General features: G+C 48.1%; 26 protein-coding genes and 4 long non-coding RNA genes across 77 annotated transcripts in view; 13 read left to right on the top strand and 17 right to left on the bottom strand.

The window, feature by feature from the left end:
- The window catches only part of PVR (PVR cell adhesion molecule), a 20,094-nt gene extending 456 nt beyond the window's left edge, over window positions 1–19,638 (bottom strand). Inside the window, exons 1-9 of one of the 2 annotated variants that reach the window (XM_037516754.2) lie at window positions 19,557–19,638; window positions 12,944–13,303; window positions 10,124–10,423; window positions 7,543–7,660; window positions 4,959–5,107; window positions 3,999–4,112; window positions 2,263–2,294; window positions 1,767–1,801; window positions 1,452–1,491 (exon numbers count right to left, since the gene is read on the bottom strand). In XM_037516754.2, the coding sequence (XP_037372651.1) occupies window positions 1,793–1,801; window positions 2,263–2,294; window positions 3,999–4,112; window positions 4,959–5,107; window positions 7,543–7,660; window positions 10,124–10,423; window positions 12,944–13,303; window positions 19,557–19,638 (1,164 nt within the window). In that variant the 3' untranslated portion in view covers window positions 1,452–1,491; window positions 1,767–1,792. Of the gene's footprint in view, window positions 1,492–1,766; window positions 1,802–2,262; window positions 2,295–3,998; window positions 4,113–4,958; window positions 5,108–7,542; window positions 7,661–10,123; window positions 10,424–12,943; window positions 13,304–19,556 lie in introns of both variants that reach the window. The other variant, XM_037516753.2, reaches the window with a different exon arrangement.
- A 13,721-nt stretch (window positions 19,639–33,359) lies between these two features.
- Window positions 33,360–90,419, bottom strand: LOC119249419 (carcinoembryonic antigen-related cell adhesion molecule 1-like). 3 transcript variants are annotated; one of them, XM_054697236.1, is made up of 8 exons: window positions 90,268–90,419; window positions 41,590–41,949; window positions 37,432–37,758; window positions 36,822–37,076; window positions 35,344–35,622; window positions 34,305–34,425; window positions 33,960–34,001; window positions 33,360–33,712 (listed from the first exon to the last, which is right to left on the bottom strand). In XM_054697236.1, the coding sequence occupies exons 1-8, from the start codon at window positions 90,278–90,280 to the stop codon at window positions 33,622–33,624; spliced, it is 1,488 nt and encodes a 495-aa protein (XP_054553211.1). In that variant the 5' UTR covers window positions 90,281–90,419; the 3' UTR covers window positions 33,360–33,621. The 3 variants fall into 3 exon arrangements, with proteins under 3 accessions (XP_054553211.1, XP_054553212.1, XP_037372646.1); XM_054697237.1 differs by having other exon boundaries at window positions 34,305–34,422; XM_037516749.2 differs by having other exon boundaries at window positions 33,673–33,712; window positions 34,349–34,425.
- LOC119249420 (CD177 antigen) lies at window positions 53,618–65,955 on the top strand. Of its 2 annotated transcripts, XM_037516751.2 has the most exons (10): window positions 53,618–53,677; window positions 53,752–53,901; window positions 54,123–54,305; window positions 54,968–55,087; window positions 55,280–55,423; window positions 59,675–59,815; window positions 60,422–60,607; window positions 60,735–60,869; window positions 61,094–61,234; window positions 65,364–65,955. In XM_037516751.2, the coding sequence occupies exons 1-10, from the start codon at window positions 53,629–53,631 to the stop codon at window positions 65,447–65,449; spliced, it is 1,335 nt and encodes a 444-aa protein (XP_037372648.1). In that variant the 5' UTR covers window positions 53,618–53,628; the 3' UTR covers window positions 65,450–65,955. The 2 variants fall into 2 exon arrangements, with proteins under 2 accessions (XP_037372648.1, XP_037372647.1); XM_037516750.2 differs by lacking the exon at window positions 65,364–65,955 and having other exon boundaries at window positions 61,094–61,588.
- A 30,194-nt stretch (window positions 90,420–120,613) lies between the features above and the next one.
- On the bottom strand, window positions 120,614–124,401 carry LYPD3 (LY6/PLAUR domain containing 3). Its single transcript, XM_037518167.2, has 5 exons — window positions 124,289–124,401; window positions 123,589–123,717; window positions 122,554–122,724; window positions 122,039–122,200; window positions 120,614–121,207 (listed from the first exon to the last, which is right to left on the bottom strand). The coding sequence occupies exons 1-5, from the start codon at window positions 124,374–124,376 to the stop codon at window positions 120,720–120,722; spliced, it is 1,038 nt and encodes a 345-aa protein (XP_037374064.1). The 5' UTR covers window positions 124,377–124,401; the 3' UTR covers window positions 120,614–120,719.
- A 4,836-nt stretch (window positions 124,402–129,237) lies between these two features.
- PHLDB3 (pleckstrin homology like domain family B member 3) lies at window positions 129,238–144,087 on the bottom strand. Of its 3 annotated transcripts, none has more exons than XM_054697234.1 (15): window positions 143,857–144,087; window positions 142,925–143,107; window positions 142,573–142,710; window positions 140,098–140,226; window positions 139,715–139,876; window positions 138,008–138,118; window positions 137,769–137,852; window positions 137,258–137,365; window positions 135,782–135,881; window positions 135,528–135,618; window positions 135,358–135,445; window positions 135,107–135,163; window positions 131,407–131,650; window positions 130,593–130,678; window positions 129,238–129,617 (listed from the first exon to the last, which is right to left on the bottom strand). In XM_054697234.1, exons 1-15 carry the CDS (start codon window positions 144,085–144,087, stop codon window positions 129,483–129,485), a joined length of 1,947 nt encoding a protein of 648 aa, XP_054553209.1. In that variant the 3' UTR covers window positions 129,238–129,482. The 3 variants fall into 3 exon arrangements, with proteins under 3 accessions (XP_054553209.1, XP_054553210.1, XP_037372645.1); XM_054697235.1 differs by having other exon boundaries at window positions 131,407–131,647; XM_037516748.1 differs by having other exon boundaries at window positions 131,407–131,626.
- A 2,251-nt stretch (window positions 144,088–146,338) lies between these two features.
- ETHE1 (ETHE1 persulfide dioxygenase) lies at window positions 146,339–159,126 on the bottom strand. Of its 3 annotated transcripts, none has more exons than XM_037516746.2 (7): window positions 159,031–159,126; window positions 158,501–158,645; window positions 158,245–158,393; window positions 149,488–149,617; window positions 147,264–147,353; window positions 146,730–146,846; window positions 146,339–146,530 (listed from the first exon to the last, which is right to left on the bottom strand). In XM_037516746.2, the coding sequence occupies exons 1-7, from the start codon at window positions 159,109–159,111 to the stop codon at window positions 146,478–146,480; spliced, it is 765 nt and encodes a 254-aa protein (XP_037372643.1). In that variant the 5' UTR covers window positions 159,112–159,126; the 3' UTR covers window positions 146,339–146,477. The 3 variants fall into 3 exon arrangements, with proteins under 3 accessions (XP_037372643.1, XP_037372644.1, XP_054553208.1); XM_037516747.2 differs by having other exon boundaries at window positions 158,501–158,664; window positions 159,031–159,053; XM_054697233.1 differs by lacking the exons at window positions 158,245–158,393; window positions 159,031–159,126 and having other exon boundaries at window positions 158,501–158,594.
- Window positions 159,127–167,922: 8,796 nt separating this feature from the next.
- XRCC1 (X-ray repair cross complementing 1) lies at window positions 167,923–197,392 on the bottom strand. Of its 2 annotated transcripts, none has more exons than XM_037516745.2 (17): window positions 197,213–197,392; window positions 196,696–196,788; window positions 187,032–187,142; window positions 176,729–176,887; window positions 175,794–175,868; window positions 175,585–175,690; window positions 175,262–175,371; window positions 175,079–175,187; window positions 174,664–174,922; window positions 174,298–174,414; window positions 171,584–171,677; window positions 171,302–171,437; window positions 170,862–170,913; window positions 170,631–170,770; window positions 169,277–169,367; window positions 168,532–168,607; window positions 167,923–168,431 (listed from the first exon to the last, which is right to left on the bottom strand). In XM_037516745.2, the coding sequence occupies exons 1-17, from the start codon at window positions 197,261–197,263 to the stop codon at window positions 168,318–168,320; spliced, it is 1,893 nt and encodes a 630-aa protein (XP_037372642.1). In that variant the 5' UTR covers window positions 197,264–197,392; the 3' UTR covers window positions 167,923–168,317. The 2 variants fall into 2 exon arrangements, with proteins under 2 accessions (XP_037372642.1, XP_037372641.1); XM_037516744.2 differs by having other exon boundaries at window positions 175,079–175,181; window positions 197,213–197,295.
- Window positions 197,393–197,647: 255 nt separating this feature from the next.
- On the top strand, window positions 197,648–202,133 carry PINLYP (phospholipase A2 inhibitor and LY6/PLAUR domain containing). Its single transcript, XM_037516739.1, has 6 exons — window positions 197,648–198,091; window positions 198,445–198,591; window positions 199,489–199,605; window positions 201,262–201,414; window positions 201,629–201,772; window positions 201,962–202,133. Exons 2-6 carry the CDS (start codon window positions 198,522–198,524, stop codon window positions 202,114–202,116), a joined length of 639 nt encoding a protein of 212 aa, XP_037372636.1. The 5' UTR covers window positions 197,648–198,091; window positions 198,445–198,521; the 3' UTR covers window positions 202,117–202,133.
- Window positions 202,134–202,937: 804 nt separating this feature from the next.
- Window positions 202,938–222,642, bottom strand: IRGQ (immunity related GTPase Q). Of its 3 annotated transcripts, none has more exons than XM_037516737.2 (3): window positions 222,603–222,642; window positions 211,539–212,073; window positions 202,938–209,591 (listed from the first exon to the last, which is right to left on the bottom strand). In XM_037516737.2, exons 2-3 carry the CDS (start codon window positions 212,069–212,071, stop codon window positions 208,256–208,258), a joined length of 1,869 nt encoding a protein of 622 aa, XP_037372634.1. In that variant the 5' UTR covers window positions 212,072–212,073; window positions 222,603–222,642; the 3' UTR covers window positions 202,938–208,255. The 3 variants fall into 3 exon arrangements, with proteins under 3 accessions (XP_037372634.1, XP_037372633.1, XP_037372635.1); XM_037516736.2 differs by lacking the exon at window positions 222,603–222,642 and adding an exon at window positions 212,374–212,651; XM_037516738.2 differs by lacking the exon at window positions 222,603–222,642 and adding an exon at window positions 212,276–212,366.
- Window positions 212,713–216,470, top strand: ZNF576 (zinc finger protein 576). Its single transcript, XM_037516743.2, has 3 exons — window positions 212,713–213,265; window positions 213,516–213,613; window positions 215,173–216,470. The coding sequence occupies exons 2-3, from the start codon at window positions 213,532–213,534 to the stop codon at window positions 215,598–215,600; spliced, it is 510 nt and encodes a 169-aa protein (XP_037372640.1). The 5' UTR covers window positions 212,713–213,265; window positions 213,516–213,531; the 3' UTR covers window positions 215,601–216,470.
- ZNF428 (zinc finger protein 428) lies at window positions 222,069–231,545 on the bottom strand. Of its 4 annotated transcripts, none has more exons than XM_037516740.2 (3): window positions 231,466–231,545; window positions 228,904–229,095; window positions 222,069–222,724 (listed from the first exon to the last, which is right to left on the bottom strand). In XM_037516740.2, the coding sequence occupies exons 2-3, from the start codon at window positions 228,977–228,979 to the stop codon at window positions 222,222–222,224; spliced, it is 579 nt and encodes a 192-aa protein (XP_037372637.1). In that variant the 5' UTR covers window positions 228,980–229,095; window positions 231,466–231,545; the 3' UTR covers window positions 222,069–222,221. The 4 variants fall into 4 exon arrangements, with proteins under 4 accessions (XP_037372637.1, XP_054553207.1, XP_037372639.1 ...); XM_054697232.1 differs by lacking the exon at window positions 231,466–231,545 and adding an exon at window positions 231,099–231,282; XM_037516742.2 differs by lacking the exon at window positions 231,466–231,545 and adding an exon at window positions 231,112–231,282.
- Window positions 231,546–235,949: 4,404 nt separating this feature from the next.
- Window positions 235,950–249,570, bottom strand: CADM4 (cell adhesion molecule 4). The gene is made up of 9 exons (XM_054697231.1): window positions 249,444–249,570; window positions 240,584–240,730; window positions 240,191–240,343; window positions 239,836–239,970; window positions 239,323–239,487; window positions 239,104–239,194; window positions 238,544–238,716; window positions 237,514–237,642; window positions 235,950–236,982 (listed from the first exon to the last, which is right to left on the bottom strand). Exons 1-9 carry the CDS (start codon window positions 249,505–249,507, stop codon window positions 236,873–236,875), a joined length of 1,167 nt encoding a protein of 388 aa, XP_054553206.1. The 5' UTR covers window positions 249,508–249,570; the 3' UTR covers window positions 235,950–236,872.
- A 7,594-nt stretch (window positions 249,571–257,164) lies between these two features.
- On the bottom strand, window positions 257,165–271,566 carry PLAUR (plasminogen activator, urokinase receptor). The gene is made up of 7 exons (XM_037516733.2): window positions 271,480–271,566; window positions 269,664–269,774; window positions 268,391–268,534; window positions 262,512–262,664; window positions 261,821–261,955; window positions 259,249–259,395; window positions 257,165–257,642 (listed from the first exon to the last, which is right to left on the bottom strand). The coding sequence occupies exons 1-7, from the start codon at window positions 271,538–271,540 to the stop codon at window positions 257,395–257,397; spliced, it is 999 nt and encodes a 332-aa protein (XP_037372630.1). The 5' UTR covers window positions 271,541–271,566; the 3' UTR covers window positions 257,165–257,394.
- A 4,213-nt stretch (window positions 271,567–275,779) lies between these two features.
- On the top strand, window positions 275,780–293,536 carry LOC119248653 (uncharacterized). The gene is made up of 9 exons (XM_054697512.1): window positions 275,780–275,797; window positions 283,722–283,835; window positions 284,032–284,172; window positions 286,485–286,628; window positions 286,746–286,886; window positions 288,578–288,805; window positions 290,503–290,667; window positions 290,907–291,050; window positions 293,301–293,536. Exons 2-9 carry the CDS (start codon window positions 283,733–283,735, stop codon window positions 293,534–293,536), a joined length of 1,302 nt encoding a protein of 433 aa, XP_054553487.1. The 5' UTR covers window positions 275,780–275,797; window positions 283,722–283,732.
- A 4,322-nt stretch (window positions 293,537–297,858) lies between these two features.
- On the bottom strand, window positions 297,859–302,965 carry LOC119249410 (uncharacterized). The gene is made up of 3 exons (XR_005126135.1): window positions 302,939–302,965; window positions 299,228–299,371; window positions 297,859–297,947 (listed from the first exon to the last, which is right to left on the bottom strand). It is a non-coding gene; the product is annotated as an uncharacterized LOC119249410 (long non-coding RNA).
- IRGC (immunity related GTPase cinema) lies at window positions 302,186–305,583 on the top strand. 2 transcript variants are annotated; one of them, XM_037516728.2, is made up of 2 exons: window positions 302,186–302,297; window positions 304,051–305,583. In XM_037516728.2, the coding sequence occupies exon 2, from the start codon at window positions 304,118–304,120 to the stop codon at window positions 305,510–305,512; it is 1,395 nt and encodes a 464-aa protein (XP_037372625.1). In that variant the 5' UTR covers window positions 302,186–302,297; window positions 304,051–304,117; the 3' UTR covers window positions 305,513–305,583. The 2 variants fall into 2 exon arrangements, with proteins under 2 accessions (XP_037372625.1, XP_037372626.1); XM_037516729.2 differs by lacking the exon at window positions 302,186–302,297 and adding an exon at window positions 302,519–302,767.
- A 485-nt stretch (window positions 305,584–306,068) lies between these two features.
- LOC119249407 (interferon-inducible GTPase 5-like) lies at window positions 306,069–312,157 on the top strand. The gene is made up of 3 exons (XM_037516732.2): window positions 306,069–306,096; window positions 308,826–309,466; window positions 310,067–312,157. The coding sequence occupies exons 2-3, from the start codon at window positions 308,869–308,871 to the stop codon at window positions 310,708–310,710; spliced, it is 1,242 nt and encodes a 413-aa protein (XP_037372629.1). The 5' UTR covers window positions 306,069–306,096; window positions 308,826–308,868; the 3' UTR covers window positions 310,711–312,157.
- On the bottom strand, window positions 312,015–330,820 carry SMG9 (SMG9 nonsense mediated mRNA decay factor). 2 transcript variants are annotated; one of them, XM_037516726.2, is made up of 14 exons: window positions 330,530–330,820; window positions 327,837–327,992; window positions 325,512–325,586; window positions 325,149–325,413; window positions 324,956–325,053; window positions 323,364–323,476; window positions 320,227–320,338; window positions 317,373–317,468; window positions 316,880–316,965; window positions 315,482–315,588; window positions 314,652–314,759; window positions 314,356–314,484; window positions 313,930–314,074; window positions 312,015–312,563 (listed from the first exon to the last, which is right to left on the bottom strand). In XM_037516726.2, exons 2-14 carry the CDS (start codon window positions 327,984–327,986, stop codon window positions 312,485–312,487), a joined length of 1,563 nt encoding a protein of 520 aa, XP_037372623.1. In that variant the 5' UTR covers window positions 327,987–327,992; window positions 330,530–330,820; the 3' UTR covers window positions 312,015–312,484. The 2 variants fall into 2 exon arrangements, with proteins under 2 accessions (XP_037372623.1, XP_037372624.1); XM_037516727.2 differs by lacking the exon at window positions 330,530–330,820 and adding an exon at window positions 330,152–330,404.
- LOC129146090 (uncharacterized) lies at window positions 330,602–336,204 on the top strand. 2 transcript variants are annotated; one of them, XR_008552537.1, is made up of 4 exons: window positions 330,602–330,847; window positions 331,628–331,682; window positions 333,851–333,935; window positions 335,912–336,204. It is a non-coding gene; the product is annotated as an uncharacterized LOC129146090 (long non-coding RNA). The 2 variants fall into 2 exon arrangements; XR_008552536.1 differs by having other exon boundaries at window positions 333,518–333,935.
- A 3,213-nt stretch (window positions 336,205–339,417) lies between these two features.
- On the bottom strand, window positions 339,418–352,002 carry KCNN4 (potassium calcium-activated channel subfamily N member 4). 2 transcript variants are annotated; one of them, XM_037516731.2, is made up of 9 exons: window positions 351,459–351,682; window positions 348,216–348,311; window positions 346,642–347,069; window positions 344,734–344,869; window positions 342,455–342,565; window positions 342,143–342,261; window positions 341,710–341,779; window positions 340,423–340,590; window positions 339,418–340,004 (listed from the first exon to the last, which is right to left on the bottom strand). In XM_037516731.2, exons 1-8 carry the CDS (start codon window positions 351,615–351,617, stop codon window positions 340,426–340,428), a joined length of 1,284 nt encoding a protein of 427 aa, XP_037372628.1. In that variant the 5' UTR covers window positions 351,618–351,682; the 3' UTR covers window positions 339,418–340,004; window positions 340,423–340,425. The 2 variants fall into 2 exon arrangements, with proteins under 2 accessions (XP_037372628.1, XP_037372627.1); XM_037516730.2 differs by lacking the exon at window positions 339,418–340,004 and having other exon boundaries at window positions 340,422–340,590; window positions 351,459–352,002.
- A 10,305-nt stretch (window positions 352,003–362,307) lies between these two features.
- Window positions 362,308–363,988, bottom strand: LYPD5 (LY6/PLAUR domain containing 5). Its single transcript, XM_037516734.1, has 4 exons — window positions 363,910–363,988; window positions 363,278–363,454; window positions 362,938–363,084; window positions 362,308–362,565 (listed from the first exon to the last, which is right to left on the bottom strand). Exons 1-4 carry the CDS (start codon window positions 363,971–363,973, stop codon window positions 362,312–362,314), a joined length of 642 nt encoding a protein of 213 aa, XP_037372631.1. The 5' UTR covers window positions 363,974–363,988; the 3' UTR covers window positions 362,308–362,311.
- Window positions 363,989–377,472: 13,484 nt separating this feature from the next.
- Window positions 377,473–380,299, top strand: LOC129146088 (uncharacterized). 2 transcript variants are annotated; one of them, XR_008552532.1, is made up of 3 exons: window positions 377,473–377,717; window positions 378,476–378,598; window positions 380,263–380,299. It is a non-coding gene; the product is annotated as an uncharacterized LOC129146088 (long non-coding RNA). The 2 variants fall into 2 exon arrangements; XR_008552531.1 differs by having other exon boundaries at window positions 377,473–377,803.
- Window positions 380,300–380,307: 8 nt separating this feature from the next.
- Window positions 380,308–393,758, top strand: ZNF283 (zinc finger protein 283). Its single transcript, XM_054697230.1, has 3 exons — window positions 380,308–380,350; window positions 382,745–382,871; window positions 386,393–393,758. The coding sequence occupies exons 1-3, from the start codon at window positions 380,342–380,344 to the stop codon at window positions 388,276–388,278; spliced, it is 2,022 nt and encodes a 673-aa protein (XP_054553205.1). The 5' UTR covers window positions 380,308–380,341; the 3' UTR covers window positions 388,279–393,758.
- Window positions 393,759–393,954: 196 nt separating this feature from the next.
- Window positions 393,955–395,260, bottom strand: ZNF404 (zinc finger protein 404). The gene is given in 2 exon segments (XM_037515526.2): window positions 393,955–394,009; window positions 394,011–395,260. Coding segments are annotated over 2 exon segments (1,305 nt in total).
- A 22,530-nt stretch (window positions 395,261–417,790) lies between these two features.
- On the top strand, window positions 417,791–426,531 carry ZNF45 (zinc finger protein 45). The gene is made up of 4 exons (XM_037516709.2): window positions 417,791–417,824; window positions 417,979–418,024; window positions 421,201–421,327; window positions 422,829–426,531. The coding sequence occupies exons 2-4, from the start codon at window positions 418,010–418,012 to the stop codon at window positions 424,658–424,660; spliced, it is 1,974 nt and encodes a 657-aa protein (XP_037372606.1). The 5' UTR covers window positions 417,791–417,824; window positions 417,979–418,009; the 3' UTR covers window positions 424,661–426,531.
- A 3,329-nt stretch (window positions 426,532–429,860) lies between these two features.
- On the top strand, window positions 429,861–456,071 carry LOC119249395 (zinc finger protein 234-like). 18 transcript variants are annotated; one of them, XM_037516703.2, is made up of 7 exons: window positions 429,861–430,039; window positions 430,213–430,342; window positions 430,501–430,625; window positions 432,533–432,593; window positions 434,170–434,296; window positions 435,054–435,146; window positions 439,000–441,847. In XM_037516703.2, the coding sequence occupies exons 2-7, from the start codon at window positions 430,274–430,276 to the stop codon at window positions 440,865–440,867; spliced, it is 2,343 nt and encodes a 780-aa protein (XP_037372600.1). In that variant the 5' UTR covers window positions 429,861–430,039; window positions 430,213–430,273; the 3' UTR covers window positions 440,868–441,847. The 18 variants fall into 18 exon arrangements, with proteins under 18 accessions (XP_037372600.1, XP_037372598.1, XP_054553192.1 ...); XM_037516701.2 differs by lacking the exons at window positions 435,054–435,146; window positions 439,000–441,847 and adding an exon at window positions 452,669–456,071 and having other exon boundaries at window positions 429,861–429,922; XM_054697217.1 differs by lacking the exons at window positions 434,170–434,296; window positions 435,054–435,146; window positions 439,000–441,847 and adding exons at window positions 449,334–449,460; window positions 452,669–456,071.
- A 75-nt stretch (window positions 456,072–456,146) lies between these two features.
- On the top strand, window positions 456,147–480,246 carry LOC119249399 (zinc finger protein 227-like). 6 transcript variants are annotated; one of them, XM_037516721.2, is made up of 6 exons: window positions 469,152–469,213; window positions 471,973–472,045; window positions 472,532–472,604; window positions 474,159–474,285; window positions 475,269–475,391; window positions 477,536–480,245. In XM_037516721.2, exons 3-6 carry the CDS (start codon window positions 472,590–472,592, stop codon window positions 479,698–479,700), a joined length of 2,430 nt encoding a protein of 809 aa, XP_037372618.1. In that variant the 5' UTR covers window positions 469,152–469,213; window positions 471,973–472,045; window positions 472,532–472,589; the 3' UTR covers window positions 479,701–480,245. The 6 variants fall into 6 exon arrangements, with proteins under 6 accessions (XP_054553200.1, XP_054553199.1, XP_037372618.1 ...); XM_054697225.1 differs by lacking the exons at window positions 469,152–469,213; window positions 471,973–472,045; window positions 472,532–472,604 and adding exons at window positions 456,147–456,268; window positions 457,377–457,435 and having other exon boundaries at window positions 477,536–480,246; XM_037516722.2 differs by lacking the exons at window positions 469,152–469,213; window positions 471,973–472,045 and having other exon boundaries at window positions 472,547–472,604; window positions 477,536–477,838; window positions 478,716–478,994.
- A 6,619-nt stretch (window positions 480,247–486,865) lies between these two features.
- On the top strand, window positions 486,866–500,256 carry LOC129146089 (uncharacterized). 3 transcript variants are annotated; one of them, XR_008552534.1, is made up of 4 exons: window positions 486,866–487,088; window positions 496,380–498,134; window positions 498,400–498,621; window positions 499,429–500,256. It is a non-coding gene; the product is annotated as an uncharacterized LOC129146089 (long non-coding RNA). The 3 variants fall into 3 exon arrangements; XR_008552535.1 differs by lacking the exon at window positions 499,429–500,256 and having other exon boundaries at window positions 486,867–487,088; window positions 496,380–497,927; window positions 498,035–498,134; window positions 498,400–499,410; XR_008552533.1 differs by lacking the exon at window positions 499,429–500,256 and having other exon boundaries at window positions 498,400–499,410.
- LOC119249397 (zinc finger protein 235-like) lies at window positions 489,335–539,527 on the bottom strand. Of its 5 annotated transcripts, none has more exons than XM_054697228.1 (5): window positions 539,493–539,527; window positions 518,450–518,498; window positions 516,097–516,223; window positions 515,044–515,127; window positions 489,335–498,475 (listed from the first exon to the last, which is right to left on the bottom strand). In XM_054697228.1, the coding sequence occupies exons 2-5, from the start codon at window positions 518,462–518,464 to the stop codon at window positions 496,512–496,514; spliced, it is 2,190 nt and encodes a 729-aa protein (XP_054553203.1). In that variant the 5' UTR covers window positions 518,465–518,498; window positions 539,493–539,527; the 3' UTR covers window positions 489,335–496,511. The 5 variants fall into 5 exon arrangements, with proteins under 5 accessions (XP_054553203.1, XP_037372614.1, XP_037372615.1 ...); XM_037516717.2 differs by lacking the exon at window positions 539,493–539,527 and adding an exon at window positions 520,211–520,296; XM_037516720.1 differs by lacking the exons at window positions 489,335–498,475; window positions 539,493–539,527 and adding exons at window positions 512,016–512,086; window positions 520,211–520,296.
- ZNF112 (zinc finger protein 112) lies at window positions 529,239–545,198 on the bottom strand. Its single transcript, XM_037516696.2, has 4 exons — window positions 545,160–545,198; window positions 542,295–542,421; window positions 539,493–539,588; window positions 529,239–533,314 (listed from the first exon to the last, which is right to left on the bottom strand). Exons 1-4 carry the CDS (start codon window positions 545,172–545,174, stop codon window positions 530,832–530,834), a joined length of 2,721 nt encoding a protein of 906 aa, XP_037372593.1. The 5' UTR covers window positions 545,175–545,198; the 3' UTR covers window positions 529,239–530,831.
- Window positions 545,199–561,615: the final 16,417 nt, after the last annotated feature.

Here is a 561,615-nt window from a genome sequence, read left to right as displayed (position 1 = left end):
CCTGAGCCCCTCATGTCCAGGATCCTCACCCTCTGTACCCCTCACCCCTACTGCCCTCCTGGTTCCCATCTCTCCCCATTGCTCTCTGTCCTGTGCTCTCTGGTCTGTTCACAACAAATCCCGAACCTTCCATTTCTTTTGCACAGGAGCCCATCACGAGCTCTCTGGTTCAGCACTCTGGCCCCAGGTCTTTCCTCTCTAGAGTATTTTCCTAAACAGTTCTCTCCGTAGGAGGAACTGCCACGATCACATTCCGTTTGAAAGCTGACATGGGATTATATCCGAGGCTCTGCCTCCTGTCCTTGGGCTTAGTCCACACGGGCCGCAGAGATGTGCGCGCTGCATAGCCAGTTCCTGTTCCCTCAGTGTCTTTCTCTATGTGTTGGGAACAGCGTCTTGCTTTTGTCCGTGGGTTACTGGCCCCAGCCCCTGGGGTCTTGTCAACACCAGCACCCCAGGTACAGGTGCTTTTCTGGGACTCAAGTCTTGGCAGAAGATGTCTGGGATGAACAACCTCCAAGTTCACAGCCACCAGTTGTTCCTGTTCCCCAAAGAGCCCCACACAGCCAGTTGGGGCCCGAGTTTCAGCTTCTGGTTTCATCCTGGTGACAACTGTCAGCAGCTACTTCTTAAAACCACAGAGATTCAACTGATAGAGAGACTCAGAAGTTCAAGACCAAAGGTCAGATTCTTACAAAGACTCTGGCAGTTGTACATTCTGTGGGTCCCACTGTGCAGGAGAGGGATCACCTTGACCAAAGAGGGACTCGGTGTTTTGCCTTTGGCTCCTGGGAGTAACATTTAAGCCCTTGGAATGTCCTAGAGGACTGTCTGTTTACCTGGGGGCTGTGGGAAACAGCGGAGCCTTTGCTTAGTGATGGATGGTGGGGTTCTTGGCCACATATATTGAATTGACCTCTGAAGGGGCTAGTGACTAAGGTCAGCTATATGGACATTGACTCCCCCCAATAAAAACTCTGGACACCGAGACTCAAGTGAGCTTCCCGGTAAGCAATAATGCAGGTGTGTTGTCAGGTGTTCTTGCTGGGAGAAGTTAAGTGCATTTGCAGGTTGCTCCCCACACCCCCCCCCCTTACCCAGTGGGTGGCTGGAAGCTCACTCCTGGTCCATTCTGCCCCTGCCCCACGTGCCTCTTCCCATTGCCATCAGTCTTAGAGTCCAGTGTAATAAATAGTAACAGCTATCATAGCTTTCCTGAGTTCTATGAGTCCTTCTAGCCTGAGACTGAGGGTGGCCTCAGCGCCCCCCACCCCCAACTTCTCACACTTGAGTCCTGCCACTGGGGGAGAGTGGCCAGTCTCTTGGGAGGGAGCTTCATCCATTGGGGTGGGGTCCAGCCTCAAGGTCCACATCCTTGCCAGCTTCAGTCTCTCTCCATTTGGTTCCCCAGAGTCAACTTTTGCCTCCTGCACCTCGTCCGTTCTCCTGGGGCAGATCCTGCTGAGTGTTCACAGGGGAATAGGATTCGGTCTAGAAGGGGGATAGGCAAACGTTAGTCATCAGTGGGACCCTTTCAGAAAAGATCTTCCCATGGAAGCCCAAAGGGCAGCATCACAGGCCTGTCCTTCCCTCCCCAGAAGTCGGGCAGCACTTCCCAAGGTGTGGCTGTGAGGGGAGAGGGACGGCTATTAAAATGCAGAGCATCAGCAATCAGAAAAGATAAACTCATGCCATTTGCAGCAAAATGGATGGCGCTGGAAGGGATCATGCTCAGCAAAATAAGCCAGAAAGAAAAAGAAGAATACCGGATAGTCTTGCCCAGAGCAGGAATTTAGAAAACCTAAATAAGGGACCAGGAAAAAGACTAATTATAATAAAGAAAAAAATCAAAATCAACAAGTAACTATAAACCAGAGACACACTAGGGGGGGGGGGGGGGGGGTGGGGGACAGGAGAGGAAGGATTAGGGCCAATATAAGGGGGGGGGGGGGGAATTGTATGGGGAATATAACCAAAATGAAAATGCATACATTGTGCAAAAATGAAAAATGATGTAAGAATTATATTAAACAAACAAACAAATGAAATGCAGAGCATGCATTTCAGCAATTCCTGCAGGGGATTCTGCCCAGCAGCAAGGGCTGGGAATTGCTGCTGGAGGAATTTGAAGTAAAGATCTGGAACCTGATTCCTGACGTCATGCTGCCTTTTGGTTAAGTACAGACATCTTGGGAAAGCACCCAGCAGTCAGCCTGTGGCTCCTGCAGGCCCCCACCCTCTCAGTTCCACCGCCACACTTACCCTGTTAACAGGAGGTTTACCACAGCATCGACCTGCGGAGACAGGGGAGAAGTTGTCAGGAATGAATGCTCAGGAGCCCAGGAAGATGCAGGTGGGTGACAGGGCCTCTTGCCTTTGAAGTCCCAGATCAGCCACCGACAGGGGTAGAGGCACCTTCCCTTTAAGGTCGATACATTTATAAAATGGGGTGAGGTAGAGGTTTCATCCAGTTATTCATTCAGTTGAAGAAGTGTTGAGCACAGGCTCTGTAGCCAGATGGATGGGTTCGCATCCCACCCCTGACCTCTAGGAGCTGTGTGACCTTGTGCAACTGACAACCTCTCTGTGCCTCCTCAGCCATCAGACAGGGATTTATCCAACAAATAGCAAATGTCTACTTTGTGCCAGATACTTCCAAGGCGCTGGGAATACAACTGTGAACAAAATAGACAAAAATCACTGCCCCCGTGGAGCTTATAATAATGACAACAATAATAATATTAGTAATGGCAATGGCGACCTTCATTCACATATTCAGTGTGCAGCTTACAGCTGCCCAGTGCTAAATGCTTTACCTGTGTTAACGGTTACAATTACTCCATTTTACAGATGAGGAAACTGAGTCAGAGAGAGGAAGTCATTTGCCCGTGGTGACATCATAGAGCAGTGGAGTGGGGTCCTAAGCACAGGCAGTCTGGCTCTGGAGATGATGTATTCAGCAAACGCATCCTCCAGTGCCTCCTTTGTGCCTGGGCCCATGCCAGGTGGGGCAGGGGACACAGCTGTGACTTTGACAACACCAGTTCTGCCGTCATGGGGCTCACAGTCCACTGGTGAGACAGACAAGTTCCCACACAGTGACACTCCAGAGTGGGCCAGACTGGGGTGGAGGAGCCCAGAGCAGGTGCTGGCTCATTCTGGGGGATCAGGGAGGGCCTCCTGGAGGAGGGGGCCTCCAGCAGTGATGTGAGGAGGCAGTTTTGTTTAGTGGCTGAGGGAACAAGCTTTGTAGTCAACAGAACAGCCCTGTGCTCCTGACTTCCCAGCTGTGTGCCGGTGGGCAGATGACATTCCTCTCTGAGTGCAAATTCCTGTTCTGTGAAACATGGCTCACAGCAGCACTCACTTCACAGGGCAGTGGTGGGCATGGCAGGCAGCTGTGCAGAGAGTGGCGGCACCTGCAAAGGGCTCAGCACAACGCAGTTCTTTGGATTGCAGAATTGGCCGCAGGACTTCCCCAGAAGGAGCCATGGAGAGGGTACTCCAGACAGGGAAGAGCAGCACAGAGCCCTTGAGCTGAGAGGGTGTCGGGCCCTCTGAGAGCCAGGGACTGGGACGCTGGCAAGTACCACCTCCTCCTTTCCATGATAACAGCCAGGGAGTCACTTCTGAGCAGGTGACAGGGTAAAGCTGGAGGGTATGTGTGATCTGTCTCCCACCCCTCTGCCCAGGGCTCTCCTGTCCTTGGATTAAAAACCAGTCTTTACTGTGGCCTTCGAGGCCCTACAGGATTGGCCCCCAGTCCCTAAAGACTTGTAAAATGAATCAATGAGTAAGACTCCCTGGCCTGAGTCTGTAAGTGCTCTTGTCTATAAAATGAGGGCACCTCAAAGTTCTGGGGTGAGGATTCAGGGGGAGGCTGCCACGTGGAGGGCTTAGCATGGAGCCCAGCACAGTGGGTATTTGATTGTGGTGGCTATAGTGAGGCTCATTCACGGCAGACAAGGGAGGAATGTGCCAAAGAGAAGGAGACTCACCGGATTTTTTGAGCTGCCAGAAAACAATCCCTGCCAGAATCAGGACTGCCACGATGATGATAGGTAAGATGATCGCAAGGGTCAATCCTGAGTTGGAGCCCCCAGGAGGTTCATCTGGAAGAGAAAAAGGAAACAGCAATTTAGGTTTGAAGACTTTTGAGGTTTTCACCTGCTCAGCAAACATTGCCATGTATTCTTTTAAGAAGCTACCACTCTGACTCCCTCCTCAGTTCTTAAGTGGACTTGACTCCACCCTCTCGTTCCTAGGTAATGACTTGGACCTAGACCTGGCCAATCAGAGCATTCCACTCGCTCTGGCAGCTGTGATTGGTTCTTGGGGACCTAGGGCTGGGAGTGAGCCAATGAGAACCAGCCCTGGGACTTTGGTTTGCACTGAAAGAGGTATATTCTTTCCCCTGGGATTACTAAACTGCTGGGATGTGAGCCTGCAGCTGCTGTGGGCCATCTTGCCTCCCCAAGGAGTCTTCTTAAGAAGAGAGCAAGCACAGAGAAAACCAGAGACAAGAGATGTAAGGAAAAGTTCCTGGGATACACAATTGGAGCATCTGGATCTAGCCATACCTGAAGGTGCATTTTCAATAAAGCCCCATTTTTGCTGGGACTACTTTGAGTTTCTGTGATTCCATCCATTGAAACTGATAGAGTTCTTCACTTGGAACAGACTTACTGGGTTCCTGGGGAAGAGGCACCCCAAAACTACCCCAGTCTGGGTTTGCCGAAGGGTGTATCCAGACAATGGTACAGATGCTGAGTTAACAGGGGGAGTAAATCTGACTCCGAAGAGTCCTTTCATGAGAAGACTAGGGAGGATGGAGTCAGAGAACATTCTTGTGGATAAAGGACTCAGTTAACCAGGGATCACCTCCAAATCCCTCCCTCAGACAAAATGCTGCTGAGACCTCCTCCTTTGACCCCTCTCCTCACTGGGTGGCTCCTTACCTTTGAGCTGGACAATCAGTTCTGCCTGGCGAGTTCCTAAGGTATTGGTGGCACGGCAGATGAAAGTCGTGTTGATGGATTTGTCCACAGTATGGATGTGGAGACGGCTGCCCTTAGCCACAGCAGAAGTGGGCAGAGAGCCTCTGATCCTGGGGGAGAGAGACTGGTGAGGAAGTGGCCTCTGCTGGAGGCTCCAAGTGACAGGCCATCTGGGGACAGAGCCCTCTCACGGAATCTGTGTGACAAGTTAAGAGCAATTCCAGGGTCCCCCCAAGTCATCTCCTCAGATCCACATCTAATCAATCAGAAGATCCTGTTGACCTCACCTTCAGAATCTTTTCACACACCTCTGAGTCCTTAGGGCCCCACCACTTGGTCTGACCACCCCTACTCCAAGGCCACTGTGGTTACCTTCTTACTGGGTTCCCTGCTTTCCTCTCTCATTCCCAGTCCACACTGACCTGGGGGATCTTGCTAGAACCCAGTCAACTCATGTCCTTCCTCTGCTCAGAGCTTTCCAGGGCTCCCACCTCACCTTGTGCAAAGACCAAGGTCTTCGAAGTCCTTACTACAGCCACAGATCCCACACCAGCTGCCCCTTGCCCCGTTGTTCTGACCACATTATCAGTTTCTCTCTCATTTGTTCCTGACTGTATTCACAGAAGCCTCCTTATTGGCCTCAAACACTCAAGTTATACTCCCTCCTCGGGGTCTTCGCATATGTTGTTCCCTAAACCCGGAATGCTGTTCCCTAAGCCTGGAATGCTCTTCCCACACAGTTCCCCCTTACTTTCTTCAGATTCCTGCTCAGATGTTGCTTTAGGGACACCTTTCTGTGCCACCCTAGTGCAATGGTAATGACCCCTCCCATTTTTCTGCTTTTCCATGGCATTTACCAGCAGCTGACACACTATGTGCTTTCCAACCTTATCCTATTCGTTGTTTCTTTCCCCAGCTGGAATGCAAACTCCAGAAGGAACTTGGTTTGGTTTATTGACCCAAGCGTGTCAGTCAGTGAATAGCACCTGGCACACAAACACTGGTTTATGGGTGAAGGACATGGAGGACATGGTTTATCAGGGCACTCTACAGAGCAGGGATGAAGACCCAGTGGTGTGGCTCAAAAGCCTGAATCACCACACTTTGAGGCACCAGGAACTGAGACACGATGGGCGTTACATAGAGATGGGTGGCTGGGGATGCCACCCACCAAGACCTGTATCCAATTGGAAGTGGGAAACAATCTCTGAACCCCACATTTGGATTGGTTAAGTAATCAGTGGCACATGCATGGGAACTCCCAGCAGCATTAAAAAAGAGGCTGTGGGCACTTTGAATGCATATGAGCTATGCGCAGGACAGAAGCAAGACAAAAAAGCAAGAATAATAAAATGTTAGTGAGAAAATCCATGTGGTGGGTTTCTGAGTGTTCACTGGAAAATACTTACTTTAGTCTGTGTGTGAACATTCTCCTAATAAACTGTTGGAGGGAACTAATGTGCTTTGACCAGGAGAGGTGTTGGCAAGACAGAGGAAAAGTTTCAAAATTAGATGCTACATGCAGCACAGTGTTTGTTTTGATTAAAAGGCAAGAAGGTTATATAACAAAGGGTAACAGTGGCTATTTATGGAGGTGGTTGGGTACACAACTACAGATGCTACTGTCATCTTTTTTGCTGGGAACTGTACTGTCTACAGTTTCTTTCTTTCTTTCTTTCTTTTTAAAGATTTATTTATTTTTATACAAGAGCTGGGGTACAGGCCAGAGACGCAGGATGGTGAGAGGATTCACCAGAGACAGAGCAGGGAACAGAACAGACAGGCGATGGAAATACACTGCTGAGGGGAGCAGCGGGCGCCACAGGAGAGGTCTGCTGTGCCATGTGGGAATCTCCCTGGCTGGCTGGGAATCGAACCGGTGCTGCAAAGGCTGCAGACAGCTTCACAGTGCTGCCCTCAACCTGCTGCGCCACCGGGGAGGCCCTGTCTACAGTTTCTACAGCAGTCATAAACTATTTCTGAAATAAGGACAAAGGTCGAATAACAATTACATAGGACAATACACCCCTTTGTTTTTTTCTCCCCGCCCTAGATTTGAGGACATCTTCTCGTTGTCCTGAGCCTCATCTTTTAGAGAATAGGGACAGTCCTTACTCTGTGAGCGATGACTGACCAGGTTCCCCGAGGTGGCAAGCTCAGAGGTTAAGAGGATCAGGTTTGGAGCCTGATTTGAGGCTCAATCTGCGCCTTCATGGCTGTGACAGCAAATGCAAATGACAGCAGCTACTGGGGCCCCCCGATCTTTAACCTGGGCATGGCGATAGTGCAGACCATGCCTGGAGTGTGGGGGTCGCATGGGATGAGGGCGAGTACTGGCACACGGATAAGGGCAGCTGTACCTCTATGCCTTAGAGACACCAGCTTGTAACTTCTTTGCACTCAAGAATCTTTTAATGGGGAACCAAAGTCAACCTCTCTCTCTCTTTGTACTTTGTGCATCTCCCTCCTTCTCAGAGCCAGTACAGACACCAGCCTCTCCTTCCTCAGGCCCAAGAGTTCAGCCCCCACCCCTGCCAGGACTCACGTGCTCCACACATAGTCTGTGGGTTCGGGGTTGCCATCTCCGTGACAGTTCAGCATGACCTCATTTTGGCCGAGGTACCAGTTGCCATCATAGCCCGAGATGGAGACCTCAGGGGGGTCTGGGGGAAACAGAAACACAGACTGTCAGGGAGCCTTCGGGGGGCCTAGAGATAGGTGGGATTCATGTCACAACCTGGCAAGACCTCAGTGGGTTTCAGGAGCAGCTGGAAGCGAAAAGGCCTGTGAGGAACCTGGGCAACAGGTTCCTCAGAGGACAGAAGCCTGGGAGTCCATGGGGGGCCAGGGGATGTACAGAGAGATTCTTAGGACACCCCTCCCCCCGCCCCACCTCTGCTGGTTTTCCTGAGCAGCCAAGTGCTTCTGCCTTGGATATCCTGTGAGCAGAGGCTTCTGGGAGACTCACCACACACAGGACCATATTCAAAGCACCGACAAGTCCTACAGGAAAGAATCCCAAGGACCCTGCTTCGGCCGCTGCTTATCCCTCCCAGATGTGATCAACAGGGAAGAATTTCTGGAGTTTCAGGGGAAGGCCCATGAGAGGTTTTTTTGGGGGGTGGGGTTGGGGGGGAGCATCAGTGTAGCTCCCTTCCTTCCTCAGACCCAATGGTAATATTGTAGGCATCCAGTGTAGACAGTGCCGAGGGGAATCAGTATAGCGATTGCCAGGGTGGAGAATTCAGTGTAGACCATGAATGGAGGAAAACAGCATCCAGAAGAGCTTATGCAGACATTTCTGATGAACTCCGGGTACACAGGGTGTTGACTCAGGGCAGAGAACTGTGTGGGAGAAGAGTTAGTTCCCAGGGGAAGTGGGGGCAGGGGACAAAACAAACAGAGTGGGTCCCAGAAAACGGTGACATTAAGCCAGGTTGTGTGTCCAGTGAGAATGGCACATATTAAAAAAACTAGCAACAACAAATGTTGGCGAGGGTGTGGAGAAAAAGGAACTCTCCTGCACTGCTGGTGGGAGTGCAAACTGGTCCAACCACTATGGAGAGCTGTGTGGAGATTTCTGGACCTACTAAACATAGAGCTTCCATATGATCCAGCAATTCCACTCCTAGGTATTTACCCAAAGGACACAGAAACATTAATTCCAAAGGGCACCTGCACCCCTATGTTTATAGCAGCACTATTTAAAATAGCTAAGCTTTGGAAACAGCCCAAATGCCCAAAAATAGATGACTGGATCAAGAAGATGTGGTACATATACACCATGGAATATTACTCAGCAATCAAAAAAGATAAACACATGCAATTTGCAGCAACATGGATGGCGCTGGAAGGGATCATGCTCAGCGAAACAAGCCAGAAAGAAAAAGAAAAATGCCGGATGGTCTCACTCATAGCAGCAATTTAGAAAACCTAAATAAGGGACCAGGAAAAAGACTAATTAATACAAAGTAAGAATCAAAATCAACAAGCAACTATAAACCAGAGACACACTATGGGGGTGGGGGGAGAGGAAGAACTAGAGTCAAAATAAGGGGGGGGGTGTGCAATTGTATGGGGAATATAACCAAAATGAAAATGCATACATTGTGCAAAGTTGAAAAATGATGTAAGAATTATATAAAATATTTTAAAAAAGACAGCTTGTGTGTGTATGCAAGTGTAGACAGAATTTTTAGGAGCCACTGTAGACCATGGGAGAGCCTGGTTTAGATCTGTGCTGTCCAATGTGGCTGCCACCTGTGACTAACGAGCTGAATGGGTTCCAAGCACACACTAGACCAGGAAGACTTACCAGGGCCAAACAATGTGAAAGACTTCACTGATATTTTTTAGATTTGATTCCATGCGGTACTGATAGCAGTGAGGTCTTCTGGGGTAAGTAAAATCAGTGATCAAAATTAGCTTCATCCCTTTATGTTTTTAATTGTGTGGCTCTAGAAAAATTTAAATCACAATGTAGCTGTGATCTAAAGCTGTGTAGTCTCCTCCTTCTGTCAGACAGCACAGGTCTGGGAGTCTCTGGGGTTGTGGTATAGACAATATGGTCATGCCTCACTTAGCGATAATGCAGTCATGCCTCACTTAACGATAATGCAGTCATGCCGCACCTGACAACACCTTTCAGCCAGCAATGGATGGACTATACCATAGGGGTCCCCACAGGCTGTACCATCCGGCCCAGGCGTGGAGCGGCTCTTCTACAGAGCTGTGTATAATTACAATCTATGATGTTCTCACAACGATGAAATAGTCTAACGACATATTTCTCAGAACATGTCGACATTCTTTAGCGACACAAGGCTGTGCTGTAGGTGTCAGGATCTAGGGGGAGTGAGTGGAGGTGATGCAGTGTAACCGGACCAGAGTAGATGGTGTAGACAGAACACAGGACAACGAGTGTAGCCTTCGTGGGGGAGGAAGAAAGCCCTTAGCCAGTGTAGACATTATTGGGGCAGAGGGAAGTATGTTCTGCACTGGGGAAGCAATATAGACAGTTTGCCAGGGCAGCAGTGTAGACAGAATAGGAATGAAGGTGCCAGAGTAAAGTGTTCAAGAGTCAGTCTAGACAGCACGAGGGGGTGGAAGCCACCTGGCACACTCACAGCGCACATTGAGAGTCAGGGGCAGCAGGATGGGCTCCTTGAAGCTCTCGTGCTCCACTCTGCAGGTGACATTCTGGTGAATTAACTCTCTTGAGGGTGTAAAGTTAAACTGGCTGGTGATGTTGAACGTTCCTGGCAGGAGACCTGGTGTCTGGGTCACGATGACATTTCTGTCTGGAAGTGAGGAGGACCAGAAGACTCGGGGGGCTGGGCGACCCCCTGTGGAGACGCATCGGGCCGTGGCCACAGGCTCTGGGCCCAGCAGATCCTCCTGGATATCAACGTGGTTTTCGGGCTCGGCTGGGGAGGGAAGCAAAAGGGGCGCAGGTCATTCCTCATCTATGGTCATTCAACAAACATCTCAGCAACTGGGTAGAGGGTAATGGAAGGTACAGGATGACCAGTCTAAAACCCCAGGTCTGTCCCAGAGCGGTTGGGTGGCCATGGGCACATCTGTGCCTCAGTTTCCTTGTCTGTCAGCTCAGGATAATGACAGGACCATAGGCAATGAGAATAGGCAGGTAATTTTTTTTTCAAGATTTACTTATTTATGCATACAAGAGCTGGGGTGTAGGCCAGAGGTGCAGGGGGTGAGAGGATTCACAGAGAGACAGAGTAGGGAGCAGAACAGGCAGATCCACTGAAATACACTGCTGAGGGGAGCAGCGGGGAGACAGGAGAGGTCTGCTGCACCATGTGGGTCAGCTCCCTGGCTGAGGATCAAACTCATGCTGCAGTAGTTGCAGATAGCTCCATAGTGCTGATGTTTAACCCCTTGAGCCACCGGGGAAGCCCCGGCAGATAAAGCTCTTAAAATGGTACCGGGAACATAATAAATGCTCGATAAATATTATTGTCCTCGCCATCGAGTGACTGCCTGGCTCTGTGAGAGGACCCAGTTATGAAGAAGACTCTGCTTTCCTGGGGTGTAGTGTCCAAGACAAAGAGATTCCCTAGACAGCGAGGACCCAGAGTGGGCAAGGCTGGGATGAGGGAGCCCAGGAGGGCTCCTAGGGTACCTGAGTTTAAATGAGGGGGTCAGAAGGCCTTCATGGAGGAGGGGATGGCTGAGTGACTAAGGCCACCGTGGCAACCGAGAGGGGAACAGACCGGCTCAAGGTCACGCATTGTAAATGGCAACCGTCTGACTAAAACCACCTTTCAATCTCCACGCTGGGGATTCCCCAACCTGGGGCTTTAGTAGTTCCTTCTCCACATCGCCTTCATCCTAAGCCCTCAGCCTCAGAGTCCAGGGTTTGCTGGAATAAACAGAGCTGCCTCTGGTTGCAGGTTGCCAGTAGTTAGCTTTCAGTGAGTTACATTGTCTACACTGGCTCCCCAGCAGCCCGCCAGCCCTGTCCCTCTGTCCACACCAGTCATGCGTGCCACCAGCTGTCTTTGTTCCCAGTGTTGTCTACACTGTTGCCTGTGACCACTGTCCACATTGATATGCATCCTTTTCTATCCCATCTACACTGGCTACCCCGAAGAACGTCTCTTCATGCAAAGACCCAAAAAAGCTCCTAGTACACATGCAAAAAAATCAATGTCCATGGTCTCTCTGGTGGCGCAGGCGGTTGAGCACAGCGCTGTGAAGCTGTCCAGGGCAGCCTCTGCAGCGTGGATTCGATCCTGGCCAGCCACAGAGCTACCCACATGGTGCGGCAGACCTCTCCTGTCTCGCCCGCTGCTCCCCTTAGCGGTGTATTTCCATCAGTCTGCCCACGCTGTCTCTGGTGAACTTTCTCACCCCCCACAACTCTGGCCTGTACCCCAGTTCTTGTATGTATAAATAAAATCTTTAAAAAAAATAATGTCCAGGGCCTCCCCGGTGGCGCAGCGGTTGAGCGCTGGGTTGCGAAGCTGCCCGCGGCCTCTGCAGCGCCGGTTCGATCCCCGGCTGCTCCCCGGCCACCGGAGGAGGGTCCCACATGGCGCGCAGACCTCTCCTGCCGCCCGCTGCTCCCCTCAGCAGTGTACTTCGGTCCTTCTGCCTGCTCTGCTCCCCGCTCTGGCTCTGGTGAATTCTCTCACCCTCCCGCGCTTCTGACTGTACCCAGTGCATGTACAAACAAAAAACCAGCAAACAAATAAATAAAGCATGCCTCTATAAAAAAAAAAAAAAAAAATAATGTCCACTCTTGTTCATCCTCATTGTCATCTCCATTTCACAAATGGGGAAACTGAGGTACAGACACCTTTTACTAATGCTCCTATCTTCTTCCTGACATTCACGAAAAATCATCCCGGTTTCCCTGGGGGGGAGGGGAACCCGCTGGGCATCTGGTCCCAACAGGACCTACCTGGGTCCCACCAGAAGAAGCCCTCCTCACCCTAGTATTAGAATCTCTCTCCTTCCAGTCTGTTTCAGCTTTCCCTTCCTCACGAAAGGAATGTCCGCAACTGAGAGCATCACGAGCCCACTGCACGTCTGTTCGGAGCCCCTGGCCTGGAGGCCTGCCCCCACCTCAGGGCAGCTCTGTGGCCAACCCTACACTATGCAGGCGGGAAGGAGGGTCTGCAGAGCCAGCCTCCTAGGCTCCTCCCAGTATCCCTCCCCCCCAGGTTCTGCTCTCTGTCTGCAGGATCTCACCCTGCCCCTCAGGATCAACTGCTCTTTCCTAGTGGTCAGACTCCCCACCTGTAACTGCCCCCTCAGCAGCCCCCCTCCCCCAAACCTCCCCTTCTTCTGCAGTCCCCATAAAATTTCTGCTGTGGAGGGAGTCTCCCTCCTGGGTCCTACCTACTCTGCTTACCTCCCTGCTCCTTCCTTTTGTCTACACCCCACCCCCCACCCCTCACACCCCCACCCCTGCTCACCCAGCACGCGGAGCCAGGTCCGGGCGCTGCCGCTACCCTGCGGGAACGTGGCGAACTCGCAGGTGTAGTTGGCTTCGTCTTCTGCACGCAACCCACTCACCACCAGCGAGGCGTCCCGCAGCTCGCCGCCCGGCTTGGCCACTGCGAAATGCAACCGCCCGGGCTCCGGGAAGCTGGGGCCCTGGGTGGGGTGGAAGACGGCCACGCTGTGCGCCTCCCCCGACAGTTCCCGCCGCATCCAGGTCACCTGCGTCACCTGCACACCCGGCTCCAGAGGCTGCAGGTTGCACGGCAGCTCCACTGTCTGGCCCAGGAAGCCGTGCACCTGGCTGGGCGCCTGCACGACCACCTTCCGGCTCTCTGCGGGGAAACAGGGTTGGGGGGAGGTGTCAGGCCCGGGCGGCCCAGGTCTGCACCAGGAGAGGCACAGTTGCTCACCAAGGTCAGCATCTGCTGGCGAGGGGGCTCTGGAGTCCCTTATGGGGGTTTGGGGATCATCATGGGGGTAGTGGCTGGGCTGAGGGGGGCTGACTGGCCAGCAACCGTGTCCTCACTGCTTCTCTGGGCTATTAGCACCATATTTTCCCTGCTAGTTATTACCGGATTTCCTCGAAGTCAGCATCATCAAATTTCAAAAGTGGGGTAAATATTGTGGCTCTATCTAGCGCCAGATTCTTCCACTACTGCAGCGTCATCAGTTTTAAGACTCCACAGAGACTCTGTCATTAGTAGCAGGGCACTGTCAGGGGTTAGCGCATCCCGGGATTTTTTTTTTTTTATTAAATGGTTATTTTTCCCAAAGATTTATTTATTTATGCATACAAGAACTGAGGGACAGGCCAGAGGTGTGTGTGGGGGGGTGAAAGGATTCACCAGAGACAGAGTGGGGAGCAGAACAGGCAGATCCACTGAAATCCACTGCTGAGGGGAGCAGCGGGTGAGACAGGAGAGGTCTGCTGTGCCGTGTGGGTAGCCCCCTGGCCGGGGATCGAACTCGTGCTGCAGTGGCCGTGGACAGCTTCAGAGTCCTGAGACTTAACCCCTTGTGCCACCAGGGAGGCCCCACATCCCGGGATTTAGAGGTGGGAAAATGGGAAGAAACTCCAGGTCTTAGAATCTATGCAGTACAGAGTCCCACACTGTCCCTTGGCAGCCGCCCAGCCTCCTGCACCAGATCCAGACACGGTGCCGCCAGGCCCAGTGCCCCAAGTGCAACAAGGAAGTGTACTCTGCCGAGCGGGTGACCTCCCTGGGGAAGGACTGACATCAGCCCAGCCTCAAGTGGGACAAATGCAGAAAGATGCTGACCCCCGGGGCCACGCCAGCCCCCTCACAAGGAGCAAGCCTTTGGGAAACCACCCTTGCTCCATGGCCATGGTCCGGCCTAAAGGCTCTGGGCCGGGTGGCTCTGAGAGTCACCCAGGTTGTGGAGACCCCATTCCTGGCCACCCTCGGAACATGGCCCCTGCAGGCTAATTCCAGGCCAAACCTCCAGGCACCTGGGGCTCCCACAGAGACCCCGTGTCCTCAATACCCTGCACACTGCGGGAACAATGAATATATGAAACATGGTGTTATTATTTCTTTGGGAGGACCCTGGCTGCGAGGATGTTTGTGGGGATGCTGGTACAAGAGGGGAGGTGAGGGTAGCCCAAGGTTTTGGCTTCCTTCAGCTCTCTCTGCTGCGAAGCTTTAGGCAGTTTACTTAACCTCCTGGAGGTTTTTCCCTAGTTTATAAAATGGGACTAATCAGTGAACATTCCTGGGATGTTTATAAGCTCAGGGGCTGTTCTGAGTCCTTCACTCATTCCAGCTTTAGTTAGCTCCCCGAGGCAAGCATCTTAGCAAGGTGATAAAGGGGGAAACTGAGGCATATGGTCACTTGCTCCAGGTCACCCAGCGAGTAGTTGGCAGGGGTGGGATTTGAACATAAGTCATCTGCAGACAGAGTCCAGAGCTCTGCCCCCCGGCTCTCCATCAAAATCTATCTAGGGCCTCCCTGATGGCGCAGCGGGTTGAAGCTATGCTGTGAAGCTGTCCGCAGGCTCTGCAGCGCGGGTTCCACTCCCAGCCGGCCAGGGAGAAACCCACATGGCGTGGCAGACCTCTCCTGTCTCGCCCGCTGCTCCCCTCAGCAGTGTCTTCGGTCCTTCTGCCTGTTCTGTTCCCTGCTCTGTCTCTGGTGAATTCTCTTACCCTCCCGCGCCTCTGACCTGAACCCCGGTTCTTGTATAAATAAACAAATCTTTAAAAAAAGAAAAAGAATCTATCTAGTCTCCAGCACATAGGTCTCCAGGTCCTCAACACGCCTTGGCTCTCTTGATAGTAATAAACCCAATAGCATGTACTCTTATTAACAATAATGGGCATGCAGAAGGTGGGAGGTGTTCTTTGAACCCCAGTCCTGCCACTCACTAGCTATGGACTTTGTGTGGGGAGTTTCACTCCTCTGAGCCTCGGTTTCACAATGCAAAGTGGTGACTGTAGCTTGAGGTTATTGCAAGGACTCAAAGGTGAGATTGTGTCATAGATCAGCACATGCTTATTATCACTGTTATTAATGTGAGGAGAAGGAAGCTGGGAGGCCAAGGATGGGCATCCTGGTAGGGGGGGTGCTGTGTAGAAGAAAGGCACAGCTTGGACATGAAGAATCGTGGAGTGGTGAGGAGGCTAGTCCAGGTGGAACGCTGGCCCCACTATTGGCTTGCTGTGCAGCTCTGGGCAACAGAGTGTCCTCTACTGGCTTCCTTCAATAGAGGGCAAAGTCTCCTCCCTGGTGAGGTTGCCAGGAGGATGAAATGGCCTTTCTCTGGGCGTGTTCCCTGTGATACGGCGTCTATCAAGTCCCTTGATGTGGCTGCTTCCAGTGCTCTCCATTGCCCCATGAAACAAGTTCTAGTATTGTCATGCCCTCTGCACAGCAGGGCATGTGACCCTGTAAGGTCAAGCCCTGGCCTAAGGAACCAGCAGGTGAGCAACAGCCTATGCTTGGACCTGAGCCTGTTCCATCCTGTCCTGGTGTGTGTAAGGGCAGGTAGGGTGCAGGGGAGCTTGTCGGCTTCTTCTGTTCAGTTTCTTTGTCTCTGCTACTTCTGCCTGGGGGCCTGCGCAAATCTCTTCCCTCTCTGTGCTTCTACCTCTTATCTATAAGCAGGATGGGGTCACAATAGGAGCCGTGGTAGGAATCTCCTTAAGGGGCTTTAGACTGATGGCTCTCTCTGAACTCTTCAAGTCTGGGTTTCCTCTTTGCTAGAGAAGCACCCCATGTTTGGAGAATCAACCTTTCAGAAGTGGTAAAAGGAGGGACTCCAGCTTCCTCAAGCCCACACTCAGTATATTATTGTTCACCTACCATTATTGTTCTTACTGAGTACATCTGCCCTTGCTCAGTAACCTCCCAAGACAGAGACTTACAAAGCAGGAGCTCTGGAACCTACTGTTTTTTTTTTTTTTTTAAGATTTAGTTATTTATGCATACAAGAACTGGGGTACACACCAGAGGTGCAGGGGTGTGTGTGAGAGGATTCACCAGAGAGAGTGGGGAGCAGAACAGGTAGATCTACTGAAATACACCGCTGAGGGGAGCAGCGGGTGAGACCGGAGAGGTCTCCTGAACCATGTGGGTAGCTCCCTGGCCAGCAGGAGATCGAACTCGTGCAGCAATGGCTGTAGATAGCTTAATAGCTCTGTCTTTAACCCCTGCACCACCAGGGAGGCCCTCTGGAACCTACTTTGAATCAAACACATTCTCTCTTCTCTCTGACTGTCACAAGGTGACACCATCACAGGTGAAAAGTAATCAGCCTGACTCAACTCTTTGCAAAAGAACACCCACAGACCGCTTTCTCCCTAAGGATGACTGTGGAGGAACATCGCCCCCCTGACCGCTCCTCCCGGTGATTAAGAAAGACATCTCTGTGGAGTGCTACGAAAAGACCCCACCCTGTGACATTCTCCTGGAAGACACACCTGTCAACCAATGCCAGCATTTTTTTTTTTTAAAGATTTATTTATTCATGCATACAAGAGCCGGAGTACAGGCCAGATGGATGGGAGGGTGAGAGGACTCGCCAGAGACAGAGCAGGGTACAGAACAGGAGAATTTACTGAAACACACTGCTGAGGGGAGCAGCAGGTGAGACAGAAGAGGTCCACTGAGCCATGTGGGTTGCTCCCTGGCCGGCTGGGATTGAACTGCGCTGCAGAGGCTGCGGACAGCTTTACAGGGCTGCGCTCAACCCGCTGCGCCACCAGGGGAGGCCCCCAATGCCAACATTTTAAACAAATGTCCTTAAGCTCGGACACTCCACTACTTAGCTTGATCCTGTAAAACTCCCCCCTCCCTGCCTCTGATGACACACTCCTTGAGGCAGTGAACCCAGATCCCGATGTCTATTCTCAACCACTTTCTTAATTATATAACAGGGGTTGGGGGAGGGACCCCCAGGGGTATGTGGGTGGTGGAGGGTGAAAAAAAATTACAGCCATTGAGTGTCAGAGGACATGAAATACAGAGGAAAAAAAAGAAAGAACAAGGAAAAACAAAAGAAAGAATATGGAAAGTGAAAGTGCAAATATATATATATATAGGTCCTCCCTGGTGGTGCAGCAGTTGAGCGCTGGGTTGCGAAGCTGCCCGCAGCCTCTGCAGCGACGGTTCGATCCCCGGCTGCCGGCGAGGGTCCCACATGGTGCGCAGACCTCTCCTGCTGCCCGCTGCTCCCCTTGTTAGGGGGAAAAGGATGTCCCAAAGCAAATTCCATATAGGCTTTGTGGACTCCACCCCCACCCCAGGTCAAAGCCAAAAACACTGGGAACTCCAAATCCCATCACCACCAAAGGGAAGGTGGCTGGGACCTGAGGGTGGGGTTAAGCAGCCAGGTTGGTATAAAGCCAGACACGTGGGCTTTGGAGGGGCCCCCCATTTTGGCTCTCCACCAGCTCGCAGCGTCCGGCCAGCTCTGAGAGTGACTTTGGGTTTCCAGGTCGTCGGATCGGGTAGGACGCATTAAAGACTTTATTTCCCTATTTTCTCCCTGAGTTGTATATTTTCCTTATTTCCTTTTCCCTTGTAAATAAACCTATTATTAACCCTTTTGCATGTGTCTGTAGTAGAGTATTCATAAGTCCCTTTAAAGCGCGCGGGTGAGGACCCACAGCCAGGAACCCGTTTAATATCCGGGCTGCCCTATAACACCCTCAGCAGTGTCCTTCGGTCCTTCTGTAACAGGGTGGTCCCCAGGAAAGGGGGAGGTTCCCTGCCCCACCCAAGGGAGGGTGGAGCTGAGCAGGAAGAGGAGAAGCGGCAGAAGAGACTGAGGAAGGAAGGAAGCAGGATGGAGCAAAGAGACCTGGAAGAGGCGCATGGAGCCTAGAGACACGTGAAGAAACTGCGCTTGTCTTTTGGTTGTGGACTGGGTGACACAGATGTGGGTGAGACCCGTGGGGAGGTGACAATGGCAGCTTTTATCTTGATGTTGATTTTGCTCTTTTCCTTCCGGGCTTGTCTGGTTGTTTGTGACCCTTTTCTGTGGGTCCCCACTGGAAGATGTTTTAGACTTGTGGCAGACTTTGGGGCCTTGTTCTGGGCCGATCCCATATGGATGGACTTTTACCCACGAGGGGACGGGTAACTTTGGGTGCTTCATTTAGAAACTAGATTCTTTGCCTCACCTGTATTGTTTCCTAGTTTTATTAAAGTTCCTTTTCATTAAAGTCTCATATGTTTTGTGTTGATGCGGCGGATGGCAGAACCCATTTAGAATAGGCAGGTTTGCGGGGTTTGGGCTGCCCCTCTCCCTGTCCTATAACACTTCTGCCTGCTCTGCTCCCCGCTCTGGCTCTGGTGAATTCTCTCACCCTCCCTCTCTTCTGACGGTACCCAGTGTTTGTATAAATAAATTTGAAATATATATATAGCGATGATTTGATACATACATATCTAGTGAAATGGTTACTGCAATCAAGCTAATTAAATATCTATCTCCTCCAAAAAAATATTATAGGATAGCCTGATTGTTTCTAAGTTACTGGGGTAATTTTCCTGAACTCACAGTTATTCCATGCTGAAAGCTGTTTTAACCCCCCAGCCTGAATCTTAGCGCTGTCCCCCAACACTGACATACAGCTGACACATCGGTGAATGAATGAGCCGCCCTTCGAGAGAGCCACGGGGACCCTCCTCCGGTGGCCGGGGAGCAGCCGGGGATCGAACCGGCGCCGCAGAGGCCTCGGGCAGCTTCACAACCCAGCGCTCAGCCGCTGCCCCCCGGGGAGGCCCGTCCTCACTCCTATTCCGCAGGCCCCGGGGGTCTGGGGAGCCAGGGTGTGGCGAGCGGTCCTGGGGATGAGGTGTTCGGGGGTGAGTCACCCTCTGCCGATTTCCCCCTCCGGACACTGACTCGCCCTTTGGAAATCTCCCATGGCCACCGAAGTCGAGCGGCTTTGGGGGCCCCCGAGAAGAGGGTCCTGCCCCGGCCCCCACTTTTCCATCCCTGGGGTGGAGGCAGTGGGGGGCAAAGGGGCCGCGCTCAGCCTCCGGGAACCCGGGAATCAGCGACCCGGCCGATGGGCGGGCACGGCGGGGACGGCGGGGCGCGGCGGGGTCACTCACCGGCTCCGGGGGGCGCCCAGGACAGCAGCAGCAGCAGCAGCAGCAGCAGCGGCCGCGGGGAGGGGCCCGCGCCCCGGGCCATGCCGGGCTGGGCCGCGCGCTCGCTCCCCGTCCGCGGCGCCGACTCGCTCTCCCCGCGGCGCGGCTCGCGTCTGGATTCCAGGGGCGCGACCAGGAATACCCCGGCCGGCGCAGGCGGCGTCAGAGCCCGGGGGCGGGCACGGGAAGTTCCCTCTTTCACTTCCAGAGCCTTCCACGAGGGCCAGCGCCCAGCACCGGGCGCCCCGCCTGCGCCCCGCGCGCCCGCGCGCCCAGGCCTGGGGAGCGCCCGGGCAGGGCCGGATCCCGGGCGACAGGCCCAGCCCTGGGCAGGCGGGGGGAGTCGAGGACCTTCCAGCGCCCGCGACTCGACTGAGGTTCAGTCTCTCAGTGGAGACAGATCCTGCTGCTCCTGCGCAGAGTCAGCACCCGGCTGGGGAGCAGACCAGCAGCTCGCTTCTCCTCTTGGGACCTCAGTTTCCTCATCTGAAAAGTGGGATAATGGCTCTTCCGGAGGGTTTGTGAGGCCCAAGCAACTACTTAGCCCGATTCTTGGTGTACACTTTGCACTCCACCAACAGATGTTATCACAGCAACCGCTTTTATTGGTACTTTGCAGTTATCGCCAGATGCTAATGATGATAAGGCTGATTCATCGATTCTCCCTGTAACGTAGTTATGGAGCCAGGCGGTGTTCGAGGCACTGGGGACGCTGAAGAAAATAAGACAGACAAAGCCCCTGCCTTCGTGAAGCTCACCTTCCCCTGGGGGAAACACACCGTCAACAATTTAATACACACAACACTGTGGTGTCTGCAGGTGATAGTGGTTGAGGAACAACATAGAAGGGTGGGGAGGGAGGGGAAGAGAAACAGAAACATAGAGACAGAAGATGAGAATCAGAGAGAGGAGACAGAGGCACAAGGACTGACCGTGAGGTGAGAGAACTGGACAATAGAGACACCCAGATGCCACAGGCTCAGACAGAACCTGGGAGACTCCTTTGTCCCCAGTAGTGTCCATCCTGGCCATGGTCCTCACCAGGTCCACTAACAGCTTTGATCCTTGTTCTGTGACATCTTTTTATCTTTCTAGAAAATTCCTCCTTTGGACTTTGGCCAGTTTGGAGTGCGCTTTTTTTTTTTTTTAAGATTGATTTATTTATGTATACAGGAACTGGGGTACAGGCCAGAGATGTGGGAGGGTGAGAGGATTCACCAGAGACAGAGTGGGGAGCAGAACAGACAGATCTACTGAAATACACTGCTGAGGGGAGCAGCAGGCGAGACAGGAGAGGTCTGCTGCGCCATGTGAGTTGATCCCTGGCTAGGGAATAGAACTCAGGCTGCAGCGGTGATAGCGGTGAGACTTAACCCCTAGGCCATCAGGGAGGACCCCTGTAAGTAAATTTTTCTGAATGGAAACACAGCATTTGGCTTCTGGAAAATCTGTGAATTTTCTGGTTTCCCTGTTCTGGCGCTGAGTTATCTCTGAATCAGGAAACTGGCTGCTGCTGTGATCATACTGTCATCATCTGGGGTTTCCCTCTACCACCTAGGGCTTCCCGCACTATGGTGACTCCAATAGTTTCCTCTCATAATGGTCAGAGCTGTCCCATCCCCCGCCAAGGTTTGGATTTCAGATTTGGAGCCCACCTCACACCCCATACTCTGCCTCTTACCTACTGGGCATCTGACTCCTCAGCAGCGACAGAAATGGGGATGGTGTTCTGTCTGCACAAAATCTAGTGGAAACTGTCTGAGAGAATAAAACATCTCTGAGGTGGTGAGTTTAATTGGAGACCTACTGAACTAGACTCTGCAGATGCCTGGGGATATGTATTTCGGGCACAGGGAACAGCAAGTGCAAAGGCCCTGAGGCAGAAAACAGCAAGTAGGAAGGTCCCGAGGTAGAAAACTTCTTGAAGACTGGATGACCAGCAAAAGGCCCAGTGTGGCTAGAGTAGAAAGAGTTCTGTGGAGAATAAGGAATAGTTCAGAGGGACCTGAAGGAGTCAGTTACAGTCATGTGTCGCTTAGCTACAGGAATACAGACTAAGAAATGTGCAGCAGGTGATTTTGATCTAGGTTAGATGGCACAGTCTGTTGGGGCCACTGTTGCACATGAGGCCCTTCCTTGACCAACATATCATTAGGGAATATGTGATTATAGGGCCTCCCCTGTGGTGCAGCGGGTTGAGCGCTGTGCTGTGAAGCTGTCCATAGCCTCTGAAGCGCAGGTTCAAATCCCCACCGGCCAGGGAGATTCCCACATGGCGCGGCAGACCTCTCCTGTCTCACCCACTACTCCCCTCAGCAGTGTCTTCAGTCCCTCTGCCTGTTCTGCTCTCCTCTCTGTCTCTGGTGAATTCTCTCATCCTCCCACGCTCTGGCCTGTACCCCAGTGCTTGTATAAATAAGTAAATGTTTAAAAAAAAAAAAGGAACATGTGATTATATTACTGGACCTTGTAAGTCACGTTAGTTACCTTTTATGGAGATGGGAAGACTCTGCAGAGTTTTGAGCTAAGAATGTTATTGTAGGGCCTCCCTGGGGGTGCAAGGGGTTAAGACGCAACCCATGAAGCTGTCTGCAGCCTCTCCAACATGAGTTCGATTCCTGGGCAGGCCAGGGAGCAGTTGCCCATATGGCGCAGCAGACCTCTCCTGACTAGCCTGCTGCTCCCCTCAGCAGTGTACTTCGGTCAGTTTGCCTGTTCTGTTCCCCACTCTGTGTCTAGCGAATCCTCTCACCCCCCACACCTCTGGCCTACACCCCAGCTCTTGTTTGCATATATAAATAAATCTTTTTTTAAAAAGAATGTTATTGTATTTGATTTAACAGGATCCCTCTGGTTACTGCGTGTGGAACAAGCTCTAAGTGGGGTGAGGGTTGAGATAGGGAGCCCATTGGGGAAGTAAGGGACACCTCAGGGAGCTGGTCACAGAGGCTCCTTCCTCTGTCAGGGGAGAGGAAAGAGATGTGTTTGGATTTGAAAGTATTTTGAAGGTTGACAACCAGGTACGGCTGACAGATTGGATATGTGGCATGAGAAAAATCTGTCCTTCTCACAAGTGACTCCTAGGTTCTGAGGGGAGAAGGAGGTGATGTTGACTAAAGTAGGCACAAGGGAGGAGCAACGGTTTGGAAGGTGGGTTGCACATAACTGCTTGCTTTCCTGTGTCTCTCTGTCAATACCCTAAATTCCCTGAAGCTTGGAGTCAGTTCTCAAGTTTCCTTCACCCAAGTGCTGAAATAGTTATTGAAAGAGTGAGTTGGTGAATGGATATTGGCCCCTTAGAGTTCCTTAGACATGGTTTTCCAACCTCTCCATCCCAAAGAATCACCTGGAAGCTTGTCTAATCAAGAAAAAATGAATAGACGGCCTGCCTGGTGGCGCAGGGGTTAAAGTCTCAGCACTATGAAGCTATCAGCAGCCACTGTAGCATGAGTTCGATCTCTGGCCAGGGAGCTACCCACATGGCACAGCAGACCTCTCCTGTCTCTCCCGCTGCTCCCCTCAACAGTGTATTTCAGTGGATCCGCCTGTTCTGCTCCCCACTCTGTCTCTGGTGAGTCCTTCCTCACACCTCTGGCCTACACCCCAGTTCTTGTGTGCATAAATAAAAATAAATCTTTAAAAAAAAAAAAGAAAAATCAATAGATTTCCTTGTTCTTCCTACCCCCGTGGAAAAAAAAATAGGAGCATTGTTCTGTCTCTTCCTGTTTGAGCCACAAATAGGGGGCTATCCAGATAGGGGTGATCTATCCAGATAAGGGCCTAGCCTTATTCATTCATTTGTTCACTGATTCATTCAATTATACATGAACATATTATTATTAATTCTGAATCTTCTGGCCTCTCAATGTGTCCAGCCCTTTGCACTGGCTAGCCGAGCTGTCCTGAGTCACCCCGCCCATGTCATTTCTTGCTTGCGTGATGATGTTAGTGCTCTACTTCCTACAGGCCAATTTGCTGGGCCAGACACAAGGAACTTGTGAGAGGAGAGAGAGGGGGAAGTAGAGGGAGGAGCACAGGAAGAGGAAGGTCAGGAAGGACTGGGTGAGAGCAGGATCTCCATTTACAACTCCCTTGCTTCAAATTTCAGGTTCACCAATTAACAGCTGACAATCCCAAGCACAATTTATTAATTCTCTTGTCTCCTTTTTCTCACCTGTAAAGAACCCTAAAAACATTGGCGATGGTTAAGTGGAAATAAGCCATGTGGCTAAAAAGTTATTCATGGCAGCAGTTTTGATCCGTGTCCTGGGCTTAGGAGGCCACCCCTGATTAGCAATTACTGCATTGGAAGCCGAGAGCCACAGAGTGTTACATGCAGGGCAAGGCTTCCTTGCTGCTAAGTCTCATGGGAAATAGCAGAGACAAGCCCTGTCGCGGCCTCTCTGGGGTGCCATCATGGGGATGGACAGAGAATGGGGTGTTGGTGCTGCCTCTAATTTGCAAAAAATTGGAAAAGGGCCCCCCTCTTCCCCTGCTCCCCAAAACAACCACCCCATCCTTCCCCATTGCTGGCTGGCTACTAGAATGGGTCCTGCCTCTTCTACTAGGCCCCCACCCCATGCCACGTCCACTCAAGGTGAAGTGACCTCACAACGGTTGTTCCCTTTCTTTCTCAGGGAAAAATTCCAGAGGCTTCTCAGGACGTAAGAAAGGAAGTGAAAGCTATGCTCCCTGGTCCAGTTTTACCCACTGATGATTAACCAGCACCACACCCGAAGCAGCTCCCTGTAGTCTCCAGGACAAAGTCCTGACACCTGAGTCTTTCTTCTTTTACTGGTTAATGCCACTCACACTCAGGTCAAGACTGAGCCGTCCCCTCCTCCAGGAAGCCTTCCTGAGACTGGGCTACCCATCCTCTGGTGACTCCTAGCCCCTCAGCTCCCCTGTCCCAGCCCTGCCCACTCTGAGTTTTCACTCTCTAGCGATGGGTCCTTGTCACCACTGGGCTCTAAGTTCCAAGGAGACAGGACCCAGGGTAGTACAACTCAAAATTGGTAGTGAGACCTCAACATCCTCATGTGTAGGATGGAGCTAATAATAGCATCCACTTTCTAGGGTTTGGGGAAATAAAAGAAAATGATGTTTTAAAACCCTTTAGTGCAATGTCTGCTAAATCTCATGGGATCTTGGCCCCTCCTCCAGGAAACCCTCCGTTCATGTTTCTGCAAATTGTACTTCACAACCTCCCTTAACACCTTATTTTGTTGATTCTTGGTTCACACTTTGAGGCTTATACATTCATGCCTAAATATGGTCAGAAGTGCCTTCAAACCACTTAACTTTGTTTTGCCAAGTAGTGTTTAAATCTTTGACTTCAAGGTCTAAGTCCCAAGATTAGATATAATCATCACGATGAGAGTGGAACAATAGAATTAAAATAGCAGTATTGTGAGTAAAACAGAGGGGTGTTTATTCTTTCATGTAAAAGGAATCCAGAGGTATTTAAGGTAGGGCTGGTTGAATGGCTTCATGAAGTCTTGGCTCTCTGAAAAACAATTGGCTCTCTGAAAAACAAATCTCTGATTTGTGGTGTTTTCTAATGCCTGTGGTGTAAATACCACTAGCATAGTTGAAATCAAGACATCAATGTATCATCATTCAATGTGGAGTTGGGAAGAGATCTACGTAAGCTCTTATGAGCTGTTATGAGACGGGCCAGCAAACCTCTGGCTTACCTTTCTGCCCTCCACAAGATACATTCACCTCATGATACAACATGGCTGCTAGTTTCCAGCCATCACATCCCCATTCCTGCTCCCTCCCTTTCAGGACATGTTCTGCAAGTCACATGGAACACGTCTATCTCATTGGCAATGTGGGGATCACCCACCCCCCAGAACACTGTGTGCCAAGTTAAAAATCAAGGACTCTGTTACTATGGAGAGAATGAAGAATACAATCTGGGGCCCTGAGGGCAATCTGTATCATGGCTACCTACCAGATTGGGCTACTCTTTAGTGGTGAGATGACCATTTATTTGGGGTCAGGGTTGGGGTCTCAGGATACTGACCCTGGCAGAGGGTGGAATAAATTTGGGTCAGGTTATTTAACTCCAATTTGAAAAGGGGTTTGTGACTCAGTGACTCAACAGAGCCTCTGAGTTTTCTCGGTGGTATGGATTTAGCCTCTCTTTCATTCCTTCAGCCAACAAAAATTTATTGAGCACATACTCTAAGACAGATACAGGTCTTACTGTCATGGAGCTGATAGTCTAGTAGATGAAGTAAGTATTCGACAATCACACCATAAATACTTAATGATGCAGTGTGATATAGAAAGCAGAACAGTGCAATGAGAGAACCACCAGGAGACTGAGTATAACTGGTAGTCAGGTCTCCGTGGAAATTTATTTTTAGACAGGGAGGAACACACTCATGGCAATTCTTGGCAGCACTGGCCGGAGGACAACTGGAGATTGGCTGGTGGCTGAGGCAGGGGCTGGAGTGTTGTCCAGAACCACTCATACTTGGATCTGCAGGAATCTGCTCCCTTCCTGTCAGCAGGAAATGACTAACATCTCCTTTGACAATGGAGGTAAGTGGGAGAACGGAAGGGGTAGAGCAGGGCGCCTCAGGTGGTTAGATACCAGGGTTTCCTTAGCAAACCTGGACCCCAGAATGGGCCATAGAGTCAATTACCTCCACACATGGGAGCTGGGGGATTAACTGTTTTTAACAATTAGGAGTTACGCACCGTGCTGGCGTATTTCTCTACGCACATGGAGAAGCATGGAGTGCCATTGGCAGAGAGGGACAGAGGCAGAGAACTGTGAATCCCTTGTGCCTGGGCAAAAGGATTACAAGGGGGCAAGGGATGGGAGACTGATAGAGGCAGCAAGCACCCAACCTGGGTCTGGCAGGCTTCCTGGTCTCTGAACATGGCCCCCCATCTTTGGTGGTAGATTGTAGTTGGCCCCACCCTACCCCGAAGTGGGGCTGGCCCTGTGACTTGCTTTGGTCAATAGATTGTGGGGGATGTGATGATGTGCCCCTGCTTAGCCTTGGCCCAAAAAGGCACTGCAGCTTCTGCGCTCACTCTTGGAACCTGCTTTATTAGGTGAACAAATTTGAGTCTGCCTGCTAGAGGGTGGGCAGCAATGTGGAGGGGAGGCCAATTGTCCCAGCTGAGGCTATCCCAGTCAAGACAGTCCCTCAGCAACCTGCCAGCTGGCCACAGATGCATGAGGGGGTGAGCCTGGCAGAGAACTACCAAGCTGAGGGTCTCCCTGGTGGCGCAGGTGGTTGAGCGCCGCACTGTGAGGCTGTCCGCAGCCTCTGCAGCACGGGTTCGATCCCGGCGGGCCGGGGAGATGCCTCTCCAGTCTCGCCCGCTGCTCCCCTCAGCAGTGTAATTCAGTCAGTCTGCCTGTTCTGCTCCCCACTCTGTCTCTGGTGGATCCTCTCGCTCCCCACACCTCTGGTCTGTACCCCAGCTCTTGCATGCATAAATAAGAAAGAAAGAAAGAAAGAAAGAAAGAAAGAAAGAAAGAAAGAAAGAAAGAAAGAAAGAAAGAAAGAAAGAAAGAAAGAAAGAAAGAAAGAAAGAAAGAAAGAAAGAAAGAAAGAAAGAAAGAAAGAAAGGAGGGAAGGGAAGGGGAAAGAAAGAGAGAGTAATTGAGCTGCTCACCAGGGGCTACAAGGATTTCGTTTTTATTTTTTCTCCTGGTGAATCACGCCCTGAAGCTCCACCGGACCCTGGTCAGGGAGGGAGGCAGTGCTCTGGGACCTGCCAAGCCAGACTTTCCACCACCCTTGTCCTTTCCAAATATTCCCCCACCCTTCGCTACCAATCAGCTCCTCTGCATATTCCTAGTTTACGGAAGCCACTGGCATAGAAGATGAATAAAACCAGGAAGGACACCTTTTATGGCAACAGATGCAATTTAAAGCACCTGCCGCGGAGCAGCTGCTCTGCCAACTCCTATCACGTCTGTTCCCTGTAACAAGGCCGCCACCGCGGCACCCAGGATCACACCTGCCGAGCATGGGTGAAAGCAGCAGCGAAGGAAACTTGCCAAACCAGGGAGGCACCCATGTCTCACTGCCCCCCAAAACCACATTTCTGATTCCAACTATGGCCTGTTCTGATGATCCCCCCCCCCAACCCGCCACTGCCTCCGGTGTAGTCACAACACTGACAGAATATTGGTGATGCTAACTGCAGCCTGATGCCTGCTCCTTTCACTGGGCGCCCACTAGTATTCTGGAGTGCTGGGATGTCTGTAAGCTGCTCCCTTGCTGATGCTCACAGTGACACTTTGGAGTGGGGGCTATTATTGTCCCAGTTTCCCAGATGAGGAAACAGAAGCACAGAGACATCAAAGCACTGGTCCAAACTCACAGGGCCAGGAAGCGGCAGAGACAGAACTCAAGTCCCAAAACCTCTGGACAGAACCATTTAGATTATTGTTTGCATTTTCTCCCCCACAGGCAAGTGCTGTGACTCAGAGAGGCCAAGAGCCATCCTACATCCACACAGCCAGCCAGTGTTCCCTGACATCCACCCCTTCAGGCAAAGAAGGGTTTTATTCCTTGAGATCTTAAATCTTCTCCCAGTTGCTGGTAGGAAAGTATTATAGGTACAATGAAACCAGAGTTTATCTGGACCTTCTGAAAAGCAGATCTTACCTAGCAAGGGAAAAATCAGATGTGGGGTTTCCCTGAATGTAGGAAGCTGAAGAGAAAATATCCCAGGGGTTTTAGATTGTGCATTTTTATTTGCTTACCTTCCTCCTTCTGGAGTGCTTTCCCAATCTGCAGAAGCTAGAAAGCTCAAGCTGCACTTCCCCACTCCCTTGCAGCTAGGGTTCTGCCAGTCAGAGAGACTTATAGGAGACTTGGAAAGTGGAAGTAAAATGGAGTTGCGCTAATAATGCCTTTGGCACACATAGTAATGGAGAGTCTGGTGTTTTCTGAAGCACCAGAAACTGACCTTGTGCAATTGAGAAGCTCTAATCTGCATGGATCTAGCGAGCACGGTGTGGTTCTGGATCAACTCCAGTGGGTAACACCTTTCAGATTTTCCACCTCTGTGTAATGGTGGAGGCAGTTCCACTGGTGGGTCAGTTCTGCAGCTTTGAGTCCTCTTGGAGAAACTGATAGAGTCGGTTGTGGGTTTTTTTGAGATGAACAGCAGATGGCTCCCTCTGCACTGACCAAAGGAGTAGGCAGATGTGGAGACAAGTAATTTCAGCAGAGCATGTTGGGCACTCTTAGTGAGAAGTCTGGGACACCACTCTCCCCTCCCCCTGCACCGTAACTCCCCATCCCCAGTACTGCAAATCAGTTCAGGAATTTGTAAATGTGAAGAGATGAAGTTTGGGGATCTCTGTCAGTAACTTCTTTAACAAATAAGCCCACTAACTGCACAGTATGATGTCATGGATATCATGTTTGGTGACATTGTACATAATAATCAGCTTCACACTGTTAGCATATGACTGAGGGGCAGTCAGGGACCCCTGTTAAAGGGTGCATGATGTAAAAGGGATTCCACATCATCATGCACAAAGGCAAAGAAAGGACACTCTTAGTGTAATTTTTTTTTTTAAAGAGTTATATATTTTTATACAAGAGCTGGGGTACAGGCCAGAGGCGCAGGAGGGTGAGAAGATTCACCAGAGGCAGAGCAGGGAGCAGAACAGGCAGACAACAGAAATACACTGCTGAGGGGAGCAGCGGGCACGACAGGAGAGGTCTGCTGCGCCATGTGGGACTCTCGCTGGCGGGCCAGGATCGAACCCACACTGCAGAGGCTGTGAACAGCTTCACAGTGCAGCATTCAACACGTTGCGCCACTGGGGAGGCCCTCTTAGTGTAATTCTTAATAAAATTAGTGTATGTGGGGGGAGGTGGAGAGAAAGAGAGAAAAAGAGAGAGAGAGAGAGAGAGAGAGAGAGAGAGAGAGAGAGAGAGAGAGAGTAAGGAGAAGAAAGGATTTAAAATAATAGCTTCTGGGCCTCCCTGGTGGCACAAGGGTTAAGACACAACCTATGAAGCTATCCACAGCCACTGCAGCACAAGTTTGATTCCCGGCCAGCCAAGGAGCAATCCACATGGTGCAGCAGACCTCTCTTGACTCGCCTGTTGTTCCCCTCAGCAGTGTACTTTGGTCAGTCTGCCGGTTCTGTTCCCCGCTCTGTCTCTGGTGAATCCTCTCACCCCCTGTACCCCTGGCCTGTACCCCAGTTCTTGTATGCATAAATAAATAAATCTTAAAAAAAAAAATAGCTTCCTAGTAAAACCCTCCAAATTACTCATCATGTCATAGACAAATGCGTAGTCAAACAGGGTTGACTTGAAGTGGGGCCATTGAGGCCTGAGAGCTTGCTCAAAAGCCTAAGATGCCTCCTGACAAGAAAGGGATTAGGTAGGTCCCAGAAAGCTGGGACAGAAGGAGAGTGAATAAATGCAAAATACACTACACAATCCAACACAAAGCCAAGATAACAGTTGTCACTGTCTCTGCCAAGGACCGAGGGCAGCCTCCCCACGTGTGTGTCTCTTACCATAAGTCTCTTTTCCCAGTCTCAGCTCCAAGTATCTCTACACATCTCCCCTCCATGTGTCTTCTCCAAGAGTTTCCCTCCAGCAGTTCCAGGATGTGACTTGAATAAAGCTGGAAAAGTAAGAGTGTTGGAGCATGCACGTGTTGACTTATAAGTCAAGCAAAGAGCCCCCCCGGGGTGTGTCCTACCTGGGTCCTGAGTGTTGGCGAATGGACATTCACTCAGTTACAGATGGAGGAGGGTGTGAGGGAGGAGCTGCCTGCAGAGGATGGGCCATCAGGTGGGCAGACGTCTGGCTGGATGAGGGGCCGAGAGTCCAGTGTGGGGAGTGGAGCGCGAGGAGGACTGTAGCTGAGGTGACATGAGGGTCAGACCTCTGGGCTGTAGGCCAGGCTGGGGGGTAGGGGGACAGGTCAGCGGCTCCCAGGGAAGCTCCACTTGTGGGTGCTCTGCCGCCCTCTGGTGGACACGGAGCGATGTACAGAAGGAAGAGTCTGCCCAGAAGTTTGTCCTGAAAGAACCTGGGTTGTTTCTCAGGGGGTTACAAATAATTTTACTCTGAACAGAGTTAACAATCATCTGTCATCTAACCCAACAACATTTCATCAGTCAAACTTGTGTGCTGATACAAGGCTTCTTTCTGTCCCTGTAGGGAGCCATATTCATGACCCTGGCGCGGCACAGAACTTCTGGAGAAGGAGGAACACGTCCATGTGTCCTGCCAGAGCCTGAGTATTCAGGAGACCAGGTCGCATTCCCTCCCCTTTGCTCTCACCACGAAGCCGGCCCGTTGGTGCTGAGTCAGTGGACATCAGATGTCCAGGGAGTGCTGGGCCTGAGCCTCCCTCTCCTCCCTCTGGGGATGCCCAGCCTCAGCCTCCCAGAAGATCTGGGCCTCTCTGTGCTGGAAGCTGGTGGATCCCAGAGGCCCCTGTATGGGGATGCCCTTAGCAGAAAGACATCTGGTCCAGCATTCAAGTCCTCGGGCTCTGTCCACATCCTGTCTCTCATTATCCTCTCCACCATCCACCTGCGCAGCCTTTCCTCTCGCGCTTTTAGTCACACCCCTGGATTAGACTCGGCGGGGAGAGGCGGGCCTTGAGCTGACTGAGCAGCAACCTCTGCTGGTCCCTCTGGGAATCCTGCCCTACTTCCGCTCTGTGCTCTTACCTCCGGGAAATAGAGGTGGGTTTTGGGGTGACTTAGTGTTTTCCCTGCATGACTCAGGAAGGAGTGAAACCAGGTTCAGGAGAGTCTCTGTACAGAAGTTCCCCTTTACAGAAAACCAGCAAACAAGGGGAGGTTATTCAGTCCCCGTCAGGTGGTCAAAGGTCTAACATTTTTCCTTGAAGCCTTTGATGTGGCCTGTTGGGGTCTCAAGAAATCCAGGAGGGGCCCCGACTGCTGGGCTCAGGTACATAAATATCCTCAGGGCTCAGATCTGATTTTATGGCTCGCACTCTACCTCCTCTGTGGTCTGGGCCTGGGTTCTCAGGGTCCCCTTCCCACAGTCCTAAAGAAGCAGTTCCCAGAAGAAACTAAGAAGCCACATCTGTTTTGTGGTTGATGTGACAGTAATGGTTTGCATTGGGGTTATGCAACTCCTGTAAAAGAAAAGAACCCTCTGAGCTGCTGTAACCTTCTCAGAACATGACCAGCATCTCCCCCAGCCCTGGGCCCAGGCAGGGCTGCTCTGTGGGGTGCCTGGCTGTGTTGGGAGTGGGAAGGGGGGGGGGTTCTGCCCCTCGGTCCCTCCCTCCTCAAGCCCTACCCCTTCCCCTTTTACTGCTATTTCCTGACAAGGAAGCACAGCCAGGGGTGGCTGGGGTCAGAGCTGGGGCCCTCTGGGACCCAGGGACAGGACACTCATCACCCACACTCACCTCATAGGTGGGAAGGGTTGGTCAGGGGTTGGATTGAGGGGCCTGGAAAGGGAGAGAGAAAAGCCCCCAAAGCCTGCCACAAGTCTAAAGCATCTTCCAGTGGGGACCCACAGAAAAGGGTCAGAAACAACCAGACAAGTCTGGAGGGAAAAGAGCAAAATCAAAATCAAGACAAAAACTTCCATTGTCACCTCCCCACGGGTCTCACCCACATCTGTGTCACCCAGCCTACGACCAAAATGCAAGCTCAGTTTCTTCACGTGTCTCTTGGCTCCATGTGCCTCTTCCAGGCCTCCTTCAGGCTCTCTATCCTGCTTCTGCAGGGTCCCCTCTGCAGCTTCTTCTCTCCCTGCTCAGCTCCACCCTCTTTTTGGGTAGGGCAGGAAACCTGAAACCTCCCCCTTTCCTGGGGACCACCCTGTTACACTTCTACCAAATTTGAGGAACAGGACCCAGCCCAGGCTAACTGCCATCAAAACTACAGACAGGACCCCAATCATGACGGCATCGATGTCACCCCCAGAGAGGCCTGTGGTTTCTTCTCTAGACTTGTGGCCAATGTCAGGGATGCTGACCAGGCTGTGGAGGGTAAAGTCGACGCTGAGCCCTGGTCAGAGGTGGCTCTGATCTCCAGGCTGAAGGCCAGTGAGACCAAGCTCTGTCTTGAAGGTCTTGGGCTTCACCCCCACTCCAGTGCAGGCTGAGCCAGGGAGATGACACGGGTGTCCAGAGGACTCCTGTCCAGTGTCAGGAGAATGTCACTGGAGGGACGTGTTGCCTCGGGAGGAGGCTTCTGTCTTTAAGGTTTTATACTGGTATTGTAGGGGTCTGTTGAGGCTTTGGGGGGAAGGTTCCAGTGTGGGGGGAAGCCCAGAATGCTCGTGTTTCCCTGTCCTAGCACTGAGGTGTTGCGAGCAAATCATCTCTGTCCTCGGGTGATGGCGACAATGCTCTATCAGCCTTGGAGAGGAGGCAGGAGGTCCAGACACCCAGAGTCTATGAGGGAGCCCCACCCAGGAGGTGCACCCCCAGGGCAGCGCCTTCCTTGCTTATCTTTCGAGGACATTAGATGGCTCCATCTTCTGAGCTCCTGAGACCCAGTGCACATTTGCAAAGGGGTAAACCTGGGAGGGCTGCATAGCCTTGGCCCTGGGTCCTGGGTCAGGGTTCTGTGAACTCACCTTCCTCTTGGCATGATCCCTTCCCACCTGCACACCAGCTCTCCCCTCCTAAATCCCAGGGGCTAGAGAGAGGCGTGGGGTGACTTAGAAAAGACACAGAGAATGGACCCAAGTCCTGGGAATTTCTATATAGAAGTTTCCATTCAGAGAAAAAGAGCAAATAAAGGAGCTTTCTTTATTCAGACCCCCTCAGGTGGTCTGTGATGGGTGACTCCCCTGGGAAACCTGCCCCCAACCCCATACACACACATTTTCAGGGGGGTGGAACCTTAGTCTATTCAGGGCACAGGGCAGCCTGCTAGGGTCTCCAGAAATCGTGGGACAAAGACCTGGGCATATTTCAGAATACCCTCATGGTTCAGAGCTTGTTCTCTGACTCAGGTTCCAGCTCTGACCCTACTAGGGTCTGGGGTCTCAGGGGACCTGCCACAGCACTAATGGAGCAGTTCCTGGAACAAACTAAGGAGCCACTTGTACCATGGAATTGATTCAGCAGGAGCTATTTGTGTCGGGTTGTTGTCACTCCTGTAAAAGAAAGAGAGACCTCTGAGCTCCTGTAACCTTCTCAGAATATGTCCAGCATCGCCAGGCCCTGGGCCCACCTGGGGCTGCTCTGTGGGGGGCCTGGATGGACTGAGAGGGGTTTCTGCCCCCAGGCCTCTCCCACATCAACCTGTTCCCCTTTTCCTGCTGTTCCTTATAATGAAGCACAACCAGAGGCAGCTGGGGGCCCTCAGGCCTATGGGCCAGGATACTCATCACCCACACTCACATGGTAGATGGGAACAGCTGGTGCAGGGCCGGGTGTGGGAGCCTGGGCAGGGGGAGAGAGCAGATGTCAGGGCACAGAGAAGGGGGTCATTTCTCAGGAGTTAACAGCTCTGTCTCCAAGCAGCCAACTACAAAGCTAGAGTCCCAAACCCCAATGCTGGTCCTGGTTGCACCCCACTCCTCTTTAGCTATGGACCCCTGACTGATGCCCCAGTGACCACTCTGCTCCTGACTGGACTCCAGGGACTCCTCAGGCTGAGGAGGAGTAAGACAGGGTGGGCGTGGGAAGAGATTCAGCCCTTATAAAAGGCAGGGGCACGGCTGGGGGCAGGAAATGCCCTCTTACCTTCTACCAAATTTGAGCAACAGGAGCCGACCCAGGGCAGATACCTGCAAAACTAGGACCAGGACTCCGATGACGATGACAGAGATGGCTCCTGCAGAGAGGCCTGTGGCATCACCTCCTGCTGAAAGCAGAAGAGCACGTAGAGGTGAAACCCAGGTCATTTAGAGGGGAAACCACCAGGGCCCTTGAAGGAAGGACCTGGCGAGGGGAAGGAAAGGTCACTGGTCTGTGTGAGGTTGTGTGTTGTCCTCAGAGTGTCTAGACGCCCCTCCCGGCTGCTGCATCCTTCTGTTCTCACAGCCGAGACCTTGCACTTGCTGCACCCCTCACATTCTCCCACACGCAGCCGTACCGCTTCCCGCCATGTTCCTCAAGGCCTCTCTTCTCACACTCTGCTCGTCCCTCTTCCCTGTCCCGTCACTGTGCACGGTCTCTGAGGGCAGAGCCCACCATCACCTCAGCGCTGACGAGGAATAATAATATGAGCCGATGTGTCCTGCTTGGCCTGTGCCAGGCTCGTGGAAGAACTTTCCATTCCCTCACCTGGTCCTCCTTCCCTGGAGGGAGAGGGTGTCATCCCCACGCTCCATAATTAGAACCTGAACATAAAATTCTGAAAGAGTCTACAGAGATCACAGAATAGAACAGACAAAACAAAATTGTAACCAAGTTCTGCTTGACTTTCAGTTAATGAAAACAATGTTAATTAAAAAAAATCACATACCTTGAACCCTGACTCTGCAGGAGCCTAAGTGATTTCATCTCATTGGCTCCTAATCAACACCCTCTCAACAGCCTGAGATCCAGCTGTTCTATTACAGTTTGGCAGATGGGGAAACTGAGGCTCAGGAAGATGAGTCTTGCCCGAGGTCAGACAGCTGGGTCATCAGAACAAACAAGATTGGCCTAATTCTGGTTCTTCCCCGTGTTGCCCCACCGGCTCTGAGGAGATGCCCACTCCTCAAGGATCTTCCATTCCAATCCCCCACCCTCAGTGAGACATGCAAGGGGGAAGCAGGAGAGGTCAAAGGTCACTCACTAATCACAGTCAGCGTGATGGGGTCACTTTGGCTGGAAATATCCAGCCTCAAGACTTCACACTGGTACTCCCCGACATCCTCCCTCTTGACGGGGCTGATGGTGAGGGAGCTCCTGTCCTGGGACAGCGTCATCCTGTCTGTGAGCCGCAGACGCTGGTTATTCAGGAGCCACAGGACGGAATTCCCAGTGTCTCCTGTGAGGCAAGTCAGGATCACGGCATCTTTATCTTCAGTGACTGTGGTTTTGCTGGCTTGGATGGAGGGCAGAGTCGCTGACTCTGTGGAGAAACAGCAGAGGAGATTGAGTGAGAGTGGGCCTGGGGCCTGGGCCAAGCTTCCTCCTCAGGTCTCAGCCCCTCACAGGCCACAGGAGACTGCAAAGGTCACAGAGGATGATGCTGACCTCTGCAGGAGGTGAGTGTCTTTCATGGGGTAATCTGAAAATGAGGGCTGCCCCGTCTTCTGACCTCAGGGTGACCCCAGACTAGTCCCCCTGCATATCTCTGTAGTATTGGCGGCAACAGAAACCTCTTTCAGCCCATGTGTCCAGTGTCACAGTTGTGGTGAAATACTGAAATCTTTTCCTTTAAGATCAGGAAGGGGCCTCCCCAGTGGTGCTGGGCTGCGAAGCTGCCAGCAACCACTGCAGTGCCAGTTCGATCCCTGGCCACTGGCGAGGGTCCCACATGGCGTGCAGACCTCTCCTGCTGCGCCTGCTGCTCCCCTCAGCAGTGTATTTCGTCAGTCTGCCTGCCCTGCTCCCCACTCTGGCTCTGGTGAATTCTCTCACCCTCCTGCGCTTCTGACTGTACCCAGTGCTTGTATAAATAAATAAATAAATCTTAAAAAAAAAATAAAATCAGGAAGAAGTCAGGATGCTATTTGCAGCACCCTTATTCACATCGTATGTATGTCCAAGCCAGAATAACAAGGCCAGAGAGAGAGAGAGAGAGAGAGAGACAGAGAGACAGAGAGACAGAGAGACAGAGAGACAGAGAGAATGCATCCAAACTGAAAAGGAAGGCATCTGGTTGGATAAGGGTGAGGGTTCCTCCCAATGGCATGAACGTATATGCCCAAAACCCTCAGCATCCCACAGAAACTGTCTGAATAAACAAATCCTTCAAAGTTGCATGGTCTCAATCAACATAAAAAGTCTGTCGTGTTTCTAAACTCGACAATAAACTATCCAAAAAGGAAATTAAAAAAAACAGTTTCATCTACAGTAACATCAAAAATTCTCTGGGGATGGAGAAAATTTCCTCCCACATTCCATTTCTTCTGCTATGAGAAGTAAGAGAGGAAGGAGAGGAAGGGTCCACAGAGGTGCAGTGGCGGGGGGTTCAGGCACAGATTTGGGGCTTTTTTGTGTCCATGGACACAAGTTGGAAAGCAAAAAAAATAACTTCCCATTTATTTCCGGAAACCAACAGACTCCACCCCAGAGATGGTGCTGATGGCCCCTGGAGCCGCTTACCAGAGACCGTGATATTCTTGACTGTGGAGCTGTTGAGGCCAGTGGCGTTGTTGTGGGCCAGGCAGGTGTAGGCGCCACTGTCACTCACAAAGATGTTGGGGATAAAGAGCTCCTGTGTGGATTGCTGGTACCACCCATTGATCAGCCAGGAATACTGTGCGGGCGGATTAGAGGCTGCATGGCAGGAGAGGCTGAGCGCTGCCCCTGGACGGTAGTAAGATCGTGGGGGGAAAATGATGGGGGTGTCCGGGCCATCTGGAGCAAAGAGAACAAAGCCACACGTGATGGCATCAGCTCCTGAGCTGTACAAGGGCAGCAGTGTCCCTCTCAGCAGATCTCACCTTGTTTGAAATGGTCCCACCACCACCCCCAAGGTCGGCTCCTGAGTCTGCTCCTCCACCACAGGTTGTGGACCCCGAGGCCCCCAGCCCAGGAGCAGCCCCCGTCCTAGTCCTGGCTCAGGCTGGGCCTGCCTGGCTTTGCCTGGGACGGGCAGTCATGACCAGCTGGGATGTCCAGGGGAGGGCCGTGCACGTGGACCAGAGGGGGCCTGGGCTCTGGCTGTGTGGGTGTGGGGCAGCCCGGCCATGTCGGGACAGGAGTTACTCACAGAGAACATTCAGGCTGAGAGGGTCGCTGCGGCGGGCACTCACTGGGTTCCGGGTCTCACACACATAGGGCCCCGTGTCAGTCCTGGTGACACGGAGTAGCGTGAGGGTCCGGTTGTCCTTGGACAGCTGCAGCCTGTTGCTGTCCGGGAGGCTCTGGCTGTTGATGGACCACAGGAAGGTTGTATCCGGAGTCTCAGGTCCACATGTTAACACCACAGTGTCCTCGTGCTCCACAGGGTTGGAGTTGTTGCTTGTGATGTGGGGTTTGGGTAACCGCTTTGTGTGGGTAACAGAGAGAACTTTGCCTTGTGTGGTAGCTTTGATTCCTGCAAAGGCATCTTCCATCAGAGTTGGCACCTCTCAACACTCAGCCAACCTACATCCTTAAAGCTCAAGGCAGATGTGTGTCTCCAAACAGATGCAGGAGGGTGTGAGGCCACCTGCTCCATGTCTGGGGGAAATACAGACCTTCTTAGTGTTTGCTATGCAGTGTTGGGTGAAGGAAGGAACCAGAACGAGACAGAGACCCCAGCATCCCTACCAGTTCATCTCTGACCAGCCTGTTCAAGGTCTGGGGGTTTGACGTGGGGGGAGACCAGGAGACACCACGGTTAGCCACTACTCAGGACTCAGGGTGTGGGCAGGTCTGTCCAGTGACCACAACTGAGACGAGACAGCGACCCCATAAAGGGTAGAGCACAGTCAAGACCAGAAATGATCCAGACAGAGAGAGGAAGCAGGAGCTGCTGGCTTCAGCAGCAGAACCATGGAATCTGCCCTTGGACCTGGAAGTCTCTTTTCCCTCTGCTGAGAGTAATACGCTTGATTCTTTTTCCTGAAATACATACCAATATTTTCAAATGTAGAACAATGACTGATAGAAAGGGGAAGGGTATAATTTTATTGGGGAAAAAAAAAACTGGCCTCATTTGTGCTTAGCAGCTATGAGACAGAAACTGGAGAAGTTAAATTGTCAGAAAATATGAGAAAGTTATTACTTAAGCCCCAAAGATCTAGTAGACCAGTTTCTGGAAGCTTCTCTCTAGAGAGCACGCAAGCTCTTTTTTTTTTTTAAAGATTTATTTTTTTATGCATAGAAGAGCTGGGGTACAGGCCAGAGATGGGTGTGTGTGTGAGAGAATTCACCAGAGACAGAGTGGGGAGCAGAACAGGCAGACTGAAATACACTGCTGAGGGGAGCAGCGGGCGAGACAGGAGAGGTCTGCCTCACCATGTGGGTTTCTCTAAGGCTGCCCAGGGATCGAACTCATGCTGCAGAGGCTGCAGTCTGCTTCACAGTGCAGTGCTTAACCCCTTGCACCACCAGGGAGGCCTACCACTCAAGCTCTTAGAGCAAGGTCTGCAGTCCAGCCAGGACCACATGATGAGATGATGCTGACATGGGTGTGAAACCGTGACTCGTGGGTTGTGAGATATGAGTCCTGTTAACAGGACAGAATCGACCAGGAGGAGGTAAGAGGGGTCTGTGAGACAAAAGGGGTTTCTGTTAGACAGCAAACAAGTCGAAATGCTGTTGCGTCAGTACATTTAGGGCAGAGTCCCTGTCAGCAGCTCTGTGGACAGTCAGGAGTGGGGAGGAAGCCCCATACGGGGCTGTGATGTGTTTTTTTCTCTCTTGTCCTCAGGAAACAGAACTACAGTTTGATGAATCCTGCAGGATGGGAAGCATTTACAGAAAGGACGTGGCTGGGGGGTCTCAGCTCCCAGGGCACCCACTCTGTGGTCAAGGTGTTGTCATGAACACCGTGTGTGTGAAGTGGGCACTGACCAGTCAGAGGGCACAGGGCCTGACCAGTTCCCCTGGGAAGGTCTGGGGACCCCCTGGGAGGAGAAAGACCCTCACAGTAGGAGCAGGAAGTGAATCAGGAGCCCAAGAGGGAGCCCATGAGGTTTGGGGGGCTGCAGACCCATGCTGCCTTACTGTCCCTGCTCATGTCATGTGGTGTAGACAGCTCATGTCATTTGGCCCTGTTCCACTTTAGGGCATCAAGGAGGGTAAGATGGGTCTAGGCACAATGGAAGCTTTTTGTCCTGGTTCCTGGGAAACTGGCCAGTGGAAGAGTCTCAAGGGTTGTTGCTCTGACTAATTTTGATGTCCCTCCCTATTACTCAGGACAGTGTTAGCATCACTGGTGTCACAGGGGTCGTCTGGGAGGCGCAGGGTGGAGGAAGCTGTGCAGAGAGGGGCAGTGCTGGCTGGAATGGAGGCAGGAGAGGGACATGGAGGTCAGAGAGAGCAGAAAGGACAGAGAGAGCAGAAATGTCCTAGGCCACCAGCAGTGGGCTACAGGTGACTTCAAAGATCCCAGGCACCAGGAACTCTGAACCAGTGAAGCCCTGAAAACCCTCCCCCACAAAGTCAGCAGGACACATGGCTGTGGGGAGAGGTGGTGAGAGGACAGAATTTGGGTCCTGACCCTGGAGAGACAGGGGCAGCTGTGGCTCAGTCTGCTAGGCCCTGCACTCGTTCAGACCCCGCCAAGATGCAGAGGGTTCATTTGTCCACTCCTTCATTCATCACAATTCATTCCTTCCTTCTATATCAAAAAACAACAGAGGTTGGGGTCTCCCCTGGTGGCGCAGTGGTTGAGTGCTAGGCTGCAAAGCTGCCCGCAGCCTCTGCAGCGCTGGTTCGATCCCCGGCCGCCAGCGAGGGTCCCACGTGGCACAACAGACCTCTCCTGCCGCGCCCGCTGCTCCCCTCAGCAGTGTACTTCGTCAGTCTGCCTGTTCTGCTCTCCCCTCTGGCTCTGGTGAATTCTCTCACCCTCCCGTGCTTTTGACTGTACCATAGTGCTTGTATAAAAAATAAATAAATAAATAAAATTTTAAAAAACAAACAACAAAAGAAAAACAACAGAGGTTGTTCAAGGTGGGCCTGTGCCCCCTATACCAGGTGCAGGTATAGGGCAGGGAGTGAGTAGGCAAATTCCTTTGCATCTTACACCAGTGGGAGTGACACCCACATACCAAGAAACAAAAAGTGATTTCAGTGCAGGGAAATGTGGAGGGGCCCGTCAGGGGGGCCTGGCCATTCCCAGCACTGACTGTGGATGCAGGTAGATTAGTTCTAGAGTCAACATTCTCCGTTTACTCTCATTTCCCAGACCAGAACCTCGGCCTCAGAGCTGAGGATGGTCTCAGATCCTCATGTGTCTAACAAGGCCTGTAAGGGAGAGGCTGGGCTGTGGGGCAGGCTGAACAATGGGGCTGGTCACTCACGGTCTGCGGGACCCTCATCTGGTGACCGAATCTCCCTGTGCTTCAGTTTCCCCGGCATAAAGCTGGGTAAGTGATAAGTGAACTCAGGCTTGCTCTATTGTCTTGAATTAATCTTAAATTATTCATCATTAATTGACCTACAGGTTATACAGAAAAGCTGCCCAAATAAAGAACGTTTGTTGTTCTTTGTCTCAGGGGAGATGCTCCCTGGGCTGGTTCCTGATGGAGGAGAAGCTACCAGGGGCTTCTTCCTTCCTCTGTTGCTCCCCGGGGACCCGGCCTTTTAGTGGACTCTTTTAGCTCCCTAGGGCAGTCAGCTGATAGCCTGGGAACCTTGTCTTCTGTGCTTTCCTGCTGAATCTCAGGTGGAGGACCAGGCTCTGTCCCTGCCCCCACATGGCTCTGGGGGCTGAGCCCTGCCTGGTGAGGTGCTCAGGGACCTCAGGACTCACAACTGCCAGGGCATTACCACTCCTAGCCAGTCCTTCCCAGGAGGTCCAAACCCAACCCTGACAGGTCCCCCAGGATCAGTAGTCAGGAGCCTTGGGGCAGCCCAAGGCTGAGCTTCTCTGTGAGGACCCCTGGGGCCCTCAAAGACAGTCCCTGACTAAGGCCTGCAGGGTCTTGCTCAGGGTCATGTAGACCCTGGAGGCTGGATGAGACTGGTTCCTTCTCTGGACTGAGACAGTGACTCCTTCGGATGGGCCTTCTCTCTGCAGAGAATGTGGCAGAGTCTGGCAACTGGGAAAGGAATTCTGAGCTTACAAATTTTGTCTCCACTGTCTGTGTCCTGTTCTAAATTCTCAGACTCCAAGGAAGTAGGGGAGAGGGAGGTACCACCCAGACCTGTCCACCCAGTGCATATGAAATAGATTCACCCACCAGCATCCAGAGGTCAGAAAGTCATCACTCACGGTGAATGGAAAGATGTCCAGTTACTTCTTCTGTTAGCGAGTTGTTCTTGGTGACTTCTAGGGTGTAGGGTCCTCTGTGCGCCTGAGTGACCTTCTGGATCAGCAGGGATCCATTGGGGTAGATTGTCATTTCACTGCTGTATTCAGGGCCCTTGGTGATCACATTAGTAGCTATTATGTAAGAGGCAACTAGTTCACTGGGCCGCCCAGATTCCCCTTTGTACCAGACATAGCTATTAGCATGCCCTGGTAGATTGCGGGCGAGTAGGAAAACATCCACTCCTTCTGTAGCACTGGGTGGCACAAACTCAATAGTGGGCTGGGTGGTGATGGGCAGGGTCCAGAAGGTCAAGACCAAGCCTAGGAAGGAAATGAGAGAAATCAATCAATTTGGATTTTTATTGCATTATTTTAATTTAGGTAACAATGGCTTACAACACTGTATATAACTTGGGGGTATAGGTTCATACCTCCTCAGGTGTTAGTTCTAATACCACATCCACCACAAAAGCACCTATTATAAGTCCATAATATTCCACTGGGCCCCCTCCCTTTGGCCCTTTGGCCTCCCACTCTGGTAGCTGCACTTCTATAGTCAGATTTCTAGGGTTTGTTTTGGTTGTTTTTGTGTTCCTGTGTCTTCTTTCTCTATATTCCACATATCAGTGAAATCACTCGATATTTATCTTTCTCCTTCTGACTTACTTTGCTTAACGTAACGTTTGTTCTCGTGTTGGAAGCCAGGGGCGTGTGCTCTTGGGGCAACAGTCCAGAGCCATGCTGCCCCTGCCAGATCAATGAAACCAAGAGCTGGGTCTTTGGAAAAAATAAGGCTCGGGTCTCTCCGGTGGCGCAGCGGTTGAGTGCTGGACTGAGAAGCTGCCTGCAGCCTCTGCAGCACCGGTTCAATCCCCGACCGCTGGCAAGGGTCCCACATGGCGTGAAAGACCTCTCCTGCCGCCCGCTGCTCCCCTCAGCAGTGTACTTCATCAGTCTGCCTGTTCTGCTCCCCGCTCTGGCTCTGGTGAATTCTCTCACCCTCCTGCGCTTCTGACTGTACCCAGTGCTTGTATAAATATATTTTAAAAAAAAAGAAAAAGAAAAAAATAAGGCTCACTAAGAAAAAAGGATAGAAAACTAATAAAGAAGAGAGGTTACAACATCTCAGAAATAAAGAGGGCCATAAGAGACTACTATGAATATCTTTATTCCATTTTTAGAAGAAATGAACAAATTCTTAGAGTCTTAGAATCTTCCAAGCTTGAATCAAGAAGAAATTGAAAACTTGAACGGATCAATTACAAGCAAGGAAATTGAAACAGAATCTAAAGTCTACCCTCCCCCAGGCTCCAAAAGTCTACCAAAAATCAAAAGCCCAGGACCAGAGAGTTTCACAAATGAGTGATACCAAACCTTCAAAGAGGAGCTAATAGCTATCCTTCTCAAACTCTTCCAAACACATTTTATGAGGCTGACATTGTTCTGATACCAAAGGGAGAAAAGGATATGGCAAAAAAAAAGAAAATTATAGACCAATACGCCCGATGAACATAGGTACAAAAACTCTCCACAAAATCTTAGCATATTGATTCCAACAATACATTAAAAGGATCATACATTAGGCCTCCCCGGTGGCAGGGGTTAAAGTCTAGCACTATCAGCTATTGTCAGCCACTGCTGCATGAATTCGATCCCTGGCTAGAGAGTAACCCACATGGCGCAGCAGACCTGTCCTGTCTCGCCCACTGCTCCCCTCAGCAGTGTATTTCAGTGGATCCGCCTGTTCTGCTCCCCACTCTCTCTCTGGTGAATCCTCTCATCTCCCACCCCTCTGGCCTGCACCACAGCTCTTGTATGCATAAATAAATAAAAATAAATTTTAAAAAAAGGATTATACATCATGACCAAGTGGGAGGATTATTGAACATTCACAAGTTGATCAATGTAAATTCACCATATAAACAGAAGGAAAGAGAAAAATCATTTCATTATATCGCTAGACATAGAGAGAGCATTTGACAAGATTCAACATCCATTTATGATAAAAAAAATAAAAGCTCTCAAAAATGTGGGGGTAGAGAGAACATATCTCAACATAATAAAGGCCGTATACAAGAAACCCACAGCTAACATCACAGGCAATGGTGAAAAACTGAAAACTTCCTCTAAAATCAGGTGCAATGGGCCTCCCTGGTGGCACAAGGGGTTAAGACGCAACCTATGAAGCTATCCACAACCACTGCAGCACGAGTTCGATCCCCGGCCAGGGAGATACCCACATGGCTCAGCAGACCTCTCCTGTCTCCCCGCTGCTCCCCTCAGCAGTGTGTTTCACTCAGTCTGCCTGTTCTGTTCCCCATTCTGTCTCTGGTGAATCCTCGCAGCCCCCACACCTCTGGCCTGTACCCCAGTTCTTGTATGCATAAATAAATAAATATTTTTTAAAAATCAGGTATAAGACAAGGGCGTCCACTTTCACTATTACTAAACACAGTGTTAGAAATCGATCAAATCAATTTGAATCTATGTATTGGAATGGAAAGATGAGGCTCTGGAGGCTGAACCGGTCTCTTAAGCCTTCAAACCCGTAGTGTGTGTGTGGAGAGGTGCGGGGTGGTGTGTCTCCTACTGGTTCAGGGTTAGCACCATGACAGCTCTTGCTTCAACCCCTATAAACTTATTATTTCCTTTGTTTTGAATGCTTTTCCCTAGGTGTGTGTCCTCACCCCCTTCTGCTCTCAGACCCTGCTCACCCTTGGGGCATCCTTGTGAGATGCCGGCCTGACTCTCTGCCCTGAAGACCCTCTGTCCTCACTGTGTGACCTTTCCCTGCTCTGTGCCCTTCAGAACACTTGTGAGCACCTGACAGCATGTTCTAGATCTTTGTGGTCTAGCTCCCTCCTCTTAGAACATGAGCTCCATGAGGGCAGGGACTTTGTTCCCCTAGTGGTGGGACAGGTTGCCAGTCCCTGTGGGTGAGTGTGAGTGTCTCCAGGGCCTCCGCGACCTGGTATTTATTTGCCAGTTTCTGAGCATGGTGGTCGAGAATGTTCATGACCTTGACTAGGTTTGATAATGGGGTCACTCTCACATAAATAGTTATTTTATCATCGGCCTTCAAATATTATTCAGTGAGGAATTACCTGCGACATTAATAGAAATTAATGGTGACTTTTCTCTCTCTCACCACTTCCAGATCATGAGAATTTCTCTTACTGAGCGCCTGCTCCCCCCGATGCTATTCTGCTCTTCTTTCCTCTTTCCTCAGGTCCAAACAGAAGCCCTCTGTCCCCTCTCAGACCCTGTCCTCCGAGGAGATCCCAGTCAATGTCTGTTCTCCCATATTTCCACCCCAGGAACGGCCCATCTCACCTGCCAGCAGGAGCCCCTGCCAGGGGCCTCGGCCTCTGCGTCCATGGGCTGAGGGGGCCTCCATGGCGTCTGCTGCCTGCTCTGAGCTCCCTCTGAGAGAAGTGCTAGGGCTCCAGAAAGGCTCCCAGCAGTTGAGTGTCTGGGCTGAGGTGCTCTCAGCTCAGTGCCAACCCTCTTCCTGGGGCAGGAAGGTTTTGCTGGGTCACATGGTTTGGGGCGGGGTCTCTTCCCAGGACCCTCCTTTCTTCTAACCTCTGTGGTCCTCTTTTTCCTCTTCCCCTTATCAGGCCACTGGGGACTGCTAAGGCTTCTACCTTCTTAGGTTGTGATTTACTACCCTACACACACACAAGTATTGTTTGGATAAACACAAATCTAGGGGGGCAGTGTCTGTGTCCAGGGTTTCCCCACAGCTCTGGGCTGCTCTTCTGGCTTCTCCCTTCAGAGCAGGAGCCTGGGGGCCACGGCAGGACTCTTGTCACAGGGCTGCCCCCCGACCTGTGCACAGAATCACCTGTGCAACTTTGTAAAGATCGCGAATGCCCAGGTGATGCCTTAGACATGCTGCTTCAGCGGGTGCCCAGGGAAGGGGGATGCCCAGACAGGTGACCCCATGGTGACGGTGGGAGCCTCCCCCCTCACCCCTTCCTGTGCACTGGGAGGGGCTGCAGGTCCTGGGAACATGCAGCTCCTGACCCGGCAGGTGAGGGGGGAATCCGAGAGTGCATCTCCCCAGCTGTCAGGTGATGCTGTCATCCTGGCCTGCAGCGCCCACTTTCCAGAGCGAGACTGATGAGGACCCCGTGCCTGAGAGAGACTTCCTGCCCCATTGTAGGTCTGTGCTGTGTCCTGTTTGGGGACACATAGAGACCTGGACCCTGAAACCCAGGGGAGATTTCCCTTTGTGACACAGGAGCCCGGCTGGGCACAGGGTCTCCCCAGTTTCTCAGGGCTCTGGGAAGGCTGGATTCTCTCCAGGCAGGAGGGTCACAGAGAAGGCCCTGGGGTGAGTACAGGGCGGCTGAGTGAGGCCTGGGGAGGGGCCCCTCTAGCTCCAGCGTCACCAGCCTGGTTTCTGCTCCCAGGCACGGAGACCCAGGACCGGGGGTCTCAGGAGCTGCAGCTCCTGGTGCTAAGGGGGAGGTTTCCTCATGTCCTGGGAAGGGGAGGAGAGGCCAGAGCCTGGCTCCCTGGTCCTGGGAAGGTCTCAGGGAGACCCTCCCTCTCTGTGTCCAATGGCTGAGCTGTGACTCGGAGCCTGTCCGTGTTCTCCCTACTGGCCTAGGGGCCTCTGTGCTCTGCCTGCTGACTTTCCTGTGGTCACCCACCTTCCCCATGGGTGGTGCCAGGTAGGGAATGGGGAGCTGCTCAGGGAACCTAAAAGAGCAGGGTGCTCTGAGATGGGGCTGGGGACAGAGAAGGCAGTTGGGCGGATCCCAGAGGGTCTGCTGGAGTTCAGGATGAAATTGATGTCTGCAGAGGGCGCCTCGTCCTCATGTCTCCCCCTGGAGGGCAAGACGAGACCTGCGGCCAGTGTCACACGGGCTCTTACCCAGTGCAGGTTGAGCCCAGGGAGAGGACAGGTGTCCAGAGGACACCTGGTCGGGTGTGGGGAGAAAGTCACTCTGGGGATGCCCTGTCTCAGGAGGAGCCTCTGTCTCCAGATTTCAGAAGATGGGCTGTGAGGAGTTCTTGAGGCTCTTGGGATGGCATGTCTGCCTGGAGTCTGAGCCCCGGAATGCCCTGTGTTCCCCATCACAGCACAGGGGAATCACATCCTTGTCATCTATGTCCTGTCATTTGCTCTGGTGTCCCCGTAGGGCCTTAGGGCTGCATCAGCCCCACATGGAGACCCATCCAGGGGATCCTGTGGGTTCCTCTGTTAGAGGAGGGGAGGCCCCTGTGGGACCCTCAGCCCCTCTGAGATGGACACAAATGTGGATGGACCCTGAGTCTTGTCCCATCTGCAGCTAGAATTCCCCTTAACCCCTAGGGCTATCTCTCAGTCTATATCTCTCCATATCACTCTGTCTCTTTCCTGTGTCTCTTTCCCTCCTTGTCCCTGTGTCTCCATCTCTGTCTTCTTATTTTGTGTGACTCCATCCCTCTTTGTCTCTCTGTGGGTGTCTCTGTATCTCTGTGTACTTGTGTTTCTCTCTCTTCTCTGAATCTCTTCCAGTCCTGTATATGTTTTTCTGTCTCTCTGTGTCTCAGGTCCAGGATGAGGATGAGGAAGTGAGGTGTCTAAGGCACAATATCTACACAGGCGCTTGCTCACTCTGGGGGTCATGCAAGTGCCCCCTCAGTGAAGCATCCTGAGCACTTTGCTCACCTCCCCAGTCCTGGTCCTACGTGTCTCTCTGTGACTCACCTTCTGTCTCCGTCTCTTTGTCTTTCCTGCCACCTCTTTCTTACATCTTCATCCCCTTTCTTCTCTGGTTACTTGAAACAGGTGTGAGTGAGGTTAATAATGGCAGCTTTGGGCCTCCCTGGTGGTGCAAAGGGTTAAGCACCACACTATGAAGTAATAGTGGCCTCTGCAGCACGAGTTCGATCTCCAGCCAGCCAGGAGCAACCCACATGGTGCAGCAGACCTCTCCTGTCTCGCCCGCTGCTCCCCTCAGCAGTGTATTTCAGTCAGTCTGCCTGTTCTGTTCCCCGCTCTGTCTCTGGTGAATCCTCTCACCCCCTTGCATCTCTGGCCTGTACCCCAGCTCTTGTATGCACAAATAAATAAATCTTAAAAAAAAATTTTACCTTGATTTATTTTGCTCTTTTCCCTCCAGATATGTGTGGCCATTTCTGCCCTCTTCCTATGGGTCCCCACCATAAGGCACCAGGGGGTGCCTTAGATTTGTGGCAGACTTTCTCAGGGCCACAGTGACCCTGCTTTGGGCCAAGTCTGTTTAGCCGGGCATTTACCCACAAGGGGGTGGGTAACTTTGAGTGTTTGATTTAAAATCTGTAGACTCTATTCTTCCCCTTCTCTTCTCTTTATTGCCTACTGGTTGTATTAAAGTTCCTTTCTAAGCTGTGTGGAGATTCCTCAAGGTATTTACCCAAAGGACACAGAAACATCAATTTAAAAGAGGACCTGCACCCTAATGTTTATAGCAGCACTATTTACAATAGCTAAGCTATGGAAACAACCCAAATGCCAAAAAATAGATGACTGGATCAAGAAGATGTGGTACATACACACAATGGAATATTACTCAGCAATCAAAAAAGATAAACCCGTGCAATTTGCAGCAACATGAATGGAGCTGGAAGGGATCATGCTCAGTGAAATAAGCCAGAAAGAAAAAGAAAAATACTGGATGGTCTCACTCATAGCAGGAATTTAGAAAACCTAAATAAGGGACCAGGAAGAAGACTAATTATAATAAAGTAAAAATCAAAATCAATAAGCAACTATAAACCAGAGATACACTACGGGGCAGGGGGAGGAGGGAGTAGATCAAAACAAGGGGGATGGGAATTGTATGGGGACTATAACCAAGATGAAAATGCATACAATGTGCAAAAATGAAAAATGATGTAAAAAATACATAAAATTAAAAAAAAATAAAATTCTTTTCCATTAAAGGTCTTATGCACTAAAGTATGCTTTGTCTTGATGTAGCATATGAGAGAACCTATTTAGAGCATGCAGGTTTGGAGGTTCCGGGGTGTCCTTCATTCCTACACTGTAAGAGGCTGGGATTGGAGGTCAATATCTGGAGAAAAGAGGTTGACCTTCAGATACTACAAATCTTGCCTTCCTTTTGTCTTTCTATTTCCTTTTTCTCCTTGTCTATTCAGTAGAGAAGTTCTTTTGCCCCTGTTTTTCATCTCTCTCTCTCTCTCTCTCTCTCTCCCTTCCTTCTTCCCCTTATTGATTTTTCTTAACCACTTTCATGGCCCCCGCCTTTGTAACTCATACTTGCAGAATTCAAGTGACTTTAAATTTGGTTCTTTGTTGACTAAAATTGCTTTTAGACCCAACATGAATAATGTAGAAATTATATGAGCTTAAGCTGGCTCAAGTCTGTGCAAGTAAATTAGCAAAATCTAAATTACAATGCTTTTTGCTTCTGGAATAGCCCACAGTTAATTTTTTGGGGGGAAGAATCAGTCACTTGCAATAGAATCTTCAAATCTCGTAACATGATTTTACAATACCACTGGGTAAAAACCTTACTTCTTGTAAGAGGAAATCACACTTGACCAATCTCATGCTGACTCTGGAAAAGTAAGATCATGTGTCAATAAATGCAGATGTGTTTGGTTGGTTTGTTTATTTGTTGGTAGAAAATTTAGTATGAAGGTGTGCTAAGATCAGAAACTAGATGTGGAGGTAGAAATTGGAGGTTAAGAGTAGATAATTTAGGAAAGAGGCATCATAAGACCAGAAACTGGAGGTGGGGGTAGAAATGATTAAGATAGTTGTTAAAGTATCCAGAGGTGGGCCTCTCTGGTGGCACAGGGGTTAAAGACACAGCCCTGGACCTCCCTGGTGGCGCAAGGAGTTAAGACGCAACCTATGAAGCTATCTGCAGCCACTGCAGCTCAAGTTCGATCCCTGGCCAGCAGACCCCACATGGGGTCTCCTGATTCCCCCACTGCTCCCCTCAGTGTATTTCAGTCAGTCTGCCTGTTCTGTTCCCCACTCTGTCTCTGGTGAATCTTCTCACTTTCCACACCTCTGGCCTGTACCCCAGTTCATGTATGTATAAATAAATAAATCTTTAAAAAAAAAAAAGACACAGCGCTATCAAGCTATTGGCAGCCATTGCAACACATGGTGCAGCAGATCTCTCCTGTCATGCCCGCTGCTCCCCTCAGCAGTGTATTTCAGTAGATATGCCTATTCTGCTCCCCACTCTGTCTCTGGTGAGTCCTCTCACCCCCTGCACCTCTGGCCTGTACCCCAGTTCTTGTATGTATAATAAATACATCTTTAAAAGATAAATAAATAAAAACAAAGTATCCAGAAGTCCAGAACTGGAAGTGGGGCTACGGAGATTGGGAAGGTAAGGGGTCATTGTAAAAAAAAAAATCTACTTTCAAATCTACTTAGTCAAACCAAATATAGAAAAAATTGTTAAGTGCCAACCCTGGTAATAATTAATTTAACAACAGTCCACAAAGGAATGAACCCCTCCAAAGAAAAGAATCCAGCATCGGGCCTCCCCGGTGGCGCAGCGGTTGAGCGCTGGGTTGCGAAGCTGCCCACAGCCTCTGCAGCACCGGTTCGATCCCCGGCTGCTCCCCGGCCACCGGAGGAGGGTCCCACATGGCGCGCAGACCTCTCCTGCCGCCCGCTGCTCCCCTCAGCAGTGTACTTCGGTCCTTCTGCCTGCTCTGCTCCCCGCTCTGGCTCTGGTGAATTCTCTCACCCTCCCACGCTTCTGACTGTACCCAGTGCTTGTATAAACAAACAAACAAATAAATAAATAAATAAAATATGCCTCTATTAAAAAAAAAAGAATTTAAAAGAAAAAAAAGAAAAGAATCCAGTATCAGTACAATGTCTGCACTGACAAGACGCAGCTCTCCTTCCCACCTGTGACCAGCAGGTGTTTCTTCGCACCCTTTGCCAAGCAGCAGAGGCTGCTCTCCTCCCAAGGCTGCCTACCTGTGACTATGGTGTCTCTCTTAACAAACCTGTCCCTTTCAGGGGCAGCTCTTTCTGCCCGCTTGTGTCTGTGCAAGCCTCCTCCACTTCCCTCCCTTTTTATAGTAAGTCTGCCCTTTTATTTTTTTTAAAGATTTGTTTATTTGTTCATACAAGAGGTGGGGTACAGGCCAGAGATATGGGGGGTGAGAGGATTCACCAGAGAGAGTGGGGAGCAGAACAGGCAGACTGACTGAAAACACTGCTGAGGGGAGCAGTGGGCGAGACAGGAGATGTGGACTGTTTCCTGGCCGGCTGGGGATTGAACTCATGCTGCAGAGGCTGCGGAATGCTTCATACTGTGGTGCTTAACTCCTTGCGCCACCAGGGAGGCCCAAGCCTGCCCTTTTAAATATAACTAAACATTTCTACCTCTTAGAGAAACTTTCCTGGGGAAATTTACCATGTGCCGCTGAAAGGCGAGCTCTGATAAAACTTTTCTCAGAGGAATCCCAAGGACCCCGTTCTCTGAACCCAACACTTCTCCAAACTGACATCATCTACTACTTCTTGTTTATTTATATTTTCCCCACCACCACTCTTGTGTCTCCTTGTCTCTTTCATTCGCCCCTCCCTCTTAACCTCAGAGCCCTCAGGATATTTATTAAAGGCCGCTAGTTTTTGGACGTTTTTCACTTTGTTGAATTGTCTGCTATGCGAAGGCCCAATGTTTTTTTATATGTCCTGAATTTCTTTGTTGCACATTCTTCTCTCAAATTTGTCCCCCTGTTGTTGAAAATGGTTGCCTTTCATCCTTTTCATGGCTACATAATACTCCATGGTGTGTATGTATTACATCTTGAGCCATTCATACTTTGAAGGAGATGTAGGCTGCTTCTGGGTGCTTCTGGCTATTGTAAATGCTTCTGTGAATACGGTAGAACATATGGGGCCTTTTGTCGATGGTTTTATATTCTGTGGTTAGAAGCCAAACAGTGGATTGCCAGGTTGACTGTGCTACCAGATTGGAATTTTTCTTGTGGACTCAGATGAGTTCCTTGCAGTAACTTAAAACATCCCCTTTCAGTAGGGTTGGTTCATATAGGCCTTGATTTAATCACCTGGGCCTATCTAATTATTTTTAAAAGTGATAGTCTGTTTGGCAGAAGGCGTAAATCTTAGGTTAAGTAAAACCAAGGCAGAGCCTCTGGTCAGGGGAGATTAAAGGATTCAGTTTTGCCAATTGAGTTTTTAAATTCCTTTTGCTTTTTCAACCAATCCTTTTTCAACCAATCAGTCAGATTTTGCAAACAGATTATGTGATTTGGCTTAGACAATGAATGTTTCAGTCATTATGATGTTCTGAAGGGATTTCCCAAGAAGCACTAAACCTTTCAAGGAATACTTTACTCATTATATGCAAGTACAGTTTAGATGATCAAGTTAAATAAACTCTTTGGCAGAGCCCATAGGATTGTAAAGTGTTAGGGAATTCTTCAGTAAAGTCTTTAGAGATTTAGTAATTGGCAGCAATGTGTGTAAAATGGTTGCCCTTACTCTATTCTCTTTTGAGTGTCCAATAATCTTTATTATTGCCTCAGACTTAGGTTATTGAAGAGCATCTAGAAGACCTAACTATTTTTTATTGCTTGCCTAGAGGAAAATAAAAATTCCCTTAGTTTTGGGCCTCCCCTGCTGGTGCAGCGGTTGAGAGCTGGGCTGCGAAGCTGCCTGCAGCCTCTGCAGCGCCGGTTCGATTCCTGGCCACCAGTGAGGGTCCCACATGGCACGACAGACCTCTCCTGCTGGGCCCGCTGCTCCCCTCAGCAGTGTATTTCGTCAGTCTACCTGTTCTGTTCCCTGCTCTAGCTCTGGTGAATTCTCTCACCCTCCCGCGCTTCGACTGTACCCAGTGCTTGTATAAATAAATAAATAAATCTTTAAAAAAAAAAAATTCCCTTAGTTTCTGAAACATGCCAAAATCCTGAGCAACTCCAAAAGCATATCTACTACCTGTGTAAATGGTAGCAACCTGTCTTTCAGCCAATTAACTGTCATGGATTAAGACAATAAATCCCCCACTGTGTTTCCCTGAAGCAGCCATTCTTGTAACGGGCGTGGAAGTACAGCCTTTGGAAGGGTGGTTCATTCATGGATGACTGCACTTGAACTTGCGCTATCTTGGTTTCTCCATTCAGAGTTTGTGTCACCTTTTTCTTGGAAGCTTTTCCAAGGGTTTCAGGGAGATGTTCACAATATGAGTTTCCCTGGTGGCCCAATTACATCGGTGACAACTAACCAGGTAGCAAGTTCTTCCTCTAGTCCACTTGTCACAGGGAGACTTGACCAAGAAAAAGTTTATATCATAGATGATATAAACTATGATAACTATATTATATATTATATAGCTATATTATATATAATTATACTGTATCTATGATATAAACTATAATATAATAATATATATTCTATTCTCTCTCTCTCTCTCTCTCTCATATATATATATATATATATATATATATATATATATATACCTATGCTTCATTTTTTTCCCCAAAAGCATGTGGGAGGGAAGGTTGTGCACAGGGAAAGAGAAGGAAAGCAATACAGAAAGGAAAGAGAACTAGGTATCCATGCGGGGAGAGGTTAGGGTAGGGACGTGAGCTCTGGTTAAGGACCACCACGCAATATCCTCACAAACAGTTGGTCCATTTCCCCACCTGGAGCCATAAGGTGGCCAGCTGGCCATGAGAGATGAGGAAATTGCTTTCCCTAGCTACCCTGAAGTGGGGTGGGGACCCACAGAGCTGGACTCAGGAAGAAGGAAGGCTGGGGATATGAACCGGTGGGGCCTTGGAGTCCAGACTTCTGGTCTGAGGTGGGAGTGGGCTGGATGGAGTCCTGTGGCTGACGGAGGAGGGAGAACCCAGATTTCTTGGGTGATTGAGATTCAGAGGCAGGGCCCAGGCTGCTTTTAGGAAGGCCCTCCCCTCCCCACCCTTTCCTGGGGTGAGGCAGGATGTAAAAGCACTTTGCTGCCTGGGAGAAAGGCACTGAGGGCCTGGACCATGCACCCTTCCCTGCTGCTGGCCCTACTGGGCACCCTCACGTTGCCTGGTGAGTAAGGCCCCAGCCTGGGTGGGAATTCCTGTGCAGGGTGGGCTGAGTTGGGTTTGCTCTTCCCCTCGCAGGAGAGCCAGCCCGGGTCTGCCAGAGGCATTTCCTGGAGACAGTGAGTAACTCAAAGGAGCTCTTCCTGGAATGGCAAGCTGCACGGGTGGTGTGCGGTAACAACAGCCAAGACTGGAGGTGCCAGGACACGTTGCTGCTCGTTGATAACGGTGAGAGGGCCCCATGGCACTCGGCGCACCCCTACCCCCTCTCCCCGCGCAGCTGTCATCATCCTCAGCCCTGTGCTGCCGCCTTCCTGGTCACCCCCCACACCAGGAGCTGCCCCTCAGGGCCGCTCTCCATCCCCTGACCCCAGGTCAGCATGCAGACCTCCTCTGGCCTGCTGGGGTCCTGACCATGCCCCCACTCCCACCTCCCTCTCTCCGTCCAGGACTCCAAGTGAGCCTGGTGCTCACCAAGGGCTGCACCTTGGACCCCGTGCAGGAGGCGCGCATCACCCAGCACAGGGCCGACCCGGGCCTATCTGTCTTCTCCTACACCAGGGTGTGTGACGAGGATCGATGCAATAACCTGTCCAGCACCTTCCCGCGCTGGGCCATGCCTTCTCCCACAGGTGCTCCAGGGAGGACTCGAGGAGGAGGGAAGGGGCCGCAGGGAGGCAGGAGAGCAACAGGGCCGAGGGGATGGAGAATCAGTTCTTTCAGAATCCCTCCCTCCTCATCCCACACATTAGCACAGCTTCCTGTGACCCTCCGGGCCTGCGGCCACCGGGGCTGCTCTCTGATCTCTAGCCACCCCCTCAGAATCAGGCCATGATCCTAACCTGCGACATGCTCCTGTTTTCTGTCACTGGATTGGGCTCCCCAGGGTTTTATTTGTTCCTTTTCTGAAGTAGATTCGCCCGTGACTTTCCACTCTCTCGGCCAGAGATCGTACACCGTGTTGGGGAGAGCGGGGAAGGTTTTGCCAGTCTCTGCTCTTTGGAGTCACTTGTGAGCGCCCACGTCTTGTCTCCTCAAACTATTTAGTGGAACCTTGAGCAAAGCCATTGATTCCTCCCTGGGAACCCCACCTCCACCTGGCACCCTGTCCTGTACTCTCTCTCAGGTGCTCCTCCAAGATCTCACCTCCCTGCACCCCTGGCCTGATGAGAGGACAGTGAGCATGTTGGGGTGAAAAGGACTGGGGAGGCTGGGACCAGAGAGAGGGGATTGGGGCGACGGCAGCCAGTGGAACCTATAACTCTCTCGTCCTCCCTCTCGCTCACCTCCCCAGCCCCCGGGCCTGTGCAGTGTCCCTTCTGCCTCTCTGCTAAAGACTGTCTGTCTCCAGTGGTGCAGCCCTGCCCTGTCGGGAACAGCCACTGCTACAACGGGGTCCTCCTGATGCAGGGAGGTGAGCTGGAACCTGGCGCCCCTTTAGGGCACTGAATGACGCAGGGTGGGAAGCTGTTTGAGAGCCAAGACCTGAGTCCGGGCGGGGGAGGTCTGGGACCTAGAGAAGGGGGAATAGCTGCACCTCCCCCTGAGGATGGGCCCAGGGTGGCATTTCTCTCTGAGTCTCTCTCTCTCCCTGCCCTCTCCACAGGAGGCATCTCTACCAAGCTGAGAGTCCAGGGATGCATGCCTCAAGCAGGCTGCAACCTGCTTAATGGGACTCAGCAAATAGGGCCCATAACTTTGAAGGAGAACTGTTACCCCAAACGTGAGGGTATCCTGCCAGGAGTGGAAGGTGAGTCCCCCACCTCAGCTTTGGGGCCCCATGATCCCTGAGAAAGTCGGACATCCAAATGCATCACCCCAAAGCCAGGGCCCAAAGTAATTTAGAAGCTTATAACTCAGGTGTAGGCAAAGTGAGGGACTCTTCCATCAGTTTGGGGTCCAGCTGATGGGGGAAGAGAGGGCACACATGGCCCAGGGGACAGAAATATGCGACCAGAGTCGCTGGTGGATGTTTTAAATGATCCTGGGTCAGCCTGGCTAAGTTAGGGCCACCTGTCGATGAGGGAGGGCAGAGAGGGGTCAGGGGTAAGTGAGTGGGAACTTCTGCTTATTTTGATGCCACAGTGACTCAGTGTTTCCAAGGCATTTCTTCACACCTTGGGTAACTCCGGGCTTCCCCTCCCACTTGCCCTCACCACCCCGCCTCATCCATCCCCATCCATGGCACCTCAGCACCCTGCTGCGTAGAAAAGATCAGAGGGAAAACAGAGGGTGCTTCAAGTATGGCAGGGAAAGCAAGAGCCAAAGGGGGACACTGGGAGAGTCCCCATTTTCCCATGTAAAACTCAGCAGAGACAGGCGGGAAAGAGGACTCAGGAGGGTAGAAGGCCTGCCCTGTCAGGGCCTAGTTCCTCCTCTGCCCACGACACCCTAACCCTTAAAACTTCAAGGAAAGGGCTGAGTGGATTCTACCAACATTCCTCATGTGCTTGGATCTCTCTGGATGACCCGGAGCCTGGTGTTCAAGGCCCGGGTGTCATGGCGCTGCGGTTCCAGCCTCAGGCACACAAGCTGGCTCAGACAGCATCCAGCGTGTGCTTGCTGAAGTGAGTGTGTCCAAGGCCTCCCGTGGAGACCGCAGAGGACTCAGACCACATCTTTGCCCTAAAGGACCTCCAGGACACAGAGGGTCACAGGATTCAGTGGAGGGGAGCTCAGAGGAGTAAGAGACCAAGGCCCTGGGCTTCAAAGAGGGAATGATCTGTGAGCCATGTGGTAAGAAGAGCTGCAGTTTATTGGTAGAAAAGAGAAAGGACATTTCCAGGCAGAGGAAACAGCATGTGCAAAAGCCCGGAGGAGGGAGTAAGCCTTCTGCTTCAAGAAGGCTTTTAAGATCAAGAGGATGGGGTACAGTTGGGGCTGGGGGGTGACTGCTTGTTTACTAGGAAGACCAGGTGGGTGTGGGTGAAGGCAGAGCTGTTCTGAGCAGACAGGACAGCCAGTGCAAAGCCCAGGAGGCAAGAAGCGGCCAAGCATGTCCTGGACACTGGCGGGGAAGTGGGGAGGTAGTGAGGGCTTGGTGGCAGGTCAGGAGCCCATAAAGTAAGACCGAGGGGTTGGCCCTTCTCCTCAGAGTAGGAGGGCTGTGGAAGGCTGCAGAGCAGGGAGGAACAGGGTCTGACTGAGTCTTTCCTCTTGATTAATGCTGGTTTTAATGGTCTGACCCGTATGTCTGGGGCTGGGTTAATGCTCATAACCCAGAAGGCATTTCAGAAACAAGTCAGACACAACACGTACCACACACCATACAGACACACAATACATACAACAGACGCAGAACAGACACACAACACACAACAGACACAACAGACACACAATACACACCACAAATACAAAATATATAATACATACAACACACCCATGAAATATGCGCTACACACAACACACAATAGGCACAATCATACACCAGACACAAACACAAAATACACCCAGTAGACACACACAACACACTAGAAACAATGACACACAACTGACACAACACAATACATGCTGTGCCACACATACACAACACATCACACCACACACACCTCCTTATACCTCATTCACACCACACGCATCACAAGCTTCATACAACTCCATACAGCCCCTCACATGTTATACACACACCACACACATGCCACACAGCGACTACTCCTAACGCCTAGTGCTAGTCTCTTAGCATGCCACACTGGATCCAGAGCCAGATCTTGGAGGCTACCATTCTCATCAGCCCCCTGGTTCACATTAGTCTGGCAGCTTAGCAAGTGCGTACTGGGCATCCGCAAGGCCAGGAATCAGAAGCCGGGGTACAGCAAGATGTCACAGAATTGGGAAAGGAGAGGAGGGCAGTCAAAGGGACAGAACTGGCAGCCATGGGGGTGGGAGGGGACAGGGTACAAAGACACAGAGTACCTCAAACAGGCCACAGCAGCAGCCCATGGTGAAGAAGAACTAAAGGGCTGGAGCATGTACCACCTGGACTGCCACTAAGAAGCGGGGCGGTGGTCCCCATGGAGTGGTGGGTCCACAGAATCAGGGAACACACAGCTGTCAAGAGCACAGTGTCTGAGCAGGAGAGATGCAGATTCCCGTCTGGGCTCTGCCACTGACCCAGCTCTTGAGGATCACCCCTCTTTGAGTGTCTTTTGTCAAATTCAGGAAGGAGGAGATGATTTGAGCTAGCTGGGAGCAAGGGAGCAGATACAAAGGCCCTGGGGTTATATGTGCCAGCTGTGTGTTCAAGCAAGAGCATGGAGGCCAATGTGACCCCAGGCATGTGATAAGGGGAAAGCAGAGCAAGATGTGTGGACAGAAAGGTGGGGGAGAGGGGTGTCCAGGTCGTGTAGGGCCTTTGGGCTGTTTTAAAGAACTTAGAATTCCACTCTCAGTTGAATGGGGACCTATTGGAATCTTCTGAGCAGAGGTGTGACAAGGATCAACTTCTCTTTTACAGGGATCCTCTGGCTGCTGGGTGAGAATAGAGTAAGGGGGAGATGGGAGTGGATGAGGGGAGTCCCGGAGGCTCAGGAGGAAGCGGGCAAGAGTCAATAGACAGAGGAGTCTGGACCCTGGTAGAAGCCATGGAGGTGTGGAGAAGTGGTCAGGTTCTGTAAGGCTTTTTGCAGCTTAAGCCAACAGGATTTCCTGATGGGTGCAACATGGGGTGGAAGGGGTGGAGAACTGTCGAGAATGGCAGCAATGATTTTGACTTGTGCAACTGCACAAAAGGAGCTGTCATTGACCAAGAGAAGGAAGGTGAGGGAGGGGAGAATGGGGGACAGGAGGGGAGGAGAGCAGCAGGCACCTCGATTCTGCTGTCTAAGCAGTGGGGGAATGAGCACCCGCTTTTGTGGAGCTATTGGAAGGTCACCCTTGTCTGTGGCTGCTTCTGCATCACGGCACCTGTCACAGCTGATTAGGCAGTGGCCTTAGGAGAAGGTCCAGGCTCATGGTTTCTAGTGCGGGCTCTTGAGGGCCACTGGGACCTGGGGGCTGGGGATGGTCTCCCACCCCTGTTACTCCCCAAGTAGGGGGAGTGCCTGCATAGCGAGTCTAGCTCACCAACAACTAGTGGTGAGACTTTGGACAAGCGATTTGACAACTCCTCAGCCTCTGTTATTCAAGTTGAAAAATGGGGGTGGTGGTGATGACACCATCTACTTTGGGGATTGCTTGAGGAAATGAGATTATCTAGAGGAGGTGCACGCCTCAGGGGGCTTAAATGGGCTAATCTGGGAAAGTAGCACCACAACCTGGACACGCCCCCTAAGCACTGGACACTGGCCTATTTGACTGGGGTTCTGGGGCTTCTGTGTTAAAAGAATATGTGCATCCGTCTACCTCCTCACCATCCTGATGGAAGACCTTGAGGGCCAGGTTAGGAAATAGAGACAGTCTCAGGTTAATCATCTCCCCTGTGCCCAAAGGGAGGAGCAGTCTTGGCCCCCCGAAGGGTATGGGAAAAGGTCCCCAAAGGTTTTGGAGCAAAAAGAGGGTAAAGAATGGGGGTGGGATGGGCCTCCCCTGGTGGCACAGGTGGTTGAGCGCTGGGCTGTGAAGCTGTCCGCAGCCTCTACAGCGCAGGTTCGATCCCTGGCCAGCTGGCAAGGGTCCCACATGGTGCAGTAGACCTCTCCTGTCGCACCCTCTGCTCCCCTCAGTGGTGTATTTTGGTCAGTCTGCCTGTTCTGTTCCCCACTCTGTCTCAGTGAATCCTCTCACCCTCCCGCAGATCTGGCCTATACCCCGTTCTTGTATAAATAAACAAACAAATAAATAAATAAATCTTGAAAAGAAAAGAAAAGAAAAGCTTTCAGTCTTTAAAAAAAAAGAATAGGGGTGAGACTCAGGATCCAAGGACCCTTCTAAGTCAAGATGGGGGACTCTGTGGTCAGGTCACGGGGGTGACTTAATAATGTGATCACCTCCCCCAGTGTGGACCTGGAAGGACAGCCAGCTGGCTTCATGGTTTACACGGACCCTTGTCATTCCTTCTCCCCAGCTTTCCTGACCTGTCAAAGGGGGGTCATGAACTACTTGCACAGAAACCTATCTTGGGAGCCTATAAAATGGACCACGCCAGGGACACAGAGGTGCAACATGGGGGAGGTGTGTCAGGAGACACTGCTGCTTGTCGATGTAGGTGAGTGGGCTGCGCAAGATGGCAAGACGCTGCCTGCTCCCCACAGTGCACTCTGTCCCCTGAATTTCCTGCCCTCTTCCCCCTCACACCTAGAGTTCTCAACACAACTGCTTCCTCTTTCTGTGCCTTGGTTTCTCCTTTTGGAAACTGGGGGTGGGGTGATGGCCACCAGGGAGACTACCTTGCTGGGTGGTCGCCGGCACAGACTCCATACTGAGCACCTGCCTGCCGGATGCCCCAGACCCCACTGTGTCCTTGTGTCTGCCTTCCTGCAGTTTTCTGGGAAAACAGGAAACGGGAAAAAAATAAAAAGAAGCAGCTCAGGGCAGGGAGATAATAGCTAAGAAGAGAGATCCAGCTGGGGAAGGGAAGAGATAGGGAAAGTGAGCTGGAAGCAGCCATTTGAAAATGGGTGCTGAGGGCAGGTGCGAGGAAGCCAGACAAACAGAGCTGAGAGGAAGACCCCCCCGCCCCGCCCCTTCCTTCTCCCCCGCTTGCCCCATGCTCAACACAGCTCAGCAGAGCCTTCACCCTCCACCTGCTGAGGGTGGTGGAATCCCCAGCTCTGACCTCCAGCAGCTCCATTTTTCCTTTCTCGCCCCACAGGACCCAAATCAGTCCTAGTGGGAAGTAAAGGCTGTAGCGATGCCCAGACCCATGATTCCCAGAATGTCACCTCACACGGAGGGCACCATGGAGTGCTCTTGGCCTCCTACGCCCATTTCTGCACCTCCCAGGAGTGCAACCGAGCCAACAGCAGCAGCGTCCTGTTGAACTCCCTCTCCCCTTCAGGTATGGGGTCCCTGTGGCCTGGGCATGAAGACATGGGGTTCCCAGAAACACAGACTCTGGGGCTCAAGGTGGATGGCTGCAGCTAGGAACAGGGCTGGGCACCCCCAACCTTCTCTCTGCTCCCCAGCTGTCCCTGTTCCCGGAGACCTGCTGTGTCCTGTCTGTTTAGAATTGTTTGGATCCTGCTCAGAAAATAGTCAGAATGTTACGTGTCCTAAAGGCACCACTAGTTGTTACAGTGGTTTTATTTCTCTCGGAAATGGTGAGTACTGAAGGCCAGGTCTCAAGGGTGAAGGGACTGGAGGCCTAGATCTCTGAAGTCTGAGGGAGGAAGGGAGTAGAGGCTGATCTCCTGGGTCTGAGGGCGGAGGGGCTGGAGGATGGACTCCTGGGTCTGAGGGTGGAGGGGCTGGAGCCTAGACTCTGGGTCTGGGGAATTGCAGTGTGCTGCACTGGAGTCCTCCTGACTGGATCTTCACTCTCTAGGTGGTTTGTCCCTCTCAATTCACATAAAGGGTTGCATGACCCAAAATGCCAGGTCCTTGTTGCACCACATCAAGAATATTGGGATCTTCTCTGTGGAAGAGACCCTTGAGAATGAGCCTGAGGAACAGCCTTCATCTCAAAGTAAAGTTGCCCCTGACCGCTACCTGACTTGGGTGATGGGGTTGTGGCTACTCCTTGCCCTTTGGTGTGGGGGAATTTGCCCTCACTGCTGACCACAACTCACCATGATTCTCAACCCCTCCTCACGCCCAAAGCCTAATCCTCCCTCTGACCCCATAATCAAAATGCCTGTTCTTTCTTTGAATTATGATCCCTATACCCACCCACACACTATCACCTGATGACAATATTTGGAAGGGCTGGTAGCAGCCGAACTCACCCTAAGGGACACTGGCCATTCAAGCAGTGACAATGTGTCTAATAATAAAAGCATCATTTTTCTCCCACTGCTGGAGTTTTCCTGTTTGAGGGGAGGGCAAGGCACTCAGAGGTCCAGCATGGGGAGAAGAAGGAGGTTGATAAGAGAGTCACCAACTCAGGTCTGTCCTTTGCCGAGCCAGTCCATATCTCCAGAGGCATCTATCTTAGCAGAAAAGGCCCCCAAACAAGCAGGAGTTTCACCCCACTGGAGTAAGTGGACATAAGGGTATGTGTAAAGTAGAGAAACGAAGGATTTGCAGTTTCCCAAAGATGATGCCATTGGGTCTCTGGGCTAATCCTAAGACCTGAAAGCATGAGAGGAATCGGGAGAGAGGAGATTTAGAGAGGGTGGCCTGAAGGGAGCTCTGATCTCAGGTTGGAAATTCCATCCAACCCCTCCATCTGCGAACACCCCCCTGGACCATTGTTGTAGCACCCAAATTTCCACTCTTATGGGAAGTGTTTGATGGTCTTGTCTTTACGACTATTGGCCATTTTCTACTCCAGAGACATTAACCAAGGAAAGATTACCCCAAAGTGCTGTCTGGCTTGCAAGCAGAGTCTTCCTTGAACCAGCAACCCAACCTCCCTCTGGCTATCAGCAGGGTCACCCTCTCTTCCTGTTGCTCCAGCAGCACAAAGAACACAAAATAGCTGGGGGGGCATCACGGCTTCCAACTGATTGGTGCCGAGATGGGATTCTTCACCTACGCCAAACTCACAGGGACCAGAAGCAAAAATTCTTTCAGTGGGTTGGGTGTACTAGTGGGAGGGGGGTCTCCCTTGTTCACCCCATTTCATGGGCCCCTGCATTCTGGATCGGGGGAGGAGGCAGGATAGATTGGTCATTGGCTTAAGATGTGCATCATTTCCTACCAGATGGCAGGTCAGTGTCTCGCCTGGTGCCCTCATGGTCAGTCATGGGCCACCTCATCATTCCAATTAAGCAACCATGTTTATAGTGGGCACCAGAGGCAACCCGTGAGCTCCCTGAGTGTGAGTGTGAAGTAATACATCACGGATGCCACAGCAATAGAAAAGACATTTTTCTATTTTCCCGAACAGCAGCATTGACAGAAGCATCTAGTACTAGGAAGTTCACTCACAACCCACGGCACACAGTTGACCTCTGCAATGACACAGCTCTGCCCAGTCTGCCACGGGTGTGTCCGGCGCAGTCCTGCCCTAGAGCAGCTGCTGGAACAGGGGCTTAGTGCCGGTCCCTGCCTATGCTGGCTGGGTACTGATTCAGTCCATGGCCAGGTGAGCCTTGGGGAGAGAGAGCCCATTTGTTGTGCCCACACAGAGCCTCCCCTCCTACCCACAGAGCATACACTGAAGGGGAAGGCCTCACACTGTGCACCACATGCCAGGAGGCTCCTCTCATGCAGGCATTCTGGTGGGCATGTGACAATCTTCACATTCTGTGCCAATCCCCAGAGTGATGCCAGGCAAAGCCAAGGGGCATCCCAGGGGTCCACACCGAGAGGGGAAAACCCCCACATTGCCCTTTTAGGGTGTGCACCACTGGTGTGTATAAAGGCAAAGTAATCAAGGGTGTGTTAGAAGATTTTTAATGAGAGTGTCAAAGTGCCATGAGAGTGTCAAAGTGCCCTGCCCAATAGCGGGCAGGGGCCCCCACACCTCCAACCACCCGATTGGCCCTCCCTGCTCCACTGCTCAGTTCCAGCCATCACTATTCAAGAAGTCCACAGAGCCTCCCTGTGTCAAGTTTATTCTTTCCAAGTCCCTGACCAGGTGCTTACCATGGACACATGCAGAGTTGGACCCATGGACATCCTGCCTCCAGCAAGGTGGTCCCCTGAGGCTTTGTGACTTGAAGAATTTTCCTACTTTACTCTTTCAGTGCCTGTCTCTGTGGGGTGCTAACATAGCAGGCACCCACAATTTCCTGGAGTCTGCCCACTCTCAGATCCAGCCAGAAACCTTGGATGCACTTTCCCTGTGAGCTTGCTTGTGTGGGAGAAAGTGAGGTGGGAGGAGCAGGTGCCTTGGGTGTTAGTCACCTGCTGGGGCATTCACGAGCACCCTCACTCCCTGCTTGAGCCATTGGCAGACACAAGGTTTCCATGGATGATGGATACCAAGGTGCACACCTGTGACCGTCTCAGACAGCACCCAGTATATGGTGTGCAGTTCAGGCCACAATACTCTTGGTGCCCCGTGGTCAGGCTGTCAGACCACTGGGACCCAGTAATAAGCCTGGAGCTGCTTTCAAAATGGAGACCATTTATCTGTAGAGGAGACACCTCTGCTCCCAAACCCTGAGGTTCTGCACTGTGATTATCCTATTATCTCTTTAGGTCACAGAACTTATGGTGACGTTGGATGTGTTGGGTCATAAAACCCAAGGTTCAGCGCAGCTGGATTCCAGACTAGGCCTTTGTTAGAGCCCTTTCCTGCCCTTGGGCCACACAAAGCTGGCAGTTATAGGGGTTCTCTCACCAGTGAATAGGATAGCAAGTCAAAATGTGCTACATACCCCACCACCAAATTCTAAGGGATATAGCTCCTTTTCAAAGGCAACCACAAAAGTATAGCAAAATGTCTCTCAATTTTGAAAGATTACTGGGCCATGCCGAGACCAAAGGCCCCTAGAACTTACACCAGTGTAATGGGAGACTGGCTCCAGCGTATTATTCCCATGTCATCAGGGTGTTTACTACTTTTTCTTCACTGTGTCTGATCCAATTAACGAAATTCATCACTGAAATTGACCAGTGTGATGTTCAATAGGAAATCACATGATCAATGTCCCTCAAGACCATATTATAGGAGACTGTTGGAGATCCAACCGAGTCATGAGGTCAGAAAATGAAGGTGTACATGCTGCTGAGGTCTCTGCCAATAAATACAAGAAAATGAATTGCTAGAGCCGAAGCTGCGTGTCCAAGGTCTGCATGAAATCACATCCAGAACTGCAGCTGCATTTGCCATTGCCACTTATGCCTGTCACACACTGCTGTCATTTTCCAGACCCTTCTGCTTGTGCAGTGACCAAATAGGTTCAGGACACAGAGCCGTGACTGCAATCTCAACCCCTGCTCTCCAATGCCTCTTAGCTTTGCAAGATCAGAAATTCCTCCAGGAGAGAAATATTGCTTCTCATTTACTATCTTGTTTGGGAAGGTGATGGTATCAGAAGCATCATTTGACTTTCCAACCATAATAGCCTCCCTCCATGGGTGAGGCAACACCTGTGGGGAATTTTGCAGTTACTTATTCTCATTATACACTCTGGAGTCACATAAATGTCAACATGATGAGTCCGTGGGCCCTCTATGCCCACTGGGAAAGGCACTTGAACCAAAAGGCCACCTATGCCCTGACCTGGGTCACGGCGGGGATTAACATCCTTCCAGAGGCATCATTCAAATAATTCCCATTAAATCTGAACATTCCCTTTGGCCAGTGACCAAATCTCCCAGATAAACGTCCCCCTGCCCTGGCCCCCGCCTGTTTCTCGTATGTAGGGGAAGATTCACTGTCTCCACTGTGGCTGCACTGCAAGGTCCTTCCCAAACAGACCCAGCCTCCCCCACATTCACAGCATTCCAGGTCTATGAACTGGCTTAATCTGGGGAAGTAGATTAAAATGGCATAAATCCCCAGGTAGTGACCCAAGTCGTAATTCTTCCAAGCAGAGCTCAAAAATTCCCACCTGCACCACCTTAGCAGGCTTTCCATTGATTTCACTTTTAGGGACACCTTCCCCGCTACTTCACCCTCACCCCTGTCATTAAACTTCAGCACAGACCCCCGCCTGTCAGCCTGCTCTGATGACCTTTTTCTCTGTGTTTTGTTTCAGTGATTGGGGCTACTTGGCCTCTGCACACCCAGTGTCACCATTTGGCTGTTCCAGGATCCCAGCAGCATGTTCTGCCTCACAGATGAGCCACCATCGCCATGTTGCTGATGTTCCTTCGTGTATTTAATGCCTTCCCCAGGGGATACAGTAAGGAGACTGCATGTGACAGACTCATCACATGTCCCCAAACTTGGGACACTGTTTTTCTCCAGTATGCCAGAGCCATCCTAGAATTCACTCCAGATACTAACTCACTATCCTAGAAGACTAGTAATATATTTTCAGATGCGGGTTTCAACACCTTAAATCCGACATCCCACGTGAAAGAACTGAACCCCATCAAGTCATACTCGACAGAAGTTTCCTGAACACACGAGTCATACCTGCTCACTGCCACTCACAGAGGCCTCCTCTCTTGGGGCTGAGGGCACTGCCCCTGGCTTGGTTGCTGGGCAAAATTGGGAGTTGGCTATTGTGAGGTACTGCATCCTGATGACCCTAACCCACCCATTCTCTAGTCCCAGGACTTAAGGACATTTGACACCTAATTATTTCCCATCTCCTCCCTGAATCACATATCTGCTCTTAGTGTTTTGCTTAGGACAACAGAACCTCATTGCACTTCTTTTGTCTTAGATTATTATTTAGTTTTTAAAAGCTTTTGGGGGGATTCTAAAAGAACAATTATATTCTTAATTTAGCTACATTATACCTCTCAATATTTGTATTGCTATTCCACTGGGTTTTTTAAAGCAATTTGAGTAAATATTTGTATGTAAAAGTAAGAACTTGGCTAATGCCATTCTAATGGTGGCATTTTCTCTATTTAACAGATATTCATTTATAATGAGAATTCAGAGGAAAAAAAAAAACATTACACAAAAGGCGTCCTTACTTCAAGTCATATCCAGAAAGTTTTACAGCCATGAACAAGAGATCTGAATGTCACATCTGGTTCGCGACACTGACAGAGACACGCAGGGTCAATGTGACAGTAGCTTGTACCATCACAGCTACTACTCCTGATCACACCTTCCAAGTAGCCAGAAACAACAACAGAGCTGGCTTTCCTCTACACGCCTGGCAGAACAACATGGAGAGGGCTGGGGCCACGGCCTGGAGGAGGCCTCCAGGGTGGGTGGGGTAGATAGTGAGAGAGCCAAACTGACCCCCAGAGGGTAGGGCCACCACAGGGTGGTGGGGCAGGAGCCGGGGAGGGCACATGCGGGTCCATTTGGGCAGAGAGAGCGCGAAGTCTGGTGGGTGAGGCCCGAGGGCTGGCCCTCCTAGCATGGCTGGAGAAGCCGACTCCATAGCCCAAAGAGAGAAGACGGTGACACACCACCCCCTGAGCAGTCCCTGCGAGCACTGCATTCATTGCACGCCTGGCACGGCCAGTCCTGCAAACCCCCAGGCCAAGCGGCCTGCCCGGGGCCTTCTGCGCATGCGCCCCTGGGAGCGGCGGGAAGCCGCTTCTCCGGCCAACGGCGCCCCCGCGGGCTCACCCAATGAGCGCGCCAGAGGCTGCCGGGGGACCAATGGGGCGTCGAGTAAGCGGGCGGGTGCGGCTGTCCCCCCCTCTGTGCCTCCGCGACGGCACGGGGCGAGCAGGTAGGGCCAGAAGGACGTTGCGTTTGCGCTAAGAAATGTCCACTTAGACCATTTTGCCCACTGTTGGCAGCGGCACCTTCAGCACAGCCGGGTTTTGGGGGTTGTCTGGAAGCCTGGAGGAGGTTCTGGTCCCTTAAGGGGAGAAACGTCGTCAGGGGACCCAAATTTATGGATCCTGAGGGAAGAGCGGGCTGGGGGTGCGGGACTCCTGGGCCTGAGGGGGGTGGGGTGGGGGGGCAGGCGCTGGGCGCCCTGGAATCCCGCGCTCTATGGGAAAAGGTGACCGAACCCCAGCTCCTGGAACCCTCCTCCGACAAGGCCGGGTTCTCAGAATCCCGGGTTCTGGTGGCGTTGGGCTTGGGGACCGAGCTGCCCGGGCCCTAAGAATGCACAGGCTTGAAGCAGGACCCCCGAGTCCAGGGGCCGGACCCCTGGGGCCTGAGGGACACCTGGGCCTTCAGCAGCACTAGGTGGCCGGGTCTGCGGACTCGGCTGTGGAAACAGACACCAGAGCCTCCCTTACTTGCTGCAGCTCACAAACGTTTCATGACAGACTGTCCCAGCCTTAGGCCATCTACTGCCCTGAAGTCAGTGACTGGGCAGAGCCTGGGTTTAATCTCATTCTGTGTGGTTCACAAGTTTCCTCTTCTCCACTGAAGCACAGATTTGAGCAGCTCTTTCCTACCGCTCTAAAAGAAGTTATGGGGAGCCGTCCCATCCTGGGTTTGCTGTTCCTGTTTCTCCTGGGGACCACCTTCTCAAACTGTATGTATGGGGGGGTGTGGGGAGCACAGCAGGGTCACAGAGGATGGATTTCCAGTGGAAAAGAAGTGATTTGGGGCCCACAGAGAAGGGCAGGTGTTTACCTTGATTTCATTTTCTCCCCAGATATGGAAAATTTCTACTGTCACAAGGGTGTATACGTAAGTATAGAAGGTGATTCAGAGCAGCCGTTTAACTGGACCACAGAGAAAGTTGATACTTGTGGCAATGAAATCTACTGCCAGGAGTCTGTGCTGGTGATCAGAACAGGTAAAGTGAGGTTGGGTGGGAGGAAGGGTGATTATGCCCAGGCCAATTCTGTTTGACTTTCCCCAGGCCAAGTATTAGGCCCACCATGCACGTCCCTCCCTCCTGTCTCACAACAGGAGGCAAGACAGCAGTGCTGGCCACTAAGGGCTGCGTCGCTGAAGGGGACCAGGCGGTGACGTTTGTCCAGCATTCTCCATTCCCCGGCATATTCACCATCTCGTACAGCAACTACTGTGGGTCGTCCTTTTGCAACAGCAAAGAAGAAATATCTGAATTATTGCATACACAAGCGACCCCAGGTACCTTGGGAGGGGAGAGGTGGGTATTAAGAGAAATGTGATCACCCCCTGTAGGTCTTCTTTGTTTGTCTTACTTGACTTAGATGCAGAGGGCCAATATACAAAAGCACCTCAGACCACTATCTTTTATCTCTTAACTGCCCCTCTCTTTTACCCTCCAGCTCCCGGAAAGCCATCCGGCCTCAGCTGCCCAACCTGTATGGCTTTTGGGACCTGTTCCAGCGCGCCTTCTCTTCCCTGTCCCACTGGCACAACTCACTGCTATCAAGGAAGGCTTCAGGTTACTGGAGGTAAACTGAACATGGATGGTTTCAGAGGATGGAAAACCAGACATCTCTGAGAGGATCCCAAGAGGTTCCCTCACATTCAGGGTTCCAGGAATGGGGGCGGGGGGTGAGGCGCTAGATTTCCTAAAACCTCTCTATCTCCCACCTTTCTTGTTCCATAGGAGGCATCAACTCAGAGCTGGAGGTCAAAGGTTGCTCATCGTCAGTTGGTTGCAGGCTGATGTCTGGGTTCTTTACAATCGGACCCATGTGGGTGAAGGAAAAGTGTCCAATCCAGCCTGTCCCTCAACCCAAAGCGGCAGAAACTGGGAAGGCCTGCCTTCCCATTTCAGTATGGAGGTCAGCACTACTGCTACTGCTGTTATTACAACTGCTTGCCTACTGTCCCTGAGGAAGTTCAAGCCTTTTTTGACTGCTGATCACTGAGTTGGGTGGAGATGTGAAGGAGAACAGAAAGATCCTGTAGGTGTATTTGTTATTTCTAAATAAAGTTTCTGCTGTGACTTGTGCATGCCCCGGGACTAGAAGTGGACAATTAATGCTGAACGGGCCCTTAAAATTCATCTTCTCCAACCCACACATTTTGCTGAAAGGGAGATCTGGAAAACTTTAATGAGTTTCTCACACTCATTTCTTTTTTTATGTTTAATGAGGTAATGTTGATTTATAACACTATACATATTCTAAGAGAATAGGGTCACACTGTTACAATTGCATGTGATAATATTCTTGTATAGTCCACTGAGCCCCCTCCCTTCTGTTCTCATATCCCTGACTCTCTCTTCTGGTAGCCTCAGTTCACGGTAAATTTCTAGAGTTTGGCGTGGTTTGCTTTGTTTGCATCTGTTTTTCTAGGCCTTGTTTTGATTTAGTTGTTCCATTCCTGTGTTCTGTTTCTCTATATTCCTCTTAAATGAAATCATCCAATATTTGTCTTTCTCCTCTGACTTACTTCACTTTTCTCGGTCATTTCAGATTTAAGTTCAGCCAATTCAGGCCTTTCCCCACCTCCCGCCCTCCTCATCCAGGCCTCTGCTGAAGGACTGAGGGCACCATCTAGTTTTTGCCTCTCATGCTGCTAACTGCTCTCATGTCCAAGTTCCTACTAACGATCGTGCTCAGTCAGCACCATACCTGCTGGCATCTGGGACTCCTGCAACCCTGGCTGGGCACCAATTGCCAACGCCACACACCCTCAAAACTCTGCATCCCCATTTGCTTCCTCCCAGTCTCTTCCTGCTGTCAAGTCCCACTGACTAGGAAGTACTTCAGGAATCTGAAGCTGCCTAGACAGCCCATAGGGCTGATGAAATTCCCCCAAGACCTTGAGAAAAGAGAACTTCACAGGGACTTGCTTCCTCCCAAGGGGCGCCCAGGAAAGTTTCAGCACCTGGCACGTACCATCCACTTTACACTAGACACATGGTTCTCAGATTGGTTATTTGTAGCAACGATCACACCAGAAGGCCTTCATTCTTAGACTGACACTTGAACATTCCGGGTGTTGACCTGGATATTATCTCTGCCTCAATTTATATAACCTACTTTGAAACTTCAAAGCTGGACATTAAGATATTTCTTTAAAAAAAAGATATTTCTGGTTCTTTTGATTTCTATGGCAATTGACTGAACAGCGAGAAGGAGCAAGAGAAGTAATATGAAGACTTGGGGTGTGGGGAGGCAGTAGCAACAGCAAAATTTAATTCTGCCATACATCTGCTCCTTCATCTATGTGGAGTCAGCTCTGTCCTCACACATTGCTGCGGTCATGTTCCTCACATCCTGAAATTCATCTCCCCTTCCCTTCAACATAGCCCCAGCTCACGTGCCTACCTTATGTCAATAAGGTCTTTCTCCTTCTGAAAAAGGAACTCTCCTGCACTGCTGGTGGGAGTGCAAACTGGTCCAACCACTATGGAGAGCTGTGTGGAGATTTCTGGACCTACTAAACATAGAGCTTCCATATGATCCAGCAATTGCACTCCTAGGTATTTACCCAAAGGACACAGAAACATTAATTCCAAAGGGCACCTGCACCCCTATGTTTATAGCAGCACTGTTTACAATAGCTAAGCTTTGGAAACAGCCCAAATGCCCAAAAATAGATGACTGGATCAAGAAGATGTGGTACATATACACCATGGAATATTACTCAGCAATCAAAAAAGATAAACACATGCAGTTTGCAGCAACATGGATGGAGCGGGAAGGGCTCATGGTCAGCGAAATAAGTCAGAAAGAAAAAGAAAAATACCGGATGGTCTCACTCATAGCAGCAATTTAGAAAACCTAAATAAGGGACCAGGAAAAAGACTAATTAATACAAAGTAAAAATCAAAATCAACAAGCAACTATAAACCAGAGATACACTATGGGGTGGGGGGGCCGGGAGAAGAAGAATTAGGGTCAAAATAAGGGGGGGTGCAATTGTATGGGGAATATAACCAAAATGAAAATGTATACATTGTGAAAAAATGAAAAATGATGTAAGAATTATATAAAATAAAATATTAAAAAAAATGTCTTTCTCCTTCTGACTTGTTTCACTTAGCATAATCTCCTCCTGCTTCATTCATGTTGTTGCAAATGGCAACAACTATGTCCCATAAAGTATGGTCTCCCCTGATAAGATAACAGCACCTCAGGAACAGGCCTTGTCGGGGCCCAGACCTGAGGCCCAGACCTGCTTTCCAACAGCTTTACAACTTAACAGTGCTGTAAGATGTGAATGGCAACTTTCTGTTATGGGTCTTCCAGAACTGTTGATCAAAGTGAACCAAGCTTCTGTCTCTCTCACACACACACACACACACACACACACACACACACACACACACCCCTCTCCAACAGCTAAATAACAACCACCAACTGCAACCCATTACTTTTGACTTGGCGCTAATGTGAAGAAAATAGCCAGCAAGTTCAAGCAGAGAAGAGTTGCAGTTTAGGATGGGCATTGCAAAAAGGTAAGAATCGAAAGATTCCTCTTTGTTTCCTCAGTGGTGCTAAAGTGGACATGTGGGCACACCCTCGTTTGGGCCAGTGATGTCTGAGTAGGAGGTCAATTTTGATTGGGGACCAGAAAATTAGTTGTTCAGGTCCTGTTACTATTTCATGTTAACAAAAAGTTACATTTTGGGACACTTAATCTGATTTTTGCTCTATGCTAAGAATTTGAGGAATACAATTTGTGTTATACTACTGAGGATTTTTGGTGGAAGTTGGAGGCAACTCAAATATCCATCATGAGGGAAATGGATAAGAGAACGTAGCGGATTCATTTTTGGATGTGGGACACATGATTAAAACAGCGATATAGCAAATTAAAAAATAACTTCTTTTGCAGTAAAATATCACTGTGTAAATTAAAGAGTGCTATAATCAGAACACAGAACAGTTTCTTCATACCCAAAACTCTACCATACTACCCTTTCCAGTCACATCCCTCAGCCCCGCCCTTGACAACCACTGTTCTCTATTGCTATAGATTTGCCATTTCAAAAAGCTCACAAAAAGGGGTCTCCCTGGTGGCGCAAGGGGTTAAGCACCGCACTATGAAGCAATCCGCAGCCTCTGCAGCACATGTTCGATTCCCAGCCGGCCAGGGAGCAACCCACATGGCGCAGCAGACCTCTCCTGACTCGCCCTCTGCTCCCCTCAGCAGTGCACTACGGTCAATCTGCCTATTCTGTTCCCCACTGTTTCTGGTGAATCCTCTCACCGCCCCCCGCCCCGCATCTCTGGCCTGAACCCCAGTTCTTATATGCATAAATAAATCTTTAAAAAAAAAAACAAACAAAAAAACCCAAAAAGCTCACAAAGGGCCTACCCTAGAGGCGCAGTGGTTGAGTGATTAAAAAAATCTGCCCGCAGCCCCTGCAGGGCCAGTTCGATCCCTGGCCACCAGCGAGGGTCCCACATGGTGCGAAAGACCTCTCCTGCTGCGCCCACTGCTCCCCTCAGCAGTGTATTTCTTTGTCTGTCTGTTCTGTTCCCCGCTCTGGCTCTGGTGAAATCTCTCACCCTCCCACACTTCTGACTGTACCCAGTGCTTTTATAAATAAATAAATAAATCTTAAAAAAAAAAAAAAAAAAAGCTCACAAAGCCTGGAATCATATAGTATGGAAGTTTGTGAGAACAGCTTCTTTCACTCATAATGCCTATGAGATTTGTTCATGATATTGTGTATCAATGGTTTGCTCCTTTATATTAATATTTTTCCACTGAATGAACATGCCATAGTTTGTTGTGTTTTGTGTTTTTTTGGCCAGTAAAAATTGTGTGACCTTATGACAATATCACTCTATTCATTTTATTCATTTAATACTCTGTGCTGAAAAAAATTACAGAAGAAACCTTAAGATTTAAATTTTCTCAATGTACAAAATTCTCAATGGAATTTTAAGGAAAATTCCATTAAAGTAAAAAAAAAACCTGGTTTATAAAGGGAAGCTAGAAGTTTCTAAGAATTGCAAAGTAACACATTTGGTGTAAAATTTGATTTGATTTCTTTTTTAAAATCACACATCCTACCAACTTAACCTCAGAACCCTCCAGATGCTCATTAATCTCCACTGGTTTTTTGAAAATTATTGAATTGTCTCCAAGTAAATGTCCAGTATTTGTTTTTATCATTCTGACCTACTTGCTGCATATAATTCTTTCAGAGTCCCTTTATTGTGTTGAAATAGCTGCATTTCATCCTTTCTTATGCCTATGTACGTGGGTTTTCAATTGTGATCCATTGATCTATGTATCTGTTTTTTGTGCCAATACCGTATTGTTTTTAATAGTAGTAGACTCAGGAATTTGAACTTCCTGTTGTGCTGTAGGTGCCAGAGTTGTGTGGTGGGGAGAGAATCCACAGTGATCCCCTCGTCCAGGCCAGCTCCTTGGTACTCAGTGAGAGTACAGCCTGTACCCACTGCCACTCTAGGCACTGGACATGGACTGCAATTAACAGTCTGGTCACAGGCCTGGAGCTAAGCTTTTTTCCTCCCTGGCACAGTCTTACCCTGAGGAGTCTGCTTCTGCTGTTATGGGCTTAGAGCTGGCGCTCCAGGCAACAGATAAGCTTACCAGATCCCAAGGCAGCCTGATTTCAGATCGTAATTTGTTATAACCTGTTGATCTGTTGAATCTGGAGCTGTAGCTTCTGCTTTACCAGAACAACATCAAAAGTCTAAATAGGGCCTCCCTGGTGGTGCAAGGGGTTAAGTAAGACACAACCTATGAAGCTAACCGCAGCCACTTCAGCACAAGTTCGATCCCCGGCCAGGGAGCTACCCACATGGCGCGGCAGACCTCTCCTGTCTCGTCCACTGCTCCCCTCAGCAGTGTATTTCAGTCAGTGCCTGTTCTGCTCCCCACTCTGTCTCTGGTGAATCCTCTCACCCCCAGCATGTCTGGCCTGTACCCCAGTTCTTGTATGTATAAATAAATCTTCAAAAAAAAAAGTCTAAATAGAATTTCTCTCTGTGAACATAGGTGATTTCTTGTTACCATCATTAATATTCTGTTTCACATCATAGGAAAGCCTGGAGTATCCAAGCTGTCTCAGTACGTGCTGGCCTTGGCATGGATTTCAGATGAAAAGTACCACAAGCGGAGGGCCCCGGGGTTATGTGGCCCCTGGCCAAGTCTGTGTTACCTAGATGAACTCTCGGCCTCATCCCTGGATTTACTGTAGTAAACATCACCTCTCTGCACACTGCTGCATATTTCTGTTTGATGCTATCTCCCCACCCCATCCTGCTTTATGCCACCCCGACAGGCTCCTATCAGAACACTTCTCTTGACATGAGGATATGTCTCTTGACATATGGATATGTCAAGAGACATATCCTCCTTCCGCATATGGTACCAGCTTTGCAGGCCTGACCCTGGGTTCAGGTTCAGCCCCCACCTGCGGGCGGCTTCACCCTGATGCATCCCTAGCTCTGCTGGTGGAAGCTGACCCTTCCCATGCAGCCTGGGAACGTGCACACCGGCCTACTCCGCGACTGGGAGCCAAGTTAGCTGGTGCACACGCAGCGCCTCAGCAGACTCTCCACTCATATTGGCATGTTTTATTTGATTTTGGTTTTCATTTTTTCCAGTGTTGATTAGTTTGATTAACTATAGAAGAATCAGAGTTTCACAGATGGCCAATGAGCTGGAAGAAATGCAGAAGCAGAGGACATGGATGGAGAAGGAGAGAAAACAAAGCAGCGACACAAGCAGAATACATCCTGTGGCAGGACCAGCTCTGTCGCTTTCTCTCTCTTTTTTTTTAAATATTAAAAATAATGTACAGGGCCTCCCCGGTGACGCAGCGGTTGAGCGCTGGGTTGCGAAGCTGCCTGCGGCCTCTGCAGCGCCGGTTCGATCCCCGGCTGCTCCCCGGCCACCGGAGGAGGGTCCCGCATGGCGCGCAGACCTCTCCTGCCACCCGCTGCTCCCCTCAGCAGTGTACTTCGGTCCTTCTGCCTGCTCTGCTCCCCGCTCTGGCTCTGGTGAATTCTCTCACCCTCCCGCGCTTCTGACTGTACCAGTACTTGTATAAACAAAACAAACAAACAAACAAATAAATAAATAACATGCCTCTATTTAAAAAAAATAATAATGTACATTATAATTCTCTAGGTGTAAGAACACTTAATGTGATCACCCTACTTCACAGTTTTTAAGTGTAAGGCCTAGATCTGCTCTAGAGTGAGAATAGTTAGCAATTCTGTATTTGGTTTCATGTGTTGAAGCCCATGTTTGCTCGAAATAGACACACTCTGGATGTGGACAAGGCCACCGCATAACACGTGAATCAGAATCTTATGCTTCTCCTTATTGTTGTTCTTGCACAAGTGACTCAAAGGATAAAGCTGAGACGCAGCTATACCACACTAACCCTAGGACATGCCCTGAGGTGGCGCTGCCCTGATACACCAAACATGAAACCCGATTTACATCAAAAATGCCTCCTTTGGGGGCCTCCCCGGTGGCACAGCGGGTTGAGCGCCGGGTTGCAAAACTGTCTGCAGCCTCTGCAGCACCGGTTCAATCCCCGGCTGCTCCCCGGCCACCAGAGGAGGGTCCCGCATGGCGCGCAGAACTCTCCTGCCACCCGCTGCTCCCCTCAGCAGTGTACTTCGGTCCTTCTGCCTGCTCTGCTCCCCGCTCTGGCTCTGGTGAATTCTCTCACCCTCCCGCGCTTCTGACTGTACCCAGTGCTTGTATAAATAAATAAATAAATCTTAAAAAAAAAAATGCCTCCTTTGAAGTATACGGCCTACCCAGTGTAGGCTGCCCACGTCTGGGACACTGGATGCACATTAGGGAGTGAAGGAGGCATTCAGAGAGTGGGTCAGTAACTCTGTGGGTGTTGGGGTCGGATGGACTAGGTTTACATTTCAGAGACTTGTTTGAAAATTAAATAAAATGCAAAGCCCTTCCTAGCATCTCAAAACAGGGCAGATAGATTTGGTGCCACTGGCATTGATGTTACAGGACAAATCAGCCCACGGTGGTGCAGGCCCTTCCCTCTCCCCTCTCTCGCCTCCATCCACACAGTCCAAAATGGACCATAGGACAGGCCCAAACCAGCAAGATTCTCAATCCAGGCACTATGCCTGCTTGCCTCCCGGCGCTGACAATCATCTACCTGTCCTGTCCTCTTATAGAACTCACTCCCCTTGCATGACCCCCTCCAACTTGATAAGAGTCCAGCTCACCTGGACAATGCTGGCACATTCCTCGGCCACAGGACATAAAGTGCAAGCTTATCTCTCGGGTGGAATCCACAGGGCCTGGCCAGCAGGCAAATGTTCCTGAGCCTGCAGGGTTTGAGATGCCCTTAAAGAGAGTGGAGATGTTCTTGAAGCGCTGTGCACTTGCCAAGCTCTCCGGCCTGCAAAGGGACCAGGGGAAGATGAAAGGACCTTGTTCTCTCCCCTGGGGTGTCCAACAGCGGCCATCTCCTTTCCTGACTATAGGCTCAGTGTCAGGGACTCATCCCCACAGGGTCTCAAAGCACCCCATAAAGGCATCCAGGCATGTCCCATTTGGAGGATGAGGAGGAGAAAACTGAGGCTCAGGAAATGCCTCAAAGGCTCAGGGTGAGTTGGGGCAGGGAGGCTGTGGGAACTGTGTGGTCTGGTGGACTTTTTCAGAGTGGAAGTTTCCCGCCATGTCTCCTACTGGCACGTGTTGATTTCCCCAGAATGGCTTCAGGCCTGGAGCTTCCTTTACTCATTCAGAAATGCTTCCCTTGCTGTGAGCCTCGGTTTCCTCCCTTGCAAAATGGGCACAGTGACCCCTTCCCAGCATTGCTGTGGGCGGGCTGTAAGAGCTTTAAGCAGGTGTGGGGCCTCCCTCTGCACCAGGCGCTCCGTCAACACCAGTTCACCGGGGCTGTGCATCTGCGTGGGTCTTTCTGTCTTTCCTCTGTGCCTTTTTCCAGCCTTCCAATTTCACCATGTACTGTGTACCAGAAAGTAGAGTGTCTTAACTCTAGTCTTGAAAAGATCTCACCTCTTTCAAGGTATCTCAGGATACCTTGGACTGAAGACGCTGAAACAAGGTCCTTTCATCTGTCCCTGGTCTCTGTGCCTGGCCGGGGAGCCTGGCAAGTGCACAGCGCTTCATGAAATCTCCGCTCTCCTTAAGGGCATCTCAAACCCTGCAGGCTCAGGAACATTTGCCTGCTGGCCAGGCCCTGTGGATTCCACCTGAGGGATACGCTTGAACTTTATGTCCTGTGGCTGAGGAATGTGCCAGCGTTGTCCAGGTGAGCTGGATTCTTATCAGGTTGGAGGGGGTCGTGCAGGGGGAATGAGCTCTATAAGAGGACAGGACAGGTAGACGGTGTCAGCACCGAGAAGGCAAGCAGGCATGGCGCCTGGCTTGAGAATCTTGCTGGTTTGGGCCTGTGCCTGTATCTTTCTACAGCTGGACAGTGTGGATGGAGGTGAGAAAGGAGAGAGGGAAGGGCCTGCACCACAGAGGGCTGCTGTGTCCTGTAACATCAATGCCAGTGGCCCAAATCCATCTGCCATGTCTTGAGTCTGTCCTGGTGCAGATGCTAGGAAGGCTTTACTCTTTTTTTTCAAAGAAAGTTATTGGACTTCCAATTTCTATCTATCAGGCCACTTATTCTTCAATTCAGAAAATAAGTAATTGTGGGGACTGTAAACTCCATAAAGAGACACGTTCTTATTACCTCTTTATCCTTTTTAAAAAAGATTTATTTTTATTTACTTATGCATACAAGAGCTGGGGTATAGGGCAGAGGTGTGGGGAGTCTCTAGAGGGATTCACCAGAGATACAGTGGGGCGCAGAACAGGCAGATCTACTGAAACACACTGCTGAGGGGAGCAGTGGGCACAACAGGAGAGGTCTGCTCCCTGGCCGAGGATCGAACACGTGCCCTCATGCTGCAGTGGCTGGCCATTGCTTGATAGTGCTGAGACATTAACCCCTGCACCACCAGGGAGGCCGCCTACCTCTTGATCTTAGCGCCATGGTTAGAGTGGCTGCTTGTGAGACAAGTTACATGTTCAACCCTTTAACAGGGAATTTTAATTCCTTTTTGTTATTGGAACTTTTGATATATTTATATCAATATTGACAGATGCCTTTTTCTTTTGTATTTTCTGCTTATTATATTTTCTCTTTGCTCTATTTGCTCCTTTCTCTCAAGTGTTTGCATTTATTTTCCCACCACCATCCCTCAATCCCTTGTTCCTTTCCCTTCCCCACCCTCTTAACTTCAGAGCCCTTCGGAATGTTTGTCCACGTCCACTAGTTCTGGTATCTACTTATCAAGTCATCTTTCTCCCCCTCAATTTTATTAGTCAGTCATTTACAAATCTTTTAACTTTGGGGGTACATTTTCATACCTCCATTTGTGCCCTCACTCACCCCACATTAAAACTTTCATGTTGGGCCTCCCCAGTGGCGCAGCGGTTGAGCGCTGGGTTGCGAAGCTGCCCGCAGCCTCTGCAGCGCCAGTTCGATCCCCGGCTGCTCCCCGGCCACCGGAGGAGGGTCCCACATGGCGCATAGAACTCTCCTGCCGCCCGCTGCTCCCCTCAGCTGTGTACTTCGTCAGTCTGCCTGTTCTGCTCCCCGCTCTGGCTCTGGTGAATTCTCTCACCCTCCCGCGCTTCTGACTGTACCCAGTGCTTGTATAAATAAGTAAATAATAAATAAATCTTAAAAAAAAAAACTTTCATGTTAATGTCCTATCCATTTCCTTCCCCATCCTCTCTCTCCTAGCCCCATTTCCTCCCGTAACCAATAAATCTTTCTTTCACAGAGCCTAAGAATTATTTTTTGTGCTTTGCCAGTTTACATAGCATTGGTTATCTGCTGTGTAAATGTCCTGGATTTGTTTTTATTATTCTGATTTGCCTTTACTGCACATAATTCTCTCTAACTCCCTCCATTTTGCTGAAAACAGCTGCATTTCATCTTTTCTTTCTTTCTTTTTAATATTTTATTTTATGTAATTCTTACATCATTTCTCATTTTTGCACAAAGTATGCATTTTTTCATTTTGGTTATATTCCCCATACAATTGCACCCCCCTTATTTTGACCCTAATCCTTCCTCTCCCCACTCCCCCCCTCCCGTCCAGTGTGTCTCTGGTTTATAGTTGCTTGTTGATTTTGATTTTTACTTTGTATTAATTAGTCTTTTCCTTGTCCCTTATTTAGGTTTTCTAGATTCCTGCTATGAGTGAGACCATCCAGTATTTTTCTTTTTCTTTCTGACTTATTTCGCTGAGCATGATCCCTTCCAGCTCCATCGATGTTGCTGCAAACTGCATGTGTTTATCTTTTTTGATTGCTGAGTAATATTCCATTGTGTATGATCCAGCAATTCCACTCCTAGGTATTTACCCAAATGACACAGAAACATTAATTCCAAAGGGCACCTGCACCCCTATGTTCATAGCAGCACTGTTTACTGCTGCACCTCCCCCTGCAGTGACCTTTAGGGCTAATGGCTTTCGCCAAGGTCCCTAGGTCCGGCTGGGCAAGGAACCAGCGCAGGGGGAGAACAGCAAAACACCCTGAAGACATAGATAAGACGGAAGCCTGTTGAAAGATAACGACCCCCAGGAGCCACTACAGGAATGCTGACCGCAGGGAACCTTATCTCGCCTTCTCAAGGCCCACAAACTTTATTCTAATACAACTGTCTCTCTAAAATCTTTTCTCTTTCTAAAATCTTTTCTCTTTCTCTGTCTAAAAAGGTCATTGGTTTGCTGATTAAAAAAGAACATACAAAATCTAATAACTAGGCTAATTCAAATGAAACGTTACTAAACACTGTGTATTAATAGAACTGTTAGCTTAATAATTTCTCTGTTGTATGCTTAGCCTTGTTAGCATTAATCTTAATGATAAAAATATTACATTGTGAAGAGTAAAACTCACCCGTGCTAATTAATAGTAATTTAGTGGTAGTGAGTAGTTTAAACAAAAAAGTAATCACATAAAACAAAAAGAAAAATTAATAGCCTAACTACTTAGGAATGCGTCTGGGTCCAGATGTAAATCACTGCCCTGTCAATGATAAGCAAAACCTATAAGCAAGCTGATTTCTTCACTGATGTTCGCCATTCCTATACTCTTAGAAAACATGTATATACTGATTACCAACTCAAAGAAAATTACACTCAGATTTTCACTCTCTTGAAGTGTGTCTGTTTGTCATTTCTTTCGCCGAATCCCTGACCACCCTGCGCAGTCTCTCAACCCTGAGATGGCCTCATCGTTCACTGCTGTGCTGGTCCGCGGCAGTTTACAATAGCAAAGCTATGGAAACAACCCAAATGCCCAAAAATAGATGACTGGATCAAGAAGATGTGGTACATACACATTTCATCTTTTCTTATGGCTGAATACTATTACATGGTGTGGGAGCTCCCTAGTGGCCTAGGGGTAAAGTCTTAAAGCTTTAACCACTGTAGCCTGAGTTCGATTCCCTGCCATGGAGCTGACCTGTACACATATGGTGCAGCAAACCTCTCCTGTCTCGCCTGCTGATCCCCACTCTGTCTCTGGTGAATCCTCTCACCCCTGCACCTCTGGCCTACACCCCAGTTCTTCTATGTAAAAATAAAAAAAAGGAATCCATGGTATAGAGAGACAGCATCTTCTTTTTTTTTTAAAGATTTATTTTTATTTATTTATTTTATTTATTTATACAAGCACTGGGTACAGTCAGAAGCGCGGGAGTGTGAGAGAACTCACCAGAGCCAGAGCGGGAAGCAGAGCAGGCAGAAGGACCGAAGTACACTGCTGAGGGGAGCAGCGGGCGGCAGGAGAGGTCTGTGCGCCATGTGGGACCCTCCTCCGGTGGCCGGGGAGCAGCCGGGGATCGAACCGGTGCCGCAGAGGCTGAGGGCAGCTTCGCAACCCAGCGCTCAACCGCTGCGCCACCAGGGAGGCCGGAGACAGCATCTTCTTGATCCCAACATCTATTAATGGCTATAGAGGCAGCTTCCACATCCTGGTGATTATAACAAATGCTGCTATGAACTTTGTGGAACATAAAGGTTTTTCTGTCAATGGTTTCATATTCTTTGGATAGTTGCCAAGAGTAGGATTGCTGGGTCATATGGTAGCTCCTCTTGTAGTTTATTTATTTATTTATTTAAAACCGCCCCCCCCCCTTGTAGTTTATAAGGTAAATCCAGATCACTTTGCATAAGATTGCAACAGTTTACATTCTCATGAACAGTGCAAGCTTTCTCCATATTCTGTCTGCTACTTGTGGTTGGAGGTCTTTGGAGTCCATGCCACTCTCACATTGTATAATGTGAGCTTTTTCTGTGTCTTGGATATTAACTCTTTATCAGTCATATATTGCATGGAATTTTTCTCCCATTCAATAGGGTGTCTTAGTAATCTTCCTGTATTTACTCTCACTGTGTAAAAGCTTTTGAACTTGAGGGTACTCCAATTTTTGTTTGTATGTTTGTTTTATTTCCCTTGCTTTAGAGGTTGAGTCAACAGAAAGATCTTTATCTTGATGTCATGAGAGGTATCACGAATGTTTTCTACTATGTATATCATTGTTGTAGTATATCTAAATCTTTAATGCATTTGCAGTTTATTTTTGTATATGAAGTTAGAGAGTGGTCCACCTCCATTCTTTTCTGAGTGACTTTCCAATTTTCCCAGCACTGTTTATTGAAGAGGCTGCCTTTCCCCCATTATATGGTCAGAGACGCTTTATCATAGAGTTGATACTGATATGCACTTGGCGTTTTTGATATGCACTTTATTTCTGGGCTTTCAATTCTAGCCCATAGGTCCATTTTTTTTTTCTATTTTTGTGCCAAATTTTTCTATTTTGTAGTTGCATATAAATTCAATATTTTTGTTCAATTTCTCTTAAAAAATATTGATGGTGGGGCCTCCCTGGTGGCGCAAGGTGTTAAGTCTGAGTACTGTGAAGCTATCTGCAGCCACTGTAACACAAGTTCGATCCCTGGTCAGAGGGCTTACCCACATGGCCTGCTGCTCCCCTCAGCAGTGTATTTCAGTAGAAATGCCTGTTCTGCTTCCCACTCTGTCTCTGATGAATCCTCTCACCCACCCCACTCCCACCTCTGGCCTACACACAGCTCTTGTATGCATAAATAAATAAATCCTTTTTAAAAATTGATGACATAGATGGGAGTTACATTACATTTATATACCATTTTAGGCAGGGTAGTCATTTTGATTATATTGAGTTCCCCATCCATGAGCATGGGATGCCCTTCTCTCTCCTTATGTCACTGTCTAACCCCCTTAACACATTTGTACAGTTTTCATTGTATAAGTCTTTCACCTCCTTGGTTTTAAGTTGGTTCCTAGGTATTTGATTCTTTCTGATACAACTGTGAATGGAATTATTTTTTAAATTTCTTTATCCTCTTGTTCATTATTTGCCCATAAAAAAAAAAACCAGCATTAAAAAAATAACGTATTTTTGTTGTATGTTGATTTTGTAACCTGCCAATTTGTTGTATTCATTTTTTATTTCTAATAGTTCTAATATATATGGATATATATAGATATATCTCATCAGCAAATAATGACTAGTTTCAGTTCTTTTCAAGTCCAGATTCCTTTTATATCCTCTTGTTGCCTGAATGCTCTGGTAAGAGCTTTACATTTTAATTTTCAAACAAGTCTGTGTATCTTAAACCCAGATCAGTCTGACACAAAGGTCATAACAGTTGCCTCCTCTTAGCTATCCACTCCCATGTCCTGGACATGGACAGCCTACGGGTGGGGCTAATTACATTGTCCAAAGCAAGAGGTTTTGATGTCATGGGGTTTAATGTTTGGAACATGGCCAGTACCATGCTGGGAATGTCCCTCGGTTAGTGCGGTGTAGCTACGTGTCAGCTCAGTCCTTCCATCCATGTGTGTCAATGCGGTAAGTGTTGAACACTTCCGTGAACACATCTGTTACATTTAGTCTTAAAGTTATGGAGAGTATTTGTTTAGGATCAACATTGACTTCAAAAGAAGAAAGAAACTGAAGTTAGAGAGGCCGGGCAGGTCCTATTGCAAAATGGATCCTCACTGTGCCTCTGTTTTCTTCTGGCGCCACCTCCAGACAGCAGCTATGCTCCCAAAGGTATTAGGCTCCAGAAGGATTCTACTGGCACAAGTAATCAGCACTGGGAAATAATGAAAACAAAGCAACAATAAAAAAAAAAAAAAAACACCCCAACACAAGTAGGGGGTAATTGATGGGGAGTCTGCTGAGCCGCTGCACATGTACAAGCTAACTTGGCTTCCGGTCTTGGGAGGAGGCAGGTGCACACATTTCCAGGCTGCATGGGAAGAGCCAGGTGCCACTGACATGTCAAGGTTAAGCTGCCTATTGATGGGGTGTGTGGGGGCAGGTCAAATTTGAGCCTCCACTGCACAAAGAAATGGCCCCAAGTTAAAGAACCCTTCCTTAAGGGCAGAGACCATGTCAATTCGACCTTGACATCCATAGTGCACAGTGGAGGGTTGTGTACATGGCAGGCCCTTAGTGATGACAGCCAGGCCTGAATGAGGAAGTTACCGAAGAAGCAAAGACACCTGGAATAGTTAACAAAGAGAAAATTGTCTTTGTTTTTTCAGATTCTCACTGCGTTTTTCCATTCAAATATAACGGCGTGACTTATTTTCAATGCACTCTTCAGAACTCCTTCTTCAGGTGGTGTTCTCTAACTTCAAAATATAACGGGCAATGGAAATACTGTACAAAGAAAGGTGAGTGGGCAGCTTTTCCTTGTGTGAGGAGCATGTAGCTTCCCTGATCGAGGCGGAAATTTCCATAATGACCCTCTCGATGGGAGCCTCCAGCCTCTCCTCATTCAGCCCCATGGGTTCTGCTCATGTCCCTATTCTCTCTCTCTCTTTTTTAATATATATATATATATATATATTCAAGATTTATTTATACAAGCACTGGGTACAGTCAGAAGTGCGGGAGGGTGAGAGAATTCACCAGAGCCAGAGCGGGGAACAGAACAGGCAGAAGGACCAAAGTACACTGCTGAGGGGAGCAGCGGGCGCAGCAGGAGAGGTCTGCGTGCCATGTGGGACCCCTGCCGGCGGCTGGGGATCGAACCGGCGCTGCAGAGGCTGCGGGCAGCTTCGCAGCCCAGTGCTCAACTGCTGTGCCACCAGGGAAGCCCCCTACTCTCTTGATAAGAAGAAAATAAGTTTTCCATGAAGAACTTTCTCACCCACTCCTCTCCTTTTCAGACCGTGCCAAATGTGTCTTTCCCTTTCGTTACAAGGGCAAATTGTATCATGAATGCACATCCGCTGGGCTTGGTCCTTGGAACCTGTGGTGTTCACTCAGTCCAGACTACGACAAAGATGGAGCTTGGAAGTTTTGTGTAAGAGCCTTGGGGAAGGCCTTGGGGAAAGCGGGGAGGGGTGAGGAAAGACAGGAGTAAGTAAGCAAGGAGGAGACAGAGATGGATAAAGTGATGGGCCTAAGTAACACAGGGAGGAATGAGAAAGAAGGAAGAGGCAGGTAGAGAGATGGCTGACGTGGAAGCTACTAGAGCTTCCAAGAGGAGAAAGGGAAGACAAGCTTGAAGGAGGGCAAGAAACAAAAGCAAAACGCACAGATGGAGAGAAGAGGGTTAGAGAAGGACAAAGACAGCAGCTTGCAAGATAAAGAATGGAAGGAGGAGGATATGGAGAGGGTGTGTGGGAAGAAAACCTGGGAGAGAAGGCGGGAGAGGGGAGAGAATCCACACTACGCTGTGTTCTGAGCAAGGGTGAGAGAGCAGGAGTAGAGAGGAAAAGGAAAGAGGACGGTAAACCACAGCTCATTAACACTGACCCACAGCCCGCCTCCACGGACCGCTCGTATCCACCCGTGACCAACCCGGAACCAAAGTGAGGGAATCAAGAAATCTCAACATGAAGACGATGCGCCACATCCTAGCAAGTGCACCCAGTTCCTCCAGCCCAGGCCAATCAATCAACCACTTTCCCTGCAAGTGTGACCACGTTTTCCTTTCCTGAGAGCAGCCATATTCCTGGTAGGAGAGACTCAATGCACCAGCATCAGTCAGACCAAATCCTGTTTGATTTTAACAAGATGAAAGACTCCGATTTCTGACTCTTTAAAATAACAAAATAAAGATATCACAGAATAAAAATATTCCCAGTGCACTTTGGCAAAAATGTTTGGCAGTACTTCCTAAGAATAAATGTATTTATTGATCAATATACTATGACCTATCTATTCCACATTTGGGTCTATTCCCAAGAAAAATGATCACCTATATCAATGTAATAAGAATGCTCACTGCAGACAGAAACAGTCCCAAAATGTCCATCAACAGTAGACTTCGGCAAATAAATGTGGTCTATTCCTGAAACAAAACGTTTCCCAGCAATTAAAAAACAAACAATACTGCTATATACAACAACATCGCTGAATTTGATAATGTTGACTGAGTGATAAAAGAGTATATAATTGCATGACTCCTTTTTTATAAATGTCAGAAATGGGTCAATCAAACTCATGATGAGAGAAATCAGGCAGTGGTGACCTCGGAGTAGTACTGACTGGAATGGAGTGCAAGAGAACCATCTAGAATGTTCTATATCTTGACATGCGCAATGGTTACATGAATGTCTGGTTGACCCTTGAACAATGTAGAGGTTAGGAGCGTCGACCCCCAGCAGTCAAAAATCCACATATAACTACTGACGTCCCCAAAATTTGACTCTTAACAACAGTGCTCTGTTGACCAGAAACCTTACCAGTAACATAAACAGCTGAGGTACACATTTTGGATATATTTTACGTATTCTATATTGTATTGTTAGTACAATTAGCTAGAGAAAAGTAAGTGCTATTAAGAAAACCATAAGGACGAGAAACTACATTTCAGCACTGGACTAAAAAAAAAAAAACCCTGCATATAAGTGGACCACACAGTTCAAAACCATGTTGTTCAAGAGCTGATTGCATATACATATACAAATTCATCAATTTGTACACTTTTGTGCTCCATTATACCCCATATTAAAAAATTTTAATAAAATAGAATAGAATACACAACTAGTATGTTAGTCCTGTCCAGGTAGAGGACAGGGATAAAGAACAGAGTCCATGGCCTCCCTGGTGGCGCAAGGGAATAAGCACTGCAATCTGCAGCCTCTGCAGCATGAGTTCGATCCCTGGCTGGCCAGGGAGCAACGCACATGGTGAAGCAGACCTCTCCTGTCTCGCCCGCTGCTCCCCTCAGCAGTGTATTTCAGTCAGTCTGCCTGTTCTGTTCCCCACTCTGTCTCTGGTGAATCCTCTCATGCCCCTGTATCTCTGGCCTGTACCCCAGCTCTTGTTTGCATAAATAAATAAATCTTTAAAAAAAAAGTCAAGGTTCACAGATTTCCTCTCCCACCACAAGGTGGCTCTCTCCCGGCCCTCAAAACTCTTTGGCCAAGTCCTCTGGGAAAACCAGCCAAAGATGACTTTACTGCAGGGAAGTGTCTCTGGAGGAGAAGGGGTTGTGTCTGAAAATGGAGCGTGGGCGCCTGGGGCAAGAATGACGTTCGGGAACAAGATAGGGCTTGAATCCCAGTTCTGCCATTTTCTAGCTGTGTGACCTTGGGTATGTTCCTTAGCTATCTATGGTCAGTATCAGCATCAGTACAGTGTAAAATAATACTAACAATGTTACTTCAATAATAGCAATGTTACCAAAAAATTGAATACATAAATATATTTGTTGAAAGAAACATAATAATATTAGTAATAACAAACCTTGTGGTGGATTGGTGGTGGTGGTTGTTGCTGTTGTTAGTTGAAGTTAAAACCTCAAGAAACTCTTTGAACATCACCGGCATAGAAAAAAGACCTCGAAGTCATTATCTGACTTCATGTTAAGAGAGAAAATCTCTGTAGCCACCGTAGAAGACCTGCCCTGCCACCTCTTTGTGGGCCAATTAGGTAAGGGGAGCCTGACTGAGCTGGAGATGCCAGGTACCATTCTGGCTTCTATGGTCTTTTCTAGAATCTGATGGCCCTCTCAGAGCTACCAGCCAGTGCTGGTCTACATCTGTGGTCCAGTGACTTTAAAGAGTCTTTCTGTAGGTGCCAAAGCTGTGTATCTCAGTGTGACAGAATAATGTCCCCCCCCCCAAGAACTTCCATAGCTTCATGTGCAGGACCCATGACCTTCCATGAGAAAAGGGACCTTGCAGATGTGATTTAGTAAAGAGATGGGGGAGATTCTGGATCTTTGTAAGGAAAGGCCCTCTAAGAGGGGGCAGGAGGACCAGGCCAGAGAAGACATGATAATAGACATAGTAGCTGGAGTGACAGTTGCTGGTCTGGTGGATGGTCGGTGCTGGAGAAGCCCTCAGGGACACAGTGGTGGGCATGGGGAGAGCAGGGGAGGGACTTCAACACTGCAGACAAACATTTCACCAAGAGATTTTGCTCTGTGCCAGAATAATATCTCTGAGGAACCAGGTTATCTCCCACTTCACAGAGAACAAAGATTACAAACACTGACTTCTGTCAAATATCAGGAACCGAAATAACATATGATCCAGTTTCCTTTTTCTGATATTTACCCCAAGAATACAAAACACCAGTTTAAAGAGATACACACGTTACGGTGTTCACAATCGCCAAGAGTTGGAGATAACCAAAGTGCCCGTTGACAGACCAGAGCTTAAAGAAGATGTAGTGCAGATTGGCCAGGCAACGCCACTTAGCAACTAAAAACAAGATGAAACCCTGTCACTTGCAGCAACCTGGATGGAGCTAGAGGGGACCATGCTCAGTGAAATGGCGCACCATCAGATGGGGAGAGACATACACCGTAAGATTGCACTCATTTGTGGTGGGTCAAGAAATCAAAGTGGGCCTCCCCTGGTGGCGCAGATGGTTGAATGCAGTGCTGTGAAGCTGTCCGCAGACTCTGCAGCGCCTGTTTGATCCTGGCTGGCCAGCGAGGGCCCCACCTGGTACAGCAGACCTCTCCTGTCTCGCCCGCTGCTCCCCTCAGCAGTGTATTTCGTCAGTCTGCCTGTTCTGTTCCCCGCTCTGTCTCTGGGGAATCCTCTCACCCTCCTGCGAATCCGGCCTGTACCCCGGTTCTTGTATAAATAAATAAATAAATCTTTAAAAAAAAAAAAAAGAAATCAAAGTGAATGAACTAAATAAAACAAAAACAAAAGTTTAGGTTATAAGAGCAAAAAGAGTGGTTACCTGAATGGAATAAGGGGAAGGAAGTAGGTTTATTGGGTAAAGAAGGTCAACTGTATATGATGGATGGAAATGAAAATTCTGGAGCCATACATCAGGTAGTATACACAGAAGCTGATTTAAAATCAACATTTGTGGTCTGCCATCGGCGGAGACACCACCACCCAGATGCAGATTTTTGTTGAAACCCTCATGGGAAAGACTGTCACTTTCAAGGAACCCTTGGATGCAATAGAAAATGTAAGTCCAAGATCCAGGATGAGGAAGAAATTCCTCCTGATCAGCAAAGACTGGTCTTTGCTGGTAAGCAACTGGAAGATGAAGGAATTTTGTCTGACTACACCATTCAAAAGGATTCATACAACACTTCCAAGAAAAATAACTATAGAGAAAGAAGGTAGCTGGCTGTTCTGAAATATGATAAGGTGAAAGAATGGTAAAATCAGCCGCCTTTGTCGGGAGTGCCCATCCTTGAATGTGTTGCTGGACTTTTAAGGTCACCGCCGCTTTGACTGACATTATTGTTGCAAAATTTGTCTATTTTTTGTTTGTTGAATCAAACAAACCTATTGTTTCATCACAAAAAGCTTTAACATTAAAAAACAATTTGAAACCTACATGAATCCTAAAGGATGTTATAAACCAATCTTACAATAACAAACTTTTAATAAAAATAAAGAAGCTATTCACGGCAGGAAGGGAAGGTATTACGTTCTGACTGGTAAAACACAGGGAAGTTAGTGAATGCTCCAAACATACCTGAGGGATGATAAAGCTTTCCCATTATGGCCTCCATGAGGGAAAAATTCACAAGGTCCTTAGTGACAACTCACTGGGAGGTTTGAAGGTACATGTACCCACATTTTGGATTGACCAGATTAGCTGTAAAAACCCCACTATTATTACAGACTTGAGCTTCTCCATGCTTGTGAGCCCTGAGGACAGGGAGGCCACTGAGGGAGACCAGGAACTGGGAACAAACCCACACCCATAGTTACTGTAATAATGACAGAGACAGTCCCTCCATTCCACAGGCTGGGTGCTGGGGAGCGTGCATGTGCTGAGCCCTGCCTCAGGCCTCTGTGCCCAGACAGCTATCTAATTTGCTGATGACAGCCCAAGCAGCCTTGCTTTACCCAGAAAGATTCTACATTCATCCATGTCCAGCGGTTTTTACAAGCAGCAAAAGTCCTGGGAAATTGGCTTGTGCCAACCACTTAGATTTCTCCCCCTTATAAAATGGAATAATCATAGTTTTGGCTTTACAGAGTTGTTGTGGCGCTTAAGTGGCTAAGCATGGAGTCAGTATGGAGTCAGGTTTATGAGGCCAAAAGCTTCCACAGAACTGTGAGAAAAGATCTGAAATGAACACAGAAGACCTCGGGTTGCATGAGTCCTCATCTGCACCCATATTTTACAAACAAATGCTTAATTGAGCTAAAGGCAAAAATGTATTAATATGTAATTGATGAGAAGGGGCAGAGCCATAGATGATAGGGAGGTAGATCGATAAACAGATAGGTAGATACAGAGAGCTAAATTAATCCACCAGGATTAAAATCCCCGGAACAGGTAATACAGTGACGAAGATCAAATAATGCCAAGGCATTCACTCAACAACCAGCAAAGGTGGATGCCTTCGAAGCTTCCTGCCAGTTCCTCTAGACAACCACGCCCAGACAAGAAATGCAGACATAACAACTTCTTTGTTCGGCCATCCTCTCCACCGAGTTTCCTTCTCCCTCAGCAAACCTGGTATACCCAGAGCCAGAGTGTTTCCTCCCAAGAAGCCCTAGGAGCGAACTCCCCGAGGTCCTCTTGCAAGTGGCCTCTGACTTCCACTGCCCAGAAGCAGAGCCCACGGCCATTGAGTCAATGAGAACAGAGGCTGATGGCACTGCCACCCCCACTTCTTCACCCCTCCCTGTCCCGGGCACTTTACCATGTTCCTTCATGGCTTTGTGACTCCGACTGGACAATGTGACTTGCTCTCACCCACACCATGAAGCAGAAGGGACCGAGTGCCCGTTTCAAGTCGAGGTCTCAAACGAGAGGTCTTGCAGATTTCCGCCTGTACCTTTGCAGGCCTGTGAGGACGAGCCTGAACCAGCCTAGAGGAAGGAGACAAACACCAAGGTGGGTGAAACCAAGTCTCCCAGTCAGATCAGGTGACAGCAAACCCCCAGACATAAGAGCAAGCACCCCTGAGTCCAGGAGAACCAACCCAAATTGCCCACCCACAAACTGATGAGCTAAGGAAATGCGACTGAGTGTGGGCAGGCTTGCGACAAAGCTTTGTGGTAGTAGAAGCTAAGTGATCCAAGAATCCAGCAGATCCCGGTCCAAGCTTGACACTGCACGGCTCCAGTGGAATCCCATCTCCACTGTTTGTCACCTGAGTGACTTACATTCCTGTCTGTGAAGCGAGATGACAGCAGTTCTAACCCAGCAGAACTCTTTGATCAGAGTCGAATGCTGACTGCATTCCCACTGTTGTGTGGGAGGAAGAAATAGCAGTGAGACCAAATTCCTGCCATCATGGAGCTGACATCCCTGTGGGGCAGAGGCATAAAAAGCCAGTATCATGACAGAATGTCAGGTAGAGAATGGCTATGAAGAGAAGTAAAGGGTCGAAGAGGTGCTTTTGATAAGGTGGAAGGTCAGGGCAGCCCCCTCAGAGGAGGTGAGAGCACAGGAATTAGGACGGAGAGGAAGCATACAAAGATAGCCAGGGGCAGGTATGAAGTCAGCGTGCATGATCAATGAAAAGAAAGTTGGAGTGAAGTGGGCAGAGAAGAGAGGACAGGAGGTGATGCTAATTACTGGGCCATGACGAATAAAGACTTGGCAATTTAGTTGTGAAAATTAGATGAGTAAACATGTAGAAAGAGCTCAAGAAAGGACTGGATCAAAGTGAATATTGAATCGTGTCTAAGTTCACTTTAATATGAATACCTCCAGTGACGAAAGGCAGTAAATTCCAGTGACGTTTACATAAGATGACGTAACAGTGCCAAGAATGGGAGAAGGTATACTGAGAGAAAAAGCTGAGGAGAAATGCCTTTGGGAAACATGGTTTCTAAGGATAAAAGTCAGTATAGAGGAAAACTCAGAAGAAAAGTCTCCCAGGTACAAGTATTCTAAAGAGAAAAGAAATTATAGGACAAAATACGAGGAGAAAAATATTATGAGCAAAGTTTTCAGAAGAAAATTTGATTTGGGTTAAAAACTGGAAGAGAAATATCTTTACAGCACATTTTCCATGAGGAAAAAATACTTCATAGGAAAATCTAAGGAGAAAAATTTTTAGTCTCATTTTTCCTGTGGAGAAGACTCTAGATAGTAAAAATATGAGGAAATGTCTTTTGGGCACATTTTCCTGAGGTGAAAACATAGGGCAAAATCTGAGGAGAAATGTCCTTTGGGGGCCCTCCCTGGTGGCGCAAGGGGTTGAGACGCAGCATTATGAAGTTGTCTGCAGCCACTACAGCACAAGTTTGATCCCCGCCAGGTAGGTGGCCCACATGGTGCAGCAGACCTCCCCTTTCTCACCCGCTGCTAACCTCCACGGTATGTTTTGGTGGATCTGCCTATTCTGCTCCCCACTCTGTCTCTGGTGGGTCCTCTCACCCCCCTCATCTCTGGCTTGTACCCCAGCTTTTGTATGCATAGATGGATGGGTCTTAAAAAAAAAAAAAAACATGTCCTTCGGGCGCTTTTTTGTTTTTTTTTTTCAAAAGAAGAAAAGTCTATACATGGAAAATTCTGAGAAGATATGTCCTATGAGCAAGTTTTTCTGAGGAGAAAAATCTATATGATGCAATATCTGAGGGAAAATGTCTTCTGCATGTTTTTCCTGAGGATAAAAGTCCATATAGGGAAAATTCTGAGGGAAAAAAAAATATTTTGGGTGTGTTTTTCCTGAGAAGAAAATTCTGTCTAGGTAAAACTCTGGGTAGAAAAATCTTCTGGGTACATTTATCCTGAGGTGAATACACTATAAAGGGCAAAATCTGAGGAGAAATATCTTTGGGTTACATTTTTCTGGAGAGAAAAGTATATACAGGGAAAGTTGTGAGGAAAAAAATCTTTCATGTATGTTTTCCTAAGGTGAAATTCTAAATAGGGCAAAATCTGGGGAAAAAAGTCTCTGGGCACAATTTTCCTGAGGAGAAAGTCTATATAGGAGAATTCTGAGGAGAAATGTCCTTTGGGCACACTTTCCTGAGGTGAAAAGGACATATAGAGCAAAAACTGAGAAACAAATTCTTTTGGGCAATTTTTTCCTAATGTGAAACTTCGATTTAGGGCAATTCTGAGGAGGATTGACTCATGAGCATATTTTTCATAAGAAAAAAAGTCTAGGGGCCTCCCCGGTGGCGCAGCGGTTGAGCGCTGGGCTGCGAAGCTACCCGCGGCCTCTGCGGCACCGGTTCAATCCCCGGCTGCTCCCCGGCCACCGGAGGAGGGTCCCACATGGCGTGCAGACCTCTCCTGCCGCCCGCTGCTCCCCTCAGCAGTGTACTTCGGTCCTTCTGCCTGCTCTGCTCCCCGCTCTGGCTCTGGTGAATTCTCTCACCCTCCCGCGCTTCTGACTGTACCCAGTGCATGTGTAAACAAACAAACAAACAAATAAATAAATAAAACATGCCTCTATTAAAAAAAAAAAAGTTTAATTAAAAAAAAAAAGAAAAAAGTCTATACAGGGAAAATTCTAAGGAGAAAAATCTTTTGGGCACATTTTCCTGAAGTGAAAAAAAATCTATATAATTAAAACCTGAGGAGAAAGCTCTTGGGGCCAAGATTTTATGAACTGACATGAACATTGAAGGCAAAATAAGAGGAGAAATATCTTTTGGGTGTTTCTGAGGAGAAAAGTCTATCTACATAGGGAAAATTTTGAGGAGAAAAATGTTTTGGGCACAGTTTTGAAGAAAAAAGTCTATGTGGAGGAACTTCTGAGGGGAAATGTCTTTTGGGCAAGTTTTCCTGAGGTAAAAAGACTATGTAGGGAAAACCCAGGAGAAAAACCTTTGGGGCACGCTTTCCTGAAGAGAAATGTCTATATAGAGAAATGTCTGAAAAGTCTCTAGGGATATTTCCTGAGTCAAAAGAGTATGTACAACAAAATCTGAGGAGAAATGTCCTTGGGGCATGTTTTATCCAAGCAGGAAAGTCTTTAGAGGGCAAAGACTGAGGAGAAATGTCTTTCGGGCAAGTTTTCCTGAGGTGAAAAGATCATATAGGGCAAAATCTGAGGAGAAATGTCCTTTGTGCATACATTCCTGAGGAAAAAGACTACATAGGATTAATGCTTAGGAGAATTGTTTTTTGGGCAACTTTTCCTGAACTAAAAAGACTATATAGGGCAAAATCTGGGGAAAATTGTGTTTGGGATAAGTTTTCCTGAGATGAAAATACTACATAGAGAAATATCCTGAGGAGAATTATATTTGGGGCAAGATTTCCTGAAGTAAAAAAACTATGTAAAGAAAAATTCCAAGAAAAAAATCTTTTAGGCAAGTTTTTCTGAGGTGAAAAGACTACATAGGGAAGATATGAGTAAAACTTTCTTTTGGGCAAGTTTTCCTGAGGTGAAAAATCTACATAGGTCTCACTCAGAGCAGGAATCTAGAAAACTTAAATAAGGGACCAGGAAAATGAATAGCTATAAGAAAGTGAAAATCAAAATCAACAAAAAACTATGAACCAGAGACACTCTATGGGGGGTGGGGGGCAGGGAGGGGAGGGATTGGGTCAAAATAAGGGGATTGCAATTGCATGGGGAATATAAAAATAAAATTTATTTTAAAAAAATCTACATAGGGCCAAATCTGAAAGAAATATCTATTGGGCATGTTTTCCTGAGGTAAAAGAGTATACAGGGAAAATACTGAGGAGAAATCTCCTTTGGGCAAGATTTCCAGAAGTAAAAAGTGTATGTAAAGAAAAATTCTGAGAAAAAAATTCTTTTGGGCAAGTTTTTCTGTGGAAAAGACTATATACAGAAGATTCCTGAGGAAAAATGTCTTTTGGGGATGTTTTTCTGAGGTAAAAGGACTAGATAGGGAATATCTGAGGAAAAATTTATTTTGGGCAAATTTCCTGCAGTAAAAAAATCTATGTAGGGCAAAATCTGAAAGAAATGTCTATTGGGCAAGTTTTACTGAGGTGAAAAGACTATATAGTGAAGATTCCTGAGGGAAAATGTCATTTGGGGATTTTTTCTGAGGTAAAAGGACTATATAGGCAAAATCTGAGGAAAAATTTTCTATTGGACAAGATTTCCTGAGGTGAAAAATCTACATAGGGCCAAATCAGAAAGAAATGTCTGTTGGGCATGTTTTCCTGATGTAAGAAGGGTATACAGGGAACATCCTGAGGAGAAATATCTTCTGGGCAATATTTCCTGAGGTAAAAAGACTGTGGAGAAAAATTCTGAGGAAAAATTTCTTTTGGGCAAGATTTTCTGAGGTGAAAAGAGTATATAGGGAAAATCTGAGGAAATTTTTCTTTTGGGCAAGTTTTCCTGAGGTGAAAACTCTATATAGGGCCAGATCTGAAAGTAATATCCATTGGACATGTTTTCCTGAGGTACAAGGACTACATAGGGACAATTTTGAGAACTGTCTGTTGGGCAAGTTTTCCTGAGGTAAAAGGAGTACACAGGGAAAATCCTAAGGAGAAAATTCCCTTGGGCAAGATTTCCTGAGATAACAAGTAAAGAAAATTACTTTTGTATGTAAAGAAAATTCTGAGGAAAAATGTCTTTTGGGCAAGTTTTTTTGAGGTGAAAAGACTATATAGGGAAATTTCCTGAGGAAAAATGTCTTTTGGGCAAGTTTTTTTGAGGTAAAAAGACTATATAGGGAAGATTCCTGAGGAAAATGTCTTTTGGGGATGTTTTTCTGAGGAAAAAGGCTATATAGGGAAAATATGAGAGAAATTTTTTACTGGGCAGGTTTTCCTGAGGTGAAAAATCTATACACAGAAAAATGTGAAAGAAATGTCTATGGGCAGATTTCCTTAGGTAAAAAGAGTATAGAGGGGAGAGGCAAAATCTCCTTTGGGCAAGATTTCCTGAGGTTAAAAAGTGTATGTAAAGAAAAATTCTGAGGAAAAATGTCTTTTAGGCAAGATTTCCTGAGGTAAAAAGACTCTGTGAAGAAAAATCTGAGGAAATTTTCCTTTTGGGCAAGTTTTTCTAAGGTGAAAAGACTATATAGGGAAGATTCCTGAGGAAAAATGTCTTTTGGGGATGTTTTTCTGAGGTAAAAAGTCTATATAGGGAAATCTGAGGAAGATTTTCTTTTGGGCAAGATTTCCTGAGGTAAAAAGTGTATGTAAAAAGAAATTCTGAGGAAAAATGTCTTTTGGGCAAGTTTGTCTGAGGTAAAAAGACTATGTAGGGAAGATTTCTGAGGAAAAAATGTCTTTTGGGGATGTTTTCCTGAGGCAAAAGGACTATATAGGGAAATCTGAGGAAAAGTTTCTTTTGGGCAAGTTTTCCTGAAGTGAAAAATCTACATAGGGCCAAATCAGAAAGAAATGTCTATCGGGCATGTTTCCCTGAGGTAAAAAGAATATACAGGGACATCCTGAGAAGAAATCTCTTTTGGGCTAATTTTCCTGAGGTAAAATGACTCTGTGAAGAAAATTCTGAGGAAAAATGTCTTTTGGGCAAGCTTTTCTGAGGTACAAGGACTACATAGGGAAAATCTGAGGAAAATTTTCTTTTGGGGAAGTTTTCCAGAGGTGAAAACTCAATATAGGGCCAAATCTGAAAGAAATATCCATTGGGCATGTTTTCCTAAGGTACAAGGACTACATAGGGACAATTCTGAGGAGAACGGTCTTTGGGCAACTTCTCCTGTTTTTTTTAAGATTTATTTATTTATTTATTTATTTTTATTTATACAAGCACTGGGTACAGTCAGAAGCGCGGGAGGGTGAGAGAATTCACCAGAGCCAGAGCGGGGAGCAGAGCAGGCAGAAGGACCGAAGTACACTGCTGAGGGGAGCAGTGGGCGGCAGGAGAGGTCTGCGCACCATGTGGGACCCTCCTCCGGTGGGTGGCAGGGGAGCAGCCGGGGATCGAACAGGCATTGAGGAGGCTGCGGGCAGCTTCGCAACCCAGCGCTCAACCACTGCGCCACTGGGGAAGCCCGGGCAACTTCTCCTGGGGTAAAAAGAGTACATGAAAAATTCTGAGGAGAAATCTCAAATTTTGGGCTAGTTTTCTGAGGTAAAAAAACTATGTAAAGTAAAATTCTGCGGAAAAATGTCTTTTGGGCAAGTTTTTCTGAGGTGAAAAGTTATTAAGGAAGAATCCTGAGGGAAAATCTTTTTGGGGGATGTTTTCCTGAGGAAAAAGACTATGTGAAGAAAATTTCTGAGGAAAATTGTCTTTTGGGCGTTTTTCTGCTGTGAAAAGTCTATATAGGGAAGATTTCTGAGGAAAAATGTCTTTGGGGATGTTTTTCTGAGGTAAAAGGACTATATAGGAAAAATCTGAGGAAAATTTTCTTTTGGGCAAGATTTCCTGAGGTGAAAAATCTATATGGGGCCAATCTGAAAGAAATATCTATTGGGCATGTTTTCCTGAGGTAAAAAGAGTATACAGGGGAAATCCTGAGGCGAAATCTTCTTTGGGCAAGATTTCCGGAAGTAAAAAGTGTATGTAAAGAAAAATTCTGAGAAAAAAATTTCTTTGGGGGAAGCTTTTCTGAGGTAAAAGGACTATATAGGGAAAACCTGAGGAAAACTTTTGGGCAAGTTTTCCTGAGGTGAAAAATCTATATAGGGCCAGATCTGAAAGAAATATCCATTGGGCATGTTTTCCTGAGGTATGAGGACTGCACAGGGACAATTTTGAGGAGAAATGTCTTTGGGCAAATTTTCCTGATGTAAAAAGAGTAAATAGGGAAAATCCTGAGGAGAAATCTCTTTGGGGTATGTTTGTCTGAGGTAAAAAAACTATCTAGGGACGATCCTGAGGAAAAATGTCTTTTGGAGATGTTTTTCTGAGGTAAAAAGTCTATATAGGGAAATCTGAGGAAAAGTGGTTTGAGTAATTTTTCCTGAGGAGAAAATATTACATAGAGAGGGCCTCCCGGATGGCGCTGCGGTTGAGCGCTGGGTTGCGAAGCTGCCCGCGGCCTCTGCGGCGCCGGTTTGATCCCCGGTTGCTCCCCAGCCACCGAGGAGGGTCCCACATGGTGCGCAGACCTCTCCTGCCGCCCGCTGCTCCCCTCAGCAGTGTACTTCGGTCCTTCTGCCTGCTCTGCTCCCCGCTCTGGCTCTGGTGAATTCTCTCACCCTCCCGCGCTTCTGACTGTACCCCGTGCTTGTATAAATAAATAAATAAATCTTAAAAAAAAAAAAAAAAAAGTATACCATAAAAAAAAAAAATATTGCATAGAGAAATATCTAAGAATGGTCATTTGGGTAAGTGTTTCTGAGGTAAAAAGAGTATACAGGGAAAATCTTAAGGAGAAATATTTTTTTGGGCATGATTTTCTGTGGTAATAAGTCTATGTAAAGAAAAATTCTGAGGAAAAAGATCTTTTGGGCATGTTTTTCCTCAGGTCCACAGTCCATACAGGGCAAAATCTGAGAGAAATGTCTTTCAGAGCATGTTTTCCTGAGGTAAGACTTTATAGGGAAAATCCTGAGGTTAAATATCTTTTTGGCAAGTTTTTCTGAGGTGAAAAAAGCCAAATCTGAAAATTGTCCTTTGCGCACATTTTTCCTGGGCTGAGAAGGTTATATAGGGCAAAATCTTAGGAGAAAAGTCTTCTCAGCAAGATTTCCTGAGTTGAAAAATTATGCAGAGAAAAATCCTGAGGGGAATTATCTTTTGCACAAGTTTTTCTGAGGTGAAAAGAGCATATGGGGAAACTCCTGAGAATTGTCTTTTTGGCAAGCTTTCCTGAGGTGAAAACATCATATAGGACAAAATCTGAGGAGAAATTCTTCTGTACATGTTTTTCCCTAGGAGAAAAGTCTGTTAATGGCAAAATCTGAGGAGAATTGCTTTTGGGCACAATTTCCTGAGGAATATAATTTATCGGGGATATTTCTGAGGAGAAAATTCTTCTGGGCATGGTTTTCTGAAAATTTTATACATGGAAAAATGTATAAAGGAGAAAAGTCTATATCCTGAGGAGAAATGTCCTTTGGGCATCTTTTCTTATTTAAAAAATCTATATAATGCATAATCTGAGGGGCTATGTCTTTCGGTCATGTTTTTCCTGTGGAGAAAATTCTACACTGGAAAATTCTGATAAAGGTCTTTTGGCTCATATCCCTGAGGTGAAGAGTCTACACAGAATAAAATCCCTGTTGAATTTTCTTTTTCTTTTTTTTTTTTTAAAGATTTATTTTATTATATATACAAGAACTGGGGTACAGGCCAGAGGTGTGGAGGGTGAGAAGATTCACAGAGACAGAGCGGAGAACAGAACAGGCAGACTGACTGAAATACACTGCTGAGGGGAGCAGTGGACGAGACAGAAGTCTGCTGAGCCATGTGTGTAGCTCCCTGGCCGAGGATCGAACTCATGCTGCAGTGGCTGCAGACAGCTTCATAGGTTGCATCTTAACCCCTTTTCCTGAATAGAAAATCTACATAGGGAAACTTCTGCTGACAAACTTATCTTTTGGATACATTTTCCAGAGAAGAAAAGTCTATATACAGAACTTTCTGAGGAAAAAGGTCTTTCGGGCACGTTTTGGGGCACATAGAAATAAATGCATGCACAGCAAAATCTGAGGAAAAGTGGGCATGTCTTTCCTGAGGTTTTTTTCTTGGTGTTTTTTTTTTTTTCATTTGAAATTTGTAGATTAAAAGTGGGTTACAGGTTAAAGTCCCAAGGCATGGGCTCCTTCCCAAATGGCCCCGGATCTGTGCCCCATCATCCTCTCCAGTTCCCTGCACAGTGTTTCATGGTCTTTCCCGTTCTTGCCTGTTTCTCTCCAATCTTTGCGACCTGTTTTTTAAGACCTGTTGCAACATCGCCTCCAGGAAGAGGTCTCAGAAGTCGGGCGCAGTGCATTTGTCTTGATCGAGCACAGGATTTAGTTGAACATTTTACCTGAATCAGACCAAAAACCCCTCAGTACTTGGCAGAGACAGGAGCGGTGACTGCTCCTCAGGGCCGCCAGAGGGCGCCTCGGAAAACAGCCTGACTTCGAGGTTTCAAACTCATTTATTATTCATACAACAAACATTTTTGTTTGTTTGTTTTGCCTGACCCTGAACTGGGTGTTGCTGAAAACACTTCAAAGTGTAATGAAAGAGACAGATCATTACCCAGTTAGAGATGATGATAGGGATCAGGACAACTTGGGGGGAAAGCAGGGGAATTGTGGGAGACCCAAAAGAGGCCCCTGACCCAGACTGGAGGTCAGTGAGGGTTTCCTGCTGGACGGGACATCTGAGCTGAATCTTGAAGGAGTAGGCGTCAGCCGCGTAAAGAGAGAGGTGAGGGCAAGGGGAAAGCAACACAATGGCTCTGTGTTGTTCTTATGGTTACCAGTTGCGATGCCTGCTGGGTGCAAATCCTGATCGGGACATTTATTCATTTAGAAACCGATGTCGCCTCTCCAGGCCTCTGTTTCTACAGAGGGTCGTCAGGTAGATTAAACATTATTTCTATAAAGCGCTTGAAACAGTCTCAGCAGGAAGCAGCAAGTTCAGATTGAGTGATCGGAGAGTTTCATAAAGTTTAATAAACAAATGACTTGCGGGGCCTCCCTGGTGGCGCAAGGGGTTAAGATGCAACCTAGGAAGCTAACCGCAGCCACTGCAGGACGAGTTCAATCTCCGGCCAGGGAGCTACCCACATGGTGCAGCAGACCTCTCCTGACTCACCCGCTGCTCCCCTCAGCAGTGTATTTTGGTCAGTCTGCCTGTTCTGTTTCCCTCTGTCTCTGGTGGGTCCTCTCATCCCCACACACATACCTCTGGCCTGTACCCCAGTTCTTGTATGCATAAATAAATAAATCTTAAAAAAAAAAAAAAAGGAACTTGCAAGGGTGGAGGAAATGAGTAGGGAAGACACTACGGGTAGTCCAGAATACATTGACCACCCCACGCCTGACGCAGTGGTTAGGAGAAGCCAGGTGTGAGTGGAGAGGGCCTCCCAGAGGAACTAGGGCCATGGGTGGAAAGACCCAGCCAGGCCAGCCAGCCCCTCATAGCTGGGAGCTGGGGAGATAATACCCTTCCCTCAGTCTCTTGCCAGTGTCCCCAGTGGCCAGAACCAACAGGAAGCTAGAGGTCAAGAAACCCCGTGGTAGTCCCTGCTGATCTACCTCCCAAGATGCGATCATATTCCCCAGGGCCTCACAGGGAAAATTGTAAAGTAGGTCTTAAGAAGCAAACAAGAAAATGGAACAACATTAGCATCTTATTGTCATCAGTAGCATTGATCTTATCATTACATTGGTCACCATAGTCTAAGAGGTCCATCTAGACCCATACTCTTCTCTGAAACCAGAGATGGACTGGGAAGAGGTGGGAAAGAACATTCTGGAATGATTATAATATTCTGATTCACATAAGGATTAAGGATTTGGCTGGCACAAATCCACACATGTGTCATAATTCCTCTAACACTGCATTTGAGATGTGTGCATTTCAGGGTATGTCACCTTTAACTGAAAAGCAAGCACTAAATAAGAATGAGCTGTAAGGGCCTCCCCTGGTGGCGCAGTGGTTGAGCGCTAGGCTGCGAAGCTGCCAGCAGCCTCTATAGCGCCAGTTAGATCCCCGGCCACCAGCGAGGGTCCCACATAGCGCGCAGACCTCTCCTGTTGCGCCTGCTGCTCCCCTCAGCAGTGTATTTCATCAGTTTGCCTGCTCTGCTCCCCGCTCTGGCTCTGGTGAATCCTCTCACCTTCCCACGCTTCTGACTGTACCCAGTGCTTGTATAAATAAATAAATAAATAAATCTTTAAAAAAAAAAAAAGAATGAGCTGTAACTACATACTGAATTCATATTATTTTTACACATGCAGTAGTATGGAGAGGGCCGAGTAGTGGTGACTGTAACTTACTTTGAAATGCATCAGAAAAATGAGAGTGACTAAGAGAGATGGGAAGGTGGGTAGCTGTGTAATAAAGCAAGGAGAATAAAATGTTCATTGTAAACTCGGTGGTGGGGACATGAGTGCTCACTATGAAATTATTTCAATTTTTCTGTATGTCTGAAATTTTTCATTCTCAGTGTTTAGGAAAATGTAAAAATAAAAGTCAGTGAGTGTTGAGTCAGCAAGAAATGGTGGATGGAATGATTAGAGGATCCAAGAGAAAAAAAAAAATTATCTGGGACTTTCCATTGAAGCCACTTCCCTGCAGCGTGGAGCCGTGGAGCCGGCATTCAGGAATAAATCGTGCCAGCTGCCAAGACTCAGCTCCAGAGGAAGCCTGTCAGTAGAATAATGCAGAGAAGAGAGAGGAAGAGACAGCCACTTCTCAAAAATCCCCAGATGTAGACATCTGCTCAACACCCAAACTCTTTTATTATTCCTTCAACAAACTTTTTTTTTTGTTTTGCCTGGCCCTGCACTGGGTATTGCTGAAAACAATTCAAAGTGTAATGAAAGAGACAGATCATTTCCCAGTTAGAAATGATGATAGGGATCAGGACAATTTGGGGGGAAAGCAGAGGAATTGTGGGAGACCCACAAGAGGCCCCTGACCCAGACTGGTGGTCAGTGAGGGTTTCCTGCTGGACGGGACATCTGGGCTGAATCTTGAAGGAGTAGGCGTCAGCCACGCAAAGAGAGAGGTGAGGGGGCGGCCCCTGGTGGCGCAGCGGTTGAGCGCTGGGCTGCGAAGCTGCCTGCAGCCTCTGCAGCGCCGGTTTGATCCCTGGCCCGCGCAACAGACCTCTCCTGCCGCGCCCGCTGCTGCCCTCAGCAGTGTACTTCATCCGTCTGCCTGTTCTGTTCCCTGCTCTGGCTCTGGTGAATCCTCTCACCCTCCCGCGCTTCTGACTGTATCTAGTGCTTATATAAATAAATAAATAAATAAATAAATAAATCTAAAAAAGAGAGAGAGAGAGAGAGAGAGAGAGGTGAGGGCAAGGGGAAAGCATTCAGGGCAGAAGGAACAGCACGGGGAATGGCCAGGAAGTGAGCTGAAGAGCATGACACTTGCAGTTCTGCAGCTTAAGGGCACCTGAAATGGGAATGTAAAGAAGTGCTCAACCCGATGCAGAGGACAGGTGTGGCCTCTGAGCCATAGTTTAGCATCTGGACCTTCTCCTGTAACTCCTGCTGGGAGTAACAGAAAGGGTAGAGGCAGTGGGAGGACTTGACCAGACTGGCAAATGATTCCAATGGCAGAGTGAGGGCCAGGGGAGGATGCATCCGGATAGGCTGTTATGCTCCCTTAACAACTCCAGAACTCAGTGCCTCAAAATAAACAAGGTTTATTCCTTCCTTGTGTGACATTTGTCATGGATCTATAAAGACCTGTCCCACCTCATCCTCCCTCTGGACCCTGCTGGCAAAAGCAGTGCCACGTGGGATGTTGGTGCTGGGGTCAACAAGCAGAGATCAGGGATGTGGGGTGCGGGGGTGGGGGGGATCACGCTCAACACAAATGCTTCCACCTGGAAGCGCCTCTGCCCATCTGCTCTTTCTTATCGGCCACAGCAAGTCACAAGGCCATGCCTTGTCCCAAGCAGAGGAGGGCCAGTTGCTGGTGACCCGGAGTCATGGCCAGCACAGAACACGAGTGTGGAACCAGCGAGAACCACCAGGAGCAAGCCAGTGAGGCAGCCCAGGCGCAGGTGGTAGAAGTGACTTTATTTGAGAGGCATTTGGGCATCGCAGAACCCTGTACCTCCTGGTGGATTGTCCTACTTTCTTGTTCTAAAAAGGCAACAAAAAATAGTAATAAATCCAAAAAAGTTTTTTAAAAAAGGCAGAAAAGCAAGAACAGGAAAAAGTAAAAAAGCAACCAAAGTAAGTCAGAAGAAAGACAAAAACCAGGTGGTGGAATACTATGGGGAATACAGAGAAACCAAAAAAGGGAGGAAAAAGCCAACTAATAATAAGCCCTAGAAATCTGACTATAGAACTAAGGCTGGCGCTGAGGGAGGGACAGGGAGGGGGGGTGGGCAAAGTGGGGAGAGAGCACAATGGACCATTGCGGCGGCTGTGGCCTTTTGTGGTGGGTGCAGTGTGGTAACAACACCTGAAGGGGGAGAGCCTATACTTCTCAGTCACAGACAGGGCTGCAAACAGTGTTGCCTCAATAAAAAAATAACCAAAACAAACAAAAAAACCCAAAAGCGAATTTCTCTGTATTTAGTGCCAACATAACACCTGGGTAAATGGGAAACTGTAGGTCACAGGATACAAACAACCAGTTCTAAGGTTGTAAAGGCCGGACTGGCCACAGTGCAGGTTTTCTGATCCCATGCAGACCGGGTAAAGGAGGAGTCAGAGTCCTCAGTGGTTTTGCAGGTTTTTTATTTGGGGTTCACCAGGCATATGGCAAGCAGGGGTGCTGGCTGGGGGGCTGGGGGTCCTGCCAGGCCTCCCAGCCCCCAGCAAGTCTTCACTCTATCTGGGCTCTCTAGCGTTCGTTCTGCTGCTTCTCGGCTTCTCTTTTGGCTTCTGCTTCGGCTTCTACTGCTGCTGCTGCTGCTACTGGTGCTGCTGGCGTCCCCCCGTGACGCCGCCCTTAAAAGCACAGTCTTAGCTCAGCTGAATCCCATCTACCTATGCCCACACCCTATTCCAGGTGCCCGCCATCAGGCATGCATTCAGGACAAGGATCCATCATCTATCCTGATGGCGGGAGGGCAGAAAAGCCTGACATTTTCTTTATCCTACAAAGGTGAATAAGTCCCGGGCTCTGAGGGGCAGCGTGGAGATGAGACTTAGCAGTCCTGGGAGGACTATGGCCCAGAGGGGTGAGGAGAGGGTGTCCAGGGTGTTCTCACCACACACACAAAGTGGCAACTCTGAGAGGTGATGGGCGTGTCAACGGGCTCGCCTGTGACCATCATTTCACAAGGTGCACACGCATCAAAACCTCTCGTTGTACGCCTCAACTGTGTAGAATTGTCAGTTGTCGATTATGCCTCACTTAAGCCGGGAGTGGAGACTCAGGGGGCTTTTGGAGCCACAGTGGGTTCGAAGGGCAGCCTGTAGTCACAGCTAAAATTTATGTGCCCAGAGCTTTGATAAACCAGCCCTGTCCACTAGAAATATATTGTGAACCAGGCCTCCCTGGTGGCACAAGGAGTTAAGACGCAACCCATGGAGCAATCTGCAGCCACTGCAGCATGAGTTCAATCCCCGGCCAGGGAGCTGCCCAACATGGCGCATCAGACCTCTCCTGACTGGCCTGCTGCTTCCCTCAGCAGTGTATTTCACAGTCTGCCTGTTCTGCTCCCCACTCTGTCTCTGGTGCATCCTCTCACACCCCGCACCTCTGGCCTGCACCCCAACTCTTGTATGCATAAACGAATACATCTTTAAAAAAAATACAATGTGAACCAAATAGGTGATTTAAAATTTTCCAGTTACCACATGAGAAAAAGTAAAGAGAAAGAGGTGAGATGAACTGTGTTTTAACCCAAATTATTGTCACTTTAGAATGTGGTCAATATAAACATTATTCATGAAGTCTTTTACATTCTGTGTTTTGCCATACTAGGTCTTCAAAACGCAGCATGGGGCTCACACCCTGCGCACCCCTGTACAGACCTGCCACATTTCAAGGGCTTCGTGGCCACGATGGCCAGTGGCTACCACACTGTAAAGTAGGAGCCAATAAGGCTAACATTTTATAGATGAGGAAACTGAGGCACAGGTGCGGGGACTTGCCCACAGACACACACTGGAGGGCAGAGAAGACGGCTTTAGACCCAGGCAATGGCGCTTCTCACATACAGAGCCAACAGTCTCCTACACAGGCCGGTTAGGCTGGGGAAGTGCCAGGCATGAGAGTCCCACTGAACCTCCCCAGAGAGAAAGACACTGATTCTGGGGAATTCTGAAGGGGAAACCCACAGTTGGACTCAAGCAATATGTGATGGGAATGAGGTGATGTGGGGGTAGCGTCGTCTTCCTTTCACTTGTAGGCGATTGCCAAGAAGGAGTTCTATGGCCGCAGACCAGTGCTGCAAATGCTACTGACTCCGGATGGCTGGGTGGGGCAGAAAGCTGCAGAGTTTCCTGGGAAGCCCTAGACAAGGGGTAGGGGAATCCAAGAGGTAGGCAGGCTCACTTTAATGCTCATGGTCCAGCTCTGAATGAGAACTGGTCTCCCATTCAATGACCCGCCCTTTTGAGCTGGGGAAACTGAGGCTCAGAGAAGTCACAACACCTGGTCCAAGATCTCATAGGAAGAAATGGAAAGTCTCCTCCCACCCCATCCTGTGGCCCCCCAATTCCAGAGGCCTTGCTTCTTACAGTCTGGTGGGTATTTCCTGAGGTATTTCAGCCCTTTGGCCATATACCATCTTTTTTACAAGATGGTGGCACATTCTGTGTCTTACTTTTTTCTCCTTAATAGTATCTTCATGATCATTAAAAAAAAAGTATCTTCATGATCTTTCCCAATGTATCCCTGGAGAAGCGCCTCATTTTTTATAAAGGCCCCAGAAAGTGTGAAACTGCCTGAATACACCATACTGAACCAATCTTCTCTTAATAAACATTTAGGTTATTCCCAGTTTTGTTTTGTTTCATTTTGTGCCATTACAAACACTACTGTAATTAACATCATTTGGGCAGATCTTGCACTGGCCATGTGAGTGGACGCCTCTGAGGTAAATTGCTTGGAGGGGAGCTGCCAAGTCTAAAGTGACAGGGACTTGTCATTTGGAAACACATTTCCAAATGGGCCCCAAACTCTCCTCCCTGGACTGATTGAGTGCCCAGTTCTCAAAAGGGATTTGAGATTTGTGTTCTCACTGTGTTCTTTGAATGCTTTACAGCGAGGAGCCAGGAGCCGTTCATGTATTACTTGTGTCATTAAAATTAAATAAGTCCTTCATTAAAAGCACAAACCCGGGAAGACGAGAAACCAGCAAGACCAGTTTAGGCAGAGCCTCCCACCCGGTGCTCCGTCACAGCTGCCTGTCCCCAGTGAGCCCTGCCTGATGTTGAAATCTATTGCTCAAGCTCAAACATGGGCCTTAAAGATCAAATCTCAAGGGATCCAATGTTTATGTCCTTTTAAATCCAAGAATGTATGTCCTTTTCCCCTTGTGTTGCTTTTCTTCAAGAGTTTTCCTGCTTTGTACTATCTCCCTCTTACCTCATTTTTCTTCTTTCTCTAACTACTGTACTAAAAATAATTTTTTGTACTAAAAATATATATATATTTTTTAAAGATTTATTTATTTATTTATACAAGCACTGGGTACAGTCAGAAGCGTGGGAGGGTGAGAGAATTCACCAGAGCCAGAGTGGGGAGCAGAACAGGCAGACTGACGAAGTACACTGCTGAGGGGAGCAGGGGGCACGGCAGGAGAGGTCTGCGCGCCATGTGGGACCCTCGCTAGCCGGCCGGGGATCGAACCAGCGCTGCAGAGGCTGTGGGCAGCTTCGCAGCCCAGCGCTCAACCACTGTGCCACCAGGGGAGGCCCTAAAAATATTTTTAAGCTATGTCCAGTTCGGTGAAAGAATCCCAGTTTTGCAGAATCTGGCATTTTTAACAATGCAGACCAAAGGAAAGGAAACCTTAGAAGGAGACATTGGAAAAGCAAAACCATATTCTGTTTTAAATTCGTCAAACTCTTCCTCGCACGTCCTTTCTCTTCCCATCTACTATTTTTCACCTAGAAAGTCTGCTGCACTGTGTGTAGGTTAGCTCCCTGGCCGGGGATCATACTCAGGCCTTAGCGGTGAGAGCGCGGACACTTAACCCCGAGGCCACCAGGGAGACCTTCCCTCCCCTTCAAACACAAGCAATTAGGGGTCTGGAGAGAGCGTGGGAGTCGGGGGGACACAGAGGCCAGAACAGGGTGTCAGAAACCAAAGCCCAGTAAGCAGGGCTTGCACCCGAGGGCCGGGGCATGTGGGCTGTGACAGATATAGGAGTTTGCTTATTTTTAGGGGAGTTGAGCAAGTAAGTGAATACAATTAAAGGATATTAGGGGGCCTCCCCGGTGGCGCAGCGGTTGAGCGCTGGGTTGCGAGGCTGCCCGCTGCCTCTGCGGCGCCGGTTCAATTCCCGGCTGCTCCCCGGCCACCGAAGGAGGGTCCCACATGGCGTGCAGACCTCTCCTGCCGCCCGCTGCTCCCCTCAGCAGTGGACTTCGGTCCTTCTGCCTGCTCTGCTCCCCGCTCTGGCTCTGGTGAATTCTCTCACCCTCCCGCGCTTCTGACTGTACCCAGTGCATGTACAAACGAACAAATAAATAAATAAATAAATAAAACATGCCTCTATAAAAGAAAAAAAAAAAAAAAAGGATATTAGGAGCCAGACTTGTCACTGATAGAGGAAGAAGCTACAATGATGGGACCAGAGACTAGAATGCATCCTCTAGTGGGGGTTGGAGATAGTGTGGTCACGACTTTCAATAGAGAGAGATAAATACAGAGATAAATATAGACATAAATGTGTGTATATAGTTTTATATCAGTAAATACATACACTCACTGCCTCTGACCATCTAAACATCTGTAGGTGATGGGGCAGCATGTTGGCAACTTAGTCTTCTGTGGTTTAGGAAAATTCGTTTCTATGCACTGTCCTTGCAACTTTTCTATGATTCTGAGATATTACCAGTTAATTTATATATAATATATATATATATAAGCTATTCTTTTAAAATTTATTTGAGCATACTGGGAGTAAGAAATAATATTTGACATCAAGACCTGCATGAAGCATCTTTGTAAAACTGAAACAAGAGAGACACAAAACAAGACCCATCCCTGCTAAAATGACAAAATCAGGGGCCTCCCTGGTGGCACAAGGGGTTAAGCGTCAGCACTACGAAGCAATCTGCAGCCACTGCAGCTCGAGTTCGGTCCCTGGCCAGGGAGCTGACCCACATGGCGCAGCAGACCTCTCCTGGCTCACTAGCTGCTCCCCTCAGCAGTGTATTTCAGCAGACCTGCCTGTTCTGCTCCCCACAGTCTCTGGTGAAGCCTCTCACACCCTACCTCCCCAAACTCTCCCGCACCTCTGGCCTGTACCCCAGTTCTTCTATGCATAAATAAATAAATCTTTTAAAAAAAAAAGACTGAATCAAATACAGTTTTCTAAATTTGTCATTATGGCACAGGGAAAGAAACCTCAAGAGAAACAGCAAAGAAAAACAAGCTCAACAAACACTGGCAGAGACTTAATAAAATGACTTCACGTGCCACCTATTTTGTCCTTTCGCAAATCCCTTATCATAATAGGAGCAAAGACAGATATAGGACGCATAGAGCTTGTTCTTGGGACTTTAGAGACATTGCTTAACCCTCAAACAACCTAATGAGGCAGGTAATATTAATTACCATCTTAAAGGGGATGAAACTGAGGCTGAGAAAGGTTAAGTAACTTGCCCAAGGTCACACAGCTCGAAAAAGGTGGAGCTGCTTTAGAAGTTCAGCCTGACTTCACAACACCCTGCGAAAGGGGTATTATTATCCTTCATTTGATAGCCTGGGTAACTAAGACTCAGAGAACCTACATGCCCTGTCCATGGCCACGCTGGTATTGAAAAGCATAGAGTAGCCTCCAAGAATAATCCTGTGTAGTTGTGGAGAAATGACATCACTGCCCAGAACCCAAATCAGGAAGGACCACATGTTCACCGAACCCAATTGTGAGAAGACAGCTCCCCAGTTTCGCCTACAGTCTCTCTCCCCCTACGTCTTGTTGTCCAATATGGTAGCCACAGGCTACGTGTGGCCATTTAAGTTAATTCCAGTTAAATGAAACTAAACCTGGAATGCCTCATACACACCACTTTTCAATGCTCACGGTACCTGAGTTCATGGCTCCCTCAGGGGACAGTCCAGGCTGTAGGATATTTCCATCTCGCTGGGGGTGAATCCGGAGTTTGCTTTGCCAGATTTTTCATATAAACTATTAAGTGAGAAAAACAAAGGCCATCAGTCCACAAATCCCAACTTGGGTTTCCATCCACCCACCTGACACCTGGTGCTACCTGTTAACCTTGGAGAATTCTAGTTCATTAAGAGCCCAGATCTTGCTTAGTGTTTTGACTCATGCAATGTATGTACAGCTGTAAAGGCAGGAACAGGACACAGTGCAGGTTTTCTGATCCCATGCAGACCGGGTAAAGGAGGAGTCAGAGTCCTCAGTGGTTTTGCAGGTTTTTTATTGGGGTTCACCTGGCATATGGCAGGCAGGGGCGCTGGCTGGGAGGCTGGCAGGCCTCCCAGCCCCCAGCAAGTCTTCACTCTATCTGAGCTCTCTAGCGTTCGTTCTGCTGCTTCTCGGCTTCTCTTTCGGCTACGGCTTCGGCTTCTACTGCTGCTGCTGGAGTCCCCGTGACGCCGCCCTTAAAAGCACAGTCTCAGCTCAGCTAAATCCCATCTACCTATGCCCACACCCTACTCCAGGTGCCCGCCATCAGGCATGCATTCAGGACAAGGATCTATCATCTATCCTGATGGCGGAAGGGCAGAAAAGCCTGATATTTTCTTTACCCTATAACTGCCCAGCAGAAATACAAGTAGAGAAAGGTGCAAAGTGGCTGCAAAAAAACAAAACAGTAACTAGCAAAAGCTCTAGCCAGCGGGGGCTATTAGAGACCTAATCTTCATCACGCTCACCCTATCCCTAGGAAGCACACGTGATTACGCCCATTTTACAAATGAGACAAAGAGGCTCACAGATGTCAAGTCACCTGCCCAAAGCCACACAGGGAATAAACATAGAATATGAACTTGGCTCTGTCCCAACCCAAACTCCAGTAAACGCTGAATTTATGCCAATGAGGTCAGAGGTAGGGTGGAGGCTAGAAAAGAACAACATGCATGTGAGAGCTGATAGAAATGCTTTTAAAAAAAAAGGATTAAAGGGTGGGAGGAATACCCAGTGGGGTACATTGTTCAACGTTACCCCCTGGTGTCCAATACAGTAATAATGGAAATTTCCATATCTGCACCACCCATACAGTGGACACAGTCGAGCATTGGCACTTTTATTAGTACCTTCATCTAAATCAGGAAATTAACTTATCATACATTGGTTTTCTGATTTGTGGGCTTTCTCGAGATGTTGTTGGTTGCAAAGGAAAAATCCTGGGCTGTGTGTGGCATTCAGGGGTCAGTCTCTTTGATCTCTCATCCGGAGCCGGGCCTCCATCATCTTTCTTGCTTCATGACATGGACATTTTTGAAGAGGAGATATAAGTTTGCAGAATGTCCCTCAGTTTGGGTTTCTCTGATGTTCCCACATGATTCCATGCAGGTAGAGCACATTTTGCTTAATACCAAGGGGACATTCCCCATGTTTCTGGATTCTTACGGAGGCTTCATTACACACACACAATTGAGTAAATAATTGGTCAATGATGACTCTTCCCTCTCCAGACCTTCTCTCTTCCCTGGAGGCTAGTGGGGCAGGCCCGAAAGTTCCCACCCTACAATCTAAGGTTGGTTCCCCTGGCAACTGGCCCCTCTTCCTGCCACTACCCAAAGTCCCCTCATTGACATAAACTCAGGTGTGGTGGCAAGAAGTTCATTGTGAATATCAAACCAGGATCGCTCTTATCATGTAAGAAGTTCCAAGAGTTTTGGGAGCTCTGTCCAAATACATATTTCTTATAAATCACAATAGTCTTGCCTGCATCAATTATTATGAAGGCTGCCAAACGGTGATATTCTCATTCCCATCATTCCTTCTACATTCATTTGTAAACTTTTGGCTGTAAGAAAATGCTATCCCTACCCTCCTATTTGTTTAATAGCAGCATGTAGTCATGGATTCTTGGTTACTCAGTGAGTTATAATCTGTCACTATCATCTAATTTTGTCAGCATGCAACCAAGGGGCACTCTGGGACTTGCACCCACTAAAGGGGTCCCGCCATGCATGTGTACAAAGAGAAAGCAGACTGTTAGGGTGAATGAACTTTAATAGGATTAGTGTGCATAGAAAGAGAGAGAAGAAAGGACATTAGTTTCCCAGTAAAATACCCAAAATTACTCATCCCCTCATGGGTAAATGCCTAGCCAAACAGGGTCAGCCCCAAATGTGGCCACTGAAGCCCCAAAGCTTGCCACAGTCTCCAGCATCTTCTGGCAGGGAACCATAGAAAGGGAGGGGGCAAGAGAAGCCAGGCAAGTCTAGGACCAAGGGTGCAAAATCAAAGTACAAATCAAGATAATGGATGCCGTTGTCAGCCTCTCCATGTGTTTGTCACCCACGTGTGTCCAATGTCTCTACATGTTTCTCTTTCATGTGTGTTCTCTCATGTCTCCTATGTCCCTTGTGCAAAACTGAGAAGCAAGCCTTCTCCACCCATCTCTCGTGAGCCCTCTTGCCTTCCATGTTTTATAGCTTCACCTGGCCACTCAGCAACTTCCATCATTAAGTGTGATGGGAACTGGGTTTTTACACAAAAGAAATGAAAGTATGTGCTCATAAAAATAAGTGTGCGGGCCTCCCCGGTGGTGCAGCGGTTGAGCGCTGGGTTGCGAAGCTGCCCGCAGCCTCTGCAGCGACGGTTCGATCCCTGGCTGCTCCCCGGCCACTGGAGGAGGGTCCCGCATGGCGCGCAGACCTCTCCTGCCGCCTGCTGCTCCCCTCAGCAGTGTAACTCAGTCCTTCTACCTGTTCTGCTCCCCGCTCTGGCTCTGGTGAATTCTCTCACCCTCCCGCGCTTCTGACTGTACCCAGTCCTTGCATAAATAAATAAATCTTTAAAAAAAAAATAAAAATAAAAATTTAAGTGTGCAAGAATATTCATAGCTTTATTCAAAATAACCCTAAACTTGAAACAGCATTGTGTTCATCCACAGAGGAATGAATGAATAAACTGTGACATCCACATTATTTGAAAGGAGTCTTACACAAGAGTACATATTGTATAATTCTATTTACACAAAGTTATAGAAATTTAGGTACTGAGCACTTGACATGTGCTCAGTGTGAACTGAAATGGAATATAAGCATAAAACAGACGTGAGATTCCAAAGACTTACTACCAAAATAGCTCATGAATAATGTTTTTATACTGATTATAGACTTAAATGACATTTGCTCTATATGGTGTTCGATATACTGTTACAATTGATTTCACCTTTACTTTTCTGATTTGGATACTAGGACATCTTTAGTGACATGTGTAATTAAAATGTACTTATATTGGTGCTGAGTAATGCTGAGCTAAAATTTGAAAAGACAAAAAAAAACAAATCATGAACTTCCACTCTGAGTGAAATTTCAGATCACTGGAACACTGCATAACAGTCCCACTTGGGGGGTTATCTGGTTCTCAGTGAAAATGTAGCTTTATCTTGGTATTTATTATTAATTAGAACCCCAATGCTAACAGTTTATCTATTAATTTGTGGATTGACAAGTGCAGATGATGTTTGCCTGGTAAAGATGCAGATGATTTCAGAGGGAAATTATTTCTGCCTGGTAGAAAACATAACCCCAGAGACTAAGATTTTATTGCCCTGTAGGACAAGAACTAGTTTTGAATCTCATTTTGCAATCTTATTTCATCATTCTTTCTTTCAGGGCCGGAGTACAGTCCATCTTGTCTCAATGCTTCTAACTCAACTTTACCTTGCTGGTTCGCTACATTCTGAGCATTTGCTATATGTCAGGCACTGTACTTTCCTTACACGGTGGAAATGAAGTCTCACAAAGGTTCTCTAAGTAAGGACTCTCCCCATTTCACAGATAGGGAAATTGAAGCTTAGACAGAACTTCCCAGCTGGATTTCACTCAGTGAAATTGCAGTTACTAGCCTGAGTGTGGTGCTGGTTGATCTAGCCTGTGTCTTTGTTATGAGAACTGTGTCTTCCTCAAAACAGGTATGTTGAAGTCCTAACCCCCAGGAACTGTGAATGTGACCTCATTTAGAACTAGCATCTTTGCAGGTTTAAGTTAAGATGAGATCATTAGCATAAGTCTTTATCTAATAAGACTTGTGTTCTTAGGTGAAGGGTGAAATACGGTTAGGGACAGGGAGAACTCGTAGGAAGAAGTGGGCAGAGATTGGCATGAGGTATGTGCAAGGCAAGGCCCTCCTGGGGCCACCAGAACCTGAAGAGGCGAGGAAGGAACCTCCCCCAGAGGTCTGGAAGGGAGCCTGACCTGCCTAAACCTTGATTTCCAATTCCTAGCCTCCACAACGAAAGACAAGAAACTTCTGTTATTTTAAGCCACCCAGTTTGTACTTTGGTGACAGCTGCCTAGGAAAATAATACAGACCTAAGTGGATGTTGAGTTCAAACAAGTCATCAGTTACTCCAACAACAAAATGGGCTAATTCAGAAACAAACTGTTGGAGACCCCTAAGGCATCAGGTGCTGAGACAAGGAGAATGTCAAGGTCATGACTGGAAGACTGGTCAACACGGGCTGGAAGACGGGCCCATGTCCAGACCAAGATGTCCTTTCTTGTGTCAGCAAAGCCAAGCCTGAGAAGCAGAAAGATTCGAAAGGGAGTAGAACATACCTGATAACGCAGAACCTTGGTGGCGAATGTGTGCCCGGACAAGGCAAATATTAAGAAAATGATTCATTGTCTAATAACTAAGATAGAGGGGAGGGGAGCTGTTGGTATCAATAAAAATGAATTGCGCCAGGCACTCAGGGCGCTTGAGCACGGAATGAGAGGCCTTGTGTCCCCTGGGTCCTGCTTCTCTTAAACTCTATTTTGTGTTCTTTATTCCTCGGTTCTTGCGGATTCCTCTCTCAACCCTGTTCACTAGAGCTGGACTCCAGCAAAAAAACACTGAAGAGAGGGAAGACTGGAGGGTGCATTCATGGACAGTATCTACTTTCCAAATTCAAGGCCAGCACCCCCACAATAACCTCTGCAGGACCTCCCCCTAGATTCTTCCTGAGAGGGAAACAGCATCACCTCCCTGGAGATGCAGGGCATGTTGGGTCCTGTAGTCTGCTGATTTACAAAAGTGTGGGCACCCTCTTCCTAGCCTCCAGGCCTCACTGAAACAGGATTCTAAAAAGTAATGTTCACACGAATGGTGGTGGAGGTGAAAGTGGAGTCCTGTCAAGTGGGAAACATATCAGGAGGACATCTATTCCTCTGCCCCTCACCTGTGCTTGCAAATACCTCACAGCACCTGTAAACATGCTATTAACATATTCTGGCAACATGACCCGTCCCTGCGCTACAGATAAGGGGGCAAAGCCATCTGTGTAGGCTTCAAGTCTGAAACATCTATGCAAAATCTGCTGCCTGTGGGGACAGCAAGTCATTTCAACCCCAGTGATGAATGAAGATCTTGGTGACAAATATTTAAACAATGGGAAGACCCAGTCTTTGCCTCTCAGCAAGGCATTCTTTAGAAAGGAAGAGATTAAACCCCAGCATTGCCCTCCTCTGCACTAGATCTTTAGGTCAGAAACAACTTAAAGCCAGAAGCCCCCTGGTCAAGAATAATTACATTTTTTAAAAAGATTTATTTATTTATTTATACAAGCATTGGGTACAGTCAGAAGCGCGGGAGGGTGAGAGAATTCACCAGAGCCAGAGCGGGGAACAGATCAGGCAGACTGACAAAGTACACTGCTGAGGGGAGCAGCGGGCATGGCAGGAAAGGTCTGTCACACCATGTGGGACCCTCGCTGGGGGCCAGGGATCAAACTGGTGCTGCAGAGGCTGCGGGCAGCTTCGCAGCCCAGCACCCAACTGCTGTGCAACCAGGGGAGGCCCAAGAATAATTACATTTTTTTAAATAAATTTTATTTTTATATTCCCCATACAATTGCAACCCCCTTATTTTGACCCCAATCCCTCCCCTCCCCGCCCCCCATACCCCATAGAATAATTACATTTTTAAGGTCAATGAGCCACTGTTCCTCCCTATATCAACTAAATTCAAACTTGTGTTTGTTGGGACAGTTCTCCAGAGTAAAATCTGATGGAACAGCTTCCCAGGTTTGACCCCTCACTTTGATGATCTAATAAATTCTTTGTCTTATTATTGTTGAGACTTTATTTCGAGTAAACACACCATATCAGGACAGGCTGTGTCTGGGTCCTTAACACACATTTCTAAGTTATCTCTGCCTTTCCAGGTCTTAAACTATGATAGCAATGCAAAAGATTCGTGTTCAGGGAAAACAGTTGATTATGTCCCTCCAGATACTGGCCACTTAGACACTGAGTTAAAATTTATTTCAGCACTCCTGACTCCCAGATGCATGTGTCCTTTGAATTCTGCTTGAAGTCAGATGTAACATATGACCAATTCCCTGACTTAAATAATTTAAAGATTTAAATAAAATTTTTATCAAGTTGTCATTCTATATCATGTGACAGACATGATTTAAAAATATTATTCTTCAGGCTTAAAAGGTTATCAGAAGTTCTGTTCCTTCCTTTTTGCTGTAGATCTGAGTGGTTATTGTTGAAATGGGCAAGTTCATGAATGCTGGGAAGGTGGTGCTGGTCCTAGTTGGATGGTGCGTTAGACAAATGGTCATTGTGAAGAATACTGATGAGGGCCTTCCCAGTGGTGCAGCGGTCGAGCGCTGGGCTGCGAAGCTGCCTGCAGCCTCTGCAGCACCGGTTCAATCCCCAGCCGCCGGCAAGGGTCCCAGATGGCGCGCAGACCTCTCCTGCTGCGCCCACTGCTCCCCTCAGCAGTGCACTTCGTCAGTCTGCCTGCTGTGTTCCCTGCTCTGGCTCTGGTGAATTCTCTCACCCTCCTGTGCTTCTGACTGTACCCAGTGCTTGTATAAATAAATAAATAAATCTTGAAAAAAAAAAAAAGAATATTGATGACAGCACCTACACCACCCTGACAGTCACACTCTGGTAGCTGGAGTCAACCACCATCCAGGAAAAGTGACAGCAGCCAGGGGCAAGGACTTTCCTTATTTCCCCTTGTCCCCTTCTCCATCCCTCTTCCTAAGGAGGTTTATTGACATCCAGTAGATTCTGGAAGCATTTTGCTTATAGAATCACCTGCTATATAAATGTCCAGTATTTCTTTTCATTGTTCTGACTTGCTTTACTGTGCATAATTCTCTCAAACTGTCTCCATTCTGCTAAAAATGGTGGCACTTCATCCTTTCCTTATGGCTGCATAGGATTTCATCAGTGTGCATAGACCACATCTTCTTGAACCAATCTTATACTGATGGTCATTTCGACTGCATCTATGTCCTGGTTATTGTAACTAATGCTGCTGTGAACACTGTAGAACGTATACTTTTGTGTGCTGAGGGTTTCATAGTCTTTGGATAGATTCCCAGGATGAAATTGTTGGGTCATGACAGTATTTCCATTTTTAGTTTGTTAATTTATATCCAGATTGACTTTCCATAATGATTGCACCAGTTTTATTCTCACCGATAATGTAATAGGGCTCCTCAATTTTCTACACCTCTTCTTATGGGGGGGGGGTTTCTTTAATATGTGCCATTCTCACGGATGTCAGATGGTACCTCATGGTGGATTTAACTTGCATCTCTCTTTTTTTTTTTTTTTAAAGGTTTATTTATTTATTTATATATGCACTGGGTACAGTCAGAAGCGCAGGAGGGTGAGAGAATTCACCAGAACCAGAGCGGGGAGCAGAGCAGGCAGAAGGACCGAAGTACACTGCTGAGGGGAGCAGCGGGCGGCAGGAGAGGTCTGTGCGCCATGTGGGACCCTCCTCCGGTGGCCGGGGAGCAGCCGGGGATCGAACCGGCACTGCAGAAGCTGCGGGCAGCTTCGCAACCCAGCGCTCAACCGCTGCGCCGCCTGGGAGGCCCTAACTTGCATCTCTCTTAAAAGGGAACTTTCTTGGGTCTCCCTGGTGGCACAGCAGTTGAGTGCTGGGCTGCAAGGTTGCCCGCAGCCTCTACAGCGCTAGTTCGATCCCCGGCCACCGGGCGAGGGTCCCACATGGTACGCAGACCTCTCCTGCTGCGCAGACCTCTCCTGCTGCACCCGCTGCTCCCCTCAGCAGTATATTTCATCACTCTGCCTGTTCTGTTCCCCGCTTTGGCTCTGGTGAATTCTCTCGCCCTCTTGCACTTCTGACTGTACCCAGTGCTTGTATAAATAAATAAATAAATCTTTAAAAAAATTTAAAAAAAAGGGAACTTTCTTGTGCCTTTGTGACAGGAGGCACAGCTGTCTCCTTGGAGAAATTCACCAGCTGACAGTTCTGCTCTCACCCTCCCAGGGAAACTGGGAGATAGTGGCTCTGTATCCTTTCATGTTTACAGTTCTAAGAGATGTTTACAGGTTCTTGAGAAATATATTTCGTGGGTTGTAAAACTGGCTAGAGGCTTTAAAAATAGACTGACATTCATTTCAAAGGGCAGAGAAAGGATTTAGAATGACACATTTTGTAAAGTAAATAAGAAACCAGAGGGCTGGGTCCTCTGTTTTGGATTCTGGAAGGAGGCAGGGACAAGGCTGTCTTAAACTTAGTCAAGCTAAGGGAAAAGGTCAAAGGCCATCTTGGTGACCGTCTATAAAATCATTTGCCTGGGTTCAAATCCAGGTCCCACGGTTTATTAGCTGGATGACCTGGGGCAAATTTCTCAACCTCTCTGGGTCTAATTTCCTCATCTTTTAAAATGCAGTTACATAATTCTTGCCTCATCACTGGCTATGTAGATTAAATATGTTAATCAAAGTGTAACACTCAAAATAGTTGCCGGCACGTAATAAACTTATTACTTGGCTATGGGATAAATTACTTTACCAGTCTAAGCTTCCTCCATCATCCCATCTGATCATTTATTTTTTAATTTTTTTTTTGGTGAGTTCTTGATTTTAAACCTAGTATAGCTATCTGAAGTATCACACTCTACTGCAATTGTATCTATCTTGGGTACTGTCAATATTTATTAATCAGTTGCAAACACTATTATTGTTGCTGACTGATGTTTGTTTCACTTCTCTCTCCACTAACTGATTGTATTTTTAGTTCCCTACATATCTGGCTACTTTACAACTATACATGTTTGTTATTCATTCCTCTTGAAAAAAATCCTCAGATTTTTTCTCTTATCTTTTTTCCTCCCACTACCATCCCTTACACTTCCCTCTTAATCTCAAAAACCTTCATCCTCTATGAATCCTTGTTTTACTCATATCTGTAAAAATGTCCAGTCTTTGTCTTTATCTCTTTGACTTGTTTTACTACACACAATTCCCCTAAGTTCATTCCATTTTGTTGTAAATGTTAATATTTCATCTTTATGGCTGAATAGCATTCCATGGTGTGGATAGACCACATCTTTATTTTTTTTTTAACATTTTGAGAGGACAGGTTTATTAGGAAAAGGAGAAAAGGAAGCACCTGCATAGTCACAGGTGGGCAGGAGAGCTGCCCAGACCACAGCTTCTTGATCCAACACCTCAGCAGTGGGCACTTAGGTTGCTTCATACCCTGGCTATTGTAAATGCTGCAATAAACTCTGTGGAGCCATCTGAGAATTTACATAGAAAATTACATGAGATGGTAGATGCAAATCACTAAAATCCCTATTGCTATAGTTACTATTGAAAGAAATGCTGCTCAGACAGTTTTTATCTCCAAGTAAAAGAAAGAAATTTTGACCCTTGTCAACAATACCAAACCAATTTGCACAAGCAGATAGCTGCAAAATGTGACAGCCTAAGGAATGCAGGATCTAATTGTATATCTGGGGATCCCTTAGTAAAACAAAATGTTAAAATCAAACCAAGGCCCACGGAGATAACATAAAACAGGCCAGATGGGCGCAAAAGGAACAAAGGGTTTTAATGTACATTACCAATTGTAAGAAGGAATTCAGGTGCCATCCAGGTAAGATTTTAACTCCTGAGGACTCCATTAATGAGGAAAAGGGGAGAGACTTGCACACTAGGGTATAAAAACTGAATAAAAATGTGTATTGGCATGCCCGCCTTCTAGATAGACACCTGATCTTGCAAGACAGTCAGTAAATTCTCACTACCACTGTACTCCTTGGCTCCACGTCCACTCTTTGCATTTGGGAGGGTGGGTGCATTTCACACACTCTTATCGATGTTACCACTTACACTGTTGCTCTTGCTCTTCATTCTCTATTTTCCTACCACAGTCATTATTCACTATCGTTTTGTTATTACCTCGTACAACTCCCTATCGAGAGTGACAGTGGCAATGTTATCTCACTTTCCCCACCTCTAGTGCCCCTGCATCAAGCATTCCCAAGCCTCCCAGAATCTCTCATTCTCAAGCCAGGATTTTCTTCCCTGGAGCCTCTGAAATACCATCTTCTGATTGGAGAAGATGAAGAGATGGCGCTAGGGTCCCGAGCTCCTAACACGAAGCAAAGGCAGACAGCAGCACCCTCCACTCTTAGGCCCTTTGGGCAAGTGGGATGCAGTGACTGAGTTCACTGAGTGATTCTTAAGAAACCAGATAGGTAGCAAGGTAGATGGGGTATGGGGAGGGTGTCTTAATCCATTAAGCAAAGCTCCTCAGCATTGCTAAAAGCCCCATTCACCCCTCAATACTGCTTAAGGATTTCACTGAGCTCCCCCCACCAGTGAGGTCACCCACAAACTGGCTAATCCCCAGGAGATGCAAGGCGTTCCCCCCCACTGTCCCCCGGGCTGTGACTCAAGATCTCAGCTCCTCTAGCTGTGAGTGGTCTTGACATTCCCACCCTGGCACAGCTTCAAGAGGTTAGTGCAAGGAATGAGGTAGAAATAACGTCTTTAAAGCACTATATAAAGTAATTAAACTTTTATTAAAGGATTGAATGTGCCAGAAACTGACCACACAGAGGCAGAAGGCACGGTGCCTGCCCTTGAGGAGCTCACAGTCCAGTAAGGAAGAGGTGGACACAACTGGCACCTAGATGCAAGGGCAGGGGGCAGCAAACTGGCAGGAAAAGCCATTATCCTGCCCCACCCTCCCACTCCGGGATGGGTATGGGAAGCTGATCATTCTTTCCCAACTTCCCTGTGACCACTCCAACTTCTCTCTGTCCTAGGCACCATGAGGTGACGAGAAAGAGAAAAAATTAGGGAGTAGATATGTTTGCTGCCCCCCAAGAGCTGAAACACCCCGGTAGAATATATACAACAGTAACTTTATTTCCCAAGGCCGCAAACCAGTGCAGCAGAAGCTGGGGATACTGGGGGCAACTGAAGGAACAGGGGCTGGGCCAGCCCAGTCCAGTGGTGGGGAAGGGAAGCCATGGGAAGAGAAGCTACCTGGGGCCAGGAGATAGGGCAAGAGGGAGGTTTCCAGGGGAAACTCATAGTAGGGTGCCAGCAGCCACAGCCAACAGAAGAGCTGCCAACCCTGCTGACAGAGACGCCGAGCCATTATTATGGGACCCACCTTTTGTGGGGTACTGCGCCATGTTACTACGGTCCTGGTGACCAGCAGCACCTCCAACCAAGTTCAAGTCCTCACTACGGGAGATCTCAGGTTTTACTTCCTGTGGAGGGGTGCGGCTGGCTGGGGTTGGGGTGGGTTTGGTGGTAGAGGTGGAGGTGGTTGGGGCTGGGGTGGAAGTTGTGGCGGAGGTGGTTGGGGCGACCGTGGTGGTCTGAGGAGGGGGCAGCAGGACGAGGGGTGGGATTCGAGGGGAGAAGTAGGTCTTGTTGCGGAGGTCGGAGTTACAGCGGGACCCCTGGCAGCAGGAGCCGCTGAGCGTGAACCCCGGGCCTGTCACGGTATCCCGGGTGCAGAACTCATCCTGGACGCAGCCCCGGACAGGTAAGGACACAGTCACATTAGCTGCAGGAGGGAGACACAGACAGGTCCGTGGTTGGAGGGTGGGGGGTAGGCACAGTCAGAATGAAATTCAGGGGGCAAGAACCCCCAAAACAGGAGTCAGAAGAGCTCTGTATCTATCCATTGATTCCAAAGTCTCAAGTCGGGCCCCACTTTGAGAAACAGTCTTGGGCACACGGCACATGGGCCACATTTCCTATAGCACTTTGGAGGAACAGTGTGTAGACTGAACTACAAGTCCCAACACCTTGGAAAAAGCATTTGGACAGGGATACAACACCTCTCACCAGAACCAAAGAGCAAAACAAAATTCCCCTTTGTCCCTCCCGCCAGTTTCCCTCGATTTCTTCTCTTTCCTCACAACCCCGAGGCCACATTTACTCTCAGACTCAGAGAAGGACAGCTCCCAAAATACACGTGGCAGAGGATGGGGCTTGAAAAACTGCATCTCCCATGTTCCCTGAGGCTGAGGCCAGGAGGCCACGCTTAAATATTCTGGGATAAGTGGGGGACTCCAACCCCTTCCCTTTGGAGGCGTCAGAACCAGATACCCCGCCATGCCTCGCAGAAGCTTGGAGGTTCAGGTCCATGCTCCCATTCTGCTCCTGGCAGAACCTCTACGGAAATGTATTTCCAAAAATCACTCCACTCGACTAAACTGAGGATGGGCTGCATTGCTCATGCTGCTCTAGAGCAAGGCAAGCACCGTGGCCTACCGTTTCCAGAAGGTGCTGGAGGTAGGAGAACCTTGGGGTTCTGGGCCGGCTACCGACCGCCCACGAGGCTTCGGAAAAGCTACCACAACCCCTGCAGGCCACTCCGGGGCTCACTCACCTGCAGTCAAGGTAACGTTGCCGTCGAAACAGCCCTTGTAGACGCGGTCACTAGCATTGTAGCAGCTCACAAGCGGCGGCGCGGTACCCTGGCACTTCTCGCGGCTCAGCCCCACGCAGCTGTAGCACTCGGTGCCGTTGGGCGCGGCTGCACTTTCGTTACCTGTGCCGGGAGCCGTAATGAAGGAAGGGGCGGGGAGGGGCTGGGACCCGAGGACCCTCCGGCCAGGTCTCCGCCCCTGGAGGAAGCGCCTCTCCGCCGCTAGTCCCGCCCCTAGGACCCAACCTCACGGTGCTTCCAGCAATCAAGCCCCGCCGGGGGTCTCTAAGCCCCTCCGCCTCGTGGCCCCGCCCACATGTTTGCCCCGCCCCTCGGGTCCAACCTCCAGGTACTTACGGCGATCAAGTCCCGCCCCCCGGCACCGAGGCCCCGCCCCCAGCGCGCACCTGGCTCGCCCCCAGCCGCCCGGCCCGAACCTGGCGCCGCCTCTGACCTGCGGTGTCAACTCCACCCACCTGCGGGGTTGAGAGCGCGCGAGGTGAGGTTGAGCTTGGTGTTGCAGCGGTCCTGGGTGCACTGCTGCAGCTGGATGAAAGCCAGGATCCCGAAGAGGTCCAGCCCGCGGTCATTCTTGCCGGGGAGTCCCGATCCGCAGCCCCGTATTGCCACCGAGAATTGTCCGTGGACTGAGGACGGGAATGGGAGCGAAGTCAGAGATCAGGCCTCGAGGTCAGGCCTCGAGGGACTCCCTGGTGGCGCGAGGGGTTAAGCACCGCACTATGAAGCAATCCGCAGCCTCTGCAGCACGAGTTCGATCCCCAGCCAGCCAGGGAGCTACCCACATGGCACAGCAGACCTCTCCTGTCTCCCCGCTGCTCCCCTCAGCAGTGTACTTCGGTCACTCTGCCTGTTCTGCTCCCCGCTTTGTCTCTGGGGAGCAGAGGACTGACCGGCCAGGGTCGGCAGGCGGGGGGCCTCAAAAAGAGCCATTGGAGAGTGACAGACAGAGGGGGGGACCCCCACGAGCTGAGTTCGAGGGGACAGACAAGCTGACACTGGACAGAATCGAGGGGGAGGGCTAGGGGCGGAGTTAGGACGGAACCGCAGGGAACACTCTCAGAGGGAACTGAGGGACCGACCTAAGGGCCCAGGATCGGCGGGAGGGGGAGCCTCCTGGGAGCTGTGGCCACAGAGAGGGACGGGATTTCAGGGAGGCTGAGTCAGGGGCGGAGCCTCGGCCTAGGGAAACCCGGGGAAAACCTCCAGAAGACGCCCCCTCACGTGGGGCCCCACTGGATAGGGGAGTTGGGTTTAGGAGAGGATTCCGGCAGGACAGAAGTGGGTAGAGAGGCTCGCGCGTTCACTGCACCCCGCTCGCAGCTCTCAACCCTCACCCCTAAGCCCCAGGGGCGTGGTTTGTGCTGCAGGAGAAGGCCCGGGCCGCGTTGAAGGGGTGTGGCCAAATCCGGAGGGAGGTTCGGGACTATCAGGAGGCGGGGCCTGACTGAAGATGCCTGAGGGGTACGCGAGGAACTGGGGGCCTCACTCACTGGTCTCCACCGCCCCCACGGCCTCGGTGCAGACGTCCACGCCCGGCGCGCACTTTACGGTCTTCATCTTGCGCGGGGAGCATCCGTCATCTGCCTTCTGCACGCAGCTGTAGCACTCCAGGGCCTGAGCTCCTAGGGGTGCAGGGCCGGGTGGGACTGAGCAATCCCTGCTGAAGCCTCCTTCCCTCTGTGCCCCGGACGAGACAATCCGATTGCACACCCTTTTCCACGGCAGGAGTAAAGAAAAATTCCCCACAAATTTTGGGCCATGGGATACAAGTGCCCCTGACTATGGTGGGAACATCCTTCCCGACAGATCCCTACCCCTGATGGGGGGAACACGTACCCACAGTTCTCTGTACAGGGTGGGAACTTGATGTTTTCCCAAAGTCAAGTGGGTTCATTTCAGTAAGAGTTCCCTTCCCACAACCCCCTATGCGGCATGGGGGGGGGTACTTCACATGCCCCCTCTGAGCAGGCCAGGGGACCCTTCCCAAGCCCCTCTGCTTAGGATGGAAGAACTCTCCCCACAGCCCCCCAGCCTTCTCACAGCCCTCTCTGACCAGGGTAGATGGTCTTTCCTACCGCCTCTCAGCCCAGGCTGAGAGATTCTTCCCACAGCTTCTCCGTGGGGGGTGAGAGGACCCTCCTCTCTCCACCCCCGCCCCCAGTCCACTCCCTTGGACTGCAGCAGACCCACCTTCTCCAAGCAGCAGTGGAAGCAGCAGCAGGAGCCAACCCGTTGTCCAGATCCCTGCCGGGAAGCCTGCTTTCCTGGCGGAGTCCATGGCTCCGTCCTGCTCCCTCGGTGTTCCCCTGGGTGTGCCACCTCCCAACCCAGGCCCTCTTACTTGAGCCCGGGATGAGTAACCTCCCCCCAGGCAACCCCCGCCTTGCCCAACCGGGCCAGCCAAATCAGCGTCCGCTGTGGGGCGGGATACTCGCCCCTGGGTGCGTCACCCACAGCTGCCAAGGAAAGGGCGGGAGTCAAGGATCCCCAACAGCTCCCAGGAGAAAGTCTTTGTGTCTGGGGGGACACGTGGGAGCGCTGAGGCTCAAAAAGAAGGGTCCACTCACTCTAACTGGCCAGTCAGGAAATACTGACTGTGTTCCCACAGTGTGCAGCCCCTAGAGATTCAGAGCCAATCAGAGCTTGGCCTCACGGAGCTGGCAGTCTGGTGGTACACGGGGTGGGAGTAAGACAGATGTGAATCAAATCATCATGCAATTTCTTCTTTACAGCGGGATAGTGAGGGCAAAGTGTGGGGAGCCACAGGAAGGTGTGAAGTCTTGAAACAAGGGCTAGCCAGTGAGGCTTCCCTGAGATCATTTTGAGTTACGTTTCAAAGACAGAGAGGATTTAGGCAAAGAAGCAGGTCCAGGTGGGAGCAGAGGGCATTCCAGCACATACGTTGAAGTAGGAAATGGCACACAACCCTCCAAACACAGTGGGAAGCAGTGAGCCTGGAGGTCAGAGGGGAGGGGATTGGGTGGAAACTGAGGCAGAAGAACCAGGGCATTTCAAATCCTAAGGAGAGATGTGGATCAGTTCTGAGAAAGGTGGAGAATCTTTGAGAGGGTTAAGTCAGCTTAGGGACATAATCAGATATGCTTTTTAATACAACAGATCTGGGAAATAATACAATCCATGGGAAAGTGAATGGCCAAAGAATGATTCACTAACCCCCATGGAATACTACACAGCACTGAAAATGACTCAGCTGCTGGGATCTGCAGCCACATGGATGAATCGCAAAAACTTAATCAGTTCAAGAGCCTTAAATAAAACAAAACATACGGTATGACTCCACTGATATCTCCTAGAACAAACACATCAGTCGTGATAGAAATCAGAACAGGGCAGCTTTCCAGCCCACCTGTGACTATGCAAGTGCCTCTCTTTCTTTCTCTTTTTCTTAATAAATCTGTCATTATAAAATGTAAAAAAAAAACCCAAAAACACAAAAAACCAAATAGGGGGTGGCTTTGGGGAGGGCTTTACTCCAAAGGAGAAATAGTGAGGCACCCCCACTACCTTCATCGGGGTGATAGTTACACATGTATACAAATATGAAAAGAATCACCAAGCTGTCTACTTCTGTACTTGACTGAGTACACGATCCCCTTTTTTAAAGAAAGAAATAAAAAGGAAGAAAATGTCACTGTGGCCTCTGTGTTGAAAAAGAAAGGACTCCAGAAGGGGAGGGAGGGAGGCGGTAGGCCAGTGAGGGACCTGGCCCCAGCATGGCTGAGGTATTCTGTTGCACGCACACGATGTCACAGGACATCAAGAGACAGGGACGCGGTCACCGTGATGGAGAGGCAAATGTGTTACCATGTCTGAGCATGGAAACAAACAAGAGTCCTGGCAAGCCACAAAATGACTAAGCATCCCCACGTCCTGGCTAATATAATGATTGCTTATATCATGTTGTGTTATGTTATAATTGTCATAAAGTTACAGTTCTAACCTTGTTTGTTTCTCCTGATCCATAGATAAGATTAATCTATGGCGGGGGGGAAAATAGCGGCCATCTTCATGAAGATATTATCTATTCCCCAGACCCTGTTGGGTACCCCGTGCCCAACAATGACTAGTGCCTCAGTCACACAGGTGGGGTCACTTGGCATCATGGTGAGGCTCTGAGAGAGAAAGTGACTACTTATGATGTCAGTCAGCACTGGCCCCTGCTTCCCAGCCTTGGAATCCCAGCCCCCCTTATTGTTTGCGGGGGGCCATGCTTAAGTGTCCTCACCTATGTGAGCCTCTGAAGTGTCTGTTTTATCACTAAAGGAGAGTCTTACATGGTGGATTGAGGTAGTGGGCAAAGTGTTGAATTTGGAATCAGACAGACTCAAATTTTAATCCTGCTTCTGCAATTCTCTTGCTGTGTGATTTCGCTTAATTTGGTCTCCCTCTCTGAACTTCAGCTGCCTCATTTGCCAAGAGGGTCTGAAAACCCTTATCTCCTGAGGGAGTAGTGAGGACTCAGTGAGTGACAGGCAGGATGATGATACTACTGTTATTGTCTGCTCAGGAGCAGGAGGCCCTGCTGGCCCCAGCTGCGTGGGAGAGTTTCAGGGAGGAACCCCAACTGGCCTGACTGGAAGAACTAGCGTCTTGGGAGGGAGTGGGACCCAGGGTGGGGAACCTCCTCCTGCTCAGGCCTGCCCGGATTCTGGGATCTGACCCCCGCCCCCCACCCGCCACCTGGCCCAGCACCAGAGAGCAGAGGGAGGTTTGAATGCTGGGGACCACCACGCAGGACTGCTGTTGTGCCTCCTTCCGCCTTCTCTCACAAAGGTCTCTGCAAAGAGATACAGAAACTGGTTCCCGGGAATATGAACAGAGGGGTCGGTGAGGAGGCTCCCCAGGAGGCACAACAGGACCTCAGACTAGCATGGGGTCATTTCCACTCTTGGTTTCCCATCCCCAGAGGCAGAGCATGCTCTGAGCCCAGGGGCATTCCCACTTGTCTCAGACCCTCCCTCTAAGAAGTACTGCTGAGATCTGCCAGGACAGGGGTGGGGCAGCGGCAGGGCCAGCCAGACAATTTGCAAAATGAAAATACTGGGACCTGGTTCAAAAGGTAGGAAAGAGGGCCGTTAAATGTACTACTATAGAAATTTTTTTATCCCTGTGTTCCATCTCTCTTGGCTGCTCCTGGTGTTTAACTTCATGTTCCGCTGTGAACAAGGATGCTCAGGGGGGTGAGCACAGACCCACACAGGTGTCCAGCCTCTAACCAAAGCAAACCGAGGGTTTGGTTCCCCCACCAGTAGTCCACAACCACACCCCACCCTGAGATGCTCTGACCGGTCCCTGACCCTTAACTTCCCATGTGCACTGAGGCCCTGCCAAGGCTGGAGGGTGGCAGTGGTCACAAGGCAGGGACAAGGAAGAAGACAGCCAGAACCTGTCCAGCGAGGGGGACCTGGGGAGAGGTCAGGCTCCAGGCCTCCCAGCACATGCTCCATGTCCCTTCAGACTTCACTAACAAAGCACAGACTCAAATACAAAATTAAGAATTTTCAGATGCAAACAAAGAGCATTAAACCCACAGGACTTCTTCTGTGCATGGGGAATTGTCAACTACACCGATCCTATGCCCATGAAACTGGAGGCCTAATATGCAGAGGGACTGGGGGATGAATTGATCCAAGAACGCAGGTGCCTCACACCTGGAGGTGAAGGCCAATGGACACCTGAAGTCCCTGAGGGCCTGGTAAATGGGGTGTTTATAATTCCAGGACTCAGGAGCATCATATCTGGATCTTCAAGGAATCCTGAGACAAGATACCCAGGTCCTAAGGAGATGGGAAGCAAAAGGGATAAATGCTAGATCCAGACAGGTTTGAGGGAGGAAGACCTCTCTACACACAGTGACACTTGTCACTGAGAGATCAGGGCTCTAGTAGGCAGCCCAGGGGACTGCAGAAGTCCAGAATGGCATGAACTAGGGAATAGGGACAGCTTCTTGAAGGAGGGGACAACTTGCATAAGACCTAAAGGATGAACAGAAGTCAGCCAGAGTCCGATGTCTGCCTTGTTCAGCAGTCCCCAGATCCTCAGCATCTTTCTTATCAGTGCAAGTCAATTATCAGACATGCCCTCTATACCTGGTTTGCACTAGACCCTTTGCTTTATGCCAAAGATACAGTATTGACTGACACAGCCCCAGTCTCCACCTCTTGAGTCTCCCACACAGTCCAGGAGACATGCTTCCCAGCAGTGACGATAGAGAGTGGTCAGGTCATGATGGGGGGAAGCACAGGGGATGGTGATCAGGGCTGGGATGGGGGGCGGGAAGTGGAGGCAGTATGATCAGGTTTGTGATGGGAGATACACAGGCAGGGTTCTCTGAGCTGGGGATGGGAAGCCCAGAGGAAGCATTTGGCTTAACCAAGAGAATCAGGGCCGTTTTCATAGAGAAGGAAGCATTTGAGCTATCTTACCTAAACACTAAGTAGGAGTTGAGTGGAATGGGGAAGGCACCTTAGCAAAGGGAATAGTATGTACAAAGATAGAAGGATTAAGGGGAAACCTTTTTTTTTTTCTTTAATGTAATGAAACATGCTCTGTGGTGCTTGAGGACACAGCAGTAACCAGGATAGTTCTGGCTCTGCTCTCACGGAGCTCCCAGTCCATAAAGACACAGATCCATTACCAGTGAAGGTCCAGGAAGTTTGAGAACGGGACAGAGAAGCTTAAAAGGGGGGTGATGCTGGACTTAGTATGGGGATTCAGGAAGGGCTGTCTGCAGGAGGGGCATTTGAACTCAGCCCTGAAGAATGAAGAGCTGGCTGGTTAAGGGGAGGGCAGGGCAGAGGTAACGACATACCAAGACCAGGAGGGCAGGAATCTAGCATTATCTAGAACTTGCCAACAGCCCAGTCAGGTCAAAAAAGGGGTGGGAATGGACAGGCCTATAAACTAAAAAAACAAAATTTGCCAGAGATTAATGATGTATGTCTCCCCACCCCCTTCTCCCAGTCATGACCTTCGAGTTAAAGGCCTCCATTCCTAAAGACAGAATAGGCTGTGGGACGCCTGGCTCTCAGAAGCACCCACCATTCAGCTGTTCTGCCTAGACTCCAATCCACCCCCAACCCCACGCCTATGCTGAAAACCACAGCAGCAACCACTGTTTTTCTTCCACGTTTTATTCGATATCACAGGAGCACCAATAAATAGTTCCGTTCCGCACCCACAATCTTCTTCCTGCCCCGGGCAGGGCCCCACGGGCTGGCTTCCCGTCCAGGGAAGGCCCCCGCAGCCCAGAAGGCTGCTGCTCGGACCAGCCGAGCAGAATTCCCGGGAGCGTTCCAAAGGGGCGTGGCCTGACGTTAGTGGGCGGGGCCTATCTGGGACGTCCCCCAAGGGGTGGGGCCTCTCAGGGGGCGTGGTTCTCATCTGCCGCCGTCACTATGACGTCCATCCAAATACGCATGGCCTCCGGGCTCGGCGCCACCATGTAGAAAAGACGTTCATAGGTTTTGACACAGAACGTCAGGCGAGGGCTGGGGCTCTAGAAATTAAGCAGTGGAGGTGGTGAAGCGGAAAGACACGGGCCCACCCTGAGTTCGAATCCCCGCCTCAAAAGCTGTGCAGCTTTGGGTAAATTACTTAGATCCGCTGATCAGCTTCCCCATGTTGGTTCCTCATTGGATTATGAGGGTTAAATGAAATAAATAACTCGGGAGAAGGGGTTTAGGATTTGGAGAGCAAGGACGTCCCATGTCCCCTTTCCATTGCCTACGTTCTGTATCAGAAAGAGGCGTTCGAATTCCACCTCCCCTAAATTTAGGGACCCCTGATTTGTAACTGGGGAAAGTTAGTGTCTGCAAGTCCATTTATTGAGAAAACTACTTGCCAGCCCTGAACTGAGTAAATCCTTATGTCTATTGTGTTTTTAACTTCAATTCTGAGGAAGTGGGCTAAAGTGTGCCCACTCTGCTGGTGAGAAAACTAAGGCTGGAGGCGGGAAGTCACCCTCCTGACGTACCTCAGCTGGAATTCTAATGAAAGCTCTAAAAAGTCATTGCTACTCAGACGGCAGCTGCAGTCTTTAAAGGGTGATATTAGCGGGTTGCTCTCCACAGAGTACCAGTTGCCAGCTGCCTACATTTCTGTTGCTGCACAATTCCTGAGTCCTCCGGGGAAAAAAATTATCACAGCACACCAGGAGACCCATTCCCATTTGGCAACTATGGACAGAAGCTGAGAAATTACAGTTCCCCTTAGATGATCCCAGGATGCCTCCGCCCTCATCCTACCCTCTTCGTTTAGTCCCACCTGGGCATCAGAATTAGCCATATTTTTACTCTAACTCTTTTGCTTCAAGAAAAGTAACAGCAGCTGAGAGCCAGGGACCAGGATCTTTAACTTTTGGTCTGTGCAGTGAAAATGACGTGTTGGTCTCCTGTGATAGTGGGGTCTGCGGGTGGCCTTTCTCAGGACAAGCTAAGTAGGGACTCCAGTGGCAGGGGAGGGGGCGGTTCACCTTGAAGGCACAACGTAAGTGGTCGTAATAGACTTCTTCTATGGCCTGGAAGTAGATGACGCCTTTGAGCTTGGTCTCTTCCTTGTCTGTTGAAAGAGGGGAGGGAGAAACAAAGAGGGCTAGGGGTGTCATGGCAGGGCTCACTAAGCCCAAGTCCCCACAATGACATAGGGGTGAGGCACACGGTGACCAAATCTAAAGGCCCCTAAGGTTGGAAGGTGAATGAATGTTGATGCTGGAGGAGAGACTGGTAGGAAGAATGTACGAGATGGGAGTGGGGGCTGGGGAGCTGGAATCCTAGGTCCCCAAGTGCCTTAGTCCCTAAGAATGGAAGGGCAGCAAAGACATGTTCAAAGTCACTGTTCCCCTAGAGAGGAAGGCAAGGGGCCTGGCAGGGGAAAGGGTTACAGGAATGTGCTGACAACATGGGTTCTGACTTGGCTAGCTTAGGAAAATGGAGCCAGAATTGTCCGAAACCATTACTGAGTAGGGTTTGATTGATAAAGGAGGGAAGAGACTGGGAAGAGTAGGGATCTCTACTTCTGCTCCCGGGAAAAGAAGAGGCCAGGAGCCCAGACCCCTGGAGTCATGGGGGAGGAAAGAGCTTGAGGCCCAAATTCCTAGAACCTAGACAAGTCAGGGTAGTAGGGAGGGGGGCCTAGATTCCTGAGTCCTGAGAGAGGAAGGGGCTCCGGCTCCAGACTCCCAGAGCTGAGCGAAAAGGGGGCTGAGGAAGGAAAGGTGAGTGTGGTGGGGGAGACTGAGTGGTCTCTTCCAGGCTCCCGGGGGCCGCAGGTGGTGAGGCTGCACTTACCAGCGTAGTAGGCCAGGCGCCGGGCCTGGCGGTCGAAGCAGAACCATCGCTTCCTCCAGGTCTTGATGCGGCCGCCCATCTTCACCAGGGGTCCGCGGCAGCAGCCCCCGAACACCCGGAGGTGCGGGCAGCTGTCCGGGTTGTGGCCCCATCGTTCCAGATGCTGCCGAAGATCCAAGACCCGCGGGCCAGGAGGGCGGGGTGGAGGCTGGGGCGGAGCCTGGGGGGGATGTGAGGGGGGCTGCTGAGAAAGGCAAAGGATCAGGAAAGCTTCCTACATCCTGGCGCCGAGGCCCAACATGAGGCTGAGCGTCGCAGCTGCCTGGAAGGCAGCCACAGTCTATTTTTTTTTTAAAGATTTATTTACTTATACAAGAGCTGGGGTACAGGCCAGAGGCACGGAGGGTAAGAGAATTCACCAGAGACAGAGCGGGGAGCAGAACAGGCAGACAGACCCAAGACACTGTTGAAGGAAGCAGCAGGCGAGGCAGGAGAGGTCTGTCGCGCCATGTGGGTATCTCCTTGGCCAGCCGGGAATTGAACCCACGCTGCGGAGAGTGTGGACAGCTTCATACTGTGGCGCTCTACCTGCTGCGCCACCGGGGAGACCCAGCAGCCACAGACTTTAAAGGGTGATATTAGCGACTGACCAAGACAATCATTCCAACAGCTAATTAGGACGGGGTCAGTCTTGCCCAGAGCTTTCCCCTTTGTCAACTCCTGGAGTCCCCAAGGAGGCCTTTGGGATAGGTCCACTGTGAGAAAACTGAGGTGTAGCGATGACGTAATCCACCATTATCTCTCGTAGCTTATAGGTGGCGAAGCTGGGTGAACCCAGGTCTTTCCCACTCTAGAGCTCACCCAGAGATGTGAGGGCCCCTTCGGGGACCTTCATCTACTGCCTTTGTGAAGCAGGACCAAATAATAAGTGGTCAATAAATGAGAATCCTGTTTCCATTCTTATTATTGTTATTATTCTTGTGATGAAATTAGTGATTATTACCTCTGCCCGGCACTCTGTTAATAGAATCCCTCTGCCCTCCTCAAGTTCTCCAGGAGATACATCATTAACCCATTTTACAGATGTGAACACCAAGACTCAGAGGTTAAGTCACTAGGCCTAGTTCACACAGCTGAACTGACTAAGCCAGGGCTCACCAGGGAAAGAGATCATCTTAGGTGAGGGAGAAGAATTAAGGCCATAAATCTCACGTTTATGAGAGCTCGACCACAGACCCAGCTCGATCATGCCTCTTCTTCCAAACAATCCCTGTTAAGAATGGTTAGATCCCTGTGGCACACTGAGGCTCAGAGCCATACACCTGGGACTTTAGGGTACAAGCGGACCCCTGGGAATGTTGTTAAAATGCAGAACCTGAGTCATTCCAGGGGACCACACTCTGAGTATCAAAGTCTGAGAAAACTAAAGTGAGCTCAGAGCAAGAAGGGAGGAGAAAAAGAGATATTCCATGGATGGGCACTGGACAGCAAAGAGAGGGAATGAGGAGGAGCCAAGGAAATCACAGGAGAGGCAAGGGCAGTTGAAGGGACACCCTGGAATCTTATTGTTAAGAGTCATCTCCCCAAATCCATCCAGTAACATGAATGATCACCAGCCTGTATGGAAGTTCCTGTTGTGTGCCTGACAAAGTGTCAAGGTATCAGTCTTCAATTCCTTTCCAAAACAACCTATTACTGTCTCTATATCCCAGATGTGGAAACTGAGGCCTCTGGAGAGGAAGCAACACAACAAGGTCACCCAGGCAGGATGTGGTGGACCCAGGCCCCAATCCATGGGAGCAGGCATGGACTTGGAACTCTGGACTATGCTGCACATCTGTGTCACCCTTTGGGAATCCCTGTGCCACTCAGAGCCTCAGTTTCCATATACAGAAACTTGGGGGTCATCATGGCATACTTCTGGCAGAGCTGTTTCAAGGTGGAGCTTTGTGCTGCTGGGCTCCTACCTCAGTTGTTGCAATCTCAGAGGCACACTGGATCATGCGCAACAGTTAGCTTGGAGTAGAAGTGGGGGCAGGGAAGTGCACACAACAGAGGACTGCTGAATAAATGATGATGTCCTGGATTTTGCAGGCACCAAAAAAAATAAAACAACATAGAAAGATGCCCCAGAGCAGGAGTGTTTCATTTTTAATGACTTAGAGTGTATGCCTGACAACCGGAAGTCTCTGCCTCCCTTCCAGCTTTATTCAGCTCCCTGGCTTTTAGCACCTGACATGCTATTTAGTTTACTTATTAATGCTGCTTTCTGTCTGTCTCCTGCGAAAGCCAGCTTGCCTGAGGGCAGGGATTGTCATTTTGGTCACTCATGTAACCCAGACTTAGCCCACAGTCACTCCACTAACTACTAATTGAATAAGAAAAGGACAAAGGGTTGAGAAGACAGAAAAACTTGTTGGCAGTGATGTGCTCACCACATGATAAGGGGGGCTGAGTGTACATGGAAGTGTATGCAGAAGGTACAAAGGTTTCTCAATAAGAGAAAGCAATTGTACCCCAGAAGCCTGATGGGGAGACCAGAACTTTCTCTATGTAAGGTCACGTTCTTCAGTACAAGTGTGTCTGTGCTTTAGCATAGGTAACAATAAAATCTTAATGAGGCACTTATGGGCAAACCCCCAGAAACTCTACAGGATAAATTATTCCATTTTTTTCCATGACTACATGACTTTTTTTTCAGTAAGGAGAATAGAAACTCAGAGATGAAAAGATTCAGGAGACATTTGAACCAAATGCAGTCTGTCATTTTGCTGGCTCCAGATTCAAATAACCAAACACAAAAATACATTTTGGAGGGGCCTCCCTGGTGGTACAGGCGGTTGAGCACAGCGCTGTGAAGCTGTCCCGCAGCCTCTGCAGTGTGGGTTCGATCCCGGCTGGCCACGGAGCTACCCACATGGCACGGCAGACCTCTCCTGTCTCGCCCACTGCTCCCCTCAGCAGCGCTTTCGGTCCGCCTGCCTGTTCTGTTCCCCACTCTGTCTCTGGTGAACCCTCCCGCACATCTGGCCTGTACCCCGGTTCTTGTATAAATAAAAAATAAATATTTTTTTAAAAATTACGTTTTGGAGACAATGAGAGGAATAGAAATATGGACCATGTATTAGGACGCTACATCATTATTAATACTTTCACAAGGTCTGCTATATTTTTTTTAAAAGGTGTCTCTTGGAGATCCTGCTTGAGGTATGGGTGAGCTGACCTACTCTCTAGAATTTGCTTTAATAGGTCCACTGCTGAGTGGCAACAGGGAAGGGAAACAAAGTTGGCAAGTAAAACAAGATTCAATACTGATCATCACTGAAGGAAGCTTAATACTCCTCTATTCTATATTTGCATGTCTTTGAATATTTCTGAAACAATTATTAAAAGAAATAAAAATAAATAAGCTTTACAGGACTTTTTAAAGCCCTCAGCTGTAGCTGCCCCCATTCTGTGGTAACTGGTGACACTGGCACCTACTTACAGAAGAGGAAACTGAGGCACAGAGAAGTGGAACGCATTACCCCAGGACAGGTCAGGGATACAGATGAGCATAATGGGAACAGAAGCTAGGCCTTTCTTGCCAAGCCCGCACACTGTTCTGTCAGGGGAGGGGAGGAAAGGGTGAGATAAGAAAGCGGGGAGGCCAAGGAGGGAAACAGCAAGGAAGCAGGGAGAGGGCAGGGCAGGGACTCACCATGATGGCAGGGACAGCAGAGCCTGGGGAAACTTCCGGGCTTCTTTTGGTCCCTTCCTGTGGGTTCAGGATGAAGGAGTGAACAAGGTTGCTAAGGAATGCAATGTAGGGGAAATGTACCGGGTCTTGGGTCTGAGCGGGTATTGGAGGGGTCTGAGGGAGGAGGGACTGAGGCCTGGTCTCCAAAGGCAGCTGGAGCAGGATATCTGGAGGATAATCCTAAAGGGAAGGAGGAGACTCTGGGGTCTCACCCTGGCCTTGAGAAGCCGTTCCCTCTCCGCCACAGCCTGCTGCAGGAGCTGCTCCATGCGGGCAATGTCTGGGTGGAGGACTCCGCAGCTAGGAGAGAAGAGAGACCAGGGCAGGTTACAGTGGCCCAGCATCTTCCTCCCATCGCTCTACCTTCTCCCTATCACCTTACCTGTTCCCAGGGCCACAATTCAGCAGCTGATAAAGGGGATGTCTCCCAGAATCCCCTGTGGCTGAGGGGAGAGCAGAGGCCTTCAGAGGTCCTGAGGGAGAAGGGTTGGGGCTAAGGGACCAGCCTCTTCCCTTGTCAAGCCCCTCTAATCCTCCTTTCTCCCCCATGCAGGCAGGCATCCAGCCTTCCCCATCGTATGCTGCAGGAAAAGGGTGAAGGATGTGGAGATATATGAGCATAGGAACAGATCTCACCAGTACAATGGAGCGAGAGAGGGCGGGGCTCCCCCCTCTGGCTTGCCCTCTCTCCCCTCTTCCGGGTCAGGCTTCCTGTCCTCTGGAGGCCAATGGCACCCTGGAGACATACACGAGTCAGGCACATAGAAAAGATGTTCAGTCTCACCCTAAGTGTGGACAGGGACCTAAGGCCCAAAGGAGAGAAGAGTTCGCCAGGGAAGACTAAGGGAAAGAGTGTTTCAGGTGGGAGGATCAACAAGTGCAAAGGCCCTGAGGCATGAACAAGTGTGGCATATTAGAGTGTCAGTGCTCCTACAGCTGAGCAAAGTGGGTATGAGGGAGAGTGGTGAGAGGTGGGCAGGGGTCAGATCATGGTTAGAGGTTAGAGGTGCACTGAACGAAGGCTTTTGATGAGGAGGATTGGAATAGGAGGGATGAAGATCCCTCTGGCTGCTTTGTAGTATGGCACACAAGGACTCAACAAATACTAGCTGTCCTGAATATTATGCATGTTATTGTTATTACAGAACTATTAAAAATGAAGAACTCTAAAGCAACAATAGAAAATGATCTCCAAGCTAGAGTGTTATGTTAGAAAACAAAAACCAACTAATAGTTAATATATATCTACCCCACGTCTAAGCACTAGCTGTATGTTCACACCACTGAAATACATCTTTTTTCAACTCCTAGTCACCCAACCTCATGCACAGACTCTGCCATTTCATTTAAAATTAGCAACTAGGGGGCAACCCTGATGGCCTAGGGGTTAAGTCAGTGCTATCACTGTGAAGAAGGCTTGAGTTCGATCCCCGGCCAGGGAGGTGACCCACATGGCACAGCAGACCTCTCCTGTCTTGCCTGCTGCTCCCCTCAGCAGTGTATTTCAGTAGATCTGCCTGTTCTGCTCCCCACTCTGTCTCTGGTGAATCTTCTCACACCCTCCCTGGCCCTTCTGGCCTACATCCCAACTCTTCTATAAAAAATAAATGTTTAAAAAAATTAGCAATTAGTAACTCCTTCATAAGTTGGGATGCCCAGTTTGAACGGGGCCTCTCTGGAAGGTAGGACTCTCAAGAAACAAGCAGCTGCTTTGGGGTGAGGGGGCTGTAGATCCCAGGCAGCAAGGAGAAGAGTGCTTCTTGTCAATAGAACCTGTTGGACCATTGATTAAAAATTACCCCTGGGCATGCATGTTCCCATTTCACCAGAGGAAGGGTGGAACGAGACGCAGAAGAAAGGGGAGAAAATTAGGAGTTAGTCATGCTGGCTCTCTCCCATGTATACAGGACATATACATGTTACCATTAAGCTTCTTTTTGGCTTTAAAAAAGAGAAAAAAATAATCATAATATAGCTGGAGTCTGTTAAAAAAAAATTAGTAAAGCCCCAGATCATCCTTCTGTCTCTCACACTGCACAGCAGGGTTAACCACAGAGGAAGTTCTGGAGATGGACCTCTAAGACATGAGAACTGAAGCTGAGGGGGCGGCACCTGCAGGGAGCTGTGAACCGAGAAGAGGCAGGAGGAGGTGGTGGCAGTGTGGGCGGTGGGGTCCTGGAGCACCAGCAGCTGGCGATCTGTCTTCTGAGTGAATAGGAGCTGCAGGAGAGCAGGGAGGTTGATGGGAGCTGGCAGGATCACAGAGGACCCTCCAGTTCCCCAGTGCTCTGCCCCAGGCTCCAGGTGCCATCCCATTTCTTAGATGGAAAACACAAAAGCTCAAGGGCAGGAGAGGGCTGCAATGTAGGCTTGGTCTCCAAGCCCCCCAAGCCCCAAACTCTCCCATCCCCTGTAGGGGGGAATGTGGTTAGAAATTTATGGTTCCTTGAAAAGGGGCTGAGGAAGAAGGAGGTAGGGGGAGGGACCCTAGGATCTGAAAGAGAAGATGAAGGAAGGGAGATCTGGGTCTGAGGGAGGAGGAGATGGGGGGTCTGCACTCCTGTGTCCAAGAGAGGGGTGGAGGTCTAGACTCAAAGGTCACAGGTGAATGAAATTCCCCTACCTTAGTGAGGGCCTGGTTGGACTCAGAGAAGTCCCCATCAGGAGTTCCCTGAAGGCAGTTTAGCTCAAGCAGTCGGCTACGTTCCTAGGAAAGGACAAACTATCACGCACTACCCCATCTCAGAGGAAATGTGCCATCCCAGGCGCTTCCCTGATGCCAGAAGACATCTGCGGTGCAGGGTGGGAGTACCCCCAAGGGGAGTGAAGATGGTAGGACAGATCTCCGAGCTCGGAACCTACCTGTGTCAAGGCCTGAATGGCCTCTTCCTTCTTCCGGCTCAGCCCCCGGCTCTCAGCTGCCATTTGCTCCCCCAGAGTCTTCAGTTGCTCTTCCAAGACCTGGATCCGGCGCTGCAGAGAGGTTCCTGGCTACACATCTGCCCCAGGAGGCCCCGTAGACTCCCCAGCCCCACCATCCTGCAAAACCAGGGCTTTCTTGAGAGCCCACAGTGCGCTCCATCCCATAATAGAGACAGTGGGACCTAGATGCCCTTGATGGATTGGCGCGACTCAACTCTCTGGTGCTTTCTTCCCTTTTGAGGATCCAGAAGAGACCAGCTCTTGGAGGATTTAATAGAGAGAGAGAAACTGAGAGACACAGAGACCCAGGAAGAGTTGCCAAGGACAGAGAGAGAAAAAGAGACAAACCATCACATGTACAGAAAAAGCATGACCGAGACAGGCTTCCCATCCCTACCCCAGAGTCAGAGATGCCGAGAGAAGACAGAAATAGGACGGAGAGAAGTTGTGTGAGGCAGAAGAAGGGAAAAGACAGAGATGAGAAAAAGATGCAGAAATAGAGGTAGGGAGCAGAGACGCACATCAGACCTTCCAAAACGATGAGAAATTTTTGTGTTAAATGTAGCTGAGTATGGGCCTCCCTGGTGGCGCAGTGGTTGAGCACTGGGTTGCGAAGCTGCCCGCGGCCTCTGCAGCGCTGGTTCGATCCCCAGCTGCTCCCCGGCCACCGGAGGAGGGTCCCGCATGGCGCGCAGACCTCTCCTGCCGCCCGCTGCTCCCCTCAGCAGTGTACTTCGGTCCTTCTGCCTGCTCTGCTCCCCGCTCTGGCTCTGGTGAATTCTCTCACCCTCCCGCGCTTCTGACTGTACCCAGTGCTTGTATAAAATAAAATAAATAAATAAATCTTTTTTAAAAATTTAAAAAAAAAAATGTAGTTGAGTATGTGGCTTTTCCAGCAGGATCTATCACACCCTTGAAGGTGAAGCTCCAAGAAAGGAGAGAGGATATCTTTTTGGATTAGCATTTGAAAGGCAGAGAGTGCCATGGTGAAAACCATCAGGTTCAAATCCCAATGAAACCTTTCCAAACTAAGGGATCTTGGAAAAGATTACGTGAGCACCTTCAGTGTTTTCTTTATAAAATGAGAAAATACAGTAGGGATTGTTGTGAGGATTCCATGAGTCAATACTCGGGGAAAGGTTTAGAGCTGTGCCTAGCACCTGGTGATGATCAATGAACGTCAGCTACTGGGGCCTCCCCGGTAGCACAGGGGTTAAAGACAGCGCCATCAAGCTACTACCAGCCACGGCAGCAGGAGTTCGATCCCTGGCCGGCCAGGGAGCTGACCCACATGGCACAGCAGACCTCTCCTGTCTTGCCCGCTGCTCCCCTCAGCAGTGTATTTCAGTCATTCTTGCCTGTTCTGCTCCCCACTCTGTCTCTGGTGAATCCTCTCACCAGCCCCGCACCTCTGGCCTGTACCCCAGTTCTTGTATGCATAAATAAATAAATGAATAAATAAATAAATCTTTTGTATGCATAAATAAATAAATCTTTAAAAAAAAAAAAAAGAACGTCAGCTACTGTTGGGAGTATTCTGGAGGGTATGACACAGGTAGGCAAGAAGGACCACAAAAGGGCCAGACATGGAGTGGAGTAGACAGAAGACAAGGGTGAGGGAGGCAGAGCTAGACCAGCCCGGCTCACCCTGTGCTGTGCCACGCTGGCCTGAAGTTCCTGAACCTGGGGATCCAATGCTCGGGCCCCAGGGTTGTCCCGATCCTCCTCTTCCCGCCGGCTCTCCCGTTCCAGTTGCTGGAACTCCAGATCCTCGTAGGCACGCTGGGCCACATCCAGCTGTTCCCTCATCTGTCCAGGGAACCCAAAAGGGCTGGAGGCATGGACCCATAGGACCCAAGGGAGTTGTGGGCTAGGGCCAGGTCAGGGGTCAGGGGTTAAAGACTTAATGTCCAGCGTCTTGGGGGTCACGGGATTGAGTCCTGAATTCCTAGGTCAGGGAGGTGGGGATTGAGGACCTGGATTTCTAGGTTCTGGACACCAGATCCCTGAGAGATCCAGAGGGCCCTCACCTCCTGCACCCCCTGCAGAAGTCGCTCACGCTGGTCCTCTGGCTGTGACTCCAGCTGTCCCTGGGCCTCCTGGAGTCTCTGGCGGAGACCTTCCACTCGATCCCGCTCCTGACTCAGTCGCCTCTGCTCCTGAAAAAAGAACCAGACTCTATGTATCCTCAGCCTGAGCATAGAGAGGGAAACCAGCCAGCAAAGGTCAGACCATCCAGATCTCAGAGCTGCCTGGAGTGTCAGCTCTATGACGCAGGGACCCTGTCTGTCTGGCTCACTCTCATACAGGCCTATCCAGTCAGGCCTGGCAAGTAAATGGAGTTTAGGAGAAGGATGAAGAAATAAATGCAAAACATATCCAGGCCGGGTGACACATGCTAGGGACCCAGAGGTGGGTCAGCCCTGCGCCCTGTGTTCCAGGTAGACAAAGCCAGCTACAGCCTGCAACAATCAGGACAGTGAAACATGGAAACTGTGGGAACCAAGAGGGGAACAATTTCTTCTGGGGTAACCCAAGGCTTTCTGGATATGAGGATATTAAAGTAAGTCTCAAAATCCGGGGAACATTTATACCTAGAGAGCTAGAGGGAGCTGGAACAACATTTTGGGCAGAGGGAACACCATGGCACAAATGCAGAGACATTGAAAAGTACAGGAAGTTTAGAAGGTAAGTTCTGGTGAGGAAGGTGATGTGGCTGAAGGAAGATGAACAGGGCATGGCACAGTTCGCCTCAGGTTTGGTCAACCAAGTTGAGAAGCCCTTATTCTGGGGCTGTGGGGAGCCATGGAAGGATCAAAAGGCTGGAGTAAGATCTTTTAGAATCGCTTTTCTAGAAGATAGACTTTTAAGGGGCTAAGATGGCTCCTTTGAGTCCTCCCTGCAATGAGGACGACAATGAGTGTGCAAAGGACATGAACTAGAGAGAAAGTTTCAAGGCCCAGAAAGGTCAGGACAGGTTGACAGTAAGTGACAGGTTGACTCAGGAAATGTGCAGAGCAAAGCCCAGGACTCTGACCTGGTGACCGAAAGGACAATGAAACAGGGATGAATTTGGAAATAGAGTTGCTGAGGGCAGTTTTGGACATGGTCATTAAGAAGGGGTCAGACTACTGGGACTGAGGGAGGAGAGGCTGGGGGTCTGGACTCCTGGGACTGAGGGAGGAAGGGCTGGGGACTGGACTCCTGGGCCTGAGGAAGGAGGGGCTGGGGGATGGACTCCTGGGTCTTGGAAGAAGAAGGTTCATATGGAAACCAGCATGCTAAGAAGGAGAACATACCAGTCTAGATTTTGGCAGAGAAATCAGAGCTGGAAGACACAGAGACTGTTTGAGGGCAAATGAGGGCTCAGGACTCAGCCCCAGAAAATTCCAACATACAAGATAAGACAAAGAGAAAAATTGATGGAATTCCAAAGTTGCCATTTTCCAACCTATAAAGATAGCTGATCCAAGCAATGACCAGCAAGAGATGTTCAAGTCTTGGGCCTCCCTGGTGGTGCAAGGGGTTAAGACACAGTGGTATGAAGCTACCTGCAGCCACTGCAGCACAAGTTCAATCCCCAGGAAGGGAGCTGACCCACATGGCACAGCAGACCTTTCCTGTCTCTCTCGCTGCTCCTCTCAGCAGTGTATTTCAGTGGATCCGCCTGTTTTGTTCCCCACTCTGTCTCTGGTGAATCTTCTCACCCCTCACCCCCCCACACACACCTCTGGCCAGTACCCCAGTTCTTATATGCATAAATAAATAAATTTTTTTTTAAAAAATGAGAATGTCAAGCCTTTAGGCGAAGGATTGTTATGAAGGGATCAAAGTGAGTCACCGAGGTCTAGACAACCAGAGACAATGACCCCTTGTCATGGTGCCTCTGTTTCTTTCCAAGCACTTGCAAAGGACTCCACAGACCCACAGCTACACCCTGACCAGGACAATTTGATACGAAATAACACACAGGCCTTAGATGACCTCATCTGACATCAGTCACTGTTAACTGGCATTTTCAGACAGTCGGCGACACATGAAAACGTAGTGGAAATGAGTCCAGAGTAAGAACTTACGATTCTGGAGGTGTGGTAATGGCATAGGGACAGAGAGACCAAAAGGAGCTCTCGTCTGTAAACCTCACATGCTGAGGTACTGACAGGCAACAGGCTGTCTGGGATTGGCTTTTAAAGCTGGGGGACCCGGGAAACAAGAGGTGGGGTGAGAAGGGTCACGGTATGACTCCTTTATTTTTGTTGGGTTCCCTATGACATTTAAAGAGCTAAGAAAGAAGGACAAAGGATGAAGCCCCAGTGAGTCAGGCCCCAAAATCAGGCTTGGGCGGGGGAAGAATGGGGGAGGGGAGCAAACCCGCCCTGGGGCCAGTCCAAGTATCTCTGTTTGGCGAATGGGGACAACTGTGATTCCCAGACCCCAGGAGCAGCAGGACCCTCCTTCCCACAAAGAAGGAAACTGATGCTGAAGATCCAGCAGCGCTAACAGACCTGTTCCCGCTGCTCGTGGCTGCCCTGCTCGGCGTCCACCTGCTGGCCCAGCAGCTCGCGCAGCTGCTCCTCTTCCCGCCGAGCGGCCACGCGCTCCCCAGCCAGCTCACCCCGCAGCAGGGCGACCTCCACCTCCATCTGCCGAGAGAATGCAAGGCCTCCTGGGTCCCAGGGGCAGGGGCCTGGGGACTGGATGCCCATGTCTGATGGGGGAGCCTGGGAGCCGGAATTCCTGGTTTTGGAGGGACGAGGAGGCCTAGCGTCTGACCCCGGGGGAGGACCGGGCTGGCGGCCTGGCCCTGGGCCTCCCCGTGAGCTGGCATCAGCCTTCCCGACAGACCTGCGGCCTCACCTCGATCCTCAGCTCCTTCCGCTGGCGCTGCAGCTCCTTCACCCGCTGCTCCATCAGGGCCACGCGAGTCAGCGCCTCCAGCTGCTGTCCTCGGAGCCGCCGCGCAGCGCCCCGCACCCCCTCCCCAGGCTGGGTGGATGCGGGGGTTGGGGCCGGGACCTGGGGGGGAAGCGGAGCCTCCGCCTGGGGTCCAGAGGGGTGTGGTGAAGAGGAGAGGCAGCCCCTCCGCGGTCACTAAGCCCACCTCTTCCCCATCCCATACCCGCGGCCTAACCACCCTCAGACTCTTATTCCCGCAAGGGGGGGAGCAGGTCTCCGACCCCAGGGAGGGGGCGAAGACCACCCTATCCAGGTCCCTTTCTCTTGGCGTCCCATGGCCCTGGATCTCTCTCTCCTGGGTGTCTCTGAGTCGTTCCCGTCTCTCTGTCTCCGTCGCTGCGTCTGACTTGCTGGGTCTCTTTCTCCCTCGAGTATCTCCCTCTCTCAAGGCTTCTCCATCTCTATGTCTGCTTTTCTGGGCACCTTTGTTTGGGGGTTTCCGTCCGTGTCTCTCTCCCCATCTAAGTCTTTGTCTCTGCTTGGTCTCTTTCTCTCTCTTCCCTCAGGGTCTCTCTGTCTCCCTGTCTCCTTGGGGTGCCCACCTGGCGTCTCCGCACCTGCCTCTGGGTCTCCATCTCTCTCTTGGTCTGAGTCTCTCTGGCTCCAAGCCGGGGTCTCAGTCTTTCCGGAACCCGCCTATCTCCGGGGTTCCTGTCCTGTCTCGGGGTCCCCCTCTGTCCTGGTCTCTGTCCACCTGGTCTCTCTCGCTCCCCCCGTCTGGGTCTCTCAGGGGTCTCTGCATCTCTGGGGCCCTCTCCGGGTCTGTCTGTTGGTCTGCCCGCGTCTTTGGGGACCCCTCGCCGCCTCCCCCGGCTCCCGGCCCGGGGCCTCACCGCGTCGCGGCTGCTCTCGGTGCTGCTGCCTTCTCCCACCTCGTCGTCCTCCTCCGCCGGCCGCCCGGGCCCCCGGCCGCTGGGAGGCTCGGCAGGGGCCGCCTGCTCGCCGCGCTCCCCCGCGCGCTCCTGGGGCTGGGCGGCCCCTTGGGGCTGGCCCTGCGCGTCGCATTCTGGGGCCGGCGGCGGCGGCGGCGGGGTCCCCTCGTCCGGGCTGCCGGGCGTCCCCATGCCTCTGGGCGCTCCGCGGGGGGCGGGGCCCGGGCTCCGTGGCTCCCGGCGGCGGGGGCGGGGCCTGGCGGCGGGCGGGGCCTGGCGGCGGGGCGGGGCCCGGCGGCGGGGGCGGGGCCCGGCGGCGGGGGCGGGGCCTGGCGGCGGGGCGGGGCCTGGCGGCGGGGGCGGGGCCTGGAGCCCGAGCTCCGCGCGGGACCGGCCGGAGCAGCGCGCCCTGGGGGTGGGGCCGGAGAGTTCAAAGGCTGAAGCTGCACATTCCGGGAGCGTGGCCTGGAGTTTCTAGGGGCGGAGTTTGGGGGATCCTAGGACGCCCCGCCCCGGAGGCGGGACCGGAATTTGAGTCCGGGGTCCTCCTGGCGCGACCCTTGCTGGCCTCGCCTACAGCCCTGCGCCGAGCCGGACCCTCCCCGCAGACCCCCCAGTCCCCGGGGCCGCGCTGGGGCCGTCGCGCCTCCCTCGGGGCACAGGCGTGGCTCACACCCCCCCGCTCGGAATTCTCGTGGTCTCGGCTCTGACCCGCTCGCCCCGAGCCCCAGGAGCTGGGGCTCCTATTCTCCCGCTTCGGCAAAAACACAAGTCTGGGTCTCCTGCTCCTCCCGGATGCTAAAGCTCCAACTCCAGCCTCTTCCTCCCCGCGGACCCAGGAGGCCGAGTCTCCAGCCCCGCAGCCCGCGCGGCCCCCGCAGCCCGGCGGCCCCGGCTCCCTTACCCGCTCAGGCTCCGGCGCGCTCCTCCGGGCGCTCCGGCGCCGCCGTCTGCCCGCGAGACAGGTGCTGGGGAGAGGAGGAGACCTGCGCTGACCCCCACCCCGCGCCCGGAAGTGGAGGGAGGGGGACAACAGGTCCAACAGCTCCCAGGGAGGAGGGAGCGGCCAGCTCGCCCCGCCCGCGGCCGCGGCATCCGGCCATCCCGGCCCCATCAGCTCCACCCTCACAACACCCAGCCTGGAGACCCCACACTCCGCCCCCAAGGCCCCCCTTTCTGCGCCCCCTGGACTGCCAGGCGTCTCGGTCACCTACGTATAAGCGCCTCCCTAATGCCCAGACCCTGGGAATCCTGACAGGAAGAGGGGACTGCAGATAGGGGCCTCTCCCCTCTAATTAGTCCTTTAGAAGGGCCCCGACCGGTTTGGGGAGCTGGGCAAGGGGAGGGGGTGCCCTGCGCTGAGTCAGAGACCCGCCCAGAAACAGGGGGAAGTGTGCCCCCCTCCACTTCGCCGTGGGATAGAGGACAAGGGCTAAAGGTCCCAGCCAGGTCCTTTCCTCTCTGGGCAAAAACAGGAAAATAACTGGCATGGGTGAAAGGATTATTGAACATCAGGGGCTGAGCTAAACAATTTATGCCTGCTGATTTAATTTCATCCTCACAGTAACCTTGTACAGAAAGGGATTTCTGACTCCAGCTACAGAAACTGAGGCTGATGGTGACTAATGAGCCCAAAGTCCACACACCAATTGTTCTCTGGAACAGTCTGAGATAGTAGCCATCAGGCATACTGTAACTCCAACCCAGGAAGTGCCTGGAAGATCATTCCAGGGCCTCCCCGGTGGCGCAGCGGTTGAGCGCTGGGTTCCGAGGCTGCCCACAGCCTCTGCAGCACCAGTTCGATCCCCGGCTGCTCCCCAGCCACCGGAGGAGGGTCCCACATGGCGCGCAGACCTCTCCTGCCGCCCGCTGCTCCCCTCAGCAGTGTACTTCGGTCCTTCTGCCTGCTCTGCTCCCCGCTCTGGCTCTGGTGAATTCTCTCACCCTCCCGCGCTTCTGACTGTACCCAGTGCTTGTATAAATAAATAAATAAATATTAAAGAAAAAAAAAGAGATGGCAAGCATTTAAAAAAAAAAAAAAAGATCATTCCAGATGATAGTAACAATAATAGCCAACATTGATTGGAAGCCAGCCAGACAAAGGTGCCAAGTACCTCACACACAGGGACTCACGGGATCATCACAACACCTATCATTATTATTGTTGTTGTAGTTGTTATTTCCATTTTATACAAGATAAGGGAACAGGCCTGGAGAAGTGAAGTACCTTAACCTAGGCCTCACATGGTGAAATGTTCTAATCTAACTTGAGAAGCTCAGGCCCAAATCTGTTTGCTTCTCATCTTGCAGAGTTAGAAAATTTCCCTTCTCCCTTCCCTGCCCCCACTCCTTCCCTGTCCTCCCTGGGGGCCAGAACTAAGCCCAGGCACTTCTAGAAACCCAACTGTTCTCCCAGAAAACAGACAGGAGTCAGATGCAGCGCAAAAGCAAAAAGATTTTTTATTTAAGAAGCTCAAGGGGCTGGTGAGGGAGGGGAAGAGAGGGCGGCTCTGGGGATGACTCCTCTCCACTCACCCCTCCCAGTGCTGTTCTTAATGGATTTCAGTACCAGACAGCCAGGGTCAGGAAGGGGGGGTCTGGATCCCACAGCGTATGTTTGCTGGAACAGCAACGTCTGGAAGGAAGACACCAAGGATGAAACTAAAAGGTCCCAGCAGACTGCCATGCCCCACTGGGGACCCCAAAACCGTGAGCCATTCATATATGGGAAACTAGAGTTCTGGCCCTGAGGCTCCTCCTTCCCTCACACCCAGGAGTCCAGGACCCCAGCCCCTCCTCCAGCAGACCAGGAGACCCCTTCCCCAGCTGCTCACCTATCTGCTTAGGCTTAGGCAAGTTCAGGTTGTCCATGACCTTGATAAACTCTTCACAGCTGAGGGTGAGCCGAGGGTTCAGAGTCCGCTCCTCTTCCACAGTGGACACTGTGAGCCCTAGTGGCCGACAGAGGGAGAGCAACGTCAACCAGGACAGAATCTTGAGCCAGAACTACATTTCCCAAGAGGCCTCAAGGGCCCCGCTGGCTGGGGACTAACTGGCTCTTCCTAAAATGTTCTTGCCTGAGATTGCCGTTCCTCCTCCTCCACAAACACTGTGGGAAATATAGTTTCCCACCATCCCCTAAGCTCTCTAAGGAAGTCCCAGGAAAACCCACACCTGCTGGAAATCTAGGAGTCCTAGTTTATAGTTCCACATTTTATAAACCTAGATCAAAGAGTTGATCTTTTCCACCAGAGGAATTTCTGAGAATTATAGACTCCCATACCCATGAAGATTACAGCACTTTGTTGCTCCTTCTCAAATAAGTAATATTGAATGTAAGTCCCACACCTCCTCCAGGAAGCCCTCACCATGGTAATCATGAGCAGGGTAGATCAGACAGTCTCCTGGAAGCGTGAAGATCTTTTCGTGGACAGAGTGGTACAAGGTCTTGGCACAGCCTGGGGAGGGAAATCTCAGAGGTCAGTGGACCAAGAGTACTAGACAGGCCTTCCAAACCCCTCAGGAAAAGGGTGGGAGGATATAATCACTGTAATTAGCCCCTCCTCCTTCATTTCCTGCCAGTATCCCTCTGTCTAGATAGAGAAGAAAAGGGCAGGGCATTGTAGGCGGATGGAACATGTAGTGTATTGAGGGGTCATAAGAAATTCAGCATGGCTGTAAATAAGGTTGGGATGAGTCCCTGAAGCACCAGGAAGTTGCACGTCTCGCTCTGGGGATGCCAAGAAGAGGTAAGAAACTGAAGACGGGCCTCCCCTGGTGGCGCAGCGGTTGAGCGCTGGTCTGTGAAGCTGCACGCAGCACCGGTTCAATCCCCAGCCACTGGTGATGGTCCCACATGGCACACAGACCTCTCCTGCTGTGCCCGCTGCTCCCCTCAGCAGTGTATTTCGTCCGTCTGCCTATTCTGTTCCCCGCTCTGGCTCTGGTGAATTCTCTCACCCTCCCGCGCTTCTGACTATACCCAGTGCTTATATAAAATAAATAAATAAATCTTTAAAAAAAAAAAAAAGAAACTGAAGACATGAGGCTGAGAAGGCAATGGAGCTGTGGTTTGGACAAGAAACCCTCACTTGTCATTTGGGGCAGGAGCAAACCTCTCTGGAATGTTCTTTCACCTTTCATTTCAGCCTAAAGTCTTCAATTTCATGGCTATGTTGGGAGTGGATAAAGGGGAGATTAGAAGCCTCAGAGACAAAAAGAGACCACGATACAGAGATAAGGAGAGAGGGAACAGGAAGCAAAAGGTGGGACGCCTGCGGACAAAGTTGCCCATGGTCAGCTCATGTGACTCTGTGTTTCCTCTCTCATCTAGCCTGGCCGCCTTCCCTCTAGGCTGCTAAATCTTCCCAATCTAGTGTCAACCCCATATTAACATACAAACTCAAAGGACAGATGAACCCTGAGATTCTGAAACTCAACTTTCGTCCTACAATAAAATCCCTGAATCTAACTGCCCAGCAGCTAACTCCTACAAATGTAACACTACCTTTGTAACATTACTTGGAACACTACACCCTCATCAGGGAAACCACAGAATCAAACTGGTGGCAGCTAAATCATACAATCTATGATTGTATTCCCTGGAGTAGGTAAACTACGGAATCCAACTCCACACGGCTCCCCCTGCCATGCCTCCAGCAGCTAAACCCTTTCTGGAGATCTTTAAATATTCACAAATCCTTTGATTCCCTTTCTTTCAAAATATGGCTAGAGGCCTCCCTGGTGGTGCAAGGGGTTAAGACGCAACCTATGAAGCTGTCTGCAGCCACCACAGCATGGGTTCGATCCCCAGCCAGCCAGGTAGCAACCCACATGGCGCAGCAGACGTCTCCTGACCCTCCTGCTGTTCCCCTCGGCAGTATGCTTGGTCAATCTGCCTGTTCTGTTCCCCACTCTGTCTCTAGTGGGTCCTCTCACCCCCCACACCTCTGGCCTGTACCCCATTCTTGTATGCAAAAATAAATCTTTTTTTAAAATGTGACTAAATTTTACCCCTGACCTACCTTAGAGATTCACATCTAACAAATAGGACATTGCAGAAATGACCACATTTGATTTCTGAGACAAGGTCAATAAAACAAAATGTCTGTCTCTCTGATCACTCCTCTGGAGGCATCCAGCTACCAAGTCATGAGGACACTCAGACAGGTCCCCCAGACGGGGCACGGCATCTTGTAAGCCCTGAGAGGGAGACACCTTGGAGGTGGACTCCCCAGCCCCATCAAGTCTTCAGATGATGGCAGTCCTGGCAGACGATTCGCTGACAGCCTTGAGAGAAACCCTAAACCAGAACCACCCAGCTAAGCAGCTGCCAGCGGCCTGACCCTTAGAAACCATGTAAGTTCGGGTAATGTGTTTCATAGCAATAGATAGCAAACACCTCCTGAATCGAACTAACCCCCAACAGCTCTCCCTCTGACTCTCTCCCCACTCTAGTAGCTAAATTCCTGAATCTAATCTGAACCCCTAAAAGTCTAACAGTCATTTGTTCATTCCTGCAATGGACTTGACCTGACACATTGGCACACACAGTTATGTTAAGATGTCATGCTGGGGAGAGGGGCCTGTGACCTTGCTGGAAGTCCGTCCGCCCACAGCCCCGGATGAGCAGGGCATCTCCAGTGAAGGCCATGCTGTGGTCATTCAGGACGAAGGTGACACAGCCAGAGGTGTGGCCGGGGCTGGCCCGGGTCTCCAAGGCCTGGTAGGGAGAGAGAACACAGTTACCAGTAAGCCAGTGGTTCGGCCGTCATAGTGAAAGTAGCCCCAGAAGCTCCCACCACAGGGTCTAGATAACTTTTTTCGGTAAAAAAAAAATTAGAGTCCCAGGCTCAAACCTCACACCAGAGGAAACTCCAAATGGATTAAAAGGAAGGAAACAAAACCATAAGCCAGGGCAACAACAAAAGTGGAAGTGAACGGCTAATCTCTAGTTAGGGAAGATCGTTTCAGTGTGACCCCGAAAGTCATAAACCATTAAGGAAAAGATCAATGTTTTCAATTTTTTTTTTTTACAATTCTTTTTTTCGTCTTCTTCTTTTTTAAGGGATTTATTTATTTATGCATACAAGAGCTGGGGTACAGGCCAGAGCTGCAGGGGCGGGTGTGTGTGTGTGTGTGTGTGTGTGTGTGTGTGTGAGAGAGAGAGGATTCACCAGAGACAGAGCGGGCACTAGAAGAGGTAGACTGACTGAAATACACTGCTGTGGCACAAGGGGTTAAGCACTGCACTATGAAGCAATCTGCAGCCTCTACAGCACAAGTTCGATCCCTGGCCGGCCAGGGAACAACCCACATAGCAAAGCAATGTTTTCACTTTAAATAAATGTGAAGTTTCTGAATGGCAACAACATCATAAAATTTAAAGGGAACAGACAAGTTGGAGACTATGTTTGTAACAAATAAACTAAGCAAGGTCACTATACTTAGTATACACAGCAATCTTGCAAATCAAAAAATAAGTACTTTTTCATTTTTTATCATGTGATACTTAACAGTCGTTAAAAATTATATCATTTAGGTAAAGTTTAATGATGTTCTACACAAATATTAGTGACATAAACTGATGTTCAATATCCAGTTAATGCAAAAAGCAGGTTACAAAGTAACTTGTACCCTATCATCTTTTGAAAAAAAAATTATTCCTTAATTCTAAATATATATTTTTTCTTTAAGCTTTTTCTACCTTATCTTCTTTTACGGTGAGTGTGTAATTTTATCATTAAAAATAAAGCACAAAAATCAGGATAAGGATCTAAACACTAAAAATTATAAAAAATTTAGAAAAACATCTATATATCTAAATGTCACCTTCTATATTTCCTTTTCATATATATATGTTTCCTTTCACATATATTTTCTTTTATACATATATATTGATACATACATACATATATACATATGTATAAAATCTTGAGGTAGGAAAGATTTTTCTAAACATAATGGGAAATTCACAGGCCATAAGAAAAAAAGCGACAGATATGATTTTCCAAACATGGAGGGTGGGGAGAAATGAGAGCTGAAAGGCAAAAAATAACTCAAAGACAATATTAGCAGCACATTTAAGAAAATATTATAAAATATAAATAGCCATAATATATAAACAGTTCCTAGGCATCAATAAGAACTCTCAAAAGAAAAATGGACAACAAGCCATATTTATATTTATGGAAGAGGAAACATAGTCAGAATGCATCTGAAAAGACATCTAATCTCCCTCAAAAATAAGGAAGGGAGGGGGAGACTTAAATTTTATTTTTTTATTTATTTATTTATTTATTTGTTTGTTTTGTTTATACATGCACTGGGTACAGTCAGAAGCGCAGGAGGGTGAGAGAATTCACCAGAGCCAGAGTGGGGAGCAGAGCAGGCAGAAGGACCGAAGTACACTGCTGAGGGGAGCAGCGGGCGGCAGGAGAGGTCTGCGCGCCATGTGGGACCCTCCTCCAGTGGCCCGGGGGAGCAGCCGGGGATCGAACCGGCGCTGCAGAGGCTGCGGGCAGCTTCGCAACCCAACGCTCAACCGCTGCGCCACCGGGGAGGCCCGGGAGACTTAAATTTTAAAACCCATATTTATCACCTACCACATTGCTAACTGTCAGAGTTGCTTAGGGTATCTGAGACAAAGCTTTCATTGCCTGGGATATATGTGGAACAATTCAGTGAAGTCATTTTAGAGGGAACTTTGCAGTGACCATAGACATCTAAAATGTGCATGTTTCTGACCCCTAAAAGTCACTTTAAAGACTCTGCCCCTGACACAGGTGCAAAAAATGCCCACGAGGGAGAATGCAAACTGGTCTGACCACTATGAAAAGCTGTGTGGAAGTTCCTAAAAATGGGGCCTCCCTGGTGGCAGCACTACGAAGCTACTGCAGCTCTAGTTCAATCTCCGGCCAGGGAGCTGACCCACATGGCACAGCAGACCTCTCCTGTCTCGCCCGCTGCTCCCCTTAGCAGTGTATTTCGGTAGATCTGCCTGTTCTGCTCCCTACTCTGTCTCTGATGAATCCTCTCACACACCCCCACTACCTCTGGCCTACACCCCAGTTCTTCTACACAAAAAATAAGTAAATTTTTTTTTAAAAATAAAAAAAAAGAAAGAGTAAACACCAATGGACTATGGTGGAGGATTATTAGGGGGAATGGTGTGATGACATATATTTGTAGATGGGTGAACTTACACTCTTAAAACATCTACAGTGTTGTAAACCAATGTTTAAGTGTGTGTGTGTGTGTGTGTGTGTGTGTGTGTGTGTGTGTGTAACAGTATTAAGATATCCTTTGCCTCTTTTCACTCTCATTCCCCCAGAAAGGGCCTGTGGAATTTCCACGAGCTCCGTGACCTGTGACAATGCCACTGTTCTGACGGCCAATGATGTACGTTTGCTGTTTTTCTTAGTCTGTTTTAACTTCTAATACAGTTAATATTGATCAACAGAACCCACACAAAAATTTTTTAGGGTCCTCCAGTGGGTTAAGGAGATCAAAAGAGATGTTTGGGAACCACTGATATAGAACATTGTATTCTTAGGCAAAGGCTTTAGGGGTGAAACATCTGCAATATGACTTTTGAATACTATCAGGAAAAAAAATTATACATAGAGGAAGAGAAATAAAGCAAATGTGGTTTAAAAATATGTCAACAACTAGTGAGCATTGGTTGAAGTGGATGGGAGTGTTAATTATACTACTATATCCATTTACTGTGGGTTTGACAAGATTAAAAACCAAAAGATGTGGCTGGAGGGCAGCTAACATCTTAACCTAATTCAGCCTCAACTGTTCCTGAAATTTGAGTGAACTCAGCTGCAGAATATTCTTCAAGGATGCTGAGGGGCCTGCCTAACCCCACATTCTTTCGGTAATATCATTCTCCCCTTCCACGATGCATCAAAGACGTGACACAGCTACACAACTGCTCTTTCACCTGTTTCCTGCAGCAGCGAAATCTGAAACTGCCTCTACTAGCTTGAAAACACACACACACGGGATTTGGACACGCAATGGGGCGTTTGCTGGGCAGTTCCAGCGGCCCGCACTGCCCCCTGGTGGCAAGCGAGCTCTCAGCGTCTTTTCCATTTGGCCCTCAAGCTTATAGTTTTGCTCTATTATTCAAGTCATAATCTTGTTATAAAATTATTATATAATTATATTATATCATTAGTACATCAACTGTTTCTATACCTCTAAACCTAAAAAGCCAACGTGTCATTTTCCATCGCAGTGAAATACCCTGAACTTTATCAACTAAACTTTTTGTGACAGAGAACAAGATTATTTGTTCTGTTTAGGGCACAGTGTACCGTTATCTACAACTTGAAGACACATCACAAAATAAGATGGGGTGCCTTCCTGGTGGCACAAGGGGTTAAGACGCAGTACTATGAAGCTATCTGCAGCCACTGCAACACGAGTTCGATCCCTGGACAGGGAGGTGACCCACATGGCGCAGCAGACCTCTCCTGTTTCCCCGCTGCTCCCCTCAGTAGTGCATTTCAGTAGACCTACCTGTTCTGCTCCGCACTCTATTTCTGGTGAATCCTCTCACCCCCCACCCCCCACATCTCTGGCCTGCACCCCAGCTCTTGTATGCATAAATAAATAAATCTTTTAAATAACAAAAACAAAATAAGATGGAGTGATAGCTAGATAGAAATGTGCACTGTAAATTTTTTTCAACATTTCTGTATGCTTGGAATTTTACATGAAATGTTGGGGGAGGAGCCTTACAGTATTTAATTACAAATAGCAGGAAGCACTGAAATCTTCTCATGGGTCACATGAGGATGACCTGTGATCTCTTAAAATATACTAATTCCTTAAACAAATTTACTTCAATAACAAATAATTTTTAAAACACACACATAACAGAATAAAACAGTTCCATCAGAACCTCTCAAGTGGGACCTGGGCAATCAGCATCTTGAGGAACACTCCCCCTAAACCAACGTATTTAATAGGCAAGACTAACTTCCTGAATCTGCCATTCCTCTGGAAGCTAAAATGTTCAATTCTCAATCACTGAGCATTAAAACAGAAGATTCATCCTATGATGAAACCATCTGAATTTGAACCACTCTGAGTATAAAATGTACAACAAGTTCAAAAAACCATCTGCCAGTTTCTACTGCATTAAAATAGATGCCAGTTCTATCACCCAGAAAGTCCACTCCTTTGGTATCAAGGGCAATGTCCACCTAGAGGTTTGTACAAGAATCTTCTGGCAGCATTCTCCAGTGTAGCCCAAAAGTGGTATTTGCCACAGAGGAGAATGTATAAACTGCTGTGTTACAGAGGTCAGCAAACTATGGCCAGTGCACCAAAACTGGCCCATTTGGTAAGGCCTGAGAGCTAAGAAGGGTTGGGGAAAAAAATCAAAATAAGAATGACAGGTGGTGACACATGGAAATTAAATGAAATTCCAACTTCAGTGGCTATGAAGTTTTAATGGAGCCAACCCACTTCTTGTATGCATTGTTTACAGACGTTTTCATGCCAACAAGAGAACTGAGAACTTGAGGTCTATAAAACTGAAACTAATCACTATTTTAGTCCTTTATAGAAAGTTTGCCAACCTCCCCCTCTCTTTCATTTTCCCCGGAAATGAGATTTCTACTGACTTCTTATTTTAATTTTTCAGCCTACTGAGTACTTTACTCGAGTAGACTATTTACAATCCTTACATAACATACATTTAAGATAACTATAAAGAACATTTAGGAACAGCTATCCACAACATCATGCAAGGTAAAGGAAGGAAACACGAAAGACCACACACTGTTAATGGTCCTGTTTCAAAATAAGGAAATAAATCAGAATGGTTAAGTAAATTAGACATGGCTAAACATTAGTTAAATCACTCAGGAGAATGATCTCTCGGCAGTGGTGTGAGTAGCCAGGAAAAGGGATGAGGAAGTTTTCTGGGGTGGTGGGAATGTTCTAGGTGAGTGGTGGTAATTCAGGTGTAAACATAAGTCAAAATTTACCAAGTTACAGAGTATAATGTGTGTACTTTTCTCAATATTACAATGTGATGTTACATATTAGTACATAATATGCTACAATTAAAATCTCAAAGGGGGGAGGGAAATAAGGAAGAAGGAAAAAACCTTTGCCATCTCCAAAGGTTTACAAAGAACTGTGATGAAAAATAAAAAAAAAAATACTGAGTAATTTAAGGTAATAACCATGTTGGACAGGATATAGAGGAACATGGAACCATCTATGCTGCTGGTGGGAATGTAAAATGGTGCAGCCATGTTGGACAACAATTAGTATATGATCCACCCATTCCACTCCTAGGTCTGTACCTAAGAAAAATGAAAACAGGGGCCACTCTGGTGGCACAGGGGTTTAAGACAGCACTACCAAGCTATCGCCAGCCAGTGCACCACGAGTTTGATCCCCAGCCAGCCAGAGAGCAACCCACATGGCGCAGCGGACCTCTCCTGCCTCGCCTGCTGCTCCCCTCAGCAGTGTATTTCAGTCAGTCTGCATGTTCTGCTTCCCACTGTCTCTGGTGAATCCTCTCACACCCCACACCTCTGGCTTACACCCCAGTTTTTGTATGCATAAATAAATAAATCTTTAACACAAAAAAAAAAAAAAGAAAAAAGAAAAAGAAAAATGAAAACAGACATCCACATAAAAATAATGTCCGGGCCTCCCTGGTGGCACAGGCGATTAACCTCAGCACTGTGAAGCTGTCCGCAGCCTCTGCAATGTGAGTTCGATCCTGGCCGGCTGCGGAGAAACCCACATGGCGTGGCAGACCTCTCCTGTCTCACCTGCTGCTCCCCTCAGCAGTGTATTTTGGTCAGTCTGCCTGTTCTGTTCCCCACTCTGTCTCTGGTGAATCCTCTCACCCTCCCGCACATCTGGCCTGTACCCCGGTTCTCATATGCATGAATAAATAAACCTTTAAAAAAATAATAATGTCTATGGATCATCTTTATTAATGATGACCAAAAATAGGAAACTCAGTGTCAATCAACTGACGAGTGAATAATTAAAATGTGGTCTGTCCATACAATAAAACATCATTCAGCAATAAAAAGAAATGAAACAGTGACATAGGCTGAAGGGGCTAAAGGGCGTGTGGGGAGGTCACCTGAGTGGCAGCTAAGGGGTGAGGGGTTTCTTTTCAGAGTGATAAAGATATTTTCTAAAACTAAAAAAAAAATAGTTAATATTCTAAAATTATGGTGAGAAAATACACAACTCTGAATACAGTAAAAGTCACGGAACTGTAGTAAGTGTGCAAGCTGATGGTTTGTGAATTATATCCATGGAAGCTAAATCCACTATAGGTTTCCCCTGCTATCCAAAAGGAGAACTTTCTTATTTTGGTGTGATTTGGTGGGTGATTTTTTGGGACTGGGAATGCTCTTATCATTAATTAATTAATTATTATTATTTTTTAAAGATTTATTTATTCATTTGTGCATAGAAGAACTGCGGTATAGGGCAGAGGTGCGGGGGGTGGGGGGTGGTGAGAGGATTCACCAGAGATGGAGTGGGGAGCAGAATAAGCAGGTTGACTGAAATACACTGGTAAGGGGAGCAGGTGGTGAATCAGGAGAGGTCTGCTATGCCATGTGGGCCAACTCCCCAGCGGGGAATCGAACTTGTGCCACAGTGGCTGCCCACAGCTTCATAGTGCTTAGACTTAACTCCCTGCCCCACCGGGGAGGCCCCCTATCATTAATTTATAAGGAAAAAAATTTGAGCAATCCCAACACAAAATCACCTACCAAATCATACTGAGCAGAAGTGTTCTATTCTCAGATAGCCGAGGAAAACGTATACAACTAAGTTCTTCAACAATTGTTTATCGAAAACATCACTCACTCAGAGGAGGAGGAAGAGGGGTCAGAGCCAGGGAGGGAGGAGCACAGGGACTATGGGGATGGTGCACGGGTGCATTGGTGAAGGAAACTCTGTGGGGACTACACCTGAGGGGGTGGGGGGAAGCAAATATTGTTTAAAAATGGACAACGATGTAAAATTTTTTTTAATTAATATAAAAAATTAATTATTAAAAAAATTTTAAAAAGAAAACATTACTCACTCAATTTAACAAGGGGTTTATTTGACACAAAACCTCAGTCATTTCTAATTCCGCTAAAGCTTCTCAATCCAAAAAATGCTTGCAGTCTCTGATACCATGAACAATGTACATAAATATACAACACCTTTTTTTACCTGCTTCCAGAAAAAGACTTAAAATAAAGAGCACATAGGGCCTCCCCGGTGGCACAGCGGTTGAGCGTTGGGTTGCAAAGCTACCTGCAGACTCTGCAGCGCCAGTTCAATCCCCGGCCACTGGGCGAGGGTCCCACATGATGCGCAGACCGCTCCTGCTGCCCACTGCTCCCCTCAGCAGTGTACTTTGTTACTCTGCTTTGTTACTCTGCCTAGTCTACTCTCCACTCCGGCTCTGGTGAATTCTCTCATCGTCCCGCGCCTCTGACTGTACCCAGTGCTTGTATAAATGAATAAATAAATAAATCTTTAAAAAAAAAAAAAAGAGCATATAACCACTGTAGCTAAATCCTCTGATTCCACACATAGCCCTCATTTACGCTAAACCCTATGACTCAGATGAACTGTTCTGGAGGCCAGGTCCTCACCATGTTACCTGACATTCTGTCCAAAGTCAGCCAAACTCTCCACCTTTAGCAACTCTGATCAGAAAAATGTGCTGAGAGGTGTTTCCCCTCCAAGGGCTGCCCCTGCCTGACCCCCATATTGCCGTGGGTAGAAATTCAGGCTGAAAACCTGTGGCAAAGAAGGAAGAGGCAGTGGGAACCCTCGGACCATTCTAGGGTGAGGCAATATTCAGGCTGGGGCTAGGATGAGGCAAACCTGGGTCTAATGCGCAATATTTAAAGAAGCACAAGCTCAGAGCGCCTGTGCTGGGCTTGGACCAACTCTTTAAATGCTGCACCAAGCCCCACTCCCCTCCTTTCCTGGGTTACCCTAGTCCCAACCAAAGGCAACAGGATGCTCCTTCCTCCAACATTGGGCTTTCAGCCCTGGCCTGGAATTCCAGCTCCCAATCAACTTTTACCAAAATGACAGGCCACAGGAGCTGCACCCAGGCCTCAGAAATCTCTACAACTGATGTTGACTTAAGAGGCTCTGGCCAGAGCCACACCCTCCAGACCTTTTACCCCTAGGCCCCAACTAGTGTAATCAGGAAGCCAGGTCTGAGGCCTCGCCCAAATGAGGTGCCCAGCCCTTCAGGCCCCCTATTGCTTTAAGTCCCAGAAGTTCCAGCCACTCCACCCTCACCCCCAACTTGGGACCCAGCATCCAACTCACAAAACGCCCAAAGCGGATGGAGTCTCCATCCTCAATGTGCAAGTCAGCCTGGGCTCCACTAAGGCGGGAGATGACAGACTGGCAGCCGGGTAGGAGAGACCGGAGCATCCCTGAGCCCGTAATGTGGTCGGCATGACAGTGGGTGTTCACTGGGAGAGAGAGGAGGGACAAGTCCAGGAGGGCACAGAGAGGACGCAGCTTCCCACCACCCAGTGCCCTCCTCCCTCAGGCCCAGGAGCTGAGCCCCCAAACTGACCAGCATACAGGAGCCGCAGTCCCAGGTCCTTGACCAACTGGACATCCCGCTGCACCATATCCAGAACAGGATCGATCAGAATGGCCTCTCGGGACTCCCGGTCACCCAGCAGGTAGGTGTAGGTGCAGCTCTTGGGTTCAAACATCTGCGAGGGGGGTGAGGGACTGGTGAGAGAGGAGAACCAAACTCCCTCAATGGGGAGTCCAGGCCTGCACCCCTTTCTCTTCTGAACGTCCACAAGCAGAAGCCCCAGCCCCTTCGCTTCCCGGGGTCAGGAATCGGGGGCCCAGGACCCAGAACCAGTGAGTCCCAAGTCAGGGGCCCCAGCACCCTCGCCAGTAAAGGAGCTCAGCTCCAGCCCAGGGCTCCCAGACCTCCTTCCTTAAAGGGTCCAAGAGCCCAGTCCCAAACCCCTTTCCGCTAGGATCCAGGCTTCGGAGTCCCGGGATCTCCCCAGTTTCAAGGACCCAGGAGTTGCGCCCGTCACTGCTCCCACGGGCCGGGAACCCCCTCCCTGGCCCACCTCGCACCTGCCGTAAGAGGACGGGGGCTCCGGAGCCGCTGCGCAGGCTGAGCTGCCGCCCGGCGACCTTGAGGACGGCTCCGGCCATCGCTCCCGCCGCGGGTCCGGCCGGCACTGAGGCGAGAGCCCGCCGAGCCGGGAGCCCGGCGCCGACCCGGCGGGGAGGAGCGGGGCGGGGCGGGGCGGGGGCGGGGCCGGCCTTAAAGGGGCCGCGGCCGCGCGGGAGCGCGGGATCCGCCGGGCGGGCTGGGGCCTAAGGCGGGGAGACGTCGGAGACCAGAGGCTGTGAAACCCCAGCAGAGAGAGCGGCGGCGCTCTGAGGTGGGAGACGGGCTGGGAGCAGCGGGCCAGGGATCATGTGAAGGGACAAATGGGTGGTGAGATAATCCTTGCTATGAAAAGATACTTGGTTCATGGTCACTAGTGGCCAGGAAAAGGGTCCCCACATTCTTGAGGGAGTGTTGGATGGCTGGGTGCCTGGTTCCCAGAACAACACCTGATCTCAGTTTTTTAAAAAAATTGTGCAAGTATTTTTACCTGGAATGGTTGCTTCTTCCCAGGAAGAAATCAGGTGTTTAAAAATAATCTTGTATAATAGCTTGCAAATTCAGATTGAGGATCATTTGGCTTCCGTTGGGATTCGAACCCCCAAAAATGGCCTTTGCTCATTTACACTGAGAACCTCGAGTTGCAAAATTGTATTGTCTGATCATAGGCTATTATAGAAAGTCTTCTTTTTGGAAGGACATCAGTAGTGAGAACAGAACATCTATTCTTGTCTGAAGGCTCTAAGTTACTTTGTTACAGAGAAGCAGCCTTTATTTCCAACTCAGGTGGACCACTTTCAAGGAGGTTATTTGCAACAACTATTGTACATTCTATATTCATCTTAAATCTGGAGTTTCCAAGGAACAGCCCTGGAGGGGATTATCAGACCAGGCCCCCCCCCCCCCTCCCCCCACAACCTCTTTGCATAGGCCCCCTTCGCCTTGAGCCCATCAAACTCTGCTTCATTTAAATTTTGTGTAAATCTTATATTTCAGAAGCAGCCTATAGCTCTCTCCCTGCTTTTTGGAAGATGGCCAGTGTTCCCTCTGCATCCCGCTGTCCTTACTACAGCAAATCAATAAAACCCAATTCTAGGGCCTCCCCGGTGGCGCAGCGGTTGAGCCCTGGGTTGCGAAGCTGCCCGCGGCCTCTGTGGCGCCGGTTCGATCCCCGGCTGCTCCCCGGCCACCGGAGGAGAGTCCCACATGGCGCACAGACCTCTCCTGCCGCCCGCTGCTCCCCTCAGCAGTGTACTTCGGTCCTTCTGCCTGCTCTGCTCCCCGCTCTGGCTCTGGTGAATTCTCTCACTCTCCCGCGCTTTTGACTGTACCCAGTGCATGTATAAACAAACAAATAAACAAAAATAAATAAATAAATAAAAATTCATGCCTCTTAAAAAAAAAAAACAATTCTAGTGTATTCCTGGTGCTTTTTAGGGGCAAGGGACTCAGAGAGCCACTCTGAGGCAAGGGAGATGCTCAGAGTCTTGAGAAAGACATTCAGCTATACCGGACAGACCCAGAGCGACTTGCAGGGGTACGTGGAGAGGGAGAAATTTGAAATGGTATTTTTGTCAAAAAAATTTTAGTCCCGAAGATACACTTGGCGATGGGAAGAGATGTTGGGACATTTTAGTAGGGAGAAATGGGCAGAAAGAAGCAGCTCATGTCAAGGAGGGAATTCTGCTCATTTATTCTGCACATCAAGGTCTCCTGCATGCCTGGCCCGAGCTGGGCAAACCCAAAACCCGCTTCCAGTCTGAGTGGTGGGGGAGAGGTACAGACATTGGGGCTAAAAGTGGGAGAGGGTACAGGGATGACTGAGATCTTAGGGGAGGGAGGCCTGGCACCAGGAACTCCAGCAAGGGGGTGGGTGACCGCCTGCCAAGGCACCGGCCTTGGTCACCGCCCCCTACAAGCCCCAGCTCCGGCCTCAATGCGGTGGGAGGGGCTAAGATCGTCTACTCCCCCAGTAGCAAAGGGCGCCGCAAATAACGTGCCTTATATTGAGCCGTGACCTCGCTCTGGATCCGGAGTCCTGCCCCGCCCTCCAGGAACAGAACAGGCTTTTTTGCAAACGCCTTGAGTGAGTCTGAAACGGTGGGTTTTTGCAACTGCCTGTGGAGACAGAACTCCGGTTCCCAGTGGGAAAGAAAGTGGACACAGGAAGGGAACGTGCATAGGTTCGGAGCTGTTTCGGGGACGTCTAAGTGAAGTTTCTCGGTGTTTGCTCCCACACGTGCTTGACTCCAGCCAGCCACCGTCGGCGCCGCCAGCCGCTTGTGCCCTTCACTTCGACCCAAAGCCTCGCGCTTGCTCACTCAGCTTGCTCACTCAGCTTCCCCATACTGGGCACCCACGCCCTCCTTCCCTTGGGTTGCCCCCACAGGAGCTCGGGTCGCGAATGTGCGTGCGTTCTGCCCCCTCTACTGCCCGGCGTGGGTGGAGGGAGTGGAAATAAGGCAGCGCCGAGCCGCTCTTGAGCGCTCGCTCCCCCGGCCCTCCGTGGCTCTGAGTTGCAGGACGCCCTCTCTGCTAGAAGGCCCCTCCCCGGGGCTGAATTGCCGAGATTTGGGTCTTATTTTGTTCGATCCTCCCATTCCCGATTTGGGTCCACTACAAGGAACCAGTGATTAAAGGAGATGAGAGCAGTAAGGGAGGATTCTCCAAGAGTTGGGGCTCAGAAAATCAGTTTGAAGGAATCTCAGGTTGAAAGTTTGAGAGCCCAGAGCGAAGACCACTTGGGCCCACTCAAATGTGATGTTTTGGAGAATCTTCCTGGCTGGCTTTGGAGAGCCCTCAGTGATCAGTTATAGGGCTGAGGAAATGACAGCAGGGTCAGGGAGGAGTGGTGACTTGTGGGGTTTTAGAGAGATCACTTGGGAAGATTACTAGAAACGGGCACCTAAGTAGCTCTGGGGAAGCCTTAGTTTGGAGCTCCAGGTAAGCTCTTGGAGTCCCTTAGGATGATGCATGGCAGTAATGTGGTATTTGGGGAATGTCCAGATACACTCACATATCAGGGTAGGAGAGATCCTGGCCTAGACTCAGGGCGCTGGCTGCTGCCTGGAGCCCACCAGCGCACCTGTCCCCTAGTTCTCTACCAGGGCCCACTGCAAAAGCCCAGCCCATTGGCTGTCCTGACTGTGTGACAAGACCTTCTCCTACCACACCAAGCTGGCAGTCCACCACATCATGCACAGTGGTGTTTGCCCCCACCTGTGGCCCCACCATCCAAAGCCCTTTAGCCACCATTCCAAGCCCTCAGCCCACCTCTGGACATGAGTGCCCCTACCCATGAGTACCCCAACTGCCCCAAATCCTTCTGTTACTCCTCCAAGCTGGAGGCCCACCACCACATATACCATGCCATTGACACCAGTCCCTATCCTTGCTCACACTGCTCCAAGGCTTTTACGTTAACCTCCAAACTGGCTGCCCATGGCCTATGTCATGATCCCCCCACTGTGCTGAGCAGCTAAGTCCCTGCCCAGCATCACTGCTCCAGTTATAGCCTTTGGCCAGAGGTGCCTCCTGAGGCAACCTTCACCAACACAGCTACCATCAGGCTAAGAGCCAGGGGCAGTGGGAGTGAGCCCTTGGCTTGGCTCACTGGCCCCTCTGCCACTGGCCCCAGTCAATAAATAGGTGGCATTTCTAAGCCAGGCTATATGGATGTGCCTCTCCCAGAGATGGGTGGCAGGGAAACTGGCTGCTCATGCTGGGTTTAAACTTAAAAGGGGGAGGAACTCTGCTCACCCATTTAGGGAAGGTGACTATGTCACCCACAGAGTAGCATGGCCCCCAAACCACATTGACTTGTGGTTTGAAAGTCTTGGCTCTGGTTTTTTCCCTACCTGTTCACATAGCAAAGGTTAAGTCCTCCAGCATCATCGTGGGTTGGTGAGGAGCATGGGGAAATAGGCTCTCTCCTTGGTGAAGTTTAAATTAGTGCCCCCATTTTGGCTGCTTGTAGCTATAGGAAATTTAAAATGCACACATTTGTGACAAGCCTACTTCTAGGAATTTATCCTGTGGATAAACTCAAGCCAGTGAAGAAAGCATAAGGATGTTCACTACAGAGTGATGGGAAACCACGCCAAGAGTCAAGCAGTAGGGGACCAGGTCCACCATGCAATGGAAGACGTACTAGTGGGGATGGGGTAGGGGGTGGAGGCAGCTCTAGCTGCACTGATGTGGGATGATTCCCAAGGTATACTAAATGATAAAAGCAGGAACCAAAGGGTGTCCTACTGATATTAAAAAATAAGTAAAGGTCAAACTTTGGAGTTAGCCCAGTACTTACAAGACACAGGCCCTGGGACAAGCACTGTCACATCTTTGGACTCAGGTGCCTTAGCTGTTAATTGGGAGCACTGGGCAGCCTTTCTAAGGGTACAGGTGTCCTCCGGGGCAGACGGTTCCCTCTTGGAGCCTGTTCTTCCAGCTCTAAAATAAGAATGTTCAGTCGAACATTAGATGGCTCTTCTACAGATTAAGCACATATTATGTGCTGGGTCCTACACAGAGCACTAGGAAATCAACAGTAAGAGAGATCTAGTCTAGTGAGGGAAGTAGACACTAATCAAGTGTCCAGCCAAAAAAATAAAGGCAAGTCCATTTTGAAGAACAAGCAGGGGAGCCTTGTCTCCCTTCTCCCTCCACACAGATACCAAGATTTATTACAAAGCTGTAGCAATGAAATCTGGAGTGTTGGCTTGGGAGTAGGCCAGGGCAAAAGAACTAAGAGCTCAGAAACAGCTGTGCTTGGAGGTCCTGACAGATGACAACCCTACCTATAGATAAAAGGTTGGCAATATTTTTCTGTGAAGGTGCAGATAGAATATATTTGTAGGTTGTGTAGGCCATATGGCACCTGCCACAACTACTCAGCTCACCACTGGAATGCAAAAGCAGCACAGTATGTTGGATGTGTTCCTGTAAAGCCTTATTTATAAAAATAGTAGCTGGGCAGGATTGTATCAGTTGGCTGTAGTTTGCCAACCCCCATTGTAATGAGTGGGAGAGTATAAATTAATCAGTAAATCAGTTGAAATGGAAAAAAATTAAATGGGGTCCTGTGGTAGACAGAATAATGGCCCCCAAAGATATCCATATCCGCATATCCACAACCTTTGAGTTTGTTAGTTTACATATGAAGGAAATTTATGGACACAAGGAGCCTGTTTTTTTGAGGTGGGGCGATTACCTTGATTATCCCAGTGGGTCCTGAATAAACAAAGGAGTCCTTACACGGGAAAGAAGGAAGCAGAAGAGTCAGAGAGGAACAGCACTAGAGATTGGAATGCGGGGCGGGGGAGGGGGGGGGGGCAATCATGGAATTCAGGCAGCTGGTAGAGGCTGGAAAAGGCAAGGAAATGATTCTCCCCAAGCCTCCAAAAGGAACCCAGCCCCACTGACACCTCGATTTGAGGCTGATTTTTGGACTACCGACCTTCAGAACGGTAAGAAAATAAATTTATATTGTTTAAAGCCACTTATCTTGTGCTCATTTGTTACCACAGTCAAAGCAAGTAACACAGGGGCCTCCCTGGAGGCACAAAGGGTTAAGTACTGCACTATGAAGCAATCCTGCAGCCTCTGCAGCATGAGTTCGATCCCTGGCCAGCCAGGGAGATACCCACATGGCACAGCAGACCTCTCCTGACTCACCCACTGCTCCCCTTAGCAGTGTACTTTGGTCAGTCTGCCTGTTCTGTTGCCCACTCTGTCTCTGGTGAATCCTCTCACCACCCCACACCTCTAGCCTGTACCCCAGTTCCAAATCTTATTTATGCATATAGGAACTGGGGTACAGGCCAGAGGTGTGGCGGGTGAGAGGATTCACCAGAGACAGCGGGGAACAGAACAGGCAGATTGACTGAAGTACACTGCTGAGGGGAGCAGTGGGCCAGTCAGGAGAGGTCCGCTGCGTCGTGTGGGTTGCTCCCTGGCCAGTGCGGGGAATCGAACTTGTGCTGCAGTGGCTGCGGAGCGCTTCATAGGTTGCGTCTTAACCCCTGCGGCACCAGGGAGGCCCTGCATAAATAATCTTTAAAAAAAAAAAAAACACACACACACACAAAATAGGAAAGGATGATAAATTTTACCACAAACAAGTCAAGTTATAACTACGCCATTACACAGGTTAGGAAAGGCCTTCCAGTGTTTGAACTGGAAACTGAGGGGGACAGAATTGGAGATGGTTTGTGGAAAGTACCCAGCATAGAGTGGAACCAAACAGGCATATGGAAATGGACTGCAGACTACTCAGCAGTCCTTGCGGGAGGGGGAGAAGTACCTCCTAACCAGGCTGGGCACCTCTATTCATGTTTACATACAAAGCTGTCCTGAAAGATTTCCCCCAGAGCAAGCCCACCCCCACCAAAGCTCAAAAGACACAAACATCTGAGAAGTATTGATTTGGTCCAAACTTACCTGGTACAGATAGCGAACCCACAACAGGAAAGATGGGACTAGTTGCAACAAATGAGGGGACAGTGCCAAGTTGGGGTGGGTCTGGGTCTAAGCTTATACTCTGATGTCCAGCAGCTGCTCGTAGCACAGGTTCTGCCTGAAGGCCTTTCTTCTCCTCTGCCTGGAATGGTTCCCCCAGACATCTTACTTCTCCCATGCCCCAGCAGAGGTAAGTCCTCTGAGCCTTCCCTGACTCTATCTAAACTCCCCACTCTGCCCCATCCCACTCACGACTTCGCCCTGCCTCATATGTACTCATTTGCAACTATGCTAAGTTGCAAAGGGAACACCTCTGTGTCACTGCCAGGGCATGTCACTGCCAGACTGCACCTCTCTCACTGACTCTCCTCCTCTTCCGCGAGTGTCATCCCCATGACCAGGCATTTGTGTTTTCACACACACGTTGGATGTAGTAGGCAGAATTATTATGGCCTCCCAAAGACACCCACATCCTAATCCCTGAATCCTATGAACACACTATGTAACATAGGAATCCTTTTTTTAAGATTTATTTTTATTCTTGCATACAAGAATGGGGTATAGGTCAGAGGTATTGGGGGTGTGTGTGAGATGATTCACCAGAGACAGAGTGGGGATCAGAACAGGCGGATCCACTGAAATACACTGCTGAGGGGAGCAGCGGGCGAGACAGGAGAGGTCTGCTGCGCCATGTGGGTCAACTCCCTGGCTGGAGATTGAACTCTGGCCGCAGTGGCTGGCGATAGCTTGATAGTGCTGAGACTTTAACCCCTGCGCCACCAGGGAGGCCTTGTAGCATAGGAATATTAAGGTAGCAGAACTATGGGTGCTAATCGGCTGACCTTAAAACAGGGGCATTATCTCAGATCATCCAGGTGGATTCAGTGTTATGACAAGGCTCTTGAAAGGTGCGAAAATGAGGGCCTCCCCTGGTGGCGCAGGTAGTTGAGCGCGGTGCTGTGAAGCTGTCCGCAGCCTCTGCAGCGCGGGTTTGATCTCGGCAGGCCGGCGAGGGCCCCACATGGCACAGCAGACCCCTCCATTCTCACCTGATGCTCCCCTCAGCAGTGTATTTTGTCAGTCTGCCTGTTCTGCTCCCCACTCTGTCTCTGATGAATCCTCTCACCCTCCCGTGCATCTGGCCTGTACCCCGGTTCTTGCATAAATAAAAAAATCTTAAAAAAAAATAAAATGAAGGTGGGAAAATGAGACAGCACCAGTGTCAGAGTGACACAGCAGGGGAAGCTGTGAACATGAAAGGGGAATGCAGTGTGGAATCACATTTTCCCCTAGAGCCTCCAGAGCATTTTTCCATTTTCAGACCTCCAGACCTGTAAGATTACATCTTGCTGTTGTTTGGAGACACAGTTGTGGGAACTGGTGGCGGCACCATGGTAAAGTTACCGGTCAGTTCATATGTGAACGAAGGAGAGCGTGCAGTTGACAGCACCGCCTCAGAGGTGAGAAAGGGAAGGGTTGAGATTGGTGGCTCTTGACTGGCTGATGAGACAAAAGTTGGCAAAGGACTAGGAATGTCCTAGAAAATGTAACTCAAGATCATACCTCCCACTCAGCTCTGCCTCTATCCTTTTCCCTGCTCAAATCCTTTCTGACCCAGCATAAAGTCCAAGTTTCTCAGCTTGATGTTCACAGGCTGAGAGGACCGCTGTGTCCCGCTTTCTGCAGTGGGGGAAATGCTCTCTATCTGTGCTCTTTGTACAGGAGCTATGAGCACGTGAAAGATGGCCTGAGGCTGAGGAAGTGAGCGGCTTTCATTAACTTGTGAGTGGCCGCTGCCCTGGACAGCACCATTCCAGCTGGTTGTGCCCCTAAAGCTGCTTCAGCCAAGGGGGCACTGCTCCTTCAGCTGCCCCCAAGCACTATTCAAGGTCTTCTGGCCTTGGCCCTTGTCACGGCCCCTGCCTAAAACACCAACCTATTTTCTGCCCTGAGTCTCGAACACCCAGGTAAGTTCCCACCTTAAATGTGTAGAGCCCTCACAGGGCTCCAAGGCTTGGGTGGGCTGATTAAAATACCCCTTCCCCCCTCAACCTCCCAAATGAGGTGATGGTAAACCCTACTGGTGATGATACAGGGCGACTTCAGAAGGTCTTAGAAAAAGGGAGTGATCCTGGCCCTGGAGAGCTGAGACTTTGTGAGGGGACATCTCACACGCATCCAGGCCACTAGCCCCGGAACCAGGGGGGCCACAAGACACCACAATAGGTTCAGAGGGTCAGACCCAGCTGAGAGTCAGGCTCACAATTCCCTGCCCCCTGCCACCAGAGGGGTGAGGGATCAGTGAGGAGAGACAAAAAGAGCTCCTTCCCCACCAGACCCCTGGCAGAGGTCCCCCATTCTTTTTTTTTTTTAAGATTTATTTATTTATACAAGCACTGGGGTACAGGCCAGAGGCGCGGGAGAGTGAGAGAATTCACCAGAGACAGAGCAGGGAGCAGAACAGGCATAAGGACCAAAATACACTGCTGAGGGGAGTAGCGGGCACGACAGGAGAGCTCTGCAGCACCATGTGGGAATCTCACTGGCTGGTCACGAATCGAACCGGCGCTGCAGAGGCTGCAGACAGCTTCACAGCGCTGCGCTCAACCCACTGGTCCCCCATCCTTTCCAGGACATGAGGATAGCAGTCTGAAGGCACACACAGACCTAGCCCTCAGGGGAGAAGCAAAAACCAAACATCAGACAAAATGCTGGGAGCCTCTTGGAAGTTCTGGGAGAGTCTCCAGCAAGAAGGGACGGCTACTCCAAAACCAAATAATCTTTATTAGACTCAGGCCTGGGGCACCACCCCGTACAGCTGGTGAGGAAGCAACCTCTGCTTCTCGTTGCAACTGTAGATCCACCGGGGACGGACGAATACCAGGGAGGGGTTGTCCATCAGGGCCTGCCGGGGGGAAGATGTGCATGTGGGAACATGTGATCAGGGGCTGGAAGGGATGCAAAGGAGGATGAGGGCCTCCCTTGCCCTGCGCCCCGGATCTCACCTCCTCAAAGCGGGGGTCCCACTCCTGGGCCGTGATCACAAACTGGACCCGGTCACTCATGTAGTCCTCGAGCTCCCTGGCAGAAGAGGCAGGAACAGGTCAAGAACCAGTGTCCCCTCTCATGGCATCCTGCTCCCCAGCCAGTCCCATAGCTCACTCTATCCCCCACCGATGACCCTGTAGGCCACCCATTCTCCCAGTCTTGCTGAAGCAGGAAGTTTTCCAAGTCTGCTGCTTAGATTCTGCTGCGTGCTGGAGTGGAGAAGTTGCTGGCTGTACTGCACTGCTTGTTCACAGTGGTAGCTATGGCTACCTTGACCCTCTTCCCAAACAATAAAGAATGCTTATGCTATGAAGGATGGGATAGCAAGTTTCCTCAAACAAACTGTATAAAACCCTGCCATTTTTACTCTTGGGTGCTCAGCCTTTTGGGAGCGATCCCACTGAGCCCGCCAGTGTGACAAGTAAATCTCTCTCTCCACCTCTCTGAGAGCTATCTGATTTCTCTGGGAAACTGCCGTATCATTGCCACAGCCACAGTAATGGCAGCCCCCACTGTCACTAATCTTTTTGAAAGGGTGTAGTCACCTCACTTTAGAGAATAGGAAACCAACTGCCCGGACAAGTGAGCAGGGCCAGCTCTGGACTCCAGGATTCATGCCCACCCTGCAGGGTGCTCCTCTCCTCCCTCCTCCCCCTCACCTACCTCCACCCCACATCACCCAGCCGTCCCCTGGACACTGACCCATTAAATGCTGTGACATATCTGCTGAGCAGCCTCCGCTCGTCCCCAGGGAATTCCCCGTACAGGAAGAAGTGTTTGCCCTGGAAGAAGTCTGTGGGAAGACAGATAGTGAGAGCCAAGTCACAGGACACCGGAGGCCAGACAGGGCAGTAGGCACGGCAGCTGGTGTGTGAGTGCTTATTAAAACAACACCCACTGTGCAGCAGCTCCCTCAGAGCCCAGCTGCGCTCTCAGGGAGCTCTGGCTGTGCTGGGCAAATTAAGGACACTATTGCGCATGTTTCTGGTAGGAAACATGGCTCACTGAGGTAGCCTGGCTGGGAAGCACACTTCACAGCCTGCTACCTTCTCTCCAATAGGCTCTGACCTATGGATGGTGCTTTCTTTCTTTCCTTTTTTTTTTTTTTTTTTTTTTAAAGATTTATTTATTTATTTATACAAGCATTGGGTACAGTCAGAAGCACGGGAGGGTGAGAGAATTCACCAGAGCCAGAGCGGGGAGCAGAACAGACAGATTGACGAAATACACTGCTGAGGGGAGCAGCGGGTGGCAGTAGAGGTCAGTGCACCATGTGGGACCCTCGCCGGCGGCTGGGGATCAAACCGGCGCTGCAGAGGTTGCAGGCAGCTTCGCAGCCCAGCACTCTACCGCTGCGCCACGATGGGAGGCCCTGGATGGTGCTTTCTTGGTGACATTTTAACATCACCTACCAGGCCATCAATTGTCAACGACCATCAATGGGACTTCAGAGGCTAGAAGTCCATGAGGAACCTGATGGAAGGGCTTTTCCACAAAGCCTCATCCCCACTCAAATCCTTGGCTGCCTGGCTGCCTCTCCCTCTTCTCTACCAGCAGAAGCTCTGAGCCCTGTGCCCCAGCCCACACCCCAAATTCATGTCTGGGGTGACAACAAATGATGCCACCACCACATAGATCCCGAGAGACATCAGTGCCCACGTCACCTGGTGTCCCAGAACCCAACTCACACTAACGAAACTGAGCCTGGGGTGGGACCTGGGCAATGACACTTTTAAAAGCTCCCCCAAGTGATCCTGAAATCTCTGGAGGATGAAGCAGTGGTGTGAGGGAGGGGACATTCACGATCACACCTGACACTGAGCTGTGACGGAGGTGGCCACAGTGGGAAGTCAGGAGGGGGCAGTGGGAAGTGATGGAAAGGATGCCAAGGGGAGGAAATAGGTTTAAGAGAACAAAGAAGTGGCCAAAGGTGGGGCAGGGGGAGCTGGGAGACAAGCCATGGGCGCAGCAGCAATCCAGGGCAGGGGGACTGGGGCAAATCAGCTGAGAAGTGAGGGATGAGTCCCACTTCAGAAGGGAGGGGGAGATTTCCTACCTGGGAGTTCAGGAACTGGCAGGCTGGGAGACTCCGGGTGACCCTCATTGTCTGTGTTCTCATCTGTGGATCCCGCATACGGGTCCTCACCATTCTCCTCCTGGCCAGGCGGCTGCCGTTGCTCCTTCTGTTCAGCCACCCTGAGGGAGCCAAGAATGGGGAAGGAACATGCTTCCCAGATGCCCCTCCACCCAAGGCTGAGGTCGTCCTGACCCCCAGGTCCAGGCCTACCTTCTCAGCTCATCCTCAGTATCCCCAGAGTCTTCTGCCCCGTTGTCCTGCCCTGCAGTGGAGGAAGCTTAATTAACAGGCAGTGCCCACACTGTCTTAAGGGGAGGCTGGTAACCTCCAACCAGTCTCACGTCCCAGCACAGACACAGACACTCCCACCCCTCACTTCAACTGCCCTCCAGGTCCAGTGAGCCAGCTCCCAGCTTCCCTGGCCCCAGGTCCACTGTCCAGGATCCAGCCCTGCCTCCAAAAGATCCAATGTTTAGGCTTTGAGCCTTTTCCCTCTTAGAAAAGGGAGTCTTGGCCTCCAGCCTTCTCCTCTCCCAGGCCCAGGAGACCCTAACCCCAACCCTCTTCCCTCAGACCCATGAGTCTAGGACCCCAGTGTCTCCTCCCTCAGTCCCAGGGACCCGGACCCCCAGCCTCTTCCTCAGGCTGACCTGACTGTTCCCCCTCGGTGTCGGTATTTTCCTGGGATGCTGGGGAGGGTGGTCTGATCCCTCCTGGGGTTGGGGGTCTCTGTGGTGAGCTGGGTCCTGCTGCCTGAGGAGGAGTCTTGGTTTTGGTCTGGGGGCGCTGAGGAGGGAGAGTGGAGCAGTGAGGAAGGAAGGGGCAGTGTGTGTGTACACCTGCAGGACGCAGGAGTAGAGAGTGTGGAGTGTCACAAGAGAGCCAGGTCCTCCTCCCACTACATCTTCCCCCACCTGGGCAGGGGGTTGTACCTTTCGGGGAAGCTTGGGGACTTCATCCCCGCTGCTGCCGCTGTGAGAGCCCCCCTCTTCCTCACTGCTTGAGCCTGGCCCGGCCATGAGGTACCTGGGGAATGAATAGGGCTCAGACAAACAGCACTTCAAATCTTCCAGAGGGGGTGTGGGTGCTCAGGACCACTGGCATTTACTAAATAAACTTTTGGGGTCTCAGTCATGGCCTCTCTCAGACTGCCCCTCTTTCTAACTCCAGAAGGTCCCACAGACCCCCAGTCACCCCAGCTACTGCACCATACACACTAGCACTTCCCGGCTTCCCCTCCCTGTGGCAAAGAAATGCCCCATTTCAAAAAGGAAAAAAATGCAGAAGGAATTTCCCCTTTGAAAATCAAGATCAACTGCTCATTAGAAGAATGCCTACCAATTAAGAGAAAGTTCTCAAAAGCAAATTCTTTTTTTTTTTTTAAATGTAAACTACTGGTGAACTTATTATTTATTTATTTATTTATTTTAAAGATTTATTTATTTATACAAACACTGGGTACAGTCAGAAGCGCGGGAGGGTGAGAGAATTCACCAGAGGCAGAGCGGGGAGCAGAGCAGGCAGAAGGACCGAAGTACACTGCTGAGGGGAGCAGTGGGCGTCAGGAGAGGTCTGTGCACCATGCGGGACCCTCCTCTGGTGGCCAGGGAGCATCCAGGGATTGAACCGGCGCCACAGAGGCTGCGGGCAGCTTCGCAACCCAGCGCTCACCTGCTGCACCACCGGGGAGGGCCAAAAGCAAATTCATTTTGAAAGACCTTAATACAATGATCAATAAGCCACTGACACTGCTGGAACGTAATTCTCCTGGGTCTGATATTAACCACAGCAGCTAACACATAGGATTTCCAGATATGTCTAAACACTTTACTCTTAAGGAGTCACTAAAACCTGAGGTGGGTGTTATTTTTAGTCCCATTTTGCAGATGAGCAAACTAAGGCCCAGGGAGACTAGTCAATCTGCCCCTGGTCAGAGGACAAAGCATGAGCAGAAGGGAACAAACACACTACCCTTCCTTTTCTTGCTGGAAAAGGAAGCAGGCCTCGGCTGCTTCAAAGCTGTCACATACTCACTGAGGTAAGACACACATACGGTAAAGTGGTGGCTCATGGAAAGCTGAGAGGATTTAAAGTGTAGCGGCTGAATGAGGAATAATGATATATGTTTACTAAGCTTTATCTTTAAAGTGCTTTGAATTAAAAGATTAAAAAGCTCAGGCTGTGCTTACTGTGGGAAGAGTAATTTCCCCTGGAACCTGCCTTCAGTCAGAGATTTTTAAAAAGTGATTTCTGAATTTTCTGGGGGGGTCAAAACCCCCAAATCCAACACTGTTTGTGGTTGCCTCTCCCTCCATGCTCACTCACCTCACAGACAGACAACAATCCAGATCCCGCTCCTCTGTGCAAAAATACATCCCCCATCCACCCCTCTTTCTGGCCCCAGGGCCCCAGCCTCCTCCAGGGACCCCACTTGCAATTTCCCCTTGAAATTCTACCCCTCACAACAGAACCAGCCCCCGCCTTTCTCAAATATTTCATGGCTCCCCACTGCTCACAGAGGAGACCCTGAATCATCAATAGATGGGCCTCAGAGTTTAGAATTTTAAGATGTTAGAGAGGCCAATGGCAGGCACACAGACTATATAACACCCCTCAGTGGGGCCTGATGGGGTGCCCTGTAAGTCAAACCCACTAACATTTCTGTAAGAAATACAACGATACACTCAATGGGATAAATCAAATCCACAAAGAGCCTCATATCAGCTCAGGACTGCTTGGCCAGTGCACTCGTGCAGAAGTGAGAAAAGCACTGGGGCCTCCTGATGTGTTTGCTTCCTGAACTACAGATGAGGGGGTCTATGGAGCAGGTGGTCTCACAATGAGACATACTGGAAGCTCTTTTGGAGCTAATCCCACCCACCCCGCAGCCTCCACCTTTCCCCAGCAAAGAGCAGCTCCTAGGCCCAGCCCCAATTCTGAACAGTCTGGCCTGTTCTCGCCCTCTCCCCCGCAGCCCCAATACACTCAGGTCTCTCCTCCAATCGACAGGATGTGGCCACTCCCTGCCCTCCCCAGCTCTTGCTTGCCCCACCTCACTGTCCTGCTCCTTCCTGCCTCCCACCTGTGCTTCCTCCAGGGTAACCCACCTTTGGCTGCTAGGCCCAGAATGTTCTCATCTTTGTGTTCTCTGGCTAATGGCTAGTTTTTCTTGAAGACCCCTCGTTCACTGCAGTCCTGACCTTGGGCCTTCCTCCATACTGACTTATGTAAGTCTGACACTCTCATCAAAGAGAGGCCTTTAAAGGCAGGTCCTAATGTTTGGGTGTCCAGTGTGGTGCAGCTCAGCCTGGCACCCAGCAGGGGCTTCAGGGTCTTGCTCCCCATGAACAAAAACAGGTCCCATAGCTCGCTTCTTCCATCTGAGCCTGCTGTTTCTCCAGCCTGCAAAGTCCTTCTCCCTCTGTTAAGCAGACTCCCCTCTAAGAACCGAAAAACAAACCCTCCCTCGCCTCTGCAATCTCCAGCCCCGCCCCACGGCCTCCTCCCCTCAACAGTCAGCTGATGGTGGCTGGGTCCGTGTTTTCTACCAGTCTGACTTCTCTCCATCCCAGGCACTGACCAGGAGGGAGAGGAGGGGCAGAGTTGGTGTGCTCTTGTGTGCTACAGGCATGCAGTGAGCACTTACCTCCGGGAGGGCAGCCGCCGTCGCATGCGATGACAGTCCAGCACCCACTCTTTACGCACAATGCGGCCTCCAAGGCTGAGGACCTGGCTGTACTTGGGGGTGTTGGCAAAGGCACAACTGGGGGAGGAACAAAATGGAGAGTGTCAGTCAGGTGTGATCTGTGGCATCAAGTGGAAAGAGACAAAAGGGACAGATAGAATGAGAGAGAGCTGAGTAAGAGAGAAAAAGATGCACGTGGGAAAATTACAGGTATCAGAGGAAAATAAGCAGACGACAGAGAGCTGAAGAGACAAGCAGACAGGAAAAGAGAGACAGCCAGGTGGTGGAGAAGCATGGAGAGCGCTGGGGGAGGAGGGACAGGCCTACATGAGGTGGGTGCTGTCTGGAGTCCAGTCTGGTCGATACTTGGCCCCCAGTTCTAAGGCCTTGTCCCGGAGCTCTGAGCGGAAAGGGTTCTGGAAGCCACTCAGCACTACCACCACACCCTGCAGGATCTTCCCCAGCTCCTGCGGACCAGCATGAGGTGCTCTGGGCTTGGTGCCCTCTCCTTGGGGCTTCTTTGACATCGTCCCCCTTGCGGGGGCAGGGACTGGAGCAGTGGTTGGGGTACGAGAGGGAGCAGACACTGGGGAAGTCAAAAGGTAGATTCAGTTAGCACAAGCGGGACTAAACCCCCAACCCCACCTCTCTCAGACACAGAAGTCCAGACCTCTTCTTCCCTAGGACACATGAGCACAGGCTCCTATGGGAACGGGTTCCTATGGGGGATCCAGTCACTCACATTTAGATCTCTTGAGGGCAGGTGGTGAGGACTGGGCTGATGGTTTGCTGGTCTTCCTTTCTTCTTGGTTCATGTCCAACTTCCTCTTTCCTTTGGAGGACTCCTGAGGCTGAAGGAGTGAGATGAGCTGAGACCTCTAGCTTTGTTCCTCATTTTCCACTCTCCCCAGATCAAGGATCTCACCTTGAAGGTGCTGTTTACTGCCTTGGGCGTTGGAGAGGCTGAGGAGGCAGCACTAGAGGCCTGCAGTGTGGCAGCTGCATAGCTGGGCCCTGCTGGGTCACTGGCTGTAGCTACAGAGGAAGAAAGTGGATCAAGGAGAAAAGGCTGGGTCCTCAGACCCTTCAGTTCCTACCCATGGGACACAGTGTTGCTCCCCAAACCCAGCACTGACTCAGTCCTCCCTCAAGACCTGGGCGTCCAGGCCCCCAGCCTCTCCTTCCTCAGAAACAGGAGTCTGGGCCCAAACCCCCTACTCACTCAGAGCCCAAGTTTTCCTTACTCACCTGCGGGGGTCTTGTTGATGCGGCTAAAGAAGAGGGCCCCTGGTCTCAGGGAGCTGGCGCCCTCATCCTCCTCCTTCACACGGAACTGCCCAAGCTTGGTCACCTTCTAAGGTCCAGCAAACACATGCAATGGGAAAGCTACTGGCAGGAGGGCAGGGGGATGTGAAGAGGCAGGGAGGAGGCTCTGTGGGGTTGCAGGTAGCACTTACCTGGGGTGAGGCCTCTACCTCATCTTTGTCTGGGGGGCTGTGAAACCGTACAAAACTCAGGCCATAAGGGGAATCCTGGGAAAGGACGGATGGAGTCAGGGGCACCAGGAGGAGTCCTGGCTCAACACCCTTCATACTGCCTTCCCAGCTCTTTCCCTCTATGGGCACACCCTGGAGACTGGGACAGAATAACAATACCATCGCGCGGTTACTAGGCCCTAACTCTGGGTCAGGCTCAGCTTAAACCCTCTACTGCATTAGTCCCTTAGCTTCATAGCAAGTGGCAAAGAGTCCAAGAGAATCCACTCCCACTCACCCAGATTCCTGCCTACGGAAAGGGAGGGAGGGCTGTGCTGCTTCAGGAACACAGAAATGCTCCAGGCGCCCTCCTCTCTGCTAGCTGCATGCAGAGCCCTAAGATGGAAGGAGCCTGCTGGATGACCAACTGAACACCCCCAAGACCCTCCCATGAGTGAGAAATAAACCTCCAGTGCACGGTCTCATTACATACTCGAGCCTTGTTATCCCAGCTTAGCACCCTAACTTACAGCAACTCTATAAGGACCAAAAACTCGGGCCAGAAAGGTTAAGTCACAAATCCAAGGTCACATAACTAAGAAGTAGTACAGCCAGGATTCAAACCAGCTCTCAGGATGTTAACTATGAGGCCCACTCTATCAGGCCACTCCTCTCACAAGGCAGCGGCCCCTCCCCTGATCCCCTCTGTGGTCTGAGATCCTTCCTAGACATCCTCCAGGAGACGAAGCCTCACATACAGGGAAGACTGCAAGTTCACTTCACGGAACTCCAGGACCCAGCCCCTCTAGATCCCAGGGGAGACGGAGTCCAGTCTTCCCTGCCCTAGTGACTCCATATTGGCCCCTCGGATCCCTCCTGGCCCAGGACCTCACACTCCCAGCTCCCATCCTAGGTACCTTGCTGTAGGGCTGGCTGCAAACAATTTTGACGCGGTCCCAGCGCTTCTCGGCTGCTGCCCGGACCAACTTGTCAGGCCCAAAAATGCGAACACGGTTGGGGTTTAAGCCACTGCGGCTCTCAGAAGGAGACATGAAAGATGAGGTGACCAGAAGAACCTAGGAGAAGGTACAGTGAATGAGAAACAGGATTGGGTGGTTGAAATGGTACCTCTTAAGGGTTGAAGAAGGTAGGGGCCTAAGGAGGGAACCGTCAGGTCCAGCTCCTACTCAGATGTGCCCCTAGACTGTATGCTTATCTCCGGGCCTCTAGTCAGTCTGTCCCTGACACAGACCCAGAGGGAGGTTTCTACTGCCAGATCTGAAATATCCTTCTCTAAATTCTCCCACAGAGTCTTCCAGATCTGGCCATATGGCAGGCTACCCCATCTAGGGAGCCCTCCCAGCTGAGAATATTCATGAAGACTGGTGAGAAACACGAACACCTGTGGGAGCACATGGCTGAGAGGGGCAAGGCAAGGATAATTCTCGGAAGCTGAAAGGCGAGGGCAAAATACAATGCGTTAGGGATCAGTGCCAGTTATTAAGTGACCATCTCTCAGCTCAAACCCACCCAGGCAGGCTCAGCTTAGGGTGGGGTCAGATCTGCTTCGCCAGGCTCCTTCTCAGGCTCTGCCAACAAGGGGCGCTAGACAAAGGCTGCCAGGCTGAGGCAGAAGAAGGAATCTGCTCCTTCTTACAGACCCTTTGTGCTTTCTGCTCCGGCCTCTGCAGGGGCTTCCTCCCAGGGCCTCAGATGACATACAGCAGACCAACACCTGCATAACCGGTCCCCTGGCATCACCTTCTCTGAGACACCAGCGCCAGCTGGAGAGCTGTGGAACACCACCTCCAAGCTTCTAGACATCTATGTTTCAATAATTCCAGCCTGTTCCTTTTGTTCCCCCAATCCTGGGGGTGGTAGCTACTTCCCACAGTTGCCTTTTTTCATCCTACCCAAGTTGACTTGCCTTTTCAGCTCAGTACCTCATCATTAATTCTATTCTGCATGTTAATTCTCTCTGCTTAACTGGTATGGTTTCCATCTCCTGGCCTTGGACCCTGGCTGACACACAGCAGAAGCACTATGGTATGGTTTGCTCTGGTCCCGACCCTGCGTGGCATAGAGCTAGATTTTAAAGGGTCCCATTGGTGGTAGTGGGAGGAGAGGGGAGCAGGAATCAGAAAATAAAGCCTGAGTTTCAAGTAAGGAAAAAGAGACCAAGGCCCCAAAAGGGGCAACAACCTCTGTGGGTAATTTACAGGGAAAGGTGCCTTATGGAGTCAGTGGGAGGGTTTACCTCTGGAGGGCAGCAGAGAAAAGATGGAAAGTTCTCTCTGGAGAACTAACCACAAGTCTATAGGCTCAAGGAAGCAAAACTTCACACTAGCTATCTGCATGGAAAAACCCAAGCTAAAGACTTTATTTTTTTTTTAATTTTTAAATTTTTTAAAAGATTTTATTGGGCCTCCCCCGGTAGTGCAGCGGTTGAGCGCTGGGCTGCGAGGCTGCCCACAGGCCTCTGCAGCGCCGGTTGATTCCCTGGCCGCCGGCGAGGGTCCCACAAAAAAAGAAAAAAAAAAAAAAAAAAGATTTTATTTATTTTTGCATAGAAGAGTTGAGATGTAGGTCAGAGGTGTGTGTGGCGGGGATGAGAGGATTCACCAGAAACAGAGTGGGGTGCAGTGTATTACTAAAATACACTGCTAAGAGGAGCAGCAAGTGAGACAGGAGAGGTCTGCCGCACTATATGTGGGTCAGCTCCCTGGCCGGGGATTGAACTCAGGCCATCGTAGTGATAGAGCAGAGACTTAATTAACCCCTAGGCCACCAGGGAGGCCCCTAAAATCTTTAAGTGGTCCCACCTAAGTTCTACTGCCTGGCCCCAAGCAAATCGTCTTTCGAGGGAGATGGGTCAAACCAAGTCCTCAAAGAATTCCCACAAGTACATCCTCAAAGAGCAGAAGTTAGCAATTAAACACACACACACCCCACACACACCCATGGAGCATAAAGAAACAGTGACCATAACTTAGGGTCGCCAGAAACCACAGACCCACACATGCTGCATATACTGAAATGATGAAACACACAATATAAAAGTGTGTTTAACAGTTTAAAGATTAAATGGCGGTCTTGACCACATGCTGAAGGAAGAAAGGACAATCAAAACTGACCAGGCATTTTGAAACAGTGGAAGATCTGAGCACCCATCAAGAGGGGATGAACCATGATGGGTCTATGACAGTGGGTGGTCCAGGGACAACCATACAACGCAGTTCTGGTGAAGGTGATGTTAAGAGGAAGGTTGCTGGGGATTTCTGGGAAAGATTTTCCTTCATTAAGGAGAAACAGGACAGAAGAGAGCAACTCAATTTCTAGACTCCACTTCCTGCTTTGGATTATGCTGTTCCTTCCTGATGCATGGACCAGCAGCAATCATCTGTGACTGCCAGGACAAGTCCACGAGACTCAAAAGGTACTCTGTAGTGGGCTGCCAGATAGACTCCGGTCTGCCTAATGCTAGGTTTCCTCCGAAGAAAACAGTAATGTTATGCAGTAAACCAGTTGTAGTTCGGTATATTCTGTTACCTAGTCCCTTTTCTAACCGACATGCTATAAAACGTGTGAAATTTAAAAAGCCTTTGGCTGAAAGGTAGACTATAACTGTGTCTCAGATCTTATTGTGAAAAGGAAACAATAAAGACAAAGACAATTACAGAGAAGGGATGAGATACCCCCAGTCTTGACTACAGTATTTACAAAAGGCCTGATTTTGAGCTGACAGGGGAGGTGAATTTTCCTTCTAGTGACTACAATGAAGGGCAATGCAAACTGTAGTTGGCAGCTGTTAACCATTCTAAGTGGTAGATTGCCTTTGTATATACGCTTCCATTTATTGTAAAGTCAAAACAACTCTGGTTATCAAACTGTCTTATTATCCAACACTAACACTTTGAGGTTCAAGAATTAAACCTTCAATCTCTAGACTCCGTTAACCTTGGCAGTTTATATAAATCCTTTATAGAATTTAGAGGGGTTAGGGCCTCCCTGGTGGCGCAGCAGTTGAGCACTGGGCTGTGAAGCTGCCCGCAGCCTCTGCAGCGCCGGTTCCATCCCCGGCCTCCGGGCGAGGGTCCCACATGGCGCATGGATCTCTCCTGCCACCCGCTGCTCCCCTCAACAGTGTATCGTCAGTCTGCCTGTTCTGTTCCCGCTCTGGCTCTGGTGAATTCTCTCACCCTCCCGCGCTTCTGACTGTACCCAGTGCTTGTATAAATAAATAAAATCTTAAAAAAAAAAAAAAAAGTTAGAGGGGTTAAAAAAAAGAACATGTTGATTTTGTAGAAAATGATATTAGTTATTACAGTATGTGCTTTACACTTGATTTGGTAGGGACATCAACACTGGCCACCCAGACCGCTCTGCCCTTTTTCCTTTTCTTTCTTGGCTATTCCAGCCCTATCTATTCCCTGAGTGGAAGTCAAAGATTATATCCCAGAGTCTTTGATTCAGTCATAGCTACAAGTCAGAATAAAAATCTTAGACTCAAACAGAAGTTTAAGTAAAAACTTTGAAAGAACAGGAGGCTGCTGGCATGGGCATTTTCAAACTTTGAAATGATGAAGCCCTGAGAAAGTCACACCCATCTTGCTAGATAAAAAAAGAGGGTGAATAATAAATATTCACATACTAGATATGATAAGTTAAGCTACAGATGTACTTACTCTATTTTTATCAATATGAAGCAGAATTTTGACACAAATCTGCCTGCCAAAAATAACAGGAGGGCCTTCCCTACTAGCGCAGGGGTTAAAGACACAGCACTATCAAGCTACTGCCAGTCACTGAGATATGAATTCAATCCCCGGTGAGGGAGCCTACCCATATGGCACAGCAGACCTCTCCTGTCTCGCCTGCTGCTCCCCTCAGCAGTGTGTTTCAGTAGATCTGCCTGCTCTGCTCCCCACTCTGTCTCTGGTAAATCCTCTCACCAACCCCCTCAACATCTCTGTCCTGTACCCCAGTTCTTATATGCATAAATAAATCTTTAAAAAAAAACAAGGAAGTTTTAAAAAATAATCCCAAAGACTAATGGCTTTTTAAATATAGTTCAACAAGGATGTCTTTACACTGGGAGGACTCTAGTTCCTTGGGTAGTCTTCATCAGCAAACCAATGTCTAAGCCAGAGTCCATGCACTTACATCTAAAAAAATAAAATGCAAAACCACCAATCATAAACAGCCAACTACATTTTCTTAAATAGGAGAAAATGAAGCTCAAGAACTATCATAACAGCCAAATAACTAACTTTTCACAGTAAGGCAACCGTTTAACCTATAGACTATTAAATAATATCTTGGCTTCCACATCTCTCTATAAAGAGTTCTGCCCTAGCCCCCATCCACAGAGCTCCCATAACCATTTTCAATTTTAATCGGTGTTGCTGGATTCAAATCGTTTGCTCAAATAAACGCTTCAAAAATTAATGTGTCTCAACTTACCTTTTTACAACTTACATAACCCTCAGAATAAGAGTATTTGTTATAGGAAAACCTCATTTGTTTAGATGTGATTGTGGAACAGAAAAAGCACTTGATAAAATTCAACACACATTCATGACAAAAAGCACTCAACGATGTAGGTTTAGGAAACACTCTCAACTCAACAGAGTGCAGCTATAAGCAAATCTATAGCTAAACAGGGTGAAAGATCAAACACCTTCTCCCTAATATCAGGAACAAAGACAAGGATGTCTGTTCTCACCACCTGTCCTCACTACTATACTAGAGGTACTAGTCAGTGTGATAAGGTGAGAAAAAGGTTTTTTAAAAAACAAAACATATAGATAAAAGAGGAAGAAAACTGTATTCACAGACGATATGATTATATATGTAGAAAATCCAAGAAGCGACACAAATCCCAAGGGATTCTCTGACAAGAATTGAGTGACTGGGCCTCCCCGGTGGCGCAGCGGTTGAGCGCTGGGTTGCGAAGCGGCCCGCAGCCTCTGCAGCGCCGGTTCGATCCCCGGCTGCTCCCCGGCCACCGGAGGAGGGTCCCACATGGCGTGCAGACCTCTCCTGCCGCCTGCTGCTCCCCTCAGCAGTGTACTTTGGTCCTTCTGCCTGCTCTGCTCCCTGCTCTGGCTCTGGTGAATTCTCTCACCCTCCCGCGCTTCTGACTGTACCCAGTGCTTGTATAAATAAAAAAAATAAATCTTTAAAAAAAAAAATAAAAAAAAGAATTGAGTGACTTTAGCGAGATGACAAGATAAAAGGTCTATATACAAAAATCACTTGTTACTGTTACCAAAAACTGGAAAGTGAAATCTTGACATGATATCATTAAAACAGTATCAACAGAGCCTCCCTGGTGGCTCAGGGGTTAAAGTCTCAATGCTATCAAGCTATCACTAGCCACCACAACGTGAGTTCAACTCCCGATCAGCGAGGTGACCCACAAGGCGAGTAGACCTTTCCTGTCTTGCCCACTGCTCCCCTCAGCAATGTATTTCAGTAGATCCACCTGTTCTGCTGCCCACTCTGTCTCTGGTGAATCCTCTCACTCCCAGTTCTTGTATGCATAAGTAAATAAATCTTAAAAAAAAAAAACAAAACAGCATCAACAACTGAGACCACAATAACAGATGCTAAAACTAGTGAGTTTGAGAAGAAGATTAGAGTCTCAAAGTATTTCCTCACATCATACTTATTAATTACCAAGGGCAAAATAGTAATTTTCCCGTGGAGAAACCTGGCTGAAACTATGGTAACCAATGGCCCATGTTAATGTCTTCAGTAGTGAAGCAAATCGACTGCTTGTGCCTCACAATCTGAAACACTGGGAAGAACAGAACATCACTCTGTGGCATTCTGGCCCCAAGTGCAGAGCTGGAATTTTATCATGAGGCAATATCAGGCATTTTGTACAATGGGTGATATTTTACAAAACCACTGACCTTTACTCTTGCAAAATGTCAGTGACATAAAATACAAAGAGAGTCACAAGAACTGTTCCCAGTAAAAAGGAAACCAGGAGATGTGACAAATCAATGCAATGCATGATCCTGAATCTTCTGGTTCCATGAATAATATTAATGCGGCAATGAAGAAAATGCAAACAAGACCTGAGATCCGATGGTAGAAAAGTACATCGAAGTTAACTTCCTAATTTTGATAATTGTACTGAGGTTCAAGAAGCAAAGGTCTTTGTTCTTAGGAAATATCCATTGAAGCAGGGATAAAAGGATATCACATACACAAATTACTTTCAGTACAGTAAAAAAATAAAATGTACATATGTGTTAACATCCGGGGATGTTTAGCAGGGAATATAAAGTGAAGAGGACTAGTTCTGCAACTTTTCTATATGTCTGAGAGTTACCAACAAGCTGGTTTTATTACACGGAAGTAAATACAAAGGATTGGCGCGGCCCATGATACTCATGCTGTCTGACAAAGGTCCGGGCATGGGGGAAGATTTCTGAAAAGTCAGAAAACTCGATAGCTGGCTCCTGCTGCTTCCTTTCATTTGTTTGTGGCAGTTATTGAAACCATGGAACTCTTCTATAAGCTTCAAAATAACACAATGAATGTTGGCATTAGTGCCAGTAATGCACACTTCAGTAGTTTGAGAAAAGCACTTTCTAACATGAAATCACTCCCGACAACTCTCCACGCCCCTCAATTTATAATTCTCCACGCCCCTCAATTTATAATTCTGTTACTATGAGTAACACTGAGTTCTCTAGCAAGCCATGCTTGGCAGAGCTCTTGGAATCGAGCCTGGCAAAAGTCCCCCCACAAGAGAAAGTCCCCGAGATGCCCCAGGAGGCAAAAGGGTCCGAAAAGCACACACCACGTGCTGTTCTCATGACACAGGGACCCCCTGATTCTATACAGGAAACAGAAGGCCGCCCTCAATTTTACAATGCCCACTTAGCCTTGTTTGAGTTACCTAGCTTGACTGCTTGAATCACGTTGTGTGTAGTACCTGTTTCTATTTTCTGAATAACAAACATCACCTAGGAAAATATGTAGCCATGTTAATGTAACCAAGCAACCAAGTTAATCATATACTGGGAAAATTAGAAAAAGAACTGTGCACTGTTAATGATCATTAATAATTTCTGAAACAATGTAAAAGTGAAATCACATGATTGTGTGATATAATGATCACATAAAGAATTTCTGATGTATAAATAAAGGCCTGCTGAGACCCTCAGGAGGAGATACTTGCACCAGAGATAGTGTCTGTGTCCACCTCACTCCACTTCCCCTCAGCCCCCCAAGTTTTCGCCAACGCCGTCCTCTCCTTTCAGGGACTCCTGACACGACATTCAGCTGGAGTGGTCTCCAACAAAGTATCTGTAATATCAAGAGAATCCTGAAGAACAAAGTTGGAAACCCAACACAAACTGATTTCATTATTACTATTCAGACAGAGTAGTACTGAAATATGTGTCAATGGAACAAAAGAGAGTACAGAAATAAACCCACGTGTCAAGTAATTTTTAACAATAGAGCCCAAATAATTCAGTGAGAAAAAGAGCTGCTTTTTAAAAAATTTTCAATAAACATAAAAAACAAAAAGGAAAAATGACCCTTATCTCCTACATCACGCCATATGCAAAAATTCATCTGAGCTGGATCAGAGGTCTAAATGTCAAAGTCGAAAACATAAAGTTTCTAAAAGAAAACAGGGATAGGGGCCTTCCCGGTGGCGCAGCGGTTGAGCGCTGGGCTGTGAAGCTGCCCGCAGCCTCTGCAGGCGCCAGTACCTACCACATGGTGTGCAAATCTCTCCTGCCGTGCCCACTGCTCCCCTCAGCAGTGTACTTCGTCAGTCTGCCTGTTCTGTTCCCCGCACTGGCTCTGGTGAATCCTCTCACCCTCCCACGCTTCTGACTGTCCCCAGTGCTTGTATAAATAAATAAATAAATAAATAAATCTTTAAAAAATAATAATAATCATAAAAAGAAAACATAGGGATAGTGGTATGTAGACTAACCCCTCCCCAATAAAAGATCTCCACATCCTAATTCCCAAAACCTGTGAATATAGCAAAAAGCATTCTGCAGATGTGATGAAGTCAAGGCTGCTTAGATGGGGAGTTTATCTGGATTGTCCAGGTGGGTCCAGTGTAATCACAAGTACTTCTAAGAAAAAGGGAGGCCTGAGAATCAGTCAGAGAAGTAAAGATGGAAGATTTTAGAGTAATAAACTTGGTTGGCAGAGGTTGCAGGTAGCCTCTAGAGCAGAAAGAGCTGAGGAAATGGATTCCCCAGAAGGAACGCAGCTCTGACACCACCTTGATTTTAGCCCAGGAAGAGTAGATTTTAGACTTTTGACCTCCAGAACTATAAGCTAATATATTTATGTCGAGTTGAGTCATTGAGTGTGTAGTAATTAGTTACAGCAGCAGTAAGAAGCTAATACAGGGACTATTATCATTACTTTGGGATGGGCAAATATTTCTCCTAGGACACGAAAGTCACTCACTAAGTGTTGGAAAAAAACTTTGAGAGACTGAACTTCATTAGCTTTTGCTCATCAAAACACTCTGTTAAGATATTGAAAAAGCAAATCACAGACTAGGAGAAAAATCTACAATACATATTTGGGGGGAAAAAAGACTAGAAAAAAATAAATGGCTAACATCCATGGTAAAATAAACACCCCAATAAAAAATAAGACTTGACTAGACACTTCATAAAATAAGATAGATAAATGCCTAATAAGCATGGGAAAGGTTACACAGTGCCATTACTTGTCATGAAAACGCATATTAAAAAAGACCAGCAATATCAAGTATAGATAAGGGTGTGGAGTAACTAGAACTTTTACACCAAAGGGAATATAAAATGGTACAACTACTCTAAGAAATCCCCAGACAGAAACCTGTACAACGGCATTATTCCTAATAGTCAAAAACTGGCGGCAACAAAAACTGGCAACAGCCTAGAGGCCATCACCAGGAGAAGGAAGAAACCCTGTGGCTGACGCTGACAAGGGGGCATTACAAGGTAGGCAAGTGGGGCCTCCCCGGTGGCGCAGCGGTTGAGCGCTGGGTTGCGAAGCTGGCCGCTGCCTCTGCAGCGCCGGTTCGATCCCCGGCTGCTCCCCGGCCACCGGAGGAGGGTCCCACATGGCGCGCAGACCTCTCCTGCCGCCCGCTGCTCCCCTCAGCAGTGTACTTTGGTCCCTCTGCCTGCTCTGCTCCCCGCTCTGGCTCTGGTGAATTCTCTCGCCCTCCCGTGCTTCTGACTGTACCCAGTGCTTGTATAAATAAATAAAATAAATCTTTAAAAAAAAAAAAAAAAAAAGGTAGGCAAGTGAACAAACCATGAGGGGCGCACAATAGGGAAGAATCACAAAGAACACTGCGTTGAGTGAAAGGAGCGAGCCACAGAAAGAGGACACATGGTAACGTTCCATCTAGGTGAAATTCTAGGACAAGCAAAACTAGTTTTGTCTGTAGTAACAGAAAAGAGATCAGAGCTGGCTTGAGCTGGGGGTGGGAGGCGTGACAGCAAAGGGACAGAAGGCACCTTTCAGGAATGTTGGAAAGGCTCCGTGTCTTTACTTGGAAGATGGTCACACAAATGTATGTTTGCAAAACTGGCCAAGCACTGTATTGTATGTAAGATATTCTGAATTACAAACCATTTTTCAATGCAAGAAAAGAACTTATCTCATGGAAAATTGGTTTATTCACGTAAATTATAAACTTTGTCCCAATCTTTATCCTGTCACATTTTGTTGATTACCCCCTGGCTACGATCTCACCAATATAGCTCTAATTTATTCAGCCAGTAAAAAAAAGAGGACTGTCCCAACTTATTAAAATCTTCAGAGCAGAGCAAAAGGTTTTCTTTCTTCTGGTAAATTCTGTCAAGTAAAGTGACTGACAGAGGAATCCCAAATGAAATGGAATCTCAATTTGCTGGGACATCTGGGAGAACGTCCAGGTGCACACAGTGGGTGGGAAGGGGTGGGGAGAAGCAAACTTGCTAGCGAGCAGTAATAAAATCTAAGAACAAACAAGTGCCTTTGGTTGTTTATGCCAACAACCAGGCCATGCGATCCCTTCCCTGCCCTGCAGTTTATCTCCTGTGGCTGCTTTATCTCCTGGTCCACCAGGCTCCTCCAGAGGGCAGTGGCCAGTGTGACTCATCGCCACCCTGGCCTGGCACCCTAGAAACCAGGCCCCCCAACAGTGTGCTCAGCAGGGGGACCCCCCCGCAAGGCCCTGCTTACTTCATAGTCCTGCTCCCCGGCACCTCCAGCTGAGCTGCCCACCAGCACCTCCACAAAGGCTGCACCGTCGTTCCCGATGTCCACACTGTGTATCTGCTCCTCCTTCTCCAACTGCGGGGGATAGAAAGACAGTCAGTGTCTGCTCTACTCCTGGGCTCACTGTGGGACCTCAGACGATGCCCCCCCACCCCACACCGGGGCCACCAGGCCCCTGGCATGCAGCACTGGGCCTGGCCCAACAGCAAAGCTCGAAAACTCTTCAGAGTAAAGGCATAGAACCCTTCCAGACAGCCTGATGAGCTTCTCACGTTGCCACCAAGGGGATTGCCTTGGTAGCACCTGCCAGAGATGCCACTTCATTTATTCCAATAATGGTGCAGACCCAAAGGCCCAGTGGCGCAGGACTTCAGGGGAGCATCCTGACACAAGGACTTGGTCTGGTTTTACTCGCCACTGACTCCTGGGTGTGAATCCCAGCTTTGCCACATGCTGGCTTCATGGCCTTGTCAGATAACCTCTTGGAATTTTAGTTTCATCCTCAGGAAAAGAGGGACCATGGCCATTATCCAGGATCGTGCACGTGAATACCAGGGCCACAGGGCATGGCACTAGCAGGAGCTCTACTGCTATCGTCAGGAGGCATTCATAACCACCCCTGCTCAATACTTAGTTGTCAAAAGAAAGAAAGAACTATCTGTAGGAAGGCCTCCCTCCAAAGGATCTGCTGAGAGGGTGGAAGGTGGTAAAGGCTGAGACAAGTCCCTGCCCTCCGGTTGCAGGTTCTTGGATCCTAGGATGCCAGGTTATCACAAACCTCAGAGGTAGCCAGGCCATCACCCTACACTGTCCCCACCCCAGGTCATCTGAGGTTTCGCTCAGCTTTATCAACAATCAGTCAGGAGGTGGCGCAGGCATCACATGCCCATGGCAGGAAAAAGGAACAGCCCCCTGAGGGGAAGGGGCTGAAACGGCCAGAGCCTGGATGAGGCCAGCCTGCACATCCAACCTATGCCCTCCCGGGTGACAAACACAACCTCTCTGAGCGGTGGTGTCCTCATGTATGAAAGAGCAGAGTCATCCCAATAAGCCTCCTTGTGAAGGGAGTTGAGGTGACACAGAATTATACCCTCCACGGAGCCTGAAGTGAACATCTAAGTGCTCGCTGTACTCCAGACAGGTAATACTGGTATCTCCGCCCCTCACAACGGCTCTGCAAGGCAGGGGTTATTATTATCTTCATTTCACACGTGAGTAAACGGAGGCAGGAAGCGGTTATATAAGTCTCTCAAGGTCACACAGCTGGTGAGCAGCAGAGCCAGACAGAGCCTAGGCAGGCTGGCTGGTGCTCCTCCACCACATCACAGGGGTGCTGAAGAGTGGGGGTGGTGAAGAGGGGGTGCTGAGGGAAAGGCTTTCCCCAAGGGGAGTAGAGCTGGCCTCTGGCCTCCTGGTGATTGCCTCAGCCCTACCATTGTTCCGGTTCTGAGATGGTTCTGGCATGGTATGTGGTGCTGCCCAGCCACGCAGCAGGCCCAGTCTGACTTCTCAGCCTCTGCCACTCTTGATCACCCTCCAGCCGCACCAGCCTTCCTTCTGTCCCAAGAACAGGCAGGCTCCTTCCCACCACATTCCTTGGCACCTGCCACTGTCCTGCCTGGACCACTCCTCTGAACCCTCCCACGGCTGGCTCCTTCCATCATGCAGGTCTCTGCTCAGATGCTACCTCTTCAGATCAATCAAAGTAGCCTCCCTATATGCTACTGGCTATTCCCTAATGCTGCTTTATTTGTCTTCGTTGTCTTCACTTGATATTTGTTATGTTTTTTCATTTGATTTTTGTTCAGTATCTGTCTTCCCCACTAGATATCTAAGTTCCATGAGGGCAGGGACATGTCTGAGTCATTCCCTACTGTGTCCACAACACCAAGAACAGGGTCTGGTTCCTCTCAGCTCTGCTTACTTACTGATGTGTGATCTGGAGCAAATGGTTTCTGTTCACGCCCTTGGGCCTCAGTCTCCTAATCTAAATTGGGGCAAGTAACAGCTTCCACCACACAAAGTTGTTGTGAAGATTCAGAGAAATACAAAGCCCCTACAGAGTGCCTGCCACCAGGCAAACACTCCCTAGATGTCAGCTGATATTGTTATGATAGGTCTTCAACACGTTCCTCAGGGCTGGGTGGACAGAAGGACAGTAAGCCCCCAATAAACCATTTGCTGAACAAACAAATGCCCCAAGTTGTAACTCTGGCCCTGCCCTCCCTGACCAAGTGACCTTGGTGAGTCACTTGCCCCAGTGTCCCCATGTGTTACAAAGGGCTAATCATGGCTAACACCTCCAGATTGTTCCTGTGTGCCCAGGGCTTGTATACAAGTTTGTTTCTGCTGCGCCAACAAATAATCACAAAGTTAGGGACTAAAAAAACCTTACAGATCTGGAGGAATGAAGTCTGAAATTTTATCTCTCTGAGCTAAAATCAGGGAATCGGCTGGGCTGCATTTTGTTTACTTGTCTTGTTTCCAGTTCCCAGCAGCCTCCTGCCTTCCTCGGTTCATGGCCCCTTCCTCATCTTCAAAGCCAGCAAGCACCTCACTTGGATCTCTCCTTCCATCCTCATGCCTCCTTCTCTGTTCTCCTGCCTCCCTCCTTCCTTTACCGGGATTACACTAGGCGCACCTGGATAACCCAGGATAATCTCCCTATCTCAGATCCTTAACTCCATGCCATGCACAAAGCAAGTCTCGTCTGCCATGTAAGGTAACCTACCCACAGGTTCTGAGGATTAGGACATGGACATTCTTTACTGGAGCATTCTCCTGTCTACCAAACTTGGCTAAGCTCTTTCTGGGCCAGGCGTTACTGAATCTTCACAATCACCTTAGTAAGGTGGGTCTATTACTGTCCTAGTTTTATTGGTGGGGAAACTGAGGCTCAGGCAGGTTAAACAAGCAGCTCATGTGTCACACACAACTAATGACTGGCACAGAAATTTTCACCAAGTACTTGACTATAAACCAACACTATCTCAACTCCCCAATTTCAATCACTGAGGTAAAACCTCCACATTTTTACCTCTTCTACTATATGAAGTACAGGTCTTCCCCTACATGTAGTAGGATGTGGATTTTTTTGTTTGTTTGTTTTACATATATTAGTATTGTAAAAGAGCAATTCCTACTTCATAAGTAACTACTCATACTTTAAACATACACATATACTACATTGTATTTCTTCTTTTTGATAAAAAATGAACTCTGATGAAATGCTTATACATGGAAATAACCCAAATGTCCATCAAACTGTGAATGGTTATATAAAGCAAGGTATACCCACACAAACGGAATAGCATTCGGCCATAGAAAGGGATGAAGTACCGGGCCTCCCCCGTGGCGTGGCGGTTGAGCAACAGGTTGCGAAGCTGCCCGCAGCCTCTGCAGTGCCAGTTCGATCCCCGACCGCCAGGTGAGGGTCCCACATGGCGTGCAGACCTCTCCTGCCGCCCGCTGCTCCCCTCAGCAGTGTACTTCGTCAGTCTGCCTGTTCTGCTCTCCGCTCTGGCTCTGGTGAATTCTCTCACCCTCCTGCACTTCTGACTGTACCCAGTGCTTGTATAAATAAATAAAATAAATCTTTAAAAAAAAAAAAAAAAGGGATGAAGTACCAATCATTCCTTCCACAACATCAAGAAGATTGAGCGGTATTATAAATGAGGGAAGCCTGCACATGAGGCCACATATTATATGATCCTATTTATATGAAATGTCCAGAATAGACAGCAGAATTGACAGATTCACAGATATCAGTGTTTGCCAGGGGCAACATGGAGAGGAAGGAATAGTGAGTAACTGAATAATGGCCATGGGCTTTCTTTATGACTTAAGGAAAATGTTCTGAATTAGATATTGGTTGCAGAGCACCATCAATATTCTAAAAAAACCACTGAAATGAACATTTTAAATGGCTAAAATGGTGAATGTTATGTGATTTTATCTCAAAAAAATATATAGGAAGTGAGTGTTCATTAAGTATGAGAAGGGTTTAAGCACAAGCTGACACACCTGTGGCCCAGTTCTGTGTGCACTTTTCTTAGGAAGACACCCACACAATTCATAACAGTGGGACAAGAAGGTCCCTAGACACTCTGTTTAAAAGCTGGTCCACATAAAAGGCAATGTGAGGGCCTCCCCTGGTGGCACAGCGGTTGAGCGCTGGGCTGCGAGGCTGCCCGCAGCCTCTGCAGCGCTGGTTCATTTCCCCGGCCACTGGCGAGGGTCCCACAAAAAAAAAAAAAAAAAGCAATGTGACACACCATTTAAAAGAACAGATCCGGGCCTCCCCTGGTGGTGCAGTGGTTGAGCACTGGGCTGCAAAGCTGCCCGCAGCCTCTGCAGCGCTGGTTCGATCCCTGGCCACCTGTGAGTGTCCCACATGGCACATGGACCTCTCCTGCCACGCCCACTGCTCCCCTCAGCAGTGTATTTCGTCGGTCTGCCTGTTCTGTTCTCCGCTCTGGCTCTGGTGAATTCTCTCACCCTTCCGCGCTTCTGACTGAACCCAGTACTTGTATAAATAAATAAATCTTTAAAAAAAATAAATAAAAATGAAAGAACAGATCCAACCCTGTGCAACAACAGTGGATCGTCAAGATATTATAAAGAAATCTCCAGATATTAGAAAGCAGGAGGATAACAGCTTAATCTACCATGAACTTTAAAAAGTAGGTAGCAGGGCCATATACATGCTATACAGATACAGAAGGACCCAGGAGGGCCTCGCAGAGACTGTTAACTGTCATCTCCCCTACAGGGAGGAATTGGGTAGTATAAGTCAAGGGAAGGAAAGAAGAGGGGCAGCAGGTGGGTAGGAGGATTTCCTTTTCAGGTACGGCTTTTTTTTGGTCTCTTGTACTTTAAACCACATGCATATAATGACGCATCCAAAAAGTTAACAAAACCACAGTGGTTATCTGCACAGAAAGGAGGACTACACGGAAACAAGGAAGGACAATCTACAGCTACACTAATGACATGGCTGGAAATGACAGAAGCCACGCTGAGTGAGAGCAGCCAGACGTGGAAGTATAGACTACATGACTCCATTTATAGGAAATGCAAAACCAGACAAAATCTGTTAAATCACTGGTACTGAAAATCAGGAGTGTGGTTACCCCTGGGGAAGGGTGGGAGCACACTCAAGAGAAGGAGCTCAAGGGCATGTGGGGTCACGGTAGCTGAGCATGGTCTATGACTTGACCTGGCTGTGTGGTGCACAGGCTTCAGTCTGTGGGGGTTCACTGAGCTGTGTGTTTTGCCATACACATTACATGTCAAAAGAAGGGGAGGGTAGGGGTATGGAGGAAGGGTTGGTAGGTGCTTTGTTCACTTGCAAAGGTGGCAAGAAGCCCCTGAAGCAGCCCAATAAGCAGGCCAAGATGGATGAGGAAGATAAGGCCTTCAAGGAGACACAGAAAAAGCAGAAGAAACTCAAGAAACTAAGGGCCTCCCCGGTGGCGCAGCGGTTGAGCGCTGGGTTGCGAAGTCTCTGCAGCGCCAGTTCAATCCCCAGCTGCTCCCCAGCCACTGGAGGCGGGTCCCACATGATGTGCAGACCTCTCCTGCCGCCCGCTGCTCCCCTCAGCAGTGTACTTCGGTCCTTCTGCCTGCTCTGCTTCCTGCTCTGGCTCTGGTGAATTCTCTCACCCTCCCGCGCTTCTGACTGTACCCAGTGCTTGTATAATAAATAAAAAATAAATAAATCTTAAAAAAAAAAAAAAAAACCTCAAGAAACTAAAAGCAAAAGCTGTAGGGAAAAGCCCCCTGACTTCAGGTAGAACTAAGAAAGCTGCAAAATGTTAGCTATTGGCTTGTGCCTGAGAAAATGGTGGTCCTCAAGTCCATTCCTGTTTGAATGTCTGGATTCCCTGCCGTAACATTTGTTGCTGCTAAAAACTAAAATGAGGTATCTTGGAGAATGCTGTACATTTAAGAATAAACTTTAGGAAAAATTAAAAAATCACAGGCTGGCTCATCTTCTCTTTGGCTCTTCCGACTCAGTCATGTCTACCTGAGCTGTGAAGTCAGGGGAAATCATGCCCAAGTGTGCTGTTTTCAGTCTTGGTTCTACCCTGAATTGTGCACCACCTGGAATCCTGGAATTAATCCAATGCATTTGAAATAGCAAAAAAAAAAAAAAAGAAGAAGAAGAAGGGGCGTTCCAACATAAAACACCACAATGGCAAACCAAGTAATCAGAAATTCACAGAACCCACCTCCAATGAAGCGCTGGAATGACATCTGGATGGTCACCCAGCCATCCCCTCCAGCCCAGGAGCAGTCAGCAAAGAGGTTAAAATGCCCCTCCTGGGAGCAGGTGACAGGCTGGTGACAAAGCTTCCTGTGGCCAAGGCCAACAAAAAAGGTGTGTGGAGTTGTCACGAGCAGAGGGTTGAACCTAAGTGTGGTAATATCCAGATGTTGCATAATATTGTTTGGAGGAGAAAATCCAGGGCAGTAAAAAAAAAAAAAAAAAAAACCCTACAAATCAGTTCACATGTCTTGGTATCCAGAAATTTCTGCCTTATAACTCATTTGGCAAGGAATCAAAATTAGTATTCAGTGAATCTGGACTCACCCTGATATTGGCAACCACAAATGCAATGATAGTTCTCAGGCTCTGACATGGGGCAAGTAAAGAACAGTGCACCACCGCTTCCCCTGTACCTGCCCTGCACTCATCCTCCACATGGGAACCAGCATTCCAGGAGACCTAAGTCAGATTCCATTCCTCCTCTGCTCAGAGCCCTTCAGCGGCTCCTCACTCAGCCAGTGAAAAAGCTGAAGCCTTTATGATGGCTTTCAGGCCTAAGTGTGTTAGGGATCTTCGTCCCTACCCCATTAGCTCCTCTCCTACCCCTGTTCCCTGGCTAACTCCACTCCACCTGCACTGACCTCCCTGCTGTTTCCCCAACATGCCAGACACAAGCCTGCCTCAGAGTCTGCGCTTCTTCTCCAGATATTTTCATAATTCACTTTGCTCAGATGCCACCTTCTCAGGGAGGCCTTCTCTGACTCTTCATTTAAATAAAAACTTCTTGCCACTGCCCCTCCCTTGGCTGAGGCATTCCCCATTCCCTTTAATTTTCCTCCATGGCACTCATCACCTGACATTTGTCTTCCTCACTGGTTTGTCAGTCTTTCCCTACAAATGTCAAAGTACCACAGGCTGAACATATTGGCTGCACTCTTCACTGCTATTAGCCCAAGTACATTCAATAGTGCTTGGTCTACAGAACATAGACCCTGCTGCATCCATGCTTGTTGAATGAATGAACTAACATAGGAATCCCCCATTACTATGTCCACAGGTTCTGTCCCTGTGCTGACAGCTCGCACACTTCTATGTCTAGTGCCATGTGTGATCTCTTACTGCCTTCTGCACAGCTGATGTCCCAAAATCACAGCACACCTCGACATCCCAACTCAGCTGATCAGCTCCTCAAGAAGCCCCTTTCTCATTTTGGTAATAGCTGCATTATTTCCAGTCTCCCAGGTCAGAAATTCTTGGGCCTAATTCTGGTCCCTCTGGCTACCTCATCCCCCATGTCCTATCTCTGCAGCTTCCAGTCTCTCTGGTCCCACTGCAACTGAAGTATATAACAGAATGTAATTTTCCTGGGTCACCTGATCCTAAGAGAGTCCAGGAGACTCATCACCCAGCAATAAAAACCTGGATTCCTCCCTTTATACAAACACCCTCATGTTGACAGAGCCTTTATGCAGACATTATGTCACCCACTTTTCACAACAACCCTGAGCTTGGGTTATTCCAATGAACAGATGAAAAACAACTTCAGAGAAATAAAACAATTTGCCTGAGGACACAGAGTGAGTAAGAGGGAGAACTGGGGACTTGAATCCAAGTCCTGTCCCCAGCTGTCAGCAACCTGTATCTCCTTAAGTGTAAAACACTGTCTCTAGTCAAGTTGCATAACTTTTCTGGACCTCAGTTTCCTCATCTATAAAACAGAATAATGGACTCTAGGTCACAGGGTTTTTATGAGGATTCAATGAGTTAATCCATATGAAGTCTAGAATGGTGACTGGCAGCTGGAACAATGAATAAATGTTAACTCATTATTATTACTATTTTAGTGACTGAGGAGTTTAAACTCCCAAAATCATTCAGAAACCTTGTAGATCTGTGTGTTTTTCCTGGGGAGAAAATCCTTAGCTTCTAATTCTTAAAAGATTCTATGATCAAAACTTTACAGAAGTAATGGGCAAAAGAAAGACCAAGAATATGGTCAGTATTGAATACAAGTACATGAGCCAGACCCACAACCTCCCCCCTCCCCAACAACTTTACAATCAGAACTAAAGCGGGCCTCCCTGGTGGCGCAAGGGGTTAAAACAAAACCTATGAAGCTATCCGCAGCCGCTGTTGCACAAGTTCGATTCCCGCCCAGGGAGCAACCCACATGGTACAGTAGACCTCTCCTGACTCGCCCGCTGCTCCCCTCAGCAGTGTATTTCAGTAGATCTGCCTGTTCTGTCCCCCACTCTGTCTCTGATGACTCCTCTCATACACCACACCTCTGGCCTATACCCCAGTTCTTGTATGCATAAATAAATAAATCTTTAAAAACAAAACAAACCTAAGAAATAACCAAATCAAGAAGGCAAATATGTAAACACAAAGCAGAATGACAAAGCAGCTATGAGCACCAACAGCCATTATCTTGGCACGATAATGGCTCCTACATCACACTGGTAAAACACTCAGAAGAGCACCAGGCAAAACCAGATGCTTCCAACACACTTAGCTCGTTTCTCCCAACAGTTTCTTATTCATAAAAGGAACATCCTGTTTGAAATTCTTTTTTTTTTAAAGATTTATTTATTTATGCATACAAGAACTGGGGTACAGGCCAGATGTGCGGAAAGGTGAGAGGATTCACCAGAGACAGGGTGGGGGAACAGAACAGGCAGATCTAGTGAAATACACTGCTGAGGGGAGCAGAGGGTGAGACAGAAGAGGTCTGCTACGCCATGTGGGTTGCTCCCTGGCTGGGGATCAAACTCATGCTGCAGAGGTTGAGGACTGCTTCATAGGTTGTGTCTTAACCCCTTGGGCCACCAGGGAGGCCCCTATTTGAAATTCTGTAAACATCTCAGGTCAAACCACCCTTTCCTCTTTGCTGCCAACACCAAGTGGCTATGGTACAGATTCAGTGATCACATGTTCAGAAAGAAGCTGGTCAACATTCCAAAAACAGTAGCTTAGACTGACCATTTCACTCCTCCCCTCTTTATGAGTTAGTTTCCTCATCTTTAAAATGAGGGTGATTGGTCTGGATGATCTTCGAGACACCTTCCATCCCTGAGTCCACTGACTTTAGAAAGGCAGATACAAAGCAGTGATTGACTCTGTTCCAGCTGAGGAAACCAGGCCTACCTGGTCATTCCTATGGTCATCCCTGGCCTACTCCTTGGAAAAAACCTTTCTCCTCTGCTAAGGGCCATAGTGATCATGCTGCCCAGTTTCCGGGTAAGGAAGCTGAGTATCAGAAGGGGAAGTGCCTCAACCCACTGCCAGCTGGGTCAAGAGTCTGGACCCTGGGTTTCCAGACTCCTTTCAATGAGATTAGAGGGAGGGCAGGATCACCTGGAGCACCACAGAGATGGTCCTTTCGCCTGCCTTGGCTGCTCGCCATTTCCGGTAAGTGTCTGCCTTGAGAAGGTTTTCTGCACAGTGGGTCTGGAGATAAGAATGGGAAAAGTGAAGTTAGCATTACAGAGACGAGCTAAGTCCCCAGGTCGCCCATGTATTCTGTGTTCTCTTAAATCCTCTGTGACCTGTCAGATTTAAGTTTTCCCCTCAGTGCCACCATAATCTATCCTGAGGCCCCTGCAACATTTCCCGCCGTGAGCTCACCTATGCGTCTCCCATGAAACCCACCCCCATTCCTCCTTTTCTCTCCGGAAGTTCCACAGACACCCGGAAGTTCCCCTATTCCACATCTCACAGAATTCACTTACAGTCTCCGGGAAATTCCCCCCACGACCCTCCGCAGACTTCCGTAAAGTTTCTTTTTACATTTCGAAAGTTCATATAGAGCCCCCGTCCTCCCTCCCCCAAGAGGCCCTTACGTCTTGCAACCTCCCCCACGCCAGTCCCTCACCGAGTCCTGACTACTACAGGACACGACATGGCGGAGGCGAATCTCGGGCATGTCAACGTCGCGGGCTTCGCCTGGCCCCAACGCTGAAGAAGGGTCCGACTTTGGGGGGCGGGGAAGGGACGGAGGGGTTCTCCCTGAGCGGGCTAAAGTGCGCAGGCGCGCGAGGCTTGGTCCTTTCAAACCGCGGCGCGCTGGCGTTCGCGTCGACTCTGCGCAAGCCCAGTCGCGCCAGTCCAGAGCGAGGCGCTGAGTTCCCTAGGCAACCAGCCTTCTCTTTAGTCCCGCCTCCCTCTTGCCCTACCACTCTTTAGTCCCGCCTCCAATGGGCACCTAGCAACAGGAGCGGTCTCCCTGATTGGTCCCTACAAGAATTTGCCGTTTTCATTGGACGACACAGTCATCGCTCAAGCTAAAGCCTAGAAAACAAGACCACTAAGTAGATTTTCATAGGGAGCTGGAAGCCACCGCAACAGGGTCCCCCTCCACCGGTTCCTAAGGCTACACTCTTCTTCCCTAACCCCCCACCACACACACATACGAAAAAACTCTCGGACTTCTCTCAGGGTCATGCCCGAGCCCAAGGACCCAAATAAAACACAAAGCATGCGCCCAAACCAGACACACACAACTTCACCACCCATGCCTCAGTTTCCCAATGTGACCTGTGGGCATCTGTCTCCTACCACGCCCTCCCCTGGCTGTTGACAGGCATCCCTCTGTTCAGCCTGCGAGACCCAGGGTGCAGCCTGGGGCGTAGTCGGACCTGAAGACAACGGGGGACACAGAACAGGGAGTAGGAGCTAAGTGGAAAATGAAGGGAAAGGAGATAGGCTGCCTGTGCCCCCGCAGAACAAGCCTGGACCTGCTGGGCACTCCCAGGTAGGGCCCCACCCACGCTAGGCGCCTCCTTGGGAAGGAGAGAAGGAATTGGGGATATTAGTCCTCGCAGGTGCTCTGTCCTTAAAGGGAATCAAATGGTCTGACTCCTACCTTGGGCTATAGGCCAAAAAAAAGAGAGTGGTGGGGGTGGGAATGTGAGAAACCAGGAAAGTGACCTTCTGGGTCCTGATGGAGGAGGTGACTGGAAATCCAGCCTCTTGGGGTCCACTGGGAAAAAGGGGCTGAGCACAAGGTACCCAGTTCCCTTTTGGATTCTGGTTCCGCCCCCACTCCCCCAACCCAAAGCCACAGAGGCCTGCCTGAGATCTTACCTCAGCTATTTCTCACCCCAGGGTGAAGGTGGGTCCAGACCCGCCCCTCCTCAGCTTCCTATAAGGGCTGGGGACCTGGGACTGCAGGTTCACACACCATGAGGCCCTTCTCGAGACCGGGCACCTGCCTGCTGGCCTGCATACTGCTCTGCACCCTCCTGGGTCTTGGTAAGTGATGAGGGGCCTGGGTTCCAGGGACGTTCAGGAAAGAGGATGGTGAGAGAGCATTTAGCAAGGTCCTCAAGGGGGAAAGAAGGGGTGTCTGGAATTCTGATTCATGGTGAAGGCAAAGGTTAAAGATGCAAAAACCTGGATCCACCAGGAAGGAGAAGCTCCAAAGCTCATGGGCTTGGGTCCCTGAGAGAGGAGGGGGAATCAGTGGGTCTGAGGAAGGCATCTGAATTCTAGAAAATCAGCTGAGATCATGACTAGAAAGGGAACTCTTTGAAAAAAGAACTGGGGGGTCGGGGGGGAGCAATGTCCCCCCTCCCTTAGAGGGAAGAGTTCAAGCAAGCCCTACTTTCCCCAGGACCAAGTGTCTGGGCCCCCAGTTGCCTCCTTCCTCAGAACCAAGGAGTTCATACTCTCCCAGTTCTCATTCTCCCTTCTTGACCTGGGGTACAGAATCTAGGCTCAGCTACCCCTGCCTGAGCTCCTTCTGGCTATAAGACCTACATATGGCACCTACAAAGAGGAGGGTCTTATGTCCAAAAGCCAGCTGAGCCTGAAGCCACAGAACTCCTCCCAGTCCCCCAGCTTTCTCAAAGGACCCTGGCATCGAGTCCCTAGCCTTGTAATTAGGTAAACAGGCTCTGTGGTGGAGTCACTTCCCTCACCTAGAAGACGCTTTGATGGCTTCACCATCACATCCCAGTCAGATTTCTAGACAGTTCCCTGGACAGCGGTCAATGTCCCGCCCTTCTCATGAACCATCAGGGAAACACCTGGCCTGCTTCCCACTGGACCCCCAAACCCCCCCACTCACCCCCTTTCTTCCTCTGCACTCTTTAGTAGCAGTCCTCAGACCTCACCACCCTGACAACAGCCCCACCCTCTGTCCTGCAGGATACCCGCTGAGCTGTGAGGTGTGCAAGGGCTCCGGGCCCAATTGCAGTGGAAAGATGAAGACTTGCGAAGAGGGCAAGGACGCCTGCGTGGTGGTCGTGGGGGAGTCGAACACAAGTACGAGGGTGTGGGACCTGACTCTGGGCTAGTAGGCCTTCAGGATAGAGAAGATCACCGACCTCAGAAGGGAGGCTGCTTCACTGTTGGCGTGGATGGCATGATGGGGGGAGTAAGGAAGAGGGAAAGATGCTCATTCTCCAGGTGGATGGAAGGAAGTGAATTCAGTGGGCTCTCAGAAGCCACTGTGGTCAGGAATTTCTAAAAATGAGGTTCTCCAAATGAGAAAATGGGAGGGGGCAGACTTTCTTATAGAGACTTTCTTAGGCAGGAGGAGGTGAGGAAAGGACATGAGGAACGGAGACATCATGAGAGGGGAAGAGCCTTTAGGCAAGTGCTGGGGGTAGAGGACAGAGGGGGAGGTAAGGAGGAAGAGAGGAAACCAGATCCAGCAAGGTCATTTAGGTAGAAGGAAGGAATTGACAAAACAAGGTGGAAGGGACTCCCCCAGGCCCGGCGGGGTAGTGTGGGCAGGAAGAGCCGTGTTGATTCCTGACAGGAAGAGGAGTGTCGATGTTGGAGTGCAGGGAGAGACATAATAGGGCCCACACCAAACCGGAGCGTGAAGGTAATCCTGAAGTATGGAGCAACTCATCGTGAAGGGCAGAGGCGGGGCAAAGGGCAATGAGCAAAGTGTGAGAGGAAGGACATGACTTCAGAGGAAGGAACCATCCCAGGCCCGAGAGAGGATGAGGAGAAGGGGAGCAATGGAAGAGACACCATGCGTGAGGAGGGGGGTTCATTCAAAGCTGAAAAAGACTGCTGGAATTGGGGAGAGAAGATGGGGTGGGAGAGAAGGCAGTGATTGGAGAGACAGGCAACTTCTTGCATAGGAAGAAACCATCCAACACTGACGGAGGGTGTGTGTAAGGAAGACGGGATGGAAGATGGCAAGCATTGGTGGTGGGGGGAGGACCTAAAAGACTTGAGGAGACCACACCACACATAGAGGAGGGAGAGACAGAGGCTGGGGTGGGGAGACAGGAAGCTAGGGGGAAAAAAACACCCTTCAGTGGAATGAAGAAGGGAAACCCTAGGATCATGTTGGAAGAGACCCCGCCCCTGCACCCAGTCACCCAGAAGAGACCCAGTCACCCCTGTGGTGACTGGAAGAGACCACTTCAGGCAAGACCCGGGAATAGCCTAGGAGGGTGTCAAGAGACCCTTGGTGGGAATGACGTGGGCAAATTTGGAAGAGACCACCTTGGACACAGAGGGATTTGGCGGTTGTGGGCTTGGGTGGGGTGCAGTGGGAGGAGCTCCAAAGCCTTCAAGGTTGGGGCTATTACACACAGATTTGGGGGGAGCCTCAGGCGACCTGAAAAGCACCACACTGCAGAACCCTTAGAGGATGACTACAGGGTGGGGTGGGGTGGAAAGGATTCCCTGGGCAGGCACCTGAACTTGGCACTGGGGGACTCAAGACACCATCCAAGGCTGAATGGAGGCTACGGCCACTAGGAAGGGGTGGGATGGGGGGCTAGCCTAATAACCCCTCCAGACTGTATCCCAGGTAGATGAAGGGGTATGGCTTTGGGGGGTGCTGGAAGAGACCACCCTGGACAGTCATGGAGTGGGGTAGTGTAGGATTTGGGAGAGACCGGAGTCCAGGCTGGGTCCGCCCTTGCAGCCCACCCCCCATTCCACAACCTGCAGAGGGACACCTGTCGATAAACACCTACAAGGGCTGCATGAAGTTCAGCGACTGCTACTCGGGCTTCGTCTCCACCACCATGGGCCCCAAGGACTACATGGTATCCAACACGTACTGCTGTCAGGACGATGGCTGCAACCATGGCTCTGTGCCCCGTAAGTGCTAGCTGGGCCCCCCAATCAGGAATCCCTCGCAGCCACCACTGACCTGGCTCCAATGGGGCATCATCTGGCTCCTTAGGAGCCTCTGTTCTCCCACTTGTAAAACGAAGTGTCCATTAGCGACTGGTGTTCTCCAGGGTGGCTGTGAGGTGGGGGGCAGGGGGAGTTTGACATCTCTACGTACCGTCTGCTTCACCCTCATCCCCAGCTCCCCAGAACAATCGGACTGAGAATGGCCTTCAGTGCCCAGCCTGCATCCAGCCCTTCCAAGAGACCTGCGCTGGGACCCAGGCTGCCCGCTGTGTGGGCCAGGAAACCCGCTGCGTCTATTTCGCTGGCAACGTGCAGGCTGGTGAGGAGTGCCTGGATCTCTGGAGGAGGAGTGGGGAAGGGGCCCAGAACTGGAGGCTTCTACTTGCAGATTCTAGGGGAGATGGTGGTTCCAGGGAGCCTGGTGAGGAGGTGGCAGGGGCCCAGACTCCTGGGTAGTGAGGAAGGAAGGGCGGAGGGCTCTGATGCACATCTGAAATCCTCTTCCCAGGTATCATCAGGACCAAATTTGCCACTCAGGGTTGTGCCACAGAGAGTGCCTGCTACTCCAAACCTGGCGCCCAGGTGCCCTCAGCCTCCTATCTCTACTTCCTCCGTCGGGCCGACTGCCTTCCAGCCCCCCGGTCCCCTAGCAGGGCTGAGTGAGAAGCTGAGGATGTATGACTTGAGGTCTCCATTTAGCCTCGGCCTGCAGCTGCCCATGTGCACATGATTAAAGAGGTCAACAGAGTCAGCCTGAGTCCTTGTGATGTGATACATGTCAGGGAGGTGGGATGTGGAAAGCAGGGGTCTCAACACTCTGGGAATCTCATTTACAAGAAAGGGAGGGAAGACCCCGCTTTTATTAAGAGATTATTTCCTGCAGGGCCCCTGTGCTAAATGCTGTACCTCATTTTACAACCATCACAATTCTGTGAAGTTGGCCATGTTTCCCCCATTTTGCCAATGAATAAACCGAAACAACCAGGGAGGACCAGACTTCAGAGTTGACAGTCAACTCTCCTGATGAACCTCTCCCTCTTTTTTGCCACAGTGTTCGCAAAATGGAGGAGATAATAGTTCTAGATTCCTAGTGTGGTTATGCTAGTCAAAAGAAAGAAAACTTAAAAAAAAAAAAAATCATGTAGTGCAGTGCCTGACTCCTTTAAGACAGTATTGGTCCTAGAGACAGAATGTCTGAGTAAATAGTAATCATCCTAATAGCTGCTCCTTACTAAGCAGCCATTAGCTAGCAGGTGCTCCACACTGGCATCAGTCAGGGAAGACTAGAACATGCTACAGTTACAGACAGTAATCTCTGGTTTAATCTCTGGTTTAAAACAACAAAACTGGGGCCTCCCCGGTGGCGCAGCGGTTGAGCGCTGGGTTGCGAAACTGCGCGCAGCCTCCGCGGCGCCGGTTCGATCCCCGGCTGCTCCCCGGCCACCGGAGGAGGGTCCCACATGGCGTGCAGACCTCTCCTGCAGCCCGCTGCTCCCCTCAGCAGTGTACTTCGGTCCCTCTGCCTGCTCTGCTACCCGCTCTGGCTCTGGTGAATTCTCTCACCCTCCCGCACTTCTGACTGTACCCAGTGCATGTATAAACAAAAACAAACAAACAAACAAACCAGCAAACAAATAAATAAAGCATGCCTCTATTAAAAAAAAAAAATAAAACAAAACTGAATTAGTCCACTAATGCCGCCATAATGCTGTGTGACAAACCATCCCTAAACTGAGGCCACAAGTATTCTTCTAAGGTTTTGTGGCGAGGGTGGCTCTGCTTCCAGCTGTGCCTTGGTTGGCTGATTTGGACCCAGTTGGGGAGAAGGGTTGAAGTTCTCTGAGAAGTTCCATAGTTTTGTGGGCACAGTGGCTCCCTGGTTAATGTTCTCATGGCAGATTACAGGAGTCTGTAAGCCAAGTGTACTTGAGATCCTCGCGGAGGTCAGGTCAGCTCACACGCCACTGAGTAAAGAAAATCATAGTCAAAGTCAACATCACTGGTGTGGGGGTGTGGATGGAAAAGACTGCCCCTCCAGTGGGAGGGAGAGGAGTGGAATTTGCTGAGCATGTATCTATTCACAAATGGGTGATTCTTCCTTCACGGTATGTGTCTAGCACCACCCACAGGGCGATCTGTTCCTCACAGGCAAATCAGCCATCAACTCAGAAGTATATTCTGAGCACAGGATTTCTGCACACAGGCCAGGGAGTCTCCTATGGCGATTGAATATACTGAAATGTAGCAGGGATTTGGCACAGCTCATTGGTTGGAGCTAGTCACGTGGCCCCACCAAAGCACACAGGGGGCATGAAGTGCCATCTTGCCCCCTAGACATGGCTGCTTTCCTAACTGTGGGTTCAAGGCTGATTCTCATTTTTATCATCACAATCCCGGTGATAGGCATGATTCTTCTCATCCCTGTTTTCAAAAATCTGAGGCCCAGAAGGGATGTCATGTTGGCAGAACATTGTAATCGTTGAGGTCGGTTGAGGTGGGAGAACACTCACATGCTAGCAGTTATCTTTCACCACATAACAAACCACTGTATAACTGAGTGGCTTAGGACAATCACCTTTATATTTCAAGATTCTGAGGTTGGCAGCTTTGCCTGGGTTCAACTGGGTGGTTCTCTGCTGGTGGCTGCTTGGGTTCAGCTGCCTGGCAGCTAAGCAACTCCATTCAGAGGGTTGTCTGGCTGTGTGGGTATCCAGGCTGGCGGGGCCACATGACTCAGCAAGTTTCCAGGGGCTTCTTGTTGTGGCGAAAGTTCCCAGGGCATCGGAGAGGCCCCAGTACAGGAGCACTTTTCACTTCTCTGCTTACATTATGTTGGTTGTTTTCCCTCAGGCTACGCTAATCACATGACAAGCCTAGTCAAAGGAAGAGATGATGTCTGGCTACATAGAGCTGAACAAATTGGAGGTACCAGTGGGCTAAGATGATTCCAGATGCTTTATTATCATAATCCTCCAAGGTCTAAACAGTCACCCAGTTTATCTGTCATCCCTAGGCCCCAGGCAACAAAGCTCACAAATGAAGTCTCTTGACCCCAGCCCAAGGCATTCTATTCTGTTTGGGTCTCCTCTCCCAGGGCCCAGGAGTCCCCATCCTTGGCCCCCTCCTTCCTCAGACGCAGGAGCCCAGGATTCCAGCTCCACTCAAAACCCCAAGCATCTTTTTTTCAGTCAAACCACTAAAGAACACACAATGGGTATTCTACTAATTTTTATTCATTCCTCCAAAAGCACCACAGGCCCACCATACCCTCAGTTTGTTTTTCATGGTTCCCCTATCCAATGGACACAAGTCTCTCCATCATTATCCAGAAATGTACAAAACTCAGCCAATGTGCTAGAGTTGTCTCATCCACTGAAATTTTTGTGCCTGTTCTGCCTCCAATGATGGCAACACCAAGATAAATCATACATTCCCTCGAATCCTTGCCCAAGGGACTTCTAGCCTGAGGGCAGCCAGTGAGCCATCTGCAAGGACTCAGTCTTTTCTGCTTGGATGATCCCAGAAATATGCCTCACTAGCAACCTTATTCCTCCACAAGGCCTAGAATTCAATCCCATTGAGAAAGTAGGCAGCCACTCGCCAAAGCAGTCATGACACCCAAGGGTGCCAATATCTAACTATATAAATACAATCAGCACCAAGACACATACAAACAAAATTGCTTCTCCTGCTGAGTGAGGGCAGAAGAAGTTCGGAGCAGAGCAGAGGTTGTCAGACAGACCGAGTCAGAGGCAGTGTCAAAGTGGTAGGAAAAGAGGGCACTTTGCAAACAAGGACTTGGGGGTGAGATGGTGTGTCCAGACTGGGGTCATGTTGGTGCTGCCCAGCGCGCATTGTGTGGGCACCCAGGGTAACTCGATGAACGTTTGAGCTCCCAGTGCAGCTGGCTACCCAGACAGTGCGTATGTACGACACAGAATGCATGAGGTACATACACATACTAAATGCTCACGGTATCCCTATGATGTACGCGCCGTACAAATGACTTGCCTGAGGTCTCCACCAAAGTCAGTAGGATCGTCCAACCCTAGAGCTGTGCTAATAGGATTTCCTGTGGTAAAGGAAATGTTCTAGGTCTGTGCTGTGCAATGCTGTAGCTACTCATTACACTTGAAATGCGGTACATTCAACTGGGAAAATGAATTTAAAAAATGGATACTCGTCTCAGTTGCTGGACAACTATTCATTACAATTGGGACAACCTGGATATATGAATTTATATCTCCAAACATGAATTTTATGAAATCTAAATAGGAGTCAAATGTGTCTGATGAAAACTTAGTGTCTGAATTGAGATGTGCTGCTAAGTCCAAGCCACACACCAGATTTCAAAGACTTAGGATAAGAGAATATAAAATAGCTCATGAATACTTATTTTATGCTAATTATAGGTTGAGCTGGTATTCTGGATACACTGGGCTGACACATTAATTTCACATGCTTCCTTTTGCTTTTTTAACATGGCTACTAGAAAAATGAAAATGACACGTGACTGACATTCTATTTCTACCAGATATGGCGCTACTGTGGCTCTGGTCTTTCTTGTAGCTTCGCCCTGCAGGTCAGCACGTTTTTCCCATCTTGGCTATCTCAACTGTGATGGGACAAATTTTATCAGTTCAAGTTGGAGATGGAGGTACCATCCTCTGAGGATTTGCCCCTCCGTTGGGTTATTTTTTGTCTTCAGTTGACAAAGGAAACAGGAGCTGGAGGTGGGGGGTAGTGTTTATGGTTCTCATTCAGTCCTTTCATTCCATAGGTGGGAACATAAGGCACTGGTCGGAGTCACACATGGGGACAGATGGCAGCGCGTGCCTGCTCCCCTGGCCCCCTGACCTCAGACCGGGGCTTTCTCTCCTACTCAATACTCGCTCCTTTTCCCTGTTGCGGCAAGAGGAGGACCATCTAAATTCCAGCCTGACTTCTGCCACTGACTGAGAAATTAAAATAATAAAGATCTACTAAGCATCTACTGTGTGTCAGCACTGTTTGAGGTGCTGGGGATACAGAGGGAATAAGACAGACAAGGACATAATAGCAGCTAAAACAGGTAAATAAATAAATACATATAAATATGGTAATTTTTGACAGTAATAGTTGCTACAAGGAAAATCAATCTGGCCAGATGGATAGTGAGGGCGTGCAGACTGCTCATGTTAGAATGGTCAGGGAAGGTCTCTCTGAGGGGTATGTGAGCCAAGACCTGGTTGACAAGGAGTCAATCTTGGGAAGATCTAGGGACAGAACATTCTAGGCAGAAAGAGCATCAAGTGCAAAGGTCCTGAGGCGGGACCCAAGGCAATCAGAAGGAAGATCTCTCATGCTGACTGGGGCTGCAGTGAGACAGAGAATAAGAATAGTCAGGGGCCAACTCATGTAAGGCCTTGCTCTGTGCTGCTGGGCCTAGAGCCTGCCTCTAGGCTTTGCTTTGCTCTTCTCATCTATCCCCAAAAATATTTGACTCAGGTTCATCCTTCCTATTTTTGACACCAAAGAATTCTGTGACCTGTAGCTTCTCTGCATGTAGCTGGCAGTCTAGAACATTCCAGGCACTGTGGTTTCTGCCTTTGCCTTACTTACTCTGGCACATTCCCAGAGTCTGGGACACCCACCCAACTGTCCTGTGGGCCCCACGCTCACTGTGGCATTCTGTATGCACACCAGAAGGCAGAACCTCTTGGGGACGCCCAAGAGAGCCCACACAGAAATGCTTGGGTCAGTGCAGCAGGACAACTGCTTTTCCAAAAAGGCAGGTGAACAAAGTACCAAGGCCAGAGAGGATTAAGGTTTAATGACAGAAGAAACCAAGACCAAAAAAAGATAGATACCCTCAAAGGAGAGGGACAGAGGTACAGACTCCCCAGAAAGCTTCTGAACTGCCTAGCACCAATAAAATGGGGGCAGTCACATCCCTTCTAGTCAAACTCAGAGAGGGGGCAGTTGTCAGGATCCAAATTCCTTGGGGATTTGTGAGAGATACCTCTGAGGTAGAAGTTTCTACTCTTCCACACCCAGAAGGCCTGATTTCCAGTCTCTAGCTACACCTAGAGCCCACTGTTATTGTGGGACCATTCTCTCCACAACAGCTGGGAGAAGAGTCTACCTCACCAGGCCCCTAGCGGGCAAATGTTAGGCAGCCCTCTCCTTCACACAAGACCAACTTCTCCAGCTCTCCCAGCCCCAATCCCTCCAGATGTAGAACTTCCATCACCCAGGGATTATGAACTAAGGAGCCAGATCTGATACCCCAGACATGCCCCTCCCCTGAAGATTCAAAGCCCACAGCCTCTTGAGAAACTAGAAGGCCACACTGTGTAGGTGTAAACTTAGACCCTATGTTCCACTGTGGCTCAGAAGTCCAAGGGCTCTAACTACCTGCAGTACTAGTCCCCCAGACCCCATCATGAGGCAGGGTGTCCATCCCCTCCCCAACAACTCCATTCTACTTTCTTCTAGGCAGTCAACCGCTCCACTCCCTTTAGAATATGGGTATGATGCCCTGTGGTCCCCTGGCATATCAGGAGTCCTGTCCCGGAGACTCAGAGATCCAGGTAACTAAACGTCACAAAGCCATCCAAAAGTCTGTGCCCTCACCCCATTCAAGCACCCAAGACTTTGAGTGGTGGCCACTGCTCTGTTATCTGAGGCCCAGACGTCCCACACTGGAGTCTGGACAGCTTAACCCACTCCCTCTAACCGGGTATTGGAGTCCTCAGGCCCTGGCAGAGCCAAGCAGCCAGGATGCTGGGCACCCCGGTGGTCCCAGCCCTCATCCCATGGCTCACTGGGAGGGTACTTGGGGCGCCAGCACAGCCTCGGCATCTGCCAGCATCTCGTCTAGTGCCTGCAGGAGGACACCATGTGCTGCCCGGTAGCCCAGGCCACCGGTGGCTGCCGCGCCGCCCGCAGGCCACAGGAAGGAGAGTGCGCCCAGTGCCGCACCCCCTGCAGTGCCCTCTCCAGCCCAGGCACCCAGCCTCGCCTCCACTTCCGAGCGTGTCACTGGGCCAGGGAAGCACGTGCGCTTTGCTAGCTCCCCAGGAGCCAGACCCAGTGCACGCTCCCGCCGGGCTAAAGCTGCAGGCTCGAGTCCCAGCGCCCGCCGCCACTCAGCCAGCTGACCTCGAAGAAGGGCCACGTCGCACGCCCAGCCGAGGCCCGGGACCGGTGCTGCCGCTGCCGCCAGACTAGCCAACAAGGCTGGCCGCCAAGCCCCTGCACGCAGCGCTGCAGCCTTCTTTCGGGCAGCTGGGGGAGAAGCAGGTGGCAGCGCCAAGAGAAGCGCCCCAGCCTGCGCTGGGGGAAGCAGGCGCTGCAACCACTGGCAGAGGCCCGGGAGTCCTCCTGGCCGCAGAGGGAACACGGGGGGCGGTGCATCCTCCAGCACCTCCCACGTCTCATCCTCAGGGCTCAATGCAGCCCCACGCTCTGGGTCCCCTGTGCCTGATTTCTTCTCACTGATGCCAACTTGTGGCAACTTCTCTGCGCCTGCTTTCTTTGAATCTTCCCCACTGCCTACCTCCTGCGACCCGGTGCCATGTTTCTCCCTTTCCTCACTGTGAGCATTCTGCATGCCTTCTCCACCAGCACCCCCTAAGCTCTCAAGGCCAGACCTCTCAGACTTCTCCTCTTCATCCAGAGACTCTGGATCCTCGCCCTCACCGTCTGTACGCACGCAGACCAGTGGCGCATCTGGTAGCACTAAAGGCCGGACTTGGGCCCAGTCCTTCTCAGTGGGGGGACCCGGGCTGACAAGGATGAGGGCATCGAAATGGGTTGAGTGGGGTGCCACAGCAGTGTTGGCAGAGCCCAGAGGCACAGTCCAGAACACTACATTGGGGCGTTCTGGTGCTGGGTAGGGCGTGGGCCCCGCAGGCACCAAAGTAGGCACAGCACCTGGGTCGCCGGGATCCAGCCCAAGTAGCAGGTTCAATACAAGGGCCACGTCAGTTGTGCCGGCCACAGCCAGGTCCAGCCGTGCGCTGCCCAGTCGCTCCAAGCTGGCACGAACCCAAGACAGAGCAGCCTCCAGGCCACCAGTCTCGAAGGCCTCACGGACTGCCTCCAGCTCGGCAGCGCCTAGCACCTCAAAGCCATCCTGGGCTGGTGGCAGAAGTCTGTGGGGACAAGAAAGGATGGGGTCAAAAGCAGAAGAAGGTCTAAACTGGAGAAATGGCAAAGGGGAGAGAATTAGGTTATGATAACCCGGGTAAAGGGTCCTGAATAATCCCCAGTGAGGCAGAAGCAGGATAGGGTTGGGTGACATTGATGGCCCAGCAGACAGAAACTAGGGTTATGAAGAAAAGGGAAGGGCTTAAAGTGGGATGGGACAGGTTTCCCACAGAGCCTACAATGAGAACCTGGCTAAGTCTTCTCAGGAACACAGTCTTTGGGGACAGAACTTTTTGGAGGAACTTGCAGGGTTAAGAAAAGGCAATGAGGGCCTTTCCTGGTGGCGCAGCGGTTAAGCACTGGGCTGCAAAGCTGCCCGCAGCCTCTGCAGCAACAGTTTGATCCCAGGCTGCTGGGCGAGGGTCCCACATGGCACGCAGACCTCTCCTGCCGCCCGCTGCTCCCCTCAGCAGTGTACTTCATCAGTCTGCCTGTTTGGTTGCCCGCTCTGGCTCTGGTGAATTCTCTCACCCTCCAGCACTTCTGACTACCCAGTGCTTGTATAAATAAATAAAATAAACATTAAAAAAAAAAAAGAAAAGGCAATGCTAGGCAGAGCAGAGCTCACAAAACCCACTCACAGAGTGGGTACAGAAAAGAGGGGATGATAAAGGGATGGGGCAGGGTATTCAGAAAAAACAAAGCTCATGGAGGGTGTGGCTTTACAGGGATCACCAGCTTGTACAGCGAGTGAGCTCTTCAAACTTTTGCCTGGGGAGTGTATTTGGGAGATAATTTCCAGCTACTCCTAGAATTCTAGCTAGGCAGATGGACTTTAAAACTCAGAGCAAGGGCCTCCCCGATGGCGCAGCGGTTGAGCGCCATGCTGCAAAGCTGTCCACGGCCTCTACGGCGCCAGTTCGATTCCCCGCCGGCCAGGGAGAACCCCACATGGCGCAGCAGACCTCTCCTGCCTCTCCTGCTGTTCCCCTCAGCAGTGTCTTCGGTCTGTCTGCCTGTTCTGCTTCATGCTCTGTCTCTGGTGAATCCTCCCACTCCCCCCACCCCCACATCTCTGCCCTGTACCCCAGCTCTTGTATGCATAAATAAATAAATCTTAAAAAAAAAAAAAAAAAACAAAACTCAGAGCACTCACAAGAGGCAGGATCATGAGGATAGGGTAGGTCCTTCAGCTGACCCTAAACTGCAGTGGAGCTTAAACGACAGAAAAGGGTCAAACTAAGAGTGTTGGGTTGGGGTGGAGTCTCCCTGACCTCAAAACCTCTGAGAACTTCAGAGGTAGCTGGGAGTGACACTGATGCCTTAAATTTTGAACAAATCTCTCAGGTTGCAAGTCTAATCAAAAGGAATGGATTGCTTTTTTTTTTTTAAATGAAAGAAACAACTGGCCTAAAATGGGGCCCTTCGTGCCCAGTCCCCCCAAGACTTAATACCTAACCTAACTGTAGTTTTAGCCTCTCCCAAAAGCAGAACTTTAAACCCATCAATCTGGAGTTTCCAGAACTGCAGTAAGAAGGTAATCTGCAGATTAAGATCCCTTCCCTTCCCCTAAGGGAAGGTGGCTTGTACAGCTAGTACAGCTAGCCAAAATACATATTTTTTTTTTTGGCTAATAACCTTGATTCTGCCTTTTTTCGTACCAAGAAAACCTTCCATGTGGTAGAATCCTTGCAGAGCCTTTCTACTTGCTAGATGAGATGCTGTCTATGAATTGTTTAATAAAGCCCATTATAGCCCCTAATATAACAAAAGAAAACAAAATGATGGGGCAATAACCTGGATAAGGGAGATGGGCCTCCAGCAGATACCGCGCCTCCAACTCGTTGGGGGCGGGGTCTGTGTACCCTAAAGAGCACGTAGGGGCGGGGTAGGGATGGGGAGTGAAGTCTAGCCCGAAGGACCAGGCCTCCCCAGCTCACCAAGAAACTCACCGCTGCAGCGGCTCCGCCCGGTTCCGCAGCGCAGCCCGCAGGCGCTCCAGCTCCTGGCAGCCGTCACTGCTGCTGCTGCAGTCCGCCTGCAACACGAAGAGAGCCGCGGATCCCAGCCCCGCGCTGTCCAGAAGGGCTGCTGTCTGGTCCCGGGCCTGGGCTTCATTCTGTGAATCCCCCGGACGGAGATTCCGCACAGCTAGCAGTGGGGTCCCACGAGCCAGGGCTGCCCGCGCTGCCTCTCCCAACGCCGGGGCTAGGGGTTCTGCGTTCCCCTCGGGGTCTGGCAGCACCAGGACCAGCACGTTGGCCTCGGCTGCCCAAGGCCCCGGCGCTGCGGGTGGGCAGCTCAGCTCTCCCAAGAAGAGACCTGGGCCCTCAGCTCGCAAGCTGGGGATCCCCGACTCCGGCCGTCCCTCGGGGATCTCAACCGTCTCCACATCACCGTTGCACAGCGCTGAGATCAACGCCGACTTTCCTGAGCCCGGGGGCCCCAGAAATAAGGCGGTCACATCACCCCGTGGCGTAGGCATAGCTGCAAAGAAGGGATCAGAAAGACCGGGGTCAGGGGGCACCAAGCCTTTTTCTTCCCGAGCCGCCCCACCCCCCACCCCCCCCCGGTCTGAGACTTCAGTCCCCCACCCTGACCCCTTCTCCCCCGCGCAGGTGTCACTCCCCAGAGCGCAGAAATCCGGCGCCCGGGTCCTATTCCTCAGGGACCCCAAGTCCCGACTGACCTTTCCCTTCTTCCAAAACAGGAATCCGGGATCGAGTCCCTTCCTCCCCCAGGGGCACAGAGGTTTTATCCTCCCTTCCTCCCTTCTAGATCACCAACCGAGCAGAGAGCAGAGGCAGCGCGGAGCGCAGCGAGTGGCGGCCGACGGGCCCGCTAAAGAAGCCGCCGTTGGGGTCGGGCGGATGGAAGCCGACGAGGCTAGAGAGCTGGGATATGGGGTCGTCCCGGCACGTTGCGGGGGCTCTGATCTGACGTCACCCCTCTTAGGAGTGGGTGTGTCTTGGAAGCAAGATCTAGGGGTGGCTGGGGAGGACCGCAGCCTCCCGCAGCGCGTGCGCAGTGTCGCGTGGAGCGCTCGCTCCCGAACTCCGGCGGCCGCCCGGCGCAGAACAATAAGGGCGCCAAGGCGCCTGCGCATCAGGAGCGACTACCTACAGCGCTGCGAGGGGAGAACTGTCCGGCACAGGTGGCCAACGTCATCATACCGCGCCCCGGTGCAGAGAAGGCCCCTCCCGTTAGTTTGAGGACCGGGTGGGCACGACTAAGTCACTGCCGGATAGTAATTCGGGTTCTCGGCCCCGAGAGCCTCGTCAGGCAAGAGTGTGGAAACCGCTGGGACCCTGAGGCTCGGTGCGCGCTACCCCGCGTCCCTCCAGCTGGCGGCGCTGTGACCGGCGACTGACCAGCGCAGCGCAGGGCAGCCCTCTGCCGTGGGCAGAAAGAGGCCTGCCCTAGCGGCCTGGGGCGCTGGGACTCGAGGGCAGTGCTTAGGGCAACAGGACGCGGCGACTGAAAGCGGGCGTGGGAGACTGGGGCTCTGGGTGGAAGAGTTACAGGATATCAGAGAAGACTCTCTCCCGGGAAGAGGCTGGTTAAAGCCTGGACACCACTACCTGCCACAAGACATGTGAGAGAAGGGGCGATGGTGTCAAAGATCGAGAGCCCAGCGCTGAGTTCAGCGAGCTTGACTTAGGTCATAGGTCTCGTACAGGTGAGAAGGCTCCAAGAGGACTTACAAACCTAGGGAGTTCAATTTTGGGGGGGAGGGTCGAAGCTTCTCTGGTAAGAGTTTCATCAAGTTAGAATTCCAGGAGATGATCTCTCTCGAGGGTGGGGACCAGAGGTGTGAAAGGCTGGCAGGAGAGCCTCTCAGAGGTCATAGGACCGAAGGTCTTCTAAGGTTGGGGACAGATGAGCGACTTCATTTATTATTCTGTCTTGCGTGCTCCTCTCTTCATCAGAAGGGTCCCAGTCACTATGGAAGGTGCGCACCCGGAAGAGACCAGAGAACAGGATTCATCCAAGGAGAGGAATCCCCGCAGTCCAGGAGGCAACATCTGTGAGTACTTCTGGCCAGAGGAGGGTGGGATGCAGAAGCTGATGCTAAAAGGATTTCTCTAGCATTTCAACGTCCAAGGTGTTGCAGGGACTTGCTTGTTGGAAAGGGGCTGCAGTGGCCCCCGAGCTGCCCTACCATGAACAGCCACTCCCAGCCATAACCTACACTAGACTTGGATGTACCCACTCAGCTGTCCACATGAGCAGGAATGGTATGCAGTTCAGAGTGGCATCGAGAGGATTGGGGTGGGAAAGGTGACTGGGCAGACAGACAGGCACCCCAGCTTTGGTGCCAACTCTGCCTCAGACTTTGAGTGACTTGGCTCTGTTTCCCTGTTCTTCAAAAGGGGAAAGCTTGCTATTAGTGAAGGTAGCCGCTTTGATATTTAACAGTCTGTAGAATTTTTATTATGTGCTGGAGGTGTTCTAAGAGTTTTTCATTATTTAGTTCAGTCCTAACAGATTCTGTGGAATTGGGTCTATCGCCTTCAGATGGGGGAATTGAGGCAGAGAGGAGGGCCATAGCCCCCACACCTGCAGCCAGAGATCAGCAGGAACACATCTGTAGTTAACAAGTTGGGTTTATTACTCATTGCCCTAGGGAAGCACAGATAACATGGGGGAACCTAGGGCAATCTCAGTAGGAGGGCCCGGGCTTATGAAAGGCCCTGGGCTTGTGGTATGGGGAAGGTTTCCAGGAAGAAGGGCTTGGCTCTTGATTGGATGCTGCCAGGAAGCAGAGGCAACTGTGTGGTTGACAACCTTAATACATCTAGGAGGAAGAAACTAGCCAAGGTGAAAGTCAGGGTTGGAAAAGCTGAAGGGACAGATGCCACCACTTCTTATCAGTAGCCAGGAGAGGGGGATGTTTGGTCACTTTTGTGGCTTGGACAATGCCCATGATTTGTCTGTGTGCAGTATTACTATGGGATGGTCTTATCTTAATTTACTCGTAATAGCGCAGCCTTCTGTGACAATGTTCCATGAAACTCGATGCTCAGTAGAACACCAAGGCCTCACAGAGTGCCAGGCCTGATCCCATGTGTCAGGCTGCTTTCCTCTTTCTGGATAGTAATTGCAAACCATTGTGCAGCACTGTTCTAAGCGCTTTATGCAAGTTAATTCCAACAACCCTGTGAAGTAGATACTGGTAATTATTCCATTTTCCAGCTAAGGAGCCTTGTCCTTACCTTGGCTGTTCTACAAAAGGGGAAAGCTTGCCATTGATGAAGGTAGCCACGTTGACATATAACAGCCAGGATTAATTCTAGGCAGTCGGGCTCCAGAGGCTGTGCTTTAATTATAAGGCTCTGTTGGAAGGGCAGACCCCCAGGTTCCAATTCTGACTCCACTGGCCTCGTGACTGTGGGCAAGTTGCCTAACCTCTTGAGCCTCCATCTACTCATCTATAGAACAGGTCCAGTAATAGTTGCCCATACTGTTCAGCACTACTGAGCTTTGCACATACTAACCATTGTTAATTGTTGGCATGATTCTGGAGCTTAGGAGAGGTCCTGGAGACTCCTGGGGCCTTCCCCGACCTCTCCCCACATCCCTCAGGCCACCTGGGGGCCCTGCAGTGCACTCGCTGCCTCATCACCTTCGCTGATTCCAAGTTCCAGGAGCGTCACCTGAAGCGGGAGCACCCAGCGGACTTCGTGGCTCAGAAGCTGCAGGGGGCCCTCTTCATCTGTTTCACCTGCGCCCGATCCTTCCCCTGTTCCAAGGCCCTGATCGCCCACCAGCGCAGCCACGGTCCACTCACCAGGCCCTCCCTGCCAGCCACACCTACCTCTGCCCAGCCCACCTTCCCCTGCCCCGACTGTGGTAAGACCTTTGGGCAGGCTGCTTCCCTGAGGCGGCACCGCCAGGCGCACCAGGCCCGCACCCCTCCTGGCCCCTTTGCTTGCACTGAATGTGGCCAGGACTTTGCCCAGGAAGCTGGGCTGCATCAACACTACATCCGGCATGCCCGGGGGGAGCTCTGAGTGGGGCTTACGACTTCCCCGGGACAATGGAGACTCTGGCTCATGGGGTCCTCCTGTGATATGGGATGGGGACCTTGAGATTTGCTTCCCTCCATGGAAAAAGCAAAGGGCTCCTGATAAACAGGACCCAGATGATATTCTTTTGTGCTTCAATTTTTGGAGGACACACAGGCCTTCAGGGAAACTCTGAAATCAGACAATAGTGAGATCTTTTGTTTTCAAAAATGAGCAAGAAAGAGAAGGAAAACTGTTCTGTGTATCTCCCTTGTTCCCAATTAAATAGTTGAAATTACAACTAGCTGCAGATTGTGTAATCACCTTTAATTCTTCCCAGATGGATGCCATGGGCTATGGAAGCGAATTGTCCTGGCTCTGCCTGATGGGGGCAGGGAGGCGAGGTGTTGTTGGCCTGTAAGGCCACCTATGGATCCCAGATGTGAAACAACTTATACCTTTGGGGATGGGACAGCAAAGTTGGGAATTGTACTCTGAACCATTGGGAGTTGCAATTTCAGTCCCTGTCTGCCCAAGCCCCCCACGCCACCAGGCTTTCTTAAGGAGAGGACAGGGCATTGGGCCCTCCAGATAACTTATTGCCCATTTAAATAATTTTGTGTATTATTCTGGTCATGGAATTTTATTTTTTATATATGTAGGTGAGAGGGCATGAATAACAGAAGTAGTATCTAAAAACAGGAAAGGTGTAAGTAAAAAGTAAATGCCAATGCCTGCTGTGCTACCAAAAAAATTACCCATTCTGAAATAACCATTGTTAATGTTCTAGTAAATTTCCTTGCAGACTTTTTTAATATATTATCATAATTAAAAAAAATAAAGTTGCTATATTTAAAAAAAAAACAAAAACCCAGAAGGCCTATATTAAATACACAGGGATCTCTGGTTTTGAGCAGCAATTCCCACAGAGCATACGAAGGGCACAGGGAGCAAGGAAGCTCTGGGCAGAGCTGGCCTAGCCCTGTGGAGAAACTGGTTTGGAATCAAACAGAGATACCTTCTGTTTCCTGTTGTACTTAGCCTACATTGGCGATTTCCCAGGAAGATCCTGTTTTCAGCTCTTGAAAGGCACAACCCTGGGTGTCTATTATTTTCAGGAGCAAGGCAGAAGCAACAGCAAGCTAAGGCTGAGCCTTGGGTGTTCCCATCAGACTGGAAACTAGTCCCACCAGGCCAGTTTTCCTCCCTTGACTACCTGCCCTGTTCCTAGAGACAATGGTGGATGCCCCGCATACAATAATCAGAGGCTACAGGCTTCCCCTGGTGGCCCAGCGGTTGAGCGCTGGACTGTGAAGCTGCCTGCAGCCTCTGCAGCCCCGGTTGGATCCCCAGCCGCCGGAGAGGGTACCACATGGCGTGCAGACCTCTCCTGCCATGCCCGCTGCTCCCCTCAGCAGTGTATTTCGTCAGTCTGCCTGTTCTCTTCCCCACTCTGGCTCTGGTGAATCCTCTCACCCTCCCGTGCTTCTGACTGTACCCCATGCTTGTACAAATAAAGAAATCTTTAAAAAAAAAAATCAGAGGCTAGTTAGATTGAGGGCTATTTTTATTTTTTTATATATATATATTTTTTAATTTTCTAGAGGCATGTCTTATTTATTTATTATTTTTATTTGTTTGTTTGGTTTATACACGCACTGGGTACAGTCAGAAGCGCGGGAGGGTGAGAGAATTCACCAGAGTCAGAGCGGGGAGCAGAGCAGGCAGAAGGACCGAAGGACACTGCTGAGGGGAGCAGCGGGCGGCAGGAGAGGTCTGCGCGCCATGTGGGACCCTCCTCCGGTGGCTGGGGAGCAGCCGGGGATCGAACCGGCTGCAGAGGCTGCAGGCAGCTTCGCAACCCAGCGCTCAACCGCTGCGCCACCGGGGAGGCCCGAGGGCTATTTTTAAAGCCCATAGGGGAGATGGATGTAGTAGAGGGTGATAGCTAGTGCTCCATTTTTAACTAAGCCCACAGGCGCTACAAAGAGTAACTTTCTCAGATTCCTGTGCATTTAGATGTGGCCATGTGACTAAGTACTGGCTGAATTCCTGGGTAGAGTCCTCAAGCTTCAGGAAGGGACATGCCTTTCCTCTGTCTTCCTGCCTGGAATGTGAACACAGTATCCAACCATGTCCATGAGTTGGGCCATGAGAGCAACACATGGGATGGAGCAACAAGACAGCAGAAGCCTGGGTCTCTGGTCAACATCAGAGTGTGGAGCCCCCATACCAGCCCTAGAACATACCCACTTCCATGCTGTTTTATAAGTTCCATTACTTTGAGTCTGTCATGTGAAGCAGGATTTACAACTTAAGCAGGGACCTGCAAACTATGGCCAACTCCACCCCGCTGCCTGGTTTTGCAAATAGTTTTACTGGAACAGTGATGCTCATTCACTTACGTACAGTCTATGACTGCTTTTATGTAGAACAGTAGATTTGAGTAGTTTGGATCAAAGCCTAAAATAATTACCATCTGGCCCTCTACAACAAGCTAGCCAATCCCTGTCTAACTGATAGACATACAACCCACTCTGAGCATAGAAGCAGGGATTCCTGCTCGAGGATACCACCGCTAACAGGGGGAAAGGTGTGGGGAGGGGGAGAGAGAGATTTGGGGTAGGGTCCGCTATCTTACATCTCTGCTGGAGTGACATGGGTTTATGGAATCACTTGCCATCATTTTTCCTAAAATTTCAACTTCAAAGCCAAATTATTTCCTGTGACATTACGTGAAAGCTCCAAGGTTTCTGACCCAGATGTTTCCCACCATTCCCAAAAAGGCTCCCCCAATCTGAAACCTGCGTATCTAATCCCATACATGCTCCCAAGGCAGACAGCAGCCTGCCCAAGTACACCCTTGACTTCCTGTTCTCCACACTCTCCAGATGTCATAGATTCCTAATACTCTAAATAGCACCCCTGGTGACTTCCAAATCTTTATCAGTCCAAACCCCAGACTTCCTCCATGAGAAACAGCTGCTTGGATGACAAAGGGAATTGCAAAATGGGTCAACATGACTCGGCAGCCCCTTCCCTAATAAACTGCTGTGTTATTAGTTAACCCCACACTCTACTTCCGAATTCCTGAGCCTTACTACTGCTTACCCCAGCCTTCAGTCTCCAAACTGCTCTGCCTGCTACCTCCAAGCTGCTGTTGGATCCTGGTCAAGTCACTTCTCTTTTTTCACATCCCAGTCCAAGAGGTGGGAGCTTCTTATACATAATTAATTTCTGGGCACCTCACTTTTCCAAGTTTCTTCTTTCAGCCTTCTAACACCTATGTAGCCAATTCCCTGTATCGAACCCTCTCTTTGCAATCCCTGGCTTGGTTCTCACATCCTGACTGGGACCCTGAGTAAATGGGACCCCACTGGCAACAGACCAGGTCTCTTGATCCCAGTGTCTCTCTCATGGTCGTTAGGACTTTTTGCCAGTGGGTGCACAACTCTCTCCATTTGTGCTTAGAAAGCCCTCTCAGAGCAGAAGAGGGCTCAGACATGCCACCCCGGGAAATCAAATCCATCCAATTGCTGTGAATGTCTGATTCTGCTAGACCAAGTGGGCATGAAAGTCTCAGCTCAAAGAGTGGATAAATGTCAAGTTTCTGAGATTCAAGGATTCTGAAATTCTAGGATTAAAAATGGGTTTTGAGGGCCTCCCCTGGTGGCGCAGGCGGTTGAGCGCTGCGCTGTGAAGCTGTCCGCAGCCTCTACAGGGCCGGTTCGATCCCGGCTGGCGAGGATCCCACATGGCGCAGCAGACCTCCAGTGTATTTCATCAGTCTGCCTGCTCTGTTCCCGGCTCTGTCTCTGGTGAATCCTCTCACCCTCCTGTGCATCTGGCCTGTACCCCGGTTCTTATATAAATAAATCAATCTTTGGGAAAAAAAAGTGGGTTTTGAAAAATGCTTTGGTCTAAGATACTATAACAGGCATCAAAAATACATATACTGGTGGGAGAACCACAGGAATGACCCCTGAGGAGAGAAATCAAGTACTATCCAAAAATTAACAAAGATGTAAGAAATGAGTAAATGCAAATACTCCTTGGGGCCAAGCAGGTACCATAAGTAAATGAAGCAAGCAGGTTGTTAGGATTGGTCCAGATGCCAGGCCGTGGGGAATGGGGGAGACAGCTCATGTGGGAATTCCCCAAATACAGATAACCCCTACTAATCAATCCCATGGGATTGTGGGTTCCGCAATCCAGAGCTCACAATTTCCCAAGAGAAGTGAGAAACCTCCATTTTTCTTTGAGATCTGCCAACTTTTAAATGTGATCAAAAAACCTCACCTCTGGAGACTAAATACACTCCTGCAGCCAGATGGTGCCTCTGGCCAGACTGCCGTTTTTGGTGTGTGGCTTAGTGGCTAAGAATGTGTGCCCTGCATCCAGCTGTCTGCATTCAAACATGGGTTCTGCTTCTTACTAGTGTGACCTCTAGTGGTAACCCAGTCTCTCGGTGCCCAGCGGTAGCAGTTGTGAAACAGTCACGCTATCAGCCCCTACACCCCTCTTGCAGAGAAAGCCAAAGTCAGCATAATGGCCTACAGAGCCTGGCACCTGTCTGATCTCTCGCCAGTCTTCCCATGCCTTCTGCAGCAACTGCCCTGTGGCTCCATGTGCTCTTCCACAAACATCCCCAACAGGCTTCCCCCTCAGAGCCTTTATACCTAATGTATAAAGTCATGGGGCCTGACTCCTCTCCTCTAGGTCTTTGCTCTGGTATCTCCCCTTCTTGGTGAACCCTTCTCTGACCTATTTGAAACTGCTCCCCCAACTCCCTTTCCCTGTCCTCTTCCGCACTCATTACCTCCCACATTCTCGATATTATAAATGCCTATCCACCAAGGCAAGGAGTTTTTGTTCATAATGCTCACTACTCTATTCCCAGCTTCCAGAACAGTGCCTGTATCTTGTAGATGCTCTATAAATCCCTGTTGAATTAATGTGGGGGAAAAAAAAAAAAAACAAAACAAAACAGTCCCAACCTCATAAGGACCCCAAGCAACTGTCTATCTAGTGGGCCTGGTCCACTGTGAGCACTGATTTAATGATGGCCATTGCAGTAATTCAGGTTTATTCTTAAAGGCTCTTAGTTGCCAAGCTTCTGAGTTACCACAGGTAAAGGGCATGAGAACAGGGCTTGGGACACAGGTGATGCACAGTAAATGGTAGCTGTCATTATAATCAGGCATCTATTTTCAGAGGAACTGCAGAGCCAAGCTTCTGTGAATTAGGAGACAGAGAGAAAGCGGTAGAGAGCCGAAGTTTCAAGGCTAATGAACTCGCCCTCTGCTAGCTGCTCTCTGACCTCATCCTTACAGCACTGCCTGCCCTGCCCCCCATCCCCCCCAACTCTGGCCTCCCTGACACTGGGCAGACTCCTGCCTGGAACACACTTTCCATGAGGGATACACGCCCCCCCCACTTCAGATCTCTGCTTAGGTCCCTCTCAGAGAGGACTACACTAGTTGAAATTACACCCCACTTCCATTTTTCTTTTATTTTTCTCCACAGCATTTACCATCACCCAGCAGAGGGTACATCTTGTTTACTGTCTGTACCCACCAGTGACCCCTTTCTGCATCCTCCCACCCCATATAAACTGTGAGGACAAGGATTTTATTTTATTCCCTGGTGTAGTCCCTATGTTTAGCACACGGCAGGGCCTCAAAAGGTATTTGTTAAATGATTTAATGGCTTGCAGTCCCTACCTCACCGAGTCCTTGTGAGGCCCAATGATCTCATGCAAATAAAGTGCAGCGTTCTCTGAGTGCTGGGAAAACGGCAGCTGTGATTATAATTAAGGTTCTATTTTCGTAAGTTCCTAGATGCACTTCTCCGAGTCAATATATATAAAGCTCTGGGACTGGCACTTGCCTCTCAGGAGGCACAGCTATGATTATAATTAAAGTCCTCTTTGTGATGGTTCTTAGGCAAAGTGGCAGAGCATGAGCTGTCCTCCACAAAACCTTTCGTGCTTCTGGGTACTTGGCTAAGCCGCCCGCCCAGATGCCCTTGCGGTGAGCTCGGACACCTGACTAGGTTCTCGACAAAGGAGCAGAATGGAGGCAGTCTGGCCACTTCTGGCCCAGGCTGGTCAGAGAACTTTGTAACAGTGCTGCTCCCAGTTCCTGCCTCTTCCCAGGCACCACCAGCCCTCCAGAACCATGTGGATGGCAGAAGGCTGAAGTGATGGCCTAGAGCCCCAAACCACCTCTGAAACACCCACATGGACTATTACGTGAGCAAGAAACAAAACTCCTTTGTTTGAACCTTTACATTATGGGCTCTATGAATAAATCACAGGAATCGTTTAGTAAACGTTAATGATACTGGCAACAATGACTCAAGTTCCCTCAAGGACCCAGGGGGATGGTGGCATAAACACCCAAGAGTGAGCTTCACACACACAAGCGTACACACAGGTGCACACACCCCCCCAAACACATGCTGGGCCAACACACAGAATTTGGCTTTTATTCTGGCCTTCACACATCTACTCTAAGACGACACAGATATCCCAACCCCCATGACCACCATGAACACCCCAATTTCCTCAGCCCCCTGCTCCCACCCCGCTCCTTCAGCCAAGCTCCCTGGGTGGGGGGGCTCTGCCTACACCTCCCCCCGGGCATGCAGCATGAAGTGGCCATGCAGCTCCCCAAGGTTGTCGAAGGAATCCTCACACTCAGTGCACTGGTAGGTGCCCTCCTCCTCCTCCTCTTCCTCCTCCTCCTCCCTCCCAGCTGGTCGGCCCTCCCCAGCCCGAGGCGGCTCCTCCTCTTCCTCCCCGAGGGCCCTGCCTTCAGGGGCTGGTGCTTCCTGGGGGGCTGTAGCAGGGCAGCAGAGCCGGCAAGGTGGGGTGCCTGGAGGGGCCTCCCCAAGGGGTGAGCGGCCACAGAGCTGGCAGGGCTGGGCCGGGGGGCCCGGGGCCTGGGCTGCACGGGGGGCCCGACGGGAAGGGCCCCCGCGGCCCCCCCCTAGGCGCTGCTTCACCTTGTAGCCAGGGTCATATTCGGGATCATCTGTGGTCTCCTCTTCCTCCTCCTCCTCATCTTCTTCCTCTTCGGAGTCTGGCTCTGAGAGAGTATATTCGGAGTCAGAGGAGTGCTCGGGGCCTGGAGGGGGCCAGAGTTGGAAAGAGAATGGCATCAGAAGACAGCGGGCCTGCCTGGCTGTCCCTGCCCTGAGCCAGTGTTGGGAGGGAGCTGGGGCACAAGCCTGTCCTTCCCCACGGATGGGTCCCCATAAGGGGAGGCTCAGCATCCATGCAGGAAGCAAATGAAAGTCTTGCAAAAGCTGCCATTTGGGAGTTTACTAATGATAAAGCAACAGTGTCCACTGCTTTTTTAAGTCCTGTTCTTATTATTAACTCATCTAATCCTTACAATTACCCTTTGAGGGAAGTATTATGTTATTATCCTCGACAAATGGGGAAATCAAGGCATAGAAAGACTAGGGTGACTCACTCATCTACAGTCACACAGCTAACAGCGAACAGCTAAATATGGGTAAAGACCTACAATGGGTCATTCTAGGGAGGTAAACGCTTGGACAAGTATAGGTGGTTTTCGATAGAAATACCTGGTTAAGTGACTTAAAAATATTTTACACTGTTATTTCATGGACAGGGAGGACATGTCTAGGACAAGTTTAGATTCAAAGAAAGGAAGAAGGGCCTCCCTGGTGGCGCAAAGGGATAAGTCTCAGCACTATGAAGCTATTGGCTGCCACTGCAGCATGATTTGGATCCCCGCCCAGGGAGCCGACCCTCATGGCACTGCAGACCTCTCCCATCTCGCATGCTGCCAAGAGCAGCGTATTTCAGTAGATCCACCTGTTTCGCTCCCCACTGAGTCTGGTGAATCCTCTCACTCCCTGCACCTCTGGCCCGCACCCCAGCTCTTGTATGCATCAACAAATAAAATCTTTCCCCAAAAAAAAACTTAAAAAAAAAAAAGAAGAAGAAAACTTCTGATATACAGGAAAGAGTGACATTAGCAGTCCATTCGGGGTGTGGCACACGAGCACCGGCTGGGGTTGGGGAGCCTCACAGTGGCAGCAGTGTGAGAAATACCATTTTCTTCAGTGCAGTGACAGGGGCCGGCCAGAGCATCTGTTAGGGCTGCCACAGCCTTGCGCTTTATTCATCTAGGTCCCTTCCTCAGTTTCTTCCAGCAGCCCAGAGGGATCCTATTACAACTGAGCCCGTTACATGGGTTCCGCATGCACCTGCCTCCTGGCCTTTGCCACCCTCTCTGCAGATGGACTAAGGTTTGCTCCCTTCTTCTCTGCCATATTCAAGTAACCACCTCTGAAGTGACACCTTATCTAACCAGCAACCCCCCGCCCCTCGCCCCCAGCATTCCCACTATCCATACTCTGCTGTTTTTCTTCTCATCTCATTTTATACAACACCTTCTGGTATGTGTGCTGTCTGCACCCCCAGCAGGGATTCTGGCTCATTTTTTTTTTTTTTAATTTTTTTTTTAAGGTTTATATTTATTTATTTATTTATTTATTTATTTATTTATTTATTTATTTATTTATTTATACAAGCACTGATACAGTCAGAAGCGTGGGAGGGTGAGAGAATTCACCAGAGCCAGAGCAGGGAGCAGAGCAGGCAGAAGGACTGAAGTACACTGCTGAGGGGAGCAGCGGGCGGCAGGAGAGGTCTGCGCGCCATGTGGGACCCTCCTCTGGTGGCCGGGGAGCAGCCGGGGATTGAACCGGCGCTGCAGAGGCTACAGGCAGCTTCGCAACCCAGCGCTCAACCACTGCGCCACCGGGGAGGCCCTCATTTTTTTTTTTAAAGATTTATTTATTTATGCATACAAGGACTGGGGTACAGGCCAGAGATGCGAGGGAGGGGGAGTGAGAGGATTCACCAGAGACAGAGTGGGGAGCAGAACTGGCAGATCTATGAAATACAACAGGTGAATCAGAAGAGATCTGCTGCACCATCTAGGTCACCCCTCTGGCTGGGGATCGAACTCGTGCTGCAGTGGCTGCAGATTGCTTCATAGTGCTGATGCTTAACCACTTGCGCCACCAGGGAGACCCCGGGATTCTGGCTCATTGCATCCCTAGAACACTCTCTGTGACTGGCACAGACAATCCATTTCTGAGGTTTTTACACATGCCATTATTCCCTCTGCTGGGAAGGTCTTGCTCTAATTTCCCCCATCATCCTTTAGGACTCAGTAGGAGGCCACCCCTCCTTGGTGAGGCCACCCCAGATCTATTCATCCCAGGAAGTCAGTCATTTTTCTTTTGCCTTTGGGCTGGAACTATCCAAAGTCTGTTCCCCACCAGACCGGGGGAAAGCCTGCCATGACTCATCCCCGAGGCCTCAGCATCACCCAGCCCAGGAGAACGGGTTACAGATGTTTGACCAACATCCCTCCTGCAGCTCTCCCTTAACTTGTACTAGTCCTGGCGCCTCCCGGCCATTTAACCAAAGTTTCCAGAGGCCTCGGCATGGGCTGGTCCCTCTGCCTGGAATGCTGGTCCCCACTCTGTCTGCCAAACCAACTCCTCCTCCTTCAGGACCCAGTACAGGCCCTGTCCTCTACGAAGGCTGCACCCTGAGGCCTCTCTCTGGTCCCTCACCCTGACCCCCCCTCATCACTGCCCTAGAGACTGTAGCCATCTGGGCCCCAGCCTGTCTCCCCCTTCAGAATAGGAACCCCCTCCTGGGCAGATCTGACTCATCATAGGATCCCCACATTGCCCAGCGCAGGAATGTGGGTTGAATGGACCAGTTTGGTGCCAAGGCCCTGACCTCCTCCTCCAGGCTTTTGCCTCTGCCCTTGTCCTGCCTGGGGTGGCCTCTGCCATCTCTATCAGCAAGTCCTGCTCCTCTTTCAGGCCAGCGCACACATCACCTCCACCACGAGGTGCTCCCTGACTCCCCAGGTGGTCAGTGTCTCTCTCATCTGGGTTCTCCTTCCCCCTCTAACACACGTTGACCATCTGGGCAGTGACCCTGCTGCACCTGGCTGTGGGCTCCTGGAAGGCAGGGCCTGGACCTGACCTATCTCCCATGTTCCCAGCAATGCTGAGCATCAGTCAACCTCAGGGGACATTTGCCAAGTGGCTGCAAAACACAGAGGAAACATTTCTAGCCCTCTTTCTCCTCCCACCCCTGACTTCACACCACCCCCTCCAGGGTATTCAATGCCCACTATGACTTCACACAGCTGGCCTGCGAAAGGTCAGCATCCTCCATGATGACTACAAGAGCTTTCACGTCCACTGTGGGCCACAAGGCCTTTCACACCCACCATGCCTTCTCCACCCATGAGATCCACAAAGCCCAGCACATCTCCCGAGTCCACTGGAGCCTCCCTACCCACAGCATCTCCCAAAGCTCATGCCTCCCTGAACACCGCCAAATTGGCAACACCCAACAGCCCCTCAACAGCTCCTAACTCCATCACGAGCCCAGGCAGTACCAAGTCTACTAAACGGGCAAGAACAAAGACAACCTCTTCCAATCGGCCAAGAAACAAGTCCCAAGTGCGCAACCAGGCAAGAACATCCAGCAGGGCCAGCACTGACACCAGGTCCAGCAAAGTTAGCAAGGTCAGTGGGGTAAGACGCCACCAGCGGAGAGGCACACACAGTCGGGGCAGAACTCCTGGCAGGAGAGGGAGCCGCGGCGCCAAGAGGTCACCCAGCAGACCCAGCACTCCCAGCAAGCTGAGAACTCCTGATGCCAAACCAGGTGTGCCTAGCAGAGCAAGAACTCCTACTTCCCAACCCAAACAGCACAGGGGGAAGAGTTACAGTCGGCCTAGAAGCAACAAGCGAGAAAGGAGTAAGAGCCAGCCTAGAAATGTGAGCAGGGAGAAGAGTGACAGCCCACCAGGAGCCTCAGGTCTGAGGAAGAGCTCCAAGCTGGCTGCAGCATCCAGTAGAGCAAAGAGTTACAGCCCCACCAGCTTTCTCTTCGAGGAGCAAGGTCACAGTCAGTCTCTGCCATTACCGGGGCTGAAGAGTTACAGCAAGATGACCACCCCCGGCAGGGAACAGAGTCATAGTCCAACGGATGTGTCCAGCAGGATCAATGATAATAACCAGGGGAATGTGCCCAGTAGGACCCGAAGTCACAGCCATTCTAGCACGCCAAGCAGGACCCGAAGTCACAGTCATTCTAGCACCCACAGCAGGTCTCGAAGCCACAGCAAGTCGAGAATGCCCCAAAGACCAAGAAGTCACAGTTGGAAGAGAGACACAGTGGTGGTAGAGTGGATGAGAAAATACAGTAGGGCAAGAAGCCGTACCCGTAAGGGAACGCCCAGCCAGATGAGAAGACGCAGCCAGTCTAGAACCAGCAGCAAGGGGGAGAGTTATGACCGACCCAGAACCCCAAGAAGAGAGAGAAGTCACAGTGAGTCTAGAAGCCCCAGTAAAGAAAGAGCTCACAGGCGATCCCCAAGTCCCAGCAAGGAGAGGGCTCACAGGAGATCCCTAAGCCCCAGCAAGGAGGGGTCTCACAGGCGATCCCCAAGCCCCAGCAAGGAAAGGGCTCACAGGAGATCCCCAAGCCCCAGCATGGAGGGGTCTCACAGGCGATCCCCAAGCCCCAGCAAGGAGAGGGCTCACAGGAGATCCCCAAGCCCCAGCAAGGAGGGGTCTCACAGGCGATCCCCAAGCCCCAGCAAAGAAAGGGCTCACAGGAGATTCCCAAGCCCCAGCATAGAGGGGTCTCACAGGCGATCCCCAAGCCCCAGCAAGGAGGGGGCTCACTGGCGATCCCCAAGCCCCAGCAAGGAGGGGTCTCACAGGCGATCCCCAAGCCCCAGCAAGGAGGGGTCTCACTGGCGATCCCCAAGCCCCAGCAAGGAGGGGGCTCACTGGCGATCCCCAAGCCCCAGCAAGGAGGGGGCTCACTGGCGATCCCCAAGCCCCAGCAAGGAGGGGGCTCACTGGCGATCCCCAAGCCCCAGCAAGGAGGGGGCTCACTGGCGATCCCCAAGCCCCAGCAAGGAGGGGGCTCACTGGCGATCACCAAGCCCCAGCAAGGAGAGGGCTCACTGGCGATCCCCAAGCCCCAGCAAGGAGGGGGCTCACAGGAGATCCCCAAGCCCCAGCAAGGAGGGGGCTCACAGGAGATCCCCAAGCCCCAGCAAGGAGGGGGCTCACTGGCGATCCCCAAGCCCCAGCAAGGAGAGGGCTCACTGGCGATCCCCAAGCCCCAGCAAGGAGAGGGCTCACTGGCGATCCTGGAGCCCCAGCAAGGAGAGGGCTCACTGGCAATCCGGAAGCCCAAGCAAGGAGAGGGCTCACTGGCGATCCCCAAGCCCCAGCAAGGAGGGGGCTCACAGGCGATTCCGAAGGCCCAGCAAGGAGAGGGCTCACAGGAGATCCCGAAGCCCTAGCACAGAGGGGTCTCACAGGCGATCCCCAAGCCCCAGCGAGGAGAGGGCTCACTGGCAATCCCCAAGCCCCAGCAAGGAGGGGGCTCACGGGCGTTCCCCAAGCCCCAGCAAGGAAGGGGCTCGCTGGCGATCCCCAAGCCCCAGCAAGGAGGGGGCTCGCTGGCGATCCCCAAGCCTCAACAAGGAAGGGGCTCACAGGCGATCCCGAAGCCCCAGCAAGGAGAGGGCTCACAGATCTCAAAGCCATAGCAAGGAGGAGGCTCACAGGAGAGCTAGCAGCCCCAGCAAGGGGAGGAGTCTCAGACAATCTATAAACCCCAGCAATGAGAGGGCTCACAGGCAATCCAAAAGCCCCAGAAACGAGAGGGTTCTCAGACAATCCAGAAGTCCTGACAAAGGGAAGACTCAGAGACGATCTAGAAGCCCTACCAAGGGGAGGAGTCTCAGACAATCTAGGAGTCCCAGCCAGGAAAGGAGTCTCAGACAATTCAGAAGTCCCAGCAAGGAGAGCAGTAGCAGCCAATCGGGACCCTCCAGCAATGAAAGAGCTCACAGTCAATTTAGAATCCCCACAAAGTGGACATATCACAATCAATCTTCCGGCAAGACAGAGAACAAGCTACTTAGAATCCCTGGAAAGGAAAAAGAGCCTAGCCAATCCAGAACCCTCAGAAAGGAGAAAGATTACGGCCAATATAGATCCTCCAGCAAGGAAAGCTATTCCAGTCAAACTGCAGTCCCCAGAAGTCTCAGCTGGAAGAGGTCCCCCAGCAGGACACAGAGTTCCAGTCAGAATAGCACCCCTAGCAAGACAAGGAGCCACTCCCCCCCAAAATATCTCAGCAGAGCCCCCAATCCAAGCCAATATGGTAATCAAGCCAATACCACTACCTCTAAGACTGTCTCACCTGGAGAAAGATCCTCATCATCTTCTTCCAAGCTGGCGTAGCCCCCAGTCTCAGCTGGCTCACGGGTCTCTGTCATGGCCGGGGAGAGGACAGGAGACAGGAGCAGAGCAACAGCTGGGCAGTGTCCCTCCCCTGCCAGCTCTCCACGGTCACAAGTTTCTAACGCAAAGTGTCAGCCGGTAGAAAGGGATGCTGGACAGGAGAAAGGAAAGGCCTTTGGTGACTCAATAAATTTTTACATAGCATCTGCCTCCCCAGGCCCAGTTGTGTGCTCAGTGCTGCGGGCAGAGTAAAGATGGCCCCAGCTCTGTCCCTGACTGCCTAAAGGGCCTTGGTGGCAGGCCCGGCCCTACTATAGGCTTTTATTTCCCCTTCTGGGCAACAAAGCTATCTGTGGTTTAATGGGGTGTAGAGGGGTAACATTCTAAATATTTAACAGCAGGAATAGCATGGCACCAGTCAGAACTCTGAGCAGAACATGGTCCTCTGCCAGGAATTAACCCTTCAGTTGCTGAACTGTGAGAAAATCTGGGGCTGGGGGAGAAACAAAGTCACAGCTGGGGTTAGGGATTACTTAGGGTAATCATGATACACCAGCCAGTCTGGAAGTATTTCAGTATTTAAAATAACTGAATGCCAGCCCTAGTTCTGTATCATGTTACACCTTGGCAAGATGGTGTCTAGGGTAGAATCCTAAACCTGCCACATTCTAGCTGTGTAGCTTCAAGCAAATGACCTAACTTCTCTAGTGTGTTTCCTTCTCTGTACAGAAAGGGGATTCCAGGGCTTAACTCCAGTACCCCTCAAAACCATGTTGAGACAGATTATTATCTCCTTTGCACAGTCAACTGAGGTGCAGAGGACTAACAAGTAACCCAAGGTTGTAGGATTTAAAGTCATGCCATCCTACTTCTCTCATAAAAAGGCAGGCTTGTTAATATAAATTGCTGGTATGGGGCAGGTACTCTACTAACTAGTGATACCTACTCTCATCCCGACCCTCTATAAACTCCAGCCATTGCAGGCTTCTCATCTCCCCCTGAGCATGCCAGACCTTTCCACATCTATGGGTCTTGGCACAAACTTTGTTTTTGTCTAAAATGTCTTCCTTCTCCCTCATGTGCCTGGAGAAACTTCTACTCACCCTTCAAAACCCACCTCAAACACAAGCACCTCCGTACTTCCTAGATCAAATCCCACCAGCTTCTGCCTCTCCCAAGAAGTTTACTGTGGCATCTTTCCCTCTTCACCTCCCTTCACATGTACAAGACATCTTATGTTTTCCCACTTCATTCCCTGACAGCAGAGCCAGACAGAGCAAGTTAGTGAAGGGGCTGGCAGCTTTAGCTGCACCTCTTATATGCCAAAGCCTGTGCTGAGCGCAGTAAGTAGAGACAGTGGTGGAGAATAAACAGTCCCTTCAAAGCCCAGATGTCAACTTTAATGCTGGGATGGTGAAGACTAAGAAGATAAAGACTAGGATGGAAGCTTGGACCAGGCTAGAGCATTGGAGGTTGGGCATCATTGGTATGGGAAGCTTTCTAAAGACACCTGGATCGGAACTTTTAAGGAAGAGAGGCCTCATAATTGGCAGGTGAGAGTACTTATAATACCCTATTGCCAGCATTTAATTTCAGAATTCTGCTTTAGGCCTGGATACAGTAGCCAGATTTAGTAAATAAAAACATGCCCAGTTAAGGGATGTGCACGCAACACCTGGAATGTGTATTTCTAAAAGATTTTGTTTATCGGAAACTCGACTTGTACTGGACGTTTTCTAGTTTAAATGGCATACAACAGGAACAATCAGGACTTCCTATGAGGTTACCGGGAGACATCGCTCACCAGTTCAGCCTTCTCCCGGTGCATTGCATGGGCCACTTACAGAGTATCCCATGTGTTAGGTGTAGAATTCCTTGGTGCACAAGTCCCATTCCTACAATGACTATGGGGGCCAGACTGGCGCCCATGATCTCAGAGGGACGTAAATGAGGCTCCCTCACTACAATAAGGTGAACACGGTACCCAAGACCCCACCATGTCCAGAGCCTACAGCAACCAATTCCCAAGATGGCCTGTTCGGTGACAATTGGTACCCATCCCCACAAAGCTGGGGCAAGGAGGCCAGAGCAAAACCTTAGAGGGAGCAATAAGGACCAAGCCCTGGGAAAGCTCTTCCCAAAGATGCCTCAGACCTATAATGACCACCTTCCAAGGTGCTCTGTGTCGAAGCCCTCCACGCTTCCGGGATGCTCAGTGCAAGGTGTGACAAAAGGGACCAGCTGTCCACAAGGACCCAGGACGATCCTTCCCAGAATGCACCAGGCCTGTAACGACCAGCCGCTTCCCACAATGCCTTAGGGCGGGGAATCCCGTTTCCCAGGATGCCCCAGGGCAGCACAGAGCCGCGTGGGGGGAGAAAGGGAAGCCCGGGTCTCGCCCTCAGGCCACCACGACCCGACACCGCGGCCGGCTTTCCGGGAGCCATCACTCCCATCATGCAATGGGGTCGTAGCGCCCGTTTCCCGGCATGCCCCGCGCGCTCTGGCCCCGGACACTCACCGGTGCTGGCGGCCCCCGCTCCGGCTCGGCGGCGGCGGCTGCACGCCCGGGCTCTGCGCCTGCGCCGCAAATGGGGTAGGAGGGAGTGCGAGGGGCGTGAGGAGCCTAGGGCGCCTGCGCGGCGTTACGGACCATTCCTGTCGCGCGGTGGGAAGAGGGGCTCGCCGAGGCCGGCCGGAGACGAGGCCCGCGCCAGGGGCGCCGGGCTCTGCCCCTGGCCGTCCGGGTGTACTTGGTACGGTCCGCGGCCTGACGAAACGAGAAACTGGGGGCTTGCGCGTGCGTGAGCGGAGCCTGAACGCGCCTTTATAGAAAATGGGATGCCTTGGGGGTGGGGGGCGCCGGCTCGGCCCGGATCCTGGACCGTTTGCCTGCTCATTTGCATAATCTTGGTGCGGGACAATGGGAGGCCTCGGGCGCTGAAAGGAGTGATTTGCATATTCCCCGGAGAGACCTGACTCCCGAGCGCAGTGATTAGCATATGGGGGGGGGGCTCGCGCGCCTGAGGAAAGCGCTTGCGCACTCAGACTGCGGACTGGCGCGAATGTGGCCTTGTTTTTAGTCGTGAATCAGAGGGGAGGCACTAAGGCCGAGACCCATGCCGCCCCTCAGTCCTTTACTCCTCCTTCGCCCCCGGATGTTTATTGCTCTCTAATGTGTCAGGTTCTGTGCTAACGGGATTTATGGTTTTCGCTGTGAACAAGACATACCTGGCCCCTATCCTCAAGGGGCCCCACTCCAAGAAGAGCCACACAAAAGCAGAACCACAATTCCAGAGGAGTCAGACCTGGGATGAATGGAACATAGGAAGCTCTGGGAGCCAATGGGGGCGCCTGCCTCCCTGGAAAGTCTTGCAAAAGATGGTACTCTTTAGGCCAAGAGTGGATAGAAGTCAACTAAGGAGGCTTTTTTTTTTTTAAGGAGGCTTTTTGGCAAAGGAAACAGCAAGGGCAAAGGCCTAGGGGTAAAAAAATAAAAGGTGCTGTTAGGGGGAAAGGATGTCCTGAGATAATCTCATACAGGCTTTGTGGACTCCACCCCCACTCCAGACTAAAGCCATCAGGACATTGGGAAAGACAAATCCCATCACCACCAAGGGGAGGGTGGCTGGGACCTGAGGGTGGAGTTGGGCAGCCAGGTTGGATATAAAAACCAAATACGTGGTCCTTGCTCGCTCTCTGGCTCGCGATCGCTCGCCTCCTGGCTTCACCGCTCCTGGCTGGCGGCCAACTGAGAGCGCCATTTTGGGATTCCTGATCGGCGGATCGGGTAGGACGCATTTAAAACTTTGTCTCCCACTTTTCTCCCAGAGCTGTACATTTCCTCATTTCCCTTTCCGTTGTAAATAAACCTTTTATTAACCTTTCACGTGTGCCTGCAGTAGAGCATTGATAAGTCCTTTTAAGCGCGCGGGTGAGGACCCACAGTCAGGCACCCCGTTTTGTATCGGGGTTGCTCTACAACAGTTTGGCGCCCAGCGTGGTTTCCAAGTTACACCCGCGGTTGACCAGCCCAAAGTAACATCCCTTGCGTTGGTCACCATAAGCGCACTAGTTCCGCAGGACTAGCAGTATAATATTTGTCTCTAGTCCTGAAAAGTCTGTTTTTTTCCCTGTGCGTACAGCCCTTGTGGGTGTGTTTTGACTCAAATATGGCCTCAACCATGAGCCTATACAGTTTCATCCCTAGCCTGAGTTCTTTCAGTTTCCTTCCGGCCTTGAATTTGAGCAGCCTTCTTCCATTAAATATCACCACCAGTTTCATTAATATAAATAATTTGATGAAGCCTGGTGTATGGCATGTGATTTTACTATTGTATACATACATGGGTGGTTTACAAGCCATCCCTTTACAGACTGTGCTTCTGGGTGGTTTTTTGGTAATATGTGTAAGCGCAGTTTGCTACATTCTTGTTTCTGTGAGCGGTAGAAGTTCTACTTCACATACTGAAAATGTTACTGACTTCTTTTCCAGTTATTGTTGCAGGATACCCAAGGACTCATATTTGGTTTGCAAACTTTTGCTATGTTGTTTTAAAAAATTTGGGATCAAGGTTGAGAAAATTTGTCTTTACATAAGTTGAACCATTTTAAGATTTTTTTTCCTGTGATTTTTGACATATCTGCTGTCTTGTTCTGGCTAATGCCTCCAGATGTTTTCTTTCGGCTGGGACTGATGAACTGTTTTTCCAGGAATGGAGGACTTTTGCTTTCCACAATGGACACTACCTGGAGGGATTCGTTTTCTTTCAGACTGGAACCCTGGAAAATTTTCATCTGAGACTGTATCCCAGAATCCATATGTTTGATCTTCATCACCATGGAAATGGTGGCAAAAAGTGAAAGGGGGGAATTGTTAGGGGGAAAGGATGTCCTGAGATAATCTCATACAGGCTTTGTGGACTCCACCCCCACTCCAGACTAAAGCCATCAGGACATTGGGAAAGACAAATCCCATCACCACCAAGGGGAGGGTGGCTGGGACCTGAGGGTGGAGTTGGGCAGCCAGGTTGGATATAAAAACCAAACACGTGGGCCTTGCTCGCTCTCTGGCTCGCGATCGCTCGCCTCCTGGCTTCACCGCTCCTGGCTGGCGGCCAACTGAGAGCGCCATTTTGGGATTCCTGATCGGCGGATCGGGTAGGACGCATTTAAAACTTTGTCTCCCACTTTTCTCCCAGAGCTGTACATTTCCTCATTTCCCTTTCCGTTGTAAATAAACCTTTTATTAACCTTTCACGTGTGCCTGCAGTAGAGCATTGATAAGTCCTTTTAAGCGCGCGGGTGAGGACCCACAGTCAGGCACCCCGTTTTGTATCGGGGTTGCTCTACAACAGTGCTAGTTCTGATTGAGGAAGTGAAAGCAGTTTAAACCTGGAACAATTGAAGAGGCTCTTACAGGTGACCTTAAGAGCTCAGACTTCATGCTGAGGGAATAGGAAGTGGTAGAAACATTCCTGGTCTTCGGGGAAATTGACTGTCAACTCCAGCTCAACATTCTCAAAAGGGGTCTGATTACCTCTTTATTATGCCCTCAGGGGCTGTATGCTGGTCTGGCCCTGCTGTCTGACCTCACCCACCTCTCTCCATTTTATCCCCTGCAGTCAAGTACCATCTGCCTTCAACCTCCACAATCTCTTTACAATCTCAGGCGTTTGCCATGCTATTCCCCTTACCTAAAAAATGCTTTTCTTTCTCATCTTTGAATAGTTGCTTCTGTGCTCACCATTCACATCTGGGTACAGATGTCCATCTGAGAGACTTTTCCCTGACCTTTCGAAAATAGCACCTCCAGATTGAGAGGAGTAGGGTACAGATAAATCAGCAATGGCTTTGAAGTGACGGTTGTCAAAGCTGGTGTGAAGGATCTGTGGAATTTAATTGCCCAGTTCTACTAATATAAGTTTAAAGTTTTCCATAAGTTAAAATAGTATCTCTCTCTCATCCCCTTACTCTGCATTTCATCTTAATGTTTATGGCAATCTAAAAAAATTTTTGGCTTCCTTGGTAATAGTCTTTTTTCCTCATGAAACTTCCTGAGGGTGGGCCTCCCCTGGTGGCGCAGGCGGTTGAGCGCAGCGCTGTCAAGCTGTCCACAGCCTCTGCAGTGCTGGTTCTGTTATAGGACAGGGAGAGGGGCAGCCCCCTTTCCTGGGGACCACCCTGTTGCAGTTCCATCCTGGCCCCGGCTAGCCGGCGAGGGTCCCACATGGCATGACAGACCTCTCCTGTCACGCCAACTGCTCCCCTCAGCAGTATATTTTGTCAGTCTGCCTGTTCTGTTCCCAGCTCTGTCTCTGGTGAATCCTCTCACCCTCCCGCACATCTGGCCTATACCTCGGTTCTTATATAAAATAAATAAATAAATCTTTAAAAAAAAAAACTTCCTGAGGGTAAGAATGGAGCCAGTCATCCCTTCTCACTTTGGGTCCTCAGTGTGTAGAACAAGTTCAATTTTCAGATGAGTGCTGAGCTGTCTGGAATACCTCACTTTTGCCTGTTTTATTCACCAGGGCATCTGCAGACCTTTGAGCAACACCTGGCACAAAGAAACAGGCCAATATATTTTAGAGTTGAAAATGAGAATCACTCATGTAAAATTTAGATGAATAAATGGGGGCTGTGTGGGATGCTGGACTAAGGAGGTGACCAGGAGCTAGGTGGAGGTTTTGACAGGGTAAGATATGAATAGTTGAGAAATCTTCCGTGAAGATTGATGTCCCAGAGTTTCAGTAAGGGAGGAGGAGGGTCCAGGTCACTGGCTGGGAATGGGATAGTTCAGTGGCTGCTGAAGAGATGTGACTATTTGGCTAATGGGTGACCAGGCAAACCCCACTCTCCTTGGTGAATGGAGGTGCCCTTGGAGAGATAAGGACCCTCTCCTGACCTCCACTGTCTACCGGCAACCATCTCACTCCACTCTCTCCCCCTCCCAACATGCTATAGCTCTGAGCAGAGTGACAGACACACAGCCATCCCAAACACTTGTTCTCTCCTCAGTTTAATGGTGGTTAGTGGGATTGCCAAACCCCCTCCCCGCTTCCCACCCCGCCCCGTACAAAATGTGTTTTTTTTTTAAAACAAGAAAAAGGGGGCAAAAGCCAGGAATGGGGAGGGGGGGGCACAATCTGATATTTTCATACAGATTTTTGATTTTTTAATATATTATATATAAAACCATAGAGACCAATGCACCCCCCCTTTTCTCCCTTCCCCATCCCTTGGGGGCCTGGAGGAGAGATGGGGAAGGCCCCCCTAAGGACTGGGTGGACAGAGAGACAAATACGGGTGGGAGAGATGTAGGGGAAGGAGGTGGAGAAAAAGGGAATCCGGGAACCTGGGGAAGGGGAACTGGAGAAAAGGGTTCAGGCTGTCTCCCTCACCACCCCCATCAAAGTTATGACACAAAGACACACAATCCCAGTTTCCACGCCCTCCCCCCCACCCTTACCCCCACCGTGCAAACATGGCTTTGCAAAGAGGTGCCCAGAGCTCTGTGGAACTCCTACAATGGCTGGCATGGGGTCTGGGACCCCCAAAGAAATCTATTACCCTTCCCTGCCCACCCTGCCCTTCCCAGAATCTGACCCCCTCCCCACAAGACCTGGTTCTGCTGCTAGGGGCTCTGGCCTTCCCCCAGTTATCTTCCCCAAACCCAATCCCTAGTGCCCTCCCTGGACTTAGGGGGTCTGGACATTTGGCCCCTGCCCCCTGGAGGACCCAGACCTCTGGGCCCTTGCTTCTGGCTCTTGCAGAGACCCAGGCATCGGACACCCCCATCCCTGCCCAAACGTCTGAGGTGTTAGTGGTGGGGGGAGATGCCCACCATCCCAGACTCTGGTAAATGTCTTTGCAGCTGGCAGTGGGGTGGACCCCTGCCCAGGCCCAGACCTGGGGTGAATGTGGGGTCAGATGAAGAATTCTTCTTTTCTCTTGTGTCCATCGCTGCCATTGAGAAAGGCTTCTCTTGCTTCTCCTTGCTCATCCAAGCCACTGGCCTCATGGGTCAGATAAGAGCCTGAGGGGTGACAGACCCCCAGGGATGACAAAGAAGTAACATACATGTGGACCCAGGCATTGGACCCAAATATAAAGGAAGAGGAAGGCAGGCAAGACAAAGGATAGACAGAACACACAGGGAAAGGGAATCAAGTCCAGGGAATGGCAACACAGGGGCAGAGAAATAGATAAAAGCATAATTAGGAAGACTCCATCAAAAGTTTGGAAATATCAACCCATATTCATTCCCTTGATGGTATGTCCCTGCTCCCAACGAATCCAGCATTGGGAAATAAAATTTATTCAAACCCATGAACTTAATTCAGCTTCCACTGTCACCACTTTTTGAGTCAAGGGCTGAAAAATGCACCCCTCTTGGAATCGTGGCCTCAAGTGCCACGGCTTTTAATTCCTGATTCTGAGCTTCCCCCTTGCTACTGATGCCAGCTTTATTCCCTCCCTCTTTCGAATCCCGACTGTACGCCCCTCCCCCTTCAGAAAGCTACAACCAACCACACCCCTCGCCGATTTCACCCTTTGCCCAACTCACCCTTCTGCCGTACTGAGCACCAGACCATGCCCACCAGCACACATATGATCAGAAACACCAGTAGCGCCAGGATCCCGCCCACAATGGCGTAGGGCACGGACGTCTGAGCCTCTACCACCGCACCAGGGTCTGCCAGAGGGAGAGGGCACAGGACCAGCACATCAAGGACAGTCCCGGCCCCGCCACGCCCCCATGGTGGCCAGTCTCCTGAACCTGTCTACACACCACATCGCACCATGCCACACCCCTCAAAAAGTATAGCCACCTGGTAGCCCCTTTTCAGGGTTCCACTCTTTCCAGATAATCCATTTACTCAAGAAATACAAAAGCACCCTTGAGCCATTTTGCTAATACCTGCCCTGCCTCTCTCGAGCCTCCTGCTTCCCCAGGACAGCCGCAACCTGCCCTCACCACAGACCACCAGCACACGGAGAGCTTGTGGCCATGCTAATTTGACGCCTGGGAGTGTAGGTGCCACTTCCCGCTGATACCAGCCCCAGCAGCGTAAGCGTTTCCCCACCTGCCTCGGCCCACATCTCTTCTTTTGACTCATTTCTTTCGGGGGAACCTCAGGTCCAAATCCTTCCCCATCTCGTCTAAAATGCTCCAGGTATTTAAAATGTTGGGCTAAGACCCAACCACTTCCAAAATTCCTACCACGTCATAAACATATAACTTATTTTGTTCTAGGTCGAATCACTTTATGTAGCTCATATACTCTTCACAACAGCCCTATGAGATAGGTGCTATTGTTTATTTCCATTTTACCAATGAGGAAACGAAGTCGTATACAGCTACCCGCAAAAGGACGCCGCAGAGACAAATCTGAAACCAGATACTGTTAAGAACTCGGCTGGTTATTCCGGAGTAATTTTCTGCCCAGACCCCGGCCCGCAGCTCCACTGCATTAGGATCGTCCTATCCAGCAAGCCCATTCCCAAGGGGCGCCCACGAGGGCCAGGGGAGGCCCTCCCCCCCCCCCCCCGCCCCGCCCCGGCCCGCCTCCTAGCCGGCAGCACCCTGCCCTCACCGTAGACCACTAGCACGTAGAGCGCCCTCGCGTGGCCGTGCTTGTTTGACGCCTCGCAAGTGTAGGTGCCGTTATCCGCAGACACGAGCCCCGGCAGCGTAAGCGTCTCCCCCACAGCCTCAGCCCGCTCGGGCAAAGACTCATTCCCACGGTTCCAGCGGATCTGGTTTGGCCTGGGCGGGGGTAAAGAACAGTGAGAGTTAGAGACACAGGTGCCACCACCCAATTGTGCATCTAGACGTGCAGCTCTCCAAATAAGAGAGTCCCCTCCTATCCCGACCCCTTCCTATTGTGGAAGACCAACAGTCCCAAGTTCAGTCTCCACTCATGACCATGGTCTCTGGAATCCTAGCCTTCCTAGTCCCCTCCACCTCAAAATTCAAGAGTGGGGACTCCCAAAGCCGCTTTCCTCAAGATCGAGGTGTCCAAGTCCCAACCTCCTCCCTCAGGACTCGGAAGTCCGGGACCCTCTGCCCAACACTCCCCTTTCCTGAGACACAGGTCCAGACCCCCAGTCCACTCCTCTTCAGGATCCAGCAGTCTCAGGACCCACTGCTCACCTGGGGTTCCCTGTTACAGCACAAGTCAGCACCAGGGTGTCGCCTTCCCTTACCACAGCCTGGGAGGCATGGATCCGGGCTGTGGGGGAGTCTGCGGGCACAAGTGAGAAGGGAGCGTGGTTGCCCAGGTCAGCCCAAGGGACTAGGAAGCCTCCCAGGGGCGGGCAGCTGGCGTTGGGATACCCCCCTCGCCGAGGCCCCGACCCGCCGGGCACTTACACTGCACGTCCAGCACGTACTGCGTCTGCTTGCTGTGCCCGGAGGGCAGCGCCTGGTTCTGCGCCTCACAGATGACAATACCGCCGTCGTCCTTGCGGTCCACACGAAACCTCACGGTGCTCGCCACGCTCCACACCTTGCCATTTTCCTGGCCGCTGCTCATGCCTGCCCCGCCAGGCCAGCCCAGAGTTAAAGCCGAATCCAGGCTCCGCCCGTCGAGGGGATAAGCCCCTCCCCCGCCAATCCCAAAGCAGGCTATTTGCTAAGCCCCACCCCTGGGCCGCAGGTGTCACCTGTCCTCCAAGCCCCGCCCCGCCCACAGCCCCGCCCCCCTTCACCGCCCCGCCCCCTCCTCTACCAGCTCTTTCTGTAGCCGCAGGTGGAAAGGCCCGTCTGTCAGACCAGCGCTTTTCTCCACAGGAAAAGCCACAGGAAAACCAATCTTCCTTAACCACGCCCAGAGCCCCGCCTGTTTTCAAGGCCCGCCCCTACTGTCCCCAACCCAGGCAGTACCTTTCAGTTCCTTGCGGTCCCGGTACCACCGCAGGACAGCAGCTGGGCGGGACCTCGGAACCAGACAGCTGAGCTCCACTTCACCGCCCTCCACCGCCTGCTCCCGAACCTCCACCACGGGATTTTCCGGGGCCACTGCGGTGGGGAGGGCGTAAGGAAGGGTCATCAAGGCAGGGTCGGAGGTGGGCTCAAAGCGACCAGGCTATGGGATTCCAGGGACCGAAGGGAACAAGAGTCCCAGGTGGCAGGGTCAAGTCCCAGGGGTGGCAGAGGTCAGGAAAGCCAGCGTTATTTACTGGGCTAAATGTCCAGATGAGAAAGGAGGGGCTGGGCAGGAGAAGAGGGGAGTCATTACCCAGCACAGTGAGTGTGGCGATCTGGTGGTGGGTATCCTCTGTGTACAGCTGACAGAAGTAGCCCCCCTCATCCTCCAGGCGGGCATCGGAGAGCCGGATCCGTACCCGGCGGGGGGAGAACTCCTCAAGTTGGAAACGCTCATCCTTCAGGGCTGGAGAGAGTGAACCAGGAGTGAATTCGGGAATCCTGGCCCTAGGAGTCCACCTGTTCTCCAGACTCACCTGCAAGTCTAAGGCCCCTACCTCTTTACTCCCTTGGTGACCCAGAATGATTCCAGTCCTCCTGCCCCTAGCTCCTTCCTCCCTCAGACACAGGAACATGGGATTCCCAGCTCTGTTTTCTTTTAGGACTCTGGAGTCAAGCCCCAGTCCTCTCCTTCTTCAAGACTCACCTCGGGTGCCATTGAAGAAGAGGGTCTGCCGGGCTGGGTTCTGAAGGACAACTATAGAGCCATCATACTGGTGCAGACGGCAGGTTATCTCCGCCACCCCGCCTTCAGCCACTGTCACATTCTCTGTCTGCACTTCCTGTCCTGCCCCTGGACCAGCAGAGAGAGCACATAGGAGACTCATGGAGGGCTGCAATTCTGTCTTTTCTTTCTCCCTCTCCCACCAAACCTCCAACCCCTCTCCTTCCCCTCCCATGCAGTTCATTACACCCAACAATTGCAGCTGGAGTCTGCAGCTGGAGAAACTCCACTTGGGGCTCTAGAGGAGTCAAGAGCCAGGGACATGTGCTCTTATGGAGGCAGCACAGGGGCACACTGAGAGCCCAGAGGAAGGGAAGACTTCTGGTCAGAGAAGATTCTGGAAGAAAGATCCGCTACATTCAGGTATTATAGAGTGAGCAGTTGTTCAGCCTGCGTAGGGAATCACTATGTGTTCAACACACCCCATCTTCCATACCCGGGTACACATTACACTTTTCCTGCAAATATGGCCTGTTCTGCTCCTTGCCCTTGCACACCAGCCCCTTGAATCCGAGTAAGCCTGTGACTCACTTTGAGCAACAGAATTTGCTAGAAGTGATATATTGTGTGAGTTCTAGAGGCTTGGCAACTCCTGTTGTGCCCTGATACAGGTGAAGGTGCCCAGAGCAGCTTCTTTGAGGATGTGACCACATGGAGAGAAAAGCAACCCAACAGCCAGCACTAACAATCAGCCATGTGAGTGAGGCCTTCCTGGATCATCCACCCCCGTGGCACCACCAAGTGACTACATTCACACATACCCCTCCCTCCAGAACTGCCCAACTGAAATTGCTGACCCCCAGAGTTGTGAGTTTTGGAGGCTCTGTTACACCACCAAAGCTAATTGGTATCACACACAATTAGGCTACCATTCCCAGCATCCCTTGTCTTTAGGTGGGGCCATGTGACTGATTTCTGGCCAAGGGGATATAGGTGGAAGAAAGAAATACACCTTCTAGCTTGCCTCATTTCACAATCCTTCCTGCTGGCTGCATGGAGAGGCCTTCACAGAGCCCAGAGTCCTGTCTGACTGTCTCTTGTGACCTGCCTACGCAGGACTGTAACATGAGCCACTGAGATTTCAGTGCTGTTTGTTACAGCAGTTAACCTACTCTGATTGATCCATTAGAGCAACAAGGTAGGAGATTAGATTTATAGCCTCGAGTAAAGGTCAAAGCTGAGACCCATCAGCATCAGCATCGCCATCATCATTGTCACTATCACTTTCTAAGCAATAACCACAATGGCTACTGTTTATTAGACACTTGCTATGCCAGACCTTGTGCTAAGGGCATTAGCAATTTATTCATCACAATGCCTAAATAAGGTAAGCACTATTATCAATCCCCCTTTTTTTTCCAATTCCCATGTTAGAGATGAGAACATTAGCCCAGAGAGAGAAAATGACTTGCCCAAGGCCACAGCCTGAGAGTAGCAGAGCCAGCATCTGCATCCAAACCATTCTGATGCCATATTCTGCATCCACATCTACTCTAGGCTGCCTGGGTAAAAAGTGTCCAGCATTGGTGAGGCACTGGGAGATGTCCTGACCAGAGATTTCAGGTGCCAATCTATTAGCTCTTGTCCTCAAAGTCAGTGGAGCTTCCAAGGCAGGACAGTGCCTTGAGCAGATCTGGTGATTGACCTTTAAATACAGGGATAACTACCTGTTCGTGTATCTTATATTCTGGCTCAGAGTCTCATTCATTCAAGTATTTCCTGAACAGTAGATAGGTTTTCAGGGAATGTATGCCCAGAGATGAGTCAGATGAGATCCCTGCCCTGGAAGGCCTTCAGTATTTATGAGGCGGTAGACAGAAATCACTGTAATATCCCACCAAAAGTGTTCCCTATAAAAGCATAGGTAATCTTATTTGGGAGCTGAGGGATGGAAATGATTAATTCTGGAGGGTGGAAGAAGAGACAGTGAGCTTTCTACGCCCATATCCATGCTTCCTTTTTCCCTTAGTAAAATAACTGTATTTTTTAGTTGCCCTATATCCTGCAGAAAGATACTTCCCAGACTCCCTTGTGGTTAAGTGGGACTGTGTGATAAACTTGAGTCCAATTGGATATAAAAAAAAAATGTCATGTGGTAATTTTGGGAGGAATTCCTAGAGAAAGGGGAAAGGCCTTTTCCACCAGGTCACCTTTGGCTGCCTGGAACTCTGATGTGATGCCTGAGTTCTAACAGCCATCTTGGACCTGAGGACCAGGGCAGTAGGGCTGCCAAGAACCGTAAGTTGCACAGGTCTCTGGTGATGATGTGGAGCTGCCATGAAAGTTCTGGATGCCTACTTCTGGACTTCCTTTATGTTTTCATATAATGCTTTGTGCACTTAAGCCACAATTAGGGGTTTATCTAGCACCTCCTGGAATATCAAGTTTAATACATTTAATCCTTGCCTCTCCCATGCTTTCTCAATCTCGGTGCCAATCATCCAGCCAATTGCTCAAGCCAAAAGCCTAGAAATCATCCAAGTTTTCACCTTTCACCTCACCTCTTAACATCCATTCCATCAGTAACAGCTATCTATTCTTCCTCCAAAACAGTTGCCAAATCTCTTCACACTTGTCTACCTCTTCTACCATCACCCTGGTCCAACAACGACATCTCTTATCTGGATCCTTTAAGAGTCTTCTCTTGGGTATCCCTGTTTCCATGCTTGCCTCTCCTGACCCCCACTAGAGCCATTCTTCACACAGTAATCATACGTATTTATCAAAAAGATCAATCAAATCAAGTCACCTCTCTACTTAAGGCCTCTAAAAACTGCCCATTATACTTAGAATAAAATCTAGACTTCTTCCCTGGATCTTCACAGCACGTGCTGCATGGCCTGGCTCCTCTCTGAATACAGCTCCAGCCACCCTCCTCTACTGGCTTCACTGTAGGCTCACCAGCCTTGATGTCCCTCAAACACACTGAAGCTCATTTCTACCACTGGGCCTTTTCACTTGCTCTTCCCTCTGCCCTGATCATCCCAGGACCACCTCCCGTTCTCATAGATTTCTGCTCATATCAACACCTCCTTAGTGACCTTCTTACTCCCTATCCCTTCACCTCCAGAAGACGTTCTACATCATCATTTTGTTTTATTTCTTCTATGGAAATGTCACTAATTTGCTTACTTGTTTATTGTCTGTCTTCTATCACTAGAACATAGAGTCCACGAAGGTAGGGACATCATCCATCAGGTCTATTGTGGCATTCCTAATTCCTAGAAGAGTACCTGGTGCTCAATAAATATCTGGGGATCTCAGTGAATCAAGTACACATCAGGCAGTATGTCATTCAGCCTCACAACAACTTTGTGACATCATTCTTCTTCTCCCAAACACCTGGTTTGATCCCAGCTGGACTACTGGCCATTTATGTGACCTTGGGCAAGTGATCTCACCTTTCTGAGCCTTGACTACCCAATCTGTGAAATGGGGATGATGCTAGTGTTGCCCAGTAGCCCAAACTCAGGGAGGGTTGTAATAACAATAATGCTGTTATTACAACCTCCAGAAGCACGCCTGTACCCATGAAAACTGACCAGCCTGCACATTCTGGCACATTTAAAAACACCTCGAAGCCTATCCATGGATCCTGAACCTCAGGGCTAGTCCAGTGCTAACCCCCCATTTTACAGATGTGGACAATGAGGCTCTGAGGTCCCAAACAAGTCAGTGGCAGAAGCTCAACATCTCCTGGAAGCCATCAGGACCTCTAGATCTGATCCCCCCAATTTATACCTTGTTCTCAGCTTGAGGGTGCACATGGGGTGAGGGTGGGGGGCTTTTGTCTTATTCCCTCCCCCTCCCGAGGAGTCAGTAACCAACAGCGTTTGTGCCTGGAATATTAATGTCCCAGGAGCTTTTGTTTCAGGGTTGGGGGGTGGTGAGGCGGGACTTGCTGGTCAGAGAGGGGCTGAGCTTTGGGGATTGGGGCACTGGCCCTTTAAACTGTTGACAGCCTAGAGCCGGTCATGGGAATGGTGCCTGGAAAAAGGCATAAGGAAAGGTTTGGGAAAGAGTGGCTAAGCAGGTGATATGTGGAGACCCAGAATCCAGCACTCGCCTCCCTTCCACTAAGAATACGATCCCCAGCTGTCTCCTCTCCCAGGATCTAGGTGTCCAGGCCCCTTGGGACCTCCTCCATCAGAACCCAGGAATCTGGATTTCCAGCATCCTCCTCCCTCAGCCCAGAATTCCAAGCCCCTACCCTCTTCCCCTTCAAGCCCAGGAGTCTGGGCCTCCAGCCCCCTCCTCCTTAAGGACCCAGAAGCCAGGGGTCCAGACTACACAGCTGGTGGATGTTTCCACGGAGACTAAGAGAGGTGGGGGGAGCACTTCCTGGGTCCTGAGTCAGCGCATACCCAAGGGAGTCTCAAGGTCATAGTTCTGGGAAGGTCACAGCCACCCCCTTAGTATCCACTTCCCAGGGGGCTCATGGCATCCTGCCTCCTTCCCCCACTTCCTCCCCTAGGGAGGTGGTACATCCCTACATCCTGATCGAACCCCCTCTCAACCCCCCATCAATGGCGGAGTCCGAACATCCTCGCACAAAGCATCAATTCTTCCCCAGCTCAAGCCTGTGAAGGAGCCTGTATTCGCAGGACCTAGGCATTAAGGTCCCAGCCCCTCCTCCCGCAGAAACCTAGAGTGAGACCCCCAGCCCCTTCCTCTCTTAGGACTAAGGAGACTGTGCTCCCACCCCCGCTCCCCTTACCTCCCTCAAGAATTAGGCTTATGGACCCTCAGCTCTCTCCTCCCTCAGACCCAAGAGTTCAGACCCACAGCCTCCTCCCTCAGACCCAGAAGTCTGGGACACCAGTCCCCTACTCTCTCTGACACACATGTCCAGGCCCCCCCAATCCCTCCTCCCTCAGACCTATAATCCCAGGCCCCAGCCACCCCACCCTCAGACCAGAGTCCAGACCCCCAAGACCCTCTTACTCAGACCCAGGATTCCAGATATCTCCCCACCTCCCCCCCCCACCCCCGCCCCATCCTTCCTCCCTCAGACCCAGGAGTCCAGGCCCCCAACCTCCCCCCACCCCACTACCCCTTCTTCCTCAGACTAGGAATCCAGGCCCTTAGGTCCCTCCTCTCCTAGAAACTTTGACTGGGTTCACAGTCCTCAACCCCCAGAACCACAAGCCTGCCTTCCACTAGCCCTCTGGCCCCCTCCTCTCTGGGGCCCAGGCATCAGGTGGGGGGTGTAGGGGTGAGTCAGCAGCCTCACACACAAAGCCCCCCCTGTGGGCACACGTTCCTGGGATATTCAGAACTCCCTGCATTCTGGGCCTCAGGCCCAGCCAGAGGGTGGGGGAGTCCTCGGAGGTTCCCCTGTGACATGGGGTCAGGAGAGGAATTCCTGCTCTGAGAAGGGTGCAAGCCTGCACTGAGCTCCCACTGTCCTCTCCTCCACCCCCAGTGCCCTCTATTTACCCCTTCCCAGAAAGGCCCAGGCTCTGCCGCTGCCTCTGGTCCCACTGGGTGTGTGCGGAGGAGCCTTGGTGCCTGGCTCCTGAGGATCTATGGACCTGGAGTCTGCCTGGGTGGGAACCAGTGGGTGCTTGGGTCCTGGTGCCACAGGCCATTGGGCACTGGCGAGTCTGACTGCCTCCAAGGCCCCCCCACCCCCCACCCTGAGAAAGAAAGCTGCCTTTGTGTTCCCCAAGATGGGGACAGGCCAGGCTCGCACAACATTAACCCACCCCAGGCCCCAGCCCTGCTGTGTGTAAGATCCTGGGATCCTTATTACAGAACCTGAGCCCTATTTCCAGGCTCTTGAGGACTCAGGCCTCTAGCTCATGGCTAAATGGGGGTCCATGATGGAAACCTCCCAAGACCTGTACTTTGGGGTGACTCACGATGGGGAGAAGGTCCCCCTAATCTCAGCTCAGCCTGTCCGAACTTTAGCACTTTAAGGAAAAGTGAGTCATTTGGGAGGAAACCATTCCTTAGATCAACAACTTCTCCCTCTACAAAGCCACCCCAACTCTTAAGAGCTTCTCTATCTTTTCTTCGTATCTCTTCCCCTGGCTCCTTTGTCCCATCCAATTCCTGGCCCTGAGTCCTTTTCTGCTGGGTACATCTCTGGGCAGGGAGCCAGATCCTTCTCACCTCCTCTCGCCTGCCTGCCCTGGACACTTCCTTCTTCTGGCATAAATCTCAATACTCTTTTCTGATATTCTTGGCGGATGTATGGGTGAACCAGGAAAGACAGAGTAAGTGTCTGACCTCATGTCCCAAACCAAGACCTGCTGATTGGACAAGGTGAGTGAGAAAGAGGGGTGACTAAGAGGAAAATGAGGGGACCATCGATATCCCCTAAAATCTGGTGGCCAAGGCCAACAGAAAGGAAAAAGAGGCAGGGCCCTCTGAGACCATGTACTCCAGCTCTCCAGGCTTTATGGAAGGGGAAAGTGAGCCCCAGAGAGGGCAGGGGTAGACATAAAATTACACCCTTGCCTCCCAGCCAAGTGCCTCCATGACAGTAGCTCTCTTGCCCAACATTTAAAGCCCCATGCCATTAAATTTAGAGAAAATTTAAAGAAGGGATTGGGGGGGCCAGTTTAAAAGCAGTGACTTGAAAATTACACAAGAGGCAAGCTACCTTCCAAAAGTGCTGGAGAAAAGATGCTGGAACTTGGTGGGTGGTCCTCTTAGGCTGTCTTCTGATTTGGAAAACCTAAAAGGCCCATGATTCTAAGCTGTCAAGATGCTAGTTGGCAGAGATGTCAAGATTCTGCATCTCTAAGAGGTCAAGATTTCAGAATTTTAAAGTTGTCCAAGAGGTTGGTATGCTAATGCCATCAAGGTTCTAGAACTGCAAATGTGTCTTTATTCTAAAGACTTTGAGATTCTGGTATCCTAAAGATGTCGACATCCTAAAATACTGTCAGGGTCTTTGTTCACTGGGTCTCGGATTCTAGAAGCCTGGCTTGGGGTAGGGTGGGAGACTTAGAAAATAAAGACAAAAGAAAATTGGATGAAAATGTAGCTAAGATACCAAAGCGCTGATCTGGGAAATGATGCCAAGGCTGCCTCAAAGAAAGGAGCTAATGAAAGTTCTGAAGCAATGGCAGAAGACTATAGAAGGAAGAAAGGTCAGAGGGTGGCAAGGTCAGCTTTGTCTCTTGCCTTGTCCACAGAGGAGAGGAGGGAGGCTCTGTATCAAACCCTACCCTGTTCCCTTGGCTCCTCTGTCCCATCCAATTCCTGGTCCTGAGTCCTTTTCTGCTGAGTGCATCTCTGGGCAGGGATTGGGAAAGGGAGGGGAAAGAGATAACCACACCCAACATGCCAGAAGCTGGAGTTCCCTTTCAGGTCACTGAATTCAACTTCTTCACTTTACAGGAAAGGAAGCCGACCCCGAGAGCGGGTCATCCATTGCTAGGTCAAGGAGCCACAGTCAGGATGTGATCCCAGCTCCCAGCCCTGTGCCATCAGGCTACACTCCTCTCCCACATCTCTTTGGAACCTCTTGCTTCTGCTCTGCCACCTCCCCATCATCCGTTCCTCTCAAGAGTGACTTTGCCCACCAGGGAGGGGGTGACCTGTGGTAGGTACAAGGTTCACACAGTGTGAGAGTGTGAATGAGTGGGTGACATTTCCTGACCTTGTCCCCAGTCTCAGGGTCACCCTATCTTGGAGGTCTCCAGCTTCTCACAGCATGTGATAAAGAGTTTGTGTATGACTCCCAGGATGTGCAGGAAGGGGACTTCTCTGAAAGTCAGGGCTTGGGTGTGTGAATGGGTGGGGAAGGGCAGCCTTTGGGAGGCAACTGCTGAATCCATGTGTGCCCACATGCTGAGGTTCCCACATACTCCTACACTCACACACATACACACACACACACGCACATACACACACACACACACACACTTCCTTCCAGGGCCCTTTAGGGTGCCCTTCCTGACTTCATTTCTCTCCTCAGGAGCTCAGAGGGATAGGGAGATGGAGGAATGAAGGATGGCACGGGGGATCCTGGGATGGAGGTTGTAAGGCTAGAGAGGGGAGACAGACAGACAGGGACAGGGAGACCGTGGGGCAGAAAGAAGGGGATAGAAGGAGCGAGCCGATGGGGGAGGGGAGCGAGAGAAACAGGCATGACAGAAAGATAGGGGGACAGAGACCACGGTACGGGACAGACAGGGGACAGAGAAACAGGGTGACAGCGGGACTAGGAGAGGGAGAACGGGGCAACGAGGAAGGGCAAAAACACAAGGGGACGAAAAAGGGGCATAGAGGATGATGGGGGTACAGAGTGACCCAATAAAAAAGGACAGAGACCAGGGGACAGAGGTGGGGGACAAAGACAGGACAGAGAGGTGGGAGCCAGGGAGGTGGGGGCACAGGGGGGACAGAGGGAGAGGACTTCAATACTGGGGGACAGAGGACAACGGTGGAGGGACGAGGCGAGAGACTGGGGGACTCAGAGGCAGCCGGGCCCAGGGACGCAGAGACGGGACAGAAGGACAGCGGGACGGGCGGGAGAGGCGGGCTGGGGACTGGGGTTGCGGGGGGATGTTCTCCGGCCCTTTGTCCCCGCCGGGCGCCGGGCCTGTGCGGGGTGGGGGTGCTGCGGCACGGCGGCGGGCCCGCGCCCCCTCCCCCGCCCGCCCGCGGCCCCGGCTCCCGGCGGCGCTGCGCTTTGTCCCGGGGAGGGGGCCCGGCCCGGCCCCGCGCGCATTGTTCGGCCTCTGCGGCCCCGCGGCGACCGGGCGGCGACCGCGGCGCGCCCCCCTCCCCGGCCCGGCCGGCCCGCCCCGGACCCCGACCCTACCTGGCCCCGCCGCGGCCGCCCACAGCAGCAGCAGCGGCCACTGGAAGCGCCGGGCCCGGCCCATGGTGCCGCCGACACCGCCGCCGCCGCTGCTCGCTCCCGGCCCCGCACCTGCACCGCCCGCGCCGCCCGCCCCGCCCCTCGCCCCGCCCCCTGCCCGCCCGGGGCGGGGCTTCGGGGCCGGGGCGGGGCTTCGGGTCGACGGGGGCGGGGCCGCGGAGGGGCGGGGCCCCGGGACCCCGGAGCGGCCGCTGGACAATGCGGGGCGCCGCTGGGGTTGCGGCACCCCGGTGGGAAGCGGCGGACGGGGCCGAGGGCGCGCGCGAGGCGTGGGTGAGCGTGGCCGTGGCGGGGAGGGGGAGGCTGAGGGCCCTGCGTGAGGCGCGAGGCTGGGGCTGTGCGAAGAGGTGAGGGTGTGCGGGCGGCTGTGTGTCAGGAAAGGTGAGGGTGTGAGGGGGGGGGGGGGGGGGGCGGGGGGAAGCTGCGCGGAGGTGCGGGGCGGGGTGAAGGGAAGGAGAGGGTGTGAGGGCCTGAGCATGGGGGCGCGCTGTTTAGGGCGAAAGGGGAGTGCGGGAGGTGTTCTGCGGACAGGTGAGCGAAAGTGAAGTTGTCGCGGGCAAGCGTGGGTGAAGGCCTGGGTGAGGTGTGCCCGGGCTCTAGAGGGAGTGTATGCGAAGGTGAGAGCCTGGAGGGGGGAGTGTGGTCTGGGAAAGGTGAGCCAGAGGTGTTCTGTGGACAGGTGAGGGTGAAGGTCTCACGTTAGAGGCTGTGAGCAGAACCACCGAGAGAGGGAAGGCGGCAGCCCAGTGTCTGTCTGGGAAAGTCCAGGATCTCCAGGGCAGGGCTGGGCTGGGCTGGGCTGGGCTGGGCTGGGGTCGGGTGCCACCCTCCCTCCACTCCTGAACCGGAAACTCAGAGTTTCTGCATCACTCCCAGGAGGGAGAGGCTCCTGTGGACTCCTCCCAGGCCCTAGGTTCAGCTTCCCCACCCCACTTCCCTGCTCTTGCCCCATCTCCGTGACCTGATCTCTCTATGTTCCCTTTCCTGCTCTCCCATCACTGATGTTGATGCTCTTCCAGACATGGATGGGTGCTGTCTGCCTCCTAGAGAGTGGATCTGTATACCTGGTGCAGGATTATTACTTTTAGAAACCATGGAAGGCAGATGACCGTAACCTCCCCTATGTTGCTTTGACAGTTGGGTACAAGGAGATGTGCCAGATATGAAAACCCTTGCTCTTTATCTCCATCACTACCAAAAATTCTACATTGGGCCCCCAAGGAAATTCAACTCCTGACATCTTTTCTGGCTGCATTCCCTGGTTCCCAGCATTCTATCTTCTCTGTCCTAGGGACCCAAGGGCCCATCAACCCCTGCATCTCCAAGACCACAGCTTGGAGCGACTCCTTTCCTTTACCATTCTCGCTTACCCTTCTGCAAGTTAGGGGATGAGGTAGGCAGGCTGGATCACCCTCCTTCCAAGCTCACATTCTGTGAGTTAGGATAGGTGGCAGAGAGGAGTTGTCCTGGAGGTGTCTGACCTGGATTTGGGACACTGGTTTGAAGGGGGGGGGTAGCTAATCATTAACTATAGGTCCCCTTGCTTATGACTCTACTCAATGTCTCCTGTTCCAGCTGCATGACACCCTGGGAGACTATTGGTTTGGGTCTCATCTGTTCTCTTTGAGTCCCACCATTTCTTCTAGAAAGAGAATGGTGGTTCTGTCCCCATCCCACTCCACAGTATTTTATCCACAAGGGGTTTCATGTAAGTGACAGCAAATCCAACCCAACTGGTTTAAGAGGAAGAGAATTGTTTTATATGTAAAAAAGTGTCAAGTGTGGCTAACTTCGGGTGATCTGTCCATCCCTTTGCCCTATGGATAAGTGATGCTCCTCACAGTGCAAGCTAGCTAGCAAAAACCCTTGTGGCCCCACTTTTCCTTCACATTTGGAGAAAGGCGGAGGGAAAAAGGCAGACAGATTGAGGTAGGATGAGGAGTGGGGTGAGGGGGAGAGAAGAAAGAGACTTTAAGAAGTTCCCTCAGAAAAGTAGGAAAACACTTTCCCCCAGAACTTCTGGAAAACCTTTTAAGGGTCTCATTGGTCCAGATGATGTCACCTGTCTATCACTGAACCTCTATCAATGGCCAGGTAATGTAACCATGCTGAGTAAGTTAGATGTAAGCATCTTCCTCCTCCCCAGGTCAGAAATGAAATCATCTTTCCCAAACAGACATGGATATTGGGGAGACAGCTGCTGTGTTTGATGTTTTTGGAGGAGGGAATGGATTGCACATCATCAACTAATCATTCTTGAGTTTTGGAAATCTCTAGATGATACAGACTTTGTTAGTTGGTCCTTCAGTATCATTCACTCCCCCTTTGTTTCTTCCTAAGAAAGTCCTGATTTTACTTAGACATCCATCTTTCCTTATTTTTTTAAAAAGATTTATTTTTTTAAAAGATTTATTTATTTATACAAGAATCGGGGTGCAGGCCAGATGTGTGGGAGGGTGAGAGGACTCACCAGAGACAGAGCCGGGGACAGAACAGGCAGACTGATGAAATACACTGCTGAGGGGAGCAGCGGGTGAGACAGGAGAGAGGTCTGCCTCGCCAAGTGGGCATCTCCACGGCTGGCGGGGATCGAACCGGCACTGCAGAGGCTGTGGACAGCTTCACAGCACTGAGGCCCTGAAAGATTTATTGATCTATGCACACAAGAACTGGAGTACAGGCCAGAGGTGCGGGGTAGGGTGGGGGTTGCCGGTGAGAGGATTCACCAGAGACAGAGAGGGGAACAGAACAGGCAGACCAACCAAAATACACTGCTGAGGAGAGCAGAGGAAGAGTCAGGAGAAGTCTGCTGTGCCATGTGGGCCACTCCCTGGCCGGCTAGGAATTGAACTCGTGCTGCAGTGACTGCTGATAGCCTCGTAGGTTGTGTCTCAACCCCCTGCGCCACCAGGGAGGCCCCATCCAGGCCCCATCCACCTTTCTTTAATAGCTAGATGAAGTGGAAGAAGTGCCAGGAATGGGGTCTGAATATGTTTTGCCAAAAATCACTCTCCCAGTGATTGCTGTAGGTATGGGTATCCAAAACAAGTCAGAAGAATAAAACAGGAAGGAAAAGCTAGTCTGAAGTGTTAGGATAAGGTTTCTTTGTTGTTGTTGTTGTTTTTAAAAAAAGATTTATTTATTTATGCATACAAGAACTGGGGTATAGTCCAGAGGTGTAGAGGGCTGAGAGGATTCACCAGAGACAGAGTGGGGAACAGAACAGGCAGATTGACTGAAATGCACTGCTGAGGGGAGCAGCGGGCGAGACAGGAGAGGTCTGCTGCACCATGTGGGTAGCTCCCTGGCCAGCAATCGAACTTGTGCTGCAGTGGCTGCCTATAGCTTCATAGGTTTCGTCTTAACCCCTTGCAATACCAGGGAGGCCCCAAGCTTTCTTTGTTTTTTAAAAAAATATAGGCTACTGAAAGATGGGCTTTGTTATTGCCTCTGAATGTAGGTGTGATGTCTGGCTCTTCGGCAGCCAGCTTGAGGCCATGAGTTAGACAAGCTTGATTTGATCCTTTTGGACATGGTAGAAACACTGAATTAATCAACCCAGCAACTGCCTTAACTCATGATCTCTCAGTATGTGAGATAGCTTCTCTTTGTTTCAACCATTTTGAGTTGGGAATCCTGTTTTAGCCAACCTTTGCCACCATTTTGCCTGTGATTCACATATACTACACAGAGGGAGCCCTATTTGCAGGTTAAAGCATTCTGAGTGGTATTTTTCTTTTTCAAGTGCTCCCTCATCCTCTTGTAGGATCTCTTTCACAGAGGTTATTTTCCAAGCTCTGCCAAGTGGGCTGTATGCCACGAGCATTTCCAGAGCATTGGATGTCTGTTAGCAACCTGAGCAACTGTATATAGTGACTTTGGTGTGCACTTCCCTGACTGTAGCAGAGGGGATCATAGGCAGAGCCCTGACCCAAACTTGACCCCATCAGAGTTTACCCTCTAAAATTTTAGAAGTGGGGCACAATAGTTCTTGGTACATGACATTTCAAGGGCAGATTTAGCTATAACACATAAAGTAGAAGAAGGCAGTCTGTGGAAAGAACAATAAAGTGGAAGCCCATGAGGGAAACTATACATCCAGAGAGACATCCTTGATTTTCAGCTGTTTCCTGGCCCTAGTGAGGCCCAGAGACCTAGCTCCTGCTTGGATTCTAAACTTCCAATAACCATTGTAGTTTTTGCTTAAGTCAGCTTAAATAGATTTTATTTCTTGTAACCAAGATCCCTGAATGCAAACTTAGGAACCGTTAAAGATGAGATCTTGATCACAAGTGCTGGTGTAGGACATTTATTCCTAGCCTCAATTTATAAGAAATTTATCCCTAGTCTCTGCCATGGAGCATCTTGGAAGATGTAATCCTAGCCTCTGACCTCTATCATGAGGTCTCATGGAAGATGCAGTCCTAGCTTAATTCCTGCTGCATGGAAAATGTATCCTTAGCCTTCAATCTCTGCTGTAAGGCATTGTGGTGGATGCAATTCTAAACTCCAATATCTATTGAAGGGAGTCGTGGGAAAGGTAAAAGGATCCTCGATTTTAATTTTCTGGAATCTGTGGAATATAAGAGAAATAAAACAAAGGAACTGACTAAACTAAAACAAACTCTAGAAATATGATTGCAGAATAAGGCTACTAGAGGGGAGAGAAGGCAGGAGGGAAAAGGGGGGAGTGGGTCCTCATGGTCAATGGTAAAGGACTATGGGTGCTTTGATGATGGGTGTGGTGAACTACCTCTGTGGTAAAATACATCTGTGAACCTACTCCCCTAAATCATATAGTGTTGTAGACCAATGGTACCTTGATTTAAAAACAAAAACAGGGCCTCCCTTGGTGGTGCAGCAGTTGAGCGCTGGGCTGCGAAGCTGACCGCAGCCTCTGTACCGCTGGTTCGATCCCCAGCCACCGGCGAGGGTCCCACATGGCGCACAGACCTCTCCTGCCGTGCCCGCTGCTCCCCTCAGCAGTGTATTTCGTCAGTCTGCCTGTTCTGCTCCCTGCTCTGGCTCTGGTGGATTCTCTTACCCTCCCATCCTCTGACTGTACCGGGTGCTTGTATGTATGTATAAATAAATAAATAAATAAATAAATAGATCTTTTTTTAAAAAATCACTTTATAAATAAATAAATAGATAGATAGATAGATAGATAGATAGATAGATAAATAAATAAAAACAAAAATGGAGGATACCTCAGATGTCATCTTGGCCTCTTCTCTGCTAAAGTGCATCACAGTGATAGGATCCTAGCCCAGACTTTGTTGTAAGACATCACAGAAGATGTGATTTTTCCCTTCCTCCTTTCCTTTCTCTTCCTCTCTCCATCACTATCTTCTTCCCCTCTCCCCTTCCGGACCTTCCTCTCTCCCTTCCTCTCTCTCTCTCTCCCCCTTCCTTCCTGCCTTCCTTCCTTCCTGTTTGCCTCTCCCCCTTCCTTCTTCGTTCATCACAGGTCATGTCCCTGGCACTAATTTAGGTGCTGGAAGTAAAAAAAATGAGCAAATAAAAGGCTTTGCCCTTTATGGAAATTATTGTAAAGAGATTTAGGGGAAAAAACACACACAAATGAATGGCTGTTTTCAGTTAACTGCTTCAACATAAAAACATAACAAAAAAAAAAAAACAACAAAATATCCCAATCTATCCCAAAATATCCCAAGGCTCAGCCTTTTCATTTTGTGATTCTGCAGGTGGGGAATCTGAGCAGGCACAGCAGGATCCATACATATCTGCTCCACAATGACAGGGCTGCAGGGAGCTGGCTCACACAGCTGGAGCTGGATGGGATGGTTCATTTGGGGCCATAAAACTGAAACCTGGGTTTGGGCTGTTGGCTGGCATTGTGGGTTGGGTTGTGTCCCCCTAAAACATGTGTTGAAGTCCTAGCCCCTAGGATCTACATGACCTTATTTTGAAATAGATGTTTGCAGATGTGATTAAGTCCTACTGGGTTAGGGTGGGCCCTACTTCCAATAACTGGTGTCCTAGAGAGATCTGGAGACACATAGTCACATTCAGAGGGACAAGGAAGGCCTTGGGATAACAGGGACAGAGATTGGAGTGACACAGCTGCAAGCCATGAGTTCTCAGCAAGCCCCAGAAGCTAGGAAGAAGACAGAGAAGGTTCTTCTCTTCCCAGAGAAGAGAAGCATACCTCTACCAACACCTTGATTTTTGACTTCTAGCATCCAGAACTCTGTGAGGATACTTTTCTGTTAGTAAAAGCCAACATGTGGTGTCACCTCAGCCCAAGAAATGAAAACAACTGGGTATCGCATTGCCCTTGGGGTGGCAACATCCATCGTGGTTCCTTTGCTCATCCAGCTGGCACCTGGGCTGAGGTAGCTGGGCAGAGGTGATGCTCCCTCTGCATGTGGCATCCATGCAGGCACCAGTTACCTGGGGCTCTTCAGAGCATGGCAGGCTCAAGGCAGGATGTCTTTTGCATAGCAGTGAGCTTCCCTAAACAGAATTTCTTCAAGCCTGAACCCTCACATGGGACAGGATAATTTCCTCCACATTCTGTTGGTCGAAGCATATAGTCACCCTCCTTGCCTGCCCCCCCAACCCCCTCCCCCAATCCGTCCACCCCCCCCCCCAAGAAGTGGAGATAAAGGCCTCACCTCTTTAAGCCATCACAGTGACAGTTGGTGATAGAGGATTTGAGGATGTCTTAGGAAGAAACCTTGTCCTGCAGCTGTCCCCCCATGGAAGATGTCCTATCTTTTTTCTTTTCTTTTTTTTCATTAGCTATAGGGCCTCAGGGGTCTATAATTTTGTCTCTGCGGGTTGCCTCCCTGAACATGGAAATATGAATTCTTCCCCATATTGTGCACTGAAATGTCTTTTCTCAATCAGTCCCAGGGCAGCTTAGGAAACAAACAGCCCAGCCTTTATCGCCTGCCCCCAGAGCATCAGGGCAAATGTAGTTCCATCCTTACTCCTCATGGAAGTGTATCAAGGGAGTGTGCTTATCTCCTGTCTCAGAGCCCCACTGGAAATGCAGCCATGTCTCCTTAGAATGACAAAGTAGTCCTGACCTCTGGAGTTTGGTGATGACATTGGAAGGTTAGTGCTTAGGTGGCTGATTTGGAAGGTTGCATTTGGAGCCCAGAAGTAGATATAGGGCCTCCCCTGGTGGCGCAGCAGTTGAGCGCTGGGCTGCAAAGCTGCCCTCAGACTCTGCAGCGCCGGTTCGATCCCCGGCCGCCGGTGAGGGTCCCACATGGCGCAGCAGACCTCTCCTGCCGCCCGCTGCTCCCCTCAGCAGTGTACTTTGTCAGTCTGCCTGTTCTGCTCCCCGCTCTGGCTCTGGTGAATCCTCTCACCCTCCCGTGCTTCTGACTGTACCCAGTGCTTGTATAAATAAACAAATAAATCTTTAAAAAAAAAAAAAAGTAGATATGGAGGTGGCTTAAGGTGGAAGCTGACATGGGATGACTTCCGAGGTGGGGTACTTGAATGCTTAGATCCTAAAATGTGAGGCCTAATTCCAGGAACCTGCAGAAGGGTGCCCCCCATTTATCCTCTCAAGGACAGATGCTATGGGGAAGGAAAGATCTGGTCTTGTTCACTAGTAAAAAAACAAACTTTATTTATATATAAAATATTAAATAATACAAATATTAATAATAATAGTGGCAACAATATTAACAATAAGAGCTCTCCCACTGGCCCATAGACTTTTTCCAGGTTTTCCCTTTAGTTCTCAAAAGTTGGTGAGATAGTTGTTTGCAAAGCTGGGAAAACTGAGGCCCAGAGAGGGTGGCACACTGGCCTGAGGTCACACAGCAAGTCTGCAAGACTGGGAGATGAGGGAAGGTCAAAGGCGTCCTCTGGATCCAGCCAGGGTAGGGTGAATGGGGGTTCAGGTTCAGAGGAGAGTGTCTCCCCATAGTCTGACCATGATAAGTAGGGTGAAGGCGATGCTGAGGTGGGCAGGGGCAGCCCGGGGGGCACCCCCCATGCGGGGTTGAACATCATTGACTGGGTGGTTACAGCCATTTCCAGTACAGCAGGTGACGTTGACATGAGTCAGGCTGAAGGCTTCAGCCACGTGGAGGCCTTGGCACCATGAGGGGGTTGCGCAGCCTCGGACTATGTAGCCTGGGGTCCCCAGCCCTGGAAGAGAAAGAAGACTGTGAGTCTCAGCACTTGGACCTAGGCCTGGAATTCTCACCAAGTGACAAGCCACCTGAAGGAAGCAGCAGTTTTAAGTATGGTCCAGGGACCCCTGAGGGTACCTCCAACACTTCCAGGGAAACTGTGAAGTCAAAATTATTCTCCCAATAATACTAAAATGTCATTTGACCTTTTTTGCTCTCATAAGCATTTGATGAAATTTCGCAGACACCCCAGGACATACACTGGTGTAACAGACTGAAAACAGAAGCAGCTATGAGGACCCAGCTGTCTTCTAAGCAGGACATCAAAGAGATTTGCAAATAGGTAGAACAAGGCCAATCTTGTTACTTATTTTTTTCACTTGGAAAACACAGTCATTTTTTTCATAAAAATATGTTCTGTTCGCATGTAATGAGTTTTTCTTATTTTAAAATGAATGAATAAATGTATCTTGGCAAAAGTGCTCAGTTTTAATTTCTTTTTTTTTTCTTTTAAAGATTTATTTATTTATGCATACAAGAAACGGGGTACAGGCCACAGGTGTGGGGTGGGGGTGAGAGGATTCACCAGAGACAGACTGGGGAGACTGACTGAACTACACTGCTGAGGGGAGCAGCAGGGAGACAGGAGAGGTCTGCTGTGCCATGTGGGTAGCTCCCTGGCCGGGGATCGAACTCGCAGTGGCTGCGGATAGCTTCATAGGTTGTGTCTTAACCCCTTGCGCCACCAGGGAGGCCCTCAGTTTTAATTTCTAATGCAGTAAATATCTATAGATATAACTGACACACATCAGGATTTTTTAAGAGCATGAAGAAATCTTGAGACCAAAAATTCTGAGAACAACTGGAAGAGAGAGACCTTCCCAGGTCATCATAGGATGACAACCCAGTGCTATTCACAGGAAGTCCCCCTCCAAAAAAGCCAACAGTTTTATGGCCATTTCCTAACAGACAAGTTCTCATCCCTTACTATCATCTGCACCCTCCTACAGGAAGGTACCTCTTTATACAAAATGTATTATATTTTATTGAGGTAATGTTAGTCTACAACACTGTGTATGATTCAGAGGTATAGGTTCATACCTCTTCAGATGCGTGTTACCACACCATACCCAACACCAAGGCACACACTGTCCTCCATCATAGTCCCTTGAGGATCTTCTACACTTAGCTCCTAACCCTCCGCTCCCCCTCTGGTAGCCTCAATTCTTGCAGTCAGATTTCTCAGATTTCTTCTGGTTTGGTTGCCTGTTCCTTGAAGGTAACTTTTCCTACAGGAAGCTCCACCTCAATGAAATCCACCTTAACTAGGTTAAGTCTCAGCACTCTCATGCTATCACCGCCGTGGCCTGAGTTCGATTCCCGGCCAGGGAGCTGACCCACATGGCACGGCAGACCTCTCCTGTCTTGCCTGCTGCTCCCCTCAGCAGAGTATTCCATTGGATCTGCCTGTTCTGCTCCCCAATCTGTCTCTGTAGAATCTTCTCCCTGCCCTTTCCCCACACCTCTGGCCTTCACCCAGTTCTTCCATGCATAAATAAATCTTAAAAAACAAAAACCTGTTTTTTAAGGGGAACCCTACCCCACCCCCAAGTATGCCTCACCAGCAGAGCCTGTGGCTTCCAGGCATTGATTCATGGGGCCTTGGCAGGTGATCAGGGAGGTCTCTTCCAATGAACATCCATGGGTGCTGTTCCCCTCACAGCTGTAACACTGGACGTCATTCAGTGGCAGGTGTTGAAGCTCCAGGACTTTGGAAAAGAAAAGTGATAGACCAAGGAAATTAGCATGGGGGTGGGGATGGTGGAGGGATGGAGGGGTATCATTTTTCCTTTCCTTGCATTCATCCTCCATACTCCAGCTTGAGTTGTCCTGGAGCCCCACTGTGGTCAGGCATTGCAACTACACTTTCAGTCAGGGTTGGAAGGGGAGGTAGGGCCTTCTCTAGAGCCTTTGAGAAAAATTCCAATTCCCACCTCCCAGTGAGTCCCTATCTGACCAGGCACTGGGAAAGCAGCTGTGTAAGATCAAACAGTCCCTACCCTCACAGAATGCACAGTTTAGAGCTACATTCCCCAATATGGTAGCCACTGATCACGTGTGGCTATTTACATTTATATTGAAATGAATTCATATTAAATAGAGTTTTAAAAATCAGTTGAGCACATTTCAAGAGCTCAGTCACCAGATGTGTTCGTGGCTGCCCCATGGCACTGTGCAAATACAGAACATTTCCATCACTGTGGAAAGTTCTATTGGACAGTACCAGCTTACAGAGACAGAATAAGAATAGCACAAAGGATCTAGATTATATTGGGAGGAGAGGAGAGGAAGTGCAGGGAAATTGTTTCCCTGAAGACAATCCTTTAAACTTGAGAATGGGAAGTAGCTAGCCAAGACGATCTCTTGGGGGAGGGTCCTGCCTGGGCAAAGACTCTGAGGCAGGATGGAGTTTGACAGCCTTAGAAATGAAAGGAAGACCAGGGGGCAGCCACGTGGTAGATGACAGGCCACAGCATGGTCTCTGGAGTTTATTATTTTTTTTAAAGATTTTTTTAAAAAGATCTATTTATTTATACAAGCGTTGGGGTACAGGCCAGAGATGCTGGAGGGTGAGAGAATTCACCAGAGACAGAGCAGGGAACAGAACAGGCAGAAGGACCGAAGTACATTGCTGAGCAGCAGCAGAGGGAGCAGCAGGAGAGGCAGGAGAGGTCGCCGCGCCATGTGGGAATCTCCCTGGCTGGCAGGGAATTGAACTGGCACTGCAGAGGCTACAGACGGCTTCACAGTGCTGCGCTTAACCCACTGCGCCACCGGGAAGGCCCTGGAGTTTATTCTTTTTTTTTTTTTTTTTTTAATATCACTTGGTTTTTTTTTTTTTCCTTAATAGAGGCATGTTTTATTTATTTATTTATTTGTTTGTTTGCTTGTTTATACATGCACTGAGTACAGTCAGAAGCGCGGGAGGGTGAGAGAATTCACCAGAGCCAGAGCGGGGAGCAGAGCAGGCAGAAGGACCGAAGTACACTGCTGAGGGGAGCAGCGGGCGGCAGCAGAGGTCTGCGCGCCATGTGGGACCCTCCTCCGGTGGCCGGGGAGCAGCCAGGGATTGAACCGGCGCTGCAGAGGCCGCGGGCAGCTTAGCAACCCAGCGCTCAACCGCTGCACCACCAGCGAGGCCCCCTGGAGTTTATTCTAAGGAGGGATTTTATTCTTTTTTTTTTTTTTTTTTAAAGATTTATTTATTTATTTATATAAGCACTGGGTACAGTCAGAAGTCGGGAGGGTGAGAGAATTCACCAGAGCCAGAGCGGAGAGCAGAGCAGGCAGACTAAGTACACTGCTGAGGGGAGCAGCCAGCGACAGGAGAGGTCTGCACACCATGTGGGACCCTCGCCCAGCGGCTGGGGATCGAACCAGTGCTACAGAGGCTGCGGGCAGCCTCGCAACCCAGCGCTCAATCGCTGCGCCACTGGGGAGGCCCTGGAGGGATTTTATTCTTAAGAAAGGACAGTGAGGGCCTCCCCTGGTGGCCCAAGTGGTTGAGCGCCACACTGTGAAGCTCTCTGCAGCCTCTGCAGCGCCAGTTCAATCCCAGCCAGCCCGCGAGGGTCCCACGTGGGGCAGCAGACCTCTCCTGTCTCTCCTGCTGCTCCCCTCAGCAGTGTGCTTCGGTCAGTCTGCCTGTTCTGCTCCCCACTCTGTCTCTGGTGAATCCTCTTACCCTCCTGTGCATCTGACCTATACCCCAGTTCTTGTATAAATAAATAAACAAATCTTTAAAAAAAAAAAAGACAGTGATATGATCTGATTTACATTTTTAAAAAACCCTTCTTGCTGACTGTGTTGAACTCTAGTTAGGATGGCAGCAGTGGAGGCAGATCATGGGGTGAGAGGTCATGGGGCTTCAACCATGGAGGAGACAGTGGAGGTGGGCAGTGAAAGATTTCAGGGAATGTAGGAAGTAGAAAGTGAGGGTCTTCCTGTAGGCTTGAAAAGTTCTCATTGAAGGCCAAATCCTTCTTTGAGGAGGGGTTTGATATCTCCATTTTTTTCAGAGGTGAACATGGAGACCTAGAGAGGAGGGATTTGCCTACAAGCATGGTGCTTTCTGCCTCTGTCATCTCCCTGCCCCCATCCCAGGCCTCCCACTTGGGATGCCTTGCTCCTTACCTGTGCCCGCGTTACATTTGGTGGTGTTGCAGCAACGCAGGAAGTGGAAGGTCTGGTTGTTGTGGAAGCCAGTGGGTCCTGGGCAGCCAGGAAGGTAGCCACAGCCACGGGAGTGTTGCTCATCTGCTAGACTTCCTGGAATCGTGGTGGGGGGCAGAGGAGATAAGTCTGATTAAAGAGGGCCTGAAATTTGCCCACCACAGTTATCATCCACCTGTTCTCTGCTTCACCCTTCATTATAGGACCCTCGTTTTATTTGAGGCAGCCACACATTTAGCCAAAAGACACATTTTTCTAGTCTCCCTGGGTATAGTGATGTGGCTAAGTCCTGACCAATACGATAGAAATAGAAATGATATATGAGACTTCCCAAAAAAAGAACCTTCACAAAAGGTCTTTCATTTCCCCCATCTTTCCCGCTTCCTCCTTCCTGGAACTTGTACACGAGGCCTGGAGCTCTGGCAGCCATCTTGTACTATAAGGCAATTTTGGGAATAGAATGAATATGGAAGAAATGGGTTCCTGGTAGCTGTGAAACTGGCCTAGTGGTCCTGAAGCTCCTATTGCTGGACATTTTGTGTGAGAGAACTAACTCTATCTTGCTTAAATCCCTACTATTTGGGTGTCATTGTTAACTGAAGGCTGGGGAAGGAGCAAAGTAAGGAGGAGCTGCTAGCAGGCTGGCACTTACCTTCCAGGCTCCTGTGGGTCACCACCTCCAGGCATTGTTCTCCAGGGTTACGGCATTGTAGGGTTTGGTCCCGGCCTCTCTCACAACTCATGTCTGATGAGGCACAGGAAGCACATTCAAGGTAACGGCTTCGGGGAAAAGTAGGTGCCCGGCCTGTTTGGGGAGAAGCAGGAGGAGGGTAAGACTCCATGGAGAGAGTGCCAAAGACCCATCTTCCTTGAGGGCTCACCTCACCCTTCAGCCAACCACCCTTCAGCCAATCACAACCCATTGTGATTCTTTCTAGAATCCATTCCCATCATTACAGCCCCATGACCAGGTTCAGCTCAGACCACCCTCATTACCAGCTTAAGCCCAGCCACCCAGTTTCCATTCTTGCGCCCACCCCCAAATGTGAATGCTCATATGGCCCTAAAAGATGTTTCTAGTACTCAGATCTGACCCTCTCCCTCTTCTTCTCAAGAACCTCTCCAAGGTTCTCCACTGCCCTCAGAGTAAAATTTAAGAATGGGCTCTGAGCCCCAGCATGGTGGGACTAGGACTATCTTGGCCACTACTTTGTTCCAATACCAGGTAGCACAGGATTAGAGCCAGAGAAGCTATCCAAAAAATATTTGTTGAATGAGTGAATGAACAATTATTTAAAATCCTTCTGTTTTTCCCCACGACAGTTAATCTCCAAAAGAGCCTCCAACGATCACTGCTTCTTGGTATTCATACCCTTATACAGTCCCTTTCCAAAAAGAATAGAACTAAATGATGTAACCAATAGGATATTATGGTAAAGATGCTGTGAGTTTTCCAGACTAGATTTTGAAAGACACTTCAACTTCTTCCTGGTTCTCTTGAGCTGGAGGACATCAGCTGCCATGTTGTAAGGAGGCTCAAGCAGCCCCATGGTGAGGTCTGTATGGCAGACCGTGCATGTAAGTGTGCTGCAGTCAGGACAGCCAATGAGGTTCTCTGTCATTCATGAAGACTTGGAGTCTAAATGAATTTGCAGCAGGGGGAGGCTAGGAGTGCCATGGAGAGCAACTCTCACTTTCACTCTCCCAGTCCAAGCTTTTACTAAAGATATGAAAAAAGGAACATGAAAATAGCACACAATTGTGGTTTTGCTTATACAGATTAATAAATTACCACTGAAAACCAGTTTTTCTCGTTAGTAGGGAACATGTGCACAAGCCAGTATGTCCTCAGACAACAAGAGTCAATTCTGGGAAAAAGTTCTGTTTGCAGAACTTCTAACGACCTGGAACTCCGCGTGCAGAGTAAACAGGTATTCTCTAAAAACTCAACTCCCTTTAGGGCAGCAGTCTCCCAACATAAGTGAAGCTACATTGAGAGCCTTCAGGTGTCTGCAGCCAAGCCACCATTTTGACTGCCTCCAGATGAAAGAGCCATAACTACCTAGCTAAGCCACGCCTAGATTCTTGCTCTTCAAAAGCTTTTTGAAACTTCCCAACTTATTTATTTTTGTTTTAAGCTTTGGGGGCAATCAGTAATGCAGCAAGAAGTCATTAATACACAGCTCGATAGTGTCAGGGGCCAAAGCCTTACGTGATTGATCTGTGATAACTTTGTCTTTCACAGAGCTCTTCCCATCTAGGCCGAATGGACTAGAATTGTTCCTCTGCCCAGAGGAACAATTGACTCACACCATTTCCCATGGTGACGAACCCTGCCCTACCTAACTGCAGATACTCAAATTGAATGTGGGCCAAGTCTTCAAGAAGGCTTGTCTCAGGGCCTCCCTGGTGGTGTAAGAGGTTAAGCACAGCACTGTGAAGCTATCTGCAGCCACTGCAGCACGAGTTCAATCCCCTGCGTCACCCGCTGCTCCCCTCAGCAGTGTATTTCAGTCAATCCTCCTGTTCTGCTCCCCACTCTGTCTCTGGTGAATCCTCTCACCACCCCCCCCACACCTCTGGCCTGCCCCCCAGCTCTTGTATGCATAAATAAATAAATCTTTAAAAAAGAGAGAGAGAGAGAGAAGGTCTATCTCAGCCACAGCAGTCAACTAGCAACCTGGCATCGGCAATTAATGAATTATTTATACCCAAAGCCTTTGTCCCCACCAAAATTGAAATTAATAAAAAGCCAACCACCCATGTCTTTTTACATGAACTTTCATGAAAATGCAAACAGGAGTTGCCATCATGCCAAAAGCTCTGCTGCCTCACACCTTTCATGAGTCTCCTTTGTGAATTCTTCTAAATGTGGGTGATCCTCATGGTCTGTCTTAGGTCCTTTAATTTTCTCAAGGCACACACTCCATCCTAGGGGATCTTATCCAGTGACAGGGCTTCATTCCCAACTATCCACAGGTCACTCACAAAATCCCCCTCCAGCCTGGACTTCTCTCTGACCCCACAACTTCCTGAATGCTCCCTGAATCTCTACCCCACCCCCTCCAAGTGAAAGTCTCTATCTTCTTCCCTGACCCGCTTCTCCTGAATTTCACATCTATAAGTGGCTCCATCCCACCCCACAGGGCAGAATCCTGGCATATTCCACATGTAGCCATCAATTATTAATCTGGATACTTCTGCTGCTCTATCTCCTAGTTTTTCAATCTTTTGGCTCTCCCTATTTCTGATCTCTATTAAGTATGTCCATTGATTTCTTAATTTCGGTCATTGTTCTGTATTTCCTGTTTTATTCTTTTTAAAAATGGATTCCAGATCTCTGCCAAAATGTAGTTCTTCCTCTATTATACTGAATATACTGATCATAGCTGTTTCAAAGGTCCTTCCCTAATAATGCCAACATCTGAATCATTATGAGGCTTTTTCTATTGTTGGATTTTTCTCTTGGTTTCTGGTCGACTGGTTCTCCTTATTTTCTTTAGGCTATCTTGTAAGTTTTTATCAGATGCCAGAATTACGCATGAACATTTGTAAAGGCTCTAAATGATGTTATCACCTTCCAAAGAGGGTTAGGTTTTCTTCCGTTGAGGATCAGACTTAAGCTTCCTTAGGGTTGGTTTATTTCAGTTTTGCCCTTACTACAAGGGTATGATCTAAGAGGAAAGCCTGAGGGACCTTGCCAACTTGGCAACCTTAGTCTCCTTGGCATCACATGCCTGCTGGAATCCTTGCTCTGTGCTATAGCTTCCCAGCTATTATTTTCTGGCATCTAATTCTATGCATGTATAGCTTGCCAATGACTTGAGGAAAATTTGCAGATATAGGAACTCCCTTTTCTGAGCTTCCATCTATTCTAGGATTTTACCTTTCATTTTCCAGACACCCTGGTAGCCCCAGACATAGTTTCCAACCACTATCTTCTTGGTCTCGTGACAACCTCTTTCTGCTTGGGATCTGTTTCCCCTGCACAGTGGTGAAGTAGAAAGGGCACACAAGGTAAAAAAAGCCAGGTTGTCTCTGTGGAACTAGACTTCTGTGTTTCCCTCATTTCAAAGATTGCAGCACTCAAGTTTTCTCTCTCGTTAGCTATTCTCTAGTGACTGATTTCAAATATTCATTTATAATTTGTCCAGTTTTCATAGTTGTCATTGCAAGGGGAGTTTGTCTAACACAAGTAATTCCATCATGACCAGCGCTACAAATCCACCCATCACATTGAATCCATCACCATGCCCTGCTCATCTAATTGCTGAACAGTTCTTCAGTCCACCACTTATCTCTATCTTCAGGGATGCCACACAGCCACTCTCTTCTCTATCTGAATAACCTCCCTCACCTTCAAGTTGGTTTCCCCTCATCTACCTTCCACCCATCTACTTTCCACTCTGAGCTTGGAATGCTTTGTCAAATGCAATCAGATCATGATACTCTGCTTAAAACACTCCTGGACAGTCTATATTCTTCACTATGGTCTATAAAGCATTGCATAACATGATCCTGTTAATTTCAGTGGCTTGGCTAGCCCATTTATTCCTTCCTCCAGTCATACATTCACCCACCTCTGGATCTTTGTATCTCTTAGTCCTTCTGCCTAGAAGACCTTTTCCACTGTTGCTTAAACAGTAGAACTCCTAGTCATCCCTCAAAATCCAGCTTTGCTGCTGCTGCTTCTAGAAAATTCTCCTTTCTCTGAGTCAGGCTGTCTTCTCTAGGGCTCCTACACTTCACTCATCCCATTTCTAACTCCTCTATCCTCTGCATCCCCCATCCCAGCCCTAAATAATCGGAGCAGTTGCTGCCTGGAGATGGGTCTATCATTGCTGCACCCCACCACCACCAAAAACTAATCTGTGGGTCGTGTGGGGACAGGACCCAAGGCTATCTTTCACTGCTGTGTCCTCAGTGTCATATAAGTACATAATGCGGTTTAACCAACTATCTAGTCACCATAAACAGAGTAAAATGGCCTTAGACATGGGCCTGATATAGGCATATCAATTGTTGAATTATTGTATGACAGATGCTGCCCCCATGCTCCCTCTGCCCATTGCCAGCTTCCTCATTAGAATCTTCATGTCCTGAGATCCACCAGGAAAAGGGATAATACCAGACTCAACAGGGGCCCTCCAAGGGTCTGTTCTGTTTGATCAATACCTTTTTTACTGACTAATATTGTTAAATATTTTTAACATTATTTCTGATTAGAAGCAACACTTAGGCTCAATTATTAGTGATTTCTTGAAGCATGTGTAACCAAGAGAGGAAGCTGGTGTCTTCTCTCTTGCCACTTCCTTGAAAATAAATTCCTTATTCAGTTGCTGCCAACAGATGAAAATCAGGGTGGATGCAGAACAAGGGGAAAAAAATAGTGCATACACAGATGTTCTGCTTACAGACGTCATTGTGACGTCTAAATGGCCTAAACCATTTCCTTTCTTACCAGGCCCAGGAAGAGGAATTTCTGCCTGACGGAGTTACATGGGTTTATCCTTCCCCTTTCTCTTTCCTCTCCTGTCAGAACTTGGGGGAATTTTTGAGCCCTTCAAACAATCTTTTTCTTAAACAGACCAGAAGCTAAAGTCATGCGATTGAACAAAAGGCTTATGAGAGTTTCTTCACATCCCCTTTTTACTGCCCAAGTCAAGTGCTACCTACTGCCAGGAATTTTCTGAGCTCACTTATGCTCTTTTCACTTTCCTTAAGGACTTTTAAGTCTCAGTCTCTCTCTCTAGTATCTTGGTCCCTTAGCAGCTATTGCTGAACCATCTCCTGCCCAAGGAAAAATGAGATCACAGAACATTGGTGAGATACCTCACCCAGAAGTAGATGGGGGGCCTCCCCTGGTGGCGCAGCAGTTGAGCGCTGGGCTGCGAAGCTGCCTGCAGCCTCTGCAGCGCCCGTTAGATCCTCGGCCGCAGGCGAGGATCCCACATGGTGCACAGACCTCTCCTGCTGCGCCCGCTGCTCCCCTAAGCAGTGTACTTCATCCATCTGCCTGTTCTGCTCCCCACTCTGGCTCTGGTGAATTCTCTCACCCTCCTGCGCTTCTGACTGTACCCAGTGCTTGTATAAATAAATAAATAAATCTTAAAAAATACCAAGTAGATGGGGTAACTCACCATTTATGTGTGTGTGTAGCTTACATATAGGATACGATTGAGTTAGGGATGGGTTTTGAATCTGTAGTGGTGGGTTGGGATTGGGGGAGAGTTGCCATGAGATGGTGTTGATTTGACTTTAGAAATATTTGGAATAAGGATCACTATGAGTTGGAAAAATTTGGGGGTAAAATGTATCAATAGCTGGGGGGAGCGCTGGAGGTGAGGTTGAATTGGGGATGGGGATGGGGTTGGGCTGGACTGGAGATGTGCTTGGGAGAAGGGTTTGTGTCCCTGCATTGATCCTGGGGTAAGGCGTGGAGCTGGAGTTGAAGTGGCATAGGGTTGAAATGACCATGAAGCTGAGTCAGCCATGGTTTGGGGCTGGGCATGATTGGGGTAGCCTACTTACCTAAGTGGGGCTGATTACACAAGTCTGACACACACACGGTCTCTGACAGGGTGATGATCTGCATCCCAGTCCGGTAGCTCATGGTCCTATTGGTCTTCTCTGGGTGGGCACAGCCTCTCTCCACCACCTCCAGCTTGTCCTCACCTGTGAGGAAGGTATTTTCATCACTCCAGAGGCTTCCCTGGGTGCAACCAGCCTCTGACACTCCTGGTCTTATGGTCATTCACTCCCAGGGCTGATTGCTATTAGGCATTTTCTCTAAGGGTCCAAAGGTCTTTTGTAGAGCTATCTTCCCACCTCACTCTCCCACCCTCCCCTTGCCCACAGGGAGCCTACTCTCTCTTAGTGCCAACATTATCACTGGAACTTTCCAGAACCATCAGCCTTTCCCTCACAGCTTAGTGTTCTCAGCAAGGAAATGCCTTTAATAGATGCTTTAATATATCTATTAGAACATCAAACTTACCTACAAACAAGCTGTAAGAGAATGATGTAACTACTATGTATACATTACCCAACTTTGTAAAATTATTAGCATTTTGCAATATATGTTTCAAATAATTTCAAAATTTTTTTTAAAAAAGAAACTAAACTTAAAGGGTACAATTAAAGACTCCTGGTCACCTCCCCCAAATCCTGTTCCCCTTATTTCAAGCCCAGAGGAAAACCACTGGCAGGTAATTCTTACAATATGTATATAGAATATTATACATTATTGTTTTACATATTTTACCCTTTATATTAAAAAGTAGACTCTGCAAAATGTTTTTATCTCTCATGTTTCTGAGATGTATCCACTTTAATACCTGCAGTTCCAGATCCTTCATTTAAACTACTGCAGAGCATGGCATTATGTGATTATGTCATGCTTCTCCTTTGCTGCAGGTTGTTCCCAATTTTCCATGGCACAAACATTACTGCTTAGAATATTCTTACACATGTGACCTTGCCACGTGTGACCTTGGGCACACCTGGCCAAGGTTCTTTGGGATTTCTATATTCCTAGGAGCTAAACCGCAGGCTGTAGGGATGCTCATTTTCATCTGTACTAGATTACTAGATGTTGCCAAATCGCTCTGTGCCACGAATGCACCAATTTAACCCCTTACCAGCTAGGGTCTGCAGTTCCACATCCACATCCTCCCCGGGTATTGTCATATTTTCAAAAGCTTGCCCATCTGGCAAGAAACAGCATCTCTGATCTCTTTCATTTGCAATTCCCTGATTAGTAGTGTGATAAGGTTCCCTGTGGAGCTGGAGTGGGGTAACTCACCTTCCCATACGCGCAGGACTGTGGTCCTGCAGAGTTCCAGGCCAGGGGCACACTCCTCCTGGAGGCAGTACCCTGTCCTCTCACACCGCATGCAGCGCAGGCCCCAGGAGGCTGGGGGAGGGAGAAGGAGAGAGGAGGTTGTTAAACTGGGTGCCTGGGTCTCCCTCTATAGCTCTCCCCTCAACGCACACACACATATACCCAGTGGGCTCAGTTAGGTTCTTGCTCCACGTTCTGCTAGTCCCTGGGTTCCAACGCTGGGTCCAAAGGAACTTCTAATCTATAGTTCTGTTCCCGCCTTAAAGTCCTGTCCTTGATGGTTTTCCCGTCAACTTCGGTCCTATCCTGAAAGTCTCATCCCCCATGCCTACCTCCACCTCGCCCCCTGGGGTCGACCTGGGGGGAACCTTCTAGTCCAGTTCCAGTTCTGTTGGTCCTGGGTCTCCGCTACCTCGCAAGCTCTCCTAGGGGGTTTCTAGCCTCATTAGACTCCAGTCCACGCTTACCTTTGCCTCCACTCCAGATGCCTCCTTCATTATCCACACCCCCCGCCATGCCTCCCCCTCGGGGTGTACCCCGTCTTTAGCCTCTCCCCCACGTGCTCCTCTCGCCCGTCAGTCATGCCGAAGTTCTAACCCGGACCCGACAGCCTTCAGGAGATCCAAAGCCGAACTTCCGTGGTTTTCCCGGACCTCCCCCAGGAGCCGTCTAGCCCCGCCCCCAGATCCTGGCCACGCCCCCAGCGACTCTGCGTTGTTATAGCAACTAGCGCGGAGCTCTTCCTGGGGACGGAGCCCGGCTCGCCGGGCGGCCCTGCGGTCACTCCCCAGCCCAAACCCCGAGACCTCGGAGTCTGCTCATTCTTGGCCTCCAGCGGTGCCGGCGGTTACTTTCCGGGTTATTCATTGTCGGGTTATGCATTACCCAACCACGCCGGCCCCGCGCGGCTCCCGGCCGCCCTGACTCAGTTCCCGCTGAGTTTCCTCTCTTTTGTTTAACTCTTTCCCAGCTTGAAATTTTCCCTGGAAAGGAACCGAGAGTCATGTCGTCTAGGGCGCAGTGAGAGGCAAGTGCCGTCGCGGGACACGTCCCTAGCCCTTGGCTCTGCGACTCCTTATGTAGCTCTCTTTAGACCTTATGTAAAATGAGGCGCTGTCCCCCCTGTCTTTCAAGCGGGGTGCGGGACCCTACCAAGTGGAGAGCGCTGTGGACGCCCCAGCAGGGTCAGAATCCCACTCATTCAAGGACTGGTTGTGGTGCAAGGGGTTAAGCACCGCACTATGAAGCAATCCGCAGCCTCTGCAGCTCGAGTTCGATCCCCGGCCGGCCAGGGAGCAACCCACATGGCGCGGCAGACCTCTCCTGGCTCGCCTGCTGCTCCCCTCTGCAGTGCACTTCGGTCAGTCTGCCTGTTCTGTTCCCCATTTTGTCTCTGGTGAATCCTCTCACCCCACCCCCGACATCTCTGGCCTGAACCCCAGCTCTTGTATGCATAAATAAATAAATCTTTTAAAAAAGAAAAAAAAAGGACTGGTCGGGGGACCTCTGACCAGTCACTTAACCGCTCTGTGCCTCAGTTTCCGTTGTGAAACGGGGTTAAAACAGTTACCCCCGCCCATTTTCAAATTACTGGGAAGACGCCCAGAAGAGCCCCGGGAGTAAAGAGAGCACTCCCCCGTAAGCGGTGGCTGTTGGCAAAGGTGGGGGTGTTGGGGAGGAGCCCTCCTCCTGCAACACCTCGGACTCCGAGGACCCTGGCCCCATCCGCCGACATCAGACCCAGTTTGCAGGCAGGCGCGCGGCCCCCGACCCCTACCCGGAATGCAGATCTGAACCAACAGCAGCAGCGGCCACAGCAACAGCCCCAGGCGGCCCATGTCCGGCAGCGGCTCCTGTCCGCAGACTCGCTTCACTTCTCAGCCTAACTTCTCTTAAGGAGACAGTTTTGTAACACAGGCTCCTCCCAGAAATTTTTCGAAAGAGCGAGTCACCTCCAGATGCGTGGGCGCTTCCCCCTTCTCCCCCAAGTCACCCCCTCTCTTCAAAAATATCCTTTACCAGGGCGGGTCTGCTCGGAGTAGGGGGGCTGACTCTTCTCTGACTCATGGGACCTTGGTCCCCAGATCCCGGGGTGCAAATTCTATTCTTTCTCTTCCTGCTATGGGACCTTAAACAAAGGAGCTTGTTTAAGCTAGGATTAAAACTTGTCCAGATAGGCTTATTATTAGATAATGTGAGATTTTTATTTGTTTCGCTTAAGAGGTTTAATGGTTATCTGGGAAAATGTCATCCTTTAGATGCCTGGTGGAATATTTGGGAGTGAAACAATATCATGTCTCTACCTTAGAACAAATCAGGCACAAAGTAGATGTTATGACAATGGTTTTGCAGTTCTGCAGGGAAAATTGTGCTTATTTTTTTACAGATACTTACTGAAATATTTAGAGGTGTATGTCATTGAGCTCTGCATTTACTTTAAAATATTTTAGGATAAAAGATAAAAGAGTAAAATTTTTGTAGCAATTATACCAAGGTAACATATGCCATGCTGCCTCCTTTTCTGTGTTTGAAAAGGTTCATAATCAGAAGAGGAAATAATCTCTCCAGGTCAGGATACTTCTGACTAATCAGAGCCATTGAAAGCAGGTGCAAGGGGTTAAGTCTCAGCACTATTAAGCTAGCACCAGCCACTGCAACATGAGTTCGATCCCCAGCCAGGTAGCTGACCCACACGGTGTAGATGTCTTCTGTCTTGCCTGCTGCTTCCCTCACCAGTGTATTTCAGTAGATCTGCCTGTTCTGCGCCCCCACCCCACTCTGTCTCTGGTGAATCCTCTCACCCCCTACACCTCTGGCCTACACCCCAGTTCTCGTGTATATAAATAAATAAAAAATAAACCTTAAAAAAATAAGAAAGCAGGGCCTCCCCAGTGGCGCAGCGGTTGAGCGCTGGGTTGCAAAGCTGCTCACAGCCTCTGCAGCGCCGGTTCGATCCCCGGCTGCTCCCCGGCCACCAGAGGAGGGTCCCACATGGCGCGCAGATCCTCTCCCGCTGCCCGCTGCTCCCCTCAGCAGTGTACTTCAGTCCTTCTGCCTGCTCTGCTCCCCTCTCTGGCTCTGGTGAATTCTCTCACCCTCCCGGGCTTCTGACTGTACCCAGTGCTTGTATAAATAATAAATAAATCTTTAAAAAAAAAAATAAGAAAGCAGGTACACTGCCTGACACAGTTGCTGCCCCACATAGAAGGCTCAACAAATTCCTCAGCATTTACCAAGGACCTATATTTGCTGGGCACGGATCCAAGGGCCTGGGAAGCAGCAGGAAACAAAGCAAAATCCCAGCCCTATGACAGAGGGGAGTGGATAAGTGTTATCTAATCTATGGCTGTGATAAATAAGAAAAACAAACCACGTGGAAGGAAGTGCGAGTATACAGGCAGGCTGCTCAGTTTCGGTACAGTTAGTTTTGTCAATGGATTTTGCCCTTATCTGGAAATCTTTTAGCCAACAATTTCAGATGCTTGGGAGGACTTTCCTGAGTGGGTGGCATTTGAACAGAGGCTGCCTGCCATAAGGGAAGAAGACAGGGAAGAGTTCCAGAGAGAAGAAATAACCTGTGCAAAGACCCTGAGGTGGGAGTTACCTAATGAGATGATCTAGGAACAGCATAGGGGAGGGTATAGTAAGCGAGAAGTAACTAGTAGCTGCCTCTTCCTCTCTGGTGATGTGTTATACGCTTATTATTCTGACTAATTCATTGACGCCTTGAGTTAATCATTTAAGGTAAGAAAAGTCCCAAAGAAAACCTCTTTGTAAGAGACAGTACTGGCATTCTTTGCTTAGGATGAGAAATGTGTCCTTAGGTGATTTCATTGTTACATGCAACGTCACAGAGTATGATCACATAAACCTAGATGGTGGAGCCTGCCTCACACCTAGGCTAGCTGGCACAACCTGTCACCTATCGGGACCAAAATGTTGTTGCGCAACACGTACCTGGACAACCTCGAAGTTACTCACTAGCTGTGTGGTCTTAGGTAAGTTATTTAACCTTTCTATGCCATAAGCCACTTATCTGGAGAGTAGAGATAATCAGTGCCTCTGTTCCAAGGTTGGTGTGCTCGTACCCAAGGTGCTGGCTGCAATGGCTGGCACCTACTTAAAGTGCTCAAGAGAAAATGAACTGGTCTTATTGTTGTGGTCATGACCGACTCTATTTCCTCTCTGTGGCATGGCAAGGGAGGGGAAGCCATGTCATGGGTCTGAGGTCAGCTCTTGTCATGCTGACGTCTGCTAGACTGGAAAGCACTCAGGCTGGGTCACCCTGGGCCAACACAGAGCCATCTTTCCCAGCTTCAGTGTTCTCATGTAGAAAAGAGGGTCCCTCTTAGGAAGGTGGTATAGACTGGTGGAGATATTGATGCATATGAGCTGGGCAATCAGAAAGTTGGGATGTTGGCCCATGCAGGCTTGAGATAGAGCTCAACCACTTGCTCCTCAGTGGCCCTGGGCCAGTGGCCAACTGCTCAGAGTCTTGCTTTTCTCAGGTATGACATGGATCCAGAGTAGGGGGAGGCATCTGTCAGTGGAAAGAAAGGCTTGGGTCTGGGGGTGACAGAGTGGTGTGGTCAGACCCCACCATTTCCAGGCAGGAGGACCTCACTGCTCTAGGCCCCAAGTTCTTCTTTTATTTCAAGAATGGGGGAAATATCTCAGAAGCCTTCAGCCCCACTTCAGCTTGCTCTGATTTCCCAAAATCTCCATCACTCCCCTCTGTGTCTAAGTTTCGTTCTCTCTCTGACTTGTTCTCTCTCTCCCTCAAGTGACACACCCCAGGGAGGTCCGGTGACACGTTTCTGGAGGGGGTGAGCGGGGTGCTTGGCAGAGCACAGTCTCGGGAAAGTGGCAGGTAGGAATGCAGCGCCTCCCTCCTGTGACTCACCTGGGCCTTGCCTGCCCTTGGGCTCCTGACTCCCTGGGGGAATCCCTAGGGTTTGGACTTTGGGTTTCGGGTTTTGGCCTTCCTGGCCTGAGGAGAAGCTAGAGACAGGGCGAGAGCTAGAGTAGAGATGGGGAGAGGAAAGGAGAGAGAGGAAGAGAGGAGAGAATACAGACACACTGACTCAGGGAAATCAGAGAGGGAGAGCTCTAGAGATGGAGAAAATGACAACCGAGAGACAAGGACAGAAACAGTGAGAAATAGAGGGAAAGAAGGGGTGCAGAGAGGGGTGCTGAGTGTAAGGGGACTGAGGACAGATGGGGGCGCTGAGCTGAGAGAGAGATTGACAGAGGAAATTAGAATGACCCAATTGCCTTCCAAGAAAGGAAAGCAGAGAGCAAAGAAAGGAAAGCAGAGACCGAGAGACAGTCTGTGTGAGTGCATGCTGGGACCCCCACCTGCCTGAGGCGTGCCCCCACGCTAGCCTGGCTCTTGGTGGGGCCAGGGTGTGCCCATTTCCTCAATGGCTCCAGAAGGTCTAACAGGCAGCAGTTATGTGACTGTCCCTTTCCTGCTTCCATGCGGGAAGTCTCCTGGCAGCCCCCGCTGTCTTCTGTGGGGATATCCCTGAGGAAAAGGGGACTAGAGGAGGAAACACCCGAAAGTAGAAGCCCTGGGAAAACCCTTGAGTCCACGCCTCTCTCCCTCCTTTTCCAGGCAGAGAAACTGAGGTGCTTAGAGACTTTAACTGAAACTCTACGCCTCTAAGCCTGACGAAGGGCCCCCGGCTCCAGGCACTTCATCTGTAATATAATTTGGTCCCCACAGAATCCCATTTTACAGTTGAGGAAATAGGTTTAGAGGGGCCTGGTTGGCTGAAGGGCCAAAGATATCCAAGTCCTGAGCCCCAGAACCCATGCACGATACCTCGTGTGAAAAAGGATCTTGCAGATGTGATTTAAGTCAGAGGTCATAAGATAGGGACATTATCTGATGAACTCCATGGGCCTGAAAGGTAGCAGCAAGTGTCCTTATCAGTGGGCCGCACAAGGACATTTGAGTACAGCTGTGGTACTGGACAACCAGAATCCACTCTGAGAAATCCATCATGATGTCATTTCATCGTTGTCTGAATATCGTGGAATGTGATTGCACACACCTGGCCAACACTGCCTGCCCCACCCCAGGCTAGAAGGTACGGCCATGGGGAACCACCACCTTGGACTGTGGTTAGGGAGCTGGTAACAGTATAGACAGAGCAATAGAAAACAGGTTCAGAGAGAGATATTTAACCTCTGGCTCCGCAGACGGAAGCAGAGGCCAAGCACACAGGAATATGAGGAATAGAGCAGGGAGACCAAGGCACCCCAAGAGTCTCCCAGGGGAGCACTACTCCGCTGACACCTTCATTGTGGCCCTCAAGACTCATTTCTGACTTCAGGGCTGTAAGAGACTGCATCCCGTCATGTTAAACTATTGAGTTTGTGGTCATTTGTCACAGCATAACAGGAAACCAAACCAGAACAGGGGCTCTGCAAATGGAGAGGATTTGGGCCTCTGCAGTCTGGCTCTGCCATATCCCATTTAAACAGCTCTGGCAGGTTGCTGCCCTGGGAGGACAAGGACCAGAAATTAGAATTACAGCCTTTCCCATCTGCTAGTCCTCCTTGCTGTGTTTCTGGTTTCACGGGCTTAGGGGTGAACAGGGGCAAAGAGAGTATCCTGAGCTGCAAACCTTCGTAGTGTCTGCGCAGAAAAGCCGGCTTTCCACGTCTTAGAACATTCACAGTTCAGGGTCCTCCCCTGAGTTGCAATAGTAGAAATAATTGCCATTCGAGCATCCATGTGGCGAAGACATGGAACTCCAGTTAGGGATGGTTTATTGCCTGCTTCCCCACCCCTGAAAAAAAGAGAAAAAAGAGACTCAGAATGTGACTGTCTTTGGAAATAGGGTTGTGGTTGATGTGACTAGATAAGATGAGGTCATAGAGGGGTAGGGTGTGGGCCCCAAATTCAAAGTGACTAGTGATTTTCCTAGAAGACAGCCATGTGAAGACAGAGTAGGGGATGCCAAGCAGTGCCAAGGATTGCCAGCAACCCCCCTAGCAGCTGGGAAGAGGTGAAGAATGTTTTCCCCTAAGATTCTCCAGAAGAGAACAAGGTCCCTATGTTTAGAATCCAGCCTCCAGGTAATAAAGTTCGATTGTTTCAACCGCTGGGTTTGTGACCCTTTGTTGTGGTTGCCACCAGAAACGAGAAACACTGCCCTGAGTCAACAGAAGAACTGGTAAAGGACAGAGAGGAAGCACAAAAGATTCCTGAAAAGGACACTAACACTCAATTTGTTTCAGTTCGCATATGCTGTGTTATTGATACGGGAATGGCTTCAGCTATAAGAATTCTGAGAAGGAGGAAAATAGTTTCATTTGTTTGTCAACAAATGAGGAAGGTAACAGACTAGAGTCTAAAGACTACTGTCCTGCTCATTAGCAGAGAACAGGGGTTTGTATGTATGTATGTATGTATTTATTTATTTATTTTAGATTTATTTATTTTTATTTATGCATACTAGAACTGGAGTGTAGGCCAGAGGTGCCAGGGGTGAGGAGAGACACCAGATGCAGAGTGGGGAGCAGAACAGGTGGATATGCTGAAATAAACTGCTGAGGAGAACAGGGGGTGAGACAGGAGAGGCCTGCTGCACCAGGTGAGCTAGCTCCCTGGTGTCAAGCCGCAGTGGTGATAGTATGATAGTGCTGAAACTTAACCCCTACGTCACCAGAAAGGCTGGGACATGGGTATTTAAGTAGTCATGAGTGGATCAAAAGGGGGAGTGTAGGGCCTCGCTGGTGGCTCAAGGTGTTAAGTCTTAGCACTATGAAGCTATCCGCAGCCACTGCGGCACAAGTTTGCTCCCTGGCCAGGGAGCTACCCACATGGCACAGCAGACCTCTCCTGTCTTGCCAACTGCTCCCCTCCTCCGTGTGTTTCAGTCAATCTACCTGTTCTGTTCCCACTCTATCTCTGGTGAATCCTCTTACCTCCCACACCTCTGTCCTGTACCCTAGTTCTTTTTTTTTTTTTTTTTTTTTAATAGAGGCCTATTTATTTGTTTGCTGGTTTGTTTGTTTGTTTTGTTTATACAAGCACTGGGCACAGTCAGAAGCACGGGAGGGTGAGAGAATTCACCAGAGCCAGAGCGGGGAGCAGAGCAGGCAGAAGGACCAAAGTACACTGCTGAGGGGAGCAGCGGGCGGCAGGAGAGGTCTGCACGCCATGTGGGACCCTCCTCCGGTGGCCGGGGAGCAGCCGGGGATCGAACCGGTGCCACAGAGGCCGCGGGCAGCTTCTCAACCCAGCGCTCAACCGCTGCGCCACCGGGGAGGCCCCTGTACCCTAGTTCTTGAACGCATAAATAAATCTTTTTTAAAAAAAGGGGGGGGGGGTAGCATTCCTGTCCTTGAAACATCAGTGTCTGGTGGTCAGCAATTCTGATATTATTTTTGCAAGATTCCTTGGCTTTGTTTTGAAGTTTTTTTGAAGTAAGACCCTTTGTCCTCAGAATGCAAGGAGAAAAAAAAGCGAAGTGTTAGTTTAGCATATAGATCAAGGTTTGCTAAACCTGAAGGAGGTAGGGATTGTCCCTCTCCGAGTTAGGGAGGGCTGTGTATTTTAACGCTGTATCATTGTGTCCCCACCCTCAAAGTGCAGTGGCTGAAAATCATATACATTTTGCAGCAGGGTTCCTGGTTTGGCGCGGCCCACTGGTCCGGATGGGTTCTCCTGGTTTGGTGGATTTTGGCTGGTCTCACTCACAGGTCCGAAACTGGGATGCTTCCCTTCCTGCAATGGCTTCCCCTCCTGCAGGTGGCAAGCTTATTTGCAAGGTGTCAACAGGAAAATGATACCAGAAATGACAAGTTCCCTGGTAGCCATGACTCAGAACTCACATGATATCCCTTCTGGCGCATTCTAGGGACTAAACAAATTCCAAGCTTGGCTCAGCATTGAGGAGAAAAAGAAATTCCATCTCTTTTTAAATTCCCCTCCCCTGTATTCCCTTGTCTTTTTCTCCCTTCCCCCTCCCTCTCAACCTCAGAGCCCTCACAGTGTTTATGAATTTCCATCAGTTTTTGTATTTTACTCTGTCTAGTCATCCTCTATGTAAATGTCCAGCATTTGTCTCTGTCATTCTGACTTGCTTTCTTCCACCTCTTTCCCCTGAACTCCCTCCATTTTGCTATAAATAGCAACATTTCATCTTTCCCTATGGTTTAATAGTATTCTAGAGTGTGGACAGACCACAGAATCTTGACCCAAACATCTGTTGATGGGCATTTTGGTTGCTTCCATGTCCTAGTATTGGCAATAATGCTGCTCTAAGAGACTCTGTCTCTTTTGCTATATATATGTTGAGTGATCATCAGGTTATTTAAAAGGTTGATTTGAGCATCTGCAATAGTGACTTCAACCTTGATCTCTTGATGGAAGGAGCTGCCCTGAATTCACAGACATTTGTCTCCTGACACTCACCTGTCACTTACAGACTGACAAGAAAGAAAAGGCCCATTTGATGATACAAGCAGTGGGTGGGTCCGTAGGGGAACAGACAATCCCCTCCATGCCTGGTGCAAGTGGAAATTCGCATAATCCCTTGGAGGTTTCAAAATTACACATGACAAATCTTCCTAGGTTTTGACAGAGCAAAACCACTTGTGTTTACAGGGGAAACACAGATGTATGAAATTATATGGCTGAACACTTTTCTTTGCAACAGAGTTTGCAAAACCAAGTGAGGGGAAAATCTACCCTGTACAAGACGTACATCATTCTAACAGAAAAGAGAAAGAGGAAGTCATGAAATGCAGGTTGCATTACAGAGAAGTAGGGAAATTGTGGTGCAGAAAAGAAGCTAGGTGGCAAACACTGGCGTGGGGACGGGAGGGGGGTTCATATTTGCTCCTCTGAGGTTTCCTCCAGTCCCCATTTCAAATTAAAGGCAGGAGAACATCCCTTCCCTGTTTTCAAGCCCTTCACGCTCTACCTGGAGAGCCTTGTGCTTGGTGCGCCTGTGCTGGCGCCTGGTCTGTTTACCCAGCCTGAGTTATCTGCTCACCTTTGGGATACTGGGTTCTAGTCACGAAGCCCCAGGAGCCTCTCCCTCCTCTTGGACTCCAGACTTCTGGGGGAACCTGCTCTCCCACCTTCCCATGGGTGCACCCAGGACAGAGGTGGACCCCTCCACCCAAAATGCTCTGGACCACAGCACCCTATCATGAAAAGCCACTCTTAGGCACTTGTCTTTCTCCCTTAGGGTTGGCGCCTTGCAAAGCCAGCTCCTTGACATATACCAGAACTGAGGGCCCTGTCTTGGGGTCTGGGAAGCCCAGGAGGCCTGTGGCATGACTTTGGACTCAACCTTTCTCTTGCTTGGGATGTCACTTCTGAGCCAAGGGGAGAGGCCAACCCCCGTGTGGCCTGGCATACTGCTCAGTGATGATGATGGGAGGATGGTGATGGTGATGATGATGATGATGGCAGCACTGGCAGCAAGAAAGTGACATGAGAAATTTAGTGGTTGAAAACAAAGCAGAGCATCTGACAGAATTTACCGACTGTTCTGGGCAACGTAAACCTCAAGGCATCATTTTGAGGCAGGTCTTTCCAATTGCCCTATTTGACAAATGAGGAAACTGAGGCTCAGGCAGGTGAAGAGTCTTGTCTAAGGCTACCCAGCTTGGAACTTGACCTCTGGCCACCTAGCTGTGGGCGTTCATCCCCCTCTGGTTGGGGGTGGTGGTTCTCTTGAGGCTACTAGTACAAGTGCCCCCTAGGTTAACAAGTCCCAATCATCAAGTGTTCCCTGCTGACCCAAGTTCTGCCCATGTTATGGATGAGCACACTGAGACCCCCAACAGGGGAAATGACATTCCCAGAGACACACCTCAAAGGAGAGGCAGGTAGGGAGAGACTCAAAGTCCATGAAGAGGTGACTGACAGAGGCCAAGCGTGGGGCTGGAAGGGAGGATTACATCCATCTTATTCTCAATGAAAAGTTGTGCAAATTTGGGGCCTCCCCGGTGGTGCAGCATGTTGAGCACAACGCTCTGAAGCTGTCCGCAGCCTCTGCAGGGAGGGTTCAGTTCCTGGCCAGCCAGGAAACTACCCACATGGCACAGCAGACCACTCCTGTCTCCCCCGCTGCTCCCCTCAGCAGTGTATTTTGGTCCATCTGTCTGTTCTGCTCCCCACTCTGTCTCTGGTGAATCCTCTCACCCTCCTGTGCCTCTGACCTGTACCCCAGTTCTTGTATAAAAATAAATAAATCTTGAAAAAAAAGTTGTGCAAATCAAGGCTGCCCAGTCACAGAGGGGGCAGGAGAGCAGCATAGGCCTTATCCAACCAGGGAAGGCCAATTTTTAGGTAAGGATGGGGGCAGAGTTTTCTTTCCTTTCTCTTCTTTTTTTTTTTATATTTATTTATTGATTGTGTATAAGAACTGGGGTGTAGGCCAGAGGTTCAGGGAAGGAGGGAGAAGATTCACCAGAGACAGAGTGGGGAGCAGAACAGGTAGATCTACTGAAATACGCTGCTGAGGGGAGCAGCAGGCGAGACAGGAGAGGTCTGCTGCATCACATGTGGGTCAGCTCCTTGGCCACGATGGAACTCAAGCCACAGAGGTGACAGGGCTGAGATTTAACCCCTAGGCCAACACGGAGGTCCTCCTCTCTCCTCTTGGGGAAGCCCAGATCAAGACAGAGAGGCCTGGGTTCAAACCCTAGTTGTGCCAATATCCTCACTTTGTGGCCTTGGACCAGGGCCTTGATGGCGCTAAGCCTTAGCTTCCCTGTTACAAATTGGGGGCATGGGGATGATTTCAAATGTACCAATTGTTAAAATATGGAGTCTTCCAGATTTTATTGGTAAAAATCCACTGCCTCAAGACCCTGAGTGCCCCCATGGAATATCTATCCGGGTCTTCCTGGATACTGCCATGTTCCAGCAAGTAAGAGAAACACCAAATCAGTGGCAGCCACCGGGTGCTGCTATGGCAATTGGTGTGGAGTTTTACCACTGCAAAGTTTGGCTTATGCTGACAACTGATCAAATATTTTGAAATGTCCCTTCTAGTGTTAATGGTAACAACTTTAGGACTATCATGAGGATTCAGTGAGTTGATCTCTCTAAGGAATAGGCAAACAATATAATAATAATAATAATAATAATAACAACAACAACAACAATATGCACATTCATCCTACTTTGGCTTCACAGAGTAGCCTCAGGATTTTCCCACAGGCCTCTCAAGTCTCAGTTTCCCCACCTTCATGCTCCATAAGCCCCACCCCAACCCCTGCTGTATCCCTGTGACTAGGATGGTGGGTGGGGCCGCCTATCTCCCGGGGCCTGTTTGCTCTGCCACATACGGGGCTGCCACCCTAGCCAAGGCCGTTGAATAAAAGGCCAGGCCACCCCCGTCCAGCTTCCTTCTCTCCGGTTTGGATCATGCTCGGGCTCCTCCCTGTTCTGATGCTCCTGGGAGCACTGGCTGCACCAGCAGGTAGGCACGTCCTATGCTGCCCCCTCCAGAAGGGAGGGGATTAATCCACAGTCCTGTGGGTGGGTGGTGGGCATCCGTTTCAGAGTCTCAACCCCAGTGCCTTCTACTCGCGCTTTTCATCTGGCAGAGACTACTGAAGGGAAGGTTTGGGGCTAGGTTCAAATCTCAGCAAAGCTGCTTTTTAACTGTGTGCCCTTTGGGCCAGCCACTTAACCTCTCTGTCTGTGCCAGCCTGAGTAGGAGAATTCCCCAACTGTGAAATACAGGTGAGAATGGCCCCGCCTCAGAGGGCTGTTGGGGGCATTCACTGGATTCATATGTTTGAGGAGCTTTTTTTTTTTTTTTAATTAATTTATTTATACAAGCACTGGGTACAGTCAGAAGCGCGGGAGGGTGAGAGAATTCACCAGAGCCAGAGCAGGGAACAGAACAGGCAGACTGATGAAGAAATACACTGCTGAGGGGAGCAGCGGGTAGCAGGAGAGGTCTGAGCACCATGTGGGACCCTCGCCGGTGGCCTGGGATCAAACCAGCGCTGCAGAGGCTGAGGGCAGCTTCATAACCCAGTGCTCAACCGCTGCGCCATCAGGAAGGCCCTGTTTGAGGAGCTTTTTAAGAGCTTAGGTGCTTAGAACTATGTCAGGCATAAGTGACCTTGTCTTTCAGGGAGCTCTTACTGATCAAGGGGCAGTCATTATTATTCCTTCTCCTTCCCTGCCTCTCTGTCCTTGGTTGTTTTTTGTTTTTTTAAGATTTATTTATTTATACAAGCACTGGGGTACAGGCCAGAGGTGTGGGAGGGTGAGAGAACTCACCAGACACAGAGCAGGGAGCAGAACAGGCAAAGGGACTGAAGTACACTGCTGGGGGGAGCAGCAAGTGAGACAGGAGAGGTCTGCTGCGCCATGTGGGGATCTCCCTGGCTGGCCGGGAATCGAACTGGCGCTGCAGAGGCTGCGGACAGCTTCACAGCACAGTGCTAAACCTGCTGCACCACCGGGGAGGCCCTGTCTTTGGGTTTTAATTCTGCCACCTTCCACCCAGGCTGGGAATTGAGTGGCCACGAACCTCGCCAGGGTCTTAATGTGGGATCTTCAGCACTTCTGGCGTCAGTTGTATTATTTGCAATGAGAAGAAAGGAGCCAAGGTCAGCAGTTTTCAGACAGACTTCTTAAGAACTGGGGCCTCTTTGGAGGTCAAGAAGACATCTGATTGATGGAGCATTATTGCACTCAGCCAGCCTGAGAAAGGGAATTTCAGTTCTCTGTTCGATTCTGGGCTTGTGAGGGAGAGATTGTTGAGTGGGGAGGGAGTGCTGTGATAGAACTGGTAGCTTAGAGGAACTTTGCCAACATCTGTAGCTCCGAGAAGCTGTGATTCCCACTTCCAAACCTTTGCCCATGCTGTTTCGCCCACCCGGATGTCAGTCCTACACGCCTCCAGAATTCTCCCCAAAGCACCCCCTCCCTAGCCTTTAGTCCTATTCTTGAATCTTCTCTCTCTGTGTGTGTTCTTTCCTCTTAAATTGCAGGTTCTGATTCCTCCTATCTCCCCACAGGGACCTCCCTGATGTGTCCCACCTGCTCTCCGCTGGGAAAATGCACCGAGATAAATTGTCCATCTTCGAAGGAGTCCTGCTTGCTTAGCCAGAAGTACCTCAGTGGGGGATTGGGTAGGGGCTGGGCAAAGTGGGGAGGGGAAGCAGGATTGGAGGGGAGAGGCATGGATGAGGCACTCAACTTGGTGCCATGGGTTGGGGAGGAGTGGTCCCAATGTACCTAGATTGCCCTCTGGGGATAGCTGCCTATGGGCAGAGGTGCAGGAGAGCTTGGGGTCTCTAATATGTCCTCCTCAACCTTTGTCTCCAGAAAATGGGGCTCTCATTAGGAATGGATCATGTGTGGCAGCTGAGGAGTGCCCAAAAGGTGTCTACATGCTGACCTTTGGCCCCTATTCCTGGCTCAGCAAGGGATGCTGTGAAAGCAACTGCAGCAAAGCTTTTCACCAAGGTTTGTCTCAGTCCCTGGGGGTCCCACCCCCCGGGGGGCGGGTCATGGGAATGTGGCCTTGATTTCCAGCTCTGCCGGCTGGTTGGGGCAAGAAGAACCTCAGTTTTCTCATCTAGATTATGGACATGAAATGAGTTTTGTGGGGTGTGCCCAGTGCAAGTTTGGCTATAGTAGATGCTGCAAAAATTGTAACTGTGAGTTATTGGGAAGACTGGAGAGGAGACTCATTTTTTCCTCAGGAGAGGGGTTCCTCTGAGGCTAGTCAAGCAGAACAAGACATATTATGGGTGGTGACAGGCCCAGATCTAGGATAAGACCAGCAAGGCCTCTAGGTGCAAAATTAAGGGGGCTGCTGATCCTGCTTTGCATGACCCTGGAAGAGAGACCCTCCTGGGTGGCCACACCCTAGCCATGGACCTGAGTTTGTTACCTGGTTATTTCTCCAACCAAAAAAGGAATTTTTTCAACCACATGTCACCTAACAACAGGGATACATCCTGAGAAATGCCTCTTTAGGCGATTTTGTCCTTGTGCAAAGGTCATCAGGTGTAATTAAGGGCACAGCCTACTGGGACCACCGCTGTACATGTGGTCTGTTATTTACTGAAAGGCCATTAATTGACACAGGTATAGCAATAGGGACACTGAGATCGCTCCACACCCCATCCTTTTAAACAGTTGGGACTTCCCTCTGCCTAAATTGTGCACCTCAATCAAGTAAAAAAAATCCAGGTTCAAGGTAAGAGGTGGGCGTGTATATTAAATGCATGTCAAATGTGAGTTATGATTATAAATGCATTAAACTCCTGTGGGTAATGAAAGATTATACCCAGGAATACTTGGAGTCTTCTGTTAGAGGATTAGAGCAGTGTTGTTCACTAGAAATATATGAGTCATCATTAAAATGATTCCAGTCACCACATTGAAAAGTAGCAAGAAATAGGTGAAGTTCATTTTATTTTATTTTTTATTTATTTATACAAGCACTGGGGTGCAAGCCAGAGGTGCGGAAGGGTGAGAAAATTCACCAGAGACAGAGCAGAGAGCAGAACAGACACAGTGACTGAAATACACTGCTGAGGGGAGCAGCGGGCCGGACAGGAAAGGTCTGCCACACCATGTAGGAATCTCCCTGGCCAGCCGGGAATCGAACTGGCGCTGCAGAGCCTGTGGACAGCTTCACAGCACTGTGCCCAACCTGCTGTGCCACGGTGGAGGCCCCTGAAATTCATTGTAATAATATATTTTACTTACTTTAGATTATTCGACATATATATAATCAAAACAAAAAATTATGAATGAGATTTTTTCCTTCTTTTTCCCAACTAAGCCTTGGAAAATTAGGGCATAATTCCTGCTCACAGCATATCCCAAAAGGAACCAGCCACAGTCCAAGTGCCCAGTGTGGACAGTGGTCACAGAGCACCGTTAATGGGTAGTAACTCATTTTATAGTCTGTTTTTGCGATTTGCCAACCTTTTTTTTTTTAATTTATTTTTGCTTAGAAGAACTGGAGTGCAGGCCAGAGGTGAATGGGGGGAGATGAAAGGATTCACCAGAGATGGTGGGGAGCAGAACAGTGGATCTACTGAAATACACTGCTGAGAAGAGCAGTGGGTGAGACAGGAGAGGTCAGTTTCCTGGCTGGGATAGAACTCAGACCACAGAAGTGATTGCACTGAGATTTAGCCTGTAGGCCACCAGAGAGGCCCTGCAATTTTCCAATCTTTCGATATAAATCCACATTAAAATGATTCATGGTTTAGATTTGATCCAGAAGAAATCGGTCTAAACAACTCGCACTTAAATTTCTCAGATCTCTAAGAAAGCCCATAAAATTCAACAGCGGATGGAGTATCAAAAAAATCAGTGTTCCCCCCTTTTTGCTGAATGCCACATCATCTTAAAACCTAAAATAACAAGATCATTCTCTGAAAACCACTATTGGATTTTAAGATCTTTAAGGGAGGGTTTCATTCAGGTCTGGGTGAAGGGTTTCAAGAACAGTTTCTGTCACATAGTAGATGCTCAAGAAATGTTTGTGAAATGAATAAAAGAACTCTTAAGATTCAGTTTGAAGGTTTGTTCAGGAAAAAGGAAGAGCTGGAGGCCAGCCTGATCTTGGACTCAGTGAGATGTTCTTTTAGTTGGGGGCTGGGAGGAGATGGCTGAGACCAGGCTGGTCCCATCCTAGAGGAAAACGTTCTGGATTGTGGTGGGCAGAGGTGGCAAGAAAGGGAAGGCAGGAGATCAGCGACCTGCTGGGGCATTCGTCAGTTCCCATCCCACCCTGACTTCACCCACTCACCCAGGGGCAGAGACCGAGGCCCAGCCCAATGGGGTGAAGTGCCCCTACTGCTCTGGGAATGAGTCGGCTCCCTGTGGCTCCGGTTTGGTCTTGAACTGCACCGGGAAGCAGACTGTGTGCGCCATCCTCAATGGGACATGGAGTGGAGGTAAGGATGCCCTTCAAGAGGTTGTTTACAGAAACAAGAGCTTTAAGACAGAGACAGATGTGAAGATGGGAGGCTCAGACTCTGAGCTCCCCCTGCAGCTTCTCCCTATTTCTGCAGGTGATCACCAAACTCTGAAGGGCTGTGCTACCCCAGAGATCTGCCACTTGCCAGAAAACACCATCCTGGGCCCGGTAGCTTCTGGATTTCATCTCAGCACCCAGCCTGAATGCAGCATTGTGGCTCCTTCCGCCCAGCCAGGTGCTTTGAACCCCTCAAGTTCCTGAGACCCCACCCTCCCTCGGCCCCACATGTCCTTCCTAAGCCTATATGTCCCCAGGGTATCTGCTCCCCCAACCATAATGCTCCCAGGGAGTGCAATTACCCTTGCATGTGCGCTTGGGTGCACACACACACCATGCCTGACACACTGGGAAGCAGAAAATCTCATTGACACATATCCACACTTATTCACAAACTGCCACATTTATATCCTGGCACCCAAGACCCACCTACAGAAGAGCACGAATTTCTAAATGCGAACATCCTGTTATGTAAGTGAGAGGAAAGCTCTGCCCTGGGTTTAAATAAGAAATTTGACAGTCCTTTTCTTTCTTCACTTCCTTGCTTATGAAAGAAGACCGATTTGCCAACCATCTTCTTTTGGCCTCACAGAGAACATCCACAATCATTTTTGTTTTTCAGAAAAGAGAGATGCTGATTGAGATAGTGTTTACTGGGGCAACAGCTTGATAAGTGAGGTCACTGAACAGAATTATTGACGTTTTAGAGGTGAGAAAGGCAGCTTTCAAACCTGGCAGCAATTCCCACAGCTGCGGGGATGCAGGACACGCTTGTTAAAAGCGCCGTCAAGATAGCTGTGTGAGGCAGAAGAGGATCTGCTTGCCAAATCTGCAGGCAAAGCGGGAACATTCTCACCTTTGCGTCCTCCAATGACCAGCTGCCAGGAATTTTGTTTTTCAAAACTAAATCATGGAGTAAACTAATGATCACAGTAAAAAAAAAAAAAAAACCTGGGAACTCAAAATGTACAATATGGAGAGGAAAGGAATCTGGGGCATGGGATCTTTGCGTGTATAATCTTTTTTTAAAAAAAAGATTTATTTATTTATACAAGAACTGGGGTATAGGTCAGAGGTGTGGGAGGGTGAGAGAATTCACCAGAGACAGAGTGGGAAGCAGAACAGGCAGATGGACCAAAGACACTGCTGAGGGAGCAGCGGGTGAGGCAGGAGAGCTCTGTGGCACCATGTGGGCATCTCCCTGGCTGGCCGGGAATCGAACCCGTGCTGTGGAGGCTGCGGACAGCTTCACAGCATGGCGCTCAACCCGCTGCACCACCAGGGAGGGCCTTTGCATGTATAATCTTTACAGACACCTAACACATTTGTGCAGGCACACATCAGTTGTCAGAGTCACACACACAGGCTGGAAAAGAGACAGAGACAAATGCACAAATATACAAAAGCATACAACACACACAGATATGCTGAAGCATTACTGACATCCACAGAGGTTTGCATCTATTCACCAATGTATCTACCCCAAAGAACCCAAATTGTATTGAAAGCACACTCGCACCCTTACACAGAAACACACAGACCCAGAAAAACATACATAGTTACATATAAGCACCAAATGTGTACATACGACATGTGGTCTGTTCACACAGATATGCATGTAGATACCTGCTTGAGCAGGGATCCAAGTGCATCCCCACCTCTTGCAGACAGTTCCAGAACACACTGTCCAACAGAGACTCATGCAACCACGTGCATCTACAGAGAAATGGATGCTCTCACACGCAAGCTGTGTCATTGCAGGCATGCACACTCTGCACAGTACATTTGCACACTCAAAGTCATGTACCCCTGAAATACAGACACGCACACAGATTGTCCTCCAGCCAGCTTATCTTCCTTTCTCCCCAGGTTATCTTGCACCTCACACCGAGGCAACTGAGAACCACGAGGCTACTAGGTCCCACACTGGGGCAACTGAGTCCCACACCAGGGCAACAGTGACTCACTCCAATACAACCAAGACACACAACCAGGCCAGCATCACCAGCTGTTTCACCTGCTCAGACCCCTACCACTGCGTCCCTCTCCACTGCCCAGAAGATAAGAACTACTGCCTTCAGAACACCGGCATCACGGGTGAGTGACCCTGGAGTCAAGATTGGGAAGGGGAGGCCGAGACAGGATCTGAGGTGCAATGAGACCTCTCCTAGTCCTCCTGTTTGAGCCTCCACTCCAGCCACTGTGGCTTTTTCCTGGTCATAGAGGATAGAGGCTGATTGCAGGGCAGGACAGTTTAAAATCTGGTCTGGTGACATGTTTGTTTTTGTTATTTATGGCTGAATTATACACATATTGGTTCAAGATGTCGTGGCTTAGTCACAAAGGGGCAAAAATGGGTATGATCTCCTTTTTTTTTTTTTTTTAATAAAATCTGGAGTAGTTAAAACCAAATGGAAAGAAAATGGAATGATGATAGTTTTTATTTTGCAAAAGGAAGATTATAGAGATCCGTTACCCAACGGTTAACACTACTGAACTGTACACTTAAAAATAGGTAAGAAGATACATTTTATATTATGTGCTTTTTACCTGAATTAAAAAATAAACTTTATAGCTCAAAACAACAATAATTTATTATTTCTCAGCTTTCTGTGGGTTGACTGGGCTCAGCTACGTTCTTCTGTTCCAAGTGGTGAAGGCTGAGGTCACTTGTGAGGCTGCATTCAGCAGGAGCTCGACTGGGGCTGGAATATTCAGTTCAGACTTTCACCTTCCATGTGGCTCCCATCAGTTAGCAGCCTAATTGAGTTTCCCTCCAATATGGCAATTGACATCTGATAAGGAAGACCTGGAAACCACCAGCTTCTTAAGAGATAAGCTCAGAACAGGCAGTGTCTCTTCTGTCACAGTCTGTTGATCAGAACAAGTCAAACTCTGGTTTGGGGGCCTCCCTGGTAGCACAAGGGGTTAAGTCTCAGCACTGTGAAGCAATCCATAGCTACTGCAGCACAAGTTCGATCCCCACCAGGGAACTGACCCACATGGCGCAGCAGACCTCTTCTGTCTTACCTGCTGCTCCCCTCAGCAGTGTATTTCAGTAGATCTGCCTGTCCTGCTCCCAACTCTGTTTCTGGTGAATCTGCTCAACCCCCCCACCCCTGCACCTCTGGCCTACACCCCAACTCTTGTATGCATAAATAAATACATCTTAAAAAAAAAAAGGCCAGCTCAGATTTAATGGGTGAGGAAGATTCCACCTCTTGATGAAAAAGTGGTAAGATCACATGGGAAAAAAAGGGAGATATAGTTATACCATCTTGGTATCTTCTTGTACATTCAGGGCCAGGAATTCTCTAAAACCTCTGTTGATCTCCCCCATAAAGGGAAACAATGGACTCTTGAGTAAATGGGAAGAGGCATTGAACTAGAAACCAGCTCTTTGTCTTCCAACAGTGTGAATAGGAATAGAAGGATAATGTCCTTATTAAATAGGATAGTGCTGAACATTTCTGGGATCCTAGAGAGATTTCTGGCTAAGCCCACAAGGTGCTCAAGGGTAAGTTAAATATATAGATAAGTTAGATGTATAGATAAGTTACCTATAAGTCATAGGTCCAGAACCATCCTGTTCTTTGGAACTCTAGGAGGAGAAGGTAGGGGAAGAAAGACTTTCTGAAATATGTGTCCAAATGAACAATGGCAGGTTTTGAGTGTATTGGGGGATCTCAGATAGGGTGAATGCCAACAATGAGACCCAGAGGGACTTAGGGACTTCAGTTGGTGGTCGCTTGGGATTGTCTTTCCTCACCAGCCTGCCCTCCACATTTCCCCAGTCTTAGGTGAACAGTCCCGTGTTTCCTGGAGAAATGGTTCCTGCGTGGCCTCTCGTGACTGCAAATTTGAAAACTCCATCTCTGCCTTCACCAATGGATTTGGCGATGGCTTCTGGGTCAGCACCACCTGTTGCCGAGGCCACTGCCAGGCCCCTATTCTTTTTGGTATGCTGCCACCAGAAAGCTACCAGATGGGAGGCCAAAGCGGAAGTGGGGTGACTATGGAGGGAGGGTTTGTCCCAGATTAAGGAAGGGATACAGGAGAGCCACTCAGTCTCCATTCCCCGACCAGCGGACCAGCGTGTCATAAGGCACCAGCTGAGTAGGAAATACCTAAGAGTACATGGAGAGCCCTGGGTGTCCCTGAGAGTCCTCCAGGCTGACTGTCACCCTTCTCTGTGCAGAAGCTTTGCCAGCCTCAAAGTCCCTGAGCAGGTTCTTGTGTCCTACGTGTCCTGGCAACTCCTCTGGACCCTGCAATTCCTCCTTGTACTTGCATTGTCCCCGTGTGGAGACTGAATGTATCCAGCTGGACCTGGTGCATGAAGGTAATGTGTGTGTGTGTGTGTGTGTGTGTCAGACACAGGCATACCTGAGTCTGGGGTCCACTGCCATCATTTTCTCTGTGTGATTCTCAGATAAATGACTTCACCTCACATCTCAGTTTTCCTTTCTGCTAAATGGGGATGATGGAAGCACAACTCACAGTGTTTCATGAAAGAGCTGTTAGATTAGAGGATTCAGGGTCCAGGTTGTCCGGATTCAAAGCCTGGATCTACCACTTATGAGTTGGGTGATCTTACACAGGTGACTCTGCTTCTCTGTGCCTCAATTTCCCCATCTCAGAAAGGGAATGATGATAATCGCTAACTCATAAGACAGTTGTGAGAATTAAACAAAGCAATCCTCTAGATGAGTGCTAGCCAAAAGAAATAGAATGTGAGCTATGAGTATAATTTAAAGTTTTCCAGTAGCTTCATTAAAAATCATAAAAAGTGGGCCTCCCTGGTGTTGCAGGGGGTTGAGCGCAGCACTGTGAAGCTATCCGTGATCTTTGCAGTGTGAGTTCAATCCCCAGCCAGCCGGGAGCAATCCACATGGTGCGGCAAACCTCTCCTGCCTGCTGTTCCCCTCAGCAGTGTATTTTGGTACATCTGCCTGTTCTGCTCCCTGCTCTCTCTGGTGAATATTCTCACCCCTGTGACTCTGGCCTGTACCCCACTTCTGAAAAAAAAAACAACATAAAAAGTAACCAATGAAATTAATTGGTTAATATAGAATTTAACCCAACATAGCCAACTGTTAGCATTTCAACATGCAATCAATATACAAACTTGCAAATGTGAGATCTTCCATTCATGTTTTTCCTACTGACCTTTGAAATCTGGTGTGAAATTTCAGAACATCCCAATTCCAACTAGGCACATGGAAAGCACTCCTAGTCACCTGTGGCTACAATGTGAAGCAGGGTAGTTCTAGAACATAACAAGTGCTATATATGGCACTTTCCATCATATAGATGGGAAAACAAAGCTCTATTCAGAAATGGTAAAATGTGTGTGTGTGTGTGCACGCGTGGATGAAGGAATGGAATTGCTGAAACTCAGTGTTAGTGGTCATGACAGCTGTGTGTGTGTAAGGCTTCTGTGGGCTGACCAGGTCTTCAGTCAGCCCTTGCTCAGGAGATGGACATGCCAGGGACTTGGATTTGCATGCATAGTGTCATGTGTGTGTTTTAGGAGGAGGGGGGTGATGTGAGTGGACAGGGTGGGTGGGCTTGTTTGTGTTGATTGTGTGCGGGACACTGGGGGCACCATTGGAGAGCTCTTTATGACTGAGATGCATGTGTAGAGTGCCCATTTTGTGTGTGTGTGTGTGTTTGTGTATGAATATGTGTGTGTGTGCGTGCGTGTGCGCACAATCGTGGGTCTGGGACAATAACTCACATATATGCCTCTTTGAGGAAGTGTGTACTCTAGTTCAGGACCAAATGAGACTATGGACCATATTATGAGAATTACCTTTCTATTAAACTTTTCTTTTTAATGGAGAAGCTCAAAGATACACAACAGTTAAACAGACCCCCTACAACCCCTCTGATGAGGCACTTTGTGTTGTTAAATTAAGATTCTTTAACTTTCATAGCCCCCATCAAGTCCTCAGAAAATGGTTACATGTATTATTTACATTTATATGTAGATAAAGCATATCTTATAGCAGACATCAAACCATATTATATAATATATTGTATTGTATCATGTCCTATCATGTATCATGTGGCTCTGATATAGCAGCAGAGGAAAAAGTTGAGAAAGTTGTGCACGAAACCGTGTGGAGGAATGTGTGAAATAGAGGAGCCATCTGGTGTCATAGTTTTAGATTAATCCTGAGCACAAGTAAAAGAACCCTTGCTGCACGCATGCAATGCATCGAGAATAACAAGGAAAAGGCCAGGTGTGACCAGGTCTGGGCTCCAGGCTCGACATTCCTGGCGCGTCTTCCCCAAGCACAGGATCCCAGAGCCTGCCACTCCCTCCCAGGTTGCTCCCTCCCCTTGTTCCTTTTCGAGGTGCCAGTTTTTTCTTTTACAAAACCTCAGCGAGGTTGGCAGATCCCAAGGCTCGATCTGGGCAAGACAGGCGCCCCCTGGACCCCCTCTCGGAGTTTGGGGGGCAGTTGGCTTGGAGAGAGCCCTCGGTCTGCGGGTGGGACCAGAGCAGGCGCCAGCGGGGGGCGCGCGAAGCCGGGCCAGGGGCTGGGTGCTCGGCCCTCAGGTCGCCTCTCCCCTGTCTCTGCAGGAGGCGGGAACCTGACCCTGCGCGGCTGCGGCTCCCGCGACCTGTGCGGCGGCGCCCGGGCGCGAACCCCGAGGCTCCCGGAGCTCCCCGCGCCCTACCGCCTCGCCCGCCCGCCCCGCTGCAGCGCCAGCCGCCGCGTCCTCTTGCGCTCCAAGGGGCATTCGGTCGTGTCCCGGGGCCTCCCCCTTACCCTGCGGGTGCTGGCGCTCGCCCTGGCCACCAGGACGCTCTTCTGAGGAGGCCGCGCCTCGCCCGCCGAGACAGGGGGGGGGGGGGGGGGGGGGGCGTGCCGGGCCCGCGCGTCCTAGGGGGCGCCCTGGCTCCCCTCCGCTGGGGCGTCGCTGGGGGCCAGTCAGGCCGCAGGCACACTCCTTTCCCCAGGCGGAAAGGGGAGCAGGCTGCTCCAATTAGAGGCACATTCTGCTTCAGATGAGGGGCCCCCCGAAGAGGAAGCCTCCTTCCTCCACCTAGGGGGACCCCCAACACCAGGCCACTCCTGCGAGCGAGGGCTCCTTTCTCCTTCTGAACACTGGGAAGCAGCTCCTCCGTCTGTCTTGCCCTTTAGGGTCTAGCAAAGTCCCTAAAGAAGGTGTGGTGCTTGAGGACCTAATAGACCCCCTTCCCAGGCACGCAGAGCAGCCCATTCCGCCCCCACGTGAGACCCTCTTCTTCAGGATCCATCTTCCCAGCTGGAACCCCATTGAATGAATTGCCTCCCACAATGCCAAGTGGTTTGGGTTTCCTTTTTCTGACACTGCAGCCTCAGATAGGGTTCTGCTGTGCTTGACACTCTCCTGGGGGATTCTGGGACCTGCAGGTGACAGTGTTTGGGAGCTAAGGTGGGCAAAAAATCAAATGCTCCATGTGGAGTGAGCCTCATTTTCGAGCAATCACCGACCCCAAAGGGCTGAGCAGAGAGGTAGACGCAGGGATCTCACAGTGGGCACAAGGCCAGGACCGAGTGCTTTCAGCGGAGAGTAATAAAAAAGTCCAACTAAAAGAACCAAATGCGCTCATCATTCATTTAACACATTTTTATGGATCCCATCCTGTGCTTCAAGCACAGTGCTAGACACTGGAGAGACATAGTAAGCAGAATCCCTTGCTTTCCTGAAGGTAATGCTTTAGTGGGGGAGAAAGATAATAACCACCACATATAATATGTCAGGGAGTGACAAGTACCCTGGAGAAAACACAGTGCAGGGAAGAGACTGGGAGCAGTGTGAAAGGGACGCACATATATCAGTGTGTTCAGAGGCCTCAGGAAGGTGATGGCAGAGTGAAGTTCTGACGGGGGTGAGGGACAGGGCCGTGCAGATGTTGGGGGGAGGGGATTCCAGACAGAGAGAGCTGCAGAGATTAAGACCCTGAGACAGGAACGGTACAGAATAACTAATATTACATATCTTAGCAAGAAATGGAGGGAGGAATCTAGGACTGGATTTATCAGTTCAAAGGCGTCCACAAGAACCGGCCTCATTGACACAGCTTTCGCATGTTGGTGTTTGCACGCTGGCCAGGCTTCCAGTGTCATGTCCTCATACAGCCATACCCAAAGCTACAAGAGGTGACCCCACCACCCCCATCTTCTCAGAAGTCTCACCCCATGGCAGGCTTCTTCCTGCTCTACTGGCCAGAATGGAGCCAGCCCATTTCTGGCAAGGGGATGGATTATCTTGACTGGTATTTAGTCCCAACTTTTCCTAAGGTACTTGGCCTCCCCAGATTCTGGGCAGAATGGGGTTCTCATTACAAAGAAGCAGTGGGGATAGAATATAGGGATCAGTCATGCCAAGAACCACCACCGTAGGTCTTTTAACAGAAGGGGGATTCATCCGGGGGATTGCTTGTACTTTGTTGGAAGAAGTACAAGGGGGATGGAGGGGTGCAAAAGAGCAGAGAGGAAGAAAGATGTTTCCCAGTGACTGGGGCGATGACAAATCACCCCTGTCCTTAGTGGCAATAAACAGTTCAGAAGTAGAAATTTGAGGGTGGCCTGTCTCTGCTCCATGATGTCTGAACATCAGCCAGGATGGTGTGAGGGCAGGAGTTGAGGCATCAGCCCTCATGCCTTCTAAAGCGATAAAGGCTGCTGGCGCTTTTGCTGGGGCCATAACTGGATCCAACAGAGAACTTTTTGTATGACCTAGACTTCTCAGTTTGTGGAGGGCCGAATTCTAATATGGTCCCCTAAGATTTCTCCATGCATCCCTGGGTCTACCAATGTGATGAGATAGAACATCCATGATGATGTGTTATATGGCCCAAGAATTTGCAGATGTGGTGGAGGAGACTGATTAGTTGGCTCTGAGTTCATGGAGGACGGTTTTCTGGGTGGGCTTGATCTTCTCACATAAGTCCTTTAAAAGCAGAGTGTTTTCTCTGGCAGGGAGCAGCAGGAGAAGTCAGATTTGAAGAATAAAAAGGCAGGGATGTCGCCTTGCTGGCTTTCCGTAGGAGGGGCCATGTGACAGCTGAGTGGCCGCTAGGGGCCAAGGGCCAGCAAGAAAATGGGGAGCTCAATCCCATACCTGCAAGGAAATAGATTCTGCTAAGAACCCAAGTGAGCTAGTTAGTACAGAGGACATAAGAGAGTGGAAGGCAGAGGTGGGGAAAGAACCAGTGTCTCAAATTGCTGTCCTAGATAGGGTGCTCATTGAGATCTCTGGGCTCACACAGGCCCGGTTGGAGGGTGGCTTCACGTGGTATCTGTTTTGTGGACTTGGACAGGTCTCATAGCTTCTCTGAGCCTTGGGTTCCCATTTGTAAAAGGGAATTCAACACTCTGAACTCCTAGTATTGTAAGGTCCAGAAAGCCTAAGACTTGGCACAGACTCAGCTTTCAGCACATGGAAGGGGGTCACCAGTTAGGGCTATTAACCTTCAGGACAACTGTCCTATTATTTAATCTATGAAGACAGCGGATGGATGGAGGACTGCCAGTAAGTGCAGCAGTGGGATTTGAACCCTCTACTAGCTGACTCTAGAGGATAAACTTTTCTCCCCCTTGAATATTAAGAAAATGTTGGAACCTACACTCAAGTAGGGAGAACAGTATAAAGAATGTGCGCTTATCTGTTCCCAGTATCAAACATGATCGACATTTTGCCAATGATCTCCTTCCCCTCCCTCCCTTACTCCTTCTCCCCTTCCCTCCTTGTTGCTGCCCTCCTTCCTCTTTTGCTGCCTTTTTGTGCTGAGAAGTTGTGTTTTTTTAAAAAAAGATTTATTTATTTATGCATACAAGAGCTGGGGTATAGGCCAGAGACGCAGGGGTGGGGGGGTGAGAGGATTCACAAAAGACAGAATGGGGAACAGAACAGGCACTGACTGAAATACACTGCTGAGGGGAGCAGCGGGTGAGTCAGGAGAGGTCTGCTGCGCCATGTGGGTAGCTCCCTGGCCGGGGATCAAACTTGTGCTGCAGAGACTGTGTAGCTTCATGGTGCTGTTCTTAACCCTTTGTGCCACCAAGGAGGCCCTGTGCTGAGAAGTTTTAAAGAAAATTCCAAACATTACATTTCACTCAGTACTTCAGTGCGCACCCATGCCTCCTCACATAACCTTTGCATTACGAGCCTTCCTGGGAGGGAGGATCGAATACAATAAAGTGCCCTGAGAGCTCAGCATGCCTGGTCCCCCTCCCTGTCCATTAACAAAAGGTCCTGGGATGTCCTTGAACTTCAGGGCAGAGCTCCCCTAACTGTGGGACTGTGGCCTTCTTCTAAAGTCTTCATAGAGGGCCTCCCCTGGTGGCGCAGTGGTTGAGCTCTGGGTTACGAAGCTGCCTGCAGCCTCTGCAGCGCCGGTTCGATCCCGGGCTGCCGCTGGGTGAGGGTCCCACATGGCGTGCAGACCTCTCCTGCCACCCGCTGCTCCCCTCAGCAGTGTACTTTGTCAGTCTGCCTGTTCTGCTCCCCGCTCTGGCTCTGGTGAATTCTCTCACCCTCCCGTGCTTCTGACTGTGCCCAGTGCTTATTTAAATAAATAAATAAATCTTTAAAAAAAAATAAAGTCTTCATAGAAAAATCGTATCAGAAGGGTGTTAGTGCATGACTGAGGGGTACTCAGGCACCCCAAACTGTTAAGGGGTGCATGTTCTAAAGGGATCTGGCCATCCATGTACACAAAGACAAAGGAAACAGACTTTCAGTGTGATAGATCTTTAACAGAGTTGGTGTGCATACAGAGGGAAGGGAGGATATTCCTAATAATAGTTTCCCAGTAAAGCTTCCAAAATTACCTATCCCTTTGTGGGTAAATACTGAGTCAAACAGGACTGGCCAGAAAGCTTGCCACAAGTCCGAGGCACCTTTTGGTGGGGAATAGCAAGAAAGGGGTAAAGCAGGTCCCAGAAAACTGGGGCAAAAGGAGATACCACATCAACATACCTGCTGCCGCTGTCAGCTTCCCCACGTGTCTCTCACCCATTCACTCCTTCGCTTGTCTCTACTTGTCTCTCCTCTGCTCATCTCCTTTCAAGTATCCCAAGCCCCTGGGTGCAAGTCAAAGCTGGAGAAGCAAGTACCCCCGCCCACCCAAGCCCACCAGCCTTGCCTGTTATTTTGCATCCCTTGGCCTCTCAGCTCTGCCCTTATTTCCCAGCAGCCCCTCGTTCAGGACGTCTGGTTCATGGCCCACTGGCACCTGCAGTCATGACAAAAGTGGGAGGAGGGAAAATAGCACCTTCCCAAACATGTCTAGATCCATATGCAAACAGGAACCACAATCAAAAGGAGCAGCTGGCTTTGTGGTTAAAAGGACGGACTTGGGTGCCCCCTGTCAGGGTGCCCCCTGTCTGAGCACCAAAGCCAGCTTGGCCAGTTACTAGTTTTGTGACCTTGGACGACCCCCTTGACCTCAGTGTGTCCATCTGTGAAAGGGGGCAGTAATGGTTTCTACTCATAGAGCGGATGTGAGTGGTCGAAAGAAGTCAGATTGGTGCACTCCGAGACTTCCATCTGAGCAAACAGTAGCCCTTACTATCATTATGGGGTGGGAGGGTGGGGGTGCCCTCTGGATCACGCAACCAGGCTAAGTTGCATGACTCCAAAGCCTCTTTATTTTTGCTCCCCAACATGGCTTCCTGTCTGGAGGTTGGCTGCCCTCACATGTGGATGTGGGAAGGAAGGGACTATTTGTGGTGGGCTGGAGGCTGGAGGGCTGGCGTCCGGATATGATCCATCTCTGCTAAGCCAGGGACCCCAGCAGGTGCTCAGGAAACCCTTGCAGGCAGAAACAGATCTAGTTAATGACCTTGACCCTGGAGTCTGCATGGGTATGTGTGTGTGTGTGGGAGGGGACTTTAGGGGTAAGGGGGGGTGGCTAACCTGACCAGAGAATTTAATTTTATTGTGCTTTTCCAATTTTCCATAAGGGCACAAATGTGAGTATGTTACTCAAATAAAAAAAAAATTATGAATTACTCAAAACCTATAAAAACAAAGAATAAGCAGCCTCTCAGCCTCAGCTGAAAGAAATCTTCAGGAACAGTTGAAATACTCTGCAGCTGCTTCGCTGGCCACACGCCTGCTTGCTTTTCTCATCACCCAAGTTAACCTCTACTCTAAAAATGATATTTGCGGGTTTGCTATATAATTACAGGCTTTGCATTTGAGTTGTCGTTCCCTTTCCTTTTTCTGTTTGGCTGTCTCCTCTCCCCTTTTACTCCCAGACTCTCTCCATACCCCTCATCTCCCTGAAATTTCATGTCAACAACCCTCTGCTATTTTCCAACTCCCAGTAAGACTCTGCAGACACTTGAGACATCCATGTATATGTAGACATCTACATATCTATACATGTCATATCTGTATCCTGCAGACGTAGCTAAGTCATGTAGGAATACAGGGTTGGGTATTTATTTGCTGTCTTCTAAAAATAAGATATTTAGGCACAGTTCTCTAAAACTTGCTCACCCGACGCACCTCATGGAATCCTCTGAGTCATTTGATTCAGTCATTTTCATGGTTCCTGATTTTTAATGGCCCGTGGTGTGGATGTACTTTCAGTCAGTCCTTCTCATTTCCTTTGTTCCCCTTCCCACGATGATAGAATCAGCCGTTAGCATTCTGATGACAGGAGAGTTGGTTATTTGTTTGGTTTCTACATGTCTTAAATTTTTTCTGATGCATTCAAAAAGTATGACAGGTGGGGCCTCCCCGGTGGCACAGCAGTTGAGCGCTGGGTTGCAAAGCTGCCCGCAGCCTCTGCAGCGCTGGTTCGATCCCCGGCCACCGGGCAAGGGTCCCACATGGCACACAGACCTCTTCTGCCGTGCCCGCTGCTCCCCTCAGCAGTGTACTTTGTCAGTCTGCCTGCTCTGCTCTCTGCTCTGGCTCTGGTGAATTCTCTCACCCTCCCGCGCTTCTGACTGTACCCAGTGCTTGTATAAATAAATAAATAAATCTTAAAAAAAAAAGAATATTTATTAAAAAATAAAAAATAAAAAGTATTACAGATGGATGGACTATTATATCCCTGCCTTACTCCTGGATGATCTATCCTTCCTGTGCATTTACGAAAAATTCTAGCATGTATAATGAAATGGAATCGAAAATTATGGTTAAAAATTAAAGGAAGGGGTCTCCCGGGTGGCACAGAGAGGAAGAAGAGACAGAGTCCTGGGACTTTCATGGGGGAAGGACCAAGGTCTTGGTCCAGCTCCATCTCTAGCCTTGGCCAGCACAGGACCCAACACACGTGTTTAGGGATGTGTGTTGAATGAATGAACTTTCTTTAAAAAGCCTTCACTGATTCCAGGCCCCCATCACTGCTGGGTCAGAACCCCAGAACCTTGCTGGTCAACACTTAGAGTGGGTGGTCACTGTCTGGGGGTGATCTGTGTCCCCCCACTGGACTCTGTCTTGGCCACTGCCAGATCTCAACCATCAGCAAACGGGCCCTGGGAACACAGTAAGCTGGGCCACATATACTTCCTGGAGGGAGGAAAGGCTGTCTGGGTCCTGGTCATGTGCCTAGGCTGACCTGAAACAGAGTGGACACTCAAGAAATTTGAAGTGGTTCTGTCCCACCCCACACTAACATTTTAGTAATTCCAAAGTCAGGAAGTCACAGTGGATGGTGCCTAATCATCACTGTCAGCCAGGTGGCCATTATGACATAGCTGTCTCTGCCTGGGTGTGAATATGGAGCTGCTTTTAACAGAAGCCCCCCCACTCCTGATGGAGGATCTGTCATGTGGGAAGACATGGCTGTCCTCTCCTTAGAGGCCAAAGTGACTCCACAGTGACAGACTGTGTGTTTTTAGGACTTAGCCAATCTGTGTCCCCTTGTATTTTGCTACATAACTACATACACGCATGATAGATGGTAACAATCTCTATTTTCCAAGAAAATCTACATAGAGCTCTTACCAGTTAAGTGTAAAATAAAAACTGTAAGTGATTAGGAGATATTACATCAGAGTTTTATTGCAGCACTTTCCCCCTTGTTCGCGGGACTGAAAATGATGCATCCGACAACCAACCGTATAGATTTGATTATATATGGAAGCTGCAGAAGGGTTGGAGGGATAAATGCATTCACCTCATTTGTCTCTTCCTCCCCATTCCAGTCTGCTCCTGGATTTTATGTCTGTCTTGGGAGGGCAGGTGGGAGAACAATATTCTAGTCCCAGTTAAACGAGCGACTTCCTGCAGCATCTGGCGCGTTGCAAATGCTCGGTAAAGGGATCCCCTCTGCCTGTGTGTGCTCCTGTCAGTCACCCCACCAGCCTGTGAGCACCCCCATCTTCTCTAAGAGTAGGAGTATAAATATGACTCACATCTCTGGACCAGGGTTGGGTCTGAACGAATGTTTGTGGAATAACTACAACTGAGTGGTTGACTAGGTGAACAAGCTCTCTCGCTCAACTCAGATTCTCAGCCAGGGATGCGGCTCCTTAGCAGTCATCACAATTCATCCTTCAGATCTCAGCTCTGGTGCCTCCTCCTCCAGGAAGCCCTCTCTGATGCTAGGCTGGCTCACATACCCCCTTTAGCTCACAGCCCATCTGTGCTCCCCCATCTCAGGCCTGTTCACTGTGGGTGGTCACTTTAGGGGCAGATCTGACTCCTCTACTGGACTCTGAGCCTTACGGGGACAGAGCCTGGACTGTCTTGGTCATTGCTGAGTCCCCAGCACTGGAGCCCAGGACAGGACCTGGGGAAGTACTGATGATGAGTGAAGAGGGAAGGGGAAGCTCGGCAGGTAGGCAAGCTGCAGTCTCTCTTTAGTTGTTGGCCTCAGGAGCTGGCAGGGATCACCAGCATGGATCACAAGTGCCCTGCGGCTCTCTCTCTTGGCTCAGGGTAGTCCTGGGGTGTGGCCATTTCCCTTTGCTCTCACGTGGGGCCCCTGAGGGCAGTACCCGGGTCTCACTGTGAGGCTTTTGCATGTATGCTTGAGCTGGGGTTTGAAGATGGATGTGCTTGGGGGGTGGGGTTGGGGTGGTGGTGGCCTCTCCCCAACCTTCTCTGTCATCCCGGCTGGCACTGCCAAGCTAAACCACCCCCCTCCATGCCTGTGCAGTACATCGGGCATGCGGTGGCGGAGGCATGGACGGTGAGGAAATGATACAGAGAAGGGAAAATGAATGACTTGTTGGGGGAACTGAGGCCCTTGATGAGGAAGAAATAGAAAGTGGAGGGGTGCGCAGGCCCAACTTCTCAACTTCGGGTCGAGAAGCCCGGACTTTGTCCAGAGTGACAGAGAGTACAGACGTTTTTGATTAAGCTGTGATATTAGCTAGGTCTCTCTGGGTCCCCTGTGGGGACTGGGACCCAGTGTGACTGCCTGAGCAGTGGGAGGGTGGGGTCCCTGCCCCACCTTAGGACCCCGCCCCCTGACATCACTGGTACATTATTGCCTTAGAGCCGGCTGACCAATAAGCTGCTGCTTGCCCTTATAATGGGTCTTAGCAACCGTCTGACGTTGGGCTAACAGGACCCCACCAGCGGGGAGAGTGTGAGGGGACAGGGAGAGCCTGCAGGGCAGGTGAGTCGCCTGAGGGCAGGGCCCTGTGGGTGAGTGAAGACAGGGGCTGCCAGGCCCATCCCAGCTTCCTCTGCCCTTATTCCACACACTGACCTGTCTGCCTCTTGCTCCTGAGGCCTGACACCGGCTCACGCTGTTCCTGTAGGCCCGAGCTGGGTTAGGGGAGAGGGTACAGGAGAGGGCGGGTATACTCTGGATGGGGAAAGCTCCCTATTCAGGATAGGGGAATCAGACCTGGTGGTGGGGGTGGCACAGGTGGCCAAGGAGATAATGGGGAGGCGGAGACATGTGGCTGGAGGAAGAGCAGCACTTCAGAGGACCCCAAGGAGCCCAGGGACCTGGGCTCGAGTCCTGGCCATGGCTCTCAGCAACACGTCACTTGTCTGAGTGTCAGCCCCTCTGTGTCCAGTGGGGACAGTGATCCTGGACGGGAGCAGTTCTTCAGGGCTCTGAAGAGTCATAGTGAGGAAGTGAGTTTTGGAAGTGACTCACCAGAAAAGAATGGGAATGGAAGGGGGGGGGTGCCCAGCAAGCTCCACGATGAGGCAGGTAACGAGATCTGGGAGAGACCATCATGGGGGCTCCAGGAGGTGGGAGGGGCAGGACCTAGCTGTGGTGGGGTGGGGTGGGGTGGGGAGTACCTTCGACGAGGACTTCCTGTGTCTGTGCCTCTCCTGTGCCAGTTCCTCCATTACCTGAGCCCAAGCACATCTTCAAAGTCAGCCTCACGATGGAAAGATGGGGCTCAGGAGGGTCACAGCAGCCTACGAGGCAGGCAGGGTTAGTTTCCCTGGTGCCAATATGGCAGGTAAGGCTCAGAGATGGCAGGAAATTCCTCAAAATCACACAATTAGGAGTATCAATGTGACATACGATGATGATGATGATGCCGATAACACAGACCTTCTGTTCTGTTCTGTTCTGTATGCTCTGTTCTATACATATAGACTATATATATGTATACACACACATATATATAGTGTGTGTGTATGTGTATGTATATATATATATGTTATATATATTAACTCATTTAATTCTCAACAACCCTGGGAGGTGGCTTACTACTGTCGTGATTCTTCTCATCTGACACATGAGGAAAGTGAGGCAGAGAATTAAGTAATTTGCCCCAAATCACTCTGAGTACGTGGTAGAGCCCGGATTTGACCCCAGGTAGGGCAGCCTCAGGGTCTGATTTCCCTTCACTGTGAAGCCACACTGCTTCCGTAATGCCAGCAGCAGTGGGAACACAGCCCCTGTCTTTGGGCCCAGGAGTTCAGGGCCCTTTCGTTGGTAGGCCTGGTAACACAACCTGCAGGGCTTGGTAGCAAATGAAAATACGGAGCCTCTGGTTCAAGTAGTAAGAAAATCACTGTCAGCCTGGAGCTAGGCCTTCTGAGTTTGTGGTCCTGTGTGACCACATAGGTCATCAACTGCCCATAAAACTGGCCCCCTTTGTAGCTTACCCAAAGATTCCTCAGCACCCCAGGAGACAGGTCAGTCATGATAACCCAGGGAAGCAAACAAGCCCAGAGAGGGGCCTCATTTTGCTCCAGGTCACACAGTAAGTTGTTGGCACAGGTGGAATATAAACCTGGCCTGGGAGACACCAGAGCCCCACTATCTTGTCTGAGAAAGCTACCCTGGGTTTTGGCGAAGGAGAGGCCTGTGGGGGGTCCTTTTACCTCCCTGGTGTCTCTTGCCCAGTGCCAACGCCCAGGATATTGGAAAAGTTCCCTTCTCCCCTCTCCTGCAGACGCTGAGGACCTCTAGTTGGGGGGACTCTCTTCCATCCCCCATCGCCCTCTGAACCGCTGGTGACCATGGCTACTTCCAAGGTGCCAGCGGTGTCCAGGGATGAAGACACCACCATCCTCATGGCCAAGGAAGAGCTGGAGGCCTTGAGGAGCGCCTTTGAGTCCGGCGATCTCCCCCAGGCTGCCTCTCGCCTCCGGGAGCTGTTGGCCTCCTCCGAGTGCATCCGCCTGGAGGTTGGTGTCACAGGCGAGTCTGGCGCTGGCAAGTCCTCCCTCATCAATGCCCTTCGTGGCCTGGGGGCCGAGGACCCCGGGGCGGCGCTCACCGGCGTCGTGGAGACCACCATGCAGCCCTCCCCCTACCCGCACCCACAGTTTCCCGATGTGACCCTGTGGGACCTGCCGGGGGCAGGCACTCCGGGCTGCCCCGCCGACAGATACCTGAAGCAGGTGGACTTCAGCCGCTATGACTTCTTCCTGCTGGTGTCCCCCCGCCGCTGCGGGGCCGTCGAGACCCGCCTGGCCGCCGAGATCCTGCGCCAGGGCAAGAAGTTCTACTTCGTGCGCACCAAGGTGGACGAGGACCTGGCGGCCACCCGGACCCAGCGTCCCTCGGGCTTCAACGAGGCTACGGTGCTGCAGGAGATCCGCGACCACTGCGCTGAGCGTCTGCGGATGGCGGGCGTGGCGGACCCGCGCATCTTCCTGGTGTCCAACGTGTGGCCTGGTCGCTACGACTTCCCGCTGCTCGTGTCCACCTGGGAGCACGACCTGCCGGCCCACCGGCGCCACGCGGGCCTGCTGTCGCTGCCTGACATCTCGCTGGAGGCGCTGCAGAAGAAGAAGGACATGCTCCAGGAGCAGGTGCTCAAGACCGCGCTGGTGTCCGGAGTCATCCAGGCCCTGCCCGTGCCGGGGCTGGCAGCTGCCTACGACGACGCCCTGCTCATCCGCTCGCTGCGCGGCTACCACCGCAGCTTTGGCCTGGATGACGACTCGCTGGCCAAGCTGGCGGAGCAGGTGGGCAAACAGGCGGGGGACCTGCGCTCGGTCATCCGTTCGCCGCTGGCCAACGAGGTGTCTCCCGAGACCGTCCTGCGGCTCTACTCACAGTCCTCTGATGGAGCCATGCGGGTGGCCCGTGCCTTTGAGAGGGGCATCCCCGTGTTCGGTACCCTGGTGGCCGGGGGCATCAGCTTCGGCACCGTCTACACTATGCTCCAGGGCTGCCTCAACGAGATGGCCGAGGACGCCCAGAGGGTGCGCATCAAGGCCCTGGAGGAGGACGAGCCGGAGCCCAAGGACAGCTTGGAGGCTGCAGGGGACAATGGCGTGGAAAAGCACGGGTCCGGAGAGGGAATCGGCGAGGACGCCCCGCTCTCTGCCCGCCGAAAGCTGGGCCTCCTTCTCAAGTACATTCTTGACAGCTGGAAGAAACGTGACTTCTCAGAGGAGAAATAAAAACGCAGTCCCCAACCAACCCCCTGCCTCACCCACAAACCAAGCCTTAACAAAATCGACCAAACAAACAAAAGAGGCCAGTGTGGTGTAAACTCGAGGCGCCAGTTGGGAGCGGGGGTGAGGCGGCCATCTGAGGGGGTGACCAGAACTTGCCATTTTGCTCAGGCAAGGGGAGGGGTGGAGAAGTGGTTGGAGGGAGGTAGGGGCTCCAAGTCAAAAAAAAAATAGGCTGAACTCTGGGTTAGGACTTGATCGTGGGGAGACAGAGGTCATGGGCCTAGGGTTCCTTGATGGTATCTTCTTGCCTGGCCAAGTAGCACAGGGGAGGTTTGTGGGTCACCAGAACAGCTCAGCCGGGAGCCAAGACAGGAGCTGACTGTCATCTTATGTGGGTGATGGAGTGGGGATTGGGGCGGGCTAATTAGTTTCCATCTCATGTCCCTTCTGAGAACCCCAGTGTCTCAAAGACCTTCGGGGGGTGGGGGGAGGGGCAGTCAGTCATGGCCAGGATTGGCACAATGGCGCCTAGCAACTGGGCTAAACAGAAGTGGGGAGACAGACATCCTGCGGCAGCCCCACTGCCAGTAAGTGATGGGGGGAGGTGGCAGGGAGAGGGGAGGCCAGATGGGCCCGGATTCATCTACAGGTGGAGCTTGGGGAAGAAAGAATTAGGGGGGCTACTGAGGGCAGGGTCTCTATCGGCATCCCTGGAGTGAGTCGTCTCCTTTCAGAAAGCTCCATGTCCGAGGGGAATGTGGGTGACCATAAGCTCTCTGGTGTATCTGTGATGGGGAGGAATTGTGGTAAGAGAAACAGGGCAGGATGCCAAAGAGAGCAGCCCAAAACCAAACCAAGGGCTATAGTGATACCTCTACAATAGGGGACTACAGCCAATCAAAGGGTGTGCCCAAGAGGGGACAGGGTTCTCACCGCGTGCACAATTGCAAGATACTTCAGGCTCCAGGAACAACAATGGGGTTTGTTTTACAAACAGGGGAAACAGAGTTTACTGTAGCCACAAGTGGCTCACTATCTCACCACAGCATAGTATCAGTCAGAAGCACAGATGTAAGCAGAGTGCCGGTCACCTGCCAACAGAACTGGCCAGCATTGGCCAGCACTGGCCAGATGGTCACTAGTGGTCACCCTGAGGTGGTGTCAGAAACACCAAGTGTTAACAGCTCTTGGTGAGTTGTTGGCTTACACCAACAAACAGCAGTTTGAAACACCAGGCCAAGGGCCTCTGGTGCTCCTTTCAGACAATGCCAGAGACAGGACCAGAGGCCTAGTCTCTGACAAAGGTCTTCAGCTTCTCTTCCTTCCTCGGAGGTCAGCTGCTGGATGCTTCTTTCAAGGCCGGCTGCTGGTGCTTCTACGAAGGCTAGAACAGTGCCCTTCGGCTCCCTCTGGCCTTGCCTTATATCCTCTTTCAGGATGCCTACAAGTCTGATTGGACCATTTTTCAATCCAATGGTTGAATGGACCATTGGGGTGGAGGAAGGTTGGACAGAGCAAGAATTGACCCAAGGGCTTCTGGGCCTGGATCTGCCAGGGAGGGTCAGATTTAGGTGCAGAGAAAGGCAAATTTTTAGGGCTTCACTAGGTGACTTCCAGGGTTCAAGGTTTGTGGTAAAGTGGGGACAGCAGGGTAAGGTCTAGATATGGTTCCAGCCAGAGTCTCAAGTGACCTATGTCCCTCGGAAATAGTTTCAAACCAAGAGGGTCCACTTTTACCTAGAGGATTAAAGGGGTATGCATTCTCTTTACTAAATATCTCTGTGCTTTGCAAAAGGATTCCTCTGTTGCCAGAAGGCCTTCACGTCAGCTCCGCCTGGATGACTGGATATAGACTTTCTGCATCCAGGGGATCATGGTAGAGAAATTTCAGATCCCCCAACCCCTAGCCATGCACAGCACTGGACAGTAGTGATGGTCACTACTGGTCATTAGGAATTCCCTAGGTGACTTCCTGGTTCCTTCCAAATCCATTTGCAAAAGCAGCCCACCCTGTGTCTGTAGACCCTCCACATCATCGTAAACACAGGACTTGCTGGCCAGTGTGGGCTGGGATGGACAGAGTAGGCATGCATAGCTTGAGCTCTCATTGCACTGGGCCTAAGGTTGAGACAGGATTGGTTGTATTTGTCTCCTCCCCCCACCTTTACCACCCTCAGCTGGCTGGTCACCATGTCCTGTTCCTTCTGCCTCCATTTCTCTCCTCTCTCCCCGTCCTATTCCAGCACAGGCTCCACCCAGTTCCTTCCCCAGCCCCTTGCCTGTCTCCCAGGTGCCTCTCCTTCCCCTTAAGGCAAAGGTGGGCTCTTAAGTCCACAGCAGACCTCTCCCCGCCCTGCTCCATGAACCCTCCCCGGGCTCTCCACAGCTAAAGATCAAGCCCAGCCTCCTGTGCCAAGCCCTTACTCAGCTGGCCTTTGCCTGCCCCTCATCAAGAATAAAGCCCAGCCTTCCTAAAGAGCAGAGCTGGGAGGGCTATAAGGAGTTGGCTCTCCATTTCACAGGTGAGAAAACTCCCCAATCTCACCCTGCCCCATCGCTCACAGAAGGGGAAAGACACCACAGAGGGCACTTGCCTAGCATCAGCCCACAGGACCCTGGCACACCGGGACTGGGCACAGTCATACCATCTAAGACAATGCTTGCACAAAGGCGCCAGAGCCATCACTGCTGGGAACTGAAGCACCCCACGAGATCTTGGCACACAGTGGGTGCTCATTTGTGCACAGATTGGGGAGTTTACGTGATGAAAGGATCAGAGGGAGCAGGTCTGTGCCCTGCACCGTGCTCTGGTGCAGCTTGTCAGACACTGAGCAAGTGACTTTTCCCTTCCTAAGCCTCAGTTTTCTCTTCCGTGAGACAGGGACTTACTGAGATTATGTGCCTGTGTCTGGCTCAGAGTAAGCCATGAACACGAACTGTTAGCAGATCCCAGGTCTCCATCACTGCCCCTAATTACTGGTCACATGCCTGGTACAGGATTTGAAGATCTTGATCCCAACTCTGATACCCCCTGCAACTCGCTAGAAGCCCGGGGCAAGGGGCTGACCCTCTCGGTGCCAAATGTAGCCAAAGGGTAATCGTTTTCCAGGTTGTTAAGAGAATTTTACAAGATTCTCCGAGAGGAGAGCTGGGCAGCAATGAATACATGTTAACTAAAAGCAAGCAATGAGCACTGGCCTTGTTATAGCCTCAGAATTAATCTGGGTGACCCTGAAATACCTGGGCATGCTGAGGGCGGCAGAGAAAGAAGGGGTGACTCACAAGTGAACATACATCTTTACCTGTCCTGTCGAAGGTCAGCAAGTCCTGAAGACGGAGAACTGGGAGTCAGGCAGCCCATGGCCAGCAGCACCTTCCAGTCCTACCTCAGCCAGATATGGGAGGTGTCGCAGGACACCAGGGCTCTGAAGGAAGCCTTTGAGGAGGGGGACCTGCCCGCAGTGGCCGCCAAGTTGCAGGCCACACTCCATTCGCTGGAAAATGTCAGGCTGGACATTGGTATTACGGGGGGGATGGGCTCAGGCAAGTCAACCTTTGTCAACGTCATACGGGGACTGGGAGATGAGGACCCCAGGTCGGCCTGCACGGGTGTGGTGGAAATGACAATGAATCCCACGCCGTACCCGCATCCCAAATACCCCAACGTCATCGTCTGGGACCTGCCGTCCATAGGCACAGCCTCCTTCCAGGTTGACAGTTTCCCCCAGCGGGTGCTGCTGGACCGCTATGACATCATCATCTTCATCACGTCAGATCGCTTCACTGCCAACCAAGCTCAGCTGGCCCTTGGCATCCTTCAACAGGGCCAGCGTGTCTACTTCATCCGCTCCAAGGTGGACGTGGACGTCGCTGCCTCACGCAGACGCCGCCCCAGCACCTTCTGTGAGAAGAAGGTGCTCAGTCAGATCCGCGATGACTGCAGGCGGCGGCTACAGGGTGAGATTCAGGCTCCCGGGGGCCAGGGTCAGGGGATTCTGGGGGCTGGCCTGCTCCTTCTCTTGCATCTTCCAGCAAAGCCCCAGAGTGGGTCAAGGGCAGGTCCAAGGTCACAGTGTGTGACTGCAGTCAGTCCCACAGTGAAATAGGTGGGACTTAGGTCATTCCAGGCTGCCATTTCTGAGTTAGCACTTCTCCATCACAGGAGATAGAGCCAAATCACCCACGTCTTGGGTACTGGTTAGAGTAATGCCATCCATTACAGGTGGCCAATGCCCTGGCACCTGCTGCTGATGGCACCAAACATTTACGAGGGTTTGTCATAAATCAGACACCATTTTCACAAACTCAGTCCCTCACAACATCCATAGGAGGAAAGGCAAAATGGAAGCCCAGAGAGGTTTGGGAACTTGCCTGAGGCCACACAGCTGGTAGGCGGCAAGGCTGGGTACTAGGCTCAAGCTGCCTGGCCGCCAGGGCCAACAACTGAAGCCAGAGCTGAGAAGGCTCATGGTGAGTGTGTGCGTCAGGGCAGCTGTCAGGACACCAGAGCCTGCTCCGGTGTGGGGGTCCATTCACTGGTGCTCTTGTCTCCTGCAGGGGAGGGCCTCAAGGACCCCAGGGTCTTCTTGATCTCCATGTTTGAGCTGGGCAAGTATGATTTCCACCAGCTGCAGGAGACCATGGTGAAGGAACTAGACAGCCGCAAGCGGCATGTACTCCTGATGGCCCTGCCCAACATCTCCGAGGCCATTCTAGAGAAGAAGGCGGCTTCTCTGCGGCACCACATCTGGCTGGTGGCTATGGTGGCTTGTGGTATCAACCCGAGTCCCGTGCCAGGTGTAGAGGATGTGGTGTGCAACCTGACCACGCTCACCCGTTCCTTGCAAGGCTATGACTACAGCTTTGGCCTGGACAAGGACTCCCTTGTCAAGCTGGCTGAACAGATGGGCCAGCCCCTGTGCAACATCCTGGGGGTGATACAGGGCCCCAGGGCCCAGGTAACAGAGGCACTGGTGCTGGACCTGCTGGGTGAGGCCTCAAAGAATGCCTCAGCTTTCACCCAGGGGCTCCTCCAGGTACCCATTCTGGACTCCCTCGCCACCTGTGGCATCTCCTTCGCCACCATCTACCAGATGCTCCGCAGGGCCCTGGATGTGGCAGTCAGGGATGCCCAGAGAGTGCTCCATAAGGCCTCTCTCCACACCCCCGACCAAAAGCTCCCAGATCATTCCCACCAATAACCCCAGCCCAAGCCCAGGCCAACTGGAGGTGGCAGCAAGGGGCTAGGAGGAGACTCCATCTGCTCCCAGGATGGGTGGTGATGGGGGGTGGAAGAAAAAACCTCAATCTCTGACTCTGCTGGACTGTGCCTGTGCCGTCTTATGCTTTTGTACGCTGGGCCTTATGCCCTCTCAGGCTATTGCCTTCACCATCCTATTCCACTGAGTCCCCACAACAACTAGCATCCCCCAGGGAAGCAAGGGGCAGGAATGTGACACTGGACAGGTAGGGACAAGCTGTCTAGCTGGAGGGCAGCAAGGGGGGTGTCCGTGTAGGCTGGGACAGTGAGGCTAAGTATTCAGAAGCACCACCCAAAGAGGACTGCCCCAGACCTGAAGGGCCTTGAGGACCCTTAGGGGTAACGCCTGCCCCAGGGGTCATCACCAGTCTGCCCTGGCTCTGGGAACACCCAGGACCTTAGCTCCCTTCTTAGGGATCTGTACAGATTCCCTGCTTACAGCCAGACCTCTGAGCTTTCTCTTCGCTGCCTCCCACCGTCTGCAGTTGTGCATTTTTTTCTGAAAGACCGTGGGACCCCCAGGACTGAAGCACCAAGACTATATGGGTACTCCTGAGAGTAGGGGAAGATGAGGACGACCAAATGGTTAGGGGAGCTGGGCGGCAATGGAGAGTGCTTGGACAGGCAGCTGGAGTTCCTATAGGTGGAGTGGCATGATTTGAGGGTCAGGACTAATTTGTGGAAGGGGATGGTCACACTGCTTTGAATACCTACTTCAGGAAACACTAAGATTAGGTACTGCATTTAACTCTGCAGATAAGGATGACACTGGATTTCTGGATACAAATCTAAAGTAGGGACCGTTTTTAAGCCAGAGTAGATAGGGTGACAAGGAAGGAAGCCACAGTATTTAACCAACAGTAGGCATCATGTGTAAGGGAAATAAGGTCTAAAGAGTTAACAAGGGGCACATTCTGTTCTTTAACCGAGTATTAAAACATTGTATTTAACTGGCATTTCACGGAAGGCCGGCACTAGCTGAGAGAGGAGAGGACATGAGGGTTGGAAGTCAGACTTTAGCCACAGGAGGGCACTGATTTTCTTCCCCATACAGACATGGGAGCTGGATGTCACCCCAGGACACAGAACACCCCTTTCTAAAGACCTTTCCTTAGCAGAGACTGGCCAGCTGCTCCCCACAACTCTATGACCTACAATGGATGTGTCCCTGAGGGAAGTTCACCCCAGTTCCCAGGGCAGCCAAGGAACTCTGCCCCCAAGGGCTGGGACCCAAATTTTCCCTGCATCCCAAGACAGCATGCTGGGGAGGGGAAGGAGAGTTACCACCAGAACAGGCTTGTGTGACTTTTTATTGAAACACCAGATGCACCCCAATAAAGAGCTCCCCAGATGCTGCCTCAAGAAAGGGCTGAGTGTCAGGAAAGCAGGGCGTGTTGTCCTGCCCTGCAGAGGGAGGCGAAGATGGAGCCTGGGCTTCCAGTGTTCTCAGACTCCTGCCTGCTCGCGTGGGGCCGGCCCCTTGCCTGGAGGTGACATCTCAGAGCTGTCCCCCATCCTTGCACACCACTCCATGGAGGGCCTGGTCCTGAACACCTAGGACTGGTCCGTGTCTCAGGGCGTGAAAGTCGAGGTCCCTCATCTGTCAGGCCTGCTGCCACTTCCCTCCTCCTCGCATGGGGTGGAGGGGGATGTGTGTGCTCCCGGCCATGCACAGGGGACCCAGAAGGGGTCCCAGTGACATTCTCTCCGTGGCCTCAGGCCAGCAGGCGACTGTACTCTGCCAAGGCAGAGGACTTTTTCACCCCGTCCCAGATCCGGGCGGCATAGTGGAACCTGTGGGAGGAGGTCAGCGATCAGGGCTGCCCTGTCTGCGGCCCCTGCCTGGCACCGGCCTTGGTAGGTGAGAAGACCGAGTCTGCTGGGCTGGGATACAGAGAAGAGGCCAAAGCTGAGGGGAGGTGGCCCCGATCTCTTCTCTCGCCCCATGTAAGCCAAGATGAAGGTGCCTGGGTTTGGACGAAGACCGCAGCCCCCACCTCTGGTCCAAACTTCCTCCTACTCCACTCAGTGTGGGCCTTGGGGACTGGGGTTCTAGCTCCAGCTCCCTCCAGTCTCGTGAGGGTCAGAAATGTCCACCAGTTGCAGAACCCTTCCCTCCCGACCCACCCTCCCCACTGGGCCTTGGCTCAGACCACAGCAGGAGCAGAGCTCCAGCCCACCTGGCCTGCACCTGCTTGAGGCGCTTCCTGTGGCTGCATGCACTCCCGCCCTTCTGGTCACAAGACTGCGAAGGGACCCAGGGAGCCATGCTATTTCTCTGCCCAACTTCTGTTTCTCTTGGAAATGAGATGAAGCCGACCCAGTTAGATCTGTGGTGGACGTGACGTGGGTTCTGGGCATGGAAAGCCACATGAAGCTGGGGCCAGGGAGGGGGGCCAGGGCCGTGAAAGCAGGGGAGACATCAGCTGGCAGAGGAGCAGCAGAGGAAAGCGTAAGGCCAAGCCACCTGGTGAGAGCTGGAGGCCACAGCTCCTCCGGTCACTGACTTTCTGCTCCCAAATCCTGGGAAGGGCTCCAGGCCTTGGAATAAACTGCACTCAGGTGCTGAGAATAAATCTTCCCTAAGCTTAACAGGTTCATGGGCCTATTCACAGTCAAATGACAACCAACCACATGGGTGTGACCTTGCTACATGATGCCCCCTCTCTCAGCCTACGCTAGTAAAGGACAACAAGGCTGATACCCCACTGTCTAACTAGAAGGAATGACAATCACACGAAGTCGCCTGTTGCCTGGCATAAAGAGGAACATCTTGAGGCCCCCCTGGTGGCACAAGGGGTTAAGACACAACCTATGAAGTTGTCTTCAGCTTTGACAGCACAAGTTCGATCCCCAGCCAGCCAGGGAGCTACCCACATGGCACGGCAGACCTCTCCTGTCTCGCCCGCTGCTCCCCTCAGCAGTGTATTTCAATCAGTCTGCCTGTTCTGCTCCCCACTCTGTCTCTGGTGAATCCTCTCAACCCCCGTACCTCTGGCTTGTACCCCAGCTCTTATATGCATAAATAAATCTTAAAAAAAAAAAAGGCACATCTTGCTTGGGAAGGGGGAACTGAGATCTGAACAGAGCTCCAAGACCACCTGACTGTCTGTGCCGGGTGGGGCACCTCGCACTGACCCACTCTGCCAAGAGCTCTCACCAGTTCTTTTCAGTGAGGATAGTGTGCGACAGCTGTGGCCGGGCCATGGACATCACTTGACTCCGGAGCTTGCTCACCAAGGACTGGAAACTGGGGTGGCCACGGTACCCAGGGAGCAGGGAGAAGAGTGGGCTGGAACCTGGTCCTGGAAGGTGAGGTGGGGAGAGTAAGTGTGCCCTGCCACGAGAGGGTCTTCCTCCCAGTCAACCAGCATTCTGAGCTTCAAGAAGCACCTGAGTTCAGCCCTGGTCAAGTTCTTCTGTGACTCTCAAATAGGCTCCCAAGAAAGAGTCTGAGTAACTTAGGGACTCGGGCCGCGAGTGGGGAAGGGGCTTGTTTTCCCCCAGAGCAGGGCAGATTGTGTCTCCCTCAGATCAAGAACACCCTGTCTCCTTATGTACCAGCCCCCTTGAGGGGGAACCAGACCTGTTCTGGGTGGGTTCTCACTCTCGGCCTCACTGTCCATGAAGGGCATCAGGAACAAGTTGACCTCAGAGTCCAGGAAGTCGGCCGGAAGGCCAGGAAAGATGTTGCACTGTAACATGGACAGCGTACCTGGAGGAGAGAGCCTTTCAGCCTGTAGGCAGTGTGCTGAGACGCAGGGAAGGCACAAGACAGACAGTCAGGCCGGGGTCAGGACACTAGTCTGGGTCAAGCCCACAGGACTGGATCAGGAGTTAGGAGGCTGCTGGCTGCTTTGGGCATGGTTCAGGGACCCTCACCTTTGTAACGCAAGTGGGAATGAGCCATGAGCTGGTCGATCATCAGGTGCATTTGCCGCAGCTTTCGAGGACAGAAGTCCTCTCGGCGAGCTTTGTTCTGTAGGAAAACTGAAGGCGGGAGGGAAGACAGGGCCCTGTGATGTAGCCAGGCTCACCACGTGTTTGCCCCTCTTCACCCAAAGATCTGCTCTAACCCCTGAATTCAGATCATTTGTAAGTATTTAAGGAACACGGAATTCACTTTAGCACCAGGCCAAGGGTGATGCTGAGGACCCAGAGGTTAGTTTGATCTGGTGTCTGCCCTCAAGAAGCCACCAGTCTGATGGCAAAGACAGAAAAGGGTGATGGCCATACAACCAGGAGCATCACAGAAAGACAGGCAGTTGCTGGGTGAGGCAGAGGGAGCTGGGAAGACCCCGCGTGAGGCATCCTAAATGAGGGAGACCTTCGCAGAAGAGCAATGTGTCAGCAGAGCAGAGCAAGGGCAGAGCGGGCAGAGGAATAGCACGTGCCAAGGCGGACTAAGGGAGAACAGGGTGCAGGGCCTGTCCCCAGTTCCATGCTAGAAGACACCAGGGGCCCAGGAACAAGCAGACTTGGGCCCCACTCCCAAGAGGTTCTCATACTGATCAAGGAGTCAGAGCCAGACTCCCGTCACACCCTCGGTGTCAATGGGGGGCCGGGGCTTGAGCCCTCAGAGGAAGAAGCATAGCATCTATAGACCTTCCTCTTCACAACGGCCCAACTCCCACCTCCCCAAGTGCTTGCTCCTGCTTTCCCTCCCCTCCTCCGCCCCCTGCCCATCGTCCAGCTCTCAGAAAGACTCTCACCCAGGTGGGGATAGTACTCAGTGCCTTCATCGGAGCCTGACGAGCTGCTGGACTCGTGACTGGGCGACGGGGTGGAGGGCTTCACCATCTCTGCCGTCTGGAGGAACCTTTTGGGGTGAAAGGTAGGTGCTCTGCACTGGTACCCCATATCCCACCGTCTCGGAGAGGGGGCTCCCTTGGAGGATCTGATGCAAGTTCTAGCCACACTCAAAAAATGCCATGTACACGCCAGTTTTGTCACACAATTTTAGGGAATTCAGAGATACCAATCCATGGGCCCACGTCCATGATGGTATTAAAAAATGTATGTATTTTTAGAGCAGTTTTAAGTTCACAGCAAAATTAAGCAGAAAATACAAAGCTGTCCCATACAACTGTGCACCCCCACACGATGGCTCGCCCACTGTCAACATCCCCTGTGAGAGAGGTCCAAATGAGGACACCACGGCACATGTTACTCAAAGCTGTATTAGGGCCCAAGACTGTGCTCGTGTGCTATGGGTCTGGCCAGACGCATGACAGGCATCCACCATAATGTTGTAGAAAACCTCCGTGCTCTGCAACTCACCTCCCTCTCCCTCCAAACTCCTGACAACCCGTGATCATTTAACTGTCGCCACAGTTTTGCCTCTTCCAGAATGGCCTATAGTTGGAATCATACACTGTGGGGCCTTTTCAGATTAGCTTCTTTCAGTTAGTGATATGCATTTTGCATGCTATGCATATATCTCCTCATGGCATGATGACCTATTTCTTTTTAGCACTGAATAGTAGTCGCCTAATGGGACGCGCCATAGTTTATTTATCTCCTGAAGGACATCTTGAAGCTTCCAAGTTTTGACTATTATGAATAGAGTTGGTATAAACAACTGATGTGCATTTTTTAAGTAGAAATAAACTGTCATAGTATGCTATTTTTAAGTAATTTTTCCAAATTTGTAATCATAAACAAAACCTGTGGCCTGAGTAAGGAATAATGGGACCCGATAAATACACTTTCTTCTCATGGAGACACACACACACAAATACGCACATTTCAAGGTGGCCTCCTGCTCTGAGAAGCCCACGTACAGACTTTGGCTCATGAACAAGGCTCTGCCCTGTGCCAGCCCTGACCCATGAGTCCCCCCCAGAATGTGAACTCCACAGGGCATTAACAGAGTTTTTGAGGGATAGTGACTGGGATCAAACTGTGTGGGACCTTATAAATCACACTCGGGAGGACTATGGAATGTGCTGAGCAGTGTGTGAATCTGGGGTATGGGCAGGGGTTGTATATGCGCCAACTTCCATTTTAAAGGGTGCCTGTGGCTGTGGGGTGGAACTTGTGAGGCCTGGGCAATGTGGCTATCTCTGCACCCCATCTCTTACCTGGCTCCCCTCCCACCCACTCCTTACCTGTACAGACTGAGGTCCGTGAACCAGTCTTGGACGACGATCACCACGTGACAGACGGTGAAGAGGAAGGCGGCAATCTGGAGTGACTGAGAGTGGGCAGGAAGGGACAATGGAGTTGAAGGTCCACTCTGTCCAACCCTGATCCCAGAACCCAGCTGAGGGGGCAGTGGGGCAGGCCTCAGAGCTTTAAGCACCTACAAGTGCTCAGACGGTGCTGGTGCTTCCTGGTCAGCCAGCCCAGTTCAGGCAAGGCAGGAACATGCACCACAATTTACCCAAGTGGAGACTATGGCTGAAGGGGTGGGGGGAATGACTTAGCTGAGGCAGCAACAAGGGCCAAGCCAGATCTGTCTCTCAATGCTGTCTTCTTCCCAGGCTCTTGGGCCACCCAGGGCTCATAGAGAACAGAACTAGGTAACCTGCATCCAGCTCCCCGGCACAGATCTTGTCAGGGAGGGTAAGACTGTACCGCTGGGCAGATGCAGCCCCTTACCTGCATTTCAACATAGGTGTGGGGCAGGCTGTACTCTGGAGGCAGCTTGCGGTCGTTGTTGATGAGGTGATCCAAGATGGAGGGGCTCAGGATGGGCTGGAGGAAGAAAGAGAAGGGGTCAGGGAAGGGGCTGGGGTCAGGATCCTGGGACCTGTGTGCCAGCCCTGCAAAGGCCTCTGGGACTGAGACACACCCTGGCTGCCAGCTGCCAGCTATTCATGTCCCACACACTGAAGGCAAACATTTTGTCCCTCAGGACAAAATGAGGTCAGAGGGCCTCCCAAGGTTGAGCACAGCGCTGTGAGGCTGTCCGCAGACTCTACAGCGCAGGTTTGATTCCCGGCCGGCCAGGGAGAATCCCACATGGCGCGGCAGACCTCTCCTGCCATGCCCGCTGCTCCCCTCAGCAGTGTATTTCAGTCGTCTGCCTGTTCTGCTCCCTGCTCTGTCTCTGGTGAATCCTCTCACCCTCCTGCACCTCTGGCCTGTACCCAGCTCTTGTATAAAAATAAATAAATCTTAAAAAAAAAACACAAAAAAAACAAAATGAGGTCAGAGACACACAAGCAGGTAGTTTCTATTTAGTACCTTGCTAGTCAGCAAGAGGAAGGTGAAAGAAAAGTATCGAAGCAGATACCCCTTCCCAGCCCTTTCACAAACCAGCACTGCTCTCAAGTGTCTCATGCCTGGGAGATGAACTCATCCCGAGCTAGCAATTTTAACACCGACTTGAATGAGTCACTTCCTTAAAGGTCTATTTGTTGTTAGTTGTTTTAAAACTTTGCTAAGATAATTACTTAGGTGAAAAAGCAATTTCTAGTGTGAAATTAATATGGTTTTGAAAATTGCATCAGTGGGTGTAGAAGAATCAGTGGTGACTCAGCAAACTTTTCTTAAAGGAACATTTCATTTGAAAGCCGCAAGTGCTAAACTGGCTTGGTCGTCTATTGCCTCTGACAGCTCTGGGCGCAGGCTTCTTTAAGAAAAAAGGTTTACCCAACTGCTTGCTTTCTAAAACTCCCAAAATCCAGCAGTATCCCAGCCTGTCTTGTTTGAATTTCTACGCTGCCCCACATGGGCCCCTGACCAGCTGGCAGTCAGGGCGTGTCTCAGTCCCAGAGGCCTTTGCAGGGCTGGCACACAGGTCTCAGGCCACACTGGGAGGCTGTCCACTTCCGTGACACCCACATCCACAGTGACCAGAACTTTGTTGTGCAAATATTCAGTGTGCACCAACTGCCAGCCAGGCCTCTGCCCCAGCTCTGACCAACACAGCCAAGGCCCCCACTGAAACATGCCGGGCAGATGGGGAATGGAGCAGCACACCAGAACCATTACTGTGAGACCAAAGGGAGGGCATATGGGCACTGGTAGGTGGTCAGAGGCATGCCTAAGAGGAGGCAACACACCAGTGGAGACTTCAGGGAGAAGGCATTAGCAGGGCAAAAGGGGAGTGTTCAGCTGGTAACAACACTAACAGAGTTCCAGTCAGGTGCTGTTGTTAGCAGTGTCTCTTACTAACTCACTGAAACCTCACAAAAATTCTTCAAGGTAGGCAATGTTATTTTCCTCACTTAAGAAACCCGAGGAAGGGCCTCCCTGGTGGCGCAAGGGCTTAAAAGCACAGCAGTGTGTAAGTTATCCGCAGCCTCTGCAACACCAGTTCAATCCCCAACCGGCCAGGGAGCTGACCCACATGGCGCAGCAGACCTCTCCTCCCTCACCCGCTGCTCCCCTCAGCAGTGTATATGTTTCAGTCAGTCTGCCTGTTCTGTTCCCCATTCTGTCTCTGGTGAATCCTCTCACCCCCCCACACCTCTAGCCTGTACCCCAGTTCTCATATGCATAAATACATAAATCTTTAAAAAAAAAAAAGAAAAGAAAAAGAAACCTAAGCAACAGAAGCCTGGCTAAAGAGGGGACCATGACCCAGGCCCCATTGTGTGCACAGGGGCTGGTGATCGCACCGGGGGCAGGAGGCTAGACAGACTGAAGGAGGCAGCCACATGAGCTCTGTGTACCATGTTGCACACAGGGACGTTGACTGAGAACAAGGAGAAGCTGAGGAAAGCTGCCGCCACACATGTGACCAGACAGTTCTAGTGACTTGAGTGCTATCCACGCACCATGACCTGTGTACACCATGAGGTCTGAGTAGCATCACTGAATCCCGGTGACCATCCAATGAGGCCAAGGAGAATGATCATTCCCATTTACAGACCATGGAACAGGTTTTGGGAGGAACTGTAGAGCTGACCGAAAGTTACCAGCTGGAAAGAATTAAAGGCAGGCTCTGGACCCAGACTGACTCTGGGGCCCACACTCGTAATGGCTATGCTAGAGGGTTGTTCAGGTTGCTGTGTGCACGATGGATGGGGGTGAGGGCAAAACATGATAAGAGGCTAATTCAAGAAAAGACACAACTTGGGCCTCCCCAGTGGCACAGCAGTTGAGCGCTGGGTTGTGAAGCTGCCCGCAGCCTCTGCAGCTCCGGTTTGATCCCCAGCCGCCGGGCGAGGGTCCCACTTGGCGCGCAGACCTCTCCTGCCACTCACTGCTCCCCTCAGGAGTGTACTTCATCACTCTGCCTGTTCTACTCTCTGCTCTGGCTCTGGTGAATTCTCTCACCCTCCCGCGCCTCTGACTGTACCCAGTGTTTGTATAAATAAATAAATAAATCTTAAAAAAAAAAAAAAGAAAGAAAGAAAGAAAAGACACAATTTGCCAAGGGCACCGAGCATGTCCATGGCTCGGCTGGAACCACGTGGACTACAAGCAGGGCCCTGGCTTAAAAGTAAGTGGGGATGGGGCTGAATGTGGCATGGAGCAGGGAGGGGTGTGTGGAGGCTGGCACCTGCGTGTCCAGGAAAACAATCCGCTCTTGGGTAATAAAGAAGTCGATGCCACTGGTCTGGTTGCCCCCTCGTTCCTTCATTTCAGCACTCTGGGCCCGGAAAACATATGCCCTGCAGGGAAGAGCAGGTGGGGTACATCAGAATCTGCTTCTCAGCCTTTGAAATCCCCCAGATTACTATCCCCAAAATGAGCCTGTGAGAGGTGGTTTCCTGTCTGTCCACACAGCCTCCCGCCACGGCCCTCCTGTGTGCATGACTTCATCCTACCCTTTGCGGACTCCTCCACTCAGCTAAACATCTGAACACTTTAGATGTTTAAGAGCAGGCCCTGCCAGAGAGCAGGGATCAAGTCCCAGCTCGGATTCTTCCTTAATGTGTGGCCTTGGGCAACTTCTATCATCTTTTTCCTGTTTCCGCCCTATAAAACGAGGTCCACAACAGTGTCAAACCTCCTTGGGTTACTGAGGTTGATATACATAAAGTCCTTAGAAGAAGGTCTGATACAGAGTGGATGGACCTGTGGGCTATTAATCACCAAACATCCTTGCTACATGTCAGGCGTCGGCAACACAGCACCGAACACCCTCCACCCCCACAGTGAGAGGTGGTTTGGCATCTCAGTTCTTACTTCTTGCGAGGCAGGTCAGCCTCCATTTCCACCTGTGCTGGATGATGGGGATCTGGGAGCAAAACTGACAGAGCCTTGCCCTAAACCACTGAGCTCAACATGGTCAATCTGTGGTGGACGAACTGACTTTACCCCCTTCAATCTGTGAAAGCAAGAGAAAGAATTTGTCCCTCAAAGGCTAGCTTCCACCTCCTCGAGACACTCAGTATGCATCCAAAACCAGGTAGGGATCCTTCCACTTCACACACGCTGTACTGAAGACCCAATGCACCAGACACCGGGATGGAGCAGCGAACAAGAGACTGTCTCTGCTTCCACGGGACTTCTGGTCAAGCTTACAAATCAGTGGGAAGTCGTAACTGTGGGCATTAGGAAGCAGAGGTGTACAGCTCTGTCAGAGGAGCCAGAAGGAGCTACCCTGAGAAGTATGTGTCCAGGCTGAGAGTGAGAGAAAGGGGGAGCTAATTAAGCAACTTTAATTCACGTAAATGGAGATGTGGGAAGAGTGGGGGACAGAGGATTGAAGCAAAGACCATTCCAGGCAGAAGCAGGTGACTTGTATGAGGCCTGCTCGTGGCAGGGGGAGGGGCATCCTGGAGAAATCCTGAAGAGTTAGGGTGAGAAGTGACAGGACTTGGGTTTGACGTTCCCCCTGGCCACTGTGCAGTGAGGACTGCAGGGTTGAAACAACACAGTGACGTACAGACCCGGTGCCCCTGCGCCTGCCTTTGGAACTGTTAACTGGCCACCTACCACTTGGCTCCAGCTCTGTGGCTCCACGCCACTGTGCACAGACACCAGGGAAGCTCCCCCTCAGAGGTCTGTGCTCACCACTCCCTGAGTGGAGTGCTCCTTGATTGGAGTGCTCCTCCTTTGGGTTTGCTTCTCCCAAATGTCCCCCTAAGTGTAGCTTTCCTGGACCATCTCATCTAAATCTGTGCCTAGCCCCATCACCACCTCCCTTTAATTCCTTTCTGTTTTTATCATCTTCTAACATGTCAAATAATAGATTTTGCTTACCATCTCACCTATGAAAATGGGAGACAAAAACTACCATGACTAAGATTCATGCTAGTTCTGTTTACTGTAGCATCCCCAGCACCCAGAACACAGTAAGCCCTCAAAGATGCTTGTGTTGAACTAAAGCAAGACCAGTGAGGAGGCTCTTGCTTCCTGCAGGGCAGATGTTAGTGGCTTGGAACAGGGAGGTGGGGTGGAGGAGAAAAGCCTATGATTTATTAAAGGTAATCAGGAGGTAAACTTAGGAGACATAACAACAAAAGCTGGTGGGCCAAGTCCATCATACCTAGACTGATGTGGCTCAAAAACATAAGCTATAACAGGATTCTTGTTAGTTCAGGAAGCCGAACTGAGAGCCAAGGGGAGATTTTGTTAGCTGCGGGAGGAAGCTGACAGGGAAAAAATGCTATCCGAGAGCTGGCCCAAGCAGAGCTGAACCGAGCCAGATGAGGGAGTAGGGTGGGGAGGGGAGGGGCTGACTGGGAGGCAGAGGAACACATCCTGGTGCTCTCCCTCCTCCAGTAGGCCTCACAGCCTGGTTCTAGCCAATGCCCATTCACTCTCACAACAGTGCCTCTCTACCTGCTCCGGGTCACCATCAGCCCCTCCGAGACCTGGTGGAAATGACAGTCCCCTTCCCTAGGAAAAAAGTCTTACTGCAGATGTGTGTACAATTTCATGTATACTGTTAGGGGGTTCATGGATGTCCATTTGTGAAGTCCAGGGTTAACAGTACTTGCTTTATAAATAATGAATCCCTTTTTGAGACTCCCCAAGTGACTACTACCCCTCCCATGGGGCATCATGGTTCTTCAATTAAGACTATCTGACCCACATTCCCTCATTCCTGTCTTTCCTACTTTTCTGCTTTGCCCTCAGGTTTGGGGCCTGGTTCTTAAGCGCTCCTTCGCTCCGTGACTTTATCCTTTATCTTCCCAAATACACCCCAACCATACTCAAGAATAGAGGACTGAGGGTGGACGAGAACCCACCTCCCACATGCAGACCTCTTTCCTGTTTCCCAGGTCTCTCAGTCAGCATCCTCAGAGCATTTGCTCTGTGCCACACTCCTGCTGACTTCTGCCCACCTGAACCCACCCTACAGATGAGGAAGAGAGATGCTGGAAAATAAAGTGACCTGACCAAGGTCAGCTAGCTGGTGAGCAGCAGGGCTGAGACTGAGATGGGGTTAATCCAAAGGCCTAGTATCATCCCAGTTTCTGGCTGGGCGCTGTACCATTTCCTGGGGCAAGGTGGGAAGGGAAGGAGAGAGCAACAGGGCTGGTGACCATGGAGCAACAAAAAGATTTCATGCACCCCCTACTCATCTTCATCAGATGAAGACACTAAGGCCAATGGAGGAAAGCAACTTCCTAAAGTCCTTTGGTAACACCACTTGAAAGACTCAGGCCCACCCTTCCCCTGTCCCACACAGATGCCCACCTCCCTCCTGACCTCCTACAACCCCCCCCCCCGAACCCCCCTCACCTCTGGTCCTCCTCAGGCGTGTTGGCTGACAACAGTGACATGACCATGGACTTGCCTGTCCCCTGGAGACCCAGGACACCAACCACCAACACATCAGTCTGATCCAAGAGGTACTGTGGGAAGATACAGGAATGAGACCCTCATAAATCTGTGAGTTGCTGGGGCAGGAATGAGAAGGGAGCCCCAGACTTTTGTGACTTACCCAGCTGCTTTGTCATGCTGACAAGGTCTGAAAGGAAAAACTTCTATGGCCTGAATTCCCTCAATTGGGCAAAGGACTCTGCATGTGTGGTGACAGTGGTGAGGTACGTGGGATGTTCTGGGCACACAAACAGCATTTGTGGGAGCTTCAAAGCAGAAAGGTGCCCAGCATGATGAAGACTCTAACAGGAAGCTAGTGCACCTGGACTACTGTGAGACAAATGAAGCTTGATCTTGGGGAAGAAATGTGGAGAGGGGCATGGGAAAGACATGTCAAATGGCTTGTGCCAACTGAAGGCCACTGGAGTGGACTCCTGGGAGGCTTTCTGCCTCAGGCAGGCTGGAAAGCATGAGAAAGAGAGCATGTTTGGGAAAGGGAGAGGGGTGTTTTCAGGCTCTTGTCTGTGGGATTTAAAGGAGTGCAGGAAAATCCTGAGACCTTCACCTCTAGGCCTCGACAGTTCTGACTTTCACCACTAGAGGGCGGAAGAGACCCTCCACAAGGACATTTGTCCTCAACTTTGGCTGCTGTTCATGCCTCACCTGGAAGAGCTTAAAACAAAACAAAACAGTAGCTAATCCTGGGACTAGCCCTAGACATGCTAAATCATAATACCCAGGGCTAGCCCTGCTCAATACGGTAGGCAGTGACCACATGAGGCTATTTAATTAAAAATTTAGTACATTGACTGTACTAGCCTCATGTGGCTAAGATAAGGGGCAAAGTGTCCAATAGCCTTCTACAGGGACAGAGGACACCATACCAGATAGCGTAAATATGGGCTGTTTTCATCACTGTACTTCTACTTGAAAGTGACTTATTTTTTCATTCCAGAGCGCCCCAGTTGATATCACTCTGAGAATGGACAGAGAGGCAGCAGGTGCCAACTAATAAATGGGCCTCACACACTGTCCCTTAAGCCCAAACTGTTGAGGAAGGAGTTGGGACACACTCAGGAAGATTTGAGCAGGGCCATGTGGAAGATAAAGCAACAGAAGAGGGAAAATGAAGACCGGGAGGCAGGAGTGGGAATGACAGGGGCAGTTAGGATGGAGGGTGACTTCCAGGGGGTGACATTCAAACCAGTAAACACCGGTACAGCAGCGTTTCTACCAGGTGAGAGAGGCTGTGGGATGGTACAGGAGACCCTGGGGAGAACCTCTCCGCCAATGTGTCAAAGTATTTCAGTATTCTCGCAAGTGGCAGAGCATCTGAAATTCAACTCTGGCTAGGTGAGTACTTTCTGACCCTTCCCTCTCATTGCTGCAACAGCCTGAAAGCTGTCTAGTTTGGTATTGCCTACCAAGATGGAGGCGGGGGCGGGGGGTGCGGGGAGAAGAGGGAGTGAGACCTAGGGAAGTTCAAGCAGGGAGAGAACCCCCCCCAATACCTCGATGGCACTGTCACACCAGTTCATCTGGTCATCCACCAACTTGATGCTGTGCTTCATGCGTTCTGGGGGCAGCAGTTTGGCTTGGCCCACGACAGCTGGAGATGGGAGAGCAGGTGACAGAGCATGTGGTGAGGGTCTGCGTGTGAGGGAGTGCCGGCTCCCACCCAGCCCCTGCCTAGCCCCCACTCACGGTCCATGGCTGCTGGGGCGGCCGTGCCCATGCCCCGGTTCTGGATCTGGTACACAGGCTGTGTGGGTCTCTGCCCCTCCTTCTCTCCCTTGGGTGGTGCGGGCGCTGCAGGGGGTGGTGGGGCAGTGCCCTCGGGGGTTGGGGCGTTTGTTGCGGTGGCAGGCCCCTTCCCCTCCTCCCGAGGTTTCATGAGGACGATGGGCTTCTCTAGAGGGGCTGGGGCAGGCGGGGCAGCTGGGGCTGCTGGAGGCGGCGGCTGCTTTGACTATGGGAGTGAGAAGGTTCCAGTCAAAGAGAGAGATCCTTGCCCTAACGGTTCCTGACCTCCCCTTCCCCTTCTGAAGAAGATTCTTCCCAGCTCACCCGCTCTGCTGGAGGTTTTGAGAGGATGATGGGGGTTTTCTGCATGACCGACGAGCTCGTCTCTTCGCTGCCATCCTGTGGTGAGGGAGGGCAGTTACTCAGGAATGGCTCCCCTGGTCCCTCCAGAGCAGGCACACACCAGCGACTAGTCTATTTTTTTTTAAATATATATTTTATAGCCATCTTCCTTTTTGTACAGTGCATGCTTTCTCCCCTCAGGTGTAGTCCCTATGAAATTCCCACCACCAATTCACCAGCAACTATTCTAAATGCCTTCCCGTGAAGGCATTAACTCCCTCAATCCTTCCAACAACCGTGTGAGACAGAGACTAGGCATCATCTCCATTTTACAGAAGACATGGAGGCCTAGTGCTTTGCTGGGGGTCACACAACCAATAAACAAAGAAGCCAAGCTCGGCACACAAGCAGCCTGGCTCCAGAACCATGCTGTCCACCGCTCCGTTCAGCTGCCTCTGCCAAACAACAGGCCCAGGTGGAGGAGCCGGAGCTCTGGGTTCAAACATGACCCTGCCTCCTGCGGGTTTCATGAACTTAGACAAGAAACCGCCCTCACTCAGGCCTGTCTCCTCATCTGGCAAATGGGGACGGGAATTCCTTTCTCCCAGGATGACAGTGATATGGAGGAGACAGAACTCAAAAACTGTCCATGTGGCACATGCCGCACAGCAGAGGCCTGCTCTCTGAAGCCAGTGCTGCCCCATACTCTCTCCTCAGTGCTGCTAGTGCCGCTCCAGGAGACAGACCCCCATACCACGCCTCTTTGTCCCTCTGATTCCTCCCCATCTGCTTATGAAAGGGGAGGTACCCCAGTTTGAGTCCTGTTCCTTCTCTGGTTGAGTAACCTGGAGAGTGCTGACCCCTCACAGGGTCTGTTTTTTCACCCACAGATGGAGGATACTTATCTAAATGCTGCTCACTTCACTTCCTGAGGGGAAGAACAAACAAAAAGATGACATGAAAGTGCTTTGGAAAGGAAGACAGTGGCGAGAAGTGTGGGAGAGGCTGTGAGCTTCCAGGGGGCCAGGGAGGGAGGCAGAGGAGACGCCCACAAGGAGAGACGATGGGCAGGAGGTATTCGGGGGCAGAGGTACCTGAGTGGCATGGGTGGGGTGTGAGCGGAAGGGAGATGTCCAGGATGAAACCCTCTGGGATGTCACTGATGTGGGGAGGAGGGAAAATGGCAGCAAGATGCTGCTGAGGTCAGCAGTGAACACCGAGGATGTGAGGAGCCCATGGGCGAGTTAGGAGGCTGCCAGGGCTCAAGCAGCAAAGACAAAGACGAGATCTAGGAGCTGCCTGTTCCAGCTGGAAGCCTTCCCCACAAGGATGCGTGCGAAAGGAAGAGAGACAGTGTGTTCTCACTTAATTTGTGACCTCAGCGGATGAAACAAATAAGCACCCTGCTCACTGTGAATAAATTATTCGTCATACTGACGCAGTGTCATAGCTCAGAAACTGGTCCAAACCACTGCCTATTTCCATCCCACCAAATAGCCTCAGAGGTACACCAGGCCCTGGAGAAAGAACCCAGGGACAGGTTGTGGCAGTGAGTCACCTAAGTCCAGGAGAGGAGCAAGGCAGGAGGGGAGCCCTCAAGGAGGCTCCTGACCCCTCATCCAAGACACTCCCTACAGCAGAAGGGTGCTGCACTTGACTGAGCTGGCTATGGGTTCAAGTCCTGGCCCTCGAACATACTGTGACTTCAGGTAAGTCCCTTCACCGCTGAGGCTCATTCTTCTCACCAGGGAAAACTGGATCTATCACAGGTTCTCCTTCATGGGGTAGCTGTAACGGTTCAAGAAGACCCAAAGCCAGCACACGGCAGGCTACTCAGGTGCTATTGTTTTGCACAGCTCTTTAAAGCACTAACTCATGACACCTCTCTGTTCAAATTCTCCAGAGCCAATTTCATTCAAGAAAACCCAAAGTTCTTTGCATGGCCTACCAGGTCTACATAGTCTGGCCCCATCATCTAACCTCATCTTCTATCGCTTTCCCTCCTCCTTCAGCCACTGCAGTCACACTGTCTTCTGGCTACTCCTTGAACACACCAGACACAGGCTTGAGGGCCTTTGCTTTTGCTGTTCTGTCTAGAATGATCTTCACCCCTTCGGGTCTCTGCTCAAAAGTCAGATCTTCAGAGAGGCCTTCTCTGCTCGCTTCATCTAAAACAGTCCCCTTTATCACTCTTACTTCATGAGGGCAGATGGTTTTGTTCATAGTTAGAGCCCCAGCAACTACATCAATGTCTGGCACGTGGAGCCAGTGGCTGCATTAGTGCTGCCCTTGCACTTGGACACTCACCCGTCTCTCTCTTTCCCATGGTACAATGTAGTCCCTCTCCCGACTGCCAGGCCCAGAGAGATTCTGGGGGCCACCGGGACCCGGTTCCTTCCACCGTCGCCGCCTCTCTATGCCGTAGAGCCCAGGCTGACTGTGCCCAGACTCAGACATGGTGGCCTAAAGAGAGAAAGAGGTTCATTTCAGGGCGAAGCGTTTCTCCCCATTCTACCTGGCACACCCTGGACTAAAAGAAGGCATTTCCTTCAATATCCATTCTTTATGTCTTTGGAAAAAATAAAACTCTCAGTTTTGAGCTAGTGCAGGACTATCAGAATCTAATTCTCAGCCTAGTTTGCTGAGAATTCTCAGCCTAGTTTGCTGTTAGGTGTGGCTACGGGATTGTTCTTTCTGGTCAATGGTATGACGCTGGACTATTTTTGGCAGCTTTCAGAAACCTACAGGTGCTGGCACATGCCTTTTGTCCCTTCCTCTAGAAGGAATGTGGGTATGATGGTTGGACTGTGAGGCAACTTAATGGAAGGAATGGTAGAACAAGATATAAGGTTCAGGGGTTGCCATCTTATCCTCGAATTGTCTACCTCTACATGCAGTTAGAAACAAATACCCTTCGAGTGTGTACTTGTACCCTAAACTACTGTCAACCAATAATCACTTTGCCTTAAAATAAATACAACTCCTAGGGACAGGGTCATAAAAATGAGACGTGAGCGTGAGCGTGAGCGCGAGACCTGAGCGTGAGCACCCAAATGCAGCAAGGAATTTCCTTACAATCCATAACATGATCCCCAGGCCGATAACTACTCTTGTGAGAACCCACTGTTGGCACACATGGGGGTGGGGCTCCAGCATTCATCTGGCCTCCCTCTACACTTCAGTGTTTGTTTACCTTCCGTTCCTGATGGTCTGCCATCCTTTACATTCCAAGGTCTCACCAGTGTTTAATTTAATGTCATAAAGTGTTATGGTGACCATGTGGTCCACTCCCAACCATTTAAGTAGCTGTCTACGGGTCCCCAGAAAGCTTCCTCAGCTGTTCACACATCATTCTAGGGAGGTCCTAAGTACTTAACTTTGTTTGCAGGACTGAGGCCATCTGCTATAGCTCACTGGTGAGGTTGGTAAACTGCAGCTTATGGACAAAATCCGGTTTTGTATTTATAGTTTTATTGCAACACCGTTATGTCCACCAATTTACAAAATGTTTGCGGCGGCCCTCTTGATACAAAGGCAGAGTTAAATGGTTGGTACAAAGACAGAATCTAAAATATGCTCTAAAATAATTACTCTCGGCCCTTGATAGAAAGTTTGCTGACCCTCGCTTAGCACTTTAAGTGCCTATTAATTGTTCCATGAATTCCCCAACTCCCATCCCACTACACAGCCTCCTGAACAAATCTCTGCTGGAGACTCTTCAGAACGTTAGCATCTGTTTACAGCACACAGGAGTACTTTTGCCAGCCAAAAGTACTGGCTCTTCTCTCACTGCTCTGTGACCTCTCGCCCAGCCACAAACCGGACTGCAGACTGCCCTCGAGACAGGAGGACAAGGCCTGTTTTTTGATGCTAACGGAAAATGATTCATTCAGCACTTAAAATGATTGTTTACAGTCTCCAGTGGAGATTCCCCTCAGAATGTGGGATGCCTCCCTATCTTGCAATTAAGTGTCTGTTTACATTATTACTCTCTATACCTCTCTTGTGCATAAGTGTGTTTCTCATGTGTTACTTCAATCCCTCAATAGGGATTCTGCCCTGGTACTACAGTTTCTTAGGTACCTATCAGAACCCACTTGTCAAGCAAATCCACAATATTGCAGTCTATTTAACAGCCCTTATGGGGAGTGCCCCGGAACTTAAGCATCCACCTATATGCAATCTGGGAACCTGCATTGTTTCTAGGATTCTGCGGGGATTCCCCCCAAACTTATAAAGCCAGTTTATTTAAATGTCTATTGACAGGTTTCTTAACTGACCTCCCAGACATTTGGGGTTTGGGGGTGGGATGGGGGAGGGGAAGTGCTTCCTCAGTACTTAATCATCTCTTTACAAATCCTTTTGGGGCGCTATCCCAGAATCCAAGTGTCTCTGGCAGATTATCTGAACAGACTCCCAATTCCTAAATCCATATTTATGTCACCCTAACACACAAATAACGCATAAAGCACCCCCACCCCAGAACTGAAGAGTCTAGTCACACCTTTTTCTAAGCACTCTGTGGCACATACATTGACAGCTTCCCCTAGGGGACCTCCCCTACAATTTATGGACTTATTCATTATTCAGGGGACTTCCCACATAATTAGGCATCTGCTTACAGGCCGCCCATGGCGAACCCCACGACTGAAGTTTCTACTGACACAGGAGGAGGAGGAGGAGGGCCTCCTCGGCACATAAGTTTCTCTTTGCCCGCGACTGGACGGAGCTTCCAGGTCCTTTACGGTCAGTTTCGGTGCCCCCTCTTGTTGGGGAGTCCCCCGGGACGGAAGCTCCTGTTCCTTCCTAGTGCCACACTGCGCGCCTGCTCACACCCCACGCCCCCCAACCCGGCTCAGCCACGGGCTGCTCTGGGCTGCCCGCGGCTCCGCACGCCCGCGCGACCGGAAGACCGTTTGACAGTCGAGGCGGGGGCGTGGCCTGCAGTGGCCCCGCCCCTCCCGGTGCGCGCGCCTTCCGCGGGCACGCGGAGTCCTTACCTAAGGTGGCTGCTGATTGGCTCCTGGGGCGCGGCGCGCGCTCTCTCTGACGGGATGGGGTGGGGGCGGGGAGGTTCCACCACCAGCCACCAGCCGGTAAATGGCGTCTAGGGGAACGCGATCGTGGAAGAGAGAAAGGGAGAGAGAGAAAAAGCAGGCACCGGTCACCCCGGAACCGGCCTGAGCGTCCCGGAAGCGGCACCCAGGACAGGCCGGCCGAAGGAGGAGGAGGAACTATCCCGGGGCCGAGCCGAAAGCAGGTCCCGCGGACTGCTGTTCATGCGCATGCGCGGCGGGTGGGGCGCGCGAGACCTGAACGTGAGCACCCGACTGAGCATGCGTTGATGGAGGAGGGCGGCCTCAGCACGCATGCGCATTACGGAGGGCCGGCGAGAGCGCGCTGCGGCTCTGCCTCGGCGCGCGTGCGCGTCGCTGGTGGGAGGAGGGGGGTGTGTGTGCTGGCGGTGAGGAGGCGGAGAGGGCGGCCTCGGTGACTGCAGGTTCGAGTCCCCGCCTTGCCAGTGGCGTTGGCGGGATGCGTTAGGGTGGGGCGGTAGGGTGGAATTTCAGTGTCTCGGACTGAGTGAGGGCTGAGAGCACAGGCATGAATCAGACCTGGAAGCGATCCCGGCCTGTGGAGGGAGATGGTTAGGGGATCAAATCACTTAGCAGGAAAGGGCGCGGGTCCAGTTGGACCTCGAAGGGCGGGCGGACAAGGGCACCCAACCAGGAGGAAGGAACCCCGGAAAGGTCCACGCTGGCTTGGATTTAGATTCCTCCTGGGGTGGGAAGTGAGGCAGGCAGCACAGGTAGGCAGGTCAGGCCCTGAAGGGCCAGACTTTATCCTGAAGGCACGAAAAGATCCACCAAGTAGTAAATCTGCGCTTGGATCCAAACTTTCAATGCCTCCGGGCTGCGGAGAGTGCATGTGTGTTCCAAGGGTTCGTCGCCTTAGCTGGGCTATTTGGCTATCCAATGAGAATGACAGTGCAAGATTGTTCAAGAAAAGAGAGAAATTTAGATAGATAAGCGGATGGGTAACTCACCAGTTTTCACTTGCAGTCTTATTAAACATGTTTTATCATTTTATTTGAGCAGGTAATACCTGTACATTTTGAGTAAAGTCAAGCAGTCAGCGAGAACCCCATAAAAAGTAAGTCTCCTATTCTGGCCCCCATTATCTGTCCCTAAAGCAAGAGTTCCCAGTTTCTGTCTGGAGCTACTGGCACAGCAGAGCATTGGAATTAAGAGCGGAAGCCTAGGTTCACATACATGGTGGCCGACCTTAACCCTCTCTACCCAGTATTTCTCATGGGGATGACCTTATTTATGATGTTACTGGCAAAGCTAATGGATGAAAATGCCCAGAATTACTATGCCTGGTGCATAGTAGCTCTATGTTATTTTGTGATTTACAATGCTAATGATAGTGATTGATACCAATCTGCCTGCTCCCCTGCTGCCATTTTCTCCTCCCCCCAAACCCCCTGCTAGGCAGAACCCTTCTCCAGGTTGTCACAGATTGGGTGAAAACACAGACTGAGTTGAGGGTCCTCTTTACAGATTCTTCAGAAGATTGTGGGTGTTTAATGGATGTACACCTGACAGGCCATCTTTGTTCTCAGCATCCCTTTCAGCATCGTCATCTTCAGTTAGTTTGTATCTGTTTTTCTTCTCTGATTTTCTCAACCCCAGATCATCCTCCACACCAGGTTCATATCTGGGCAATCTTTAGAGGTGAAAATGACTTAGAAAAGGATAAAGACAGGGCCTAGCCTTCACCATAGGCCCACTGTGTGCCAAGCTCTGTTTTACATAAATATCACTCAAACCTTTCCCCCTCCTCGTTTAGCAGATGCAGAAATGAGTCCAAAAGAGCCTTACTAAAGGCCCTGTAGCCAGGGCCTGGATTCAAATCCAGTAGCACCTGGATTCAAACTCAATCCTGTCTTATGCCAGGATGAGTTCACATTTTTTCCACCTGGTACCAGGCAACCTGCCTGATGGTTATCAGTGGTAAAGTCAGGTGCTCAGAAGACTGCCTTTTCTCTTATCTTAGCGGCATGGTATGCTGTTGTGGGGATGTGACATATTTTAACCATTTCTCTATTGATAAGCACTTAAGTTGTTTCTGAACTCTTGTTCTTACAAACATTTGCTGCAGTTAATGGCCTTGAATGTCTGATGGCATGTTTCTTTTTTTTTTTTAAATTTATGTATTTATTTATACAAGCACTGGGTACAGTCAGAAGCTCGGGAAGGTGAGAGAATTCACCAGAGCGGGGAGCAGAGCAGGCAGAAGGACTGAAGTACACTGCTGAGGGGAGCAGCGGGCGGCAGGAGAGGTCTGCGCGCCATGTGGGACCCTCCTCTGGTGGCCGGGGAGCAGCCGGAGATCGAACCGGCACTGCAGAGGCTGCGGGGCAGCTTTGCAACCCAGCACTCAACCACTGCGCCACCGGGGAGGCCCTGATGGCATGTTTCTGATAGTATCATCGAAATATATGTTTTGAAGTTGAATTGCTGGGTCAGAGGGTATGTACATTGGGAATTTTAAGAGCCACTGCCCCGTGATCAATTATTCATCCCTTAATTAATTGTGTTCATTCTTTCATTCATTCATATATTATCAAATTTTGCAACTCTAGTCATCTACCAGGCATAATCTATTATAAGACTTCTTATAATATTTTTATAGTATTCTCTTGGAGCACATGGTGCCAGGTAAAAGATACTTAGAAGAATCAGGATAAGGGAACAGATCACAGAAAGTGACAAGTAGTCAGAGAAGCTGCCCAGAGGAGGTGACATTTGAGCAGAGGCCTCAATTGAGCAGAAGATAAAGAAATGAAACATATGAAGAGGTTGAACATTATTAAGTGGGGAGACTCCAAAGTGGGAGTGGGTCTAGCTGTTCAAAATTGTCAGGGTGATGTGGAACCAAGCATAAGTATTCTTAGCCATTGCTTTGTGTAACTGCCATTTTAGAATTTTAGGTTTTGCTGGGAAAAGACTGCATTCCAGAGATAGTTTGGACCTTCACTCCAGCCTTACTCTCCAGTCACCAATGAGGGCGAACTTGCTGTAATTGGAGCTGCAGGTTGGAGCTGCATCTTGGCCTGGCCAGTCAGCTTAGAATGATAGCCGGGCAAAGTTGGAGAACGCATCCTTGTAGCCAATAAGTAACTGCCAGCATAATTTAACCTTATTAAAAGACCCCTGCTTCCTTTGTTCGGGGCTCTCGGTATCTGCCTCTGCATTGGTAGGTGCCGTGAACCCGGACTCGAGTCTGAAATAAACTCCCTTTTGTGTTTGCATCAGCTGTCTTTGGGTTCTTGGAGACTATGCTCGCCGAGTCTGCTGACCTTGGGCACAACCGGTGACCAGATGACTAGAGCAAGGGAAGGTGAGAAGGGGGAGGACTCTAGGGGTAGAAGGGGGAGGACTCATGTTGCACATCATCTTGCAGGCCACAGTAAGGGTCGTGGAATTTACTTCCAAGTAAGAAGAAGCTAGCAGAGGGCTATTAGCAAGGGACCAACATGCTGTGAGTATGTTTCATAAAGATTTCTCTAGTGAATGCCAAAAATTAGTAACAGTGGTTGCCTGTGGCGCTGTGGGTGATAGACAGATCTATAGCAGATCTTGTCTTTGTAAGTCCTTTTAAGGCTTAACCTGTTTCTGAACCAGCTGACTGTTCTCTATGTAGGAAGTTCAATGAGAACACAGCTGGCTGCTGTGGGAACCTGCCTGAGGCAGGGCAGTCGTGGAAGTAGATGAAGAAATTCATGTCACTGCCTGGTGAGAGATGATGGCAGCACAGGGAGAGGACTGTTTGAGGGGAGGCATGAATCAGAGATGGTAGAAAGTTATCCCAAAGCTTTGAGGCCTAACTAACTGTATGAAGAGTTATGCTTTTTACCACACTGAGTTGGAAGTGTCTCGATTGAAATGGGCAAACTTCGAACTTCTTAATACAGTTAGTAGGAGTGGCCAGGAATGAATCAGGGCTTGTAGATAGAGGCTTCATTGTGGGATTTTAAAAACATGCACTAAGGTAGTACAGTGTGGACCTCCACATGCCTATCCCCCAGTATTGACAGTCCACTTAGCCTTGTCTTAGTTCTTCTAGTTTCCCCTCCCAGATATAAGCATGCTTTTCCCTGGAGTAGTCTTTTTTTCTTTCTCTCCTCTCTCTCTCTCTCTTTTTTAAAAGCAAATCTCAAATGTCTTGTCATTTTATCAAAAACTATATAAATAGACTAAATTTTGGAGCTCTTGATTTATTTAAAACCCTGGGATTTGGGCCTCCCCTGGTGGCACAGCGGTTGAGCGCTGGGCTGCAAAGCTGCCCGCATCCTCTGCAGCACCAGTTCGATCCCTGGCCGCTGGCGAGGGTCCCACATGGCGAGCAGACCTCTCCTGCCGCACCTGCTGCTCCCCTCAGCAGTGTATTTCGTCAGTCTGCCTGTTCTGTTCCCCGCTCTGGCTCTGGTGAATTCTCTCACCCTCCCGCACTTCTGACTGTACCCAGTGCTTGTATAAATCAATAAATAAATCTTTAAAAAAAAAAAAAAAAAACCTGGGATTTGCTGAAAAGCCTTCCAAGCTGGTAGGGGGTAGAGAAAGCAGAGACTAGCCCCAGGGTCTCCCACATTTGGGGATTAGGGAAAGGACCGGAAGCAGGAAGGTACATGAGGACAGCTGTTGACCTGGTGCCAAGGGAACAAAAGGTTCCGAATAGAAGGTGATGATAAGTGGGGCACAGAGCTCTGGACAAAAGCTGGAGGTAGATGTGGGGTCACCATGTCTTTTTATGCTCTAGTCTAATTATGTTATAGAAACTTCTCTCTGTGATAATAGAAAGTGCTTAAGTCCTTATTTTCCTTTGACTTTTTTTTTTTTTTAAAGATTTGTTTATTTATTTATACAAGCACTGGGAACAGTCGGAAGCACGGGAGGGTGAGAGAATTCACCAGAGCCAGAGCGGGGAATAGAAGAGGCAGACTGACGAAATACACTGCTGAGGGGAGCAGCAGGTGCAGCAGGAGAGGTCTGCTCGCCATGTGGGACCCTCGCTGGTGGCTGGGGATTGAACTGGTGCTGCAGAGGCTGGGGGCAGCTTCACAGCCCAGCGCTCAACCACTGCGCCACCGGGGAGGCTCTCCTTTGACCTTTTTTTTTTTTTTTTTTTTTTTTTTTTTAGCAAGGTGGCCATTACATGTGCACAGATTAAGGGTAAGGCCAGGAAATTTTAATAAATATATGTGCTCATATACCCATTAGCCAGATATTGGTAGAGGATATTTCCAATGCCCCAGAAATTTCCCTGTGCCCTTTCATGACAGTTCCCCCATACTGATCTAAATGTGGTTGCTGCAGGTTCGCTGTGCTTGCTCTTGACCTTCATGTGAGTGAAATCTGACCACCGGTCTCATGCGCATCTGACTGCTGTAACCCTATGTCTGGGAAAGTCTTCTGGGTTGTTGCCTGTGGCAAGAGTTTGTTCTTTAAGAACTCACTGTCTAGGGCTTCCCCGGTGGCGCAGCGGTTGAGCGCTGGGTTGCGAAGTTGCCCGCGGCCTCTGCCGCGCCGGTTCGATCCCCGGCTGCTCCTCAGCCACCGGAGGAGGATCCCACATGGCGCGCAGACCTCTCCTGCCGCCCGCTGCTCCCCTCAGCAGTGTACTTCGGTCCTTCTGCCTGCTCTGCTCCCTGCTCTGGCTCTGGTGAATTCTCTCACCCTCCCGTGCTTCTGACTGTACCCAGTGCATGTATAAACGAACAAACAAACAAATAAATAAATAAATAAAACATGCCTCTATTTAAAAAAAAAAAAAAAAAGAACTCACTGTCTAAAGTTTTCCTGTTTTGGCTATTTCACTGTGTGTCAAATAGAGACTGAAGCTCAATCCCAGTTGTTTTACACTTTGGTGAATACATAGAGAACTTGGGGGCACTGAGGATCTGAAGTGAGGAAGAGGCTCAGGGTGTGACTCATGGAGGAGGGACATATGCTGTCGGGGTGACAGAATAGGGAGAATGGACAAGGGAAGGTGGACCCAGGTCCTCAGGAGATAAGAAGAGGGGCTGCTGACAGGGTATAAGAGACTGACGGTGTGGACTTGAATGGAAAAAGAGTCAGCTCATCACGGTAAAAGAAAGTTTTACTTTTTGACTTCCCCTCCAAGCTGAGAAAGCTGCTCCTGTTTTTTATCTGTTGGCAGCTATTCTGTGCAATGGAAAGCTCAGAGCAGAACTGTGGCCAGCTTCCTTATGGGCCTTACCAAAGCACTGTACAGTTGCTGTCCATGTTTGTTCTAAGTGGCTGAGGGGAGAGGTGGGCAAATACAACACAGGCTGTTTGCAAAGGTAGAGGCCAGTGTCTGAAACAGCCAGGAAGGCAATGATGAGGGTTGGGGGGTGGCATGCAGAGTCTGAAGAGCCCCCCAGGTGTGTCCTGTGGGGTATGAACATAGGATGTGTTTCAGCAATGAGATAGCAGGAGCAGGGACAAACCTTACAGCCACTGTCCAGAGCACAAGCAGCAGATCCATACCAGGGCTGGCCACGCAGTGCCTTTCAAGTCTTTCTGGGGCCTGGAAACTTCCAGTTTGGTCTAGTTTAGTCTGTGGGAATGCATTTGTGGAAATTCTTGAGGCTGTATTAAAAATTGTGTATATAAAATATATCTCATGGAAAAAAAATAGGAGTTAGACTTAGGCTGAAGGGCAAGTGGGGGCCCCGGGAGGGTTTTGAGCAAAGGAAGGACCCGATCAGATCTGGATGGTAGAAGAGTCCTCAGGGATCATGTGGGGGTGCTTGGAAGTGGCAGGGGGAGGGAGAGGCCAGAGCCTGACCCAGGGCCTCAGCTTCTAACTGGCAGTCTAACTCTAGTAAACCCCCACTCTAGCTTCCCATAGGAGTGTCGGCAGAACAGAAGCAGGAGAGGGAAGTAGTTGGAATCCCCGAGAGACTGAGCCCCCTCGATACACTTCCCCAGGACAGAGCTTGATGCCTGCAGACCTTGGCTCAAGACCTTCAGGCAGAGCTGATTCTGCAGAAAAAGTGCAAAACTGCCAAAAAGTAGTTTCAGGCCCTGCACCCCACAGCAGAGAATGGAGCAGACCCAAGATAATCTAGAGCAGATCTCGCACGTGTTCTCTCAGTTTCTTCATCAAAAGTCCCTTCTAACCAGTTCCTGCCTTGTCTTGGCGGAAACCCACATGTGGAGGTGAGGTGCTTCAGGCCCCACCAAACAGGTGTTTGTTCAGTGCTATTTCTGAGGTCCTTGACATTGAAGACACAAGAGGGAACAAAAATGAAAGTAGGGTGGCATGATCTCTGAGCGTCTGAATGTGCTGGGTGCTGGGTGTGTGGAACGAGGCTGCCTGTGTCAAATTCTAGCTCCCTCAACTCTTGACTGTGACTTTGGGCAGATTCCTTAATCTCACTATGCCTCAGTTTCCTCATTTGTAAAACAGGATGAGCTGTCACCCCTTGTCCTTGTGTAGAGTTTTTGTGAGGTCATTTGTAGAAAAGGCTTAGCGTGGTGTCTGTGATACAGATTCACAGGACTTGGGTAGCTTCCAAGAGGGCTTCCTGGAGGAGGAGGTGTCAAAGCTGAGGCCTGAAAGAGGAGTGAGAAGGAGTTTACCGGCTGACCATCCTCTTTCTGTTCCTTTTTAGTTCTAGCAGATATAATGGGCATATGTGGGATGGGGTGAGTTCCTGCTGACCTCTTGGTGGGTGAGTTGTCATCTAGGTTCTGGTAAGACCAGAATAGATGGCATAGGATCAGCCATGAGAAAGAGAGGTCCCAGAGGAATGAGATTGTCAGGGCATCCTGCAACACTGCAGGAGGGCTTCCTGCTGGGGGAGGGTGCTGGCAGTGTCTTTGAAGGTCTCATCTAGTTCCTGTCTCCTTTGCTCCCCCAGTGGCTGGCAGCCAGATGAAGGGCAGACGTGGCTGTGGGTAGCGCAGGCCCCAGTTTAGCCATCAGGGCCAGGGCCTGAGACTGGCTGTGAACTTGTAGGGAAGCCCAAAGATAGCTCAGCAGAGGTGGATGACTCGTGGCCTGGTCTTCCCCACAAATCGAGGGAAACGAGAGTGAATCAGCTTCTCAAAGTGGAACGAGGCCACAGTGGGAAGTAAGACCTGGCTTCCAGGCAAGGCACGCAGCCTCTGACTCACCACAGGCAGGACTCAGCAGTGGGACTGGCTGGAGGTGAATCGGGGCCCTGCAGTCTGAGATCTGAGCTTCCAAGCCTGACTCCTTATGAAACCTCAGTTTCTCTCTGTAGGATGGGGTGGATGGGGGTGAGAGTGTTTGTGGTAATTTCTAGAAAGGGAACCCCCAGCTCTGTATACACAGGACTTCCAGAAGTGCCGGCCCCCTTCCCATTTCTTTCTGAGTCCCAGCAACATGAAGCTGGTATTTGGGACAGTGTGGGGATCCGGCCAGCCTCCTGATGGGTGAGCTGTCATCTAGGCTCTGGTAAAGGAAGGTTCTGGTAAAGTTATGCATTGTGTCTGAAAGTCAGTAGCAGTAATAAAATGATTAAGTGTCTCGAGTACTTAATTCTTCCTAAATGCCTGTCTGTGCCACTCCCTATTTCAACCTTCACAGCAGTTCTGTGGGGAGGGGGTACAGTTTTTACAGGCAAGGTAAAATGCTCAGAGAGGTGAAGCCACTTGTACAAAGTCACACAGCCAGTGGATGGCAGGGCCAGGCTTTGGACCACAATCTGTCTGAGTCCAAACCTCTTGCTCTTAGCCTCAGGTGGGGGCAAAGAAGCTGACATTATTGAGCACTGGATGGGCACTTAGGGCTAGGCCTGTTTTATAGCTGAGGAAACTGAGGTCCAGACACAACTAGATGACCTGGCGATGTGGAGTACTGATATTTTGAGAAAGACACAGCACATTCTGGCATTGTTTAATATTTATTACAAAGTATAAGAGCAGAGACTGGTGAGCTGTGCCCCCTCCGTGTCCTCCCCACCAAGAGTCTCTGCAGTTCTGGAAAAATAGTGTTCTCCCGCCAAGGGGTGCCACCTCCTGTCTCATCCCAGATGAGGCCTGGTTCTGTCAGCTCTGCCGTCCAGCGGTAACTGGATAACTGAGGCAGCCCAGAATCCTGGAATCTGGGCCCCCAGTCCCCTCCTCTTCTGGGACCCTAGAGCCTCCACTTGTGGCTGAAAGCTGGAGGTTGTCTCTAGCAGCACAGTGAGGGTGTTTGTGTCGAGGGCATAGGGGGTAGTGTGGCCGTTTTCCCATTTAGGGCCTCAAAGGGACCATGACCTCCAAGGTCCCCTCCAGCAGCCACCAGTGAGTCAACCCATCCCTAAAGAGGGGGCCTCCTCCATTCTCACACTTGAGATGACTTTAGTTCATGGAGCTGGGTCAGGAGTAGCAGGGAGAATGTCCTTGACCTCAGTTCTGGGGAGAGATCCTGGTTCTTCTTCCATGAGTCCTGGGGAGACACAAAAATGAGGGACAGGAAGGCAAGGACCAGAGGGTGAGGAGGACACCAAAGTGAAGACAGACAGAAGCCAGTGGACAGAAGGGGGAAGGAAGAGGGTAGGTGTATTGGGCAGGGTTCGGACGGGCATTTAGACTAAGCCAGTGAGTGGGTCCAGGGACAGGAAGAGAAAGCCCGCAGAAAGAAGGCCAAGAGTATTGTGGGTAAGCACAGGGGAGCAGGAACATCTCCTCCCTTCACCGCCAGTCCAGCCCCAAACCTGGAGTCCTTCCTTTCTTCCACATAGCCAAAGCTGAAGAGAAAGGGCGGCTTGTCCCCAGGCGTCCCCCACCCTCTCAGGTACACAGGGTGCTGACCGCAGGCACCCTTCCTGAAGAATGTTTTTCTACCCAAGTCCCAACCCCCTCACCAGCTACGTGGCCTCCTGGCTGGGATCTGGAAGCTGCTGCGCCCCCAGGGCAGTGCTAAGCAGCTCAGTCAGGGTGTCCAGCTTCCTTGCCAGTGCATCAATACGCTTCTCCAGGGCCCGGTGTGAGCTGCTCAGCCCCAGCTGCAAGTCACACAGGATCATGTGCATCTGGGGAGAGAGAAGGTCGGAGGCTTCAGGGCACTGGGGGAGCCCCCCTCCCTGTCTTACAGACTAAGGCAATGGAACCAACATTTATTAAGTCCTGACAGGCCCTCCAGGATAATCCTCAAAATAAGGCACCATAGCAGCCCAGCGACTTGGTCAGTTAAAATCCTCCTACAAGTTACTGACAGTGAGCATCCTGTTCCATTTTCACAGCTGAGGAAACTGAGGCCCACAGCATTTATGTGACAGGGCTGAGGCAGCACCTAGAATCCACCCAGATCAGAGTAGATGCTGCTGGAGATCCAGGGAATGGACAAAGGTCTGACTTGAGAGTTCACCGGCCCTTCCGCCACCTTCTCAAACTGGGATTCACAGCTCTGCGTCCTCCTGGGTATGCGGGTCCTGAGGTTTCTCTGAGAATTCTTGAATTCTGTCTTTCCGACCCGGTAATCTCAGGAAAGGACACCCTGCCTTTCCAGCAGACTGCCTGCCATGCTGTTTCTGGGGACTGCGTTTACCCTGCCGCTGGTGCCAAGGGCCCCTGTTTGAATTGTCACGGACTAATGAGGAAAAGCAAAGGCCACTGGATAAGTAGCAGGTGCCGTGAGCCAAGCCAAGGGGACATGATGTCACTGTCCCTGAGCTCTGGTGGAAATGAGAGGTCCCAGCACGAGGAGGTGGGCAGCTGAGTTCCCAGCTCGAGGTCCTGCGGGCCTGGGCGTCCTCTGCACAGTCACCGCAGGGACGCAGCTGGCCCGGGACGGTATCACCTGGCTCCCCGGCGGTGTTGTCATGTGCTTTCTTGATGATATTTGAACTGGGTCTGTAAATTTGCTTTGGTTTTATTGAGTAAGAGTCGTCGTTGGAATTTTATCTGTCCACAGGTAAATAACTCAACAATAAAACTAATTTAAAAGCAAATAGTGGGGCTCTTTGCACTACTTTTTGAAGCAGAGAAAGGGATCTCTGCCTTCCTTGAGTTCTAGAAACTTTGCATTGCATCATTCATTCAACCAGAGACTCCGCAGGCCCCTGCCACTGCTCCCTGTGCCAGGGCCAGTTTCCCTACCAGGGATCCCCACTGCCCTCTTCTTCCAGACCCCTGCCCTGAGAGCCCAATACCTTAGAGATGTCCACCATGGAGTTCACTTGTTCCCGGAGCTTTCGGTGTTTTAACCGCACCTGGCGGAACCTGTGGGAAGAGAGTAGAAGGTCAGTCCTCCTACAAGCCTGATCCCAGATATGGCCCTAGCTCGGGGGTGGGCTGAGAGCCCCACATAGGCATAGTACAGTGAGGAAAAGTTGCCGGAGAGCTGGGAGGTGGGAGGCAATGACTGTACCCTTGAGCCCACCTCCCAGGCAGAGACTCAGGTGTCCAGGCCCACTGACAGACGTGCAAAAGAAGTCACCACTGAGAGATCCAGGCAGATGTCCGTTCATGAGACCACACGTGGTGTTCTGGGTGTTGGCACACCCTGGGCACGCTCGTGAATGCACGTGCGCACAATGCACAGGGAGGAGACTTGGGCACAGGAACAAGCATGGAGGCACTCACGTGCTGATGGCGGCCAGCAGCTTGCGCTGGTGCCTGCGGGCAGCTCCAGAGTCCTTCCTACGTGTGTGTTTGTAGAACATCCAGGCCTCTTGCAGCACTCGGGCAGCAGACTCCTTCATCTGTAGGTGGGTGGCACTGTGTCAAGGAGAGAGACCCCCAGGGCTGTGGGAAGAGAGGGCTGGGGGATGAACTCCCGGGTCTGAGGGAGGAGGAGGCTGGGGGCCTGGGCTCTTGGGTCTGAGGGAGCAGGGGCTGGGGATTGGACTCCTGGGCCCGGAGAGGGGTTTTCTGGCTGCTATGTGTCTGCCTCACCTCTTTGGCATACTGGATGTCCATCATGAAGTTGTGCACGTGCTTCTCTGCCTTATTAAACTCCAGCTTCCGGGCCACCACGGCCACCAGCAGGGCTGTGCAGCAGACACCCTGTGGGCACAGCAGGCACCGTGACATAGGGGCTGTGGGACTCCATGGGCCCGCCCTGTGCCACCAACTCTCTCCTTGAACCTTCCCAACTGCCCTGGGAGGTAGGCACGGCCACCTCTGGTTGACAGACAAGCAGACAGGCCCCAGAGGAAACCAGGACTTCAGGGCTCAAAGTGGCCAAACTTGGATGAGAAAGCATGTGTGCCAAGCATTTACACCATCAGAATGTCCTCTTTCTTAACGGGTATGACGTGAGGAGGAAACAGGGCTGGTCTGGGTGAGGGAAACACCTCTGGCTCCTGTGAGACCCCATCCTCCTCATCTCTCACACCTGGTCAGCCACCAGGTCACGAGGGTGTCCCTCACCCTCCTCCCTCAGCCTCTGCCTAACTCTGACCCTGTCATCTCCCTCCTGGACCTCCAGGATGGTTGGTGTTCCAAGCCCAGCTTTGAGCAGTTCACTTAATCTCTCAGCTCTGGCCCACTTCTTATCTGCAAGCTGGGGGTGCCTTCACAAAATCACGCTGGAGTCCAGGAATCAACACCCAGAAGCGTTGGGAGCCCACAGGCCGTGTGCGCACATGTGACACAGGCCGTGTGCGCCGTGTGGCACAGGCCATGTGCGCAGTACAAGTTGGCTGTTGCCACTCCATCGCGCCAGGGCACCTCTGGGCCAGGAGTACACTGTGTCTCCAAAGCAAGTGGCCTCATTGCTCAGTTCCCTGCTCTGTCAAGTGAGGGAGGAGGTCGGGCAGCCCTGAGGGTCCTGTCCTATGGGATTGTTGCCTGGCTGAATCTCTGCTCCTCTTTCCCAGGCCCAAAGGCTCACCTGTGTGTGTGGAGGTCATATTTCCCTGCCACCCCACATGTTACCTATAGACCCACAGGGCTTAGGGATTCAACCTGGGCTTTTTGGGACAACATCAGGGCCGAGGGCTGCCAACTTGTGTTCTTGGTGGTAAAGGTATCTCATGTGTAGGAGAAGGCCAAAGCACTGGGTGCTAGGTGAGAGGGATAGGAGCTGGTGGGGGGAGATGCCTGGTATATGAAGGAAAGGGGATGGATGTCTGGATACAGGAGGAGGCGGACTGTGAAGGAGACTGGGGCTGGGGAAGCCTCTGACTCATCCCTGGGGCAGAGGAGTTGAGGGAGGGGGGCCAGATGCCTGAGACCGTTTACAATAACAGCCCCACCCCCACATCATTTACTGAACGTTTCCTATGTGCAGGGCACTGTTTGGAGGGTTTATTCCATCCATGAGGAACCCCTTGGGCATATACTAGTATTAGCATCCCATTTTATAGATGAGGAAACTGAGCCCTCCAGAGATTATATGACTTGCTCCCAGCTAGGACGTGGCAGAAGCAAGGTTTGTGCCAGGTAGTGTGGCCCCACTTTCATGCTCTGGATGACTAGATTCTGTGGCCTGAAGCAGGCTGAGATATTCAATTCCTGGATCTGGAGGAGCTGGGAACCACGTGCCTGAATCCTAGATGGCTTATGAGAGTAAACTAAAGGCTAGGGGTAGGGGAGGGATAGGATGCCTGAGCTTGGATGGGATTTTTAAGTCTGGATTCCTGGATTCTGGAAGGAAACAGGGAGTGGGCAAGTCAGGGGCCTGTGTCCTGAGGAGGATGAGGGCTGGTGTTCTGGGTTCCAGAGACAGCAAGGACTTGGGGAATAAATTTCTGAGTATTAAAAGGGAGTGGGGCCGGGCGTGGTGGCGCGCGCCTGTGGTCCCAGCTACTCGGGAGGCTGAGGCTGGAGGATCGCTTGAGCCCAGGAGTTCTGGGCTGCAGTGCGCTATGCCGATCGGGTGTCCGCACTAAGTTCGGCATCAATATGGTGACCTCCCGGGAGCGGGGGACCACCAGGTTGCCTAAGGAGGGGTGAACCGGCCCAGGTCGGAAACGGAGCAGGTCAAAACTCCCGTGCTGATCAGTAGTGGGATCGCGCCTGTGAATAGCCACTGCACTCCAGCCTGGGCAACATAGCGAGACCCCGTCTCTTAAAAAAAAATAAATAAAAAAAAAAAAAAAAAAAAGGGAGTGGGGTTGGGTGTTTCTTGGGGTGCCCCCGATTGCCTGTGCTGGCTCCATGGTTTCCTGGTGCCCAGGGGATAAGCAGTTTGAGATGGGGGGGCGGGTGCTATGAGGGGCTGCACTCACCATAACTCCAGTACAGAGGCAGACAATCTTGCCCCACATGGTGCCCGGCACCACATCCCCATAGCCAATGGTCAGGAAGGTGATGGGAATCAGCCACAGCGTGTCTGTAAGGTGCCCGGTGGCATTAACAGCCTGCCTGTGGAGGAAGTGCATTAGTTCGGAAACCCTGTCCCAGGGGTGCCCATCATGTTTGATGCCCTCCTTCCAAACACACCCTCACAGTCCCCAGACCACTCAGGATAAAAGCCAACGTGTTCTGGATTTTCAAGTACTGCCCGGCTTCCTGTCTCTGTGTGACCTGGGCAAGAGGCTGAGCCCCTCTAGGCTGTGGGATCTGAACCTGGAGCTGGCCAGTTCCAAAGCATTTGGAATTGTTTGCTTGCTGGTTTCTCTTCTCTTTCTCTTCTCCTTTTATAAAGACAGGCACATTAATTCCTCTCCGCAAACTCGTAAAGGGTTTTCTGTTCAGTTTTCAATGACACCCCATCTCAACCTCATCAGAGAAATGAGCCCATATTCATCAAATGTAAAATGAACTTTCTACCAGCCAAGAGGCTAGGGCAGAGAGCATTGATTGAATGTCTTCATTTCAAAGAATTGCATCTCCCCACCACACACACCACCATCTCTTACACGCCTTTCTCCCTGTTAACCTCAGAAACCTCTCTTGTTTATGAGTGTCCACTAGCTTTTATTAGTGTTTTGCTTTGTCAAATCGTCCGCTAGGCAAATGTCCAAGATTACTCTCTGTTATTCTAACTTGCTCTCTATACATGATTCCCCTGAACTCCTTCCATTTTAAAAATATTTTTCAAACTCCTTCCATTTTGCTGTAGATAGCGACATCTTGTCTTCTGGCTGAATAGTGTGGTCATACCACATGGTCCTTATCCAGTCCTCTATCCTGCTTGGGATTTTGAAATTTGACTGCTCTGCATTCTCCCATTTTTTAGATGGGAAACATGGTGGACAAATCATTAATCCTGATCCTGGTCCTGACTGATTTCTCAGTTGGGAAAACTGAGGTCCTGCCAGATGTAGGAGTTTGAAATCACAAAAGATTGGAATTGCCAAGGCCACTTCAAAGATGGCGGAATTTAACATTCCTTGTACAGAGGCGGAAACGGACGCTCAAAAAGGAGAGCTCCAAGGCCACATCTCATTCTCTACCTGCCCTCAAGAACCCTTTGCCAGTTGTCCCAAGAGAGGGTCTTCAACTTGAGTGAGCACCAGCATCACCTGTTAAAACAGATGGCTGGGCCCCATCCCCCAGAGTTTGGGGTTCAGTAGGTCTGGGTGGATCCTGAGACTTTGGGTTTGCAACAAGTTCCCAGTGATGCCACTGAACCTGGAATCACACTTTGAGAAACACTGGCTAAGATTACCCCAATTTCTTTTATCTGTGAGAGAGAGACTTGGAGCCTGAATGGGAACAGACCCAGAGTCAGCTCAGTGTCCACCCGGCAGCCTGGAATTAGGGACCGATTCACTATAGGGGATGACAAGGGGTTGGAGCAGCTCCCAGTCACCCCATCCCAGGGTCACCACGGGCATGGCCAGTGCCTCTGAACTCATTCTGAAGAGGTGTCCCCTTCCTCCCAGGCAAGTACAACCTCTGGCCAGGTACACCCCTGGGTTTGGAGACTGAACAGATCTCTGGAAACTTGAGGAAGGGGGATCGAATCGAGCCCAGGGTTTCTTAGGGTCTGTGTGTGTCTCGGGACCAGGGTTGACCTATCGGTTCCTTCCACCCCAGCGCATTAGAGTGTGGGCAGATCTCCAGGAGAAGAGGGGTAGAAAGCATGACCTTGCTCAACTACTTGGCCCCAGGGGTTCCCAACCGACACCAACTTACAGAGGGACCCTCGCTCCAGGTACTTACACACACACCCCCACCTCGGCCCTTACCTCTCTGCTACGGATAGCACCCAGGCAGTGGTGAGCCAGAGACCAAGCGTGAGGCAGAGCAGTAGACGACCGGGGTGCGTGTTCATGTACAGCTTGGCCACGAACCAGTGGCGGAAGCGGACCTGGTTGAGCGCACCGATGCTGCGGTAGGACGCGTTGAGCAGGACCCCGCTGCGCAGGAGCACGGCCCGGGGCACCAGGTAGAGGCGCAGCAGCATGGCCAGCGACAGCAGCGCCTCCCCCTGGTCCAGGAAGCCCGGCCAGGATTGCTGGGAAGCGAGCTGCGCCCTCAGACTCGGAGCGCAAGGCGGGCCCTGGACCGGGGCTGGGTGCAGCCCGCACACCGCCAGCTCCAGCAAGATCTGCGCCACCTGCCTGCCCGTCAGCGCCACGCGCCAGTCCCGGAGCCCGTTGTCCGTCATGAACAGCTGCAGGGAGGAAACCGACAGGAGAGGGGGGATCACACGAAGGTCGGGGCGTCGCTACCAGCCTCCTGTGCCTGGAGATAAGAGGGGCGCGCCTCGTCGGCAGGCCAGGAGGGTGGCGATATCTGGGCCGGGAGGGTGGAGGCAGGAGCCGAGGAAGTATCTCTCCAACTTCTCCCCTCCCATACTCCAGTTTCAGCCCACTTCCAGTCCAGGAACATTTATTAAGCACCTACTGTATGCCCCACATTGTTCTATAAGTTAAAGATACCAGTGAAGGAGATAAACACAAATCCCCACTTTTCTGTTTGTGGGGAGGGGTACTAGGTAGATGGGTGGGTGATGGGCATTAGCTAACTATGAAGGTGCGCGGGATCTCCTCCAGCCCCTTTACCTTTTGTGACTCAGTGACCCTAACAGTGTTGTCCCCATTTTATAAATGTAGAAACTGAGGCCAACCTTCTCAGGTGCAGTGACACAGCTGAGCTACAAACCCAGGCCACTTAACTGCCCCAAGGACTGTTACTGACTGATGTCCTTTTGACTGAGCATGAGTGGGCATTACCACAAGTGGCCAGTAACCCCTATTTTATATGCAAAGGATGGAAGGATGTGGCGGAGGCCCACAGATCTGGGGAGGTGCAGGAACTGGATGAGAGGATGGAGATTTGAGTGTCCTAATGAATGAATCTTGGGAGGGGGAAGGGATTTGAGACAGAGGTACAGGTTCCTGGGGCTGGGGCTGGAGGTGGGTTGGGGGGAATTGTCACAAAGGTGGAGAGCTTAGCTGGATCTTGGCTTGCTTTGGGCTAGAATAGGTGGGAACTGAGGGAGGTAGGACATGGATCTGTGAGGCTCACTGGAGTGAGGCTGCCTGCGGGCAGAATGGACAGAGGCCTGGGGCAGGAACTCCCGGCATCCAGGGGTGTGCCAAAGGAGACAGGTCTGCAGTTGGACGAAGAGCAGTGCTATGCCAGAGCTCTGTCTGCACACGGTTCATTCCACCCCAGTGAGTGAGGGTGTGGATGCGTGTCAGGATGGAGGAGCCTCATTACTCAGCCCAGGAGGAGGAAGAGGGTGGAAAGTATGAGCTGACAAGCGGTGAGGGCTGTGGGGAGCGAGAAAGGGGTGGAGTGGGGCCTGCCTTACCTGGACCTCTTTGGCATGAAAGGCCAAGATAAAGCAAAGGAGCAAAAATGTAGAAATGCTGATCAAGCATTTAACCAGGAGTAAGTAGACCGCCCACTGTTAGGAGGAAAAGAAAAAAAAAAGGGGTGTGAGATCCTAGGTCTCCACCCATCCATCCCTCTACCTTCCTCCCAAACTGCCATCCCTTCTCAACTTCCAACTCCCTAGCTCCCTTCTCCCCTTCCCCTACAATGCACACCCCCCACTTCCTCCTGATGTCTCAGTTCTGAAAAAGTCTTAAAACCATTATTTGGTTTCCAGAGAAAGTGCCCTTTTCCTTCTGTCGAGACCTTCCCAGGTGCCTGTGTCCATCCTCCTGCCGTTAGGGGGAACAGGATGTCCTAAAGCTAATTCCATACAGGCTTTGTGGACTCCACCCCCACCCCAGGCCAAAGCCAAAGACACTGGGAACTCCAAATCCCATCACCACCAAAGGGAAGGTGGCTGGGACCTGAGGGTGGGGTTCAGCAGCCGGGTTGGTATAAAGCCAGACATGTGGGCTTTGGAGGGGTCCCCCATTTTGGCTCCCCGCCAGCTCGCAGCGTCCGGCCAGCTGGGAGAGTGCTTTTTGGGTTTCCAGGTCGGCGGATCGGGTAGGACACATTAAAGACTTTATTTCCCTATTTTCTCCCTGAGTTGTCCATTTTCCTTATTTCCTTTTCCCTTGTAAATAAACCTCGTATTAACCTTTTGTGTGTGCCTGCAGTGGAGTATTCATAAGTCCCTTGTAAGCGCGCGGGTGAGGACCCACAGCCAGGCAACCCGTTCAATATCGGGGCTGCCCTCTAACACTGCTGGGACTCACACAGCTGAGGGGAGACCATGAAACTCATATTCCTTCTCAATGCCTCTTTCCCTTCCCTTGCTAAAGAGTGAAATTTTCAGGCCTCCCACCCCAAAAGAGATTGGGGGAACCTAAACATTTTCACTCCCCTGCTCTCATCTGGAGGGGGGCAAGTCTCTGATACCCCTGTCCCAGCTCTAAGAAACGCCCCCTCCAGTCCTGCAGTCTATGGCTCCCCCAACCCCCCCGACCTTCTGCCCTCTCTCCTGGCTCCCAGCCCAGGGCAGATCTGGCCGGAAGCACATGGAAACACGTGGCCTCCACAAACCACGGAGTTTGATTTTTTTTTCCCTCTCTTTGTGTGGCAATACCCTGGAGGAATGTAGAATTCTGGAGGGAAGGATTTGGCGGGGGCTAGGACGGCTGCATTCTCCAGAAAAGGTTGAGGTGGGGGTCCGAAGGTAGGGAGGGGCGGGGCCACCTGGCCTCCCACTCTAAGCTCAGCACCTGTTTCTCCTCAGTTGGCTGCCAGCTCCCCTGGCCAGGGGCCCACCTCTGTGCAGGGGAAGAGGGCCAGTTTCCTGCCCCAGGGGGCCTGCCCCCCTCCTAAACAATGGTGCTGTTGTCCTGCACCCTCCCCCATTCTTCTAGAGTTCTTGGTCCCTTTTTCAGTAACTTGTCCCAAGTGCCACAATCCCACTCCCCACACTGCATTTTCTGGGGGTCCTCTCTACATTCCTATTCTTCCCCCAAATTCCCGACCCATTTCTCCATGGCCTCTTCTCCCTGTACTGAGCCTTTGTCTCTCTATCTCTGTCTCTCTTAGTCTCTGTCTCTCTGCACCTTCCTCCATCCTCCACCCGCCCCCACTAAATTTCCATCTTCTTGCCCTGTACTCCTTGGGATTGGCACCTGCCTCTCTTCTAGTGCCTCCCCCTGGGGAACAGGTATCTGGGGTCCCCGCTGCATAAGATTCATTGATTGAGATGGAGGAGGGGGGGCATCACACAAAGGGGCCTCAGGAGGACCCCTAGGGTCATGCATTTGAACCCCCATCCCTATTTACACATGAGGAAACTGAGGCAGAGAAAACTGTTGTTACTTCCCCAGGACCCAACTGCTGCAGCTGGGCAGGCAGGAGAGGGAAGGAAGAAATGAAAGATGAAAAGCTGGGGGGGTGGGGGATAGACATGGGGTCGGAAAGACCCTCTTGTCCCTCCCCCTCTGCCCAGGTCCCCAGGTCCTACCTCCCCTGCTGGGCAGGGTGCTGGAGCGTGGGAGCGGGCAAGGAGGCTCCGGCCATGCTTCCTGTTGGCATGGCCTTGGGCAGCTCCACCCCCTCAGTGCCCGCTGCCCTGGTCTCAGCCTCCTGGCCAGAGGAAGCTGACCTTCCCTGACCCTCCACCAGGCTACTCATCCCTTCAGCTGCCTCCCCCACCTCAGTCCTAGCCTGATTCCCCCAGAAACCCTTCCAACCAAACCCTGGAACCCCTGCCCCCCAGCCCAGTTCTACAGCCCTCACCCCAACAGTTCTCCAGCCCCTCCTTTCCTGTTGAGCAATTCCTTTCAGTTCTCAAGCCACCGATTTAGACCTGCGCTCTCCATCTGCCCCCATCACAGTGTGACAGGAGCCTGCTCAGACCTGTCCAGGCCCCACCTGTCCTTTGCCACCCCACTCACAGCCCTCAAAGTCAGCTCTTCTCACCCCCAAAGCCTCCCCCCAAAGGCATCCAAGTCTTCTTCCCCTTCAGACCCAGGAGTCTAGGGCCCCCAGCCCGCTCAGGCATCCCAGCTCCTATAAACCTACTTCACTGTTACCCACCATGTGAATTCTGGGGTAATTGAGAACTTATTAATGATGGGGTTGGGGGAGTGAAGGGGTGAGTTTCCATTTCCCACCCACAGCCTGTTTCTTCTAGTCTCTGCCCTTCCCTGCTGAGGCACTGAGTAAACTTTACAGTTTAGATAAGGCCCAAGGAGAGGCCGCCTACTGGAAGACTAGTTTTTCTTCCTACCTTCACTTCATCTGAGGTTACCTCTCCCCTAATCTGTTTATGGGAGCAGATCAGCCACCCCCGACCTCCAGGAGCCCCAGTACCTATAGTTTCTAATTACAGACTGAGACACTATAGACTCTGCTCCCTTTCTTTTGCAGATAGAACCCCCAACAGCTACCTCCCGAAGCCCCAGGACTCCAGCCCCTCCAGCCCCTCCTCCCTCAGACCCAGGAGTCCATCCTCCAGCCCCTCCTCCCTCAGACCCAGGAGTCCATCCTCCAGCCCCTCCTTCCTCAGACCCAGGAGTCCAGCCCCCAGCCCCTCCTTCCTCAGACCCAGGAGTCCAGTCCCCAGCCCCTCCTCCCTCAGGCCCAGGAGTCTAGGCCCCCAGCCCGCCATGGCCAGAGTAAGGGCTTCACTCACCGAGCACCCCCCGAACCACAGCATCTCCGCATGCAGTACCATGAGCCCGATGCCAATTCCCGCCAGCACCAGTGCCCAGCCGGCCAGCCACTTCTCCTCCTCCAGCAGGCGTTTTCTCCTCCGCAGGGCCCCCAGGCCAGACACCAGCTCCCCGCCCATGGCCCCCGGGGTCTTGGGGCTCAGCCAGCTTCCGGCCCAGGGTCCCCCACCTCGCAGGACGCAAAGGGCAGCCACTGTGGCTTGCAGGTCGGAGGCCTGCTGTGCTGACTCTGGGGCTCTGGCTTTGAGGCACAGCAGAGCCTGTGCCCTCTGGGGGTGGTGACGGCTGGGGAGGGCGGGGAAGGGCTGGGGAGGCCCCTGGGCAGAGGGGAGGCTCCCCACCCCCCTCTCAGACTAAGGAGGGGCTGGGGTGTGTCTTGGGGCAGATCGAGGAAGAGGCGTGCATCCACGTGGATAACAACACACATGCTGACACACAATGGGCTTTGTCACACACAACGGTCTGTGCTGTGTAATACACACCTCCCCTCAGCCACACCCAGACACCACGCGCCTCGGGGTGATGCACCCTTACACACTGCCTGGCGGGAGACGGAGCCCCCCCCCCACACACACACACGGGCACACAACACAACCTCCACCAAGTGACTCACAACTCCCGACAAGCTCCCAAACCCACAGCCACACCCGACACCACACACATGGTGTGACACACGCCGGCACTCAGCGAGGCCACCCCAATGTCCACACACACACACACAGGCACCAACACTGCCGTCAAAATGGCACAAGCAGCCAGGTGCCACCCAGGGAGTTCTGGGGCAGGGATGCACAGCACAGACACACAAACACAACATATATCAAGTGCTCCACAAACACACACCTGAGGTGCACAGACCCTGAGATGCCCCAGGGCCACATACAACCAGCTGAGGTAAATACGGCACTTACAGTGCCCCAGACACCGCACATCACACACCTGGTGGAATGATAGCCAGACACCTGCAGACACATAACATTTAGGGGCACACCCTCAGCCACCCCCAATCACCCAGCCCACGGAGAAATACACACTGACGCACATCAGGGTGCACAGTGACGCCAGCACTGAGGCTCCTAGGAGGATTGACAATACACACAGACTCACCCCAAAAGATGACTTTCCAGGGCGCACAGCACCCCCCAGGGAGGGAGGGCACAGGGTCCTGGGTCCCATGCCCACATGCAACTGCACACCACGGGTTATGTGCAAATAGTAAGACTGACATACCATAGCTAAATGCCACTCACCGCCCCCTCCCAGCCTACCAGGCCCCCAAGACTCCATTTGGGGCCTCACAAACACAACAGCGTAGATACTCCAACACAGCACCACAAAGTGCGTCACTTCTCAACACAACCTGCAACAAGTGCCACGTGTCCAGAGGAAAGGCAGAGGTATCCACAGATACAGGCAACACCGGGCCTGTAACACCCCAGCACACGCTTCTGCGTAAGATTAGCCACAGTCATGCAAACAGCGCACTTTGGAGGGCTACCTCCCAGGCTGTGTTCTGGTCAGGGAAGGGAGAGGCCCCCAACAGGGTCAGACACCTGACCTGAGACATGGGATCCCATCCCTGAGTGATACATGTGTTTACTCACATAACGCACCACGGAGCGCTCACACATGGAACAGCAAAAGCCAGGCAGAACCACCCAGGGCATCTCCCAGAGGGACACCCTAGGAAGAACGTGCGGACACACACAGAAGTCACACGCAGATCTGCATGCCATACAAGTGGACACATATCAGAACCCCTATAGCGGGGAGCGGAGACACGTTGGCATCAGGACTCCAAACACCAGGCACAAGGTCTTGTGCGCTGAGCTCGCCTCAGGGCAGGGGATCCCGGGGAACCCCATTCTGGGGCAGCACCCAGTCCTCTCCTGTGTCCACCAGCCACGGGGACATGAGATATGCAGACAGGCCTGGCAACACCCCAAGACAGCCACACAGGGACACACCCAGAGACCCAGAGACACCAAACCGCACACACAGACACACCCAGTGACAAAAACACAATTCCCACTCGAGGTGAGAGTGACGGGGGACACACCCGGGTGCAGCCAGACACTACGCACGGGGCCACTCTGCGCGGCAGAAACGGAGCGACTGGCACCTCCAAGCCGCACTGCTCCCCGATGCCCTGCCTCACCTCCTGCCGGTTCTCTGTGGTTCTCTGCGGTTTCTCCAGCCCTAGCAGCCTCGGGGTTTGTCTTTATCTCTCCCTCTGTCTGTCTTTCTCTGCTTGTTTTTCCCCCTTCAGGCTTTTATCTGTCTCCATCTCGAGCTGTCTCTGTCTCTTTAAGTATCTCTGACCCCCTCTGGCCATTTGTTTTGTTTCTATCTCTCTGGCCCTGCCTCTCTTAACCTCTTAGCCTCTCTTAGCATCTCTGTCTCTGTCTCCATCTCGGTGTCTCTCCCTGTTCTATTTCATTCTCTCTCCCTGTCACTGTCTCTGCACTGCCATATCTCTGTCTCTCTGTGCATTCATGGGTTTCCGGTGCCTTCATGTCTCTGTTTCTTGCTCTCTGACTGTCTCCACTCTGTTCTTTCTTGTTGTCTTTCTGTCTGTCTGTCTGTCTGTCTCTCTCTGCCTCGCCATGCTAGTCTCTGCCTCAGTTTCCCTCTCCTGTTCACAGCATAGCTTGAGGGGTACAATCAGAGGACATGGGAAGGAGAGGAGAAGAATTTTTTTTTAATCAGAGGCGGAGAGAGAAGAGGTGGCTATAAAACAGAAGCTAGATTCAACCCTGGGAAGTTAGAGCAGAGAGAAAGTTTGTCTCCAAAGAGACCAGTAAACAAGAGAAAGCTGGATGTGGGACAAGCCAGGGTGGGTAGCCATGGGGTCACAATGGGAAGGGCACCTGCCTCCAAACTGAAGTTTTGGGCTGTGGGGGCCCAACTGTGGGGGCCCAACTGTGGTTCAAGAATCAGCAACTTCCAGCCCAGGGAGGGGCTGAGCCAGGAGGGGGGAGGGGGTGACTCAGGGGCCCAGAGCTTCCTGTGACTCAGCCTTGATCTCAACCCTGGACTGGGAAGTAGAGGGGAAGAAGGGGTCTCTGTAAAAAAGAAGAAAAGACTACAGGGTCTAAGGCAGGAGAGAGAGGGGGGCTGGGGGGAGGGGCTGGACTCCTGGGTCTGAGGGAAGAGGGGCTGGGAGAGGAGGGGCTGGAAGTGAAAAGGCTGGGGGAGGGGCGGCCTGAACTCCCGGTCTGAAGAGGAGGGCCTGAGGGAGGAGGGTTTGGGGGCCTGGATTTCTGGGTCTGAGTGAGGGGGAGCTGGGAGACTAGACACCTGAGTTTGAGAGAAGAAGGGCCTGGATCCCCTTCCTGGTCTAGGAAGGTTAAAAGAACTGATTACAAAGTCCCTAAAACTTTTCCTTGGCCTCATCCCAGCTGCCCCACCTTCGTCCCAACCCCATCTCCGGGCCTGGAAGGGACCCAGGTGCCTTGGGGCCCAGCCGGAAGAGCCCAAGGACAAAAGCTTGTTTAACTGGGCAGGGTGACCGAAGGGGAGTGAAGAGGGTGTCTCAGGCGGAAAGGTCACTTAACGCCTGGGGCTTGTGCTGGGAAAGGCGGGGCGCCCAGGGGAAGACATCCTGAAAGTTTGAGGGCAGTGGCTGCAACTCCTCCAGATTCAGGCATTTGGAGGCTTCAGGGCATCTGGGGTACTGCCACCTCATGGTGGCCTTGGGAACTGCAGGCCTGTGTCTAACCTCGTTTCCTATTAGCATGTATTTATTGAGCATTTACTGAATGCCTGGTTCCATTCTATGCATTGGGGGTATAGTAATTCAAAACACAAAATCCTCGCCCTTATGAAACTTCCAGGCTAAAGGAGGGATACGTGGATTCTGTCAATGTCAGCTGCTTGCTTGCTTTCTCTCTCTGAGTCTTGCTTGCTTCCTTCTCTGTATCTCACCAACTTTGATTCCTTGTTTGTCTCCTGGGCTTCATCGCCAAGGTCATGCCTTTTTCTTTTCTCTTTTTCTTTTCTCTTGGTTTTTGTTTATTTTCTCCTTTCTAACTTTGTGTTCCCCACCAATTAAAAACTATGTATAGGGTCTCCCTGGTGGTACAAGAGGTTAAGACGCAACCTATGAAGCTATCCGCAGCCACTGCAGCACAAGTTCAATCCCCGGCTGGGGAGCTACCCACATGGCACAGCAGACCTCTCCTGATTCGCCCGCTGCTCCCCTCAGCAGTGTATTTCAGTCAATCTGAGTCAGTCTGCCTGTTCTGTTCCCCACTCTGTCTCTGGTGAATCCTCTCTCTCTCTCTCTCTCTCTCACACACACACACACACACACACACACCCCAGACCCCTGGCATATACCCCAGTTCTTGCATGCATAAATCAATCTTTTTTAAAAACTGTATATTATTGTGTTAAACAGAAAATGTGTGTTTTGTTTTTGTTTTTAAAGATTTATTTATTTTTGTACAAGAGCTGGGGTATAGGCCAGAGGCGCAGAAAGGGGAGAGGACTCACCAGAGACAGAGTGGGGAGCAGAATAGGCAGACAACCGAAATACACTGCTGAGGGGAGCAGTGAGCGCGACAGGAGAGGTCTGCAGCGCCATGTGGGATTCTCGCCAGCCGTCCAGGTCCAGGATCGAACCGGCACTGCAGAGGCTGCAGACAGCTTCACAGTACTGTGCTCAACCCGCTCTGCCACTGGGGAGGCCCAATATGTGTGTGTTTATCTCACAATTTGGGAGTCTTGAGACCTTGGTTCAAGTCTTGTCAAAGACACTGACTTTATTTTTGTGTGGAAGATGACACACATCTCACCTGGTTTAGAGACAGACCCAAGTTTGTATCTAACTCTGCTGTGTATCCTGTGAGAACTGTAAAACGGGGGTGATGATCCATCCCTGTATCACAGGATTGCTTAAAGATTAGGTGAGGCCAACTCTTCAGAGCCCTGAACAAAAAGCCTGGAATCTGTTATAACCACTCACGGTACATTGTCTTGCAAATTGACTGTCAGTAATTCCTCTTTGTGCTGGTATGTGGCTTCTCCCAAAAGGTAGACTATGTCCCTTCTCCATCAATCTGCTGCTTTGTGACTTGCTTTGACCAACGGAATGTGGCAGAAATGGTGCTGGGCCATTTGCAGGGGCAGTTATTAAGAGAACGAGGGGTTGGGCCTCCCCAGTGGTGCAGCGGTTGAGAGCTGGGTTGCGAAGCTGGGTTGCAGAGGCCCACAGCCTCTGCAGCACCGGTTCGATCCCCGGCCACCGGGTGAGGGTTCCACATGGCACACAGACCTCTCCTGCCGCCTGCTGCTCCCCTCAGCAGTGTCCGTCTTCGTCGGTCTGCCTGTTCTGTTCTCCACTCTGGCTCTGGTGAATTCTCTCACCCTCCCGCGCTTCTGACTGTACCCAGTGCTTGTATAAATAAATAAATAAATCTTTAAAAAAAAGAGAGAGAGAGAGAACGAGGGGTTTCTGCCCTTATTCTCTTGGACCTCCATAACCATCATGCTGTGAGGAAGCCCAGGTTAGTTACATGGAGAGGCCATTCAGAGGAGGATTAAAGCACTTTGGTCCAAAGTCCTGGTCCAGCCCCAACTAACTGCTGCTGCTTGTGTGACCCTCAGAGAGACTCACAGACGTGCCAAGTCAACCTTAGAATCGTGAGGAATGGTACATTTTTAAAAGGACACTAAATTTTGGAGTGGTTTATTACACAATAACAGACTTTTCTGTTCACCCTTATGTTTGAGGTTTTTAATAAAAAATATATTATATAATGGAGTAGAGAGAGTAGATAATAAATGTAATAGAGTAGGTAATGAAAATGGTCCTTTATAAATTGCAGGCAGGATGATTTTGCTTCTGTCTTTTTGCCTCTGATCTTTCTTCATGCATTCAATCTCTTCTTGTCTTTCATATTCTCTTATCTCTTCTTCCCTTCTCCTTCTACCCCCCTTTCACCCTTTCCTTCTTTTTCTGTTTCTCTCTCGCGCGCGCCCAAATTCCTCCCGCCACTTTCCCCTCCATTTACTTCTCTCCTCCACATCCATTTTTCTCCCTGATCCTCAGATTTTCTGCTCTTTCTTGCCTCAAGGTCTTACTGCTCATTTTTCCTTTCTGCCTCAATGCCTTTTCCTCCAACCTCTTCAGGGATCATTTCCTCATTTTATTCAGTTACCGGTTCAAATAGGGTCTGTTCCTTGACTACCTCTTTAAAAATGTTATCTTCCCTCTCCATAAATAATCCTGTATCCTACTTCATTGCTTTGTCTTTAACATGGCACTTAGAATTAGCTAAATGATCCTGTTTTCTTTTTTGTCTAGTCCCTGTTTAAGGACAGGGACCTTGTCACCTCCGGTGTTCGAACCAGTGCCTGGCACGTGCTCAGTGGGTATTGGCTGAAGGAATGCTTGGACTGATCGGCAATCCTTCACTCTAGTCTCTTATCCTGTTTCACACTGTCCTGGAGGTAAGAAGGATATCATTTCCTCATTTCCCTGTCTTTTGTCCCCCTAATTAGTTGAGTTGCTGTCTCTGGTTCTGAGATCCTTTGCTGTAGACCTGTCCTTGGTGCTGACCAAGGCGCCCACTTATTAAGCTGGCAAGGGCAGAGGAATCTTGAGAAAGGGGTGATGCGTAAGACCCAGGCACTGAATCATCTGGATCAGACATCTCAGTCCTAAGGAAAGAAGTGTCTGAGTCACTGAGTTTGACAGGTATTTGTTCTGTTCTATCTATCTGTCTATCTATCTATCCATTCGTCTATCCAGCCATCCTAGCTAGCTATCTATGCATCTATCTATTCACGTATACAATCATTCATATACAAATATATTTACTGTGGAAAACTTCAAGTATAAGAAGTGAACAAAAAGGTAAACTAAATCCCCTTGTATCTATTTAACAACCACCAACTCACGATTAATTGCATTTCGTCTATGCCTTCAGCAGCTTGCTCACTTCTTAAATTATTTGAATGCAAATCTCAGACATGATATCATTTAATTAAGTGTTGTATTTTAAAATTTTGTTATTCGGGCTGAGGTATGCCCAGGGTGAGAGGATTCACCAGAGACAGAGTGGGGAGCAGAACAGGCAGATCTACTGAAATACACTGCTGAGGGGAGCAGTGGGCGAGACAGGAGAGGTCTGCGGTGCCATGTGGGTCACTTCCCTGGCAGGGTATTGAACACAGGCCATCCTGGTGGTAGCGCTGAGACTTAACCCCTAAGCCACCAGGGAGGCCCAGATAATCATTATCTTCACCTCTATTTGCATACAAAACCTTTGGGCTCTTGGGATGGAATTGCCAAAAAAAGTGGTCTCGTGTTTTTTTCATCCTTAACATCATGTTTGTGAAATTGAGATCTTGTGAATTATAAAAAAATATGTAATTACACATATAAATTATATGTATAAATTATAAATACGTCTTTAATTCAGAGGACCAAGAGATATTTTTCATATATGTCCTTGCTCACCACTCCCCAAATCCTGAGAATTTCTTTTTTTTTTTTTTTTTTTTTGTGGGACCCTCACCGGCCGGGGAACAAACCGCCGCTGCAGAGGCTGCAGGCAGCCTCGCAGCCCAGTACTCAACCGCTGTGCCACCAGGGGAGGCCCAATCCTGGGAATTTCTTCAGTGATAAGAGCAACTGGGAACATCTTTTATCACAATATTTGGCCTCTTGCCATCAGTCCTATAAAACTTTATATGGGTGTTTTATTACTCATAACAAGTTCCTTCGCACGGAAGTCAGTGAAGGTGACTTTGCAGAAGACTTAAGGATTGCGATTGGTTACCAGAAAAGTTAACCATGAATAGTTTCAGTCCTGGGAAGGGACAGAGACTGTACGTTATTGATAAATCAATCAGAAATGAGTTAATCATATCTATGTAATGAAGCCACTACTAAAAAAATTCTCACACAAGGAAAAAAGGAGGGTGTCCAGAGAGCTTCCATCTTCCCAGGAGTCACTATGCTACCCTGGGGTGCAGGATCCTCAAGGACAGAAACTCTTTTATTCAGGACTTTGCACTCCATATCTCTTCAACGACTGTAACCTCATATACTTTAATGTCTTTAAGAATAAATCACTAATCTAGTTAGTAAACGGTTTCTTGAGTTCTAAAGGCCACTTTTGCAAACTAATAAAACTGAAGGAGGAGATCATGGGAATCTCTGATTTGTGGGTCAGAAGCCCGGGTAATAACCAGGGCTTGCGACTGGACTCTGAAGTGGGGCGAGGTAGTCTGGGAGGGCTGACCTGTGAAATCTGTTGTTTCCTCTGGGGGGATAGCACCAGAATTGGGTTGAATTCTCAGAAGGGCCCTGCGCAAACCAGAATGTTCTTAGTTTACACAGAATCAAATGCCATTGCTTTCCCTCACACCCCACACCCAGGAGGGAAGTCTTATCAGCTCTACCAACAAAATCTATTGCTTATCCAACTCTCATTCCCACAGCGCCATCCCATCATCCTGCGCCTGGGTTGGCACAGCGGACACCTCCCTGAGGGGGCTGTTCATGCCTTGGCAACCCTTGTAAAATGTGAAGCCTGTGCACAAGAGGACAGGCTGTAGGACTCCATTTATGAGGTTCCAAAAGAGGCAAAATTGATCAATGAGAGATGTCAGAGTAATGGCTGCTTCTGGGCTGGAAAAGTGTCTGTAAAGGCATATGAGGGAGTCTTTGGGGCTGGGAAAGAAATGTTTTATATCTTTATCTTGTGGAGGTTGCCTGGATGCATACATAATGGAAAAATTACACATTCTACTGGGTGTATTTTATAGCTTGATGAAAATGTTATATGTAATTATATATGTCTTAGTGAAATATATACATAATTACACACATTATATAATGTACAAAATAGACACCTAGGTATATACTATATATAATTATATTATATATTGTGTTTTTATAAAATACATATTATGAAATTAATATGTTGTCTATTATATACCTTATCTTTTTATATGCTATATATTTTATATAACATTTTATATATTATACATGACATTTTATTGAATATATATAACTGTACATTTTTACATCTTGTATGTTACAATATGTCATGTATTATTTTGCATCATAAATATATTACTAGCTATATAATCATACACAATACATTCATATATAATTATTACATATATATTATACAGTAAGGTCCTCACTGAACATCCGTGATATGTTCTTAGAAACTGCAACTATAAGTGAAACAACTAAAACGAAAGCAGGTTCTCGAACAACATGTTTTAGTTCAGCATTGGTTGGGATGGGCTTGTTGTGGATGTTATAAGAACGTTGAACAAAATTATGTTATCTGAGGACCTGCTATGTGTGTGCTTTAATATATTATAAACATATATAGTTATATATTTAACTACCATATAATCATATAATTATATAGTATATATATCATGATTAAACATAGAAAAGAGAATATATACATATATATTCTCTATTCTATATAATTACATAATTATATATCTATATAATTATATAAAATATAGAAATATAGATGTCACTATGGAATGCTGTTTTCCTACATCATCAAGTCAAAAATCGTGACTCACACCTTCTTAAGGCAGTGACTGTCTGTATATGAAGTTCACATGTTCATGTAATAACTGCTCCAGATCTTTTTCCAGGCTGGCTTCTCCATCTAGAAAGCTTTTTTTCCCTACTCCTCTTTATCTTTTAGAATTTTGCTTAGGGTGTAGCTCCTCCAGGAAGTCTTCCCTGATAGCCACTGGTTGAGAATACTGCGTGGCTCAGCTTTGCCTCCAGTGTTTCTCTGTCAAATTAATCAACACCCAAGTATTCGGGAGGGGGATTTGCCAGCAGGGCATGGCTCTCTTTTCACTAGATTCATGGGCTCTGGCAAGAGTCTTCACCTATCCTTTGCTCCTCTTACACGGGTTGACCTTGTGTCACAGATCCCTTAGGTTCACCGCATGAAATCCTGGTCATACCACCGTGAGAACCATAGAAAAGTATCATCAATGTCATCGGCTGTGCTTTTCACCTCCACCTATACGTGAGGAAACATCTGCACAGAGAGGTTAAGTAACTTGCCCAAGGTCATCCACAGGCTAAATGGCGGAGCTGGAGTTCACTCCCCGGGCAGCCTGAGTTCAAGGTCTGGGCTCCTAACATTTAGGACCTATTGCCTCTGGAGCCTTTAATGATGCTGCCAATAAAGACATCATGGGCAGGGGGCCTCCCCGGTGCAGCGCTGCCGGTTCCATCCTGGCCTCTGGGGAGTGTCCCACATGGCGTGACAGACCTCTCCTGCCGCCCGCTGCTCCCCTCAGCAGTGTATTCCGTCAGTCTACCTGTTCTGTTCCCCGCTCTGGCTCTGGGGAATCCTCTCACCCTCCCGTGCTTCTGACTGTACCCAGTGCTTGTATCAATAAATAAATAAATCTTTAAAAAAAAAAAAAACATTATGGGCGGCCCCTGCTGGAGCTGCTCCGGGGCTGGGCTGCAGAGGAAGAGTGCAGGGAAGCAGGCCTGGTGCCCCGGGCGAGGGTGTGCTCAGTTAGTAATCCCTATTACTTAACTCTTCCTGCTCTTCACGCAGGGCAGGATGTGGCTGTTCCTCCCCACCCTGAGATGCTGGGGACCTTGCCCAATTTCTCTCAGGCCTGCTGGCGCTAAGGGCGGCGGTAGGGAAGAGGGAGGGAGAGAAAGAGAGAGCCAGGCACGCAACTCTTGTTTGACATTTTCCAGTGAGCCACAGTGTGGGGGCTGAAGCAGGGGACGAGGGCAAAGGACACTTGCCCCCAGTGCCCTCTCATGAAGAGGCTGGGGGGCTGTCTATGAGGAGAGCTTGAGGGATCCTCCCAGAGTGTCAGCCAGTAGGGGAACCACCAGGAGCAGGGCCACAAGGCCAGGTGCAGGAGGAGGCGTGGCAGCTGAGGTGAAGGACTGGGTCACAGAATCCCTGTTGCAAAGGTTCCCCTCACAGCAGGCGCCCTGGAGGTCAATGTTTGTCCAGGGGCTGGTGGTACCCATGACGGTGCAGGAGGGCCGGTGGCAGGTTCTGATGTACACAGGGACTGAGAAATTGCCTGGCAGGGGCAGGGGAGAGGTCAGGGAGGGAGAGACAATGGGGAGAAGTGAGAACTGAGGGAGGCAGTTCTGGTGCAACCACACTGGAGCCTCCAGGTCAGATACTAGGGCTCCGAGTGGACCCTTAGACTTCCTTCTAGCTTCCCTCCTTAGGTTAGGGCAATGCCTCCTCCCTCAGACCAGAATCAGGCCTCCCTTCCTCAGACCAGTGCTAGCCTTCCCCCTCAGATGTATGCCACGGCCTTTCCTCAGAGTTGTGCTTTCTCCTTGCAGCACCGGGTGATATTTCCCTGTCAGGCCCTTCTGATGCCTCCACCCTCTGGCCTGCCTTGCCTTCTCACCCCTTGCCTCCCCCTCTCCCAGCCTCTCACCAACGGTCATCTGGCCATTGCCCTGGAAGCAGACAGTTTGGTCCTGGTGACACTGGACTTGTCGGGACTTTTCTGGGGTGCAGTCCTCCAGATTCATCCCCACGCAGGCATAACATTTAGTGCCACTGAGTGTTGGAGGGTTGGGTGCTGGCAAGAGATACAGAGACACACTCAAGTAATGGTTCTCAGGTTGGTTGCACAGGTTGTGCACTGCATCAGTGTGCCCGCCTAGCCCAAGCGGGGCAGGAACCTTAGCAGGCTGGGAGGAGGCACCCAGTTGAGGCCAGGCCCCCAGCCCTTCCACTGTCCCCCCTACTGCCCAGCCCTGCCTTTTGCACACCTGGGCTCAGGTTGGGGATGGTGTCATGGGTCATGAGGTTGGTGTTGCACAAATCGGTTTCACAGCCTCGCACCGACGAGTAGTCAGGTGGCAACGCGGTGTCCTTGGACTGCATCTGGCCGGTGCGCGGGCCTGTCCAGCAGCCCTTCTGCACCATGGTCAAAGAGGAGCGGTACCCTGCCGGCAGGAGGAGATTGGGCCTGGCGCACTACCTCTTCCCGGCCATCATCCTCCTGCCTTCCTGCCTCTCCTCTCCACTGCTGCCTCTGCTCTCAGTCCTAACCCCTGGACCCTCAGCTCCTCTCTGCTTCTCCTTCCAGCCCTACCCCTTCCTTCCTCCCTTTCAAATTCCACCCTCCCTGCCCTTCCTCCCCTCAGCCCATCCTTCTCCAGCGCTTCTCTCCCCCCACTTCCTTCCTGCCCTGCTCCCCCCCCCCCCCGCCCCTCCCCATGTTCTCTGCTCCATCCCTTCTACGGCATCCATCCCTTGCTTTCTCTCCCTGTGCTTCTCTTTCTTCACCTCACCACCTCCATCCTTATCCTTCTATCCAACTTCACCCTCCCCTTCCCCTGCCCACCTCTGCTCTCTGTCCCTGTCTCCACCCCTTTCTTGTGCACACCCTGCCTCTCACCAGTGTCCAGGGACAAGACAGCCTCAGTGCATCCCTGGGGACAGGTGACCTCATCGAGTTTCATGCTGCTGAGGTCAAAGGGGCCGGAGTAGGTGTGTTGAAAGCTGTAGCATCGCAGAGCTTGGGACTCTGAGGAGAGGTGCAGAGTGGGATGAGGGGAGCAGGCAGCACAAGCAGACTGACCTGGGGCTCCACCCTGAAAATGACAATCACAAAGGCCAGACTGTTGTGCTCTGGGGGAGACAGGCCTTGTGGCATCCCGAGAACCAGGATTGGCTCCAGTGCTGGTCATGGCTGTGTCTGTCTTGTGGAGGAGAAATGTCCTCTCTATACCTACTGCAGTTGACTCCAGGAAGTCCTCCAGGATTTACATAAAGGAAAAAGTGATTCTCTCCTGCTCTGTCTGTCCCCTCCACACTCAATGAACTCAGGATGTCAGATGTCAAGTAGCACCAACAGGCCACTGATGGAAGCCCAACACCCAGGATAGGTACCAGGATGTGCAATCTTGTACTACAAACACACACATGCACAGCCAGCCCCAGCCGTACACTTAGAAAACACTTAAACACTGACATACACTGCAAATCACAAAACTGACAGGCTCATGCAAAACTCACAAATATACATAAAAGACTCCTAATGAATCCACGCAGAGTTCTGCCCTCGCAAAGCACGTACACGCAAAACGGATAGAGACTCCCCAGCCAAGACCTCTCACATGTACACAGTCAGGCTCACAGACAGAAAAAGGTATGGATACGGAAACGGCTACAACCCACCGACCCAAGGATACAGGAGTCACCCCTAGGGAGATTCAGTACACACTCAAGCCTCACAGACACAGAGGCTACAATGACACAAAGTTAGAGAGGCACACAAAAGAAAAGCCCCCCTCCCCAAAATAAAAACACAACACCACATGCAATTTAAAGTCACAGACAAATGCCACATGGAGACACAAGACACATGCAACACAGCTACACACAGAAGGACACACACACACATTGAAATAACTGAACACAGAGACACAGGGGTAGAGCAGGCCTACCCGTCACAGATGCACGAACACCCAGGCAGGCGCAGGCCCGCGGAATTCTCTACCCATCACTTTTACAAAGAAAGGGAAGCTCAGATAAACAGACACATAAAAATATGTGTTCAACCACCCAGACATTGAAATCTGGCATGGAGAGACACACAAGCTTGAGGCCCCCTGGGCGCTGGACACACAGACACAGCTCGCCCGCTGTCCTCCGCCCGGCTGCTGTGTGCAGACACGGCCTCCTCCACCTCGAGTTCCCTGTCTTTGTAGCCACTTCAGTTCTGATATGAGTTCCTCTCTGTCCTCACCCAAACTGGGGGACAGGGATGCCTGGGGATGAGGCCAAGGACCCCTGCCAGTTGGGAGAGAGTCCCCACGACCCTCCAGAAGTAGCCCTTGAATGAGAGGGGTACGGGTGACAAGGAGGATGAGAACAGCTGGTAGGAAGAGAGACACCAGAGAAGATGAGCGATGGGGAAGAACAAGGGAGGGGAGGAGAAAAGAGGACACAGACTCTAGGTCCCTCCTCCCTCAGACCCAGAAACCCAGCTCCCCTGTCCCTCCCCCTTTAGACCCAGCAACCCAGACCCTCAGCCCCTACCCCCTCAGGCCCAGGATCCCAGACCCTCAGCCCCTCCCTGCTCAGACCCAGGATCCCAAACCCCCAGCACCTCCCCGCTCAGACCCAGCAGTCCAGGTCCCTGGCCCTTCTCATCACTAGACTCAAACATCTGGGTACCTGTCAGGCAGAGCACAGCCCCAAAGAGGCAGAGCAGGACAGCTCTGGGGACTCCCATTGCAAAGGTGTAGAGCTGAGCACAGACACCGAGGACAGCTCCTCTCTTCTCACTTCTGCCTGGCTGGTTCTTCCTGCTGAGCCCAGGCATCCTGGCTGCCCAGCCTGGACAAGATTCCTCTATCCCCGCCCACCTTCTTCAGGCTGATCTCCTCCTAGTTAATCATGATCGCATCACTGAGGAATCACGACAGAATTACTGAGGAAGGAGGGGGTTCCTGGGTTCCTGGACCTGAGAAAAGAGTGACCAAGGGGCCTCACATGTACACAGTCAGGCTCACAGAGAGAAAAAGATAGTAACCTTTAATATCAAGTGGATCTGTGTTTTACAGACTCTCTGTATTCTAGTCTATTGGCACACATGGCCATTGGATTTCCTTCCTCTCCCTCCACCTGCACATGCACCACCCATAACTCAGATACACAAAGCCTCCAATCTCTGGACCCAGAAAAGCAACATCAGTTCCTCCCCTAAGCCTCTGACTCCTGCCTCCCCGACTCATCCACCACACTCAGCCTCAAGCACCTCCCTGTGTCCCCACCAGCACCCTGGGCTGGGCTGGTGTCTATCTCCCCTATCGGGTTGTGAACTCCTCCAAGGCTTCAGGTGATGTTTATGAAGTTGTATGAATGAATGAGATAATAAGAGAAAGGGGGGGGGGTTCCCAGAGAGGCAGAGCATGTGGGTGCAGAAAGAGACACCATCAAGCAGTGTAGATAGATGTAAATGTAGATAAACCCAGGGCCTCCCCCGTGGCGCAGCGGTTGAGCGATGGGTTGCGAAGCTGCCCACAGCCTCTGCAGCGCCGGTTCGATCCCCAGCTGCTCCCCGGCCACCGGAGGAGGGTCCCACATGGTGGCAGACCTCTCCTGCCGCCCGCTGCTCCCCTCAGCAGTGTGCTTCGGTTCTTCTGCCTGCTCTGCTCCCCACTCTGGCTCTGGAGAATTCTCTCACCCTCCCGCGCTTCTGACTGTACCCAGTGCTTGTATAATTAAATAAATGAATAAAAAAAGAATGAATGAATAAATAAATAAATAAATCTTTTAAAAAAATGTAGATAAACCCAGAAATGAAGAGGAATGCCTGGATGAACAGGACAAGCATGGAAAACTTATTAATAAATTATTATTAAGTGAGCAGCTCCCCTCCCAAGACTGCCCACCTGTGCCTATGCAGGTGTCTTTGAACAAATCTGTCCCTTTCAGATGCAGCATTTCCTACCCATTTGTGTCTGTGCAAGCTTCCTTTTTTTTCCCTTTCCTTTTTTGTATAATAAACCTGCCCTCTGGGATATAAAAAATTATTATTAAGTGAATGAGCTAAAAATAACGGTACAGGAGACAGAGAAGACACAAATGGATCCCTGTCTACAAGGACACAGACAGACCCACATGGACACTCAGACTTCAGGCAGATGGGGACATTCACATGCATTGCAAGCACTTGGAACCGGTCAGAGACTGTAGGCCAGCACCTCCTGAGCCATTCTCTTCCCCTTTGGAAATACCAATCACTGTGATGGGCAGTGGGCATCAGGCTAGAGCAGAGACATTGATCATGGACCCACACATAGATGGCACAGAGTTGATATAATGGCGGTGGCCAGGAAGGACTTGATCCCCTGAGTTTGAATACATCTTACACAAGTTTCTTCCCGACCACCCTTTTCTTAGAGCATTTGCTTTAGGAAATTTGTCGCTGCAAATTTGTTTTTGTTCCTTTGGCAGGTACATAAATCTCCCAGTCACTGACCAGTTTTGCAACCCAGGAAAGTCCTTAAGGACCTGAAATGCCATCAATGTCTGTAAGACTGCTGAAAGTAGGAGCTGAACTTGAATAAACAGCAATTAGCAAATTCAGATTGACTTAGTCACAGAGAAAAACCTTTGCAAACCCAGGAACAACTCACTGTGCTAGACACACCCTGAGGACCAACCTCCTGCCATCCTTCTCCCGCATCCTCCCACCAGCCCATACAGTGCTTAAAAACTCTCCAGGTAAGGTTTCAATGGAGCTGAAGTCAGTCTCTGCTATTGTAGTAGTATTAAAAAGTCTGCTGTGTCTGTTCTACTTTGGTGCATTTTCTTCTTCAACAGCAGATAGCTGGGCACTGTGGACACTCACAGACGCAGCCTTCTTCATCCTCTTCTTGGCAAATTTCTGCCCCTCCCATCGGATGTCACTTACCTGAAACTGTTTTGCATCCAAATTCTTCTTCCCAATTCTAGTCCCTGCCCCAGGCTCTCCATTGGTTTTCTGAAGTCCCGGTGGAAGGGAGCATGGGGGTATTGACAGTGGTTCACAATTTCAGAAACCAAGGTTAGAAGAGTAAGCAGGACTGGACTTTGGAAGAAGTTGGTCTGTGAATCATTTCCAACAACGGGCACCATCTACCCCAGGGTTGGTTCTCGCGACCCCCCAGGAGGCTCAAGCAGCAACAGCAGCTGATCTTGGTGAACAAAGCACAGTCCCCATCAGACTTAACTCATTGTTTTTTTTTTTTGTTTTTTTTTTTTAGCTCATCTACTGAGTTGAAATAAAGATGGATTACAGGATCCTTCAAGATGAAATGAAGTTACCTGAGCTGCTAACTTACCTATTCCCCAATTGGAAGGATTCAATGAAATGATATTTCTTCTCACCATTGTGTTTTGGGTGTTAAATGTTCTTACTTAAAGGAAATGATTTTTTTTTTAAAGATTTATTTATTTATACAAGCACTGGGTATGGTTAGAATCGCGGGAGGGTGAGAGAATTCACCAGAGCCAGACCGGGGAGCAGAGCAAGCAGAAGGACCGAAGTACACTGCTGAGGGGAGCAGCGGGCGGCAGACCCGCGCCATGTGGGACCCTCGCCCAGCGGCTGGGGATCGAACTGGTGCTGCAGAGGCTGCCGGCAGTTTCGCAACCCAGCACTCAACCACTGCGCCACCGGGGAGGCCCAAAGGGAATTTTTTTTTTTAAGTTGACTACATCACTTCCTTTAGAATTCTGATCTTTCTTCCAAAGGAAATGATTTTTAAGAGTCTAAGTCAAAGAGTTTAATATGTACATTATCAAATTTGAGTTTTGAAATTTCAGAGTACACTATTCAACTGAGATTGTTGAGTAGCTGGATTGGCAAAAAAAAGGATATTTAATTAAAACATTCTTCATTCGGGGCCTCCCTGGTGGCAGGCGGTTGAGCACCACACTGTGAGGCTGTCCGCAGCCTCTGCAGCATGGGTTCAATCCCGGCTGGCTGGCAAGAATCCCACATGGTGCAGCAGACCTCTCTTGTGCCCGCTGCTCCCCTCAGCAGTGTATTTCATCAGTCTGCCTGTTCTGTTCCCTGCTCTGCCTCTGGTGACTCCTCTCATCCTCCCGTGCATCTGGCCTGTACCCCAGTTGTTGTATAAAATAAAAAAAAATTAAAAGCATTCTCCCCCTCTTCCAGTCATTTCTTGAAATTTTCCTGCAAGGCTTATGTGGAAGTAGGAGGTAGATTCAGTTCCTGTTCTTAGTCATTAATGGATCTGGATTTAAATATATTCTGCTGAAATAATAACTGTGGAAAATTTCCCCCAACCACCATAATTTTTTAATTTGATGATCTAATACAATGATCCACAAATAACTTTCTATTTTCCAAACTTGACTATTTTCATTTTTTAAATTCATGGCAGGTATCAAATAAGGTTAATATTTTATCTTAGAGTTTTCGAATCTTAAAATAATACGTAGGTAACAAGTCATTACATTTGATAATTATTTATACTGATGACATTTTTAAGCCAATAACGAGCTGCTATGATATAATTAGCAGGCTATTATGTAAAATTCTTTAATATCCACCCACCTACATTCTTTGTGGGTTACTAATGGTAATTAGATACTAGGTATGGTACAGTGATTCAAACCAAGTGAAAAGACATATGGTTTTAAATTAGAACTCAATAAAAATGGTCTGATAGAGTGAATCATTAGCAGAAAATAGTTTTTGAAATATGAAACATTGAATGCATTAATATACGGAAACCAATAGCGATTTTTGAAAAATACGCTCTGTATGGAAGATGGAAAATCAGCTCCTTGTTTGGAGGTCCAAACTATTTTAGGTGATATGAAATCAATAAGGTCTTTCCATTTTCAAACTAATTTCTTAAGTGGAAAGGAATGGTTGCCACCAATCCTGTTGGAACAAGATACTTTACTGCCATCTGCTGGAATCTGGTTGCAATTAACTACGAATCACTTTACAGTCGGCAAAAGAATAACCCAATACATAAAATTTTCAAGAACTATGCTTTCAAAAAAATAAATATGTATATCACATGAGTGACACAGCCCCTTAGGCATAGTGTTCTTGTTCAGTATCCAACATGAACTGTACATGGTGAGTATGGAAAGCCACACACAGATAAGTAGATATGGGGGAAGAACTGACTCATGATAAAGGGGAAGTTGGAGGTGTCTAGGAAGAGATCCACATCTAGAAGCAGCAGAACTCAGGACTTAGATACAAGTAGATTTTATGACACATCAAAGTGGATGTTGGGATCAGGGAAAGGCAAATTAAGGTGGCAGGTGTTGTTGGAAGGTCATCAGATATGGAGACTCAGGCTCCACCCTACATTTGCTGTAAGTCCTCAAGAGAACCTCTCCTGCTCCCTGATCTCCTTTAGCTTCTTTTGGATATGGGAGAGGGCAGGTCTTGCTCTACTATGGAAGCCTTACCTTCTTTGACCTCCCAGGTTTCTGAGAACTAAAAAAAACTAGAGCTTCCAGGAATGGGATAGGATGGAGGGGTACAGGGCAGTGATCATATGCTGTCATTGAGGAGCAGAGATGGACTTTAGGGAGGCTTAGCCACACTCTGGCCACACTGGTGAATGAACAGCCCATGGTCGGCAATGGTGGGGTGAGGAACTAAAAGACCTCAGATCTCCTGGATTCCTTCGTTTCTGCCACAACCTTCTGAATACTCCAAGTTCCCTCTAGATTACAAACTTTTCTGCCTTTTTCAAGGAATCCCACTGTCTGCCCCTTCTCCATGCTTCCACTCCCCCCGACTTGTGTCCTAGATTTCCCTCACTTCCCTTCCTAGCACATCCACCTTCCCCTGCCTTCTCTTTCTCTTCTAGAACCCTTCTCTTCAGCCGCTCTTTCACTCCCACGCCCTTTTCCCTGGCCTTTCCCCAACGTCAAATGCTTTTCAAGCCTGTTTTTCATTCCCCTTACTTTTCCTCAGCCTCTCTTCCCCTCCACCCTTGCAATCCTGCTTCCACTTTAGCTCCTGTGTGCCAGATGTTGACAAGGGAGCACCCTGCACTGCACTGACCATGGGCTCAATCAATGAAAACACAGTCAGGTGTTGCCTAATGATAGTCTGAAAAATTCACTGTTAAGTGATTTCCTCAATGAGCAGATGCCAGAGTATAATCACACCAACCTAGTGGCTGAGTCCACTACACACCTAGGCTAACTGGTACACCTTCAGGGACCACCGTCATATCTGCAGTCCATCGTTGACTTATATGTAGTAATTTGGGCCTCCCTGGTGGTGCAGAGGGTTCAGTCTCAACACCATGAAGCTATCAGCAGCCACAAAAATATCTATTGGTCCTCTGAATTAAAGATGTATTTGTAATTTATACATATAATTTACATATGTAATTATACATTTCTTATAATTCACAAGACCTCAATCTCACAAACATGATATTAAGGATGAAAAACACACAAGAGACCGTTTTATTGGCAATTTCATTCCAAAAGCCCAAAGGCTTTGTATGCAACTAGAGGTCAAGATAGTGAATATCTGGGCCTCCCTGGTGGCCTAAGGGTTAAGTCTCAGGGCTACCACCAGAATGGCCTGAGCTCCATCCCGGCCAGGGAGCTACCCACATGGCGCAGTAGACCTCTCCTGTCTTGCCTGCTGCTCCCCTCGGCAGTGTATTTCAGTAGCTCTGCCTCTTCTGCTTCCCACTCTGTGAATCCTCTCACCACTCCACACCTGTGGCCTACACCCCAGCTCTTGTATGCAGAAATAAATAAGTCTTTAAAAATTTTTTAAAATAAATATAGTTATTTGGTACATGGCTCTACCATATGCAGGAAGACTAGACAGTACCCACGCCTGGGGTGGTCCCTTAACTGTCTTGCACAGGCATAGTGCTGTCCTGTTAGATTGGCTGTTTCTGTGAGGTCAGGCGTATAACAACAGTTTACCCATTGTCACAGCTCCTTGGCCATTAACTGCGTCCCTTTGAGGCAACATTGAGTGTGATCACCTGCCATTGGATCAGGCATTCTCGGATGGTGGCCAGCCATCATCAAAGGCCAAAGGTGCAGAAGGTGAGGCTGAGAAGGTCTGAAGTGACGCAGAAAATGTGTCTGACCTCTTCTGTAATGAAACTCTTCCACACAATTATCTGAGCCTGGTGATGATTAGAGTTTACATTCTGAACTACTGACACTGTATTGCTGATGGTTAATTGTCTATTAAAAAGTTTCTATTGGAGGGTAAACAAATTTTACCTTTCAAGGAACTTGGTCATATCATCTGCTTTCAAATTTATTCTAATTAAAAATACTTACTTTTGGGGCCTCCCTGGTGGCGCAGCGGTTGAGCGCTGGGTTGCGAAGCTGCCCGCAGCCTCTGCAGCACCGGTTCGATCCCCGGCTGCTCCCCGGCCACCAGAGGAGGGTCCCATATGGCGCGCAGACCTCTCCTGCCGCCCGCTGCTCCCCTCAGCAGTGTCCTTCTTCGTCGGTCTGCCTGTTCTGTTCTCCACTCTGGCTCTGGTGAATTCTCTCACCCTCCCGCACTTCTGACTGTACCCAGTGCTTTCATAAATAAATAAATAAATCTTTTTAAAAAAATACTTACTTTTGTGAATCTTTCTCTTTCTTAATATTATTTATTTATTTATTTATTTTGCCTTCTCTTTAAATTCATCATCTCAGAAGTGGATCACTTCGAAAGAATTTAAATAGGCAGTTACTGATGTCCAGCCTTCCTACTGTACTCATTAATTTATCTTTATTATTGTCTTTGACCCATTTTTTTTGGCAATCCATCATGTCATTCTTTGTTTTCTGACTTCTCAAGTTGGACACAACCTAGAATTTTTATACCTTTTGTTTTTTTCCATCTTTTGAAATTATGTTACATTCTGTACCCAATAAATTGAATACTTAAATTTCTATTTATGTTATTTCTTGTTTTTGCTATGGTGCTTGATGGTGGCTTATTTCTTCATGTCCACTAGGGGTTATCTGTAGAAGTTCTTCAAGGTGTGAAGGGAAGTTATAATCTTCCCTCCACCCACCCCACCCCGGAACCCGAAGTTACAATCTTTCAGGGAGTTTTTTGGGAGAGTGTGAGAAAATGAGACCCATGAAGGCCTTCACAGGTAAGAATACATTTGACTAGAGAAGAAGTGGGTTCACTAAAATATTGAGAAAGTCTCCTGAATTTGTTAGGCTTGTCATGATAGGTTAAAAAAAAAAAAAGTTAAAAAAATCAGCAACCTGGGCCTCCCTGGTGGCGCAAGGGGTTAAGCAGAGCACTGTGAAGCTATCTGCAGCCTCTGCAGCATGAGTTGGATCCTCAGAGCTACCCACATGGCACAGCAGACCTCTCCTGTCTTGCCCGCTGCTCCCCTCAGCAGTGTATTTCAGTCAGTCTGCCTGTTCTGCTCCCCATTCTGTCTTTGGTGAATCCTCTCACCTTCCTCACCTCTGGCTTGTGCCCCAGTTTTTGAATGCATAAATAAATAAATCTTTAAAAAAAATCAGCAACCAAAGGATAACCTACTTAAATTTTCCTCACGCCTTTAATATAAACTTTCTGGTACCACCTTCTCTAGCTTTCATCCATACCTTTTACACTAGAGAGAGCAGGATCAAACAAATGGTTTGGATGGTCCAAGAGGGAAACCCGTGCGTGAATCCTAACGTTTGTGTAGCAGTCTCACATAATGCGTTGTAAAGGAATCTGGCCACAACCTCATGAGTGATTTCATTATAACTCATTATCACTTCTTCTTTAAGTCATTGTTCTTTCAGAATGGTGGATTTTTGGAGAGCTGCCTGAGGTACTGGTTTGGCTCACCTCACTCTCAGTGCAACCAAGTTTGGGTCCCTTTGGGTTAATGAGAACAAAGATGATTCGGAGCAAACATACTGTTGCTGGAAGAGATCAGTGTAATGACAAGGTGCACAATTTGAGGCTTCTTCCTCAGGAGAGAGGGAGAAGCATGGAGCATGTGTCCCATGTTCTAGCTATTTGGAGGGCTGCCTGAGAGACTGGTTTCAGTCTGGCTTCATTTGAAGCACTGACAGAACCAGCATAGTTTGAATACCTGGAAAGACTAAGAACAAAGAAGACTGGTGGACTTGGGGAATGGTTTGCTGTAACCAATGCAGTACCGTTGGGAGGAGCAGAACCTGAGGCTTCTCCCTTTAGAAGGAAGGGGAGGAGTGGGACATGTGTCTAGAATTCTGGATTTTCAGAAGGCTCACGTCTTGTCTGATGCAGGGAACTGAAGTGAGCCAGCGCACTTGCATGCCTGGTGATTGAGAACTATTGCGGCTGTACAATTAGAGGACGTGCAGTACCACAAAGAGCCACTAGAGGGAGCAAGAGCTCACAGGATAAAAGTAGCTGGCAAGGGCCTCCCCGGTGGCGCAGCGGTTGAGCGCTGGGTTGCGAGGCTGCCCACAGCCTCTGCAGCACCGGTTCGATCCCTGGCTGCTCCCCGGCCACTGGAGGGGGGTCCCGCATGGCGCGCAGACCTGTCCTGCCGCCCGCTGCTCCCCTCAGCAGTGTACTTCGGTCCTTCTGCCTACTCTGCTCCCCGCTCTGGCTCTGGTGAATTCTCTCACCTTCCCACGCTTCTGACTGTACCCAGTGCTTGTCTAAATAAATAAATAAATCTTTAAAAAAAAAAAACTTTAAAAAAAAAAAAGTAGCTAGCAAACCTCTTAATTAAGAATTGCAAGTATACCTCCCCGGTGGCGCAGCGGTTGGGCGCTGGGTTGCGAAGCTGCCCACAGCCTCTGCGGCGGCGGTTCGATCCCCGGCTGCTCCCCGGCCACCGGAGGAGGGTCCCACATGGCGCGCAGACTGCTCCTGCCGCCCACTGCTCCCCTCAGCAGTGTCCTTCGGTCCTTCTGCCTGCCCTGCTCCCTGCTCTGGCTCTGGTGAATTCTCTCACCCTCCCGCGCTTCTGACTGTACCCAGTGCTTATATAAATAAATAAATAAATCTTTAAAAAAAATAAATTTCTATGAATGGAATCATACCGTTTATATATATATTTCTATGACTCTTTGCTCATCATATTTATTAGTTTCAGTAATTTTCACTGCTGCTTACTACTCCACTCTATAGGCCATCTAAGTATCCATTCTTTTGATGGACGTGTTTTGCTTCAAGATTTGTTTGTGATTGCAATGATATTCGTGAAAGCAGTGCCTCTGAATATGATGATGGAGAAGTGTTTTAAGGACTTTTAACTGTGATGAAACCAACTGGAGTGAAAAAAGGGAATTTTGGAGGAGAAACAAAAAAAGACCAGGAAAAACCCATCTCTTTTTCAGAGTTAGGGAATTCTTTTAAAATTGTAATAGAAAAGGAATTTTATTGTCTTCCCTTAAACTGTATTAATTAACTGTTCATCTATTTATGCCATTTCAGATGGGGGAAAAATCAGAAGGCACTACAAAATTTAGGTTCAAAAGTGCCAGCTGTAATAGAGAAATTGTTGCTGATGCCAAAGGGTCCTTGTCTAGCTTCCTTTGATTCTAAATTCTGAAAGAGCCAAAAACAAGATTGAATATTTATTGTGGATCACACAATTGGAGAAGGGTAGCAACTGCTCTGAATCACTGAGAACTGGAGCAGGACATAGGTTGATCACCAGGCCAAGGAAGAATGGTATTGGCTGGCTGGAGTTTTACCGGGTTAACTCAATTTACAAACAAGGACCAGGTTAAAACAAGGATCAGATTAACTCAATAAAATAAACAAGGACCAAGTTGCAGTCTCCTATAACAAAACCAGGCCTGGCTAGGAAATGGAAATCTTGGTTGTTTTTTTTTAAAGATTTATTTATTCATGCATACAAGAACCCGGTTACAGGCCAGATGGATGGGAGGGTGAGAGGTTTCACCAGAGACAGAGCAGGGCACAGTACAGGCAGACTGAATGAAATATACTGTTTAGGGGAGCAGCGGGAGAAACAGGAGAGGTCTACTGCACCATGGGAGTATGTCCCCAGCTGGCCAGCAGGGATTGAACCCGCACTGCAGAGGCTGCAGACAGCTGCACAGCGCTGCACTCAACCACCTGCGCCACCAGGGAGGACCAGAAACCTTGTTTTGTATATTTAAAATACAACGATGTAATTATGTATTTTAGAAATAGGATAAACAGCATTCTGACGTATCAACATAGTCTCAAATAGTCCTTGTCTTGCCCCACCTATAAACTAGTATATATGATTTTTTAATTCTGGTCTCTGCTCTAATTTACTTGCCTCTACCAGTGGGAAGTAGACTATTTCCTTAGTCTAGGGCTTTCAAAGTTATCTGCTCATGCTCCCTTAATATCACAAAAGAACGGAAACCTCAGTCATTCCGAAGCTGGATGTTACTTTTTGATTTCTTCTTTCTTCTTAAAAAATTATGCTGATAGCATTCTTTCCCATAAAGCATCACTAATTCATTCCAGACTATCTAAATCGTTTGGCAGATACGTTGCAAATTTTTTTCTGCATCTTAAATGTTATGGTCCAAGAATATGTACTAACACAATTCTATTTTTTTTAACACAATTCTATTTTGTAGATTATGAAAGCCCTAGCTCTCACTCACTATCACAGCAGTCACAATTTCCCAAGAAAATATAGTGGTTTAGTAGACAGCCAAACTAACACATGCCAGGCTAGGCAACACTGCACTGTTTTTCTTTTTTTTTTTTTCTCTCATTTAGTATTTTATTTATTTATTTTTTTGATACATTCTAATCTTTTTTTTATAATAAATTTTATTTTTATATTCCCCATACAATTTCAACCCCCCCATTTTGACCCCAATCCCTCCCCTCCCTCCACCCACCCCCCCAAAAGTGTCTCTGGTTCATAGATTTTTGTTGATTTTGATTTTCACTTTCTTATAGTTATTCATTTTCCTGGTCCCTTATTTAAGTTTTCTAGATTCCTGCTATGAGTGAGACCATCCGGTATTTTTCTTTTTCTTTTTGGCTTATTTCGCTGAGCATGATCCCTTCCAGCGCCATCCATGTTGCTGCAAATTGCATGTGTTTATCTTTTTTGAATGCTGAGTAATATTCCATGGTACATATGTACCACATCTTCTTGATCCAGTCATCTATTTTTGGGCATTTGGGCTGTTTCCAAAGCTTAGCTATTGTAAATAGTGCTGCTATAAACATAGGGGTGCAGGTGTTCTTTGGAATTGATGTTTCTGTGTCCTTTGGGTAAATACCTAGGAACACTGCACTGTTTTTCAATCCAAAGACAACCGGGTTCTCACAAGCCAAGAACTAAGTAGCTCCAGCAAAGACTAGCTAGCCTGGTCAGTGTCGGGGAAGGCGCGTGGTGCCTCGGCTGTGGACTACATTTCCCAGAAACCTCTGGTCCAGAAATTTTCCGGGTGGGCGGAGGCCTAGCTCTGAGGCGTTTCCGGCGCTTATTTCCCATAAGCCCCTGGGCCCAAACAGTCCCCCAGCGCTGGGTGCCTTTCGGGTGTCCTCAGGGGTTTGGCAGCTGCCGGGGGAGCTGGTGTCCTGAGGAAGTAATTGGCGCCGGGTGAGACTGGGGGTGCTCAGCGCCCTTCACCGCAGCCGAAGCAGAACCAGCAGTGGAGGGCGGAGGTGACACCCCGAAACGCTGGAGGTTGGAGGCCCGGGTCGTAGACCGGACGCGTCGTGTCCGCAGCTTTGAGCTGAGCAGGACGGTGTGTGACCGGTGGCGCGGCAGCCCCGGGCTGTGTCTCCCAGCGTGACCCCGTGTGCGGCTGGGAATGTGTGACGGGATGTTGGGGTGCGTGGCCTTGCGGTTTTGCTTTGACCGTGTGTGCTCTGGGCTCCCCGAGGGGCTGCCGAGGGCTTGGAAGAGAGGCCTGTGTTAAGCTCTAGGGTGTACGTTTCAAACAAGAAGTCACAGCTCCCTGGTGGTGCAAGGGGTTGAGCACTGCCCTATGAAGCTCGCCGCAGCCTCTGCAGCACGAGTTCGATCCCAGGCTGGCCAGGGAGCAACCCACAATGCCAGGCAGATCTCTCCTGTCTCGCCCGCTGCTCCCCTCAGCTGTGTATTTCGGTCAGTCTGCCTGTTCTGTTCCCCACTCTGTCTCTGGTGAATCCTCTCACCCCCAGCACCTCTGATCTGTACCCCAGTTCTTGTATGCATAAATAAATAAATTTAAAAAAAAAAGAAGAAGAAGGCACAGGGTTAGTGTTGGGGTAAGTTTTACGACTGGGAGTGTCCTGGTGACAGGATTCTCCTTCGTGATGGGGAAATGCCAGGGGTAGGATTCCTAGAAGGGGAGCTTCTAGGGGCCAACGATCTTTTTCCGAGCCACTGCAGTCAGATCTCTCTCCCCAGGAACTGCTGTCAACTTAGAGATGGATTCCATCCTAACTCTAATTTCCATTTGATTATGTATGGATGAAGGCGTATATGTCCCTATAAACTGTTTTGTTTTTTCTTTTTTAGTTAAGTCAGTCTGTGCTGCAATGTCTGGTGAATCCTTTTCCCCATGCTGCGTGCTGCCACATCTCAAAGAAAGACCCTGACCCTGAGAAGAAGGATTGTTGCATGATTAGAAACCCACGTCAGGTGAGTTTCTTTCTTTTTTATATATATACAGTTATTTTTGTCTTTTGATTATGAGGATCTTTGTTTTCCTTGACCTGAAGTGCCTTGACACATAGTAGCGTCTAAGTTGTTAAGAAATGGTGGTAGAGGGCCTCCCCGGTGGCGCAGTGGTTGAGCGCTGGGTTGCGAAGCTGCCCGTGACTTCTGCGGCGCCGGTTTGATCCCCGGCTGCTCACCGGCCACCAGAGGAGGGTCCCACATGGCGCGCAGACCTCTCTTGCCGTCCGCTGCTCTCCTCAGCAGTGTACTGTGGTCCTTCTGCCTGCTCTGCTCCCTGCTCTGGCTCTGGTGAATTCTCTCACCCTCCTGCACTTCTGACTGTACCCAGTGCATGTATAAACAAAACAAACAAACAAACAAACAAATAAAAAAAAAAAAAGAAAAAAGAAATGGTGGTAGATAGAATTACTGTGGTGACCATTTTGCCATGTCTACCAATCTCAAGTCACTGTTATACACCTGAAACTGAAATAAAACTCTATGCCACAATGATTATATGAAATATGTTATATACATCATTAAAAAACAGAGAAGTAGAATCAAGACTTTGTCAACCTATCTATGATACTTCTTGGGGAATTTCAGCCCAATTTTTCTAGGCAGGACATGAGCAAATGCAGAGGTAATAGAATACATGGCCAAGGTTACACAATTTTGTGTACTTTATAATTGCAGAATACCTAAAGAAAAAGAATATTGTGGTCATAGTAAGAAGATGAATGTTATATATAAATGTATAACTTTCCAAAAATGTTTATCTGTTGATATCTGATTGTCAGTCATTCTGTATTGATATATACTTGTACTTTACAAAATGTTTTTATATTATACATTCTGTAAACTTTATTTTTTATTTTATTTTTAAAAAATTTATTTATGCATACAAGAGCTGGGGTACAGGCCAGAGGTGTGGGCATTGAGAGGATTCACCAGAAACAGATTGGGAAACAGGCAGATTGACCGAAGTACACTGCCAAGGGGAGCAGCAGGTGAGCCAGGAGTGGTCTGCTGTGCCATGTGGGTTGCTCCCTGGCCGGCCAAGGGATCGAACTCGTGCTGTAGAGGCTGCCGACAGCTTCATACGTTGCGTCTTAACACCTTCTGCCACCAGGGAGGCCCTAAGCTGTTTATTTAATTGACAGTATATTTTGATTATTTCCCCTATCTTGCATTAGCCAGCCTCATAGTGTTCCATTGCATGAATGTTCTGAATACTAAGAAGTTAGCTTTAGAGGCTCAGGCAATTGCTTGCACAGTTCTTCGTACATCTTGTTTGTTCTTATGTCTTGACCAACTTTCTTCAGTTCTGAGCCCATGAAGAACACTCTAGCTTGAGCCACATGACTCCTCAGCCCTGAGAGGTGGGAATGGAGAGAACAGGATCTGATCTGAACAGGACTGAGTAGTCCAATCTCAGGTCCCTATTGGCATCCCCAGAATGAGGCACTGGCAGAAACCTACCTGCCAAAGGGCTTTGGGGTTTAGGGTGAAAGTTTAGATTCTGTTAATAGTGTGGGAGGTGTGGTGGAGAAGCAGGAATGGAGAAGATAAAAGCTTCTGTTAGCTTAAGTCAAGACAGGATCACTTACATACACCTGGTCTAAAACTTCATTTTCCCTCCTCAGCTCTGGCTTTTCTGGATTCTGTACTTCACCAGTAGAGGAACCCCATGGAGTATTAATTAATCCTTGCAATTCTAAAACCATGACTGAGGTAAGTTGGTTCTGCTTAAAATACTGTTATTTATAGGTCATTTGAATTTTTCCCTTAATTATCTTAAAACTCTCTACTACCTAACGGAATCCTGTCCTTAAACTCTCTTCTCAGTTCCTTCTTTTCCAGTGAAGGGAGGTGTCAGATAGCCCAGTGTCTTGTTTTTTTTCCAATCTGTCATTATACTCATGAACACATTATTCAACATCTTCTCTGTGCTTAGTCTTTTATCAAGAACTGTGATTGAGCAGTGAAGGAAGAGTCTTTTGAGAGTAAAAATTGAGCTTCCATCAAAGAATAACTCAAGGAAAATATATATAGTTAATAACTGGCACCCTATAGACATCTTAGAAAACCTTTACTAGATTATACATTGTACTAAGGGAAAATCTTTGTACAGTCAGGAAAACCAATAGTAGATTGACTTCTTCTAACAAAGGCACAAATAGGAGGGCCTCCCTGGTGGCACAAGGGGTTGAGTGCAGCGCTGTGAAGCTATTTGCAGCCTCTGCAGCGCAAGTTCAATCCCCGGCCAGGAGCAACCCACATGGCACAACAGACCTCTCCTGTCTCGCCCACTGCTCCCCTCACTAGTGTACTTCAGTCCATCTGCCTGTTCTGTTCCCCACTCTGTCTCTGGTGAATCCTCTCACCCTCCCGTGCCTCTGACCTGTACCCCAGTTCTTATATAAAAATAAATAAATCTTAAAAAAAAAAAAAGCCACAAACAGGAGTCAGAAGAAAAGGAGGGAGAGAATAAAGATAGCAGACACTTCACAAACAACAGTTTCTCTTTTTCACACTAAGCTGCTGATTGGCAGATAACAATGAAAGAAGCCAGTCAGGATACCCTGACCTCAGACAGCTGGTGGTCCCCCAGGAAAAGAGTCTCACTTGTACCTCCTGGGCTGTTGAGCTCTGCCTTGTCATCCATGGCAGGCTGTCTTGGGGTGTGCCTTTTGTTTTCACCCCTACCTTCCTTTTTCAGGGCTCCAACATTTTACTTATCAGAATTTCTCATTTCCATACCAAGCCTGGGGTGTGATGAGTTAGTCATGAGGGTCTCACCGGACCACACAGGAAAGTTTGGAACTTCACATATCCTGTTTTCCCAAAGAGATAAGATGGAATTTGGGATTGCTTGGTTGTTGGAGACCCCCCCGAACCTGCAGTGGTGAGACAAGAGGGTTGTTGAGGTAGTGACTGGAACACTGGTCAGCATGGGCCAGAAAGCTGGCCTTCCTTGTATCAGCAAAGCTAAGTCTGAGACAGAAACAAGCTTAGGGTAGAGAACAGAGCAACCTAATAATGCAAAATCTTGGCGGTGAATGTGTGCCAGAATAATGCTGAATACTAAGAAATAAAAGAATGAATCATAGAATTGTGACCAACCTAGAGGATTCACCAGAGACAGAGCAGGGAACAGAACAGGCAGACTGACCAAGATATACTGCTGAGGGGAGCAGCGGGCGAGATAGGAGAGGTCTGCTGTGCCATGTGAGTTGCTCCCTGGCCGGCCGGGAATCGAACTCGTGCTGTAGAGGTTGCGGACCGCTTCATCGAGTGGTGCTTAACCCCTTGTGCCACCAGGGAGGCCCTTATGATGGAATCTTTTTTTTAAAAAAAGATTATTTATACAAGAATGGGGTATAGGCCAGATGTGCAGGCGGGTGAGAGGAGTCACCAGAGACAGAGTGGTGAACAGAACAGGCAAACTGATGAAATACACTGCTGAGGGGAGCAGCAGGCGAGACAGGAGAGGTCTGCTTTGCCATGTGGGATTCTCACTGGCAGGCCGGGATCAGTCCCGCGCTGCAGAGGCTGCGGACAGCTTCACAGTGCGGTACTCAACCGCCTAAGCCTCCAGAAAGGCCCCCTTATGATATAATCTTAGCAGGATATTTCCTTGAAGCATAACAATAATATTTAATAGAAATCATTTTTCTAGCACATTTGGAAAAAAGTTTTCATGCATTTTTTCCCTTATGCTTAAAGGGAAAAGATGGTGTAGCCTTCACAGTTACAAAGACTTTACAGGATAGCCACATAGCAAGTTATATGTTTGTAGATTCATCCTCTTCCCCTCACTCTATTGTTATTTACTAGAGGAGAAACTAAAATTATATTATATAACAAACAGTCTGGATAGCAGAGTTATCTCAGAGTATCAAGGAAATTTTTTCCTGCTGTTGACAGTATTCTTCTGGACAGAGAGATGCCCTGCATTAGTCGCACTCATTTCCTTCCTTATCACAGGCTTCCTTCCTACTTGCTTGTTATATTTTCCTCTTGCAATTTGTTCTTCATAGTCCTCTTTTGTTCCTCTTGGAAATATTTTCTTCAGTTCTTCAATGTCTTTATTTCCACAAGTAATGTGTGAATTTTTGGTTTTAGGGGTTGGTGACATTCAGGGATGTGGCCATCGACTTCTCTCAAGAGGAGTGGGAATGCCTGGCTCCTGCTCAGAGGGACTTATATGTGGATGTGATGTTGGAGAACTATAGTAACTTGGTCTCCCTGGGTAAGGTCACTCGCCTGAAGTAATTTAGAATTTCCTCTCTTCAGCATTCCATCTCCACAGCGTCATCTCCATAGTGTCATCTTTGAAGAAAACTGGTGCATTTCTTCTCCCCATTCTCAAAGGAATGTTTTGATATTTGTTGGTTTAGAAATGGGTTCACTAAGTGCTTTGATCTTCTGTTCCCTCAGTGGGCTGACTCCTCCAGCCCTTCCTGCAGTTGCCTCTTCTTTTTTTTTTTTTTTTTTTTTTTTTTTTAATAGAGGCATGTTTTTTATTTATTTATTTGCTCGTTTGTTTGTTTTGTTTTGTTTACACATGCACTGGGTACAGTCAGAAGCACGGGAGGGTGAGAGAATCCACCAGAGCCAGAGAGGGGAGCAGAGCAGGCAGAAGGACCGAAGTACACTGCTGAGGGGAGCAGCGGGCGGCAGGAGAGGTCTGCGCGCCATGTGGGACCCTCCTCCGGTGCCCGGGGAGCAGCCGGGGATCGAACCGGCGCTGCAGAGGCTGCGGGCAGCTTCGCAACCCAGCGCTCAACCTCTGCGCTACCGGGGAGGCCCAGTTGCCTCTTCTTTAATGATTTAAAAGCTGGATTGGCATCGTGGGGCATTTATTTCATAAGCATTGTCACAGAAACCAGATTTCATGTTGTGTTTACTGTCAACATTTCTGTAGATGATTGGTGTCCTTGCTACTCAAATTATGCTTCTTGCTTCAGGAACTATAGAGAGCCAGAAATTAGAGAGGGTGATGACAGGACCCAGATAAGTGGTTTTGTTGGTTTGAGGGAGGAATGTTGATTGTTTTCTCAGTGATCAGAAACCATGATTTGGTTTATATGGGTTTTTGAAATTTTAGAATTGTTATTGTTAAGTATTACACGAATACCTAACATCAGTTTCTTTGAGGGCTTCTTAGAAGTGCAGCATGTCAGTTCCTGCCCCAGACCTGCAAAACAGTCTACATTTACACAAGATCCCCAGGGGATTTTTAATGCTCATTAAGAGAGAATTGCTTGGGCCTCCCTGGTAGCCTAGGGGTTATGTCTTAGCACTGTCACCATGAAGACTGCCTGAGTTTGATCCCTGGCCGGGGAGCTAATCCACATATGGGGCAACAGACCTCTCCTGTATTGTCCACTGCTCCCCTCAGTGTATTTCAATAAATCTGGCTGCTCTACTCCCCACTCTGTCTATGGTGAATTCTCTCACCCCCTGCACCTCTCCTACATCCCAGTTCTTCTACGCAAAAATTAAAAAAAAAAAAAAAATTGTTATTTCCTGGGCCACTTGCAGGGAATACAGCTAAAAACAGGGTCCCAGCATACAGATTCCTTTTTGGTATAATTTGGATAGGTTATTCTGGGGGGGGCAGGGATGGAGGCAGGTTGAAGCTGGAGGGCGGACCAAACATGCATGCACACCCCGGGCGGGCCAGGTTAGGCCTCCAGTGTGGCTGTGCAGCAGCTGGAAGACAGAGACACCAGAGCACGCAGCACCACAGGGCCTTCCAGACCCAAGACTGCAGCTAATATGGGAGCTGAAGGGCAAAGGGAGCCCCTCTTGAAGGGACTGACCAAACCAGCCTCATTTGCCAGCAATCATCCTCAGACCTCAGGACTATTGCCAGGCTTTCCCTAGATGGGAATGTCGATCCCCTTTATATATCATGGGCAAATTGCTACACCTTCTGAAAATTTGTCTCAGCTATCTACTCATTCATTCTCAAATATTTATTGGGATCATATGTGCCATACTGGGAAACAGTTCTGCAGCAAAGAATCATCATCATCAACATCACAATAGCACTAGTAGCAGCGACTACTATGAACAGACTGTCCCCTATATGCCAAGTACTCTCTCAGCACTTTACACTGGTTATTGATACCCCAGCCCTCAAAAGATAAGAATTTTGTGTGTTTTTAAGATGAAGACCCTGGGGTTCAGGTCATCGAAGACTCCCCAACTGGGAAATGACAAGCCTCATCTGCCCAAGCCTAAACTCGGCCCCAAATCACACTGGCCGCCCAGGCTGCTTTCGCCCTGTGCTACCCCTGTGGCTTGCCCTAGGCCCTGCCACACTTTGCAAACACCGCTTTGGTAACCTCTGCCCCACCATATGAGTGGAGCATGTGGCTGCACCCTGAAACCTGACAAGACAGACAGGGCACATGGCTGCAGGCGACACTCTTTTTTTTTTTTAAATAGGATGATGTTTACTTTTTTTTTTTTAAAGATTTATTTATTTATTTATACAAGCACTGGGTACAGTCAGAAGCGCGGGAGGGTGAGAGAATTCACCAGAGCCAGAGCAGGGAGCAGAGCAGGCAGAAGGACCGAAGATCTGGCATTGTGGGGCCTCCCCGGTGGCACAGTGGTTGAGCACTGGGCTGCGAAGCTGCCTGCAGCCTCTGCAGTGCTGGTTCGATCCCCGGCCTCTGGCAAGGGTCCCACATGGCGCGCAGACCTCTCCTGCTGCACCCGCTGCTCCCCTCAGCAGTGTACTTCATCAGTCTGCCTGTTCTGGTCCCCACTCTGGCTCTGGTGAATTCTCTCACCCTCCCGCGCTTCTGACTGTACCCAGTGCTTGTATGAATAAATAAATAAATAAATCTTAAAAAAACAAAAATGTTTAAAAAAAAGATCTGGTACTGTGGTTTGTGTGTTTTCTTTTTCAGTCTTTTTTCTCTTTGTGCTTCAGTTTGGGTTTTCTGGTTGTAGAATTTCCACTTGGTTCAATTTAAGAGTTTCCATTTATCTGCTGAAATTTCCCATCTGTTCATTGTCCATATTTTCTTCCAGATTCTGTCATACATAATTGTTTAATGACCTTCTCTGCTGATTCCAACACTTAATCTGTTCTCTCTTTTTTGACTTTTTTATGTATGTGATTATAGGTCATATTTTCCCCATTTCTCAGCTACCATAAATTTTTATTTGTGGGAGACACTGGGAATAAAAGAACAATAAAGAATGGAAGTTTAATTAGCTTTAATTAATTTTCACTTCTTGTTAAGCTTTAGTTTTAGTTAGCTTTAGTTGGTTTTATTTCACTTCTTGTTTGAACTCCAGCAGAGCTTTGGAACTTAATAACTGCTTTAACCACAGAATTTTATTTGTTTTGTAGCCCAATACCAATTATTAAGAAAAGATTACTTAATGGTTTTAGTTTTGAACTTGGGGATTTTCCAGATTCCAGTTTATCATACTAAGCTACGTAGTTGTTAAAAGTTGAGCACACCTGGGCACATAACAGTTGATTGATGGAAGGGCACAGTTTGCAGTAAGGGACCATCTACATGGGAACATAAGGGACTTGTTAAAGTGATCTCTATAGAATTTTCTAGAAAACTGTCAAATCAGAACATTGAGATTACAAGAACTGAAAAATCAGAGGCTTGATGCTTGCACGTGAGTTTATTCAGTCTCCTAACCCAGCTCGTTTTTAATATGTATTATTTCCAGTTTGTTATTTATTTCTACTATAAAGGTTTTGTTTGTTTTCTGCTAATGGAAATAAAGTATTTGATTTTCTTTCAGATTTGGAGTCAACATATGAGACTAAACATACATTTTCAGAAAACGACATTTTTGAAATAAATTTTTCCCAATGGGAGATAAAAGAAAGAAGTAAAATCCTTGGCCTTGAGGCATCCATTTTCAAAAATAATTGGAAGTGCAAAAGCAAATTGGAGGGACTTAAGGGACATCAAGAGGGGTACTTCAGTCAAATGATAATCAGTTGTGGAAAAATGCCCACTTATAGAAGTAAATCACTTACAGCACATCAAAGAATTCACACTAGAGAGAAGCCCTATGTTTGTAAGAAATGCGGGAAGGCTTGTAGTCATGGCTCAAAACTTGTTCAACATGAGAGAACTCATACAGCTAAGAAACACTTTGAATGTAAAGATTGTGGGAAGCAGTTTTTTAGTGCCTATCAGCTCACTGTGCACCAAAGATTTCATACAGGTGAGAAACCGTATGAGTGTAAGGAATGTGGGAAAACCTTTAGTTGGGGATCAAGTCTTGTTAAACATGAGAGAATCCACACTGGTGAGAAACCCTATGAATGTAAGGAATGTGGCAAGGCCTTCAGTCGTGGCTATCACCTTACTCAACATCAGAAAATCCATATTGGTGTGAAATCTTATGAATGTAAAGAATGTGGGAAGGCCTTTTTTTGGAGCTCCAGCCTTGCTAAACATGAGATAATTCATACAGGTGAGAAACCCTATACATGTAAAGAGTGTGGGAAAGCCTTCAGTCGTGGCTATCAACTTACTCAGCATCAGAAAATCCATACTGGTAAGAAACCTTATGAATGTAAGATATGTGGAAAAGCTTTTTGCTGGGGCTATCAACTTACTCGACATCAGATATTTCATACTGGCAAGAAACCTTACGAATGCAAGGAGTGTGGGAAGACCTTTAATTGTGGCTCAAGTCTTATTCAACACGAACGAATTCACACTGGCGAGAAACCCTATGAGTGTAAAGAATGCGGGAAAGCCTTCAGTCGTGGCTATCACCTTACTCAGCATCAGAAAATCCATACGGGTGAAAAACCTTTTGAATGTAAAGAATGTGGAAAGGCCTTTAGTTGGGGTTCAAGTCTTGTTAAACATGAGAGAGTCCATACTGGTGAGAAATCCTATGAATTTAAAGAATGTGGGAAAGCTTTTGGTAGTGGCCATCAACTTACTCGACATCAGATATTTCATACGGGTGAGAAGCCCTATGAATGTAAAGAATGTGGAAAAGCCTTTAATTGTGGTTCAAGTCTTGTTCAGCATGAGAGAATCCACACTGGCGAGAAACCCTACAAGTGTAAAGAATGCGGGAAAGCCTTCAGTCGTGGCTATCACCTTACTCAGCATCAGAAAATCCATACAGGTGAAAAACCTTTTGAATGTAAAGACTGTGGGAAGACCTTCAGTTGGGGTTCAAGTCTTGTTAAACACGAGAGAGTCCATACTGGTGAGAAATCCTATGGATGTAAAGAATGTGGGAAGGCCTTCAGTCATGGCTATCACCTTGTGCAACACCAGAAAATCCATACTGGTGAGAAACCTTTTAAATGTAAGAAATGTGAGAAGACCTTTAGTTGGGGTTCAAGCCTCATTAAACACGAGAGAGTCCATTCTGGTGAGAAATCCTATGGATGTGAAGAATGTGGGGAGTTCTTTGGTAGTGGCTATCAGCTTAATGTTCATCAGAGATTTCATACTGATGAGAAACCTTATCAGTGTAAGGAATTTGGGACTGTGTTCAGTTGTGGCTCAGGTCTTGTTCAACATGAGAGAAGTCACAATAATGATAAACTCTGTAACTATAAAGAATGTGGCAAAGCCTTTATATGGACAGCTTACTCAAATGAGATTACTGATACTAGTGAAAGTTTATGATTGAAGAGAAGTGAAAACATTGTTTTTGTATATGGACAACTTGTTCACCACAATTCTTAGTCTTGAGAAGACTTATGAATGCAAAAAGCTTTCCTGTATAGGCAGTTTAGTTGATACCAGAAAATTCATATTATTGAGAAATCTCAAATTTTCAAAAAATAGGAAAAGGCCTTTCAATTTCTGTATGATCTTATTGAACATCAGTGTTACTGATATGAAACCATTTAAATGTAAGGAATATGTGAAGATCTTTATTCATGGTGCAAAGTCTGATAAACATCAGAGGATCTATACTCATTAGAAACACTTATAGGAATGTGGTAAGGACCTAATTGTTTTTGCTCTGCACATTAGAGTTGCTGCTACTGGAATACAGATGAATATAAGGAATGTAGGGAGGCATGTAGACGTGGTAGAATTAATCCACATGAGAAACCCTTTGAATTAGATTGTAGGAAGGCCTTTAATTAAGTGCTGTTCAAACTCTTGTCCCGAGACTAGTGCCATCCATGAAATTGTTACCTGCCCACCATAAGAAAAGTGTGTGGAATCTTTTATAGCAATTTGATACTGCACATTATCATTTTATAAAAATATTAGTCTGTGAATGCTTAGAAATTAAAAACAAAGTTTTTCTTTGCCTAGAAATAATTTGAAAACCAGCACTCTTTAAAATATGAAACAAGTCACAATACGATTTAGTTAAAATATGAAATCCTTCACTTGTAATTTCTGATTAGGAGAATGTTCATATTATAGAATATTAGGCTGACAACAGAAGCAGAATATGCTTATTCCTATAAAAGCATAAGAAAATGCATATCATATGATGGCTTCATAATCATGTTCAATCAGGAGGCTGTCATGATTCCATGCTGGCATCAAAGCATGCTAATGTTGATGAAGTAATAAGTTTATACACATATTTGAATCCAATACTTTAATAGTTAACTAATTTCCAGAAATGTCAGTTTCATCAAAACTTCTGCATTGACAAGTACCTGTGGCTCACCCCGGTAATTATTTTAACCTGCACCTCCCCTCTGTGTCCTCTCAGTATAGACAGACCATCTGAGTCATCACCAGTCATTTGCCATATAGTGGCCAACAGCTTTGTTCCACCCAATTTTAATAATGAAGTGGAACACAGCAGGATATTTTTGAGTATTTTAATAGAATAAATCATTGCTGATCATTTAGTGTTTCACTCCTCCTGGGTACCATATTTGCATTTTAACTAGGAGGTGTGGACATGGTGCCTTATCCTAGCACTTCTGAAGTAGTGTCAAAAAACACCAGTACTTAATAGCACTTGAAACACAAGAATTCTCCAGTAAAAGAAGCATATGAAGCAATCTTTACTAAAGTCAATCTTAAGGAAAAACCAAAAGAGCACCTTTCAACTTATCTCATTGAAAAAAATGTTCAACTTTGTTAAGTCTGGTGTATCTCAAATCCTGGAAATCCTGATTCACATTACCAGTTACCATTTTAAGGATGTGAAACTATATTAGAAAATGCTGCTATACGTGGGTTTGGTCCCTGGCCTGCCAGGGAGCAGCACACATGGCACAGCAGACCTCTCCTGTCTCTTCGCTGCTCCCCTCAGCAGTGTGTTTCACTCGGTCGGTCTGTTCTGTTCCCCGCTCTGTCTCTGGTGAATCCTCTCACCCCCTGCATCTCTGGCCCATACCCCAGCTCTTGTAGGCATAGATAAATACGTGAATCTTTAAAAAGAAAAAAGAAAATGCAGCTATAACTAAAACTCTGAAGTTAAACCTCCTAGTCATTGAATCTGGTTTTTAGCGATGATGGAATGGCAGTTTGCGTCTTCTCTCCAATAGTGGCCTTCTGTTTTTTCTTATTTGTGAATAAAAATCTTTGTTGTATCTACTTAGGGATGGCTCCTGTGTTTGTCATATGCAACTTAATCTTTTCTTTTTTGCAAATATACAGTATTTAATTGGTTACTGTATGAATGGAAAGAATGTGAGAAGGCATTTAGTCGTAGCTATCGCCTCATCCAGTATAGGAAATCTATACTGGTGAGAAAAAGTGTGTGTGTGTGTGTGTGTGTGTGAGAGAGAGAGAGAGAGAGAAACCAATCAGTGCATGAAAGCAATCGTTTTGATGCACTGGTTGGTTTCATTTGCTACTATCTTTTTTTTTTTTAAAGATTTATTTATGTATACAAGAACTGGGGTACAGACCAGAGGTGTAGGGGTGACAGGATTCACCAGAGACAGAGTGGGGAGCAGAACAGGCAGATCTACTGAAATACACTGCTGAGGGGAGCAGCAGGCGAGACAGGAGAGGTCTACTGCACCATGTGGATAGCTCCCTGGCCTGCCAGGGATCGAACTTGTGCTGCAGAGGCTGCAGATTGCTTCACAGGTTGCTTCTTAACCCCTTATGCCACCAGGGAGGCCCTCATTTGCTACTATCTTATTTAGAATTTTTACATCTTTTGAGTGATATTATGTGATGTGCCTGTTTCAGTGTATTTTTGTTTTTGTATTTCAATTGCCTGTTCTTTTAAATTGCCTGACTGGTTGATTGGAGATCCTTAATCACTTTTCTAGTATAGTATGTTGATTTGTCTTGTCTTTGAATTTCTGCTTTTTTTAAGATTTATTTATTTATGCATACAAGAGATGGGGTGTAGGCCAGAGTTGTGGAGGGCAGTGAGAGGATTTACCAGAGACAGAGTGGGGAGCAGAACAGGTGGATTGACTGAATTACACTGCTGAGGGGAGACAGGAGAGGTCTGCTGCACCATGTTAGTTATCTTCCTGGTCAAGGATAGAATTCAGGCTGCAGTGGCTGCTGATAGTTTCATAGTGCTGAGACTTTTTTCCTGGTTGTTTTTTTTTCTAGATGCATTCATGTTTCCTATTTTACATTTAGAATTATGAAAAAAACATAGGAGACTAATTAGTGATCATGGGCATTTATCTTTTACACAGGTCACAAAGGTAACTGTAAAAGATCATAAGCTGCACTTTATTTTTAAAAACTTGAGAAATAGGTAAGTCAGAGACAGGGAGGATAACGTACATATTTCTGACAAAGGATTAGCATCTATTGTATCAAAAAGATTTTATCTGTGAATCATAAAAATACAAAGAGCACTATCTAAATGGATAAAAGTTGAACAGATATAGCAAAAGAGAAAATATATGTATGACCAATAAGCACATGGAAAGGTGGTCAGTATCATGTGGGAAATATTGATAAAACATGGATATTACTACATATCCACTAAAATGGTTAGCTTTAAAAAGACTCACTGTGGACAAGAATGTGAAGCAATTGAAATTCTCACATTGCTGATGGATGCTAAAATGGAGAAGTACTTTAGAAAATAATTTGACAGTTTCTGATACTCCATGACCCAGCGATTTTGCTCCTAGAAAAAGAAATGGAATAATATGGCCACAAGAAAATTGGTACAAGAAAAAAAGATTTAAGATACCAGAGCCAGTGTAATGTGGAGCAGTATCAAAAGATATAACGTGTGAGTTTTTGGAAGGAGGGAAAAATATTAAAGAAATAATGGCCAACATTTTCTGAAATTTGGTAAAAAGTCTAAGTGTACAGATTTCATAGGCTCAGAGAATCCCCAACAGGATTAACACAATGACAACGATATGAAAGCACATCATACTCAAAGTTTAAAATCTAAAGCACTAAGAAAATCTTGTAAGCACCCAGAGAAAACGGCCCATTACATCTGAGGAAACGTAATTCAATTTCTCCTCATAACCTGTGGAGGCCAGAAGTCAGTGCAATTATACAGCTATCTTTTCTTTTAAAAAGGCAAAACAAAACTCAGATTCTGTAGCAAGAAAAAAGTATTTTTCAAGAATAAAGGAATTTCAATCAGAGCAACTATCAAAATTCATCATCAGATGTGCACTTAAGAAATGTCAAATTAAGGGCCTCCCCGGTGGCGCAGCGGTTGAGCACTAGGCTGTGAAGCTGCCCGCAGCTTCTGCAGCGCTGGTTCGATCCCCGGCCTCTGGCGAGGGTTCCACATGGCGCGCAGACCTCTCCTGCAGTGCCCACTGCTCCCCTCAGCAGTGTACTTCGTCAGTCTGCCTGTTCTGTTCCCCACTCTGGCTCTGGTGAATCCTCTCACCCTCCCGCACTTCTGACTGTACCCAGTGCATATATAAATAAATAAATAAATCTTTTTAAAAAAATGTCAAATTAAGTTCTTCAAAGCAGAAGGAAACTGATACCAAATAGCAATATATATCATGGGGAAGGAATGAAGAGCATGAGAAAAGGTAAAAAAACAAAAGTTGAGGTTTTGTCTACATTTATTTAAAATACATAAGACTTTATATTTCCAAGTGAAGTGCCAATGTGACTTTCCATTAATTACTTATTAACTGCAAAGAAAAATATTTATCAGTACACTGGAAAGAGCTGGTGGTCAATATATGGAGATCAAGCCTCAATGCCACCTGATACTTGACAATATTATGTACATAATATTATCTATGAGGGAGTTTTGTCAAAATGTTTAATCTGAAACTTAGGCCTGTACACATAACCTCCAATTCACAAAAGAAAAAGACAGTAAGCCCCAAAATATAGAATTTGCTGTACTATATATTACTTCTGAGGCTTCAGTCTGAGTCACAGAAATGGTGGAGGATAAAATTTTTGACCAAATGATACCCAATAACTCATATCATTTAAAATGCATGAGCTTATTTTGTTCTTTTTTTTAAGCCATCATTTTGAAAAGACATTTTTTAAGCAACAGGAGAAATTTGTACACAGACTAAATATAGGAAATTATAGGGTTACTATTACTCTTCTTTAGTAACAGTGCTTCAGTGGTCACGTAGAAGATTCTCTTTCATTCTAGACATTGTTGATTTTTAAAAATCATAGTAAACTGGTATATGGAATATATATTTATATGCAGTAAGTATATTTGTGCATCTGTATGTATATATTTTTCATGAGTGATAGATCAGATATACTGAATTTAGTTGCAGAGCAAACCAAACTTCACTGTACCATTGTTTAATCTTTTATGTAAATTTGAAATCTTGGCAAACTTGTCCAAGTCCATATCTGTCTTTGGCTACCTTTGTTAGCCAAAACAAAGGTATTAATTTTTAATTTCTTGGTGTTAAATTCTAATTTTAACTGTAGGGAATGTGGTTTGCAAGTTATCTGTATTACAGAGCTTATTGTGAGAAAATTTCTTCAAATCACATAACAGCTATACTCTCAACATGCAATAAAGACATGGAGTTTTCTTCCATTTTGTTTTGTTTTTGTTTTTGTTTTTTTTCTGAAAATACTTAGGCACATGGGGGCAGGGAGCTCAGTCTTTCTTGGCATCTGCCTTCCTCATGGCAGCCAGGAGGTTGCTCAATTCCTCTCTCTTCTTCTTGGAGCCGATGTATGTCCCCAGCCTCTTCATGATAAATTTTAGGGCACACTGGTCCTTGGAGACCTTGAGCATCTTCATAAAAAATGGTAATATTTATTAAGCAAATACTAATGCCACATGTCCTTCCTAGGACTTATATTTTGCGTTAATTTATGTAATCTTTACCATAGCACCACTAGGTAATGCAGTGCTAATGGTAAAGGATGTGCCATAGCTAAAGGCTTTTTGACTCTCATTACATTAAGAGTTCCCCAGCATCAATGAAATCTTTGATGATGAGTAAGCTGATAGCAATGATTAAAGGCCTTCCCACTCCTTACACTGGTACAGTTTCACACCAGTATGAATTCTCTGATGTTGAGTAAGTCGATCACTATGATTAAAGACCTCATCACATTCTTTACATTTATAGGGTTTTTCACCAGTATGAATTCTCTTATGTTGAGAAAGACCTGAGATAGAACGAAAGGCCTTCTTACATTCTTTACATATATATGGTTTCAAACCAGTATGAATTGTCTGATGATAAATTAGTTGAGAATTAAGTCTAAAGGTTTTTCCACATTCCTTGCATTCATAGGGTTTCTCCCCAGCATGAATTGACTGATGTGTTTTAAGATCTCCAACACGACTGAAGGCTTTGCCACATTGTGTACATTCATGTGGTTTCAAATCAGTATGAATTATTTGATGTTGAATAAGGTATGAATGAAGCTTGAAAGTCTTCCCACATTCTTTGCATTTGTGTGGCTTCTCACCAGTGTGAATTCGCTGATGTTGTGTTAGTTGAGAGCCTCTACAGAAGGCCTTCCCACATTCCTTAAAATCATAGAGTTTCTCACTACTGTGAATTCTCTTATGTTTAAGAAGGCTTGAGCCCCTGCTGAAGGCCTTTCCACATTCTTCACATTCATGAGGCTTCTCACCAGTATGACTTCTCTGATGTTCAATAAGTAAATAGCCACGAACAAAGGCCTTTCCACATTGCTTACATTTATATGGCTTCTCACCAGAATGAATTTTCTTATGTTGATAAAGACTTGAGTGATGACCAAAGGCCTTCCCACATTCTTTACATAGATAAGGTTTCACACCATGATGAATTTTCTGGTGTGAACAAATATGTCGGTACAATCTAAAAGTTTCCCCACAATCCTGACATTCATAGGGTTTCAAACCAATATGAATTTTCTGATGTTCAGTGAGGTGAGAATGACGTCTAAAAGCCTTTCCACACTGCTTACATTCATAGGGTTTCACGCTAGTATGAATTATCTGATGTTGGATAAGTTGTGAATAAAACCTAAAGACCTTCTCACATCCATTACATTCATAGGGTTTCAAATTAGTGTGAAGTTTTTCATGTCTAATAAAATGTTGAACTATAAAGGCTTTTCCACATTTCTTACATTCATAAGGTCTCACACCATCATGGTTCCTCAGATGTTCAGTAAGTTGTGAATATTTTCTGAAGTCCTTCTTACATTCCCTTCATTCATATGATTTCTCTCTCTTGTGAATTCTCTGAGGTAGAGAGGATAATATATGTTTCCTAAGTAGCATTTGACTAAAACATCGCACTGTAGGTCTCTCTTGTTTCCAAGATTCACTTTTGCACAGTGAGTCATTTCTGAAAAGAAACCCCATAAGGTTGAAAGTTTTACTCATAGTCTTCCGAAGGCATGAATGTACTTCATAACTGCTTCTTCCTGAAGATAACTTATTGGTCTCCATAGTGAAATCAAAGTCTGGAAGAAAATGAGAACACAAGCAAATCCTATTTTCCTGTACTGGGAGTGATGGGGGAACTCCTGTAATAAAAACAGTGATAAATAGAAAAGCATATCCATTAGAACTTAAAGTTTCATAAATATCAAATACTGTCATGAAATTTTACTTTTTAAAAATTTATTCATTTATGTATACAAGAGCTGGGATGTAGGCCAGAGGCGTGGGGGTGGGTGGTGGTAAGAACATTCACCAGAGACAGAGTGGGGAACAGAACAAGCAAACTGAAGAAATACACTACTGAGGGGAGCAGCAGGTGAGACAGGAGAGGTCTACTGTGCCATGTCGGTAGCTCTCTGGCCAGGGATCAAGCTCCTGCTTCAGTAGCTGTGGATTGCTTTATATGCTGATGCTTGGGCCTCCCCGGTGGCGCAGCGGTTGAGCGCTGGGTTGCGAACCTGCCCGCAGCCTCTATGGCGCTGGTTCGATCCCCGGCTGCTCCCCGGCCACCGGAGGAGGGTCCCACATGGCGCGCAGACCTCTCCTGCCGCCCGCTGCTCCCCTCAGCAGTGTACTTCGGTCCTTCTGCCTGCTCTGCTCCCCGCTCTGGCTCTGGTGAATTCTCTCACCCTCCCGCGCTTCTGACTGTACCCAGTGCATGTGTAAACAAAACAAACAAACAAACAAATAAATAAATAAATAAACATGCCTCTATAAAAAAAAAAAAAAATATATATATATATATATATATATATATGCTGATGCTTAACCCCTTGTGCCACCACAGAGGCCCTCATGAAATTTTAAAAAGGCAAGAAGGGGGCCTCCCCAGTGGCGCAGCAGTTGAGCGCTGGGTTGCGAAGCTGCCCTCAGCCTCTGCAGTGCCGGTTGGATCCCCGGCCGTCCCCAGCCGCCGGGCGAGGGTCCCACATGGTGCGCAGACCTCTCCTGCAGAGCCTGCTGCTCCCCTCAGCAGTGTACTTCGGTCCTTCTGCCTGCTCTGCTCCCCGCTCTGGCTCTGGTGAATTCTCTCACCCTCCTGCACTTCTGACTGTACCCAGTGCTTGTATGAATAAATAAATTTAGAAAAAGGCAAGAAGAATATTATGAAAGTTCAGAATATTATGAAAGTTCTTGAGAATATAAAGTTTATGAGTAGGCAGAGAAAAACTCCTTAGTTCTCACATGTAGGTGTGGATCAGAATTACTAAGGGATCTTTTTACACTGCCTTTTAGATCTCCACTGAGCCTGAGTAAATCAGAATCTACATCATTTCAGAGAGACATCCTTACCCATTGAGACCAAATTAGTATAATTCTCCAACATCACATCTCTGTATAAATCCCTCTGATCTGAGTTTAGGCATCCCCATTCCTCTGGAGAGAAGTCTATGGCAACATCACTGAATGTCAGTGGCACCTGAAATTACAAACCCATGTAGTATTTGTAAATGCAAAGAAAAAAATTCTCAAGTTCAAAATGGAATTACATTAAAAGGACAACACATAAAAACAAGTTGGCTGAGGGGCCTCCCCGGTGGCGCAGTGGTTGAGCGCTGGGTTGCGAAGCTGCCCACAGCTTCTGCAGCGCTGGTCCATTGCCCGGCAGACCTCTCCTGCTGCCTGCTGCTCCCCTCAGCAGTGTACTTTGTCAGTCTGCCTGTTCTGCTCTCCGTTCTGGCTCTGGTAAATTCTTTCACTCTCCCGCACTTCTGACTATACCCAGTGCTTGTATAAATAAATAAAAAATAAAATCTTTTTTTTAAAAAAAAAAACAAGTTGGCTGAAATGACAAGATTATGACACAGACAAGGATAAATGAGCATATCTGAAGTACAGTGCCAAAGAATCTTGGGAATCCTACTGGAGCACACAAAATTTCCTTAAAAATAGGGAAAGGAAAATATCCAAATGTATTAAAATGAATAATCACTTTCCAAATTAAATAAAATAGTAAATATAAGCACTAGCTACTTTGTACCTATTAGTACAAGCAATTTCTTACACATCTCTTCAAAGAATATGTAAAAGAATTGGTCACACCTCCCCCAGAATTCTTCCACTTCAAATGGAATAATAGGGCTTGGATTCACCCTCCTGCATGAAATAACCAAATAACAACAACAAAAATCTATGAAACAAATTTTCAAGACAGCAAATATCAGGCAGTGAAAAACTGTGATCCCTAAGAGACAAGTAACAAAGGAAGTGAGCCCTGTGACAGCCCAGCTTATATCAGGGGAGAGCACCACCGCCCTATATTAGAAGAGCTAACATAAAAAGATTAACTATTTTGTTTTTTTTAAAGATTTATTTATTCATGCATACAAGAACCGGGTTATAGGCCAGATGTGCGGGAGGATGAGAGGAGTCACCAGAGACAGAGTGGGGAGAGAACAGGCAGACTGACTGAAATACACTGCTGAGGGGAGCAGCGGGCAAGACAGGAGAGGTCTGCCGCTCCATGTGGGTATCTCACTGGCCATACCTCACCAGCCGGGATGGAACCTGCACTGCAGAGGCTGCAGACAGCTCCACAGTGCTGCGCTCAACCACCTGCGCCACCAGGGAGGCCCCCATATATAGTCTTTCATGGTTTTTCTTTCTACAATTTTTCACTGAACTGTCCTGAATTAGAACCACTATAGAGGATGACCCAGAACAACATTCACTTAAGATCAGCAATTTCTCTCCCACTACAAAATAGACCTTTGTACCTTACTCATTTCTCAGTAATTCCTTCACCATATTCCTGATCTCTCTCTAGGCAGGTATCAACCCCATTTCTATGCAAAACAAAGTTTTTAAAAGCCTTGATCTCATCTCTTATTGAAACTGAGACCACAATTCCCCTTATCTGCTGCAGAGGCTGTTTTCCTCCATCATCCACATCATGGAACCATGAACCTGACAAGGGAAATTCCTTCAAGGTGCTTCAGTCTTTCACTGTCCCAGCGCTGCTTTTAAGACTCAACACAGAGGGCCTTCCTGGTGGTGCAAGGGGTTAAGATGCAACCTATGAAGCTATCCACAGCCAATGCAGCATGAATTCAACCCCGGCCAGGGAGCTACCCACATGGTGCAGCAGACCTCTCCTGACTCGCCTGCTGCTCCCCTCAGCAGTGTATTTCGGTTGGTCTGCCTGTTCTGTTCCCCACTCTGTTTCTGGTGAATCCTCTCACCCCCACCTCTGGCCTGTACCCCAGTTCTTGCATGCATAAATAAATAAATCTTTTTAAAAAAAACTGAACACAGAGATAGACGATGAATTAATTATTTGATAAGTGAAAATCAGCTTGAGAAAAAGAAGCAAATGAGGACACCATTCTCTGTTCTAGGAGAAATAGTTAAATAGGCTTAGAAATACAGCTTTCCTATATATGAGGTTTCAGGATAAAAAGTGAAATATGACATGAATTAATAACTGTATTTCAGGAAGGAGAATGATGCATTCACTTACCTGGGCCATGGTTTTAGAATTGCCAAGCCTCCTCAGGTTTCCTCTCCTAGAGAAGTTCAGTTGAGAGAAGCCAGAGCTGGGGAGGAAAAAGAGACCTTGAGACTTGGTGTATCCAAAAATTATTTAAGGTAAGTGAAGTTTTCTGTTTTCTCCCTTATTCCTGCTAGCCGCTGTTCTTGCCAACTCTCCCAAACCTATCAACAGGTCAGGAGATATGAAAAAATCCAAGCCCTTCCCCATATGTAGGAAAAAAGTCATACAAACAGGGATACAGAGGCACTCTTGCACCACAGTTGGATCCAGACACCCACACTGTCATATTTCTCATTCTGCTCACGTCAACTGTACCCCAACCTGGATCAGTCATACTGAGTAGATCCTCCCCCATACAGGTCTATGATCAGGTTCAAGACCAGGCCATAAACACAAACTGCACAACCTCACGGCCTTGGGATGAACCTGGGCTCTACCAGACAAAATGCAGAAAACAGGGCCTCTGCTGGTGGTGCAGCGGTTGAGCGCTGGGCTGCGAAGCTGCCCGCAGCCTCTGTAGCACCAGTTTGATCCCTGGCCACCGGTAAGGGTCCCACATGGCATGCAGACCTCTCCTGCCACACCTGCTGCTCCTCTCAGCAGTGTATTTCATCACTCTGCCTGCTCTGTTCCCTGCTCTGGCTCTGGTGAATTCTCTTACCCTCCCGCGCTTCTGACTGTACCCAGTGCTTATATAAATAAATAAATAAATCTTTAAAAAAATAATAATGCCCAAGAGTTGAACCTTTACAAAGCACGAAAGCTGCTTGCCTATGGGAAGCCTTTCCCTGAAGGCAGACTGTATGTCTGCCTAGATTTTCTTTCTCTAGGTTCATCAACCTAGATTTCCCTCTCAGGAGCCACTTTACTTTCTGGTAAGAATCACTGTCTGTGTCCCCCTGCTTCTAACCCACTGAGTACCTACTAGGGGGAGGATGCTCACTGAAGCTCTACAACACATAGAATTTTTGCGGCTTTCTATGTGATAGGTGCCCTATCTACATTAACTTGTTAAAATTTAAAGAGTAGAAAATATATCAGATAGTAATTAGAAGAATGCTGGTATCAGCCATCTTGTAAGATAAAATAGACTTGAATAGGGCCTCCCCGGTGGCGCAGCAGTTGAGCGCTGGGTTGCGAAGCTGCCTGCAGCCTCTGCGGCGCCAGTTCGATCCCCGGCTGCTCCCCGGCCACCGGAGGAGGGTCCCGCATGGCGCGCAGACCTCTCCTGCCGCCCGCTGCTCCCCTCAGCAGTGTGCTTTGGTCCTTCTGCCTACTCTGCTCCCCGCTCTGACTCTGGTGAATTCTCTCACCCTCCCGTGCTTCTGACTTTACCCAGTGCTTGTATAAATAAATAAAATAAAATAAAATAAATCTTTAAAAAAATAATAAAAAAATAGACTTGAATATAAGAAGTATAATAAAGGGAACTATATCCTATATCCCATAAGAATTTAAAGGTAGTCCTCCATTTATGTACCTAATAACCTAGCTTCAAATCATACAAAGCAAAAGTCAACAGAACTAAAATATAGCCAAATTTATAATTAAAGTCAAAGTCAAATAATTTAATACCGTCCATTAATGCTAACTGATAACAAGGAGTAAGAAAAAATCATCAAGGCCATGGAAGTTTGAACAGGATTAACCAAATTGGCCCAGTTGAACATTATGTTCCTCAACCATAGACTATTCAAATACTCATAGTCCATTTATCAGAATAATATTCTGGCCATAAAACAAGTATCTGTAAATTTCAAAGACTCAGTGTCAAAGGATGTATATTTTCTGAAGCCTTAGAATTAAATGGGAACTAAAAAAGTAGGCATTAATCAGATGTTTCCAAATATAAAATGTTCGCTTTAAATAAGTACATGTCAGGGCCTCCCCGGTGGCGCAGCGGTTGAGCGCTGGGTTGTGAAGCTGCCTGCAGCCTCTGCAGCGCCAGTTCGATCCCTGGCTGCTCCCCAGCCACTGGAGGAGGGTCCCAAATGGTGTGCAGACCTCTCCTGCCACCTGCTGCTCCCCTCAGCAGTGTACTTCGGTCCTTCTGCCTGCTCTGCTCCCTGCTCTGGCTCTGGTGAATTCTCTCACCCTCCCACGCTTCTGACCGTACCCAGTGCATGTATAAACAAAACAAACAAGCAAACAAACAAATAAATAAATATTTAAAAAAATAATAAATAAGTACATGTCAAAGAATGAATGATAATAGAAATTAGAAAATATATTGAACCAATTGGTAAAGTATGATAAAAGAAAACTTGTGAGATACAGCCAAATGATTTTTAGCTTTACATCTATGTTTTATAAAAGTAGAAAGATTGAACATCAATGATCTACCTATGGCAGCCAGACAAGGAAAAGCAAATTAAGCCCATAAAATGTAAAACACACTAAAAGAAACCAATGCCATAAACAACCCCCCCCATATATAAAAGAAAATTCAATAAAGCTAAGAGCTATTTCATTGACAATATAAGCCTGATAAACCTCTAGATACAAAGGCCAAGAGAAAAATTAGGAATATAAAAAGATATCATTACATATATTACAGGCTTTAAGTTGATAATACAATTGACAATGAACTTGGAAATATAATAAAAATTGTAAATCCCTTAAAAACACAATCTAACTAAATTGATATAAAAATGAAAAATGTGAATATTGATATATTTATTGAAGAAATTATGTTTATATTAAGAACCTCCCCATAAAATGTCAAGTTTCAGTGGCAGTCTCCCAAATACCTAAGGAATTAAAAATACCAACTAAACTCAATCTCTTCTAGAAAATAAATGACGCAGGCCAGAATATCTGTAATATTAAAAACTGACAAGAAAAGAAAATGACCATCTATCTTTCTCATGAACACAAATGCATATTAAACAAAATATTAGCAAAGAGAAACCAGAATAGTCAAGGCAATTTTAAAGAACAAAGTTGTTGAACTTGTATCACCGATATCAAGACATGATATGAAGGTACAATAATTTAAACACTTCTGAACAAGAATTGATAAATGCATCAATAGAACAGAGACCAGAAATATACCTGCATACATAGTCATGTGATTTACAATTAAAGTCTGACTGCAGCTTTTTATAGCAGAAAGGATAGTTTTAACAACAAATCTGCCTTTTCTCTTCCAGGATCCTTTGCAAGATCCCACAGTGCATTAAACTGTTATTTCTCCTTAGCCTTGTCCAATATTCTCAGTCTTGCTTACAGTATTAGTTTCCATTTGCTGCCATAACAAGTTACCACAATTTTGCCTCAAAACAACACACATTTATAATCTCAGTTTCCATGGACCCAGAATCTACACACCGTTTAGGTGGGTGCTCTCCTTAGGCTGGTATCAATAGCTGCAAATCACTTGTCAGTTGGGCTGTGATCTCATTGGAGGCTCAGCTAGGGAAGAATCCATTTCCAATTTCATTCAGCCTGCTGGCAGACTTTCTTGTGGCCATATAACTGAGGGCATCAGCATTTTGCTGGCTGCCAACTGGAGGACCCCCTCAGTCCCCAAGGCCACCTGCAGTTTATTGCAGTGTGGGCTTCTCCAATATTGCCACTTACTTCATCACCCCAAGGCGAATCTCAAGCTCTAGTCTGCAGTGATGGAGTTACATGACATAATGTAATCACAGGGGTGGCATTTCATTCCTTTGACTATTTACCCATTATTTTTTTTAAAGATTTATTTATTTATACAAGAGCTGGGGTACAGGCTAGATGTGCGGGAGGGTGAGAGGATTCACCATTGACAGAGCGGGGAACAGAACAGGCAGACTGACGAAATACACTGCTGAGGGGAGCAGCGGGCAAGACAGGAGAGGTCTACTGCACCATGTGGGTATCTCGCCGCCTGGCTGGGATCGAACCCGCACTGCAGAGGCTGCAGATAGCTTCACAGTGCAGCGCTCAACTGCCTGCACCACCAGGGAAGCACTACCCATTATTTTTATAAAGTAACATGATCAAAATAATGACATCCCCTCATCTTTGTCATTTTTCCTTTGGTTAGCAGCAGGTCACAGGTCCTGTTCACACTCCAAGGGAGATTATACAATGGACACCAGCAGGCAGAACTCATGGCACTATCCTGAAGTCTGTCTGTCATATCTTGCTTTAGGCCTTTTTCACTATGGAATAGTACTAATCATTTATTTTGTACAATGTCATTCCACTTGGTTTGTCTGATGTTACCATAATTGGAGTGAGATCATGCATTTTTGGCAATACCAAAATGATTGTGTCTTTCTCATCAGAAAATGTTCAAGATGTTAATGTTTTATTACCAGTAATGTTAACCTTGATCACTTGGGTAAAGTGCTTTCTGTTGGGTTTCCCCGCTACAAAGTTTTTACCTTTCCCTTTGTAGTTTATAAGAATCTTGGCTGGTGGGAAATACTTTAACACTATGCAAATCCTTTTTTCTCTTCAAACATTTACCCACTAATTTTAGCATCTATCAACGGGTTCTGTATGAAACAACTATTCCTGTGGTGTTTGTCTAAAGACCATTTTTCTACATTCCCCTTTCCTTCTATATTTAATACTGAAATTCTACTGTAAGGAAAAACTCTTCTTCCACAGGAAAAGATTTTTTTTAAAGATTTATTTAATTATATAAGCACTGGGGTACACCAGAGGCGGGAGGGTGAGTGTGAGAATTCACCAGAGACCAAGCAGGGAGCAGAACAGGCAGATGGACCGAAAGCACTGCTGAGGGGAGCAGTGGGTGAGACAGGAGCGGTCTGCTGTGCCATGTGGGTCTCTCCCTGGCCGGCCGGGAATCGAACCAGCGCTCTAGAGGCTGCAGACAGCTTCACAGCACTGCACTCAATCTGCTGCGCCACCAGGGAGGCCCAGGAAAAGATTTTTTAACAAAACAAAAATGCAATCACCATAAAAGAAAAAGATTGGTAAGCGAGCTTCATTAAAGTTAAGAAAAATTCTTCACTATAAGATATTATTTAGAAAGTACATAAAAAACTATAGGTTATAGAATATTCTCTCTTTTTCTATCTCCCTCTGAAAACACACACACACGTGTGTGTTCATATACACAAAGTTTATCTAAAATTTCTACAAATCAATAGAAAAATCACTTAAAAAGGCTAGCAAATGGACAAAAGATCTGAATACACTTCATAAGAATATCTCAAAATGGCAGTATCATGAAACGATGCTCATATCAGTACTTATCCAGAAAATGCAAACTAAAATCACAGTGAGATACTACTACACATGAATCAGAATGGCTAATATGAAAATGATTGACAATATCAGCTGTTGGCCAGTGAGGGAACTAGACTTATCATACATTGCAGCAAGTATACAAATTAGGTCAACCACTTCCACCTCTAAGCAAATTCCCAGAAAAACAAGAACATACATCCACAACAAGGCTTGTATAAGAATGTTCATAGAAGCTTTATTCATAAAAGTCAAACACTGGGAACAGCCATCGTCATGAGAATGAATAAACAAACTGCAGTATGGTCATTCAATGGCATTGCAGTGGGACCTATTGGTTCACAGAACAATAAGGCTGAATCTCAACACTACAATTTTAGACTAAATTCATTTTCTTTCAGAGTCCTCATGATCAGAATAATGGCTCTTCCCATGAACTCCCAAGGCCGGTCAATTGAAATTCTCTGGTGGAACATCACACCTCCTATCTTATTTCTATTCTGTTTTAATTTCATTACTGCAAAACAAGTTATTTGAGGAGAGCAATTATGTCTTTTTTTGATTGTATGCCAATGAGTACAAGCATACTGGTATAATTGTAAATATCTGGCATTCACTCAAATTTCAAAACTAAAAATTTATCCTTAGGAAATGATAATAAAAGAATATAAAATGATGTTCATTATAGACTAGCTTAGATTTTAGTAAGAAATGAGAAACATAATAGGTAACAGTAGGCAACAGGTTGAAAAGGTTATGGAGAGAATGGCTTGGGGGCCCTGACAAGGGTGACTCATTTGTATGGGCTTACAATTCACAAATACATCACCAGCAGGCAGGAAGTTTCGACAGCAGGAAAAGAAAGGGTTCCATGTCATAAAAATTAAAGTGTATTTTATGAAAAGTGAGGGAACACTAATCACCTGAACTTCAACTTCGAGATGTGTAACATAAATTCTTCCCTCGCTCAGGATGCTTTTTTTTAGAGACAGGCAGCACTGGGAAAAGAAAAGCCACTCTTGAGCCATGGGGTACCTGGGATAGCACAGTTATTTACAAAACACCCTCCAGGACGACACCTCTCACCCTGTCCACCCCTTACAACCAAATGGGAGTAGGGAGGAGACTGGAACGGAGTTGACTTTCAGTATGAAACAAGCCAGGGTCACTGGTGTCTAGGGTGGAATCTAATTCACAGCAGATTCCTGCGGCCAGAGTTCTGGAAATCCTGTGGTTATAAAACATACCGCTGACTCCTTGGGGCGTCCACGGGGGAACCCTTCAGAAGGGACTGCTACCCCTGAGACCTCCTCAGCTCTTTCCAGAAGGTGGTGCTGCATGGAGCTTCAAACAACCTTAACTCAAGAGAAGTCTGTGTCTCTAGACTGAGATCTAAGACTTCCAATCTAAGACTCAGAGTCAGGTTTCCGTCTTCCTTCTGCCGCGGACCCCAAGCGCTGGGCCGAAAGAAGGAGTGGGGGGTGTCACAGAGCCCAGAGCCTTGAGTTCCAAGACAACCCACGTGGCTACACAACCCATAAGCCACGCCGTTAAATAAGCACAGTCACCCAGTTACATACACATATTGAGACACTAATCACTGACAGACAAGCACTCTCTCTCTCTCTCTCTCTCTCTCTCTCTCTCTCTCTCTCTCTCTCTCTCTCTCTCCTCACAGGTCTGAGTTTTCGAGTCCGACACGGCCTGTCAGCGCCCGCAGCCCCTCTCCTCGCGACCCCCAGTCCCAGTCAGACTCCGATCTGGAACTGTCCGCCGATTTTCACTTTCAGGCTCGCCCTACTCACCGCCCCTGACTGCAGGTGCCCGGGCTCGGGAAGAGAACCTACAGCTCAAGGGGGATGCGAGCCCGATGGCTTCTGGGAAATGTAGTCCAGCCGGAACAGTCAGGGCCGCTGCGAGCCCCTAAATTCTGCAGCCTGTGCTGGGAGTGCGCAGGCGCAGGCGCGTGCGGGCGCGCCCCGGAGCCTGGAGCCCGCTGTGGGGGTTTGCGGTCCCCGGTGGTCCTCCGAGTGTGGACGGTGCGTGAATCTGAGTCCACGATGTCGAAGGCATGCGCGTTGCAGGGCCTCGGGCGGACTCTGGGGTATGGTGCTTGCCACCTCTAGGAGGACAGTGTTCACTGATCAATAATACTCATCACTGCACAGAGGGAAAACTTTTTATTTTGGAAGTCAAAATGAGAATCAACTGGGTAAATCGGCTGGGTGGCAAGGGTGCCAGTCCCTCGCCTCCCCCCAGGTAGGGTTTGATTTCTATAGGGTGTGGAGATAGATAGGGTTTTCTCAGGAAAGGAGGGTACATTGATTGAGATAAGCACAGGCAGAAAGAAAGAGCTAGGTTTTTTTCAGTCGGTGTATGATAATTTTCAGAGAGGGCAATATGCACTCATTTAACTTGTGATCTCTTGTGTGAGAGGGTGTGAGAAAGGCAAGAATTTAGGAGGTAAGAGATTTGATCATAAGCAAAATGCCTTTGGTTGGAAGGCTGGGCTGCAGTGCCGGGGTGCTTCAAGTGGGGAGTGTTGCTGATGGGTGATGTCAGCTTCGGACAGTGCTCTTCACAGCAGGTGTGCCAGCTGACTTAAGCTCTGCCTGCTCTTTGCCCAAGTTTTGTTCATATTTTGTTTCCTTGCACAACAGGGACTTTTGTCATACACACACACGCACGCACACACACACACACACACACACACACACACACCAGTAGCATCAGCAGCTAAATCTGCTTGCTTGTGTCTATGCAGGTCTCTCTCTTAACAAGCCTGTCCCTTTCAGAGGTAGCTCTGCCTGCCCATTTGTGTCTGTTCAAGTGTCTTCTCCTTTTGTTTACTTTGAATAATAAACCTGCCCTTTTGGTCATTAAAAAAATAAAATATTTGCAATACCTCTACTATCAATGGTACTGGTGTTAAAGGAATTTGAATTGGTAAGATGCTCATTGATATCCTCAGAATTAGTCCTAGGGTTATAAAGCAAGGCTGATTTTCAAATCTCAACGAAAGGCAGTAACATTGCTCAGCCTGCATCTAGAGACACTTTTAAGACAAATATATACAGTGTACTGGTCCTTAGATTTGCATTATTTGAGGGAGGTAAGCATCTCTTGCTCACGAGAAGGCATATATCTTAGACATGTAAGCCTAAGCTAGTTGTAGACCTGTCAGGATTACAGCAGGAATCGTTAACTTTCCAGTCTTTTAAACATTATAATAGCTTCTGAGGTTTGATATTGGGAATGAAATGCGGGTATTGTTCACTTGTCATGAAATGTGTTAGGAAAGTTTCTTACCATTGTGTTACCTTCCTCAATGATGATAATTAAAGATGCTCTATAGAGGGGCCACTCTGGTGACCTAGGGGTTAAGTCTCAGCACTATCACTGCTATGGCCTGATTTGGATCCCCAGTCAGGGAGCTGACCCACATATGGCACAACAGACCTTTTCTGTCTCACCTGCTCCTACCCTCAGCAATGTATTTAAGTAAACTCGTATTTTGGTAAACCCGCCTGTTTTGCTCCCCACTCTGTCTCTGGTGAATCCTCTAACCCCTCCCCACACCTCTGGTTTACACCCCAGTTCTTCTACTAAAAATTAAAAAAAGAGAGAACGTTAAAAAAAAAAATGCTCTACAGGGCCTCCCCAATGGCGCAGCGGTTGAGCGCTGGGTTGCAAAGCTGCCTGCAGCCTCTGCAGCGCCGGTTCGATCCCCGGCTGCTCCCCAGACACTGGAGGAGGGTCCCACATGGCGCGCAGACCTCCCCTGCCGCCCGCTGCTCCCCTCAGCAGTGTACTTCGGTCCTTCTGCCTGCTCTGCTCCCCGCTCTGGCTCTGGTGAATTCTCTCACCCTCCCGCGCTTCTGACTGTACCCAGTGCTTGTATAAATAAATAAATAAATCTTAAAAAAAAAAAAAGCTGATTTGTTTAAAAAAAAAGCTCTACAGAGCTAACTTCATATGCATCTGCATTCAACAGAGAAAATAATAGAACCTAACAATGTCTTAATACAAGTTCAAAAGCTACAGAATCTTATTATTTTCTTTGTTATAGCAAGAAAACCTGCAGGTGTTAGATGAGGAGTCTTCCCATGGGAGGAGATTATGAAGATCTCCAAGTATGAAATTCTTTGAACTGCAGAGAGTTGTAGAGGTTGAACTCAAATTATTCTGATATGCTCAGCAAGCACCCCAATCAAGGCATGGCCAGCTAGCTCCCACTGTGCAGAGGATCCTGGTAGTCCTGGATAATATTGTTGGTTTTGATTGTATTGTTAGGGGGAAAAGGATGTCCTAAAGCTAATTCCATAAAGGCTTTGTGGACTCCACCCCCACCCCAGGCCAAAGCCAAAGACACTGGGAACTCCAAATCCCATCACCACCAAAGGGAAGGTGGCTGGGACCTGAGGGTGGGGTTCAGCAGCTGAGTTGGTATAAAGCCAGACACGTGGGCTTTGGGGGGTTCCCCCATTTTGACTCTCCGCCAGCTCGCAGCGTCCGGCCAGCTCTGAGAGTGACTTTGGGTTTCCAGGTCGGCGGATCGGGTAGGACACATTAAAGACTTTATTTCCCTATTTTCTCCCTGAGTTGTCCATTTTCCTTATTTCCTTTTCCCTTGTAAATAAACCTTGTATTAACCTTTTGTGTGTGCCTGTAGTGGAGTATTCATAAGTCCCTTTTGAGCGCGCGGGTGAGGACCCACAGCCAGGCAACCCGTTCAATATCGGGGCTGCCCTGTAACAGTATCAGAACCCTAGTTAGGTGTGTGGTGGCAAAACATAATTATTTATTTATTCATATTTCTTCTTTGCTAGACATGCAGACAGGAAGGTAAAAACCACTCTCATGTTCCATTTGGGAGAAGGATTTGCTGTAATTGACAGACTTCTCTGATAGGGGCTTAAATAAAATAGTCCATTTCTTTTTCACATAAAAGAAGCCTAAATATAGACAACTCAATTTTTATTTGATTGAATCAAGTTTTATTGTTTACATAACCATATAATTTTGAGAGTACAAATTTACACCAACATGTACATGCTTCACTCCTATTTTCCTATGTTTCCTATTTTTCCCTGATAGAATTGTTAAATGTTTGCTTGAATTCACTATGATGATACATGAACCTAGAGATTTTTAAAAAAATTTTTATTTACAAATTCAATTTCTAAGTAGTTCTAGATCTCTTTGGATACTTTATTTCTTTTGTGGTGCATCCTGCACAGATTACCCATTTCACAAAAATTGGCATAAATTGCTAATAGCATGGTTTAATGTCTGAATGATTCATGGTGATGCCGATTTTTCATCCTTTCATTTGTAATTTGAGATTATGCTCTCCTTTGTTGGTCAGGCTCAACTGGGCTTTAACAGTTTTATTGTTTACAAAGAATATCATTTTAATCTTTTCTTAATGGTTTTTGTTTTACTTATTTGATATTTTAAAAATGTTTTTGATTTAAAATCTTGTTCCTTTGTGACCTCTTTTTTTTTTCAACATTTATTTATGCACATAAGACCTAGGGTGTAGCCAGGGCAGTAAGAAGATTCACTAGAAGACAGAGGGGGGAGCAGAACAGATGTAGGTACTGAAATACACTGCTGAGGGAAGCAGTGGGCAAGACCGGAGAAGTTTGCTGTGCCATGTGGGTTTGTTCCCTGGCAGTCTTCAGATCGTGCAGCAGTGGCTGCTGATAGCTTTAAAGTGCTGAGATTTAACCCCTTAGGCAACCAGGGAGGCCCCCTTTTGTTACCTCTTAAATTAAATGATTTGTTTTAGCATTTTTTTAAAGACTTATTCATTTATTTATACAAGAACCGGGGTACAGGCCAGATGCGTGGGAGGATGAGAGGATTCACCAGAGACAGAGCCCGGAAGAGAACAGGCAGACTGATGAAATACACTGCTGAGGGGAGCAGCAGGTGTGACAGGAGAGGTCTGCCTTACATGCTTCACCATTTTTAACCCTTGAAGGTTGACACTGGATCTTTCTTTGCTTCACAGATTTTTAGAAGTTCCTTCATAGGTATACACAATGAGGTTATCTAGTTATCTTTTTTATTGATTTTGAGCTTAATTGCATTGTACCCAGATCTACTGTGTTTCTTTGAAATGCCTGATTATTGGGGTTTTTTTTGGTGTAAGATACACATAATTTTTTGGTAAACACTCTGTGTTCTTGATACATAGTCTCTTTGTATATATATATATACATACATATATATTCTATAGTTGCTGGGCATAGAATTTTGTATGTGATCATTAGTTCTAGTTTCTAGTAGTTATGTTAAGTCTTCCAAATACTTGGTGATATTTTTAGTTTGCTTTATTCTTAGGTATGTTAGGGGGAAAAGGCGGTCCCAAAGCTAATTCCATACAGGCTTTGTGGACTCCACCCCCACCCCAGGTCAAAGCCAAAGACACTGGGAACTCCAAATCCCATCACCACCAAAGGGAAGGTGGCTGGGACCTGAGGGTGGGGTTAAGCAGCCAGGTGGATACAAAAGACAGACACGTGGGCTTTGGGGCGCTCTCCATTTTGGGGCGCTCGGCCAGCGCGGAGCCTCCGGCCAGCTCTGGGAGTGACTTTGGGTTTCCAGGTCGTCGGATCGGGTAGGACGCATTAAAGACTTTATTTCCCTATTTTTCCCCTGAGTTGTACGTTTTCCTTATTTCCTTTCCTCTTGTGAATAAACCTTTTATTAACCCTTTTGTGTGTGTCTGTAGTAGAGTATTCATAAGTCCCTTTAAAGCGCGCGGGTGAGGACCCACAGCCAGGAACCCGTTTAATATCGGGGTTGCTCTATAACAGCTATGTTAAAATTTCCACTTTATATTTATTTATTTTTCTTTGTAATTCTGTCTTTGCTTTAAATATTTGAAGTTTTTTTTTAGCTGCTTACAAATTGGATTTGTGTTGCATTCTTGAAGAAGTAAATTTTTGTAAATCAGTTTCAGGTGTCCTTCAATACCTCAAACGTTGCTTTTTTACCTAAAGCTAACTTTGTCCATTGTTTTTATTATTACTCAGAAATCACTGAAGTAAACTGAAAGTTAGGACAATATTGAAAGTTTCGGCATGGTAAAGAAAAGGAGAGCCAGGCTAAATTTCTCAAAGGGAGGGAAAGTTTATTGCGCCTCGGGCAGACTTCACACACCCAAGGTGGGGGTCAGTGAAGCCGCGCATGTTGTTAGGGGGAAGCAGGGTTTTATAGGGTAAGGAGGGGGTCAGGTGGGAAGTTGGGTTCGTATGGCGAGAAAAGTTTGTAGGGCGCAAAAATGTTCGTGGGGCAGCTAGAGGTTCTTTGTCTGAGAAGAGACTTGTAGGGGGAGGGGGGAGGCTCATTGTCTGAGTCCTCCAGGCAGCTATCCGCATTCCTGCCCCCCAGGTGGGCTTCCTGGTAGGCTTTTGCATTCCGGCCTCCTGCATGGACCTTTCAAATATTATCTTTCATCACTGAGGTTTTAATTTTCTTTTGCCAGGTTCCTGAGGGAATTAGTAGTACAGGATCACTATAATACAACTTTACAGGTGATTGGAGCTGACTTCAGTCCATAGTAGAGTACCTACTTCTTTACTCTTAATCTTTAGTTGTAGAACTTTTCACTTGCTTTTTATTTTATTTTATTTTATTTTTGGTGGGGAAAGTGATATCTATTAATTAGGGAATCATATTGTTAGGGAGAAAAGGATGTCCGGCTGCTCTATAACAATATGACTAATTAGTTCCTATAATGAAAGAATATTTGTGGTTATTATTCCATTTTCCTTCTAAAGAGATTTCTTATGTGACATTTGAAATGGCCTCAACTGGACATTATTCAAATATTTTCAAACATTATTCAAATATCTCTATTTAAGTTCTTGATTTTTAAAAAATACTTTCATAATAAATTTGAAAAATACTTAGTTTCCACCTAGGATAAAAAAGAATAACATAGCTTTCCGTATTTTTTGTTAGTTTCGTTTCTTGAGCCCTCGCTTCATACCCTTTTTTCCTCAATCAAGGATTTAATTTTAACTGCTTTGTTGAATTTTAAGAAACTTTCGCAGATTCTTGGCCATAAAAGCATCAATTAGGTGATGTGATTCCTTAATTTGAGCCCAAAGAAAATTTTTTCCATATCACATAGGGTGGACCTTATTCCACCGCATGCATTTCTTATAGTTCTCTGCCAGTGCAAGAGAACTTAAGCTAAGGAAAAGCGGATAATTTTGCCGCTGTTGTTTCACGTCTTTTCATTGGCCCATCTCTTTTATTTTATTTTATTTTATTTTTTAAAATAAATCCAGGTCCATCTAAGACGGCTTGTGGACGCGCAGCTCTGGCCGTCCCTTTTGTGATATCTGTTTTTTTGCGCACACACACACACACACACACACACACACACGGCACTCCTTTATAGTTATTTTCCATATTTCCAACTTCTGTTGCGGGTTAATGGAGAGAATGCTTAAAAGAAAACACAAGCCCAGTTCTAGCACCAAAGACCCCGCTTGCTAATTCAAAAGGGCATTTGCAGGCTGGCGGGAAGCTCAGCCCTACAGAGGATTCTGGGATTTGTAGTTCACACACTGCCAGTGACTGGCGCACAGCCGCTGCGGGAAAGCGTTTCCGCCTCCGCTGGGGAAACAGAAGAATATAATCAAGTGTTCTGCGTGTGTGGAAGTACTTCGTTACCGGAAGGCAAGAACACGAACGCCGTTCTATTGCTGATGTGAGCCTTAGAGTCAGACCTTCGGTGTGGCACCGCCCCTTCCGCCCCAGGGGGCGGGGCAGTGGCTCTCCCGCTCTGAGGATGCTGGGAAATGTAGTCCAGGGGTCCGCGTTGTCCGAGGTACTTCCGCCATAGGGGGTTGCGATCGCGGCCTGCCTTTCTCTCCAGGAGGTGAGTGCGCCCCGGGACCCCACTACCTTTTAAAAAACTTTTTTGACCTGGTCGTGGGGTCAGCCAGTCCCGGCCCTCGGTGACGGGGAAGAAAAGCCAAGCCAGCTGCAGAGGGCGGGGTCGAGGGGCGGGGGCAGCCGCTTACCTTCCCCTCTGCCGAGCCTCTGGGGGGGTTTAGGAATCTGCAGAATTTGAGGGTCTCCCGGGCTCTGCTGCCCCACATGTACCTCCACGCCTTCCACACGCGCTGTCACTTTCTGCCTGTGTAATGTTGGATGAGAACTTAGTTTTTCTGTGCCTCAGTTTCCTTTTCTGTAATGGGGGATACGAGTTTTTATCTGACACATTTGAGAAATACAGTATAGTATAATAGTATGAGACAAATAAAATGTTTAAAAAAGTTCAGGCGTGTGGCAAGGTATTAGCCGTTAATACATAATACCATTATAACAACGAGAAAAGTATTCCTTTCTCTGGAAGCTCTTCAAAGTGTCACTGGCTCTTTCTGACCCCTGCAGCAAAGAGTTGCAATTAGGGAAAGGAAGATGATGACTATGCTCCTTTGGAGTTGCAATTGCCCCCAGTATATAGCTCTTGGTTTCTTTTCTTTTCTTTCTTTCTTTCTTTTTTTTTTTTTTTTTTTTTGTAAGATCTATTTATATATGCATTCAAGAGCTGGGTTGTAGGCCAGAGGTATTGTGGGTGGGGGGTGAGATGATTCACCAGAGACAGAGTGGGGAGCAGAATAGGCAGATCTACTAAAATACACTGCTGAGGGGAGCAGGGGGCAAGACAGGAGAGGTTGGTTGCGCCATTTGGGTAGCTCCCTGGCTGGGGACCGAACTCATACTGTAGTGGCTACAGATAGCTTCATAGTGCTGCATCTTAACCCCTCGTGCCACCAGGGAGGCCCAGCTCTTGGTTTCTTGTGTCTTATTAGACTGCTGTTTCATGGACCTCATCCTGTTTTCCTCACAGTGCACAGAACGAGGCCAGCAGATAGGAGTTCTTCATTGAGTAAGTGTGATTCATAGTTGGGATTAGAGAACAAAGTACAAAGACAAAGGCCTTGTCTTTTATTTCACTTTTGGGGAACCATAGAGTCCACCAACTTCATAGATTTCAAAAGATGATGTACAATTGTGTAAAATGTTAGAATTCAAAACAGATTTCCTTAGAAACAAAGTGTTTTTGCATGGGGATGATGAAACTAGTTAACATTTAGTGGATACCTCTTAGGATTTGGAGAATTTCCAGTTCTTTACATGTACTAACTCATTTTTCATAGCAATTTTATTATTACTCTTATTTTGAAAATAAAAAAACACAGGCAGTGGGGTAAATGACCTCATGACACAGTCAGTGAGGGGTCAAGGTGGGATCACACCTCAGCAGCTAGGTTCGGAATCTGGCTTTGCACTCAGTGACTGTATAACCCTAGGCACATTTTTTACTTTTCTGTGCCTCTGTTTCTTTTCAAGTCAGGATAATACCTCCTTCAAAGTTTTTATGAAGATAAAGAGATATGTTTTATAAAATGCTTGTAGTTGTTTCCAGCACAAAGTAAATCCTCTATGTATTAAAGACCCTGGGCCTCCCTGGTGGCACAGGTGGTTGAGCGCAGCGCTGTGAAGCTGTCCGCAGCCTCTGCAATGCCAGTTCAATCCCTGCCAGCTGCGGAGCAACCCACATGGCAGGGCAGACCTCTCCTGTCTTGCCCACTGCTCCCCTCAGCAGTGTATTTCAGACAGTTTGCCTGTTTTGTTCTCCTCTCTGTCTCTGGTGAATCCTCTCACCCTCCTGTACATCTGGCCTGTCGGTTCTTGTATAAATAAATCTTTAAAAAATAAAAAGCTTTAAAAAAAACATAAAAATAAAGACCAAAGTTGTCCTTTATCAATTATAGATAAGTAGCCAACAAGAAAAATGCAGCAAAATATATTTAAAGGTGTTCTTCCACCCCCACCTTCTACTTTTGATACTTCAATTCTGTCATACACCGGAAAAAAAATGGATAGTTATCTTAATAACTGTTGTTTACTCTTAAAACCAATGTACACAAATTTGCTGTCTTTTGAACCTGGACATTGGGGGATGACTGTGTGGTCTCTGTTGCTTTCAGAAGGTCTTAAATCCACACTAGCCAGGGCCTCCCCGGTGGCACAGCAGTTGAGCTCTGGGTTGCGAAGCTGCCCACAGCCTCCACAGCGCGGGTTCAATCCCCAGCCACTGGGCGAGGGTCCCGCTTGGCACACAGACCTTTCCTGCTGCCCGCTGCTCCCCTCAGCAGTGTACTTCGGTCCTTCGGCCTGTTCTGTTCCCCGCTCTGGCTCTGGTGAATTCTCTTGCCCTCCCGCGCTTCTGACTGTACCCAGTGCTTGTATAAATAAATAAATAAATAAATCTTTTAAAAAAAAATCCACACTAGCCAGAAGGACAGCCATTAGCCAGTGTGAGTAGTGAGCACTTGAAACATGGCTGGTGTTAGTGCTGCAATAAGACACAGATGGACTTCAGAGACTTGCTTTGGGAAAAAATGTGAAACATCGCAATAATTTTTGTATTGATTGCAATTTGAAGTGTAATATTTTGGATATATTGGGTTAAGTAAAATTTGATTGAAATTAAGCTCACGTGCTTCTTTTTAAAGTGACCACTAGGAACATTGAAATTAGACCTGTAGGTTATATTACATTTTGTGGGACAACACTGGTCTAAATGGAAGTCCTCCTGGTAACTCTGAGATTTGCTTCCTGGAACATTTATCACTCACTAAGAACCTTTAAACTTCTTATACTTCTAAACACCTCTTAGAATGAAGAGAAATAAGGAGAAATTAGGGCCTATCCTTGCCCATGGCTCCCTGAGTGTCCCTGGGCAGTTCAGTTAACTCCTTGAGACACACAATAGAATAATAGAATAGTGGTTCTCAAACTTTGGTCATATCAGAATCATCTGGAAAATTTAGTGAACAATATGAAGACCCTGGCCTATACTATTTGAATGAATCTGGGCTCGTGTTCTTTAGTTGCTTCTAGTTGATTCTGGTACCATTCTGACCAATTCCTAAGGCGAACTGCCTGCCCTAAATAATATGAGATGGCTGAACAGAAGCCACCCACCACTGGACAGATGGGATTGCATTGGTTTATTAGTCACAGACTCACAGTCGTCACAGGATGGCACCATGCACCTTGAAGGGCCACACAGGAATGGCCTCGGAAATAGATGATCAGGCAGGGGAACCTATGGTAGGTGGGATTTGTAGGCACAAGAGTGTAAAATGGCCACTGGTTTCTGCAGATTGGAAGAAGTCACATGGTTGTTAATTCTAAATAATGGAACATTTTGGGACCTGGGGTGTCAAGGACAGAGAAGGGGAAATGTCACATGACAGACATTTTAACTTACTCTGAAAGTTAAAATGAGTTTCTTAAGTGGAGAATGTTTCTGCTAAACCTAGGTCTGCATGAGACCCTCACACTACTTTCTTCTAGGTCAAAAAAGGAAGAGAGCAGTGATTGCTTTTTATTAGGAAAAAGGCAGAAGTTATGTAGACTCACTGAGACAGATTAATTTCTCTTTCTGTGAGACCTTGAACTTCCGTCTGCTTATTTTTGTCTCTTGAAAAGAGACAAGATCTAGAAAACTGGCTCTGGTGTGAGCACTGGATTCAGGTTTGCCCCTGCCTCTTGATCTCACCAAGCCTCAGCTTCCTCTTCTGTTCAGTGGGAACAGCCATCATAATCACTGTCATTTATTGAGAACTTCCTAAAATGCCAGGGACTAGCCAAGGGCATTGCATAAATTAGCTCATGTGTTTCTTTCCATAATCCTCTGACTAACATTCCATTTTTATTCCCTTTTTATGGGTGAGGATAGGCTCACAGGCTTAGGTGATTGGACCAGCGCAGCAATCACTTCGGCACAGGTACGTGGGAACTTTCTAGCAACACATGCTTAGTGCTTGGCAAGTCCCTGGTATGTATTTAGAGCTTATTGAGTGTTAAACATTCTCATTTTTACTGTTTTTATCATTACTGTGATTACTCTAACTTGTTAAGTGACATACTGATTACCTAATTTATAGTTAAATAAATCTTGCAGAGTCACAGGCTTTTATATATTTTTCATCATCTGCATGATGGAGTCTTTTTTTAGGCCCTACTGTTAACAAAGCAAATTTGTCAAGGTTTTCCAACATTTGGAAGCCAGTTGTCCATATAGTCAAGTTCATAAAGAAAGTAGAATAGTGCTTCCCAGAGGCAAGGGCAGATCACCAGACAATGGGATAAGTTTTAAGTTTCATATATTTTGCACAGAAAAAAAGCCAGTTGTCCGTCTAATCTTTAATATTATTGCAAAAGCAACAAATTAATTATGACAAAGAGAAGAGTAAGATATTTCAGAGAACAGGTTTTCTGTTACTATATATCACCTGCTTTGCTGCCACTGCCCAGAAATAAGGTTCCCTGTGTTTTCCAAGCTTCCTGTCTACTCGTTTAATTCCTGCAACATTCTTGTAAGATAGGCATTGTTAATCCTACTGTGTTACAGATAAAAGAATTGAAACACAGAGATAGTATTAATTTGTGAAAGATTTCACAGCTAATAAGTAGCAGTGTCATGTACTTAGCATTTAGCCCCTAGATTTCTCTTATCACCTGCGTTCTTTATCTCAATTTCCATGCTCTCTAGAATCAGAATCATAGCCTGGGAACTACAAGGAGAGCTGTGATCAGGACCCCTGTGTGTGTTTAAGAGGTCACTTGCTGCACAGAACTCTCAGCTCAAGGGTAAGTAGTGTAGGAATCCAGCCCACCTCTGCTCTCCTAGTCACCCTGAGGAAGGAACAGCCTTGTTGTTTTGCATAAAGCAGCTTATAGCCTAGCCAGAGCCTTACCAGACTGATGGCTTTTTTTTTTCCTTCCCTCATTGTGCCTTCCTCAGACTCAGCCCTCTGCAGAAAGAGGAAGACAGCATGACCAAGTTCAAGGTAAGTTGGGCTTGCCTTTCACAATTTTAAATTGTCACTTAGTTTTTCAATCTTTGGACACATTCTGTTTTTGTTTCTTGGGAAGGACTGAAGAGAACAGTAGATGTTAGGAACCTCTTCTCTGTCATTTGACCACCACTTTTTATCTTAGTGCAGTTTGACTTTTGTTGTTTAATCACATTTTATAATTTCACAAATAAGAGTAGGAAAAAAGTCAAGAGCAGTGAAAAAAATCTCCCATTTTATTACTGTTTTCCTTACAAAACAACTATTTTCACTTTTCTAATGTGCATTTTATGCCTTTTCTAATATATAGCCTACCATCTTTATTGATTACATCATATCTGCTAGAGTTAATGTACTCTGTGTGTGTGTGTGTGTGTGTGTGTGTGTGTGTGTGTGTGTATGTGAAAGAGAGAGAGGGAGGAAGGGAGGGCGCTTTTCCTCATTCATGGACATTTGGAAAGTTTAGAATTTTTACTTTTTTTTTAATCAAGAAACCCCAAGATCTTTTATTCTTGACTCTCATCATGAAAATTTCCAAATATGTACAAAGATAGAATTTAGTAGGTCCTGTGTATTTATCTTCCAGGTAACAACTATCCTCCAAAACACATTTACTTTACATTTTTGGTTCATCTGTTCCCCTTTTTTGTCAAAGCATTTTAAGGAAAACCTCAGATACCTTGTCTATTCACCCTTAAATATTTCAATATTCATCTCAAATGAAAAGACATAACCATACCTGACAGCTGTGCCACTATTGTTTAGAAATTAAGCAATTCCAAATCCATATTTAACCTCTCCCATTGTCTAAACATGTCTTTTTTACAGGTTTTTTTTTGTTTTTATTTTTTAGTCAAGATACAAACAAGGTTGAATTTTGCTGTTTTTAAGTAACATTGTAGTAGTAGTTTTCCTAATATAGCCATTTTTCTCAGAAAGGATTTGGAAAATTGCCATTATTTGTTATTAATGTTTTATGGACTCTAAATTAAAAAGTACTTTTGATAAGCTGTACCTCAGGAATTTTGTACACAGAATATTCAAATATGGCATGTTGCAAAAGAATTTAACTCATGTTTCACATGAGAAAATAGTGAGAGATATTTTCACATAAAAAAGCTAGCTGCTTTTTTCAGCCATATCTGAGTCATGTCATGTATGTGTTTTTATTTACTAATTTTTTTCCATTCTTTTAGTAATTTATTTCATCAAAGTAATAATGCACTATAATGTTAAAAGTACAGTAGTGTAAGAGGACTTGCCAGATACTTTTAAAGATTTATTTATTTATGCCTACAAGAGCTGGGGTACATGTGAGAGGTGTGGGCACTGAGAGGATTCACCAGAGACAAAGTCGGGAACAGAACAGGCAGACTGACTGAAATACACTGCTGAGGGGAGCAGTGGGCAAGACAGGAGAGGTCTGCTGCACCATGTGGGTTGTTCCCTGCCCAGCCGAGGGATCGAACTCATGCTGCAGTGGCTGTGGACAGCTTCATAGGTTGCGTCTTAACCCTTTGTGCCACCAGGGAGGCCCCAGATACTTTTCTTATTGCATTTAATCCCAGACAAATCTTGTCTCATCTGTATATTTAAATTCCAAAGAAACAGAATTATAGAATTTCAGAAACTAATCTAAGTTCACATTGAAAGATCCAGCGGATCCAAAAAGACTGTTAGGATTTTTGCTTGGCTAAAAAGAGATGCAAGAGGAAAAATCCTCCAATCAGGCATAGCCCTTTCTCTATAGTGCTTAATTGTCCTGGTGGGGAGAAAATACTTCAGGGAATATTGTCCCTACCTCATCATTCTTTGATGGCCCTTTCTTTATGATTTCTGCTCATTTCAGGCACCTGGAAGTGCAAGGCTGGGGTGATGAACCCCTTCTTCATGTGAAAAGTGCAGCCAGTTCTGTGACCAGTGATAGTTAATCATAAGCAACTTTGCCCCCAGCCAATGTCGAAAACATTTTTTGCTGTCACTATTTGGGCAATGCTACTGCTTTCTAGTGTGCAGATGCTAAAGAGGATACTGAACATCTTATGATGCATGAGACAGCTCCTGCAGCAAACTGTTATCTCACCCTAAGTGTCTGTATGTTGAGGTCAAGAAACCACATTGTATATGAAGCAGCGTAGGCACAATTTTAAAATATGCATGAAAATACTTATAATATACAAGCTAAAAAACAAAAACTCCCATTTCTAATAGAAATTTTCCAGAACTTTTCTAATAGAAATTTTCCAGAATCATTTAACTGAGTTAAAACCCCTGTTGGGGGCCTCCCAGGTGGCGCAGTGGTTGAGCACTGGGTTGCGAGGCTGCCCGCAGCCTCTGCGGCACCGGTTCGATCCCCAGCTGCTCCCCAGCCACCGGAGGAGGGTCCCACATGGTGCGCAGACCTCTCCTGCCGCCCGCTGCTCTCCTCAGCAGTGTCCTTCGGTCCTTCTGCCTGCTCTGCTCCCCGCTCTGGCTCTGGTGAATTCTCTCACCCTCCCGCGCTTCTGACTGTACCCAGTGCATGTATAAATAAAACAAACAAACAAGTAAGTAAATAAATAAAACATGCCTCTATTTAAAAAAAAACAAAAACAAAAACCCTGTTGGGATATGGGGCAGAGTACATTAACAAGCAAGGTACTAAAAAAAATTAACAATGGCCAACAAATATATAAAAATAAGAGTTTGTTAACAGTCAAGTAAGTACAAATAACCAAAACAGATTGTTTTTTACTGATCGGATTGCCTGGATTTAAAACATTGGTTAGGTTCAGTGTCATGCATGGTATAGTATACTTACGTTCTCTTGGTGGAAGGGTCATACAGGGGGAAAGTTGAAAATCTGTCATCATGCAAAATAACTTTGAAGTTGCATCATCTTTGACCTTACAATTTTTACTTCTTCAAACTTTTCCTGAGAAAATAATTAGATGAGGAACTGTTATCTATGTAAAAAGTTGTTCTTTTCAGCATCGATTATGAAAAGAAACAAATCTAAAATATAACATGCATTACTTGGAATGTTTTACTGTGTTATAATAAGGTGGACTCTGGTCTCTGAGGATCCGAACCACTTCCTGTACTTCCTTTTCCCTCTGCTCAGTGCCAACCTTCTTTCAGTGGATCTTTGTTGTAAGATTTAGATGCAGTGTGTGTTTTTGGTGTTGCAGGAGCCAGTGACCTTCAAGGACGTGGCTGTGGTCTTCACAGAGGAGGAGCTGGGGCTGCTGGATTCCACCCAGAGGCGGCTGTACCGGGATGTGATGCTGGAGACCTTTAGGAACCTGCTGTCACTGGGTGAGGGCCTGTATTATGTGACTGTGGTGTGTTTGCGTCATAGATCTACTCCCTTTGTGCTCATACTGGGGATCTTTGCTCCCCAGTGTCTTACTGGTCTTCAAAAGAGATCCCCTTTTTTTCACACCTGGCTGTGTGTACTCACCATGCACATATACTTCAAATTACACTCCTTACGTTCCCTCCTCCCCTAATAATTCTTGTCATGATTTTGTGATGAACATGATTTTCTCATCAGCAACATCCATTTATTTAATTTAGTCCTGTACTTGGGGAAGCCTTTCAACTCCCAGCAAAATTGCTTTTTCAAATCTCCTTCCTTTTATGGACAACTTACTTGAAAAAGCTATTTTACTTTTATAATAGGACACAAAGAAGTTAAAGGGATTTATCTTAAGTCTTTTATGCAGTCAGCATATATTTACCCTTTGTCAGGCAGTGGGGATAAAGTGATGAACAATATAAAATGCTTTTCCTCACAGATATTGTCTTCAGGTGGGAGAAGACATTTAAAACAGATAAAGGACATCTATACTGTGTTATTTGTAACATATGCTATGTAAAAATATAGAGTAAAGTAAACAGGAATTTTTAGGGGTATAGAGAAGATAAGAGAATTTATTATTTATATTGGATGATAAGAAAGGCCTCACTGATAAGATGTTATTTGAAGAGTGACCTGAAAAGAAATAAGGAGCCAACTATGCTCTCCTTGCATGTTATTTACTTCTTCGTAAAAAATAAGCTTTTGATTTTTTTTCCCCACTTTTTTTTCTCCTGGAGGTTATAGGAACTTTAATTGCTTTGACACTTTTAAAATGATGTATACAATTAATGTAAAACTCACCCCCCAATTATTCTCCTGAAGGCTATTTCCCAATAGAAGGTGAAGGGACTACTTTGCTTACACTCTGAACTTCAGGCACGTAGGTGATGATAGTATTTTCTTAACATGTATCTTTCCAGTCCAGTGCCTCAAAGACCCCTAACTTGGGAGTAAACTTTCAATAAAATAAGTCAAAACAAGGTTTTCAACATTCCCTGGGGACCTTTTCTGGTAATCTCTCTCTAAGTGTTTTACTGGCCATATTGAGCATTTTGGTCATATATGCAAACCCTATAAGTGACAGACTGATGTGGAAGCTACTGATCAGGCGCCTGCTACAAAAGATGACTAGTAAGTAAGGTGCAGCTTTGTCTTTGTAAAAATTCCCTGGGTAGTATTTTTTTCACTCTGTAGTCTCCAGATTTTTAACCTACATCTCACTCATAAAGTACATTTCTAAATGGAACTCACTAATGCAGAGTGAAGGGCAACCTGGTAAACCACCTTTTGGTTTCTGGAGGCATGTAAATCACAGAACATAAAACATGATTAAAAAAAATGGAACCTTCTCCTGGTTCAGTTAAACCTTAGGATGTGGGCCTAGATTTATAGCTTGGACATTTTTGAGCAAAACACTCACATGACCCATCTTTAAATTTCTCTTTATCCTTTTAGGAGACAAGACTCTAAATGACATAGAGACTCTTCAAGAAGTAGGATCAAAGTACCTGCCACATGGAGAGCTTTTTTGCTTACAAATCTGGCAACAGGTTACAAAGGAATTAACCAGATGTCAAGATTACATAGTAAATGTTCAAGGAACTAGCTCTCAGTCAGAAAAACAAGGTGACGCACTCTATAAAGATGAAGAATTTGGTAAAGGCTTTAATCAGAGTTTGTATCTTCAAGTTCACCACAGTATTCACTCTAGAGAAAAACCCTGCAAAGGGGAGGATTGTGACAAAGATATAATTCAGGACTCTCATCTTCAAATTATCCAGATGGCCCATGTAGGAGAGAAGCCCTATAAATGTGAAAAATGTGAAAACACCTTTCGTCGGCTTTCAAGTCTGCAAGCCCATCAGAGAGTCCACAGTACAGAGAAATCATACAAATATGATACATCCTGTAAGGTTCACGCACGTCAGCGGTCACATGTTCATCATCCTCAGAGAACCCCCACTGCAGAGAATCCATACAAATGTGAGGAGTATGGGAAGCAGGTTGGGAAAAGCTCCCATTGTCAAGCTCCTCTCATAGTCCACACATTAGAAAAACCCTATAAATGTGAGGAGTGTGGGCTGGGCTTCAGTCAAAGGTCATATCTTCAAGTTCATCAGAGAATCCACATGGGGAAGAAACCTTATAAATGTGAAGAGTGTGGGAAGGGCTTCAGTTGGCGTTCCCGACTACAGGCTCATCAGCGAATCCACACTGGAGAGAAACCATACAAATGCAATGCATGTGGCAAGGGCTTCAGTTACAGCTCACACCTTAACATTCACTGTAGAATACACACCGGAGAGAAACCCTATAAATGTGAGGAGTGTGGGAAAGGCTTCAGTGTAGGTTCACACCTTCAAGCCCATCAGATAAGCCACACTGGAGAGAAACCATACAAATGTGAGGAGTGTGGTAAGGGCTTCTGTCGGGCCTCAAATCTTCTGGACCATCAGAGGGGCCATACTGGTGAGAAACCCTATCAATGTGATGCGTGTGGGAAGGGCTTCAGTCGGAGCTCAGATTTTAACATCCATTTTAGAGTTCATACAGGAGAGAAACCCTATAAGTGTCAAGAGTGTGGGAAGGGCTTTAGCCAAGCTTCAAATCTTCTTGCCCATCAAAGAGGTCACACTGGAGAAAAACCATACAAGTGCGATACGTGTGGGAAGGGCTTCAGTCGGAGTTCAGATCTTAATGTTCATTGTAGAATCCACACAGGAGAGAAACCCTATAAATGTGAGAAGTGTGGTAAGGCCTTCAGTCAGTTCTCTAGTCTTCAAGTGCATCAAAGAGTCCACACTGGAGAGAAACCATATCAGTGTGCTGAGTGTGGGAAGGGCTTCAGTGTGGGTTCACAACTGCAAGCCCATCAGAGGTGCCACACTGGAGAGAAACCATACCAGTGTGAGGAGTGTGGCAAGGGCTTCTGTCGGGCCTCAAATTTTCTGGCTCATCGTGGAGTCCACACGGGAGAGAAACCATACCGATGTGACATATGTGGTAAACGCTTCAGGCAGAGGTCATACCTTCAAGCCCACCAGAGAGTCCACACTGGAGAAAAACCTTACAAATGTGAGGAATGTGGAAAGGTCTTCAGTTGGAGCTCATACCTTCAAGCCCATCAAAGAGTTCATACTGGAGAAAAACCATACAAATGTGAGGAGTGTGGCAAGGGCTTCAGTTGGAGCTCAAGTCTTATAATTCATCAGCGAGTCCATGCTGATGATGAGGGTGATAAGGACTTTCCTTCAACAGAGAACTCATACAGGAAAGAAGCTCAATAAAATTAAATGTTTTATTCTAATGGGTGCTGAAACAGTCCAATTATCAGATTTGGTCCAAGCAGTCAAAACATATGTTTTACAAAAGAGTATTTCAGCCAGAACTCAACATGTCGCAGTGGTTAGTTGGCCACACTACAGAGAAGCTTCATGAGTGTGGAGACAAAGACAATTCAGAACCTTGACATTTAGCAGATAGGACAAAGAAGAGGCCAGGAAGATAAGTTTGTTCTGGAGTTAACCACAAGTACTAAGATGGAAACACCAGTATCTAACTAGAATGTAAACTCCAACAGGGTAGAAACTTTGACTGCCAAATCTGCTCTGCCTTTTCAGTGCCTAACCGTTGTAGGTATTTGGTAGTTATTAAATGAGTGAAAGAGAGAACAGCCATTTGAAATTTATATTAAGTTCATCTGTAACAATTTCTTAAAATTGTATTTAGAAGAGGAATTCTACAAGACTTGGAAGACATTTCTATTAGACAAGATTTCATTTTCCCAACCCTGCAGTTCTTGTGAATTAGCGTTTATCAAGCCGAAGGTTGTAACCCATTAGTAAGTCTAGAAACCATTTCACCACGTTGTGAACACTTTTTGATGCCAACAGTACTTTATGAGGTATACTTTGCATGCAGTAACATGCATAAACCAGAAGTTTCTATCTTCATGAATTTTGACAAATGTCTATACTTTGTATAATCACCAGTTAATGTACACAATATTTCTATTAAATCATAAAGTTTCCTCATGTGCATTCCCAAGTCAGTCCCTCTTCTGTGGCAACAAGTATCATTTCTGTCCCACAGATGATTTCAGTCTGTTCTTGAGCTTCATATGGGTTCACTGTGTACTCTTGTGGATTAGTATGTACTCTTCTACATCTGGAATCTTTTGATCAAAATATATGCTCATAGTAGATACAGAGAAAGCATGTGACAAAATTCAATATCCATGATAATTCCTCAGTAAGATAAAAGGCATCTGTGTAAAGTCCTGCACACTAATAGTTTTTTTTTTTAATTAAGAATAATTTATATACAGTAAAATTGATTTTGGGAGTCACTGTGTTCTGGCAAAAGATTATTGTCATGTTACCACCACCACAATCAAGATGTTTAAGTTTCAGCCCCTTCCTCTCAAAATTCCTTTGTACTTTTCTATAGTCAGCCTCTCTCCCCACCCCACCCTGCCCCTGGCTGTCAACCACTGATCTGTTTCCTGTCTATAGTTGATCATTTCGAGAATGTCCTAAATGGAATCGTGTAATATGTGATTTGCAGTATCTGGCTTTTCTCGTTTTCCCTTCTGCAATTCATCCATTTTCATGTATGTGTCAGTAGTTCTTTTCATTGCTGAGTAGTGGTCTGTTTCATGGATGTACCATAGTGCACCCATCCTGATGACTTGAAGGGCATTTGGGCTTCCAGGTTTTAGCAGTTTTGAAAATGGCAGCTGTAAATGTAGGCATGCAGGTTTGTGTATCAATGTAGTTTTCATTGTCATAGGAAACAGGCATAGGGTTACCGGGTTGTTTACGGTAAGACTATGACTTTTAGAAAACCTGACACACTTCAAAATTGACTTACCAATTTGCATTCCCACTGTGGCCACACACCAGGGTTTTGTTTTTTATTTAGTTCTGACATTTTAATAAGTACATAGTAGTATCTCATTTTGTTTGTTTATTTATTTATACAAGCACTGGGTACAGTTAGAAGCGCGGGAGGGTGAGAGAATGAGCCAGAGCCAGAGCGGGGAGCAGAACAGGCAGAAGGACCGAAGTACACTGCTGAGGGGAGCAGTGGGTGCAGCAGGAGAGGTCTGTCGTGCCATGTGGGACCCTCGCCGGTGGCCGGGGATCAAACTGGCGCTGCAGAGGCTGTGGGCAGCTTCGCAGCCCAGCTCTCAACCACAGTGCCCCCAGGGAGGCCCAGTATTATCTCATTTTGTTCTTAATTTGCAATTCCCTAATTACTGTTTTGAGCATCTTTCTATGATTATCCATATACCTGTTTTCTTTGGTAGACTTTTTTTGGCTTTTGAGAGTTCACTTGTTATAGATACATGTTCTTTGTTAAGTGGTTTGCAAATATTTTATATTTGTATTTTGGAGTGAGAGGACCCTTTCCCTCAGGTGCCTGTTTAGTTCTGCCCCATAACATAGGCCTTCTCACCCCCTACAAATAAATCCTATCTTTATTTGCCCTGCCTTATATCATATTTTTGTCTATCAATTCTCTCTTCACAGTGAAATATAATCTGCCAAAGGACACTTTTATTATCTATTGCTGTATCATCAGTGTCTAAAATAGTCCTGGAACATGGTGGATGTGTGTAAATATGAATGAGTTCATGGCTGGACAGACTTAATTTGTTTTCTGCTGGGAGTAATGCTTTGATAATTTCTATCCTGTTTCTATTTTCTGAATTCTTTATAAGCTTTTAAACTTATTTCACAGCTCACTAAAGGTCTGTAGTTTTCAACTTGGGAGACAAATGTGAAAGTCCAACTTTCCTGTCTCCAAAATGTTTTCAGTTTTCAGAGTCCACACCCTCGTGAGAAACCACTACATAGTCTTTCATGCTTGTTTTTCACCCCAAGTCACTTCATCACTCGCAGAGACAGCTAATAAATGATCCCTAAGCCAGAAGAATTAAGATACTACAGAATATTTCTTCTTTCAAGATGGTTGCCTTTCTGATTTTTACTTTCTGAGATGCTCTTAGTGTGATTACATGTGTGACTGGACCCAAATCCCAGTGATACTCCTAAGAATTGTGGTTATGAACACTGAGAATCATGCCTTCCCTGTGGTTTTCCCGGTGCCCTTTGTAGTGGCCATATTCATTTTGGGGGAGAACTAGTTTTGGAAATTAGGATTCTGATATTTATTTCTCCCCCACAAGTGGGAAAAAAAATCTGTTTCCTGAGCAATCGATTTACAAGTTGCCTTAATTTTGTATGCTTTACTTATGTGCATCCCATTTGCTTTTTTTTTTTTATATATATAGAGGCATGTATTTATTTATTTATTTGTTTGTTTGTTTGTTTATACATGCACTGGGTACAGTCAGAAGTGCAGGAGGGTGAGAGAATTCACCAGAGCCAGAGCGGGGAGCAGAGCAGGCAGAAGGACCGAAGTACACTGCTGAGGGGAGCAGGAGCAGCCGGGGATCGAACCGGTGCTGCAGAGGCTGCGGGCAGCTTTGCAACCCAGCGCTCAACCGCTGCGCCACCTGGGGGAGGCCCACATCCCATTTGCTTTTTACAAAGTCAGCATCCACATAATTGTCACCAGGCTTCACCTCCAGGATGGAAGTGACACCAGTCACAACTGAATGGTACTTATTCGTCACATATTTTGGACCATCAGTGAGTCCACAGGGGAGAAAAAAACATACACATGTGAAGTGTGTGGAAGATACTTAGTAATAAATCACAGGTTCAACCTCATCAAAAAGTTCACAATGGAGTAACTGAATTATTATCTTATACTGGTCAGACAAAGGAGTATAATGGTATTTTCCGGTTGCTCCTAACTGTGCTGGAGAAAGTGGAAAAGGAAAAAGATGAGCTCATGGCCTCAAATTCTAACTTTAAGCATACTGACCTCAAAGCTTCAATACATTATGCATTGGCTTCTTGACATTTTCTTGTTTTTGGTGTCCCCCAGTAAATAGACAGATGAAAAGTCTACTAAATTGTTATTTGATCTGCACAGGACGTAGAATCTAGGTTGATGGATCAGTTCTAACTTGAACTTTCGGTTCAAGTCTTTTTTGAGCCAAAAAAAGACTCATAGCTCCTAAATCAATTCTAAGACATGGCCAGTTTACAAAATCAGAATTCCTTGAATGAAGGGAGGAAGGAAACTTCTACACTAAGAAAATGTGTGAGTTAAGCTTTTCTCCAGAGTCCCTATTAGGTATCTATGCTACAATATGACTGCACTAAAAAGGGAACAATCAGTTTGCAATGACAGGATACTGGCCCTCAGTTGGCACATTGATGACATTGTCGTTTTTAGAACTGGTGAGCAGGAGGTAGGAACTTCTGTAGATGTACCTGTGAGATAGTTGCCCACCAGAAAGTGTTATAAATCCCAGAAGTGAGGACCATGGACCTTAAGTAAAGTTTCCAGGCACTCAGTGGTATGGATGTGTTGAGATATTCCTCCTAAGTGAAGGACTTCTTGCATCTGGACTGCTCCACAATCAAAAATAAGTCACAGTACTTACTTGGGTTTTAAAATTACAAAATAAAAATTACAAAAATAACGTGAGGCCTAGGATATCTTTCTTGGGAAAGGGTTTTCTTTCTGCAAGGTGTAAGTAGATGCCAAGAAAACACATTCTTCTTTTAATTAATCTCAAAGCGACCTTAGGTTTCAGTCCCCACAAAGATGGCCCAGTTCCCTCTTGCGCTTACTCCTTTGGAGAGTTCCCTGGGGTTACCTAGAAGAATCTGTGATGGGGGCCTCTCTGGTGGTGCAGGCGGTTGACTGCAGCGCTGTGAAGCTGTCTGCAGCCTCAGCAGCGTGGGTTCGATCCTGCCGGCCAGGGGAGATACCCACATTGTGCAGCAGACCTCTCCTGTCTCACCTGCTGCTCTCCTCAGCAGTGTACTTTAGTCCTTCTGCCTGTTCTCCCTGCTCTGCCTTGGGTGAATTCTCTCACCCTGCCACGCCTCTGGACTGTACCCCAGTGCTTGTATAAATAAATCTTTTAAAAAAGATTAAAAAAGAAAAAGAATCTATGATCGGGAATGGATGTATGTCGCTTAGCCCCTGGAAAAAACTATCCAGTTTCAGCCTTTCCAAAAGCAGAATCTACACTCCCTAAGGCCGACAAGCTAGAATGGCAAGACATTTGCCTGGAACCTCAGGGACACGCGAAAGTGAAAACCAGTAGCTCCGGGAGATTTGACATTTCCGCATGAAGGGGCGTGGCTGCGTCGATTTTTCGCCCCCAAGTTCCGGGAAGTGTAAGGCAGAAGAGCAGCGCCCAAGCCGGTGTTCCCTTTCCGGCCTGCCCTTCGGGGACAAGCACTGGGGAGCGCGGGGCCTGGCGCACACCGCAGCTGCCGTGCAAAGCGCGACTCGGACCGCGGCATTCTGGGAAGCGTAGGTGCGCTCAGGCACCTGCGTTCCAGGAGCGCTGCGTCGGGGGATTCTGGGAAATGTAGTCCAGACGCCCCGGGGCGCCACAGGCACTTCCGCCCCCGGAGGACGGCGAGGCAGTGATCGTCTTTCCCTCGGTCGTGGTGCGTCAGGGCGGGTGTTCACGACCCAGATTTTCGAACTTCCCCGAAACGCGTCCGGGGCCAAAAGCCAACGGCCGTTTGTTTGAGGAGAAAGGGGAGGAGCGGCCGTCAGCGGAGGTTTGAGGGCCGGGGGTGGCGACTAGCCCCCTGGTTCCCTTCTTTGCACTGGGCCCTCCGGGGGGCGGGGGCGGGGGCGGGGGGTGCTTCGCGGGTTGGAGGGTCCCGGGGTTCCGTGCACCCCTGACGCGACTCGCCAGCCCTCTGTTCCTTTCCTTGCTCTTTTATAAAAGGCAAAGCCACACTTTCAGAATGTGATCTCGTGAAGCGAAACGGAGATAGAGCAAAAGAAAAATGCAGACTTGCCGGGATATGGATTGTTGTCAGCAATACTGGGTCTCTCTGCGTAGCCCCCCTTTCGCGGTGAGCGCCGGGGAACCCAGGAAGCTGGATGCTCCTGACCTTTTCTGATTTGTTTTGGAGAGAAAAGGGTTGCGTGTAGTTGGCACCGGGAGACGTCAGCGATTTACTGGGGCTGGAAACACAATCCTGGCGTTTCACAACCTCTTTTCCTCCCGCAGCCTACTTTCTCAAAAAACACTGCACGGAGGCAGCTGCCAGGGAGTCCCACACGAGTAGGATTTGGCATTCGTCTAAGAGAGGCACATCGTTTGGAGAATGTGTGGGACCTGTGTTCCGAAATGGGGTGATTTCTTGCTAAATCCAGTTATGAGGGCTGCACAAATACATGCACTATGTCACGCTGTGCCTTATAAGAAGTACTGCTTTTTTTCTACTTTAAAGATGAGCTTGAGCTATTGGGAACATAAGTTATTTGTCCACTCATCCAACTAGCAGGAGAAAGAACTGGGCTTGGAATCTGGGCAGTCTTGAGTCCAACACTTGAGTCCGTTAATCTCTTTTGTGTATTCTCCTTGAGCACTGGGAGATTCTAGCACTGAGTCTAGAATCATATCCTTAAAGGAAGTTGGGACTTGATTGTGGGCTGCCTTAAGAGTAAGGTTTAGGCTATTTGTTAAATTTTTGAAATTGTTTCCTCTAATGATTCGTTTGTTTTATTTCAAGTAATGTTTATATTGTGGAAGTAACCTTATCATTAAGGGAAATTCAGAAAACACAGAAGTATGTAAAGAAAAATTTTAGTTATCATGACTACAAGAGGTGAAAAATTTGATGAATTTGAAAATTCAAATTGTGAAAAATTGAATGTAGTTACTTGTGAATTTCTGTTTAGTAGAGGCTGTTTTCTTTGTTACTGATGGCACAAATTGTGGTTCACAAATCAGTGGTTTTTGCATAACTTGGGAAGAGAAGGCCAACCTTGAAATCCATATGAGTCCTTGTAATTTAGAATTTCTGCAGATGGGACCCAAGAATCTACCTTCCAACAAGGTCCAGGGATGATTCCTGTGCAAGTGAAAATTCAAGAAGCTCAAGAAAGGGACTTATATGGAAACTGAGACTTAGAAATTTGACCTAGCTGCATGGCCCAGGTTAAAAACTGAGCTGGATAATAACCAGAGCCTTACTCCTTCCGATAATTTTCTTCCTCTCTAATCATTGTCTATTGTCAGATCTCCTTGTGAAATCCTGCCGTGAGGAGAAGGTGGCTGGTAAATATTGTGAAAATGGAGGGACTTAGAAGCAAATATATATTTTTCCCAGAATTTGGGTGGTGCATTGTCATTATTTTCTACCAGAGGACTTCTGCTAAAAGTGAGAAGATTGACCAGTAGCTCCTAGTAGTTACTGTTAGTTATTTTGTTATAGTCAACAGCAGACTTACTATTATTACTATTTCCTAAAACCTTTAATTTTTTTATTTCTATGATTATAAACTTACACAAATAGTACAAAGTAAGCACAATGCATATAGGTGGCCTGGACTTTGAACAAATAGTACTAAAAAAAATTGTATATTCTTTTTCCAGATTCATCATTTGTTTATATTTTGCCTATTTGCACTCAGTGGCCATTAGCCAGATACCACCAAGAACAGACCTTGAAAGGGTTTAGTTGTTTTAATTCACTGCTGCAAGAAAGCCCATTCAACAGGGGGATTGGTGGGATGTCTTAGTAAAAGACTATTAGGAGGGGCAGTTTTTGTTGTTTTGATTTGTGTTAGGTGGAATTGGGGAGAGTTTTAAGCAGTGATAGTTTGTTCTGGATTTCATACTGTCAAGAAGCAGAAGGATTTTGAAGAGTGAATATTGTGCTAATTTTTATCTAATAAATGAGAGAAAGAAAATGATAGTGGATTTGTCACTATTAATGAAGTAGTCACTCGTGTTAGATGGGAGGAGCAGCTAATACATATCAGTGCCAGAGCCTACTCTGCATAATATTGTCTCAATGTTGCCCATGCCCTGAATAAGAATTACTAATGTGTGCACTGCAGGCACACAGGTGATGGGGCCACTGTGGACAGATTGTCCCCTGAACTACTACTGGGAGCAGAGAGGGGGCCCCTAGTATCCATGCCAGGCCCTGCTGAGCAGACTGCATTTCCTCTTTGCTGCTTCACATGGAGCAGCCACAGGAGTTAATGACTGACTCAACCAGTTTCCATGACTTTTTTCCCTCTTTTCCCAGCCTCTCTCCCTCGGACTCTGCATTTCCCCAGGAGGAAAAAGGAAAAATGAGCATATTCAAGGTGAGTAGGGCTTGCCTTTCTTGCTGCTGAAAAATGTCATCTCAGGTCTCAGAGATTGGACGGAAGTTTTTTTTTTCTTTGAAGGAGAGTCAAGGCATTTGAGGGCCTTTAATTGGGTCAGATGCTAGTTTTTTCTGTTTTCCGTTTACTTGGTTTTGGCTTCAGGATTTTTCCTAATCCCGTCGTTTCTTGTTTTCACAAATAAAAGTGAAAACCCTTCTATTTTGCTACATCCCTGGTTATCATCAGTTAGCTGCTCTCATGTTTCTGAAGCTGCTTCATCATATGTATCCACAGCTGTGTATTTGTATTCATAACACAGATACAACTTTAACTTCGGTTTTTTTGCTTCTGTATATTCATTTTCAATTCCTATATCAGGTTCTCATCACAATTATTACCTGTTCATTAAATTATTCTGTATTCATAGATATGAAGTTCAAGGATTTCACTGTTTTAGGAACACTGCACTGACAGTTCTTTGATTTAACCTTTCCTAAAAGGAATCAGTTCTGAAACATGCTACTCTTTTTTTGTGATTAGCTTACTAGTACTCACAGTTGAACTATATTATATGTGGTGCCTTCAGATTTTGTTGGTAGAATATCCATCTGTGGCTCAGTCCTTCAGGATCACACTGCTGCTTGACATAGAAACACTCCTTTGTGTGTTTCTTTATTTTTATTTTTTTTTAAAGATTTATTTATTTATGCATATAAGAGCTGGGATACAGGCCAGAGATGAGGTGGTGAGGGGATTCAACAGAGACAGAGCGGGGAACAGAACAGGCAGATTGACTGAAATACACTGCTGTGGGGAGCAGCGGGTGAGACAGGAGAAGTCTTCCTCGCCATGTGGTTTTCTCCCTGGCCGGGGATCGAACCCGTGCTGCAGAGGCTGCAGATTGCTTTATAGTGCGGAGGCCCTGTGTGTTTTTTTAAATTCAGGTAACATTGTTTATGACGTTATGTAAGTTTCAGGTGTGTGGCTATGTGGATGCTACATTAGGGTCAGTGCTAAAAGGTCTATATGTATTTTTCTTCAATCAGAGTCACACAGGATCTTAATTTAAACTCCATTGGCCCTAAAGGACCTGGGACTTCACTGACACCTCAGAGGAATTGTAAAAGAGAACACTGGGTTTTATCTCTACTTTGAATAAAATAAAATAAATAAAAGGGATTGTGAAAAGTGAGGAACCTGCTCAAGTTACCTCTGTGGAAGGCAGGTGCTTTCCACCACTGTTGGCACTAATATGTCAGTATTTGTAAGGAGCAGTTGGCAATATTAATGGAAAAAGTAAAACCATATTAGTTTAGGGTGTTGCAGCTTACTTATAACTCCCTAGTATTAACAGTACTCCCTGGGTAACACACGTAACACACACAGCTTTCCTTTTCATTATAGCACTTTTGCTGAGATTGGGGACCATCAGTGTTGGATGGAAGGAAAAAGGGCTGGGAGTCAACACATTATTCAGGAGCCAGAGCAGATTTTCTTCCTTCTTCCCTACCTACTCTGGGCTACCACTTTTTAATATTATTTGTAAGATCGGGGTTGTATGTGTTTGTTGTAGGAAGCAGTGACCTTCAAGGATGTGGCCGTGGCCTTCACAGAGGATGAGTTGGGGCTTCTGGATGCTGCTCAGAGAAAGTTGTACCGGGATGTGATGCTGGAGACCTTCAGGAATCTGGTCTCTGTGGGTAAGCGCAGGCATCCTCTCTAACCGAATGTCAGTCCCCTGGATTGGCTTTGTGTCCTCAGATATTCAAGAAATTGGGGGTTGTGATATGGTCACCTGTGTGTGTGAACCTGATTTTTATATCAGCATTTTTCAATGAACTGAAAATAAGGGAGAAAATTTGAGGGTTTTTTTTTTTTTTTAAATATTTATTTTTTAAAATATTTATTTATTTATGCATACAAGAACTGGGATACAGGCCAGAGGTGTAGGGGGTAAGAGGATCCACCAGAGACAGAGTAGGGAATAGAACAGGCAGATTGAAATACCCTGCTGAGGGGAGCAGTGGCAAGTCAGGAGAGGTCTGCCACGCCATGTGGGTAGCTCCCTGGGGGGGGGGGTCGAACTCATGCTCCAGTGGCTGTGGATAGCTTCATAGGTTGCATCTTAACCCCTTGCACCACCGGGGAGGCCCCAAATTTGAGGTTTTCGTAAGACATTAATATGTGGCAGAAACTCTGGCCAATTGTGTGATGTAGGAACCAACAGTAGGAGATTTAATGAAAATAAACATTGGAGAGTGATAGGTTTTTATAATATATACATATATATGTATTTGTCTCAAGGTCTTAGGTATTAGTCTTTGTTTGAGTAGGTTATTTTTAAAATATATGTAAAGTACCGCTTTTGCTTAATTGATAAGCAATAGAAATTCAAATTTCCAATAAAATATACCTTTCTTGTGTTCATTTTAAATATTTGACTTTGCATTTTCATAGGGCTTCACCCCTTCAAACATGATATATTTCACTTAGAATTGGAAGAAAAGCTTTGCATGATGAAGACTGGAATCAAAAGAGATGGGAAATCAGGTGAGAACCAAGCGGACGAGAGTCCTTATAGATGTTCTGTGTGGTATCATCACAGTTGCATTTCTTTTTGAAGGCCTCTAGGAGAGAATCTGTGTCTTTGTGTTCTTAACTCCAGAGGTTACCTGAATGCCATAGGTTGTGGCCTCCTTTCTCTACTTTTACAACAGCAATATTGCTTCTTCCTGCCTCTCTGTGTCACATTTTTCTTTCTGCACCCCTCTTCCCTTTGAAGGACCCTTATGATTACATCAAACCCACCTCCTGGTAGAGGATGGGATTCCAATTTAAGACCAGCCTTAATTCCATCTACAACTTTAATTCCCCTTTGCCTTGTAACCTGAAATATTCTTAGGTTCTAAAAGTTAGAATGTGTTTTCTTTTTCTTTTTTTTTTTTTTTTAAAGATTTATTTATTTATTTATACAAGCATTGGGTATAGTCAGAAGCTGGGGAAGGTGAGACTATTCACCAGAGACAGAGCATGGAACAGAACAGGCAGACTGACAAAATACATTGCTGAGGGGAGCAGCGGGCGCGGCAGGAGAGGTCTGTTGATCCCTCGCCTGTGGCCGGGGATCGAACCGGCGCTGCAGAGGCTGTGGGCAGCTTTGCAGGCCAGCACTCAACCACTGCACTCCCAGGGAGGCCCCTAGAATGTGTTTTCTGTAGAGGACAGTTATCCTTCCTCTGTCCTTACTGGTGTCTCTCTGCCAGACATACTCATTTGTGTGAAATCCAGCTCCCAAGCTTATATCGCTAAGGCCTTTGCTCAGTTTTACAAAAAAGACATTTCTGGCCACTCTGTGTAAAATGCCATCTTCCCTTGACTCTTTTATGCTACCTTACATTTCACATATTTTTGTTAATTTGAATATCACCTCTCTCCCAACTGGGTTGTAGTCCCCACAAGTGAGGAATTTTGCCTATTTTGTTATTTTTCTCAGTGCCTCCAGTAGTCTGCTCTGTGGCAGGTGTCTATAAATATTTGTAGGCTTAGTGAATGTGTTAATGGATGGGAGACGTCAGTGTCTCTGGTTTATAGAGATAGCTGCCCGTCACGTGCAAACCAGAAAAACTGAGGATGTTGCAGAACATTTTTTGTCTTCTGCAGGATGCTTTTTCAATTACGTCCTCTATCAGTTACTTTCTCACATGCCCTTGGCGTGGAAGCATGATAATATATGCATGCCTGACCCATATTCCAGGGGAATTGAAACATAGTGCTTGTGACCACACTGAGCAACATGCTTTTTTGCTGCTGTTTTTTTGGACCATTTTGTTAAACCATGAGCTAAAATACCTAAATACTCATGGTTAAATATAACCATGAACTAAAATGCCTAAATACTCACTGGTAATTTTTTTTTTCCAAAATTCTACTCTAGGATTTTGTCTTTTCATTTGAACAATTTCAGAACAGGGTGGCATTTACAACCAAAGTTTTCAAGTTTTTTTGAGCATGATGAACTATAGTAAACTCATCTCTCATGGTAACCAAACAACACAATTCATGTTATGTATGTTATGTATCTGAGCTTTGTTTTGGTTTTGTTTTGTTTTTTGTATCTGAGCTTTGTAAGGCATTTCCAGTAATGACCCATTTCTGTCAGTGGTGATGCGCTTAGAGTTTCTGTCCTGCTTTTCTCTCATGTTTATTAAAACCTTTTAAATTATTTCCCAACTCACTAGAGGGCTGGATTTTTCAATTTGAAAAATTGTTTTGATAGTCCAATTTATCGACATCTACAGTTTTTCCACAGAAAATGAGACACTTCAAAAGTTCCAGAAGGATCCAGTGATAAGCTACCTTCTTCTCTTTTCACCCCCAAACAATTCTTGCCACTTTTGATTTTCTCCTTAGCATCATACTTAGTGGACCTCTGTCTCTGGTAGTATTTTGGCTTCCTGACACTACTAATTCTCTGTCCACTTCCTGTTTCAAATAACTTAACTAGAAAAGATGTTTTCCTTCCTGGGCTTGACTTATACTTGACAAAAAAAAATCAAACTAGGATTCATTTATTCACTCAGCATGCATTTGTTGAGTTCCGACTATGCTCCCTTACTGTTCTGGACAGTGGTTATAAAATAGGAAAGTGTAAGGCCTCCCTGGTGGCGCAGGGGGTTAAGACGCAACCTGTGAAGCTTACTGCAGCTACTGCAGCATGAGTTTAATCCCCGGCCAGGGAGCTGACACACATGGCACAGCAGACCTCTCCTGGCTCACCCACTGCTCCCCTCAGCAGTGTATTTCAGTTAGTCTGCCTGTTCTGTTCCCCTCTGTCTCTGGTGAATTCTCTCACCCCTCACACCTCTGGCCTGTACCCCCATTCTTGTATGCATACATAAATAAACTTTTTTTTTAAAGATTTATTTATTTATTTATACAAGCACTGGGTATAGTCAGAAGTGCGGGAGGGCGAGAGAATTCACCAGAGCCAGAGCAGGGAGCAGAGCAGGCAGAAGGACTGAAGTACATTGCTAAGGGGAGCAGTGGGCGGCAGGAGAGGTCTGCGCTCCATGTGGGACCCTCCTCCGGTGGCCGGGGAGCAGCCGGGGATCGAACCGGCACTGCAGAGGCTGCGGGCAGCTTCACAACCCAGCGCTCAACCACTGCGCCACTGGGGAGGTTTTGGCCCATTTTTTGAGTGGTTTGTTTTCTGGTTGAATTTTAAGATCATTTTGAAACATTAATTAAAGAATTCATAAAAAAATCTCAAAGATTTTAGGTATCTTTGTATAAAGATAAATATCAACAAGTATAAATCTTTTAGAAAACACATTTCTCAATTTAAATTATACAAGAAGTCAGCAAGAGTTTCTAAATGTAGCCAATTCATTTAGCATGTACTACTACAAAGAAAATAATGTCAAGCGGCTCTCAGGCAACAGGACACCAGAGGCCCCAAGCTGGACGCCCCCAACAGCACCACAACAGGTGGGGCCCCAGGCTCCATATCACCTGATAAAGTTGTGTGTCAAAGTGAAAAAAAGAAAGAAAATAAGATTAAGTGTTTTGCAGACTCTTCTAGAATACTTTGAATATATAAATATGCAAAATGCAAAGTATTTGTTTGTTATTGCTGTTCCTTAAAGTTCTGATTCCTCTTTTAGTATCTACATAATTTTCATAGCTACATTATTTATTAATTATATAGTTTACTAAAATTCTATACTGACATTGAAATTCAGTAGAAATGGCCAGAAGTTAACAGGTTGAATCATATTATCAATTTTTTACTTTTCAAGTTAAAAAAAATCATTTCCAGGTCTCCCTGGTGGCACAGGTGGTTGAGCCCCGCACTGTGAAGCTGTCCGCAGCCTCTGTAGCGAGGGCTCAATCCCCGCCGGCCGGCGAGAATCCCACATGGCACAGCAGACCTCTCCTGTCTCACCCGCTGCTCCCCTCAGCAGTGTATTTTGCCGGTCTGCCTGTTCTGTTCCCTGCTCTGTCTCTGGTGAATCCTCTCACCCTCCCACGCATCTGGCCTGTACCCCGGTTCTTGTATAAAAATAAATAAAAATCTTAAAAAAAAAAATCATTTCCTTTTTTGTTCATTTTTACCCCCTTTTCTATTTCTCTATTATCAAAAAATTTTTTTAAAGTCTTCTAACCTGCACCTCACATTGGAGACTTGGTGTGGCCTAATGGATTTCTGTATGTATGGACACATGAGGAACCAGGTAGGCCACCTCTTGATTTCCATTAGCATGCAAATCAGAAACGTGATACACAATGGAAAAGGACACCTGAATACCTCCTGGATACCCCTAGCTCTCTCCTAAATGTGGAATCTGGGACTGCTGAATAAAGTTTTCACTTATCCATGTCTTTGAATTTTCTTTTCTTACAGGAGGGAGGATTAAATGTGAGATGAAGACTCTTTCAGAAGCAGAATCCTTTGAAGAACTTTCCTGCTGGCAGATCTGGGAACAAATTGCAAATGACTTAGCCATGTGTCAAGACTCCATGATAAAAAGTTCTCATTTCCACAAACAAGGTGATTCTTCCTGCCAAGTTGGGGTAAGACTATCTATATCTCACATCCATCAAAAACCTTGTCAGTATAATGAATGTAGAAAAACCTGCAGTAATGGCTCTAACTTTGATCTTCATCAACAAGTACACTCAAGAGAGAAGTCTCATACATGCGGTGAGTGTGGAAAAAACTTCTGTTATAGCTCAGCCCTTCATATTCATCAGAGAGTTCACTTGGGAGAAAAACGCTTTAAGTGTGATGAGTGTGGAAAGGAATTCAGTCAGAACTCACACTTGCAAATTCATCAGAAAGTTCACAGTGTTGAGAAACCATTCAGATGTGAGCAGTGTGGGAAAGGCTTCAGTCGTAGATCAACACTTACTGTTCACTGTAAACTGCACACAGGAGAGAAACCTTACAGTTGTAAAGAATGTGGAAGGACCTTCATTCATGCTTCTCATCTTCAAGAACATCAAAGAATCCACACTGGGGAGAAACCATTCAAGTGTGACATATGTGGTAAGAACTTCCGTCGTAGATCAGCACTTAATAATCATTGCATGATCCACACAGGAGAGAAACCATACAAATGTGTAGACTGTGGAAAGTGTTTTACTTGTAGCTCAAATCTTCATATTCATCAGAGGGTTCACACAGGCGAGAAACCTTATAAATGTGAGGAATGTGGTAAATGCTTCATTCAACCTTCACAATTTCAGGCCCATCGGAGAATCCACACTGGAGAGAAGCCATATTTATGTAATGTTTGTGGTAAGGGTTTTGTTTACAGTTCAAGTTTTCAAGCCCATCAAGGAGTCCACACAGGAGAGAAACCATACAAATGTGAGGAATGTGGGAAGAGCTTCAGGATGAAAATCCATTATCAAGTTCATCAAGTGGTCCACACAGGAGAGAAACCCTATAAATGTGAGGTGTGTGGAAAAGGCTTCCGCCAGAGTTCATATCTTAAAATTCATCTGAAAGCCCACACTGTAGGCAAACCTTATAAGTGTGAGGAGTGTGGGCAGAGCTTCAATCAGAGTTCCCGACTTCACATTCACCAGCTGGTCCACACTGGTGAGAAACCATACAAATGTGAAGACTGTGGGAAGGGATTCAATCGTAGAGCAGATCTTAAAATTCATTGTAGAATCCACACAGGAGAAAAACCGTACAATTGTGAGGAGTGTGGGAAGGTCTTCAGTCAGGCCTCACATCTTCTAACCCATCAAAGAGTCCACAGTGGAGAAAAACCCTTCAAATGTGAAGAGTGTGGGAAGACTTTCAGTCGGAGTTCACATCTTCAAGCCCATCAAAAAGTCCACACTGGAGAAAAACCATACAAATGTGAGAAGTGTGGGAAGGGCTTCAAGTGGAGCTTGAACCTTGACATGCATCAGAGGGTCCATACAGGAGAGAAACCATATAAGTGTGGGGAATGTGGCAAGCACTTCAGCCAGGCCTCAAGTCTTCAACTTCATCAGAGTGTTCACACAGGGGAGAAACCATACAAATGTGATGTATGTGGTAAAGTCTTCAGTCGGTCTTCCCAGCTTCAGTATCATAGAAGAGTTCACACAGGAGAGAAACCTTACAGCTGTGAGATATGTGGTAAGTGCTTCAGCTGGAGATCAAATCTTGTAAGTCATCACAAAATTCATCCTGGTGATACATTTTATGAAAGTGGTCAGAGTGGTAAGAACATCAAAAGGTCATCAGGGGAAAACAATTCTACAAAATGATGTTTTTTAAAAAATATGTGTGCAAACCTGTAATCATTAGGACTTAAGATTTTTAGGACTCAAAGGAACAAAAATACTTGTTTTGTTTTAGTTGGTGAAGTAGTGCTGAAGGCGTCCCAGCTTTCACCACATCACACAATGGAGAACCTTTGTGAGTGGTACTGTAAGGGCTTCAGTCAGAACTTTGATATTTATCAGATGTCACTTAGGACATAGTATTTAGAAAGGAAAAGAATTTGAGCTGACATTTAACCAAAATTTCATGATGGGCATGAATGTCCACGGGAGTGTAAGCTCCATGAGGACAGAGACTTTGTTTCTGAATCTACACAGCTTAAATATTGACTCCCATAAGAAGGGTTGCTGGGTACTTATTTGTTAAATAACCAAAGGAGAAAATGTATACTCTATGAACATTGTCTCCAATGAGGAAGCCTGCAAAATGAAATTAAGTCAGGGAAGTGAACTCTTACTGAAATGCAGAGAAACCCTTGGTAATACAAGAAGATTGTTTCCATATAGCATTTTTTTATCAGAATTTCTCAGGTAGGGGCTGTGCCATATTCTTCACACTCATGAAACAAATACCAAAAAGAAAAGAAAACTTAAGGGAATTTAACAATTGTATTATGTATTTTGGAGCAAGATTGACATTTACATATTTACATGCTTTTCCCAACTGGTAGCAGTAAATAAAGCATAATTTGGAAGTATTTCAGGAGAGAGGTTATACATCTTTTTGATCTGAAAATTGTATAATTGCAGTTTATGACATTAAAATGCCAAAAAAGAGCTCTCTGTTGATGTCTGGATTTCTTTTAATGGAAAAAGTGTTCTTCTGTAAGAATTTGAGTTTTTTGACACATTCATATATTAACTTGAAGCCTTTAAAGTGGCAGATAGCTAGCTGCTCATAGGTGAAATACGTAATATGGACTTGGAGAGATCATATATTGTAGACTTCATAGCATAATAATACTCAAAAATCTTTATACATACAAAAGATAACATGTAAAGAGATACTTTTTTATATTGTTTTCCTTGTTAAGGATCATTTTGTGTTTTTTCTCCTTTTTTAATTTCATGAGTTATGCTTTGATTTTTCATTGAAAATTGAATATTACCAAAGCAGTAAATTATTACAGAATTTGAATAAGTGCTATGTGATTATTCCTTGCAGTTAAGATCAGTTAATATAGATTGTTCTGTAGTCATACAAGATCATTAAGTGTGCATGGGCACACTTTTCCAGCCTTCTGACCTCATTTAAATAAGATTTTTGTCTTTTTCACATAGTTCTATTCATGACTATGATTTGTTATAGTGAAAGAAAACAAAGTAAGATGAGCAAAGAGGGGAAAGGTACATCGGAGGAAGTTTGGAGGAACTCAAGTGTAAGTTTCCAAAGGTGTCTCTAAAATCATACCATGTACTAAATTCCTTTAGCATTTAATTGTGACAGCAGGGTACTCCCTGGTGGCACAAGGGGTTGGGCGGCAGCATTATGGGGCAATCCACAGCCACTGCAGCACAAGTTCAATTCACGGCCAGGGAGGTGGCCCATGTGGCACAGCAGACCTCTCCTGTCTCGCCCGCTGCTCCCCTTCAGCAGTGTATTTTGGTCAGTCCGCCTGTTCTGCTCCCCATTCTGTCTCTAGTGAATCCTTTCACCTCCCTCATCTCTGGCCTACACCCAGCTCTTGTATGCATACATAAATAAATCTTTTAAAAAAAATTGTGATAACACATGTGAAATGTCCACCAGAAAAATCTATTAGAGACTCAGTACCTCTGGAGTATGGTCACATATAGCCTGTACCAAAAAATTACCTCCAGAAAATATTAGATATTCAGCATAAATCACTTTGTACCTTATTTTAGGGCATCATGAGGTACTCTTACCTAGAAATTGTGGGAATCCTCTCCACATAATCCCATGATATCAGTCAGCAGCTAGCCTTGCATACAGGTTTCTCTAAGGATAGTGATCTCAGACCTGTGTTAAACTCCTGCACACATGCCATCAGAAATCTGGGGCCTTTTTTTTTTTTTTTTACAGTTGTTGCAGAAAATTCAGTAGATTAAGCCAAAATGATTTGCTATTCCTACAATGTAAAAAAACTGCATTTATGGTTTTTGGTTTATATCTACCATCCAGGGGGAACTGAGCTCCATATTGGACGCAAGACAGTCATAGCACTGTTTTTTCTTCATAGTCAAGAGAAACGAGCTGGCTCTTGTATTATAGTACATGTCCCAATGTTCTTGTTTCTTGTCCATCCTCAGAACTGCCAGCTCTGTATCTGGTTCCCCTAGCTTTTGTGGGCTGCGGTTGCTGTACTACTTTCCACCACGAACTTTATTTCCATGGTCATTTCTAGCCTCCTTGGATTTCTTTTAGCGCTAAACTTGGCTACTGTCATGATTAATGTTGTGTGTCAGCTTGACTGGCCCAAAGATGCCCAGATTAAACATTAAAGGTGTGTCTATAAGGATGTTTCCAGATGAGAGTAAATCAGTACTGACTCAGTATATTACCCTCCCCAAAGTGGGTTGACCTAATACAATCCACTGAGGATCTGAATAGAACAAGAAGGCAAAGGAGGAATTTACCCTTTTTCATAACCTGCCTGCTTGATTTAGTGGGGACATCTCATCTTTTTGGTCCTCAAATTTAAACCATTGCTTCCCCTAGGGGAGCCGTGGGACTTGGTCTCAATTATAGCAGCAGCTCTCTAGGTCTCAGCAGATCAAGAAACTTCCCTTAAAATAAGCTTGAATCCTGGGCCTCCCTGGTGGCTCAAGGGGTTGAGCACAGTTCTGTGAAGCTGTCCACAGCCTCTGCAGCATGAGTTCAATCCCCGGCCAGGGAGCTGCCCACATGGTGCAGCAGACCTCTCCTGACTCACCCTCAGCAGTATACTTCAGTCTATCTGCCTGTTCTGTTTCCCACTCTGTCTCTGGTGAATCCTCTCACCCCCCCCCCCACAACTCTGGCCTATACCCCAGTTCTTGTAATCATAAATAAATAAATCTTTAAAAAAAATAAGCTTGAATCCTTCATATAAGATTTGAGCAATGCACCTTCATTGCGTAGTCATCAGTTCATGTTTACACTTTCAGATAAACTTCAGAATAATTTTTCAGATTCCCAACATCTGTTGATTTTAGCATACTTTTTTAAAAAGTGCAATGGGTGAGACTTGGCCTGGGAAAAATCCCCTCATTATCATGGTAACACTCTCTAATCCCCTGGAATTGTTTAAAAAAAATTAGCATTTCTGGAAGTATGTGGAAAAAAAAAAAACAGTATGTGAATAGACAAATGCACATCTCAGGTGGACGTATATGTACATGGTAAATCTAAGCATGTAGATTTACATGTGTAGCCACATGTCTTTCTTAACTTTGATCTCAACGGGCATAGTCCCAATGACCCCCAGAAGCAATGAGCACACCTAGCAACCAGATCTTCACTTCTAAATGCCTTCAATAATAAAAGTTATCATGGCCTCTTAAAGAAATGGCAGATCAGGGCTGGGGCAAAGAAAATACAAAATGAGACTGGAAATTTTGCTGTATCAGAAATTAGGAAAGAGCACTGGAATATGTGAAAAGATCCAGCTTGGATATAACTTTACTGGGGAAATCTGAGTAATCTGAGCATCAAAATAAATGATTATAATGGAATATGAATAAAGAGGCAAAGAAAAGGGGATGAAAGAGGAAGGAAAGGGAAAGAAAGGAGGCCTCGTTATAGTAAAATATCAAGACAAAAATATATTCGTAATGATGTAAAAAATCACCATTTTCTTTGGCTTCTGCAAGCGATTACATGTCAGGGAAACACGTTCACCTTTAAGCAATTTCAAATTGACCTTAGGTTTCCGTCCCTACGAAAAAGGTCCAGTTCCCCTTGCTCTTAATCCTTCGGGGAAGTTCCCTGTGGTTACCACGAAGAATCTGTGGTAGGCAATGACCATATGTCGCTTAGCCTCTAGAAATGTTTCAAGTACTGTTCAGTTTCAGCCTTTCTAAACCAGAATCTACACTCCCTGAGGCCGACATGCTAAAATGGCAAGACATTTGGCCGGGACCTCAGGGACACCTGAATGAAAACCAGTAGCACTGGTAGGTTGGGCATTTCTGCACTAAGGGGGGGGGGGGGGGCGCTGCGTCGACTTCCGCCCGCAAGTTCCAGGAGCGTCGTGCTGAAGAACAGCGCCGACGCGGCCTTCCCTTCCGGGAAAACTACTCGTGAGCCCCAGGTAGTTGCACGTACAGCAGCATCAGCGCCGACGGCGGCTCACGTTTCCCGCGGCATTCTGGGAAGCGTAGGTCCCAGCGCTCCGTTTGCGCTCAGGCACCTGCGCTCCAGGAGCTCTGTGTCGGGGGATTCTGGGAAATGTAGTCCAGACGCCCCGGGGCGCCACAGGCACTTCCGCCCCCGGGGGACGGCGAGGCAGTGATCGTCTTTCCCGCGGTCGTGGTGCGTCAGGGCGGGTGTTCACGACCCAGATTCTCGAACTTCCCCGAAACGCGTCCGGGGCCAAAAGCCAACGGCCGTTCGTTTGAGGAGAAAGGGGAGGAGCGGCCGTCCGCGGAGGTTTGAGGGCCGGGGGTGGCGACTAGCCCCCTGGTTCCCTTCTTTGCACTGGGCCCTCCGGGGGGCGGGGGCGGGGGGTGCTTCGCGGGTTGGAGGGTCCCGGGGTTCCGTGCACCCCTGACGCGACTCGCCCCCCTGCGTGAAGCCGCCGCCTTCACGCTGTGCGAGGTATGCTACTCTTCTGTGGGTTCGCTTGCTCTTTTGTAAAAGGGAAAGCAAAGTGACACGTTCCTAATCTGATGTTTTGAAGAGAAAACGGAGATAGTGCACGTAAAAAAGTTCAGAACCCGGGGACACGGCTTGTTGTTACTAATACTGCTGTTGTCCGAGAAGCGCCCGCTTTCCTGTGAATTTCTGTGAGCCCAGGACACCGGATTGGTCAACACTTCTTTTGACCTTGGTTTTGGAGGACAGGCTGCTTCTAGCTGGTTCCAGGGGACGTCACTGTGACTTGGGAATGGAAACATCTGGGTTTTTTACATCCTCTTTTTCTTCCCCATCCCTTACTTCTTCCCAAAGAGCGCTGCAGAGAGGAGGCCACAGAGCCCCATGTCAGTAGGACTTGTCATGTTTTTGCTCAGAAACTTTCTCGTGTCACCAATTTATTTCTCATGCATTTCCTTGTTAATAACAATGTACTTTTTCAGATTTCTGTCTTCTCTGTTTAAATTAGGTGTGGACTCTCAAAATTTGATTTGTAGTTTTTAAAAAAGATTTATTTATGCATACATGAGCTGGGGTACATATCAGAGGCGCGAGGGAGTGGAGGTGGGTGGTGGTGAGAGGATTCACCAGAGACAGAGTGGGGAACAGAACAGGCAGATTGACCGAAGTACACTGCTGAGGGGAGCAGCGAGTCAGGAGAGGTCTGCTGCGCCATGTGGGTAGCTCCCTGGGAGGCCAGGGATTGAACTCGTGCTGCAGAGGTTGCCCACAGCTTCATACCTTGTGTCTTAACCCCTTGCGCCACCAGGGAGACCCTGTTTTTGTAATTTTGATTGAAATTTGCATTTCACTAAGGAAGAATGAGATAAGCTAAACTTTTTTTATTATTACTGAAAGTTAGATTTTATAGTTTTCTTTTTTTTTAATTTTTTTTAATAGAGGCATGTTTTATTTATTTGTTTGTTTGTTTGTTTTGTTTATACAGGCACTGGGTACAGTCAGAAGCGCGGGAGGGTGAGAGAATTCACCAGAGCCAGAGCGGGGAGCAGAGCAGGCAGAAGGACCGAAGTACACTGCTGAGGGGAGCAGCGGGCGGCAGGGTGGCCGGGGAGCAGCCGGGGATTGAACCGGCGCTGCAGAGGCTGCGGGCAGCTTCGCAACCCAGCGCTCAACCGCTGCGCCACCGGGGAGGCCCAGATTTTATAGTTTTCTTTTCCTTTGTACATACTCATGAAAAGGGCACTTCCTGCTTTAAAACAAGCACATAATATATCCCCTTTGTAAAATGTTGCTTGTGATAATTTAAATATGATAGTTGAGTTAATATTATTAGGAATCAACCAGAGATTTTTCAGAGGTTATGAGACTCTCACACGACAAAGCAACAACCTGTGGACCCTATATTCTGTTGATAGAAATATTTTTTTGGTAGAAATCACATCATATGGATCACTTCAAACTACAGACTGGGCCTCCCTGGTGGCTCAAGAGGTTAAGCAACGCACTACAGAGCAATCCACAGCCTCTGCAGCACCAGTTTGGCCAGGGGCCAGCCCACCTGGTGAAGCAGACCTCTCCTATCTTGCCCGCTGCTCCCCTCAGCAGTGTATTTCAGTCAGTCTGCCTGTTTTGTCTCCGGTGAGTCCTCTCACTCCCCTGCATCTCTGGCCTGTACCCCAGCTCTTGTGTGCATAAATAAATAAATCTTTTAAAAAAAAACAAACTGTAGACTATCCTCTGCTTTACTGTAGTTGCAAGACTAAACCTGTAGTGTTCTGAGAACTTTCTACCTTACAACAACCCCATGAGGATGTTAGTGCCTCTGCCTCACCTACAGATGACAGTGTGGAGGCAAAGATGTTGTCTGATGCTGCTAGTGAATAGCCCAGGCAGGATTTCAGCTAATGCATATCAATGCCATAGCCTACTCTACATAGTATTGTCTCAGTGTTGCCCATATGCTGAATAAGAATTACTACTGTGTGCACTTCAGGCACAAAGGTGATGGGGCCACTGTGGGCTGTTTGTAGGTTGTTCCCTGAATTACTGCTGGGAGAATTGAGGGGATCCCTGCTATCCATGCCAGGCCCTGCTCATCAGGCTGCATGTCCTCTTTGCTGCTTCACATGGAGCTGCCACAGGAGTTAGTGACTGACTGGACCAGTTTCCATGACACCTTTCTCCTTTCCCAGCCTCTCTCCCTAGGGCTCTGTATTTCCCCAGAAGGAAAAAGGAAAAAGGAAAAATGAACATGTTTAAGGTGAGTAGGGCTTGCTGCTGAAAAATGTCATCTCGGGTCTCAGAAATTGGACATGTTTTTTCTTTCAAGGAGAGTCAAGGCATTTGGGAACTTTTAATCGTGTCAGATGCTAGTTTTTTCTGTTTCTGTTTACTTGGTTTTTTGGCTTTAGGATTTTTTTTAATTCTGTTGTTTTTTGTTTTCACAAATAAAAGTGAAAAGCTTAGTAGAAATGAGAACGCTTCCATTTTACTACATCTCTGGTTATCATCAGTTAGCTCCTCTCACATTTCTGTAACTGTTTCATCATATGTATCCACAGCTGTGTATTTGTATTCATAACACAGATACACCTTTAACTTGAGTTCTTTTGCTTCTGTATATTCATTTTTAATTCCTATATCATGTTCTTAATCACATTATCTATTTGTCAAACTATTCTGTATTCCTAGATGTGTAGTTCAGGATTTTAAGTGTTTTAGAAACAATACAGTGACCGTTCTCCGATTTAACCTTTTCTCAAAAATCAGTTAGAAAAAACCACCCTATTTCATTTTTAGCATACTAGTTATTCACAGTTGAACTGTATTATATGTGGTGCTTTGGATTTTGTTGGTAGAATATGTGACTCAGTGCTTCAGGATCACACTGCTGCTTGACACAGAAACTCTACTTTGTGTATTTTTTTTAATTGAAGTAACATTGTTTATGACATGTAAGTTTCAGGTGTGCATCTATGCAGATGCTACATTAGGGTCACTGCTAAAAAGTATGTATGCATTTTTCTTTAATCAAAGTCACACAGGTTCTTAATTTAAACTCCATTGGCCCTAAAGGACCTGGAACTTCATTGACACCTCAGAGGAACTGTAAAAGGAGACGTTGAGTTTTACCTTTATTTTGGATATAAATAAAGGGAATTGTGAAAAGTGCGGAACCTGCTCAAGTTCACACAGAAGACCAAGCTTGTGGAGTCAGAGGGTTGCATTTAAGTGAAAGAGGAAATGGGAGGAAAGAGAGAGGGTTCTTCATTCTGAGACCCACCGTGCCCTTTGGGTTTGTTTCCACATACTGTATATACTGCGCCTCCCTTAGTCCCCACCTCTGTGGAAGGCAGGTGCTCTCCACCACCGTTGGGACTAATATGTCAGTATTTGTGAGAAGCAGTTGGAGATATTAATGGAAAAAGTAAAACCATATTAGTTCAGGGTGTAGAAGGTTACTTATAATTAGGGAGTTTACTTATAACAGTGCTCACTGAGCAATACACAAGTAACACACACAGCTTTCCTTTTCCTTGCAGCACTTTTGATGAGATTGTGGGTAGAAGGAGAAGGGCTGGGAGCCAACACATTATTCAGGAGCCAGAGCAATTTTCTCCCATCTTCCCTACCTACTCTGTGCTACCACTTTCCAATATTGCTTGTAAGATCAGGATTGTATGTGTTTGTTATAGGAAGCAGTGACCTTCAAGGATGTGGCCGTGGCCTTCACAGAGGATGAGCTGGGGCTTCTGGATGCCACTCAGAGGAAATTGTACCAGGATGTGATGCTGGAGACCTTCAGGAATCTGGTCTCTGTGGGTGAGGACAGTTTCCCTCTGGAATGTCTTTGTGACCTTGCTGTTTTAGTCTTTGGTGCCCTTAAAATGGTTCCCTGAGTTTGGTCTGAAATTTGCTAATTTGGAGAGACAATAGAAGATGTTTCTGGTATTTGTGAGCAGTTATGTTTTGCATCTGATTTGTCTTGTGTGAAGAATGCTAAGTGATCAGTGTGCTGCTATCCCTGTCTGTATTCTTTTTTAAATATTACTTCTGTTTTACTAACAAATTATAGATTTACTTGATGAATTCTATCAGTAATTTTTTTATATAAATATAAATCTTTTTTTTTTTTAAAGATTTATTTTTATTTATTTATACAAGCACTGGGTACAGTCAGAAGCATGGGAGGGTGAGAAAATTCACCAGAGCCAGAGCGGGGAGCAGAGCAGGCAGAAGGACCGAAGGACACTGCTGAGGAGAGCAGCAGGCGGCAGGAGAGGTCTGCACGCCATGTGGGACCCTCCTCCGGTGGCCGGGGAGCAGCTGGGGATCAAACCGGTGCTGCAGAGGCTGCGGGCAGCTTGCAACCCAGTGCTCAACTGCTGCACCACCGGGGAGTCCCTCTATCAGTAATTTTTTTTTTTTTTTAGAGGCATGTTTTATTTATTTATTTGTTTGTTTGTTTTGTTTATACATGCACTGGGTACAGTCAGAAGCGCGGGAGGGTGAGAGAATTCACCAGAGCCAGAGCAGGGAGCAGAGCAGGCAGAAGACCGAAGTACACTGCTGAGGGGAGCAGTGGGCAGAAGGAGAGGTCTGCGCGCCATGTGGGACCCTCCTCCAGTGGCCGGGGAGCAGCCGGGGATCGAACCGGCACCGCAGAGGCCGCGGGCAGCTTCGCAGCCCAGCGCTCAACCGCTGCGCCACCGGGGAGGCCCTCTATCAGTAATTTTTAATGAAACGAACAGGATAGAAAATGTAAGATCGCCCAAGGAAGAATAGAAAACAATATGGCAAAAACTGGCTAATGTTAGAGTGCTGTGAAAGCCAGAGGGAGATTTAATGAAAAGACATTGATTTGAAATCTGACATTGTATGCCCTCTCTTGTTTTCTATGTATGTATTGATTACCTGACATGTATTTTTTGTTCACTTGTTTACCAACTCTCCTCAGTGGAGTGTAATCTCGTGAATGAAGGAATTTTGTCTGTTTTGGTTATTTCTCTATCCTCAGTGCTTATAATATTCCTGATTCTTGGCAGTAGGTCTGTGAATGTTGAATTCTGAGTTTATGACTAAGTTTATGAATAGGGAAATCTGAATTCCATGGAAATCTCTAATAGGTGGTTAATAAATTGAGTCAATAGGTGACATTTCAAAATATTTTTTGTCTTGAAATGATTTTTTAAAAAAAAAAAAAGATTTATTCATTTATTTATACAAGCACTGGGTACAGTCAGAAGCGTGGGAGGGTGAGAGAATCCACCAGAGCCAGAGGGGAGAGCAGAGCAGGCAGACTGATGAAGTACACTGCTGAGGGGAGCAGTGGGCGGCAGGAGAGGTCTGCACGCCATGTGGGACCCTCGCCCGGTGGCCAGGGATCGAACTGGCGCTGCAGAGGCTGCAGGCAGCTTCGCAACCCAGCGCTCAACCGCTGTGCCACCGGGGAGGCCCTTGAAATAATTTCTAACCTAATTTTAGTTATGGTTTTTGTGTGTGTTTGCTTTTCTTTACACATTGACTCTCATCAACTTGTATAGGAATCTGTACAGAAGCTGTAGCATTGTAGTTAGAACCATACTGAATAACACGCTTTCCATGTGATTTTCCTTGACCCCTTAGTAGCAGAGCATATTTATTTGAGGTGGGATTTTTTTTTTTTGCTCTTTTTTTTTTTCAAATTTTTTTTTCCTGTGTAGTTTTTTTTTTTTTTTTTTTAAGATTTATTTATTTATGCACACAAGAACTGGGGTATAGGCTAGAGGTGTAGGGGGTCAGAGAATTCACCAGACACAGAGTGGGGAGCAGAACAGGCAGACTGATTGAAATACACTACTGAGGGGGATCGCGGGTGAGACAGGAGAGGTCTGCTGCGCCATTTGGGTCAGCTCCCTGGCTGGGGATCGCTTCACAGTGCTGCGTCTTAACCCCTTGCGCCACCAGGGAGGCCCCGAGGTGGCAATTTTTAAATTTTTATTGAAGTTAACAGTGTTTTATACATTATATAGGTTTCAGGTTGTTGAGGATCTTTTTTTTTTAATATGGATTCTTATGTTCACTTCTTAGACAACACTCTCCAGGAGGAAAAATTTCTGTTTCCGTAGCCCTACATCAGGGAAGGACAATGCTCAGAAAATAGTCACCTTTTGAGTTAGTCTTTTCCTTACAAATTTGCCCAGCTGTTAACACAGCTTTTATCAAAATCAACACACATACAAGGAATGGATCTTACAATCACCCTGCAAATATTTTATTTTTGTATAGACTTATATGTATGCCTGTAAGAGGCATTTTATATAATGATACCTATAAAAGCTTTATGATGATTCTCTAATCATTTCTAGCCTATTTATAAAAATACTTGTTTCACAGTTTGACTTAATTTCATAGCTCAGTAATAATAATCTTCCTTTTGGAAATCATTCATCTGTCAGTGTATCTGCATCCCACAATTTTCCTTTTTATTTTCAAAAGACAGCATTTTTTTCTATACTCCTTCTTGGGAAAGTAAAACATATCAGAGAGACAGTACAAAAGCCTCAGAAGGATCCAGTATGTAGGTCTTCTTGATTTCTTTCACCACGAGTGATTCTTAGCATCTTTGATTTTTCTCCACAGCATTAACCCCCTTGGTGTTCTGCCTGTTGCATAAACTTTCAGCTTCTCAGTAAGGTGTACCTTCAGTCCTTTTCTGATTTCACATCTTATTTGTAAACTCCCTTTTGTTTGTCTGATTTAGTCAGCTTAGAGTGGGATTTGGAGGTACAGAGATTCCCAGAAGTCAAACTGAGATTCATCTATGCATCTATTTCTTAGTACCTACCAATACTAGACACTTTATATCTGTAAGCACTACAAAACACTTACCCTTATAGATAACGTAGTTTTTGTTTTCAGTGAGTTTCATTCAAGCTAAATGGTTGGTTAGCTCTTAGTTTCTGTCAGTATATAAAAAGTTTTTTATATGGTGATACTATAAGCTGTACCATCCTGAGTTTCAATATCTCTGAATTCTCTATCTTTACAGGAGAGAACAATGAAAGTGAGCTGAGAACAGTTGAAGACAGAGGATCACATGAAGAGCTTTCCTGCTGGAAAATTTGGCAACAAATTGCCAGTGATTTAAACAGATGTCAGGATTCCATGATAAATAGTTTTCAGTTCCACAGACAACACTATTCCACCTGTCAAGATGAAGGAGTACTATCTATTCAAATTTCTGAAGATGAAAATTATATATTAAATTATAAAGTGGATGGTCTGAATGATACTGGAAATCTAGAGTTTCCAACTTTGAGAGCCTATGATTCTTTTAGGGACATTTCTTTGACTGAGTCACAGAATTATCTAAGGAGATATCAGGAAATATCCATGAGAACTAAATTATGTCAGTACAAAGGGGATGTGGAGACTATCAATTGTATTTCATATCACCCCAATGATAATGGAGTACACATAAGTGAAATATATACTAGTTGCAATGATTTTGAAAAAGACAGTATGAAGATATCAACGTTGGAAAAAAACAGTGTATTTCACACAGAACAAAAACCTTACCCACGTAATGAGTGTGAGAAGAAAACCTTCAGTGATCTGTCTACCTTTGATCTTCTTCAGCAGTTACACTCAGAAGAGAGGTCTCATATGTGTAGTAAATGTGGGAAAGGCTTCCCATATAGCTCAGTGGTTCATATTAATCAAAGAGTTCACGTCGGAGAAACATGCTGTATCTGTGATGAATGTGGTAAGGAATTCAGTCAGAGCTCACATCTGCAAACTCATCAGAAAGTCCACATTGTAAAGAAACCATTCAAATGTGAGCAGTGTGGGAAAGATTTCGGTTGTAGATCAACACTCACTGTTCACTGTAAAGCCCACACGGGAGAGAAACCTTATCATTGTGATGAGTGCGGGATGGCTTTCCGTCAGGCAGCTCATCTTCAGGACCATCACAGAGTCCATAATGGGGAAAAACCATTCAGATGTGATGCATGTGGTAAGAGGTTCAGTCGGAATTCACATCTTCAGTCCCATCAGAGAGTCCATACAGGAGAGAAACCATACCAATGTGTGGAGTGTGGTAAAGGCTTCATTTGTAGCTCAAATCTATATATTCATCAGAGGGTCCATACAGGAGAGAAACCATACCAATGTGTGGAGTGTGGTAAAGGTTTTAGTCGACCTTCAAGTCTTCAGGCCCATCACGGAGTCCACACTGGAGAGAAATCATACATATGTAATATGTGTGGCAAAGGCTTTACTCTAAGTTCAAATCTTCAAGCACATCTGAGAGTTCACACTGGAGAGAAACCATACAAATGTGAGAAGTGTGGGAAGAGTTTCAGGAGGAACTCCCATTATCAAGTTCACCTAGTGGTCCACACAGGAGAGAAACCTTATAAATGTGAGGTGTGTGGGAAAGGATTCAGTCAGAGTTCATATCTTCAAATCCATCAGAAGGCTCACACTGTAGGGAAACCTTATAAGTGTGAGGAGTGTGGGCAGGGCTTCAATCAGAGTTCCCGACTTCAGATTCACCAACTGATCCACACTGGTGAGAAACCATACAAATGTGAAGACTGTGGGAAGGGATTCAGTCGGAGAGCAGATCTTAAAATTCATTGTAGAATCCATACGGGGGAGAAACCGTATAATTGTGAGGAGTGTGGGAAAGTATTCAGGCAGGCATCAAATCTTCTGGCCCATCAGAGAGTCCACAGCGGCGAAAAACCATTCAAATGTGAAGAGTGTGGGAAGAGCTTTGGTCGAAGTTCACATCTTCAAGCCCATCAAAAAGTTCACACTGGAGAAAAGCCATACAAATGTGAGAAGTGTGGGAAGGGCTTCAAGTGGAGCTTGAACCTTGACATGCATCAGAGGGTCCATACAGGAGAGAAACCATATAAGTGTGGGGAATGTGGCAAGCACTTCAGCCAGGCCTCAAGTCTTCAACTTCATCAGAGTGTACATACAGGAGAGAAACCATACAAATGTGATGTGTGTGGTAAAGTCTTCAGTAGGTCTTCACAGCTACAATCTCATCAACGAGTTCATACAGGGGAGAAACCTTATAAATGTGAGATATGTGGTAAGAGCTTCAGTTGGCGATCAAATCTCACCATTCATCATAGAATCCATGGTGGTGATAAATCCTATAAAAGTGGTAGGGGTTGTAAGAACATCAGGGATTCCACGCAAGAAAAAAGTTCTATAAAGTGATTAAAAAACAAACCAGGTGTCACGTGAATTATTCCAATCATGAAGTTCAAACGAAAAAATGTCATTAAAGTTAGAGTTTCAGCCATAGATCACCCATACACCTCCACCAGATATCTGGAATTTTTTTTTTAATGATGAAAGTAATCAGAACCCTTGTACGTTGATGTTGGGAATGTATGTTGGTACAAAGGCTTTGGCAAGTGGTAATTTGTCCAACAATGGTAGAGTCACTATATGACAGCATTCTTGGATGTATAACAAAGAGGAGTTAAACTATGTCCACACAAAAACTTACACAAACCTGTCTAAAGCAGCATTATGATGGCCAAAATGGAAACAGCCCAAATGGCCATCAACTGATGAATAAATTCACACAATGCCATACATATATTTAACAAGAAAAAGTGAAGTGCTAATACTTGCATCAAGATGGACGAAACTTGAAAACATAAGGGAATAAAATTAGCCTTTAAAGACCATATACTGTATCATTACAAGAAATGCTTAATATATATGTATATATACACACACACATACATACAGGAAATAGGTATTAATGGTTGCCCTGCACTGGAAATTTTGGGGGAATGTTGGGAGTAACTATTAATCACCGCCAGGTTTCCTCTCTGGTGAGAAATACGTCCTAAAATTGATGGTTTCACAACTCTTTGAATATGCTAAAATTCCTCAAATTGTGTGCTTTAAATAAACAGAATGGAATGTGAACAACAAGTTGGGATAACATTTAAGAACAGAGTAGAACATACTGCTACGTTTCAAATTCGGTTTTAATAACAAGGATATAAACCCAAACGATCAACTCAAATGGTCAAAAACACGGAGACTTACAAGCATTTGAATTAATGCTAAAATTTAAAGCTAATATAAAGCCTAAGGTGGTGATCTTCCTCTAGAGCGAGTTTTCATTTGTTTCTGTTAACAAATCATCGAGATGCACTATAATCCAATGTAAGGTATTATGGCAAAGGCCATTTCCCTTTTAGTCTTACACCTAAATGGCAGCACTTTCGATTTTATTCCTGCGTTCCTCCCCACCTTCACAGTTCCGGAAGACCTTGAACGTGGCTAAAGTGTCCAGCTGTTAACATACCTGCCCAAGGGCCCACAGTGCCAACCTAAAACGGCAAATCTCTTCCAGATTCGCTCTGGCACCCCAGGAGTTAATACCCAGAGGCTCAGAAAACCCGGAGGCATTTCCGCCCTGAGGGGCGGGGCTGGGGCCCTGGGCATTCTGGGAGGTGTAGTCTGGCGAGCTTGTGGCCCGACGCACTTCCGCTTCCGTCAGGCAAAGCCAGGGAATGCTGGGTTGTAGTTCAGGGGGTCCCTCTTGTCTGGCGCGACTTTCACTCTTAGCTGGTGGAGGCTGTTATCCAGCTCCCTCAAATAGGTGCGTGTTTTACGGTCTCGGGGTCCCTCCGCTCTGACATTGCCCCACGCTCGTCCTGGGGGAGAGCAGGAGGCGCCGCGGCAGCTGCGGAGGACGGGGTCGAGGAGGTGCGGCTCCCTCCGCGGGTCCTCCCGCTGCAGAGGTGCGGGTGACCCGGGTGGCACTTGCCCACCGGCTTCCCTCACCCGCCAGCCAGCGCTGCCCTTCTAGTAGTTTAATAGTATAATATTATATTGTTTCTGGGCCACGTTACTTAGCTCCAAGTGGTGTCGTTAGTGTCCGTCCCCTAGCATTTTATATAAACTATTTAAGTGTGCACAGCAGCGTGATGAAGTAGGTCCCGCAATTTTTTTTTTAAAGATTTATTTATTTATGCATACAAGAGCTGGGGCACAGGCCAGAGATGCGGGGGTGAGAGGATTCACCAGAGACAGAGTGGGGAGCAGAACAGGCAGACTGACTGAAGTACCCTATGAGGGGAGCAGCGGGCGAGTCCGGAGAGGTCTGCTGCACCATGTGGGTTGCTCCCTGACTGGCCGGGGATCGAACTCGTGCTGCAGAGGTTTCAGATTGCTTTATAATGCGGTGCTTAACTCCAGGGAGACCCCGGTCCTGCAATAATTTTTAACACAAAGGAAAAGGAGACACCAACACAAAGTCCTCTACACATTGTGGCGAGGGAAGCTTGTTTCTGAGTAAGCATTGCAGACTAGAGAAAGATACTGTATCCTCTTTATTCACTTTATTCAGTCAAGCATTTAAAAACTTGATACCGTTCTATTTTTTTTTTAGAGGCATGTTTTATTTATTTGTTTGTTTGTTTGTTTTGTTTATACATGCACTGGGTACAGTCAGAAGCGCGGGAGGGTGAGAGAATTCACCAGAGCCAGAATGGAGAGCAGAACAGGCAGAAGGACCGAAGTACACTGCTGAGGGGAGCAGCGGGCGGCAGGAGAGGTCTGCGCGTCATGTGGGACCCTCCTCTGGTGGCCGAGGAGCAGCCGGGGATTGAACCGGCGCTGCAGAGGCCGCGGGCAGCTTCGCAACCCAGCGCTCAACCGCTGCGCCACCGGGAAGGCCCTCTCATGGCCTTTTTGTCCTTCTGCAGTTTTGCCTTCTCGGGACTCTGATCTTCCCCAGAAGGAGCAGAACATGGCCCAATTTCAGGTAAATGAGGCATTTCTTTCAGTATCCTAAGGTGTGGACCTTCTTTTTCCTCTTCCTTAATAGGCTAATGTTGAGTAATAGTTCTTAAATACATTTAGGCCAGCGTGTATTGTGTGTGTGTGTGTGTATGTTTGTTTTATTACCTTTATTATGTTACAGAACAAGTTTTGAAAAAATAATAAAAATTGTAACTAGTCAGTTGTAATTTACACTACCACCCTGCTTACAAACTAACTCTTTTCACGTTTGCGGAGTCTTTTTTCACATTTGCAGAGTCTTTTTTCACGTTTGCAGAGTCTTTTTTCACATGCACTCATGTCTATGTATTGGCAATGTGAGAAACAATCGGATATTTTTCTAACATATGCATTATCTGAAGGCTTAATATTTCTAGTTCTTATTAAAATTAATAAAACCTAATTGGAATGTGAGTAAAATATGTGAGTGGGGATGACTCAAAAAAGAAAATAAGTTTATGAAGAAAATAATGAGTTGTATTAGTAAACATTTGCAAAGTTACAAGTTTTCTATTTACTGATTTCACTTCATTTGTAAAAGTTTCTTTTGTTTTGTTTTGTTTTAAGGAATTATGTCCTATCAGAGTCTAGAGATTCAAGAATAGTTGTTCTCCCTCCCACAAAGCTGGCTTGGGAGAACCTACTGAGAGGGCACATCTGCCTCGTGTTTTCAAAAGTACATGGTCTGTGACTTTGCAGTTGCTGCTTCTTGGCTAAATTTTTGTGAGAGTCTTTGCAGCATTGATTATAAATTGTGTTTTATTTGGATTGGTTGAAGTTAAGTCGTTCTCTTTGAGGAATACTATATCTTGCAAACACACAATAGGATGAAAATTATCTTAGGCTATTGTTACGTTTATTGAGTATTTGTGTGTCAGACACCCGTCAAAGTGTCATGTGTATATAATCTAACCCTTTCAACACTATTGAGATTTAGACCCCATTATAGAGAGGAAGAAATGGAGCCAGTGAGAGATTAAGGAATTTTCCCAGTTTTCTGTAATTCAGATCTTGAAATTTTAATTTAGTCTGTGCCTTAACTAACTCTATTTTGTTTTTAATATATATTTATTTAGTGGAAAATTTGACGTACAGGCCAGAGGTGCAGGGGGTGAGAGGATTCACCAGAGGCAGAGTGGGGAACAGAGCAGGTGGATTGACTGAAATACACTGCTGAGGGGAGCAGCGGGTCAGAAGAGGAGAGGTCTGCTGTGCCATGTGTGTCAGTTCCCTCTCCAGGGATGGAACTCAGGCTGAAGTGATGATAGCACTGAGATTTAACCCCTTGGCCACCAGGGAAGTCCCTTAACTAACTCTTAATGGTGCAGTAGGTGCTAGGGTATCATAGGTGCTTGGAAACAGAAAGGAAGAGACCTTGAGAGAAAGCTGCCTGGGAGTCCACTAAATCTGAACAACTTGTAGGTAATCCTTTTTGTCTCCCCACTGTTGCCCTTCTTCAGTGGAAATTGTGAGACTGAGGTTCCATGCTTTTGTTGTTGTAGGAGGGAGTGACCTTCAAAGACCTGGCTGTGGTCTTCACGACACAGGAACTGGAGCTGCTGGACCCCCAAGGATGTGATCCTGGAGAATTTCATGAACCTGGCCTCTGTGGGTGAGGGCAGGCACCCCTGACACTAAACCTCAACCCTCTTGAGAGTTTCTACGTCCTCAGTTGTTTGAATTGGGGACTTTGAAATGGTTCCTTGTCCTTGGTCACATAGGTGTTCTGATCTCTGGGAATATAGGCATAGGTTATTTTGACCTTTTAGTTTTGGCAAAATTCTGTGCAGTAGTGATTTTACCCTGGCCATGTCTGGATAATTTATATTATCACAACTGTGTTGAAGTGCTCCTGGCGTCTAGTGGCCAGGGGTGCCTCTAAGCCTTCAATGCCCAGGACAACCTCTACAGCAAAGAATTTGTCCTTGAAAAATAGCAATAGTGTCTATGGAGAAACCTGTTTTAAGTGACTCATAAACAGGTAGCTTAGCTGTTGTACTTTTACTTTGAAATACTTGGTCTTTCAAATTATAGTTGTGACACATTGGTGGGACATATAGTCAGTAAAACTGACTGTTTGCAGTGAGGGTTTTGACAGTGAGGGAAATCTGATGAAAACAGACTTTTTTCCTATACTTAGACATGAACTAGATCATAACATAAGCTTATGTCTCACCACAGTTAATGATTCAAATGTTCTTAAAATAACAATGTGAGGTTTAGAGGATTATAGGATTTGGACAAAAGTACATCTGAGCTTTGGGTTCATTTTATATACATCTTCCTGTCCCTAGTACCTCTTTCTTTTGAACCAGATATGGTATCCCAGTTGGATGCAAAAGATAAGCTTTTGATGATGCAAACAGAAATCCAGAAAAATGGGTATTTCCATGAGAACCACTCAGCTGTTCTTTCAGGTACTAGCTCGTCTTCTTCTCACCAATTCCATGGTTACCAGTCTTGTCCCAGTATCTCCATCTCTTTCCTAGATGGTGACAAAAGCCTCCACACTGGTCTTTCTTCCTTGATTGCACACCTGTCATTTCTCTGTCCACATGGCAACTACAAAAATAACACATCACCCCTCCTATTTGTTCTTCCCCGTTGGTGACCAGAGTTCTATTGTCAAAGGTCACTGATTTGTTTTACTTCTGTTCCTTTACTTGCTTTCTTTCCTAATAATGCACTTATAGGGTAATCATTCAATGTTTGTCCTTCTGATTTCTTTCACTTTGTGTAATTCCCTGTGCATCTATCCATTTTGCTGCAGTGGCAGAATTTTTTTAAATTAATATTTTATTTTATATAATTCTTACATCATTTTTCATTTTTGCACAATGTATGCATTTTCATTTTGGTTATATTCCCCATACAATTGCACCCCCTGCCCCTTATTAGTGGCAGAATTTTATCTTTTTTAATAGCCAAATAGTATTCCCTTGAGTGGAACCTTTCTAAGCCTTTATTCCTAATAAGAGGGAATGTAACGCTCCTTCTTCTCCCCTTTGGGATTGCCTTTAAGATCTGCACTGTATTCTGTGTCTTTCTTTTCCCAGGTTATTTCTCAGTTGTACCAGTGTCCCTTTTCACGCCTTTTTTTACAGAGACCTAAGTTACTAGCAGGTTTAGAGCAATGAATGTTATTATTCTAACTGCTAAGTATGGAATCTAGATGTTCTTGAACAAAGCTTTCTCTGTCCTCATCTCTGATTGTTACTTTTTCAGTAGGCAGCAAGACTCAACAGGAAATAGAGACACTTCAGAAAGGACCTGTAGAAAACCTTTCACAGGGAGAGCCAAATTGCTGGCAACTCTGGCATCAGGTTACAAGTGATTTCAATAGACGTCTTCACACACTACAAGGTGATTCTCTCCAGGCTTCTGAAAAGGAAAACAATATGAGGAAACATAATGAAAATAACTCCAGCTACATTGACCATCCAGTATTTCCAAATTCAAGAATCCAGTATTCTTGTGGAAATGGGCATTTGTATGAGTCACCAAATCAGAGTAGAGATAACCAAATTAACATGAAGAATAACCTGCATATGTGTGACGCCTTCAAGAAGAAATCACCCCTAAGTGAACTTATTAAAACTCTCACCGCAAGGAAACTGCAGGAATGTAATGAATGTGGCAAACACATTGGTGATGACTTCACTGAGCCTCTACCCTTAGGAGAGAACCCCCATCCTCGTAGTGAGTGTGCAAGGGACTTCAGTCATACCTCAGGGCTTCCAGTCCCTCTGAGTGTTCTCACAGGAGAGAGATGGTCCAGACAGCACTCACATCTACAAACTCCTCAGAGAATTCACACAGGGGAGAACCTGGCAAAATGTCATGAATCTAGTTACAGCGTCAATAAAAATTCTTTTCATTGTCATCAATCTAATTATACTGGAAAAAAATCCTTTAGGTGCGACAGTTGTGGTAAGGGATTCTATAGCAACAGAGATCTTACCGTTCATTACAGAACTCACACAGGTGAGAAACCTTATAAATGCAGAGTGTGGTAAAAGCTTTAGTCAAAATTCATACTTTCAGTGCCATCAGAGAGTCCACACTAAAGAAAAGCCATACAAATGTGATGAGTGTGGTAAGTGCTTCTGTTGGATTTCTAATCTTGGTGTTCATCAACGGGTCCACACTGATGAGAGACCCTATAAATGTGAGGAGTGTCTTAAATGCTTCAGATATAGTTCAAGTTTTCAAAGCCATCAAAGACTCCACAATAATAAAAGCCCATACATATATAAAGAGTATGAAAAGTGCTTAAGTTCGAGTGTTACTCTACGTGTTCATCAGAGAATCCACAGGGGTGAGAAACCCTATAAATGTGAGCAGTGTGGTAAGGGCTTCATGCAAATCACACACATCAGAGTGTCCACACTGGAGAGAAACCATACAAATGTGATTTGTGTGGGAAAGGATTTTTCCGTAATACAAATCTTCATCGCCATTTCAGAGTTCACACAGGAGAGAAACCCTACCAGTGTGAGGAGTGTGGTAAGGCCTTCACTCAGGCTTCACATCTTCAAGTTCATCAGAATGTCCACACTGGAGAGAAACGATTCAAATGTGCATTGTGTGGGAGATGCTTCAGTAGGTCCTCAACGCTCCAAAGCCACCAGCGAGTCCACACTGGAGAGAAGCCATACAAATGTGAGGAGTGTGGTAAGGACTTTATTTACTGTTCAGGTCTTAGATACCATCTGAGAGTCCACAGTGGCAAAGGTCTTTTGAAACGAGAAGTGCATTAATGTCTTTAGTGAGAATGAGCATCTTGCTGTTTTTGGAAAGTTCATGCTGAATGATAAGTCCTATGAAGCTCAGAAACTTTATACAGATTTTTAAAAAAAGATTTATTTATGTGTACAAGAGCTGGGGTGTAGGCGATTCTGTCACCAGAGACAGACTAGGGAGCAGAATAGGCAGATGGCTGAAATACACAGCTGAGGGGAGCAGTGGGCGAGACAGGAGAGGTCTGCTGTGCCGTGTGGGTCAGCTGTCTGGCCAGGGATTTAACTTGTGCTGCAGTGGCTGGCGAAAGCTTCATAGTGCTGAGACTTAACCCCTTGCGCCACCAGGGAGCTCCCTATAGTTTTTTTTTTTTTTTTTAAGATTTATTTATACATGCATACAAGAACTGGGGCACAGGCAAGATGCTTGGGAGGGTGAGAGGATTCACCAGAGACAGAGCAGGGAACAGAACAGGCAGACTGACTGAAATACACTGCTGAGGGGAGCAGCAGGCGAGGCAGGAGAGGTCTGCCATGCCATGTGGGTATCTCCCCAGCCGGCCCAGATCTAACCCACGCTGCAGAGGCTGCAGACAGGTTCACAACTCTGCGCTCAACTGCCTGCACCACCAGGGAGGCCACTTACAGATTTTTTAAATGATGACATAAGAACAAGAATAGAACTCATTCAGGGAAGATGGTTTGTAACCTATTTGCTATAATCCAAGTAATAAAGGATAATCTTTGTGGTGAATATGTCCCTAAAATTAATATATGAAAATGATACATGGCATATTCGGGCTAGTGTTGTTTTTTTTTGAGAGGTGGGGAGGGCAAGTAATGTCTTCAATTATTTTTCCATTAACTTCTATTTATACTTATTTATAGTGACCATTATTTTTACTAAATGTAAAGCTACAAAAGATGACATGAAAACAATTACTGGCTCAAATTTTCCTGTTGCCAAAGACTCATAATTCCTTTCGTATAGTTTGTAGACTTGATTTATGATTACATTCCCAGACAAGAAGCTTTGATATTCAGTGGCAAATTTTCCTTCATCAGATGTACACACTTTGATTGTTTCACTGATCTGGTGAAACACTGCGTAAACAGTTGTAAGTCAGCATTTACAGTTCATTGCAAAAGAGCTTTCATGGTGGCAAATCTGGCAACTAGTTGCAAGTGACTTTATCAGATGTCAAGACTCCATGATAAATACTTCTGAGTTCCACATACAGGTGATTCCTCCGGACTATATTCACCTTTCTCAAGATGACAACTACGTACTAAGTGATAATATGGATGATCCCAGTGATACTGGATGTCCCGAGTTTCAAACTTTGAGAACCCAGGATACTTACAGGAAACCTTCCTTGACTGAGTCACGGAATTATCAGAAGAGATACCAACAAATTTCCATGAAAAAGAAACATAAAGAGAGCGTCCATAACTAGCAGTTGGATTTCACATCACCTCAATGACCATGGAGTACACAAAAGTCAAAATCTTGCAGTCACAAGATTTTTTTTTTTATCAAAGTGTTCACATGTGAAATACTGCTATAACTGATGAATGTGGTAAGGAATTTAGTGAGCACTGATCTCTACAATCTCATTAGAACGTCCACACTTTGGAGAAAACCAGTTGTGAACAGTGTGAGAAAGCTTCATTTGTAGTTCAACATTTATGGTTCATTGTAAAGTCCACACAGGAGAGAAACCTTGTAATTGTCATGAGTGTGGCAGGCCTCCCGTCAGCTGTCTCACCGTTAGGACCATTATATGTGATGCATGTGGTGAGAGCTAAGCTGGAATTCACATTTTCAATCCCGATTAGAGTCCATGCAGGAGAGAAGTCATACGTATGTGTGGAGTGTGGCAAGGGGCTCATTTGTAGCGCAAATCTACACATTCATCAGAGGGTCCATACAGGAGGAGAAACCCTACAAATGTGTGGAATGTGGTAAATATTTAGCCAACTTTCAAGTCTTCTGACCTCTCATGGAGTGCACACTAGGAAGAAATCATACCTATGTAATGTGTGTGGTAAAGGCTTTACTGTGACTTCAAATTTTCAAGCATATCAGAGTCCACACTGCAGAGAACCCATGTAAATATGAGGAGTGTGGGAAGAGTTCCAAGACGAACTGCCGTTATCAACTGGTCTTCAAGGAGAGAAACCCACTAAATACGAGGTATGTTGGAAGGACTTCAGTTAGCGTTCATATTTTCAAATCTTTCAATAAGCCCACAGTGTAGGGAAGCCTAATATGAGTGAGGAGTATAGTCAGGCCTTTAATCAGAGTTCCTAACTTAAGATTCACCAACTGACCCACACGAGTGAGAAGCCATACAAATGTGAAGAGTGGGAGGGAATTTAGTCGTAGAGCAGATCATAAGTGTGAAACAGTATTCATTGTAGAATCCACATAGGAGAGAAACTGTAATTGTCTGGAGTGTGGGGAGTATTTAAGCAGTCTTTTAACTTTTTTTTTTTCAATTTTTTTTAAAGATTTATTTATTTTATACAAGCACTGGGTACAGTCAGAAGCGCGGGAGGGTGAGAGAACCACCAGAGACAGAGCGGGAAACAGAACAGACAGACTGATGGGAGCAGCGGGCACGGCAGGAGAGGTCTGTGTGCCATGTGGGACCCTCGCTGGCTGGCCGGTTGGGGATCGAACCAGTGCTGCAGAAGCTAGGGACAGCTTTGCAGCCCAGCGTTCAACTGCTGCGCCACTGGCAAGGCCCACTTGGAGTGTCTGCACTGAAGAAAAGTTATACAAATATGAGTGGGAAGGACTGCAAATGGAGCTTGAACCTTGACATGCATCAGAGGACCCACACAGGAGAGAAATTACATATGTTGGAATGTGGTAATCCATCAGTAAGTCTTTGGCTTCAACAGAATGTCCTCACTGAAGAGAAACTACAAATGTGATATGTATGGTAAAAATCTTCAATTGGTCTTCACAGCTACAGCCACATCAGTGTACACATAGGGGAGAAACCTTACAAATGTGAGAGATTTGTTCAATAGGTTATCACGACTCCTTCATTACAGAGTAAATGCTAGTGTTAATCCTATAAAATTGATAGTTGTGGAGTGGCAGTAAGAACATCAGGGTCCACAGAAGAAAAAGATTTATAATGCGATTTTTTTTAAAGTCATGAATTTTTCCAATTACAAAATTAAATAATTTGTTTCATTAAAGTCGTTGCTTCAGCCATACTTAAACATATCCCATCATTTAGGAGTAGTCAGTCACACCGTAGAGTTCCCTTGTAAGTATTAATGTTAAAGTTTCGGGCCTCCCAGGTGGCGCAGCGGTTGAGCGCTGGGTTGCGAAGCTGCCAGCAGCTTCTGCAGTGCCGGTTTGATTCTCGGCTGCTCCCCGGCCATCGGAGGAGGGTCCCACATGGCGCGCAGACATCTGCCGCCCGCTGCTCCCCTCAGCAGTGTACCTCAGTCCTTCTGCCTGCTCTGCTCCCTGCTCTGGCTCTGGTGAATTCTCTCACCCTCCTGCGCTTCTGACTGTACCCAGTGCTTGTATAAATAAATAAATCTTTAAAAAAAAAAAGTTAAAGTTTCATTTAGTATTTTGCCCTTTAAAATATTCAGGAGAGAGAACTTACCATGTTTATCAGACCAACAATGTATAAATAATATGTGGAACATCCATGGAGTGAAGAATGAGAGAACATGCACCAATATGAATGGACCTTAAGCATGCTGTGTGACAGAGGTCAGTCTCAAAGACCACATATTCTGTGATCACCATTACATGTAATATTCAGAATAGGTAAATCTACAAAGTAGCGGTTGCCTGGCACTCGGAATTTGGGGGATATTCAGAGTAACAATGGGTTTCCTTCTGGGATGATGAAAATGTCCATTGACTGTAGTCATGGTTGCAAAACTATACTAAAGTTCGTAGAAATGTGCACTTTAAACGCCTAAGCTAAAATTGATAGATACCAGGGGACAATATGAAACATTGGTACGTCTCAAACTCACAGGTATTAATATTCAGAATATGTAACCAAACGAAGAAGAAAAATACAGCAAAAAGGAAAAAAAATGTCATAAGTAAACGGCTGCTGAGGAGACTGGGTACCAAGCATTTGAGAAATACTCAAGCTTAGAAATATGTTCAAGCCTAAGAAGTTTTTTTTCCCTACAGAGAATTTTCAATTATTCCTGCTAAGTGCCCGAAGATACCAAGGTTCACTTTAATCCAATTTGAGTTGATTCGGTGTGAGGAGGCTTCAGTGCCCACCAAAAACCATTTTCCTTTCAGTCTTAACCTGTACGGCAGCACTTTCGGTTTTACTACTGACTCCGCTCGTCCCCACCCTCACCGCCTCCCGAAGCCTCGGAAGATGGCAAAAGTTGCTCAGCTTTCAACAACAAAAATCTGCAGCTGCCACCAAGACACACACTACCAGCTTACAATGGCATCAAGAGTTAACACCCAGACGCTCAGAAAACCCGGAGGCACTTCCGCCCCAGGGGGCGGGGCTGGGCCCTCCGTTCTCGAGCATTCTGGGAGGTGTAGTCCGGCGTTTGTAGCCCGCCCGCGCACTTCCGCTTCCGTCCGGCAGTGTCAGGGGACGCTGGGGAAGTGGTTCCGGGCTCCGTCTAGTCTGCACGCACTTTCACTCTTCGCGGGTCGAGGCTGCAGTGCCGCTCCCTGCGGCGGTTGCGTATTTTACGGTCCCCGGTCCTTCCAGACCGAGCGTTGCCCCACGCTCGTCCTGGGGGAGAGCAGGAGGCGCCGCGGCAGCTGCGGAGGATGGGGTCGAGTTGGTGCCGGCTCCCTCCGCGGGTCCTCCCGCTGGCGAGGGTGGTGCTTCCTGGGGTGCCGGCGGCCGGGGTTGCGGGTTCCCTCGTTCGAGGGTCTCCCCGCGTTTCCCCACCGGCTTCCCTCACCCACCAGCCAGCAGTGCTCTTCTTAGTGGCGTAATATATGATTGGCTTATTGTCTCTCGGCCATGTTATTCGTTTCTAAAGTAGTGTCATTTGTGTTTCTCGCCTGGCCTTTTATATAGACTAATTCTTTAAGTGGCCGCCAAGTCTGATGAGGTTAGGTCCCCCGTTAGCCTTCATTTTTAGCATGACGGAAAAAGGCATCCGCACAAAAAGCCTTCCACACAATGTAAATAAGGAAGCGAAATTATTTACGAGTAAGCATTGCAGAGAAAGATACTTTACCTTCTTTATTCAGTCAAGTAGTTAAAAACTATGCCATTCTATTTTTAAATAGTCGGCTCCTGAACTGTAAGTTAAAGAACAGCATTTACCTTAAATAAAATCTGAGTCTCGGGGTATATAGTTTGGAATAGCTCCCTCGCACATGTTGCACGACAGACAGGGTGGATATAGCAGAATAAGAAAGTGATTCGTTAGGTAAGTGACAAATGCAGGCTATATTGTAGTAAATGTAAAATATGCTTTATAGTGACCATTGTGTAGATATATAACGCTAACATGTTCATTGTTCAAATCTGAAATTCCCTAAGGAATAGTTACAGTGGCCCTTGTTATTTGGAAAGATTGATCATACTCGTCTACACTGAAGCTTCTTTTTCACTGAATATGTCTAGTTGTCCACAACAGGCAGGATGTTCTGAATTATTTGATAGTCCTATGAACAATCTTGAAATCTAGAGTAAATTCTGCCTAAATTTTTTGCCCTTTATTAAAAGATTTATTTATGCATACAAGAATTGGGGTACAGGCCAGAGGTGGGGGGGCAGGTGGGAAGATTCACCGGAGACAGAGTGAGGAGCAGAACAGGCAGACTGACTGAAACACACTGCTGAGGGGAGCAGCGGGAGAGGCAGGAGAGGTCTGCTGCGCCATGTGGGTCATCTCCCTGGCCGGGATCAAACTCGTGCTGCAGAGGCTGTGGATAGCTTGATAGTGCGGTGCTTAACCCCTTGCGCCACCAGGAAGGCCCCCCCCTTTTTTTTTTTGCCTTTCTTTTTATGCCTAAAAAGTATATAAAAATGCAAAATAGCGGCCATCATTTCCCCCTCTTCTTCTCGTAGTAGCGGGCACAATTCTATTAGTAAAGACCAAGCAGTCTGCCTTACAGCTGTTAAGTCTGAATCCTGAGATACTGGCTGTTGCATGTATGAGAAAACTCCAAAATTTTACTGACAGTAGAGAAGTACTTCAGTAGGGAAATCAAAGAGGATTCTGATTGTTGACTGCCAGGAAGTTTGGAGGCTTTTGATAGTTACTTTAACACTAAAACTGCCCGAGGGTTCTCCCTCTCCCTGGGGGTTCTGGGACCTGCATTCCGGACTCTGCGCGGAAACAGGGCGCCGCGGCGCGCGGCTCCTCGGGGCTTCTGGGAAATGTAGTCCCGGCGCCTGAGCCGGGGCACTTCCGGCCGGGAGGCGCAGCTGTGCGCGCGTGCTCGGTCGCGGGTGGTGAGTCAGCCCCGCGCCGGCATCGGCTGTCAGAGCTTTTCTTTCTGAGCGCGGGGCTAGTGAGGCCTCTTAGGATGAGGCGTCCTCGGCCTCTAGCGGAGTCGGAGTGCAGAGGTTTGGGTTTCCTCTGCGTCCTGCCCCACGTACCAGGCTGCGCTGCTGCTTCTATGGGGGCGAAATGTGGCGAGTCATTTATCTGCGCGTTCTTCCTCACTGGTCTGTAAAGACCGCTGGAGAGACAGGCGTCCTGGGTGGAAGGATGGTTAGAATTGGGTGAGACCCTGCGTGTCACAAGCTTGGACGGTGGAGGCAGGCGAGAAGGCTTGATGTTGCTCTCCATGCAGTCGTCCATTTGATGGGAAGCCCCAGTGAAGGCAGAGGTCAGGGCTCTGGGAGCAGAGTCTTGTCCGTTTTGACACCGAGCTCTTTCAGAGCATCTCCTGATTCGTTGTTTTATTTGTTTTTTTAAGGAAGGAGCGAATCACCCCGGTAGTGCTTGAGGATGCCCGTTGCAGGTTCCCCGTGGACAGACACATCGTGCAAGCCCACCCCGTCCTAATTTCTCCTGCTCTGAATTTGGTAAGTGAAGGGAGGAGGGACTTCTGGGCTTCTCATGGCGTGGCCCAAAGGTACATAGTGGAGAAAGTACCAAGTCTGGGAATATTTTCCTATTGGTCAGTATATACGGGTGTCTGTCTGTCTGTCTGTCTCTCTCTTTCTCACACACACACACACACACATACATTTAAAATATTAATATTAATGGAAGATACTTATTTTTAAATGCACCATATTTACCCGTCCTCCCATTGTCCTCTTTCGTTCTTCATGTCAATTTATTTCCTTTTATTTAACTTCAACTGTTTTTTTGGAAATTATACGGTCTTGTGTTGTTTCATTATAAACTATTATTTGGAGAGTGGGACACGGTGGACTGTGGTGGAGGGCTGACAGTGCTTTGCTGGTGGATGTGGTATGGTGAGCTGCATCTGAGGAATGTGAGCCTATGCTTTGAACCACATACAGTGCTGTAAACCAATGTTACCTCAATAGAGAAATAAAAATTAGAGAAAATTTTGTCTCCACAGACAGTGAATTTAATCACCATGTACTCTCATTGTGAAAATACATTGACTAGGGCCTCCCTGGTGGCAAAAGGGGTTAAGATGCAATCTATGAAACTATCCACAGTCACTGCAGCATGAGTGCGATCCCCGGGCAGGAGATACCCACATGGCACAGTGGACCTCTCTTGACTTGCCTGCTGCTCCCCTCAGCAGTGTATTTCAGTCAGTCTGCCTGTTCTGTTCCCCACTGTCTCTGGTGAATCTTCTCACCTCCCTGCACTGCTGGCCTGTACCCTAGTTCTTGTATGCATAAATAAATAATCTTAAAAAAAAAATACAGTGACTGAAAGTAGTCTTTAAATATGAGCATGTTCCCTCTACTCTACTTGTTTTCTGGTTTTAGCCCACTATTTTTTAACTCTAGACTAAGTTTATAAGTCTATTTTGTCATATGGCACATGATTTTTTAACTTTATATAACATAAAGATGTTTTCTAACGTTGCTTTTTTTCAGATGTCTTTTACGGGTACATTTTTTTTGGGGGGGTACTTACCAGTCAAATTAATTTCATGCCTGTCATGTCTTTTTCAATTTATCAAGTTCCTTCACACAGTAAAATACTCCTAGGTAATGTTCAAATATTTGTTAAATGAACCTGAGGAGGTTTAATTTGCTTGTTATCGGTGTATATTTCTACCATATGTATACAGACACACCCCCGCTCATATATACTTAAAATATTTACTTTCTATTTGAAATACATATTTGCATTAGGCAGAAATGGGTGGAATGTCTTAATATCATTTTGATAAAGGTACCACACTGGTCTCCAAAGAGTATGCTGTGTCTGCAGTAGAAGTGGACTTGCAAGTATACTGCCATGCCATTTTAATATTACCTGGCAGCCTTATACTTGGAAAATGTGCTTGCCTCTTTTATTTATTTTTGCTCTTGACCCTCCCTCTTTCTACTACTGTGCTCCCATTGTAATTGCAGCAATACTCTCTTAGGCTATTAGATAATAAATTGTCCCAAATCTTAAAAAGTCTGCCATGCTATATATTTCTATGTTCTCCTTTCTCGTCTTCATTTCAATTTAGTTCCTATTAATTAAGCATAATTGACTTGGAAATAATACAGTCCTGTGTTACTTTTTCAACTATTGGAAATGATTATCTGTCTCAACACATATTTTTTTTTTTAAGATTTATTTATTTACGCATACAAGAACTGGAGTACAGGCCATAGATGCCGGGAGTGAGAGGATTCACCAGAGACAGAATGGGGAACAGAACAGGCAGACTGACTGAAATACACTGCTGAGGGGAGCAGCAGGCGAGAAGCAGAGGTCTGCTGCACCATGTGGGTTGCTCCCTGGCCGGCCGGGGTTTGAACTTGTGCTGCAGAGGCTTTGGATTGCTTCATAGTGTGGTGCTTAACACCTTGTGCCACCAGGGAGGCCCCAACATATATATATATTTTTAAGCTTTATTTATGCATACAAGAACTGGGGTACAGGCCAGAGGCTCGAGGGTGTGAGAGGATTCACCGAGACAGAGCGGGGAGTGGAACAGGCAGATGGACTGACATACACTGCTGAGGGGAGCAGCGGTCAAGGCAGGAGAGTTCTGCTGCACCATGTGGGTAGTCCCTGGCCGGCAGGGGATCAAATTCGTGCTACAGTGGCTGCGGATAGCTTCAGAGTGCTGACACTTACCCCCTGCACCACCAGGGAGGCCCCTCAACACATATTAACTTTAATCACTGTGTATCTTATTTAGAAGACTGTAGAAACCAGAAATATTCTTGAAATCTGATGATGTTGCCTTCTGCACAATGTTTTCATCATAAGCTACGTTATACGTCTGCTTTTTATTATAACCATCCTCCAAGTTTGTGAAAGCACATGGAGCTTCTACATGTACATAAACAAAGTTATTACCAACATTTTTACAAATGATTCCTTACATTTGCTTCTTTTAATATTGGAGCCTCTCAGCCTGTCTTCCATGTTTCATATTTCTCTTTGTTATCTTTTTGTTGTTGTTACATTCTTCTTTATCTCCATGCACACAGGATGGAAAGTTTTTACTGGTAAACTTTTTCTAACTTTATAAAGTAATTTACCTAGTGTGATAATTTTCAGAAAACTAATACTAGTACCAATAAATGAAGTCCAGATGCCTTTCAGATCTTTTTTTTTGTTATTAGAAATGATAAATTATAAATCCTTAGCCTTATACTGCAAAGTGTCATCTGCTTTTTTGTAGCTATAAGAAAAAGGGATTCCTGGTTTCTAGAACATTCCCTCTACTCATTTAATCCTTGGAACAACCACACCAGGTGAGTATGATTTACAATTCTTATCCTGTCCTCATTGTATAGGTGCCTGAGAGGTTTTTAACACACCACTGTAACACAGATGGTAAGTATTATTTCCAGGATTTAACCCTTTGCACTCCGCTGTCCCCTCTCAGGGGTCATTGGTAGCCAGTGTCCAGAATGGTTCGGAGTGCAAAGGGTTAAACCTGCACACTTGGCTCCTGAGCCCACTTTCATTGTAACCCACATATTGTATGTGCCTCTCATTTCCTGCCAACCCTAGCACGAGAAAGCTTTCTAGTGGGGATGTTGCCTTTGGGGCTGCAGCTCGTTCCCTGCCCACTGCCCCCTGCTTGAGTAGCTGGAGTCTAGTTCACACCATACTGCCAAGCTGTGTAGGTGGCTGCGACCTGCTGGGAGAACCTAACTCTGTGTCATTCCTGCACGGGTGCCCTGGGCTACTGGCCACCGGGGCCTGCCTCTCACGTCTTCTTTGTCTTTCTGCAGGACTTTGTCTTTCTGCAGGTCTCGGGACCCTGACCTTCCCCAGAAGGAGCAGGAGAACATGGCCCAATTTCAGGTCGGTGAGGCATTCCTTTTAGTCTCTGAAAGGTTAGGCCCTTCTCTTTTCTCTTCCTTAAAAGACTAATGTTGAACAGTAGTTCGTGAGTGCATGTCATGTGCTGACTATGGGTATATGTGTATGTTGTTTTATTTCATCATATTTATATAATTTCACACAACAGCCTTTGCAAAAATGATAAGTATTTTGGAGCCTCCCTGGTGGCGCAGTGGGTTGAGTGCAGCGCTGTTAAGCTGTTCGCAGCCTCTCAGTGCGGGTTCGATTCCAGGCCAGCCAGAGAGATTCCCACATGGCACAGCAGACCTCTCCTGTCGCACTCCCTGTTCCCCTCAGCAGTGCTTTCAGTCCATCTGCCTGTTCTGTTCCCCGTTCTGTCTCTGGTGAATCCTCTCACCCTCCCGCACCTCTGGCCTATACCCCTGCTATTGTATAAATAAAAAATAAATCTTAAAAAAAAGATAAGTATTTTAACTAGAAAAAATCGTTTACTACCTGCTTGTAAACTAGACTTTTAACTTTTCCATAATTCTTTTCATATGCATTAATAACTATAGATTTACAGTATCAGATATGATGAGATATGCTTTTAAGATATGGATTAAGTAATAGCCTTAAAAGCTATAATTTTTAGTAAGACTAGTAATACACTTGGAATGTGAGTAGAAGCAGCATTCCGTCTGCCCACCTGTGACTATGCCGGTGCTTCCTTTCACCAACTCTCTCCCTCTGCAGGGCAGCAGCCTTCCTGCCTGCCCGTGACCTGTACCTGCTGGGGCTTCTCTTCACTGACCTCCCTCAGCGGAGGCCACTCTCCTTGAGACCACCCGCCTGCTACCATGCAGGCCCCTTTCAGCAAACCTGTCCCTTTCGGGGCAGCTCTTCCTGCCCGCTTGTGTCTATGCAAGTGTCTTTTACTGTCCTATTCCTTTTCTAATAATCCTGCTCTTTAAATATCAAAAAAGAGAGAGAGCAAGAAGAAAAAAAATAAAGTAGTAAGTAGAAGTGTCACAAAAATAATTTGTAAATAATTAACAGCCTATTTGGTTTGTAAGTAAATATGTACAAATGTTATGAAAAGCTCTCCACTTACTTATTTCACTTAAGTCTTTGAAATGTCCTATTAAACCAGAGTCTAGAGAGTCAGGGACACTTGTTTTCTCCTCCATGAGAGGTAAATTGGAAAACCTTTTTTTTTTTTTTTAAGATTTTTTTTATTTATGCATACAAGAACTGGGGTGCAGGCCAGAGGCATGGGGGGGATGAGAGGATTCACCAGAGACAGAGTGGGGAGCAGAATAGGCAAATCTACTGAAATACACTGCTGAGGGGAGCTGCGGGCAAGAATAGAGAAGTCTGCTGCACTATGTGGGTCAGCCATGTGGCTGGGAATCAAACTCATGCTGCAGTGGCTGGCGATAGTTTGATAGTGCTGAGACTTCAATTTAACCCCTGCACCACCAGGGAAGCCACTAGTAATATTTTTTATCCTACTCTCAGCTGCCTTTCTTCCAGGGGAGATTGTGAAACTAGGTTCTATCATTGTTGTCGTAGGAGGGAGTGACCTTCAAGGACGTGGCTGTGGTCTTCACCACACAGGAGCTGGAGCTGCTGGACCCTTCCCAGAGGAAGCTGTACCGAGATGTGATGGTGGAGAATTACAAGAACCTGGTGTCACTGGGTGAGGACAGGCACCCCTAATACTGACCCTCAACCCCTTTGAGAATCTCTGCATTCTGATTTTTGAGCCTTTTGAAATGGTTATTTGTTCTTGAAGACGCATGGTTTCCTTATCTCTGGGATGACAGGCCATAGGTTATTTTGGTCTTTCTGTTTAGGTAAAATTCTGTCCCTTGGTAATCGTGGACCCGGGGGACATTTGGGCATGTCTGTGCACTTGATTGTCACAGCAGGATTAGGGAAGCTGTAGCCCTAGTGGCAGGGATGCTGCTTAACCTCCTTCAGTGCCCAGGGCAGCCTCTCCAATAAAAAGGTAGCCATTCCTCGGCCTCCCTGGTGGTGCAAACGGTTGAGCGCTGCACTGTGAGCTGTCCACAGCCTCTGCAGCGCAGGTTCAATCCTGGCCGTCCGGGGAGAAACCCACATGGCGCAGGAGACCTCTCCTGCCTCGCCCGCTGCTCCCCTCAGCAGTGTATTTCGTCAGTCTGCTCTTCTGTTACCCGCCCTGTCTCTGGTAAATCCTCTCACCCTCCTGCACTTCTGGCCTGTACCCCAGTTCTTGTATAAATAAATAAAAATCTTTTTTAAAAAAATGTAGCCATTCCAAAATAAAATCGTAAAATAATAGTAGCAACTTAGTGTGTGATTCTGGTGTATAAACTGTTTCCAGTGAAATAGAATAAAATAGAAGAAAGATAGAAATGAGCAAAGTTCCTTATCAGTAGCTGCTCAGATTGCAGCAAAAAGCCACCATTCGTAGTGAGCCATGCGAAAATGTGGGAAATAAGAGGAAAACAGACTTTGGTTAATTCTAATTTTATGTATACAGAGACAGGGACTAGGTCATGCTTTAAATGAATTTCATGTTACACTTCATGATTCAAAACATTCCTAAAATAATATTTCAGTCAGAGGATTATAGGAATGAACTAAGTTGAGGCTGAGTTGTTGGCTCATCTCACACATCTGTCTGTCTTTTCCTAGGACATCTTCCCTTCACACCAGATGTGGAATCACAGTTGGAAGCTGAAGAAATGCTCTGGATGTTGGAAACAGAAAACCAGAGAAACGGGCATTCCCGTGAGAAGCCCTCAGCTGTTCTTCCAGGTACTAGCTCCTCTGCCTCTCACCTGTTTTGTGGTCTCCAAACTTGTGCCAGTATATTCTTGTTTTAACCTAGATTGTGACAACAGCCCAGGTCTCCCTGCTTCCTCACCTGCACTCCTGTTATTTGTTCACTTGTAGCCACAGCGATGCCCTAGAAAGTAGGGTCATGCCATTCCCCTGCAGCTTCCTCCACAGGCCTCAAGTTTCATGCTTCCTTCCAGCGGACGGCTGGACATTAGCTGATGTGACCCCCTCCCCATGTTCCTCTTTGATCTCTTATTCTTTCCCTTGCTCAGATCATGCCTGCCACACTGGGCCCCTTGGAATGTTCTCTGCTGTTTCATGGTCTGTGACCAGCTCGCTCTGCCTGGGTACCGAGTTCCCCACCCGCTCCCTAGCTGACTTGGGCCCTTACTCATTCTCCATCTCCTCAGGTGGGCTGGTTCTCCTGTTCTCGCTCACCTCTTCACTTTCTCTTCACTCTTTCACCTCCTTTCTTTTCTTTCTCCTTGTACCCTTTCTCCTTAATTTGCATATTTTTGTTCTACCCAATCTAAAAATTAATAGATATTCCTTGAGGATTTAAATTTATATATGTTCCCCTACACTTGAAAAACTAAACAAGGTAGAGTAGGCCCTGAATTCTGTCAGTAATTGATGGGCTGTCGTCCACCTTCTTTAGTCCACCTCCCTCTCCCTAGGTCTGCGTGTTGCTTCATGTGTGGTGTTCAGGTGCTCAGTACTCACTGCCTTCACTGGGCTTCACTTTCATTGCAAATTTAACCTCAGGATTATGGTCCTGAATATTGTCACTTTTCACTTTTACATCATCAGCTCTCTTCTGTGTTTTTTTTTTTTTTTTTTTTTTAAGATTCATTTATTTATGCATACAAGAGCTGCGGTACAGGTCAGAGGTGCCGGGATGCCAGCGGGGGACGGGGGTTGGTGAGAGGACTCACCAGAGACAGAGTGGAGAGCAGAACAGGCGGATCCACTGAAATACACTGCTGAGGGGAGCAGCGGGCAAGACAGGAGAGATCTGCTGTGCCAGGTGGGGTCAGCTTCCTGGCTGGGGGCTGGCAATAGCTTGATAGTGCTGAGACTTAACCCCTGTGCCCCCAGGGAAGCCCCTGGAGGAGTTATTTTATATTGGGTAATAAAAAAGACCTCACCCAACTGAGTGACATTAGAGCAGACACCAAAAGGTAGTGAGAGAATAAGAAAGCATTGTAGGTTTCTCTCCTCCCCCTTGGGTTGCCTTTCAGAGTCTCTGCTGTGCTCTGTTTCTTTCCTTCTCTCAAGTTCATTCTCATTTGTACCAGATCACTTTCCCAATTTCCACTTTTTTCAGGAGACCTGAATTTGTAGCAGATACAGAACATGAATGTTACTATTCCCCCTGCTTCCCAAGTTTACACTTAGAGGATAATTTCTACCTAAATTCTATTTTATGTCTTCAGTTTGAGCTTCTCTAACCTAATTGGGGGGAATTGCATTTGTCAAAGCCTACTGAAGAATAGTAAGTAGGATTTTAACTGATGTGCTGTAGGTTGGAACCTGACTTATCTTTTTTGTTGCCCTTCAACCACTGATTTCGTACATATAGCTCTCACTTAGTGGATAGGAGCCTGTTAACCCCATCCTTGGCTTCTACTTAAAGCAAAGAAAGCATGAAAAGGGCCTCCCTGGTGGCACAGTGGTTGAGCGCTGGGTTGCGAAGCTGCCCACAGCCTCTGCAGCGCTGGTTCAATCCCCCGCCACCGGGTGAGGGTCCCAAATGGTGCGCAGACCTCTCCTGCCGCCCGCTGCTCCCCTCAGCAGTGTACTTCGGTCCTTCTGCCTGCTCTGCTTTCCGCTCTGACTCTGGTGAATTCTCTCACCCCCCCTCCCGTGCTTCTGACTGTACCGAGTACTTGTATAAATGTATAAATAAATAAATAAATAAATAAATAAATAAATAAATAAATCTTAAAAAAAAAAAGAAAGAAAGAAAGCATGAGAAAAGGGTACGTGTTTTTGTACAGACACTACTCTTCAGATGAAGGGTCTCACTGAGGCCTTATCCCGTGGGCTGACTGTGGAACCATCTTGTTCCCAGACAAAACATTAACTGTCCTCATTTCTAAATGTTGCGTTTTCATTAGGCAGCAAGATTCAGCATGAGATGGAGACTTTTCAAAAAGGACCCATAGAATACCTTTCACAGGACGAGCCAATCTGCTGGCAACTCTGGAATCAGGTTACAAGTGACTTTACTAGATGTCTTCAGAGGAAGAGTTCCCAGTTACTACAAGGTGGTTCTCTCCAGGTTTCTGGAAATGAGAGCAATGTAAAGAATCATAAGGACTCTAGCTCCATTTACATTGCATATCCAGACTTTCCTGTTTTGACAACCCAGGATTCATGTGGAAATTGCTATTTGAGAGAGTCGCAGAATCAGAGTAGAGGTAAGCAAATTAACCTGAAAAATAAGTTGCATATGTATGAAACCTTCATGAAGAAATCACCCCTAAGTGAACTTATTAAAGCTGCTACAGAACAGAAGCTCCAGGAATGTAATGAATGTGGCAAACACATTGGTGATGGCTTCACTGAGCACCCACCCTTAGACGAGAACCTCCATCCTCGTAGTGAATGTGCAACAGGCTTCAGTCATACCTCAGGGCTTCCAGTCCCTCCAAGTGGTCTCACAGGAGAAAGATGGTCCAGTCAGCACTCACATCTGCAAACTCACCAGAGAATCCACGCAGTGGGGAACCTGGCAAAATGTCATGAATCTGGTTGTAGCCTCAATAAGATCTCTTTTCCTTCTCATCAATCTCTTCACCCTGAAGAGAAGTCCTACAGGTGTGACATTTGTGGCAAGGGATTCAGTAGTAGCACAGGTCTTGTCATTCATTTCAGAACTCATACTGGAGAGAAGCCTTACAAATGTGAGGAGTGTGGTAAATCCTTTAGTCAGAGTTCAAATTTTCAGTGTCATCAGAGGGTACACACTGAAGAGAAACCATACAAATGTGAAGAGTGTGGTAAGGGCTTTGGCTGGAGTGTTAATCTTCGAGTTCATCAGAGGGTCCACAGGGGTGAGAAACCCTATAAATGTGAAGAGTGTGGTAAGGGCTTCACTCAGGCTGCACATTATCACATCCATCAGAGGGTCCACACTGGCGAGAAACCTTATAAATGTGATGTCTGTGGTAAGGGCTTCAGTCACAATTCACCATTAATATGCCATCGGAGAGTCCACACTGGAGAGAAGCCATACAAATGTGAGGCGTGTGGGAAAGGCTTTATCCGTAACACAGATCTTCATATCCATTTCAGAGTTCACACAGGAGAGAAACCCTACAAGTGTAGGGAGTGTGGTAAAGGCTTCAGTCAGGCTTCAAATCTTCAAGTCCATCAGAATGTCCACACTGGGGAGAAACGATTCAAATGTGAAACGTGTGGGAAAGGCTTCAGTCAGTCTTCAAAGCTTCAAACCCATCAGAGAGTCCACACCGGAGAGAAACCCTACAAATGTGATGTGTGTGGTAAGGCCTTCAGTTACAGTTCTAATCTGAAACTGCACCAGGTAATTCACACTGGAGAAAAACCATATAAATGTGATAAGTGTGGGAAGGGTTTCAGTTGGCGGTCAAATCTTCATGCTCATCAGAGAGTCCACTCTGGAGAGAAGCCCTATAAATGTGAGGAGTGTGAGAAAAGCTTTAGTCAGGCCATAGATTTTCGGGTACATCAGAGAGTCCACACTGGGGAGAAGCCATACAAGTGTAGTGTATGCAGTAAGGGCTTTAGTCAGTCATCTGGTCTTCAGTCCCATCAGAGAGTCCACACGGGGGAGAAGCCCTACAAATGTGAGGTATGTGGAAAGGGATTTAGATACAGTTCACAGTTTATATACCATCAGAGGGGCCACACTGGAGAAAAACCATACAAATGTGAGGAGTGTGGGAAAGGCTTTGGAAGGAGTTTGAATCTTCGTCATCATCAGAGGGTCCACACAGGAGAAAAACCCCATAAGTGTGAAGAATGTGGCAAGGCCTTCAGTCTGCCCTCAAATCTTAGAGTTCATCTGAGTGTTCACACTAGAGAAAAACTATTTAAATGTGAAGAATGTGGTAAGGGGTTCAGTCAGAGTTCACGTCTTCAAGTGCATCAGAGAATCCACACTGGAGAAAAACCACACAAGTGTGACATATGTGGCAAAGACTTTATCCACCATTCCCGTCTTATGTACCATCAGAGAATCCACACTGAAAGTATCTTTGGAAATGAAAAGTGTGTTGATGGCTTTGGTAAGAAATAGTATCTTCCCCTTTTTGGAGGCTCCCTGTTAGTGCTAAGCCATGTGAAGTGGTAAAGGTGGAAGGGGGTTTCTTCAGACTCGATACAGGTATCCATGCCAAGGATGACATAGAACCACTGTAACAGGAAAATAATATATATTTAGGGAGAAATGAGTTGTAACTCTCTTGGTAGATCCAATTAACATAAAGGATTATCCTTCAAAGTAAATACATGAGTAAAGATATTATGTGAAAAGGATATTTGTGATATAATGGCTATTTTGGAATCGGTGGTGTCAGGTAGTATTTTAGGTTTTATTTTCTTTTATTTAACTTGTATTTTATACTTATTAACAGTGACCATTATTTTTACTAAAGCTGTAAAGCTATGAAAAATGAATAACTAAAATTTTTCTGTAGACAAAGACTCATGATTGCTTTATTTAGTATGGTATCTAGGATTAAAATTAGGGGTAGAGTTCCAGAGAGGAATCTTTGATCTTCAGAAGTAAAAGTTTATCATCTCAGCCCTACATCAAAGAATGTTCACTGTATCTTTTTTTTTTTTTAAAGATTTATTTATGCATACAAGAGCCAGAGATGCAGGGGTGGGGGCGGTGGCGGGGGAAGGAGGCGAGAGGACTCACCAGAGACAAAGCAGGGAACAGAACAGGCAGACTGACTGAAATACACTGCTGAGGGCAGCAGCGGGCTAGTCAGGTGAGGTCTGCTGTGCCATGTGGGTTGCTCCCTGTCAGGCCAGGGATTGAACTTGCGCAGCAGAGGCTGCTGATTGCTTCACAGTGGGGTGCTTAACCCCTTGTGCCACCAGGGAGGCCCCTGTATCATTGTTTCTAGAACCACCACAAGTCTTTGTCTAAATCACCCTGAATGCACCTGATCTCATCTAATACCAAACATGTAATCATTTGGGTCGCCAGATTATTTTATGTTTTTTTTTTTTTTTTGATCCCGGGAAATACAAACAGAAAATAGGAGAAAGTGAAATTGTAGTGATGGAAAGTGTCCAGAATGTATTAACGTGAGGGACACAAAGGATGGGATTTCTGTGTGAACTCATTTAAAAAAAAGTAAAGGTGAATAGGTGGTTATTAGTTATCCCTGAGTGATGGGATTTTACTTCCTGTATATTTTTTATTTTTTTTTTAGATTATTTATTTATAAAAGCACTGGGTACAGTCAGAAGCGCGAGAGGGTGAGAGAATTCACCAGAGCCAGAGCGGAGAGCAGAACAGGCAGACTGACGAAGTACACTGCTGAGGGGAGCAGTGGGCGGCAGGAGAGGTCCGCTGCGCCATGTGGGACCCTCGCCCAGCGGCCGGGGATCGAACCGGCGCTGCAGAGGCAGCGGGCAGCTTCGCAGCCCAGCACTCAATTGCTGTGCCACTGCAGAGGCCCCCTGTATATTTTTAAAAGATTTATTTATGCATGCAAAAACCGGGGTACAAGCCAGAGGTGTAGGGGGGGATGAGAGGATTCACCAGAGACAGAGTGGGGAGCAAAACAGGTGGATCTACTGAAATACACTGCTGAGGGGAGCAGCAGGGAGACAGGAGAGGTCTGCTGCGCCATGTGGGTAGCTCCCTGGCGGGGGATCGAACTTGTGCTGCAGTGGCTGCGGATAGCTTCAGAGGCTGCGTCTTAACCCATTGCACCACCAGGAAGGCCCTACTTCCTATATATTTTAATATTTCTTGAAACTTTCAAATAAGTTAAAGGTGGCTGGCTATCACCAGAATGTTCTTTCCGAGAAGCACTGATTCCTGGAAGCTTCTGCTGAGCTCGCGATGGGTTCCGAGCTCCGGAGCCGGGTAGGGGCTGTTTGTGGATTCCTAATGACTTTCCTCTGCTGCCTGTCCCCTCTTGGAAGGGAGTGGGTCTCCCCCACTCAGGTCGTGCCTGGGTATGTTTGTTGTGGTTTATCTTGAATCAGAGAGAAAAATGCAATAGCTCAAGTCTCGCTTCCTTCATGCACCCTGATTTTTCAAAGCGGGAAGGAGAGGAGGGAGTGACCCCTGACTCCTGGTGACTGAGCTGTAGACCAGGCTGAGTAGGATCAGCAGCCCTGAGGAAACTGCGGTGCTTAGTGGCTCTGTCGCCGTCTTGTGGACGTGGGCGGAATTGCAGCAGTTCGGATCTCTGCTGGGGCGGGGAGGGGGGCGGGGCTTGTTTAAGATTTTTAAAGGCACAGGTGTATTAGCAAAGGAGACGGAAAAACGGAGGCCCCTACACAGTTACCATACACGCGGGCAGTACAGCTGCTCGAGATCTCACTATTAAGACAATCAGTGGACGCTGTCCGTGGGTCACATCCTGCTGATTCTCCATCATGTCCATCCCATGAGTCCCTGGCCCTGCAGAAGCTCCTCCTCCCACAACCTGGTGTCACTGCCTGAGATTGCAGGAATGGATGTCACTGTGGCTCAGTCGTCAGATGCCTGACTCAGTGAAGGAAATTCATTGAGATATAAATGGAAGTTTTATGGAGGAAATGGCCAGCAAGGACGGGCCATCAGGGAAGATTCCTGGCCGATGAGGAGCCGAGAGTCCAGTGTGGGGAGTGGACAGCAAGGAGGCCTGTGCCTGAGGTGTGCTGAGGGTCAGGCCCCTGGGACGCATCCTACGTTCCAAGGGACCTGAGCGTGAGGGGTGTTCGGACATTCACTGAGTTTGTAGACGGAAGGTTTTAGGAAGCAGCTGCCTGCAAAAGAATGGCCATCAGGGACAGACACCTGATCCGACAAAGCGCTGAGAGTCCAGTGTGGGAGTGGAAGGCAGGGAGGCCTGTGGCTGAGGGACGTGGACCAGGCTCAGTCGGGTCAGCAGCCCTGGGGAGGCCGCAGGTGCGGCGTGGCTCTGTCGCCGCCTCGTGGATACCGAGGGAATTGCAGCAGCTCTGATCTGTCGCTATCTTATCTATTTATTTGTTTATTTATTTATTTATTTATACTTTTAAAAGATCTTGTTTATTAGGAAAAGGAGAAGGAAAAAGAGAGGCCCCTGCACAGTCACAAGCGGGCAACACAGCTCTGCTCCATCTCATTCAAACAGTCAGTGGACATTTCCCACGGGTCACGCATTCCTGCTGATGCTCCATCATGTTCCAGCTCACCAGATCCTGCTCCTCCAGAGTCTCCCCCCTCCCCCACATGAGCTGCCACTGCTCAGACTGCAGGAATGGATGTCAGCGTGTGTCCGTCACTGAACCCCTCTTCTGCCAGGGACCTATCAGGGCTGATTGGAAGGAAATTCACTGAGATATAAATGGAAGTGTTAGGAGTGAATGGCAAGGACGGGCCGTCAGGGAAGGTTCCTGGCCCGATGAGGGGCCGAGAGTCCAGTGTGGGGAGTGGACAGCAAGGAGTCTTGTGGCCGAGGTGTTCTGAGGGTCAGACCCCTGGGACGTGGACCGGGCTGAGTCCTGGGGAGGCCGCAGGCGCGTCGTGGCTCTGTCGCCGTCTTGTGGTCACGGAGGAGACAGCAACAGTTCTGATCTCCGCTCGGGCTGGCTTTTTTTTTTTTTTTTTTTTAAGATTTATTTATTTAGGGCCTCCCCGGTGGCGCAGCGGTTGAGCGCTGGATTACGAGGCTGCCCGCAGCCTCTGCAGCGCTGGTTCGATCCCCGGCTGCTCCCCGGCCACCGGAGGAGGGTCCCACATGGCGCGCAGACCTCTCCTGCCGCCCGCTGCTCCCCTCAGCAGTGTCCTTCGGTCCTTCTGCCTGCTCTGCTCCCCGCTCTGGCTCTGGTGAATTCTCTCACCCTCCCGCGCTTCTGACTGTACCCAGTGCTTGTATAAATAAATAAATCTTAAAAAAAAAATTAAATTGTTACCTAAAGAGTGCCATTTTAAAAAAAAACAACAACAATCAGTGGACACTTCCCGTGGGTCACACGTCCTGCTGATGCTCCATCATGTGCCAGCCCTGGAGTCCCCGCTCCCCGTAACCTCCCCCCTCCCGCCCAGTGCGCGCCGCTGCCTGACTCGGGAGCGGCTGACAGCGTGTCTCCTGCCGCAGCGCACCTGAACATGTGCTCAAATAAATATAAATACTCTTTTTTTTTTTTTAAGATGAAGACAGGGCCTCCCTGGTGGCGCAGCAGTTGAGCGCCGCGCTGTGTAGCTGCCCGCAGCCCCTGCAGCGCGGGTTCGATCCCGGCCGGCCGGCGAGGGTCCCGCATGGCGGGGCAGACCCCTCCTGTCTCGCCCGCTGCTCCCCTCAGCGGTGTGTTTCCTCTGCCTGTTCTGCTCCCCGCTCTGTCTCTGGTGGAGCCTCTCGCCCTCGCGCACATCTGGCCTGGAGACAGGAGGAAACCCGAAGCTCTAAGCCCCAGAGGAAAGACGCGCCCCGCGGCTTCCTTCGGGCGCGCGCTGCTCTGTCGCCGGAGGCAGAAGCCGAACTCCTCGGCGCAGCGAGCGCGGTTCTCACGCAGCGGATCCCGTTTCCCGGCCGCCGTCTTCTCTGTCACTACCCTGTGAAGTCTCCGGCGATCGCGGGGAGGTTTATTTCAGCCCCGCCCGCGCGGGCGCCTCGGCGCGGCCTCCCGCTCCCCAGGCCCGCGCTTCCCGGGCGCCTCCCGCTCGCGGCGGGGCTGAGCGCGTCCTGCGCGACTCCGCGCGTTGAGGACTCTGGGGGACCTGGCAGGGTCCCCACCCTTCGCCGGGAGACGAGGGGGGGCGCTGGGGGGACCGCGCTTCCCTGGCAGGAAGCAGCCCCCGGGGCGCCCCGACCCGCCGCCGCCTCCCGCGGACTGTGGCCGCGCGCGGAGCTGCCCGACGGCCGGAGGCGCGCCCCAGGAGCCGCTCTCGCCGGGGGACGGCGGGATTAGGGCACCCGCGGGGGGGCCCACACTGTACCCGAGACGCCGGACCTTCTGGGTCACGGGGACGCGCCCCGGGAGGGGCTTAAGCTCGACGGGACCCCTGAGCCGCTGCGGGGCGCACCCGGGCGCGGGCGGCGTCTGGCCGCTCTCCTGACCCGGCCCGCGGCGGGTGAACCCCGGGGGAGCTGCGCGGGGGGAGGCGCCCCGGCTCCCAGCAGAAAGGGCGTCCTCGAGGGGGGGGGCCGTGAGACGGGCTGGGGGGCCGCGGGGGCGGGGGGTGACGCCGTCGGGGACAGGGCAGGGCCGGCCTCGGGGCGCCCGCGAGCAGCGGGTGGGGTTGGAGCCCGGGAGAAGCTTCCAGGACGCGAAGCTGCGCCTCGCCGAGCCCTCCGACGTGGGGGCCGCCTCCCTGCCCTGTCCTGGGGTTCACTCCCGCCAGGGAACCCGCGGCGCGACGCCGAGGAGCGATCACCCGGCTCAGGCGCCCCCGGGGGCTCATTCACGAGCGACCCCCGGGGCGCGAGGAGGCTCCCGACGGCCCCGCCGGGTGCGGGCGGGGAAGGGCGGGCTCTGTGAGCAGCGGGGCCCGGGGGCCTGGCCGGACGCGGCCCGTGTGGAGCGCGGGGTCCGGGGAAGGGCGCGGCGGGAAGCTGCGGACAGGGAGGTTCAGGTCACCACGGGGGCGCGCGGAAGGGTCGGCGCGCGCGCAACTCCGCGGCCCTCGGCCCCTGCCGCGCCCCCTCCCTCCCGGGGGCGGTGCCGGGGGCGGCGCCGGGGGTGCAGGAGGGCGGCTCCCGCGGGGCTCGCGCGGGGAGCGGCTCGCCTGGCGCGTGCGCGTCGGGCCGGAGCCGCCGGCGGCCAGAGCGCGAGGGGCGGGGCGCGCAGGCGCGGGCAGGAGGCGCCGCGGGGCGCGCGGGCTCCGTCGGGGGCGGCGCTGCTTCCCCGACGCGGGGCTGGGGGCGCGGGGCGCGTCTGTCCGGGGCCTCCCGCCGGGAGGACGCGCCGAGTCCTCGTGTCGAGCGGGGCCGCGGGGCGGGAGCGAGTCCCGTCGGGGCCGAGACGCGGCTCCCGGGACCCCCTCCCCGCGGGGCTCCCTGCTCCCCCCGGCGGCGGCCGCGCCCCGGCCCGAAAGCGGCTCCCCCGGCGGGCGGCCCGGCGGGCGCGCGGGGCTCGGGACGCCGCCCCGTGGGCGCCGGAGCCCGAGGCGGAGCCGAGACGCCGCCGCGCCTGGAAGCTGCGGAGCCGGGGGCCTCGCCCCAGACGCCCCGAACTCCGGACCGTGAGTTGCCGCGCGCGGGCTTCAGGGAAGTTGTTTTTCGGCAGCCGCGGGGAGCGCGTACGCCCCGACTCCCTTCCCCGGGTCGCGGGGACCCCCGCCCCGTCCCCCCCCCCGCATCTCTGCTCCAGGGCGGGGAAGGACCAGGCGCGGGGGGTTCGTGTAGCCCGGAGGTGACGCGCGTCGGAGGTTCTGTGGGGGCCGCGCGCGAGGCTGGTGCCCCTGAGCCGCGTCTGGCCTCGGGAGGAAGGTTCGCCGCCGCTTGCTGCCGTCTGGAAAGCAAATACGAAGGTAAAGAAAGAAATTCGACCAATAAATGGAGCTGCCGGTCAGGATTTCAGCTTTGCAAAGGAGTGGAGTCAGATTCGGGGGGACCAGATGTTGGGGGGCCGATAGGGGTGCGGGGGATGAAAAGGTACAAACTTCCCGATAGAAAATGCGTCACCCAGCAGGGGCCGGGGCGGGGGGGGGGTGCGCTGGGGTGGGGCGGGACGGCACTGGGGGTGTGAAGGCCTCAATAACAAAACAAAGTCGAGAATATCGAACAGCGGGGCGGCCGCGGGTCGGGGCTGGGGCGCCCCGGGGCGCGGGCCGGGACTGTGCTGTCGCGGACGGGAAAGCTGCTGCGAAAAGACGGTGAATGCTGCGGTGGCCACTTTGTCGAGCCGGCCGTTGTCGCGTCATGCTGTGGTGTTGCCGCGAGGTGAGCCGCGTGTGTTACGAGCGCGTGGAAACTGAGGCAGGGCGGTGCGGCCTTTGCGCGTCTCAGCGCGTGTGCGCGATGGTTTGGGGACACCGAATGGCATGTGCTTTGCAGCTGCCCGGAAACGAGGTCCTCGGCCCAGCGGGTGCCAGCTGCGCGCGCTTCCATCCTCAGGGACCCCCGGACGTGAGCGGGTTGTGTGTGTGGCCCCAGCGCCCACCCTGGTGACCCTCGCAGCCCCACCCTCCCCTTCGCACCATGCCCGGGACGGCGGCGGCGGGCCTGGGGGCGCGGAGGAAGGGGCTGGGGCGCTACTGGTCACAGCTGCGCGCGGCTTGTTTACCAAACCCAGAAAGACGGAATGGCCGGCAGCTGGGCGCCAGCTCCGCGGCGCTCGCCTCGTCTCGTGCACCCGCGGCTGCTTGGAGGAAGGGGCACCTGGGTCCAGTTTTCATGCTGCTGCCAACTCATCTAGGGCGTTCTCGACTCTCCTGACATTTTCTTTCTCCAGGTCTGCTTAAGACTCTGCTCTTCCCCAGGACGAGGAGAAAATGACACCCCCCCCCCCGCCCCCACAGAGTGCCAGGTGAGTTGTGTTTGCAGATCTTATTTTGCTGAGTGGACCTTTTTCTCCCTCAGTGTCTTGAGAAGAGTAATACTGAGTGTGTGCAGTGCCCCAGGGGTTCGCTTTTTATTGTTGAATTTATAGTTTTGTTCTGTTGTTTTGCAGTAGCATAAAAATGAATAAATTTTAATATGAAATTCTCCATTACTACCCTGATAACCAGTGACCTATTTTCAATACTCTTAATTAAAGAATGTGTTTGCAATCGTATTTGCAATAGATTTAAGTATGATTTCAAATGGTGCTTGCTTTGCTTTTCTTATAACAGCTTTTGCAATGTAATTCACATACAGTATTCATCCATTTGAAGTACAAAATACAGTGGTTTTTAGTCTAGTCAGATTTGTGCAACTGTCCTCACAAGTTTAGAACATTCTCATTACCTCAGAAGGCAACCCTCTACCCTTTAGTAAATCTTCCCCCTTAGAAAAATGGAATCATAAGATGTGTGGTCTTTCATCATCGGCTTTCTGATTGAGTGTCCAGTTGTCACGGTTTATTCACGTTGTAGCCTTTGTCACTACTTACTCCTTTTTGTGACTGAATAATATTCCATTTTATGGAAGTGGCACATCTTGTTTATCAATTTATCAGTTGATGGATATTTGGGTTGTGTTTTCACATTATGGCTGTTGTATATAAAACTGCTGTAAACGTTTGCATACATGTTTTTGCACATTTTCTTTTGGATATTTCTGTTAGGTAGACGTAGAATGGCTGGATCATATGCTAACTTTAACCATTGGGCAACTGCTGGTTTTTCATTTTACATTCCCACTAATTTTCTTCACATTCTTGTCAACACTTGCTGTTACCTGATTTTTTTCAAGCCATCCTTGTGAATGTTAAGTCGTAGACCATTGAGATTTTGATTTCCATTTTCTTGGTGACTAAACTCATTAAAAAATTTTTTTTGCTTATTATTGAATTGTAAGAGTTATTTATATATCTTAGATTCAAGTACTTTATTAGATACGTGATTTGTAAACATTTTCTCCCATTCTGTGTGTTGTCTTTTCACTTTATAGTGTCCTATGCATAAATTTTAAAAATTTTGATAAATATACCTGTTTTTGTTGTTCATTTTCTAAGACTCCATTCCAAATCAGAGGTCATAGGATTTACCTGTATTCCTTGGCAGTTTTTACAGCTTTTGCTCTTTACATGATTATCTTTGATCAGCTTTGAGCTGATTGTGTTCCTAGTAGGAGGGACGTATCTAGTTTCATTCTTTCATACATGACTATCCAGTTAATCCAGCACTGTCTGTTGAAAAGATTATTCTTTCCCCTATTAAAGCTGCTGCAGAGCTAGGAAGTGGGAGAGGGGACTAGGCTAAACAAAGCCACAAAGATTGTTCTTAATGAAATTCAGCTGCCTTTGGTGTTCCCCTTGACCAAACATTTCCTCAGGTGCTATTACAAGCCTTTGGCTAATTTCTTTCCCCTATTAAATGGTTTTGGAGTGCATATCAAAAATCACTTGACCATAAACAAAGGTTTTATTCCTACACTCTCTGATCCATTTCATTGATCTGTAGTGTCTACCCCTATTACCTTTTTTTTTTTTAAGATTTTTTTTTAAAGATTTATTTATTTACTTATACAAGCACTGGGTACAGTCAGAAGCGTGGGAGGGTGAGAGAATTCACCAGAGCCAGAGCGGGGAGCAGAGCAGGCAGAAGGACCGAAGTGGGCATCTTCGCAACCCAGCGCTCAACCGCTGTGCCACCGGGGAGGCCCCCTTTTTTTTTTAAAGATTTATTTAAGCATACAAGAACTGGAGTACAGGCCAGAGGTGTGGGGATGAGAGGACTCACTAGAGACAGAGTGGGGAGCAGGACAGGCAGAATGACTGAAATACACTGCTGAGGGGAACAGTGGGCGAGTCAGGAGAGGTCTGCTGCGCCATGTGGGTAGCTCCATGGCCAGGTATTGAACTCATGATGCAGTGGCTGTGGATTGCTTCACAGTCCAGCTTCACAGGTTGTCTCTCAACCCGTTGGCCACCAAGGAGGCCCCTACCCCTATTAACTACTGTTGCTTTGAAGTAAGTTTTGAAACCTCAACATGTGAGTGTTCCAATTTTGTATTCTGTGCCTATTGCATTTCAAAGTAAGTTGAAGGCACTTCTCCAGCTACTCCAGCATATATATGATTAACAAGAGCTCAGTACCCCGTCCAGGCTACTCCCACCCCTTCCAGGCTACTCCCAACTCCTCCCCCAAAAAACCACTGTTCTGACATTTTATCTGTCATAAATCACATGGTTTGTTTGATTCATCTCTGGTTTCTCACATTTGCCGTGTCTCTCAGGTTTCTTAACATCGCACTATGAAAATTTGCAGACCTACAGTAAAATGGAAAATTCTGTGGGACTGACCCCTTTATCATTTATAAAATGCCCTCCAGAGACATGATTTTCCTCCTGAAGTGTATGTTTTCTGATGTGAGAGCACTCCAGGTCTTTTTTAGTTGTTTGCATGCTAACTTTCCCCTTCCTTTCAAGGTATTTGTGTTTTTGAGGCCCCTTTGGGGCTTTTTCTTGCTCCTTAGCTTTTTCTTTCAGGTTTTTTGATTAGTTCATGGTTTACACAATTGCAGGGCGCCTCAGGCCACCATGATGGTAAAACATTGGGAGTCAGCAGCTTGGTGCAATGACTCGTCTGTGGAGGCCAGTTCTGCTCTTATGCCTCCAAAAGAGGTTTTATGTTAGGTTCTTTATGCATTCTAGACAAAAGTTCCTATCAGATGTGTGATTTGAAAAATGTTTTCCACCATCCTGTGTGTTGTCTTACTGGCTTCTTGATAGTGTCCTTTGCAAAAAATTTTAATTTGGTAAGTGTAATGTGCCTATTTTTGTGTTGCTCACTCACTGCTTCCATTACTCCTAGTCTCCAAGGCTGCTGCAGAGCTAGGAAGTGGGAGAGGAGACTAGGCTAAATGAAGCCACAAAGATTGTTCTTAATGAAATTCAGCTGCCTTTGGTGTTCCCCTTGACCAGACATTTGCTCAGGTGCTACAAGCCTTTGGCTAATTTCTGGAGAAAAGCCAAACACTCTCCCTACCCCTCATTCTGGAACTATAAGTACACATAAATTATACTTCTTGATTTTTCTCCTTTGGGTCTCAGTGGTTCTGTTTTTTAGCTTTTCTGTTCTTCAGAGTTGATCACTTCTAGTATTCTATCTTCACGTTCGCTGCCAATTTCCTCTGTCATTTCCGTTCTGCTATTATAGTTACCTAGTGACCTTATTTGGTTATTATATTTGTAATTAATAAATGTTTTAGAGAAATTTTATGTTTATAGGCCTCCTTGTGCGCTAGGGGTTAAGTCTCAGTGCTGTTACCACTAAGGCCTGTGTTCCAGCCTTGGCCAGGGAGCTGACCCACATGGGGCAGGAGACCTTTCCTGACTCGCCCGCTGCTCCCCTCAGCAGTGTATTACAGTAGATCTGCCTGTTCTGCTCCCCACTCTGTCTCTGGTGAATCCTCTCACCACCCTGCACCTCTGGCCTGTACCCCAGTTCTTCTATGCAAAACAAAAAAAGTTTTTATGTTTACAGAAAATGATAGTAGAGGTCCCATATACCCTTTTTCTCCTATGCTCTCCATTTTTAATATTACATCTTGCACAATTGCTTACAGTTGATTTGGTGATGTTGATACATTATTATAGTTTATATGAGGGTTCACTCTTCTGTTGCACAAGCCTAAAGCTCCTGACAAATGCATGTCATGGATTTCGTGTAACAGTTATACAGAATAGTTAACTTGGCCTTTGTGTACCACTTACCCATCCTTCCCTTCTGCTCTTCTCAAACCATTGGTCTGTCTGTTTGTCTTCTGGAATATCACGTGGTTGGAATCATACAATATGTAGCATTTTACACTAGAGCCTTTCATTTCGCTATCTTTAAAATTACACCTGGTCTTTCGGTGGCTTGTTGATGCATTTCTTTATTCATTATCCATTGTATGGGTGTTCCAGTGTAACCATTTACCTATGGAAGGACTTCTTCACTGCCTCCAGTTTTTGGTGATTATGAATAAAGCTACTGTAAACATCCACATGCAGGGATTTTTAAAAAAAAGACTGATTTATTTATGCATACAAGAGCTGGGGTGTAGGCCAGAGTTGCAGGGAGTGAGAGGATTCACCAGAGACAGAGTGGGGAAGAGAACAGGCAGACTGACTGAAACAGAAGCAGGCCTTTAAAAGTCAATAAGGAAAACTTTAAAATGGGCAAAAAAAAAGATCAGAGAAGACACATTATCAAAGAATAAACAGGTGGAAAATAAGCTCATGAAAAAGACACATCATGTCACCAGGAAGTTGTACGCCGAAACAGCAAGCACTGCAGTGGGCGAGACAGGAGAGGTCTGCCGTGCCATGTGGGGCAGCAACCTGGCTGGGGATTGAACTCGTGCTGCAGTGGCTATTAATAGCTTCATAGTGCTGAGATTTAACCTCTTGTGCCACCAGCAAGGCCCCCATATGCAGGTTTTTGAATAGGCAAGTTGTCAACCAAATTGGGTAGGTACTCCTCGCTGGGTTACATGGTAAGAAAATGTTGTGTCTAAACTGGCCAGCTTCCAAAGTGACTCCCATCTTGCTTCCCACCAGCGGTGAACAGGCACTCCCACTGCAGTGCTTCTTGCTGTTTCATTGTACAACTCCCTGGTGACAGTATGTCTTTTTCATGAGCTTATTTTCCAGCTGTTTCTTCTTTGATAACGTGTCTTCTCTGATTTTTTTTTGGGGGGGGCCCATTTTGAAGTTTTCCTTCCTGACTTTTAAAGGCTTTCTATATCTTGGCTGCAAACTATCTTAGAGATTTATTTTGCAAATATTTCCCTCCAATCTGCAGCTTGTCTCTCATTCTTTTAAGTGTCTACAGCAGAAAAAAATTAATTTTAAGTCTAACATTTCCCCTTTAGGACGTGCTTTTGGTGTTACAGCCAATAAGTCATGGCCAAAAACAAGGCTGTCTAGATGTTCTCATAATACCTTCTAGAAGTCTTAAGAACTTTGCATATTTCTTTTTGGTTTATAACCACATCTTGAGAGCTTTGTGAAGGGTATAAGTCTGAGTCTGGTTTCATGTTTTGGTTTTTTCCATATAGATGTTCATCTGTGGTAATTTCTCCTCATTTCTGTTAATATTTTCTCTCCTTGCTAGAGCTTTGTTTTATCTTCATCTTACTCAAGAACCAACTCTTAGTTCCACTGATCTTTTGTATGGCCATTCTCATTTCTATTTCATTTATTTCTGCTCTTATTTCCTTCTAACATCAGATGTACTATTGTTTCTTCTTAATTTGGGTGTGTGTTGCAGTTCTCTCCCCTCTTTACACCCCTTTTGCTGCATCCCATACATTCTGATAGCTTCTAGCCTCACTTTTTTGGTTTTACTTTCTTCTTAAATCCAGTAACTATTCAGCAGTATATTGTTTGGTCTCCATGTGTTTAAAGATTTTCCTTTTTTTTTTTTAAGTGGTTGCAGGTACCAGGTGTGGTGCAAGGCAGTACTAGGTACCTGTGGGGATGGGCTGAGGTTCCAGGCCCCAAACTATGATGTGGGGTTAGGGGTGCGCAGAGCTCTTAGCAGGGATCACTGTTTCCAGTAGGCTGGGAAGTAGGTTCCAACATGGAGCGCACAGGTGCTAACATTAGCACAAAGTTGCTGAGATGGAGCCCACCAGTGTTTCTGATCTGGGGATTAAGAGCGATAAATAGGTTTCCTTCACTTATGATTCAGGCACTTTTTTGACCACCTATCTCCTGTCTTATTGCAGTAGCTAGGACTTCTAGTACAATTTTAAAGATGAAGGGTGTGAGCAACACCTTTGCCTTATCGCTGATCTGTGGGAGAAAGCATCTGTTTTTCCCATCATTAAGTATTGTTTCTGGGGCCTCCCCGGTGGCGCAGCGGGTTGAACGCAGTGCTCTGAAGCTGTCCGCAGCCTCTGCAGCGCGGGTTTGATTCCTGGATGGCCACGGAGCAACCCACGTGGCACGGCAGACCTCTCCTGTCTCACCTGCTGCTCCCCTCATTAGTGTCTTCGGTCTGTCTGCCTGTTCTGCTCCCCGCTCTGTCTCTGGTAGATTCCTTCACCTCCTGTGCCTCTGACTGTACCCCAGTTCTTACATAAATAAATCTTTAAAAAAATATATTGTTTCTGTAGGTGTTTCGGTAGCTGTTCATTATCAAGATGAGGACAGTCCCTTCTGTTTCTAGTTTACTAAACTTTAGTGTAACTCTTAAGTGTTACATTTTGTCAAGTACATTTTCTGCATCTATTGATAGGATCATATTTTTTCTCCTTTAGCCTGTTGAGGCGATGGGCTACTTTGATACTCAAATGTTAAACCAGGTTTGTGTATCTGAGATAAATCACACATGGTTGTGGCAATTCTTTTCATACACCATTGGATTGGATCTGCTAATATCTTCTTAAGAACTTTTACATCTGTGTTCTTGAGTATTGGTCTGTACAGGTAACCCTCGACCAACATGGTTTTGAACCATGCAGGCCCACTTTCCAATTAATAGTCCCTCCACACCCATGGGTTCTGCGTTTAGATTCACCCAACCATGGATGTTAGCTGATTGCATCTGTGGGTGTGGAACCCATGGATATGGAGAACCAACTTAAGGAACTTGAGCATCTGTAGATTTTTTGTGTGTAATCCTGAAACCAATCCCTTATAGACATGAAGGGATGACCAAAATTTTGTGGTAATCAAGTTACATATGGATTTTTTACTTGTGGGGGCGTTGATATTCCTAGCCCCCCATAGTTCAAGAGTCAGCAATTTTCCTTCTTGTGTTGTAATGACTTTATCAGATTTTGGTATTAGAATATTCCATTTCATTTTCTGGAAAATACTGTGTTGAATGTGAATAACATCTCCCTTAAATATTTGGTAGACTTCACTAGTGAAACTATCTAGGCTTAGTGCATTTTGGGGGGGAGGTTATTAATTACTGGTTCAATTTCCTTATTAGAAATAGGCCTATGTATGTGTTTTGGCAGATTGGGTCTTTCAAGGGATTCATACATTTCACCTAACTTGAAAGTTGATTAATTTCTTTCTCATTTCTACTCTCTTAATCTAGTGAATTTACTTCAGATACTGTTTTTTTTTGTTCTCAAATTCTCATTTTTTTTTGTTTTTCAACTGAGATTTATCTTTTCCTTCAATGTGTTATTTTCCCTTACATCTTATAATATCTTTTAACAATTTTTTTTAAGTTTATTTTAAATATTTGTTTATACAAGAACTGGGGTACAGGCCAGATGTGTGAGAGGGTGAGAGGATTCGCCAGAAACAGAGTGAGGAACAGAACAGTCAGACTAACGAGGGGAGCAGTGGGCAAGACAGGAGAGGTCTGCCGCACCATGTGGGCATCTCGCCTGCTGGCCAGGATCAAACCTGTGCTGCAGACACTCAACCGCCTGCGCCACTAGGGGAGGCCTCTTTGAGCAATTCTTTTGTCTACTAGTTTCAACATCTGGAGTCTCTCAAGGTTGACCATCATTTTCTTTTCTCTTGAGAATTGGTCATGCTTTCCTGTGTTTTCAAAAACAAATATGGTACCGGCGGAATTAGTTTCTCAACTTTTCCAAATCAAATCATGGGAAAAGAACTTCTAAGAATATAAACCAAACACCTCATCTTACTTCAAATTAATAACATAATTAAATTAAATGGGATTTAAAAAGAAGTAGGCCCAGTAACTTTAAAGAACTTTTGTCTAAATGACTTGATCTAAGGAGAAAAAGGCTTGCAGACAAATCTACATTTTTTTTTTTTTTTTTTGATTTCTGAAATGACTCTACAACTACTACTGGCTGAGGACTGGAAGACTGTACAAATGAGTAAATGGAGGACACTAGGGCCAACCTCTGACTCTTGGTTAAGTTAGTAAACATAAATGGGGAAAACTAGAAAGAATTCTATGATACTTGAAACTACAGATTACAGAAACTAAAGACTGCAGTTACAGTAATGGTGAAGGCAGAGAGCACAGGTCAGAGCACTGTGACTCTGCAAGGAGTTTCTGGGGACCAAAAGCTTAGTAAACTGCAATTGTTAATACCTGCTTTCTTATTTCCATTTACGGTTAAGTCAGATTGCCTCCTTTATGTGTACCCCTTTTTCCAGCCAGAGCTGTTGGCAGATTTCAAGGATGTTCATTTCATCTCCTTTCACCCCTATTTTCTCCCTAAAATGGAGGCAGGTGGGGGAGGAATGACAAGTCTACACAGGGGCCTCCCTGGTGGCGTAGGGATGAAGTCTCAGGGCTATCACCCAGACAGCCTGGCCTGGTTAGATCCCCAGCCAGGGAGCTGACCCACATGGCGCAGCAGACCTCTCCTAACTCGCCTGCTGCTCCCCTCAGCAGTGTGTTTCAGTCAGTCCGCCTGTCCTGCTCCCCACTCTGTCTCTGGTGAATCCTCTCACGCCCTGCACCTCTGGCCTGTACCCCAGCTCTTCTATACAAAAGTAAATATATACAATCTTAAAAAAAAAAAATGTATTCCATCGATTGAAATCTCATTAAATGTAATGGTTTAGCTGGAGATACAGTACCTTAACGAGTTAGATTTCAAAATTCACAATCATATAAATGGCAATGTCATATAAAAAAACCAGTATATTTCAGTCTATAAAGTACAAACTAATGATAAAATATTACTCTGTACATAAAGGACAGTACACTGTACATAGAACTGAGACTCATTCATAAGTCTTGTCCCAACGTACTGTGGTGAATGACAGTATTACATGATTTTTTTTTTTTGTCCTGAAATTATTATTAAGGCTACTTGCAGGATTTGAGTCTAAGTTACGATGAATTTAGGGTGGGGAACTGGCTAGGATACTGAAATATTTATCCTAATTGTGGAAATTTTCCCCATTCAGTCATTGATGGGCACCTGCTGTGAGCCAAGCAGAGCTCTACACAGTAGATACAGTGGTGGGCACACCCTCCCCACATGGAGCTTACATTGGAGTTGACTGATTTTTATCCTCATGCTTTTAAAAGTTCTAACCATAATCTTAATCCTCATTTATAAGGCCTGTCTCCTAGGTAGATGTGGTAGATTTTGGAGAGTCTCCTGTTGTGTCACATCTTGAGAATGGGGACATCTGCAACTCTAGTGTAAACACTGAACACGTTTATAGAAGATATCAGTTATATCTGTGATCTGATTTTGTAAATAATTCATTTCCTAACAGAATCGCTTAAACAGCACTGTGAGAGGGCTGCTTTCCCATGAAGGTTTCTTGAAGCTTTTGAGTCATGAGGGAACTTTCCAGTGGAGATGCAGATGTTTACTCTGACTGAAAGCTATACTGCAGCCCTCATTTCTACAGGTTTCCGGCGGTGTGGACTCTCTGATGGTATACAAGATGTGATCTCTGACTAAAGCCCTTACAACAGACATCACATACATATGGTCTCTCTCCAGTGTGGACCCTCTGATGTGTGTGAAAATGTGAGGCCTGACTGAAGCCCTTACCACACTGCTGACAAGTATAGGGCTTCTCTCCTGTGTGAACACGCTGATGAGCACTGAGCCCAGCACTCCAGCTGAATTCTTTGCCACACTCCTCACATTTAAATGGTTTCTCTCCAGTGTGGATAATCTGATGGACCTGCAGATTTGACCTCTGGCTGAAGGCCTTACCACAAGTATCACATTTAAATGGCTTCTCTCCGGTGTGGACTCTCTGATGGGCTTGAAGATGTGAAGCCTGACTGAATCGTTTCTGACACGCATCACATTTGAATGGTTTTTCTCCAGTGTGGACACTCTGATGAGCTTGTAGATTTGAGGCCTGACTAAAACCTTTACCACACTCCTCACATTTATAAGGTTTCTCTCCTGTGTGGACTCTCTGATGGTTGTGAAGATTCAAGCTCCAATTGAAGCGCTTCCCACACACCTCACATTTATATGGTTTTTCTCCAGTGTGGACTCGCTGGTGGGCTTGAAAATATGAGCTCTGACTGAAGCCCTTCCCACACACATTACATCGAAATGGTTTCTCTCCTGTGTGAACCCTCTGATGGCTCTGGAAACTTGAGGCTGAACTAAAACCCTTGCCACACTCTTCACATTTATATGGTTTCTCTCCTGTGTGGACTCTCTGGTGACTGTGAAGGTTAAAGCTCAAACTAAAGCACTTACCACACTCATCACATTTGTATGGTTTTTCTTCGGTGTGGACTCTCTGGTGGGTGTGAAGATTTGAGCTACAACTAAAGCGTTTGCCACAATCTCCACATTTATATGGCTTCTCTCCAGTGTGGATTCTTTCATGGGCCTGAAGATGTGATCTCTGAGTGAAGCCTTTCCCACATACCTCACATTTATAAGGTTTCTCTCCGGTGTGAACTCGGCAATGAATATTCAGGTCTGTGCTGCGACTGAAGCCTTTTCCACAACTGTCACATCTATAAGGCTTCTCTCCTGTGTGAATAGGCAGATGAGCATAGAGATGTGAGGTCTGATTAAAGCTCTTACCACACTCAAGGCATGAATAAGGCTTCTCCCCTGTGTGGACTCTCTGGTGAGTCTGCAGGTTGGAGCTCTGACTAAAGCCCTTCCCGCACTCATGACACCAATAGCGCTTCTTCCCTGTGTGGACACTGGCATCGGCAGAGCTGTAACTTGTGTCCTTCTCCTGGGTCCTGTATGTCAGGGACTTCTTTCCCACGTGGACCTGCTGAAGTTCAAGACCGGAAACATTGCTGAAGGCTTTCTCACATTCTCCACACGGGTGAGTTTTCTGGCCTGTGCAAACTGTACCTGGCTGGGCCAAAGGTGATGCCTTTAAGTTGTCTTTACCACAGTCACTGTCAGGCGCTTTCTCTCCTTCATGCACAGGGTCATCACCATGGTGTTGTGAAACATGACTGAAAATGTCAACACATGGAGCAAAGAAACATAAGCTGTTTCTCATCTGAGTCTGCTGACAGCTTCTCTGGTAATTCTGTGTCTCATTCAAATACATATTACCCAAAGAATTCTGAGCTTTCCTAGTTAGAAAGTCTCGATTTTCAATTATATTGGAATGATCTTCTATAAGGTTCACTAAGCAGCTGTCATCCACAGAAACCACAATAGATCCTCTTCCTCCCACCTGATAGGAGGAGTTGCGTCTAGGGAACGGAGACCTCTTTCCTGGATTATTTATCATGAAGTTTTGATTTCCGGTTGATCTGTTGACATCATGTCTCCTGATTTTCCAGCATGGAAGCTCTCCCACGGGAAGGTGCTCTATTCCCACTTCCTGAAGAGTCTCCATCTCATCTTGATGCCGACCTCCTGAAAAGACAAAGAGAACAGGGATTATGGAGAGCGAGTGACACCAACAAGGTGGCTGATTAATAAGAAGCACCAGTACCCTCAGGGACATATCGAAGACCTGCAGCAACCAAGAGAACCACCACTCAAGGAAAAGACATTTTATGGTAAGAAGTTGAGCATCAGAAATGAAGGAGTAAGATCTTCTCCCGTCTCTTCTGAGCATGTGTCTTGCCCTGTGGATGTTGCTGTTTCTCCCCGTTATCCACTAGAGGCAGTTAATTTTTTTTTATTTATACAAGAGCTGGGGTACAAGCCAGATGCGTGGGAGGGTGAGAGGATTCACCAGAGACAGAGCAGGGAGCAGAACAGGCAGACTGACTGAAACACACTGCTGAGGGGAGCAGCGGGGAGACAGGAGAGGTCTACTGAGCCATGTGGGTTGCTCCCTACCCGGGGATCGAACTCGTGCCGCAGTGGCTGCTTCATAGGTTGTGTCTTGACCCCTTGTGCCACCAGGGAGGCCCCAAGTCTCTATGTTTTAGAAAAGGAAACCTCCCAAGTACGACACCGAGTGTAGCTGGACACAGCTGTTAGGATATGGACAAGTCCTTCCTGGGCACAAGTCCACACTGAGGAACTGGGGGACTGGAATTCCTTGCCACTAGGTTCCTGGGGGAGACAGCTGAGTGGAAGCCAGTGTCCCCAGAGGGGCCGGTTTCAGGACAGCCTCTGAAATGAAAAGTGGCTGAACAGCCACAAAACAGGGCAGGAACAGAACCAAGCCAGGGGCACACAAAGTCCCCCCAGCCTGAGCTTGAAGCCTCTACAGCCAGCCACACCCACTCACCTCTCACCACCAGCTTCCATCTACCCCCTCCAGACCCAAAGGCTTCATCACTAGGGAAAGGGGGGTGTGCTGCAGGAGGTCCCCCCTGGACTAGGTTAACCAGGATCTCTCCTGCCCACCCCAGCTGCCTGCTGCACGGTGGGCCCAGCCTGATCACCTGCTGCCAGCTGAGGTCCTGCTGCTCAAGACTCTGTACAGAACGTGTAACCCTTGCCACGTCTTCGAGGGATTTCCACTATTTTCCAGAAAGTTTTGAGTCGTGTAGTCATATACAATATACTCCCACAGGATCCTGTTATCTGAACAAGGAACTTCCCACAGAAAGAGGCAGAGCCCCACATTCCAGAATACATGTAATGCCCAGTTGGTAGCAGGAGCAGGGTGACTGCGCTGCAGGTGACAAAAGCCTGAACAAACTTCAATATCTAGTTGCATATTATCCGGCCACTGCTCCTACGCAAAATGAAAAGCAATCTCCATAGCCCTGGAGTCAGGAATTGCATTTCAGGTGATCCAAGCAAGCTAGAAGGTATTAATTGTTCGTACTCTGCTCCTGCTCTCCCTGCTCATGCTCCCCCATGAAATGAGAAACAAGCTCTTCTAGCTTACAAATAGTGACTCCTGGGGTATCAAGATTGCTTCTCACTTTCCACAGGAGCAGAGGGGAGGAGGGCAGAAGCAGGGGGAGCAGCAGCAGAGTAATAACAAATCATATCTTCTAGTTTGCTTTGATCACCTGAATGCAATTCTTGACTCCAGGGCTATGGAGATTGCTTCTCATTTTGTGCAGGAGCTGGGTTTGCAGGAGATGGGGGAGCAGCAGCTAATTGCATTACAGGTGATAAAAGCAAACTAGAAGGTATGAATTGTTATTACTCTGTTGCTGCTCCCCCTGCTACTGCTCCCCCTGCTCCTAGTCCTACTGCTGCTCCCCCAGGAGATACTAATTGCATTTCAGGTGATCAAAGCAAGCCAGAAGGTATGAATTGTTACTACTCTGCTCCTGCTCCCTCTGCAGCTGCTCCCCTTGTTCCTGCTTGCCCTGCTGCTGCTCCCCCAGGAGCCACTAAATCATTTCAGGCTCAAAGCAGTCTAGAAGGTATGAATTGTTAATACTCTGCTCCTGCTCCCCCTGCTGCTGCTCCTCAAGCTCCCACTGCTCCTACTCCCCCTGCTTTTGCACAAAATGAAAAGCAATCTCTTACCCCAGGAGTCAAAATTGCATTGCAGGTGATCATGGGAACTAGTCTAGAAGGGACAAATTTTATTACTCTGCTACTGCTCCCCCTGCTGCATTACAAAATGAGAATCTCTTCTAACTTGCAAATAGTGACTGTGGTATCAAGATTGCTTCTCATTTTGTGCAGGGAGAGCAGGAAGAGGGGGAGCAGGAGCAGAGTAACAATAATTCATACCTCGTAGTTTGCTTGGATCACCTGAAATGCAATTCTTGACTTCAGGGCTATGGAGATTGCCTCTCATTTTGTGCAGAAGCTGGGTTTGCAGGACATGGGGGAGCAGCAGCTAATTGCATTACAGGTGATAAAAGCAAACTAGAAGGCATGAATTGTTATTACTCTGCTCCTGCTCCCCCTGCTGCTGCTCTCCTTGCTCCTGCTCCCCTTAGTGCTGCTCCCCCTGCTGCTGCTGCTCCTGCTTCAGGTCTGCTCCTGCACAAAATAAAAATCACATTTCAGGTGATCATGGGATCTAGTCTAGAAGGTATGAATTGTTATTACTGCTCCTGCTCCACCTGCTGCTGTTCCCTTTGCTGCAGCTCCCAGTGCTGCTGCCCCTGCTCCTGCTCCCTTTGCTGCTGCTCCCCCAGTTTCTGCTCCCATGCTGCTGCTCTCCCTGCAGCTACTCGGCCCTGCTGCTGCTCACCCTGCTGCTGCTCCTCCTGCTTCAGGTCTGCTGCTGCTGCACAAAATGAAAACAATCTGCATGCCCCGGGAGTCACCAAATTGCATTTCAGGTGATCATGGGAACTAGTCTAGAAGGTATGAATTGTTATTACTCTGCTGCTGCTCCCCTGCTCCATTACAAAATGAGAAACAAGCTCTTCTAACTTGCAAATAGTGACTGTGGTATCAAGATTGCTTCTCATTTTGTGCAGGGAGAGCAGGAAAAGGGGGAGCAGGAGCAGAGTAACACTAATTCATACCTTATAGTTGCTTGGATCACCTGAAATGCAATTCTTGACTCCAGGGCTATGGAGATTGCCTCTCATTTTGTGCAGAAGCTGGGTTTGCAGGACATGGGGGAGCAGCAGCAAGGGGAGCAGGAGCTAATTGCATTTCAGGTGATAAAAGCAAACCAGAAGGTATGAATTGTTATTACTCTGTTGCTGCTCCCCCTGCTGCTGCTCCTCCTGCTTCAGGTTTTCTCCTGCACAAAATGAAAACAGTCTGCATGCCCCCGGAGTCACCAAATTGCATTTCATTGAACATGGGAACTAGTCTAGAAGGTATGAATTGTTATTACTCTGCTGCCACTCCCCCTGCTACTGCTCCCCCTGGAGTCACTAATTCCATGTCAGGTGATCAAAGCAATCTAGAAGGTATGAATTGTTATTACTCTGCTGCTGCTCCTCCTGCTTCCCCTGCTTCTACTCCCCCTGCTCAGGTACAAAATGAAAAACTATCGCCATGGCCAGAGTCATGAATTGCATTTCAGGTGATCATGGGAACTAGTCTAGAAGGTAAGAATTATTACTGTGCTCCTACTGCCCCTGCTGCTCCCCCTGCTCCAGGTCACCCTGCTGCTGCTCCCCCAGGAGTCACTAATTGAATTTCAGGTGATCAAAGCAAGTTAGAAGGTATGAACTGTTATTTCTCTGCTACTGCTCCCCCTGCCTCATTACAAAAGGAGAAACAAGCTCTTCTAACTTGCAAATAGTGACTATGGTATCAAGATTGCTTCTCATTTTGTGCAGGGAGTGCAGAAAGAGGGGGAGCAGGAGCAGAGTAACACTAATTCATACCTTATAGTTTGCTTGGATCACCTGAAATGCAATTCTTGACTCCAGGGCTATGGAGATTGCTTTTCATTTTGTGCAGGAGATGGGGGAGCAGCAGCAAGGAGAGCAGGAGCTAATTGTATTTCAGGTGATAAAAGCAAACCAGAAGGTATGAATTGTTATTACTCTGCTGCTGCTCCCCCTGCTGCTGCTCCCTTTGTTGCTGCTCCCCCTGCTGCTGCTTCCCCTGCTGCAGCTCCCCCTGCTGCTGCTCCCCCTGCTGCTGCTCCCCCAGCTGCTGCTCCTCCTACTTCAAGTCTGCTCCTGCACAAAATGAAAACAATCTGCATGCCCTGGGAGTCACCAAATTGCATTTTAGGTGAACATGGGAACTAGTCTAGAAGGTATGAATTGTTAATACTCTGCTGCTGCTCCCCCTGGAGTCACTAATTCCATGTCAGGTGATCAAAGCAATCTAGAAGGTATGAATTGTTATTACTCTGCTGCTGCTCCTCCTGCTTCCCCTGCTCCTACTCCCCCTGCTCAGGTACAAAATGAAAAACTATCGCCATGGCCAGAGTCATGAATTGCATTTCAGGTGATCATGGGAACTAGTCTAGAAGGTATGAATTATTACTGTGCTCCTACTGCCCCTGCTCCTCCCCCTGCTCCAGGTCACCCTGCTGCTGCTCCCCCAGGAGTCACTAATTGAATTTCAGGTGATCAAAGCAAGTTAGAAGGTATGAACTGTTATTTCTCTGCTGCTGCTCCCCTGCTCCATTACAAAATGAGAAACAAGCTCTTCTAACTTGCAAATAGTGACTGTGGTATCAAGATTGCTTCTCATTTTGTGCAGGGAGAGCAGGAAGAGGGGGAGCAGGAGCAGAGTAACACTAATTCATACCTTATAGTAAATGCAATTCTTGACTCCAGGGCTATGGAGATTGCTTTTCATTTTGTGCAGGAGATGGGGGAGCAGCAGCAAGGAGAGCAGGAGCTAATTGCATTTCAGGTGATAAAAGCAAAACTAGAAGGTATGAATTGTTAATACTCTGCTCCTGCTCCCCCTGCTGCTGCTCCTCTCCCTGCTCCCACTCCCCCTGCTGCTGCTCCCCCTGCTTCTGCTTTCCCTGCTGCTACTACCCCTGCTGCAACTCCTCCTGCTTCAGGTCTGCTCCTGCACAAAATGAAAAGCAATCTCCATGCCCCAGGAGTCACCAAATTGCATTTCAGGTGAACATGGGAACTAGTCTAGAAGATATGAATTATTACTCTGCTCCTGCTCCACCTGCTGCTGCTCCCCCTGCTGCTGCTCCCCAGGAGTCACTAATTTCATGTCAGGTGATCAAAGCAAACTAGAAGGTATGAATTGTTATTACTCTGTTGCTCCTCCCCCCTGCTGCTGCTGCTCCTGCTTCCCTTGCTCCTACTCCCCCTGCTCAGGTACAAATGAAAAACTATTGTCATGGGCCAGGAGTCATGAATTACATTTCAGGTGATCATGGGAACTAGTGTAGAAGGTATGAATTGTTATTACTCTGCTGCTGCTCCTATTGCTGCAGCTCCCCATGCTCCTGCTCCCCTTGCTGTTGTTCCTCATGCTCCCCCCACTCTTACTCCCCCTGCACAAAATCAAAAGCAGTGTCTATACCCCAAGAGTCCCACTGCATTTCAGGTGATCATGGAAACTAGTCTAGAAGGTATGAATTGTTATTACTCTGCTGCTGCTCTCCTTGCTTCTGCTCCCCCTGCTGCTGCTCCTCTAGGAGCCACTAATTGCATTTCAGGTGATCAAAGCAATCTAGAAGGTATGAATTGTCATTACTCTGCTGCTGCTCCCCCTTTTCCTACTCCCCCTGCTGGGGCACAATTGAAGAGCTATCTCCATGCCCCAGGAGTCACGAATTGCATTTCAGGTGATCATGGGAACTAGTCTAGAAGGTATAAATTGTTATTATTCTGCTCCTGCACCCCCTGCTGTTGCTGCTCCCCTTGTTGCTGCTCCCCCAGCTAGTAGACAAAATGAAAAGCAATCTCCATAACCCCTGAGTCAGGAATTGCTTTTCAGGTGATCAAAGGTAACATAAGGTATGGGTTGCCCTATAACATTACTACTCTGCTGCTGCTCCCCCCTGCTGCAACTCCCCTGCTGCTGTTCCTCCTCCACAAAATGAAAAGCAACCTCCATGCCCCAGGAATCACCAAATTGCATTTCAGGTGATCATAGGAAACTAGTCTAGAAGGTATGAATTGTTATTACTCTGCTCCTGCTCCCCCTGCTGCTGCTCCTTTGCTGCAGCTCCCCCTGCTCCTGCTCCCCTGCTCCTGCTCCCTTTGCTGCAACTCCCCCTGCTGCTGTTCCCCCTGCTGCTACTCCCCTTCCTGCAGCTCCCTCTGCTGCTGCTCCCCCTGCTCCTGCTTCCCCTGTTGTTGCTCCCCCTGCTCCTGCTCCCTTTGCTGCAGCTCCCCCTGCTGCTGCTCCCCCTGCTGCTACTCCCCTTCCTGCAGCTCCCCCTGCTGCTGCTCCCCCTGCTCCTGCTCTCCCTGCTGCTGCTCCTCCTGCTTCAGGTCTGCTTCTGCACAAAATGAAAACAATCTGCATGCCCCAGGAGTCACCAAATGCATTTCAGGTGAACATGGGAACTAGTCTAGAAGGTATGAATTGTTATTACTCTGCTGCTGCTCACCCTGCTGCTGCTTCTCCTGGAGTCATTAATTCCATGTTAGGTGATCAAAGCAATCTAGAAGGTATGAATTGTTATTACTCTGCTGCTGCTCCTCCTGCTTCCCCTGCTCCTACTCCCCCTGCTCAGGTACAAAATGAAAAACTATCGCCATGGCCAGAGTCATGAATTGCATTTCAGGTGATCATGGGAACTAGTCTAGAAGGTATGAATTGTTATTACTCTGCTCCTGCTGCCCCTGCTCCTGCTGCTCCCCCTGCTCCTAGTCACCCTGCTGCTGCTCCCCCAGGCATCACTAATTGAATTTCCGGTGATCAAAGCAAGCTAGAAGGTATGAACTGTTACTACTCTGCTGCTGCTCCCCTGCTTCATTACAAAATGAGAAACAAGCTCCTCTAACTTGCACATAGTGACTGTGGTATCAAGATTGCTTCTCATTTCTTGCAGGGAGAGCATGGAAGTGGGGGAGCAGGAGCAGAGTAACAATAATTGATACCTTGTAGTTTGCTTGGATCACCTGAAATGCAATTCTTGACTCCAGGGCTATGGAGATTGCTTTTCATTTTGTGCAGGAGATGGGAGAGCAGCAGCAAGGAGAGCAGGAGCTAATTGCATTTCCGGTGATAAAAGCAAACTAGAAGGTATGAATTGTTAATACTCTGTTCCTGCTCCCCCTGCTGCTGCTCTCCCTGCTGCTGCTCCCTTTGCTGCTCCTCTCCCTGATGCTGCTCCCCCTGCTCCTGCTCTCCCTGCTGCTACTCTTCCTGCTTCAGGTCTGCTCCTGCACAAAATGAAAAGCAATCTCCATGCCCCAGGAGTCACCAAATTGCATTTCAGGTGATCATAGGAAACTAGTCTAGAAAGTATGAATGGTTATTACTCTGCTCCTGGCTCTTGCTGCTGCTCCCCCTGCACAAAATGAAAAGCAATCTCCCTGCCCCAGGAGGCACTAATTGCATTTCAAATGATGAAAGCAAAAGAGTCTAAAAGATATGAATTGTTACTACTCTACTCCTCCCCCTGCTGCTGCTCTACCTGTTCCTAGTCCCTCTGCTGCTGCTCCCCCTGCTCCTGCAAAAAATGAAAGGGAGTCTCCATACACAAGAAGTCACTACTTGAATTGTCTAGAAGGTCTAAGTTGTAAGTACTCTGCTGCTGCTTCCCCTACTGCTGCTTATGCCCTGCCCTGCCACTCCTGCTCCCTCTGTTCTGCTTCTGATGGGAAGGCAGTCACTATACACCAGAGGCAGAATGATTTACAGGTCATCACAGCAGAATAATCCTGGAAGTGTAAATTGTTTATTACCATTCTCTTAAAGGAGCAGAACTGGGAAAGCCCCAGACACAGGGGAAACGGGAAGCAGGAGGAACAGGGGGAGCAGGAGCAACAGCAAGAGGAGCTGGAGCAGCAAGGGGAGTAGCAGCAGGGGGAGCAGCAGCAGGGGGAGCAGCAGCAGGGGAGCAGCAGCAGGGGGAGCAGGAGCAGGGGGAGCAGCAGCAGGGGGAGCAGCAGCAGGGGAGCAGCAGCAGGAGGAGCAGGGGGAGCAGGAGCAGGAGGAGCAGGGGGAGGGGGAGCAGCAGCAGGGGGAGCAGGGGGAGCAGGAGCAGCACAGGGGGAGCAGGAGCAGCAGCAGGAGGAGCAGGAGCAGGGGGAGCAGGAGGAGCAGCAGCAGGGGGAGCAGCAGCAGGAGGAGCAGGAGCAGAGGAGCAGGAGCAGCAACAGGGAGCAGCGGGAGCAGGAGCAGCAGGAAGAGCTGGAGCAGCAGTAGGGGGAGCAGCAGAAAGGGGAGCAGGAGCAGCAGCAGTGGGGGGGGAGGAGCAGCAGGGGGGGGAGCAGGAGCAGCAACAGGGGGAGCAGGAGCAGCAGCAGGGGGAGCAGCAGCAGGAGGAGCAGGAGCAGCAGCAGGGGGAGCAGCAGCAAGGGGAGCAGGAGCAGGGGGAGCAGCAGCAGGAAGAGCAGGAGCTGGGGGAGCAGGAGCAGGGGGAGCAGGAGCAGCACAGGGGAACAGGAGCAAGGAGAGCAGCTGCAGGGGGAGCAGCAGCAGGAAGAGCAGCAGCTGGGGGAGCAGGAGCAGGGGGAGCAGGAGCAGCAAAGGGGAGCAGCAGCAAGGGGAGCAGCAGGGGGAGCAGCAGCAGGAAGAGCAGGACCTGGGGGAAGAGCAGGAGGAGCAGGGGAACAGCAGCAGGAAGAGCAGGAGCAGGGGAGCAGGAGCAGGAGGAGCAGCAACAGGGGAGCAGCAGCAGGGGAGCAGGAGAAGGAGGAGCAGCAGCAGGGGGAGCAGCAGCAGGGGGAGCAGCAGCAAGGGGAGCAGCACCAGGAAGAGCAGGAGCTGGGGGAGCAGGAGCAGCAGCAGGGGGAGAAGCAGCAAGGGGAGCAGCAGCAAGGGGAGCAGCAGCAGGGGGAGCAGCAGCAGGGGGAGCAGCAGCAGGGGAGCAGCAGGAACAGGAGGAGCAGCAACAGGGGGAGCAGCAGCAGGGGGAGCAGGAGCACAGGGGGAGCAGCAGCAGGGGGTGCCGCAGCAGCAGGAGGAGCAGGAGCTGGGGCAGCAGGAGGAGCAGGGGGAGCAGCAGAAGGAACAGCAGCAGGAAGAGCAGGAGCAGGAGGGAGCAGCACAGGGGGAGCAGCAGCAGGGGAGCAGGAGAAGGAGGAGCAGCAGCAGGGGGAGCAGCAGAGGGAGCAGGAGCAGGGGGAGCAGCAGCAGGGGGAGCAGCAGCAGGGGAGCAGGAGAAGGAGGAGCAGCAGCAGGGGGAGCAGCAGCAGGAAGAGCAGGAGCTGGGGGAGCAGGAGCAGCAGCAGGAACAGGAGGAGCAGCAACAGGGGGAGCAGGGGGAGCAGGAGCACAGGGGGAGCAGCAGCAGGGGGTGCCGCAGCAGCAGGAGGAGCAGGAGCTGGGGCAGCAGGAGGAGCAGGGGGAGCAGCAGGAGGAGCACAGGGGGAACAGGAGCAAGGAGAGCAGCAGTAGGAAGAGCAGCAGCAGGGGGAGCAGGAGCAGCAGCAAGAAGAGCAGCAGCAGGGGGAGCAGCAGCAAGGGGAGCAGGAGCAGGGGGAGCAGCAGCAGGAAGAGCAGGAGCAGGGGGGAGCAGCAGGGGGCCCAGCAGCAGGGGGAGCAGCAACAGGGGGAACAGGAGCAGAGCAAGGGGAGAAGCAGCAGGAAGAGCGGGAGCAGCAGCAGGGGGAACAGGAGCAGGGGGAGCAGCAGGGGAGCAGCAACAGGGGGAACAGGAGCAGAGCAAGGGGAGAAGCAGCAGGAAGAGCGGGAGCAGCAGCAGGGGGAACAGGAGCAGGGGGAGCAGGAGCACAGGGGAGCAGCAGCGGAGCAGCAGGAAGAGCAGGAGCAGGGGGAGCAGCAGCAGCAGGGGGAGCAGGAGCAATGGGAGCAGCAGCAGGAAGAGCAGCAGCAGGGGGAGCAGCAATAGGGGGAGCAGGAGCAAGGGGAGCAGCAGGGGGAGCAGGAGCATGGGGAGCAGCAGGGGAGGGGGGCAGCAGTAGGGGAGCAGCAGCAGGGGGAGCAGGAGGAGCAGGAGCAGGGGGAGCAGGAGCAGCAACAGGGGGAGCAGCAGGAGCAGGGGGAGCAGGAGCAGCAGGAAGAGCTGGGGGAGCAGCAGAAAGGGGAGCAGGAGCAGGGGGAGCAGCAGAAAGGGGAGCAGGAGCAGCAGCAGGGGGAGCAGCAGTGGGGGAGGAGCAGCAGGGGGGGGAGCAGGAGCAGCAGCAGGGGAACAGCAGGAGCACAGGGGAGCAGCAGGGGGAGCAGGAGCAGCAGCAGGGGAGCAGCAGCAGGGGGAGCAGCAGCAGGGGAGCAGGAGAAGGAGGAGCAGCAGCAGGGGGAGCAGCAGCAAGGGGAGCAGCACCAGGAAGAGCAGCAGCAGGGGGAGCAGCAGCAGGGGGGGGGGAGCAGGAGCAGCAGCAGGGGGAACAGCAGGAGCACAGGGGGAGCAGGAGCAGCAGCAGGGGGAGCAGGAGCAGGGGGAGCAGCAGCAGGAAAGAGCAGGAGCTGGGGGAGCAGGAGCAGCAGCAGGAGGAGCAGCAGCAGGAGGAGCAGGGGGAGCAGGAGCAGCACAGGGGAACAGGAGCAAGGAGAGCAGCTGCAGGGGGAGCAGCAGCAGGAAGAGCAGGAGCAGGGGGAGCAGCAGCAGGGGAGCAGGAGCAGGGGAGCAGCAGCAGGAAGAGCAGGAGCTGGGGGAGCAGGAGCAGCAGCAGGAGGAGCAGCAGCAGGAGGAGCAGGGGGAGCAGGAGCAGCACAGGGAACAGGAGCAAGGAGAGCAGCTGCAGGGGAAACAGCAGCAGGAAGAGCAGGAGCAGGGGAGCAGCAGCAGGGGAGCAGGAGCAGGGGGAGCAGGAGCAGCAGCAACAAGGGAGCAGGAGCAGCAAAGGGGAGCAGCAGCAAGGGGAGCAGCAGGGGGAGCAGCAGCAGGAAGAGCAGGACCTGGGGGAGCAGCAGCAGCAGGAAGAGCAGGAGGAGCAGGGGGAACAGCAGCAGGAAGAGCAGGAGCAGGGGGAGCAGGAGCAGGGGGAGCAGCAGCAGGGGGAGCAGGAGGAGCAGCAACAGGGGGAGCAGCAGCAGGGGAGCAGGAGAAGGAGGAGCAGCAGCAGGGGAGCAGCAGCAAGGGAGCAGCACCAGGAAGAGCAGCAGCAGGGGGAGCAGCAGCAAGGGGAGCAGCAGGAACAGGAGGAGCAGCAACAGGGGGAGCAGGAGCAGGGGGAGCAGGAGCAGGGTGAGCAGCAGCAGGGGGAGCAGGAGCACAGGGGGAGCAGCAGCAGCAGGAGGAGCAGGGGGAGCAGCAGAAGGAACAGCAGCAGGAAGAGCAGGAGCAGGGGGAGCAGGAGCAGGGGAGCAGCAGCAGGGGGAGCAGGAGGAGCAGCAACAGGGGGAGCAGCAGCAGGGGAGCAGGAGAAGGAGGAGCAGCAGCAGGGGAGCAGCAGAGGGAGCAGGGCAGGGGGAGCAGCAGCAGGGGAGCAGCAGCAGGGGAGCAGGAGAAGGAGGAGCAGCAGCAGGGGAGCAGCAGCAGGAAGAGCAGGAGCGGGGAGCAGGAGCAGCAGCAGGAACAGGAGGAGCAGCAACAGGGGAGCAGGGGAGCAGGAGCACAGGGGGAGCAGCAGCAGGGGGTGCCGCAGCAGCAGGAGGAGCAGGAGCTGGGCAGCAGGAGGAGCAGGGGGAGCAGCAGGAGAGCACAGGGGGAACAGGAGCAAGGAGAGCAGCAGTAGGAAGAGCAGCAGCAGGGGGAGCAGGAGCAGCAGCAAGAAGAGCAGCAGCAGGGGGAGCAGCAGCAAGGGGAGCAGGAGCAGGGGGAGCAGCAGCAGGAACAGCAGCAGGAAGAGCAGGAGCAGGGGGAGCAGGAGCAGGGGGAGCAGCAGCAGGGGGAGCAGGAGGAGCAGCAACAGGGGGCAGCAGCAGGGGAGCAGAGAAGGAGGAGCAGCAGCAGGGGGAGCAGCAGCAAGGGGAGCAGCAGCAGGAAGAGCAGGAGCTGGGGAGCAGGAGCAGCAGGAACAGGAGGAGCAGCAACAGGGAGCAGCAGCAGCAGGGCAGGAGCACAGGGGGAGCAGCAGCAGGGGGTGCCGCAGCAGGAGGAGCAGGAGCTGGGGCAGCAGGAGGAGCAGGGGAGCAGCAGCAGGAAGAGCAGGAGCAGGGGGGAGCAGCAGGGGGCCAGCAGCAGGGGGAGCAGCAGCAGGGGAACAGGAGCAGAGCAAGGGGAGAAGCAGCAGGAAGAGCAGGAGCAGGGGGAGCAGCAGCAGGGGGAACAGGAGCAGGGGGAGCAGGAGCACAGGGGAGCAGCAGCAGCAGGGGAGCAGGAGCAATGGGAGCAGCAGCAGGAAGAGCAGGAGCAGGGGAGCAGCAGCAGGGGAGCAGAGCAAGGGGAGCAGCAGGAGCAGGGGGAGCAGGAGCAGGGGGAGCAGGAGCATGGGGAGCAGCGGGGGGGGCAGCAGTAGGGGGAGCAGGAGCAAGGGGAGCAGCAGCAGGAGCAAGGGGAGCAAAAGCAAGGCGAGCAAAAGCAGCAGCAGGGGGAGCAGGAGCAAAGGGATTGGGAGCAGGAGCTGGAGCAAGGGTAGTGGGATCAGGGGGAGCAGCAGGAGCCAGGGAGCAGGAGCAGGGGGAGCAGCTGGAGCCAGGGGAGCAGGAACAGGGGGAGCAGCAAGAGGAGCAGGAGCAAGAGGAGAAAGCAGCAGCAGAGGGAGCAGGAGCAGCAACAGGAAGAGAAGGGAGAGCAGCAGGAGCAGCAGCAGGGGGGCGCAGAGGGAGTAGGACAGCAGGAGGGTGAGTAGGAGCCACAGCAGAGGGAGAAGGGAGAGCAGGAGAAGGGATAGCAGCAGTGGGTGCAGGAGCAGCAGCTGGGGGCACAGGAGCCAGGGAAGCCTGAGATGGGGAGCACAAACAACAGCAGGGGTAACAGAAGCAGCAGTAGAGGGAGCAGGGGGAGTAGCAGAAAAGTGGGGAGTGGGAGCAAGGGGAGCAAAGGCAGGGAGAACACTAGCAAGGATAGCTGGAGCAAAGGGAGCAGAAGGGAATGCAGGAGCTGGAGCAGCAGCAGGGGAAGCAAAAGGTCAGGGATAACAGGAGCTGGGGCAGAATGTGCAGGGAGAGCGGGAGCAGGCTGAGGCTTAGCAGGGAGAGCAGTAGGGGAGTGGGGAGCAGGGAAGAGTGCAGAAGGGGGAATAAGAATAGGAGCAGGCGGGTCAGGAGTGGAGAGCAAGGGCTGGGAGCAGGAGCAGTGGTGGAGTAGGAGCCAGGAGCATGAATGATGGAACAGCGGGAGCTGGGGCAGGAGGAGTAGCAGAAGGATAGAGGGAGCAGGGGGAGCAGGAGCATTGGAAGCAGCAGAAGGGTAGCTGGGGAGCTAGAAGGGGGAGCAGCAGGAGGATGGGGGAGCAGGAGAATCGGGAGCAGTGGGTACAGAAGCAGAGGGGATCATGAGCAGAGAAATTGGATTGGTGGAGCAGGAGCACAAGACGCAGGAGCACAGGGGCAAGAGGAGCAAGAGCAGAAGGAATCTGAGACTGAGCAGGGGGAGCAGGAGCAGAGAGAAGCAAAGCCAGAAGACAGGGGTGCAAGGTAATAAACAACCAGACCTCACAGATGTTACTGGGTTGTGACCTGCATACAATTACTCTGCCGTGCTCCCCTGTGCTCTTTCCCAGAACATACCTACAGAGACAAGATAGAACAGAATATTGGAAGGTGTATTTATTCAATTTCACGTTTCTACAATTCTTTAGCAAACAGCCAAAAAATACATTTAATGGTGAAATGGAATGAAAAATAGTGGCCATTAAGTAATACTGAAACATTAAAGCGCACAACAGAAAGAAACAAGGGCGACAAAGAATATGGTGTACAGACATCCAGCTGTTACAGGTAATGTTTGTGTCAGCAGCACATAAACCAATTAAAATGTCAGAATGGAACAATAAAGAGCAAACTTTTATATAAGAAACCACCTCAAATGCAAAGACACATATTGCGTAATAGGAACAGGAAGATATTCGTGCTTACACTAACAGACTGAAAGCAGGAGCAGTTAATTTAGGGACAGACTTCAGAGCCAGGAAAATTATTAGGCTACAGAGGGTTTTTATATGCCTGAATCGATTCTCAAGGAGATGTAACCCTTCAGATGTATGTACTGAAGTAGGACATCAAAATACGTGAGGCAAAGGTTAACAGACGTCTGAGAATAGCTAATCCTCTACTATGGTTGGCGCCCACGCTGAGAGACCCAGGAAGCAAACAATTAGGCCACAGCCACACGGGCAGCACCATCAATCACCTGAACGGAACTGACATCCACCGACCACTTAGTCCAGTAACAGCACATATTCTTCGCAACCTCTTGAGACAAAATACACTCTGATCAGGAAACACACCTTAACAAATGTTAAAAAGTAGGAAGTATAGGGGCCTCCCCGTTGGCGCAGCAGTTGAGCGCTGGGTTGCGAAGCTGCCCGCGCCCGAGGCGCCGGTTCACCACCGGAGGAGGGTCCCACATGGCGTGCAGACCCCTCCTGCCGCCCGCTGCTCCCCTCAGCAGTGTACTTCGGTCCTTCTGCCTGCTCTGCTCCCTGCTCTGGCTCTGGTGAATTCTCTCACCCTCCCGTGCTTCTGACTGTACCCAGTGCATGTATAAACAAACAAACAAACAAATAAAGCATGCCTCTATAAAAAAAAAAAAAACATAAGTTTAAAAAAAGTAGGAAGTATACAACACCTCGTCAGACCACAATGAAACAAGAAATCAGTAACAGGAGCATAAATTGGAACAGAAATCAAGAGAAAACCAAAAGATTTTACTCGACTAAGTTTAGGAGAAAATAATTTCTGGAATCAAAAATTAAATAGTGCAAACTGGTCCAACCATTATGGAGAGCTGTGTGGAGATTTCTTGACCTACTAAAGATAGAGCTTCCATATGATCCAGGAATTCCACTCCTAGGTATTTACCCAAAGGACACAGAAACATTAATTCCAAAGGGCACCTGCACCCCTATGTTTATAGCAGCACTATTTACAATAGCTAAGCTTTGGAAACAACCCAAATGCCCCAGAATAGATGACTGGGTCAAGAAGATGTGGTACATACACACAATGGACCATTACTCAGCAATCAAAAAAGATAAACACATGCAGTTTGCAGCAACATGGATGGAGCTAGAAGGGATCGTGCTCAGCGAAATAAGCCAGAAAGAAAAAGAAAAATACCGGATGGTCTCACTCATAGCAGGTTCAACATTCAAAAAATGAAATATAATTCATCACAGAAAAACTATACAATTCTATCAACACATCAGAGAAAAGTCACTTGACAAAATCTAACACCTGTTCATGAATAAAAACTCACAGCAAACTAGGCATAGAAGGAAAATTCTCAACTTGAAGGACAGCTACAAAAACCATGAGCTAACACCATACTTTATAGTCAAAGCTGCAAAGAGCAGATCAAAGTGTGGGTGTTGTCACCTTTCAACATGTTACTGAAAGTAAGTTAATGTGGCAAGGGAGGAAAAGTAAGTAAACAATGTAAATGGGTAATGAGGAAATAAACTGGCCCAGCTACAGTGGAAACAGAATGGAAGTTCCTCAAAAACTGTAAGTAAAAATACTGTGTGATCCTACTTTGGGTAAATAAACAGACTGGAAAGCAGGGACTTGAACAGATACACCTGCATTCACACTCACATTATTCACAGCAACCAAAGTACGGACAACCCAAAAGTCCATCAACAGGTAAATGAAAAATCGAGGTCTATACATGCACTGGAGTATTATTCAGCCTTACAAAAACAAATCCTCGCCCATGCTACAATATGGATGTTATGTTATGGGAAATAAGGCAGACCCGAAAGGACAAACACCACATGACTCCATAGGAAAGGCAGGGGAAGAGTCAAGTTCAGAGACAGTGGATACTGGTGGTGGTGGAAGGAGGTAAGAGAAGTCATTCTTTGATACAGAGTTTCGGTTTGGGATGATGAAAAGAGTGTCTGGAGCATGCTGATCAGGCTGTGCAACAATGCGCCTGCACTTGATGCCAGTGAACTGCACTTAGTGGTTAAAATGATACATTTTGTTGCTTATTTTACAATTTAAAAATGCCAACATGGTGGGACAGCAAGGCCCGGCAGCAGTGTGAAGGGAAGATGGTAGTGTGACCAGACATCAGAGAAGACCTCCGCTGAAGTGACTGCAAAGCAGAGCACAGATCAGTAAGAAACCCGGGTCAGAGACGTGTGGACGTGGGCGACTGAAGTGCCGTGGGACAGCACTCCAGGCAGAGGAAAGTGTGAAGTTGTGATGCAGAAGCACACTGTCATAAAGTGATGCCAGTAGTAACAGAGGGAAGGGAGTGACAGGAGAAAGATGTAAATGGTGATGCCAGTTGTATCAGCAAACACAGAGAGCTGTCCAGGCCCCTAAAACTTTGGATTCTATTCTGAGGGAAGGGGGAAGTCAGTGCAGGGTCTGACGCAGAAGGACATGATGTGATTGATGTTTCCAAAGGGCTGCTGTGTGGAGGACAGTGTCCCAAGGGGGACAGTTTCCTAAGGGAGATGGCTAACGGGCTAATAACTGCCAAGGACCCCGCCAGCAGCATCCCACCCACCTACCTCTCTGAAGTTGGATCTCGGTCACCCAAAGCTTTTCCTCTCTCTCCAACTGGGATATCAGATCTGGTTTTGAAAACGGGGGTCCTGTGAAAAGATTTAAATGTAAACATTATAGGCAAAAATTTGTGAAAAGTTTGGTGCCAAGCCCACAATGTAAGGCCCCCACCCACAAAGCACTGTCTGACAGTTTCTATCAGGACCCACCATAGGAGATACATTTAGTATCTGAAAATACATTACTGGGCTTCCCCTGCGGCGCAGCGGTTGAGCATTGGGCTGCGAAGCTGCCCGCAGCCTCTGCAGCGCCCGTTCAATCCCAGGCTGCCGGGCAAGGGTCCCACATGGCGCGCAGACCTCTCCTGCCATGCTCACTGCTCCCCTCAGCAGTGTACTTCTTCAGTCTGCCTGTTCTGCTCCCCACTCTGGCTCTGGTGAATTCTCTTACCCTCCCACGCTTCTAACTGTACCCAATGCTTGTATAAATAAATAAATGAATTTTAAAAAATAAATACATTACTGCCACACATCAATTACTAAAAGATCAAAGTGACCAGTTCACAACCAATTACCTGTTTTCATCACATCCTTTCTAGAAAGTCTCTAATCTTTTAGTGGCAGCAGCGGCTGCTACTGTTCCAGTGTGAGTCTTCCACTGTGACAGTTACTCTATTTTATACCATCACAAAAAAGCTGATGGAGCCCCTTAATTTCATGACACAGGTTTTAGAAAGACCTATGAAATGAGGAGGCTGCTGCAGACAAGGCCAAATGTTCACCTGTAGTTCATTTATAGAGGACACGTGTTTGCCTTGGAACAAAGACTAGAAGCACCTTGTCTCTATGCTCCAAAGGGACTGGAAAAAACTCTGGTCACTGAAGAGTCCTAAAGACTTGAACTAGTGGACTTGGGCCAAGAAGGCTGCTCAGCATCCTAAGAAGCACAGGCCACCCCACAACAAATAATATCTGGTCCTGAATGTCAGCGGTGCCAAGTCTGGGACATGGTGCATGTGTGAGGGGCTGGTGCCCAGTCAGAGCACAGCAGGCCCTCACCCAGCGACAGCAGATTCCTGAAGGTCTCCAGCATCACATCTCGGTATAGCTGCCTCTGGGCAGAGTCCAGCAGCCCCAGCTCCTCCTCCGTGAAGACCACAGCTACGTCCTTGAACACCACTGGCTCCTGCGCACCAAAGGGAAAGGCAGGTAAACTCAATCTCATAACCTCCTCCTCTGAGAGAAAGTGGGGGGGGTGGGGGGAAAGTGTGGGAAACAGATACAGATGCTACAGGATCTGAGCCACTCTATAGCAGAGTTTCTCCCTTCCTCCCCCTCCATAGTCATAACAAAATTTGGAGGGAAGACATGGGGTGGGGGGCAGGAGTGGAGGGGAGCAGGAGCAAAGGAACAGAAAGGAATCCACGGAATAATAAAAATGCCTTGTAAATGTGGACCTTTATAGTTAACTCTCTGGAACAGTCATTATTAAATCACTGCAAATCTGACAAGTGGCCTGGTTTGGCTGAGGTTCCTGACCAAGGCTGTGTCCATCGCCAGCTCTGTAACCTGGACAAGGCACCCAACTTCTTATACTGGTCCCCCTGATGTTTAGGGGATACAGCCCAAGATCTCCCCCCATGCCTGACACCTTGGAGAGTGCAGGACCCTCTCTATGCTAAGTTTCCTCCTATGCATTAACCAGTGATAAAGTCTGATTTATCAATTGGGCACATTTATAACTAATAAAACACAGCTGCATATATTCCATAAAAGTGACTACCTATAACATATTTACCCACTCCAAATAATGAAAACTTAATAATGCAAAAACATCCTTTTCCCCATATATCTCAGCCAATTCATCTGGTCAGTAACTGGTAAGTTTCAGGAAGTGTCACACTGTCAAAAGTTATGTATCCTTGGGCCTCCCTGGTGGTGCAAGGGTTAAGATACTACCTATGAAGCTGTCCCTAGCCTCTGCAGCATGAGTTCGATCCCCGGCGAGGGAGCAATCCACATGGCGCAGCAGACCTCTCCTGGCTCGCCTGCTGCTCCCCTCAGCAGTGTACTTTGGTCAACCAGCCTGTTCTGTTCCCCACTCTGTCTCTGGTGAATCCTCTCACCTCTGGCCTATACCCCAGCTCTTGTATGCATAAATAAATAAATCTTAAAAAAAATTATGTATCCTTATTTATCTTGCTATCAATAGTATCATAGCAATTTCCCAATTAACTCTTCCTCGAAGAGATTAGAAGTGTCCCTGATTCTCCACACTTGGCCAAGAATCGGGCATTTTCTTATTTTTAAAAAATCTTAGGTAATTTGGTAACATGCCAACATGTCACCGAATAAAACAGGTATTTGACTTTCACACAGATGGCTTAATTTGGGATTAAGAATCTGGCTCTTCTTTGAAGGCAACTAAAACAATTCTGTGACTTCAGTATCAGCTGGAGCCTTACGTCAGCCCTTCTTTCTTCAACATGTGGGGTACCATAAGAACGAATCCTTACAACTTAAAGTGTTAGCAGGCAGACTGAGGGCTGCCCCGGGCCCCCAGGGCTGCATGCCCTAAAGGGGCCAGGCCGACCATGTGCACAAACACAGAGCAGACTTAATGTGAAAGAACTAACACAATCAGTGTGCACGGAGAGAGAAACCCTGCTTGCCCAGCCAACAGGGTCTACCTGAAAGCTTGCCACAAGTCTAAGGCTCCTTGTGGGGAACCACAGGAAAGAGAAAGGGGCCACACAAAAGTCTGGGACAAAAGGAGCAAAATCAAAGTTCTAATCAAGAATAATGGCCACCACTGTCAGCCTCTCCACATCTCTCCCCAAGTATGCCTACATGTCTCCTCTCGATGTACCCCAAGTCCCTGGTGTAAGTCCAAAGCTGAGAAGCAAGTACCCTTCGTCTCCACATGTCCCCCTTTTGAGCCCACCTGCCTCGGGTGTCCTCTCCTGCCTCGCTCCCCGCAGCAGTGTTTTCAGTCCATCTGCCTGTTCTGCTCCCTGTTCTGTTTCTGGTGAATCCGCTCACCCTCCCGCACCTCTGGCCTGTACCCCAGCTCTTGTATAAAAATAAATAGATCTTTAAAAAAAAAGAAAAAAAGAAATAAACTTTAAAATCCCCAAACAGCACTTAAGCTACGAAAAACTGTATAAATACAAATGTGAAGGTAGGTGGGAACATGAAAACAGCTTATCTGTTAAACACGTTTATAACATTTTAAAAAACATCCCCTAATTCTCACAATCATTTGGAAATAAGCCAAAAGACAAAAACCTACACATAACAATTGCTCCAGAGCCTCTGGTTCCCTTCTACACTCGCCAAGCAGGAGAAAACTGTGTCCAACCTCGGTGAACTGAATGTCAGTTTAAGAAACAGAAAGGCAAATTCAACTTACCTGGAACTTGGTCATTTTGTTCCTCCTCCTGCTGGGAAAAGGCTGCGCTCTGGGAAGGCAAAACCAGAAAGGGAAAGCCATGATGAGAGAGCTGCCAACAGGCAGAACTGAGCCCCCTCTGCCAGACGACTTTGTTCAAGGACAATCTTTGACAAAGCCCAAACCCAAGTGCCTTGTTTCAAATCCTGCCACCTCCTCAGGAGGGAAGGCAGAATTTTCCTGTTCCCTTGTAGGTCATTTGGCTGGTCAAATAATTCAAGCGACATGACAGATTAAAAGAAAACTCAAATTTCATGACGTACCTAGGGGAGTCCCACATAGAAGAAGGACTCAAAAGGCAGTCATGGAGCTGAGGCTTATCTAACATCCTGAGCTAAGGAAAGGGACCTGGGGATGCAACGGGGAGGAGGCCACTTCTAGGGAGGCAGAGATGTCCAGAAAACAAAGGTTGCCCTGTGATAAGAAGTTCTGGGGACGGGTGAATGTAAACTTAAATTTACATTGTAAACTTAAAAATTCAGGCAGTTGACAAAGGTAACCAGCAAAGACAGAAAACAGAGTAGGTTTGTCATACAGAATCCAGTTGTCACCACCTCCTTTGACAAAAGCTTCTGGAGACCAGCTCGAGAGAAACACACGCACAAAGGGACAATGTCTCTTTCCCGATTTTCAAGGCTTTTCCTATGCCCACTCGTTCTTAAAATCACCAGCCTAAAATCATCCTTATACCAGAGGCATTTTGGGGTGGCAAATTTGCTCCCCTTCACTACTTTCTAGTGACTAGCAGTGTGAACTGGAGCAAGTTATTAACCAGTGGCCTCCCTGTGCCTCCACGCACCCACCTCTAAGCCAGGACGACAGCAGCACTCCCAACCCCCTGCAGCTCAGACAAGCAGGTGTTATTTGCAGCAGATGCTCCACAAACTCGCCCTCGCTTTCGTGCTTTCCAGAACATTAACTAAAAGAACTTGCAAATATTATAAACTGGAAGGACTGCAACAAAGTCTCTTCTCTCGTGTGTGATGGTAAATAATAACTAATGAAAACCTAAGGTTGCGAAGTCGTGTTGCACTTAAGTTGAAAACACGGAGTTGTGAAACTGAACACACAATAGAACTGAGTGACAAGACACACACTCCCTCTGCAAAGGGTCGCTTTTCTGTTCAGATAAACCAGAGAAGACTTTCCCCAGGATCCAGCTCAAGACAACTCTCCTTCCTAAACCAGAGGCGAGAAACAGTCCAGGGATCCAGGGACAGCCCCACAAGAGGCAGTGAGCAGTGGCGCAGCGGCTGGACTCCAATCCCTTCCCGGGCTTGCGGGAGTTAACAGGGCGCCCCTCTGGGTTAAAACAGCGCTTATGGGCGCTGCCAGCATTTTACGGGGCACTTGTTATTAAGCCTTTCGTATACACAGCAGTCTCACTGCAGTCTCACAAGAACGCTAGTGGAAGAGAACACTTTTTAGTCTTCAGAAAACGGACGCAAACGGAGGTCAAATAACTGGTTCAACAATTCACCTCAAGAAAGACGCAGAATTTGCTGGGAGGTCCAGGGAGAGGATTGGGGTAGGGCAGAGCGCTGGAGAACCCGCAACTCCGAGCAAGACGCGAGCCGTCCCCGATGCGCGAGGCCACAGCTAGCACCTGAGACCCGCGCGGCTGCAGCCTCCCTTTCTCCAGGAGGGAGCGCCGGGCTGCCGCGGGCTCCTCGCCGAAAGCGACAGGGCTCCGAGGGATTCAGGGACACCAGGTTACCTCACCTTAGTAGCAGCAATCACAGCCCGGCCTCGCCTTCTTGGAACGGAAGTGCCTCTGGTGGCAGTTCCCAGAGTACGCTCCCAGAATGCCCGAGCGGAAGCGCCTGGCGCTCACGCAGTTCCGGACTACATTTCCCAGAATGCCCCAAACGGAAGCGCCGACGCGCTTTTAACGCACGTCAGGAACTACTTTTCCCCAGAATGAGGCTGGCGGGACCGCGTTGCCCACCCGTTACTTTTGTTTCTATTGAAGTGGGTTGGGTTGGGACGTCTTCTCTGGGGCTTTGTCAGATTCCGTTATGTTTTATTCGTTTCTTACAGTTCTTGAGAAAATAATCGCGAACTTAGAAAACAAAGCCATAGGAATGAGAAGAGAGAGGCTTGCACTATGAAACCCTAAAGACCACTTTTTTCCCCCCAGGTAAGCAGAGAGTAGGTTAAAAATGGGAAATGTGACTTGAGCCGAAAGGCCTTACACAAACTGGAAGAACACTGGATTTCAAACTTGTTTGGAATGGAATGGCCGCGCCCCAGTTATCACCTGTAACTAACTGATGAGACAAAAAAAGAATCTATTGCATTTACTGCGATAAAGGAGAACACCCCCTTGCCCTGGTTTGGTGAACCTGCGGATGTACGCAGTGACCGGAATGAGCAAGCCTGCGCCCAAGACCTCGACCTGGGGAAACTTTGGAACCACATCACGGTACCGATATGTAGAACATTCCCTTCCAGATTCCTTCCCAGCAATCTCCACGGCAGGCTTACAGACGTGCTTATTTTTAAATTTACTTACACATACAAGAGCTGGGATACAGGCCAGAGGTGCGTAAGGGAGAAAGGATTCACCAGAGACAGAGTGGGGAACAGAGCAGGCAGATCGACTGAAGGACACTGCTGAGGGGAGCAGCGGGCAAGTCAGGAGAGGTCTGCTCGCCATGTGGGCTTCACCCTAGCCGGGGATAGAACTCGCGCTACTCCTGTTCTGGACAGAACTCTCATTTCTACTTTAGGTCTTTGGGGCGTGTCCTTTTCCTTTTCTGTTTCCCGAATGAAACCGAAGTTCTAAATAACTCCAGCAGGAGGCTACACAATTGCTTTTTCGGTGTGATATGGCAGCGGATATTATTAACGAAGAGTGGGGCCTTTTCCTCCTTTCATTTTCTAGAAATTGCTCGGGTAGTCGTGTGGACTGAGAAGCTCTAAATTAGTTGACAACATAGTTGGCTTTCAAAAGTTTCCACCAAAAATGCTATACTTAGGTTGCTCTCTTGTTCTAACTACACACGCACTGCATTTAAGACACATTGCTAACTTGGAGCTCAATTTACCAAGTTATATACTCCCTAGAAATGTGAGTCAGAGACAATAACATGTATCAGCAAGGATGTGGAAAAATTAGAACCCTTATACATTACTGGTAGGAATGTCAAATGGTGCACCTGTTTTGGAAAAGAGTCTGGCAATTCTTCAAAATGTTAAACATAGGCTTTCCATATGATTCAGCAACTTCTACTCCTAGGTACATAACCAAGAAAAATGAAAACATGTCCACAGAGATTCATAGTAGTATTATTCATAATAGCCAAAAAGTAGAAACAACCTTAACATCCCTCACCTAATGATGTTTATCTAAACAAAATGTGGTACAGTCATGCCGTGGAATATTATTTGGCTATATAAAGGAATGATATGATATGCTATAACATGGATGAATCTTGAAACATTATGGTAAATGAAGGAAGTCAATCACAAAGGATCATATATGTTACATGATCCTATTTAAATGAAATATTTAGAATAGGCAAATCTATAGACATAAATATTAGTGGTTGCTTGGGGGCAAAGGGCAACCTTGGGGATGATGGGGCGTGACTGTCTAAGGGTACAGGGTTTCTTAGTTGAAAGTTCTAACATTGTGGCGATGGTTTGTACAATTCTGTGAACATACTAAAAACCATTGAATTTACACTTTAAATGGGTAAAAAAAAGAAATATGAGTCAGGGAGACAAGAGTGTAAACCATTTGATCTACCAATTGCACCTAATTTCATTGTTTAGTTATTTTTTTGGCCCCAAAATTTCTGTGATTCCAAGTTCTCTTGTGAAACTTTCTATTTTGTGATCTGTTTTCTTGATTGTTCTAGTGAGTATTATTTTGAACTCAGTCAGATAACCCTGGTATCTAGGACAACCAAGTTCTGTTTCTGTTAATTTGGTCCTGAGTCTTACCAATGACATACATTACATATGAAAAATTAGAAAAGTTCTGGATGATTTTATCATGTTTTATATAGAAACAAATATTAAATCTAAGCGTGCCTAAACCAAACAGCTTCTTCTGAGCTGACATGCATCACATTGTTCACATCCATTATGTTATTCCAAAGTGAAAATGCTTCCCAGTGTATAATTTCAAATTTTGGTGCTTTATCATTTTGGGTCTTAAAAAAAAGGAATGCTAGATCTGGCCAGATTTGAGCAACTCTTGACACATTCTTAGTATTCATCTGTTATTCCAAAAAATGAAAGTCATTATCTTTGCATGATTTTAGGTTATATTCTTTGATTCATTAATGTTATGTAACACTATGATTTGGGTGAGTCCTCTGGGACAATGATGTCTCTGTACTGCTACAGAAGTAAACAGGAGCATTGATAAAATATAAATTTCATGGTTCTCAGTTTTCATTGCATTTTTTAAAAATATTCACCAGGAGAAAAGTAAAAATACATAAACATAGAAGAATATTGTGCCACCATTAAAATGATACAGTAAATTAATCAAAAAGAATTTTTTTTAACAAATTGATGAGTTCAAAAAAATCCAAGATATTAGAAAATAGTATGCATCGTATAGTCCCCATCTTGAAAAAACACAGGGTTATTTGCCTAGATAATATCAGGCATAGGACACCTAAGTATTTATTGTATGTATCTGAGTGGTGAGCTTGAATTTTCACTGATTTTCAGTTTTCCACTTTGAATTTTTCTGTACAATTTCATTTGCAACATCCGGGTGTTAATTTCAAGTCAGTTTACTGAGGTGTAATATACACATTACATTTACTTACTGGACAAATGTGTGATCTTAACACTACACCACTAAAATTAAGATAGGGAACATTTCCAACACTCCGGAAAGTTCCCCCATGTCCTTTGTGAACAATCCCTCCACTCTCCCTAGGCAATCACTTACCTGTCCCTGTCATTTTGCCTTTTTAAAGGATCACACAGTAATATGTGGCCTTTTGAGTCTGGCTTCTTTCTCCAAACACAATGCATTTGCGATTCATCTTTGTGGTTGCATCAGTGGTTTGTTCCTTTTATTGCTGAGTATGATTCCAAACAAACGAATAAACATGGTTTGTTTTCCATTCTCCAGTGGATACATGTGTTCTTTTGAGGTTTCATAACTTTAATAATGCTACTTTAGCATACAGGTATGTCGGAAACCGTTTCCATGGGATTACTGTGATGTATGCTGTGTGGATAAGCAGCTATAGCTTGTTTCAAATGGGCTGTAGCATTTTGCACTTCTATTGTGATGTCTGAAGGCTCCCGTTGCTCTGGACTTGATAGTGTCCAGTTTTTCATTTGAGTTATTTTTAATAGGGTTTATCTCATTTTTTAAAGATTTATTTATGTGCCTCCCTAGTGGCACAAGGGGTTAAGACGCAACCAATGAAGCTGTCCGCAGCCTCTGCAACACGAGTTCGATCCCCAGCCCACCAGGGAGCAAACCACATGGCACAGCAGACCTCTCCCGTAGCACCCGCTACTCCCCTCAGCAGTGTATTTCACTCGATCTGCCTGTTCTGTTCCCTGCTCTGTCTCTGGTGAATCCTCTCAGCCTCTGCACCTCTGGCCTTTACCCCTGCTCTTGTATGCATAAATAAATCTTAAAAAAAAAAAAAAAAGATTTAGGGCCTCCCTGGTGGCGCAAGGGGTTAAGACGCAACCTATGAAGCTGTCCGCAGCCACTGCAGCACAAGTTTGATGCCTGGCCAGGGAGCTACCACATGGCACAGCAGACTTCTCCTGACTTGCCTGCTGCTCCCCTCAGCAGTGTATTTTGGTCGATCTTCCTGTTCTGTTCCCCACTCTGTCTCTGGTGAATCCTCCCACCCCCCCCTCCACATCTCTGGCCTGTACCCCAGTTCTTGCATAAATAAAAATCTTAAAAAAAATAAAAGATTTTTTTATGCATACAAGAACTGGAGTACAGGCCAGAGGTGCAGGGGGTGAGAGGATTCACCAGAGATAGAGCAGGGAACAGAACAGGCAGACTGACCGAAATACATTGCTGAGGGGAGCAGTGGACGAGACAGGAGAGGTCTGCTGTGCCATGTGGGTAGCTCCGTGGCCCCCCAGGGCTCGAACTTGTGCTGCAGAGGCTGCAGATAGGTTCACAGTGCTGTGCTTAACCTCTTGTGCCACCAGGGAAGCCCTCATTGTGGTTTTGACTCAAATTTCCCTAACAACTAGTGATGTTGATCATAATAACAAGTGCTTGTCTGACTTCTTTAATGAAATGCCTGTTCAAAAAAAATTTTTTTTTTTAAAATAGGTTGTTTCAACCCAAATGCCCAAAACAGATGACTGGATCAAGAAGATGTGCTATATATACACAATGGAATATTATTCAGTGATCAAAAAAGATAAACTCATGCCATTCGCAACAACATGGCTGGAACTTGAAGGAATTATGCTCAGTGAAATAAGCCAGAAGGAAAAAGAAAAATATCGAATGGTTTCACTTATAGCAGGAATATAGGGGAATCCAATAAGACATCAGAGTAAAAAAATACTAACCGCAAAACACAACAAAGCAAAAACGGACAATTATAAATCAGAGATACAGTGCAGGGGAGGAGCAAGGAGAGGGTCAGAGGGAGGGAGGAAGGGAGGAGCACAGGGGACTGAGGTGATGGTGCACGGGTGCATTGGTAAAGGGAACTCTATGGGGAACTACACCTGAGGGGGTGGGGGGAAGCAAATATTGTTTAAAAATGAACAATGATGTAAAAAATAAAAAAAAATAGTATAAAAAATAGATTATTTCTCAGTATTTAGTTTGGATAGTTCTTTATATATTTTTATATACCTGTCTTTTAAAACACGTTTTGCAAATGTTTTCTCAGTCTATAGTTTCTCTTTGTTTTCATAACAGTGGTCTTTTGAAAAGCAGAGATTTTAAATTTTGATGAAGTGTAATTTATTGAATATTTAGATATGGATCATACTAAGAACTCTGCCTAACTCGAGGTAACAAAACCACCACCACCACCACCACCACCACCACCACCACCACCCCAACCCATGTTTATATTTAGGGCTAAATTCCATTTTTAATTAAAATTTTTGGTGTGCTCTATAGGTTGAGATTCATCTTGTGCACACGGATTTATAAACACAGTTGAAAGACATTTAATGCTTTGCTACCTTTGTCAAAATCGATTGACTATTTTTGAAATCTATTTCTGCACTCTAGTATGTTCTACTGTTGTGTTTATTCTTCTACAACAGTCTTGATTACAACAGATTTATAGTAAATCTTTAGATAACATAGTGTGAATCTTCCAACGTGATTTTTTAAAAATATACTTTTAGACTAGACTAGTTTCTTTGCTTTTTGCAATAGATTTTAGAAGTAGTTTGTTGATTTCTGTAAAACTTTTGGGATTGAGAATGGAGCTGTTGTATTTATAGGTCAGTTTAGGATAAATGGCTTAACACTATTCAATCTTCCCTTACATGTTCAAGTCCTATCTATTTTGAGTGCTTTTAAATCATTCATCAGCATTTCATAGTTATTATGGAAATCACACAACTCACCCTTCATTTACACACACACACAGTATTACTGTTTCCTTAGTCTCCATTTCCAGTAGTTCATGACTAGATGATTTTTGTATATTGACCTTGATCCTAACTCACTAATTGGTTAGACTAGATTTTTTTGTTGATTCTTTGTGCTCTACATAGAAAATCTTGTCTTTTTATGTCTTCCTTTTCTATCTGTATATCTTTTCTTTTTCTCACCTTAGTACATTGGCAAATATCTCCTGTATGATGTGGAAATGAGGTTTTGCAAGAAGTCCTTGACTTGTTTACAAACTAAGGGCGAAACTTTCACTTTTTCACCATTAAAAATGTTACTAGTATTTTGTGAACCTCCTTTGAGAGAGGCTGCCTTTAATTCCTAGGTTTTATTGTTCAGTTATGAATTGATGTTTAATTTTGTCAAATGGTTTTTCTGTATTTTCTGTGGATGTAGTTAGCTTGATTTTTGTATTGAAACACTCCGCATTTCCAGAATCTAAACCACTTTCTCATGATCCTTTTTATAAATTGCTGAGTAATAATACTGACTTCTGTATCTATGTTCAAGTTTTCTGATCTTACAATGTAATTTTTGGATTATCAAGATGTTAGCTTCATAACATGAAAGGTTTCACTTTTTTTTTTCCTAAGATTTGTGTAGAATTGTAATCATTTCTTCCCTTAAATATTTGGCTAGAATTTGCCAGGAAAACCATCTAATCCTAACTTTGTTAGTTTCTATCTTTAAGTTCAACTTCTTTAAGAGAAAAGGATTATTCAGGTTTTCTTCTTGTGTATGCTCTGGAATTTGTGTCTTTCAAAGAATCTGTACATTTTGTTTACTCTAGCAAATTTATAGGCATAAAGATGTATGGATACTTCACCCCCTATAAGTCATGCAGTGGGTTGACATTCTGGGAATTTTGTGCCTGGTGTGAGGTAACTGACATCACTTGCTCAATAGTTTATTCCTGTTTGGGTCAGAGAACATACTTTGCACGATTTCTTCTAAGCTTGGTGTGGTTTCTTTAATGGTCCAAAATATGATTTGAATATTCTAAGTGCACTTGAAAGAAACGTGAATTTGACCAATCTTGAAGTGTTCTCTAAGTGGCAAAAAAAAGTTAAACTGGGTGATACTGGTGTTCAAGCTTTCCATAGCCCTAGTGATATTCTGCCATCTTGTTTTATAAAATACTAAGAGACATGTTGAGTTTCTCCAGCAACAACTGTGATTTTCTCACATTTTTTGTTTCATGAATCTTGAAGCTTTGTATTAGGTCCATGGACATTTGGGATTGCATGTTTTCCTGGTACATTCCTGGTAATATCCCTTATATGAATTCTTTGTTGATTATTAATACAGCTAGTCCAGCTTTCTTTTGACTTGTTTCAGCATGACATACCTTTTTCCATGCAGTCTTCTAACCTACTTACCTCTTTATATCTAAACAGGATCTCTATAGGAAACACATAGCATATAGTTTGGTCTTGCTTTTGTTTTTTAATTATCCAATCTGACAATGTTTTAAATGGTATGTTTAGAACATTTACTTTTTTATTTAATGACTTTTTTTTTAAAGATTTATTTATTTTATACAAGCACTGGATACAGTCAGAAGCACGGGAGGGTGAGAGAATTCACCAGAGCCAGAGAGGGGAGCAGAGCAGGCAGAAGGACCGAAGTACACTGCTGAGGGGAGCAGCGGGCGGCAGGAGAGGTCTGCGTGCCATGTAGGACCCTCCTCTGATGGCAGGGGAGCAGCCGGGGATTAAGCCGGCGCTGCAGAGGCTGCTGGGCAGCTTCGCAACCCAGCGCTCAACCGCTGCACCACCGGGGAGGCCCTAGAACATTTACTTTTAATGTAATTATTGATACAAGTGGATGGATTGATATTATTGGGACCTACTCTTATGCTTTTGTTCAACTTTTGATAGATCCAAGTCTATACCTGATTTGCTCTTACTCCTGCCTTTGGAAATTCCTTTAATATTTTTTTGTAGCTAGGTTAACAGGTAGTGAATTCTGTCAGCTTTTGTTCATCTGAAATTCCTTATTTTTGTATACTTAAAAAAAAGGTAAGTTGGTATTATTGATTTAAAAGTATTTTGCTTCTTAATGTTAAAGCTGTTATTTCAATGCCTTCTGGTTTGCATGGTCTTCGATGCAAAGGCTTTCTTTTCCTTGTATGTTATGTTTTTCCCTCTGTCTGCCATTTATATTTCCTCTGCACTATTTATTTTCAGCTGTTTGGCAATAATGTTTAGGTTTTTTGTTTTGATTTAAAATATTGTTTGGATATTCTGAGGTCTTTGGATATGAGTGAAGCCTTACATTATTTTGGTGAAAATCTCAAACATTATCCTAAATATTTTCCTTCTGATTCTCTCTTCTTTCCCTTTGGGATTCCAAGAAAGTTTCCCCATAATTCTTGGGTACTCTGTTTTCATCACAATTTTTGTTTTAAGTTTGTATGGTTTTGCTGCATCGATATTCAAGTCCTCTGACACTTCTCTCAGCTGTGCTGAGTCTATTCATGAGACTTCCCAAACTATCCTTTATAACAAATTTTCCTTTCTAGCATTTAACACATCAATCAGTTATGTAAAATACTCCATTTCTCAGATACAGTCATCTCCAAATGTGGTTTCACTGATTTACTGCTTCTTGGCAGAGTCATGTGTTTTGTATCTTGTAATTTTTGACTGAATGCCAGATAGCATGTATAGAACAACAGAGACTGAATAGTATTTTTGCCTCGGCATACCCGTTCTGCTAGGATATTAGGGTTGGGTTGAATAGATATGATGATACTATGCAATTTTAAGTAGCACCTGGGAAGCCAGATTAGGCCAGTGCTTTGGTCACTCCAATCATCCTACAGGGAGAAATTGGACAGACAATCCATAGTACACCAATTTACACTATGACTGAAATGCTCTAGGGCACTGTAGGCTGTGTGGACTTTAAGACAAAGAAATTTCACAGAAAGTTAAAATTTCTGACATCTCTTATCTATCATTAAAAATCTAGGGAATTATGAAAATTAACTCCAGAAAATTTATTCCTTAATTTTTGTTCAGAATGCTATATAACGAAACAGAGTAATCATATTGTGAGTTTTAACTATAAGGGGTAATATCTCAGTTGTAGTTTATTGCTTTGGAAAAACTGGTTAATGTTAATTATAACTTTTTTTTTAAATGAAGTACAAAAAAAAAACTAATCCAAAATTTTGTCAGATAAAGTCACTGTATACATGATGATGAGTAATCACTTACATATAATCTGCTAAACATATAATGAAACATACATGTACACAGACTTAAAATTGATTATGAAGGAACAATCCACATTTTCACTAAAAATATGCTTTTAGACTGATTCTTTTAGACTGAGTCTATACTTCCTATAATTCCATGTTATAACAATGTATATATATATAGAACTCTTCAACTCCAACTGATGGACATTTCCAGTTTAAAAAACTATCTGCACATGTTGTATACATTCTTTCTCACTGTTAAAATTGCTTTATCATAAATTATTCCAATTTCCAGATGGGCACACACATTTTACATCTTGATGTGTATTATATGGCTCTTCTCTAACAAGTTTGTATCTTTCATTCTCACTAACAGAATGCACTGTTTCCTTGAAGACAGAGACTAGCAAGTAAAAAGCAATCTATACTAGTTCCAATATATTTGATAAAAATGGTTAGAAAAAAATCAAGATGGTTCCTTTTCTTATGTGAGAAATATGGGGGTAGAGAAAAGTCCTTCAAATCCATCACAGTTCTTGCCTAGGCACAACTGAGTTGGGCAAAGGTTACAATTCTCAGAAAAGTTATATGAAAAGGACGCTGATGGAGACTAGAAAACCAAGTATTGTATTCTTGACATTTATTAGGTATTTTTCATTAGTAACCACTCCTGACAGTTTCCAAATATTCCAGTAAAACTGTGCGTTAACACACATGGTGAAGTCTCAATTCTGTAAAATGTAGTGTTCTGTTTTTGCAAAATTAACCAGAAACATCATTTATCAGTTTTTACTGTCATTCAAAGTGCACACACGTGTGCAAACACTCACACACACGACTAAACTTAAACTAATGTTATATTGTGTAGAAATAAAAGATAAGACTCAGTTCATCTCCGCTCAACATGGAACAAAGAACAGGAACCAAACTCAACAGGATTACCATCAAATTCAAGTAATTTTAAATTGCAATATTGCCTGGTATTCTACATTTCCCATAATATTTACTTACTTGAAGTGCTTATTGTGGATGTTACTTAAAGGACTACTCCTTCCAAAGATTTTTAAATGATTTTTTTTTTTTTGAAATGACAATAAACATTTCAGCCAGGATATCTTTACACACATTTAGTCATTTAGCAAAAGGTACACTGAGTCGAGCACTATCATGGTTTTGTATATTTAGCACCGAATGAACTGAAGCCCTTCTCTCATTAAGCTTACATATTGGTGGACAAGGCCTGAACATGCTCAACATTGTACTTATGTTCCTGACCATATTCTTATCCTTTATCTATCCTAGTGCAATGACAAAAGTCGTGTGCAATCACTCATACTAAATTCTGACAAAATCCCTTACAGAACCCCTCTCACTAGACGTCTCTGCTGTGTGGTCTCCTGAGTACTCGGAGTGTTGAGATTGGGGAGAAATTACATTTTCATTAAAAAAAAAAAAATTTTTTTTTTCTATGATAAAAACTCAAATGGTGTTTTTTTTGCTTCCATTTGAGGACTTCAAAACAGAACACTATTTTACATAACTTCATTTCTGTATGGATTCTGTGACGAAGGATAATCTTTACCATACACTTCACTTTTATAGAATTTATCACCACTATGGACTCTCTGATGAATTAGAAGCCCTGAGCTCCAGCGGAAGCCCTTACCACATGCATCACATTTGTAGGGTTTCTCTCCTGTGTGGACTCTCTGGTGAGCTTGAAGGTTTGATCTCTGACTGAAGCCCTTCCCACATACCTCACACTTGTATGGTTTTTCCCCAGTGTGTACCCGATGATGGGCTTGAAGGCTTGAAAACCCACTGAACCCCTTTCCACACTGTTCACATTTATAGGGTCTCCCTTCTGTATGGACCCTCTGATGTGCTTGAAGGCGTGAACTCTCACTGAAGCCCTTGGTGCACACCTCACATTTGTACGGTTTCCCTCCAGTGTGGACCCTCCGATGTGCTTCAAGACGGGAACTCTGACTGAAGCCCTTCCCACACATCTCACATTTATATGGTTTCACTCTAGTGTGGACTCTCTGGTGACCCTGAAGATACGCTCTCTGACTGAAGCCCTTCCCACATACCTCACATACATACGGTCTCTCTCCAGTGTGAACACTCTGATGGCTTTGAAGGTATGATCTCTGGCTGAAGCTTTTACCGCACTCATTGCACTGGTATGGCTTCTCTCCTGTGTGGACTCTCTGATGAGCCAGAAGAGTTGAGGCCTTACTGAATCCCTTACCACATTCTCCACATTTATAGGGTTTCTCTCCTGTGTGAACTCTCTGATGAATTTGAAGATTAAAGCTCCAGCTGAATTCCTTCCCACATTCCTCACATTTGAATGGTTTTTCTCCAGTGTGGACTCGCTGATGTCCTTGAAGGTGTGAACTCCGACTGAAACCCTTTCCACACTCGTCACACTTGTAGGGTTTCTCTCCAGTGTGGACTCTCTGATGGCCTTGAAGGTATGAACTGCGACTGAAGCCCTTCCCACACGCCTCACATTTGTATGGTTTTTCTCCGGTGTGGACTCTCTGATGGGCTTGAAGGTATGAACTCCGACTGAATCCCTTATCACACTCCTCACATTTATAAGGCTTCTCTCCTGTGTGGACTCTCTGATGAACGTTAAGAACTGATCTGTGGCTGAAGCCTTTACCACATATACCACATTTGTACGGCTTCTCCCCAGTGTGGACTCTCTGATGATCCCTGTGCTTTGTCCTCCAATTGAAGCCCTTCCCACACTCCTTATAAGGCTTCTGTCCGATGTGAATTTTCTGATGGCTTTGAAGACATGAATTTTGGCTGAAGAGGTTACCACAACCATAATGTTTATATGGTTGTTCCCTAGTGTAGACTAAGTGAAGGTCCTGGAAATGTGAGGCCAGATTGAAGCCATTCACACACTCCTCAGAATTGTAAGGATTCTCTCCCAGGCAAACTCTATGCTGGATGTTAAGATCTGAAGTACAAATGAAACTCTTTCTACATTCCACATCTGTGTGTTGTTTCTCTTCAGTATGTATTTTTTGATGGACATGAAGGCAAGAACTTTGATTAGCGACATCCCTGTTCTCTTCATATTCAAGGGGTTCTTCTCTAGTATGAGTCCTTAAAATACTACTAAGGTCTAAGCTATGACTGAAAGCTTTCTCATAAATGCTGCATCTATGGGATGTTTCTCCTGGGTAAATAACTTTGTAAGTGTTAAGAGAGGAGCACTGACTGAAGTTCTTGCCATATTCACATTTACATGGCTTCCCTTCTGTCTGCATTCTCTCACAGGGTTGCAGATATGAAGTCGCAGAGACACAGCCATCTCTGTGAACACCTTCATGAATATGAAGAGCTGAACTACAGTCCTTTCCACACAAACTGCATGTCTGGAGTTTCCCTGGTAAGTGTAACTGTTGAACTTCAGAGCTGGAGCCATCCCTGAAGGCTCCTCTGTGCTCATTACAAGGGCAGGGCTTTTGCCATGTTTGAATTAAATCTTGATTATGCAATGACACTTGAGTGACATCTTCACCACAGTCATGGCAGTTGTAGTTCTGTTCCTTTCTGTGCACCCCCTGGTTATCATTGTGATGTGAGATACAACAGATGCTGTTACAGGCCTTAGTCTTCAGGGAAGTTTGCTGACACCTACACTGATAATTATGTGACTCTGTCAGGCACATTTTCCTCCAAGAGTGCTGGGCTCTCCAAGATGGAAATTCTAGATGTCTGATATCACTGGAACCATTTGCTCTATGAGTCAATACATAGTTCTCATCCTCGGAAATCTGAATTGGCACTTCTGCCCGTACCTGGCACGAGGAATCACCTTGTTTTTGAAAATGAGAAATAATCCCTTGAAAATTTTTTATGGAATCTGAATACTTGGTCAACCTGCCTGCACCTTGTTGGCAGGTCTGCCAAGAGGAAAGCTCTTTGGGGGAAAAGTAGCTTAATCCCACTTCTTGAAAAGGCTCCATATTATGTTTGTTCTTGGTTCCTATAAGGATAAAGAAAATTTAGACGTGCACAAGTGAATGCTCTCATTCGGAGATCTCAAAATTTTGCACCAAGGTCATAATAGGGAACTTCCATTAACTTAGAAATGGCTCTTCTTTGCCTGCACCACAAATACAAGTAGGATAGCCACATAATTCTGGCTATCTGCCTCAAAATTAGGAATTTCAACACTTGGACATTACATATGGTGGCCATGTTCAAAAGGCCTAATAAAACCATACTCATGTTATCATGGGTTGCCTGGAGATCCGAGGAGAAAACAGAAGGCATGTTCTCAAATTGGAAACAATACAGTTTCAAGAAGTTAAATGCCTTTTGTCCCAATGACTTGTTCTTTTTTCTCATGCACCTGGACATGGTGATGTTTTTGTGTGTTTGAAAGGAGATAGTCAAACACTGTGTAAAAAAGGTAAACACAGCCTTTTAATCTGTGCTTACAGCATCATATGGGCCCATCTCCAATGTGCATTTATCTTCATAGGAATAAGCTCATCTAAGTCACTGTAAGCCATTATTAGTGTTAACCCCATTCTGAAGATATTTCACAATTACCAAGGATTATGGTGCAGGTGAGAATGTGAAACACTGTAACAGAATTCTACTCCAATGACATCAGAAAAAAGTAGAGGCACAGCTAAGCACAGCCAAGCTTCATGATACCTGCAGGTGTCCTTTGAGTCAACTCATCAAATAAAACACAAGGCCACTGACTTTGACTGGTATCATTTTACTGGAAAATTAATGTTGAAGGAATCTGAGGCAGCAGAAAAGTTGAAGTAAGACATGTTTGGGTGACATGGCTTGTCAGTTATTAATACTCAGATTATAAGCAGACAGCAGACTGACATCCTGATAAGAAGTCTCCTCCTCTGCGGACAACTGGTTCATCTGGGTTGCAATAACAACACGTAGCCTTTTATACTTAAGCATCCCAAAGAGAAAGCAGTAAGATGATTTTTGATTTTATAATGAATATAATCCTCAAATATAATAATTCTTCTTTAACTATCTGTACTTGTCTGTCTCTCCACAGTGGGGGGTGTTACCCACAGGGCAATCACTGTGTTGTGCGCAGCATCACCCGCACTGCATACAACACTCCTCAAGAGCACATTCTTTTTTTTTTTTTTTAATTTTTTTTAATAGAGGCATGTTTTATTTATTTATTTATTTTATTTGTTTGTTTGTTTTGTTTATACATGCACTGGGTACAGTCAGAAGCGTGGGAGGTGAGAGAATTCACCAGAGCCAGAGCAGGGAGCAAAGCAGGCAGAAGGACCGAAGTACACTGCTGAGGGGAGCAGCGGGCAGCAGGAGAGGTCTGCAAGCCATGTGGGACCCTCCTCCGGTGGCCGGGGAGCAGCCGGGGATCGAACTGGCGCCCCAGAGGCTGCGGGCAGCTTCACAACCCAGTGCTCAACCGCTGCGCCACCGGGGAGGCCCAAGAGCACATTCTTAATGTGCATTCAGACAGCAAGAGAAGCTGAGGCATTTTGTGGGCAGTAGAAGATACAGAATAATACTTCAGCTGCAGTGCTGGCTACTTTCTTTAATCACATCAGAGCTTCAGCTCTTCAACAGAGGATACTTAACTTTTTTTTTAAAAATTTATTTATTTATTTATACAAGCACTGGGTATAGTCAGAAGCACAGGAGGATGAGAGAATTCACCAGAGCAAGAGGGGAGAGCAGAACAGGCAGACTGATGAAATACACTGCTGAGGGGAGCAGCGGGTGGCAAGAGAGGTCTGCGTGCCATGTGGGACCCTCGCCCAGTGGCCAAGGATCGAACCGGCACTGCAGAGGCTGCAGGCAGCTTTGCAACCCAGAGCTCAGCCGCTGCGCCACCAGGGAGGCCCGGATACTTAACTTTTAAAGGACTTCTCTTTCTCACAACTGAATGCGTTTCTATTTTTCTCTCTTTTGGATTTTATAAATTATTGATTCAAATGTCTTTACCAGACATAGGCATATTCAGATTGCCTATTTCTTCTTTTTTCTTTTTTAAAGATTTATTTATTTACTTATTTATTTATACAAGCACTGGGTACAGTCAGAAGCACGGGATGGTGAGAGAATTCACCAGAGCCAGAGCAGAGAGCAGAACAGGCAGAGTGATGAAGTACACTGCTGAGGGGAGCAGCGGGAGCAGCAGGAGAGGTCTGTCACACCATGTGGGACCCTCGCCGGTGGCCAGGGATCAAACCGGTGCTGCAGAGGCTACTGGCAGCTTCACAGCCCAGCGCTCAACCGCTGCGCCACCAGGGGTGGCCCTGCCTATTTCTTCTTATATGCGTTTTGGCTAATTGTCTTCCAAGGAATTGGTCCATTTCACCTAGGTTATTAAATTCATGGGCTTAGTCTGTTCACAGTATTTATTAACATTTTAATGCCTATAGTAATCTATAGCAATATCTCCTTTTATTTTTGACATTAGCAATTTGTGTCCTCTCTCTCTCCTTTTATTTTTAGTTAGCCTGGCTTCAAAGTTTACTGATTTTATTGATATTTTCAAAGAAACAGCTTTTATGGTTTCATTGATTTTATCTGTTGCTCTTCTGTTTTCTGTTTCATTGATTTCTGTTCTAATTCTTACTGTTTATTTTCTTCTGCTTACTTTGGATTTAATTTGTTCTCTTTTTCCTAAAGTTTTCCTAAGGTGGAAACTTAGATGACTGATCCTAGATTCTTCTTCTTGGCTAATACATGGTTTCAATGCTATGTATCTCCTTCTAAGCACTGTTTTCACTGCATCCCACACATTTTAGTAAGTTCTGTTTTCATTTTCATTTAGTTCAAAATATTTAAAAATTTCCTTTGAGAATTCTTCTTTGATCCATGGGTTCTTTGGAAGTGTGTCATTTAATTTCCAGGTATTTAGGGGATTTTCCAGTTAATTAAATTATTAATTTCGAGTATAATTCCATGGGTCTAAGAGCAGATTTTGTATGAATTCTATTTCTCAAAATCTGTTAAAGCGTGGATTTATGGCCTAGAAAGTGTTCTATCTTGTGGAATGTTCCATGTAAGCTTGAGAATAGGAACTCCATCTTTCCTATTGTCTACATTAACAATGGCTCCAAAATTCCATGCCACAAAGCTATCATTTTAGAATTGCAGTTTTAACTCAAACCATGCAGGTAAATATATAATATATAAAAACGGAATAGGATTATGGGGGTTTGGAAAAGAGTAAAATGCTGAAAACAAAGACTATCATTTATATTACAGGATAAAATTGGTCAGTCTACTACAGCCCAAGATTAGGTATCTAACACAGTATTAATGATCAACAAAGTCATTCTAAAAATTGTAAGAAAAAAAGTGATTAAATGGAGGTATAATTCAAAATAGATTTGTCATAATCTATGAGCAACATGTCATTTTATCACTATCTCCTTCATGAATGAAGTAAAATTAATGCAAATGTATTAAGTGTTCTAGTAAAGAGGGAACTGGACAAGAAATTAAAATGCACATTTCAGACAACAAAATATTTATGAAAGATTGAATTAAAAATTAAGGGTTAGTTTAGGTTAACATATAGTTAAGTTACAATTGCACAACTCTTAAAACAGTGATGTTTGATGTTCTAATAAAGCCTTAAGGGAATTAAAATGTTCAAGAAAACATCTGGGAACAGCTGTCTGAGACCTACTTACAGGAATGGGAAGTTTCTTTATTCAGTGCCAGATAATTATATCCTAAAGGCAGCAGAATTAAAGAGGAGAAATTTATAGGGACCATTTCACAGAAAAACACCTACTTCTCAGCTGTTCCTTTTTTTACTGTGGGGAGTGAATTCAAGTTGCAACAGAGGCTATTCAGAGTAGAAGAAATAGTATCTGTGAGAGAGTGTTTAAAGATAATGCTGGAGAAATCTGGCCCACCAGAAGACTCACATTAAAAAAAAATGAATCTGCATATATGGTCAACTAATCTTTGACAAAGGAGCAAAGACTATGCATTGGAGCAAAGAAAGTTTGTTCAATAAATGGTGCTGGGAAAACTGGGTCGCTACATGCAAAAGAATGAAGCTTGACCACTACCTCACACCATACACAAAAATCAACTCAAAATGGATTAAAGAACTAGACATAAGACCTGAAACCATAAAATACATAGAAGGAAATATAGGCGAAACACTACGTGATATGCACATCAAAGACATCTTTACAGACACATCACCCAAAGCAGTGATAGTGAAGGCAAAGATAAACAGCTGGGACTACATCAAATTAAAGAGCTTCTGCACAGCAAAAGAGACAATAACAAAAACAAAGAGAAACCCCACCCACTGGGAGAACATTTTTGCACACAACACTAATGATAAAGGACTGATCACAAAAATCTGCAAAGAGCTGATGAGACTCAACAACAACAAAGAAAATAATCCAGTCAAAAAATGGGCAGAAGAGCTAAAAAGAAACTTCTCTGAAGAGGAAATGCAAATGGCCAACAGGCATATGAAAAAATGTTCAACATCACTTGTCATCAGGGAAATGCAAATCAAAACTACCATGAGATACCATCTTACACCAGTGAGAATGGCACGTATTAAAAAAACTAGCAACAACAAATGTTGGCGAGGGTGTGGAGAAAAAGGAACTCTTCTGCACTGTTGGTGGGAATGCAAACTGGTCCAACCACTATGGAGAGCTGTGTGGAGATTTCTGGACCTACTAAACATAGAGCTTCCATATGATCCAGCAATTCCACTCCTAGGTATTTACCCAAAGGACACAGAAACATCCATTCCAAAGAGCACCTGCACCCCTATGTTTATAGCAGCACTGTTTACAATAGCTAAGCTTTGGAAACAACCCAAATGCCCAAAAATAGATGACTGGATCAAGAAGATGTGGTACATATATACCATGGAATATTACTCAGCATTCAAAAAAGATTAACACATGCAATTTGCAGCAACATGGATGGCGCTGGAAGGGATCATGCTCAGCGAAATAAGCCGGAAAGAAAAAGAAAAATACCGGATGGTCTCACTCATTGCAGGAATCTAGAAAACTTAAATAAGGGACCAGGAAAATGAATAACTATAAGAAAGTGAAAATCAAAATCAACAAAAAACTATGAACCAGAGACACTTTTTGGGGGGTGGGGGGCGGGAGGGGAGGGATTGGGTCAGAATGGGGGGGTTGCAATTGTATGGGGAATATAAAAATAAAATTTATTATTTTAAAAAAAAATGAATCTGCAGAATGAAACTACAGCATTTCCTTGGCATGGAAATGGCAGTCTTGGGAACCCATGAGTTTCAAAAAGGTGGATGGGCTGCTCTGGGAAAAGCTTGCAAGGCAATGGATAGGATATCTTTCTACTGTGTAGCTGGAAACAGAGCTATCTCTTCTATAAGGGATCTACCAAGAGAGTGATTGTAAAAATCCTCATTTAAAAATATTTCTTTGCCCAAGTCAATTTAATTCATCTCCTACAGGCTGCAGGAGAGCCAGTAACTGTTTCTTCTGGTTACAACTCCAAAGTTCGAGTTCAGTGAGGGATGGTTTTTCCTCTTGGAATCTCTTAGCCATCTGAAATTACCCAGGACAAAGGACAATACAAGAGTGTCTCACTTGAAATTGCTGCATGGAAAGGTCAGGTGTAATGTGGTTGGCCTTGATCATTTTTGATACATCAGTTTAGGTAAGCTGTTCTTAATCATTTAAAAATAATTGCTACCTATCTATGAATATCCAAGGACACCCAAGCAGAATTAGGACAGTTGTCAATCAGATGACAAACATCCTGGGTATCCTTTGATTCCACAGATTTATTCTGAACCTATCATTAGCTGTCACAGGGAGAACTGACTACAGTGAAGATCATGCGCCTATTAACCAATCTGTTCACTCAAGGTAGAGAGAAAATCAAGTGAAGGAAATTGAAGCAGAAGCAGAAGCAGCCAGTCTGATGGGCAGTGATGGGCAGTGCTTCCAGAACAGAGAGAATGAGCAATAGTTAGTGAACACAGAAAGTTAGAGGGCGCTGAGGGGAAAGAAGCCTTAAAACCTAAGAGGCAACGCTGAGCATGTAGGTTTTATTTTGAGCGAATAGGAAGCCCTTGGAGAGTCTAAACAGAGAAGCACCACATTCTGACTCATGTTTCACAAGGGCCAGTCTGGCTGCTGGACAGTTCTCACCTGGAAACCCATCTCTTTGGGTTTTTGTCTCCATCAATAAAAGCTTTTCTTCTCGCTCCAACTGAAATATAAGCTCTGGTTTGAAGGGTTGATTCCCTGTAAAAAAGCAAGAAAAGCAAAAGTTTTTATATTTTGGTGAAGTCCAACTTACTGCATTCCCCCCGCCCCCCTTCATTTGGAATCCTACTTTTGGTATCATAGCTAAGAACTCTTTGCCCAACCCAAGATTGTGAAGTCTTCTTATGTTTCCTTCTAGAAGTTTCATACTTCTACATTTCACATTAGGTCTCACACATTTTGAACTCATCGTTTTGGTGGGGTGTGAGGTACACATATAGATGCACCCAGATGTCCACTGTCTCAGCGCTGTCTGCTGAATACAGATGCCCTGGCACCTATAATACATCCCAAATAGTTTCAGAATTGCGTCTCCCTTATCAGTACAACAGACGAACCCAGTAAACATATTCAGGATTGTGTATCAGTCTCCATCCCCTTCCCACAGTAACCCAAAATAGGGTATATAGTTCCATAGCTACTTCTACAAGTTCTCTTTTATGCATACAAGAACTGGGGTACAGGCCAGAGGTGGGGGTGAGTGAGAGGATTCACCAGAGACAGAGTGGGGAACAGAACATGCAGATTGAAATACACTGCTGAGGGGAGGAGTGGGCAAGACAGGAGAGGTCTGCTGCACCCTGTGGATCAGCTCCCTGGCCAGGGATTGAACTCGTACTGCATTGGCTGCGGATTGCTTCATAGGTTGCGTCTTAACTTGCGCCACCAGGGAGACCCTCAAATACATTTGTTTCATTTTTCTTTAGCTTTAGGTTAACATCCCTTTGCTTTCTTTTTTTTTTTTTTAAAGATTTATTTATGTATGCATACAAGAGCTGGGATACAGGCCAGAGGCGCAGGAGGGTGAGAGGATTCATCAGAGACCGAGTGGGGAATACAACAGGCAGATTGACTGAAATACACTGCTGAGGGGAGAAGCAGGCGAGGCAGGAGGTCAGCTACGCCATGTAGGTAGGTCCCTGGCTGGCAGGGAATCAAACCCACGCTGCAGAGGCTGTGGACAGCTTCACAGCGCTGTGCTTAAACCGTTGCGCCACTGGGGAAGCCCTCCCTTTGCATTCTTTTTTTTAAAAACAATTCTTTTTTTTAAAGATTTATTTATTTATGCAAGCACTGGGTACAGTCAGAAGCGCAGGAGGGTGAGAGAATTCACCAGAGCCAGAGCAGGGAGCAGAACAGACTGACAAAATACACTGCTGAGGGGAGCAGTGGGCGGCAAGGGAGGTCTGCGCGCCATGTGGGACCCTCGTCCAGCGGTCAGGGATGGAACCGGCGCTGCAGAGGCTGCGGGCAGCTTCGCAGCCCAGTGCTCAAGTGCTGTGCCACTGGGGAGGCCCCTCCCTTTGCATTCTTAATTAATCTTTAAAATGTGTTGAATGAACATGTTTTCAGAAGTCCCAACTAGACTAGTGTGACTTTCCTCCACACATCTTCCACACTACTAGCTCCCACCCATTCTGAGAGAAACTAACTTCATGATTTCCTGATTTGTGTTCTTACAAAGATAAGCAGCTAAACACGCATTTGCTTATTTCCCCTCTTACATCAACTGCTATATACTATTAATGCTCTTTTTTGCATTTTGCTACATGTTTAGGGAAAATTCCTAGAAGTAAATTGCTGGGAAAAGGTCAAATTCCCTTCCTCAGGGGTTGTACCATTTTGTGTTCCTACTTTTAAGAAAAGTGCTTTGGGGCCTCCCCAGTGGCGCAGCGGTTGAGCGCTGGGTTGCAAAGCTGCCCGCAGCCTCTGCAGCACCAGTTCAATCCCCGGCAGCTCCCCAGACACTGGAGGAGGGTCCCACATGGCGCGCAGACCTCTCCTGCTGCCCGCTGCTCCCCTCAGCAGTGTACTTCGGTCCTTCTGCCTGCTCTGCTCCCCGCTCTGGCTCTGATGAATTCTCTCTCCCTCCCGCGCTTCTGAGTGTACCCAGTGCTTGTATAAATAAATAAATAAACAAAATCTTTAAAAAAAAAAAAAAATTAAAAAAAGTGCTTTGTCCCCAAAATCACAGTGTTACTGAATTTTGCCAATTTCGTGGGTGAGTAAATTTTCGTGAGTAAATGAAATTTCATTTCTTTCTTACTTTGAGTGAAATACCTATTCATATCCGCACATATCTAGATGTGTGTGTTTATAGATGTACGTATGTATACACACATGGACATATATACAAGTGTACACACACACACCTCCAAGTTCTATCCCCGAGACCAAGAAACACAGACATACATGAGAATGAGGAAGAACAGGAACATAAAGTGATAAAGTAAATGGGGTAAAACGTTACTATAGGTGACACTGAAAAAAGTGATATGTGTGCTCTTGTTTTCTACTTGTAGTTTTACAAATTTTTGGTGACTTTTATTAGAAATACACTGCTAGACCAAAAAACAAAATACTTCTGAAAAAATCAAGTTCATAATGTTACTAGTACACTGAATAATAGAAAAGCTAAAACGACTGAAAAGCTAAAACACTGAACTGATTTCATGGCAAACCAATGAGGCAGAACCACAGTTTGGCCACTGATAGTTGAACGGACAGATTTCTGTCTGGACAGTAATACTAGAAACATCTTTGTCTGTGCTGCCCATGAACAATCAGGATTCTATTAAGTCAAAACTCAGAGACTGATTTCAGGAGTCCCAGAGCTTCACTCAACCTAGCGCATAAAGATACCCCAGGAGTTTGACTCTAAGTCTCGGAGCGTGCCTTCCTCACCCAGTGAGAGAAGGTTCCGAAAGGTCTCCAGCATCACATCTCGGTACAGCCGCCTCTGGGCAGAGTCCAGCAGCCCCAGCTCCTCCTCCGTGAAGATCACAGCCACATCCTTGAACGTCACCAGGTCCTACAAGACCAAACACACAGAGATTATGTTTAGGGAAGAGGAGCAGCACTGAGAAAGTGTAGAAGATAAGAGGCTGTTCAAGATTCTGAGGCACCTGAGTCATATTTAAGCAGCTGCCTTCTCTTTGCCTTTTTCATTGCTAATACCACCCACCAAAGGGGCTGTAAGAAAAGAAATTCTTGCATTTTAAGTTGCCCCCTTTTGTTAGCAATCCCATAGGCAAGTCCCTGGAAATAAGTTGCATCATAGGTTACTGACATTTAAAATTCTATTAATAATGCTGTATGCCCCAGAAAAGTTTTAATTCCAACAGTGTGTAATGAGTCTGTATTTTCTCTTTTATAGACACACAGAACTTCTTTACTATCTGCCAAACTTACAGGTTATCAGTCACCCATACTGTTCAAGTATGTAGCTCATCCTCTGTGCCCATCCAGAGTGTGCAGTGTTCATGGTGTTGTGTGCCACAACTGTGGCACCTGACTGCCTGTGTTCACACTGGAATGCCCTACCCCACGTTAGCTGTGTGACCTTGGACAAATTCCTCATCTTCTCATTTGCACAATGATACCTGTTCCATAGGGTACTGGTAATAAAATGAGTGACTACAGGTAAAGCATTTAGGAACAGTCCCTGGCGTATAGTAAGCCCCCAATAAATGTTAGCTATTATTTCATCATACCATCTCAGATATGTATAGTAATTCAAGGAACTGATGACATAGAATATAATGAACTGATTCAAACAATGCATACTTAATTAATTTGAGATATCTATTATAAGCAATGTTGAAAAAAATCCTTTCACATAAACGTTTTTCCCTGGAGTTCTGTTGATTATCTCCTTAAAATCCCATAAAGTACAAGTGTTAAGAATAACCTTAAACGCTATGAAATCCTAATGGCAGATGTTTCCTAACAGTTATTTTACCAAAGTATTCTTCCAAGAAAGTATAAACCCCTAAACCTATAGAAGCTAACATTATACATGAATACTAAAATATATCCCCGATAATCTCAGAATTTGAAAAGTAAAAAAGCAGTCCTTGAGAAAACTTTTCACAAAGTTCTTTAGTGTAATGAAGATCATTATTTTCATCGCTGGTTGTCTGTGCTTCTTGTTTTGCGACAATCTTCATATGGTGGATATTAAGACCTTTTCTTCCAGGTATGTTGTGAGTCTTTTTAATTCTACTTTGCTGTTTGTCTTGAGACTTTTTTGCTATAGGGAAATTTAACTTTTTATATGAAGACCTACTCAATACTGCACTTGTTCTGGCCAGACCTCTCAGGCACACATCTTATTGCCTGAATGAGACCTCTGGTTTTGTTTGGGGTAGTTTTTTCTTGCCTCTCTTTCCACCCAAACGGTTTGCCTGCTACTACTGATTCTGAAGGCGAGGCTTTGGAGCTGGCTGGACCCTTGTCTTCAGCAGGCACCTGAGCACTAAGCTGGACTTGAACTTGTATGAAGCTCTTCTCTTCATGTTAACAGTGGGATGAACAAAGTGGACAGATGGAAAGTACCTGCATATCCTATGACTAAAATTTTTAATTTAGATACCTGTATTTTAATAAGTCTATACATGAATAGTGAAACACACAAAGACACACTAACATACACAGACATACACAGAGGAAGCTTCAGGTCCTGGGAAGAAAGATCTTTATATATGAAAACATCTAATACTATTTTTTTTTGCAAGTTCAGCTTCATTGTCATCCTGTTACAGAAAACAATTTCTTAGGTATTTATTAATAATGTACCCAAGGCAGCCATGAGAGAAAAAACTTTTTTTAAGTTTGAGACCCTAAAACAAGAATAATATTACAATCTTCTCAGGATTGCTATCTATACAAAGATTGTATATAGGAAAACTATATATAAAACTGCAAGAATCGAGCCTCCCTGGTGGCACAAAAGGTTAAGCACCACACTATGAAGCAATCCCGCAGCCTCTGCAGCATGGGTTCGATCCCAGGCCAGCCAGGGAGCAACCCACATGGCAAGGTAGACCTCTCCTGTCTCGCCTGCTGCTCCCCTCAGCAGTGTATTTCAGTCAGTCTGCCTGTTCTGTTCTCCGCTCTGTCTCTGGTGAATCCTCTCACCCCGCACCCAGCATCTCTGGCATGTACCTCAGCTCTTGTATGCATAAATAAATATTAAAAAAAAAAACTGCAAGAATCCTCAAGAACTTAAAAGCTTATGAATGGGTAATAGTCAAAATGGGGGGGAGGAGTTGACAAGAATTCATTGAAATAATATTACATGACAAAAATTAAATGTCATAACTTTAAGAGAGGGAAAAAACAATTAAAAATTATGTTATTATAAATATATACGCATACACAGGCTACTGGAAGAAACAGGCCGTCCGTAAGCAGAATAATAACATATGGGTTTTTTCCTATTTGATTTTTATTCTTTTACACTGTTATATGTGAAATAAAATAATAATGAAACCGAAACTGAAAGGACATTTTTACAAATGAAACAAACCTGGCACAAGATGATATTAAATATTGCTGATTGTAGAGATTGTCTTGAGGACATGATATTTAATTTAAAAAAGACTAGTATTATATATCATAATATGTATTATATACATGCAGTAACAAAAACTCTAAAACGAGCCTATGTACACTCCTTTCCTCTCGGCAAGGAGAAGGAAAGAAAGGTACCCACTCACTGAGAAATGAAGGCACATGTTAAGTATCAAAAACAAAAATCCAACTCACCTGGAACTTCATCATTTTCTCCTCCTTTTCTTAGGGAAAGGCAGAAACCTGAAAAGGCAGGACAAGTTAATGAGGCAGATGCTCCACACACCTCAGCAGGGAATGTAGGTTGGATCCCAGGCTTTTTGAGGCTGCGCTGGCAGGATGCCCTCGTCCGTGGGGCAGCCCACATAGCAGGCCCCATACATCCCGCACTCTCAAGTTCTCATTTTCATCCTGGGAAATGTGGGCAAGGAGATGCTGTCGGGGGTACTGGCTAAAAGTGGACTCTGGGGACAAATCATTTCCCAGACCTGGCACTGCTATCTGTTTGCTGTACATCTGCGGTATATTCACATTGCTACCTAACCATGGTTACCATCACTCACCTTTCTACACTTCATTTCTGTAATTCACATCAGGATCATAAAACGATCCATGTTGTAAGACTGTTGTTAGGGTGACATGTGGGTAGGGAAAAACAGTTACAATCATAGCAACATTTTCTATTACTTCACAGCTACAGAAAAGCTATTCCATATCATAAAAGTGTCCCCGCACATGTGTCCTTTAAGACTGTGGATGGCATAATTATGACTTCTTTCTTAATATTGATGGCTAGCAGGAAGTAACAAAGTGTAAGCTCCTTGCAAAAATCACTAATGTATGAACAATAAGCCCAATTATGGACTGTAGCAATTTACTTTTTCTTCCAAAATACAAGCCTTGATTAAACCATTTCATATTCTATATTATGCATACCTTTACTTCACAGATTAACGAACCACATAAAACAATTTTATTTTCACCATCAGGATAGTGGTATTTTTCACTATCATACACCTTTCTTCCATGTCACTTGAAAACCTGTGTCAAAACAATTTGACAGCCAATGTAAACAATTAATCAATACACAATGATCTTTCATCCTTTTAAAGATACATATTGGGCCTCCCTGGTGGCACAGCAGTTTAGCGCTGGGTTGCAAAGCTGCCCACAGCCTCTGCAGCGCCGGTTTGATCCCTGGCCACCGGGTGAGGGTCCCACATGGTGCGCAGACCTCTCCTGCCGCCATCTGCTCCCCTGAGCAGTGTCTTCGGTCTGTCTGCCTGCTCTGCTCCCCGCTCTGGCTCTGGCTCTCTCACCTTCCGCGCTTCTGACTGTACCCAGTGCTTGTATAAATAAATAAGTAAATCTTTACAAAAAAAAAAATAAAGATGCATGTTAATTCATGTTGTTAACCTTAGGATCATAGTGCACAGAATCTAAATATACAGCTGGGGTGACTTTCTAATGAATGTGGGATCCCACACTTTACTCACAATCCCTCTATAACCAACAAGTTCATGTCACAGTCCTGATCTTGCTCAATCATGGGGAGGCAGAAGTAAAAGAATATTCTTCCTGTTATAATACTATGCCCACTGCCAGCAGTGAACGTCCCCAAACCTCCAAGAAGTCATTGTTATTGCACAGTAATACATGAGGGCCTTGTACTTTCCCAAAAGCTTACAAAAATAAAAACAAAAACCAGAATTATATCTGACATTTCTTGACACCTGCATTAATCCTGTATGATCAATGAATGCATGCTTGAGGGCCTCCCCTGGTGGCGCAGCGGTTGAGCGCTGGGCTGCGAAGCTGCCCGCAGCCTCTGCAGTGCCGTTTCAATCCCTGGCTGCCAGCAAGGGTCCCACATGGCGGGACAGACCTCTCCTGCTGCCCGCTGCTCCCCTCAGCAGTGTATTTCGTCAGTCTGCCTGTTCTGTTCCCCACTCTGGCTCTGGTGAATTCTCTCACCCTCCCGCGCTTCTGACTGTACCCAGTGCTTGTATAAAATAAATAAATAAATCCTTAATAAATAAACAAATAAATAAATAAATAAATGCTTGAACTGAACCAGCAGTCAATGTGCACCCAGAATGCCAAAGAGTAAAAAGGCAGTAACAGCAAGTAGCCTTCAGGTCTACAGCAAGAGCCTATCAGTCTTGTCCAGTCAAAGGTTAAAGTTTGTTTTCTCAATAAGCCTTTCTTCCACTAGGAGGACGATAACAGTGACATTAGCAGGTGTCATCATGTCATTACCATGTTTCTTTGGATTCATGTTAAATGTTTCAACACAAAAAGAACAACCTGCTGGTCATCTTGTACAACTGAATTTTGAACACTGTTCATTTAAAGTCATCCCAGGAGGTGGGTAATTTAGCAAAACCAGCATTTCTTTCCACAGTCGCTTCTGCATTGATGCCCTGATGGAACTACCCCCCCCCCCCGCCCCGAGGCTGGCAAGGCCAGAGACCAGTTTCTTGGATTCTTCTTCAAGGTTATTTACTGCTCTCAATAGTTATTTACCTTATTTACTGTTCTCAAGCGACTCAATAGTTATCCGTGGAAGAGAAAGCACTTAAAAAAGGCCTAGTCATGGGCTATGAACGAGGCAGAGCCTTCTAGTACCACCTCAGAGAAGTCTTCTGCTACTCCAGTGGAGAACTCCTCCCTTTCCAAGTCCCTGCCCATCTGGGCCACTGCTGCAGAGCTCAGAGTACAGGCACAAGAGCCCAAGACAAGTATTAACTTGGCTGCATAATTAGCAGTGAAAGTCAAGTCCTCTTTAACTTACCCAATATTTATAGAATATCTTCTAAAAGGGATAGTCTCCAGATTTCTAGATGCTCTCAGCCTAGCGTGGGAAACTAGGTGGGAAGGTAGCAAGTATACTAGACACAGATAGATGCCAGAGTGGTTTAAATAAGGACCTTTGGGAGATCATGGAGGGGCTCCCAAATCCAAACTAGATAAGGGAGTAGATTGGATGCATTCCATGGAGAAAATGAGGTCTGGGCTAAGGCCAGCTACTCAAGGTAAGAGGACTGAAACAGTATGCGGGTCAGAGGGTACCTGGAGCAAATAAAGAAGCAGAAAAGGTGGTGAGAAATCAAAAGCCATGCACTGTAGAGGAATTGCCTTGTTTAATCCTCACAACAATCCAAAAGGTTGGGAGAATTTTTAAAGTTGAGAATGAGATTTCAAGTTATTTGCTCATGATGACCCACATAGTCAGCAGACAGCCAAGATGGTTAGCCCAGAGTCTGTGTTCTTAATTACTAGGAGAGCGCGCTCAATCTGCCAGCTCACTGGTATCACTAGAAAGTTCAAAAACAAAAAAGCAAGCAAACAAATGAAAATCCAATGCCCGGGCCCCAACCAGAATCTGTAAATCAGGATGTGTGCAGAAAGAGCTTTTATGAAACACCACTTCCCCTAGGTGACCACAATTTTCAGAGATAGTTGCAAACCACAGACTATGGTACGAACAGAAGCAATTTGCAAGCTGAGCCCACACGATTAACCACCAGGCAATCCAGACTCTCCGGGAGTAAAGGAAATGAGTGGAAAACACACAAGCCAGGAGCAGAGCAGGGCGTGGGATTTGGCCCTTCTCATTCACAGCTCCCCACTGCTCCCCTAATGTCTTGAAGCCATCTGAGAGGAAAGAACAGCAGTATGATTTGTGGGTGTCTTTGTAGGCAGACATTCAGCATGAACACAGGTTTCTAGTTTAGATGTCTGATCAACATCAAGCAACAAGCATCACTAATCAACTGAGGGACTTTGAGTATTCAGAATATAAAGCAACTCGGGCCTCCCCAGTGGTGCAGCGGTTGAGCGCTGGGTTGCGAAGCTGCCCGCGGCCTCTGCCGCGCCCGTTCGATCCCCGGCTGCTCCCCGGCCACCGGAGGAGGGTCCCACATGGCGCGCAGACCTCTCCTGCTGCCCGCTGCTCCCCTCAGCAGTGTACTTTGGTCCTTCTGCCTGCTCTGCTCCCCGCTCTGGCGAATTCTCTCACCCTCCCTCGCTTCTGACTGTACCCAGTGCATGTACAAACAAACAAACAAACAAATAAATAAATAATACATGCCTCTTTAAAAAAAAAAAAATTAGAACTGCAGAATATAAAGCAACTCATGTTAAACAGGCATTTAAACAGTGGTCAGCCTATAGAAAGTTCTTATTTCTTCACATGATGGACAGTCTGATTATGTTAGTTCCTTTCTTAGTTAAAACATGTGCATGGCTGCCCAGTGCCTTTAGGATAAGGGCTAGACTCTTAGCCACACAGGAAAATCACCCATGGCTATGTGCTCATTTTTCCTTTAAATTGTCTCTCCCCTGCAACCTTCAGTTATGGAAATCACTTGATCCCACAAAAAAAGCCTACAGGATTTTACAGGTGCCATTTCTTCTGTCCTCCTCTTTTCACCTAGATCAGAGGTTAGCAAACTTTTTCTTGTAAAGGAACAGATGGTAAATACTTTGCATTTTGTAGGCCCCATTCAGTCTCTGGCAAATATCGTTTTTTTCTCATCTTTCTTTTTACAATCCTGTAAATGTAAAACCCACTCTTAGCCAGGGAGGAAAGGGCAGTAGTTTGCTCACTTGCATCCTAGATCCTCTTAGCTTTTTCTACACAGCTTATATGTCCCCTGCTGCAGGACACCTTTTAACAGGTTTTGTGCTAGCCTTATTAACTCCTAAAATCCACTTTGGTGGTCTAAGGAAAGCAGAGAATCTTGGCTAAGAGCCCAGGCTACATTCAAGCTGCCAACTTTCAAACCTTATTGTCATTTCTGGGCAAACTCTTGCAAGTTAATTAATCTCTTGATGCCTCTGTTCTTCATCTGTAAACTCTAGATAAAAGTAGGGTTGTGAAGAGGAATATAGGAATTAATGCATCAAATTATTGGAAAGTCAGTGTGGCTCATAGCAAGCATCTAATACATATTAGTTATGATTAGTCCCATCCTCTTTCTTGTCACATGAATTAAATACAGAAGCCACAAATTAACCCTGCTTTGTTTTTAAGAGTATTTGTTTTAGGTAATTATCAATAGGTATATATCACCCTTACACATGTTGGAAACAGTGATGGCTTCTCCATCCCACCAAAACTAACTGAGAAAGCAGGCAATGTTTATATTGTTTGACTCTCCCACATTCGTTTTCAGAAAGTCTGAATACAAAATTTCCTGGGCCAAAATTTCCTATTTCCTGCTGCCTGTTGGAAAGCAATACCAGCCTCAATTAGGTTCTGAATAACTTCTACCATCTAACTCCTATATGTGGCAGTAAGTACACTGAGAACTCGACATAGTGCCTACCACACAGAAACCTCAGTGAAGCCAAATACACTTGTCAACAGAAAGTATCAGAATTGAAGCTCAGTGAAATAGTATGTGTTCTGCTGTTTGGGGATGCATTAGGGTGAGTATGCAGAAAACTACAAAATGCTGATGTAAGAAATGAAACAATATTTGAACAACAGAGAACATATTGTATTCATGACCTAGAAGATTGTAGTTGGGGTGGGGTGTCTTACCAGTTGTAGGTTTCTCAGTGAACATGCCCTCTCTATGACTCTCATCTTTATTCTTAGAGTAAGGATGAAGTCACCTGTTCTTGTCTACCATATAGAGTTTTCCTCTCTCTTCCCCTCATGTTCCAGGTCCCTAAATACAGGATAAATATCCCTTGTTGACTCCATAATTCTTTAGAATTTACAACCATGTAAATTTCCCATATGAATGTTATTAAATCTTTGGCCTTATCTATTAATTGGTCTGATTTAAATTGTTTGTTGGTCCAGCTTTAGAAGAACCCAGATGTGGTGGGGAAATTTCCCTCTGTATAATCAAGCAATTACTGGCATACTGACTCAATGTTGGGGATTTGCTTTAAAATAATTAAAAAAAAAAAAAGGAGAGGAGATTAATGCAAGACTAATAAACGTTAGTTAAAAAGGATGAAGTTGGGTGATAGTTCCACATAGGTTCATTATTACATTTGCCTATGTTTACAAATTTCCATAGCAAAAAACTTTAGGGGGAAACAAAATAAAACAAAGCAAACAGAAAAAAATAAGCAAAAAAACAAAAAAAATTTTTTTTAAAAAGAAACCAAAAAAAAAAAAAAAACTTTAGGGGGAAATAAAATCTATGCTACCTGTTTCGTAAAACTTAGGCATAAATCTCTGTAATAGAACAACAGTAAAATATTAATAGTTATGTCTACATCCAGTGGTTATGATAAAATATTTTCTTTACACTCTTGTATATTTAGCTCTCTACATCACGCAATTATTAGTTCGATAACCAGAATATAAACTATAAATATTATAGTTTGTATTTCAAATAAAATACAATGGCAATTGCCGATGACTTTTAAAATCTTACAAAAACTTGAAGTGCGGTGACACAGCTTTCCTGACCCTCTACAAAAAAGTCCAAACCTGCATTCTCAAGCTGATACTAAACACGTTATGAACGAAGGCAACAGACTGAAACTATGTAAATTCAGATCCCATGTGGACCTCTACTAGCCTGTGACCTAAGATAAACTACTTACTGTTTCCTCCTTTTTATCATGGTGCTAGGAGTACCCCGAGCCCCCAAGCCCCCACAGAGCTCTTTTTTTTTTTAAAGATTTATTTATTTATTTATTCAAGCACTGGGTACAGTCAGAAGCGCGGGAGGGTGAAAGAATTCACCAGAGCCAGAGCAGGGAGCAAAGCAGGCAGAGGGACCGAGGTACACTGCTGGGGGGCGCGCCAAGTGGGACCCTCCTCCGGTGGCTGCGCCGGGGATCGAACCGGCGCCACAGAGGCTGGGGGCAGCTTCGCAACCCAGGGCTCAACCGCTGTGCCACCTCAACCGCTGTGCCACCGGGGAGGCCCCCCTCCCCCAGTTAGCACTACAAGTTTAATTACCTTTATTCTAATGCCCAAGGACTTCCCCATGCCTTCCAGGCCCTTATTCAACAAATATCAGAGAATCTCCATGGCGGATTTTGCAAATGAATGAAGAAGATAAAATCTCCCCTAAGAAACCACAACATAAGAGAAAAAGGATGCTAAGTTCTACTCAAGTGAGACTGTTGACAGGCCCCGAAGTCATCCATCTCCTCCCTGCAGCCTTTTACCACGAAGTCAAGGCTAAGGAGCAAAAAGGAGGCCGAAAGAAATCAACACCAAAACTTCTGCACACATGACAGTGGAGGTCCCAGACAGCAGCCAACACCTGGGTCATCCCGGTGACCCGCTACAAATTCAACCAACCCATTAATCGACTAACTAAAAACAATCAGTCGGGACCCGAGTGCTGCCTGGCTCCTTTCAGGAATCTGATAAGGGCCAAGGCCAGTGCTGTCTGAGCTCTGACCCCACCCCGGGGTCACAGAGGCTTCTCTGGGCAACTGAGCGCTGCTCGGGAAATTACCAAGTACTAGTAACAAAGAGACCTATTCTTGACCACAAGCCTGGCTCTAAGCCTTTCACTTGTACACTCGCATTCAACTCTCAGTAATTTTATCAGTAGCTGCTAATACCAACTTACAGGGAAGAGAGGTACGAAGACAGTCCCGAGCAGCCACGCGGCCAGGCAGCGGCAGCACCGGCCGGTGGTGGGGCAGGGGTGGGGAGGCTCAGGACCCAGCAGTCCCTCAACCCAGGACTGACGACCCCAGGCCGGGCCCTAAGCCGGGGATGCACCCTCCTCGCCCTCCAGGAGGCTCATTCAAAGGGAATCGGAGCCCCGCTCTACGCCGCAGGCGGATTCCCTTCCCCGTGGCGCTGGTCGCTAAGAGTCCACAGCACAGCGGAGAAAGGTCAGCGCGGGCGCCGGGGGAGAAAGGGGAGGGGAGGGGCTCACCTTTCTGAGAGCACCGAAGGCCGCGCGGCCTCGCGTACCTGAAGCGGAAGTGGCTCTGCCTGCACCAGCGCCTAGACTACGCTTCCCAGAATTCCCGGCGGGAGTAGGGCCAGGACCACCGCTCCTTTAGCGGAAGTCATCCACTACACCTTTCCTGGACTACATTCCCCACAATTCCCGGCCGCAGCTGGGAGAAGGCCGCCTCGCGACGTAGCGGAATTGAGCCCACTACTGCGTTCCCGAACTACACTTCCCAGAATGCCCAGCAACCACCGGCGCTGTCTTCAGCCTGGGTTGTATTTCAGGGCATGCCAGTACGGAACGAATTCCGTAACCCCCCAATTCTGGAGCCGAAATGCTTCCAAACAGAGGGTGCTCTTATTGTGTACTCCTGTATTTTCTCCAGCGGACCATGCATTAAACGCACCTTTTCGGGAGTGTAGTCTCTTGACCCTGTGGCTCTTCTAGACTACAATTCCTGGAATCGCCTGCGGGAAAGCACTTCCCGCTAGGCTGCACTTTCTCTTTTTGGATAGTATTTTGGAGAGTCGGTATTCTCTTTTTAACAATCTAAATTTATTTTATACAGTTAGTTGAGCTTGGCCATACTCCTCCCCTCGCCCCCTTCCCTTTTTCCCCCTGAATTTCATCTCTCTCTCTCTCTCTCTCTCTCTCTCTCTCTCTCTCTCTCTCTCTCTCTCTCTCTCTTTAAGATTTATATGTTCATGCATACAAGAACCTAGGTACAGGCCAGATTTGCGGAAGGGTGAGAGGATTCACCAGACCAGATTGGGGAACAGAAAAGGCAGACTGACTGAAATACACTGCTGAGGGGAGAAGTGAGTGAGACAGGAGAGGTCTGCCGTGCCATGTGGGTATCTCCCTGGCTAGCTGGGATCGAACCCACACTGCAGAGGCACTGCAGAGGTTGCGGAGAGCTTCAGAGCGCTGCACTCAACCGCCTGCACGACCAGGGAGTCCCTCCCCTTGAATTTCTTCAAAAGGTGTAAAAACAAACAAAAACATCTACCTTATTCCTGAAAACTACCCCAGAGACAAAAAAAAAAAACTTAAAATGAGTGAAAAGCAGATTATAAATCCACCAGCAAAAAAAAAATTATATATATGTATATATAATCCACCAGCACTACAATTCTGCTTATCACATGAGGTTGAACTCAGTCCCCCACCACCACCACTTAGTTTACCGCCCTGTATGGTATATTTTTCCCTTTCCCCAGCTCTGCAGTGCCATTTTATTGCAAATCTGCAGCTGATGGGTTCCAGATTAGGCTCCAGCACTAGCGGGAGACAGCAAGTTGGAGCAGGGAGAAGAGACTTGCTACTTCCTGGAGGCTTCTAGGTCCAAGTGTTTCTTTCTGATAGCAGCTGCCCAGGCTGATGTGCAGTTTTCCCAACTTGAAATCAACTGTGTGGGAGTGTTATGGCAATTTCCCAAGGAAATCAGGCAGCACTCAGAGATTTAATTGTCACACCAGCGGGCCCAGTGGGATAGCTCCCAAAAGTCTGAGCCCTGAATTGCAGGAATGATAAGGTTTTATACAGTTTGTACACAGAAGCTTGTCACCCCACCTATCATAGACTTGATTGTTTGGGAAGGGGGTCAAGGTAGCCATAGCTACTACTGTGGGCAAGCAGTACACTGCAGGGACTTTCTGCTCCAGCAAGCAGCAGAATGCAAGTAGCAGAATCCAAGCAGCAAGCCGACTTAGGAACTTCCTGCTTCAGGTGTGGTACACTGGAAATTTCTGTACTTTTCCCGCAATTTTTCTGTAAACCTAAAACTGCTGTAAAAAATAAAGCTTATTTTAAAAAACCAACTATATGCTTCAAATATATGAAATCAAATATATGGTATAAAATATGCATAAACTTTTCTCAGAATTTAAAGGAAAAGGATGAAAATGAGAAAATTTTTAATTAACATGAACATATTTCACTTTTTAGAAGCTAATTGGGGGGAAAATGACTACAGAAGGCAAGGTACAGTAATAAATAATCAAAAGTGAAATAAATTTCTCCACGTGAACAATATTAAAAACTGGAATGAAGAGAAGGAAGAGAAGTTAAGAGAAGCACTAGCAGATTTTGAAAATGAACTGCAAAGATAAAGACAAAATTGAGTCAATTTCAAGGGAGTGAAAAATAAGCAGTAAGAAAATGTAGCAATATTTACAGAATTTTGAGATGTTCTTTCTATGGTCAAAGTGTCCTCCATGAACAATGGTATTACACACAAGACTCAAGGGGGATTCACTACCAAACTCTTCCTTGGAAAATTTTCTCTGAGGAATATTACAACCTTCTAGGAACAATATGGACAGAACTCCGAAAGATTCTCTTCCTACTTTAATTACGCAGAAATGCTTAGTAAAATATAAATTAAAAATAACATTTATTTATTTGGTTATTGCCTCAACCAACCACTGTCATTATTTCTCCTGCTCCACTGGTAGCCAAATAAGTGTGTGGGTCTCTCCTTTATATGTGTTCTGGAAAAATGTGTGGGATTTTGTGAGCATATGTAATTAACATACGTATGTAATCTTATAAAACTCAAATATTTTTTCACTCAAAACTACATTTTTGTTCAACATCATGAAATTTAAGTCAAGAAGATATAGTGTTCACCCATATGCTCACTCTAGGTTCTGAAATTTGTAATATTAATTTCTTAGCTGGCCACCTAACCATGGCCTACCTATCCAACTCAGAGCCTTGTTATGTTTTCTAATTCCCCTTTTGCAAGCCCCTGTAACTTGCAGCTACATAAAGCACACTTAATGAATTCTCTGTGCTGGATGCGGGCACATAAAGAACACCAAGTTTCTGCAAGAACCTAGGGGGAGAGCGAGGTAAGAAACCACGAGTTACTAGACAGAAGCATGTCCAACTCCATATAGGAAGTCAAAGGTTAACACCATCCCTTCCCAAACTGCAAGTCTCTCATAGCTGCTTACTTTTTTTTTTTTTTAGTGGGACCCTCGCCGGTGGCCGGGGAACGAACCAGCGCTGCAGAGGCTGTGGGCAGCTTTGCAGCTCAACGCTCAACCACTGTGCCACCAGGGGAGGCCCGCTGCTTACCTTTATTGTAGTAGACTCATCTCTGGTGCCAAGAGTAAAAGCCTCAATGTTGCTGATAATATCTCTCCCTTGATACTGGTCAATAAAAAAAATGACAAAATCCATTTTTAAGTTATATTAACTTTATGATTGGAATTACCTTTAAAATGTTCAAAAATGGGGCCTCCCTGGGGGCGCAGCGGTTGAGCGCTGGGTTGCGAAGCTGCCCGTAAGCCTCCGCGGCTCCGGTTCGATCCCCGGCTGCTCCCAGGCCTCCGGAGGAGGGTCCCACATGGCGCGCAGACCTCTCCTGCCTCCCGCTGCTCCCCTCAGCAGTGTACTTCGGTCCCTCTGCCTGCTCTGCTCCCCGCTCTGATATCATGTTCACAGTGCACCTGGCCATTATGAAAGTAAAGAGCAAAAAGAGGGAAAAGACCTGGGACACCTATTTGGGAAAATGTAGGGAAAAAAAAATCTACTGAAAAATTAAGGTGTTAATAGCTGCTATCTGTACATTCCTGCGGTTTTGAATTGAGATTTTTCTTTATGCTTTATCTAGTCTCTTAACTACCTACAATACACATAATTTTGATAAAGTATCAACTAAGTATTTCTGGGAATAAAATCAACTGAAGATGCATAAAAAGGCTTATTCAAAACACAAAACCAATTGGCAGGTTTCATAGTCCTTTACAAGTATCCCTTCTAAACCTGACAACAAATTAAGGAGGAGACTGGGGATTGAGAATACCTTGGTTGGATTTCCAGCTCATCGTCCACTTGTTGGATGACCTCAGATGCCTTTTGCTGTTTTCAGTTCTTCCTCTTTAAATGTATAAATAACCCACGTCATTGAGTTGTTGTGAGGATTAAATGTGATGTGTATACAGATCTTAAAAATGGTACGTGGGGGCCTCCCTGGTGACACAAGGGGTTAAGACTCAGCACTATAAAGCTATCCTCAGCCACTGTAGCACAAGTTCAAACCCCAGCCAGGGAGCAACCCACATGGCACAGCAAACCTCTCCTGTCCCACCCGCAGCTCCCCTCAGCAGTGCATTTCAGTCAGTCTGCCTGTTCTGTTTCCCACTCTGACTCTGGTGAATCTTCTCACCCCCCCCCCCACACACACACCCCTCTGACCTGTACCCCAGCTCTTGTATGCATAAATAAATAAATCTTTAAAAAAAATGGTACCTGGCACCTAATGTCTATTCCATCATTTTTGCCCAATTACTTTTCCCACCTACTCCCACATTTATTCAACTACATTTGAACTTTAGGTCTTCTATTCCTTTATATTTCGTATCTTTTTAAGACAAGAAAATTTAAATTTTTCATATAGAATCGCTAAACATGTTTGCTTTGGTTGGGACTCTGCGCATCCACAACCAGCAGCCTTTTCAGTGTGGCATCACCCATCTTCAAGTTTCTTCAAAATTTAAATTTTTTCAAAGTATTAACTTCATTCGATTCTCACAACCCCATTGGGTAAGTACTTTAATTGTACCCTGGAAACTAATTCACAGAGACTAAGAAACCCAATGTTTTAGCAGCGGGAAGTGGTAATGCTGATTGGCGAGGCTAGGAGAGGGCAGAAGGAAGCATAAAATCCTCCACCAACCCATAGACCCATCAGATTTATGGGCGGGAACAGTGCACGACCATAGCCAGCCTCCAAACTGGGACACGCGAGCCTCCCACAAACACTAAGGGCCTCTCCCCAAGAGGAAACCCAAACGCCGCTGTCCCCTGTCCTCCGCCTGCTGTCACTTTTCTTCCTCCAGGTGGAGGAAAGCACCATTTCTCCCTCGCCTAGGCTGAGAAGGCACCGAGACCAAAGCGCGACTCAAGTGTTACCCCACCTAGGGCATGTGGCCGTAAACTCCCCTGGAACAGAAATACCTGCGACTTGCTTCCTAGAGCCCCTAGCCTTACTAGGGCCACAGCCCCTACCACTAAGGAGGCAGTGGCCACAGCTCAGACTTCTGGACTACACTTCCCAGAATCCCCACCGCTTGGAAGTGGGTCCGACTATACTTCCCAGCATCCTCTGCAGGGCGGTGTTTCCAATACTGCTTCGTTCAATGTGGTTCATTTCTCCATCAGGATTAGTGCTTAGGTTTTTTTTTGTTTTTTTTTTTTTTTTTTTGTAATTCCCTCTTTTCATTTTTGGAGTTAAGATTTTTTTTCTGAGCCTATGGAATAAAACTGCAGTTGTGGGCTTCCCCGGTGGCGCAGCGGTTGAGCGCTGGGTTGCGAAGCTGACTGCAGTTTCTGCAGCGCCGGTTCGATCCCCGGCTGCTCCCCGGCCACCGGAGGAGGGTCCCACATGGCGCGCAGACCTCTCCTGCCGCCCGCTGCTCCCTTCAGCAGTGTACTTCGGTCCTTCTGCCTGCTCTGCTCCCCACTCTGGCTCTGGTGAATTCTCTCACCCTCCCGCAATTCTGACTGTACCCAGTGCTTGTATGTATAAATAAATAAATAAATCTTTAAAAAATTGTCATTTAAAAAAAAACTGCAGTTGTATGAGATATTCCACATGGCATAAATGATAACTAAAACTGTCTCTGTCTATATGCTGTACTGTTGTAGAAATAAAGTGTAGCCTTTTACCCAGGCAGGGGAAGAACAAGCGGTACTTCAGGAATGGTGAGGTCAGGAGAAGCTTTATTACTCATGCATTAGGTCCAGTCCTGGGTAGTCCCATAAGGTCTAAGCACTTGTTTAAAGACCAAGGGTTCCTTTTATATACAATTGTGTCCATATCTGTTACATTGATAACATCGTTTTACAGCAGGCACAACCATTAGCAGCAAAGTCCCTAGACAAGGCCGGCAAGGCAAGGTGGAAAAGATGCAGGAATTCGGGGATGGCCTTGGAGAGACAGACCAGCTTGGCCAGCTGCCCAACCTTGTGCCTGTCTTGTCCTCTAGATACTATAAAGTTGGTATAGATGATGCCTATAGACATTGTGGAAAATGTAGCAGCTACTGTGTTTTGAGAATACATGATCTGGCATAATTTTTGGTTAATAGTAACTAATTTGTGATCTAATAGATTGTCTTAAAACATGTACTTATAAGGTTATATTGGGTATAGTATTCTCTCTTATCTGGGTTATTGATATTGGGTAAAATAATGTCTTTTAAGTGTCAAAAAATGGAAATTTAAAAATTTCAGGTTTGGGGGGAAAAGAGGAGGCATTCCAGTTATAAAGTAAAAACTGAAGGTTATAGTTTGACTGCCAACATTATACTATTAAACTGAGCCGGAACTTTCACAGAAATTACATATTGTTGTTGCTGCTATTTTCTAATATTTATGGCAAAGCTTCCCAGAAATTTAATTTGGTTTACCTGGTAAAATAAAAGAAAGGAAAACATTGTCACTTGGAAAAAAGTAAAACTTTGGCACGTACAGAAATGTTAATATTGGTTTTCCAAAACTCGTATAAAACCTTTCAGTGCCTGATAAATATGTAAATTGTCAATTTTGATTGTTGTCCTGCAATATTGTATACTTCAATAGTTTCATACCTACAGAAATTGTTTCTGGAAAATTAATGGGAAAAAGACCTCACCGGACTCCAATTGGTGGAAATTTTGAACAGTAAAAATTTCCTACAAAGAGCTGAGTAGATCGTTGGAAATAAATCTGACTTTTGATAAGTTTTGTTAAAAAAAATACTGGTGATTTTTTTTTTGCATTTTGTTTTGACTCAAAGAAAATTTTCTTGTTTTGATTGACCATGATCTGCAGCAATGTAGCATTTTTTGGTAAACAAAGCTAACTTGTGTTAGCATTTTCTCTCCCCTTGATACATAATATGGAAAAAAGTGGAAGTAATTTTTACTATTTATGGCAATGGGTCTATTTTTGTATAATTTCAATAGGAAATTTTGTCTGCTTAAACTAGAGAATTAAAACATGTTTCATTGTGTGGCTTTAATTGAAATTCTTCCAGGAAGTTGAATTTGACCTGAAGCAAGAAGAGAACTCGCTGCTTTGTTTGTAGGGTTCCAGAGACCTCCAAAGGAGGTGAGGAAGCTTGCATCCATTGGCAGGACTGGACAACCCAGAAAAAGAAGACCCACCTTGTTCCTGAAGCCTGCACAGACTGGATGTTGAGAGCTCACTCTGATTCCATAGGGAGTATTCCAACAAAGCCAACTAAAATTGCTGTTTGGTGTTCCGTCCTGTGACTTTATACAAAAATAGGTAAAATAGATTGAAAGTAAATTTAGTTTACAAATATTTTGCTATATTGTTAGATAAAATTGGGATCAAGGTGGTGAGAAATTGTTTTTAGGTAAGTTGAACCAGTGTTAAGATTTTCTTCCTGTAATTTTGATGTTTGCTGTTTTGTTCTGGCTAATGCCTCCAGATGTTTTTTTTCTTTTGTCATGGGCTGATGGAGTATTTTCCAGAAATGGAGGATTTTTGCCACAATGGACAATGCCTGGTGACTGTTGTTTTTCTTGCAGACTGGAACCCTAAAAAACTGTCTTCAAAGGCTGCCCCCTAAGATCAGCACCACCATAGGTATGGTGGAATAAAAACTTAGAAGTGGGGAATGAAGTAGAAAATGTCTAAAGTTATGTTGAAATAAAGCCTTACTGTAGACTGAAAGTTCCAGAGAGTTACTGATAAAGAGTCTCAAGGCCACACAACTGATTCATTCCAGATAAATGCTTAGAAGTCTCCTACTTCTGTATCCCAGCTGGCTTTAAAGTGATAATGTACCCCAGCTTTTGGCAATAAATATCCTATTGGGCCTCCCTGCTGGTGCAGGCTGTTGAATTCAGCACTGTGAAGCTGTCCACAGCCTCTGCAGTGTGGGTTTGATCCTGGCCGGCTGGCCGGGGAGATACCCACATGGCGCAGCAGACCTCTCCTGTCTCACCCACTGCTCCCCTCAGCAGTTTATTTTGGTCAGTCTGCCTATTCTGTTTCCCACTCTGTCTCTGGTGAATCCTCTCATCCTCCCACACATCTGGCCTGTACCCCGGTTCTTGTATGCATTAATAAATAGTTAAAAATAAAAATAGATGAAAAATAAATATCCTATTGCTTAATCCCTCGGGGCTCAGTTTTGGAGAAGGATTTCCTCTGAAACCTCTGGTGTTAATAAAGAATTTCCTACCTCTTCTCTGAGTGCTGCTTAGTTTCCTGATGAAACTTCTACTGTAACAATGAAACCTGTAGTTTCCATGTCTTCAGTCTAGTGAAGCTTATTTAAACTTAACTGCAGGCCAACAACGAGGTTGTGCCTGCTATGGACCCCGCTGCCCCCCAGATCCACATGCTGAAATAACCACTAATGTGATGGTACTATTATAAAAGGTAGGGCTGTGGTGATTAAGTTATAAGGGTGGAGTTCATATAGAAGGGATTAGTGCTTTTAGAAAAGAAACCCAAGACCTCTCTCATTCTTTCTCCCAAGTGAAGACACTGCAAGATGGCCACTGATGGACCAGAAAGTGCACCTTCGTCAGACCTCAAATCTTCTGGTACCCTAATCTTAGTACTCATCACCCAGTCTATGTTTTTGTTAGAGCAGCCTGAAGAGACCAAGACAGACAATGGTGTGAATCTGCCACTGCAGACTCTCTGGAGACCATCGGGCACGAGCGGCCCTTGTTTCCCAACCTTCCACATAGCTCAGATGCAGGCAAACCTAGGATCTA

This window comes from Talpa occidentalis, unplaced genomic scaffold (genome assembly GCF_014898055.3).
Source record: "Talpa occidentalis isolate TD23 unplaced genomic scaffold, MPIMG_talOcc4v2.1 talOcc4.17, whole genome shotgun sequence".
In the NCBI taxonomy this organism is placed as follows: domain Eukaryota; kingdom Metazoa; phylum Chordata; class Mammalia; order Eulipotyphla; family Talpidae; genus Talpa; species Talpa occidentalis.
Note: the sequence above shows the minus strand (reverse complement) of the source record. Positions and strands in the feature narration are given on the sequence as shown.

Bases quoted from the DNA above. Each gene is read 5' to 3' on its own strand.
- LOC119248653 (XM_054697512.1), top strand. From the start codon at position 283,733: ATGTGTCCCACCTGCTCTCCGCTGGGAAAATGCACCGAGATAAATTGT. The intron at 286,629-286,745 runs GTAAGGATGCCC...CTATTTCTGCAG, and splicing joins CAATGGGACATGGAGTGGAG to GTGATCACCAAACTCTGAAG. The intron at 288,806-290,502 runs GTGAGTGACCCT...ACATTTCCCCAG, and splicing joins TCAGAACACCGGCATCACGG to TCTTAGGTGAACAGTCCCGT.
- ZNF283 (XM_054697230.1), top strand. The intron at 382,872-386,392 runs GTAAGGTCACTC...ATGGAAATAAAG, and splicing joins TAGTAACTTGGTCTCCCTGG to TATTTGATTTTCTTTCAGAT.
- LOC119249419 (XM_054697236.1), bottom strand. The intron at 35,623-36,821 runs GTAAGCGGCTCC...GTTTCTCCACAG, and splicing joins CAAGAATATCACGGTCTCTG to AGTCAGCGACTCTGCCCTCC. The intron at 34,426-35,343 runs GTGAGTGACCTT...TTCTGCTTTCAG, and splicing joins CATCACGCTGACTGTGATTA to CAGGAGGTGATGCCACAGGC.
- LYPD5 (XM_037516734.1), bottom strand. From the start codon at position 363,973: ATGAAACTCGATGAGGTCACCTGTCCCCAGGGATGCACTGAGGCTGTC. The intron at 363,085-363,277 runs GTGTGCAAAAGG...ATCTCTTGCCAG, and splicing joins CATCCCCAACCTGAGCCCAG to CACCCAACCCTCCAACACTC. The intron at 362,566-362,937 runs GTGAGAGGCTGG...TGCCCCTGCCAG, and splicing joins CAATGGCCAGATGACCGTTG to GCAATTTCTCAGTCCCTGTG.
- KCNN4 (XM_037516730.2), bottom strand. From the start codon at position 351,617: ATGGGCGGGGAGCTGGTGTCTGGCCTGGGGGCCCTGCGGAGGAGAAAA. The intron at 342,262-342,454 runs GTGAGGCAGACA...ACCCACCTACAG, and splicing joins ACATCCAGTATGCCAAAGAG to ATGAAGGAGTCTGCTGCCCG. The intron at 340,591-341,709 runs GTATTGGGCTCT...CTCTCTCCCCAG, and splicing joins CCATGGTGGACATCTCTAAG to ATGCACATGATCCTGTGTGA.
- XRCC1 (XM_037516745.2), bottom strand. From the start codon at position 197,263: ATGCCCGAGATTCGCCTCCGCCATGTCGTGTCCTGTAGTAGTCAGGAC. The intron at 187,143-196,695 runs GTGATCCTGCCC...TATCCCCCGCAG, and splicing joins CCATCTCTGTGGTGCTCCAG to TTGGAGAAGGAGGAGCAGAT. The intron at 175,869-176,728 runs GTACCTAGGATG...GTCCTTTCCCAG, and splicing joins GCAGCCAGCCCTACAGCAAG to GATTCCCCTTATGGCCTGAG.
- ETHE1 (XM_037516746.2), bottom strand. From the start codon at position 159,111: ATGGCCGGAGCCGTCCTCAAGGTCGCCGGGCGGCAGCTCAGCCTGCGC. The intron at 158,646-159,030 runs GTGCGAGGTGGG...CCCCCCTCGCAG, and splicing joins CCCCCGTCCTCTTACGGCAG to ATGTTTGAACCCAAGAGCTG. The intron at 146,847-147,263 runs GTGAGGGCTTCC...GTCGGCCACTAG, and splicing joins CCCTGCTCATGATTACCATG to GGCTCACAGTGTCCACTGTG.
- IRGQ (XM_037516737.2), bottom strand. From the start codon at position 212,071: ATGCCTACGCCACGGGGTGATGTGACCGCCTTATTTCTGGGGCCCCCG. The intron at 209,592-211,538 runs GTGAGTTTCTTG...TTGTCCCCACAG, and splicing joins CGGGCGGAGCCGCTGCAGCG to ACTTCTGCCACCAGCCCAGG.
- LOC119249407 (XM_037516732.2), top strand. From the start codon at position 308,869: ATGGCCAGCAGCACCTTCCAGTCCTACCTCAGCCAGATATGGGAGGTG. The intron at 309,467-310,066 runs GTGAGATTCAGG...TGTCTCCTGCAG, and splicing joins CTGCAGGCGGCGGCTACAGG to GGGAGGGCCTCAAGGACCCC.
- LOC119249397 (XM_054697228.1), bottom strand. The intron at 515,128-516,096 runs GTGAGGGCCTGC...ATCTTTTCACAG, and splicing joins CAGGAATCTGCTGTCGCTGG to GACCCCCGTTTTCAAAACCA. The intron at 498,476-515,043 runs GTAGGTGGGTGG...TTGTCTTTTCAG, and splicing joins CGAGATCCAACTTCAGAGAG to GAGGTCGGCATCAAGATGAG.
- CADM4 (XM_054697231.1), bottom strand. From the start codon at position 249,507: ATGGGCCGGGCCCGGCGCTTCCAGTGGCCGCTGCTGCTGCTGTGGGCG. The intron at 240,731-249,443 runs GTAGGGTCGGGG...CTGCTGGTCCAG, and splicing joins GGCGGCCGCGGCGGGGCCAG to GGGCAGGACAGGAAGTGCAG. The intron at 239,971-240,190 runs GTAATGACTCCC...TCCCCACCGCAG, and splicing joins CGCCACACTCACTGTGCTGG to TGGCCCCGGAAAATCCCGTG.
- PLAUR (XM_037516733.2), bottom strand. From the start codon at position 271,540: ATGGGCCGCCTGGGGCTGTTGCTGTGGCCGCTGCTGCTGTTGGTTCAG. The intron at 269,775-271,479 runs GTAGGGGTCGGG...TCCCTCCCCCAG, and splicing joins GGTTCAGATCTGCATTCCGG to CCTCCTGGGGCCTGCGCTGC. The intron at 261,956-262,511 runs GTAAGTGCCAGC...CCACGATTCCAG, and splicing joins GACCCACAGGAGCCTGGAAG to GAAGTCTAGCAGATGAGCAA.
- PINLYP (XM_037516739.1), top strand. From the start codon at position 198,522: ATGAGGCCCTTCTCGAGACCGGGCACCTGCCTGCTGGCCTGCATACTG. The intron at 199,606-201,261 runs GTACGAGGGTGT...CACAACCTGCAG, and splicing joins CGTGGGGGAGTCGAACACAA to AGGGACACCTGTCGATAAAC. The intron at 201,773-201,961 runs GTGAGGAGTGCC...TCCTCTTCCCAG, and splicing joins CGCTGGCAACGTGCAGGCTG to GTATCATCAGGACCAAATTT.
- LOC119249395 (XM_037516701.2), top strand. From the start codon at position 430,274: ATGCAGACTTGCCGGGATATGGATTGTTGTCAGCAATACTGGGTCTCT. The intron at 430,626-432,532 runs GTGATTTCTTGC...CTCTTTTCCCAG, and splicing joins GACCTGTGTTCCGAAATGGG to CCTCTCTCCCTCGGACTCTG. The intron at 432,594-434,169 runs GTGAGTAGGGCT...TGTTTGTTGTAG, and splicing joins GAAAAATGAGCATATTCAAG to GAAGCAGTGACCTTCAAGGA.
- LOC119249399 (XM_054697225.1), top strand. The intron at 474,286-475,268 runs GTGAGGACAGGC...GTCTTTTCCTAG, and splicing joins CAAGAACCTGGTGTCACTGG to GACATCTTCCCTTCACACCA. The intron at 475,392-477,535 runs GTACTAGCTCCT...CGTTTTCATTAG, and splicing joins GCCCTCAGCTGTTCTTCCAG to GCAGCAAGATTCAGCATGAG.
- ZNF428 (XM_037516740.2), bottom strand. From the start codon at position 228,979: ATGACAGAGACCCGTGAGCCAGCTGAGACTGGGGGCTACGCCAGCTTG. The intron at 222,725-228,903 runs GTGAGACAGTCT...GGCCCCCTCCAG, and splicing joins TGATGAGGATCTTTCTCCAG to GCCCCGAGCACTCCTCTGAC.
- SMG9 (XM_037516726.2), bottom strand. From the start codon at position 327,986: ATGTCTGAGTCTGGGCACAGTCAGCCTGGGCTCTACGGCATAGAGAGG. The intron at 316,966-317,372 runs GTAAGGGGCTGC...GCCCACTCTCAG, and splicing joins ACACCTATGTTGAAATGCAG to TCACTCCAGATTGCCGCCTT. The intron at 314,485-314,651 runs GTGAGGGTCCCT...TCTCTCCTCCAG, and splicing joins TTCCCACTTGCGTTACAAAG to GTACGCTGTCCATGTTACAG.
- LOC119249420 (XM_037516750.2), top strand. From the start codon at position 53,629: ATGCACCCTTCCCTGCTGCTGGCCCTACTGGGCACCCTCACGTTGCCT. The intron at 53,902-54,122 runs GTGAGAGGGCCC...CTCTCCGTCCAG, and splicing joins GTTGCTGCTCGTTGATAACG to GACTCCAAGTGAGCCTGGTG. The intron at 55,424-59,674 runs GTGAGTCCCCCA...CCTTCTCCCCAG, and splicing joins TATCCTGCCAGGAGTGGAAG to CTTTCCTGACCTGTCAAAGG.
- ZNF45 (XM_037516709.2), top strand. The intron at 421,328-422,828 runs GTGAGGGCCTGT...TTATCCTTTTAG, and splicing joins TAGGAACCTGCTGTCACTGG to GAGACAAGACTCTAAATGAC.
- PHLDB3 (XM_054697234.1), bottom strand. From the start codon at position 144,087: ATGGGGACGCCCGGCAGCCCGGACGAGGGGACCCCGCCGCCGCCGCCG. The intron at 135,882-137,257 runs GTGCCGCCCCCT...GTATGTCTCCAG, and splicing joins CGGTTCACAGCTCCCTGCAG to GGTGCCATTGGCCTCCAGAG. The intron at 135,164-135,357 runs GTGAGACCCCAG...CTGAACCCACAG, and splicing joins AACGGCTTCTCAAGGCCAGG to GAAGGGACCAAAAGAAGCCC.
- LYPD3 (XM_037518167.2), bottom strand. From the start codon at position 124,376: ATGGACTCCGCCAGGAAAGCAGGCTTCCCGGCAGGGATCTGGACAACG. The intron at 123,718-124,288 runs GTGGGTCTGCTG...CACCCCTAGGAG, and splicing joins TCCACTGCTGCTTGGAGAAG to CTCAGGCCCTGGAGTGCTAC. The intron at 122,725-123,588 runs GTGAGTGAGGCC...TCCCGTCCTCAG, and splicing joins CGTGGGGGCGGTGGAGACCA to TCCACGGACAATTCTCGGTG.
- IRGC (XM_037516728.2), top strand. From the start codon at position 304,118: ATGGCTACTTCCAAGGTGCCAGCGGTGTCCAGGGATGAAGACACCACC.
- ZNF576 (XM_037516743.2), top strand. From the start codon at position 213,532: ATGGAAGGTGCGCACCCGGAAGAGACCAGAGAACAGGATTCATCCAAG. The intron at 213,614-215,172 runs GTGAGTACTTCT...CACATCCCTCAG, and splicing joins CAGTCCAGGAGGCAACATCT to GCCACCTGGGGGCCCTGCAG.
- ZNF112 (XM_037516696.2), bottom strand. The intron at 539,589-542,294 runs GTGAGGAAGGCA...GCTTTTTTACAG, and splicing joins TCGGAACCTTCTCTCACTGG to GGAATCAACCCTTCAAACCA. The intron at 533,315-539,492 runs GTGAGAACTGTC...TTATCCTTATAG, and splicing joins CCAAAGAGATGGGTTTCCAG to GAACCAAGAACAAACATAAT.